The sequence below is a fragment of the Coregonus clupeaformis genome, chromosome 13 (assembly GCF_020615455.1).
Source record: "Coregonus clupeaformis isolate EN_2021a chromosome 13, ASM2061545v1, whole genome shotgun sequence".
Lineage (NCBI taxonomy): Eukaryota > Metazoa > Chordata > Actinopteri > Salmoniformes > Salmonidae > Coregonus > Coregonus clupeaformis.
In genome coordinates, this window is record NC_059204.1 from 37,415,958 (window position 1) to 37,992,673 (window position 576,716).

The 576,716-nt window shown below is 43.7% G+C and overlaps 7 protein-coding genes, 1 long non-coding RNA gene and 1 pseudogene across 25 annotated transcripts; 6 read left to right on the top strand and 3 right to left on the bottom strand.

The window, feature by feature from the left end:
- Positions 1 to 354: 354 nt before the first annotated feature.
- LOC121578981 lies at positions 355 to 28,333 on the bottom strand (annotated as a pseudogene).
- Positions 28,334 to 51,349: 23,016 nt separating this feature from the next.
- On the top strand, positions 51,350 to 261,747 carry LOC121579908 (seizure protein 6 homolog). 7 transcript variants are annotated; one of them, XM_041894885.2, is made up of 18 exons: positions 51,350 to 51,671; positions 140,919 to 141,713; positions 143,526 to 143,665; positions 208,353 to 208,548; positions 229,412 to 229,597; positions 233,378 to 233,546; positions 234,246 to 234,412; positions 234,532 to 234,726; positions 237,195 to 237,333; positions 251,539 to 251,735; positions 252,672 to 252,866; positions 256,720 to 256,911; positions 257,747 to 257,941; positions 258,058 to 258,096; positions 258,218 to 258,326; positions 258,464 to 258,563; positions 260,131 to 260,206; positions 260,853 to 261,747. In XM_041894885.2, exons 1-17 carry the CDS (start codon positions 51,587 to 51,589, stop codon positions 260,155 to 260,157), a joined length of 3,126 nt encoding a protein of 1,041 aa, XP_041750819.1. In that variant the 5' UTR covers positions 51,350 to 51,586; the 3' UTR covers positions 260,158 to 260,206; positions 260,853 to 261,747. The 7 variants fall into 7 exon arrangements, with proteins under 7 accessions (XP_041750819.1, XP_041750816.1, XP_041750817.1 ...); XM_041894882.2 differs by having other exon boundaries at positions 260,195 to 260,206; XM_041894883.2 differs by having other exon boundaries at positions 260,198 to 260,206.
- A 2,954-nt stretch (positions 261,748 to 264,701) lies between these two features.
- LOC121579907 (PHD finger protein 12-like) lies at positions 264,702 to 282,888 on the top strand. 2 transcript variants are annotated; one of them, XM_041894876.2, is made up of 14 exons: positions 264,702 to 264,855; positions 265,308 to 265,464; positions 265,919 to 266,100; positions 267,257 to 267,329; positions 268,854 to 269,404; positions 278,136 to 278,268; positions 278,384 to 278,548; positions 278,705 to 278,863; positions 278,982 to 279,780; positions 279,912 to 280,058; positions 280,561 to 280,659; positions 280,782 to 280,864; positions 281,040 to 281,178; positions 281,357 to 282,888. In XM_041894876.2, exons 2-14 carry the CDS (start codon positions 265,399 to 265,401, stop codon positions 281,743 to 281,745), a joined length of 2,985 nt encoding a protein of 994 aa, XP_041750810.2. In that variant the 5' UTR covers positions 264,702 to 264,855; positions 265,308 to 265,398; the 3' UTR covers positions 281,746 to 282,888. The 2 variants fall into 2 exon arrangements, with proteins under 2 accessions (XP_041750810.2, XP_041750811.2); XM_041894877.2 differs by having other exon boundaries at positions 264,702 to 265,464; positions 278,390 to 278,548.
- An 8,005-nt stretch (positions 282,889 to 290,893) lies between these two features.
- LOC121579905 (dehydrogenase/reductase SDR family member 13) lies at positions 290,894 to 293,499 on the top strand. 2 transcript variants are annotated; one of them, XM_041894874.1, is made up of 6 exons: positions 290,894 to 291,126; positions 291,318 to 291,370; positions 291,600 to 291,718; positions 292,207 to 292,330; positions 292,423 to 292,749; positions 292,927 to 293,499. In XM_041894874.1, the coding sequence occupies exons 1-6, from the start codon at positions 291,050 to 291,052 to the stop codon at positions 293,184 to 293,186; spliced, it is 960 nt and encodes a 319-aa protein (XP_041750808.1). In that variant the 5' UTR covers positions 290,894 to 291,049; the 3' UTR covers positions 293,187 to 293,499. The 2 variants fall into 2 exon arrangements, with proteins under 2 accessions (XP_041750808.1, XP_041750809.1); XM_041894875.2 differs by lacking the exon at positions 290,894 to 291,126 and having other exon boundaries at positions 291,141 to 291,370.
- A 1,091-nt stretch (positions 293,500 to 294,590) lies between these two features.
- LOC121579906 lies at positions 294,591 to 297,295 on the top strand. 2 transcript variants are annotated; one of them, XR_006002959.1, is made up of 3 exons: positions 294,591 to 294,643; positions 296,095 to 296,217; positions 296,978 to 297,295. It is a non-coding gene; the product is annotated as an uncharacterized LOC121579906 (long non-coding RNA). The 2 variants fall into 2 exon arrangements; XR_006002960.1 differs by lacking the exon at positions 294,591 to 294,643 and adding an exon at positions 294,653 to 295,984.
- Positions 297,296 to 373,544: 76,249 nt separating this feature from the next.
- LOC121579903 (LIM/homeobox protein Lhx1-like) lies at positions 373,545 to 379,727 on the top strand. Of its 2 annotated transcripts, none has more exons than XM_041894872.2 (5): positions 373,545 to 374,283; positions 375,511 to 375,734; positions 376,220 to 376,494; positions 377,100 to 377,265; positions 377,736 to 379,727. In XM_041894872.2, the coding sequence occupies exons 1-5, from the start codon at positions 374,114 to 374,116 to the stop codon at positions 378,107 to 378,109; spliced, it is 1,209 nt and encodes a 402-aa protein (XP_041750806.1). In that variant the 5' UTR covers positions 373,545 to 374,113; the 3' UTR covers positions 378,110 to 379,727. The 2 variants fall into 2 exon arrangements, with proteins under 2 accessions (XP_041750806.1, XP_041750807.1); XM_041894873.2 differs by having other exon boundaries at positions 376,253 to 376,494.
- A 1,489-nt stretch (positions 379,728 to 381,216) lies between these two features.
- On the top strand, positions 381,217 to 400,163 carry LOC121579902 (protein AATF). The gene is made up of 12 exons (XM_041894870.2): positions 381,217 to 381,335; positions 382,060 to 382,227; positions 384,077 to 384,529; positions 386,997 to 387,134; positions 388,530 to 388,644; positions 388,834 to 389,041; positions 389,431 to 389,595; positions 390,226 to 390,309; positions 396,415 to 396,482; positions 396,600 to 396,680; positions 397,357 to 397,428; positions 399,815 to 400,163. Exons 1-12 carry the CDS (start codon positions 381,251 to 381,253, stop codon positions 399,876 to 399,878), a joined length of 1,701 nt encoding a protein of 566 aa, XP_041750804.2. The 5' UTR covers positions 381,217 to 381,250; the 3' UTR covers positions 399,879 to 400,163.
- Positions 400,164 to 400,981: 818 nt separating this feature from the next.
- On the bottom strand, positions 400,982 to 446,616 carry LOC121579901 (acetyl-CoA carboxylase 1). Of its 7 annotated transcripts, none has more exons than XM_041894869.2 (51): positions 446,508 to 446,615; positions 445,241 to 445,514; positions 442,277 to 442,409; positions 442,035 to 442,173; positions 441,489 to 441,598; positions 441,301 to 441,382; positions 441,065 to 441,163; positions 440,760 to 440,977; positions 440,435 to 440,644; positions 440,165 to 440,335; positions 436,882 to 437,207; positions 436,526 to 436,780; positions 436,186 to 436,413; positions 435,922 to 436,072; positions 435,697 to 435,831; positions 435,405 to 435,551; positions 434,770 to 434,958; positions 434,546 to 434,646; positions 434,344 to 434,432; positions 432,884 to 433,008; positions 432,655 to 432,768; positions 432,436 to 432,549; positions 431,861 to 431,950; positions 431,565 to 431,683; positions 430,396 to 430,419; positions 425,382 to 425,525; positions 425,111 to 425,213; positions 424,811 to 424,918; positions 424,667 to 424,723; positions 424,332 to 424,376; positions 423,194 to 423,235; positions 422,200 to 422,415; positions 421,917 to 422,072; positions 421,543 to 421,767; positions 420,342 to 420,497; positions 418,602 to 418,748; positions 418,115 to 418,384; positions 416,719 to 416,816; positions 416,352 to 416,472; positions 416,035 to 416,145; positions 411,577 to 411,720; positions 411,315 to 411,435; positions 410,276 to 410,372; positions 407,914 to 408,010; positions 407,671 to 407,806; positions 407,329 to 407,506; positions 407,072 to 407,184; positions 406,151 to 406,305; positions 404,446 to 404,616; positions 403,394 to 403,530; positions 400,982 to 402,767 (listed from the first exon to the last, which is right to left on the bottom strand). In XM_041894869.2, exons 2-51 carry the CDS (start codon positions 445,477 to 445,479, stop codon positions 402,638 to 402,640), a joined length of 7,086 nt encoding a protein of 2,361 aa, XP_041750803.1. In that variant the 5' UTR covers positions 445,480 to 445,514; positions 446,508 to 446,615; the 3' UTR covers positions 400,982 to 402,637. The 7 variants fall into 7 exon arrangements, with proteins under 7 accessions (XP_041750803.1, XP_045080295.1, XP_045080294.1 ...); XM_045224360.1 differs by having other exon boundaries at positions 442,277 to 442,421; XM_045224359.1 differs by having other exon boundaries at positions 442,277 to 442,430.
- An 81,172-nt stretch (positions 446,617 to 527,788) lies between these two features.
- LOC121579900 (T-box transcription factor TBX2b) lies at positions 527,789 to 537,667 on the bottom strand. Of its 2 annotated transcripts, none has more exons than XM_041894868.1 (7): positions 536,851 to 537,667; positions 535,828 to 536,095; positions 534,270 to 534,416; positions 531,477 to 531,553; positions 531,138 to 531,310; positions 529,609 to 530,210; positions 527,789 to 529,020 (listed from the first exon to the last, which is right to left on the bottom strand). In XM_041894868.1, exons 1-7 carry the CDS (start codon positions 537,210 to 537,212, stop codon positions 528,586 to 528,588), a joined length of 2,064 nt encoding a protein of 687 aa, XP_041750802.1. In that variant the 5' UTR covers positions 537,213 to 537,667; the 3' UTR covers positions 527,789 to 528,585. The 2 variants fall into 2 exon arrangements, with proteins under 2 accessions (XP_041750802.1, XP_041750801.1); XM_041894867.1 differs by having other exon boundaries at positions 531,138 to 531,322.
- Positions 537,668 to 576,716: the final 39,049 nt, after the last annotated feature.

Sequence of the window (576,716 nt, forward strand, 5' to 3'; positions counted from 1 at the left end):
TGTTTGCTTTATGAGGGGGATTGTCACTACAGGGAGAAACACTGGGGGTGCCAAAAAGGGAGTGCCAACCTATAGATAAACAACACATGTTTCAGGTTTCATCATCTACATGAATTATTATCTTGATTTATAATGCAGCTCTGATAAAGTCAATGAGTAGCTGCCTTGTTTGTAAATCAAACAGTAGTCAATATGGTATGTGCATCATTCACAAAGAGGTGGTATTGGCATCATACACACGTGGATACTCCACTTTCATAACAATGTTCACATTCAACCTTTTCAGTCAGTCTGTACTCAGATGAACCATAATGGATCAATACTTACTTCTGATTCCAGTTGTTTACTTTGTGATTATGTGTATAAAGAGGATTTGGGATTGGACTGGAACCGCTGGATTTTGAAAGGTGAGAGGTCGTAGGAGGGCATCTGTCCAAGGCTCAGCTCACACAGCACCTTCCCAACGACTGGGCCAAACTTGAAACCATGACCTGGGAAAAGAAAGAGTTCAGTGACCTTATGTCAGTCTAAAATATGTGCATATAATACAATGTCTAAAGATAAATCTGGGTAGAACTTAGTATGTAATTTACGAACAAAAGGCTCTACAGAATGAGAACATTATGTGGTAGACCTTGAATTGTTTCAATTACTATAATCAGGTAATAGTATTTTTTCGCACTTCATCAATTTCTCACTTTTTCCCATCTCACAATTTTCTCTAAGAATAGCTGTTCAAGCAGATGGGTGATTGTGCTGTCTGCCCAAAATACATTAATCTTATTGAGGTGAGAGGAGGTCATTGGTAGACCTGGGGGAACAGATCCTAGCCGTGACAGGCATGCAGTGTCACAAAGAGATTGGGAGGGAGGGATGGAGGGGAAGGAGAGAGAATGAGAGAGGAAACACAATAAGGCCAGCAGAATCTCTTTTGTCTGATCCTGTCGGCTTGATTACTATTCTGCCCTGCTGTCAGTGATGGTAGACATAAGGTAGCACAACCCAATAATTAAGAGTCGAGGTATAGAAAATTCCTTCCTGAAATTTGGCGCTACTATATCTTTATAATTTACCATTGCACACCAGTATAATATATTTCATATTTTGAAATGACAGTGTGGTATAAAGTTTCAGATTAATTAGTCCTGAACCTAGCATGTAAGCCATTTAGATGAGTGCAATATAAGTGGTTTAAGTGCAGTATGACAGTATTAAACTGTGAACACGGTAAACAATATGTGGGTGGTATAAGAGAATCAAACTAATTAATAGTGATAAATGGTGACCCCGTCCATTGCTCTTAATGCCTTATTAAAGCACTAGGAGGCTGAAAGAACAATAGAGCTAAGTGTAGCAGACTGCCGGTTCTTTTTCCAGTTGTGTAGTTACATGTAAGACAATGCACTGCAAGATGAATAGCTTTGGCACCACGCCAGGGCTGTGACAGAGCATGGTGGAGTTCCTAACCCCCAAGTTGTACGGGTTGTAGCTATAAACTGATTAAGAGCATAAACTAATTACACGTTTAATCGCAGAATTCATTAGCAGAAGCCGCTGAACAGACGGAAGTCATTCTGGGAAGTCTCTCCTGGTCTGAGTGAATGGCCTTCCAGTCTGGATTAGTACACTCTACCAATATCAAAAGGGAGGCAGCCAGGCTACAAAACTGGCTTTCAGCTGAGGGGCCTGCAGAAACTTACACTAGTTGCCATTTGGCTGTAGATTTTAGTGATATGGTCTCTCAGTGCTGAAATGTGCAGATACAGTTGAAGTCGGAAGTTTACAAACACCTAGGTTGGAGTCATTAAAACTTGTTTTTCAACCACTCCACAAATTTCTTGTTAACAAACTATAGTTTTGGCAAGTCGGTTAGGACATCTACTTTGTGCATGACACAAGTAATTTTTCCAACAATTGTTTACAGACAGATTATTTCACTTATAATTCACTGTATCACAATTCCAGTGGGTCAGAAGTTTACATACACTAAGTTGACTGTGCCTTTAAACAGCTTGGAAAATTCCAGAAAATGATGTCATGGCTTTAGAAGCTTCTGATAGGCTAATTGACATCATTTGAGTCAATTGGAGGTGTACCTGTGGATGTATTTCAAGGCCTACCTTCAAACTCAGTGCCTCTTTGCTTGACATCATGGGAAAATCTAAAGAAATCAGCCAAGACCTCAGAAAAAAATTGTAGACCTCCACAAGTCTGGTTCATCCTTGGGAGCAATTTCCAAACGCCTGAAGGTACCACGTTCATCTGTACAAACAATAGTACGCAAGTATAAACACCATGGGACCACGCAGCCGTCATCCGCTCAGGAAGGAGACGCGTTCTGTCTCCTAGAGATGAACGTACTTTGGTGCGAAAAGTGCAAATCAATCCCAGAACAACAGCAAAGGACCTTGTGAAGATGCTGGAGGAAACAGGTACAGTGGGGAAAAAAGTATTTAGTCAGCCACCAATTGTGCAAGTTCTCCCACTTAAAAAGATGAGAGAGGCCTGTAATTTTCATCATAGGTACACGTCAACTATGACAGACAAAATGAGAAAAATATTTTCCAGAAAATCACATTGTAGGATTTTTAATGAATTTATTTGCAAATTATGGTGGAAAATAAGTATTTGGTCACCTACAAACAAGCAAGATTTCTGGCTCTCACAGACCTGTAACTTCTTCTTTAAGAGGCTCCTCTGTCCTCCACTCGTTACCTGTATTAATGGCACCTGTTTGAACTTGTTATCAGTATAAAAGACACCTGTCCACAACCTCAAACAGTCACACTCCAAACTCCACTATGGCCAAGACCAAAGAGCTGTCAAAGGACACCAGAAGTTCAAACAGGTGCCATTAATACAGGTAACGAGTGGAGGACAGAGGAGCCTCTTAAAGAAGAAGTTACAGGTCTGTGAGAGCCAGAAATCTTGCTTGTTTGTAGGTGACCAAATACTTATTTTCCACCATAATTTGCAAATAAATTCATTAAAAATCCTACAATGTGATTTTCTGGATTTTTTTCTCTCAATTTGTCTGTCATAGTTGACGTGTACCTATGATGAAAATTACAGGCCTCTCTCATCTTTTTAAGTGGGAGAACTTGCACAATTGGTGGCTGACTAAATACTTTTTTCCCCACTGTACAAAGATCGTACTTTTTGGAGAAATGTCCTCTGGTCTGATGAAACAAAAATAGAACTGTTTGCCCATAATGACCATCGTTATGTTTGGAGGAAAAAGGGGAACGCTTGCAAGCCAAAGAACACCATCCCAACCGTGAAGCACGGGGGTGGCAGCATCATGCTGTGGGGGTTTTTTGCTGCAGGAGGGACTGGTGCACTTCACAAAATAGATGGTATCATGAGGAAGGAAAATTATGTGGATATATTGAAGCAACAGCTCAAGACATCAGTCAGGAAGTTAAAGCTTTGTCGCAAATGGGTCTTCCAAATGGACAATGACCGCAAAGTCAAGGTATTGGAGTGGCCATCACAAAGCCCTGACCTCAGTCCTATAGACAATTTGTGGGCAGAACTGAAAAAGTGTGTGCGAGCAAGGAGGCCTACAAACCTGACTCAGTTACACCAGCTCTGTCAGGAGGAATGGGCCAAAATTCACCCAACGTATTGTGGGAAGCTTGTGGAAGGCTACCCGAAACGTTTGACCCAAGTTAAACAATTTAAAGGCAATGCTACCAAATAATAATTTAGTGTATGTAAACTTCTGACCCACTGGGAATGTGATGAAAGAAATAAAACCTGAAATAAATAATTCTCTATACTATTATTCTGACATAAATGACTTAAAATAAAGTGGTGATCCTAACTGACCTAAGACAAGGAATTTTTACTAGGATTAAATGTCTGGAATTGTGAATAACTGAGTTTAAATTTATTTGGCTAAGGTGTATGTAAACTTCCGACTTCAAATGTGTACAGTGCACTTATCCACATTTTATCTACAAGTGTAAATCAAGAAAATTAAGAGTCATTGTTGAAGCACATGGAGGGTTGTTTTGAGTACTGAAAATGTGTCTCTGTGTTCTTTCTTCAATAATGTTTAGAGTCTCTCTGAGAGTTTGCCACATGCTTTCATTCTAAATCCAAACTGGATTGCTGAACTTAACCTTGTGTTCCACCCTCACGCTCAATTGAGTCACTCAACAGAACATTGTAATCCTAATGTCATGAGTATTGTTATAATTAACACATTCAACAGTTGTTGTTGATAGCCTCTATCGGCACTCTGAAAATAGCCAATACTAATGATATTGATGGTTTAGTCAGATGGCTAAGTCGATAGTTAGATTCGTGAGGATTAATCCATCTAGTGAATTTTTCAGCTCTGTGTTACTGTAGTACAGAGATGGCAGCAGTGGCGACCCGTTATTCAGGGCAGGTTTTTGCCTGTTTTGCATGTTATTTTGGCATTAATATGTGTCACATATCAGTTTGCAAACAATGTAAAAAATAATAATATTGAGTTAATAAAGCCGCATACAAACACAGTCTCATTTTTGCTTTCTTGAGTAAGGCAGCTCCAAAATGCAAACTTTACACAACAAGTTGGAAATTGAGTGGTTTGGAAGGAATCAGTGGCTATCTGCAAGCGTCACAAAGCAATCACTAGCCTGCTATTCAGTGGAGAGGGTGTGTGGTCCAAGTCTGGGTTTAAGGGTCTCTTTTCCAAGGAATGGGCCAAAAACGGTTAAATACACTGCCCATGCTGTCAATCCAGCATGACTTCTGCCGTGTTCAAAACAACTGGAAACTTGGAACTGGGAAATCTCAGACTTCAGTGAGTTCAAGATAACTTGGAACTCGTAAAACTCGTGGTCCTCTGTAGCTCAGCTGGTAGAGCACGGCGCTTGTAACGCCAAGGTAGTGGGTTCGATCCCCGGGACCACCCATACACAAAAATGTATGCACGCATGACTGTAAGTCGCTTTGGATAAAAGCGTCTGCTAAATGGCATATTATTATTATTATTATTTAAAAAACGAGCTCCGACTGGGAAAATACGTTTTGAACGGTCATCCAACTCGGAATTCCAAGTCGGAACTCGGGCCTCTTTCTAGAGCTCCGACCTGAAGATCACTGACGTCATGATTCAACCTTGTTTTTTTCAGAGTTCCCAGTTGTCTTGAAAGCACCATAAATCCAGAGAATGCCAGACTTTGATGACAAAGTTTGATGACAAAATTTGCGCATAAGGACCGCCGCGCCACCTTCCTGCTCAAGTGAGCACAGCACAACAAGGTGAGTCCAAAAACGTCTTGTATGCTGCTGCATAAATGATGTAATATGCCAGGGAGATATGTATACTGTAGCTAAGAAAGTAATACTAAGTGTATGTTGGGTAGTAAGCTGTTAGTAGCCCATGTGCCTCAACCTAATAATTTGGTCCCTTTCCCCTTCATAACTTAGCTTACTGTTCTGACTTGGTGGTGCACATGTAGCCTATAGCATGTTTTAGAGAAATGTCATCATCGAATATAGTAAGAGTTTTCATTGTCTGCTTATATGCTCCCTTTATTTATCCTACGGTTCTGACTTGGTGTACAGGGAGAACACTGTAAGAACGGCCCATGTTCTGAATTCTGTCTCTGTACATTTCAAAAGTGCTGAACAAATAGTTATTGACTACGTCCGTCCTAGCTCGCTCATTAATGTCTTAATCGAAATTACGGATTGCCTCTTTTCCGCTCGTCGTCCCCTTATGCCATAGTTGGTACATCTCAATTGTCAGTAGAAACCACATTTGTTTAAGCAAGTCAGCCATATCAGCTATGTTTTTTAAAAAGGCAGTAAATGAGGCTGATTTAACTGTTTCGCTGCCAGACAAGGCTCCGCTGATAGCCAGGTGTAACAGTGGTAAGGATTCAATCCATGGTGCTGAAAATAAAGCTTTATGTAGGCCTTAGCAGTTTGTGGGCACCGTTTGTCACTGTTATAGTGCAATTATTGTATTGTTTAGTGTTGTGTAGTGGCTTTGCTGGCATGCATCTAAAAACCAAGATTTACATGCTACAATCGCCACTGGACGGCAGTAGTCTGACTGACCGTGTAAAGGCAGCTCTCCACCACATTTGGCTCTGGCTCCAGGCCTGGGAGGTAGTGGGACACAAACTGGGACAGGAGATGGACGTCCGTCCTGTCTGTCTGTCGGTTCCTCTCGTCGGGTTCCGTCTCACTGCCCATGTGGTAGCAGATCTGAGGAACACAAGGACAATACCACTGCTGAAGCATAGAGACATTCTGAATCTCTCACCATGGAGGTGTGGACGTGTGCATGATGACTTAATTACATGGGTTGGTTGGTTTGATATTCTAAAGTCTGATTAAGGGTAGATAGTGGGGTTTGTCTGATAGCTAAATGCAATGCCTGTGTATCCTTAGGGATTTACCCTGAAACCCTACAAATAGCGTCCTCTGTGTATTCATTCCTCACAATAGGGATCTGATTACAGTGTGAAGGAATGCTGCTTTCAGCCTATCCCTCCACAGGACATCAGTCATTTTGTCCAGGGAAATGGCATTCTAATAGTTGCTGCATTATTCAGTGTTAGTAAGTGATACTTTCTGTATCCAGGCAGTGTTCTTCACCTTCATCAGGCCTGGATACTCATTGGAGGGGAGGCCATAGAAGTGGTACTGCGCTCCCTCCACTCCCATCTGGACGAAGCAGGGGAAGCGGCTGCTGATGCCATATGTGCCCGGGACCTTCTCCTTCCAGTAGAACACATTAATCTTCACCACCTGGCCTCGGCAGCACAGCACATAAGGGCAGACACATTTAACAGACTTTCCTCAGAGGGAACGCACCCTCCCTCCCTATACAGCTTCCTCTGGAGTTACCTGTGCTGTAGTTAGCTGGTGTTTCTATGTTTTGAGGGTGACATTTCAACCAAAGGATTATGTCATCATGGTAACCAATTTTCAACATAGACAAAAATTATAGGTTGGGTAGCACCTCCTACTGGAGAATTGATCTATCTACAGCTATCCATTTGGTCTCCCATCCAGGGTTTTAACCAAGCCCAGGTTTGATATTTGTCACTGACTGCTACCAATGTGCTATCGTGAGAATGATTATTGAGAAATTATCATTAACTAAATAGATTCACTGTTGCTATCGAAGTCATTCCAAAGTGTAGCTTTAAGAGAGCAAATGAAATGTAACCATACTTTGTAAGTCATAATGCTACTGTTATTTTACTGCTGCTCTTTAATTATTATTATTATTATTATTTTTTTTTTAACTTATCTATTTTTTACTTAACGTTTTTTTTTTTTAAACGCCATTGTTGGTTAAGGGCTTGTAAGTAACCATTTCACTGTAAGGTCTACACCTGTTGTATTCGGCGCATGTGACATATACAGTATCATCAATACTTAGGCCTAAATACAGTAGCACTTGCGAAGTCATCAACAGCTATTGTTTTAAATTCAACCCAGGGTTCAACTAAAAATAGACAATACATACTGTATAGGCCTAGGGTTTCGAGCTTTGGTTGATTTCTAATTTAATCTTCAAATTAATAATTTTTATGTAAGATTCACGCCTCCATCTCAACCAAAAATCTAAGTTAAAGAATAGGACTAAATCAAATCAAACTTTATTTCAAGTGCATTTAAAGTTTGATTTGATTTAGTCCTATTCTTTAACTTAGATTTTTGTTTGAGATGGAGATGTGAATCCGACATATCAATTATTAATTTGTAGACAAACTGGAATTAAATCCAGACTAAGTCAGTGGCACAAAATATACATCTCCTTCAAATGTTGATATTTGGTTGCATTGACAACCAAACACAGTTCAAGATTACTTTTGCAATACAGTAAATAGCCTAAAGTTAAGTCTATCTTACAAACAAATGTAACAGTATTTATTCAACCTTAAAATGAGTAACACACCCATGGCCACATTTTGAGTTTACTGTGACTTTAAATGTCTTCTTATGTAATCATAGAAAGCATGCATGTTCAAGATAGCATGCAAAGGTCACAGGTCTGTGGAGATCTTCACAATATTGCAATAATAATTTGCGCAGAATCTCGAACAGCATTGATCACTTGCACTTTTGATGTAATCTCAACAGGTTATTTGGTTGTGCTATTAGATGATGCACAGTGATAACACATTAAGTTGTATTTAAATACACAATATCTGACATTGTATTCCCATTTCAACCTTCTTGTGCTTTTAAATGGTTGAAAGCAAAGTGATAACACATTTAGATTATAAACCAAAAATCAGACATTGTTTTTCAATTAGAATTGATCACCGTCTCAACCAAATATTTCCCAAATGTCCATGTTGAAATTATGTGGTGGGTCCAGTGGGTTGTATTCCATAGTTTCCTGTAGTTACATTCATGTAGTCAACCTCTCTGTATGTTCAAGCCCTTGTGACTCGAATTGTCTTATGTTTTCCCTAGATGAAGGGTCTGTTCTCCTGCAGTCAGACCTGAGAGATGTGATTATAAATCATCTCAGTTACAGAATTATAGAAAGTGTTTTCAATCATGACCCTGCTGAGAGTAAGGGAGGACAAGTAGAGTTATTTATTCTGGAGACGGACCGGCTGTGTCCCGCAGAGCCTGTTACCGCCCTGTGTCTGACCCGGCAGTGTCTGTCAGAGACACAGACCGCTATAATTCACTGATTTTGGCCTCAGGAGGGTGATTTTTTATTTATAATAAAAAAAAGGAAATATGCTCCAGGAAAAGTACAGGTTAAAATAGATACAGAATCGTGCTCTTCTTACCTGGCAGAGGTCCTTGAGTTGTGTGGTCCACACACAGTGGAATGTTTAAATACAGAAACACGCTTACGTGGAGTTAAATTGCCCCCATGTCAGCTTGGTGTGTCAGTGAATGGCAGAATGGGTGAATTAAATGTCAGCCGTTATATACAGTACACTACTTGACCAAAAATATGTGGATAGCTGCTCGTCGAACATCTCATTCCAAAATCATGGGCATTAATATGGAGTTGGTCCCCCCTTTGCTGCTATAACAGCCTCCATTCTTCTGGGAAGGCTTTCCACTAGATGTTGGAACATTGCTGCAGGGACTTGCTTCCATTCAGCCACAAGAGCATTAGGTGTTTGATGGGGTTCAGGTCAGGGCTCTGAGCAGGCCAGTCAAGTTCTTCCACACCGATCTTGACAAACCATTTCTGTATGGACCTCGCTTTGTGCACGTGGGCATTGTCATGCTGAAACAGGAAAGGGCCTTCCCCAAACTGTTGCCACAAAGTTGGAAGTACAGAATCATCTAGAATGTAATTGTATGCTGTAGCGTTAATATTTCCCTTCACTGGATCAAAGGGGCCTAGCCCGAACCATGAAAAACAGCCCCAGACCATTATTCCTCCTCCACCAAACTTTACAGTTGGCACTATGCATTTAGGCAGGTAGAGTTCTTCTGGCATCCGCCAAACCCAGATTCGTCCGTCGGACTGCCAGATGGTGAAGCGTGATTCATCAATCCAGAGAATGCGTTTCCACTGATCCAGAGTCCAATGGCTCCATTACATGAAGCTTCCTGATGAACAGGTATTGTGCTGACGTTGCTTCCAGAGGCAGTTTGGAACTCGGTAGTGAGTGTTGCAACTGAGGACAGATGATTTTTACGCGCTATGCGCTTCAGCACTCGGCGGTCCCGTTCTGTGATCTTTTGTGGCCTACCACTCCGTGGCTGAGCCGTTGTTGCTCCTAGACGTATCCACTTCACAATAACAGCACTTACAGTTGACTGGAGCAGCTCTAGCAGGGCAGAAATGTGACGAACTGACTTGTTGGGAAGGTGGCTTCCTATGATGGTGCCACGTTGAAAGTCACTGAGCTCTTCAGTAAGGCCATTCTACTGCCAATGTTTTTCTATGGAGATTGTATGGCTGTGTTCTCGATTTTATACACCTGTAAGCAATGGGTGTGGCTGAAATAGCTGAATCCACTAATTTGAAGGGGTGTCCACATACTTTTGTATAGATAGTGTATGTACTGTATGTACTGTATGTCAGTGGAAGTTGAAGGCCAATCTGTATTTGGTTTTGTTGGAGAGAGATGTCATAACAGGGGGTTCAGCTGCATAGCTGGATGTATGTTTGTAAGAGAGGTGAAGCTAGCAGGTACAGCTGCAGGAAGTCCTAGGTCTTTGTGTCGTACAGTGAGGGGGAAAAGTATTTGATCCCCTGCTGATTTTGTACGTTTGCCCACTGACAAAGAAATGATCAGTCTATAATTTTAATGGTAGGTTTATTTGAACAGTGAGAGACAGAATAACAAAACAAAAATCCAGAAAAACGCATGTCAAAAATGTTATAAATTGATTTGCATTTTAATGAGGGAAATAAGTATTTGACCCCCTCACAATCAGAAAGATTTCTGTCTCCCAGGTGTCTTTTATACAGGTAATGAGCTGAGATTAGGAGCACACTCTTAAAGGGAGTGCTCCTAATCTCAGTTTGTTACCTGTATAAAAGACACCTGTCCACAGAAGCAATCAATCAATCAGATTCCAAACTCTCCACCATGGCTAAGACCAAAGAGCTCTCCAAGGATGTCAGGGACAAGATTGTAGACCTACACAAGGCTGGAATGGGCTACAAGACCATCGCCAAGCAGCTTGGTGAGAAGGTGACAACAGTTGGTGCGATTATTTGCAAATGGAAGAAACACAAAAGACTGTCAATCTCCCTCGGCCTGGGGCTCCATGCAAGATCTCACCTCGTGAAATGTGCAACCAGAGGAAAAAAAACTCTAGACCACCTTTACTCCACACACAGAGACGCATACAAAGCTCTCCCTCGCCCTCCATTTGGCAAATCTGACCATAACTCTATCCTCCTGATTCCTGCTTATAAGCAAAAACTAAAGCAGGAAGCACCAGTGACTCGGTTAATAAAAAAGTGGTCAGATGACGCAGATGCTAAGCTACAGGACTGTTTTGCTAGCACAGACTGGAACATGTTCGGGATTCTTCAGATAGCATTGAGGAGTACACCACATCAGTCACTGGCTTCATCAATAAGTGCATCGATGATGTCGTCCCCACAGTGACCGTACGTACATACCCCCAACCAGAAGCCATGGATTACAGGCAACATCCGCACTGAGCTAAAGGGTAGAGCTGCCGCTTTCAAGGAGCGGGACTCTAACCCGGACGCTTATAAGAAATCCCGCTATGCCCTCCGACGAACCATCAAACAGGCAAAGAGTCAATACAGGACTAAGATTGAATCGTACTACACCGGCTCTGACGCTCGTCGGATGTGGCAGGGCTTGAAAACTATTACAGACTACAAAGGGAAGCACAGCCGCGAGCTGCCCAGTGACACAAGACTTCCAGCTAAACCACTTCTATGCTCGCTTCGAGGCAGGCAACACTGAAGCATGCATGAGAGCACCAGCTGTTCCGGATGACTGTCACGATGCTGTGTATAGGTGTGGTGTAGAATCAGGCGCAGGCAGCAGAGGATAAGTCCAACAAGACTTTACTTAAGCACAAAAATATATCCAAAACAGCCCGGAGGCAAAAGGACGCACACAGGCGTAAATGCGAGCGCACACACAGGTGCGTAAACTCTCCTAACACACAAGGAGGAAACTAAGGAAAATAGCGTACCGACACGGGTAGCGCAACCCACACTCACGAACAATTACACACAACACTAACCTAACAACAAGGAAACTAAATAGGGTGCTAAATGAGACCTAACACAAAACAGGTGTGACTAACAGACAAAACCAAACAAACAAGAAACATAGAGCGGTGGCAGCTAGAACTCCGGAGACGACGACCGGCGAAACCTGCCCGAACAAGGAGGAGGAGCCGCCTCGGCGAAACCGTGACAGTACCCCCTTGGCGCGCGGCTCCAGCGCGCGCCGCCTCCGGCCTCGGGGACGACCAGGGGGACGCGAGCAGGGCGCGCAGGATGACCACGATGGAATTCGGTCATCAGGGACGGATACAGAATGTCCCTCCTTGGCACCCAGCACCGCTCCTCCGGACCGTACCCCTCCCACTCCACGAGATATTGGAGACCCCCCATCCGGCGTCTCGAATCCAGGATGGTCCGAACCGTGTACGCCGGAGCCCCTCGATGTCCAACGGGGGCGGAGGAGTCTCCTCAATCTCAAAGTCCTGGAGTGGACCAGCTACCACCGGCCTGAGGAGAGACACATGGAACGAGGGGTTAATATTCTTGTAATCAATAGGTGTTTCTAACCTGTAACTCACCTCGTTCAATCTCCTCAGGACTTTAAAAGGCCCCACAAACCGCCGACCCAGCTTCCGGCAGGGCAGGCGGAGGGGCAGGTTTCTGGTTGAGAGCCAGACTCGATCTCCAGGTGCGTACACTGGCCCTCACTGCGGTGTAGGTCGGCGCTCGTCTTCTGTCGACGTATGGCACGCTGCAGATGGACGTGTGCAGCGTCCCACGTCTCCTCCGAGCGCCGCACCCACTCATCCACAGCGGGGCCTCGATCTGGCTCTCATGCCACGGTGCCAGAACCGGCTGGTACCCTAATACACACTGGAAAGGGGTTAGTTGGGTGGAGGAGTGGCGGAGAGAGTTCTGTGCCATCTCGGCCCAGGGCACATATCTCGCCCACTCCTCCGGCCCGGCCCTGACAATATGACCTCAGAAACCTACCCACATCCTGGTTGACTCGTTCAACCTGCCCATTACTCTCCGGGTGGTAACCCGAGGTAAGGGCTCACCGAGACCCCAAAACGTTCCATAAATGCTCTCCAGACTCTGGAGGTAAACTGGGGGCCTCGATCGGACACTATATCCTCGGGCACCCGATGTGCCGGAAGACGTGAGTAAATAGAGCCTCAGCGGTCTGTAGGGCCGTAGGAAGACCCGGCATGGGAAGGAGACGACAGGCCTTCGAGAACCGATCCACAGACCAGGATGGTGGTATTCCCCTGTGAGGAGGGAAGATCGGTAACAAAATCCACCGAGAGGTGAGACCAGGGTCGTTGTGGAACGGGCAGGGGCTGTAATTTACCCCTGGGCAAGTGTCTGGGATTCTTAGAATAAAAAGCACAGGGGCGGAGCTTAGGTGGTGTACCGGATCGTTGAGAAAGAACTGCCCCGATACCGGCCTCAGACGCGTCCACCTCAACTTGGAAGGGTAAAGTGGGATCCGGGTGCGCCAACACCGGCGCCAGGTAAACAGGTCCTTCAGTCTCCCAAAGGCCCTGTCCGCCTCAGCTGACCACTGCAAGCGCACTCGGACCCCCCTTCAGAAGAGACGTTATGGGAGCTGCCACCTGTCCAAAACCCCGGATAAACCTCCGGTAGTAATTCGTAAAAACCCAAGAACCGCTGCACCTCTTTAACCGTAGTTGGGGTTTGCCAATTACGCACGGCGGACACTCGGTCCACCTCCATTCTCACCCCTGACGCAGACAACTGGTAACCCAAAAAGGAAACTGACTCCCTGGAAGAACAGACATTTCTCAGCTTTGACATACAGGTCATGCTCCAACAGTCTCCCTCAATACCCTGCGCACCAGGGCTACATGCTCGGCCCGAGTAGCACTGTACACAAGAATATCATCTATGTGCACCACTACTCCTGCGCCTGCATGTCCCGGAAAAGTTCGTCTACAAAGCGATTGGAAGACTGATGGAGCATTCATTAACCCATATGGCATGACGAGATACTCGTAATGGCCGGAGGTAGTACTAAATGCTGTCTTCCACTCATCGCCCTCCCTAATGCGCACCAAGTTATATGCGCTCCTGAGATCCATTTTGTGAAGAACCTTGCCCGTGTAAGGACTCCGTCATGGTCCCAATCAGAGGAAGTGGATAGCTGTACTTCACCGTCACCTGATTGAGACCGCGGTAATCAATACACGGACGCAAACCTCCATCCTTTTTCTTCACAAAAAGAAGCTCGAGGACGCGGGAGAAGTGGAGGACCGTATGTATCCCTGTCTCAGAGACTCGGCAATGTAAGTCTCCATTGCCCTTTTCTCCTCCTGTGACAAAGGATACACATGGCTCAGCGAAGCGCTGCTCCTGTCTGGAGGTCTATCGCACAATCCCCTTGTCTATGAGGTGGCAACTGTGCCGCTCTGGTCTTACTGAACACGGCGCCAAATCCTCATACTCAGGAGGAATGTGCAGTGCTGGCATCTGGTTCGGACTCTCCACCGAGGTCGCCCCTACGGAAACACCCAGACACAACCCCTCACACTGAGCAGACCACCCTTTAAGAGCCTTCTCTCGCCACGAAATAGTAGGATCATGGGTCATCAACCAGGGAAGCCCCAGTACCACCGGATACGCAGGAGAGTCGATCAGATAGAGTTGATCGGTCTCCTCATGACCCCCCTCGTCATCATCCTAAGTGGCGCTGTGACCTCCCCAATCAACCCAGATCCTAACAGACGACTATCTAGGGCATGTACCGGAAAGGGTTTTTCGACTGGAAGGAGGGGAATCCCTAACTTAACACAGAATCTCCGATCTACAAAATTCCCAGCTGCGCCTGAATCGACTAGCGCCTTATGCTGGGACCGAGGTACAACCTGTGGGAAACAAACAGGTAAGGTAATGTGTACGACAGAAAGCTCTGGGTAAGTAGGCGCCTACTCACCTGGGTGGACTCCCCACTGTATGACCTGCTCTCTCCCTCACCAGGGGACCCTCCCCAGCACCTAGCCGCGGTGTGCCCTCCGCGCCCACACTTGGTGCAGGAGACTGCCCCCCTCGGGCTCCTACCTCTTCTCCCTCTAGCGCCAGCACCTCCAAGCTCCATCGGACACTGCTCGGAGGCGCTGGAGGGTGGAATGGGGGGCCCCCACCTGGGACGTCCGCGGGTCGCCAGCAGGTTGTCCAGTCGAATGGCCATGTCCACCAGCTGGTCAAATGTTAGTGTAGTGTCCCTGCAGGCTAACTCCCTGCGGACGTCCTCCCGAAGGCTACATCTGAAGTGGTCTATGAGGGCCCTCTCATTCCACCCCGCGTCCGCCGCTAGAGTCCGGAACTCCAGTGCAAACGCCTGAACGCTCCTCATCCCCTGTCGGAGGTGGAATAGACGTTCCCCCCGCCGCTCTCCCCTCTGGTGGATGGTCGAAGACCGCACGGAAGCGAGCAGGGAGAACTCCGCATAGGTGACTGTGGCGGCGTCTATTCCCCTCCATTCGGCGTTAGCCCACTCCAACGCCTTGCCGGTGAGACAGGAGATGAGGGCGAAACGCTCTCGTATCCCGAGGGCCGGGTGTATGGTGGCAATGTAGAGCTCCACTTGTAAGAGGAACCCCTGACACCCGGCAGCGGTGCCGTCGTACGCCCTCGGGAGCGAGAGCCGAATCCCACTGGGTTCCGGTCGATGGACGGGCTGGCTGTCCGGTGGTGATGGTGCGATAGGTGGGGCTGTGGGAACCCCGCTGGTCTCCCATCGACGAAGGGTGTCCATGACGCCCTCCAAGGCGTCATGGACAAAACCAAACAAACAAGAAACATAGAGCGGTGGCAGCTAGAACTCCGGAGACGACGACCGGCGAAACCTGCCCGAACAAGGAGGAGGAGCCGCCTCGGCCGAAACCGTGACAATGACTATGTGATCACGCTCTCCGTAGCCGATGTGAGTAAGACTTTTAAGCAGGTCAACATTCACAAGGCCGCAGGGCCAGACGGATTACCAGGACGTGTACTCCGAGCATGTGCTGACCAACTGGCAAGTGTCTTCACTGACATTTTCAACATGTCCCTGACTGTCTGTAATACCAACATGTTTCAAACAGACCACCATAGTCCCCGTGCCCAAGGACTCTAAGATAACCTGCCTAAATGACTGCCGACCCATAGCACTGACGTCTGTAGCCATGAAGTGCTTTGAAAGCTCAAACACCCTAGACCCACTCCAATTTGCATACCGCCCCAACAGATCCACAGATGATGCAATCTCTATTGCACTCCACACTGCCCTTTCCCACCTGGACAAGAGGAACACCTACGTGAGAATGCTATTCATTGACTACAGCTCAGCATTCAACACCTTAATGCCCTCAAAGCTAATCACTAAGCTAAGGATCCTGGGACTAAACACCTCCCTCTGCAACTGGATCCTGGACTTCCTGACGGGCCGCCCCCAGGTGGTAAGGGTAGGTAACAACACATCTGCCACACTGATCCTCAACACGGGGGCCCCTCAGGGGTGCGTGCTCAGTCCCCTCCTGTACTCCCTGTTCACCCATGACTGCATGGCCAGGCACGACTCCAACACCATCATTAAGTTTTCCGATGACACAACAGTGGTAGGCCTGATCACCGACAACGATGAGACAGCCTATAGGGAGGAGGTCAGAGACCTGGCCATGTGGTGCCAGGATAACAACCTCTCCCTCAACGTGACCAAGACAAAGGAGATGATTGTGGACTACAGGAAAAAAAGAGGACTGAGCACGCCCCCATTCTCATCGACGGGGCTGTAGTGGAACAGGTTGAGAGCTTCAAGTTCCTTGGTGTCCACATCACCAACGAACTATCATGGTCCAAACACACCAAGACAGTCGTGAAGAGGGCACGACAAAGCCTATTCCCCCTCAGGAGACTGAAAAGATTTGGCATGGGTTCTCAGATCCTCAAAAAATTCTACAGCTGCACCATCGAGAGCATCCTGACTGGTTGCATCACCGCCTGGTATGGCAACTGCTTGGCCTCCCACCGTAAGGCACTACAGAGGGTAGTGCGTACGGCCCAGTACATCACTGGGGCCAAGCTTCCTGCCACCCAGGACCTCTATACCAGGCGGTGTCAGAGGAAGGCCCTCAAAATTGTCAAAGACTCCAGCCACCCTAGTCATAGACTGTTCTCTCTGCTACCGCACGGCAAGCGGTACCGGAGTGCCAAGTCTAGGTCCAAAAGACTTCTCAACAGCTTCTACCCCCCAAGCCATAAGACTCCTAAACAGCTAATCATGGCTACCCGGGCTATTTGCACTGCCCCCCCACCCCATCATTTTACGCTGCTGCTACTCTGTTTATTATTTATGCATAGTCACTTTAACTCTACCCACATGTACATATTACTCCAACTACCTGTTGTATTTGGCGCATGTGGCCAATAAAATTTGATTTGATTTGATTTTGAGTTGCAATGATCATGAGAACGGTGAGGAATCAGCCCAGAACTACATGGGAGGATCTTGTCAATGATCTCAAGGCAGCTGGGACCATAGTCACCAAGAAAACAATTGGTAACACACTACGCCGTGAAGGACTGAAATCCTGCAGCACCCGCAAGGTCCCCCTGCTCAAGAAAGCACATATACAGGCCCGTCTGTAGTTTGCCAATGAACGTCTGAATGATTCAGAGGAGAACTGGGTGAAAGTGTTGTGGTCAGATGAGACCAAAATCTAGCTCTTTGGCATCAACTCAACTCGCCGTGTTTGGAGGAGGAGGAATGCTGCCTATGACCCCAAGAACACCATCCCCACCATCAAACATGGAGGTGGAAACATTATGCTTTGGGGGTGTTTTTCTGCTAAGGGGACAGGACAACTTCACCGCATCAAAGGGACGATGGACGCGGCCATGTACCGTCAAATCTTGGGTGAGAACCTCCTTCCCTCAATGGGTCGTGGATGGGTATTCCAGCATGACAATGACCCAAAACACACGGCCAAGGCAACAAAGGAGTGGCTCAAGAAGAAGCACATTAAGGTCCTGGAGTGGCCTAGCAAGTCTCCAGACCTTAATCCCATAGAAAATCTGTGGAGGGAGCTGAAGGTTCGAGTTGCCAAACATCAGGCTCGAAACCTTAATGACTTGGAGAAGATCTGCAAAGAGGAGTGGGACAAAATCCCTCCTGAGATGTGTGCAAACCTGGTGGCCAACTACCAGAAACGTCTGACCTCTGTGATTGCCAACAAGGGTTTTCCCACCAAGTACTGAGTCATGTTTTGCAGAGGGGTCAAATACCTATTTCCCTCATTAAAATGCAAATCAATTTATAACATTTTTGACATGCGTTTTTCTGGATTTTTTTGTTGTTATTCTGTCTCTCACTGTTATAATAATATGCCATTTAGCAGACGCTTTTATCCAAAGCGACATACAGTCATGTGTGCATACATTTTTACGTATGGGTGGTCCCGGGGATCGAACCCACTACCCTGGCGTTACAAGCGCCATGCTCTACCAATTGAGCTACAGAGGACCAAGGACTGTTCAAATAAACCTACTATTAAAGATAAAAATTATAGACTGATCATGTCTTTGTCAGTGGGCAAACGTACAAAATCAGCAGGGGATCAAATACTATTTTCCCTCACTGTATGTATTTATGTGTGTCCTCATAGTTGTTACATGTTTGTATAACATAAACTGTGTGTCTGCGTGTGTGCCTGCATGCGTGTGTGTGTGCCAGTGGCGATTTTAGCATGTACATCTTGGTGGGGCAAACACAATTATTAATTTTTTGATGCATGACAGCAAAGCCACAACAAAACACTAAACAAAACATTAATTGCACTATAACAGTGACAAATGGTGCCCACAAACTGTTAGGGCCTACATAAAGCTGTCCCAACAGCAGAGCTTTCCTTTCAGCACCATGGAGTGAATCCTTACCACCGCTACACCTGGCTATCAGCGGAACCTTGTCTGGCAGCGAAACAGTTCATTCAGCCTCCATTTCCTGCCTTTTTAAAAACCATAGCTGATATGGCTGACTTGCTTAAACAAATGTGGTTACTACTGACTCCTTGTGGATTTGTGTAAGTCGATAAGAACCGCATTCTCCTTCAATAATAATGAACGCCAAAATGAGTTTTGACTTTGAACCATACACAAACGTTATTACATTCTTGTTCAGTAAATTCATAATGTGTATTCTTATATCATTAACACTTAGCTCTAAGGATAAGCAAGTGCAAGCAAATGAGCTGTGATGAGGTAGGCCTATTCGTTCAGCACTTTCAAAATGGACACAGACAGAAATTCAAACAGATGTTGAGGCCTTAACTTCACCACAGAGAGAGAGAGAGAGAGACTTGGTTAGCCTACCATTTGAAGTACTTTATTAGGCCTATGTGGTCTAAAAAGAAAGGAAAATACAATCGTGAGGATCCACTTTTATATACAATATACCGACACATTGCAAAACAACCCTCGCTGGAATTGAGCGAGCTAAAATGGACGTAGTCAATATAATATTTGTTCAGCACTTTTGAAATGTACAGTGACAGAATTCAGAACATGGGCCGTTCTTACAGTGTTCTCCCTGTACACCAAGTCAGTACCGTAGGATAAATAAAGGGGGCATATAAGCAGACAAAAAAAGCTCTTACTATATTCGATGATGACATTTCTCTAAAACAGGCTATAGTCTACATGTGCACCACCAAGTCAGAACAGTAGGCTAAGTTATGAGGGGGAAAGGGACCAAATTATTAGGGTGAGGCACATGGGCTACTAACAGATTACTACCCAACATACACTTAGTATTACTTTCTTAGCTACAGTATACATATCTCCCTGGCATATTATTTATACAGCAGCATACAATAAATGTTTTGACTCACCATTGTTGTGCTGTGCTAACTTGAACAGGAAGGTGGCGCGGTGGTCCTTCTAGTGGGCAAATTTTGTCATCAAACTTTGTCATCAAAGTCTGGCATTCTCTGGATTTATGGTGCTTTCAAGACAACTGGGAACTTGGAAAAAAAACAAGGTCGAATCATGACATCAGTGGACTTGAAATTCCGAGTTGGATGACCGTTCAAAATGTATTTTCCCAGTCGGAGTTCCCATTTGTCTTGAACTCACTGAAGTCTGAGATTTCCCAGTTACGAGTTTCAAGTTGTTTTGAATGTGGCAGAAGTCATGCTGGATTGACAGAATGGCCAATGTACTCAACCTTTTCTGACCCATGGTGTTGCGTGTGAATGTTTATCCTTTTAAGCTTGGAAAAGAGACCCTTTCAGACAGATGTTTTAAATCCTTAAACCCAGACTTAGCAGGCAGGGGAAGCAAAATAGTGATTGCTTTGCAACTCTTGCAGTTAGCCCCTGATTCCTTCCAAACCACTCATTGTTGAATTTGCAATTTACAACATGTTGTGTAATGTTTATGTCCAATGGCTGATGAGCACCGATACGTTTTATCTATAATTTGATTGAAATTTATTTGCCAGTAGATTGCCGACGTGATTCATGATGATGACTGCTTGTCTAGCTTGCTAGCTATTTTGAAAGTATGATGTTGACATGATCAGTCCAATCAAAGTTACGGTAGATATAACGTGATTTGACGTCATTTTATCTGTGGCTAATGACCTTGAGCCTTCTTGGATGGGCACTTCTAATGTAACTCTATGGCAGCACCCAAGGGGGCTGGAACTGCCTAGCTCTCCTTGTAGATTCTGTGGTGACGTAGTTTCCCCATGAGTGACAGAACACTGAGCCAATCACGGCGCAACTAGAGAAGATTACCAACTCCTACGCTCTGTATTTTTCGCTGGCTGCCCCTCCACCACAGAAAGCACTGAGCTAGGCTGAAACACCTTCATGTTGGAGCTGCCTTACTTAAGAAAGCAAGAAAGAGACCATATTTGTATGCGGCTTTCTTCAATCAATAAATGTGTTTTTACATTGTTTGCAAACTGATATGTGACACGAATTAAAGCCAAAATAACATGCAAAACAGGCAAAAAAAAGAAATATATATATATATATATATATATATATATATATTTTGCTATACAGGTGGGGCTCAGAATGACGGGTCTTCACTCGTGTGTGTGCATACGTGTGTGTGTGTGTGCGTGTGTGTTTGTGTGACTGTACCTGTAGTGGTATTTGTAGTCCAGTATGGGCCATCAGTGTGTTGGCCCAGGGCCCAGCTGTAATAACCAGGCTCTCTGCCCTGTAGACCCCAGTTGCTGTCGTCACGGTGACTGTAGAGCCAGGCTGGATGTCTGTAACCTTATCTCCATCCTTTATCACTCCTCCCACACTCTGGAACACTCTCTGGGAATGCATGCGAGAGATGTAGAAATTAAGGGAAAAGCCTTTCTTACTTCCCTTAGCAGTCTAATGTGACTCTAGAAAATTCATGGAGGAGCCTGAATGAGATTCATACCTGAGTTCCTGTGACTGTTATTTCAATCCATTATACCAAGAGGTCTGAACCTCTCCGCAAGGTCACTAGGTGTTGTAAGAAGTTTGCTTCAAGGGCCCTTACTGTACCTGTACTGTCCTGAGGGCCCGGTCTGCATACAGGACCCCAACGGTGGTGTCTATGAGGGCCCTCTCCCCAGCCAGCAGGTTGACCTGGGGGAGCCTCTGGCTGAACACCTCTGGTCCCAGGGTCTCTGTGGGAACCTGGTTCCTCTCCAGGATGCTCCTGAACAGCTGGAAGTCCATGTCATCCTCAGGGCCCTTCACCAGGATACCAGTACGCCTGGGAGTGGGATGGGAAGAAACAAATTAAGTCCTACGGGTGTGTTGATGTTTGTGTATCATCAAGAGGAAATGTTACTGTTACTAGAGGCAGTTATTAAAGCATCCTGCTTACAGTGCCTAGTAAAAATAATGACATGGCATACATGGAAACTGCAGTCTCCATTTGAAAGACAATATGTACATGAATAAACCATCTATAATAAGACGCTTTCTTACAAACTCAGTCTTTGTGTAACATACAGTGCATTCGGAAAGTATTCAGACCCCTTCCCTTTTTCTACATTCTTTTTCGTTACAGTCTTATTCTAAAATTGATTAAATGAATTTTTTTCCTCATCAATCTACAAACAATACTCGATAATGACAAAGCGAAAACAAGTTTTTAGAAATTTTTGCTCAGGTGCATCCTGTTTCCATTGATCATCCTTGAGATGTTTTTACAACTTGATTGGAGTCCACCTGTGGTCAATTCAATTGACTGGACATGATTTGGAAAGGCACACACCTGTCTATATAAGGTCCCACAGTTGACAGTGCATGTCAGAGCAAAAACCACGCCATGAGGTCAAAGGAATTGTCCGTAAAGCTCAGAGACAGGATTGTGTCGAGGCACAGATCTGGGGAAGGGTGCCAAAAAAGTTCTGCAGCATTGAAGGTCCCCAAGAACACAGTGGCCTCCATCATTCTTAAATGGAAGACGTTTGGAAACACCAAGACTCTTCCTAGAGCTGGCCGCCCCGGCCAAACTGAGCAATCGGGGCAGAAGGGCCTTGGTCAGGGAGGTGACCAAGAACCTCATGGTCACTCTCACAGAGCTCCAGAGTTCCTCTGTGGAGATGGGAGAACCTTCCAGAAGGACAACCATCTCTGCAGCATTCCACCAACGACCCTAAGCACACAGCCAAGATAACGCAGGAGTGGCTTCGGAACAAGTCTCTGAATGTCCTTGTGTATCTCAGCCAGAGCCAGAACTTGAACCCGATCGAACCTCTCTGGAGAGACCTGAAAATAGCTGTGCAGTGACAGACCATCCAACTTGACAGAGCGTGAGAGGATCTGCAGAGAAGAATGGGAGAAACTCCCCAAATACAGGTGTGCCAAGCTTGTAGTGTCATACCCAAGAAGACTTGAGGTTGTAATTTCTGCCAAAGGTGCTTTAACAAAGTACTGAGTAAAGGGTCTGAATACTAACGTAAATGTGATATTTCAGTTGATCATTTTTAATAAATTAGCAAACATTCTAAAAAACAGTTTTTGCTTTGTCATTATGAGGTATTGTGTTTGGATTGATGAGGATTCTTTAAAAAAAATCCATTTTAGAATAATAATAATAATAATTTAACAAAATGTGGAAAAAGTCAAGGGGTCTGAATACTTTCCGAATGCACTGCACGTTACCATGAAAGCATAAAGTGAAAAATAAATTAAACACAGCCTCTAAAATAAATGAAATGTTGAATCTATGAAAATAATGTGTTGATGTACAGTACCAGTCAAAAGTTTGGACACACCTACTCATTCAAGGGGTTTTCTTTATTTTTACTATTTTCTAAGTTGTAGAATAGTAGTGAATATATCAAAACTATGAAATAACACATATGGAATCATGCAGTAACCAAAAAAGTGTTAAACAAATCAACATTTATATTTGAGATTCTTCAAAGTAGCCACCCTTTGACTTTATGACAGCTTTTGTCATAAATTATTATTATTGGTGTCCTTTAGCAGCAGCAATTTGACCATAAAGGCCTGATTCACAAAGTCTCCTCTGAACAGTTGATGTTGAGATGTGTCTGTTACTTGAACTCTGTGAAACATTTATATGGGCTGCAATCTGAGGTGCAGTTAACTCTAATGAACTTATCCTCTGCAGCAGAGGTAACTCTGGGTCTTCCGTTCATGTGGCGGTCCTCATGAGAGCCAGTTTCATCATAGCGCTTGATGGTTTTTGCGACTGCACTTGAGGAAACTTTCAAAGTTCTTTAAATTTTCCGGATTGACTGACCTTCATGTCTTAAAATAATGATGGACTGTTGTTGCTCTTTTCTTATTTGAGCTGTTCTTGCCATAATATGGACTTGGTCTTTTACCAAATAGGGCTATCTTCTGTATACCACCCCTACCTTGTCACAACACAATTGATTGGCTCAAACGCATTAAGAAGGAAAGAAATTCCACAAATTAACTTTTAAGAAGGCACACCTGTTAATTTAAATATATTCCAGGTGACTACCTCATGAAGCTGGTTGAGAGAATGCCAAGCATGTGCAAAGCTGTCATAAAGTCAAAGGGTGGCTACTTTGAAGAATCTCAAATATAAATGTTGATTTGTTTAACACTTTTTTGGTTACTACATGAATCCATATGTGTTATTCCATGGTTTTGATGTCTTCACTATTATTCTACAATGTAGAAAAGAAAAACCCTGGAATGAGTAGGTGTATCCAATCTTTTGACTGGTACTGTATGTACTTGGCTAAGATTATGTTAACACAGTAGGCCTTTCCAGTGGCAATCAGCGGTTGAAACAATAACAAAGCTAACTCCCCTCCCCTGTTTCGGTAAAAAGCTGAGGGACGTGGCTGGAGAAATATAACCACTCTCAAATTCATAGACAGAGCTGTGGATGGACGGACAGACCATCCATGATGTCGAAGTTATAGTTTTAACCATGTTTTGAGGCTATATAGTGTTTGTTTACATTTACTTTGTTTACAAACATTGGAGTAAAACAAGCTTATATTTTGGGTTCTGATGGGGTAAGACAGTTGAACTAAGATCATGAGGTATTCATAAGTTATATTCTTCAAGAATCAATGGGTACATACAGTATAATTCATTTATAAGTCCAAAAATGGATGTGGCTACTGCAGACTGCACCTTTCGGTGAAGGTATGGGTGTGGTTGGAGGCCTGTCCAACCAACAGGTGCCATCTTGAAATATTCTGCATTCATAACAAGTGGGAAATTCGGAAAATACTACTTGTGAACTGGGCGCAACAAGAGTTCTGTTTTTCCTGTGTCTTGTATCATATTGTACAACAGCTGATGAAACTAACACTGTAAAAGTGTGAAAGAATCTGATCAGTGTTATTTCCTGATAGTTGCTGGTTGAAAATACAATCTACACAGCAGGTTTTGCATGGGTGGAGTTTCAGCTTGCCCGGTAAATAAGTTAATAGACCAATAACAAAGAGTTCCAAACCTCTCTGCCAATAACAGCTTTTATGTGCCCTCCCCCTCCCCACTCAGACCACTTTCAGACTGTCCTAGCAAAATTATTGTTTAAGAAAGTTTTTTGCTAAAGAGATATTTTTGTTTCTTTTTGACAATTTGAATGGAAAACTATTACAGTAAGGTACTTAACTGTTACCAGAAATGATTTGATATTGATATAAAAACGTCTGCATTGGGCCTTTAACCACAATGTGTATCAATCCACCAGAGTGGAGGGACCTAATAGGAGGGATATGTAACCTGAAAACTAGCTGTTATTGGCAGAGATGTTTGGAACTCTCTATGTTTTTATCTATTTATGCCGCGTTCAAGACAACTGGGAACTTGGAAAAAAAGCTCAGAATGGGAAAAATCGCTTTGAACGATCATCCAACTCGGAATATCAAGTTGGAAACTCGGGCCTCTTTCTAGAGCTCCCAGTTTCCGACCTGAAGATTGCTGACGTCATGACCTCTTATATTTCAGAGTTCCCAGTTGTCTTGAAAGCACCATTACTACCTTTTGATGTCACCAGGCAAAACTCCTCCCATATTAAAAGGGCTTGTGTGGATTTTCACACTTTTACATTGTTAGTTTCATCAGCTGTTGTACAATATGATACAAAACACAGGGAACATTTTTTGTTTTGACTGCACTGGGCCTTACTCATAGCTTCTGGAAGGTTTGTAGAAACATAGTAAGAGAGGAAAGATAAGTTTGAATGGGAAGACAATGGGTGTGAAAATGTTTTACCTATTACATTTCAGACTCAACGCCATAAAAACTAACCGAGATAGTTTTTTGTAAAAAATGTAAGAGCCCTAATTGAATACAGATTTAGAAAATGTGTCAGGTCCACCCTCTGTGTCACAATGGGCTAAAACAGGGTCACATAGGGTGTTTTTGGTAGTTTTACAAATGTTCATGGTATCAAAAGTATACACCTCACACACATGGCTCAAATTGAAGAAGACACTTGTACCATGTCAGATAATGAGTTGAAATGTATTTAAGTTTGAGTTTATATCCCAATATTACATTTTATATGCAACACAGAAGATTAAAACATAAAAATCCCTTGTTTGTTTTTTGAGGTGTACATTAAGAGAACTATTCAAAAATGGTCTGTTGGTTGATATTCCCCTTGGGTAATTCCCCATCATCTTGTCAACATGTGCTAAAAAATGAATTGAGAGTCTTAGCTTTCACAATAGCAGATAACTCCAACCATTCAAAAGTTAGAGACACATTTGTAGGAAAAAGACAGAAACCAATCTGTTTGTCACAACTGCTAATTCGCGGATATTGGAGGTTCCTCATTTAATCGTGGTTCTATGAACGAAGCAGTGCATTCAGTGGATTGAAAATCATTGGGGAGGGGATGACAAAATATCCCCCCCCCTGGAATATTGGGGGGTACGTGTCCCACTCACTCTGAGCAAGGGAACACAACCTTCGTTTGCTGTTTGCTAAGACGGATTTCAGGCCTCATTTCTCCCATATGCCACTATTCTGGTGGAAAGATAGACAGAATATTTCAGAGCCATCACCTTCCATTGGACCATCCCATTCTGTTGGAATTACTTTTTTTGTCTTTTTTGGTCCCCCCCCATTGGATTATAAATATTTATTTGATTTAGACTTGGACTCAAACAGTCAACCTGTGGTTCTTGTGGGAAGGTTTTCAGTTACAATGTGAATTTTCTCAATGCACTTTTGGCTCTTACAGAACTATTCATTTGTTGTTGATGTTTGAGTCCTTCTTTTGTTGTTTATGCTGAACCCCTATGGTTTTCCTATCAATACCATTATTATTGTACTGGCCAAGTTCCTCAATCTCAAAGTTTGTGGTTTATGGAGAGGGCCATGTTGTGCAGGAGGGCCACCCAGGGATGGGCTGTAGGTCTCTGAGTGGCTGCCTTTAATTGAGTGGTCTGGGTGAGGGATGGTCTCTGGGGCGATGTATGACTGCTGTTTTCTCTGGTGCAGGCGGCCCACTATGATGCATGTGCAGCACCACAGCCAGGAGACTGCTCCATTCATCAGCACCCCTCCCCCAACCCCCTGAGCTGGGTGGGTGTAAATATGATCTGCACCCCAGTGCGGCCTGCCCGGCCTTGAGTGATGGGCACAGTGTCCGGGGGCTGCCCACAGGCATAGCACTCATCTATCCTCACTGAAGGATCCATTTGGCCGGTGAAATACAATCCAGGAACCTGGTTTCGCTCATCCAGATTTACACAGCTTCCCCTCCTCTATCTTTCATTATCTCAATGGTTTTTAAAGGTATAGGCCAAGGCCATCCCTGCAGTAAGCCCCACGCCTCAGCACTTATATCATCCTGTATATGACTTATACTGCACTGAGGGAGATTCATGCTGGGGTTCAAATGCAGTTTGGAAGTCATTGTTTTTATTGCTGGTTTTGTAGTGTGTCATTTCACTCCCACACTAACATAGCTTCACCAGAACCCTGATAGGTCAGTGAGCTTGAAAGGTGTCCTATCAGCTTTGGTTTGTCTAAGCCAATGAGAACCGGCTCACGGTGACATAAGTGAATGCTTTCCTGTCACATCTATTAATGTAAATTAACATAGTGAGTGAAACTAGTCCAGGCTCAGTTCAGGGCACTCTAGGCATAAGAGTATAATGAGGACAGGCTTTCCTTCTACATAATGTTTTATTAAGAAAAAGTAGCAGCGTACCTGAACAGTGTGACATTAGCCTCAGCCTCCAGTTTTGCCCAGAGCTGGTAGCATTCCTCCATCATGTGGGTGTAAAAGTCCTGTTCATAAGTCTTCCGGATGATCCTGGTCTGGCCATGGGAACTCCCCCAGGAGTGGGGCAGGAGGAACTGAAGAATGACACAGCATAATGTCCTTTTGGCTCTATATTACAGTGTATGGTTCTTATTGTAGTCTGTGGTGCTCAATGGCCAGTGATGAGGAAAAGGTATCACTGATGAACTGATATTGTTTTGTAGCTTTGTGCTTATCCTGCAATGATAAATGTTTTATTCTTACTGTATGTTACTGTCAGTTGAGCAATGTCAGATGTGTACACATAAGTTTAAATATTAGGCCATAGACATGATGAATACAACTCAGTGATTTAAAAAGAAACTAGTGAAAACATGTATTCAGCGTGTTATTGTCTTGCAAATGATCCATTAATCATGAGGCACAGACTATTTTATTTAACTCATCTGCACACCTTCTGCTGTCTGCAGTGAAGGTTGGCTGTTATTGCAGGTGAATGTGGCCTTCATTGAAGATGACCTTCCTCTTCCATTGTTTGGCTATCCACTTAAATAGCAACATCGACCAATGTTTTTTTTATCAGTAGCAGAACATATTGATAGCTGCTGCCTTACAAACAACTGGTGTTGTATGTGGGTTAATTCTCTGCGGATGTCTCCCTTTTAGCTCCATCAAACCTGTTGTCTTGTTTGACCTGACTTCAAAGATGTTCTCACTCCGATTGAAGGCTCAATACATTAGTTCACTTGCAGAAAACTACAAAACTGGAGTCACTGGGTGGATATGGATAATGAGTTAGTTACACACCTGCTCCAGTAGAAGAGTTTTCTTGTTATTTTTTGCCAGGTGATAGGCGGTGAAGGAGCCTTGTATCTCTGCTCCTATAACGATACAGTCGTAATCATGCTGGTCGGACATTGTCTCTGAGACCTGGTAGTGTAGTACAACACACAGCACTGCTCGGTAATGACTGTTTACCTCTCTATTCACCGACTGAACCTCTCCACCTCCATGGTCCTCTAGCCAAAGTTCTTCCATTATTTACAAATCAGCCTGTCAGACTGGCTACTGCTGACCCTTTGCACCACAGCACACTTTGGGTAATAGGAGGGTCATTTACAAAACTGAGCCTTATAGACAAACAACCATATATCTATTTTTTTGTTTGAACAGCTAATGTAGTTGCATTTGTATAAACAATCTAAATCATTTGGAGTTAGAATGTTACACATCACCTGAAAGGACACAACCTCTACTGCAGGGTTCCCCAACTGGTGGCCCGGGGACCGAATTTGACCCGCAGGTGGTTTTATTTGGCCCCCCAAGTTTTCTGAGCAATTAATTTTTAAGTTAGGAAATATTTTCCCAAGTATTCCCACTTATAATAGAGAGACTGTCACGCCCTGACCTATAGAACTCTAGTTAGTTTGGTCAGGGTGTGAATATCATGTGTGTGTTTTCTATGGGGACATTCTATGTTTGTATTTCTATGTTCGGCCGGGTGTGATTCCCAATCAGAGGCAGCTGTCGCTCGTTGTCTCTGATTGAGGATCATACTTAGGCAGCCAGTTTTCCTGCCTGTGTTGTGGGATCTTGTTTGTGCTCGGTGAGTTTGGCTTGTTAGTGTATAGCCTGCCGACGTCACGTTTTGTTGCCTTTTGTTGTTTTGTATGTTTATTCAGTTTAATAAACATGGATGCATTTCACGCTGCGCCTTGGTCTGACCCGTCCTTCAACGACCGTGACAGAGACACATGATCATATACAAATGTAAGCAAGGTTTTAAATGATTATGATCAAATATTATTATTACTGTTTGGGCTTATTTTTTTAATTTGCAGTCTACAAATTATTTGTAATTATGTTCCGGCCCCCCGACCATCTGCTCAAGACAAAATCGGCCCGCAGCTGAATCTAGATGATGATCCCTGCTGTACTGTCTACTTCGATGTCTGTACACAACTCTTGACGTTACAGTCAGCAGATAATGACATTTGAAAACATGACTAATCTGAAAATGTAAAAGGCACATACAGTATATGGTTCTTGGTCTGTAGGGATCAACTGTTAGGGATGATATGGTAGTGATACTGTATGTAGACGATCATAGAACATATGGATTTGACTGGATTCATCTGAAGAAGAAACTGTCAGAACATAAAGAATAGTTTTAGAATATGTTATGACACCGTGAACATTGATGTTATCTTTGAATAACTAATTTGAACTATAATGTAGTGACGGCTCCTTTTAGAGGCCGTCTCTCTCTGACACAACTGATTTGTCAAGAGACAAGATGATCACTGTGATTCTCTTAAATCTTCAAAACAGTGAGATGTTATTTCCCACCCAGTGCTAGAACGTCACAATGATTGTAAATCAAAAGGGCACTCGTATTATTTTCCATATAGACCTACATACACAACTCTCTTTACTTCATGCACTTGCAGTCACCACTCTCACAGCATTAAAGATACAACAGACCAGGTCAGCATGTTTATGATCATCAACATGTTGAGATTTGCACCCTACACATTTGCAGTCAGCACACAAATGAAGAAATACATTGTGCATCGCGCACCAGAACAAAAGATATGCATTCGAAATGCTCCAGTCTAATTAGAACTCAAACAGGTGATACAGCAGTGTCAGCATGCAGATGCGCTTTGTTTTATTCATGAGACGTCACTAGACGCTTTGGTTGTTGTTTAGTGCTGTTGTTGTTCCCCTGTGCAAATTGCAGGGTTTGCACACATTGGCTCCATCATCAATCACACACTGCTGACTGCACACACACACACTGATATGACACCTAGGCATTCCAATTAGTTCCACAACTAAGTATTCACCATAGAGGTGAGTAACAAGTAGAACATTGGCTGGCTGGCTGTACTCTGACATCAAACTACCAAGTTGCAAACTCTAAAGTGTTTACCCGACTGTTTGCTTGATTGCAGCTTCACTGTAATGTGAGAGTGAGTGGATGACAAAAACAATAACAAGCTCTCTTTTTGATATATCTAATTTGGTTTCAGGTACAGGAAAAGAGGCAAAAACTACAGGCCACAGCTTTCTGATTCTCACATGGGAGGAGAGAAACAACACACACTCATGCACACATACACATACGCACACAAGCACGCATGTTTATGCACACACGCAGATGCGTAGTGGCACACACACTCCAAGGGGGGCACCAGTGTGTGCTTAAAGGCCCAGTGTAGTCAAAAACGTGATTGTCCTGTGTTTTATATATATTTCCACACTATGAGGTTGGAATAATAGTGTGAAATTGTGAAAATGATGATAATGCCCGTTTAGGTAAGAGCTGATTGAAAAGAACGCCTGAAGTGTCAGCCTGTTTTGGTGGGATGGAGTTTTTGCCTGCCTGGTTAATAGACCAATTAGAAAAAGAGTTCCAAACTGCCAATAACAGCTAGTTTTCAGTTTTCCCCTCCCCACTCAGACCACTCCTAGAGAGTCCTAGCGAATTTCTTGCTTGAGAAATTGCTCTTTGCTAAGAAGCTATTTTTGTTTCTTTTTGACCATTTTAAATGAAAACAATCACAGTAAGGTATTTAATTGTTACCCAGAAATGATTTGATATTGAGATGAAAACGGTTGCATTGGACCTTTAAAGAGCACAGGCACCCTGCTGCTCCTCCAAAATCACCATCTGCCAGCTGAAAGTTGACTCCCTGAGAGCATTTTATCCAGGCTGGTAGTATGCCCGCTCACCCTCCCATTCTGTGGATTTTACCTCGCCTTCTGAATAATGCAGTTTAAAGGGTAGCTCTATGAAATATAGTCATGGTTTTGTCCCAGAGAACCGCTCAACACTGTATATATTTGAGGTGCTATAAACGTTGTCTTCAATCTATTTTCCTGTGTGCTGCAATGCGTTCTACATGCTCAGCTAAACTTATTTATACAATATATAATATATAAACCAATAACCATGTTTCCTTTCCCAGATTATTTATTCAGTGGTATAGCTCCACCAGATTAGTTTTGTCCCTGCACAAAACCTATGTCCCTGGGAACTCCTATACTAGCCTGTAATCAAATAGAAATCATTCTTCAGTCATTTTATTAGTTGTTGGGGCTCATACAGTCGATTCAGAGTAATAATTGACCCAGCTCACTTTAGACCGAAGAAAAACAAATCACTGTTCTAAAATGTACATAGTGGTCAGGTGAAATAAACATAAATACATGTATGTTATATATAACAGCTCCTATAGATAGAGGAAATCCAAACCGGGGCGTATACATTCGAGGGAAATGTAACTGTTAATCCATGTCCCCATGTGTTATTAAACATGGCGCTGAGAGCTCCGGCTCAACCAACCAAAAGTGACTTAATTACCTTACATTTACAAGTCACTCTATTTATTTCTGGTCATGTTTAAATATAAGCCCGGCCTGTTGAATATTCATGTCCCTCCCTTGCTTGCACACAGGTTAATATTTGTCTGTGTCTGATGAATAACTAAAGACTGATGAATAATGGATGTGCCTGGGCCTGCCTGGTTTTTACCAGCATTGGGTCTGCTTGGCTGTATCTGGCTGTGTCAGATGTGTCAGGTGTCCATTCTGCCAGCTAGTGGAAGTGACGCCAGGGATCAAGTGTCTCTCTATGTCTGACACTGGTGCTGTACAGAGATCACGATTCACTATCTACTCAGTTTTTTTGCACTTTTACGCAGTCAGCATTGCATAGCATGAGGACATGGTCTGGTTACTGGAGCTGAGCTTATTGAGACAGGGACATACTGTACTGGAGGAAGTCTTAAAATGCCTCTTTTAAATGCTGTTTTAAACGAAATAAAAATGAGTCTATTATCACTGTATTTAATACAAGGCACCATGCATCAACCTGATGTGTTTTAAAGTTCGGTCTCCTCTTTCCTTCCATGAGCAGCCTGCGTGTGTTTGGCTCCTGCGTCGGCTCCATCTGTGTTGTAGTCCTTTGACAGAGTGATTATGGACGTTTGTGTCAAGGCATGGAGAGGGGTTTGGCATGGCATGTGTTGCTCTACAATCATTGTATGGAAATGATGAGATCCGCAATTGGCAAATGAATGTAATTTGATGACTATAATTGGAGTCATGGAATAGATCATACGAGTATTAAAACTAACTGCATATTAAGACTCATTCAGTACAGTATGTTGGCAAATGTAGTAATGCAAATCACATACATTCCAATGCACACAAAACACAGGTTCTTCATACAATCTTATAGGCAATTTATATCCAATACATTGAAATGTTCAGCATCCAACAATATCAATTAGCTCCAATTAATTGAAGTGTACACGGATGTACATCTCTGCATCTTGCCTACCTATGTGAAGGCATATGCTCCCAGCATGGTAGGTCTGACTGGCCCAGCCTATACTCACTCTAATTGGTAAAGGAGATGATGACTGACGAAACTGCACCTCTGGAGGAGTTAGTTTATCAGGCAAAAGAGCAGGATGATTGGCTCGAGGTTTATCTTATCGTTAGGTGGTTGGTAGCTGCTGTACTTAATTACGGCTACTGATTGCAGTCTGCCAGTTTGGCTTTATACATAGCTTGGGCTTTGTCGAGTAAGGCTTAAACTGTGTATTTAGATTGTAGTTAGGTATTATAGGTAGGCATCGTGGGCTGTATATTATTAAGTAGTATAGGTAGGCATCGTGGGCTGTTGTGGGTAGCTGTTGTGTAGTTATTGTAGGTTACTTTTGTATTCGGCGGTGCAGGGTGTAGCACGAAGCTAGCTAGCTAACTCACCTCCTGGATTAGCTGGCGAGTAGCTATTAGCAACGGTAGCAACTAAAAACAATATCCTTTTAGCCAGCTACATTCGTTCGCAGCGACGCCGTTTTTCAAACAGTCAACACAGCAGCCATTGCTAGCTAGCCAACACTACCAGCTGGCTGTACTGTAGTAGCTAAATACAATATCTTTGTGCTAGCTACCCAACGTTTAATCATTGCTGCGTTATGAAAGGTAAGCTTGGCTTCTTATATGGCGTTGAGTTAAGCTTAAACCATGTATTTAGATTGTAGGTAGGTATTGTAGTTTGGTATTATAGGTAGCTTACTCAGGTAGTTATTGAAGGTTATTGTAGGTAATTACTGTAGGTAAGTATTGTATTCGGCGGACCCCGGCGAAGCACGAGGCTAGCTTACCCACTACTTGGACCAACAAAGCTAGCTAGCTAGCTAGCGGGTAGCTACTGGTAACTTTTAGCAACTGTGGTTAGTTGTTTCCAATGTTATTTCATGCTTAAGAGTACCTGTGATTGAGCCAGCTAGCTGCTACCATTCAGCTGTTTTTCTAACCTCATCCGAGGCATTAACGTTAGGTGGTTGGTAGCTGCTGTACTTAATTACAGCTACTGATAACAGTCTGCTGTAGTTTACAACAATTCTAATTTCTAAAGTGGAAGTTGGGAGAGTTTTATTCGGGTGGTTCAGTGAAACAATTATAGTTTCTGAGGTGGAAGTTGGGAGAGTTATATAAATTTTTTTGGTGAGGGAGGCCTGCTCTCTCCTTTCCCAGATGTTTAGTTCATTTCATTCCGATCTCCTCTGCATTATTGTAGCCATCTGCTGCAGCCTGTCAACTATGCCTCTGCCTATCCCTGTTCTCTCCTCTCCGCACAGGCTACACAAACGCCTCACACCGCGTGGCTGCTGCCTCTCTAACCTGGTGGTCCCTGCACGCACCACACACCTGGAGTTCCAGGTCTCAGGCAGCCTCTGGAACTGCCGTTCTGCCGCCAACAAGGCTGACTTCATCCCAGCCTATGCTACCCTCCAGTCCCTCGACTTCCTGGCGCTGACGGAAACATGGATTACCACTGAAAACACTGCTACTCCTACTGCTCTCTCCTCGTCTGACCATGTGTTCTCGCATACCCAGAGAGCATCTGGTCAGAGGGGTGGTGGCACAGGAATCCTCATCTCTCCCAAGTGGTCATTCTCAATTTTTCCCCTAACCCATCTGTCTATCTCCTCATTTGAATTCCACGCTGTCACAGTCACTAGCCCATTTAAGCTTAATATCCTTGTCATCTATCGCCCTCCAGGTTCCCTTGGAGAGTTCATCAATGAGCTTGACGCCTTGATAAGTTCCTTTCCTGAGGATGGCTCACCCTTCACAGTTTTGGGGGATTTCAACCTCCCTACGTCTACATTTGACTCATTTCTCTCTGCCTCCTTCTTTCCACTCCTCTCCTCTTTTGACCTCACCCTCTCACCATCCCCCCCACTCACAAGGCAGGCAATACGCTTGACTTCATCTTTACTAGATGTTGCTCTTCTACTAATCTCACTGCAACTCCCCTCCATGTCTCCGACCACTACTTTGTATCCTTTTCTCTCTCGCTCTCCTCCAACACTACTCACTCTGCCCCTACACAGATGGTAACGCGCCGCCGCAACCTTCGCTCTCTTTCTCCCACTACTCTCTCCTCTTCCATCCTATCATCTCTTCCCTCTGCTCAATCCTTCTCCCTCCAATCTCCTGATTCTGCCTCCTCAACCCTCCTCTCCTCCCTTTCTGCATCCTTTGACTCCCTGTGTCCCCTATCCTCCCGGCCGGCTCGGTTCTCCCCTCCAGCTCCGTGGCTTGATGACTCATTGCGAGCTCACAGAACAGAGCTCCGGGCAGCTGAGCGGAAATGGAAGAAAACTAAACTCCCTGCCGACCTGGCATCTTTTCCTCCCTCCTCTCTACATTTTCTTCATCTGTTTCTGCTGCTAAGGCCACTTTCTACCACTCTAAATTCCAAGCATCTGCCTCTAAACCTAGGGAAGCTCTTTGCCACATTCTCCTCACTGCTGAATCCACCCCCCCTCCTCCCTCTCTGTGGATGACTTCGTCAACCACTTTGAAAAGAAGGTTGACGACATCCGATCATCGTTTGTTAAGTCTAATGACACTGCTGGTCCTGCTCACACTGCCCTACCCTATGCTTTGACTTCTTTCTCCCTCTCTCTCCAGATAAAATCTTGCGACTAGTGACTGCAGGCCGCCCAACAACCTGCCCGCTTGACCCCATCCCTCCTCTCTTCTCCAGACCATCTCCGGTGACCTTCTCCCCTACCTCACCTCGCTGATCAACTCATCCTTGACCGCTGGCCATGTCCCTTCCGTCTTCAAGAGAGCGAGAGTTGCACCCCTTCTCAAAAAACCAACACTCGATCCCACTGATGTCAACAACTACAGACCAGTATCCCTTCTTTCTTTTCTTTCCAAAACTATTGAGCGTGCCGTCTTTAGCCAACTCTCTTGCTATCTCTCTCAGAATGACCTTCTTGATCCAAACCAGTCAGGTTTCAGGACTGGTCATTCAACTGAGACTGCTCTTCTCTGTGTCACGGAGGCTCTCCGCACTGCTAAAGCTAACTCTCTCTCCTCTGCTCTTGTCCTTCTAGACCTGTCTGCTGCCTTTGATACAGTGAACCATCAGATCCTCCTCTCCACCCTCTCCGAGCTGGGCATCTCCGGCGCGGCTCACTCCTGGATTGCGTCCTACCTGACCGGTCGCTCCTACCAAGTGGCGTGGCGAGAAGCTGTCTCCGCACCACGTGCTCTCACCACTGGTGTCCCCCAGGGCTCAGTTCTAGGCCCTCTCCTTTTCTCCCTATACACCAAGTCACTTGGCTCTGTCATATCCTCACATGGCCTCTCCTATCATTGCTACGCTGACGATACACAACTTATCTTCTCCTTTCCCCCTTCTGATAACCAGGTGGCGAATCGCATCTCTGCATGTCTGGCCGACATATCAGTATGGATGACGGATCACCACCTCAAGCTGAACCCTGGCAAGACGGAGCTGCTCTTCCTCCCGGGAAGGACTGCCCGTTCCATGATCTCGCCATCACGGTTGACAACTCCGTTGTGTCCTCCTCCCAGAGTGCGAAGAGCCTTGGCGTGACCCTGGACAACACCCTGTCATTCTCCGCTAACATCAAGGCGGTGACCCGATCCTGCAGGTTCATGCTCTACAACATTCGGAGAGTACGACCCTGCCTTACACAGGAAGCGGCACAGGTCCTAATCCAGGCACTTGTCATCTCCCGTCTGGATTACTGCAACTCGCTGTTGGCTGGGCTCCCTGCCTGTGCCATTAAACCCCTACAACTCATCCAGAATGCCGCAGCCTTTCTGGTGTTCAACCTTCCCAAGTTCTCTCGCGTCACCCCCCTCCTCCACACACTCCACTGGCTTCCAGTTGAGGCTCGCATCCGTTACAAGACCATGGTGCTTGCCTATGGAGCAGTGAGGGGAACGGCACCTCCGTACCTTCGGGCTCTGATCAGTCCCTACACCCAAACGAGGGCATTGCGTTCATCCACCTCTGGCCTGCTGGCTCCCCTTCCTCTGCGGAAGCATAGTTCCCGCTCAGCCCAGTCAAAACTGTTCGCTGCTCTGGCACCCCAATGGTGGAACAAGCTCCCTCACGACGCCAGGACGGCGGAGTCACTCACCACCTTCCGGAGACATTTGAAACCCCACCTCTTTAAGGAACACCTGGGATAGGATAAAGTAATCCTTCCACCCCTCCCCCCCCCAAAAAAAAAAATAAAAAAAGATAAGAGCGTCTGCTAAATGACGTAAATGTGCCCTTGAGCAAGGCACTTAACCCTAATTGCTCCTGTAAGTCGCTCTGGATAAGAGCGTCTGCTAAATGACTAAAATGTAAATGTAAATGTATCTTGCTTATCAGCAGTGGCGTTTTTAGCATGTAGCAGTGGCATTTTTAGCATGTAAATCTTGGTGAGGCAAACAAAAAAATTAATAATTGCATTATAACGGTGAAAAATGGTGCCCACAAACTGTTAGGGCCTACATAAAGCTGTCCCAACAGCAGAGCTTTCTTTTCAGCACCATGGAGTGAATCCTTACCACCACTACAACTGGCTATCAGCTGAGCTTTGTCTGCCAGCAAAACAGTTCATTCAGCTGCATTTACTGCCTTTAAAAAAAACATAGCTGATATGGCTGACTTGCTTAAACAAATGTGGTTTCTACTGACAATTGAGATGTACAAACTATGGCATAATGGCACGACGAGCAGATAAGAGGCAATCCGTAATTTAGATTAAGACATTAATGAGCGAGCTAGAACGGACGTAGTCAATATAACTATTTGTTCAGCACTTTTGAAATGTACAGCGACATAATTCTTTAGAACATGGCCATTCTTACAGTATTCTCCCTGTACACCAAGGCAGAACCGTAGGATAAATAAAGGGGGCATATAAGCAGACAATGAAAGCTCTTACTATATTCGATGATGACATTTCTCTAAAACAGGCTATAGGCTACATGTGCACCCCCAAGTCAGAACAGTAAGCGAAATTAAGAGGGGAAAAGGGACCAAATTATTAGGGTGAGGTACATGGCTACCAACAGCCCACTACACAACATACATTTAGTATTACTTTCTTAGCTACAGTATACATATCTCCCTGGCATATTACATCATTTATGCAGCAGCATACAATACATTTTTGGGACTTGTTGTGCTCACTTGAACAGGAAGGTGAAGCGGCTGTCTTTCTTGTGGGCACATTTTGTCATCAAACTTTGTCATCAAAGTCTGGCATTCTCTGGACTAATGGTGCTTTCAAGACAACTGGGAACTCTGAAAAAAACAAGGTTGAAACATGACGTCAGTGATCTTCAGGTTGGAGCTCTAGAAAGAGGCCTGAGTTCCCGACTTGGAATTCCAAATTGGATGACCGTTCAAAATGTATTTTCCCAGTCGGAGCTTGTTTTTTTTCTTCGAATTCTCAGTTGTCTTGAACTCACTGAAGTCTGAGATTTCCCAGTTCCGAGTTTCCAGTTGTTTTGAACATGGCAGAAGTCATGCTGGATTGACAGCGTGGCCAATGTCCTCAACCTTTTCTGGCACATGATGTGTTGCGAGTGAATGTTTTTCCTTTTAAGCTTGGAAAAGATACCCTTAAACCCAGACTTCGACCACACACCCTCTCCACTGAATAGCAGGCTAGTGATTGCTTTGCAAAGCTTGCAGTTAACCACTGATTCCTTCCAAACCACTCATTGCTGCCCCACCTGCCCTGAATGAGGGGTCGACACTGCTTATCAGTTAGTTCAGTTGAGCAGCTTTGCTTTACTGAACAAATTCTGAGAGCCCTTGGTTGTAGAAGTGTGAACACTGAATATCTAGTGTTAGGGGAAGTACCGTTACCAACCATGTTTACTTTTTTAAGTTGTTGATACTACACTGAGTGTACAAAACATTAGGAACACCTTCCTAATATTGAGTTGCACCTGCTTTTGTCCTCAGAACAGCCTCAATTTGTTGGGGCATAGACTCTACAAGGTGTCAAGTTGGCTGGATGTCATTTGGTTGGTGTACCATTCTTGATACACACGGGAAACTATTGAGTGTGAAAAATCCAGCAGCGTTGCAGTTCTTCACACACTCAAACCGGTGCGCCTGGCACTTACTACCATACCCCGTTCAAAGGCACTTAAATCTTTTGTCTTGCCCATTCACCCTCTGAATGGCACACATACACAATCCATGTTTCAATTGTCTCAAGTCTTAAATATCCTTATTTAACCTGTCTCCTCCCCTTCATCTACACAGATTGAAGTGCATTTAACATGTGACATTAATAAGGGATCAAAGCTTTCATGGAAAGAGCAGTTCCTAATGTTTTGTACAGTCAGTGTATATTTCTCAGTATAGTCATTCTGTATGTTATTGACCACGCCCATACCAGTGAATTTGACACATAATCCATATTTGAATTGTTGCGTTGATTACGTAGACATAACTGTGCAGTGATTAACCACTCTGAAATAACATAAACAACACATAAGCCAGAATCAAGAACAGCTTTATTGTGACCTTCAAAATAATAACACAACACATTGAAGGGTAAAACGTGTTTTATGAAAACATCTCCAATGATTGATTTATTACAGTTCCCCCTCGCTCCCATGTGAACTGGGTTTACTGTGATAGTAATCATGGGGGTACTGTTATAGCAGTGGTTTTCAACCTGTGGTCCGCAGACCACTGGTGGTCCGCAGAGGTACTGCAGGTGGTCAGCAAAATTTCTAACAGATTTTTTATCTTCCAAAGAATAATAATCCTCTCAAGCTCTGTCAGGTTGGATGGGGAGCGTCACTTTATAGCTATTTTCAGGTCTCTCCAGAGATGTTTGATCGGGTTCAAGTCCGGGCTCTGGCTGGGCCACTCTAGGACATTCAGAGACTTGTCCCGAAGCCACTCCTGTGTTGTCTTGGCTGTGTGCTTAGGGTCGCTGTCCTGTTGGAAGGTGAAACTTCGCCCCAGTCTGAGGTCCTGAGCACTCTGGATAAAGTTTTCATCAAGGATCTCTCTGTACTTTGCTCCGTTCATCTTTCCCTCAATCCTGACTAGACTCCCAGTCTCTGCCGCTGAAAAACATCCACACACCATGATGCTGCCACCACCATGCTTCACCTTAGGGATGGTGCCAGGTTTCCTCCAGACGTGACGCTTGGCATTCAGGCCAAAGAGTTCAATCTTGGTTTCATCAGACCAGAGAATCTTGTTTCTCATGGCCTGAGAGTCTTTAGGTGCCTTTTGGCAAACTCCAAGCTGCTGTCATGTGCCTTTTACTGAGGAGTGGCTTCCGTCTGGCCACTCTACCATAAAGGCCTGATTGGTTGAGTGCTGCAGAGATGGTTGTCCTTCTGGAAGGTTCTCCCATCTCCACAGAGGAACTCTGGAGCTCTGTTAGAGTGACAATTGGGTTCTTGGTCACCTCCCTGACCAAGGCCCTTCTCCCACGATTGCTCAGTTTGGCCGGGCGGCCAGATCTAGGAAGAGTCTTGGTGGTTCCAAACTTCTTCCATTTAAGGATGATGGAGGCCACTGTGTTCTTGGGGACCTTCAAAGCTGCAGAAATGTTTTGGTACCCTTCCCCAGATCTGTGCCTCGACACAATCCTGTCTCTGAGCTCTATGGACAATTCCTTCGACCTCATGGCTTGGTTTTTGCTCTGAAATGCACTGTCAACTGTAGGACCTTATATAGACAGGTGTGTACCTTTCCAAATCATGTCCAATCAATTTAATTTACAACAAGTGGACTCCAATCAAGTTGTAGAAACATCTCAAGGATGATCAATGGAAACAGGATGCACCTGAGCTCAGTTTCGAGTCTCACACCAAAGGGTCTGAATACGTATGTAAATAAGATATTTATATTTTTTATTTTAATACATTTTCTAAAAAATCGAAAAAACTGTTTTGCTTTGTCATTATGGGGTATTGTGTGTAGATTGAAGAGGATTTTTTTTTTTGTTAATTCAATTTAGAATAACAAAATGTGAAACTGTATATTAACGCAGTAGCAGTGCTATACTTGTTAATGATCCGTAATAAATAATTAATACCATGATCGTGAGGTCTGGATCGCTTCAAGAAGACTTCATAATGTACACATCTTAGTGTTACCAAAAAGGGAAAGTCTGTCTGAGAGTGGACCAGTGATTCAGACTAGAGCTCTGCTGCTCAAAAGGCAGTCAGCTCCTCTGTGACTGTGAGTGGAAAACAGCCATTGAATTGAGCAAAGTGAGGAGAGCAATGGGCAGAGATGAAAGTTGAGTAGGGGAAACAAAAAGTGGCGTGAGCTGCATTTGACTGAGTGAGTCAGAGCCTTCACTTCCTGGTCAGAGTGAGAGTGTGAGCTCTGTTAGCCCATTCATACGTGGTACTGAAGGCCTTCAGACGTACTGTGGTCAGTGTGTGTCAGCCTCTCTCTACTCCAGGCTGCTTCAACTTAGCATCTATTTAGGAGCTGTGGATATCAGGGGCGTCATGCACCCCAAAAATCGGAGGGGGCACAAAGTATGTGAGGATGGCTGGTGGGTGGTCCTGAGGGGGACTAGGCCCCCCGCCTGGAAGTTGGAGAATTTAGAATGTTTCAAACACCTGAAACAGCTTTTCCCTGCAATCTAGAGCTGTAATCATTGTGCTTAATTCTATGTAAAAAAATATTTTTTCTGCATATCTTAGCATACCTTTTTTTTAAAGAAACAAAATATGCTTCTCTGCTACAATCTGGGTAAAATATTGAAAGGGATGAGAGTCTAATTCAGTACATTTAGTAATTGATTGCTTTTCTAAAATCTACCAACCTTTCCAGCTGGCATGCCAGCTACGATAGTAAGACAAGCTAGCTACTTGATTGATACCCTCAAAAGGCTTCTTGGTAGCTAGTTGGGAGATTGGGAACATACAGTATCTGGGCTATCTTAAGCCAACTTCATAAAATGGATAGCTGGCTAGTAGTATTACAGAGAAACAACAACAAAACATTTAACCAAAAATATCAATATTTTAAAATACAAAAATATGGGCATGACGCCTCTGGTGGATATGTCTGGGTTGATCCTCTGATACAGAATGACATGAGGAAACACATTTGGACCCAACAGATACTCTGTATATCAGACTATGATAAGATGGCGGTGGGGGGTGGGGGGGATTCTGTGTAACTGTAAGGCTGTCGTCACCTGTCAGGTACATTGGCCGCTGGCCTTGAGATGCCCGGCTGATGTCTGAGCGCGATCAAATTGATAAAACGCTGCAGCCTTGGAGCCGTGTTCTGTCTCAGTGTTCTTAAAGCCATGAGACACAGTCTGACTAATACAAAGAGAAGGATGAAGAGGAAGAGGAGGAAGATGCAGATGATGAAGAGGAGGAAGAGGAGGTAGAGGGGAGCACCATGAGAGTAAAAAGGACATTTTCAATATGAGAATGAAGTAGAAATAATGTTAAAGGACAAGATGTCAGGGTACTGACTATCCAAATGGCTGTGTGTGTGTGTACGAGTGGGCACATGAGAGCATCTGCGTGCGCGGGCACATGATGGCGTGTGTACAGATGTAGGATCTTAATTTGATCACCATATTGCAGAACTTTCCTGGAACGCATGAGGTTTAAAAGGGCTCCTTTACGAAAAATGTATCAACCCCTACAAAAATGTCTATGAATTATAATCCACATAATAATTCACATTTCCTGTTGCTGCTGATTATTTTCCTGCTGTAGCAAACTGGCTCAAATTAAGATCCTACACCTATATGTGCTTGCTCTGTAATCAGCCTGTCAAAGGCACAAAGGCTGTGTGAAGGGCATGTCTGTATGGGTGGGTATTTCATCATAGAGGCCCTTAATATACCATGGCTTGTTATTGCCATGAACAGCTGACTGCCCTGCTTCAAAGACCTCTTTGTAGATACAAACAACATGGAAGTTCTGTCAGTATTTCATACAATATGTGGCATGGAGTTCTAAACAAGAATGTCATTTTATACTGTACATTTCTGCAAATGCAATGTGTCATGTTTTACTTGCTACATTATAATAATTACTTCTGGCAAGAGAGGTTAGATTTACTTACAAGTAAATGCATTAAAAAAAGAAACTTTAGGGAAAATTAGGGCTGTGGCTGTCATGAAATTTTGTCAGCTGGTTATTGTCATGCAAAAGTTTGCTGGTCTCACAGTAATTGACTGTTAATTAACATAAACACGTTTACCATCTCCAGGTCTCCAGGCATACTGTACAAGCCCTTGGAACATCTACATTTAAAAAAGTCTACTACAATTATTTGATATACTTCATCACAATAAATACATTATTTATTTTAGTCAGGTATAAAGAAACATTATGATATGAAGAAAATGTATTTCAGAAGAACAGAATATGAGTTGGCCTACTGCATGTTATTTGGTTATGTGCCATGCCATAGGATGTAGGCTTGTTCATTTAGCAGACCAGATATGCTTATAAGTCTCGTGCCAGTATTTTATATTATATGATTTTATAGTAAGAAGAATATAACTGAACTTAGCTGAATAAAATCCAAAGGATATTTTCCCCAACGTATATGCTAGATTTAGAGCTATTTGGCAACTTCAGTTGTGAATGATACAAACTTTAGAATGTCTTAGAAATCAACACATACAGTGCATTTGGAAAGTATTCAGACCCCTTGAATTTCTCCATATTTTTTTTTTTACGTTAAAGCCTTATTCTAAAATTGATTAAATCGTTTTTTTCCCCCCTCATCAATCTACACATGATACCCCATGATGACGAAGCAAAAACAGTTTTTAGAAATGTTTGTAAATCTATAAAAAATTAAAAACTGAAATATCACATTTACATAAGTACACCTTTGGCAGCGATTACATCCACGAGTCTTCTTGGGTATAATAATAATAATATAATATGCCATTTAGCAGACGCTTTTATCCAAAGCGACTTACAGTCATGCGTGCATACATTTTTTTTTTGTGTATGGGTGGTCCCGGGGATCGAACCCACTACCTTGGCGTTACAAGCGCCGTGCTCTACCAGCTGAGCTACAGAGGACTACAGAGGACCACGTATGATGCTACAAGCTTGGCACACCTGTATTTTTGGAGTTTCTCCCATTCTTCTCTGCATATCCTCTCAAGCACTGTCAGGTTGGATGGGGAGCATCGCTGCACAGATATTTACAGGTCTCTCCAGAAATGTTAGATCGGGTTCAAGTCCGGGCTCTGGCTGGGCCACTCAAGGACATTCAGAGACTTGTCCCGAAGCCACTCCTGTGTTGTCTTGGCTGTGTGCTTTGTGTCGTTGTCATGTTGGAAGGTGAACCTTCACCCCAGTCTGAGGTCCTGAGTGCTCTGGAGCAGGTTTTCATCAAGGATCTCTCTGTACTTTGCTCCGTGCATCTTTCCCTCGATCCTGACTAGTCTCCCAGTCCCTGCTGCTGAAAAACATCCCCAACGCATGATACTGCAACCACCGTGCTTCACCGTAGGGATGGTGCCAGGTTTCTTCCAGGTGTCACGCTTGGTATTCAGGCCAAAGAGTTCAATCTTGGTTTCATCAGACCAGAGAATCTTGTTTCTCATGGTCTGAGAGTCCTTTAGGTGCCTTTTGGCAAACTCCAAGCGGACTGTCATGTGCCTTTTACTGAGGAGTGGCTTCTGTCTGGCCACTCTACCATAAAGGCCTTATTGGTGGAGTGCTGCAGAGATGGTTATCCTTCTGGAAGGTTCTCCCATCTCCACAGAGGAACTCTGGAGCTCTGTCAGAGTGACCATCAGGTTCTTGGTCACCTCCCTGACCAAGGCCCTTCTCCCCCGAATGCTCAGCTTGGCTGGTCAGCCAGCTCTAGGAAGAGTCTTGGTGGTTCCAAACTTCTTCCATTGAAGAATTATGGAGTCCACCGTGTTCTTGGGGACTTTCAATGATGCAGAATTATTTTTTTGTACCCTTCCACAGATCTGTGCCTCGACACAATCCTGTCTCTGAGCTCTACGGACACCTTCGACCTCATGGCTTGGTTTTTGCTCTGACATGCACTGTCAAATATAGGACCTTATACATGTCCAATCAATTGAATTTATAACAGGTGGACTCCAATCAAGTTGTAGAAACATCTCAAGGATGATCAATGCAAACAGGATGCACCTGAGCTAAATTTCGAGTCTCATAGCAAAGGGTCTGAATACTTATGTAAATAAGGTATTTCTGTTTTTTATGTTTTATAAATTAGCAAAAAAATATAAAAACCATTTTTTCGCTCTGTCATTATGGGGTATTGTGTGTAGATTGAGGAGGAAAAAATGTAATTTAATCCATTTTAGAATAAGGCTGTAACACAACATAATGTGGAAAAAGTCAATGGGTCTGAATACTTTCCCAATGCACTGTATATGGGCTGTATGATGCAACTATAGGCTATTGATCATTTGAGTAAGTTGCAAAAAAAGCTTGCGCTCTGTTCCTTGCCTCGGGCTTCACACACTGTTCTTTCATCAATTGATCATATTTTCACCCACTATTTTCACCCACTATTCTCAATTTAACCTTGTCTTTACTAATATGTAAAATTAGTTTTGATTTAGAATTACCCATTATCAAATGGGCAGGAACAGGGGCAGGGGATAAAATACATGTCATCTGTATGAACTCTAATAGCGAATGGAGGCTGCTTTTCCGCCGGTTGGTTTTTCAATCATACCTGGTAGGCTACTCCAGTTACTTCACTCCATGCATTAACCACTGTTTGAGGAGCATGCAGCCTCTTTCTGCGTGACAGGTGATTTTCTGCCCAAACCCTGTTCCTGCAGCTATCCAGTGCTTAATTTCAGAAAACAAGTTAAATCTGTTCGGGAACATAGATAGCAACATGTTTTCACAACAAAGCATATCTCACTAAACTTTTGACAGCCACTCTCTTAAGGCAGGCACCTCTCTGATTCAGAGGGGTTGGGTTAAATGCAGAAAACACATTTCAGTTGATGCATTCAGTTGTACAACTGACTAGCTATCCCCTTTCCCTTTCCTTTCCCTTTCCCTCTCTGGGAGCTCGAGCAAGGAATGAAGGAGAGAGAGGAGGAGATGGGAAAGCATGTTGGTGAGATATTCTGTAGCTAAAGGTAATGTGTCAGCCTATTAATTATGAAAGAATGAAAAAATGCCCTAGGCTATTCAAAATCAAATACAAATTCACTATAATTGTAGGCTAACTATGTAAGCCGCCCTGCAAAATCAATGAACCAACAGCATCACCTAGGCCTATATGTTCTCTCCAAGACTCATGGATAGAACGTTTGGAGCATAGCATAAGGTAGGCCTAACCAGTCCATCCAGTATGCATAATAATACAGTTCACACTCAAAGGCAATTACTGGAATTTGTTTAATTTTGGAGTATAGGCTAGACCAATTATGTACCAATCAGTTTATTTTGTAATGTTTTTCTGCCATGCATAATATGCTGTAGGCTATTTTATTGTATAATGGCACAATCATTGTTTTAATTCAGGTTATTTTTTTTGGGCTTGCATAAGCTCTAAGCGCATGGGTGTTTTGAATTAATCTTCACCTTAGAAAGCGCTGTCAATTTCATTGTGTTAGGCTTTGAAACAACATCCACAATGACCATGTTTTCCACTCAGTTTCAATCTGTTGTTGAACTTCTTTCTTCAAATTGATCAATCACATTGAGGTGAGTTTTAAAAGCACAATACTGTTTTTGATGTGATTTTCAATTGCATTTGCATTGATATCAGAGTGGTTAGAGGGACAATAGAGCCCTGAGTACCAGGCCATCAGGTCATTAGTGAGTTGGGTACTACCAATGCATGTCCAGAGTGCATAAGAGGAGATTACCTTGACGGTCACTTGCAATTTTACTGCGGTCATGACTCATGACTGCCGGTGTGGTGGTAATATGGTCAATGCAACAGCCCTAATGTGAATACATTATGGAATTCACATAAATTCCATTTGGAATGTTATCAACAAGGTGTTTGATGTTAATTTTGGAGTCGTCAACCTGACACTGCTGAGCTTGGGGATACAGTGGCTCTCATTAGCAAAGTCTGCTGAATCTATTGTCAGTGTCCCGCATGACCGGGCAGACGCTACTCACCATATATATGTCAGATAGAAGCAATGATCAGGGGGCTAACAGATGCAGCTCCCAGATGCAGAGTCCATGGGGTCACAACCACAATAGTCCCGTGTTGGGACTGACTGAGCAGGCTGGGCAGGATGCCATACAGACATCTCACAGCCCGCTGCCATGGAAATACAGAAGGTTATTTGGGAGCAGCAGCACTTCCTACAGATGTAGGATCCTAATTTGAGCCAGTTTTCTACAGCAGGAAAATATTCCTGCAGCAACAGGAAATGTGAATTATTATGTGGATTATTATGAATGGATATTTTTGTAGGGATTGATACATTTTTCGTTAGGTCAAATCAAGTCTGAATTTTCAACGTGGAAATTACTAACTTTAGAAGCCTTTTTAAAACTCAAATACACTACAAGTTTCAATTTCCTGCTGTGCAGGAAAATTGTCAGCAACAAAAGAGTGATCAAATTAACATCCTACATATGTAAGTGCAGTATGCAATGTCTTTTTATATTGACTCCCCCTATCCCAGACGAGAGTGCTCAGTTTGATTAGGGTGTGTTTCTTCAGTGCATCAGAAGGACCAAGTTACGAGTCAGTCTTAGGCTAACAACGACTGAGAGCCATTAACACAGAGGCTTATTGTGCAACCTCCTAGGCATGGCCACTATATACAGCTACATGATGATTTATGGCATTAAACCCATAGTGTGAGCTCTATAAACACATTCTCTAAATGCATCCCTGTTCAGCAGGGCTGTAAGGCAGGAAAAGGCCCAGGAACCGAATCACACACAGCCCATAAAGAGGGCACAAACACTAGCCAATGCATGGGTGAATCAATCGGCGGTGGTGCTCACCGAATAGCATCAGAAATAGATTGCATTTTCTGGGGAAATATTATTCAATTCCCTTGTTCTGCCAGATGGTCCATGCAGCTAGAATGACTTCATCAGGAACGACTGGTGATCTATCCTGCGTGGAGAATGGGAATGTATTCAGGGGGAAAGGGAGCTTTATTAGAGCTCTGTGAGGGCAATCCAGCTTATTGAGACAAATACGGCTGGCAGCTGAGGAATGGAACAGAGCCTGCAGCCGGGGGCCTGGAGCCCTAGACCCTGCAGACTAGAGCAGGCCTCATTTGGGGCATATAGGAGGGGAGGGCAGAACCGCTTCCTTCCTGCTTCCTGTTTCCTGCGTGTTCTCATCCCAGCTGAGTCTGGGGGAAGGGGTGGGTAACCCTGCTGTTTTAATCTAGCCTTATTCAGGGTGACTCAGCTCCCATTTATACTGCTCAGCTGGAGAAAGTTAATGCATTTAACACAACTCAATGATGCACAGCAGTTTTTAACACTGGACTGGGCGAGAACGTCTCCTCCTCTACGCTGCTGATGTAAGGAACACAAAATAATACTGCAAATTAGTAAGTAGCTAATGATAACCAAAGTCAGGATAGAGAACCTCTGCGTGCATGGTTGTTCATTCAGAGCTAATAGATTTTTGCACAATGGCCTAATGGCTGATAATTGTTCAGTGAAAGTATAACTAAAAGGTAGGTCATAGTCAGCTCTATGTTATGGTTGTGATGAGAGCTGATTACCCCAGCATGCTTTTAAGAAATCCCCTGGAGGTCTCTAAATCTAGTCTGTGTGGGTGTTAAGAGGCCCTCTGATACCATGTGACATATTGCAGTCTGGTTTGGCTGAAACACAATAACAGTACAGATAAACATCTAGAACATTGCATCCAGTTTGCATCTGTTGTGTATCAGTTGGACATGAGATGAAATGCAGTAAGCCCCAATTATATCAAACCTGGATTGCTGATGCTATATAATGGCCAATCAGAGGCTTTGAAGTCACCGGCCACCATAGGAATGAATGGAATTCTACAGTATTTAAATAAAATGTTTCAAGGACAAAATGACATGTATTTAAGTGTTGATTTGTTGTAGTGGCGATAGTAACATTAGTACTCAATCATTTTTATATTTGTTTTACATTTTTATCTTCAGTTCTTAATATCTTTTTAAAAGTATGCATTAAGGTGTATGTAATAGAATACACTTTTCAAATATTAATGTAGACATTAATAAATGCATTTCTATAGCTTCCAAAATATTTGTTTTACAATGGAGGAATATCAATATGGCTGTGCAGTGGCAAAACAGCACCACCCTGTCAGTCCCCTGTCAGTCCTCTATTGGTAAGCTCTTACTACCAATGCAAGAAGTGAGCTCAAGATGCTTTTAAAACATCATGCCATCTAATATTACCTTAATGCTTGTAGCAGCATGCCCCTGATGTGCAGCTCATTACCTCGAGACATTGGCCATTTCATTTCACGGCCTTGGTTTTCATTAGCTGTCTGGGCCGCCTGCCCATTAACTAAATTAAGGCTTGGATGCAAACTTCTGGCTCCAAGCAAGACCTCTGGGCTGCTTAACTGGGCTAGTGAGCTTCACTGACAGAGGGACACATTTATTCCAAACCAAGGCCTGACTCAGCCATGAGAAAGAGAGTGAGAGAGAGAGAGAGAGAGAGAGAGAGAGAGAGAGAGAGAGAGAGAGAGAGAGAGAGAGAGAGAGAGAGAGAGAGAGAGAGAGAGAGAGAGAGAGAGAGAGAGAGAGAGAGAGAGAGAGAGAGAGAGAGAGAGAGAGAGAGAGAGAGAGAGAGAGAGAGAGAGAGAGAGAGAGAGAGAGAGAGAGAGAGAGAGAGAGAGAGAGAGAGAGAGAGAGAGAGAGAGAGAGAGAGAGAGAGAGAGAGAGAGAGAGAGAGAGAGAGAGAGAGAGAGAGAGAGAGAGAGAGAGAGAGAGAGAGAGAGAGAGAGAGAGAGAGAGAGAGAGAGAGAGAGAGAGAGAGAGAGAGGAGAGAGAGAGAGAGAGAGAGAGAGAGAGCAGACAGACAGACAGACAGACAGACAGACAGACAGACAGACAGACAGACAGACAGACAGACAGACAGACAGACAGACAGACAGACAGACAGACAGACAGACAGACAGACAGACAGACAGACAGACAGACAGACAGACAGACAGACAGACAGACAGACAGACAGACAGACATACATACATACATACATACATACATACATACATACATACATACATACATAGAAAAAAAAAGAGTGCGAGAAAGCAACGGAGGGGTCTCTCTGGGATGACCGTGACATCCAATTTACATACATTACCGTCACACAGCCACAGCAAATGAAACAGTCCCAGCAGAGAGTCCTAGCCAGTGAGGTCTTAGTGAGTGGAGCCATCTCTTCTAGAGGAGTGACGGTGTAGGCAGGCGCTGCCTAGTTATCATTACACATCACACCTTCACTTATAAGAGGATCATTGGAATGTCTAAGACAAATGGCTGTGGAGCAGCTAACAGAGAGAGGAAAAACATCTAGGTTTAATATGTCTCCAGTTAGGCAGGATGCTGAAATAACAAATACTTTCATTCCTGGTACATTAGATATGATGGGTCTTGTTTGCTCCCTGTTATCCTGTAGTTCCTACTTCCCAGTTTTGTCTTACTCTTCTTTTTTCTTGTGAATGGTTTTTCTCCTGCTCTAACTTCATGGATCGACTACCTGTAGCGGTATGCACACCATTTCAGTCCCTGCACTACTTTATGTGCCAACACATGGTTACTAATACTTTAGGAGGGAGCATTGAGGCTGAGTGAGTGAGTACATCATATGCATTGTAATGATGCCATCCATGTGGTGTCATAGCTCAATACCACCAAGGTGAGATTCACACTCTGATGTGTTAAGCCATGATTCAGCTTATAGACCAGAGTCAGGGGTGCTTGAAACAGACACACATGGAAAATAAACCCATCTCACCAAAGGAGCATGAAAATAAGTACCGAGTGAACTACTTTATAAAGGCTATAGGACTACATTCAATAACACAGGGTACATGAGGCTCAGGCAAGAATTTCGTCACTATTTCATCATTGCTACTTTCTATCAAGACAAGGCTACAGGGGTTTAACCACCAACAATACTTTATCATTCATATAAAACTGCCTGTGGCTACACATATTCGACATCATTTATGAACTTTCCCTATATTGTTGGTTGCCCTTTTTAGTATTCAGTGAATGGATGATGACAGAATATACGTTGTTATGTGTGTTATATAAAACACTTTCCCTTATTATTAACAGTAACTGATTCAAATACTGAAATGTAGCTATTGCTCACTTTTTAGTTTTTATATATGCTGATCGTCGAGTTCTCAAAATTATAGCAATAACATGCATGCATACATGCCAGAGTAATTGAAAAAGTTGAAATATCTAACCACAAAAAATGCATGTGATTTGTTGCGCATTAGAAATGCACATTCCTATACGGAGTAGTAACTTTTCCTCGGGGCGGAAGTTATACCGTTTGCTGACGCTAGGAGCTGTCCATGGTGCTGAAGCGTCAGCGTATTAGCTGTCTTGACCGTGCTGACAGCACAGAGAGCCAGCAATCCGTTTACTGAGCGTTACAATTAAACGGGCTCTGCGTTTCAGTTGATTGTTGTCAGATCTGCCTATTGCTCGACTTGCTAAATAAGTGCAAAAGCAGCACGGCTTTCTCTGTGTTTCACAAACCTCACGGACATTTTATTCTCCGTTTGCTTATTTTGCTCTGGAAAGTATTTATTACAAGGACGTATTCTGTGAGCAGAGAGCGACTTCGACTTCAGTAGACATGTGTATAAGAAGAGACGACCAATTACACGTCATCTTTACGGTGTTGGTTCTCGCTGCTGCGGTGACAAACACACATGGGCAAGGTAAGAAATAGATTCAGTCCTACGTGGAGTTCTGCAGAAAATGACTATGTTTTAATGTCAGTCTGCTACGATAGTAGGCTATTTGCGATATCAGCCCCTACGGCTCCGCATACTGTACCAACAGTTCCTGACACCAGATCTACAAGTGTGTTTGTGCTCTTAGTATAGTTCTATATTTATATGCATAAGTCCATTAAGGTTCTGTATTCTGTCCCTGATATCCTGCATGCATCCCTGTCAGTCTACAATAAAGTAAAATCCCCAAAAGCCCTTAGTACTTGGAAGCAGAAAGAAAACGTCACAGGGTCTTAGGTTACTTACTTAATTCCTTTAAAGCATTATGTAATATTTTAAAATTTTACACTGGGTGTGTTTGCATCATTATATCAATTGAATCAAGCTAGAGCTCTACTTGGTCATAGTAAACCCTGGGACCAAAAGTTAAGCCTGCCCTTAGTTAAATATATATATACGGTATATATATGGAATACAAATGTAAATATTGCACCAAACATAACATACACTCTCAAATAACATAGTTAATAATCATCTTGCTTGATTCATTAAAATGGGCAAGGGGTTTGTGAAACCCATTTTAGGAGTAAATTACTTAATCTACTTTGTACTGTCTATCACAACAAGTTTGTTTTGGTTTTTGACAACCGGACTCAAAGGACAACTGCAATGGAATATAATATTAATGGCATACAATACTGCCTTTCTGGTTAAGAAACATCAATGAAATGTCCTATTCAATAATATAGCATACAATTAGGAGTAGCCTAGAACAACATTTTACGCAACACCGGGGTGAGTAGACCTTTACTATTTGTGTGTGAGATGGTCCATGTGGCAGACGGGGCTAGGTAATAAGAGACTAATCCTCAGGAATCGCTGAAGATTACTGACTGAGCTGTTTGACACAGTTGAGTGCTACAGCGGGAAGTGCCTCTACCCATTGCACAGTGCAACGGTCTTTAAAAAAAAGGCTAGTCTACTATTTTCTCTCCACAATAGTCATCCCTATGATTATGAGAAACCAAATTATGCTTTCCTTTTGCCTCTGAGCAAGTGAATATTTAACCTCTTTGCTTTCACCTGCAGATCAATGATTTTAGTTTTTCAGTCGTCGTTTATTTTTCATTGCAACTGGATCCATACTGTAGACAGACATGAACTTCATCTGAGCCAGTCTATGAGACATGCAATTTATCCTGTATCCGTAATGTCATGTAAATAACTCATGCCATGCACTGTTCAGGCTCTCTACACAGAGAACCCATCAAATACTTTATGAATAAGACCCTATGAATTGCAAATTCCCCTCTGTAGGAAACCATTAGCTATTTGTCTAAGGAGCTTAGAGGATTGCATATACAGTGAGGGAAAAAAGTATTTGATCCCCTGCTGATTTTGTACATTTGCCCACTGACAAAGTCATGATCAGTCTATAATTATGCTAGGTTTATTAGAACAGTGAGAGACAGAATAACAACAAAAAAATCCAGAAAAACGCATGTCAAAAATGTTATAAATTGATTTGCATTTTAAAGAGGGAAATAAGTATTTGACCCCTCTGCAAAACATGACTTAGTACTTGGTGGCAAAACCCTTGTTGGCAATCACAGAGGTCAGATGTTTCTTGTAGTTGGCCAGCAGGTTTGCACACACCTCAGGAGGGATCTTGTCCCACTCCTCTTTGCAGATCTTCTCCAAGTCATTAAGGTTTGGAGGCTGATGTTTGGCAACTCGAACCTTCAGCTCCCTCCACAGATTTTCTATGGGATTAAGGTCTGGAGACTGGCTAGGCCACTCCAGGACCTTAATGTGCTTCTTCTTGAGCCACTCCTTTGTTGCCTTGGCCGTGTGTTTTGGGTCATTGTCATGCTGGAATACCCATGCACGACCAATTTTCAATGCCCTGGCTGAGGGAAGGAGGTTCTCACCCAAGATTTGACGGTACATGGGCCCGTCCATCGTCCCTTTGATGCTGTGAAGTTGTCCTGTCCCCTTAGCAGAAAAACACCCCCAAAGCATAATGTTTCCACCTCCATGTTTGACGGTGGGGATGGTGTTCTTGGGGTCATAGGCATCATTCCTCCTCCTCCAAACACGGCGAGTTGAGTTGATGCCAAAGAGCTCGATTTTGGTCTCATCTGACCACAACACTTTCACCCAGTTCTCCTCTGAATCATTCAGATGTTCATTGGCAAACTTCAGACGGCCCTGTATATGTGCTTTCTTGATCAGGGGCACCTTGCGGGCGCTGCAGGATTTCAGTCCTTCACGGCGTAGTGTGTTACCAATTGTTTTCTTGGCGATGGTCTTGTAGCCCATTCCAGCCTTGTGTAGGTCTACAATCTTGTCCCTGACATTCTTGGAGAGCTCTTTGGTCTTGGCCATGGTGGAGAGTTTGGAATCTGATTTATTGATTGCTTCTGTGGACAGGTGTCTTTTATACAGGTAACAAGCTGAGATTAGGAGCACTCCCTACCTGTATAAAAGACACCTGGGAGCCAGAAATCTTTCTGATTGAGAGGGGATCAAATACTTATTTCCCTCATTAAAATGCAAATCAATTTATAACATTTTTGACATGAGTTTTTCTGGATTTTTTAGTTGTTATTCTGTCTCTCACTGTTCAAATAAACCTACCATTAAAATTATAGACTGATCATTTCTCTGTCAGTGGGCAAACGTACAAAATCAGCAGGGGATCAAATACTTTTTCCCCTCACTGTAGAGTACTAACTGTGAGAGTGTGTAAACAGGCCGACAGGCTGCATCAACAGCTTTCCCACTCTTCTCTCTATTGCAGTCATCCGGTACAATAGGCCAGTATGTTCAAGTGGAATTTCAATATCATACACTGATTTCTCATCGGCATAATGTGTTGTGTACGTTCCCTTTATTCACAGATGATGACAGACCAAGAAAAACGTATAAAAATAGATTTAATAAAAAAGTATTCACTCCTGGTGTCAAATTATGACAACTGACTTTACACTGTCATGATACGAGCCATTGATTTGGTCAGCTGACCAATTACATTACCAAAATAACAGTTAGAGACATGATTTGAAGTTACAGTAGCTGTCAGCTGACACCAGGCATAACTGTTTATATCATATGTTGAGACATTGTTATGACTGCATTATTTAGGCCTTATGACGGAGCGTCACGTAAACAACAACTTCTCAGCTGTGTCGTGACAGCCCATAGTGCTTAGTATGAGATCAATTAATTGCTGACTGCTTAAAGAATTACAACAGCCTCTCCCCATAAACACACCAGCTGACCAGCACCACTCGCTCACCGCTGAACACTCCTGGAAGAAGGAACAAAATGCACACAGTATTTCTTAGAGCAAAGTAACCTTTGATAGTTTCCATTAGTGCATTCAAGGCTGAAGTTACTCAATGATAACAATCAGCGGAGTAAATGTGCCCATGTGGTGTTTTTTCTGTAAAAACTTGAGCAATGCTTTTAATGCATCAGACTTTCACGGAGCAGAAAACCAAGCCTTGCGTTACTTTTCTTTGTATGGCTGATGTCAGCCTGGATTCAAAGCTTTGGCTAGAGACAAATTGCTTAACACCTTGAAATACAATGGCATGGTATTCATCTTGACAGTGTAATTACTGCTCAGTGATCTATCTTAAGCTATTGTATTGTCTGACCTTTCACCTTTCACCTTTATCTTTAAGGAGCGGCTGACATGCATGCTGTTCATGCTCTCTACAATACTTACGCACACACGCACGCACGCACACACACACACACACACACACACACACACACACACACACACACACACACACACACACACACACACACACACACACACAATTACGATTTCCCGTTCTTTGTTTGAATATCTTGGTTTGTGTGTGGTAATTTGGGTTTCCAACATTTTCACAGTGATTCAGAGCCCATTATCTCTGTACAGTGTCCCACATTATCTGAGTGTGCTAACATGTGCGGTGTGGGATCTGGGAGATTGAGTTTGGGGATGTTTTATGTATCCTGCAGCTCATTAAATGAATTACGAGCCCCTCCTGGTTGATGGAGCTCTCCTTGACACGCCACTGTTGGTTTGAATATTGTACAAAGATGAAAGCCTATGATTAGAATAACGAGCCATTCAACAGAGCCTTGTCGTGGAAGAATGGAGGATTATTACCCATGGTTTGTGCTAGATAGGGGCTCAGAGGCTGGAATACGCCTGGAAACAGGTACTTGTTATTCTAAGGATTGCAAATACATTTAAATTGTACAGTTTTCACTGAAAGTCCATATTTTATTTTTGCCCTTGGGGACAAAGTTATTCACCCCGAGTTTTGTGGGAGATTGATATTGAGACGGGGTGGGGGGTAGCTAGTTCCACTTTCAGATAGATGTACTGTAGACAACATTGAAAATCAAATATTGATAATTTCTCATCCCAATGGAATTCCAAGCTTATGTTGATGTACTCTTAATCGATAGCATGCAGTCGTGCAGTCTAAAGCCTAAAGAATACATAAAGCCACCATGAACATAGTCACGGATGGAGTGTTTTAGATAAATGAGTGACACCCCCACCTCATCTTAGAGCGAGGAGAGAAAGCCTGTCATTCATGGTGATCCGGAGTAAGTGTTTCCTCACAGCGTTTCTAGGGAAGTGGTGGGAGTGGGTGGCAGGCAGCAGACATCCCATTCAATTATACTGCACACTCTTGAATTCTGATCATCCTGTCATTTCAGAGGAGGGGATAGAAAATGTTCAACACCTGTTTTTTGGATTACTGGTGATTAACTTCATCAAGGGCTATTCAGCATCTGCACGCTGTCATAATTAGTTTCGCTTTCCTTCAGCTTGTCAATTGTAAATGAGAGTCATTATGCCAGAATGTCCCCCTTTTCCGGGCTTGGCGCCTGACAGCGCCGTTCCCTGCCTCTCTCTCTCTCTGGGCCTCCCAGGTGGAGCATACAGCCTGGCTTAATGCTGGCATTTGTCAGCTCTCCATGTGAAAAGGCTTTCTGCTCATACAGTATGTCACGCACATTCTAATGTCAGTCATCATCTTTTTAAATGTGGTTTTAAAGGTTTATATTTTTGTGGAAACTATTCTGTAAATATCTTGTTAAAACAATCTCTGAATTCATTTGTATTTTATTTTACACTGCAATGATTCTCTCTATTGGACATTCTGTTGCTGTATGTACTCAATGTAGAATTAATTCAGTTGCCCTTGGATAAATAAGGGGTTGCTTTAGTAGTCAAAACCTTAGCCTAGAGAAGAGCATGGAACCTTCATGGCTGTATACCATTGCTTCACTCTAAGTGACCCTGGGTATGGCTCTTTGGGTGATAGATAAGGATTTGATGAGCAGGTTCTTCAGGAGGACTTATCATCCGTTTTCAGATTGGGATGGTTCCTCTCATTACTCTCCTGGTAATCTCCAGTGGGGTGAAGCACATTTAGAGGGTTCACACCGACCGCAGCTCATTTCACTAGAGCCATGCGTGCAGCGACGGAAATAAGAAATCTCTTCAGGAGCGGATGCCATCACTCACATCCAATCCTTTTATGATATATCACTCTCAACAGAGAGGGTCGAGGCAAGAAGCGGTTAAGAGAGGGTCAGGGATTGAAAAAACGTGACTCGCCAACATCAGGGGCAATATAGATTAAGTGGATTCTCCCTCCTTCTCTGCCTCTTGTGTCCACCTCCATTTGACCTCTGACCTCTGTCTCTCAGCTGAATAGAGTGATGCCTGTTGCTACCTCGTCAAGGCAGAGCAGAGTGGGCTGAGCTTTTAGCTGGCGTCCCTTGGGCCTGTTGCCTTATCAATCCGACTACCACTACCCCCCCCCCAAAAAAAAAAAAAAACAGTCAGTGTGGTGAGCCCCTCCCTCAGTCCCCCACCCCAGTGTTCACGCTCTGCCAGGCTGCGTACTCACCTCTCTAATCAGGAGTGACATGTGCTTGGGCTGCAGAGGAGCTGGCTCTCTGAAACGATTAGGCCCAGGGATAGCTCCAGCTCTCTTCCCCCTGTTCTGAACGCCAGATCCCATCTAGAAAGTACTTCATCTGGGCCGGCACAGAGGCCCTACCTGGGCTGGGTAGCGCTGTGTGGAAGGCAGCAGGTAATAGCCTGTGTAATGTGTTTGGAGGAGTACCTTTAGTATTCACAGCCAGCGTTGACCTCAGCCAGGCAGGGCCACCCCCACAGTAATTTCCTCTGAAAAGATGTAATTGAATTCATCAGGAAGGGTAAACATATTGTAAGTAGCAGAGTGAGATAATTATGTTGTGGATAGATCAAGGAAGGTGATAGCAGCTTCACAAGTAATTGAAAATGGGCAAAGCCAAACACATTGGGATTGGTACTGTGTCTGACTTACGCACCTTGCTTTTTCAGACAAGCTAGCTAAATACTACCATACTTTGTGGTGTCCTACACTGACTCAGATGGCAGATTAGTCTTTTTCACCACACCAGCCATGGGCGCTGACTACTAAATTCCACCTGACTACTATAAATGCTCACTCCAATCACTCCCCCTCACAAAACGAATTCCATTTTAGGAGAACCTTTCTGTGATTTGATTAAAGGAGGCAGTTCTGTTTACTCACAAACACCCAATTTCGAACACACACACATACACAAACACACACAACCAAAGCCGCACACATTTGCACAGGTACGCATTCAGACAACGATTGCAATCGGATAAAGCAGAATATTAGATTTTGGTGATGTGTTTTCTGGAGATATTGCTGTGGAAGTACAAAACAATTCAGGCTGTTATCTCAAACTGATTGACCATTGCAGAAGAGCTTTCTTCCTTGAATAGCAGGCAGTCCTGTGGATGTCTGTCCAGCCAATCCTAATCTTATTTCCAACTTCATACTACTTCTTGCTACACATCTATATTGATTGTGTTGTTGTCCCGTGTAGGTTTGCTGGGCTTTTCCATTACAGAAGAGTGCCACTTGTCTCCTGCTATTTACCTCCTAGCTCTCTCCCTACCAACAGGGCTATGATGTGGTTGTGGTTGAGGTTGTGAACATCTCATCCCTGTGTTGAGAGGCATTTAACCATGATCCCAGAGGATCCTGCCGCATGTCTAATTGAGAGGTTTTCACGTCTGCTGCCGTGTCAGAAATATTGAACATTGTCGCTCAGGGGAACCATGGGCAGCCTGTTCTGTTCTGTTCTGTTCTGTCAGTGCAGACCGTGCAGACTGTTCAGTGAGTGGCCTGTAATTAGGACGCTGCTCTTTGGATTAGTTAGCAGTGGAGCCGGATCTCTGTTAGGCCCTCACATTGATTGGTCTGTTGGGCTTTTTTCAGGTTAAATCAGTCCTGTGGTAACCTAACGCAGCAGGCGTAAAATAAATGCCTGAAACTATATGCACTATATTCTGGTCATGACGAGGAAGGAAACAACTGTTGGGGGAGGTTCTCTTCTGCACTGTTCAACCAGTCGTGTAAATGTGGAGGAGGAGTTATGATGGAGTATCATAATTCCTGATGGAAACAACTTCAGAGAGCCAGCTAGCAAACGTGCCGTAGCTAGCTGCTATACAATATGTTTCACTGGGACTGTAAACAGCGAGGCACGTCCAAAAGCGGAAGCAGTGTCACAGGCTCTCTTCCTTTTCCCTTGAAAAGCGAACGTTGCCTTCTCAGCTGAGGGTGGTCCTGTGGTGACAGACTAACCCTCAGCCCAAGGCTATCTGTCTATGGTACTGCTGCATCCAAAACAATGTCAGGACTGTTTTAGGCTGTAATGAGACCAAAGCCCAGCTGAGGACTCCTGTGTCCATTGCTGTTGTTGATAAAATAAAAACGTAAAAGAGATGTATTGTCTTGATTAAGTTATTATAACATCGCTTTCATTCATTTTTGAATGTTTTCATCACTGAGTTGACAATTGTTTTCCCTTTCTTTTGGTTAACTGATTCAATGTATTATGTAATTTGGCAGCATTGACTAAATGTCAATTTTGTTGTACTTGTAAATAACAAACCAATCATAAACAAACCAATCAATTCTCCTTGGACTGTCCATCCTCCTCACAACATTCACACTGAAACAAAACCACACAATCCCAGGACAGCCACAGCCTAGATTTCTGTAAAGCGGCCACTGCAGTTGAGAGGATTGTATCTATGTGGTGAGATGAGAGCCTGGTGTATATAGCCATTCTGCTCAGCCAGCGCCAGCAGCTCTGACGAACAGTGAGACAGACAGACAGTGCTAAATGTCTGTGTGCTGAACCTCCCTCTCTCTGCACATTGCCAATGCATTGGAAAACAGAGAAAGCCCTGCCTTGGAAGGCTGGTGTGATTGTAGCGTATGTGAAATAGTACTCTTCTTTCCAGCCATGTTTAAAATGTATTTATCTATCTGCTGTTCCTTGTGGAGCACTTGTATGTGAATGTGATCAGCCTACTTCACTTCAGGGACCTGGCCTTCAGTGGATGGGTTTCCAAGAAAATATATGTGTGTTTTTATTTTCTCAAGCTAGATGATTCACAGGGAGAAAATGGAGGGGAGGGAGAACGGCTTGGAGACCTTGGTTTGTTTTATAGTTTTTCACTTAAACCACTTTGCTTTCGGTATTCAATGATACATGTATGTGAGTATGTTATTTTCCCAATCCCCGCCCAACACCCAAAGAACATAGAGAAGTTAGGCTATCTGTTTGGTGTGTGTAAATCAGACCACTACAGACAACCACACAGGCTACACCTCTACATTTATATTGTAATTGTAAATCTCTGTACACTTCATGGATCATTGGTTTTAATGTGCTTGTTGGAGCCGTAATTATTAGCTGTAGACCTTGTCAATAATTCATTCAATACAATTTAGTCTGCAAATTATTTTATGACGTATTACTGCAGTGTGATATCCTAAAGTCGAGACAAGAACATCACTCTATTGAACGAGCCTGACCTTGATGGTAAATCTTGTACTCTTGCATTTAAATTTTTTAATCTGTCATGTTTTATATATTGCAATATACAAAGAACATACAGTATGGAGAAAAGTGTGTGTAGGTCAGTGTGTATCTATGCACAGGTGTGTGTGTAGTCTAGTATGCATGTTTGAGTACTTGCGTTTTCAGCTAACGTGAATTCAACGTGAAATCAACAAAACATTTCACCATGTCATTGGATTTAGGTTAAACGTTGGGTGAAAAAAAGACAAAATGCCCTTACGTTGATGACTTTTTACAAATCCAATCAGTTTTCCACGTTGATTCAACATCATCACATTGATTTTTTGGGTTGAAATGACGTGGAAACAACGTTGCTTCTACCAGTTTTTACCCAGTGGGCAGTGTGTGTGTGTGCCCTCAGGGTCTTTCTGTCTGACTCTCCATTTATCCAGCCCTATGTCTGCAGCGTGTTATCGGAGAAATCCAATCTTGTCACATCAAGTGAGGCCCCTGTCCCCTGCCACAATGGAACAGACTGACTACTCCTGGCCGACGAGATATTCTGCTGTTCTGAGCTGTCATTTGAATGGCAGATGACTCCCTGTCAGTCAGTGAGTCAGTCAGTCAGTCAGTCAGTCAGTCAGGAGAGATGCAGAGAGAACAGGGATGGCCAATCATCACATAGATGGCCTCTCCTCATCGGCTCTGGAGACACACTACGCCTCAGCAAGGGCAGGCTCAGATTCACACTCACAGCAGACACAGCTTTTATTATAGCTTTTAGTCTGGAGGGAAATGTGGATGCTAAATGTTTTGTTTATGGAGCATTTTGTATGTTATTTATTTATTTGAACATTTCCAAGATCAAATACATACACTGTTATTTTACTCAGCGATTACATATTCAGCTCTTGTTTGTCTTGTTGTGAAAGAGGAAAAACAAGTATCAGTGAGTTTGTTATTTTCTATCAACTCATCCCTAAATGGTGTGCAGCTTAAGGTTTCAGTACCAATCAAAGAGAGGATGGTAATCAGAGGAGCTGAGGTTTAGACCCTGTCATGCTCAGTGAGATGTGGGGTCTGGATGGTTGAGCTCACTGGGACATTATCCAGATGTACCATGGTAGCATCTAGCTAACCCAGTCTTATAGTCTCCTCCATTAGATTACAGGCCTGTTACAGCAACACACAGTAGTCAGAGACAAACTGACAACCCCCTGAAGACTGCAATCTACTAGTCCAACCCAACACTGCAAAGTTGTTAGATCAGTTTTAGTCTTGTGTTTGGGAGTAGTGAAGAGTAAGTCAAAGGATATTATCTCAGATGTACTCTACGAGGAAACATAACAATGGGAAATTCATTAAATTCACTTTTTGTGTCAGTTTATGTATCATGATGAAAATTATAGTACATTTTAAATGTGTGTCATTTAGCAGACGCTCTTATCCAGAGCGACTTACAGTTAGTGAGTGCATACATGAGGAATTTTTAATTTTATTTTTTTCATACTGGACCCCCGTGGGAATTGAACCCACAACCCTGGCGTTGCATACGCCATGCTCTACATCCCTGCTGGCCATTCCCTCCTACCCTGGGCCAATTGCGCGCCGCCCCATGGGTCTCCCGGTCGCGGCCGGCTACGACAGAGCCTGGATTCGAACCAGGATCTCTAGTGGCACAGCTAGCACTGCGATGCAGTGCCTTAGACCACTGCGCCACTCGGGAGGACATAGTAGTGTTAGGGAAACACAGATTGCAACACAGAGCTGTTCTCTGCCTAAGATCATTTTAAGAGGATATTGATATGAGAAAGGAGGATAGTGGGGACTGGGAGTATTGAGAGTTACCAGGAGAGTATGTCTACCAGGAGAGTGTGGGGGAGTCTCTGCACATGAGCCTTTGCTGTGTGTACGTCCCAGGATTAAATCTGGATTATGGAGGCAAACAGAGAAAGGGAACTATGACAGTAGTGGATGATCCTAGCCAGGGCTGGAGAGTGGCTGCCCACAGTTCACACACAACACACTGTGTCTGTTAAAGAAAATAACATTGTTTGTTTTTAAGATTTGCCGTTACAATTGGGAATCAGGTAAATACCAAAAACGGAATACCATTGAGACATGCAACAATTCAAACCCTAATATTCTCACATTGTGAGTCATCTTCTGAGAATGGTGGGGAAAGTAGGGAGGAACGTAAGAGAAAGCATTTTAATGGACTACGCTGGGCCCCAAAATGCATTTATTGTCAGCCCAAAAACACAGTATGTACTATAATTGCTCTGGGTTGTTCTAACAAGCTCTTAGCCAAAGAAGATGCTTGAAAAATGTGCTTCTCTAGCAGATGGTACCATTGTTGCCCTCTTGTTGCTTTTCACCACTAACATCAGTAGCATTATAGATGTAACTTCTTTGAAACGACTGCTGTAATGGGCAGCCCAGATGTTTATCGCAGACTGGCTGAGGGACGTGGGAACGAATACTGTACCAAAGATCATCTGAAGGCATCCTTTGAGCAGACGTCCTTGATGTCGCTATCAACTCATCTCACATGCTTTTCCTGAATTTGCACAATTTGCCATATTTCCCCGTAAAACGTCCCTCTCCTCCTCCCAGTCCTTTCAGCAGAACAAAAGGCTGCTATCACAGTTGTCTGTCAGTGTGTGGTGTGTGGAGAAGCCAATAGATAATGGTCCAGGTACAGAGACTCAGATAAACAAGGCCTGTCTCTTATCATTCCTCCCAAAAGACAGGGCCAGCAAAGGGGGATTCTGTGCATCAGTGTCTGTTGTTTTGTAATATTTTTTTGTTGCTATTTATTTACCACAATAGCACCAGATTTATCATAGCACACCACACACACACAACATAGAAGCAGCAGATTTCACACCAACTGGAGTATAATAACATCTGTAATAAGATTACAGTAGCGGAGGAATTTGTTTGTATTTTCATGGCAGGAATTGTGCTTTTTTTCCCTCTGAGGTGGCAGTTTCTAAACTATTTGACAGAGAAAGATAGTGAAAGGGACGAAGAGAGAGAAAGAGGGAGAGAGAGAGGAGGAGAGAGAGAGAATGAAAGAGAGACAGCGTGGTACATGCCCTTTGGGTAGGATGCTGACTCATCCTCTTGGGGAGGTGGAGGTTGTGAACGTACTGTCTGAGGTGGCACCCCAATAGGCACGCCTGTCATCCAGTTGACTTCCCCTGCTCTGAGTCACTTCACAGCTAGGCATGCACAACCATGTTTGCACTCAGCACAGAGTCTGGCGACCCCTTTGACCTCTCCAGTGTGGGGATGACACGTTTCCTTTTAGTTTACTGCTATCGGCAAAACACTATATACACTATATAGTCGCCTTCATTTTGAGAGTAAATAACAACCCTAGAGGGTTTTGAGATGCCCAAAGATCTCACCACAAAGACGTGCCTGCCTACCTGCCTCACAGCTCCAACACAATTACCTTCTGTTAATAAAGTTCCCCAGTCCTGAGGCTGGGTCGCCCTCCCAAGCTCCCCCCGGCCCTCCCCGGCCCCTAGACACTCACAGTGTAATCAAACTGACGAAGACCTCTGTTTGTGAGGCGCCAGACTGTTTACCTTTGCTGCAATGTGGATTGACGGCCGGGCCGTCTGAACTGAGGCATGGCTTGATGTGAAAAGCTCCTTGGTTTCTGCGGGATGGAGGGAAAGGCATGCAGAGGCAGCCCTCCTCTGAGGCGGTAGGCTAACTGAGTTTGACAGAGCTGTTTCTGCTTCCTGGCCCGGCTCCAGGTCCCTCAGCTTTGTGTCTGGATGTGGAGTTGAGGAAGTGGTGAAAGGTAATGCAGAGGGAGGATGCCCAATAACCCTGGACTGTCAGCATCCTGAGGACAGCAGCACACCACTTACTCCTCTCTGTCTATGTGAATCCGCAGCCTTTCTGAATTTCCCCTCTATTTATATTACACTAAAATGTTATTGGTTCCCGAGAGCTTCAGTAAAGCTTTTATTTAAAGTTCTCAAAGGTTCTTAAGATATGTCTAGTTTGCTTTCTGTTGAATCAGGTTTAGCTGTAAGAAACAATTGTTTTCATGGTATTTAAACCGGAACGACGATGGAGGATGGGCCATTTTCAATAGGTCAACTTATCCGTTCCATATCAAACAAGTCCATTAAACAGACAGCCAGACACATTCTAGTGATTACCCTGTTTAGCTTTCTCTAGCCATGACAGAGGTACTGTACAAATGCCAGGGAAGCTTGCAGTATTAGTTGGCAAGAGGCCATCCCTCCCTGACTTAACCATCTGTCCCTGGGTTTGGTCTTTCTCCTCATTTCATAGACCTCTAGCCATAAGAGTAAGGCTACAAAGTAATGCTTTAGCCATCTCCATTTCATTTCCCAATGTCTGGGCTATAGGTATCACCATTCAACCGTTCAATGTTTTGTCCTTTGCGTTTGTCTGTTCTCCGTCACAGAGTTGGATATGGATAACGCAGCCTGTGTTTTGGGACAGGGGATTGGGCAAGCGACAAGGCTCACCAGACTTTTTAGGATCAACCAGCTTGTGACTTTTACAGACTCCCAACTGCCAAGGAGAGTGGATTAGCCACCCGCTGTTATTTTGGGCTCACTTTATCCCCCTTTAGAGAACGGTCAAGTAGTCTTTCCGGCCTCTTGTTCTTGTCAGGCACTCACCCTCTCTTTGTTCATAACCATTTGTAATGTCCCTCTGTACTATAGTCTGTTGTAAAACACCAGAGAAACAAGGGTAGATACTGCTGAAATTACTGCAAAAAGGCTGTATTTTGCTACTTGCCAAAATGTGGAAGTCACCAGCTACTTGAAGTGCTTAGTTTTCTGTTTCATTTTCAATTAGCTATATTTCAATTACAAAATGTGTATTACTTCAACAAGATGTTCTGCTTCTGATCTCCATGACCTTAGCTTTACCTCTAGTATGAAAACAATAGCGGCTTAGGGAGCGAGAGAGAGATGGGGATAGTGAGAGTGAATGGTTATGTGAGAGATTAAGTTGAAGAATAGATGAGTAAGCGTCACCTCTTCCTGGAACCCCTGTCTGTCTGTCTGTTTGTACCAGGCAGACAGGAGGACTAATCCCTCCAAACAACCTCCCATGGAGCAGCAGCTTGTGTAACATTCACAATGAGATGGTAATCCTCCCAAATAAGAAATTCAGGTCTGGCTTTGTAAATATACAGTAGGGCATCCCAGACAGGTAGATTATGCCAATGATGTTCTCTATGTTATTGTTTCATATCAATGCTAGATTAATGTTTAATACCTGAAAAAGGGGTGAAATTGTAAGGCCCTTTTTGAGGTCATGAGGTTATTTCTGATGTAGAATAATCAGTTAGATTAGAACTAGCCCAATAACGTAGACCACAAATTTCATAACTGAACACTGCTGTTCAGTTCATTCCATTTCCAGGAACAGCAGCCTTGAGGGCCAAAAACAAATAAAATACCATACACAATGAGAGACTCATCCAGAACCACGGTCTTGCTCAAAGGCGGTGTGTTTTATGTTAGGGCGATTCTACGGTAACAGAATGGCGCTGAGGCTCCAATTTCTCACTTTAAAAGTATACCAAACAAAAACCATTGATTACAAAGTTAAAGAAACCATACAACTCTATGCACAAGGAATATTTTTAACAATATCCACTGCCAATTTTACAAAAAAACATTTACTCGAAGAACAGTGCAGATGTAACAGAATGACGGTAAAATTTCACTCCGTTTTTTATGTGACCATGTTTTCCAAAAACTCTGTTAAATATCTTCTGGGAATTAGGATTCAAAGATGTCTGCAGAAACAATGGGGTGTCAGCTACTCTACATTACCAAAATATGTGGACACCCCTTCAAATGAGTGGATTCGGCTATTTCAGCCACACCCGTTGCTGACAGGTATATAAAATCAAGCACACAGCTATAAAATCTCCATAGACAAACATTGGCAGTAGAATGGCCTTACTGAAGAGCTCAGTGACTTTCAACGTGGCACCGTCATAGGATGCCACATTTCCAATAAGTCAGTTCGTCAAATTTCGGCCCTGCTTGAGCTGCCATGGTCAACTGTAAGTGCTGTTATTGTGAAGTGGAAACATCTAGGAGCAACAACAGCTCAGCCGCTAAGTGGTAGGCCACACAAGCTCACAGAACGGGACTACTGAGTGCTGAAGCGTGTAGCGCATAAAAATTGTCTGTCCTCGGTTGCAACACTCACTACCGAGTTCCAAACTGCCTCTTGAAGCAACTTCAGCACAATAACTGTTAGTCGGGAGCTTCATGAAATGGGTTTCCATGGCGAAGCAGCCACACACAAGTCTAAGATCACCATGCACAATGCCAATCGTCGGCTGGAGAGGTGTAAAGCTTGCCGCCATTGGACTCTGGAGCAGTGGAAACACGTTCTCTGGCAGTCCGACGGACGAATCTGGGTTTGGGGATGCCAGGAAAACACTACCTGCCCCAATGCATAGTGCCAACAGTAAAGTTTGGTGGAGGAGGAATAATGGTCTGGGGCTGTTTTTCATGTTTAGGGTTAGGCATCTTAGTTCCAGTGAAGGGAAATATTAGCGCTACAGCATACAATGACATTCTAGACGATTCTGTGCTTCCAACTTTGTGGCAACAGTTTGGGGAAGGCCCTTTCCTGTTTCAGCATGACAATGCAAATGTGCACAAAGCGAGGTCCATACAGAAATGCTTTGTCGAGATCGGTGTGGAAGAACTTGACTGGCCTGTACAGAGCCCTGACTTTAACCCCATCGAACATATTTCGGATGAATTGGAATGCCGACTGCGAGCCAGGCCTAATCGCCCAACATCAGTGCACAACCTCACTAATGCTCTTGTGGTTGAATGGAAGCAAGTCCACGCAGCAATGTTCCAACATCTAGTGGAAAGCCTTCCCAGAAGAGTGGAGGCTATTATAGTAGCAAAGGGGGGACCAACTCCATATTAATGCCCATGATTTTGGAATTAGATGTTCGACAAGCAGGTGTCCACATACTTTTTGTCATGTAGTGTATGATATGACACCTTGAGTTTGAAAAAATCTATTTTGGTTATTGAACTACAGTTAGTGAAGTGGATTAACACCCAGTAACAGAATGATGGTAACAGAATTACATCATGGGTCCCTGAGCTGTAATATACAGAAATGCATAATTATGAATGTCATTCTCTTCATGGTGATGTATCCTGAATAGGTACACAAAGGTAATATCCTCCTTTGCATGTTTGGTTATTATTCTACACACTGGCTGGCTATAGACGGGTTGGTTGTTTAGCAACAAAACTGACGCATGCGCAACTATGGGGCAAAACAGACATGGTTGGCTTAGATTGTTGACAACATGTAAACTATATTTCATCTCCAATGTTTATTGAAAACAAATACATTTGCACAATGTCTCTCAAATACATCATTGTGGGTTAGCTAGCTAGCGAATTTTAACCATTTCAGTAAAGACGTGACATCAGTAAAAATGCCTAAAACAAGACATGGTATCAAGAACAAGATAAAACTAGCTGAACGAGCCACCTACGATTCCCCACATGGCAACTTCTTGTCAATGTTGCTAGCTCTCTGGCCATCCAGAATCACTACAACAGACGGCCTTCTGCCCCATTGAAGCTTGCACATAGTTTTTGTGATGTTGTCAGCTACCCGTCTATGATTCTAATGAGCTCCGGCCCCAAACAATACCAAATTTGTACCAATCATAGATGTCTATGTTTCACAAGCTTGGACATCACAGTACATCACAATAGAGCACGGTAGAGTACAGCACAGCACAGTACAGTACAGTATAGTTCCGTACAGTAAAGTACAGTACAATGCAGTAAATTATACTGTACTCTACTATAGTGTGCATGTAACCCGATTACAAAAAGAATGTAACTGTAATCCGTTACGTTAAAAGCAAAAATAGTGTAATCAGATTACAGATACTTTTGAAAAACTAGATGATTACTTTTTGGATAACTTTTAAATTTAGAAAGGATGTTTGCGAAAAAATACATTATGACACCTTTCTGTTTCCTCAATGACATTCAATTCAGCATTGAAAAAATATGCAAGTTTAAGTTTGTTCCACATGAGCGAGTCTGATCACAGGTCAGAGACCACTATGATGACACACCAAATGCATTTGATGGATCCTTTTTGTCTTCTTATAATGCCTCTTAAGGGGAAAGTATTCCAAAAGTAAATGAAAGTAATCAGATTACTTTACTGAGTTTGGGTAATCCAAGAGTTATGTTACTGATTACAATTTTGGACAGGTAACTAGTAACTGTTACGGATTACATTTAGAAAGTAACCTACCCAACCTTAAAGGTTTTTTTGGCTGTTCCAACATGATAACCATTTGAATAACCCTTTTTGGTTCAAGGTAGAACCTTTTGGTTCCAGGTAGAACCCTTCTGGGTTCCACGTAGAACTCTTTCCACAGAGGATTCTACATGGAACCCAAAAGGGTTCTACCTGGAACCAAATAGGGTTCTCCTATGGGGACAGCCAAAGAACCCTTTTGGAACCTTTTTTTCTATGATTGGTTCAGATTTGGACTGACCAAATTTCAACTACTTTTCAACGTCCATGGATGTCTGGTGTCGGTCGGTGAGAGGGCTGGTTACAGTAAATGGAAATAGAGGGGGCTCATGGGTAGGTGTCAGTAAGAGCTGGGAGAGTTGACATTAACTGGAGAGAGAGAGAGCGAGAGGGAGGGGTTGTCCAGACTGTTTTCACACTCATGCTTTCACCACCATGCGACAATAATAAAAATAAAACATTGAGCTGAACATAACAGTATGCCAGTGGAAGGGAGGACAGTAGCAGGTGACCCAACCGTGGTTTGTGACTACTATTAATTCCCATTGTAGCCATTCTGTTACCGATTTGGTAACCTAATGTAGCAGGCGTAAAACAAACACTTGAAACTAGATTCCCTACATACTGGTCTTGATGAGAAGAAAAAAAACTGTTGGGGGAGGTTCTCTTTTGCACTGTTCAACCAATCCAGTAAATGTGGAGGAGGAGTTAAGATGGAGTGTTGCCTTGTAATCCTCAAAAAGCAGAAGTTGCATCACAGGCTCTCTTTCCATTTCCCCTGAAAACCGGAACATCCGGTTGTTGGGGACTCGGCAGAGGCTACCGATTTGGTAACAGAATGACACGTTTTAATCATTTAATAAATGATAAACCAAATTGTTATCAGTAAAAACACTATAACTAATTGGTATGTCTACCTTTATTTGTTACTTCTGTGAACTTTCACTATCCTCCCTCATCATGAGGGAGAGAAATTTGAAAATAACTTAAAGATATGTGGGTTTTTATGAACAGAATGACAGTACACTAGGCAATATTTCTTAAACTCACAGAAGGCAAACACTTTCTGCAAAACTAATTATAAACGTTGATATTAGTTGACAGTGGTCTTTTCTGGTAGATGTTTTCTAAGACCCCTTTTCCAACTGTTTGGCCAGAAATCAAAGCATTTGCTTATTCCAAATTTTTAGGAAGAACTTTTTTTGAAAAATATACTGTATGCCTTAATTTCTCAAAAATATGGACTCTTGGCTTTCATTTGACACCAAATTTGATGTGCTATGAACGTCATATGTTAGTGCTCATGGGGCTTTTTACATGGAAATGCCCATTTGTGCTCTCTGATCAGTATTGAATTGACTGTTAATAGTATCATAAGTCCATTTGCAGTGATCCGGTCATGGGACTTGTTCCAGGGATACATCTGCTCCACTTCAGTGCCCGCCCTCGGTCAGTCCTGGTTGATTGCATTGGCATAGGCATAGAGGAACTGTGGAGAGGAGACAGACAATGGGCACATCAGACGTGCCAGTTTGGCTGCAGGGACACACAGGAAATGACTTGTATTACAAACTGCATTTGCTGGAGGTTTAGCAGCTTTTCCTCTGTCATGGGGGGTATGAAGGAAGGAGAGAAGAGAATACTGTCCATTTGGACTGGAAGGGAGAGAGCAGCTAAATAAATTGTATTTAGAGACTAAAGAGTTGGCGAAGGTCTACACTACCGGTCAATGGTTTTAGGACACCTACTCATTGAAGGGTTTTTCTTTATTTTTACTATTTTCTATATTGTAGAAGAATAGTGAAGACATCAAAACTATGAAATAAAACATATGGAATCATGTAGTAACCAAAAAAGTGTAAAACAAATCAAAATATAGTTTATATTTGAGATTCTTCAAATAGCCACCCGTTGCCTTTATGACAGCTTTGCATGCTCTTGGCATTCTCTATTTGAAGAATCTCAAATAGTTTTGCATGTTGTTTTGGCATTAATACGTGTCACATATCAGTTTGCAAACAATGTAAAAAATATATATATCACTGAGTTAATAAAGCTGCATACAAACATGGTCTCTTTTTTGTTTTCTTGAGTAAGACAGCTCCAAGGTGTTTCAGCCTAGCTCAGTGCTTTCTGTGGTGGGGCAAGCGAGTAGAAAATATCACTCATGGGGACACTATGTCACAGCCAAGTCTAAGGGTAGACTTAGAAAATTCAAGCCCCTTGGGTTCTGCCATAGAGTTACATCAGAAGTGCCCTTCCAAGAAGGCTCAAGGTCATTGGCCACAGATAAAATGAAGTCAAATCACGTTATATGTACAGTAGCTTTGATTGGACTGATCCTGTCAACATCTTACTTTCAAATTCTTAGCAAGCAGTCATTATCATGAATCAAGTCGACAATATACTGGCAAATCCTTTTTAATAGTTGTCATATGAAGAGAAATAATGATGAGAAATTATAAATAAAATGTATCGGTGCTCATCGGTCATTGGACATAAACATTACACAACAAGTTGGAAATCGCAAATTCAACAATGAGTGGTTTGGAAGGAATCAGTGACAGTGGCTAACTGCAAGCATTGCAGCTGGGAAGACAGGAATTAACGAGCTCCCACTGGGAAAATAAGTTTTGAACGGTCATTGGAATTGTAAATCTGGCCTCTTTCTCTTTCTTTGATGACAAAATTTGCCCACGAGGGACCGCCACGCCACCTTCCTGCCAAGTGAGCACGGCACAACAAGGTGAGTCCAAAAATGTATTGTATGCTGCTGCATAAATTATTTAATATGCCAGGGACATATGTATACTGTAGCTAAGAAAGTAATACTAAGTGTATGTTGTGTAGTAAGCTGTTAATAGCCCATGTGCCTCACCCTAATAATTTGGTCCCTTTTCCACTCATAATTTAGCCTACTGTTCTGACTTGGTGGTGCACATGTAGCCTATAGCCTGTTTTAGAGAAATGTCATCATCGAATATTGTAAGAGCTTTCATTGTCTGCTTACATGCCCCCTTTATTTATCCTACGGTTCTGACTTGGTGTACAGGGAGAATACTGTAAGAATGGCCCATGTTCTGAAATCTGTCTCTGTACATTTCAAAAGTGCTGAACAAATAATTATGTTGACTATGTCCGTCCTAGCTCGCTCATGAATGTCTTAATCGAAATTAGGAATTGCCTCTTATCTGCTCGTCGTCCCCTTATGCCATAGTTTGTACATCTCAATTGTCAGTAGAAACCACATTTGTTTAAGCAAGTCAGCCATATCAGCTATGTTTTTTTGAAAGGCAGTAAATGAGGCTGAATGAACTGTTTCGCTGCCAGACAAGGCTCCGCTGATAGCCATGTGTAGTGGTGGTAAGGTTTTGGGACTGCTGTTGGGACAGCTTTATGTTTGTCAACGTTATAGTGCAATTAATGTATTGTTTAGTGTTGTGTTGTGTAGTGGCTTGCTGGCATACATCTAAAACATTTTTTTGAGTTTGTCCCACCAAGATTTACATGCTAAAATCGCCACTGAGGCACATGAAAGTTCACATGTTCCAGAAGGCATTTCTGCCAAAAAACGCATTTTGATAAAAAAATAAATGTTTATGTTCAAATGCCTCTCCTGTGAAGTAGTGACGTGCGACATACACCTAGTTTCCTGAAACGAGTCACATATAGTAATAGTTGAATTTCATTTATCTTTTCTTATTAGATTGACAAATGAGACAGTGAGCTGATTGATCCATTATCCTTGTTACATACAGGAGGACAAAGGATGGCTAACCTATTCACTTACCCACATAAAGTTAGAACAGCTTTGACTGTGTTGTCAGTTAATGTAGACTGTGGTACATCAGCAGAGCTTTCTTCCGTGTAGGGACCACAGACAAGATACTCTTTGCTTCTCATCTATCAACTGTATTTATTTCTCTATTTGTGTATTTTTTGTCCTCTATATTCTCTCTCTGTATATGTCCTCTATATTCATCATTCAAGAGAATTCCAGTTTATCACAATACAGTCGCCTTCACCTTTATTATTTCTGATTCATGTGTATAATTTATATTATACTATGTAAATTGTTAGTTCTACTCATGAGAATAAACAAGCCTCCTTCTCCCTCCCTAGTTGATATTCATTTGTTTAAACTAAGTTTGTTTCTTCCTTGTTGACCTAGTCAGACAGACAGACAGACAGACAGACAGTGACATAGTGAAGATTCAAATCCACATATTCATTATTCATTGCATAAATTGAATGGATCCACTGGGACAAAACTTAAAGTTGTTTCCATGGTAACTCAAGGGAGAATTCTCAACAAAGCAGGACCCTGAGGGGAGGTATAAATAAACTGGCAGAGAAACTTGAGAAAGTTAACAAGACACATAGGGAATACAGACACTACCATTAGCAGCAGAGCAGTCTCAGTCTCATCATTTCATCATGTCTCATGTTGGATGACAGTACAAATGACTGTTGAACTTGTAGTCTCCAACTGATAAAACCAACATAAACAAACCTCTCTCCATTCTTTGATTAACTGCACAACACTGAACAATTATTTGTCATTGTTTTGAGAGAACCAGCACAACACGATAGCTTATCTGTTTTGTGTTCAATTTGATTTAATTGAGCTGACAGCACTTTTGCATTGTTTCGCTGTGGATGTATTCATCAATCTAGCAAGATAGCGATATGTGACCGACCGGCACGATTTGGTCTTATGTAGCAACATTTTAAATGGTGTTTTTTACATTGGATAAAAGTAGAGACTTAGAGCTAGAAAATGTTATATCAAACACTACAGTTGAGGAACAATGGGAAAGTAATTCTCCTTTGAAAGTTGATAAACTTGTAAACCCACCTTTGAGAAAATAGCCCTTGAATGTTTTGGTACACCTACTGGAGAGCTCTTCTTTGTCTACACCCATTCAGCATATTTCACACCCTCTTAAGCCTTAGCCCCACCCATCTCTTTAAGGATTAACATGTTAGGCCATGTGCTAAACAGTACTGTAGTGTACTAAACAACCAAAGATTTCAAGACTAAAGGCTGGTTTATACTACGTCTATCGACATGTCTGTAGACAGTTGTTGAAGTGACATCATGAACATTCTATTGTCGTCCGACAAACTTGTCGTTGTCGTTATGAAAAAGTATAAACACAATATAGCGAAACTGGTGTATTTTAACATCAGTTCAAATAAAGACCATATCATATAGCTGACAACGTCTTAACATTAGCTAATTTGTATTTATTATTACAGGAAAATAAACTCACAACAAGATTATTATTTACAAGTTAATGGCGAGCTAATTACAGAGAATGGCTTACGGTTGTGAGTTCTGAAGAAGGCTATTGAAGGCCGAAACGTCAATCTTTTAAACTTGTCTAATAAAACAATGCATTTTTAATGGTGAGCGAGCATTGCACCTTTTCCTGTCCAAGGTTGTGAGTGTGACGAAATAAAAGCAGGGCATTTTACCAGATAATTTTTGAACTTGGAAACTATGTCGTTGGCCTAACGTTATATCCTAATTTGACTTTGGTGCAGGTCATGTTGTTCTTCACATTACCGTCTCTGGTAAACACAAACTATATCAAATAAAATCAAAGTTCATTTGTCACATGCACAGGAAACAGAAGGTGTAAATGGTACAGTGAAATGGTTACTTGCATAGAGGAGTCTTTTGTTTAGACATGTAGCTAGCTAACTAGCTAAACAATTAACCATAATCCCAACTCATAATGTTACTACCCTGCATGAATCTGCAGGTAGCTAACCAACTAGGTTCAATGTTAGCTAGCTAGCTAACATTAGGCTATAACTAGAAATATATAATATCTGAAAATGTAGCTAGCTACACTATCTTACCTGTATACATGGAGGAACTAGTCAGACATTTTGAATAATGTAGTTGTTCCCCCAACCCATATGATCTAGTACGTAATAAAAGTATAATAAACCATATACAAATATGATATCATAGTGAATTCAGGACTATATAAGCCTTTTCATACTTTATAATATGTCCAAATATAGTTACAATCAGTTTTAGGAACATCTACACAAAATATTTAACCTTCTTTATTACTTTACCTAAAATATCATGACATTAGCAGTCAAAATGTGGAAAATTTGTGAACGTCTAAATCAACATTTTGGCCATTTAAACAACATGCGTCCACCTTACTGACAAGGGGAGATGTGCTGTGAAAAGGGCTCTTTTTCACTTTTTTTTGTTCGTTGTAAGGATATGCCATGTGTCTGCCTCCTACCTAAAAATATTCCGCACAAAATACATTCTTTACTTATTTTAGGTTGAATGATTTTTTTTTCATACAGCTATGAAAGTTATATATCGCCCTCTCTCTCTCTGAGACGCAGTTGGAGCCAGAGTGATGGAGGGAAACATACTGTAGATAGAGGGTGAGAAAGAAGGAATGGGTGGTGGGGTGTGTGTGTGTGTGTGTTTGTGTGTGCTTGCACAGTTCTTTCCCGGAGGAGAGCCAGTGAGTGGGGTGGCAGGTGGACAGGCTGAAGGGAGAGTGAGGTCCATCAGAGGGCCCTCCTGCCTTCTGCCTCCTCGTCCTCCCTCTGCCTCAGACCCCCCACTGTCAGATGGCAGGCTTCTGATATCATACAGCCTCACTGGCTCTCGCTGGCCCTCATGGACACACTGACCACTGAGACACAGGCTAGGAGAGGGCCCTCTGATGTTGGCAATTACTGGTTAGAATAAGACAGACATTTATTTTGCTATTCTAGCACACAGTTCTATCACAGTTCTACCACAGTTCTACCAAAAGTAGTAAAAGTACTGCTTATATGTGTCCCATGGAAACATCTTTATATTGTATCCTTGACATTATAGCAACATTTTCATTATGACTTACATTATGTAGTCCCTTGTAGCTCAGTTGGTAGAGCATTGCGCTTGCAACGCCAGGGTTGTGGGATCGTTTCCCACAGGGGGCCAGTATGAAAAATGTATGTGTCACGGTTTACTAAGCCAGAACCCAGAAGCAGACCAGGACAAGGTAAATTGAAACAAAGGTGAGTGTTTATTTAATAGATCCACGAGTGAGGCTGAATAATCCAGGGAACAGAGCGGGTGGCGTGGATGGGTTGTTGAGGGTGCAGTGGTAGGTCCAGTAATGGCTCGGCAGCCGCCGACCATCAGGCAGAGGTTGGGTGAAGGTTCCGGGTGAGTGACTGCAGATAGAACAAAACGGAGGTAAGTATACAGCAAGTCAAAAAGGTGCAAAACAACAAAACTAACGCTAGAAGTTCCAAGGCTGATACACGGACAAACATACTGTTCATGGCTAACGATCCGGCAGGGAATGGATGTTAGGACAGAGCCTAAGAAGGGTGATGATCAGGACCAGGTGTGCAGATTGCTGATGGGATGCAGGTGCGGAAATCAATAGAGCTCCCGCCTAGCAACGTTGCCCGGCAACCAGGCAGGGAGCGTTCCAGAACCCTCGGGAAACTGGAGATCCCGAGCAGAAAAACTAATACCCAGACAGAAACCGACTCAGACTGCAGGGATCGTTACAGTATGCACTCACTAACTGTAAGTCGCTCTGTATAAGAGCGTCTGCTAAATGACTAAAATGTAAAATGTAATATATTATACTTTCATAATATGTTGCTGGTCTTTGCAGGTGCTCATCCTTGCTGTAATAATATATGGGATTAATATTATCCCGGGCTGACTTCAGTGCTTTATTCCAAACACTTCCTATGAGAAAGGATATTTAAATGTAAGTTTGCCTTATGAATAATTGAGCTGTAGAAAATATAATTTTGTGTTCCACAGTGTATGAGTCAGGCCATTGTGGGTGTTTAAGCAGTGTGCTGTGCTGCATGTCTGGCTGATTTCACATTGAGAGTGTGACATGAGCATTAGCAGACAAAAGTGCCTCCTGTTCCAGCCCCATGACTAAAATATTACCACTGATTGTCTCCTTACATGTGTATTTATAACAAGTCCATGCTATTCCTGTAGCAGACCCACGTTTTTTGATTGGGTTAAATGCGGAAGACACATTTCAGTTGATGCATTCAGTTGTACAACTGACTAGGTATCCCCCTTTCCCTTTCCTTTCCCTGTATTGGGTTTAAATTGCATTATAATAACATCTGAGTATAGAAAATAAAAGTACTCATTGTAAGTTAAAGTAGATCATGATTTAAGACACTCTGGGGTCAACATGCCTACTTCATTTGTAATAAGAGAAGCACGAAAGGGTAATGAAGGATCACGATGGAACACAGAGAGACTTAATTAGCTAAAGAGAACCATGCAGTTTGCAGCAGTACTGAGGACTTTGGTACTGTTGCTATGGAGATTGAACAATCATTCAAATGGACCCAGCTGTCTTGGAGTAGACCATGAACAAAGTAAAATCTCTCAATTCCTGTATTCCTCTGCAGTGTATACAGATAGATATCCATGTCACTAGTTAGGGTGCAGTGTACAGTCCAAAGAGTGCCATGTAGTTCTAACTTGGCTTAGATCAGTAAAGATCCACTAATAGAAAGGGTTGTTGTATGATACTCTAAATCTAATGGGATAAAAACAAAAACTTGACTAGATATGAAAAACATCTCAGTATCACTCTGAGCATCTTGATAGAGCTTATGATGCAAAAAATAACACAAACAATTTGCCATCACAGGAGACTGTCATCTAAGTTTAAACTGCTGTTGATGTTTCTGTCCTCAGAGATAAAAATAGAATGTTAATCCGTGCTTGAAACTTGTAGTGGATTCAGTATAGCAGGAACAGAAACAGAACTGACAGTTTCAATCTTTGCTCCCCTCAAACGTACATGAACCTAATGCCGTGCACATGCACACACGCACACACAGTAATTCATAGATGTTATGATTAAAAATGATTGCCCTCCACCTCCTTGTGGGGTTGTCATTAGTATAAGGACACATTGGGGTGAATGACTAAAGCATCAGACCATCAACACCGCCAGGAGAATGCAGAGTGAGACAGCTCCAGATGCCCTCCCTTGATTAAATCTCCCCCAATGTTTTATTCAGATCCTGCTGCATGCCCCATGCCCCCGCTGCCTGCCCCCTTGCCTTGCCCTCTGATTAGCCTGGGTCATGCCAACATGCAGGGCAGGGACAAGAGGACGGCCATTGCCAGGGGGGCCAGTGCCAGGGGATAGTAACACTGATGCCCATTGACAGTGCTCACACCCTCTACCCCTTCACCAGGACTCTCCTGCCCTGTCATCTACTTTGACCTACTTTGAATTTATATGGCAAGTGCTGATTCTTTCCCCATATCGTTCACAGTAAACATCGTCGTTGCCAATCTCGTCATCATCATGTCCCTCACATGAGACAGATTGCACAGCAGAGACATGGTTGTTGACGCTGTTGGGTTTCGTCATGTTTTATCGATCATGTGCCTACTGCCTGCCCGATAGCAGACCGGTATCACGCAGTGTTGTATCTATCGTCCCTAAGCTGCCACTGATCGCTCTGCAGCTCCTCCCGTCACACCAAAGACACTGTGTCAACATCTGGTTCCCAGCATAGCCGAGTCGTCCTCCCAGAGGGACCGGGCCCCCCTGAAGGAACCATCTGTATGTTGGACAAGACCATTTATTAAGCTCCCTGTAGCGCTCTATATGGGCCTGTTCTGCAGACAGCCTGTGGCAGCAGGGAACAGTTACATGTGTGCTTGTGGCGTAATGAGAACCCTCAAAGCCTCTGGGGTCTGGACTATGTGAAATCAATGACACCCACCATCCCCTGGGCTGAACCGAGCTGTACCCCTGCTAGTTCATCCATCCTCTTCCTTGCTAGCTCAGAGGAACTTGGCTAGATGTCTAATGGTCCAGACAGCAGCTCAGACTGAGAACAACAAAAAGCAATTAGTGTGTGACGGAGAGGGCAATTTAGTCCTCCAGGTAACCCATGGGCTTGATGTCTGTTTGAGGGAAGTAGACAGTTTATTCCCCCTCCAGACTTCTATGTGCTTAGTACTGCACACCACTGTCTGACCTGACCATCTGTTTTCATTCCAAAGTGTTTGTTACACTTCTACGGAGTGTGATCCAACAGAGAAACACTTCATTATATTGTGTCGGAGAAGAAGATACATTCAGGAAACAAACAGCTTCAAGGAGGCAGGAATGTCCAACCAATGGCTAACTGTTAACACCTTCCTTGCTTTAAAGCAGAAGCAGGAGACCTCTCGCCTTCAAGAGCCCTCACTGACTTTACTGGGCTTACTGTCTTCATGCTTTACAAACAGTCCTGTGATATTTGATTCAGCTGAACGAGTGTGTTTATCCTGTCATTGGTGTGAGTTATCAGGCTGCAGCATCCTCATCCTGGTCAAATCCTGACTCAGACAAGTGTCCGCACGGCCGGGGCTCAAACCCTGTCAATAATGCATTTATGTGTTTACGAGGGCGAGCACTGAGAATCCACTTGTGTGGTGCTTAATTCAATCAGCTTTAGCTGAATGGAGCGTGTTGACCGCGCTCCCGGGGGGCAGTGGGGTTTGGAGATGGGAGAAAACACTGCAGGAGAGATAGCAGGTTGGCAGGTGAAAAATGTCATAGCCCACTGCTCTGGCCAAGATGTATTATTTTACTGTGTCCATATTTGTCCACATTAAATCACATTCTTTCTGGGATTGTGCTCAACCTCTCTCACAACAGCCCAATATAATCACCCAGACAGGCAGCTGCGTTTCTGCCTTTCAAACCACCACAAAATAACACATCAAAATCATTCTCCTCCCGCCTCTTGATGTTGTATGTGATTTGTGGTGATGGCATTGAACTGCAAATGCATAAGTGTTGCATCACGCACACATGGTCTCTGAGAAGCTCAGAGCTCCAAGGTTTATATGCTGGGTTGGGGCAATGAAACCCACATATAGCCTCAGGACATCACATATAGAAAGGTATTATACCAAATTCAATTTTTCTGGTCCATGCACAACAGTAGACTTTCAGTCTGTATTGCAAATCACCATGAATAGCTCCCTGGTGATATAGATTAGCATGGCATGGCATGGCTCTGGAAGGAGAGGCGGGTAAGACTCAGTAGGAGGCTCTCAGACAGTCCCCTGTATTGACCTGAGAGGGTGGGCACCGATCACCTGCCAAATCACCTTTCAAAAATGTATCTCGACTGAGTTGCTATTACATGTAATAAGTGTGAAGAGAGTTATCCACACTCTATGGCTGTAGATGGACTGACTCAGAGGAGACGCAGACTCAAGGTCAACATTGACTTTCTCAGTCAGTCTGTTAGTTGCTCTGTGTGTCTGTGAGTGCACCCGTGTTCTTGCCCGCCAAACTGATTTTTATCTCATCTCTATTTCATCTCGGTTTCTCTCCCTTTCTATCTTGATCTTGTGTGATGTTCAACATTAGATGTAGCCTAGCTAGATAAATTATTTAGTGTGTTGGAGTGAGTGATACCTTGAAATACACTATATATACAAAAGTATGTGGACACCCCTTCAAATTAGTGGATTTGGCTATTTCAGCCACACCTGTTGCTGACAGGTGTATAAAACCCAGCACACGGCCATGCAATCTCCATAGACAAACATTGGCAGTAGAATGGCCTTACTGAAGAGCTCAGTGAATTTCAATATGGCACCGTCATAGGATGCCACCTTTCTAACAAGTCAGTTTGTCAAATTTCTGCCCTGCTAGAGCTGCCCCGGTCAACTGTAAGTGCTGTTATTGTGAAGTGGAAACGTCTAGGAGCAACAACGGCTCAGCCGCGAAGTTGTAGGCCACACAAGCTCACAGAACGGGACCGGCAAGTTCTGAAGCGCGTAGCACGTAAAAATTGTCCGTCCTCGGTTGCAACACTCACTACCGAGTTCCAAACTGCCTCTGGAAGCAACGTCAGCACAAGAACTGTACGTCGGGAGCTTCATGAAATGGGTTTCCATGGCCGAGCAGCCGCACACAAGCAAAAGATCACCATGCGCAATGCCAAGCGTCGGCTGGAGTGGTGTAAAGCTCGCCGCCATTGGACTCTCTGTAGTGATGAATAATGCTATCACCATCTGGCAGTTCGATGGACAAATCTGGGTTTGGCAGATGCCAGGAGAACGCTACCTGCCCCAATGCATAGTGCCAACTGTAAAGTTTGGTGGAGGAGGAATAATGGTCTGGGGCCGTTTTTCATGGTTCGGGCTAGGCCCCTTAGTTCCAGTGACGGGAAATCTTAACGCTACAGCATACAATGACATTCTAGACGATTCTGTGCTTCCAACTTTGTGGCAACAGTTTGGGGAAGGCCCTTTCCTATTTCAGCATGACAATGCCCCCTTGCACAAAGCGAGGTCCATACAGAAATGCTTTGTTGAGATCGGTGTGGAAGAACTTGACTGGACTGCACAGAGCCCTGACCTCAACCCCTTCGAACAACTTTGGGATGAATTGGAACGCCGACTGCGAGCCAGGCCTAATCGCCCAACATCAGTGCCCGACCTCACTAATGCTCTTGTGTCTGAATGGAAGCAAGTCCCCGCATCAATGTTCCAACATCTAGTGGAAAGACTTCCCAGAAGAGTGGAAGCTATTATAGCAGCAAAGGGGGGACCAACTCCATATTAATGCCCATGATTTTGGAATGAGATGTTCGACGAGCAGGTGTCCACATACTTTTGGTCATGCACCTCACTCAGTTTACAAGGTCTTTGAGTTGTTGTTTCATTCTCTTCTGGGAAGACATGCGCCCTGGAGGGGTCTCTCTCTCTCTCTCTCTCTCTCTCTCTCTCTCTCTCTCTCTCTCTCTCTCTCTCTCTCTCTCTCTCTCTCTCTCTCTCTCTCTCTCGCTCTCTCTCAGTGAATGGCAGCTGGATGCACAGTGATTTGGAAGGCTTTACTTAATTCATTGATCATAGCTCGATAGCTTATTTTCATGTCATCAGCAACGCTTTAACATGCAGAGAGAGGCAGAAAGGAGTGTGGGCCTTAGAGTGAAGTCGCTGGATGGGGAGAAGTGTTGGAGGGTAGGGATTGTCTATAATAGCGGAAATTCTATTTCTGTAAAGTGGAGAGGCAACCATTGCAACAGATTGACCACACGTAGTGTTGGGTTTTAATCTATTCCCTCTCCCACATCAACCACAGGCTGTGAAATTAAACGCAGCACCCGCTGAGGTGATTGCTCTGGTTGTTTGGGGGGGATGCACGTGTGTACACACACAGAAATTCAATTAGTGCATTTAATTATCTTCTCTACTTCCATTCTCTGATGTGGTGTGACATCACAATAGAGGGTTACAGGCCGCAGGTCACAAAGAGATGTTATGTGTCCATTAGGAGTTCTCTCTCCTGACTCAGATCACTCATCAATCCCTGTTCAGTCAGGAACTTCAGAAACGTCCTCTACATACTGTAGGAAAGGGCAATTCCACAATAATGGAATTACGCTGAGACTCAGATTTTTCACTTTAAAATGTATGCCAAACAGAAAACATATATTTCAAAGTTTAACAAACCATACAACTCCATGCATGAAGACTACTTTTAGCAATTTACACTGAACATTTTACAACATTTTACAAAAACACATTTACTTTTACTTAGTTTTGTAACAGAATTTCTGTAAAATCGCCCTCAATTTTTACCTGATCACGTTTCCCAAAAACTCTAAGATTCAAAGATGTCTGCAGAAAGAATTGGGTGTCAGCTTTGACATGACACATTGACTTTAAATTTTTTTAACAGTAAGTGAAGTGGATTTACACCTGGTAACAGAAAGACGTCATGGGTCCCTGATCTGTACTATATAGACATGCATAATTATGGATATGAATGTAATTCTGTTCATGGCGATATACTGTAGCTTGAACAGGTACACAAAGGTAGAAATAGGCAATATCCTCCTTTGCATATTTGGGTATTATTCTACACACTGGCTATTATTTTAATGAGCTCTGCCCCCAAACAAGAACACATTTGGTTGATCGGGACCAAATCTGAACCAAGCATAGACGTCTATCTGTCACAAGTTTGGACATCAAAGGACAGCACAGTCTACTGTACAGTAAAATACAGAAGAGTAGAGTTCAGCACAGTACAGTAGAGTTCAGCACAGCACAGTACAACACAGAAGAGTGGAGTTCAGTACAGTACAGTAGAGTTCAATACAGCACAACACAGAATGGTAGAGTTCAGTACAGTACAGTAGAGCTCAGTACAGTACAGTACAGTACAGTACAGTACAGTAAAATACAGTACATTATACTGTACTCAACTCTAGTGTGCTCTAGTCTACTGTACAGTACATTACAGCAGGGGTTCCCAAACTTTTTCACTTAGACCTCCCTTTCAGCATTGGGGAACATCCTGCGCCTCCCCTGAACGTGCGCATGCATCATGTCCATTTCTATGGGCACAAGCACTGTTCATGACACAAACTGTTCACACCCCTCTTGTTGGCGGAGAGAACATTTTGCAGTTTTTAAGCACATTTTCTTGCAATTCTATAAATGTTGCCTTGTCTAAACATTACAACACAATCTATGGGCTAAAAAACCTAGCTGAAAAACGTTAGCTGACATGGGCTAGTTGATCTGGATATTTATGACAAGTTATAAATAGCTCTCTAAGGTATGCAATGACTGACATGACAAGAGGAAAACTGATGATGCACTACCCAATTTTGGAATTACAACTTGTGCATTCTACTATTACAACTTTCAAGAGTAAGTTGAAAGCCGGACTGAGTTCCTTCCAGACTGAGTTTGGGGGGAGTTCAGTACAGTAAATTACAGTACAGTACTCTACTACTGTACTCTACTGTGATCAACTGTACTGTACTGTACTGTGCTGTCCAAGTCATGACCTTTGATCACATGGTTGTTGTGAAGTTCATGCAGTCGACATGTAGGTGCAAGTCAGACAATGTTACATTTTTTTTGTATTTTACCCCCTTTTTCTCCCCAATGTCAATCTTGTCTCATTGCTGCAACTCCCCAACGGGCTCGGGAGGCGAAGGTCGAGTCATGTATCCTCCAAAACATGACCTGCCAAACCGCGCTTCTTAACACCTACCCGCTTAACCCGGGAGCCAAGTAATACCCCCCCGGCCAAACCCTCCCCTAACCCAGACACCGCTGGCCCAATTGTGAGCCTCCCTATGGGACTCCCGATCACGGTCGGTTGTGATACAGCCCGGGATCAAACCTGGGTCTGTAGTGACACCTCTAGCACTGTGATGCATTGCCTTAGACCGCTGCGCCACTCAGGAGGCCCAAGTCAGACAATGTTTATCTCCATAATGCAACACACTTTGAAAGGCGGTGACCGACTTCACAAAAGTGATCTGCTCGAACATGCCCAATTTCACTCATGAATGATTTGATTTCTCTCTAGAGAAATGGCACGTTGAGCTCACAAGAACGACAGAACTAAATGGAATTCAAGTAATTGACACATCATTATGATGATGCAAAATATATTATGCAAAACAATTTGCTTTTTGAAAGTCCTATATCTTGAAGACTTGATTGCTGACATTTATAGCATTTTGGGAATACATCAACAGTGGACTAATGAAACAAATACCAAAAGATAGCAGTTTTTTTATGGATTTTTCCTTTAATAACAAAAAAAATATATATATATACTCTTAGCTTTCATTTGACACCCAATTTGACTTGCTCCTAAGAACTTCACGTTGGTGCTCATGTGTCCTTTTACATGGAAATGCCCGACAAGAAAATGAGAAGAAAATGCATGAAAAATGGAACAATAAAAACAGGACTCTGCTCCCCAAATCCACAACGAACCCTCCATACTGGTACCCCCCATCTTGAACTGTCTGAGGAAGGCAAGTGGGCTATTGAAATGTCAGGAGGATTAAGTTAGAGCGGGTAGGAGCGGGTAGGAGCGGGTAGGGCCAGGCGGCAGCAGCCTGCTTCACCGGAGTAGCTGCTCCTCTATAATAGAAATGTCAAAATGGGAGGGAAGAGGGGAGGAAATAGGAGAGGAGGGGAAGCTGGGAAGGAGGAGGAGAGGAGGAAGGGAGGATGGGAGGATGGGAGGAGGGGGCAGGGGGTTGCCTTTCTCTTCCTCATTGCGGGGTTTAAAATCACTGCCGGCATGCAATTCATCATCATTGCTGCTCTCCCAAAATGGCCCATAAGACTGCATTAGCCTCTGGACCTTTCCGTCTGAATATTATACAAGTTGAGCATGACAGTGAATTGGAGAGGCCAAAACCCCTTTTATTTCAGTCAAGTTTCACAAATACACAGATCCGTGGAGAAAGGCAGTGAGATTGTGCCTTGATGCTTTTTAAAAACATAAGGAGCTCTTAAGCCACTGCTTGGTATGTCGCTGGAGCTATTCAGACTAGACCCAATGTGATGTCCAACATGGGAGCTTGTCAAATATATATATATTTAAAAAAAATACATGTATTGTATGAGTGAAGATTAAGGGTTTATGAGGCGAAGGACTCACACATTTTTCAAAATGCTCCTGCTGCTACATTAGAACAGTTAATGTTCTGACTAGGCATATTTTATATTACTCATACAGTAATACAGGTTATAAGTGGGTTACCTATGTCTACATAAAAATTATGTAAATCAAAGACTCTTGCTGTGTGGTGTCCATGTCACAAGATCCATGTCAATTAGCTGACATCATGTAGTATATTACTGGTTAAACTAACAGCCACGTTGACACAGGCCATTAGAAGAAGTGCTTTACTCGTTTTCCGACCAGAGGAGTGGGTGTTATTTCATATCTGTTTTCTTTTTGCTCCTTTTCTTTGTTTTATCTCTCCCTGAGCTATCATTCTGTCAGTATCAGTAAAGCCAGTAAATCCTACAGTGGCAGGGATTAGCTTGGGAGAAGTGGAGCCACAGTAATTAAAACTGTTCTGGCACTCCACGACCAGGCTCTCCCTCTCTCTCTCAGAGAGAGAGAGAGAGAGAGAGAGAGAGAGAGAGAGAGAGAGAGAGAGAGAGAGAGAGAGAGAGAGAGAGAGAGAGAGAGAGAGAGAGATTGTAGTTTGTAGTTTTAAACCACTTACAACAATTTTTTCTATTCTATTTTTTGATCTGATATAGAATGGAGAACTGTGTGTTATCTGAAGGGATGATAGGCTGGGGGAGAAAATTAATAATGGGGATAGTTCTGAAAATAAAAACACATCTTGTCCATGTAACTGTATCTTATCACTGGTAATCGGGATTATGGCAACGAGTACTGTTACCCTTGAACTATAAAATTAAGCTCCTGAAATCTAAATTCTATGACTGAACATTTTCTCCAGAATGTTGATTTAAAGTGGATTATTTTAAGAAGATGTTATGTTCTGACTTCTGAGGGAATACCAGCTTATAATGTTAAAATAATCACCATGTTCAACCTGTTCAGTTTCAACAACTACGTTCTGTTCTCAGACATCTGCCTGATTTACGTAAAAATGTATGCACACATGACTGTAAGTCGCTTTGGATAAAAGCGTCTGCTAAATGGCATATTATTATATTATTATATTATATTTACAAGATAACTCACAATTTAACACCTCCACCCCTGAGGGTCTTTGTAAACCTCATCTCTGAGCAACATAGCAGGGTAACAGGAACCTCCACCAGGGGAGACTGTATCATCCCCAGACGGTCCACCACCTTTGCACAATCGGCCTTCTCATTCAAAGCAGCTAAGAAATGGAATGGCCTCCCCTCTGCTCTGAAAACAGCTTCCAAGACTTCTCGACCGAGATAAAAAAAGTATGAAGTCCAATCAGTCATGCACTCATTGATTTCAACTTAAAAGGCTATACTGACTTTTAATGCAACAGAAGACACATTAGTAAATACACAGGTGTCATTGCAATACATGCAATAACTGGGATATGTACAATATTTAAAAAAAAAATGTATAGGTATATTACATGTTCTGTCCAATAGCAACGTGTTTGTCAGATTATTATTTATATTTTTTTACTGTATGACGTACAGTATTTATGTGTTTCTGTTTTGTATATAATGTTTCCATGTCTAGATGTTCACCTATGTCTAGATGTTTTAGGGACAACAGATGGAAATGAGCTATTAGCTAAATCTGGTGCGACACACGTTTTCTCAGTGCTCTGAGACTTACGGTTTTGTTGTGCATTGTCTCTACCAAATAAACATAATACATACAAATAATAAATACAACTTTAACTTTAATATAAAAGATTTATCAAAGAACTGAACAAGTTCTGTGTTCTTGCCGTACTGTGATTTCAGTGGTTAAGGAATAAGAGAGCATTTTCACTGTGAGGGTCTGGATTCTAGTTCTGATTTGAAGATGAATGGTAATGATGAAGTCTGAAACCTCATGCTGTTGCCTAACCCAGAGCTTTAGTGATAATTGTGGTTATTACTCGGCTTAAAGAAGGCTGAAGGATTTTTATAGCATGCAAATGAAGTAAAGAGGGAGGTGTGTGGTATGCCTATACTTCAATGCAGAATATTATACAATGCAGTAGCTATTGACCTTTACATACTGTACAATCCACATTCAGAGTCATTTGACCCGTTAAAGGTCAACCCTTGAATGAATAAGCATGGCAAATTACTTTATACCCCACTCCTCATTTAACGTATTGGTTGAGCCCAAACCACACAAAGTAAATACCACACACTGCGGTTCTTCTTTCTGGCCAGCATCTCAAACATGAAAGTCCCTCTGTTGGAGACACAAACCTCCAGGTAGACTGGCAACTAGTTTACTTAACGATCTGTTTATCATGTAGGTCATAAGCCTTTGCCTCAAGTTAATGTCAGACTTTCAAAGCACAAAACATGCCTTTCATGTGTTCTAATGACTTGACCTGTTCTGCTGCTTCCAACCTGAACCCACCAACCAACCATGCTTTTTACACTTTGAGTTGGAATCGTTGGTGAACAGCAGTAGACATTCGCATATGTTTGACATTTTTTATCGACATTGGGATGAACAAAGGTTTTCTGAAAACTGACAGTGTAGAATTGACATGTGCTGTCTTTTTGGTAGGGGTGATTTCTAACTTCACTAGTTACAGAGCTTTGAACTGTAATTGACGTTTAACCCTATCAGTCCCGAGACCCCAGCAAAAATCGGCTTTTAATTTATCAGACTTTCACTTATCTGCATGTCCAGCCCTTATATTTAGCCTAACAATGAAGTGTTTTACCATGTTATTTTCAGGACAACCAGGGTTACAAGTAGAACACAAAACAAGTTGAAAAACAGTTGCATTCATGTCAATAAAAAAATAAGGTCAGCCAAAGCAAAAACCTCATAAATATGAATTTACACTATATGAATTCTGTAAGTACATATACAGTGGGGAAAAAAAGTATTTAGTCAGCCACCAATTGTGCAAGTTCTCTCACTTAAAAAGATGAGAGAGGCCTGTAATTTTCATCATAGTTACACGTCAACTATGACAGACAAAATGAGAGAAAAGAAATCCAGAAAATCACATTGTAGGATTTTTTATGAATTTATTTGCAAATTATGGTGGAAAATAAGTATTTGGTCAATAACAAAAGTTTCTCAATACTTTGTTATATACCCTTTGTTGGCAATGACACAGGTCAAACGTTTTCTGTAAGTCTTCACAAGGTTTTCACACACTGTTGCTGGTATTTTGGCCCATTCCTCCATGCAGATCTCCTCTAGAGCAGTGATGTTTTGGGGCTGTCGCTGGGCAACACAGACTTTCAACTCCCTCCAAAGATTTTCTATGGGGTTGAGATCTGGAGACTGGCTAGGCCACTCCAGGACCTTGAAATGCTTCTTACGAAGCCACTCCTTCGTTGCCCGGGCGGTGTGTTTGGGATCATTGTCATGCTGAAAGACCCAGCCACGTTTCATCTTCAATGCCCTTGCTGATGGAAGGAGGTTTTCACTCAAAATCTCACGATACATGGCCCCATTCATTCTTTCCTTTACACGGATCAGTCGTCCTGGTCCCTTTGCAGAAAAACAGCCCCAAAGCATGATGTTTCCACCCCCATGCTTCACAGTAGGTATGGTGTTCTTTGGATGCAACTCAGCATTCTTTGTCCTCCAAACACGACTGAGTTGAGTTCTTACCAAAAAGTTATATTTTGGTTTCCTCTGACCATATGACATTCTCCCAATCCTCTTCTGGATCATCCAAATGCACTCTAGCAAACTTCAGACGGGCCTGGACATGTACTGGCTTAAGCAGGGGGACACGTCTGGCACTGCAGGATTTGAGTCCCTGGCGGCGTAGTGTGTTACTGATGGTAGGCTTTGTTACTTTGGTCCCAGCTCTCTGCAGGTCATTCACTAGGTCCCCCCATGTGGTTCTGGGATTTTTGCTCACCGTTCTTGTGATCATTTTGACCCCCACAGGGTGAGATCTTGCGTGGAGCCCCAGATCGAGGGAGATTATCAGTGGTCTTGTATGTCTTCCATTTCCTAATAATTGCTCCCACAGTTGATTTCTTCAAACCAAACTGCTTACCTATTGCAGATTCAGTCTTCCCAGCCTGGTGCAGGTCTACAATTTTGTTTCTGGTGTCCTTTGACAGCTCTTTGGTCTTGGCCATAGTGGAGTTTGGAGTGTGACTGTTTGAGGTTGTGGACAGGTGTCTTTTATACTGATAACAAGTTCAAACAGGTGCCATTAATAAAGGTAACGAGTGGAGGACAGAGGAGCCTCTTAAAGAAGAAGTTACAGGTCTGTGAGAGCCAGAAATCTTGCTTGTTTGTAGGTGACCAAATACTTATTTTCCACCATAATTTGCAAATAAATTCATACAAAATCCTACAATGAGATTTTCTGGATTTTTTTCCCTCAATTTGTCTGTCATAGTTGACGTGTACCTATGATGAAAATTACAGGCCTCTCTCATCTTTTTAAGTGGGAGAACTTGCACAATTGGTGGCTGACTAAATACTTTTTTTCCCCACTGTATTGTTTGCTCAGTGGTAAATTAATATCCAACTAGTCAGTGACAACTGTGTGGAGTTTGGAGTTTCTGACAGCAACTATGTGAGCTTATTACAGTATTATATTCCTATGATGTTCTGTGTAGAAGAATCCAATACCTTCTAATGACTCTTGTGTAGCTTGTGAACGCCATAGAGCGAAACACGTTACAGGTTCATGTTCGTGAGAGTCTCAGCTTTTCATAAATAGCTTTTAATAGTTTGTACCTCAAACCATTCTGACTCTACATACGTTTTTGTAAAAATGAGCCGGTCCTGGGCCCCCTTTGGGATCCACCCTTGTCTCACAAACACTGCTCTAGCTCAGCCCCCGTTAAACACACAGACTAATAGTACCAACTGATGCAGAAGAAATAGACTAATCAAATCGTACAACCCAGAAGTCTGTAGCTCAAACACACACTGTTTAAAAAGGGTTAGAAGTCCTAAATCATGCCGGCGTGACGGTGGGACTCATTGGGTTAATACAAAGTAACATTGCCTCAGTGAGACTGAAGTTGCTGCTATGTTTAAAATCAAGTAAAATTATTCAAACATCACAACGTATACCATTTATTTCTCAAAGCCAGCTGTAGATGGCAGTTTTAGCTGATAGAGTTTTGAGTGGAAAGACCCACCACTTTTGTGGTAATTAGTCATGAAAGGAGTTAGACATACTCACATTCAGTTCTGCAATTTCTGACAGTTTTTGTCAAGAAAATAATAAAGATTATTGTTGGTAAACAGTTGCGAATGTATTATTGATCACACCGGCATTCTAAGGGACCATCTGAGAATGTTTCTTTAAAGACAAGTGTGTTTTTTTTAATTATCTGACTCATTCTGTCTGTCTGTTGACATTGAACACTCCTCTGTCTGTCTCTACAGACCTCAGACAAGGGAAGGTACACCTTAAAGTTAGAGCGATATATTCTACTCATATAACCCTGCACTGAGAAGTTCACTTCTCTGTACTAGTTCTAATATCTGAGTCCTAATGTCCCACACTGAAGTCCATGATGTCACTGCTGCCCTTGTGTTGTGCCTTGAGTGGCTGAGACTATCATTAGAGATATGCCAGAGATCACAGCATAAATCTGTTGGATGGGTCCATCCCACAGTCCACCCATGCCACCCACCCTGCTCCTCACCTATCAGGAGTAATGGAAGCATTAATGTGAGCTATGGACAGCTCCTTCCACTGCATCATCTCTGCTGTTACATTTACTGCCAGCTCAGAGTGACACCATCAGACATCTTCATTTGAATCAGTTGATATTTGGCAGAATCCCACTGCAAACAGCAATTTACTTTCACTACTTTGAACTCGCTTTTCTGTTTCCATTGTGAGATCACCCTCTCGATCCCAAATGTGCTTTATTTTTGCCTTCTGACTCAAGCTCTTTCATCTCACTGGCTGCCTATGAAGGCTTACCAATGACAGCTCAAGTTCAGATCCTCCCTGAGAAACAAACATAGCCTACCCGTGATTCCCACAGACTTCACATGGGAGCCAGACCAGCAAGAGGGCAGCCATGCTCAGCTGCCCATAACAGTCCGCCCCTGCTACCACCACCCCACCCACATGAAAAAATACTACAATTTAGGGTACCCCCCAAGAACAATGTCTATGTTTGGAAAATAAATGGTATGTGGATGAAGGTCACGCTTAGGCAAATATACTATAAATGGAAATAAATAAGGGAATGGTGTTGCACATGGCACCATTAATATCTGCACTATGAGGAGATTTGATGTAAAGTCCCTCTTTTTATTTCACCTGCACATTAATTTTCATTGTTCTTTCTTTGTTGTTCCTTTTCCATACAATCCATTATGTACAATTGCACTAGATATTATTTGAATAATGAAATCCCAGCAGCCTTTAAAATGACATTCAGGAGCAAAAGTTTTCAATAGTTGTTTTTAAATAATAAATACAAAATATTCATTGGAATATAATATTGGAATGGAATATAACTAATAACATTAAATAACATTGTAATATAACACTTAATAAATATAACTTAACTAATTAATTCAGTGTAACATTAATGTGTCAACTCTCTTATGCTCTGCTATTGCATGATTCTAATTTGTACATAGGTCACAATTAAAGCTATCCCCAGTAAAATTGGAGCACAACTCATGAGCCCACCTCCTTCACTGCTCACACCTAAACCAGTCCCCACCTGTGACTGAAAACAGGGGGAGAGATGCCAATTGAAAAGCTCTCTCTTATAAACTTAGCTAGCTATCTAGCTATATGACATAAAATGCTGTGTAAAATAGCTAAAAGGCTATAAAGTAACATTAACTGTAAATATATCAGTCACTAGTGGAAACATTTACAACTGCAATTAAATTACGTTATCTTTTTAATGTATTTTACCTCAGATGATCTGGTAGTAAGGTTGCAAGCTAGCACTCCTTATGCTAACTAGCTAGCTGGCTAGCGTTTACTGCTAGTGAAGTTGCTAGCTAGCAAGTTAGCATAAACTAGCTTGGGGGCGAGTTGCCCCCAGCAAATTACTACTTTACTCAAAGATTATCTAACGTTTTCTATATAAACAAGTGGATTATTTATCTTAAGGCTTTCCTACTTGTATATTTAAAAAAATAAAAATAATAATAGATCTAACTTCATTGGTATATATCTACAACTTTTTCCCCAAACATGTCTTTTTGATAAACTTACCACAAAATCATTTAGCTGAAATATCTCTAAAAGTTGTGATGACACAGAGGACATTTGTTGTGGAGCAAGAGCAGTGGCAGCTAGGGAAAGTGTTGGGGAAATAATTTGGTGACATCTTGTGGTCTTAATGTGAATTACAAGGGGGGGCGGGGGGCAGTCACCCCAGGGGGCTACTTACCCCCTAGTACCCTACTATAGGATACTACAGTACTTACTATAGAATTCTGTAGTAAATTGTAGATTACTATAGTAAATACTACAGTTTTATCAACAACAACAATAACACTGTAAATAGTACAGTAATGTCCGCAAAAAAACACTACAGTCTGCAAAAACACTACACTTTTTTATAGTAAATACGGTAACACTTTACTTGACACCCAGCGTCATAACACGTTATGACACGGTCATAACCATGTCATAATATGTCATAACAGCTGACATAACTTGTCCTAACCTGTTATAATATGGTCATAACACTGTCATGACACACATTTAGACCTGTTGTGACATATATTGCGTTATCTTATGGCTTTTTCGTCTTACTGAACTTATTTAAAGTAATCTCTTACAAATTTTTTGAATTTTCCATAACAGGAGATCAGCTGATAGGAAGAGGTACTGTAGAGGTATAGGACATTATGTTGTGTGTGTCATTGATGAGTGCTTGGATGAGTTATGATCTGAACACAGTTGTAATCAACAGTCCTTGCCCAGGGACTCTGCATCTGAATTGCTTTATGGCAACACTGACCTTTATGAGCAATAAAACTTGTCTGCCAATGCCAAACTCTGTAATGTCTCAGGGTCATCACTTTGTCCCTTATCTCCCCACTAAAAACATGAGCAGCACTCCCTAAACTCTCTCCCTCCAACCAGATGGATTGTTTTATCTGTAAACGTACGGTAGATCCTGCACTGTATACAACCAGACATAAATTCTCAGCTGATAAGAAGGCGCTTTTACAGACCAATCGATAGGTCAGGGCTGTTTCTGTGGCCCACTGCGTTGCATGTAAAATAGGATATCAGACCACTGGGCTCTGGAGCATCAGAAATAACCATTAAAAACACATTAGATTTTTAGCAGACGCTCTTATCCAAAGCGACTTACAGGAGCAATTATGGTTAAGTGCCTTGCTCAAGGGCACATTGACAGATTTTTCACCTAGTCGGCTCGGGGATTAGAACCAGAGACCTTTCGATTACTGGCACAACGCTCTTAACCACTAAGCTACCTGCCGCCACATAATGCCTATCATAGAGCTGAGACGAGACATATATTCCATATATCCAATTATGATTCTACGTTAATCCCCGATGCTAATTCTATTTCTATGGGGGATTTCAATATAATACAGTATGCTGAGGAGAGGATCCTCAGCAGTGCTTCCTATACAAAGCCAGTGTTTCACTGCATTGGGTCTTCCACTGAGTTTCTGTTTAGTAGATGAATGAGGAACTCTCAGAACCAGCTGATTATCTCCACACATCTTACTTATGGGCTCTTCCCAACAATGCAGAGAGAAAGAAAATAGAGAAATAATAGAAAAGTAAAATGTGTAATAATAAAATAATAAATACACAATGCATGACAATAACTTGGTTATATACACGGGGTACCAGTACTGTGTCGATGTGCAGGGGTACGAGGTAATTGAGATAGATATATACACAGGGTACCAGTACCAAGTGTTTTTTTTATTTATTATTGTATTTTTTTGCAAAGAATCTCTTGCACTGGGCTCTACACACTCACACATACTACACTGACACTCCAACACACACATACACACACACACAGACTACATAAGCTCACACCCACAAAACACACACACACACACATGCATATTGACTCCACACGCACACACGCACACACACACACACACACACACACTTTCACACTCTTTCACACTCCTCACATACTCTGCTGCTACTCTGTTTATTATCTAGCCTGATTGCCTAGACACTTTTACCCCTTACCTCAATTACCTCAACTACCTCGTACCCCTGCACATTGACTCGGTATCAGTAGTCCTTGTATATAACCTTGTTATTGTTATTTTATTGTGTTACTGTTTCATAATTTTATTTAGCAATTTTCTTTTACTTTTTAACTCTGCATTGGTGGGAAAGGGCTTGTAAGTAAGCATTTCACGGTAAAGTCTACACCTGTTGTATTCGGCGCATGTGACAAAAAACATTTGATTTGAGTCTATGTGCAGGAGTACGAGGTAACTGAGGTAGATACAGTGCCTTCAGAAAATATTCCTACCCCTTGACTTCAGTGGCAGTCGGTGCCGTTTAAGATGAGGGAGGACAATGTTTTTTTAAATGAGCATAGTCTTATTTCTATTACAGCATATAGGTTTAGGCTACTACAGGATACTCAAATTTCGCCCTATACCCATTATGAGGTTGCTACAACCTAGCCTCTAAATTAAAGTTTACAACGTAGGTGCACAGGTCAAGAGAAAAAGAGTAATCAAGGTACGAGCCAGCGACACGTTCAATACCACATTGCACACTCTTGCCTGCATCTAGCTGATCTAGGGTGTAATCATTAGTCTAACAGTTGCAAACAAGAGTTTCTATTGGACATATTCAGATATGTTTATCCCCGTTTCATTTGCTTCCGTTTAAGAAATGTTTTTCAACAGAATCAGCAAGATGAATACACCCCTGATCACACGCAAACAGAGTTCACTTTCATAGCAGCCACATACAAACAGCATGATCACTTTGCTTGTTTTATAGCTAATTCCTTCTCGCATCTACGCGCTCTCCTTTTCTAACCTTTTCCCTTTGCTTGTGGACTTCAGTGCACAACACATCAGCTGTCTGTGACCAGGCGAAAAAACCTTTCCAAGCCAAACCTTCATATCATAACTGCTAACCGCTACACACAGCCTACATCATTGTCACCATATTAGCTAATGTCATAGTCAACATAGCTACTAGAACTCTAATGCGTTAGTAAACCTGCTGCAATCATGCAGTACAGTGTACAGTCAGCAAGCAGTTTAGCAGTTACACCTGTGGGCCCCGGTGGCAATAAATTAATCAAACCAAAAGCTTACATTGACTTGGAAGAGTTCCCGTGTTGGATGGCCATGGCCAGCTAGCTAACATAGCATCCCTCTCTGTTTGAGCTGGGTCTTTGAGTAGGCTTAACTAGCTAGCTGTATTTGCTAGCTAAGTAAGTGAAAAGTAAATAAAAACAACAAAATATAGCTAGCTCTGTCTCTCTCTCGATCTCCCTCTATCCCTCATTTTTGAATATTTGAGTCAAATACTCACCACATTTGATACACTGCAGTCCTAGCTAGCTGTAGCTTATGCTTTCAGTACTAGATTAATTCTCTGATCCTTTGATTGGGTGGACAACATGTCAGTTCATGCTGCAAGAGCTCTGGTAGGTCGGAGGATGTCCTCCACAGCTTGACTTATTCCACATTTGATTCAATTCAAAATTGATTCAATATATTTTTTCTCTCATCCATCTACACCCAATACCCCATAATGACAAAGGGAAAACAAGTTTTTAGACATTTCTGCAAAGTTATTGAAAATGAAATACAGAAATATGTATAATTTACATAAGTATTCACACCCCTGAATTAATACTTTGTTGACCTTACCTTGGCAGCGATTACAGCTGTGAGTCTTTCTGGGTAATAAGTCTCTAAGAGCTTTCCACACCTGGATTGGGAAACATTTGCCCATTCTTTTTTTCAAAATGATTCAAGCTCTGTCAAATTGGTTGTTAATCATTGCTCATTTTCAGGTCTTGCCATAGATTTTCAAGTAGATTTAAGTCAAAACTGTAACTCAGGAACATTCACTGTCTTCTTGGTAAGCAACTCCGATGTAGATTTGGCCTTGTGTTTTAGGTTATTGTCTTGCTGAAAGGTGAATTCATCTCCCAGTGTCTGGTGGAAAGCAGACTGAACCAGGTTTTCCTCTCGGATTTTGCCTGTGCTTAGCTCCATTTCGTTTATTTTTTATCCTGAAAAACGTCCTTAACGATTACAAGCATACCCATAAAATGATGCAGCCACCACTATTCTTGAAAATATGGAGAGTGGTACTCAGTAATGTGTTGAATTGGATTTTCCTCAAACATAACACTTTGTATTCAGGACAAAAAGTGAATTGCTTTGCCAGATTTTTATTATTTTAGTGCCTTGTCGCAAACATGATGCATGTTTTGGAATATTTGTATTATGTACAGGCTTCCTTCTTTTCACTCTGTCAATTAGGTTAGTATTGTGGAGTACAATGTTGTTGATCCATCCTCATTTTTCTCATATCACAGTCATTAACCTCTACGGGATTGGTGTCCCGAATACGGGACGGTTGAGCTATTGTGCACTAATGTGATTAGCATGACTGTTGTAAGTAACAGCACATTTTCCAGGACATAGACATGTCTTATATGGGCAGAAAGCTTAAATTATTGTTAATCTAACTGCACTGTCCAATTTACAGTAGCTATTACAGTGAAAAAATACCATGCTATTGTTTGAGGAGAGTACACAACAACAAAAAACGTATCACGGCAACTGGTTTGATACATTCACTTCTGAAGGTAAATAATGTACTTACATTCAGTAATCTTGCTCTGATTTGTCATCCTAAGGGTCCCAGAGATAAAATGTAGCATAGTTTTGTTTGATAAAATCCATTTTTATATTAAAATGTAGGAACTGGGTTCTACAGTTTGAACCCCTGCTGTCTCTGGCTCCACACCCACCCCGCCCGGTCATCTAGATGTGTGAAAGTTAGTGTATAAGCTAATGATCCATCATGTATGACATTCCTGGCAGTGTGTAAACTTACATTTTGTATTACCATATAATTTTTGTTTGTTCTCTATAGTTTTGTACTTGAAAATGTATCAATTGACCAATTCGGCATATTTGGGCAGACTTGATACAAAATAGTCCAGTATTGCAATGCTTCACTGGATCAATCTGAAACTTTGCACACACTAGTGGCCAAAATCTAAATTGCGCCTAAACTACAATATTATATTGTGGCCTTTCTCTTGCATTTCAAAGACGATGGAACAAAAAAAATAGTAGAAAACGCATGTTTTTTTGTTTGTATTATCTTTTACTAGATCTAATGTGTTATATTCTCCTACAACAACCTCTCAAGGATCGGACCCTTTTTTACAATTTTCCCCTAAAATGACATACCCAAATCTAACTGCCTGTAGCTCAGGACCTGAAGCAAGGATATGCATATTCTTGATACCATTTGAAAGGAAACACTTTGAAGTTTGTGGAAATGTGAAATTAATGTAGGAGAATATAACACATTAGATCTGGTTAAAGATAATACAAACAAAAAAACATGCATGTAGTCTACTTTTTATTTTTTATACATTTTACATTTTAGTCATTTAGCAGATATAATCTCTGTAATGCAAGAGAAAGGCCACATTAGTTAGTAGGCCAAACTGTTCAGACATTTTCATGAGAAGACCGATTTTTGGGATGTCTCCTGGTCCCACAAACATCGCTTTAGCTCTGCCACATTCCACCACGGATACGGAAGGGCGAAATAGGCAGATGCTTAGACGCAGTCCATGCAAAAACCAGAAATCCCTAGCTTAAACTGACCAATTTATGTAGGGATTTTAAAAATTATGTTCTTTAGATTGACGCACAGGATTTTAAACACTATGCAACTTATTATGTGACTTGTTAGCCACATTTTTACTCCATAACTTATTTAGGCTTTCCATAACAAAGGGGTTGAATACTTATTGACTCAAGACATTTCAGCTTTTCATTTGTAATTATTTAGTAAACATTTTGAAAAACACTTTGACAATATGGGGTATTGTGTGTAGGCCAGTGACACAACAAAATGTGTAAAAAGTCAAGGGGTGTGAATACTTTCTGAAGGCACTTATAACTAGGGATATAGTGACAGATAATAAGCAGTTGCAGCAGCGTATGTGATTAATCAAAAAAGTTTGTGCAAAAAAGGTAAATGCAGATAGTTTGGGTAGCTATTTGGTTAACTATTTAACTAACTATTTAGCAGTCTTATGGCTTGGGGGTAGGAGCTGTTCAGGGTCCTGTTGGTTCCAGACTTGGTTCATCGGTACCGCTTGCCGTGCGGTAGCAGAGATAACAGTCTATGACTTGGCTGGCTGGAGTCAATTTTAAGCCCTTCCTCTGACACTGCCTGGTATAGAGGTCCTGGATGGCAGGGAGCTCGGCCCCAGTGATATACTGGGCCATACGCTCTACCGTTTGTAGCGCCTTGCAGTTGGATGCCAAGCAGTTGCCATACCAAGCAGTGATGCAGCCAGTCAAGATGCTCTCAATGGTGCAGCTGTAGAACTTTTTGAGGATTTGAGGGCCCATGCCAAATCTTTTCAGCCTCATTTTAGATTTGTGTGTATTGTTAGATATTACTGCACTGTTCGAGCTAGGAACTAAATACTGTATGTGTATGTGACCAATAATATTTTATTTGATTTGAGGGGGAAGAGGCGTTGTCGTGCCCTCTTCAGACATGTGTTGGTGTGTGTGGACAATGATAAATCCTTAGTGATGTGATCACCGAGGAACTTGAAGCTCTCGACCTGCTCCACTACAGCCCTGTCGATGTGAATGGGGGTAGTGCTCAGCCCTCCGTTTCCTGAAGTCCACAATCAGCTCCTTTGTCTTGCTGACCTTGAGGGAGAGGGTTTTGTTGTGGCACCACACTGCCAGGTCTATGACCTCCTCCCTATAGGCTGTCTCATTGTCGTCGGTGATCAGGCCTACCACCATCGTGTCGTTGGCAAATTTGATGGTGTTGGAGTCGTGCGTGGCCACGCAGTCATGGGTGAACAGGGACTACAGGAGGGGACTAACCACGCACGCTTGAGGGGCCCCCGTGTTGAGAGTCAGTTGTTGCCTTCCCTCACCAGCTGGGGGCGACTCATCAGGAAGTCCAGTATCCAGTTGCAGAGGGAGTTGTTCAGTTCCAGGGTCCTTAGCTTAGTGATGAGCTTGGATGGCACTATGGTATTGAACACTGAGCTGTAGTCAATGAACCACATTCTCAAATACACTACATGACCAAAAGTATATGGACACATGCTCATTGAACATCTCATTCCAAAATCATGGGCATTAATATGGAGTTGGTCCCCCCTTTGCTGCTATAACAGCCTCCACTCTTCTGGGAAGGTTTTCCACTAGATGTTGGAACATTGCTGAGGGGACTTGCTTCCATTCAACCACAAGAGCATTAGTGAGGTCGGGCACTGATGTTGGGCGATTAGGCCTGGCTCGCAGTCAGCGTTCCAATTCATCCCAAAGGTGTTTGATGGGGTTGAGGTCAGGGCTCTGTGCAGGCCAGTCAAGTTCTTCCACACCGATCTCAAAAAAAAAATTCTGTATAGACCTCGCTTTGTGCACGGGGGCATTATGCTGAAACAGGAAAAGGCCTTCCCCAAAGTTTGAAGCACAGAATCGTCTAGAATGTCATTTTATCCTGTAGCGTTAAGATTTCCCTTCACTGGAACTAAGCGGCCTAGCCCGAACCACAAAAAACAAACCCAGACCATTATTCCTCCTCCACCAAACTTTACAGTTGGCACTATGCATTAGGGCATGTAGCGTTCTTTTGGCATCCGCCAAACCCAGATTCATCAGTATGACTGCCAGATAGTGAAGCATGATTCATCACTCCAGAGAATGCGTTTCCACTGCTCCAGAGTCCAATGGCAGTGAGCTTTACACCACTCCAGCCAACACTTGGCATTGCGCATTGTGATCTTATGCTTGTGTGCGGCTTCTCGACCATGGAAACCCATTTCATGAAGCTCCCGACGAACAGTTCTTGTGCTGACGTTGCTTCCAGAGGCAGTTTGGCACTCGGTAGTGAGTGTTGCAACCGAGGACACGAACTATAGCACTCGGTCCCGTTCTGTGAGCTTGTGTGGCCTACCACTTCATGGCTGAGCCGTTGTTGCTCCTAGACGTTTCCACTTCACAATAACAGCACTTACAATTGACCGGGGCAGCTCTAGCAGGGCAAACATTTGACGAACTGACTTGTTGGAAAGGTGGCATCCTATGACGGTGCCATGTTGAAAGTCACTGAGCTCTTCAGTAAGGCCATTATACTTCAAATGTTTGTCCATGGAGATTGCATGGCTGTGTGCTCGATTTTATACACCTGTCAGCAATGGGTGTGGCTGAAATAGCCGAATCCACTAATTTGAAGGTGTGTCCACATACTTTTCCAATGGCACGTTGTGTTTGCTAATCCAAGTTGATCATTTTAAAAGGCTAATTGATCATTAGAAAACCCTTTTGCAATTATGTTAGCACAGCTTAAAACTGTTGTGCTGATTAAAGAAGCAATAAGAATAGACTGACGAGTTTCAGAAGAAAGGTATTTTTTTCTGACCATTTTGAGCCTGTAATCGAACCCACAATTGCTGATGCTCCAGATACTCAACTAGTCTCAAGAAGGCCTTGATAAATGATAAACTTGGATTAGCAAACACAACGTGCCATTGGAACACAGGACTAATTGTTGCTGATAATGTGCCTCTGTACGCCTATGTAGATATTCCATAAAAAATCAGCCGTTTCCAGCTACAATAGCCATTTACAACATTAACAAAAAAATTGCTTTTCTTTCAAAAACAAGGACATTTCTAAGTGACCCCAAACTTTTGAACGGTAGTGTATATATAGTGTAGGTGTTCCTCTTGTCCAGGTGGCAAAGGGAAGTGCGGAGTGCAATAGAGATTGCGTCATCTGTGGATCTTTTGGAGCGGTATGCAAATTGGAGTGGGTCCAGGGTGTCTGTGATAATGGTGTTCATGTGAGCCATGACCAGCCTTTCAAAGCATTTCATGGCTACAGATGTGAGTGCTACGGGGCGATAGTCATTTAGACAGGTTACTTTAGTGTTCTTGGGAACAGGGACTATGGTGGTCTGCTTGAAACATGTAGGTATTACAGACTGGGTCAGGGAGAGGTTGAAAATATCAGTGAAAACAATTGCCAGCTGGTCACCGCATGCTCTGAGTACACGTCTTGGTAATCCATCTGGCCCTGCGGCCTTGTGAATGCTAACCTGTTTAAAGGTCTTACTCATATCGGCTACGGAGAGCGTGATCACACAGTCATCCAGAACAGCTGGTGTTTTCATGCATGGTTCAGTTTTGCTTGCCTCGAAGCGAGCATAGAAGCCTTTTGCTTGTTTGGTAGGCTCACGTCACTGGGCAGCTTGTGGCTTGGTTATCCTTTGTAATCCATGATAGTTTGCAAGCCCTGCCACATCCGACGAGTGTCAAAACCGGTGTAGTAGGATTCGATCTTAGTCCTGTATTGACGCTTCGCCTGTTTGATGGTTCATCAGAAGGGCGTAGCAGGATTTCTTATAAGTGTCCAGATTAGTGTCCCACTCCTTGAAAGCGGCAGCTCTAGCCTTTAGCTCCGTGCGGATGTTGCCTGTAATCCATGGCTTCTGGTTGGGATACAGTATGTTCCAGTCTGAGCTAGCGAAACAGTCCTGTAGCTTAGCATCCGCTTCATCGGACCACTTCCGTATTGAGCGCATCACTGGTACTTCCTGTTTTAGCTTTTGCTTGAAAGCAGGAATCAAGAGGATAGAGTTATGGTCAGATTTTTGCCTCTAGTTGCACATGTGACATGCTGGTAGAAATTGGGTAAAAACGGATTTCAGTTTTCCTGCATTAGAATCACTGGCCACTAGGAGCATCGCCTCTAGATGAGCATTCTCTTGTTTGCTTATGGCCCTATACAACTCGTTGAGTGCAATCGTAGTGCCAGCATCGGTTTGTGGTGCTAAATAGACAGCTACATAATATATAGATGAAAACTCTCTTGGTAAATAGTATGGTCTACAGCTTATCATGAGGTATTCTGACTCAGGCAAGCAGAACCTCAAGACTTCCTTAATATTAGAGATCGCGCACCAGCTGTTGTTAACAAAGAGACACACACCTCCTCCCTTGAGCTTCCCCGACGCTGCCGTTCCGTCCTTCCGATGCATAGAAAAACCAGCTAGATGTATATTATCCATGTCCTTGTTCAGCCACGACTCCGTTAAACATAGGATATTACAATTCTTCAGGTCCTGTTGATAGGATAGTTTCGAATGGAGCTCGTCCAGTTTGTTCTCCAGTGATTGTACGCTTGCCAGTAGAGGCGGTTTATGTACTTGCCGGCGTAGTTTTGTTGGCCTCTCTTACACCGCCTTTTTATTTTCCGAGTCTCTGGGATTAGGGTCTGCTCCGGAATGAGCAGTATGTCCTGCGCCTCTGAATCGTTGAAGTAGAAATCTTCATCCAAATCGAGGTTAGTGATCGCTGTTCTGATGTACAGAAGCTCTTTTCGGTCATAGGAAACAATGGCGAAAACATTATGTACAAAAGAAGTTATGATCAACACAAAATAAACACACTAGATAGCAGAATTGGTCAGGAGCTCGTAAAACGGCTGCTATCCGATGCAGAGCCATTCTGAACAGATCTCTCATGTGTGCTAGTGAGGTTATGTGACTGGCCCCCATCTAGTGGATGAGTGACCTTGTAGTAGGCTCTGCTCCCAGGCAGAACTCACACACAGATGATGTCTGCCTCCCCTATAAAATGTAGTTTGGTGATTTCTGGCTCTGTGCTGTCTGGCTCTGTCTGTCTGTCTGTCTGTCTGGGGGCTTCAGTAACCGCCCCGGGGTAGTGAGTTAAAACAGATAGAACAGGCCCAGCTTTAGAACTTTAACCCTCCCTCAGGCTAACACCACTCTTCCCTCCCCTCAGGGTGGGAGCTAGGCCTGTCATACGGAGGTCAGAGAGAGACAGACTATACACCTGTGTATATATCTTAGTGCTATACACACACATGACACTGAGTCAGTGCAAATCATGCAACACACCTTATATTTACATCCTTCGCCAATGTCATTGTAATTGCAATGTACTGTAGGAAAGGTCAGGACATTCTACAACACTCTACAAAAATGATATAAATTGCATAAGGAATTATCTTGTGCCTTAAACCAACAACCAAAGATGGTATTTACACTAGCCTCTCTGGTAGTGGAAATAGATGTACACATTAAACAAATCAGAGTATCGAAGGTGAAGAACAAGCCTGACATTTAACAACACAAGACACTGCATTTTCCTCCCGGCTCTCGCCTCTGTCACCTGTCAATCTGTTTCACGCCATGTTGTGCTCTTTGTGTTTCATTTTACTCTATTTCATACCGTTTTGCACCTCCCTCTTACCCCATAGTGTAATTTATTCTCTATTTTTTTTATGATACTTCTGGGATAGGAGTGTAATGTTAAGCTATCGTCTTTTCCCCATGGGGTACTGTAACCTGAGGCTATTAGCTAATATAAGCGATAGCAGTGCATATGGAAATTTTGCACATGCAAATGGTATTTACTTTTGGATAAAGAAGTTTTAATTTTAAGATAATTATCAGTACTTCGAATTTAATATAGGATGAAAAAGATTTGTAACTTTTCCAAATGGAATTTTCATTGAATATGTTGAAATTAGATTGATGTAACAACCTGTCAGTCAGGTTAAGTCCATGTATTTAAGTTGAAGTTTTACCCTAATTTCAATGTTTACAACACTGTCTGAAATCAGATGAAAACAGTTGCTGACCTTTTTCAAATCCAATGTATTTTCCATGTTGATTCCACGTCACAATACATTGACAAATTACTTTGGAACAACGTTGATTCAACCAGTGTGTGCCCAGTGGGCTCTGATGGACAGCTCTTAATCATTCACAGGAAGCCATGAGGAAACATGTTATAATAAATCAGTAAAGGTAAAAAGGTAAACACATAAAACATCCCCTCCTGCAGTGCGGAGGAAGCGATATTTAACTACCTCTGTTTGCATACTGTCTATCATTTCCTTTTTCTGCTCTCTCGTTCATTGCGGCACTTTATCTCCCTTTAATAAGTTGTCACTTCCCCTAGCCTTTTGCCCATGAATTATGCAGCTTGCTCCTGCCTTTGATGGTGCCGCTATCAGTCCAAATCACTTTGAGAAACAGAAGGGAGAGAAGTTTTGGGGTTTTGGGGTTCTTTGTTTGTGAAACCTGCTAGAGGGTGTAGCTGATGAAAGTGTTTTCTATTAAAGTTTCTCTCAAAGAGATCCCAGCACAGTAGCGGTGCATGGGTAAAATCACTGGGGAAGCATATGTGTTGTGATAATTGCGTTGTTTGCTCTATAACCTGTTAATTCATATGCCTTGCGACCGTGATATATAGGCCTAAAGGCAGAGACAATAAGAAGACAGTGGCAGAATAAATTCAACCACACCTTTGTTTCATCACAAAACCAGATAGCAACCTTTGTCCAGTGAAGTCCACAAAGCATATTGCATGTACATGACCTACAGCATGGTCAAGCTAGTTAATGTTTCCGCCATTTTTGAACCACTAAACAACTTTTAATTTAGAACCACAGAGAGTTACCGCAAGTTGCAAAGAAAACAGGAGCTGCCTCCACTATTCCAGCACCATTTCAACTTCGATATTTCAACATCATCAAATCACCTTAGTCTTAGTCTAATACAGTCTAATACAGTGACAACTAAAAGATACCAAAAACAATTTAGTCCAATCAACATAAACTAAATATGATTTGGCTGTCCATGGTTCTGATTTCTGTGTGTGTGTGCGTGTGTGTGTGTGTGTGTGTGTGTGTGTGTGTGCGTGCGCGTTCGTGCAAGTAGAAAAACATGTTGACTCACCCTACCTGTAGAGATAAGCCAATGCCATCCTCCTCATGTTGACGAAACGATCTATCACTGTCATACAGTACACGCTTGAATGTTTTTGTTGTCCTATGCCACCTGGCTAAAATGCTTGCTCGCTAGCCTAACTTCCATTCATGGGCAACGTTAGCTAGTTAACATTAGCCTTCTACATCTAGCTACATATTGAACTTCCATCCGCTCAGGCCAGGGGCACAACAATGAATGAATTAATGGTTGGATCAGAATCGCTGTTATAATCACTGGCCAGTACAGAGAATTATGTAAAACCACAAGTCCAGATCACAGTTGAGCTTGCTCAGTTTACCTCAACACTGGCAATTTTTGAATACTTTTTTTATCAAAGGAGGCCAAATGCTCGCCGGCTTCACTTGCCTTCAATGCTACGGGCGGCAACAATGTCATACTCGTTTGGACCAGACAGCATCAGATAGATGGCCTACACGTAGAGAGACAGAGGGGCGCTGTTTTGCTCACTCGGATGCTTTCTCCTGTGAGATACATTCAGCCTCTTGCAAATTGAAGGAAAATTATGAAACACAGAGAGACTAAAGATACATTATTTTTATTTTTATTTTTATTTTTGGGGGGAAGCCTGGATTCCCTTGGCTCCATGAATACATACAGTGGGGGAAAAAAGTATTTAGTCAGCCACCAATTGTGCAAGTTCTCCCACTTAAAAAGATGAGAGAGGCCTGTAATTTTCATCATAGGTACACGTCAACTATGACAGACAAATTGAGAGAAAAAAATCCAGAAAATCACATTGTAGGATTTTTAATGAATTTATTTGCAAATTATGGTGGAAAATAAGTATTTGGTCACCTACAAACAAGCAAGATTTCTGGCTCTCACAGACCTGTAACTTCTTCTTTAAGAGGCTCCTCTGTCCTCCACTCGTTACCTGTATTAATGGCACCTGTTTGAACTTGTTATTAGTATAAAAGACACCTGTCCACAACCTCAAACAGTCACACTCCAAACTCCACTATGGCCAAGACCAAAGAGCTGTCAAAGGACACCAGAAACAAAATTGTAGACCTGCACCAGGCTGGGAAGACTGAATCTGCAATAGGTAAGCAGCTTGGTTTGAAGAAATCAACTGTGGGAGCAATTATTAGGAAATGGAAGACCACTGATAATCTCCCTCGATCTGGGGCTCCACGCAAGATCTCACCCCGTGGGGTCAAAATGATCACAAGAACGGTGAGCAAAAATCCCAGAACCACACGGGGGGACCTAGTGAATGACCTGCAGAGAGCTGGGACCAAAGTAACAAAGCCTACCATCAGTAACACACTACGCCGCCAGGGACTCAAATCCTGCAGTGCCAGACGTGTCCCCCTGCTTAAGCCAGTACATGTCCAGGCCCGTCTGAAGTTTGCTAGAGTGCATTTGGATGATCCAGAAGAGGATTGGGAGAATGTCATATGGTCAGATGAAACCAAAATATAACTTTTTGGTAAAAACTCAACTCGTCGTGTTTGGAGGACAAAGAATGCTGAGTTGCATCCAAAGAACACCATACCTACTGTGAAGCATGGGGGTGGAAACATCATGCTTTGGGGCTGTTTTTCTGCAAAGGGACCAGGACGACTGATCCGTGTAAAGGAAAGAATGAATGGGGCCATGTATCGTGAGATTTTGAGTGAAAACCTCCTTCCATCAGCAAGGGCATTGAAGATGAAACATGGCTGGGTCTTTCAGCATGACAATGATCCCAAACACACCGCCCGGGCAACGAAGGAGTGGCTTCGTAAGAAGCATTTCAAGGTCCTGGAGTGACCTAGCCAGTCTCCAGATCTCAATCCCATAGAAAATCTTTGGAGGGAGTTGAAAGTCCGTGTTGCCCAGCGACAGCCCCAAAACATCACTGCTCTAGAGGAGATCTGCATGGAGGAATGGGCCAAAATACCAGCAACAGTGTGTGAAAACCTTGTGAAGACTTACAGAAAACGTTTGACCTGTGTCATTGCCAACAAATGGTATATAACAAAGTATTGAGAAACTTTTGTTATTGACCAAATACTTATTTTCCACCATAATTTGCAAATAAATTCATTAAAAATCCTACAATGTGATTTTCTGGATTTTTTTTCTCATTTTGTCTGTCATAGTTGATGTGTACCTATGATGAAAATTACAGGCCTCTCTCATCTTTTTAAGTGGGAGAACTTGCACAATTGGTGGCTGACTAAATACTTTTTTCCCCACTGTACCACTGTCCCTGCATTTGTACACTTTGGGTTTTTTCTCATCTAACGTGGTCTCTAAAGAAAGTCCCATCTAGTTTAATCAGCTGAATTCACCTCTCTAAGCACAGATGACCAGTGCTGACAGCAGAGGACAATAAGGCAATCATATCAGTCTGTGTAGGGTGACTTTGAATGGCACATAATGCTTACTTCTTGAGTGGGTGGGCACATGTGGGATGTAGTGAGATTATTGGTTGGTATTGAAATGCCAAACAGTACATGTCCTAGTTCTACACATATACAAAGCACAAGGTGCACAATGTGCAGTACCGTTACCTATGCTCCCTCCACAGGTGGTTGGAGGCACCTTAATTGGGGAGGATGGGTACGTGGTAATGGCTATCATTAGTGGAAAGGTATTAACCAGCCATTCCATTCGCTCCGTTCCAGACATTATTATGAGCCGTCCTCCCCTCAGCAGCCTCCACTGCTCTTACTTACACTTGCCTAAGATACAGTATGTCTTTGGTGGGTCACACTAAGGTAAAGGATAGCATAATATGGAGGATCGCAGGTGTATTGAAACAAACTGCACCTGGCAAGTCTCATTATAAAATTACTGGCTGTTGTGGGGAAATTGAGTGTGAACTGCTCTCCTGAATGCTGTGGTGTGTTATGGCATCTGAAGCACAGTAATTATACATCAAGGCTAATCTGAGTGCTGTAACTGATTGTGTAACACTGTTTGTTTATCCTACAGTGATGTCAGATCCCAGCGGGGAGACATTACAGGAAGGTGGCTGTTGTGACTGGAGCGTGTCTGTGTGGTCGCAGTTAGGATGACAAACACAAACAAACAGGTTCAGGTGTTGAATGAAATTTCCACTGTATGTTTATTAGCTACATAATGATATGGGGTGAGGGTGGGTCAGAGCTGGTCCTTTCATGAGTATACCTGCTGAGTTTAAAGGGGTTTGAAGAACTCCCCAGAGTCTCAGTGCAGTTTGGCAGGAGGGAACAGGACGGTGGAGATCTGAGGGTTGGTAAATAAAAAGAGAGAGGCTTGCCCTTTCCACAGAGCTCTGTGTGTTGTGTGTGTGTGTAGTACTTGACCTTGCAATAACGTTCCTCTAGATGTCTTGACATTTCTATCGTGAAGCAGGAAAAAGGGCTGCAGATCATCTTTATTATTTCTCTGGAAATGATCTCTGCTCCCTGCTGTGTGGCGAGACCAAACAACATATAATTTGCTGGACGCAGCCAGCCTGCCTCCCCGCTTCACTGCCCGATGCTTGCCTCCTGCCTCGCTTTGTTGATTTGCTGTTTGTTCTGTGTGTAAAACCGGGGGGTCGTCAGCCTGGGGTGGGCTGGCCCACAGGGAAATGTCCTTCTAGTCACCTCTACATTACCCACCCAGAGGGCTTCATACATATTGATTGTAACATAACCAATGCAGGTTCAGACCCCAGGGGCTCTAGTGGTCAGACTTGGATGACTACCGCCTAATCTTTGGCAGCTGTTAAATGTCATTAGTGTGTGTGTGTGTGTGTGTGTGTGTGTAAAATCTATTTTGTACAGTGTTAAAGCTGTATGCTCTCTAAACGCAGAGGGGTTGAAAATGTATCTGATTCTACAGAGATAAAGACCCATTGTATCACCGACATTGTATTCAATCAATCATTTTGTCTTACCATTCAGATTACTTCCAGCAAATTTGTTGCAAAAGACCCACACAAAATGTATATGGTAGGATTGCCTCTGTGCTTTACAACAAGGATAGATTGGCCCTGAAATTGTATTTGAAAATATATAAGCCCCGCTGATGATCGGCATGATATTTTGAAGACAGATTTCAGTCTAGGCCAGAGTGAAACAGATAGTTTTGCAAAGTTGTAGCTAATGCAGTTTTCTTGCTCTTGAATCTCTGTTGGAGACACTCATCTATCTGTCCCCATTTGATATTTCAATCACAACACCAGCTGTAGCTATATTGTGTAGCAGGCATTGCTCATATCAATGATTAGCATGCATTCAAAAGCTAGATAAATTGTTGTTATTCTTCAATTTGGTATTGATACCATGATTGAATCGTAACCAAACATGAATATCTGACTGCAACAATTTTTCAACTTTTTCTTCTGTTTACCTAAGTTTTCTATTTGCTCTATTACCCTTTACATTATTGTCTGCAGAGACATTTGATTAACCTGATTTGATTAATTGTGTGTTTGTTTAATGTTGCCCACACAAGTGGCAAACCCTCTGTGTGATAGGGTCAGTCTGCAACAGTACACTGCTGATGGTTTCCTCAGGCATTCTACTGGATTCTGTATCTGCCTCTGCATATAATGTCTAATTTGTTATAGTTGCCATTAATAACTACAGTATGCAGGGACGGACTGGGACCAGAAATCAGCTCTGGCATTTCTAACACACCGGCCCATTTTTGTCCCATGAAGTCCCCACAACAGCCCATTTTATTCCTTGAGGCACCCATTATTAGCCAGATAATTTTCATTTTGCACAAAAGAACAACAAGTTAGACAGGCCCACTAGGCCAAAAATGTATCAGCCCATCTGGCATTTGCCCAAAATGCCAGATGTCCAGTCTGCCCCTGACAGTATGTAAGCAATATCAGCAGAATGAATAGCATTCCACTAAAACCTTACTTCTCTTGTTTCAAGACCTTCCATGCTGAACCACTTGAATCTTCACTTTATTTTTCATTTACTTGTTCTCCCTCCGACTCCCTCCCTCTTGCTCCACTTCTCCTTCTCTAGATCTTCCCGAGCTAGCCAGGCTTGAAATCCAATTTTGTTACAGTTCTATAGAGAAAAATCCTAATAAGCTAACATGATTATTTTCATTACACAGAAGCCAATAGAAAATAACAATGTATTGTTGTATGTCTGTGATGCTAACAGATGTGGTTAGTGCAGTGGTAGGAGTCTGGGTGATTGTACAAATGGATCATCACAGCCAAAGCTTGTTTAGAGTACAGAACACTTTTTTGCTGAGAGGCTGTTCATTATCCAGACTCTGTTCTAACCATCTGCAAATGAATTTGTTTGTTGTTTTTCTCTAGCGTGCAGTACATTTAATATACAGCACTTAGTACATTTATATTAAGTACCTCTTACACCATCAGGCAGTTCTCTGCTTCTTGCAGCTAGTAGAAGTCCAACTTGAAGATACAGTATCTACCATATTCACAGATAGTGTACAACAACATCAATAGTGCACATTCCAGCAACAAAACAAAACCAGCTGATGTTTTTGCACTGGGCGACTGGGTTCTACATGCATTCTATATGTGTAAACTCTTACTTACAGTGCCTTGCAAAAGTATTCATCCCCCTTGGCGTTTTTCCTATTTTGTTGCATTACAACCTGTAATTTAAATGGATTTTTTATTTGGATTCTATGTAATGGACATACACAAAATAGTCCAAATTGTTTTTTAAAAAATCAATAAAAAAGTGGTGTGTGCATAAGTATTCACCTCCTTTGCTATGAAGCCCCTAAATAAGATCTGGTGCAACCAATTACCTTCAGAAGTCACATAATTAGTTAAATAAAGTCCACCAGTGTGCAATCTAAGTGTCACATGATCTGTCACATGATCTCAGTATATATACACCTGTTCTGAAAGGCCCCAGTGTCTGCAACACTACTAAGCAAGGGGCACCCCACCAAGCAAGCGGCACAATGAAGACCAAGGAGCTCTCCAAACAGGTCAGGGACAAAGTTGTGGAGAAGTACAAATCAGGGTTGGGTTGTAAAAAAATATTAGAAACTTTGAACATCCCACGGAGCACCATTGAATCCATTATAAAAAAATGGAAAGAATATGGCACCACAACAAACCTGCCAAGAGAGGGCCTCCCACCTAAACTCACAGACCAGGCAAGGAGGGCATTAATCAGAGAGGCAACAAAGAGACCAAAGATAACCCTGAAGGAGCTGCAAAAGCTCCACAGCGGAGATTGGAGTTCTGTCCATAGTACCACTTTAAGCCGTACACTCCACAGAGCTGGGCTTTACGGAAGAGTGGCCAGACAAAATACATTGCTTAAAGAAACAAATAAGCAAACACGTTTGGTGTTTGCCAAAAGGCATGTGGGAGACTCTCCAAACATGGAAGAAGGTACTCTGGTCAGATGGCTTTTTGGCCATCAAGGAAAACGCTATGTCTGGCGCAAACCCAACACCTCTCATCACCCCGAGAGCTGCCCAGTGACACAAGCCTACCAGACGAGCTAAATTACTTCTATGCTCGCGTCGAGGCAAGTAACACTGAAACATGCATGAGAGCATCAGCTGTTCCGGACGACTGTGTGATCATGCTCTCCGTAGCCGAATGTGACTAAGACCTTTAAACAGGTCAACATTCACAAGGCCGCAGGGCCAGACGGATTACCAGGATGTGTACTCCGAGCATGCGCTGACCAACTCCCTGTCTGAGTCTGTAATACCAACATGTTTCAAGCAGACCACCATAGTCCCTGTGCCCAAGAACACTAAGGTAACCTGCTTAAATGACTACCGACCCGTAGCACTCACGTCTGTAGCCATGAAGTGCTTTGAAAGGATGTTCATGGCTCATATCAACACCATTATCCCAGAAACCCTAGATCCACTCCAATTTGCATACCGCCCCAACAGATCCACAGATGATGCAATCTCTATTGCGCTCCACACTGCCCTTTCACACCTGCACAAAAGGAACACCTATGAGAGAATGCTATTCATTGACTACAGCTCACCGTTCAACACCATAGTGCCCTCAAAGCTCATCACTAAGCTAAGTACCCTGGGACTAAACACCTCCCTCTGCAATTGGATCTTGGACTTCCTGACGGGCCGCCCCCAGGTGGTAAGGGTAGGTAACAACACAGCCGCCACGCTGATCCTCAACACGGGGGCCCCTCAGGGGTGCGTGCTCAGTCCCCTCCTGTACTCCCTGTTCACTCACTGACTGCATGGCCAGGCACAACTCCAACACCATCACCGTGTGGTGCCAGGACAACAACCTCTCCCTCAACGTGATCAAGACAAAGGAGATCATTGTGGACTACAGGAAAAGAAGAGGACCGAGCACGCCCCCATTCTCATAGACGGGGCTGTAGTGGAGCAGGTTGAGAGGTTCAAGTTCCTTGGTGTCCACATCACCAACAAACTAACATGGTCCAAGCACACCAAGACTGTCGTGAAGAGGGCACGACAAAACCTATTCCCCCTAAGGAGACTGAAAAGATTTGGCATGGGTCCTCAGATCCTCAAAAGTTTCTACAGCTGCACCATCTAGAGCATCCTGACTGGTTGCATCACTGCCTGGTATGGCAACTGCTCAGCTTCCGACTGCAAGGCACTACAGAGGGTAGTGCGTACGGCCCAGTACATCACTGGGGCCAAGCTTCCTGCCATCCAGGACCTCTATACCAGGAGGCGTCAGAGGAAGGCCCTAAAAATTGTCAGACTCAAGTCACCCTAGTCATAGACTTTTCTCTCTGCTACCGCACGGCAAGCGGTACCGGAGCGCCAAGTCTAGGTCCAAGAGGCTTCTAAACAGCTTCTAACCCGAAGCCATTAGACTCCTGAACATCTAATAAAATGGCTACCCAGACTATTTGCATTGCCCCCCCCTCCCCCACTCTTTTATGCTGCTTTCTGTTTATTATCTATGCATAGTCACTTTAATAACTCTACCTACATGTACATATTACCTCAATTACCTCGACTAACCGGTGCCCCCGCACATTGACTCGGTATCGGTACCCCCTGTATATAGCCTCGCTATTGTTATTTTACTGCTGCTCTTTAATTATTTGTAACTTTTATTATTTTTAAAGTTTTTTTGGTATTCTTTCTTAAAACTGCATTGTTGGTTAAGGGCTTGTAAGTAAGCATTTCACTGTAAGGTCTGCACCTGTTGTATTCGGCGCATGTGACAAATAAAATGTGAGTTTGATTTGATTTGATTTTTGATTTGATCGGTAGCCCTCAGATTGCGTCTCTGACCCGCTCATACTAAACAAGCGTCGGTGACGGCCACACGCCCCGAGTAGACAACGACATGGGGATTTTGTTTACAATCTCAAAAACGTAACCGCTAAATTGGGGCCAAAACTGTCATGTACACCCGTCTTTATTCTACCACACTACATGGTATTGGGTAGACGTAGAAATAGAGAGGTTGAGCGCAGAGCTCCTGCAGTGCTATCTCGGCATGGAGTTGCCGAGGATAAAGCACTTAAATCGTATTATTTGGATTATTACATTACTGAAGACAGCTGTTTGTAAATGTATGTAAGCTGCTCTGCTACAGACACAGCAATTCCAACATAACTTAATAAGCTGGTCTCACTCTGACTTATGAAATGTAGTGCTATCTTCAGAATACACCATTAATTTATATACTGGCTATGTGGTAGTTTCATTTATTTTCTCATTGCTTTCACTCTGAGAGATTGATATCTGCTTTCTCAGTGTTCATATGTGTCACGAACGTCGTATGAAGGAGTGGACCAAAGCGCACCGTTAGTAGCGAACATACTTGCTTTATTTAATTAAAGCATACACACGAAATAACAAAACAATAAACGACTCGTGAAGTCCTCAGTGACAATGACCGAACACGGAACAAAAACCCACAAACACAAAGTGAAACACAGACAGTTAAATATGGCTCCCAATCAGAGACAACCAGCACACAGCTGACACTCGTTGCCTCTGATTGGGAGTCACTCAGTTAAACATAGAAATAAACAACATAGAACACCCAACAAAGAAACAGAACACATAGAATGAACACACCCTGGCTCAACATAATGAGTCCCAGAGCCAGGGTGTGACAGTACTCCTAAAGATGTCAAAACAGGGGAGGCTGGTGGGCATTCCTCCTCGGAGCGCTCCGGCTCGGGCTTGACCACTTCATAATTCCCCCAGTCGCCCTGGTCCGGTCTGACCCCGCTGGCTGGATCTGGAACATCGACGGAGCGGATTGCTTACGCTCCGTTGTGGAGCAGCTGACCGGTACCTGATCAGGCACCGACTGACGACCTGGCTTCCGGAGGCAGGAACGGACCGACCTGGCTGACGATCGCCCCCCTGGCCGTCGTGGGCAGCAACGAACCGGGCTGACGATCGCACCCCTGGCTTGGTGCGTGGGCGAACGGGCCTCACCGGACTGACGACTCGCACCCTTGGCTTGGTGCGTGGAGCAGCGACGGGCCGGACCTGGCTGACGACTCGCACCCCGGGCTTGGTGCGAGTAGCAGGAACGGGCAGAACCAAGCATGACGACTCGCACCCCTGACTTGGTGCGAGTGGCAGGAACGGGCTGAACCAGGCTGACGACTCGCACCCCTGACTTGGTGCGAGTGGCAGGAACGGGCTGGACCAGGCTGACGACTCGCACCCCTGGCTTGGTGCGAGTGGCAGGAACGGGCTGGACCAGGCTGACGACGCACACCGTAGGCTTGGTGCGTGGAGCAGGGACAGGCCGGGCTGGGCTGGCGACGCACACCGTAGGCTTGGTGCGTGGAGCAGGGACAGGCCGGGCTGGGCTGGCGACGCACCCCGTAGGCTTGGTGCGTGGAGCAGGAACAGGCCGGGCTGGGCTGTCGACGCACACCGTAGGCTTGGTGCGTGGAGCAGGGACAGGCCGGGCTGGGCTGGCGACGCACACCGTAGGCTTGGTGCGTGGAGCAGGGACAGGCCGGGCTGGGCTGGCGACGCACACCGTAGGCTTGGTGCGTGGAGCAGGAACAGGCCGGGCAGGGCTGGCGACGCACACCGTAGGTTTGGTGCGTGGAGCAGGGACAGGCCGGGCTGGGCTGTCGACGCACAGTGTAGGCTTGGTGCGTGGAGCAGGGACAGGCCGGACTGGGCTGGCGACGCACACCGTAGGCTTGGTGCGTGGAGCAGGGACAGGCCGGGCTGGGCTGGCGACGCACACCGTAGGCTTGGTGCGTGGAGCAGGAACAGGCCGGGCTGGGCTGGCGACGCACACCGTAGGCTTGGTGCGTGGAGCAGGAACAGGCCGGGCTGGGCTGGCGACGCACACCGTAGGCTTGGTGCGTGGAGCAGGAACAGGCCGGACCGTACTGGGAACACACACCACTGGCCTTAAACGGGGATCAGGAACGGGCCGGACCGGACTGGCAATACACCTCAGTACCTCTCGCCGTGCCTCTACAACTTCCTTCCCTCCTCTCGCCAATGGCTCCCGTAACCCGGTGGCCTTCTCTCCTCGTCTCCCATTTCGCCCTGTGGCAGCCTCCTGCTGCCTAGTCGCCCATGCCGTGTGCCCCCCCCTAAACAATTATTGGGGGTGCCTCTCGTCCTTCCGACGATGGCACTGCTGACGCCGCTGCTCCTCTCTCGCCAGGGCCTTAATCCTACCCCAAGGTCCCTTGCCCCCGAGCATGTCTTCCCAGGACCACGATTTGCCCACCTGGGCCATCGCCAGCCTCTCCATCTCCTTTCCTGGCACTTCCTCCCATGTCCAGTCTGCCTGCTCCTGGACACGCTGCTTGGTCCTTTTACGGTGGGTTTTTCTGTCACGAACGTCGTATGAAGGAGTGGACCAAAGCGCAGCGTTAGTAGCGAACATACTTGCTTTATTTAATTAAAGCATACACACGAAATAACAAAACAATAAACGACTCGTGAAGTCCTCAGTGACAATGACCGAACACGGAACAAAAACCCACAAACACAAAGTGAAACACAGACAGTTAAATATGGCTCCCAATCAGAGACAACCAGCACACAGCTGACACTCGTTGCCTCTGATTGGGAGTCACTCAGTTAAACATAGAAATAAACAACCTAGAACACCCAACAAAGAAACAGAACACATAGAATGAACACACCCTGGCTCAACATAATGAGTCCCAGAGCCAGGGTGTGACAATATGACAGTTTGTTCTGACAGGCAAAAGTATTTGATCTTCAAGCATTGAGAGGAGAGTTCTATGCTGATGATGATCAGAGAAATCTGAAACTTGCCTTTGAACAATACTTCATTAGCAATAAACTACATTTCTGTCAGGACCACAACCTCTACCAAACATGGCAATGACAGTGGAAATACAGTTGGATACACAGGAATCATTCCAGACTCATAACAAGATCCTGCCTGACACGTAAATATTGGAATAGTATGAATTTTCAGCGTGCAGGGCAACCATTTATTTGAGCTATAGTGAGTAGCAGCAGTAGGAAATCTATTGGCCGTGTACAGGAGGCAGCGGGAAGGAAGGATGGGCTCTTGATCTCTCATAAAGCTGCCAGCCACTTTCTCTTCCCACAGGCCTCCATATTTCTTCATTAAACTGGACTGGACTCTGTCAGGACCCATTTCGTACCCAAGACTCAAGCTCTGGATGCTAACTGTATCATTGTCACCAGCAAAGGGAGTCATGCTGTACTGTACACACACACGCACGCGCGCACACACACACACACAGGCACACACAGATGCATCAATGCACACATACACATTACATATACACGCAAACACGCACACAATTTATTTTGTGATTGTGGTCACTTGTTATTTCCTTTTCATCAAGGGCAACTTCTTCTCTGGCAGTAAATTAACAGCTCCAGAGCACTATGGTATTAAAGCTCTGGTCACCCCCTAATTGACGCAAGCTCCCACTAAACACTATGTACATTAACCGGACATACATGGAATGGCTTGTGATAGGCCAGACACCTACCACAGAGTTATCCCTATGGTATTCTACTTCCCGGTGGAGCTCAGCTGTTTTATCTAGACCTGTGCATCCATCAGTGTCAACTCTAATATTGGGTTTAACCCTGGCTCCCAATGTGCACCTAGTGGTTTTGTTTACGCCATTTATGTTTTCAAACTTCTGTATACTCACAGGCCCTCACCTGGTGTTGCTCTCTGACATCCTCCTACCAAACTGCATGAAAGCAATTTCAGCGTTACATGCACACAGACTATTGAAATGCCTCAGCATGATGACATGTCTGCAGCTCTGCTCTCTCTCTCTATCCGGTGGACTGGGATGTGACTTCAGACCAGCAGACAAGGGAAATGGTCTCAAAATCCAGTTTTCCACCTAATTCTGCTCTGTCCCCGAATCTAATCCCCCACACTATACTTCACACTCAAACAGACCTCCCGGTGTTCTGTGGTAAAATATAAATTCATGATCAACCACAGAAACAAGTGTGAAGTGATGAATTCCTCTTCAGTATTTCAGAGTGATGAGGATTGTAGACAAGGGGAGGTATTGGCTGTGGACTGGCCATGTTGACTGCTAACTGGGAGGCCTCATGCTGTCTGTCTGTTCCTCACTGTCTGGCAATTCTTCCAGATCCCCTATGAAGACTGGTTGCCAAACACACACCTCCATGTCCTGCAGGTAGCAGACTTGCTGGAATGGGTGGGCCGGGCTGGAGGGATGGACCACTCTCTCAGTGTGGGAAAGCTGGGCATGGCCGGCCTGGTGTTGCTGTGCATGAGTGAACAGCCCAGCCAGACAGGCCTGGTCACAGTGAGTTTAATTAGTTTAATGAGGCAGTCTCTGTCCTCTCCTCTCACTGGGCAAAAACTGGTTGAATCAACATTGTTTCCATGTCATTTCAACCCCAAATATCTATTTGATGATGTTGAATCAACATGGGAAACTAATTGGATCTGCAAAAAGTCATCAAAGTAAGGGCATTGTCTTTTTTTCACATAACCTTTTACCTAAATCCAATGGCGTGGTGAAAATGTTTGTTGATTTTACGTTGTATTCACTCTAGTTAACAACTCAACCAAAACTAGATGTTGAACTGACGTCTGTGCCCAATGGGCTCTGTCTGTCTGTCTGCTGTAGGAGAACAGGCCTCTACTGGACAGCTGGCTCTACACTGTGCTATATCTGATCCATCTGGAAGATGGAGAGATAAGCAGACCAGGAGAGAGGGGGGTGCTGTGAGTGAGGGAGAGATATGGTGAGATAGGGTGTTGGATGGTGTGATAGGTAGTTGGATGGTGTGATTCAGGCCCTGGTGTCAGAGTGCTGATGAGAGATGAGCGGGAAGCGCGACACATGAAGCATATCTGATCTGCTCCAGTAGACCATCTGCGGGCCTCCGGCAAAGAGCTGCCCTCCAGAAAAGGCCATTTATCCCACAGCCAGAGACCCAGCCTGTCTCTGTTGCTGACATGCACGCACACATGTACACGCATACACACACACACATGCATACACACACACACATACACACACACACACACACAGCGAGAGATTGGACTTTGTCTGTCGTTTTTTCCCATTTACCTGGAATATTACAGGCCCTGACATATTCAATGGGACTAAATAAACTATTCCAGTTTATTTTCCGTTTATTTCCGTCCTTAGTGTGATTGTCACCTCCTTCGTGTCACTTTTTTCTAAGAATAACGTTTATGGCAAATTTACAGTTAATGTTCGGTGAGAATAGCAACAATCCTGAGCTGTCTCTCTCATTCTCTCTCTCTCCATCTGTTATCCTACTTTCTTCCCTCTCCTTATCTGGTTCATTGGCCACACTTACGACACACGTAAAGAGTATAGGGAGAGTGCTTGTAGCGTTCATATTGCCCTCATTTTGGCAGATGAGAGAGCATAAATTTGATCCGGATAACTCTTCCCTCAGTGAGGCGGGAGGGAGAGGCAGCCATTGAAGCTAATGACAGCACTTTATTCCCCATCACTCTGTTGGCTCCCCCCTGGCTGCCCTGCCTTAGGCCCTGGGCTGATTACACAGGCAGATTGATGCCTGTCATCACCCCCCTGGGAATGGGAACAGGATTCTACTCTTGACACTCTCTGTGACATGTCAACCATTGAACTAATAGTCTGGTCCCGTGTGGCTCAGTTGGTAGAGAATGGCGTTTGCAATGCCAGGGACGTGGGTTAAATTCTCACGGGGGACCAGTAAAAAAAGAAAGTATGCAAATGTGTGCTGGATAAGAGTGTCTGCTAAATGATTTAAATTATATATAGTCTCTGAACCTGCAGTCAGCTACACTAATCTTAATCTTGGAGTGTTTCAAACAGTATAAGGGCAATGGTAGCTTTGGTTATTTGTCAGTTGGGTTGAGGAGGAGATTTATTCTTAGCAGGGCTTGATTCTTGCCGTTGCCTTTCATCCGTCCTGATTGAATGGTCATAGCCACTGAGATCAATGGAGGAGAGGGAGAGAGGGAGGAGAGCGAGGAGACAGTGACATTAGTAAGGGAGCTAGAGGAGGTCTTTCTGTCAGATGAGAGCGCGATGCTCCATCGGTATTCACACAGTACACTCCGTCCTCTGTTCTCCTCGCTTTGTGTGTGTGTGTGTGTGTGTGTGTACACTACTGTATGTGTCATTAGAATGTACAGTACATGCTTTCATCACAGATAATAAGATACAGCAGAATAAGCTTACTGGAGCCATACTGGGGTGTCTTATGTACTGTAATTTACATACTCTATCATATGTAGGGTTGCAAAACTCTTTCAATAAATTCCTTGGTTTTCCAGAAATCCTGGTGTGAGGATCCGGGAATCAGGAGGGAATAAGCAGGATATCCGGAAACATCCAACCAGGATTCTGGAAAACAAGGGAATTTATTGAATGTTCCCGGAATTTTGCAACCCTAATCATATGGCATATGGGTTATATTTATGATAGGCCGCACACACTATTTATATATTTTTTATATTAGATTAATTGGAATTGATTGAGCTATTTGATACTGACAGAAAGCATCACCTGTGCATTTTCAATTTTATAACAGGGTTGGGGTGAATTCCATTTTAATTCCAGTCAATTCAGAAAGTACACTGAAATTCCAATCTCAATTCTAATTCTCTTCATTGCTTTTCAAATATGAAGTTTTGGAATTGAAATTGGAACTTGGTTTACTTTCTGAATTGACTGGAATTGAAATGGAAGTGACCCCAACTCTGTTTTATATCTATATTCGATTTCAAAACCACAAATATACTGCTTGTTTTTAAATAATCAATTTAACTCTGCACAATTCACATTAAGTGTCGCTGTAGATCCATTAAAACCCTCTAGAGTCTAAGCCCTGTCCACATACATGTATCACTAGCTTAAACAGATGGATTTTGATGGGGATTTTTGTATTACCAATGTAGGCCAAGAGTTCAGGTATCCAACAATAGTTCACTATAATTCACAATATATTTTAAAGTGCTAAGCCTTCTTTTAATTGACTCCACAAATGAGAAAATGAGAACAAATAAATAACTGTAATGGAAGGAAATGAAGTGTGAAAAATAGATTTACCAGAGCATTGTGAGGGCTACACCGCCATGTTCAACTGATTATTTGACATTGCCCATGTGTTTACTGTAGGAAATGGGACATTCTCATTCTTTGGTACTGCAGAAAAATAATAAAGGTAGCGAAGCATAAAGGTATACAGTGGGGAGAACAAGTATTTGATACACTGCCGATTTTGCAGGTTTTCCTACTTAAAAAGCATGTAGAGGTCTGTAATTTCTATCATAGGTACACTTCAACTGTGAGAGACGGAATCCAGAAAGTCACATTGTATGATTTTTAATTTATTTGCATTTTATTGCATGACATAAGTATTTGATACATCAGAAAAGCAGAACTTAATATTTGGTACAGAAACCTTTGTTTGCAATTACAGAGATCATACGTTTCCTGTAGGTCTTGACCAGGTTTGCACACACTGCAGCAGGGATTTTGGCCCACTCCTCCATACAGACCTTCTCCAGATTCTTCAGGTTTCGGGGCTGTCGCTGGGCAATACGGACTCTCAGCTCCCTCCAAAGATTTTCTATTGGGTTCAGGTCTGGAGACTGGCTAGGCCACTCCAGGACCTTAAGATGCTTCTTACGGAGCCACTCCTTAGTTGCCCTGGCTGTGTGTTTCGGGTCGTTGTCATGCTGGAAGACCCAGCCACGACCCAACTTCAATGCTCTTACTGAGGGAAGGAGGTTGTTGGCCAAGATCTCACGATACATGGCCCCATCCATCCTCCCCTCAATACGGTGCAGTCGTCCTGTCCCCGTTGCAGAAAAGCATCCCCAAAGAATCATGTTTCCACCTCCATGCTTCACGGTTGGGATGGTGTTCTTGGGGTTGTACTCATCCTTCTTCTTCCTCCAAACACGGCGAGTGGAGTTTAGACCAAAAAGCTCTATTTTTGTCTCATCAGACCACATGACCTTCTCCCATTCCTCCTCTGGATCAACCAGATGGTCATTGGCAAACTTCAGACGGGCCTGGACATGTGCTGGCTTGAGCAGGGGGACCTTGCGTGCGCTGCAGGATTTTAATCCATGACGGCGTAGTGTGTTACTAATGGTTTTCTTTGAGACTGTGGTCCCAGCTCTCTTCAGGTCATTGACCAGGTCCTGCCGTGTCGTTCTGGGCTGATCCTTCACCTTCCTCATGATCATTGATGCCCCATGAGGTGAGATCTTGCATGGAGCCCCAGACCGAGGGTGATTGACCGTCATCTTGAACTTCTTCCATTTTCTAATAATTGCGCCAACAGTTGTTGCCTTCTCACCAAGCTGCTTGCCTATTGTCCTGTAGCCCATCCCAGCCTTGTGCAAGTCTACAATTTTATCCCTGATGTCCTTACACAGCTCTCTGGTCTTGGCCATTGTGGAGAGGTTGGAGTCTGTTTGATTGAGTGTGTGGACAGGTGTCTTTTATACAGGTAACGAGTTCAAACAGGTGCAGTTAATACAGGTAATGAGTGGAGAACAGGAGGGCTTCTTAAAGAAAAACAAACAGGTCTGTGAGAGCCGGAATTCTTACTGGTTGGTAGGTGATCAAATACTTATGTCATGCAATAAAATGCAAATTAATTACTTAAAAATCATACAATGTGATTTTCTCAATTTTTGTTTTAGATTCCGTCTTTCACAGTTGAAGTGTACCTATGATAAAAATTACAGACCTCTACATGCTTTGTAAGTAGGAAAACCTGCAAAATCGGCAGTGTATCAAATACTTGTTCTCCCCACTGTATATTATTGATCAAACACCCTTTCTGTTTTTTGATAGCAAACTTTCAAGATGAGCTACCCATAGCCCATTAATTTGCATGTTTTGCATTGCTGTCAAAACACTACATATTTTTGCAATGAATTATTGTTTGGTCAGTGGATGTCCACCAGTCATATCTTATGATTCCTAGGGGTTTAACTTTTGACTCCCTCTTCTTGGGTTCATGTCTGTTTAGGGTTAGTCCATCTCCATCACAGTAGCTACATTACTCTAAGGTAATGTAAAGCTGTCATGCTAATGGTGGTGCTCCGTGCCTCTGCCTTGGTTCCGCTCCAGCTAAAGGTTGTGTCTGATGAGCTTATTGGAGCCATTGAGACACAGTTTGTTCAAAGCCTGTCTGAAGGACGGCAGCTCAATGAGCTGGAACACAGAGAGAGGCCATAATAAATTAAAAGAAAAAGTTTTGGTTCCACTTAATGAAGCCAAAGGCAGATGGAGGGTGTCTGGGTGAAAGGGGAGGGCAGGTGTTTCAACTCAATGATCTGTTATCCTTTCCACTCTAAGGCTGTTCCCTGCCAGAGCTTTTGAAGGGAATTCTTTATTTTCACACAAGGGTATGTCAAAGCCTTTACCAATAACAGTGGAGGTTAGCATGTCTTGGGGGTATGATCTTTGACCCTCTATAACTTTCTCACTCTTCGTTATTCACGATTCATTCAGGATTATCCGTAATCATGGTAGCATCCACATTAATGTACAAGTGTTTAGAAACATATTCTACCTTCTTTACAATAAAAGTGACTCCAAAATGACACAATACATTATTTACCATTAATTTCAATTGGGCACAAAATAATCTGAAACACAACCAAAACAAACTGCAAATGCCTCCAACAAGTCTATAGTCACAAGCTTGATGTAGTCATTGCGTGCTAGGAATATGGGACCAAATACTAAGCCTTTGACTACTTTCTTTATAAGAGTCTTTAGGGGTGTCAATAACTTTGACCTCTACCTTTTTGAGAAAAAAAGTATTACTTGTTAAACTAAATCTCTTTCTCTGAGCAATTGTATTAGTATAAAACAATATAATATAGTTTTGAGCATACAATATAGCTCAGTATTTGAATTGTTTATTTTATACAGTCATTATTGCACATCTTTATGAAGGGTGTCAATAATTTCGGACCCCACTGTATATAGAGCCCACTGGGCAGACATCAGTTCAATGTCTATTTCTTATTTACATTTTGGTTGAGTTGTCAACTAATGTCAATTCAATGTGAAATCAAAAAACATGTCACCATGTCATTGGATTTAGGTTAAAAGTTGGGTGAAAAAAATAAGTTGACGACTTTTTGCAAATCCAATCAGTTTTCCACGTTGATTCAACATCATCACATTAATTTTTGTTGTACAAATTACATGGAAACAACATTGATTCAGACACTTTTTTGCCCAGTGGGAGAGTTGGGCCAGGTTTTAGAATGGCTGCCATGTTAGCGCCTTTATTCTCAAAATGTTGGTGATGAAACAATACTAGAGCACCTCCGACAGTTCCCTATGAAATGACCCGCTGTAAAGAAGCAAAACATAGCAGCGAATTTAACAGATGTTTTTATTGATTAGCATTCAGGATAATGTTAATCCAAGTCTGTACGTGTTGTGCTGTCAACAAATTGCATATCTGCTTTCACTGGATATCTTCATGTTTTGAAAACCATCAGAAACAAACAGCACAACGCAGAAGCGTCAATTATCACTTAGCAAACGACTATGGAGGAGAAAGTGGCACTTTGGAAATGTTCAGACAGAAACCGCATTGGCCTAACTCTCTCTATACAGTGCATTCGGAAAGTATTCAGACCCCTTCACTTTTTCCACATTTTATCACGTTAAAGCCTTATTCTAAAATAGTTATAATCGTTTTTCCCCCCTCATCAATCTACACACAATACCCCATAATAATAAAGCAAAAACTGGTTTAAAAAAACCTGGAATATCACATTTACATAAGTATTCTGACCCTTTACTCAGTACTTTGTTGAAGCACCTTTGGCAGTGATTACAGCCTCGAGTCTTCTTGGGTATGATGCTACAACCTTGGCACACCTGTATTTGGGGAGTTTCTCCCATTCTTCTCTGCAGATCCTCTCAAGATCTGTCAGGTTGAATGGGGAGCGTTGCTGCACAGCTATTTTCAGGTCTCTCCAGAGATGTTGGATCGGGTTCCAGTCCGGGCTCTGGCTGGGCCACTCAAGGACATTCAGAGACTTGTCCCGAAGCCACTCCTGTGTTGTCTTGGCTGTGTGCTTAGGGTCGTTGTCCTGTTGGAAGGTGAACCTTCACCCCAGTCTGAGGTCCTGAGCGCTATAGAGCAGGTTTTCATCAAGGATCTCTCTGTGCTTTGCTCTGTTCATCTTTCCCTCGATCCTGACTAGTCTCCCAGTCCCTGCAGCTGAAAAACATCTCCACACCATGATACTGCCACCACCATGCTTCACCGTAGGGATGGTGCCAGGTTTCTTCCAGACATGATGCTTGGCATTCAGGCCAAAGAGTTCAATATTGGTTTCATCAGACCAGAGAATCTTGTTTCTCATGGTCTGAGAGTCTTTAGGTGCCTTTTGGCAAACTCCAAGGGGGCTGTCATGTGCCTTTAACTGAGGAGTGGCTTCTGTCTGGCCACTCTACCATAAAGGCCTGATTGGTGGAGTGCTGCAGAGATGGTTGTCCTTCTGGAAGGTTCTCCCATCTCCACAGAGGAACTCTGGAGCTCTGTCAGAGTGACCATTGGGTTCTTGGTCATCTCCCTGACCAAGGCCCTTCTCCCACGATTGCTCAGTTTGACTCTTGGTGGTTCCAAACTTCTTCCAATTAAGAATGATAGAGGCCACTGTGTTCTTGGGGACCTTCAATGCTGCAGAAATGTTTCGGTTCCCTTCCCCAGATCTGTGCCTCGACACAATCCTGTCTCTGAGCTCTACGGACAATTATTTCGACCTCATGGCTTGGTTTTTGCTCAGACATGCACATGTGGGATCTTATATAGACAGGTGTGTGCCTTTCCAAATCATGTCCAATCAATTGAATTACCACAGGTGGACTCCAATCAAGTTGTAGAAACATCTCAAGGATGATCAATGGAAACAGGATACACCTGAGCTCAATTTCGAGTCTCACAGCAAAGGGTCTGAATACTTATGTAAATAAGGTATTTCAATGTTTTATTTCTAATACATTTGCAAACATTTCTAAAAACCTGTTTTTGCTTTGTCATTATGGCATATTGTCTGTAGATTGATGAAGAAAAACATTTATTCAATCAATTTTATAATAAGGCTGTAAAGTAACAAAATGTGGAAAAAGTGAAGGGGTCTGAATACTTTCCGAATGCACTGTATATGACTCTGCTTCAGACCATTGGTCATTCTGACTCATAATCATCCAGGTCCCTAGTTACAACAGCCTGGCCAGCCCAGTCATTTAAATTAGTTCACTATGCATTCAATCCATCTGTAAGACCTCCTAAGGAGGGGATGAGAAAAGCCTGTCGCGTAGAGCCGTCTTGTGATGGCAACAATGTAACCTTAGACAAGCGGAAGGCCAATATAGATTTTTTTTTGTCTAGTGCCTCTCTAGAATAATAAGGAAATTAAGGCCTGGATATTAGAGGATTGGTGCCAATCAGCAGCTTCCCTGGAGCCTTGCCTGTTCTGCCTGATTCATTATCTCTCTCTCTCTCTCTCTCTCTCTCTCTCTCTCTCTCTCTCTCTCTCTCTCTCTCTCTGCTCTGATGCCGTATTGGGGAGAAATCCCTGTGACGTAAAAACAGAACTACATGGAATGTACACAATGTACTGTACAGGATCTCAGTGCTAAGCAGAGGTTTCTTCCAATCAGAATGTCGCATAACATAATATTTCCTTTGGCTGAGAGGGCTGAAACGGAATTGTTAAGAGATTCCCTCAGTAGGGTCTGATAGAGTGAGACATAAATGCAGGTATTACGCTGCAGAACTGCTCTAAAATGTATCTGATTGCCTCAATCGATTTTTTTGTTCTCACCTTAACCACCTCTCTTCAACAATCTCTCTGTCTGTGGCTGAAGAAGGGTTCTTCTTGTGAGGCATTGTATTTTTCTTTGCCTCATTCTATCCTATCCTGGTTATGTGGTCTTTAGCACCCAATCCAAAGTTCTTGCAACCAGTCTATGGTGAGACAATGAGTGATTTTCTCTCTGCCTGTCAAATGCAGTCAGTGCCAGAAAGTCTCTAAGCAGAGCACAGCCAAGAGGAATCCAATAAAACAAAATAGTGCCTGGATTAGAGCTTTTTAAGAGGAACAAAAACAATCCTTAATTGCTCTGCTATTCTGCTGTCTTATTCAGGTCAGGATTTCAAATCTGCTGTCCTCAGGTTGGCTGTCTGCCGCATCCTAACAAATAGATCCAGGCTATTGCTGTGGAATAGCAATCCTAGATATTTTAAATGAGGTCTCTGAGGCTTGACATTTCCTTCATCTCTTAGCTCTCTCTGTGTCAGACTATCTCCACTGCCCCTGTGTAGCACTTTCCTGCACTATTACTTTTTGGGGGATACAGACGTGGAACCCTGATAAGCTGTTTAGTTGAAACAGTCATTCTGAGCAGAAACAACAGAGGCCACCACCACACTTTGCTTTTAGGGTCATTTGTTGAATCTCATTTCACATTCAAGGCTCCTCCATTACAGGCACTTTGTTTCTCCACTGTATGTTATTTTCTTAACCTGCTAATAGTCCAGTTTTACTTTAATAAAATAGTTAATTTGGTAAGTGATTTACCTGCAGTGCTTTGAAGTGTTTTGCTGCGGTCCCTCTCTCTCCTCTGTTATGGGGTTAGTTCACCAACATTTTTAATTGACTTCTTTTTATGGAAGCTTAGAGAGTAGTCTATGGAGCAGGAGAGATTTGGGTTTGTTTACTTAGCTATAGTTTAGCTTTCCCATTCTGCCTAGCCTGGCGATACACTGGAGAAACAGACTTCTGGCTCCCTCTCTGTACAGAGTCCTGTACTTTAAGCAATCCCTTCTCCTCTTTTCACACCCTCTCTCCAGTTGCATCACTCATTGTCCTTTAGGACTTGGTGTATTGTTCTTGACTGTTCCCTGTATCTATGGGTAAAGCCAGTCATTCCCTCATCACACAGTCTCAGAATGGGCATGTCTGTCAGGATCACATCTATCTGACAGTGAAGCAGCACTCCGTTAGCCTCCCACTCCTGTCTCCCATCTCTCTCAGGGACACTTAGATTAGTCAGCATATTACATTTACGCCTGATTGGTAAAGTCCTTCAACCACTCAAAGTCCTTTAATACTGCATCCCTCAAAAAGAACAATCCCTGAACTTTTAATGGGTTTGTTCTACAGAATGTGTAGATCTGGGGAAAATGGTCACTGCAAGTTCACAGTTTAGGTTCACTATACCATATGAATATGTGTGTTTCTGTATGTCACTTCAGCCTTGTCATTCAACCAATGACTAGGCTGAAGGATGGAAGATGCTTCAGAAGGGGAAAGCATCCTATCTCCTCTGAGCAATAGCTTCAGCATATACAGTATCGACCCTTTACATTGGCCATGCAGATGATAGGAGGTGACCTCCGCTATCACCACAGGAGGACACAGCTAAACAGAGAGAATATAAGTAATGAGACCCTCCACCATGGACCACTACTCACATGTACCAAATGCAAAGAGAGAAGCCATCAAGAGGTTACTTAGTATTGTGTGTCATTTTAATGTTTGTTTTTCACTGTTGTATCTCTGCTCAGATACTGGGTTGACAGTGGATTGAGATCATTAAAAGCTAAGTATGGCATGAAACCAGTGGAGGCTGCTGAGGGGAGAACGGCTCATAATAATGGCTGGAATGGAGTAAATGGAATGGTATCAAAAACATTGTTTTCATGTGTTTGATACCATTCCATTCCATTCCATTTACTCCACTCCATCCATTACACCATTCCACCCATTATTATGAGCCGTCCTCCCCTCAGCAGCCTCCACTGCATGAAATAACTATTTATTACGTTATATTTCCTAACACTCTTGAGTAGCATCAGTTAGCCTAGCAGCTCTGACTCTGAGTGTAAAATCACCATTGTGATGTCTCCTGCATGTCCTCACTGGGTAATGTTTCCCTGAACATTGATCCACTATTGAGCTGAGCATGAGAAACCCTAGTTTAACCTGAGGCTCAACTCCCACTCTCCACTCTCACTAAATATTCCCACTGAAGGGCAGGGGATGTATGTTCACTGACCAACCTCCATGTTCCTTCTGTTCATACAGAGAGGGAGAAATAGAGAGAGCAAGAGAGGGAGAAATAGAGAGAGCAAAGCAAGAGAGGGAGAGATAGAGAAAGAAAGAGAGCAGGAGATAGAGAGTGAGAGAAATAGTTGAAGAGATTTGAAGAGGTATATAGTCTTTCACGGCTATGCTCTGATCATTAGCAACATGACAATCCAGTTCGGAAAGAGAGATGATTATGGAAAAATTAAATAATGAATGCCTGTCACATAGTTTTCAGTAGTCTGCTTGCGATCGTATATATATTCCTTTAGTGACTTCTTTTACATTTCTCAAGGCTTCAGTCAATACATTTTTTGGGGGCAATCATGTGTCTTGGGTTGGAGGAGGCAGGTTCATGTATACAGTCAGACTTTATGAAGATCTCCCTTTACATCTTTTATTCTCTCTAGTTTGTGCGAGATGTCAAATGTGTTTAGTTTGCTTTTAAGAGCAGCTTGGGCTGCTCCTTTTGTGACAGAATAAGGCTACAAGGAAATGTTTCCCACTCCTAACCCAGAACATCAAAAGGCCTTTGAATTGCTTCTGTCACCCAGGAAGATTAATGGCTGGTGTTGAGTCTGTCAGTAAAATGTAACGCTATGTGTCAGCTCTCTGTCAGCCAGAGAGAGGCTTTGTAAAGAAATTGTTTACTCTGCCTCTTGAATGGTGCGATCAAACTTTTTTATTACGGCACACACCATGGCAGCAGTAAAAGCACTCTGTATCTCTGCTTTAGCAAATGCTACATTGACTTATACGCCTCCTGTCTGAGACTGATGGGGGACGCAGTGCTGCTGCAAATGCTGAGATCAATCTGATTTTCAGAGCTATTGTTGATTCCTTTTCTCATTTGGAATGTATGAATGTGTGTTTGCTAGTATGGGAGTAATTTCAGGATCAATAGAAACAAAGAGAGATTGCAAGTGAGAACATCTGGCCTCGGGGCAGAAATAATTAAGTATCTATTTGCTATGCATTGAAATCAACCAACCTCATGAGCAATACTGCCAAAATGGCTTTGCAATTTGTGGAAAACACAAGCATAACAATTGAATGGCGCGTTAATAATTCATCTGTAACTCTAGACGTTTTGGGACAGACAGAGTTAGCAAACAGACAGAGATGAAAAGAGAATTGATGGTTGTTTACTCTACACTGTCACTACATCATTCTGGTGATGCTAGACTCCATTTGGACATATTTGTAGACATAACATAAGTGTTATAGTCCAGCTCATTGCCTTGTGCCCATCCAAACTAGTTTATAAACTTAACAATGTTGCCCAATTTGACCAGCTATGTCAAATGTACTGAATTTTCAGAAAAATCTAGTCTTCAAAACAAGTCTACCCGCTGTATTTCACTTGCACAGTACAGCATTAAATATATAATTGCATCACAGATTCATGCTTTCGAGCTTCCAGGTTGCATGGCTAAAATACACTCCACTAGAGAGGGAAATGAAAGGGAAAGGGGGATACCTAGTCAGTTGTACAACTGAATGCATTCAACTGAAATGTGTCTTCTGCATTTAACCCAACCCCTCTGAATTAGAGAGGTGCGGAGGGCTGCCTTAATCGACATCCACGTCTTCGGCGCCCGGGGAACAGTGGATTAACTGCCTTGCTCAATGGCAGAACGACAGATTTTTACCTTGTAGCCTGGCGGGTAGGAGCGTTGGGCCAGTAACCGAAAGGTTGCTGGATCGAATCCCAGAGATTTGCCTTTCTTTCAGAATATTTAGCTCTGTGGCTCTTGGGGTGCCTTAGCTTCAAAGCACCCCCCGCTCTGGGATATCTCACTCATTTGCTGTCTGTGTCAACGACATCCTTTCATCTCTCCCCATGTGAAGTGTGCTCGCAGCTCTCCCAACCTTGTTAAAACAAACTGTCACCCACAGAGCATAAGCTAATTAAGGTGTCAAAACAGTCTCCGGATCCTTGTGTGTTTGCACACGGACACACATAGTAATTCAGGCCAGCACTAAATGATACAGTTCAATATGTACCATAGAATTCCTTTTTGGAATTCTTTCAAGGCGATGATGTCCATAGAGCAATTTTATCAGTGGTTTTGTTCAGTGAGTCTTAATTGCCATGGTGAAATGATTCATTTTCACCATTTCGCTTGCTCATGCTCTGTCACAGTTCTTGATAGAGAGATCCATTCCAAGAAATGGGAAAAGAAAGGAGTGAATAAAAAGGTGAAGATAGAGATGATTGGAGAGATGTACCAGGGAAAGAGAGAAAAGAGGAGATGGTATGAGGGAGTGGGTGTCAACCTGTGAAAGAGCGTGAGGTGGAAAATAGATCGAAATCGACAGTGGTAACTGTCCCTGTGCAGCCGTGCAGGCCCTGGGCTTGTTGGCTGGTGTACATTGTCCTGTGGTTGGGCTGCTTGCCACAGAGCCATCTCTGCCTGTATTTACTCTGATTCATAGACCAGGCTTCCCTCCAGCACTAAACACAGCCAGTCCAGAGGGGAGTTGTGCCCAGATGTCACCAAGCAGCTCAATAATGCAGCATGTGTTTGTAACATGAAGTAGAGCTGTTGTGTCCTGGAAGGCTGAGAACAGTGTCAGAGCAGAGCTGGGAGATGTAGGGTGAATCTCTTTTTAGTCTACTGTAGCCCAATATACACAGTAGCTACTGTAACTACAAGATAATGCATACGTTATGAATGAATGATGTGTCTTATCTATTTCTGTAACAACTAATTCATGCAGGCAGCGAACCAAAACACAGCCAACTGTTCAACGTGGGTTCAGTTTTCCCTGGAGCTTGAGGGCACACAGCTCAAGTAGAGCATTGTGTTTCTTATGACTGAACTATTTTGTGAGGGGTGTTATTTTTGATCGTTTGATCGGTTTTGCTGGTCTGTAAAAGTCTAATTTTCAACATTGCACCCCACTGGATTTGTAAAGGGTTTGTTTATCCTAGTGCTACTGACATGGAGTAAACATGTTTGTGGTTAATTCCTTCCTTACCTCACCTGGTGTCAGTCTCTGTGCTGGTAATTCCAACTGACTAAAAGAAGGCGGTACAGATGTTGTTTCTCACCAGTACCAGGATGATTGGATCCCCTGGGTCTCTGTCTTTTTCCCTCTGAAAAATATCAAAGCAAAGTCATTTCTAAAAGATTGGAGTGTGGAATGGTGCCAAGATCTAAAACTGCGAGTCAACATCTCCATTTGAAAGGCTTCAGACAGTCGTGCTCACAAAAAGGTGTGCAAACATCTTCGTTTGACTCCTCACTGTCAACCCTAAAACTACCATCCAGCCACAGGGAGAGTTAGTATAATCCATAATACTTTGCGTCTAAAGAGTGTGTAGTAACACCTAGCATCAGTGCACAGTGTCAACAGGCAAATTCGATTACAATGGCAGTTAGGTCTCTGGAGGGAAGCTCAGGTCTGTTTAGGAATTTAATTGCACTCTGTGAAATTGTGATCATTATTATCGACAGAAGTCGGATTCTCCTTAGTCATGGCGTGATTATTCCTAACAACAGCGTGGATTCATCAATGTTAATCAAATCTTGGAGAGCTCAGTAAGCATCCGCATATATGGCTTTGCCTCAAACAATTCTATTTAGGAAAGCATCTAATGGTGAGAGCTGTGAAGAGTTTCTCTTTTATTTTCTGAGAGGAAAGTTACATTGAGAAGTTTGAGATAAATGCCAGACTTACAGTACATGTGTAGCCTAGCAGTCTACTATTTACAAAACTGTGAACCATCAATTGTCATTCATCCTGGGTTAAATTTAGACATTAGAAATGAGCAAATATTTCATAATCACAAACTTACTCACTATACATTCAGTCTACTGAATAGTTGTATCTCTCTATTTGTGACAGACTGGCTCGATTTGGTCTTATGTAGCAACATTTCAAATGGTGCTTTTTACATCGGATAAAAGTAGAGACTCAGAGCTAGAAAATGTTATATCAAACACTACAGTTGAGGAACAATGGGAAAGTAATTATGCTTTGAAAGTTGATAAAGTTGATAAACTTGTAAATCCACTTTTGACAAAATGTACCTTGAATGTTTTGGTACACCTACTGGAGTGTTCTTCTTTGTCTACACCCATTCAGCATCGTTGACACACTCTTAAGCCTTAGCTCCACCCATCTCTTTAAGGATTCACATGTTAGGCCATGTGCTAAACAGTACTGTAGTGTACTAAACAACCAAATATTTCAAGACTAAAGGCTGGTTTATACTACGTCTATCGACATGTCTGTACACAGTTGTCACAGTGACATCATGAACATTCTATTGACGTCCAACATCAAACTTGTCATTGTCGTTATGAAAACGTATAACACACAAAAACGACAGGCTGAATGACATCAGCAGCCTGGTGCTTCAAAATAGCATAACTGGTGTATTTTAACACCAATAAACCCATCCTTTTAAAAAGGAATTTAGTATAGGTCAATCTAGCAAATCAGGCAACTAAAAGCAACTTTCTAAACAATGTTTTGGTTAGTTTCTAGCTTGTTAGCTAGCTAGCTAACGTGAAGTTAGCTGGCTAGCCTGTTCAAGTATTGACCATATCATATAGCTGACAACATCTTAACTTTAGCTAATTTGTATTCATTAATACAGGAAAATAAACTCACAACAAGATCATTATTTACAAGTTAATAGCGAGCAAAAAAGAAAAGAAAAAAAGCTTATGGTTGTGAGTGTGACTAAATAAAAGCAGGGCGTTCTACCGGAGAAAACCTAATGTTATATCCTATGTGGCAGAAACAGGGGTTTGGTCAAGACGTTTACACAGATCAGACACGGACAGAATTGTATTAGCTCGCTTTCAAGGGTGTTTATTTAAATAATAAACAAAGAGAAAATAATAGGTCTCCTCTGGGATCCTTCTGGGCTCCGGGGTCTTGCTGTATCCTGTGGGGAACAAAACCGAGCTCCCTTCATTATCTCTTGCACTGAGCACGACTCTGGTACTGAGTAACCCCTCTTCCCCAGTCCCCCCTCTCGTGTGCTGCCCTTCTGGCAGCTTTATGGGACTTGTCCAGCTGGTGAGCAATCAGCCCCTGTTTACTCACCAACCACAATCAGCCCCAATTAGTCCTGGCCGGAGAGCCCGTCGAGACCTGGTATGTCCAGCAGAGGGAGCCATCGCCGCGTGATGTAGACGCCGTCTGTCACCAGGCCTCGACGAGTCTCCCCCTGGTGGCTAACCTGCTGTACGCCACACCTAATTTGACTTTGGTGCAGGTCTTGTTGTTCTTCATATTACCGTCTCTGGTAAACACACACTATATCAAATAAAATATTTTGTTTAGACATGTAGGTAGCTAGCTAGCTAGCTAAACAATGAACCATAATCCAAAATCATAACGTTACAACCCTGCATGAATCTACAGGTAGCTAAAGCTAACCAACTAGGTTCAATGTTAGCTAGCTAGCTAACATTAGGCTATAACAAAAAATGCAAATGGATCTGAGATACAAATAATATTACTGCACAGATCATACATGTAACGTTGGCTAGTGAGCCAGCCAGCCAGCTAACGTTAGCTAGCTAGCTAACAGTATGCTTTAACTTGCAATGAAAACAACTTTCTGACTAAATTAGAAACATAATATCTGAAAATGTAGCTAGCTAGACTCTCTTACCGTATACATGTATGAATGCTTCTCCCTCTGTCACAGATGCCATGGTTGCTGTTAGTTTGAAGATGTAATTCAGAGACAGGTGTTTTATACAACAGCCTTTGTGTGTTCTCTTTTCGACTCCCTCCGCATATTTGCAATCAAATACCTGAATTTTCTCCATCTCCTTAGCTATCATACTCTGCTTCCACCGGGAATTCCACTGATTTCAAAACCTGGAAGGGAGAGTGGAGAGCATTAGCAACATGATCACAGTTCTTCGTGATATCTTTCAAAAAAGCCATGTTAGAAAGGATTACCTACACATACTGAGCAGCTCATGTTATAGACAGAAGCGTGGTACATGGCAGACCAATCCGAACTCATCTCTCGGCATATCCAGCCCATCCATTATCTCAGCCAATCATGGCTAGCAGGAAGGTTCCTGTCTTTTTCCGTGGCTAAACCAACTAGGCTCGTAATCTAACAATTGTATTCGTATTTACAGATGGCATACAAGTTTGTATTAAGGCACATGAAAGTTCACATGTTCCAGAAAGCATTTCTGCCAAAAAACGCATTTTGATAAAAAACTGTTTACATTCAAATGCCTCTCCTGTGAAGTAGTGACGCGCAACATGCGTCTAGTTTCCTGAAACAAGTCACATAAGTGTTGAAACTGTCAAGGACAATTAGAGTATAAAATCCCAACAGCATATCCTACTCTTTAGGACAAATAAGGCTGTTTTACATCAGAGAGCTTTTGTAAGTCCTTTATTTCCATTTCACTGAGGTCTTACTCTGATAAAGGACAAGAGGAGTAGTTGTTATCACTGCTGTAACATATCAATCTCTTCACACTGCCTGTTGTTTTGGCAACTGTGTCTGGGTTTTTGGAGACAGTAGCTAGATAACAAAATGTTCTCAATTTTCAAAGTGGTTTACCACTACAAGGCTTGTGTGTGTGATGAGGTGTGAATGAAGGAATCAGGCGCAGGAGGGAAAACACAGAAGTCCAGAGTTTATTCCGTTTACACCCAGCATCAAAACGAAACTATCACAAGGGAAATATTCCACCTTGGCAATAACAAAATGGAAGAGTAGCTCAACCGTGCTGCTCGCTCTCACAATAAAACACTCACTCACAAAGACAAGGGGAACAGAGGGAACACTTATACACATACTAATTAGGGGAATGAGCACCAGGTGTGTGTGATTGACAAGACAAGACATGACAAGTGGAGTGATGAGAATGGGATCGGCAGTAGCTAGTAAGCCGGTGATGACGAACACCGAAACCTGCCCGAACAAGGAGTGGAGCCAGCGGAAGTTGTGACATTGTGTTTCCTGTGCTGTATCATACTTCTTTCTCTGGCATGTGGTTAAGGAGTGTGGGTCAAGGCATTGTGTGTGTGTGTGTGTGTGTGTGTGTGTGTGTGTGTGTGTGTCTGTGTGCCAGTGTGTGTGCACATGCACACAAGGGGTAATCTACATCCTGAAAGTCATCCCATCCTTCAGCTGGAGTCACTCCTTTAGAAAACTTGTTTCTGTTAATCTTTTATCTCAGAAGTCAGACGAATATTTACATTGGATGAAATTCTCCTTTCAGTTCTTTCCCTTGCTCTGGCTGTGATTGCAGAGCTTGTCTGCGATAATGAACACTCATGCTGACTTACTGCAGGCTTCACAGTGAGGACTGTCATTATTAATCTGTCACAGAACTTTTTAAAGGCATTCCCTATACAAATGGAGATACAGTGGGGGGGAAAAGTATTTAGTCAGCCACCAATTGTGCAAGTTCTCCCACTTAAAAAGATGAGAGAGGCCTGTAATTTTCATCATAGGTACACGTCAACTATGACAGACAAATTTAGAAAAAAAAATCCAGAAAATCACATTGTAGGATTTTTTATGAATTTATTTGCAAATTATGGTGGAAAATAAGTATTTGGTCACCTACAAACAAGCATGATTTCTGGCTCTCACAGACCTGTAACTTCTTCTTTAAGAGGCTCCTCTGTCCTCCACTCGTTACCTGTATTAATGGCACCTGTTTGAACTTGTTATCAGTATAAAAGACACCTGTCCACAACCTCAAACAGTCACACTCCAAACTCCACTATGGCCAAGACCAAAGAGCTGTCAAAGGACACCAGAAACAAAATTGTAGACCTGCACCAGGCTGGGAAGACTGAATCTGCAATAGGTAAGCAGCTTGGTTTGAAGAAATCAACTGTGGGAGCAATTATTAGGAAATGGAAGACATACAAGACCACTGATAATCTCCCTCGATCTGGGGCTCCACGCAAGATCTCACCCCGTGGGGTCAAAATGATCACAAGAACGGTGAGCAAAAATCCCAGAACCACACGGGGGGACCTAGTGAATGACCTGCAGAGAGCTGGGACCAAAGTAACAAAGCCTACCATCAGTAACACACTACGCCGCCAGGGACTCAAATCCTGCAGTGCCAGACGTGTCCCCCCTGCTTAAGCCAGTACATGTCCAGGCCCGTCTGAAGTTTGCTAGAGTGCATTTGGATGATCCAGAAGAGGATTGGGAGAATGTCATATGGTCAGATGAAACCAAAATATAACTTTTTGGTAAAAACTCAACTCGATCGTGTTTGGAGGACAAAGAATGCTGAGTTGCATCCAAAGAACACCATACCTACTGTGAAGCATGGGGGTGGAAACATCATGCTTTGGGGCTGTTTTTCTGCAAAGGGACCAGGACGACTGATCCGTGTAAAGGAAAGAATGAATGGGGCCATGTATCGTGAGATTTTGAGTGAAAAGCTCCTTCAATCAGCAAGGGCATTGAAGATGAAACGTGGCTGGGTCTTTCGGCATGACAATGATCCCAAACACACCGCCCGGGCAACGAAGGAGTGGCTTCGTAAGAAGCATTTCAAGGTCCTGGAGTGGCCTAGCCAGTCTCCAGATCTCAACCCCATAGAAAATCTTTGGAGGGGAGTTGAAAGTCTGTGTTGCCCAGCGACAGCCCCAAAACATCACTGCTCTAGAGGAGATCTGCATGGAGGAATGGGCCAAAATACCAGCAACAGTGTGTGAAAACCTTGTGAAGACTTACAGAAAACGTTTGACCTGTGTCATTGCCAACAAAGGGTATACAACAAAGTATTGAGAAACTTTTGTTATTGACCAAATACTTATTTTCCACCATAATTTGCAAATAAATTCATTAAAAATCCTACAATGTGATTTTCTGGATATTTTTTCTCATTTTGTCTGTCATAGTTGACGTGTACCTATGATGAAAATTACAGGCCTCTCTCATATTTTTAAGTGGGAGAACTTGCACAATTGGTGGCTCAGAGGAAGGCCCTCAAAATTGTCAAAGACTCCAGTCACCCTAGTCATAGACTGTTCTCTCTGCTACCGCACGGCAAGCGGTACCGGAGTGCCAAGTCTAGGTCCAAAAGACTTCTCAACAGCTTCTACCCCCCAAGCCATAAGACTCCTGAACAGCTAATCATGGCTACCCGGACTATTTGCACTGCCCCCCACCCCATCCCTTTTACGCTGCTGCTACTCTGTTAAGTATTTATGCATAGTCACTTTAACTCTACCCACATGTACATATTACCTCAACTAGCCGGTGCCCCGCACATTGACTATGCAACGGTACCCCCCCTGTATATATAGCCTCCCTACTGTCACTTTATTCTATTGTATATATAGCCTCCCTACTGTCACTTTATTTTTTACTTCTGCTCTTTTTTTCTCAACACTTTTTTGTTGTTGTTTTATTCTTACTTTTTTGTTTAAAATAAATGCACTGTTGGTTAAGGGCTGTAAGTAAGCATTTCACTGTAATGTCTGCACCTGTTGTATTCGGCGCATGTGACCAATAAAATTTGATTTGATTTGATTTGATTTGACTAAATACTTTTTTTCCCCACTGTAGATGTAGAAGAGAAAGGCGATCGTGTTGTTGCTCTTTATTATTGGTGTGTCTTTTGCCACTTAAGCCGTCATTCCGGCAAAATAGACCCACTTTCAAAAGCACCGAACATTTCCGACTACACTTCTTGAGAGCAAATAAATTGAACACTGTGGTTTTGGATTCTTATAGAAATACTGTATGAGAGCAATTTGGAGCTTACATCATCAGCCCTCCCACTTTTTGAATTTAGCACCCAGACCTGGGGCTTCCTGATTACATCTCAACCACTGCAGGTGGGAATAATTACTCTCTACGGCTCAGCCATTATTATATTTGCTAATCATGAGACATTCAGAGCAAAATCTTTACTTTGGCTAATTGGAAGAAGGAGGAAGAAAGGTATTCAAATGAATCATCAAAGGGTTATCATGAGGGGCTTTTCCTGAAGGGCCTTTTCTAAGGGCCTCTCGTGGCAATTTGTCTACAGTAGTAGTTAGTTAATCAGGGTAGTTATTGTTCCACTTTGCTCACTAGCCACAGCACTTAACCTTCTATGTAACAAGATATCCACTCATAATACTCCTTACAGCCTGGTAAATGACGGTCCCTAACCCTAGACTAAAGAACAGATTTTGCAATTACAACAGAGCCATATACAGTGGGGAGAACAAGTATTTGATACACTGCCGATTTTGCAGGTTTTCCTACTTACAAAGCATGTAGAGGTCTGTAATTTTTATCATAGGTACACTTCAACTGTGAGAGATGGAATCTAAAACAAAGATCCAGAAAATCACATTGTATGATTTTTAAGTAATTAATTTGCATTTTATTGCATGACATAAGTATTTGATCACCTACCAACCAGTAAGAATTCCGTCTCTCACAGACCTGTTAGTTTTTCTTTAAGAAGCCCTCCTGTTCCCCACTCATTACCTGTATTAACTGCACCTGTTTGAACTCGTTACCTGTATAAAAGACACCTGTCCACATACTCAATCAAACAGACTCCAACCTCTCCACAATGGCCAAGACCAGAGAGCTGTGTAAGGACATCAGGGATAAAATTGTAGACATGCACAAGGCTGGGATGGGCTACAGGACAATAGGCAAGCAGCTTGGTGAGAAGGCAACAACTGTTGGCGCAATTATTAGAAAATGGAAGAAGTTCAAGATGACGGTCAATCACCCTCGGTCTGGGGCTCCATGCAAGATCTCACCTCGTGGGGCATCAATGATCATGAGGAAGGTGAGGGATCAGCCCAGAACTACACGGCAGGACCTGGTCAATGACCTGAAGAGAGCTGGGACCACAGTCTCAAATAAAAACATTAGTAACACACTACGCCGTCATGGATTAAAATCCTGCAGCGCACGCAAGGTCCCCCTGCTCAAGCCAGCGCATGTCCAGGCCCGTCTGAAGTTTGCCAATGACCATCTGGATGATCCAGAGGAGGAATGGGAGAAGGTCATGTGGTCTGATGAGACAAAAATAGAGCTTTTTGGTCTAAACTCCACTCGCTGTGTTTGGAGGAAGAAGAAGGATGAGTACAACCCCAAGAACACCATCCCAACCGTGAAGCATGGAGGTGGAAACATCATTCTTTGGGGATGCTTTTCTGCAAAGGGGACAGGACGACTGCACCGTATTGAGGGGGAGGATGGATGGGGCCATGTATCGCGAGATCTTGGCCAACAACCTCCTTCCCTCAGTAAGAGCATTGAAGATGGGTCGTGGCTGGGTCTTCCAGCATGACAACGACCCGAAACACACAGCCAGGGCAACTAAGGAGTGGCTCCGTAAGAAGCATCTCAAGGTCCTGGAGTGGCCTAGCCAGTCTCCAGACCTGAACCCAATAGAAAATCTTTGGAGGGAGCTGAAAGTCCGTATTGTCCAGCGACAGCCCCGAAACCTGAAGGATCTGGAGAAGGTCTGTATGGAGGAGTGGGCCAAAATCCCTGCTGCAGTGTGTGCAAACCTGGTCAAGACCTACAGGAAATGTATGATCTCTGTAATTGCAAACAAAGGTTTCTGTACCAAATATTAAGTTCTGCTTTTCTGATGCATCAAATACTTATGTCATGCAATAAAATGCAAATTAATTACTTTAAAATCATACAATGTGATTTTCTGGATTTCTGTTTTAGATTCCGTTTCTCACAGTTGAAGTGTACCTATGATAGAAATTACAGACCTCTACATGCTTTGTAAGTAGGAAAACCTGCAAAATCGGCAGTGTATCAAATACTTGTTCTCCCCACTGTATGTATCCAATGTAGATTTGTTTTTACTTTGAAGAAAAAATATATTTTCTTTGCGATGTAATATTTAGGAATCATGTTCTCTGGTATTATATTTTTCTTCTGGTATACTCTAATACCTCCATGTTGTTGGTGTGTTTCTCTCCAGTGTCTTCTCTAGAGAATGGCAATGTTGGGGGCCAGAGGAGAGTGGAGTCAGACAGCGGCGCCTTCACACACTCATCCACACAGGACACAGAGAGTGAGATCCACCATTTTACCACAGCATCCCCCATGAACGTCCCCAACCACCGGCCTGTCTTCAGAGGATTGGCCCTACATGAACTCCTGCTCTCTAAAGATTTCCAGGGGGACCAGCGGTTCTTCACAGACCATGGAGGCGTGGCAGGACATCCCACAATGCCCAGCTCTGTTTCTGCCTTTGAGGCGGGGGACGCCTCAACTCGCCTGGTGCCACACGAGGATGCCCCTGCCTTCTCTGACATCGCCACTACTGCCACGGTGGCTGCCACAACCCCCCTCACCATCTCTGCGTCTACAGCCCCTGGGCTACTGGTGAGCATGGCTCAGAATAACAAGTCTGCCAAGGACAAGGCCAGGGATGCAGAGGAGGTGGTGGTGACCACAGACTCCCTGACCACGCCTGTAGTGGCAACCACTGCCCCTACAGTCAGTGGCCACAGCCCCAATGTCCCCACCTTCCTGAACGGAAGCCCCAATGGTCAGGGGGAAGTTATCATGGAGAACACCCTGACCCCCCCTGTCCTGACTACCTCAGTGAGTGTGGAGAAAGGGGAGTCAGAGGAACCACGGGTAAAGAACAGAACAGGCCCTGGGATCCAGCTCACCAAACTGACCACAGTATCCACAGGAGAGGTGAATGAGGGAATGACCACCACAACCATCATCACAACCACCACCATCACCACCATGCAGACAGCAGGTAACTTCTGTTTCTATTGGTCTCATACACAAATAGAGTGAAGCTAGAAGTATGTAAATCCAATTACATCCAATTGGCAACTGCTACTTTTCTGTAATGGCCTAATGCAATGGCTTTAGAGTAGCAGTTTTAATGCAGGCATCATCAAATCAATTAAACTATCAACAGTTCGAAATTTACTCAGGGGCGGGTCTTAAAATCACTTAAACTATCAACAGTTCAATGCAGTTCACAGCCTAGAGTAGAATTTTGTACTCACTTGAAAACAATAATGCAATTATTCATTGCAATGTGGTGTTGTAGGCTAATATAATTTAGGTAAGATAATTGTGTTGTCCCCCTCTCTTGCATGTCTCATGTCTTCACTATTCTTTCATGTGCAATGACACACCTGGCCTCTCCACTTACATTGAAAATTGGTGCAGCTTTGAATGATTTTATGTCTGATATGATGCTAGTTAGCCTATTCCAGATCTGGACAAACATTCCACCTACCACTATTGTCACTATGAATGGTGGATAGAGGGCAGGATAGACAGTTAGACTGGTAAACTATATTGGCCTGTGGTATAGTTAGCGCCCAGAAAAGCGTAGTGCATAAGGGAAGTACCAAAACACCTTGATATAGGGGAGGCGCATGCAAGCAGATGAAAAAATGTGGCTAGGATGGAAGAAAGCCCAAAAAAAGAGTATGCCAACCAGGGGTTGGAACAAAAATTATTTTCCAATAGTTTTAGTTCTGAACAGAACCATTATTGTTTTTGTTCCATTTCACTGTTCCGACCAGCAAAATAAAGTTCTGAACCGGTTCGAACCAAAAATAAGTAACGGTTTATATCGTTCCTTTCTGTTCCTTTTTAAACCTCTGATTTTTTTATAGATTTTTTACATTTACCTTAACATTAAATGACATCACCAATCAGTGCGGATAGAGCAGCCTGCTATGGAGGGGGCAAGCTATTTACATGCATTGAACAGAAGAGTGTAGGGAGCGAGATGAGACTGAAATTTTGCAGGTGGGGAGAGTGCGAGAGAGGGTCCCATGCTTTTAAAATAATGGTTCTGTTCAGGAACAGTATAGATCATTTTCGTTCGCGGTTCTGATTTAGTTCCCTGCCGACAACATTTTACATTTTAGTAATTTAGCAGACGCTGTTATCCAGAGCAACTTACAGTTAGTGAGTGCATTATTCTTTTTTCTTTTTTTTCATACTGGCCCCCCGTGGGAATCAAACCCACAACCCTGGCGTTGCAAGCGCCATGCCCTACCAACTGAGCTACACGGGGCCCTTTGTCCCTATTTTGGACAAACCCACCCCAGTACATTTCAAACTGTCCATTAGAATGGGATATTCAGTCTAACCAGAAATTCAAGTTTTCTGCAAGTATTCTGCCATTTAGCAGTGACCTAAAGTGGCCTGCCTGACTGCCTCTCACTCATAGTGTTTACTCAGACTTTAGTCAGAGTTTTTTACAGCGAGGCAGGAACATCATCGGAGAGGGCCAGTCGGTGTTGCCCATACGTCCATGGTGACCGCTCCCATTCATCTGGCACCCAGGATCACAAAGCTGATCATGCGACAAACCAATCTGCTGAGGCCGGCTCCACCTGATCTGTGCTACCTGGTTGTCCTCTCCAGTGGGTCTAGATGGCTGAGGGGCGGCGTGATCTCTGGGGCCCGGGCTGAGAGGCAGGGAACCTGGGGAGTTAATGAGGGGGTTAGAGGGCCACTGAGACACAGATGGGCTGTTAGAGATGGATCAGTAGTCTGGGAAGAGGGATCACCTGTCTTTTTATTTCTCCTGTGCCAGGTCCTTGTACTGTGAATTTCACTGACCCCGAGGGCCACATCAAGATTCCACCGCAGCATTCTGCAGCATTGTCATCCGACCCTGGAGTGGACTGCATCTATGTGGTGACCGTCTACCTGGGATACGGGATTGAAGTACAGGTCAGTGAAAACAGGATACTGTCTAGGTTGTCCCTTTTATGGGGTTCACATCCATACACTTTCCCACATCTCAAGGTTTTAATGGAAACTTGCTCAGTGTGTAAATGTTAATGGCAATGAAAGGAGGGCTGTTAGGTCCAGGTTTGCCAGTAGGCCTTGGGTTAGTGTTGCTGGACACAGTGTTTAAGCACCACAATCCTCTTTCCCTTGCGCTCTCTCTCTCTCTCTTCCCTTCCTGCATTTAACCTAATTACCATGGCTGTCGTTAGAGCCGGCGGCTCTGATGAAGTGTGTAACACCTTTATGCTGTTTTCAGCTGCCCAAATGCTAATGAGCTACGCATTTATTGGAATGTCCAACTAACATAACACTTCAGCTTGCTCATGAAACAAATGGCTTATGTCAACATTTATGAGTGCAGCCTATTTCTGCCATTACAAAGCCTGGAGCTTCACATGACTTCAAAGAAAAAAAGCAACTGCACTTCATGTTTAGCAAGTGCCTTATTTGTAACTAGAGCAGTTTCAAAATAAAACCATTATATTTGTTCCTGAAAATGTTCTCTTGGAGTGGTAAGGGGAATCTAAATTCAGCCAGGGCTGTTGTTTGCTTGTTGTGGTTCTATCTATTCATGTGGAACTTGTTATCCCTGGGCTGTCACATCAACAGTCCCACCACAATCAATACAGACCCAGCAGCAGGGACACCACAGCATAGCGAGCTGTTTAGTCAGCCGTAATTTCATAATGATCTATTGAGACACAATGGCCTACAAAAATTGTTTGCAAAAGCATAGGTAAAAGATAAACCCGGAGTTCCATTTGGTAGCATGCATTCAGAGGGCCCTCACTTTGAATGCATCTCTTTCACTGGTCCCGTCTTGGCTGCATCCAATCAGTGTTTATCTATGGAAGCAGGCATCAGTCATTATTTTCTCCAGGGAAAGAAGGGATGGTGCATCTATTTCCCCTACCAAAAATAATAATAAGTAGGTAAAATAGGTTGAAATGCATTTAGATTCATTTAATTTCCCAGACAAAATGTATCATTCTGTATCCCATCAACAGTACTTTAGCAATAAGATTATCTCATAATTCATTGATTGAGTGTAAAATATATTTCACAATTTATTCATCATACATTGCATGATGCAATACAAACTTTGCATTTCATATCATTCATATCATTTTGTCTAATGGAAATAAACCAATTCTAATGCATAGTCAATTTCTTTAGCAATAGTTGCATACCGTTGTAGTTTACAGTAAATACTTTAATCTCGGGTTGTGTTCCTAGTTCCTGGTTCAATGGCCATGACCGTAGCACTGTATTTTATTTGATTAAATCAGAACAACAATTAATTACATTTAGTTTAAATTGGTCAATGAGCAGTCATCCCTTCTTGATTACACACACAATCAAAACAATCTCTCGATGAGCAAAATATATATATATTTGAGAACATGCTTTTTGTAAAGAGAAAGTGGCATTGCCCCTGTAGGTGAATGAAAGTCTGTGTGGCATTGGCTAAGTAGGGGAATTAATTGACTCTTGCAATGGACAGAGTAATTCTGTTTTTCCCATTTGGCTGAAAAGAGCCAGTCACAGACCACCAATTACTTAGCTAGAAGTATGCTGGGATGCTGACCATAGGGACATATTGTACAGTAGCAATTTAAAAAGTTAGACTTTTGTGCTTCAGATCATGGCTAAACCACTACCTGTCTCCATGGCCACATAGCATGCTGTTGGTATTTGTCTATCTTTGAATTATGTGGATTGAAAGCCACCTTGCTTGTTTCTCTTGGTGAAAACCTCCCCTTAAATGAAAAGTAACTTTATAAAAATCCTTCAGGACCTTTGAATACCAGGACTGATAGGGCCGTTGTTCACTCATGGTCATCTCCTTTATGCACGATAAGGAGGCATGCAGTATAATTTAGTGCTTGCCTTAGCAAATGACAATGATACACCCCCACTCATGTCACAATAACCTATCAGCTATGCAGTGGACTCAGAGATTAAGTGATAACCTACATTAAACCCAGCCACGATTAGAAGGGTCATTGTTAAAGTCTCATGGCATGTTGCCTGAACACAGTGAGATGATCTGGTAAGTAAATCCATATGCACTCTCATTTCACCACATTGTCTCTAAACATTAGGAACACCACTTTTGCCCTCAGAACAGCCTCAGTTCATCGGGGCATGGACTCTACAAGGTGTTGAAAGCGTTCCACAGGGATGCTGGCCCAAGTTGACTGGATGTCCTTTGGGTGGTGGACCATTCTTGATACATATGGGAAACTGTTGAGCGTGGAAAACCCAGCAGCGTTGCAGTTCTTGACACAATCAAACCGGTGTTCCTGGCACCTACTACCATTCCCCTTTCAAAGGCACTTTAATATTTTGTCTTGCCTATTCACACATACAGAATCCATGTCTCAATTGTCTCAAGGCTTAAAAAAATGTATTTAACCTGTCTCCTCCCCTTCATCTACACTGATTGAAGTGGATTTAACAAGTGACATCAATAAGGGATCATAGCGTTCACCTAGATTCACCTGGTCAGTCTATGTCATTGAAAGAGCAGGTGTTCCTAATGTTCTGTACACTCAGTGTAAGTATTTAGGCATATCATGTGAAGTAGGCCTCATGTGAAATCATTGTCAAAAGTGCAAGAGATACAGTTGCATGTAGGTCTAGATTATTTATGGATTGATCACATAGAAATATCAAAACACTATTTTAACAACTCCAAAGCAATTGTATGTGGTGACTCGCTGCATTTTTCTATTGTCAAGACCCCGACAGGTAACTCTTCACTGGTAAGGACAGCTCATGAGGTGTCCTAAATATCTGTTGACTTGGTGTGACTCTTATGACTAAAGAGGCTTCATGCATAGCTTTTTTCAGCACTTACGACCAATTTTCAGCTCTGAGACGCTTTGTGGAAACAGACCCAGATGTCCCAATCCATTTCCTCAAGATGGAGGCAGATTTGTAATGACCTTAATTCCCGCCAACTAGCTGGAGACTCTCTAATAATAGCTTTATATTTCAAAGGCGCTGTGAAATTATTTTGTAAGAGGAAAACAGTCTGAGATGTCATCTGTGTGATTGTGAGCGTGATGCTGGGCCTGGTGAGAGGAGGAAGAGGCCTCCTGGGCATGAAAGATCCTTCTTGATCTATTTCACCAGGGACACTGATGATGAAAAGAGCCGCAGAGATGGATTGATGACTTCACTCAGGCCAATTTTCCAAATGTACATAATTGAATGAGAAACCTTTTTCAAGTAGAGACGAGGGGTGTTTCTGAGAGAGAGGACGCCCACTCCAGTCTGTGCCCCCTTGCTAAAAAGGAAATAGAGCCATGAAGAGGAAATTGTAGACTTCTCCATGTCACGGTTCAGACAGACGACAAGAGGACCACAATTGCGTCACACCAGAAAGTTTATTAAAACTTAAGGGAAAAGGGAAGTAGGGAGTGAGTGAAGGCTCCAGGGTTATCCCGTCCAATGTGCTGGGTCTGTGCCCCCCAGTGGCAGCGGTGCGTCCGATGACGCCGGTGGTTGGTGGTCCAGAAGTCCTGGGGGAGGAAACACAGACACAACGGGCGGATGAAACAAGGCAGAAGTACAGTTCAAGGGAAATCCAAATACGTTGTAGCAAGGCAGAAGGCTGGTCAGAGTTACCGGGGTCGAAGAGTAGTCAGGAGTCGTAATGGCAGAAAGCAGGTCTGGTTTTCCTGGGGCAGAAGAGTATCCAAGAATCAGGCAGGTCCGGGGTCACAAAACAAGGGTGAGCCAGAAGCGCGAGCACACAGGTTCCGGTGTGAGCTTTGCAGACGATCTGACAAAGGAGAGCTGAGAGACGGGACTTTAAATACTGGGAGAGGTTAGTGGGTAATGCAGCGCAGCTGGCAGAGTAATTAGAGCCGAGCAGAGCAGGGACAGGTGGAGCTCGTTAGGCTGAGTAGAGAGAGAGAGATGAGCAGAGTGGAAGATAGTGGAAACACATTAAGGTGGTAACCCGGTGGAGTGAGAGGGCTCATGACAGAACCCCCCCCAAGGGGACGGCCCCAGAAGTCCCAAGAGCAACACCACGCCGGGCGGGAGGAGGAGCCGGAGGAGGGCTAGAACTCCTCCGAACGGTCCCGAGCGACGCCCTCATCCTCGGAGGAAGCCGGAGGGCCGTGGTCGGGAGATGGGACAGGTCCCGAGACAGGATCAGGCACAGGACAGGAAGCCGAGCGGGCAGGACGGTTAGGGATCCCTCTGGGGCGGCCCCCTACGGATTGCAGGTTGATCAGGATGCCGTTGGTGGAAGGCGGTGATGAGAGTCCTATCCACAATCCGACTAGCTGGCACCCAGGTCCTTTCCTCAGGTCCATAGCCCTCCCAGTCAATGAGGTACTGGAGACCCCTACCCCTCCGTCTGGACCGAAGCAGGCGGCGGACGGTGTAAACCAGACCACCATCGACGAGCCGTGGAGGAGGAGGACAAGGCGCAGCAGGGACCAGCGGACTCTCATGAATGGGCTTAATCTTAGACACATGGAAAGTGGGGTGCACCCTCATGGAATTAGGCAGTTGGAGCCGGACAGCAGTTGGGCTAATCACTCTTATGATAGGGAATGGGCCAATGAACCGAGGTGCCAACTTCTGCGACTCCACCCTGAGTGGCAGGTTCCTTGACGACAACCACACCCTTTGACCAACATGGTAGGTGGGAGCAGGGATTCTCCGACGGTTGGCCCCGGTAGTGTAGCTGGCAACGGATCTGAGAAGTGTGGCTCGGGCCTGTGACCAGGTGCGGCGACATCGACGGGCAAACGCAAGTGCAGATGGGCAAGTAACCTCCCCCTTCCTGACTGGCAAATAGAGGGAGGCTGGTATCCATAAACACATTGGAAAGGGGACATACCGATGGCAGAGCAGGTCAGAGAATTGTGTGCGTACTCCACCCATGTCAATTGCTGCGACCAGGAGTGGGGGGTTGCGTGAAGTCATGCATCGCAGTGCCTTCTCGAGCTCCTGATTTGCCCGCTCTGACTGCCCATTGGATTGGGGATGGAATCCGGAAGTCAGACTGACTGTGGCTCCCAGCAGGTGACAGAACTCCTTCCAAAAAGTGGAGGAGAATTGTGGACCACGGTCAGAAACTACATCCTTTGGCAGTCCGTGGATCCGGAAGACGTGTTCCAGGACCACCTGGGCGGTCTCCTTGGCGGTTGGGAGCTTGGGGAGGGGAATGAAGTGTGCCATCTTGCTGAATCGGTCAACTATGGTGAGAATGACGGTCTTGCCCCTTGAAGGGGGCAGCCCCGTGACAAAGTCAAGGGCGATGTGAGACCAGGGACGTCTGGGCACAGGCAGGGGCTGCAGCAATCCGGCTGGGGGCTGGCAGGACGACTTGTGTTGGTTGCAGATGGGGGCAGGCTTGGACGAATTCCCGTACATCCTTTCTCAGAGCGGGCCACCAGAACCTCTGGGCGAGCAGGTTGTAAGTGCGGGTGGAGCCAGGGTGACAAGCTAGGCGGGAGTCATGTCCCCACTGAACGACCTGGGACCTTAGGTTTTCGGGGACAAAAGGCGGTCAGCTGGGCAAGTGCTGGGACCGGGCTGGTTACGGAGAGCTTCCAGCACCTGTTCCTCAACAGCCCAGGTCAGAGCTGCTACGATGCAGGGACTTGGCAGAATCGACACAGGATCCTTGGAGGGGTTGTCATCCTTCTGGAATTGACGGAGAGGGCGTCTGGCTTGGTGTTGCGTGATCCAGGCCGGTATGACAGAGTGAAATTAAACCTGGTGAAGAACAGGGCCCAGCGGGACTGCCTGGAGTTCAACCGTTTGGCCGTGCGGATGTACTCCAAGTTCTTATGATCGGTCCAAACGAGAAATGGAGTGGTGGACCCCTCCAGCCAGTGACGCCACTCCTCCAAGGCAAGCTTCACAGCCAGCAGCTCTCGGTTCCCTATGTCGTAATTGCACTCAGAGGGGGACAACCGACGTGAGAAAAAAGGCACAGGGATGGAGCTTCCTATCCTCCGCAGCCCACTGAGAAATCACAGCACCAACTCCCACATCCGAGGCGTCCACCTCCACAATGAATTGCCGGTCCACGTCAGGCATCTGGAGGATGGGAGCGGAGGTGAACCTTACCTTGAGGGTACTGAAGGCCTTGTCGGCTGCTGGGGTCCAGGTGAAGGGTTGCTTGGTGCTGGTTAGAGCAGTGAGAGGGGCAGCAACGGTACTGTAGTTCCGGATAAACTTTCTATAGAAGTTAGCAAACCCCAGAAACTGTTGCAGCTTCTTTCTGTTCTCCGGAACTGGCCATGGCGTGACTGCTGATACTTTGGCAGGATCCATTTGGATACTTCCCTCTGCCACTATGTACCCCAGGAAGGCCACTGTCTTGACGTGAAACTCACACTTCTCTGCCTTGGCGTAGAGGGAATTCTCCAGAAGACGATGAAGGACTTGCTGGACATGGCGGGTGTGTTCAGACAGGTTTCTGGAGTAGATTAAGATGTCATCCAGGTAAACGAAGACAAACTTGTTTAACATGTCCCGCAGTACATCATTCACTAGAGCCTGGAACACAGCAGGAGCATTGGTGAGGCCAAAAGGCATAACCAGATACTCGTAGTGGCCTGTTGGTGTATTGAATGCGGTCTTCCATTCATCTCCCTCCCGGATCCGCACTAGGTGGTAAGCGTTTCTGAGATCCAACTTGGTAAAAACAGTGGCTCCCTGGAGCAACTCAAAAGCAGAGGTGAGCAGAGGGAGAGGGTAACGGTTTTTCACTGTGATGTCGTTGAGTCCCCTGTAGTCGATGCAGGGCGAAGAGATCCGTCCCTCTTCCCCACAAAGAAGAAGCCAGCACCAGCCGGAGATGAAGATGAACGGATCAATCCTGTGGACAGAGAGTCATTGATGTAGTCCTCCATGGACCTTCTTTCAGGAGCAGACAACGAATAAAGACGGCCCCTTGGAGGGGCTGTTCCAGGGAGGAGGTCGATGGCACAGTCGTACGGTCGGTGAGGGGGCAGAGATGTGGCTCTTGCTTTGTTAAACACTTCTCTGAGACCATGGTAGCATTCTGGGACATGGGAGAGGTCAGGGGCGGAGTTAGTAGGTACTGGCCGAGGGGGTAGTGCGGCAGCAAGCAGGCAGGTTCGGTGGCAGTCCTCTCCCCACTCCCTGATCACCCCCGGTCACCCAGTCGAGCTGAGGGTTGTGCCGGCGGAGCCATGGGTAACCCAGGATGAGGGGTTGGCCTGGAGAGGGGAGCAGGTGAAACTGGATAGTTTCTTGATGGTTTCCGGACAGACCCATCAAGACCGGGGCCGTGACATGAGTGACCGATCCGAGTAAGTGTCCGTCCAGTGCCCGGGCAGGAATAGGAGGTGTCAAACGGAGGTTCTCCAGTCCCAGTTGGCGTGCCAGCTTGATGTCCATTATGTTGGCTTCGGCGCCAGAATCCACCAAGAGCAGCCAGGGTGTGAGTAGAGTCAGAGAGGCGGAGGTGAACTTGCAGCAAGGGTTTGCGGTCGGAGGACTGGATGGTCATTGAGCTCAACCGGACTCCCCCTATGCCCGGTGAGCTTCGGCTTTTAAAGGGCAGGTTACCACACGATGTCCATCACCTCCACAATAGAGGCAGAGGTTTGAGGTGAAGCCGGGCGCTGGCGCTCTGCAGGAGTGAGAGGCTCGCCCAATCTCCATAGGCTCAGACTGATCAAGCTGACTTGGGTGAGTGGCAGTAGCTGACAGGAGCCCAGTCGGATCTCTCCGAATGCCGGTAGTTGGTGGACCTTGGCGCCCCCTCTCACAACGAGCGGGTCTGTATCCTTCTGTCGATCCGGACAGTCAGTGCGATGGCTTCATCAAGAGTGGAAGGCAGTTCATGGGAGACCAACTCGTCCTTGATATAGTCAGCCAAGCTATGGAAGAACGCGTCCACCAACGATGGTGTGTTCCAAGAACTTCGTCTTGCCAGGGTTCGGAAGTCGATGGAATGGTCTGCGACTGTACGTCTGCCTTGTCGAATACTGAACAGTTCACGACGCCTCTGCGGTTGGTGAATCCAGGTCAAACACCTTCAGCATCTCCTCAGCAAACAGGTCGAAGGTTGCACATGCGGGGTTTGACGTTCGAACTCTGCTGTTCCCCAGAGTCGAGCTCGGCCCGTCAGGTGAGTGATGGCATACCCGACCCTAGCCCCTCCGTGGCGAAGGTCCTTGGCTGCAAGGAGAACTGAAGTCGGCAGCTAGTCAGGAATGGCCGGACCTGGGTAGAATCGCCGTTGAACCGCTCGGGGTTTCCAATCTTGGGTTCGGGGCAGCGGCTGAAATGACCGGGGCAGGTGACTCGGAGGCAGGGCTGGTGGGCAGACTGGCTGGGGTAAGGTTGGTGAGGAGTTGGATGATCCTGGCGAGTTGTTGTTGCTGCTGCTGGGACTGCTGCTGGTGCTGCTGGAACTGCTGATGCTGCTGGTGGCCGACCTGGAAGCAGAGAGGTGATGTCGCCGCTCATGCGGCCTAGCTCTCTCCAGTGTGTTCCAGGCGTAGCATGGCGGTGGGTTGCTTAGGTTCTTCGGTTTCCATGTCGGGGGAAGTGTCGCTGAGTCCATGATGGTCAGATCGTACTGTCACGGTTCAGACAGACGACAAGAGGACCACACAATTGCGTCACACCAGAAAGTTTATTAAAACTTAAGGGAAAAGGGGAAGTAGGGAGTGAGTGAAGGCTCCAGGGGTTATCCCGTCCAATGTGCTGGGTCTGTGCCCCCCAGTGGCAGCGGTGCGTCCGATGACGCCGGTGGTTGGTGGTCCAGAAGTCCTGGGGGGAAACACAGACACAACGGGGCGGATGAAACAAGGCAGAAGTACAGTTCAAGGGAAATCCAAATACGTTGTAGCAAGGCAGAAGGCTGGTCAGAGTTACCGGGGTCGAAGAGTAGTCAGGAGTCGTAATGGCAGAAAGCAGGTCTGGTTTTCCTGGGGCAGAAGAGTATCCAAGAATCAGGCAGGTCCGGGGTCACAAAACAAGGGTGAGCCAGAAGCGCGAGCACACAGGTTCGGGTGTGAGCTTTGCAGACGATCTGACAAAGGAGAGCTGAGAGACGGGACTTTAAATACTGGGAGAGGTTAGTGGGTAATGCAGCGCAGCTGGCAGAGTAATTAGAGCCGAGCAGAGCAGGGACAGGTGGAGCTCGTTAGGCTGAGTAGAGAGAGAGAGATGAGCAGAGTGGAAGATAGTGGAAACACATTAAGGTGGTAACCCGGTGGAGTGAGAGGGCTCATGACACTCCATGTTTCATCTTACCTCTCCGTTCTGTCTCCATTGAGAACACATGCATAGTCCAACATGTAAGTGGTTTATAATGAACATGATACTGAGGGTAGGAGTGTTATGAGTGTTGTTATCACCAGGGACAGTCCAAGGAAGGGCTGCCTTCACCTTTAGGATTGGTGAGCCACGAGCACTGTTGAGTCTGCAACCATCACAAAGCATCTGACCTTTACATGATGATATACACTGAGTGTACAAAACATTAGGAACTTGTTTTTTCATGCTTTGTTTTTCATGCACAACAGTTTCCAGTGTGTATCAAGAATGGTCCACCACCCAAAGGACATCCAGCCAACTTGACGCAACAGTGTCAAGCATTGGAGTCAACATGGACCAGCATCCTTGTGGAACGCTTTCGACACCTAGTAGAGTCCATGCCCGACGGATTGAGGCTGTTCTGAGGGCAAAAGTGGGTGCAACTCAATATTAGGAAGGTGTTCCTAATGTTTTGTACACTCAGTGTATAACAACTAGGCTAATAAATAAACATGTTTTTCTTTCGATTATTGAATTACCTACGTCATGTTATTTCAAGTTATCCATCTGCAACGCATTGTTAAAAAAATATGTCTAAATTGGGCATGCCGATAAGTTGGACAATTGAAGGCATTTAGGGCTTATGTTGACTATGATTGTGTTTGACAAAAATTATAAACCTTTCAAACGTTGTCTGCAACATTATCGGCAAGTGACTTAATGCCTACTGTGCCAAAGCGATTTAGAGTTGTTAAACATAGTGACGAGTGTGTTTATATAATGGTAATTATTGTCAAAATTCAGCTTTTAACAACCATCAGAATTGGTAAAAAAAAGGTTTTTCATGCAAACATATTAGGCAATAATTAAGTGTAGGCAATCTGATCTTATCAGGCGAAAATTATATCAAATGTTTTATCATTGCAACATTTAATGTACAGTCACATTCACCGTGGTTGTCTGAAGTAACACGTTATATTGAGTTCACAGCTGGCGATGCCTCATCGCGATTGTTTATTCCCCAATTTGCAACAATGTCAATGAGCATCATCACTATCTTTCCTTTGTGGTACCAGCTGAGATAAACTTTTATGAGTTGATTTTACTCCTGGCTCAGAGTTTGTCTGGGCAGTGTCTTAACATCATCCTAAAACCTACTCTGAGCTGAGAGTTCTTTGTTGTTGTCTTCAAACAGGTTTTAACAGGATTCCTAAGACCTTTTCTGATATGCTTTGTGTATACGGCCTAGATCTGATCAGGGATTTAAACTTCTGTGTAACGTATACCTAGTTTGATGGAAACCTGTTAGCCTGTGTGTCTATGCCCAAACTCAAGCTAGGATTCAGGAAGTGAGACCGGCTTAGAACTAAGGTTTAATGATAGTCAAAGGTGGGCGGTTGATTAATCCACATGGTGCAATTGAGTGAAGTGCCAAGACTGTGGCTCACAGTTTTATACTTAACTGGAGAGCAGAATGGGCTTCAGGATGTGGAGTTGGAAATTCAGAATTTCAGATGTTGCATTTACATGGGAGCTACTGCTTACGTCTAGGCAAACCAGCTACATATTCCATTATGTGTTTTTTTGTTTAAATATATATATATATATTTTGGTTTTATGCAAATCATCAGCCTGGGAAAATGGGCCATGATTAGTTTTAGGCTTACCACAGATGGCTATTGAATGTTTACTTGCTTATTTTTCTGTCCTTCCTGCAAAACGATCCCCACATTACCCCTTCCCTGGCATTTCTAATACTCCAAACACCTAATTTACTATGAAAGACCTAGAAATGGTTGAGCTTTGTCATCCCGCCCAGCTCTGGAGGGCTAAGATACGTTTAGGTGGAGGGTGTTTCTTTATATGTATGTTTTTCTCCTGCTTGGGGTTTTGGATCTATGCTAAGGTTAATGGCACACACACACACACACACACGCACACACACAACCACTCTCTCAGTCCAGCTTTTGATATAGTAGCTTGTTCTCTCTAGCCCCTCCAGTGGACTCCTATCTCAACAGGCAGTCTCTGTGTAGTGGAATATAATGAAAGGATTGTGCTGGAAAGCATGCAGAGGCCTCTTTATCAACACACATCACTGAGGCAGGTGGCCTGATGGGACGAGTATGTCCAAGTGAGGGCCAACTGGACCCAACACACAGATTGAAACAGGGACTCAAAGACTCAGACCAGTGGATGAATGGTCAGTGGCCCTAGGACAAATGTGATAAAGGGCTGTACAGTCACATACTAGGCCCAGTGTTCGGTTAGAGAGATAGAACAACTCAATAGACAGTCTCCCACCTCCCTCTCTGGTGACTGCAGATATTGATTGAAGCCAGGGCATGTGTCACCACTCCAAATCATCTGCCACTCAAGGACGCTGTACTGTCTGTAGGATGTCACAGGATCAATCTGGCCAGGGTCTCAGGACTGTAATGAAATGGACATGTAAATCTGAGAGTGCCCTGCAGAGTGGCATGTTGTCCAGAATGTTAATGTCAGCTCTAGTGGATAAGGTGCCTTGTCATATTCTGTAGACAAGGACATATATCCAAGCCTGACCCACTGTACATGCATTGCATATCCTTGAACAGTAACAGGTGTGAGATTATGTTAAGGATTCAGTATCTCTGTTTATCTCTAAGATCAGATCACTTTTAATTTCTACTTACTTCTCATTTATTAAGTTAATTAATTAATAAAAAGGAGTGAATATGCATTGTATATTGGTGCTGCCACCAGGGGCAACACATGGTTGAAGCATCTCTTACGGATCACTTCTTCAGAATCACAGTTATTATGTGTTTGTATTAATCTCTCTCACAGTACTCTGCTCAATTATTAAGTGTTTTGATCCGAGGTGCCTCCCATGTGCATATTTCTCCCTCACTCTGTATAGATTCTACTCAAAGAGGGATGTAATTACTATCTTCACTGTTGGATGAATCAATAAAACACATACATAGGCACACACACATTAATTATATCTCATAGTAAACTGTATGAAAACACAAGTGCACACCACACACTCACTACTACACATTTTGACCATTAGAGGTGGAAGGGAAGTGCAAATATGATTTTTTTTTATTGGATACATCAATGATAATGCCCTGCATTATGTGAAATGGGGAATGTTGTTCAGTAGAGCCTCGGGAGTTTCCTCATAAGTCTCAGTCCCTCATTTTCTTTTTTATAATCCAAGGAGAAACAATATTTTTCAATGTTATGTGCTCTCAGCATGTTATCCTTTCATACTCAGAGCTCCCCTTGTTTACAATCATTAACAGTCAGACAGTACATGAGATACATTTCTTGACCACAAATTTGAATTCTCCTCAGTTAACTACTGAAGGGCATTCTCTTAATGCATCATCTGTGGCTTTCAGCTTAATCACCAACTATTACAACCCCAAGCTCAATAAAGACTTGGCTAGGACACCCTGCCACTGATTGAGTAAATTGCTGTTGTTGTGATGTACTCTTGGAGATGTTTGTGAGAAGTGATGTCACCCCTCCACTTTACTTTGATTAGTTTACTTCCCCGAAAGCTCATATATACTCTGACTGTGAACTTGAGGGCCAGACCTGACCAAGTGAACTGACTTCATACAGTATATCAGTGGCCATCAGAGTGTATTAGAGGGAGGGAGCGTGAAAGTCACTAGCGGCCATGATCTAGCCATTCAGACAGGACGGACGGCCACTCCAGGCACCCGCTACTCACACTAATAACAACCTCAGTCTTGATTGGATCGGAAACATTGACAAGACTATGAAGGGCAGACTAGCGTCGCCCCGTCTCCTTTACTATCCTACCCTATTATCTCATGCTGTGATCACAATCTCTTTGACTCTCTTCTCAGCCCTTGCACTGCTACCCGAAGCTTGAGGAGACAATGACCTAATATGTGACCGACCGGCTCGATTCGGTCTTATGTAGCAAAATTTGACATTGTGTTTTTTTACATTGGATAAAAGTAGAGACTCAAAGCTAGAAAATGGTATATCATACACTACAGTTGAGGAACAATGGGAAAGTAATTCTGCTTTGAAAGTTGATAAACTTGTAACATCACTTTGAGAAAATGGCCCTTGAATGTTTTAGAGAATATTCTCTGTCTACACCCATTCAGCATCGTTCAAACCCTTTTAAGCTTTAGCCCCACCCATCTCTTTAAGGATTCACATGAGGCTATTTACTAAACAACCAAAGATCTCAAGACTAAAAGCTGGCTTATACTACGGGTATGTTCGTAAATTTAATCTGGAGTACCAGAGTGTGCTCTGGGCATTCGTAAACTCAGAGCGCTGTCAGATTGTCCGTTCGTAAAGCATTCAGAGCGCACACTGGATGCTCTGGCCGAAAAGTATGGTTGATCCGAGCGTTCTGACCTAACAACAGCAGTCAAGCACCCAAGATAACTGACTAACATTGGCTAGCTTGCTAGCTACTTCCATACACAAATGAGAGAACAGCACACTCTGACCATTTTACTCGCCCTAGCAGAGCTGGTTAGGCTGTTTTTATGTTATCCAGAGCGTTGGTGAGTGCAACTGTACTGCTGGCAACAATTTAGTTACGCTTTTTTGCCAACGTTTCCTTACAACGGCCATATTCAACGGGTGTTGAGCGTTCATAAATTTGTCAGTTATTGCCCACTCTGGCACACTTAGACAAGAGTGCTCTGAAATCGGAGTAGATAGCCAGTGCGAATTTACCAGCTACGTTTATCAACAGTTGTCGCAGTGACATAATAAACGTTCTATTGAAATAGTTACTTACATAGTGGAGTCTTTTGTTTAGACATGTAGCTAGCTAGCTAAACAATGAACCATAATCCCAACTCATAACGTTACTACCCTGCATGAATCTGCAAGTAGCTAACCAACCAGGTTCAATGTCAGCTAGCTAACATTAGGCTATAATTAGCAATACAAATGGCTCTGAGATACAAATATTACTACACAGATCATATACGTAAAGTTGGCTAGCTAGCCAGCCAGCTAATGTTAGCTAGCTAGCTAACAGTACACTTTAACTTGAAGTGAAAATGACTTTCTGACAAAATTAGAAACGTGTAATATCTGAAAATGTAGCTAGCTAGACTATCTTACCCGTATACATGGATGGACGCTTCTCCCTCTCTGTCACGGATGCCATGTTTGCCCTTAGTTTGAAGATGTAATCCGGAGACAGGTGTTTTATACAACAGCCTTCTGTGTGTTCTCTTTTCGACTCCGTCTGCATATTTGCAATCAAACGCCAGAATTTTCTCCATCTCCTTCGCTATCATACTCTAATTCCACTGATTTCATAACTCGGTCCTCCAGAAAGTGGAGAGCAACACTTATGCAGTTCTACTACGTGATATCTTTCAAAAAAGCTGCGTTAGAAAGGATTACCTACACATACTGACCAGCTCATATTATAGACAGAAGCGTGCTACATGGCAGACCAATCTGAACTAATCTCTCGGCATGTCCAGCCCACTCATTATCTCAGCCAATCATGGCTAAGCGGGAAGGTTGCTGTCTTTTTCCATGGCTAAACCAACTAGGCTCGTAATTTAACAATTTTATTCATATTTACAGATGGCATACACATTTGTTATTAAGGCACATGAAAGTTCACATGTTCCAGAAGGCATTTCTGCCAAAAAACGCATTTTGATTTTTAAAAAAAGTTTACGTTCAAATGGCACTCCTGTGAAGTAGTGATGCGCAACATGCGCCTAGTTTCCTGAAACGAGTCACATGTTACTGGTCACAGTACCAAAGCCCCAGTCAGACATATGTTGAATGGCAAACAGTATGGAAAGTAGGAGTAAAGACGTGTTAAGCAACAGGACTTTGGCATAGGGATTCTGGGTAATAATGTCTGGGCAGTGGTTTTAAGTCCCCACGTTGGTTCTCCCCTTCTTACCTTGCATATCCCTGTAAGTAGCAGTGGTGAGCAGGCAGCTGACAGGCTTGACAGGAGGGACGGTGTGTGCAGCACGCAGGCTTCCTGCTGATAGTCACTCATCATTGAGGGTCACTGTGTACTGCTCTTATTGCTGTTTCCCATAGATAAGTGGGCCGAGAGGCTATCTGCAGCACAGAGTGCCACAGTATCATAATCTCAGTGACTCACATTTCCCCAGCCAGTCTCTACTATCTCCAACCGTTACAGTCCAGTTCATTCAGATACCAGCGTTAGAATGGCTACTTACCTGTATTTCCCCCCGGTGATGATTCTATAGATTATATTAACCCTTTCCTTAATTGTTATCCTGCCTGGTTGTGATATGAAGGGTTCTCAGAAGCGCTAGCCATCTTCTCCACACAGACACTCCAGCTGGTTGTCAATCAGTGCACTGTTGGTCTATTGTAATCTCACCAATAATGAGCATTGATATTCCCAGGGGCGCCACTTTGGTTTTAGATGTGGGGGGGACATATATGCCATCTCTATTTAGAACAAAAAGTAAGCAAAAATGCCCACAGTCATAAAGCTAGGTAAGAGATCATTATTAAATATGTTTAAGTGATTAATAAGACTGAACTAGATCAAAGGTAATTCAATAATAAATATTGTGTTGCACCTTGAACCAATATCCTAACAAATACAGACTTTTGATTGTCTTTAATAAGACATCCTCTATATCAAATTTCAGACCGACCAGCTAGCCCGAGCCGCCTGCACGCTCGACCCCCACCAGTTTAGTCAATAGCTCAAATCTCTCTCAACACAATTTCCTTCCCAGTTCACACTTTTATTTTATTTTATTCCCAAGGGAAAAGTTAAGAAACAAAAAACAAAAACAAAAAAAGCACATACACCTCAAATATACATTAACACACAGAAACAGAAAATCCTCCATATAATGAATCTCATAGGACCAATAGTACTGTAGGGCTATTTTTACTTGCACACAATATAGCTGGGTCGCCCCTTTCCTGTTCCTAGGTGTTCACCACACTGCACTGCCCCAACCCAACACACCCCACTCAGCTTTAGTATTATTATTATTATATATTTTTATTTATTTAATTTTTCTCTTTAGGGGGTAGATCAGCTTTAATATTGCAGATAGATTGTAACTTCCATCAATGTAATTGTCTGCATCACTTCCAATCCCCCGTATGTTTTTTTCTCTCGCAAATATATATATATATATATACAGTTGAAGTCGGAAGTTTACATACACCTTAAATAAATTAATTTAAACTCAGTTTGTCACAATTCCTGACATTTAATCCTAGTAACAATTCCCTGTTTTAGGTCAGTGTCAGTGTTGGTGTGGGTGCGTGGAGAGGAGTCAGACACAGGACGCATAAGCTAAGTCGAACAGGACTTTACTAGATGCACAACCAGTACAAAATAAAGTGCCTCTAACGAGGAGGCAAAACGACAACGCAACACAGTGCGTATTAATAACAATGCCAGAGTACTGCACAGGATACCACCAACAGACAGGAACTAAAATAACACACAACTAACGAACACAAACACAGGAAACTTATAAGGCACATAATCAAGACCAAACGGACACAGGTGTAACAGACAGACCAAACCAAACGAACATCGAAACATTCAACGGTGGCAGCTAGTACTCCGGGGACGACGAACGCCGAAGCCTGCCCGAACAAGGAGGAGGAGCAGCCTCGGCAGATTCCGTGACAGTACCCACCCCTTGACGTGCGGCTCCAGCCGTGCACCGACCCCGGCCTCGGGGACGGCCAGGAGGACGCGGACCCGGGCGTGTGGGATGACCACGGTGGAACTCAGTCAGGAGGGATGGATCTAGGATGTCCCTCCTAGGCACCCAGCACCGTTCCTCCGGACCGTACCCCTCCCACTCCACGAGATACTGGAGACCACTCATCCGGCGTCTCGAGTCCAAGATGGTCCGGACCCTGTACGCCGGAGCCCCCTCGATGTCCAATGGGGGCGGAGGTGTCTCTCCTATCTCATCTTCTTTGAGTGGACCAGCTACCACCGGCCTGAGAAGAGACACATGGAACGAGGGGTTAATATTCTTATAATCAATAGGCAGTTGTAACCTGTAACACACCTCGTTCAATCTTCTCAGGACTTTAAAGGGGCCCTCACAAACCGCCGACCCAGCTTCCGGCAGGGCGGCGGAGGGGCAGGTTTCGAAGTCGAGAGCCAGACTCGATCTCCCGGTGCGTATACCGGTCCCTCACTGCGGTGGCGATCGGCGCTCGCCTTCTGTCGACGGATGGCCCGCTGCAGATGGACATGTGCAGCGTCCCATGTCTCCTCCGAGCGCCGAATCCACTCATCCACCGCAGGAGCCTCGATCTGGCTCTCGTGCCATGGTGCCAGAACCGGCTGATACCCTAAAACACACTGGAAAGGTGTTAGATTGGTGGAGGAGTGGCGGAGAGAGTTCTGGGCCATCTCTGCCCAGGGGATATACCTTGACCACTCCTCCGGCCGGCCCTGGCAATAGGACCTCAGAAACCTACCCACATCCTGGTTGACTCGTTCAACCTGCCCATTGCTCTCTGGGTGGTACCCCGAGGTAAGGCTCACCGAGACCCCCAAGCGTTCCATGAAAGCTCCCCAGACTCTGGAGGTGAACTGGGGACCTCGGTCAGACACTATATCCTCGGGGACCCCATAGTGCCGGAAAACGTGGGTAAATAGGGCCTCAGCGGTCTGTAGGGCAGTAGGGAGACCCGGCATTGGGAGGAGACGACAGGCCTTGGAAAACCGATCCACAACGACCAAAATGGTGGTATTCCCCTGGGAGGGGGAAGGTCGGTCACAAAATCCACCGAGAGGTGGGACCATGGTCGTTGCGGAACGGGCAGGGGATGTAACTTTCCCCTGGGCAGGTGTCTAGGCGCCTTACACTGGGCGCACACCGAGCAGGAGGACACATAAACTCTCACATCCCCTAGCTAACGTTGGCCACCAGTATTTCCCGCTAAGGCAGTGCACTGTCCGGCCAATACCTGGATGTCCAGAGGAGGGTGATGTATGAGCCCAATAAATAAGTCGGTCACGAACCTCGAGCGGAACGTACGTCCGCCCCACAGGACACTCGGGGGGAGTAGGGTCGGCACGTAACGCCCCTTCGATCTCCGTATCGACCTCCCACACTACCGGAGCCACCAGACAAGACTCCGGCAGTATGGGAGTAGGCTCAATGGACCTCTCCTCTGTGTCATACCGCCGGGACAGGGCGTCTGCCTTACCGTTCTGGGACCCTGGGATGTACATGATCTTAAAAATGAACCGGGTTAGGAACATGTTCCACCTAGCCTGACGAGGGTTTAGTCTCCTAGCTGCCCGGATGTACTCCAGGTTACGGTGGTCAGTCAGAATGAGGAAAGGGTGTTGAGCCCCCTCAAGCCAATGCCTCCACACCTTTAGGGCCTGAACCACAGCTAACAACTCCCTGTCCCCTACGTCATAATTACGCTCCGCCGGGCTGAGCTTCTTGGAATAGAACGCACAGGGGCGGAGTTTAGGTGGCGTGCCGGACCGTTGCGACAGAACCGCCCCCAATACCGGCTTTGAAGCGTCCACCTCCACCTGGAGCGGTAAAGCGGGATCCGGATACGCCAGCACCGGAGCCGAAGTGAACAGGTTCTTCAGTTTAACGAATGCCCTGTCCGCTTCAGCTGACCACTGCAAACGCACCGGACCCCCTTTAGCAGGGACGTAATGGGAGCTGCCACCTGTCCAAAACCCCGGATAAACCTCCGGTAGTAATTAGCAAAACCCCAAAACTGCTGCACCTCTTTTACAGTGGTTGGAGTTTGCCAATTACGCACGGCCGACACGCGTCAACCTCTATCTTCACACCAGATGCGGACAATCGATAACCCAAGAAGGAGATGGACTCCTGGAAAAACAAGCATTTCTCTGCCTTGACATACAAGTCATGCTCCAACAGCCTCTTCAACACTCTGCGTACCAGGGCTACATGCTCGGCTCGTGTAGAAGAGTACACTAGGATGTCGTCGATGTACACTACCACACCCTGCCCATGCATGTCCCTGAAAATCTCGTCCACAAAGGATTGAAAGACTGAAGGAGCATTCATTAACCCGTATGGCATGACGAGATATTCGTAATGACCCGAGGTGGTGCTGAATGCTGTTTTCCATTCATCTCCCTCCCTAATGCGCACCAGATTGTACGCGCTCCTGAGATCCAACTTTGGAAGAACCGCTCCGCGTAATGATTCTGTCATAGTCGCAATCAGAGGAAGAGGTTAACTGTACTTAACCGTGATCTGATTGATACTACGATAATCAATACACTGGGCGCAAACCCCCCGTCCTTCTTCTTCACAAAGAAGAAACTCGAGGAAACCGGGAAGTGGAGGACCGTATGTATCCCTGTTCCAAGGACTCGGCTATGTAAGTCTCCATAGCCGCGGTCTCCTCTTGAGACAGGGGATACACACGGCTCCCGCGAAGTGTCGCTCCTGTTTGGAGATTTATCGCACAATCCCCCTGTCTATGAGGTGGCAACCGTGTTGCCCTAGTCTTGCTGAAAACCAGTGCTAAATCCTCATATTCAGGGGGAATGTGCATTGCGGACACCTGGTTCGGACTCTCCACCGATGTTGCCCCTATGGAAACACCTAGACATCTCCCCTACACACTGGGCAGACCATTCCATAAGAGCCCTCTGTTGCCACGCAATGGTAGGATCATGGGTGCTTAACCAGGGAAGCCCCAGCACCACGGGATACGCAGGAGAGTCGATCAGATAAAACTGAATGATCTCCTCATGACCCCCTGCGTAATCATCTTCAGTGGCGCTGTGACTTCTCTAATCAACCCCGACCCCAGCGGCCGGCTGTCTAGAGCATGAACTGGGAAAGGGGTTCCACTGGCCGAAGGGGAATTCCTACCCTGGAACAAAATACCCGATCAATAAAATTCCCAGCTGCGCCTGAATCTACTAGCGCCTTATGCTGGGAATGAGGTGCCACCTGTGGAAATCTCACAGGTATACACACGTGTCCAACAGAGAGCTCTGGGTAAGTGGGGCATCTACTCACCTGAAATGGCTCCCCAGTGCGTGACCTGTTGTCCCCTGTCCCAGGAGACCCTCCCCAACACCTAGCCGCAGTGTGCCCTCCACGGCCACAGTTGGTGCAGGGGACAGCCCCCCTCGGGTTCTCTCTCCTCCTCTCCCTAGCGCCTGCACCCCCGAGCTCCATGGGAATCGGCTCGGCGGTGCTGGAGGATGGAATGGACGACCCCCATTCGGGACGTCCGCGTGTAGCCAGCAGGGTGTCGAGACGGATGGACATGTCCACCAACTGGTCGAAGGTGAGGTTGGTGTCCCTGCAGGCCAGCTCACGACGAACGTCCTCTCGTAGGCTGCATCGATAATGGTCGATGAGGGCCCTCTCATTCCATCCCGCATCTGCCGCTAGCGTCCGGAACTCCAGGGCGAACTCCTGGGCACTCCTCTTCCCCTGTCGGAGGTGGAACAGACGCTCCCCCGCCACCTTCCCCTCAGGTGGATGATCGAACACTGCCCTGAAGCGGCGGGAGAAGTCCGCGTAGGTGATGGTAGCGGCGTCTATTCCCCTCCATTCGGCGTTAGCCCACTCCAACGCCTTGCTGGAGAGACAGGAGATGAGGGCGGAGACGCTCTCGTATCCCGAGGGCGCCGGGTGTATGGTGGCCAGGTAGAGTTCCACCTGCAGGAGGAATCCCTGACACCCGGCTGCGGTACCATCATATGCCCTCGGGAGCGAGAGCCGAATGCCGCTGGGTTCCGGTACTAGGAGAGGAGGACTGGCCGATGGTGATGGTAAGGTGTGCGAAGATGTGGGCACCTCGCCCGTAACCAAACTGCGCAGCGTGTTGGACAACTCGTTCATGGCGACCCCAAGTTGCTGGATCATGGTGTCTTGATTGCTGATCCTTTCCTCGAGGGACATGGGTGCCGCCGTTGCTCCTGCTGACTCCATGATGGTGTGTTATTCTGTCAGTGTTGGTGTGGGTGCGTGGAGAGTCAGACGCAGGACGCATAAGCTAAGTCGAACAGGACTTTACTAGATCCGTAGACTGGTCCGTAGACTCCGTAGACTGGTCTTCCCTGGCTGTTTGACCCTGCAGGGACCCCTGTCACCATCTGATCCTGTTAAGAGAGATCCCGACAGAGATCGTTGCATCTGCTGCGCGGCAGGAGCGAGCGGTCAGATAGTCGACTTTGGGATTAAAATATTTTTGTTGTCCCACAGATAATTTGGAAACTGTCCTCGTTCTGCTTTGTATGCGTTAGCCTACCTACTGTATTAAAAGCACATATTTTTCGCATTATTCACTCAGACTTCTCTGCTTCAACATCAGTAGCCTACCTCTCCTAGAGGGCGTGAGATTTCAAGTATTCTCATTGAAATAGAGTAGGCTGCCTTCATGGGCGGAGAATCACTTGGCAGTTAACTTGAATATGAAATTAAATTCAATATGATTAGACTATAGTTCACTAGTGTCTGTCAATAAATATTGATAATGGAAAGAAGTGGAGGGCGCTCAACCAACGTGAGTCTAAATACAATTTTAAAATGTAATCATTGTTGAAAAGGAAAAAGCACAATGCGCACATAGGTTAGGCTACTATGGTTAGCGAGCGTTGCGCCTTTTCATTTTCAATAAGTATTGATTACCCATTTATTTGTCTTTGCCTGACAAATCATCCTCCTAAAAGGTAGGCTATATCCTATAGGCCTATGCAAAACGTAACAAGTGTCGCTGTCATCATTCTTGCTGCTTCTAGGTCAGTAGCCATACCTGCGAGATCAGGTGCGTGTGTGGTCTCAATTAAATAGAGTAGGCTATAGCCTATGCATGGGCAGAGAAGCACAGGGCAGTTATCTTTCCAAGAAAATGTACTTCCTAAATAGGCCTACGATTAGGCTATAGATTACTACATTGCCTAGAAATAGGCCTAAATATTGATCACCCATATTTCTCCATCTAAAGATCTTCCCACTCCTAAAAGGTAGGCTATAAAAATAGCTCAAGAGAAAGTGCAAGTCTCTCCAACTCTGCTCTCTTCAAACTACATCTAGCATATTGGCTGATATAGCCCAGTAATACAATATAAGGGCCATGTGAGAATGTCTGGTAATTTTATTAATTGATGCGGATTTGATATTGCCTTTAGGGTGCAAAATAGTTGGGACCATGGCTGGCAAGTGAGCTGCATCACATACACCTAAAATGACATTGCGTGACTGCAGTTGGGTTTGGGACCAGTTTTTGCGGTAGCGGGTGAGAGTCGGACAGAAAGCCAGCGGATGCGGGCGGGAGTGGGATGAAAAAATCGGTCCCGCGCAGACCTCTACTGTGCACCATGACAATGAAGCCTGTAACGTTAGAGCTGTTCATTACTGTGTCAGTGTGAAAAGTAGGGAATTAGCTAGGGAAACTGACAGATCAATAACGTTACATTGCCATATTGACAACAAAAAAAACTAACATTGCACTGAAAAAACGCCAGAATATCAATCTTCAATCGTTTGGCCGATGGTTTCATCGTTTGATTCAGGTCTAGTGTGATTGAGGCAAAAATAATAGCTAATGTTAGCTTTCCCCAGTGAAAGTTGTGCCCCTGGATATTCCCTACCATGTCCTTGCAAATTGCTACTGAGCTTTTTGGAATTCAGAGTGGTTTAATTGCACTAGACAGCACCGTTTAAAACTTTAGAAAATAGTTATCTCACCCTGGAGTTGTTGGTATTGAGAGGCAGGGCAGAGCGATCAAGATCAGAGCTGATGGTGAATGTATATAGTCATTCTGCTGAATGTTTGGTTGATGTTCCTGAATATAGCCGAGGAATTAATCTTTGATCTTGCAGCAGCTGTGCCTACAGTATTTATACTGTAGCTTTGCTTAGTGGATATAGTTTAGATGTACTTCTGAGGTTGATGGGAATGTTATAACCTTTACATACTAGACTAACTTACTGTCCCTTAAAAAGCCATGAGGAGACACGGGCCATTTCTTCTCAATAAAAGTAGGCATACACTGAGTGTACAAAACATTAGGATCCCTTATTGATGTCACCTGTTAAATCCACTTCAATCAGTGTAGATGAAGGGGAGGGTACAGGTTAAAGTATAATGTTTAAGCCTTGAGACAATTGAGACATGGATTGTGAATGTGTGCCATTCAGAGGGTGAATGGGCAAGACAAAAGATTTAAGTGCCTTTGAACGGGGTATGGTAGTAGGTGCCAGGCGCACCGGTTTGAGTGTGTCAAGAACTGCAAAGCTGCTGGGTTTTTCACGACTCAACAGTTTCCCGTGTGCATCAAGAATGGTCCACCACCAAAAGGACATCCAGCCATCTTGACACAACTGTGGGAAGCATTGGAGTCAACATGGGTCAGCATCCCGATGGAAAGCTTTCGACACCTTGTAGAGTCCATGCCCCGACGAATTGAGGCTGTTCTGAGGGCAAAAGGAGGTGCAACTCAATATTAGGAAGTGTTCTTAATGTTTTATACACTCAGTGTATATCCTTCTATGTGCATACACAGACACAGTATGTTACGTAAACCTAGCTCCTTTAAAATGCATTACATAAACCGCAAAGCAAATCTCTTCATTTACACCCACAAAACAGAAGCGCACGTATTCAGATTACATCAATTAATAACACAATAAATAAAAACATTATTTAAATCAGCGTTTGCTCGGCCCCTTCATTTTAAGAGCATTCATTTATGTAATCTTTTCAGACATTAATCTCCTTTTCATCATGATTGGAGATAAAGGAGGACAGATTAAATAGATTTTTGCTGGAGCCTGTGTAAATTGATTGCTTCTGCCCTTCTGATCAGCCCAGGGTGTCCTCCTGGAGTTCAGAGTTAAGCACTGCATCCACTGGGGCAGAGACATCCGCTCATATTATCTACAAGTTTTCTATTTGATTATAGAGATTGGGTTTTGTGATAACCAAGTAATATACAATTAGATTAGAACGACAGTGGTAACAACGACAGTGGTTTTTAAATTAATCCACCACTGTCTAATTTGTAATCAGTAATCCAATACAATGTGCCACTGTTGTAATGTAATTGAATCATGTGGTAATCATACAATTTGTCAAGCATGAATGATGCAGTGCTTATTCATCACTTCCGATACACTCTTAGAAGAAAAGGTGCTATCTAGAACCTAAAGGGGTTCTTCGGCTGTCCCCATAGGGAGAACCCTTTGAAGAACCCTATTTGGTTTCCAGGTAAAACCCTATTGGGTTCCATGTAGAACCCTTTCCCCAGAGGGTTCTACATGGAACCCAAATAGTTCTACCTGGAACTAAAAGGGTTCTACCTGGAACCAAAAGGATTATCCTATGGGGACAGCCGAAGAGCCGTTTGGAACCCTTTTTTTCGAAGTGTACACACCAAGATAACAGAACTGGATCAGTGTGTCCCATAGACCATCATGTTCTTTCTTCAGACCTTTTACGTCTCATACATTATATTGTCCTGTTTATTCATCAAACATTTCAGCTGCAGTAGATTTACCAGGTCTGATTTTTAAAAGTGCTTAAAGATTGGATTGTTATATTCAGGGTGTTGGCCACTAGCCAGACATAAGAATGTAAATAGCTGTTTTGTATTCAGTATTTACTACAGCGATAACATTTCACGAACAACCCCTCTAGAAGCTGATTTCCTGGACTCTCTCTGCCTCCTCTCCTCTAACAGACAGTAAACACAGAGGAAACGCCTCCACTGTGTGAAATAGTAGGGACACTGGGAATCCGGCTGGCCGTTCCTCAGTGCCTACTGTTGAAGTTGTAGGAGGGAGGGAGCCTCCTGTTGAAGTGTAATTGCAGAAAAACCTTGTGGAGCATGCTTCTCTCCGGCGGTCTGCTCTCATCCACACACCGGCCGCCTGGCAGGGAGTCATTATCCCCGCAGATAGACAGGACAGTAGAGGTGAGGGAGGAGCGGAATGGAGGGATGGAGAAGTGGGAGAGATGCGCTTGCAACGCCAGGGTTGTGGGTTCATTTCCCACGGGGGGCCAGTATGAAAAAATGTATGCACTCACTAACTGTAAGTCGCTCTGGATAAGAGCGTCTGCTAAATGACTAAAATGTAAAATAATTACACCGAAGCCTTATCGACCGAGACAGCTGGTAGAGTTTCTAAACACGTACAGAGCTGCACCCTGAGACCTCTCGGCCCCCGATGCAGCCCCCCTGATATACCAACACACCAACGTGTCTGGGGGAGGGAGGCAACACATAATCAAGACGAGACCTTTTCTGTGTTGGGTCTTTTCTCCTCTCAACACTCTCGGAGTCTTGCAAAGGAGGGCAAGTGAGGATGAAATGTGTATCAGGGACATTGACTGCAATTAGCTTGGTCGCGCAACCTCACTGCTGCAGCTAATAACAGTGAATACATTATACGTTCTTGTAAATCTGTCTATTAGGTCAGGGTTTCCCAAACTCGGTCTCAGGGCCCCCCCTGGGTGCAAATTTTTTTTGGGGGGGGGGGTTTGGGAAACACTGTATTAGGTGAGTTAATGTTCACCATACCAATCACTCATTAGTAGCCAGTTCTCAATAAGTGAGTACATTCTGTTACTGTGTTGGATGCAGCATCATCCAAATAGAAAACGGCAGATAGGTTAAGTTTGGAAAACAGAAACTCATTACTTTGTTCCACTTCTTGTTCTTCTCCACCTCTCAACATCACCTCAGAATAAATGTTTTTTAGGGAACAGGTGAAGAGTTTCCAGAGTTGGCCAGAGCATCTGAACTATTTCAAGTCCGTTAAGGAGTGTTTCTGATCAAATAATGCCTGTCAGTTAGCTATCAGCTCTCTCCAGGCTCCTGGCTCTCTCTGATACATTCTGTTCCCCTGCCCACTCGTCTACCTGGCCCCTTCTTTAGGGGTTACCATCTGGGACACTCCTGTTACACACCCCTCTGGTCTCTCCAATCTTTCTTCAGACGGGCCACCTCCTGTGCCACCTTCTGATTATACAGGGGCCGAATGACAGAACGGAGAGAGAGGATCAGAGAGGAGAGAGAGAGAGGAGAAAGAGAGACATACAGGGTTTGAGGGGTTTGAGGGGGAATGAAGCTTAGAATCTTTGAAGCTTTTCAGAGTCAGGGGAAACTGGATGTGGTCAATTTCACAAAGCATGGCCACAAAGCATGGTTTGGAGAAGATTCAATTTTCCATGAGGTTGGAGGCAGCATCATTCAAAGCAGAAAGTAGAGAGGGATCTGTCACGCCGGCTGCTTCTGAGGTCAAGGTACACTGATATCATCTCAATAATACACTGCGATTAGTCCCACTCTCAAGCACCGCACAGCTATCTTTCCTCCCCACCCTCGCTCCCTCTCTCTTTCTCCTTCTCTTTCTCTTCACTCTCCTACTTCTTCTCTCTCTTTCTATCTCGCTTTCCCTATTTCACCCTCTCTCGCTCCCCTATCTTTCTCTCTCCTCCTCTCTTTCTCTCTCCTCCTGGCCTGATTTGACAAACACCCAGGGATATATTATTGGGAAACAGGGACCAACTAAAATGAAGGTATATATAGAAAATTGGGTTGAGCTGTTAAAAGCTAAATAGTTGTCTGAATGGCATATTACTGTGCCTTTGGAAAGTATTCAGACCCCTTGACCTTTTCCACATTTTGTTACGTTACAGCCTTATTCTAAAATGGATTAAATACAACTTTTTCCTCAGCAATATACACACCTTCCCCATAATGACAAAGCAAAAACAGGTTTTTTAAAAATGTTGCTAGTAATAAAAAAATAAAAAAACAGAAATACCTTATTTACATAAGTATTCTGACCCTTTGCTATGAGACTCAAAATTGAGCTCAGGTACATCCTGTTTTCATTGATCCTCCTTGAGATGTTTCTACAACTTGATTGGAGTCCACCTGTGGTAATTTCAATTGATTGGACATGATTTGGAAAGGCACACACCTGTCTATATGAGGTCCCACAGTTGACAGTGCATGTCAGAGCAAAAACCAAGCCATGAGGTCGAATGAATTGTCCGTAGCGCTCCGAGACAGGATTGTGTCGAGGCACAGATCTGGGGAAGGGTACCAAACAATGTCTGCAGCATTGAAGGTCCACAAGAACACAGTGGCCTCCATCATTCTTAAATGGAAGAAGTTTGGAACCACCAAGACTCTTCTTAGAGCTGGCCGCCCGGCCAAACGGTGGAGAATGGCCTTGGTCAGGGAGGTGACCAAGAACCCGATGGTCACTCTGACAGGGCTCTAGAGTTCCTCTGTGGAGATGGGAGAACCTTCCAGAAGGACAACCATCTCTGCAGCACTCCACCAATCAGGCCTTTATGGTAGAGTGGCCAGATGGAAGCCACTCCTCATTAAAAGGCACATGACAGCCCGCTTGGAGTTTGCCAAAAGGCACCTAAAGACTCTCAGACCATGAGAAACAAGATTCTCTGGTCTGATGAAACCAAGATTGAACTCTTTGGCCTGAATGCCAAGCGTCACGTTTGGAGGAAACGTGGCACCATCCCTACGGTGAAGCAAGGTGGCGGCAGCATCATGCTGAGTGGACGTTTTTCAGCAGCAGGGACTGGGAGACTAGTCAGGATCGAGGCAAAGATGAACGGAGCAAAATACAGAGAGATCCTTGATGAAAACCTGCTCCAGAGCGCTCAGGACCTCAGACTGGGGCGAAGGTTCACCTTCCAACAGGACAATGACCCTAAGCACACAGCCAAGACAACGCAGGAGTGGCTTCGGGACAAGTCTCTGAATGTCCTTGAGTGGCCCAGCCAGAGCCCAGACTTGAACCCGATCGAACATCTCTGGAGAGACCTGAAAATAGCTGTGCAGCAACGCTCCTCATCCAACCTGACAGATCTTGAGAGGATCTGCAGAGAATAATGGGAGAAACTCCCCAAATACAGGTGTGCCAAGTAAGTAAAGGTTCTGAATACTTATGTAAATGTAATATTTCAGTTTTTTATATTTTTTATAAATTAGTAAACATTTCTAAAAAACAGTTGTTGCTTTCTCATTATGGGGTATTGTGTAGATTGATGAGGGAAAAAAAACATTTAATCAATTTTAGAATAAGGCTGTAACGTAACAAAATGTGGAAAAAGTGAAGGGGTCTGAATACTTTCCAAAGGCACTGTATGTTCTTTTATTGCTGTTATGTGAATAACATACTAATACTGACCTCAGAATGTTTCTTCTGGTGGAGCTTAATTAAGCATTCGTAGAATATTAAAACAATGCTATCTATGTTTTCGGTCCTGCTTTAAATGAAGTGCAGTTGATAAAGGCTTCATAAAGCCTTCATAAACACTACATACATGTGTTACAAATCATCTATAACTTTATGTCATGCTTTATAGGGTTTATGAATGTGGCATAACTGTGTGACATAACCGCCAATGTCAAATATGACATGAACCTGTGCTTTATAACGGGTGGGATAAGCACAACTTAATAAAGGCCTTATGAATCATATTAAATGGAGGCTTCACAAAGCATTTATAACCCTGTCATTTATCTTGGTAGAGCATTGCAACGCCAAGATAGTGGGTTCGATTCCCAGGACCACCCATACGTAAAACTGTATTAATGCATGACTGTAAGTCGCTTTGGATAAAAGCGTCTGCTAAATTGTATATATTATATTACTCTAAAACATTTCTAGGTTGGCCCAACTTCTTTCCCTCTTGGGTGCAAAGTCAATATTGGACCTGACCTCAACTTCCCCAAAATGCTGTGCTGCAGGATGACGCACACTCTAAAGTGCAGTCATGTTTCATGTACAGCAAAAAACGTTGGTAGGACCTTTAAATTATTATTTTTTTTTGCCTACTTCTGTTTTTCCCACCCAAACTCGGTTTTCTCGGTTTTGTTTTTCCAGGTTTTGGATTTCCCCCATTTGTTCTGGTTTTCCATGTGTTTTAAAAGAAAAACTACCAAATTAGATTTTCTGTGTTCACAACAATGCTTAAACCACACCAGGGGATTACTTTTGAGGTCTGGGCCCCCCAAAAATGTGGGGTGTAGTTGCCCTTTAATTCAGTGAGCATACCCTGCAATGTTATTTGGTTAGTGGGTTTTCTGTAGTGCAGTAAGCGCACACGTGATGATTATGTATTCCATATACAGTGATTTGCATTGTGGCCACCAATGGAATGGGTGGAGTAAAATGCCAGCAACACTGTGTTATTCAGAGTCCCTTGAAATTACACCATATATACATTCTACTGAGTTTTCCCTACAATACTTTTAATACGGCACCCAGAATAGTTCTCTCTAAGCCAATATGTATTCCAGATAAATTTATTCGCATTGGGGGCATTTGTTTGACCTTGGAACATGTTTTAAAACCCAATTGTATTGCAAATGTCACTTAAATATGAATACATATGAATAATGGTTAATGTTTAGACAATTATTTTTCATAATCATTAATAAATACAGGTTATTGACACATTTCTACTATTACGTGGGACACTTTTATTTAGATAATTCCTGAAATTCCGTGACCCGGAAGTACTTTTTTAGTGTTGCTAGCTAGCCGAAATTTAGCCAGCTAGCAGGCTCAGCTAAATAAAAATCCCCCTAAATATAGCCACGTCTCATAGTCACGTCATGAGATTTGTAAATAAAAGAGGAATATAAGAACATGAATCGAATGGAGTTTCCCATCTCCCCATTTAGAGTTTCTGGCACAGCACAGAAAGCCTTATCCAGATGGTGTGACAAAGGCATTTCCTAACAGACCTGCTAACTTTCTTTGCTAGTTTTAAGGTTGGAACCAACATGCAGTATCTCATTCAGCAGGCAGAGAGGCAAGAACCATTCGTTCGCCAGCTCAGGGGTCAAGCTACACTGTTCATAGCCCTGTGTAATGTTCAATGTAATTACATTGCTGGACTTTTTTAAACTTAATGTATTGTTTTTTTTTTTTTAATGTACAGATAAAAGGAAATGTATGGTTTAAACATGTCTTTAATGTTTATTTGTTTTAGCTGTTAGTGATAAGTGTTACTACATTTGTGTTTACATCATTAAGCCTTTATGTATGTGTTATGAATTACCAAAGGTGTCTGACTTTATAGAACATACAGTTTCATATGATACAAGGCATTTATATATGTGTTATAAATGACCAAAGGGGTCTGACTTTAAATTAAGTACAGCGTCATGCGATATAGAGTCTTTATGGACATGTTATGAATGACCAAAAGTGTCTCACTTCAAACTAAGTGTTAAAGGATAGTACATAAAGTGTCAATAAATAGGTTATTAATGTTCTGCTGATTTATGAAGATTCTCTCATGATCCACAGGTTACTGTAGGGTGTGAGAGATATTTAAATGGTTTGATGAACCTGCAAAGCTTGTGTATGTCAGAACCAAGATGATTTGGAGTAGTCCAACCTGAGACTACCTCACAACATTTTGTGACTGATCTTTCAGTGGGGAGGGGGTGAATGTGTCAAAGACCTGACTGGGCCCAGCACCGCGCAGTATGGCTCATTGTTGTTGTGTGTGTGTTTGTGTACTGAGGAACATGTAACTTGGTTCCAGAAGAAAGCCACTTTCAATTGATTTAGGTTGGGGGCTTTCATCAAGGGAAGTGTTTCTTGGTGTAACGTCATCCCCAGGCTATTGCGCACGCAGCACATATAAGCCTGGGATATCAACCATTCAAAGTTGGCCTTAGTGGGTGTGACCATAAAATTATTTAGGAGTGACCTGAGTAAAGTATTTGTCATTGTCACTAGTTAACACAGTCAAACAGTCACAATTATGACTAAACCCTGCCCATTATCACAACGTAACTTTTAAAAATTGGATTTTAAACCTAACCCTACCTAATGAAGGCCAAGTTTGATGCGTTGGTCCACCAGACCTTCCACGCATTTGGGCGGAAGTGTCTGGGAATGAGATTAGGTGTAATGTAACTAACATGACATCACTTTAGTGCGTATGCTATCCTTCAGCACAACATGTCACCCTTTATAAAGCACATGTTTATATCATATTCGACATAGTGGGTTATGTCACGTGACATTGGTAATTATATCACACAGTTATGCCACATTTATAAAGCATGAAATATGGTTATAGATGCTTTGTAACACATTTATGTAGCGCTTATGAAGGCATTATGAAGGCTTTATGAAGCTTTTATAAACTGAACGTCATTTAAAGCGGGACCATATTTTCTAAGACTAAACTGTCAAGGCTTCTCTCTTGATTTTGTTAGTAAAATGTGTTGGTTGCCACCAATCGGTTGAGCTATTGGACGTGATGCAGCATGGAGAAATGTTTACAGCTCAGACTGACTCAAGGGTTATCGACTGCTGTTTGACGGTGCTTCTGGGACCCTGCTCCTCTGACTCCGATCAATAGTCATGTTAATAAACATTGCCAATAGCTGACACGTAGCTTCTTTCCCATGCAGAGAGAATTATTCTATTGATTCCAGCACTTTCATTTTAATTCCACTGTTTCTGACAAAGGAAGCTAAATGCATTTAGCATTGACCCTGACAAACCATGGCTAGATGAAGAGGGAAATGTCTGTGTGTTTGTCAGTGATGTACGCCTCCCCATTCAGCTAATAAATTAATAGTGGAGACAGGCAATACGTTACGCCAAGAGTCCAGCTGGAGGGACTTTTAAGCCTTTTTCTCTAACAAACAGTCCAGGAACTCCTGCGTTTGCAAATACACACCATCGATACCTCTTTAGTAAAACAAGATCACATGCAGAGTCCCATAAGGAGCCACAGTAACAGCCTACCGACTACGTTTGACCACACTGACCACTTCTGAGGGAGGCATTGTAGTATTGAATAATGTATGGACACGTTTCACCAGATGGGGGATAGGGTTTCAGTCAGTCAGTCAGTTGTTCTCCCTCCAGCCCTGGACCAGTTGTACCTCCACCCACCCACCCACCCCCTCCCCACAGCAGAGCAGGCCACATTGACTGGGGACTGAGGAACGAAGCCAGCTCCTGTAATGTAGGCTCTGAGAGCCATGGTGGCTTTAATGAACTTGAAATGAGATGAGGAGAACCTTTCATCCTGTGCCTTGGGCCTGGGGGAAGGGTGGCAGGACCAGGGCCTGCCCTAGCTTTTTGGTGGGCCTAAGCGAGATTTAGTGGGGGGGAAAAAAATGGTGGTCCCCCTCTTGATGACGGAGAGAAAAAATTGAAGTATCCTGCAATTCTATGCATTTTGCCATGTGGGTTGAGGGCCCCCTAGCAGCCGGGGCCCTAAGTGCCTGTTTGTGTCGCTTATGCCCAGGGCCGTCTCTGGGCAGGACATAAAGGAGGGTTGTCTGGTCCTGATGAGCTTTTTAGGGTGTCAGGCCTGGGCTGAGATGAGTTTTCATCGGTCTGTCCCCTCCCCAGAGGAATGCTTTCAGGTGACACTAATTGCTCCTCCAACCTAGCTAGCTGTCATAAAAAAATAGAAAAGTGTCTGTGAGAATACTCTGCCCTTCATCTCTGTCAGCTCTGCAAGAACATCATGATACGTGATGAAGGGGGGCGAGGAGAGGCGAATGCAGGGAAATAAGCAGAGAAATCACAAATGAAAAATGTATGCACTCACTAACTGTAAGTCGCTCTGGATAAGAGCGTCTGCTAAATTACTAAAATGTAAATGTAAATTAAAGTCATGCAAAACTGCACCCCACCACAAATATTCAAATGAAATGTTTGGGCCTGAGCGGCACCTCGGGAAGCAGAAGTTGATTGCTCATATAGCGGAAATCTAATATGTCCCATAACCATAGTTTATTTTTTTTTTATATGCAGATGGTCTGTCTTTAACCTCTGTCCCCGCTGAAAAAGGCTGCCTCAGCCAGACAACATAGCCTTAAGATGATGCTTAATGTTGGGGATGTCATTCTAAGTGTATATTCAGTTAATGTATTATTGCGTGCCTTGTCAACAGCTCACCAATCCTGGGGTTCATTAGTTAGTCCATTTCGAACTCCACCATTTCAAATTTGCCACCTGTAAACTGAGCTACAATAACAATGGGCAAGGTTGCTATTGTCCAGGGTTTCTGCTATTGACTGCAATGTGGACTAGTATTTAATAGACACAACACTGGCTCTGGTCTTTACAGTCTACTTCTCTACCTTGTGGCATTTAGTTGATTATTCAGCCATCATTGTTTGAGACAGACCTGTTTTTCTAAATGAGGGAAATGAATGCGTTGTTAATGAAGAGGTGACTATTCAACCCAGATAACCAAGCAGACAATGAGCACGGTTACATGCACACAATAATACGATGATTGTGGATAGTCAGGTTAATATGATAGTTTGTTGAAAACTTTTATATTCTTTGCCAGAATAACGATTTCCCTAATAATCCTGTTAACATAGACACATCTGAAATCAGGCTGCTGATGGGACTTTTGATAAAATGTTTGCAGAAAATCGCCAATCAAAATAAATGTTCTACCACAGCGACCATGTTATTTTTGCGAATACTATTTGATTCTGAGTTCGTACATATAAAGTTTGTATGTGAAAACTATATATAAGACACATACTTTCAGTTTGTACAAACTCACATAACTCCCGCATAAGATGGAAGCTGGCGCTACCGAGTCCTGGCACAGATCAAATACACCACTAGAACGCTGATTAAGCTGTTTACATGTCCATTTTTCAAAATATTGCTCAGAAAACTAGATATTTTAATCTGTGTTTGCTTACTTCGATTGTGACCTTACGCAGATTAAGATAAACAGAGTAAGGTGTTTACTTTACTAATGCCATTCTCAAATTATTAGTGTGCATGTAAAAGTACTCAGTGATAATGGCAACTAATGTATGGCCTGTGGGGGTGTTAGTGTGAATATACAGTGTACAAAACTGACCAGGTGAATCCAGGTGAAAGCTATGATCCCTTATTGATCTCACCTGTTAAATCCACTTCAATCAGTGTAGATGAAGGGGAGGAGACAGGTTAAATACAGATTTTTAAGCCCTGAGACAATTGAGACATGGATTGTGTATGTGTGCCATTCAGAGGGTGAATGGGCAAGACAAAATATTTAAGTGCCTTTGAATGGGGTATGGTAGTAGGTGCCAGGCGCACCGGTTTGAGTGTGTCAAGAACTGCAACGCTGCTAAATTTTTCACGCTCTACATTTTTCCCATGTGTATCAAGAATGGTCCACCACCCAAAGGACATCCAGCCATCTTGACACAACTGTGGGAAGCATTGAAGTCAACCTGGGCCAGCATCCCTGTGGGCAACGCTTTCGACACCTTGTTGAGTCCATGCTCTGATTAATTGAGGTGTTCCTAATGTTTTGTACACTCAATGTAGGTTCCATTTCATGCTTATGCCTCTCTTTTTGGCAATGTCTGGAGAGGCTCAAAAATAATAATAGTGATTGAGTGAGTGAATGAGTGAGAATTAGCAGGAAGAAAGCCTCCAGTGAATGTTATCTTAGCCATAATGCTTTCGCTTGGTTGTAAAATTATTTATACATCATGAATGATAGCGCTATAGATTTTACACCCTGATGTTTATGTAGTGACATTTTGGGCTGATTTATCTACAGACATACAGCACATGGTGCTTTGCTATCTTCAAGCCTTTCCTGTCAAAAGCGTTGCACTGCATTTCTAACAGAAGATGCTTGTCATTTATATGTGGACTGATAAGAGCTAGATGTAAACGCCTCTTTGTATTTGATATTCATAGTCTGTTATCGTCATCAAAGAAAACATTTATCTGTTGTATTGAAGCAGTGGTCAGATAGCCAAACTGACCCTTGGCGCAGATCAGTGTGTTCTCCTGGTCGTAGTTACAACAGTGTCATGACTTGCCCTCATGGGCTGAGGATCAAAGATGCCGGCTAGGCAAAGGTTTGAACACCCCCTTTCCTGGGGGCCAGTTTTATGACCGGTCATAAATTCCTTGCAGAAACTTTCTTTTCCGTGCCATGCAGCATTGGGAGAGGGAATTTCCCTGTGAGACAAAGGAAGTCTTCCCACCAAGACTCCAACATCCAAAAGTGGATAATGAAACAATATTCCTACTTAAAATAATGTGGGAAATGGTCGGTGGGGACTTAAAGAACAATCATGTCAAATTCGTTACTATGTTGTGATGTCATTAAAGATGGTGGAACAACATAACTGTATATCTGGGGGTGTACACTTCCCAGTTATGAGGTTTGCATCTAATTGTTGTATAAAACAAATGATTAAGTATAATAATACTTTTGTGAAGATAACAATGTGATTTTAGCATTCTAGATGAGATGATTGTTTCCATATTGATTTGTTCTCAGTCAGTGGCTACGCCCAGATGAGCACAAACATGATGAAACGCCCCCTATTCTACTCAAGTATAAAACCCCTCCTGACGAAATTCAACTCAGACCAAGCATACTACGGTATAAGCCGGATGTTGCAAATGGTTGAAGTTCTACCAGACCAGGAAGCGTGAAGTTGAGGCTACACGTTACAAAATGGTTAGACCAGAATGACCATCAAACGTGAGACTTTAGTCCACATGTTTGAAATGGAGAAACTCTGAAACTCTGAAACTCTCAACCTCTACACGAGGTGAAGAAGGCAATGCACTAGACCTTATCATCTCAGTCTGCAGCTGGCATGTATAGTCGTCTAGAGAACTTTCACTAAAGACACAAGTTGGGAAGGACAATCCCTCTCAGACAACCACTGAAGTATCTATTCTAACAGATCAACTCTACAAACTGCAGGGTACGCTGAAGTATCCATTCTAACCACCACTACGACCAGAAACTCTACCAAGGACATTGGGATCTCTGGTGGGCAAACCAGAGTCCTACATCATCAACTCAACTATCGAGGACAGCTACACGTAAATACATGTTGCATTTCTAATCTCAATGAGCGGTTAGTGGGGTTTTAAGCATTTGTATTTCCGTGAGCGTAGTTTCCAAAGTAACCACGATAGTTTGAATCTCTGTCTCTCCCTTCCACTTTGACCCTCCTTCTACCCAAGCATTTATGCTATTGTTAGTCCAGTCCACCAGGGACCTGTTTTCATTATATTGCGTTAGTAATCAATAACCTATGTGTGTGTGTGTGTTTGTATTGTGTTATTATTTATTTAGTTAGTTAGTAAATTAATTAATTAAGCCAATTTGTGTATTGCTGATTCATCAATAAGGTTAGGGTTCTTGCAGGTTGAAGGATTATGCAACGTTCAGAATGAGACTGATAAGAGGTAATTATTTAATAAGTGACTGTTATCGAAATATAACATAGATATCTTCTAAGAGTTTAATTCGGGAGATGGCAACTCGTTAAATAACTTATTCCGTGGTGCACCAAATTCCTAATGAGTTAATTGTTACGTGATTAATTTAATCGAGTGACAATTAAACATAGTTAGTTGATTCGATAAATAACAGTCATACATGCCAACTCCCTATTTGGCTACGTGTAGTGATAAGAAACTCTCTCCGTTCTGTCACACTTTGGACCTTCAATGGGGTGGTCCTGGTCCCTATAATACTAAGAACTGTGATAAACACAAACCATGAACACAAAAATATGTGGTTTACTAATGCAAATATACTTATCCTCAGATCAACCCATATACAATTACAATACGAGCATGCATGCTATATGTGCAAACTGTAAAGTCAGAGTTGCATGCTCTAATATAACATACTGTACGTACTTTATGTCCATTATGTATCAACACCAACATTGGGACACAACTGGTTGTCTGCATCCACATTGTATTTGCTGTTTCTGTATTCTATGATTTGTCCAGGGTCTGTTGGATGCACATTATCCTTGAAAAATGGTCTGTTCATTAAATTATTTTGATTGAGAGGCAATGGCTGAAGGAGAGAGATGACCCTTCACACGGCCATGTTCACTCATAATTGTGATGTGGGCTCTGGAAGTATTTTAATGGTATACTGAAAAGAAATGGAACTGAAAGAGGACAGGACATTGAATTATGTGCTCAGCATTTTACTGCTTTAAATTGGCTTCTTTATTTCTTTATTTTTCACCTGCATATTTGTTTTGGAACATAATACACACTTGTATTTAATAGCTGTGTCACGGATTCAGCCGAGGCTGCTCCTCTTCCTTGCTCGGGCAGGCTTCGGCGTTCGTCGTCCCCGGAGTACTAGCTGCTGCCGATCGATGTTTCGGTGTTTGTCTTGTTTTGGTCTTCGCGGCAGTTGCCCATGTGTGCGGGTCTTATTATTTCCTCGCTGTTTGAGGTTGCCTGTGTACTTTGTATTTTGCACTGCATCCAGTAAAGTTTCTGCCAGTAGCTCGGTGTCCTGCTCTTGACTTCGCCTACCGCATATACATCGCTGTGACAAGCTGGAAAGGATGGACAGGACATGTTACCATGAAGGCTTGTTTGGTTTGGAGAATAGCTAGTCAAGCATACAGGTTCCTCACTCATTCAAATATTGTGCTGTACTTGTAGGTTTATACGCTACTGTTCGTTTAGTGCCCAGTCGATCAGTGGTTGTTACTAGAATCAGTGTGTGTTATCTGTCAGGGAAGAATGGAGATTGTTTTATGATTCACTGGTGAAACATATTGGTGGGTATGTAGATTGAAATGATTGTGTAATGTATTTTTGGCTCTGAAAGAGGCTGGACAATCAGTTAGGGGAGATCTCTTTACTACACCTCTCTCTCTCTCTCTCTCTCTCTCTCTCAAAATCAAATCAACAGGTGTAGACCTTACAGTGAAATGCTTACTTACAAGCCCTTAACCAACAATGCAGTTTTAAGAAAAATAAGTGTTAAGTAAAAAATAGATAAGTAAAAAATTAAAATAATTAAAGAGCAGCAGTAAAATAAAATAACAATAGGGAGGCTGTATACAGTGGATGCCCGTACAGAGTCAATGTGCGGGACACAGGTTAGTCGAGGTAATTAAGGTAATATGTACATGTGGGTAGAGTTAAAGTGACTATGCATAGATAATAAACAGAGAGTAGCAGCAGCGTAAAAGAGGGGGTGGGTTTGGGTTGGGGGGACAATGCAAATAGTCTGGGTAGCCATGATTAGCTGTTCAGGAGTCTTATGGCTTGGGGGTAGAAGCTGTTAAGAAGCCTTTTGGACCTAGACTTGGCGCTCCGGCTACCACTTGCCGTGTGGTACAGAGAGAACAGTCTATGACTAGGGTGGCTGGAGTCTTTGACACTTTTTAGGGCATTCCTCTGACACCGCCTGGTATAGAAGTCGTGGATGGGCGGAAGCTTGGCCCCAGTGATGTATTGGGCCATACGCAATACCCTCTGTAGTGCCTTGCGGAGGCCGAGCAGTTGCCATACCAGTCGGTGATGCAACCAGTCAGGATGCTCTCAATGGTACAGCTGTAGAACTTTTTGAGGATCTGAGGACCCATGCCAAATCTTTTCAGTCTCCTGAGGGGGAATAGGCTTTGTCGTGCCCTCTTCACGAATGTCTTGGTGTGTTTGGACCATGATAGTTGTTGGTGATGTGGACACCAAGGAACTTGAAGCTCTCAACCTGTTCCACTACAGCCCCATCGATGAGAATGGGGGAGTGCTCAGTCCCCTTTTTTTTCCTGTAGTCCACAATCATCTATTTTGTCTTAATCACGTTTAGGGAGAGGTTGTTTTCCTGGCACCACACGGCCAGGTCTCTGACCTCCTCCCTATAGGCTGTCTCATTGTTGTCGGTGATCAGGCCTACCACTGTTGTTTCGTCGTCAAACTTAATGATGGTGTTGGAGTCGTGCCTGGCCATGCAGTCATGGGTGAACAGGGAGTACAGGAGGGGACTGAGTACGAACCCCTGTGGGGCCCCCGTGTTGAGGATCAGTGTGGCAGATGTGTTGTTATCTACCCTTACCACCTGGGGGCGGCCCATCAGGAAGTCCAGGATCCAGTTGCAGAGGGAGGTGTTTAGTCCCAGGGTCCTTAGCTTAGTGATGAGCTTTGAGGGCACTATGGTGTTGAACGCTGAGCAGTATTCAATGAATATCATTCTCACGTAGGTATTCCTCTTATCCAGGTGGGAAAGGGCAGTGTGGAGTGCGATAGAGAATGCATCATCTGTGGATCTGTTGGGGCGGTTTGCAAATTGGAGTGGGTCTATGGTTTCTGGGATAGTGGTGTTGATGTGAGCCATGACCAGCCTTTCAAAGCACTTCATGGCTACAGATGTGAATGCTACGGGTCGGTAGTCATTTAGGCAGGTTATCTTAGTGTTCTTGGGCACAGGGACTATGTTGGTATTACAGACTCAGTCAGGGACATGTTGAAAATGTCAGTGAAGACTCTTGTCAGTTGGTCAGCGCATGCTCGGAGTACACGTCCTGGTAATCCATTTGGCCTTCCGGCCTTGTGAATGTTGACCTGTTTAAAAGTCTTACTCACATCGGCTACAGAGAGCGTGATCACATAGTCATCCGGAACAGCTGATGCTCTCATGCATGCTTCAGTGTTGCTTGCCTCGACTTGAGCATAGAAGTGAGTTAGCTCATCTGGTAGGCTCATGTCACTGGGAAGCTCGCGGCTGTGCTTCACTTTGTAGTCTGTAATAGTTTGCAAGCCCTGCCACATCCGACGAGCGTCGGAGCCGGTGTAGTACGATTCAATCTTTGTCCTGTATTGACTCTTTGCCTGTTTGATGGTTCGTCGGAGGGCATAGCGGGATTTCTTATACGCGTCCGGGTTAGAGTCCCGCTCTTTGAAAGCGGCAACTCTACCCTTTAGCTCAGTGCGGATGTTGCCTGTAATCCATGGCTTCTGGTTGGGGTATGTACGTACGGTCACTGTGGGGACGACGTCATCGATGCACTTATTGATGAAGCCAGTGACTGATGTGGTGTACTCCTCAATGCCATCGGAAGAATCCTGGAACATATTCCAGTCTGTGCTAGCAAAACAGTCCTGTAGCTTAGCATCTGTTGGTTAAGGCCTGTAAGTAAGCATTTCACTGTAATGTCTGCACCTGTTGTATTCGGCGCATGTGACCAATAAAATTTGATTTGATTTGATTTGTTCTGCGTCATCTAACCACTTCCTTATTAACCGAGTCACTGGTGCTTCCTGCTTTAGTTTTTGCTTATAAGCAGGAATCAGGAGGATATAATTATGATCAGATTTGCCAAATGGAGGGCAAGGGAGAGCATTGTACGCGTCTCTGTGTGTGGAGTAAAGGTGGTCTAGAGTTTATTTCCTCTGGTTGCACATTTATCATGCTGGTAGAAATGAGGTAGAATGGATTTAAGTTTCCCTGCATTAAAGTCCCCGGCCACTAGGAGTGCTGCCTCTGGATGAACGTTTTCCTGTTTGCTTATGGCCTTATACAGCTCATTGAGTGCAGTCTTAGTGCCAGCATCAGTTTGTGGTGGTAAATAGACAGCTATGAAAAATATAGAAGAACACTGTCTTGGTAAATTGTGTGGTCTACAGCTTATCATGATATACTCTACCTCAGGCGAGCAAAACCTAGAGACTTCCTTAATATTAGATTTCGTGCACCAGCTGTTGTTTACAAATATACACAGACCGCCACCCCTTCACTTACCGGAGTCAGCCTTTGTATCCTGCCGATGTAGCGTATATCCCTCCAGCTGTATGTTATCCATGTCGTCGTTCAGCCACGACTCGGTGAAACATAAGATATTACAGTTTTTATTGTCCCGTTGGTAGGATATCCTTGATCGTAGGTCGTCCATTTTGTTTTCCAATGATTGTACGTTGGCTAATAGGACTGATGGAAGATGCAGATTACTCGCTCGCCGTCGGATCCTTACAAGGCACCCCAACCTACGTCCACGATATCTCCGTCTCTTTCTCATGCGAATGACGGGGATTTTGGCCTTGTCGGGTGTCTGTAGAATATCCTTTGCATCCGACTCGTTGAAGAAAAAATCTTCGTGCAATACACGGTGAGTAATCGCTGGCCTGATATCCAGAAGCTCTTTTTGGTCATAAAAGACAGTGGCAGAATAACTTACAAATAACGCGAAAGAACACATAAACGGCCCCCTAACACTATTTGTTAGGGGGCCGTAAAACGGCAGCCATCTCCTCCGGCGCCATTTTCAACAGTTCTCTCTCTCTCTCTCTCTCTCTCTCTCTCTCTCTCTCTCTCTCTCTCTCTCTCTCTCACTCTCCCATCATCTGGAAACCATCCAAGCCAATTTCCACACCACCACCCGCTCATTACTTATTTCCAATCAAGTCTTATTTGACTCCAGTTATAGTTATTTCCTTCTCAATTATAAGCTAGATGCACATTTTCAGCATTTCTGAAGAAGGATACAGACATTGTAAGCTCCTGTCTGCCCATCACAGATGCACATACCATGGGCCGCCATCATTAAGTACAACCCCCCGAAAAAATAAATAAATGGAAATGGAACAATACCTCTTGGTGCAAACTACAGAAACCCAGAAGCTTGCCACTGTTGTTGTTTATTTGGACCCAGCTACCCTGGGCTCTTGTCCCAATGGGATCCATTTTGTTGAAAGCTTAAGGGGTATAAGCCAGGTCTCATTATGTTCCTGTAGTAGCAGTCCACTGTACTGTGTGTGTATAATCTGAGTTCTGCTCCCTGTGGTCCTCTGGTTGCAGTGCTGCTAGAGATAACAGGGCCTGATGTCTCCAGACATGGACAATGCTTCATAATTGAGCCAGGACAGCTTTTCCTGGCTGTAGTGACAGGTCACAGGGTGGATGATGGATGACAGGACCCCAAGGACCCATACTATCTTCCAGTACAAATTCCTGCTGCCTGCTCGCCTGTCCCTCAAGAGGCTGTCATATACAGTTGAAGTCGGAAGTTTACATACACCTTAGCCAAATACATTTAAACTCAGTTTTTCACAATTCCTGACATTTAATCCTAGTAAAAATTTCCTGTCTTAGGTCAGTTAGGATCACCACTTTATTTTAAGAATGTGAAAAACTGAGAGAATAATTTATTTCAGCTTTTATTTCTTTCATCACATTCCCAGTGAGTCAGAAGTTTACATACACTCAATTAGTATTTGGTAGCATTGCCTTTAAATTGTTTAACTTGGGTCAAACGTGTCGGGTAGCGTTCCACAAGCTTCCCACAATAAGTTAGGTGAATTTTGGCCCATTCCTCCTGACAGAGCTGGTGTAACTGAATCCGGATTGTAGTCTTCCTTGCTCGCAAAACCTTTTTCAGTTCTGCCCACAAATGTTCTATAGGATTGAGGTCAGGGCTTTGTGATGGCCACTCCAATACCTTTACTTTGTTGTCCTTAAGCCATTTTGCCACAACTTTGAAAGTATGCTTGGGGTCATTGTTCATTTGGAAGACCCATTTGCGACCAAGCTTTAACTTCCTGACGGATGTCTTGAGATGTTGCTTCAATATATCCACATAATTTTCCTATCTATTTTGTGAAGTGCACCAGTCCCTCCTGCAGCAAAGCACCCCCACAGAATGATGCTGCCACCCCCATGCTTCACGGTTGGGATGGTGTTCTTCGGCTTGCAAGCAACCCCCTTTTTCCTCCAAACATAACGATGGTCATTATGGCCAAACAGTTCTATTTTTGTTTCATCAGACCAGAGGACATTTCTCCAAAAAGTACGATCTTTGTCCCCATGTGCAGTTGCAAACCGTAGTCTGGCTTTTTTATGGCGGTTTTGGAGCCGTGGCTTCTCCCTTGCTGAGCGGCCTTTCAGGTTATGTCGATATAGGACTCGTTATACTGTGGATATAGAAACGTTTGTACCTGTTTCCTCTAGCATCTTCACAGGGTCCTTTGCTGTTGTTCTGGGATTGATTTGCACTTTTCGCACCAAAGTACGTTCATCTCTAGGAGACAGAATGTGTCTCGTTCCTGAGTGGTATGACGGCTGAGTGGTCCCATGGTGTTTATACTTGTGTACTATTGTTTGTACAGATGAACGTGGTACCTTCAGGCATTTGGAAATTGCTCCCAAGGATGAACCAGACTTGTGGAAGCCCCCCCAAAAATTTTGAGGTCTTGGCTGATTTATTTTGATTTTCCCATGATGTCAAGCAAAGAAGCACTGGGTTTGAAGGTAGGCCTTGAAATACATCCACAGGTACACCTCCAATTGACTCAAATTATGTCAATTAGCCTATCAGAAGCTTCTAAAGCCATGATATCATTTTCTGGAATTTTCCAAGCTGTTTAAAGGCAGAGTCAACTTAGTGTATGTAAACTTCTGACCCACTGGAATTGTGATACAGTGACTTGTAAGTGAAATAATCTGTCTGTAAACAATTGTTGGAAAAATTACTACAAAGTAGATGTCCTAACCGACTTGCCAAAACTATAGTTTGTTAACAAGAAATTTGTGGAGTGGTTGAAAAACAAGTTTTAATGACTCCAACCTAAGTGTATGTAAACTTCCGACTTCAACTGTACATGTATACAAAGTGATGGCACAGGTCAGAAGACTGTGCTCTAGTTTATCTCCTGTTTCCATGTGAACAGACTTAGACCCGTCACTTCTAAACACTCATACATCCCAGATTCCATTACAATGTACAGTATGTTACTGTATATGTTCAATATGTTTCTTTCATATGTACAGTGGGGTTCGAAATTGTTTACACCCTTGATAAAGATGGGCATTAATGACTATATGAAATAAAGAATTTCAATTAGGCACAAAATCATCTGAAACATAACCAAAACGAACCGTAAATGCATCTAACAGTTTGTGGAGTGACAAACTTGATGTAGTCATTTCGTGCTAGGAATATGGGACCAAATACTATCCTTTTGACTACTTTATTCATGAGAATCTTTAGGAGCCTCAATAATTTTGACCCCTACCTTTAAAAAATATATATACAGTACCAGTCAAAAATGTGGACACACCTACTCATTCCAGGGTTTTTCTTTATTTTTACTATCTTCTACATTGTAGAATAATAGTGAAGACATCAAAACTATGAAATAACACATATGGAATCATGTAGTAACCAAAAAAGTGTTAAACAAATCAAAATATATTTGAGATTCTTCAAATAGCCACTCTTTGCCTTGATGACAGCTTTGCACCCTCTTGGCATTCTCTCAACCAGCTTCATGAGGTAGTCTCCTGGAATGCATTTCAATTAACAGCTGTACCTTCTTAAAAGTTAACTTGTGGAATTTCTTCCCTTCTTAATGTGTTTGAGCCAATCAGTTGTGTTGTGACAAGGTATGGGGGGTATACAGAAGATAGCGCTATTTGGTAAAAGACCAAGTCCATATTATGGCAAGAACAGCTCAAATAAGCAAAGAGAAACAACAGTCCATCATTACTTTAAGACATGAAGGTCAGTCAATACGGAAAACTTCAACAACTTTGAAAGTTTCTTCAAGTGAAGTCGCAAAAACCATCAAGAGCTATGATGAAACTGGCTCTCATGAGGACCACCACAGGAATGGAAGACCCAGAGTTACCTCTGCTGCAGAGGATAAGTTCATTAGAGTTACCAGCTTTAGAAATTGCAGCTCAAATAAATGCTTCACAGAGTGCAAGTAACAGACACATCTCAACATCAACTGTTCAGAGTAGACTGTGTGAATCAGGCCTTCATGGTCGAATTGCTGCAAAGAAACCACTACTAACGGACACCAATAATAAATAGAAGAGACTTGCTTGGGCAAAGAAACACGAGCAATGGACATGTGTCCTTTGGTCTGGAGTCCAAATTTGGTTCCAACCGCCGTGTCTTTGTGAGACGCGGTGTGGGTGAACGGATCAAATCAAATCAAATCAAATCAAATTTTATTGGTCACATGCGCCGAATACAACAGGTGCAGACATTACAGTGAAATGCTTACTTACAGCCCTTAACCAACAGTGCATTTATTTTAAACAAAAAAAGTAAGAATAAAACAACAACAAAAAAGTGTTGAGAAAAAAAGAGCAGAAGTAAAAATAAAGTGACAGTAGGGAGGCTATATATACAATAGAATAAAGTGACAGTAGGGAGGCTATATATACAGGGGGGTACCGTTTGCATAGTCAATGTGCGGGGGCACCGACTAGTTGAGGTAGTTGAGGTAATATGTGCATGTGGGTAGAGTTAAAGTGACTATGCATAAATACTTAACAGAGTAGCAGCAGCGTAAAAAGTATGGGGTGGGGGGGCAGTGCAAATAGTCCGGGTAGCCATGATTAGCTGTTCAGGAGTCTTATGGCTTGGGGGTAGAAGCTGTTGAGAAGTCTTTTGGACCTAGACTTGGCACTCCGGTACCGCTTGCCGTGCGGTAGCAGAGAGAACAGTCTATGACTAGGGTGACTGGAGTCTTTGACAATTTTGAGGGCCTTCCTCTGATGATCTCCGCATGTGTATTTCCCACTGTAAAGCATGGAGGAGGAGGTGCTATGGAGTGGGGGGGCTTTGCTGGTGACACTCTCTGTGATTTATTTAGAATTCAAGGCACACTTAACCAGCATGGCTACCACAGCATTCTGCAGTGATACGCCATCCCATCTGGTTTGGGCTTGCATTTTAGTCATTTAGCAGACCGCTCTTATCCAGAGCGACTTACAGTTAAGTGAGTGCATAAATTTTCGTCTGGCCCCCGTGGAATCGAACCCACAACCCTGGCGTTGCAAGCGCCATGCTCTACCAACTGAGCTACACGGGGCCTATCAGTATTATAAGTATTTTCCTAAATACAAGCTGTGGTCCCATTCCCTATCTAGTGCTCTAGTGCACTAGACTTAGTGGGACTATCATTTGTATTTCAACAGGACAATGACCCAACACACCTCCAGGCTGTGTAAGGGCTATTTTACCACGAATGAGAGTGATGGAGTGCTGCATCAGATGACCTGGCCTCCACAATCCCCCGATCTCAACCTAATTGAGATGGTTTGGGATGTCGGACCGCAGAGTGATCGAAAAGCAGCCAACAAGTGCTCAGCATATGTGGGAACTCCTTCAAGACTGTTGGAAAAGCATTACAGGTGAAGCTGGTTGAGAGAATGCCAAGAGTGTGCAAAGCTGTCATCAAGGCAAAGGGTGTCTATTTGAAAAATCTCAAATATAAAATATATTTTGATTTGTTTAACACTTTTTTGGTTACTACATGATTCCATATGTGTTCTTTCATAATGTTGATGTCTTCACTATTATTCTACAATGTAGAAAATAGTAAAAATAAAGAAAAACCCTTGAATGAGTAGGTGTGTCCAAACTAATGACTGGTACTGTATATTTCTTGTTAAACAACATCTCTTTCTCTGAACAATTGTATTAGTATAAAAATATATAATTCCCCCCCCAAAAAAGTATCATATAATATAGCTCAGTATTTGAATTATTTATTTTATACAGTCATTATTGCTCATCTTTATCAAGGGTGTCAATAATTTCAGACACCACTGTACGTGCACATGCTCACATAACCTACCCTCAGAGCATGAATATTGTTACTCACATATTGCACAAAACTCTTACACTGCCATATCACTCTTTTCTCCCTGTCCGAAGACCCTGCCTCTGAATAAATGGACACCGGGCCACTTAGGAAAATAGAGAGCTTTAAACTTCAATGTAATTTCTTTGTTCCCCTCCCTTTGTCTCTCAAGGTGCCTGCATATCTCAGTGGTCCACATCCTTATGGAGATAAAACGAAATGTCAGCCACAGCAGGAACATTCTCAAATCACAATGAATGAGGAAGAGATGAGAGACACTCGTTCCAGTCTTCAGTCCTTTGAGGATGTAGTCATTAGGATGAGCAGAGCTGGATTTCCTGGGCAGATCTGCTTGCTCACATATTAAGTCCCCTTTGGGTGTCAGCTTCCTGCCTCCTGTTTGTCTCCGGGCCTCTAGAGGTCATCTGTGTTCCCCTCTGCCTTAGTTCTTCCTCGTGTGTCCTAATTAGCTTGATCCAGGTCACCTGTGCCTTGTTTCCCCTTGTGTATTTTAGCTGTGTGTTTTCCCCTTGTTTCTCACTTGGTTATTGAGTCCTGGCTATGTGTCTCCTGCTTTGTTCCACCGTGTCTTTCCAAGTAAGGTTTTCTAAGTTATCTTTAGTTTGTTTGTCTCCCCCTCGTGGGAGTTATTTTGTTTTGCCTCCTGTTTTGTTAACATACCTCTTTCTGAGAAGAACTTTTGTTGGACTATTTGTGAATGGCGAAGAACCTTTGTTTTTACATTAAATCTACTGGCCTGGAGTATTGCCTTGGGTGTTTCATTTGGGTCCTACTACACCTCCTCTGTGGCTAAGGGGGTATTACCCCCAGCTCTCCACATCTGAGACCGGAGTTCTAGCACGGCTTGTGACAGAATAACCAAGTCAATCATGGACCCAGAAACACTCAGTTCCCAGGACCTGTTGACGGTGATCACTCGACATGAGGCTTCTTTCCAGCGCCATGAAGCCGTTCTCAGCCGACAAGAGGAGCTGATGGCTAGACATTCTCAACTCCTGGCCGAAATGATGAGTTCCCTTCACCAGCTCTTTGAACGCCTCCTTGGTCCTCTCCCTTCCCCAGGTCACCTCCCAGTGACGACAGGCCTTCTCGGTTGGCGGAGCCCGACTACCACCTCCCAAGCCCTTTTCTGGGGATCCAAGCTCTTGCCAGGGTTTCCTCACCCAATGCTCCCTCACCTTCGAGCCTCCAATCCTCAAGTTTTCCCACAGACCGTTCCAAGATTGCCTACATCATTACCCTTCTTTCAGACAAGGCGCTCGCCTGGGCCTCTGCGGTGTGGCAGTCCCAGGAGGCCTGTTGTGATTCCCACGCTGCATTTGTAGAAGAGTTCAAGCGGGTGTTCGATCATCCTGTCGGTGGGCGGGAGGCTTCCAGCGCCTACTGTCTCCCGTCAGGGCTCCCAAGCACGGCAGATTTCGCCATTGATTTTCGGACCATAGCAGCAAGGAGCGGATGGAATGATGAAGCGCTGAGGTCTGCTTTCAGGGAGGGTTATCTGAGCCCCTTCAAGATGAGTTAGCCACCCGAGAACCAGCTGGAGATCTCGAGTCCCTCATAGCCTTGGCCATCCGCCTGGACAATCGTCTAAGAGAGCGGAGAACGGCTGGCCGCCAGGTGTCTCAGTCCCAAGTTCCTCGGAGCAGCTCTGTTTCTCCTGTTTGGACTCCGTCATTCAGAGCTTCCCGGCTCCTGAACTGCTCCAGGATTCCCCGGAGAGCATGCAGTTAGGCCGTTCCAGGCTTTCTCCCAATGAAAGGGAGCGTCGCATGAGGGAGCGTCGGTGCCTCTACTGCGCGGGGTTGCCGGCCACTTCCGATCCACTTGCCCCGAGCTTTGGGAAACGCCAGTCCCCGCCCAGCTACAGGAGGGCTGTGATGGGGAGAATTAGAGCTCCTCCTACTAACGCTGTCCTGGCTATTCCAACCACTCTGTCCTGGGAGGGCCACCAGCATCGGGTCCAGGCTATGATCGATTCCGGTGCCGCAGGTGATTTCCTGGATGTAACCTTGGCTAAGGAACTTAAGATCCCTACCCAACTACTTCCTCATCCCCAGGCAGTTACAGCCTTAGATGGCAGACCTCTGGAACCAGGAAAGGTTACAGAGGCGACTCAGTCCCTGCGACTTACCATCTCTCAACACCAGCAGGAGGAAACCTTCTATCTCATTGACTCTCCCGAGTATCCTATTATCCTGGGTCACCCTTGGCTATGCAGACATAATCCCCAGATCGACTGGCCTACTGGCACCATTCTAAGCTGGGGTCCCACTTCGCCAACTCACCTGCATGCTTCAGAGTCCCTCAGCCCCTAGTACCCAGTTTCAAGAGTCTGTTGACGTCTCCCTAGTCCCCAGTGTTTACCATCGGTTCAAGGCTGTGTTCAGCAAGGCCCGGGCTACTTCCTTACCGCCTCATCGCCAACGTATGACTGTGCCATTGATCTACTCCCTGGGTGCTGCCCTCCTAGAGGTCGGATCTTTTCCTTGTCCTCCCCGAGCACGCAGCTATGGACACCTACATTAAGGAGTCCTTGGCAGCCGGCCTCATCCATGCCTCTACTTCCCCGGCTGGGGCGGGCTTCTTTTGTTGAAAAGAAGGACGGGGGTCTTAGGCCTTGTATTGATTACCGGGGACTCAACAAGATCACGGTTCGGAATCGATATCCTCTTCCTCTCATGGCCACTGCTTTTGAGCTGCTTCAAGGGGCTTCCATTTTTTCTAAACTGGATCTCAGTAATGCTTACCATCTCGTGCGGATCCGGCAAGGTGACGAATGGAAGACGGCGTTCAACACGCCCACGGGGCACTATGAATATCGGGTGATGCCGTTCGGGCTCACCAATGCCCCGCAGTATTCCAAGCCCTGATTAATGATGTTCTCCGGGATATGCTTAATCTGTTTGTCTTCGTGTACCTGGACGATATCGTCATCTTCTCGAGGTCACTGAAGGAGCATGAGGGCATGTTAGCCGGGTTCTCCAGAGGCTCCTTGACAATCACCTCTATGTTAAACCTGAGAAGTGTGAATTTCATGTTTCTCAGACTCAGTTTCTCGGGTTTATTGTCACTCCCGCGGCACCTAGAGATGGATCCCAAGAAGGTCGAAGCGGGTCCGCAGCTGGCCCACACCTGCCACGGTCAAGGAGGTTCAACGGTTCATTGGCTTTTCTAACTTCTATCGGAAGTTCATCAAGAATTTCAGCTCAGTGGTAGCCCCCTTGACGACCGCTTACCAAGGGAGGAGGGACCAAGGTTCACTGGGGTCCGGAAGCAGCAGGGGCCTTCGAGGATCTCAAGCGCCGCTTCACGTCTGCTCCGATTCTGGTGACTCCTGACCCAGAAAGACCTTTCGTGGTGGAGGTGGACGCCTCAGAGGTGGGGGTGGGAGCCGTCCTGTCACAGAGGGGTGAGGATGGGAGATTACACCCTTGTGCCTTCATGTCTCGCCGCCTGTCTGAGGCCGAGCGCAACTACCACGTGGGGGGATCTAGAGTTGCTTGCAGTAAAACTGGCCTTGGAAGAGTGGCACCATTGGCTTGAGGGGGGCTCAGCACCCGTTCCAGGTTCTCACAGACCACAAGAACCTGGAATATCTCCAACAGGCTAAAGCGGATGAACCCTCGGCAAGCACGATGGTCCCTTTTCTTTAATCGATTCCAGTTCCTCCTGTCTTACCGACCTGGCACCAAGAACGTCAAGCCGGATGCCCTGTCTCGAGCCTATTCTCCCGAGGTACAAGAGAAGCCCTTGGCATTGATTATTCCGAGGTCTAGGATCGTCGCACCTCTTCAGTGGGAACTAGAAAGAGGGGTACGAGAAGCCCTTGTCCATGAGCCCGATCCAGGCGGTGGTCCTGCCGGTCGCCTGTACGTTCCTCTCTCTGTTCGGCCCGCGTCTTGCAGTGGGGTCATGAGTCGCCCTTGACATGCCATCCTGGCAGTGCTCGCACACTGGGAATTCCTCCGGCGGGCGGTTTTGGTGGCCGTCCATCAAGAAGGACGTGCAGGTCTATGTTGAGGCCTGCCCGGTGTGCAACCAGGGAAAGTCGACGCCAGCGACCCCAGGGACTGCTCCATCCCTTACCTATTCCTCGAAGGCCATGGTCACACCTTTCTCTGGACTTTGTTACGGGACTTCCTCCATCCCAGGGCAACACCGTCATCCTAGTGATCGTTGACCGGTTCTCTAAGGCTGCCCGGTTTATTCCCCTGCCCAAGCTGCCCTCGGCTAAGGAGACTGCTGAGCTCCTCATGAACCATGTCTTCCGGATATTTGGCATTCCCTGGACGTGGTCTCTGACCGAGGTCCCCAATTCTCGTCCCGGTTTTGGGGGCCTTCTGCAGGCTTATTGGGGCCACAGCCAGCCTATCGTCAGGGTTCCATCCAGAGTCTAATGGCCAAACGGAACGGATTAATCAGGATCTGGAGACCACCCTGCGGTGTATGGCGGCCAGTAATCCCACGTCTTGGGCCACCTATATAATTTGGGCTGAATATGCCCACAACACCCTCCAGTCTTCAGCCACCGGATTGTCCCCCCTTGAATGCCAGTTCGGTTACAACCCTCCATTATTTCCAGAGGAAGAGGCGCAAGTTGGTGTTCCCTCGGCCCAGCGCTTTGTCCAACGCTGTGAGGCGGACCTGGAAGAAGGCCAGGTGTATCCTCCTTCGGACCACCCAGAGATACCAAAGTCAGGCTAATCGACACCGCCGGACGGCCCCTAGTTTCCGAGCTGGTCAGAGAGTTTGGTTGGCCACTAAGAACCTGCCCCTCCGGGTCGAATCAAGAAGCTTTCCCAGAGATACATCGGCCCTTTCCGCATTGCTAGAAAGGTTAACCCTGTTTCGTATCGTTTGGTTCTGCCTCGCTCCCTTAGAGTTAACCCCACTTTCCATGTTTCACTCCCCTTAAACCTGTCTTGTCTTCTCCTTTTGCCCCCCACGCAGACCCCCGCCACCTCCCAGGATCATTGACGGCCAGCCAGCCTACACAGTCCGCCGGATACTGGACTCCCGGAGGGTCCAGAACTCTCTGCAGTATCTGGTGGACTGGGAGGGCTACGGGCCAGAGGAGCGCTCCTGGGTTCCAGCCAGGGACATCCTGGACCCAGGTTTGATCCGAGATTTTCGCACCCTGGGGCCGGGGTGTTCTGGAAGGAACGTCAGGAGTCGTTCCTAGAGGAGAGGGTCCTGTCAGCTTCCTGCCTCCTGTTTGTCTCCGGGCCTCTAGAGGTCATCTGTGTTCCCCCTCTGCCTTAGTTCTTCCTCGTGTGTCCTAATTAGCTTGATCCAGGTCACCTGTGCCTTGTTTCCCCCTTGTGTATTTTAGCTGTGTGTTTTCCCCTTGTTTCTCACTTGGTTATTGAGTCCTGGCTATGTGTCTCCTGCTTTGTTCCACCGTGTCTTTCCAAGTAAGGTTTTCTAAGTTATCTTTAGTTTGTTTGTCTCCCCTCGTGGAGTTATTTTGTTTTGCCTCCTGTTTTGTTAACATACCTCTTTCTGAGAAGAACTTTTGTTGGACTATTTGTGAATGGCGAAGAACCTTTGTTTTTACATTAAATCTACTGGCCTGGAGTATTGCCTTGGGTGTTTCATTTGGGTCCTACTACACCTCCTCTGTGGCTAAGGGGTATTACCCCCAGCTCTCCACATCTGAGACCGGAGTTCTAGCACGGCTTGTGACATTGGGAGGATTCGCTACTCTGTGTTGTGTAACAGTTCTCCTCCGTGGTTAATCCAGCTCTGTGCTCCTTTGACCTCTCATATGGGATTGTGAAGCCATGTCAATCCTCAAGTGCCCCACAACTAGAATGATGATTATCAATACAATACAGAATATTCAAATGATTTATTTTTGTTTTTTTGCCACACATTTCCATGTGTGTCTGGTCTCGAATAACAAACAGTTTACTTTGGCCTGCAGATTAAAGGGATTATCCCTGAGATAAAATTTGACTTTTCCTCATATTATTTCAGGTTCTTATGGAGCAGCTTAGTTGATAGTGTGCAGGATGTCACCCAAATCTTATAATGTTTTTATGCACTCATCTTTAAATACAAAATTTCCCCTGGAATCTCCGGGCATTCCTTGACAAATTTAGAGATCCACACTCACAGACCTAATCAGTGTAAACATTTCCTTAGTTCATTTTTTTGTAAGCATTATATTGTGAAGTAAGACACTGGACATTGCACGACTGTAAAATGAATGTGTCTGTATGTGTACAGACCTCTATAGAGTTTGGTTGAGTACCTCTAAAAACGTTCCAGTTTTATTCCACCATGACACCCAGCATCGTGCCTTAGCTGTCATTGGAGAGGCTGTAGAGGTTCCAACAGTGAAGTCATCCTGTCTTCTCACCGGGTCCTATTGCAGAATATTTTAGAATGAAGGCCATTGACTTTGAGTGGCGGTCTGATGTTTGTGGAGCTAACACTGACTGAAATATGTATGAACCTTGCATGGCAGAGGCATGGTGGAATGTCAACCATCTCTCATCGATTTAACAAATATGCATAATAATAGGGGAGTGGGAAATGCACATCAGAGAGAGAGAGAGAGAGAGAGAGAGAGAGAGAGAGAGAGAGAGAGAGAGAGAGAGAGAGAGAGAGAGAGAGAGAGAGAGAGAGAGAGAGAGAGAGAGAGAGGAGGAGTGAGATATGAAGGAAGCAGTGGCGACCCATCATTCAGGGCAGGTGGAACAGAGCCCCACCTGTTTTGAGCCCCACATTTTTAGCAACAAAAAATATATATATACAATTTGGGCTTGCCTGTTTTACATGTTATTTTGGCATTAATAAGTGTCACGTATCAGTTTGCAAACAATGTAAAAATAAATAAATAGGTAATTGAATTAATAAAGCCGCTCTTTTGCTTTCTTGAGTAAGACAGCTCCAAAATGAAGGTGTTTCATCCCAACTCTGTGCTTTCTGTGGTGGTGGGGCAGCCAGCAGAAAATACGGAGCGTAGGTGTTGGTAATGTTCTCTAGTTGCGCCGTGATTGGCTCAGTGTTCTGTCACTCATGGGGACACTACGTCACCGCCAAGTCTAAGGAAATTCAAGCCCCTTGGGTGCTGCCATAGAGTTACATTAGAAGTGCCCATCCAAGAAGGCTCAAGGTCATTGGTCACATATAAAATGATGTCAAATCACATTATATCTACAGTAGCTTTGATTGGACTGATCATGTCAATATCATACTTTTAAAATCTTAGCTAGCAGTCATCATCATGAATCAAGTCAACAATCTACTGGCAAATCCTTTTTAATCCTTGTCATATGAAGAGAAATAATGAAGAGAAATATAGATAAAACGTATCGGTGCTCATCGGCCATTGGACATAAACATTACACAACAAGTTGGAAATTGCAAATTCAACAATGAGTGATTTGGAAGGAATCAGTGGCTAACTGCAAGAATTGAAAGCAATCACTAGCCTGCCATTCAGTGGAGTGGCTGAGTGGTGGGACCGCTGCGCCACCTTCCTGTTCAAATGAGCACAGCACAACAAGGTGAATCCAAAAATGTCTTGTATGCTGCTGCATAAATGATGTAACATACCAGGGAGATATGTATACTGTAGCTAAGAAAGTAATATTAAGTGTATGTTGTGTAGTAAATTGTTAGTAGCCCATGTGCCTCACCCTAATAATTTGGTCGATTTTCCCCTCTTAATTTCGCCTACAGTTCTGACTTGGTGGTGCACATGTAGCCTTTAACCTGTTTTAGAGAAATGAAATCATCGAATATTGTAAGAGCTTTCATTGTCTGCTTATATGCCCCCTTTATTTATCCTACGGTTCTGACTTACTGTACAGAGAGAACACTGTAAGAACGGCCCATGTTCTGAATTCTGTCGCTCTACATTTCAAAAGTGCTGAACAAATAGTTATATTGACTACGTCCGTCCTAGATCACTCATTAATGAGAGGTGTTGGGTTTGCGCCAGACATAGCGTTTTCCTTGATGGCCAAAAAGCTCAATTTTAGTCTCATCTGACCAGAGTACCTTCTTCGATATGTTTGGGGAGTCTCCCACATGCCTTTTGGCGAACACCAAATGTGTTTGCTTATTTGTTTCTTTAAGCAATGGCTTTTTTCTGGCCACTCTTCCGTAAAGCCCAGCTCTGTGAAGTGTACGGCTTAAAGTGGTCCTATGGACAGATACTCCAATCTCCGCTGTGGAGCTTGCCCTCCTTGCCTGGTCCGTGAGTTTTGGTGGGCAGCCCTCTCTTGGCAGGTTTGTTGTGGTGCCATATTCTTTCAATTTTTTTATAATGGATTTAATGGTGCTCCGTGGGATGTTCAAAGTTTCAGAATTATTTTTGAATCCAACCCTGATCTGTACTTCTACCCAATATTGTCCCTGACCTGTTTGGAGAGCTCCTTGGTCTTCAAGGTGCCCCTTGCTTGGTGGTGCCCCTTGCTTAGTGGTGTTGCAGACTCTGGGGCCTTTCAGAACAGGTGTATATATACTGAGATCATGTGACAGATCATGTGACACTTAGACTTTATTTAACTAATTATGTGACTTCTGAAGGTAATTGGTTGCACCAGATCTTATTTAGGGGCTTCATAGCAAAGGGGATGAATACATATGCACGCACCACTTTTCCGTTATTTATTTTCTCGAATTTTTTGAAACAAGTTATGTTTTTCTGTTCACTTCACCAATTTTAACTATTTTGTGTATGTCCATTACATGAAATCCAAGTAAAAATCCATTTAAATTACAGGTTGTAATGCAACAAAATAGGAAAAACGCCAAGGGGGATGAATACTTTTGCAAGGCACTGTACCACTGTACCAAAACTGGCATGTGATCTCAAAGGAGCCGATTCTGACCCAAGTTAAGTGCGTGTAAATGGAACTTAATTCCCTTTTAATTCCCATCTTCAAAGTGGTAGGCCTGTTGTGTAAATCAAATGATACAAACCCCCCAAAAATCTATTTTAATTCCAGGTTGTAAGGCAACAAAATAGGAAAAATGCCAAGGGGGGTGAATATTTTCGCAAGCCACTGTAAATGCATAGAATAGTGTTGGCTTTATCAAGTCTGGTCTTATTTTTAATCTCCACAATATTCACGAGAGGCATGATTGTCAACACAATGTTACATTAATTTGGTTATGTAAAGATTCAGAAAATACTAAATGGTTTCAATTTACACCTGTTATGTATACAGTATTTGATTGTGGGCCTCAACTTGATGAGGCTTATAATTCTTAATTTTTTTTAAATAGTTTGATGACCTGGGAAAGCTTTATTTTTGTTTGGCATTCTGGGTAAGAACTAAAGGAGTTTGACCTCAGTCTTGGCTTATGTCTGAGGGAGACAGAGTAAAAGACAGTCGCATTTCAGCTCTGTCTGTAGAGCGGGAGTAAACCCCCTCACACCCAACGTTGGCACCCCCTCAACCGAGTGACAGGTTGTCAGTGAGACCAAATTCAGTCTGGTGCCAGTATCTCGCCTGGTTATCCTCCGCGTCACACTCTGGGCTCTCTGTCTGCCTCAGTGACACTGTCATTCCCCCTGGGAGAGCAGCCTATCCGAAGGCCACAGCACGCTCCCATTCCCACACCATACCACACGCCCGGCCTGAAGTCTGGATCAGGGGACAGGCTACAAGATATCACTGGGCCAGTAGATGTACTGTAATCTGGTGCATTTGTTCAAGATGATTATCAGATCCCTGGTTGTCTTTCATATATGTTACCCACTGCTACACTCTAGATAATACATATACACTACCGTTCAAAAGTTTGGGGTCACTTAGGAGTGTCCTTTTTTTCGAAAGAAAAGCAATTTTTTTGTCCATTAAAATCAAATCAAATTGATCAGAAATACAGTGTAGACATTGTTAATGTTGTAAATGGCTTTAGTAGCTGGAAATTGCTGATTTATAATGGAATATCTACATAGGCGTACAGAGGCCCATTATCAGCAACCATCAGTCCTGTGTTCCAATGGCACGTTGTGTTTGCTAATCCAAGTTTATCATTTAAAAGGCTAATTGATCATTAGAAAACCCTTTTGCAATTATATTAGCATAGCTGAAAACTGTTGCTGATTAAAGAAGTCTCAACATCAACAGTGAAGAGGCGACTCCGGGATGCTGACCTTCTAGGCAGAGTTGCAAAGAAAAAGCCATATCTCAGATTGGCCAATAAAAAGAAAAGATTAAGATGGGCAGTCTGAGAAATGGCTTTTTCTTTGCAACTCTGCCTAGAAGGTCAGCATCCCGGAGTCGCCTCTTCACTGTTGACGTTGAGACTGGTGTTTTGCGGGTACTATTTAATGAAGCTTCCAGTTGAGGACCTGTGAGGCATCTGTTTCTCAAACTAGACACTCTAATGTATTTGTCCTCTTGCTCAGTTGTGCCCCCTGGGGCCTCCCACTCCTCTTTCTAGAAGAAGAAAGTTATTTGTTTCTGGCCATTTTGAGCCTGTAATCAAACCCACAATTGCTGATGCTCCAGATACTCAACTAGTCTCAAGAAGGGCAGTTTTATTGCTTATTTAATCAGCACAACAGTTTTCAGCTGTGCTAACATAATTGAAAAAGGGTTTTCTAATGATCAATTAGCCTTTTAAAATGATAAACACAATGTGCCATTGGAACACAGGACTGATGGTTGCTGATAATGGGCCTCTGTACGCCTATGTAGATATTCCATAAAAAATCTGCCGTTTCCAGCTACAATAGCCATTTACAACATTAACAATGTCTACACTGTATTTCTGATCAATTTGATTAGATTTTAATGGACAAAATAAAGTATTTTCTTTCGAAAACAAGGACACTTCTAAGTGACCCCAAACTTTTGAACGGTAGTGTAGTTCTGGGGAAACGGCAAATATTCCCCTCCCCTAAATGAGGCTTATGCTAATGCTACAGTATTCAACCAGTAAAACTAAAGCACATTCTCTGGAGTGGCCGTCAGTACATTCAGCTGCAGCTGCTTGGTCAGTCTGTTGAAGAGATAAAACACAGCTGTCACAGAGGCTGACAGAAAACTGGAGAAAGAAACACACCGGTTTTAACTACAGTTACGGGCCTGAATAATACTGAAGGGGTAAGCCTTTACCAGCCATACAGTGTAACGAACCATGCGTGGAATGATCCAGACAAACTCTACAGTCTTTCCAAATCATATTCTCTGATCAAATACATCCTGCTGCCAGTTTGTTAATAGAATTTGAACAGAAGGAGGCATATCTCGAGTGGCCCATTTTTCAAGGCAAACATTAAGAGACTGGCTCTGGTTGGAAATGAGACAGGAATGATGGGGGTGTCAATTGAATTAAATCCTGTCTGATGTGAGCCGTGACCACACAAATGGCCAGTCAGGGTCAAGTGATGGTTTCTGGGGCACATTCGCCTGCAGTGATGTACAAAGTGGGAGGGAGGCGGGCTATGTGGGAAGAGGGACCGGATTATTGGGTGGAATATGGGCCAGACCCTCAGTCCTAATGCAGCAGTGGTGGGGAATGATGAGGATATACACTACCGGTCAAAAGCTTTTGAACACCTACACATTCAAGGGTTTTTCTTTATTTTGTACTATTTTCTTCATTGTTTAATAAAAGTGAAGACATCAAAACTATGAAATAACACACATGGAATCATGTAGTAACCAAAAAAGTGTTAAACAAATCAAAATATATTTTATATTTGAGATTCTTCAAATAGCCACCCTTTGCCTTGATGACAGCTTTGCACACTCTTGGCATTCTCTCAACCAGCTTCATGAGGTAGTCACCTGGAATGCATTTCAATTAACAGGTGTGCCTTGTTAAAAGTTAATTTGTGGAATTTCATTCCTTCTTAATGCGTTTGAGCCAATCATTTGTGTTGTGACAAGACAAGGTAGGGGGGGGGGGGGGTATACAGAAGATGGCTAGTTTTTCCAAGATGGCGAAGTAGGCAGTCTTGTTTCTGTCGTGTGTCTGTAAATAGCCTGTAAATACCCAGTTTTTTGTATTTTTCGTACATATTTCCCTATCAGACTTTTCATCCTTCTACAAAATATACTTTCCTGCAACCTGCCTCACTCAATGTGGAACGGATTCTATTATTGACTTACCTTTTATCCAGAATCTAGAATCTCCAGTTGAAACTAGCTAGCCAGCTAACTAGCTACTTGCTATTAGCCACGGCTAGCGGTGTTTCACCCAGAACATAGGATTTTTTTCCCGATTAATTTTAATCACTGGACATTGATCACCGGATATTCGGCCAGTCTGCACAGCGCGTTATCGACCCAGAACATATCAGTTCTTCCGCCGGAATCACTGATTCACTGGACCTTTAACTCCGGATTCATCGCCACCAGCTGGCTACAACAAAACGGACGCTGTGGTCTGGCTAATCAACCTGAGCTAGGCCCATCTCCCGGCTATCTACCTCTCTATCAACTGGACGGGACCACCTAGGATTGACGCGGAGCCCCGCCGATCCTACACGACTGGTCTGCCGACGAAATCGTCTGATGTGGTTACGACGTAACCACGAAGATTCCATCCATCTGCTAGCCCTGGCCCGTTAGCACACGCTTACTCACTAAACTGAACTAGCTACTGAACTAGCTACTTGCTATTGGCCACAGCTGGCGGTGTTTCACCCAGAACATTTGATTTTTTTTTTCTTCCGCGGGATTGGTTTTAATCACTGGACATTGATCGCCGGATATTCGGACAGTCAGCACTGCGCCGTTGTCGACCCAGAACATATCAGTTTTTCCGTCGCTACCAGCTGGCTACAACAAACGGACGTAGCACACGCTAGCCGTGGCCTCTTGCTCACTGGCGCTTCACCACGGACCTTGTGATAACTCAGCTATACAGCTGATATCTGCTGGACTGTTCCTTTTTACGGTACTACATCCTGTTTATGTTTAGCCTCAGCCCAAACATGGTTAGTTTATTGTTGTTTCGGTTATTTCTAATTGTACTATATCACTGTAGACCCCCCAGCCTAGCTGAACCTGCCTTGGTTAGCCCCTTTGTCCCTCCACCCATACACTCAGAGACCGACTCAATTGATGCCTCTAGAGATACTATCTCTTTCGGTGTTACCCAACGCTTAGGTTTGCCTCCACTTTACTCATGTCCTTCCATATCCTTGTCTGTTCATAATGCCCTGAATCTTTTCTATAACACCCGGAAATCTGCCCCCCCTTTATTCTATGTACCCAACGCACTAGAAGACCAGTTCTTAAAGCCTTTAGCCGTATCCTTATTCCTAGTCCTCCTCTGTTCCTCTGGTGATGTAGAGGCTAACCCAGGCCCTGTAGCCCCCAGTATCACTCCTACTCCCCAGGAGCTATCATTTGTTGACTTCTGTAATCGCAAAAGTCTTGGTTTCTTGCACATAAATATCAGAAGTCTACTTCCTAAGTTTGAGTTATTCACTGCGTTAGCACACTCTGCCAACCCTGATGTTCTAGCAGTGTCTGAATCCTGGCTCAGGAAGGCCACCAAAAATTCTGAAATTTCCATCCCCAACTATAACATTTTCCGTCTAGATAGAACTGCCAAAGGGGTGGAGTTGCAATCTACTGTAGAGATAGCCTGCAGAGCTCTATCATACTATCCAGGTCTGTGCCCAAACAGTTTGAGCTTCTACTTCTAAAAATCCACCTTTCCAGAAATAAGTCTCTCACTGTTGCCGCTTGCTACAGACCCCTCAGCCCCAGCTGTGCCCTGGACACCATATGTGAATTGATTGCCCCCCATTTATCCTCTGAGTTTGTACTGCTTGGTGACCTAAATTGGGATATGCTTAATACCCCAGCCATCCTACAATCCAAGCTAGATGCCCTCAACCTCACGCAAATTATCAACGAACCTACCAGGTACAACCCTAAATCCTTAAACATGGGTACCCTCATAGATATCATCCTGACTAATATACCCTCTAAATACACCTCAGCTGTCTTCAACCAGGATCTCAGCGATCACTGCCTTACTTGCCTGCGTCCGTAACGGGTCCGGCGGTCAAACGACCACCCTCATCACTGTCAAACGCTCCCTAAAACACTTTAGCGAGGAGGCCTTCCTAATTGACCTGGCCCAGGTATCCTGGATGGATATAGATCTCATTCCGTCAGTAGAGGATGCCTGGTGTTCCTTAAAGTAATTTCCTCTCAATCTTAAATAAACATGCCCCATTCAAAAAATACAGAACTAAGAACCGATATAGCCCCTGGTTCTCCTCAGACTTGACTGCCCTTGACCAGCACAAAAACATCCTGTGGCGTACAGCATTAGCATCAAATAGCCCCCGCGATATGCAACTTTTCAGGAAGTTAGGAACCAATATACACAAGCAGTCAGGAAAGCAAAGGCTAACTTTTTCAAACAGAAATTTGCATCCTGTAGCACTAACTCCAAAAAGTTTTGGGACACTGTAAAGTCCATGGAGAATAAGAGCACTTCCTCCCAGCTGCCCACTGCACTGAGGCTAGGAAACACTATCACCACCGATAAATCTACAATAATCGAGAATTTCAACAAGCATTTTGCTACAGCTGGCCATGCTTTCCATCTGGCTACCACTAACCCGGCCACCAACTCTGCACCCTCTGCTGCAACTTGCCCATGCCCCCCGCTTCTCCTTCACACAATTTCAGACAGTTGATGTTTTGAAAGCGCTGCAAAATCTGGACCCCTACAAATCAGCTGGGCTAGACAATCTGGACCCTTTCTTCCTAAAACTAGCCGCCGAAATTGTCGCAACCCCTATTACTAGTCTGTTCAACCTCTCTTTCATAACGTCTGAGATCCCCAGAGATTGGAAAGCTGCCGCGGTCATCCCCCTCTTCAAAGGGGGTGACACTCTAGATCCAAACTGCTACAGACCTATATCCATCCTGCCCTGCCTTTGAAAGTATTCGAAAGTCAAGTTAACAAACAGATCATCGACCATTTCGAATACCACCGTACCTTCTCCGCTATGCAATCCGGTTTCCGAGCTGGTCACGGGTGCACTTCAGCCACGCTCAAGGTCCTAAACGATATTATAACCGCGATTGATAATAGACAGTACTGTGCAGCCGTCTTCATCGACCTGGCCAAGGCTTTCGACTCTGTCAACCACCGCATTCTTATTGGCAGACTAAATAGCCTTGGTTTCTCAAATGACTGCCTCGCCTGGTTCACCAACTACTTCTCAGATAGAGTTCAGTGTGTCAAATCGGAGGGCCTGTTGTCTGGACCTATGGCAGTCTCTATGGGGTGCCACAGGGTTCAATTCTTGGGCCGACACTTTTCTCCGTGTATATCAATGATGTCGCTCTTGCTGCTGGTGACTCTCAGATCCACCTCTACAGAGCGACACCATTTTGTATACATCTGGCCCTTCATTGGACACTGTGTTAACAAACCTCCAAACGAGCTTCAATGCCATACAACAATCCTTCAGTAGCCTTCAACTGCTCTTAAACACTAGTAAAACTAAATGCATGCTTTTCAATCGAACGCTGCTAGCACCCGCCCACCCGACTAGAATCACCACTCTCGACGGGTCTGACCTAGAGTATGTGGACAACTACAAATATCTAGGTGTCTGGTTAGACTGTAAACTCAACTTCCAGACTCACATAAAGAATCTCCAATCCAAAGTTAAATCTAGAATCGGCTTCCTATTTCGCAACAAAGCCTCCTTCACTCATGCTGCCAAACATGCCCTCGTAAAACTGACTATCCTACCGATCCTTGACTTCGGCGATGTCATTTACAAAATAGCCTCCAACACTCTACTCAGCAAATTGGATGTAGTCTATCACAGTGCCATCCGTTTTGTCTCCAAAGCCCCATACACTACCCACCACTGTGACCTGTACGCTCTTGTTGGCTGGTCCTCACTACATGTTCGTCGTCAAACCCACTGGCTCCAGGCCATCTATAAATCACTGCTAGGCAAATCCCCGCCCTATCTTAGCTCATTGGTCACCATAGCAGCACCCACCCGTAGTCTGCGCTCCAGCAGGTATATCTCACTGGTCATTCCCAAAGCCAACACCTCCTTTGGCCGCCATTCCTTCCAGTTCTCTGCTGCCAATGACTGGAACAATTGCAAAAATCTCTGAAGCTGGAGACTCTTATCTCCCCCAATAACTTTAAGCATCAGTTGTCAGAGCACCTTACCGATCACTGCACCTGTACACAGCCCATCTGAAATTAGCCCACCCAACTACCTCATCCCTATATTGTTATTTAATTTGCTCTTTTGCACCCCAGTATCTCTATTTGCACATAATCTCTTGCACATCTAGCATTCCAGTGTTAATACTATTGTAATTATTCTGCACTATAGCCCATTTATTGCCTTACCTCCATAACTTGCTACATTTGCACACACTGTATATATATTTTCTGTTGTATTTTCTGACTTTATGTTTTTTTTCTTTACCCCATATGTAACTCTGTGTTGTTTTTATTGCACTACTTTGCTTTATCTTGGCCAGGTCGCAGTTGTAAATGAGAACCTGTTCTCAACTGGCTTACCTGGTTAAATAAAGGTGAAATAAAAAAAATAAAAATAAAAAATAAAAATTTGGTAATTATGGCATGAACAGCTCAAATAAGCAAAGAGAAACGACAGTCCATCATTACTTTTAAGACATGAAGGTCAGTCAATACAGAAAATGTAAGTTTCTTCAAGTGCAGTTGCAAAAACCATCAAGCGCTATGATGAAACTGGCTCTCATGAGGACCACCACAAGAATGGAAGACCCAGAGTTACCTCTGCTGCAGAGGATAAGTTCATTAGAGTTACCAGCCTCAGAAAATGCAGCCCAAATAAATGCTTCACAGAGTTCAAGTAACAGACACATCTCAACATCAACTGTTCAGAGGAGACTGTGTGAATCAGGCCTTCATGGTCGAATTGCTGCAAAGAAACCACTACTAAAGGACACCAATAAGAAGAAGAGACTTGCTTGGACCAAGAAACACGAGCAATGGACATTAGACCGTTCACCCACATCGTGTCTTTGTGAGACGCGGTGTGGGTGAACGGATGATCTCCGCATGTGTATTTCCCACCGTAAAGCATGGAGGAGGAGGTGTTATGGTGTGGGGGTGCTTTGCTGGTGACACTGTCTGTGATTTATTCTTAACCAGAATGGCTACCACAGCATTCTGCAGCGATACGCCATCCCATCTGGTTTGGGCTTAGCGGGACTATCATTTGTTTTTCAACAGGACAATGACCCAACACACCTCCAGGCTGTGTAAGGGCTATTTTACCAAGAAGGAGAGTGATGGAGTGCTGCATCAGATGACCTGGCCTCCTCAATACCCTGACCTCAACCAAATTGAGATGGAGTGAAGGAAAAGCAGCCAACAAGTGCTCAGCATATGTGGGAATTCCTTCAAGACTGTTGGAAAAGCATTTCAGGTGAAGCTGGTTGAGAGAATGCCAAGAGTGTGCAAAGCTGTCATCAAGGCAAAGGGTGGCTATTTGAAGAATCTCAAATATAAAATATATTTTGATTTGTTTAACACTTTTTTGGTTTCTACATGATTCCATTTGTGTTATTTCATAGTTATGATGTCTTCACTATTATTCTACAATGTAGAAAATTTAAAAAATAAAGAAAAACCCTTGAATGAGTAAGTGTTCTAAAACGTTTGACCGGTAGTGTAGGTGGCAGTGTTTCTGATGATATCTTGTATTAAACCTCATCTACATCTCAAGCTGGACATGAACCATTAATGTAGTGTCCCATTCTGCTGTGTGGTAATGAGTATTAGCTAGATTGTCTCCTGGACTGTCGACAGCTGTAGCTTGAGAAGCAAAGAAACAGACAACCAATTTTAATAGGCTGTTTGGAAACGTCACACAATGGAAACTAATGTGACATTGGACTGACTAGTGTGGTGTGTGTGTGTGTTTGCAGGTGCTGAACGTGAGCATGTCGGAGGGGGAGGTGATGACGGTGGAGGACGTGGGGGGACAGGAGTCCTCCATCCTTGCCAACGAGACCGTCCTGATGAGGGGTCTGGTGGTGCGCAGCTGGAGCAATCAGATCTCCATCCGTTACCACAGTGACCAGCAGCCCCGCTCCAGCTCCCTGCTGCTGCTGCGTTACCAAGGTGAGGTCACAACACAGAACCACACGACTACACACACCAGGACACCCTCACACAGGTCTCCTCCCTATCAATTACTCCATTCTGATTCACCAATGATGCACACCCAATGCACAATACAAATGTGTCTGAAACAATGTGGTCCAGTGTAGTAAGGTTTGAGGTATAGAGATAGAAATCCTCTAGTAGCATTTGGTTCAGCCGCAGCGCTCTTTATGCTGATAGCTCTCATCACTAGTCAACACGGCTTGCTCATGTTAGGCTGAAAAATGACAAGGGCTGTCATTTCAGCTATGTAATTACATAGGAGAAGTATTGTGCTAATAGACTTTTACAGAGCTGTCAGATAGCAGAGGGCTGTCGGGCCCATTGTTCCTCATCCCACCGCAGTCTTTCATGTGAAAACACCAGGAGAAGGGGAAAAAACAACACAGCATTAAGCCAAAATCTTTTGTCTCCGCAAGCTAAGGAAGTATGACAGGCTTGCAGAAGAATAATGCATTCTAATATGCCTCTGATGTGCCTGGCAAATAGAGTGCCACCTCCTTGCCCCTCAAACTCCCCCTCTGTCTCTCTCCCTTTCTCTCTAATACAGTAAATTACAATGATCTGTTACAGTACATGACAATAGTAATGAAACCCTTCCAACAATTTGGCAACCCAATTCATGCCTCAAGGACTTTAAGACTGTATCTAGACATGGCTCCTGACAGAACATCTGCCATTTTCATATCAAGACAAGAGTATCATTCATTACATTTTACATTTTAGTCATTTAGCAGACACTCTTATCCAGAGCGACTTACAGTTAGTGAGTGCATACATTTTCATGCTGGCCCCCCGTGGGAAACGAACCCACAACCCTGGCGTTGCAAGTGCCATGCTCTACCAACTGAGCTACATATTCATATATCATTCATATGACATAACAGCTAACTGTTTCTATTTGCCTGAGCCCAAGGCCCAGTTTGTCCAATCACATCCAGTCCACTTACCGTTTAGGAAATAGCTCATCAGTGTTTCTAAGTGGCCCTGTGTGTCTTGTTTGGCCTGTCTGAGAGCTGGCACTGCCATGGTAATAACCCCCACATTTCACTGTGTTAGAGCAGGGAGAGGGGGGCAGATGGGGACCACAGTGGGGGAGTAATGAGAACTTCTACCAGGCCTCTAATGGACCAATTATACCTGTGACCTGTGTCCCGTGCATCGCCACTCACAATGAGCCATGGCCTTTGTGTATCCCAAACAGCCATAGAAAGGGAAGCTAATGCAGTAATGTTGCTGTTCACCATGTGTGGTTAGACTCTGTCCCTGTAGGGTTGAAATGTATTGTTGGATATATGAATAGGTTTTTAAGTACAGCCTTTAATGCGCTGCATTCATATTGTCCATTGATTATACAGAACTGTGTGGAAAAAAAGCCCTCTTCAGAATAGTAACCAATAATGAAGCAGTGGGTGATGTAGAATTCTATTCATTGCAACTCTCCCACACACATGCACACTTCACTGTTAGTGCATATACAGACCATGTGATCTCCATTAGACTGGCAGCACAGAACACTGCTTATTGAGGAAGCGGGTGAACTTTAAAGATTCAAGCCCCTCAATCATTCACAAAGAAATGGGAGAATAGCAGCCATGCCCCGGAGACTCGGAGCAAACAGACCACAAGAGAGAGGTGAATGGAGATCCAACAGTAAAGGGGTGTAGAAATATAATATTTATTTTGGGTCAGAGACGAGTGAGACCACCTCATAAGCAATTAGTCTGAGTACAGTACAGGCTACTGAGTGGCGATCCATTGAAATAGCAAAACAACCATCACCTACTGGATATTCGAAAATATCACAGGTATGTATTAACAATAGCATTGTATTAACACCAACTCATTGAATAAAAGACAACACATCCAATTTGAAAAATAAACCTTGCTCAAAATACAAGTATTTCCTACTATTCTGCTGAGGGTGAAACAGACTGGTTTTGAAAAGCATCAACCAACAACAAACAGAATCTGTGCTCAGTAAATGACTTGGCTCTCACCCACATGCATCCTGCATGAGAGCAGACACCACAGGGTCTCCTGTTGAGCAGCTCTCTCTGGCTCCAGCATCACATCATAATTCCCCCTCATACTCAGACAAGTGAGCCCAACCATCAGGGCTTTATCCTAACGCACTGAGCAAAGAACACCCTCAACAAATCTTCAAAGCATGGCTTTTCAGACTCTATTAAAGCATAGGGGTGCATCTGTGGGGGTTCAGAAGGCAACCACATGTTTAAGTCATTCAGTGCTGTAGGTATTGTGTCAAATTTTTATGTCAGTGTATTACATTCTCTCTAATTGATATCAGACGTTATGGCAGTATGAAATGCTTTCACACTGCACCCGTGAAATTGTTAGGTTCATCAAAGCAACAATAGAGGCCTATAAAGTCATCATAACGTATGAAGTCCCATTAGTTATACAGAGCTAATGATGTTGTGGAACAGCAGGTCTGAATGTGAATGATAAATCACTTTCACAGTAACGTTAAGCCTATTTGAAATTGCTATTTGAAATCATCAGTCTAAGGAAAAAAGGTACTTTTCAGAAAATATTTTGCTGTCTATATTAAACAAATTCCAATATGTAAATGCAGCTATACTCTTCAATCTATTTATAACCGTTACTGCACAAGTATGACCGAAACGTTTACCTTTTTTCCAGCGAATTTCAAAAGCTGTCGCGATTTAGATATTTCAGATATTTCAATTTGTGTTCATCTCCATGGTATGCGCAATCACCTTGTCCTCTTATATAATGGGGTGTGAAAAATGTGATGGGATAAGCGTTGAGAAGGAGACAGATCTGTAGAGAGATAGATTTCAGCTCTAGGTAATTAATATCTGCAGAAGGCGCTGGTGCTAGCTGAGATGACAGGCTGATGAATGCTGCAGTACTGTTTGTGTGTCTAGAATACCATAGACTAGACGTAATATAGTAAATGTAAATCCTGGACACTCAAATTAACATGATATGTTTGTTATGGTTACATAAGACAGATGGTTACTTAAGGCAAAAACGAAAGTAGGGTGGCTGGTCATGGTGGATGGGTGGGCATATAATGTGAACGTCTAGCATCCAAAAGGTTGTGTGTTCGAATCTCATCACGGACAACTTTAGGATTTTAGCTAATTAGCAAATTTTCAACTAGTTACTACTTTTTAGCTACTTTGCAACTACTTCACATGTTAGCTAACCCTTCCCCTAACCTTAACCCTAACCCCTAACCCTAACCCCTAGCTAATGTTAGCCAGCTGACACTAGCCACTTAGCTAGAATTCGTAACATATCATACTTTTTTGCAAATTCATAACATATAGTACATTTTGCAATTCGTTACATATAGTATGTTTTGAAAAGTCGTAACATATAATACGAATTGTAATTTGTAACATATCATACAAAATGGGTGATGGACATCCACAAATTAATACATCCCATACGAAACGTAATGTATCATACTAAATGCTTTGTCTCAGATTTACGTACAGAATATTACGAAATGCTCTGAGACCAGGTTGAGAATGCCCCTTTCTTATTCAACTCTCCTGAGGGTTGAGAATGTTGTGTGTGCGGTACATACAGGAAAGAGTGGTCACTCAGGCTGATATTGGTGAAAGCAAACATAAACTAAGCCCTGTTTCAATTCCTTTATGACTTCCCTGATCCCTCACGCTGAGGTCGACATTTAATGAGTGTCTAGACAGGTAGAGACATGGTTCTTGGATATGTCTGTAATTCATCACTGAAATAGATCATGTTGTTCTGGTTCATGTCATGTAATGCTTTTAACCACTCAACTATCTCCCACCACCCACCTATAAGTCTTATGAATACTATAGCTGACTCCTAGAGGTTTCAGTCATGTGTCTCTCAGTGTGTCTTCTCTGTAATGGGGACATCTGTTGGTGTGACACCAGATGGGAGGGAGAGGAAGGCAGGGTCATTTCCTACTCTAACTCCCTTATCACTAAACAAAGTATCTCTGCATTTCGTAATTGATACTCAGTCCCAAGGGTAGAGATGCATTTTTCATCTGGTCATGTAAAATACAGGAGTCTGTCGATTGGCCATGTCTGTGGTTAGGAGACGGCTGGAGAGGTCTGCAGAGCAGAGGGATACATTCCCCAACCAATCAATTTATCACCTCCACTAAGTCAGTATGTATTGAACGGCCAATGAGATTACAATATTTCACATGTCAAAGAAAGCCATCCACTCAAATGTCAAGTGACAGTATGATTTGATCCACAGCCTCAAGTTCCATTCGATTCAGTTTGATTGCCTGCCCAGGGACAACATGTGGTTTTGTGGTTCAGCATCATCAGCATCACAGTTGAAACAACCTTTGAAAACTAAGTGAAAGGTCTGGTGAATTACTCTGATTTTAAGGACATGTGAGCCTTGCTCCATACGAGCTCACTGCTGAAACACTAACCTTAAACAAAGATCAATAGTGTTGTCCCTGGGAAGAGAGGTTCAATCTGCCTCGACCACAGTCCTGCTGTGATGTATTGATATTTATGTGGTTGGGTTAAACACTCAATTCCAATTGTCAACTGCTCAATAAATGCTATTAAGGAGAAATAACTTTAGACTGCATCCGGCCCGGTCCCATCAATGAGGGCTGGTCTACTCTGGACTGATGAGTAGTAGAGTGACTCTCTCCTGAGCACCCAATTACATTACCACTGATGCTGTAGGCGGCCCTGCCACCTGTGATTACTGCTGATTAGTTGCCATGAATCAGTTATGATTTGTAATCATTGTCATCATCATCAATACCATTGATTTGCTGTACTTAATAAGTCATACAATTCACAATACATGACAGATTACAAATTCAACCTGCCATAATAGGTTAGAGGTCAAGTCAATATTGAGTTTATTAGACTATTTTACTCAGTGACATGTTATTCCAAAGGCATGTGATTAGTGTGGCCTAATGCCAAAGTGGTGGTCAAACCTACGACTAGCCACCACTGCCACTAGTAATAATCCTTTATCCGCTTTGGCTCTGTGCATCAATACCTGTTGACCCTTGACTGGTGAAGCAGCAATGGTCATTGATGAGATAGGATGCCATTCAAACTCCCAGTACAGCTGTCACTGAGGGCAGAGATCAGGTCCACACTTCCAGTCGTTCCCTCCTCTTTCCATCCTATTTTCCCTCTCTGCCGGGGCAGAATGATCAAGGACATTACCTCAGCATCTGTTGCCTGAGGCCCTACCATCAGCTAATCTGCCTGACTGCATTCACTGTGGAGCCATTATTTGTAATAGCAAAACAATCAGGCTTTATGGCCCTATACGACGACGTACAATGGAAAGGAGGCCGCATGTAATTTAATTCTTAGGGGATTGTCTCCACACATTAAGTCTTTGCCTGCAGCATACACACTGTACAGGCTCAACAGAGATGGAAATGGTGGTATGATAATGGCAATAACTGGGCTCAGTGGAGCCAGCGATAAACTAGGAATTGAATGGATGACCTAGGGCGGCTGGACTCTCACTCTGCGCCTCATTGATTTACTGTAGAGAGCTTCCTGCTTCATTATGGTGGAAATATTAGTGTAGGAGAAATCTGCGTGTTCATTTGATTAGAACCTATGTTAGCACACCGAGCCCTGAGGCCTTTCTTCAGGATGTGGTTTGTAATTTAAGTTTGATGTATTGACATTTGATTGGTATTTGGTTAATAATAGTTCAAAAGCTGCAGGGAAAAACTTGGTTAGTTGGCCTTCAATATCCTGTTAAAAAGTCAGAACCGAATACCAAGAGACAAGCCTTAATAAAAATACTGTTGCTATGCTTACAAAGAGTCTGTTGTTAGGCTATGGGAGATATCTACAGTATGGGCTCTTGAATGCAGTGTGTAACAAATCGTTTTATCTTTATTGGTTCTGTGCTGTTCCTATAGCATTAATGCAAACAAGAAATGATAGTCTCTAGATGACAAATGTTTCTGTGTACTCTTGGCCCCCTAAGTGGTTGTTGATCCACTGAGGCAGCCAGGTAAGATGACAATTTAACACTCTATTACAGCCCAGAGAGTTATGTACAGAGTTATGTACAGGTTTATGAGGGCATCTGTGATAAATCATGGCTGCGGCACACTACAACCACATGTAGTACATCAAAGAAACTAAACGACTTCCTGCAAAGTATACCATAGCACAATAGTGTTAAAAAGTATAATGATGTATAGTACACAACAGCTAAAGTGAATCCTTAGTAAATAGACAGACACTAAAACCCCATGCCTCTGTCAGTCTTATTGAGTTAGATTGCTGGGGGAGAGCGTCCTCTATTCTCAGCACTAATATCCAAATGTCTTCTGGCAGAGAGGGAGAGGGCTTGAAATTAAATTGCGGGCTGTAAAACTGCTAGCTTTAATGTTGATTTTCATATGCAGCCACGAGGAGAGAGGTATTTAAAAGGCAGTGATCATACCGTTTGAATGGTGTCTGGAATGCTTAACCGTTTATCACAGCCTAATGCTCTGGTGCTCAGTCTCTCAGCCTGGTCTCATAGACTAGAAGTAACATAGTAAATGTAAATCTGGGACACTCAATTTAGTATGATATATAATGTTTGGTATGGTTACATAAGACAGAAGGTTACTTAAGGCAAAACGTCTAGCAACCCAAAGGTTGCGTGTTCAAATCTCATCACGGACAACTTTAACATTTTAGCAACTTTGCAACTACTTACTACTTTTTAGCTACTTTGCAACTACTTAGCATGTTAGCTAACCCTTCCCCTAACCCTAACCCTAACATAGGGCTGTTACGGTGACCGTATTACCGCCACACCGGCGGGCACGAGTCATGACCGCAGTCAAATTCCATGTGACAGTTTAGTCACGGTAACTAAGCTTCTCCAAGCTCTGATGCTGCTGATGGTCATTAGTAGCCTACCAAACTTGCTAACTGCCTGGTACTCAGCACTCTATTGTCCCTCTAATCACTCTGACATCAATGCAAATGTAATCGAAAATCTAATCAAACACTTCATGAGAGACCATGAGCTGTGGTGGACAACATTTCTATAGGCTATGGAATTGCGTTAGAAAACAGAGTTTTGATGGCCTCTATTAAAAAGAGGAGGATCAGCTTTCTATAGGCTAGGCCTACTATATTTATTTCTCAACTTTTGATGGGTGACACTATTAGCCTATCACTTGTGAATGACATATTATCACTTAACAGTAAGGCAAGAAACAGTCCATCACCTAGGACTTGACATTGGTTAATCAAATCTCAAATTGTTGCCAATTTTTGCTCAATCTTGCATGCTTTGTCAAACAGCTGTAACTGTATAAGCGTTCATAAATAAGGTCATTTCTTGAGTTGGGCTTTGGGATGTAACAACCGAACATCTGAGCTTATGGTTGATTGTGGGGGAAAGGGGTTGAGTGTGTAAGAGTGTGTGTGTATGTATCCAACATCTGTTGCAAGGCGGTAAGGATGATAGGGACAATATAGGATGAATCACAATAATTGTTTGCTAAAATAATATGGCAATACTGGTTATAGGTAACAATCCTTTGCATGAAATGCCAACATTATTAAGTATATTAATTGTTAATGATGGAAATTAAGATATGTAAGATATTTGAATATACACTACCAGTCAAAAAATTTGGACACACCTACTCATTCAAGGGTTTTTCTTTATTTTTACTATTTTTTACATTGTAGAATAATAGTGAAGACATCAAAACTATGAAATAACACATATGGAATCATGTAGTAACCAAAAAAGTGTTAAAGAAATCTAAATACAGGGGGGAATAAAAGTATTTAGTCAGCCACCAATTGTGCAAGTTCTCCCACTTAAAAGATGAGAGAGGCCTGTAATTTTCATCATAGGTACACGTCAACTATGACAGACAAAATTAGATTTTTTTTCTCCAGAAAATCACATTGTAGGATTTTTTATGAATTTATTTGCAAATTATGGTGGAAAATAAGTATTTGGTCAATAACAAAAGTTTCTCAATACTTTGTTATATACCCTTTGTTGGCAATGACACAGGTCAAACGTTTTCTGTAAGTCTTCACAAGGTTTTCACACACTCTTCCTGGTATTTTGGCCCATTCCTCCATGCAGATCTCCTCTAGAGCAGTGATGTTTTGGGGCTGTCGCTGGGCAACACGGACTTTCAACTCCCTCCAAAGATTTTCTATGGGGTTGAGATCTGGAGACTGGCTAGGCCACTCCAGGACCTTGAAATGCTTCTTACGAAGCCACTCCTTCGTTGCCCGGGCGGTGTGTTTGGGATCATTGTCATGCTGAAAGACCCAGCCACGTTTCATCTTCAATGCCCTTGCTGATGGAAGGAGCTTTTCACTCAAAATCTCACGATACATTCCCCCATTCATTATTTTATAGTTTATTATACTTTACACGGATCAGTCGTCCTGGTCCCTTTGCAGAAAAACAGCCCCAAAGCATGATGTTTCCACCCCCATGCTTCACAGTAGGTATGGTGTTCTTTGGATGCAACTCAGCATTCTTTGTCCTCCAAACACGACGAGTTGAGTTTTTACCAAAAAGTTCTATTTTGGTTTCATCTGACCATATGACATTCTCCCAATCCTCTTCTGGATCATCCAAATGCACTCTAGCAAACTTCAGACGGGCCTGGACATGTACTGGCTTAAGCAGGGGGACACGTCTGGCACTGCAGGATTTGAGTCCCTGGCAGCGTAGTGTGTTACTGATGGTAGGCTTTGATACTTTGGTCCCAGCTCTCCCAGGTCATTCACTAGGTCCCCCGTGTGGTTCTGGGATTTTTGCTCACCGTTCTTGTGATCATTTTGACCCCACGGGGTGAGATCTTGCGTGGAGCCCCAGATCGAGGGAGATTATCAGTGGTCTTGTATGTCTTCCATTTCCTAATAATTGCTCCCACAGTTGATTTCTTCAAACCAAGCTGCTTACCTATTGCAGATTCAGTCTTCCCAGCCTGGTGCAGGTCTACAATTTTGTTTCTGGTGTCCTTTGACAGCTCAGCTCTATACAGAAGATAGCGCTATTTGGTAAAATACCAAGTCCATATTATGTCAAGAACAGCTGAAATAAGTAAAGAGAAACAACAATCCATCATTACTTTAAGACATGAAGGTCAGTCAATACGGAAAACTTCAACAACTTTGAAAGTGTCTTCAAGTGCAGTCGCAAAAATCATCAAGCGCTATGATGAAACTGGCTCTCATGAGGACCGCCACAGGAATGGAAGACCCAGATGTACCTCTGCTGCAGAGGATAAGTTCATTAGAGTTACCAGCCTCAGAAATTGCAGCCCAAATAAATGCTTCACAGAGTTCAATTAACAGACACTACTCAACATCAACTGTTCAGAGGGGACTGTGTGAATCAGTCCTTCATGGTCGAATTGCTGCAAAGAAACCACTACTAAAGGACACCAATAATAAGTTTTGTTTCCAACCGCTGTGTCTTTGTGAGACGCGGTGTGGGTGAACGGATGATCTCCGCATGTGTATTTCCCACCGTAATGCATGGAGGAGGAGGTGTTATGGTGTGGGGGTGCTTTGCTGGTCACACTGTCTGTGATTTATTTAGAATTCAAGGCACACTTAACCAGCATGGCTACCACAGCATTCTGCAGCAATACACCATCCCATCTGGTTTAGGCTTAGTGGGACTATCATTTGTTTTTCAACAGGACAATGACCCAACACACCTCCAGGCTTTGTAAGGGCTATTTTACCAATAAGGTGAGAGATGGAGTGCTGCATCAGATGACCTGGCCTCCACAATCCCGCGACCTCAACCCAATTGAGATGGTTTGGGTCGTACCATAGAGTGAAGGAAAAGCAGCCAACAAGTGCTAAGCATAAGTGGAAACTCCTTCAAGACTGTTCGAAAAGCATTCCAGGTGAAGCTGGTTGTGAGAATGCCAAGAGTGTACAAAGCTCTCAATTACATTTACATTTTAGTCATTTAGCAGACGCTCTTATCCAGAGCGACTTACAGTTAGTGAATGCATATTTTTTATACTGGCCCCCCGTGGGAATCGAACCCACAACCCTGGCATTGCAAACGCCATGCTCTATCAACTGAGCTACATCCCTGCCAGCCATTCCCTCCCCTACCCTGGACGACGCTGGGCCAATTGTGCACCGCCCATGAGTCTCCCGGTCGCGGCCGGCTGCGACAGAGCCTGGATTCAAACCAGGATCTAGTGGCACAGTTAGCACTGCGATGCAGTGCCTTAGACCACTGCGCCACTCATCAAGGCAAAGGCTGGCTATATGAAGAATCTCAAATATATATATTTTTTAGATTTGTTTAACACTTTTTGGGTTACTACATGATTCCATATGTGTTCTTTCATAATGTTGATGTCTTCACTATTATTCTACAATGTAGAAAATAGTAAAAATAAAGAAAAACCCTTGAATGAGTAGGTGTGTCCAAACTTTTGACTGGTACTGTATATACATTTTTAATAGCTATATATAAAGCAAAATGAGGTGAGAGCATTGGAAATAGTTTTAGAGGTTGATCTGCATTTGTTCTGTGGGTGGCACTGTGTACTGTTTTCGAAGGATGTGTCCTGGCCTCTCGGGGGGCCTAGGGATCCGGGGGGACGGGGGTGGTCTGCTGGTCACTGGGATGACAACCCACGTTGGGATGGGGAGGGGCTTTAGCGTTCGGAATAGTGGAGAACAATTGGAGGGTTACTTAGTAGCAATGCAAATATCATGGTACAGCTACAGTAGTATATGGACACTCAATCACTATGGTACTTTTTAATGGTACATTTACAAACATATATTATGGTAAATAGATTTGAAACGTGTATCTCATTATGGTAAATGGTGAAATAAGTATAGCCAGTTATAATTACATACATTTTCATTCCAGTGTCCTCCATCTCCTCTAACCGTAGCTAATGTATGGATTTTTTATTTATTGATAATGTAAAATTAACAGCCGTACAGAAAGACTCATGTGAAGGTGAAATTACAGATGAGGAACTTCTTGATGCAATTAAAGCCTTTAAGTCCGGGAAAACTCCAGGGCTGGATGGCATACCAGTTGAGGTATACCAATTTTTTTGGGATATACTCGGAGGACCGTTATCAGCATGTTTTAACCACTCCTATGTAAATGGTAGATTATCAGACACTCAACAAGAAGGTCTGATTTTATTATTACTGAAACAGGATACAAGTGGGAAATATAAAAGATCCAGTCCATTAAAAAAATTGGAGGCCCCTTACACTTCAGTGTTGTGATGCAAAGATTCTTGCAAAATGTATAGCGCATAGAATTAAAAAGGTATTGTCTGACATTATTCATCCTAATCAGACAGGTTTTTTACATGGGCGATACATTGGAGATAATATAAGGCATGTACTGGAAACAATAGAACACAATGAAAAATCTGGGAACCAGGCCTGCTATTCATAGCTGACATTGAAAAGGCTTTTGATAAAGTACGACTCGAGTTTATATATAAATTCCTGGAACATTTCAATTTTGGAGAATCTCTTATAAAATGGGTTAAAATCATGTATAGTAACCCTAGGTGTAAAATAGTAAATAATGGCTATTTCTCTGAAAGTTTTAAACTGTCAAGAGGAGTAAAACAATGTTGTCCACTATCGGCATATCTATTTATTATGGCCATCAATATGTTAGCTATTAAAATCAGATCCAACAATAATATCAAGGGATTAGAAATCCAGGGCATAAAAACAAGGGTGTCATTGTAAGCTGATGATTCATGTTTTCTCTTAAATCCTCAACTTGGATCACTCCACAGCCTCATAGAGGATCTAGATAAATGTTCTAACCTCTCTGAATTACAACCAAATTATGATAAGTGTACTATAATACGTACGTATTGGATCACAAAAAAATACAACTTTTACATTACCGTGTAGTTTACCAATAAAATGGTCTGATGGTGATGTGGATATACTCGGTATACATATCCCAAAATGAATAAATGATCTCACTCCAATACATTTTAATAGAAAGTTAGCAAAAATAGATCAGATCTTGCTACCATGGCAAGGTAAATACCTGTCTATTTGTCGAAAAATCACCCTGATTAACTCTTTAGTAATATCCCAGTTTACCTATTTGCTTATGGTCTTGCCTACACCTAGCGAACAGTTTTTTAAATTATATGAGAAAAAAATATTCCATTTGATTTGGAATGGCAAGCCAGACAAAATTAAACAGGCCTATTTATATAATGAATATGAATTCAGAGGGCAGAAATGATTAAACATTAAAGAATTAGACCTCTCACTGAAGGCTTCAGTCATACAAAAGTTATACTTAAATCCGAACTGGCTCTCTAGCAAATTAGTAAGAATGTCTCACCCTATGTTCAAGAATGGCCTTTTCCCCTTTATTCAGATTACAACCTCTCACTTTCAGTTATTTGAAAAGGAAATAATCTCCCAAATATCACTATTTATAAAACAAGCCATAGAAAGTTGGTTGCGATTTCAATTTCATCTACCAGAAACGACAGAACAAATAATACAACAAATATTGTGGTTAAACTCAAATGTACTAATTGATTTAAAAAAACATACTTTTTTGAATAAAGAAAAAAAAAAGTATAATTTTCGAAAATGATATCATAGGTAGGACTGGTGGAGTTATGTCGCACATGCAGCTAACAAAAACATTTGAAAATGTCTGCTCTAACCAAAATTACAACCAACAGAATCATTAGATCATTTGTTTTGGTACTGTCCATATGTAGCTTGTTTTTGGTCACAGGTCCAGGAATGGCTGAATAATTGCAATATTTACCTGGAGATAACCCTGCAGATAGCACTACTGGGTGATCTGAAAAGTCATAGTCAATCAATCAATAATATAATAATACTTTTAGCAAAAATGTTTATTTTCAATTTACAATCTGTAGAAACAATGAGAATAGAAAGGTTCAGAACTTTTGTGAAACATCACAGCACAGTTGAAATATACAGTGGGGAGAACAAGTATTTGATACACTGCCGATTTTGCAGGTTTTCCTACTTACAAAGCATGTAGAGGTCTGTCATTTTTATCATAGGTACACTTCAACTGTGAGAGACGGAATCGAAAACAAAAATCCAGAAAATCACATTATATGATTTTTAAGTAATTAATTTGCATTTTATTGCATGACATAAGTATTTGATCACCTACCAACCAGTAAGAATTCCGGCTCTCACAGACCTGTTAGTTTTTCTTTAAGAAGCCCTCCTGTTCTCCAATCATTACCTGTATTAACTGCACCTGTTTGCACTCGTTACCTGCATAAAAGACACCTGTCCACACACTCAATCAAACAGACTCCAACCTCTCCACAATGGCCAAGACCAGAGAGATGTGTAAAGACAGGACATCAGGGATACAATTGTAGACCTGCACAAGGCTGGGATGGGCAACAGGACAATAGGCAAGCAGCTTGGTGAGAAGGCAACAACTGTTGGTGCAATTAGTAGAAAATGGAAGACGTTCAAGATGACGGTCAATCACCCTCGGTCTGGGGCTCCATGCAAGATCTCACCTCGTGGGGCATCAATGATCATGAGGAAGGTGGGGGATCAGCCCAGAACTACACGGCAGGACCTGGTCAATGACCTGAAGAGAGCTGGGACTACAGTCTCAAAGAAAACCATTAGTAACACACTACGCCGTCATGGAATGAAATCCTGCAGCGCATGCAAGGTCTCCCTGCTCAAGCCAGCGCAAGTCCAGGCCCGTCTGAAGTTTGCCAATGACCATCTGGATGATCCAGAGGAGGAATGGGAGAAGGTCATGTGGTCTGATGAGACAAAAATAGAGCTTTTTGGTCTAAACTCCACTCGCCGTGTTTGGAGGAAGAAGAAGGATGAGTACAACCCCAAGAACACCATCCCAACCATGAAGAATGGAGGTGGAAACATCATTATTTGGGGATGCTTTTCTGCAAAGGGGACAGGACGACTGCACCGTATTGAGGGGAGGATGGATGGGGCCATGTATCGCGAGATCTTGGCCAACAACCTCCTTCCCTCAGTAAAAGCATTAAAGATGGGTCGTGGCTGGGACTTCCAGCATGACAACGATCCGAAACACACAGCCAGGGCAACTAAGGAGTGGCTCCGTAAGAAGCATCTCAACGTCCTGGAGTGGCCTAGCCAGTCTCCAGACCTGAACCCAATAGAACATCTTTGGAGGGAGCTGAAAGTCCGTATTGCCCAGCGACAGCCCCGAAACCTGAAGGATCTGGAGAAGGTCTGTATGGAGGAGTGGGCCAAAATCCCTGCAGCAGTGTGTGCAAACCTGGTCAAGACCTACAGGAAACATATGATCTCTGTAATTGCAAACAAAGGTTTCTGTACCAAATATTAAGTTCTGCTTTTGTGATGTATCAAATACTTATGTCATGCAATAAAATGCAAATGAATTACTTAAAAATCATACAATGTGATTTTCTGGATTTTTGTTTTAGATTCCGTCTCTCACAGTTGAAGTGTACCTATAATAAACATTCCAGACCTCTACATGCTTTGTAAGTAGGAAAACCTGCAAAATCGGCAGTGTATCAAATACTTGTTCTCCCCACTGTATCTGGCAAATAGAAATCCAATATGGATGGTGTTAAGAGATAGATGGGAGGGGTTGAATGGAGCTGAATGTTGGGACTAATAACAACTAATAACAACAAGATAACTAATATAAACATACTGTGTCCGTAAAACATATATAGGTTATAGGTTAAGAACTGTTGTGAAAGAGCACAGTTTGAAAGATATGGCAAATAGAAATCAAACCAGATGGACATCAGAAATAGATGGGAGAGGTTGAGGGTAGAAGAAGGACAGGAGTAAAAACAAACAAAATAGAACATGTGTACATAAAATGTATATAGAATGTTTAAGCTGGAAGTAGAGGCCTAAGCGTTGTTGTTCACTAGTTTACTCCAATTACGGGAGGGGTGGTAGGGTTTGAAAGTAATAAAGGAAGAAAAAAAAATACATTTGAAACAGTGCATGCCTTTTTTTTGCGACTTTTTCAAATCATAGTCGCACACCTCATGTAGCCTAGCCCATAGGCTTATATGTTTTGATAACTAAAGTGGCCAAAATTACCTCTTAAAATTTAGCACATTAATCCTTTACAACTGGTATAGAGCCTAACTGGCATACATAGGCGGTGCGTGAGTTTCAAGTTTGGGGAAGATCATTTTCACCATAAAAATGCACCTTTATAATAATTTTACATTTTAGTAATTTAGCAGACGCTCTTATCCAGAGCGACTTACAGTTAGTGAGTGCATACATTTTCATACTGGCCCCCCTGGCTCCCCGTGGGAATCGAACCCACAACCCTGGCGTTGCAAGCACCATGCTCTATCAACTGAGCTACACGGGGCCATTACATGCATAATCGCATTTGCGGTCACTTTTGAGAATGGTGTTTTCCCGCTAATTGATTGCATTTTGGAACATTCACACTTATAGCCTACTGCCGTGTGCGCATTGCTGCGCTTATAACATGAAGAAATAGCCCAATAGTTTATCAACATTTTAAACTAAACGTTCTGATCTGTTGCATAAGCCTCATTGTTTTTCAAAGTTTTTTGATGCGATTGGTTGTATTAATTCCCACAACTGTCCCATATTTTGTTACATTTATTTATCGCACAGAAGCACAAGTTGACCAATAGAATAGGTCAACTTTTGTACTATGGAGGAGAGTAGATTGACATAGAATGGTGCTTTTTCTGTTCGATAGGCCTACTAATCTTGTTGGCTGACGAAAAGTAAATGTGGACAGTTCTTCTAACATCTTCAATATGCACCTCGGAATTCGATAATAATGTGTCTGTCTTCACTTGTAGCCTACTTCAGAGCTGAGATGCCTGTGAGAAGGACCCAATCTCGTGATGGGCATTGGTAAATAAGAATTGAGATATTTGAGAGAGCCATGTGAGTGAGAGGTGCTTTGGACCCTAACCTTAACCCTTTTAGCTAACCCTTCTGCTAACCCTAACCTTAACGCTTTAATCTAACTCCTAAACATAACCTTAACCTTAACCCTAACCCCTAACCTAGCTAACGTTAGCCAGCTAGCTAACATTACCATTAGCCACTTAGCCACCTAGCTAACATTAGCCACAACAAATTAGAATTCATAACATATCAAACGTTTGGCAATTTCGTAACATATTGTACATTGTCAAATTCGTAACATATTGTACATTTTGCCAATTTGTAAATTATGATACAAATTGTAATTCGTAACATCCCCAAATTAATACATACTATACGAAATGTAACATATCATAGTAAATAGAGCATCTCAGACTTACGTACAGAATAATATGAAATTCTTTGAGACCAGTTTGAGTGTCTGCACACTCAGTCCCCACAGTGGTTGTCTCAGGAGCAGCAGGCTATACTGTGCCTTTTAGTCCTGTGTCTGGGGGAGCAGTAATGGAGGAGGTACACTCTTCGACTGTCCCCATAGGATAACCCTTTTTATTCCAGGTAGAACACTTTTTAGTTCCAGGTAGAACTCTTTTGGGTTCCACATAGAACCCTCTGTGTAAAGGGTTCTACATGGAACTCAAAAGGGTTCTACCTGGAACAAAAAATTGTTATTCAAAGGGTTCTCCTATGGGGACAGCCGAATAACCCTTTCAGGTTCTAGATAGCACCTTTTTTTCTAAGAGTGTAGTGACTGGTTTAAAGCAGGAGAGCAGAAGTGTGAGCTGAACTGAGAGATTTGTTTGAAATGTTTCCACCTGCGTGTTGACACAACCTAACAGCTCATTTCCACTCCGACTGTTCCCCCAAATCATATTAATGAGTAAAGGATTGAGTCAGACATACTAAACAGGGATCCCCCACGGGGTCCTTGTCTTTGCTCTCTGTTTTTAATGCTGGCTGTCACCCTCTGGCTGTCACGCTCTGCAGACATTGAGTCTATTTAACAGCTTTGTTATGCTCGAAATACAGACTACTGTTGTAATTTATAGTAACAGCAATCAGATGCAACAATCAAAGATGCCACACATTATTGGTATTAACACACCTACAGTAGATCTCTAGTTAGGCAAGAGGCAGGAGTTTCGACTAAATATCTAATATGTCTAGGCTTTACCTTAGACCACCTCTGTCTGTCACTATTGCTTTATTGTTGGTCCAGTGTTGTTGAAAGTATATTTTTGCTGTCAAGGTGTTTTTTCAACAGACTCCAGGTTTTGGTGTTATCTGTACTGGACCTCAGGAACATAATCTCAGAGAGGCTGCTGCACCAGTGAGGCAGAGCAGAGTGGGCCTGCGCTCCGACAGGCAGAGGCCTGTTTTATAGCTCCCATTACGGACATGGTTAGCTCAATCCATCATCCACGCCAACTAATGATTGCTACCATACATCCTATGTAGCACAATTCTTTTAAGGACAGGGAAATTGAATCCCATTCATCTTGCTGCGCTGGACTAACAGTGCTTTGACAACTGGTACAGAGGCAATTCTTCTCCCCACTATAACATTAAAGGACCGGCTCTGAAATGGAACTGGGCCTCGTTTCCCAGTTGAGATGTAACTTAAGCATCACGATGATCGTACCAGATGCATCGTTTTTTACGAGCCAACTTTTTAAGAGTGTTTCCCAAACAAGCAAGTAGAGAGAACGTTCACTAAATGCGTCGTTAGACCATGTGTCGATACTGATAGGATCAAAAGAAAAGCAGCGCTGCTCTCGGATCAGCTTTCTCCATTCATATCTTACCTTAACATTAGAATTATTACCACCTATTGCTGCAAATTGTCTATTGAGGCGGCTTGTTATACTTACCCAATAATAATGTAGTAAATCACAGATTGGGCACATCATTGCACACATGTTGTCACACATCATGAAACACATTGAGGCACAAATTACAGACAGTAGCCTAGTCTCAAAGTAGAACTCAATTGATTGAACATGGAATTGATTTAAATATAAATAGGCCCATGTAGACTATGTATCTTTTAATGCAGTCATTTCGGTTTTCATTTGAAGCATAATTTTATCCTTTACTTGTTTGTAAGAATTGCAAAAACTTTAGCAACTTTGTATTTGTAGCAGTGGTGTAAAGTTAAATAAAAATTACTTTACAAATTACTTTAAAGATATACTTAAAGGAAATCGCCACCCAAAGACTATATTTCGGTATTTGTTTCATTACTCCATTGTTGATATAGTCCCAAAAGGTTTTGCTTGTCAGCAATCACGTATTCAAGATATGTGACTTTCAAAATACAGAAATCATCCCTGTATGATGCATTTGCATCATATAATGCAAAATGCCTCATACAGTGATGATTTCTGTATTTTAAACGTTTTCCTTTAAGTTGTTTTTTGGGGTATCTGTACATTACTATTTATATTTTTTACAACTTTTACTTCACTACATTCCTAAATAAAATAGTGTACTTTTTACTCCATACATTTTCCCTGACACCCAAAAGTACTCATTACATTTTGAATGCATAGCAGGACAGGAAAATTTGTCCAATTCACACACTTATCAAGAGAACATCCCTGATCATCCCTACTGCCTCAGATCTGGCGGACTCACTAAACACACATGCTTCATTTGTAAATTAAATTATGTCTGAGTGTTGGAGTGTGCCCCTGGCTATCTGTAAATGTTTTAAAAAATGGTGCTATCTGGTTTGCGTAATATAAGGAATTTGAAATCATTTATATGTTCACTTTTGAAACTTAAGTATATTTTAGCAATTACATTTACTTTTGATACTTAAGTATATTTAAAACCAAATACTTTTAGACTTTTACTCAAGTAGTATTTTAATGGGTTACTTCCATCTTCCTTTAGTAATTTTCTATTAAGGTATTTTTACTTTAACTCAAGTTTGACAATTGGGTACTTTCTCCACCACTGATTTGTAGTCAACTTTATTCTGAAGTTATCTGGGAAACAAGGTCCTGATTTGCAACTCTACTTCTACCCTCTACACCAAACCTACATTTCCCTGCCACAGCTGTGTGTGTAGACGTGCACTTAAAAAAGAAGTAGCAGCACACTGAAACTCTTTAGTCATTGCAAACATGTCACAATCTATTTGCAAATGTGCTTTTAAACTGCACTGAATTGTAGCAGCTGGAGTGGAGTATTTATAACCCAAGTAGTATACTAATGAAAACAGCTCTGCTTGACCCAATTATACCATCTTTTTCATACACAACATTTACTCTGTGTGTGTGTGTGTGTGTGTGTGTGTGTGCTTTGTCAAATCAAATCAAAGTTTATTTGTCACGTGCACAGGATACAGCAGGTGGAAACAGTAAGGTGAAATGCTGACTTGCAAGCTCTTAGCCAACAATGCAGTATTCAATATCAAAGGTAAGAAAATAAGATAAAATACAATCCCGACAAATAAAAACAGACGAGAATGTACGCTATATCCAGGGTCAGTACCAGTACCTTATCAATGTGCAGGGATACTGGTGGTAGTTGAGGTAGATATGTACAAGTAAGCAGGTGTAAAAGTGACTGTCAGCAGGATAAATAATGATGATAATACCGGAGGGGGAGGTTATTGTTTTGGTGGAACTTTCACAAGTATGTGCTACATTTTCACAACTCTTAGTACAAAACTCAAAACAGATAATCAAAAAGGCAGTTGTTTCAAAACCCTAAGAACATTTTCAATTGACTAAGTATAACACACAAAATCATACAGTTACTTTTTCACCAAACTTTTCATATAAAGTAAGTGCCTTTCACAATGCAATGCTCACATTACTTTAGATATGATTCTCTTCTCTTTTGTTAAAATACTTAATCCGACTGTTCTTAATTGATGATCACTTAAACGTTTGGTAAACCTATAGATTTGACATATACAGTGCCAGTCAAAAGTTTGGATACACCTACTCATTCAAGGGTTTTTCTTTATTTTTACTATTTTCTACATTGTAGAATAATAGTGAAGACATCAAACTATGAAATAACACACATGGAATCATGTAGTAACCAAAAAAGTGTTAAACAAACCAAAATATATTTTATACTGTATTTGAGATTCTTCAAATAGCCACCTTTTGCCTTGATGACAGCTTTGCACACTCTTGGCATTCTCTCAACCAGCTTCACATGGAATGCTTTTCCAACAGTCTTGAAGGAGTTCCCACATATGCTGAGCACTTGTTGGCTGCTTTTCCTTCACTCTGTGGTCCAACTCATCCCAAACCATCTCAATTGGGTTGAAGTCGGGTGATTGTGGAGGCCAGGTCATCTGATGCAGCGCTCCATCACTCTACTTCTTGGTCAAATAGCCCTTACACAGCCTGGAGGTGTGTTGGATCATTGTCCTGTTGAAAAACTAATGATAGTCCCACTAAGCGCAAACCAGATGGGATGGCGTATCGCTGCAGAATCCTGTGGTAGACATGCTGGTTAAGTGTGCCTTCAATTCTAAATAAATCACTGACAGTGTCACCAGCTAAGCACCCCCACACCATCTCCTCCATGCTTCATGAAATCATATCAAACCAGTCATCACTGATTAAATCTTAATTCTCTCTCTCTCTCTCTCTCTCTCTCTCTCTCTCTCTCTCTCTCTCTCTCTCTCTCTCTCTCTCTCTCTCTCTCTCTCTCTCTCTCTCTCTCTCTCTCTCTCTCTCTCTCTCTCTCTCTCTCTCTCTCTCTCTCTCTCTCTCTCTCTCTCTCTCTCTCTCTCTCTCTCTCTCTCGCTCTCCGCTCTCTCTCTCTCTCTCTCTCTCTCTCTCTCTCTCTCTCTCTCTCTCTCTCCCTCCATCTAGCCTTCGTGCTAAGCTGTGCCTTCCCTAAGGAGCCAGCCAATGGGGAGGTATCAGTGACTCACCTCCATGCTGGGGGAGAGGCCTACTTCCAGTGTCTGACCGGTTACCAGATGCAAGGCCCTACCATGCTCACCTGTCGCAACGCCACTACACCTTACTGGAGTGGCAAGGAGCCCAAATGCCAGGGTAAGTGCCAACAATACTGCTTCCTTCCTGCCAAACACACACACACACACACACACACACACACACACACGAAATACACACATTAGCTCTTCAACCCCAGGATCCATCCAGCCACTCACTGAGAACCAATGGGGATATGTGACTAGTTTCAGGAAACTAGGTGTATCTCGCGCGTCACTACTTCACAGGAGAGCCATTTGAATTTTTAAAAAAAATGTTTTTATCAAAATGCGTTTTTGGGCAGAAATGCCTTCTGGAAAATGTGAACTTTCATGTGCCTTAATAACAAACTTGTATGCGATCTGTAAATACGAATAAAATTGTTAAATTACGAGCCTAGTTGGTTTAGCCTTGGAAAAAGACAGCAACCTTCCCGCTAGCCATGATTGGCTGAGATAATGAGTGAGCTGGACATGCCGAGAGATGAGTTCGGATTGGTCTGCCATGTAGCAAGCTTCTGTCTATTTGAGCTGGTCAGTATGTGAACGTAATCCTGTCTAACGCGACTTTAAAATATATATATATAGTGTTGCTCTCCACTTTCTGGAGGACCGAGTTTTGTGTCTGGAAGTAGCTAGCAAGCTAGCCAACGTTAACCAGTTAGCTTGGGTGCTTGATTGCTGTTGTTAGGACAGAACGCTAGGATCAATCCTTAAAGAGATGGGTGGGACTAAAGCTTAAGAGGGTGTGAAAGATACTGAATGGGTGTAGACAAAGAAGAGCTCTCCAATACGTGTACCAAAACATTCAAAGGCCATTTTCTCAAAAGTGAGGTTACAAATATCAACTTTCAAAGCAGAATTACTTTCCCATTGTTCCTCAACTGTAGTGTATGATATACCATTTTCTAGCTCTGAGTCTTTACCTTTATCCAATGTAAACTCAATTATTATTATTTTTTTTACATAAGTCCGAATCGAGCCGGTCGGTCACATATATAGTATCCCCTCAGAGAACGCCACAGAGTCTGACAACTGAGGAGAATAACATTTCAGCTGAATGATTAAAGTAATTAAACTCAGTTTAAATGGACTGGGTGTTATTTGTCTCCCACTGACCAGAGGTTAATTGAGGTTTATTGTGTGCTTTTTATGGTAGGCCTATCCAGCCTGCTCTCATAGACTAGATGTAACATAGTACATTTAAATCATAATGATCACAGACAACTTTAGCATTTTAGCTAATTAGTAACTTTGCAACTACTTACTACTTCTTAGCTACTTTGCAACTACTTAACATGTTAGGTAACTCTTCCCCTAACCCTAACCGTAACCCTTTTAGCTAACCCTTCCCCTAACCCTAACCTTAACCCTTTAAACTAAACCCTAACCTTAACCCTAACCCTTAACCCCTAGCCTAGCTAACGTTAGCCGGCTAGCTAACGTTAGCGTTAGCCCCTAGCCAACGTTAGCAACAACAAATTGGAATTTGTAACGTATGTGTTTTTGCTAATTTTTTACAAATTGTTCGTTTTGCAAATTCATAACATATTGTACGAATTGCAATTCGTAACATATTGTATGAATTGCAAATAGTAACAGATCATATGAAATGGATGATGGACATCCACAAATTAATACACACCATACGAAATGTAACATATCATACTAAATGGAGTATCTGCTTTAAGTACAGAATAATACGAAATGTTCTGAGAACAGGTTGGCCTATCAGGTATCTGGTTTACCACTGTGCAACTTGAATTCTCTCACTGTAACACCCATTCCGTTTTCCAGACTTTTTTTTATAGAAATCCAGGATTAGGAGCAATAGTGTCGTGTTATGGCAGTGGTACTTGAGCAACTAACACGTTTTTTCATAAAGAGTGTTTATGTAATTCGATCTCTAAACATATTTGTCATAAGTCGTCATTAGAAAAAATGTGTATGAGACTTTATGGTCGCACACCGATTCATTTGGTTTTGCGTCAAAATTACTCTGTTCCATTCATGGATTTGTTCATTAAAACCTCTTCGATATAACGTCCCCTGTTTAGGGGACCTGCGTGGTTCTGGTACCGATTCCAATTGCCATTTTTGCTTCTAAAGCGATCTGTTGACACCATAGATTGAAATGGTCTGCATTGAGCGGTAGCCCTGATTCTCATAGACACAGTATGCCTCTCCTGACCGTGTGAAGCAGGATGTGAAATCTGTGAAACCCCGTTCAGGCGGTTCTTTTACACCTGCTACGTTTGGTTATTCCAAGCAGAGACATCTCACTGGCACATTTTTTCTGGTCTGGTGGGTAGGGCAAGCGGGGAGGGGACAATGAGTAGACCAGAGCTATCTGTTATTGTGCAGTTTCCCACTTTAAAAAATCCTGCCGTATAAGTGGGTGTTCCCTTTCTCACGTGAGCATGGTAAACTGAATGAGTAAGACCTCATCATTTATCCACTTTGTATCCAAGGATCCAGCCTAAAATAAGGATTTCCTGATGTGGCCAGACATGGAAAGGTTTGGCAATACTTTTGTCTTTCTCCTCGCTCCTACCTGGGCTTGAACCAGGAACCCTCTGCAACGGCCGTGGCTTTTGTGGAGCAATAATAATAATAATAATAATAATAATAATATGCCATTTAGCAGACGCTTTTATCCAAAGCGACTTACAGTCATGCGTGCATACATTTTTGTGTATGGGTGGCCTCTGTAGCTCAGCTGGGTGAGCACAGCACTTGTAACGCCAAGGTAGTGGGTTCGATCCCCGGGACCACCCATACACAAAAATGTATGCACGCATGACTGTAAGTCGCTTTGGATAAAAGCGTCTGCTAAATGGCATATTATTAATATTATTGCTCCACAAAAGCCACGGCCGTTGCAGAGCAAGGGAAACAACTACTTCAAGGTCACAGAGTGAGTGACGTCACCGGTTGAAACGCTACTAGCACGCACCGCTAACTAGCCAGCAATTTCACACTGGTTACACTTGCAGCTGTATAGCCAAATTGCTATAATACATTGAGGCCTGGGTTAAGTCGGCAGTGCTCTGACTTATGTTGCTCTTCGGCCTGTTTATTATTTTGTAAATATTGTAGGTAGGCCTACTTGACGACTATTTATATCCACTGTGAAAATAATAGCCCTCACTGTGACTGCCAACCTCACATTGTGTAAAGCCCATGCCTCCCTGTATACCAGTGATAGATGGTACTTCGGCCTTAGTTGACCTTTTACACCATGTCAGTCTAGCATCCTCATTAAGGCCCAAGGTTGATTGGTTGTGCTGTGAGGCCTGGTTTCGTAGTGTCTGATTACCAGTATGGGGAGAAGGAGCAGTGCTACGGAGACGAGACAGGGCTAAACCAGCCCATTTGGACCTGGCTAGTGGCTAACGCTATAGTAATTAGGAGTGGGCTGCATGACTAACATTCACCTGCTCTGGGATAGCACCATCTCTTCTGCCAGCCCCACTCTCACTCCCTACAGCAGTTCTGCACTGATACTATTCTGCTGCTATGCTCTCCTCACTAGTCCATCATCACACACAGACACACAGTCAGGCACCAGTTCCTGGTGAGATGGCTATTCGCCAGACCACCACACAGCTCCCAGACTCCCAATCATTCTCCCTCGCTTTCAGTACAGGAATGGAAACTTTCTTCCTCCAAACCTCAGGTTCTATGTACTGTGGTATTACTCAGCAAAGAGAGAGCAGAAAACAAACATTGTTATAGAAAGTAAGCCTTTCTACAAAGGGATATTGAAGTTATTTGTGTCCTATCCTTCCCTTCCTCTCTGTCCGTCTTCTCTCTCTTATCAAATCCATCCTCAATGCAGCTTCCTGTGGTGGTATGATAAAAAATGCCACGTTGGGCCGTATCGTCTCTCCTGGATTCCCTGGCAACTACAGCAACAACTTGACGTGCCATTGGGTACTGGAGGCTCCTGAAGGCCACCGGCTTCATGTTCACTTTGAGAAAGTGGCTTTGGCTGAAGATGATGACAGGTAGAGTACACAGAAAGCTGGATGGAAGCATTGTGTGTGTGTGTGTGTGTGTGTGTGTGTGTGTGTGTGTGTGTGTGTGTGTGTGTGTGTGTGTGTGTGTGGGAAGGGGGGAGTTGGTGCGTGCTCAAGTGGTAGGACTTGGAGGCGTCTCTTTTATTTGTTGCTAATTAGTTGCCAGTTGGGCTAGATATGGCATGTTTTACCTCAGGCTGTCAGAATGCGATGCAACACTGGGCAACAACACCTAGCCTAATTGTATGCCTTAAAATCGCTCAAGGATATGCTTGCTAAGGCAACTAAATCCCATATGTGAGTGACTATGAGTCAAACTTTAACGGATTGGAGGATGAAATTGAAACGGCTTTATGTAATTTCAAATAATTAACTGTATTTCCTCATGCAAATTAATTGAGGGACTATAGAGGCCACTCAGACGCGGGGAGCCGGTATTTAATTACATTTTTGTACCATAACTACTGTCTCAAGGCTATGGTAACAAACTGACATTTAATGAAGCCGCTTGCTGCCGAGTTGTGTAGAATCTTATCACAGGGATATTACAGCCACTGATGAAACAATAAGCGCCACTTCAGAACCCCTCACCACTCCCTTTTTATGTTTCTCTTAGTCCTCAATGGCAAGTGTGTCTCATTCCCCTTTCCCCCATTTTATTATGCATGGTTTTTTATTGTGTTTCAGACTCCTTATAAAGAATGGGAACAACATTGACTCCCCTCCGGTGTATGACTCCTACGAGGTGGAGTACCTGCCCAATGAGGGCGTGGTGAGCACAGGCCGTCACCTCTTTGTGGAGTTCACCACAGATGGAACGGTCACCTCTACGGGAGCAGCCATCAGATATGAAGGTTCTTCAAAGAATCAACAGAATACTAGCATTTATTCAACCTATGCTAAGTAATGTCAAATTGAGGTTTGATGGTGACTTATTGTAACAAAAAATCCATGTGTGATTTGTGTCCTGCAGCTTTTGCAAAGGGCACATGCTATGGGCCCTTTGTGAAGTATGGCAACTTCACCAGCAGTGACACGGCCTACAGTGTGGGTGCGGTGGTTGAGTTTGCCTGTGACCCTGGCTACACTCTGGAGCAGGGCTCAGTCATCATTGAGTGTCTGGACGCAGAGAACCCCCAGTGGAATGAGACAGAGCCAGCCTGCAGGGGTGAGTCCTCATCCAATTACAAAGCCAGGCCACATAATTTCATCTGCTCATGTTTGGCAAATTCTCTATCAGCATCTGAGTACAATCTAGGAACCCCAGCCACAATAAACCCAGCTACCCCAGGATCTGATCCTCAATTACTTTTCAATATGTAATGAATTCTAGCTCATGTGTTTCCAGGGCAGGTTTCAGTAGTGCTACAGACTAAAGGCCCCTGTGCAGGCTAGGCTATGCACTGAACCATATGGCCAGTGGCCATCAAAGGCCAGGTTCTCTCTCTCTCTCTCTCTCTCCGCACTGCCCCACACCACACTGCCCATGATCTTATAGCTCTTCAGCAAAGGTAGACATTAAAGGATTCCATTTCTGCTGAGCTATGGTGCTGTATTTTCCAGCGTAAGCCATTTGTAATGGTTCTAGACCACCACTCTTGCTTTTGAGTTGTCAAGGAGCATGGAAAGTCATTACGAATGGTATTCTGTTCAGCAGTGATGCTCTTTCATCGCTGTCTCTTATTTACCCATGTGAATTCACACAGCATTTGAAAGATGTCCCACAGTCCCCAGACCAACAGGAAAACCACAGATTATTTCAGATCATTAGCAGAGCTGGCACTGACAGTTTAGATTTTCAATCACTGATCACTTGTTTTTCCTCTTTGAAGAGGGCTTTACTGTGAGTAGGCCTACATGCTCAACTGGCTTACCTGGTTAAATAAAGGTTAAAAAAAAGTTTAGTTTAGTTTGATGTTGGTGTTTACTTTTATCTTTGTGTGAACTATTTTGGATTATCACAAGAGTGTTGGCCATGAATGTACAGTGGGGAAAAAAAGTATTTAGTCAGCCACCAATTGTGCAAGTTCTCCCACTTAAAAATATGAGAGAGGCCTGTAATTTTCATCATAGGTACACGTCAACTATGACAGACAAAATTAGAAAACAAAATCAAGAAAATCACATTGTAGGATTTTTAATGAATTTATTTGCAAATTATGGTGGAAAATAAGTATTTGGTCAATAACAAAAGTTTCTCAATACTTATATACCCTTTGTTGGCAATGACACAGGTCAAACGTTTTCTGTAAGTCTTCACAAGGTTTTCACACACTGTTGCTGGTATTTTGGCCCATTCCTCCATGAAGATCTCCTCTAGAGCAGTGATGTTTTGGGGCTGTCGCTGGGCAACACAGACTTTCAACTCCCTCCAAAGATGTTCTATGGGGTTGAGATCTGGAGACTGGCTAGGCCACTCCAGGACCTTGAAATGCTTCTTACGAAGCCACTCCTTCGTTGCCCGGGCGGTGTGTTTGGGATCATTGTCATGCTGAAAGACCCAGCCACGTTTCATCTTCAATGCCCTTGCTGATGGAAGGAGGTTTTCACTCAAAATCTCACGATACATGGCCCCATTAATTCTTTCCTTTACACGGATCAGTCGTCCTGGTCCCTTTGCAGAAAAAACAGCCCCAAAGCATGATGTTTCCATCCCCATGCTTCACAGTAGGTATGGTGTTCTTTGGATGCAACTCAGCATTCTTTGTCCTCCAAACACGACGAGTTGAGTTTTTACCAAAAAGTTCTATTTTGGTTTCATCTGACCATATGACATTCTCCCAATCCTCTTCTGGATCATCCAAATGCACTCTAGCAAACTTCAGACGGGCCTGGACATGTACTGGCTTAAGCAGGGGGACACGTCTTGCACTGCAGGATTTGAGTCCCTGGTGGCGCAGTGTGTTACTGATGGTAGGCTTTGTTACTTTGGTCCCAGCTCTCTGCAGGTCATTCACTAGGTCCCCCGTGTGGTTCTGGGATTTTTGCTCACCGTTCTTGTGATCATTTTGACCCCACGGGGTGAGATCTTGCGTGGAGCCCCAGATCGAGGGAGATTATCAGTGGTCTTGTATGTCTTCCATTTCCTAATAATTGCTCCCACAGTTGATTTCTTCAAACCAAGCTGCTTACCTATTGCAGATTCAGTCTTCCCAGCCTGGTGCAGGTCTACAATTTTGTTTCTGGTGTCCTTTGACAGCTCTTTGGTCTTGGCCATAGTGGAGTTTGGAGTGTGACTGTTTGAGGTTGTGGACAGGTGTCTTTTATACTGATAACAAGTTCAAACCGGTGCCATTAATACAGGTAACGAGTGGAGGACAGAGGAGCCTCTTAAAGAAGAAGTTACAGGTCTGTGAGAGCCAGATCTCTTGCTTGTTTGTAGGTGACCAAATACTTATTTTCCACCATAATTTGCAAATAAATTAATTAAAAATCCTACAATGTGATTTTCTGGAGAAAAAAAATCTCAATTTGTCTGTCATAGTTGACGTGAACCTATGATGAAAATTACAGGCCTCTCTCATCTTTTTAAGTGGGAGAACTTGCACAATTGGTGGCTGACTAAATAATTTTTTCCCCCACTGTATGTGTTTCTCAGTATTTGGATTTGACTCTGTGTTTATGTGTGTGTCCCAGCTGTGTGTAGTGGTGAGATTACAGACTCAGCCGGGGTGGTTCTCTCTCCAAACTGGCCCGAGACCTACGACAAGGGCCAGGACTGCATCTGGGGCATCCACGTGGAAGAGGACAAGAGGATCATGCTGGACATCCAAGTGTAAGTGCCAGCTCTCCGCTCCAACAGCAGCCATAGTGGTCACTGCCCAGCTAGCACATATCGTTCTGAGAACCATATGTTTCTTAGAGCTTGGTGAGAGTGTGGTTGTCCTTTGGTTATTTTGCATACAACTTTCTGGGAATGGTGCAGGATAGTTGCTTGTCTTTGGAACATTGTCAGCACATTTAACCCATTGACACGTGCGAACACACAGGTGTGATTATTCTACAGTGGTCCCTGCAACGTACACTCAAACCGGTGTGGTTAGAACACTTATTTAGAACGTCCAGCGTTTGAGCTGGCCACACTGTTTTTACACAGAAACATTTAGCATAAACACAGTCTTTACAATGTTATGTCCTCAACCTGAGCAGTTTATTTTTGGATGCAATATTCAGACATTCACAGAAGTAGCAACAGCATAACACAACTCTCATCCAGACCGGAAAATGTAGGCTGCATTAGTTGTAGCGCATATTTAGCTAACTCTCAGCTGACAGAAACCATAATATGAATGAACTAATAGCAATTACTATTTACAGTTGAAGTCGGAAGTTTACATACACTTAGGTTGGAGTCATTAAAACTTGTTTTTCAACCACTCCACAAATGTCTTGTTAACAAACAATAGTTTTGGCAAGTCGGTTAGGACATCTAATTTGAGCATGACACAAGTATTTTTTCCAACAATTGTTTACAGACAGATTATTTCACTTACAAGTCACTGTATCACAATTCCAGTGGGTCAGAAGTTTACATACACTAAGTTGACTGTGCCTTTAAACAGCTTGGAAAATTCCAGAAAATGATAGGCTAATTGACATCATTTGAGTCAATTGGAAGTGTACCTGTGGATGTATTTCAAGGCCTACCTTCAAACTCAGTGCCTCTTTGGTTGACATCATAGGAAAATCAAAAGAAATCAGCCAAGACCTCAGAAAATTTTTTGTAGACCTCCTCAAGTCTGGTTTGCAACTGCACTTGGGGACAAAGATCGTACTTTTTGGAGAAATATAATCTGGTCTGATGAAACAAAAATAGAACTGTTTGGCCATAATGACCATCGTTATGTTTGGAGGAAAAAAAGGGGGACACTTGCAAGCTGAAGAACACCATCCCAACCGTGAACAACGGGGGTGGCAGCAACATGCCGTAGGGGTGCTTTGCTGCAGGAGGGACTGGTGCACTTCACAAAAGAGATGGCATCATGAGGAAGGAAAATTATGTGGATATATTGAAGCAACATCTCAAGACATCAGTCAGGAAGCTTGGTCGCAAATGGTTCTTCCAACTGGACAATGACCCCGAACATACTTCCAAAGTTATGGCAAAATGGTTTAAGGACAACAAAGTCAAGGTATTGGAGTGGCAAAGCCCTGACCTCAATCCTATAGAACATTTGTGGGCAGATCTGAAAAAGCGTGTGCGAGCAAGGAGGCCTATAAACCTGACTCAGTTACAACAGCTCTGTCAGGAGGAATGGCCCAGAATTCACCCAACTTATTGTGGGAAGCTTGTGGAAGGCTACCCAAAATGTTTGACCCAGGTTAAACAATTTAAAGGCAATGCTACCAAATACTAATTGAGTGTATGTAAACTTCTGACCCACTGGGAACGTGATGAAAGAAATAAAAGCTTAAATAAATCATTCTCTCTACTATTATTCTGACATTTCACATTCTTAAAATAAAGTGGTGATCCAAACTGACCTAAGACAGGGAATCTTTACTAGGATTAAATGTCAGGAATTGTGAAAAACTGAGTTTAGATGTATTTGGCTAAGGTGTATGTAAACTTCCGAATTCAACTATACAATTCATCATATCACGGGTGAGCTCACCAGTGATCGACATAATTGAGTAAAACACTTTCAAAAAATGTAAAAGTAATCCGACGATGGGTAGTTTGTGTGCGCCGCCATGTTTGTTTTCGCGTCAACGAGTGAACCATCCCTTCACATCATTTTGTTATAACATCTTTGGTCTGACAGACGTTTACGTGACAACAGAATGCATTGTATGATGTCAACAAGCATGGCCCCACACATAGCTGTCAATTAGCTTAGCATCAGCTCATCATAATCAGAACAACCTTCAAAAAAGCATTACAATCTATGCAAGAATCGGAATTCATGATTTGTCACCAGAACTTGAAAACGTGAATAAAACAGTAAATACATTATGTTCCACACGTACATACGGTGTGCTACAGTAGAAACGACAACACGATATACAGAAACGAGCTATAATGATAACGCAATAAGGCACTTACTTTGATAGGAACACCCACATTTATTAATTAATTATTATTATTAGTAAGGAAAACAACAATGAAGGCAAACAGGGTATGCGCAAATGTCTGCATACTTGATCTGGGGAAACACTGGGGAAGTGCTTGGGCTCTGTCGAAGATAAACGCTTGCCCGGCTCAGTAATGCCTCAAACGTAAATTGTCCGCAACAGTGAAATGGGCTACTTCTATGTGAATTAATGAGGAGGTGGAACACACCTCAATTCAAACTGTCATTAGAAAATAAAACTTGTTAGAAAATAATTTGAACTTGACAAGTTGAAACATAGCCTATAGATAATTATCAGCTAGCGTGCTTTGGTTTGAGAGCAGCATGCGTTAACTGTCCTATTGCGTAACAATCACATTTTGGAACAGTGAGTGCGTTTTGACGCATAAAAACACTCACGCTGGGGCGACTGTTAGAGATATTTGGAGCTCACACGTGAAAAGGTTAACTTAAGGAACTTGACAAAAAAATATAACATTATTTTCATTGTATTTCATTACTTTAACACAGTGGTCACCAACGTTTTCTGAGTTTCTGTTCACTTTCTGAGTCAAAATACAAGCCGAGATCTACCGCACAGATTTTTTTTAACATGTCATAAAGAACTTAAGCCTATGCAACATTAACCTATTAAAAAAAGTACTGTTGCAGTGAGGTTTGTGCAGTAGGCTATAGGCCCAATATACATTATCACTGCATATTGGCTTTGCTTGAATTGCCCTGCCAATGCATTGTTGTTCAAAACATTAAAGAAATATATATATTTAAAAATTTGAGGTTGGCAATATGATCAGTTGTTGTATTACTTGTGTGGCACAGCTGAGTGAGCATACATTTAAATAATTTGCTTTTTATTTTTATTTTACTGGGCTGCTGGAGCCTGCATCTGATGGTCAGTCTCAGCAGAGGGAGAGAGCAGCAGACTGAGGTCCGCCTCTCAAAGTCCCTCCGTTGAATATTCCTTGATATTAAAAAAGACTTATAAAATGGCTTATAAAAGTCTTGAATACAATGTGTTGACAGTGCTGAGTAAAAACGTAAACATTAACTCACTTATAATAACAGCAGCTCTTTGCTATATTCGTTGACAGTCTCTCTCTAGTCATGGTTTTAAAACACTTGAAATCTCACAGTATGAACTTTATTTTATGCCTGCTACGCTACTGCAGACACGGTAATCTGAGCCATCAGATTAGCCAGCGGTAGGCCTATATAGTTTGTACCTTCAGACACATGAAATGGTTCAAAATGGGAACACTTTGCCTACCCGGCGTGCAGGGCAGCTAAATCGGTTGCAACTACTGCCAACAGTGCGAGATTAATAAAAAAGAAATAGGAACACAAGGCTTAATCATTGTTTTTTTTACAAAAATGTTTGGCAATCGACTAGGAATACCTTGGAGATCGACCAGTTGATTGCGATCCACCAGTTGGTGACCACTACTTTAACAGAACGTTTCCTAAAAGTTCAGTCATGGTTAAATTTAATTTACATGTTCTAGGAACATTCTCCAACTGGTTTGAAATTGGGAATGTTCTCAAATACTTCAGAGAACATTAAGAAACAACTTTGTTCTGTGGGAATTTCAGTACATCAGCACAACGTTTCCTACAGGTTTCATCATGGTTCTATTTCAAGTCATGTTCTCAAATTGTTCCGAAAACATTAAGAAAACTTTCCATAAAAACCACAAGAAAACTTTAGTAATGTTCAGAAAATGTTCTAAGAATGTTATTTAAAAACAAATACATTCCATTCTCAGCATCAACAAAACTCTCTCTATTTTTGGTTCTCAGACCGTTAATAAAACCTCCCAGGAAACCTTTAAAGGAACCGGAGTAAAATGTTCTCAGAATCTCCCTGCAACATAAAAAGAAACATTCACACAACAGGTGAAATTTCCACTTCCGTTTTTCAGAACATTTAAAAAACGTTCTGTTTTACCGGTCAGGAAAGTAATGGCTTCGTTCCCAGATCCAATGTGAAACCAAATATGTACATTCCCACAACTTCCAAAGAACCAAATGTGCTAGCTGGGTGCAGTTCAAGCCAACCTTATGTCATTTAAGGTCACAACTTGCTTTTCTTCTTTTATGAAAAATGTAAAGAGTAGATAGATCAATTTCAAGTCCTGCTGCATAGGTGGATAGTCTTTTTCACTCACACACAAACACGCACACACCCATGGACACATACTCAAACACAGGCAAAAGGTTGCTGCAAGTTCACAAGGTGAAATCTCAGATTGTAGAACTATCCTTAAGGGAGAGCATTGCGAGTGATGTTGTAGTCAGAAATTAAATCAATGTTTTCGTCCAGTCTACTGAATATTCAGCAAAGCTTCCAGCACACTCTCTGACCAGATTAGCCAGTAAACCTCCATGCTCTCCCTTTCCCTGGTGTCTGTCTCAGAGTTGTCTTTGAAATGAATATGCTCTGGCAGTGAGACCACTCTGAGCCACTTACCCAGCCCTCTCAACAATGTTAATTCACGACTTAAACACACACACACACACACACACACACACACACACACACACACACACACACACACACACACACACACACACACACACACACACACACACACACACACACACACACGCAGCACTTTCAATAGGCCTGGGCCCCTCCAATAGTCTCTGGTGCTCTGTACATCTTCCTCTGCTGTCTCTTCAGAGCATTCTGCCAAGGGGATGGACCAGTTTAGTTGGACTTGATCAGAGAGCCTGTCTCACTCATCTTCCAGAAGGGAGTCTCACACGGCCTCAATGTTTATACTGTATACACTGTATGTGTGTGCACGTGCATGTGTAATGTTTACTCTTTGGCAGTCGAACAGGTTCATATGGGTTTCATACGCTAGCTTCACACTCTGGTTGTTTCAACTAAATATCATTAAATAACTGGTTCCACAGCCTTTTTCTTTTGTTTACTCAACTTTTCGGTCAAAATGTTACATGAACTTAACATTTTTTGTTGGACCCAACATGAGAAAACATACTGTAGGTAAAAATTCAGTCAACTTAAAATGATGTTTTTGCTCAATTTGTCTCATATGTTAATTCAACTAGAAATTATTATTTTGGCATCTTACCTAAAAAGAAAGGCTGTGGAACTAGTTACACACACAGTGTTTTTAACATACATATTTGGCACACATACATACCCTCAAGCCATTAGACTGCTGAACAGTTAATCAAATGGCTACCCAGACTATTTACATTGACCCCCTTTATTATAGATTTGTGTATCTTTTTTTGCACTGACTCTCTTGCACTGGGTCTATGCATACTCACTAGACTCTACCCATACACTCACATACTACACTTACACTCCAACACACACACGTGCACACACACACACACGCACACACACACTACATACGCTCACACACACAAAACACACACACACACACATGCATATTGATGCCACACAAACACACACTCACACATCGACACACTTTACATATGCTGCTGCTACTCTGTTTATTATATATCCTGATTGTGGCGTAGCAGGAAGATCAGCATGCCATGAACCATGAGGTTGTGAGTTAAAATGCCAGGTAAGGACCTGTTGAATAATAACTACTGTATATATGAACATGCACAGTCAACGTGTGTCAAATATTTAAGTTGAAAACATTGTATGTTAAAAGCACTGTGTGTGTAACTAGTTCCACAGCGTTTTTTTTAGGTAAGATGCCAAAATAATAATTTCCAGTTGAATTAACATATGAGACAAATTGAGCAAAAACATCACTTTTGACGACATTTTCTCATGTTGGAGCTAAGTTTGGGCCAACTAAAAATGTTAAGTCCCGGTTACACTGACTGAAAAGTTGAGTTAACCAAAAAAAGGCTGTCGAACCAATTACTTCATAAAAATGAGTTGAAACAACTAGATTTGTGTTTGTATTTTTATTTTTTACAGTGCATGCTGTACATAGAGTATATAGCAGTTTAACTCCCATGAGATTACATACTGTACATATTTATTCTCATCAGATGTGAAGTATGTTTTTGCCTGAAGCAGTAGCAGAGGCAGAAGCTTTGAAAGGTTAACATTAAGCATGGAGGAATACTAGTCAAGTCCCTACTCAAACACAGTGAGGGGCTGCTGCAGTGCCTGCCTGCCGTCAGCAGATTACTCATGAAGATATACAGTCATTTGCTGTCCCGATTGATATCTGCTCGTTTGTTATCATCTGCCTATCCATTGTTCCATCATTATGTTATTTCATTAGGGTAATAGATTACATGTCACTCCCAATGTTGGCTGAGAACAGGAACAAGTAAAAGACGTCCCGCTATGACCTCCGCACAGTCATCAAACGAGCAAAAGGAAAATATAGGAATAAGGTGGAATCATACTACACAGACTTCGACGCCTGCCGCATGTGGCAGAGGCTACAGTCCATTACGGATTACAAAGGAATATCCAGCCATGATCTGCCCCACGATGCCTTTCTACCAGACGAACTCAATGCATTTTATGCATGCTTCGACAATAACAACACCGTACCGTGCGTGAGGGCCCTCACCGACCCAGAGGACTGGATGATCTCGCTCTCCGAGGCCGATGTGAGTAAGGTCTTTAATGAGGTCAACATCTGCAAGGCCGTGGGGCCGGACAGTATTCCAGGGCGCGTTCTCAGAAAACGCACAGATCAGCTGAAAGGCAAATTCACAGTCATTTTCAACCTCTCCTTGTCCCAGTCTGTAATCCCAAAGTCTTAAAATGACTACCATCACTTCTGTTCCTAAGAACTCTAAGGCTTCATGCCACAATGACTACTGCCCTGTAGCACTCACATCTGTAATCATGAAGTGCTTTGAAAGGCTGGTGATGGCACACATCAACTCCATCATCCCAGACACCCTAGACCCACTCCACTTTGCATACCGCCCCAACAGATCCATAGACAATGCAATCTCAATTGCACTCCACACTGCCCTCACCCACCTAGCTAAGAGGAATACTTATATGAGAATGCTGTTCATTGACTATAGCTCAGCGTTCAACACCACTGTGTTGAACACCTCCCTTTGCAACTGGATCCTGGACTTCCTGATGGGCCGACCCCAGATGGTGAGGGTAGGTAACATCACCGCTGCCACACTGACCCTCAACACGGGGACCCCACAGGGGTATGTGCTTGTTCCCCCCCCGTGCTCCCTGTTCACCCAAGACTGTATATCCATGTACGACTCCATCATCAAGTTTGCTGACGACACAACAGTGGTAGGTCTGATCACCGGTGACGATGAGACAGCCTACAGGGAGGAGGTCAGAGACCTGGCAGTGTAGTGCTGGGACAACAACCGCTCCCTCAACGTCAGTAAGACCAATGAGCTGATCGTGGACTACAGGAAATGGAGGGGCGAGCACATCCCCATCCACATCGGCGGGGCTGCAGTGGAGCGGGTCGACAACTTCAAGTTCCTCGGTGTCCAAATCACTAAGGACTTAAAATGGTCCACTCACACGTGTACATTCGTGAAGAAGTAGCGACAGTGCCTCTTCTCCCTCAGGCAGTTGAAAAGGTTTGGCACCATTGAGAGCATCTTGACTGGCTGCATCACTGCTTGGTATGGCAACAGCATCACCGGCTACAGAGGGTGGTGCCGATAGCCCAGTACATCACTGGGTCCAAGCTCCCTGCCATCCAGGACCTCTATATCAGGCGGTATGAAAGGAAGGCTCGAAAAATCGTTAAAGATTCCAGCCACCCAAGCCATAGACAGTTCTCTCTGCTTACGCACGGCAAGCGGTACCGGTGCATTGTCTGACACCAACAGGCTCCTGAACAGCTTCTATCCCCAAGCCATAAGACGGCTAAATAGCTAACAGATTGGCTACACGGACTATCTGAGTTGACCCTTGTATTTTATTTGTTTTAAATTGCGCTGTCTCCATGCACACTCACATGACTCTACACACTCACGCACACTGACACTCAAACACACACATAACATGCACACACACTCACATACAATCATAATTTATGCTCCTGCTACTTCGTTTATATTATATCCTGATGCCTAGTCACCTAACCCCTATACATACTCTATATGTTGGAACATTGCTGCGGGGACTTGCTTCCATTCAGCCACATGCGCATTAGTGAGGTCGGGCACTGATGTTGGGTGATTAGGCCTGGCTCGCAGTTGGCATTCCAATTCATCTTTGCAGGCCAGTCAAGTTCTTCCACACCAATCTCGAAAAACCATTTCTGTATGGACCTCGCTTTGTGGCACGGGGGTATTGTCATGCTGAAACAGGAAAGGCCTTTTCCCAAACTGTTGCCACAAAGTTGGAAGCACAGAATCATATAGAATGTCATTGAATGCTGTAGAGTTAAGATTTCCCTTCACTGGAACTAAGGGGCCTAGCCCGAACCATGAAAAACAGCCCCAGACCATTATTCCTTCTCCACCAAACTTTACAGTTGGCACTATGCTTTGGGGCAGGTAGCGTTCTCCTGGCAAACCCAGATTCATCTGTCGCACTACCAGATGGTGAAGCGTGATTCATCACTCCAGAGAACACATTTCCACTGCTCCAGAGTCCAATGGCGTCAAGCTTTACACCACTCCAGCCGACGCTTGGCATTGCGCATGGTGATCTTAGGCTTGTGTGTGGCTACTCGGCCATGGAAATCCATTTCATGAAGCTCCCAATGAACAGTTATTGTTTTGATGTTGCTTCCAGAGGCAGTTTGGAACTCGGTAGTGAGTGTTGCAACCGAGGACCGACGATTTTTACACGCTACGTGCTTCAGCACTCGGCGGTCCTGTTCTGTGAGCTTTGATTTTATTAGTGCTAAATGTATATTGATTACTGCATTGTTGGGTTTAGAGCTTGCAACAAAGGCATTTCACTGTACTTGTGCATGTGACATTAAAACTTGAAACTTGATTAAACTACATATTCTTATTTAGTGAGTCAAAATTGTATTGAAAGATGTTGAAAACTGGTTAAAAGACAGAACACTGGTCCCTGAGGTTTCCAGAGAGAGAGAGAGAGAGAGAGAGAGAGAGAGAGAGAGAGAGAGAGAGAGAGAGAGAGAGAGAGAGAGAGAGAGAGAGAGAGAGAGAGAGAGAGAGAGAGCAGATGGAAGGACCGTTGCCTCCTCCTCTCAGGATCAGTCTTACCCAGCATCCTCCCTGTTGGGCAGACTGAACCTCACGTCCCTCACAGCCCTTCACAGAACCCAAACTCTCCAATTTGTCAACTGGCATATGGAACATTATCAGTGAGGCACATCAAATGAGAGCCACAGATGGAAGGGAATGATAGCGGCAGGGTGTGCCAATGACACACAGGGGTTTAATTGAGGTGCTTGGGGTTTAAATCACATTTCAGATACTTTAGTTAGGGGTCAATACTACTCGTGAGCACCTCAAACAGTAGAATAGCAACTGATGCATCTGAAAACATTTGATGGCTTCTGGCTAAGATACTGTTTTAGAGCATTGAGAAAATTCACAAATTATTTTGTTTGAATAAGGCTGTGAGAATCTTTACAGAGAGTTTACTGACTGATTAAGTTCTCTGGGGCTTGAATATCAGTATCATTCTTAGCCACATAAGCTTCCATTAAATTGATCCTGCCCTATGAAACTCCAGCTAAGCTCCAACCTGGTCAGGCATAGCCTGCATGGCAGAAAACCACTGCTTTCCTGACCCTGAAGACCCCACCGTCACACTGTTGGCCATTTATCTGAAATGAGTCCGCTGCTCTTGTCTCGTTCGGGGAGTCCCAGTGCGCTCACTGTCTTAGAGAGACAGAGGAAGAGAGGGAGAGAGAGAGAAAAAGGGGGTGGGGAGAAAGAGAGCGTGTGTAAGTGAGTGTGGGCACCTGTGTGTGTAGCAGGAAGGGAGAGGCCTCATTATAAGGGTGGTCACACACTTTTCCCCGTTAATGAGAATGCTTTCACTCCACTATTATCATTCATCACTGGGCCTGTGCTCGCAATTATTGAGGAACAGTGTGCATAATGAGGACTGATTAATTAATTTAGGCCAAACTAGGAGGGCTGGCTCACTGCTCATTAAGACAGCACACTTGGGGCACAGACGGGCGGGCGGCAGCACAGGTGACAGTCATGCACACCTGCCTGTGACTCACACCGCCGGGTACAGGATGGCATGTCTAGGTTAGAGGCCAGGTGAAGATGTAAGTGTTGTACCAACCTCCATACATACTGCATCTAGCTACCTTATGTCACTCTGTCAAACACTTGGTTTATCTCTTCCAATTAGATATTCTGTATTGGCTCTGATATGCAGGAACAGTTTTTTAAAGTTGTAAGACACAGAGTGGTTCTCTCTCTCTGGAAACAGTAACAGAAGCAGAACTCTGGCTCTCAGGGCACCTTGGGTCCAAAGAGTCCTTTAGTGGAGGCTCTGGAAATTACATGTTTAATACTGACTACAATAACTGGCTTATATATTAGTTTTGCAACTGTCAGTGCAATAGGTTATAGTCATCATAAATAGATGTATCTAGGCTGATTGTGGGAAAAGGAAGAAGAAAGGAAGAATGTCTCCTCACCTCTTCTCCCTTCCCCTCTTCCCTCCATTCCCCTCTTCCTCTCCAGGCTGGCAGGGTGCCCGTGCACAGGGCAGTGTGGTGTGAGCGATGCCCCCTGGGGCACAGGGATTTGGCAGGATTGTCATTAATAAGGCATTTTTCGCTCCCTAGCCCGGGCATCAAGCCAAAGCCTTGGCCTTTAAAAACCAATACTTAACTTTCTAATTAAAAAGAGAAAGCTAAACGAACGGGAAAACCTAATTCTGTTTAATTGTTTCGAAATAACTAAAGTCCTGGGAAAGCCGGGGTGAGAGTAAAGAGATTGAATTGTGCTGTGTCAACCTACCATCTCAGAAGTGTTCACCGTGTCCGGAACATCCAAGGAGGCTCTGCCAAGCCATGACCGGTTTCTCCATTAAATCTGAGAGAGGAACTAACAATGGAACGGGTGCATACTGGTTCTCTGCTCAGAAAGTGTCCCAGTCTCTCAGCCCAGTCCTCTAGAGCCAGCGTGCAATGGGGCCAGTGCAGCACACAGCCTTCCATGGTCTCACATGACTGGACACTTCCACTGAGAGAGCTATTCCATGGATCCACAGATGCTTCTAGAGAATGCCTACACTCTTCACTGGACGCTGCTGGGCAGCATGCCATTATTCAATCCCTGAGAGCAATCTCAATTACCCGTACACGTGTTTGAAATTAGCGAAAGTGTGTGTGGGCATGCGTGTGTATGTGTGTGTGTGTGGGCATGCGTGTGTATGTGTGTGTGTGTGGGCATGCGTGTGTATGTGTGTGTGCTTGTAAGTGTCCAATATTTCCGGGGAGCTGCTGCAACAGCTGCCCACAGGCTTACTCCATACTTGCCCGAGGCTCAACCTCAGCAATGTGTTATTGACAGCATAGCATCACATCCTATCACTCTGTGGCTGTCCATCTTCATGCATCTACTTCTGCTTGTGTAGCTGACAGTGCAATATTGGGTATGTCAGCTTCTGGCCCAACACCATTCAAGGTGCATGTGTATTTGTCTCCATGTTGGTTGGTGCATGATATTGTTTGCCCATGAGGATTTGGATCAGTGGACTTAAACACTGGCTTAATCAGGCAGTTGATCCATGTCAAACCTGTCAAATCCACAGCCTGTCATTCCCGTCTATCCTACAGGCGTTTGCGTTGGAGTGCCTCGCCCAGGGTTTTAGTGGGAAAATGGAGGTCTAATTTGATTTTGTGCCCGTCCTGCAGACTGGAGGGATTATTTGTCAGGCTTCACCTCGTTTGGCTCTCATCGCCGTCTTTGCCAACCCTGATTTGTATTCTGGAGTTGTAGCCCAGAGTTAGTAAAGCCAAAATCTGTCCACAGGCACGTGGTGGCAAGGGCAGACTTTCAGCTAATGTCTGCCTACCACCTCACTAACATCAGGCCCTGTGGGCTTCACCCTGTTTAATAAGAGCTGCTTAAGTTTAAGCAGCGGATTGAAATGGTCTGCCACAATCCATCAACACGCACACACAGACACACACAGTAAAGTCTTCCCCTTCAAGGACATGTGAAGGATAGCAGAGAAAGAAAAAGAGAGGGGGGGGGCAAATGGCAGAGCAGAAGTGAGGCAAGCTGGGCGGGCCACGCCCACCCATAGCTTCTGAGAGACGGATTAGAAATGTGATTTGCAGGCAGAGCAATCAGGCAGGATTAATCTGCGTGAAGGGAGGGGGGGGTCCTAATGACCATTTAAAAGTCAGTCCTGTGGGTGCCCATCCTTAAAAAAGTAATGTGCACTCAATCATGTAAATGCAATCTGAATGCAGAATAAATATGGTAGCGGATGCAGGAGACAGGTGATTGATAGGTACAAGAGGATTGCTCTTACCCATGGCTGTCTGGAGAACGGAGCCCCCTCCTTTATTGCTCTTAAGTGCTCTCCTACACACAGGCTGTGAATATTAACATGCCCCATCCGTGGGCACAGACATCTGAAAAGCTATTCTGACACATGCTCCAAGGTGCACACTGAACAGAGGAGCTATCTCTGCTGAAATCATCTATGGGGGACTAGAGTTTTTCACGGCTTATCATCTATGGGGGACTAGAGTTTTTCACTGCTTATCATCTATAGAGGACTAGAGTTTTTCACTGCTTATCATCTATGGGGGACTAGAGTTTTTCACTGCTTATCATCTATGGGGGACTAGAGTTTTTCACTGCTTATTTTTCCATTCTTTCTTCTATGAATAAAGGTCAGGCTTGCTCTTGCTCCGGAAAGAGAGAGGGCAATGAGTCTAAGTTCTCTGTTTGGAAAGGTTAATGCATTCAGAAGTTAGGCAGAGGCAGCAGAGCCCCCAAGTCAATCTGTGACTGATTTGATGTGTGTTATTATGTAGATACATTGCAGCAATGACCATGGAAAACAGGGCCGATTCCTGCCACTGATATAATGACAGTATTTATCTATACAATGACCTGATCAGATGGGGTCCATCCTCCTTCAGCATCTGGTCTACTTTTGTATTGTTCACTTTATTTTCTTGTTATGATGCAGTTTTCTTTTTGTTAGTATGAATAATAGTCTAACTGTTTATCTTATTCTCTCAACCATGTGGCCCTTTTTACTGCCTAGGACCTCTCCAGTTTGAGGCTCTTTCCCTCTACCTACCATCTATCAATACCACTCAACAGTTAACCAGTAGGCATTATTCAGCAATCTTATTTGCCCATGAGGTTAAACTAGTCACCCGGAGTGAATAGCAATGAGGAATTGTGAGTTCTCATTATACTTTCACTTCAACAAATACATCTTCCAGTACATAGAGAGAGAGAGAGAGAGAGAGAGAGAGAGAGAGAGAGAGAGAGAGAGAGAGAGAGAGAGAGAGAGAGAGAGAGAGAGAGAGAGAGAGAGAGAGAGAGAGAGAGAGAGAGAGAGAGAGAGAGAGAGAGAGAGAGAGAGAGAGAGAGAGAGAGAGAGAGAGAGAGAGAGAGAGAGAGCCGAGAGAGAGAGAGAGAGAGAGAGAGAGAGAGAGAGAGAGAGAGAGAGATAGAGAGAGAGAGAGAGAGCTCTGTGGAGAGTCAGCGGGAGCAGAGGCAAATTAATGCTGAATTATTTAGTGTTTATTTCACATCAGATCCATCCAATGTAAACATCATTTAGATTTCCTGCAAAGCTCTGACATTTCCCTGCAAGACATCTCTTACCCTCCCTCTGCAGTCTAATTTTGACTGGAAAAGTCAATTTTTTCAGACCGAAATTAAGCATTCCTCTCCTCTGCTCTGTGTGCTCTGTCAATCTTTTGTTCATATATGCAGATATAAGTTAGACCCTCTGTTTGTCAGATGTGTTGACTGACTCCTGCCTCTTTCTCTCCTTTCAGGCTCAATGTGGGTAAGAATGATATGTTGACCTTCTACGATGGTGATGACCTGACAGCAAACACCCTGGGTCAGTACAGTGGCACCAGATCTCGCTTCAAGCTCTACACCTCCATGGCTGATGTCACCATCCAGTTCCAGTCGGACCCTGCTACCAACATCTACGGCTACGGCAATGGCTTCGTGGTCCACTTCTTTGGTGAGGCATTACTAAACTACTGTTTAGTTGTACCTGCACACTGTTTTCTGAGAAATTCTTTAATGGAAGAATTCTTGGAAGATGGCTTGATAGAAAACAATAAAACCTCTATTCTCCAAAATGGCTCTGGAAAAATTGTCCATACAGTACACGGAACACAGTGTTCTCTTTTTTTGTAGACTATCACATGCAAAGAATGATAATAACTTTTTCTTGGCTGAAAATAGATCCTCTAACAAGAGGCTGCTGGTAGCAACCAGTGAGAGAGGGAGATGAATACTACATAGAAGGTAATACTGTGCAGAGAAGACAGCAGGACACAAGATGAGAAGCAGGATTTTACAGTATCTGCTGTCCTCTCCCTCTGAACAGCCACCGGTGCATACGATTATTGGACATCAAACACAAAAACACAATTATGTGGCGCGCTTTGTCCACATCAGCTGTATTTGCCGCGTGCTGCACCCCCGGCCATGTGTGCCATAGTGAAAGAAGAAAAGGGCAGAACGGACGGTGCCAAACCACCCACTGCCCTCCCCTGGCTGACACACATAGCGCAGTGTGCAATCACTGCAAATTGATGACATTCTCTTCACACACCAGAGCCTAATTCACTTGCAAAACGCACCACAGGATTCCCTGTGCCTGTCACTGCTGTGCTGCTGAACTCAATTGTCATTTATCTGTTTTTATCAACCACACACATCAGTACAGTCATAGCATTTGGGCTTTACTTGCTGTGGAAAAATCAACCTGTTTCTAGATTTGATGAGTCTATATTATTAGAGCAATCTCTTGTTCAGATTAATGAGGGACATTTTTGACAAGGATAACATCTCAACATACCCTGTTCATTCTATCTATGTCTCTCTTAATATCCCCTCCTTCCTCTCCACCTCTAAATCCCTCCATCCTGCCCTGGCTCTTCGCTCACAGAGGTCCCCAGGAACGATACATGCTCTGAGCTGCCAGAGATCACCAACGGCTGGAAGAGCACCTCCCACCCGGACCTGATTCACGGGACAGTGGTCACCTACCAGTGTTACCCAGGTTACGAGGTGCAGGGCTCGGAGATCCTAATGTGCCAGTGGGACCTGATGTGGAGCGGAGATGTGCCCAGCTGTGAGAAAGGTGAGCTGGGAAATAAGATGCTCCCAGAGTGGAACTAACCATGATTCTCTGCCTGCTTACAAACAATAGCCTTTAGAAGATAAGAGACAGGATTGTACCAGTAGGTCTAATTATTTTCTGTTTAGTATTTTTTTAAATCTCATTTGGATAGACAACAGACCAGAGACAATTGGGTCAAACAGAGATAGTAAAAGCCTGGATTCAACGAGTTCCTAGAATAACTGTTCATGCAAGTCAGAGTCACTTTTACACCCTGCTGGTCACTGGTGCTTTGAGTGACTTCTGAGCAAAATGGTGTCACAAGTGTAATGTTGTATCAGTCTGCTGTGTTAAAGCAGCAAACCTGCAGCCATCATCTAGAAACACAGTAGTACATACATAACCCCATTTCTGCATTAAATAGCTACCTCATTACCTGGATAATCTCCAGAGTAGATATCAACACTTCCTACAAATGATAAACTGTGTTATCAGACCCAGAGCAAAATGCAATGTCAGGCTACACATTTGTTGTATCACATGGCATTACAGCCACTGCTACACCAAAGCAATAGTCATGCCACATCTAATCAGACATTTTAAGTGAGAACATAATTTTATTAATGGAATTCTTTAAAGCACTAGTGTGAATTTAATTGCTGTCTGAAATCTGTTGCTGAAGTGTGGGTCTACTGAGCAACATAAAACTCAAATGGTTTAACTGCCACCTGCAGGTGAGAGAACATGTTGCATACAGCTCATCAAGACTTGAATGAGATCTGAAAATGTCATCACACTAGGGTTCATAGCCACTGGAATTAGTTTGGGGGGGGGGGGGGGGGGGGGAAATAAGCTTTTGCCTGCGCTATATTGGTCCGCTAATACAGGACTATTAAAGGTCCAGTGCACTACTTTTCTGATATTTATTTTACTTTATTTTTTCTTCTTCTGATTTTTCAGGGGGTGCTGCAGCACGCACAGCACCCCTACTTCCCAGGGCTATGCTAGGGTTGAATATTTTCCCAGTATTTTACAAATGTTTCATCCCGAGAATAAATCACTTTTCTCCCAGTAACCTGGTATTTCCCACCAAAACTGGAAGTTTCATTCAAAAGCATTAGAAAGTATATAAATATGTCTGGATTTGATTAGAGCTTTGATCAGCATGACAATTCTAACCTGATGCTACCTGAGCCTGATGAGCCATTTATTAAATACATTTTATGAGCCCTACATTAACGACATTTAACGAGCCCAAGCCCAAAAAAGCCCAAATGATTGTGCCATTATCCAACACATATATGATATAGGCTACTGCACATTATGCACAACAGAAAAACATAAAAGCCCATAGATGTAGCTAGCTATATGCTCTCTTGGGTAAATAAATGAAAGCAGAAGAGAACATGCGTTTCTGGTGCACCACATGCGGCCTACAAAGTTACAAGTATAGGCTAGCAAATTTGATTCAATTTATTTAATACAATAACGCCTATTTGTATAATTAGTAGGCTGACGCATATATATACCTTTCATAATATTTCCCCTAATGTTATTAGCCTACCTCCTCTTTCTCTCTCTATTGTTGCTTCATTCATTCCTCGCTTTCAACAGCTAAATGAAATACGTTTTGTTGACCTTATCTTCATCATTCTAATGATATCCTTGAATAACATAGGAGTAGAATTAGATGCAGAAGGCTTTCACTTCTCTTCATGAAGATTGAATGGTTATGGGTCTGAATAAAGAACTGCTATAGCCTACCGCCATCACGCGTTCAAACTACCTGTGAGTTCTATTCGGCTGCTTTATTTAACATTCAGCAAAAAGAGCTTGAGTCCCTCTTCGAATAGTCTATTGCTATAAGAAATGCACACAACAACAAAAAAGTCCAGCATCTATTCTTGTCTAGCTTTCCCTGCATGGGACTCCAAGAGCTAATGAGCGTTTTTAAGGAGAGGCCAGCGGGGCATAGGTGCTTGCAGTCAGATAAACACTCCAAACAGCCTACCCGACCGCTCGGAAGCGTCCACATGGTCCTAAAGCACACCGTTGCCTCGATTTGTATCACATTCCAATGATAAAACTGGAGGGGACACAAATGCAATTTCAGTGAAAGTTGCACCGCTGGGTGCTTGCATATTGTGCAAGAGACAGAGGCTATAATTTAGAAGCTTATTATACATACCCCATAATTAATTTGCTAAATATTAGGCTAATACTGCATTGAATGTATTACCTGAAAGAGGTAGGCTAGGACATCTACATATAGGCCTATATATCAATCTAGAACAGGATTATCTATTTTGGATGCAATTTGAATGGAGTTGATGGAGAGAAAGAAAGACTGAAAGAGTGCTCACGCATGCACTGATTTAAAGCAACGATATTCGAGTGACAGGCTGTTTGAAAACTCTGCAGCTGCAATAAAAAATAAAAAACATATCTTTACAATTAAAAAAATAAGGTGACCCCCGAAAGCCAGATGGAAATAGGTAAATTAGACGCGCATTCAGTCTTTATATTACTGTAGCATAGACTATGCTGCAGCAAATGCAGGCCTACCTGTTACAAGAAAAAAAGTTACCATGATGAGATGATAGGTCTACATGCATTAAGAACTGCACTTCATACTGAGATGGGCTGTCTGTCCCCACCCTGAGCGTTGATGATTCATCATGCAGAGGCCATAGAGAAGTCAGATTTAGACATCGCATATAATGTAAAAGTTAAATTTCACGCCATGCTGTTCATATAAATAATGTATTATATTTACCGGTTTCTCATAGTTATTTATCCCGGGAAAAGGGAGTGGTTTTGGGCAGTAAATCCCGGTAAATCTTGGTAATTGTCAGAGTGCTGTGTGTGGATGAGTGAAGGGAATCAAGCGCAGGAACAAGGATGACTTCAACAGACTTTAGTAATATCCAACACAGGAATGAGTCGCCAACCCAACCGGGCGGCGCGAACAATTACGCACAACACACAGTGCGGAAAACAAGAAAAAGCGCACGCAGTGCGAACTCTCGAAAATACAACAAATGAGAGAGAACAAACTCCTCGGAGGCAAGCTGACAATAACAATCACACATAACACCTGACCCAAACAAACGAAACTAAATAGGGAACACAATCAAACACAAACAAGGGACAGGTGTTACAAAGAGACAAAACCAAACGAACATGAAACATAGAACGGTGGCAGCTAGTACTCCGGAGACGACGACCGCCGAAGCCTGCCCGAACAAGGAGGAGGAGCAGCCTCGGCCGAAACCGTGACAGTAATTGGGTTCCCGCCATTCAACCCTACATCATACTAAGGAATATAAAAATGTTATTTTATATTTAAATACAGTCAATTACAGATGAAAACCACAGTTAAAAGAACCACCGTTTTTTATGGGGTCCTTCTTGTTTTGTAGCACATTTCAACCCCATCCTCCAGTGTGTAATTACTGGTAGCAGTCAGAGGGAGCCATGTTCTTGGTCTCTGTGTGTTTAGTGACATCGATCCATCTGCACATCTCTGATTCATATGTTACAGGCCACGGCAGATCCAGTGCTTTTCTCTGTGTGTGGAGGTCCCCTGGGCTGTGGGCTGCTATGCCTGGATAGCTTCAATATCCAGCCCTGTTCTTTTTAATGACCTAGATAGATGGCTGACATTGGATTAGAAGGCTCTGGGTGTCATCTACTGGGTTATTGTATGAGAATGGGCCTTTATTGAGGGAATCACTGAGGATAAGATGTGGTGTGACTTGACTAATAATGATGATCGTGAATGTACTGTATGGTAGTGGTTATGCATTGGAGTGGTTGTCAATTTGCCTGTGTTTTCCGCCTGTGTGTGTGTGTGTCTGTGTGTGGTGATCAGTGATGACGTGTCCGGACCCGGGGAACGTGGAGCACAGTCGGAGGGTGTTGACGGGATCACGCTTCATGGTGGGATCGACGGTGCAGTATGTGTGTAATAAGGGATACTCCCTGTCTGGAAGCACACTGCTCACCTGCTACAACAGAGACACAGCCAACCCCAAGTGGAGCGAGAGGCTGCCCAAGTGTAACCGTAAGTCAGGAAACTGTATCTGAGCAAATACACACGCAAACATACACACACACACAGTGTTGTTTATTTTATTCAACCAGGATAGTCGTCCTCCTCTCTAACAATCGGCACTATTTTTCAATAGTCCACAGTATTCCTTTAGATAATATCTTGTGGATGTTCTTAGTACGTTCAGCAAAGTTGTAACCTGAGAGGACGTGTTGATTTCTTTCACGCAACCTCCAGAAGCCCTCCAAAAGCATTGATGACCTGTCATCCCGGCCTTCTCGCTCCCTTCCTCAGATAAAAGGAACTTTTGGATGAAAATTAAACAGAGTATTTTTTTATTTCAACCGGAGAGAACAGGTGCAGAATCAATATGGCCTATGTAATAAGAGCTGGCCCTGCTGTTCAAACAGAGTGGTGATAAGACAGTCTCTTCATTGTTTCAAAGTAATTATACAGGCTGGAAACTGTCCCAGGTAACTTACAATGGGGAAATGAGCTGAGGGACTGACACTGGTTGTCAGGTCAGGAACTATCTGCACAGTGTGATAGTGCCTATTGATAGCCACATCTGCCTGTGTCAAACATCATTACTTTTGCATAGAGGGAAAACACAATGTGAGGCAGCGGCCTTATGTAAGTGGTGGCAGAATGTGTATCTATGTTGGAAATGATGCATGTGATAATGGCACTCTGCTGTCTAAGAGACATTGAAACACCCATAGTGACAGCCATGATGTGTGTGTGTGTGTGTGTGTGTGTGTGTGTGTGTGTGTGTGTGTGTGTGTGTGTGTGTGTGTGTGTGTGTGTGTGTGTGTGTGTGTGTGTGTGTGTGTGTGTGTCCTGGCAGCGGAGAGGTACGAGCCCTGCAGGAACCCTGGCGCCCCGTCCACCAGCGTGCAGAGCTTAGAGAAGGCTTTCTACCAGGCCGGGGAGACCCTGAGCTTCACCTGTCATACCGGCTATGAGATGCAGGGGGAGCCCACCATCCGCTGTGTCCCTGGACACCCGTCACAGTGGAGCGGCACACCACCCGCCTGTAGCGGTACATTGTCTGCTTTCATAGCACACATATGCCTCAACTTAGAATAACTTATGATGGCCAGTTCTATGATGTGTAAAAATATCAGGGTACTCATGATTTTTTATTTTATTTTCCAGCAGCCTCTTCTCAGTATTTGAACGAGCGCAAGTTGGATGGTAAGTATATCAGCTAGTTGTAACCACAGTGTGAAGTATGGTGATGCCAATATAATATATATTTATGCTGTACTTGTTTTTCGGTCATTTCTAGTTATGCATATTCTATGTTTTTATTCAGTTGCTAGTCCTGGCTACAGTATGGAAGGAACCAACATTGTCATTGCTGTTCTGATTCCTGCTGCGGTTGTATTGGTAGTCATCCTAGGGATTTATCTCTACTTTGCAAAGTGAGTATGAGAATGAAAGAAGGGGAAGTAACTGCATAACACCCATCAATTGCTAACATGTGTAATTCAGTTGAAGGCCTCAGAGCAGTCTAGAGGCTCTGTTCAATAGAGTGTCTTTGTGTCTCGTTGTCCCTCAGACTTCAGGGGAAGACCATCAGAATGCCAACATCATCCTTGCCGCCGTATGACAACATGACAGAGGAGTCTGCCTTTAATAACCCAATCTATGAGACAGGAGTAAGTATGGATGTCATGCACATGAATCTCCGAGACGTGGACTCCCAGAACACCATAGTCCTGTCCTGATCCATCTCATCGTCATCTGTCTGCCTGTCATTGCATGTTTTACCAGCAGAGGGCACTCATCACATCATCTCCCACCACGGCCACAGAGGTCTGAGCTGTGCCTAAATTTGTGGTCTTGTGTTGAATGCAGACAAGCGCCTACAAATTCTCTCTCTCTCACCTTTGAAGCGTGAAAGCTCTACAGTCTACTTCGCTTCAAAGCTTTATAAAAATATGTGTTTTTGCATGAGTATCACATCCATTTTCAGTGGATCAATAGGACTGTACAAGTACTCAATCAGTGGACTGGATAAGGGACAGATGTAGTGCACTACACATTTCCATTTTTCCATTTCACGTTTCCATTTGTGATGACCTCTGTAGGATCCATTTTCAACTTGGCACAGTGCTTCTGTTCTGACTATGTTTCTGGATAGATGATGAATGTAATATTTTACTGCACAGAGGTGAAAAAGCTTGAACAAAAATGCTTAATGTCAACTTCAAAGACACTTTAAAGCTCCTCCATCATTGTGTCATTATCATGTCATTCACATGTGATTGAGTTGTGCAGTCATTGAGTCTTATCCATTAATCAGTTTGAATTGCTTTTAAAATGTGTACATTTATGGACCCTATCATGGGCGCAATTTTGGTTTTAGAGGTGGAGGGGACATTATTATTATTATTATATAGATTTTTTTTTTATCCAGTCGGATAAACACTCCAAACAGCCTACCCGACCACTCGAAGGCGTCCGCATGGTCCTAAAGCACATCGTTGCCTCGTTTTGTATCACAAATGGGGGGTGACAAAAATGCAATTTCAGAATGTGGGGGGGGGACATGTCACCCCTGTCCCCAGTGAAAGTTGCGCCACCTGGACCCTATTATAAATTATTGTTATTGAATCACATAGGCTATAACAAATGTCAATGTGCAATAATAGACAGTATTTAAATCTACACTCATCTACACTTAGTATTGACATTACTTTTATGTGCTCCACACAACATTTCAGAGCACTTAAAATAACAACCAAAAACCCTTGGATTTGACATTGAGCTTGTCAGGAATTCTTGTACTTGTCTTACATATTCCTTTGTCCATAAGTCCTTCATATCTACATCATTTTGTGTACAAATATATCAGTTACATGTATTTGTCAGGGCAGTTAAATGTATTTGTTTTATTTAATGTGAGTGTTGGATTTGTTTGATTGTTCAAGAAACATAATGCCGCCATGTCTATTATTGTGTTGTGTTAAACTATTCATAATCTCTGTTACAAATGTTAGTGATGCATGTAATTATCCTAAACTACAGCAACTTTGTGCTTGATAAACCATCTGACTTGATTCATGCCCTTGATTCAAAATATTTTGTGGGGGGAATGTCCTATTAGTCACTGTGCTGTGTGACTTGAGCGGATACTGTCTCTCTCATTCTTTACTTCCATGTTCTGGACTCCATTTTGACTGGACCATACTCTCCTCCTCCTCCACCTCTTCTTCCCATCAGCCCCGGCAGGCATTCTGTGATTACTAATGACTGTGTCTGTCTGTCCCTCCTCGGCTGCCTGAAGAAGAACATCGAGGTAAGGCCTTCTTCTGATGCCGACTGTCCATCTTAAAGGGCACACCTAAACTACACCTCAACCACTGTCATCTGTCACTGCATCCACTTCCAGCCAGCTGTCCACTGTACCGAACTGGTGTCAACACTTCAGTCAGCACCTTGTGGGGTTAGTGGGTTTCTCACCACATAGCTCCCTGACCCTCACTTCATCGCTCCTTCTCTCTCTTTCTCTCTTTCTCTCTCTCTCGCTCTCTCTTTCTCTCTTTAATAGGTACTGTTAACTTCAATTGGAAAAGAAAATACCTATATATAACATCTCACTGTTGATAATGAAAGTAAAGTATGGGGTGTCAGTGAAATGTGAAGCTTAAATATACTACATTATTGTTGTTGCACTGATGTCCTGTCTTTTTCATGTTCTCGCACTCTCTTGTCAATCAGTTTGAAACAATATTAAAGAATTTTTGTTCTGATCATGTTGTTTCTACTTTTTATTTCTACACGATTTGCATGATTCAGTTCTTTCCATTGACCATATTCTGTCACATTTTCATAATTCACCTTTTAACTTCAATGACTGCGGAACTGCAGTGTTATTATGACACAGAGTTAGAGCTTTTGGCCGCTAAGAACCTTTGATGAGTGTGTTTGTCTGGTCTTTACAGGACAAAGGAGATTATGAGGTGACCATTTAAAGACCTTACCGCAAGGGGAATTCAAGGGTTGCTTTTAGGGACCCTCTCTGCACCTCTCATCTTTCCTGCAATGACTTCAGCTCCCATTCCTCCCTCCTCCCCCTTTCTCTTCATTCACTCCTTTTTGTGGGCTTTTGTAAATATCTGTCTTTCCAGAGGACTTCTACCAAAACTGCAAAGGTGGTGGATCAACATGGTGTTATTTTTGTAGAGCTTTGACGCAGATGGCCTTTCTTTAGTGTTTGTACATTTTCATTTAATAACTGAGCCCAGGACTGGTAACCTTATGGGGGGGATACATTTAGTTTAATTGGTTTAGGTTTTAAGCTTTACATGAGAAATGTGAAGAACGAATGTACGGTTTATGAGTTGGCAAAGGTCTTGAAATATACAGTATACATGAAAAATACATAATGACCCAAAGTTGTTTGAACATTGTCCAAATATCAATTTCACATTTACCCTAAGTGAATATTTGTATTTTTAAATGTTGATACTATAATTCAACCACCCAGGCTATACATGGGCTTTCAGTATCACTTTGTAAATAAATTGCCTGTCTAATATGGGGGTGTCTGCGACTTGAGGAACCAAATTAGGGTTTTGTTCAATTTGACTCACAGTTTTGTTTCCTGTGCTAAAACAACTATAAATACACATTTAATGTATAGCCCACAGTGTTAAGCTCTCCCTCATAGCTTCTATAGAGTTGGTGAATACTCCACTATCTCCTTGATTAAATTAATGTCAAATCCCAACAGCTTTCTCTTGTCATGCCATCTGCATTGAGAGTACTTTTTTTACATTTTAGTCATTTAGCAGACACTCTTATCCAGAGCGACTTACAGTTAGTGAGTGCATACATTTTTTTAAATACTGGCCCCCCGTGGGAATCAAACCCACAACCCTGCCGTTGCAAGCGCCATGCTCTACCAACTGAGCTACACGGGGCCCAGTATGAGTATGCATCAATTCAATGAAAGGAGGCCATGAAGATAATATGCCATCTTCTACAAAGTGCTGTTCTGTAAAGTACACCATCTTCATGTACATAGGAATGCTCATGGGCCACCCCCTGTTCATTGCTTTCATTAGTTTCTGTTTTCCACACAAGAAAATGCACTGCTTAAAGGTACAAAATACAGAAATCGTTCTGTCATTTCCTGGTTGTTAAAATTCTAATAGTTAGCCTAATTTCAGTTTATGTGACAAAACAAGTGATCTAGAGTGTAGAGAAACATTGTACCATCTAAACTGCTGTGAAATATATTTTCAATTGTATTTTCAGCTGTTTGAAGCTGGTGTACAAAATCGAAAGTAAAAGATGTGAAAACGAAACTTAAAAACGGGAAGCATAGAAATAGCGCACATCTACCGCTTCTTAGATTTGCTTTCAATGAGAAGGACAGCTCTATAACTCACATTTCTATGTGAATTTGGTCGACCAAAAAGTTACATACTGTAGCGTTAAAGTCTTGAATTCTAAACACAACACTTGCTGACATCAAAGAACATGTCAGATATTCAAACCTTGTGTACTTTTCTTTTCTTCTCTTTGTAAAATAAAAAATCTATTCCAGTCCAATCTGAGTTTGCAAAGTCACAAAAGGTTTTATTTTGATTGTTTATCTTTGTTGTTGTCTCTATAAATGTTAAATGTACTCACTTCTTTGGTATCATTATGTACAGTCTCTTTGATCATAAAGTGGGGTCCGAAATGATTGACACCCTTGACAAAGATTAGCAAAAATGACTGTATAAAATATCTAATTCAAATATTGAGCTATTGTATGCAACAACAACAAAAAAATGGGAAATTATATTAGTTTATACTAACACAATTGCTCAGAGAAAGAGATTATTATTTTAATTTTTTATTCCTCAAAAAGGTAGGGGTCAAAATTATTGACTCCCCTGTTTTCAATAACTTTCAATACCTAATGGCACTGAGCCTTTTTCTAAAATGTTTTATGAGTTGGAGAACACATTGGGAGGGATCTTAAATCATTCCTTCAGACAGAATCCTTCCAGATCCTTGATATTTATTGCACAGATGCTCATGGACTGCCCTCTTCAAATTTAAACCACAGCTTGTAGTCCTAAAAAACGGAAATTAGTTAGCATTTTCCAATCAACATTTTGCAATGGCCATCTCAGTCTACAGAACGGACTTGAAACCCATTGAAAACCTGTGGTTTGTATTGAAGGGGCCAGTCCATAAGCGCAGACTAAGGATATCAAGGATCTGGAAGGATTCTGCATGGAGGATGGGTCTAAGATCCCTCCCAATGTGTTCTCCAACTTGTAAAATATTTAAGAAAAAGGCTGTGTCGTTATCCTTGCAAGGTGAGGTATTGAAAACAGGGGTCTTAATAATTTTGACCCCTACCTTTTTGAGATAAAAACTATTGTATTACTCTGTGCAATTATATTAGTATAGAATAATATAATTTCCCTTTTTTTGTATACAACTTAGCTCAGTATTGTAATTATTTATTTTATACAGTCATTTTTGCTCATCTTTATCAAGGGTGTCAATTATTCCGGACCCCACTGTATAGTACAAAACAATAATTGCCCAGCAATTGTAAATTCAGAGTAAGTTGTAAGGTGGGTGTATATTTTATTACTCCAAATCTGAATAAAAAGTACTGCATTACTGTGAAATATTCCCAGAGAGTCAGGTTGTTTAAAAAATATTTAGAGAATTGCAAGAAATTAAGAACCTTTTTCTGACACAGAACAGTCATATCCTGCTGAAATGCGCATTGATTGTCCAAAATAAATGTGAAATGCACCTTTACATGAGTGAATCAGTCAATTGTCTTTGGGTATGTTAAAGAGAAGAATAAAACAAATAAAGTTGGCAAGATATCTATTTACCTATGTGTTTCTCTTTCATTTCTTGTGAATTGGCTGTGATAAAAACCATGATATGAAATACCAATCAATTTCATAAATAAGTTATCCACTGTTTTTCACTCTGACACAGACATTTTTAAATAAAGCGGAATATTATTGTGGGTGCCACACATTTTCCTTTGAGTGGGTTGCCATTATGCATTTAATCTCAGTTTGCAGTTTTCACAACTTTATTTATGCGCTCACACACTGCCTAATCCATCCCCAGGAAATCCATCTTTATGCATGCATTTCCTTAGGGAGTGATTTGGATTGATTAATATACCAGGTAAGGTGAGTAAACTAACGCTATTAGGGCTGCCCATATTCAGATTTCTCTCTGTGACTTTGAGTGAATAGAGGTAAGGAAAATACATTTAGGAAGATTGTTGGGACAGGTTATTGAATGTAGGCCTTTATGGAAATTATAATTTTCACAAATTTAAATAAATCCTCATAAATATAATTGGTCCATTTCTAATTTATTCCATGATTTCCCTTAATTAAAATGGAAAAGGGCAACACCTTGATGATGATTCCTAGGAATAGTCAATAGGACGATTGACTGGAATTTGTCTTGTGCCTAGGCTACCCCCTCGTCGGAAGGACAAATAGAAGGATGCAGATTTACCATTGGAACAAGGGAACGAGTAGTCGTTTGTTTTCTGGCCAGTTACAGTTACCAAAGGCAATACGCTTGCAATCGGTGTTCACCCTAACAGAACAACCAAATTCCTGATATGGTTTATGACAACTATTTCCACGGATGACAATATTTATATTATTTTCTAGGTTATCGTGCTCTTTGTACCCAAAGCTCAAACTGTTATCCGAAACGCCCATTTTTGCCTCTACCAAGATGAGAGCGCGGTTGTAGAGCGCATGCTCAAAACGTCCTACGTAAATTTGCGCCAACTCCATGGTGAGGCTGAAGGAAGCAGTATCAGGGGTGATGCTTAGCTAGCTAGCATTTCTTCATAACAACAATAACCATTTAGCTAGCTATAGTTTCGGCGCTATTTCCCCCCCATATACAAGGACAATACTTCATCTATTTGCAAGTATATGTCAGGTATGTGAGATATAGTTGTAAGAGTGTGTTATTTTATAGCCTTATTTAATATGGAAGGGAACAGATATGCCTCTGCCTCAATAAACAGCATCATAGCTAACGTTAGCTTCAACCACAGGCGTAGGGACAAGCACCACCATGTACAAAGCTAGGCCTCAATAGTAAGTCCAAAAGCCGAATATCTGTAGTATTCTACCTTATCTTTTCTCCAATTTGGCAACAAGAGGAATACTTTTTTGTATTTTTGCATTGCACGGTTGGGACAACGAAGCAGCATATAAACTATTAAGGATAACCAAGCTAGCTAGCTAAGGATTTCATGAAGAAAATACTCTTCGTCTTTGAACTGAAGGGAGGCGTTAGATTGGCCCTTCCTGGGAAACAACATTGTGTTCACCATTAGCTAATAATTAGCAAACTAACCAATAGGAACTTGTTTTTTTTCAAGACAGTGTTGTTTTAGGAAATATCGCCTCTTGTCAGACATTGCTTGAAGTATTCGTTAAACAGAGCTGATTGCTTGCTCACTTCGGCTGTGTTTGAATGTGGGATAAAATGGAGACCCCAACGATTGTCTACGATCTTGACACTTCTGGTGGTCTTATGCAGGTAAAGCCTTTACTGTTATTATATTATTATTATTATACTGTTACATTTTTAGTCATTTAGCAGACGCTCTTATCCAGAGCGACTTACATGAGCAATTAGGGTTAACTGCCTTACTATCATGATGAGAAAATACACGTTTTCTGTTCTCTTTTTTGTTTCTAGTAGAAGCTTGCTAGGTAGCTCACTAGTTGGTTAGGGCCCAGTGGCAGTGTAACGTTTGTAGCTAGCTCTCTAGCTAACTCTGCAGGACGCCATTGCTCTCTCTAGCTAACCTCTGCCAGAAGTCATGTCACCAAAAAATATCAAGTCAAACCATTGACAGAAAGTGTTACATTGTAACTAGCTCATTACATTTGGTTTGTTGTTGTGTGGCAGACTTGACACTACAGTAGATACTGTGCAACAATGTAGATAATCAGATGTATCCCTGTACTCGTTTGCTGATACTTTGTAGCAAATCCAAGCATTGCTCGCACCTCCCAAGTCTGAAGATGGAGAAAAAAGAAGTCGGAAACCAGATAAAAACGCACGGAGAGCAGGGAGAGCCACGAATCACGACACCTGTGACAGTTGCAGAGAGGGAGGCGACCTCCTCTGTTGTGATCATTGTCCCGCCGCCTTTCATCTACAGTGCTGGTATGTTTATGATTAATATCTTTCCATTTACAGTAATGACTTCCCGGTGTTGCTACCAATGTGCAAGGTAGCATTTGTGGTAGACTTTTTGGGTAGCAGTTGACTACTGACAGACCAAACTCCTGCTAACTATTGTCAGCTAATCTAATGCACAATCTTTGCCACATTGTGGCGCTGTAGCTCTGTTTTTCTACATGGCGAGACTTTCTTATTCTGACACCCTATTGGTTAGGTCTACATGTTAAAACTCTGTAGCATTGTACTTGTATATAACAACTGTAGCTTGTGTTGTTGACCATTTTCTCTGCAGATAACATGTCTGCACTAAATTCTGCACGTAGCAACTGCCATGTTTCAGCTTCTTAGCCATGTTTCTCTAAAGTCAAGGATATGACATATTTTTGGCATGCGTTTAGCTAATTCTCTAGTCCACACACCACTTTACTCCTCTCCTAACAGCCATTTCCAGTATTTAATGAGCTTGCAGATGTTGGCGAGGTTTAGTCAAGCTTTCTACTGAGGCAGTGAGGAGCTCAGGGAACCTGGCTGTGCAGCCACATTGACGGCATGAATAATCATTAACCATGGTATTTTAAAGGCAGGGGCCTTTCTACTCATAGCCTGGACTATAGTATGGGATTTTTGCCAATGAGTTGGGCAGAGTTTATTTTTTTAATTGTTTTGCTTCTAGGACAGTGTTATCAACGCCCTTTGACTGTTGCCACAACGGTTTCATAGAGCATGAAAGGTTTTTGCTGAGGAAAGTGAATTGTTTATTTATTCTGATAGTGCTCCTCTTTTTGCATCACTGCAGTCTTTCTTGGAAAGCTTGAATGAATCGATGTTGGTTTTGGACCAACAGCCTTTTCAATAGATTCAGCACCCACCTTTGCCACAGAACTGCGAGACTATGCCCAGGGGCCTTGGCACTCTGCCCAAAAAGAGCCCTTTGAATTCATTCCCTCTCACCTGGCTTTCATCAGCTACAGGTCTAGCATTTCCACAGTTATTTCAATGTAGGAAAATGGCCTTAAACGCCATACCTCTGGAACTTGTAAACCAGGTTACATTGTGAGGGCATTGGACGTTATCAATTGCTGATTTGCATTGAACTCCCTTGCCAGCTTTTTTGCTAATGCTTGTGTTGAACCTGCAGCAACCCACCCCTGAGTAAGGAGATGCTGCCCCCTGGAGACTGGATGTGTCATCGCTGCATGGTGCGCAGGAAGGTGAGTCAAGTCTCTGATAAAACATGGGAGGAATAACCTTTTGTTTGTGAAGTGTTATGATGACAGCTTCATTTATCTGGATAAGTGACCTACTTTTTGTGTGTATGTACTGATATGTACACTACATGACCAAATATGGAGTTGTTCCCCCCTTTGCTGCTGTAACAGCCTCTACTCTTCTGGGAAGGCTTTTCACTAGATGTTGGAACATTGCTGCAGGGACTTGCTTCCATTCAGCCACGAGCATAAGTGAGGTTGGGCACTGATGCTGGGCGATTAGGCCTGGCTCGCAGTCGGCGTTCCAATTAATCCCAAAGGTGTTCGATGATGTTGAGGTCAGGGCTCTGTGCAGTCCAGTCATGTTCTTCCACACCGATCTCTAAAAAAAAACAATTTCTGTATGGACCTCGCTTTGTGCACAGGGGCATTGTCATGCTGAAACAGGAAAAGTCGTTCCCCAAACTGTTGCCAAGAAGTTGGAAGCACATAATCGTCTAGAATGTCATTATATGCTGTAGCATTAAGATTTCCCTTCACTGGAACTAAGGGGCCTAGCCCAAACAATGAAAAACAACACCAGACCATTATTGCTCTTCCACCAAACTTTACAGTTGGCATTATGCATTCGGGCAGGTAGCGTTCTCCTGGCATCCGCCAAACCCAGATTTGTCCGTCGGACTGCCAGATGGTGAAGCGTGATTCATCACTCCAAAGAACGTGTTTCCACTGTTCCAGAGTCCAATGGCGGTGAGCTTTACACCACTCCAGCCGACGATTGGCATTGTGCATGGTGATCTTAGGCTTGTGTGCGGCTACTCGGCCATGGAAACCCATTTCATGAGGCTCCCGACGAACAGTTCTTGTGCTGACGTTGCTTCGAGAGGCAGTTTGGAACTCTGTAGTGAGTGTTGCAACTGAGGACAGATTATTTTTACACGCTACACGCTTCAGCACTCGGCAGTCCTGTTCTCTGAGCTTGTGTGGCCTACCACTTTGCGGCTGAGCTGTTGTTGCTCCTAGACGTTTCCACTTCACAATAACAGCACTTACAGTTGACCGGGGCAGCTCTAGCATGGCAGACATTTTACGAACTGACTTATTGGAAAGGTGGCATCCTGTGACGGTGCCACGTTAAAAATCACAGCTCTTCAGTATGGGCCATTCTACTGCTAATGTTTGTCTATGGAGATTGCATGGCTGTGTGCTCGACTTTATACACCTGTCAGCAACTGGTGTGGCTGAAATAGCTAAATCCACTAATTTGAAGGGGTGTCCACATACTTTTGTATATATAGTGTATGTGGAACTGTTAGACGAGCACACATGTTAATATTTTTTAATTTATATAAATTGTAGAGTCTTGTCTGTAATGTCTTTTTCGTTATACGTCAGACCCTAGTAAGACTAGCTGTCGCCATTGGCGTCGGCTAATGGAGATCCTAATAAAAATCAAAAATAGTTTGGTGAGACTAGTGTAACCAGGGCTGTTCAGACTGTTAACATATTGTGTTTCTTGTGTCATAGAAGCGGGAGCTAAAGAAGGAGCAGATTAATGGTCTGCTGGAGCGCCAGTTGTCTAAGCAGTCTCCCTCCCCTGCAGCAGAGTTAGAGCTGGCCCCAGGCACCCTGAGGCTGGACCCCACAGCAGCAGTAGGAGGCACCACAGGCTTGAGGGCTGCAGCTGTGGCCCAGGTCCGTCTCCTGGAGAGGAGGCCCAGCAGCAGACCCAACACCCCCACCTCCACCGCCTCCACAGACACCGCCACGCCCTCGGAGCAGAATGACATGGATGATGACATGCTAGACGTGGAGGACGATTCCCAGGGCTCGGAGCACGAGAGCTCCACCCCACACCTCAAGAGGCCCTTTGATCTTCTGATCGCTGCTGCCATGGAGAGGAACCCCACACAGTTCCAGCTCCCTAATGAGCTCACCTGCACAACTGCACTTCCAGGAACCAGTAAAAAAAGAAGGAGAGATGAGATGACAGGAAAGAATGTGAAGCGACCGCAGCATGAGCTGGACCACAATGGGCTGGTCCCACTACCAGTGAAGGTCTGCTATCCCTGTGGCAGGTACGGACAACAATGTTTTAATAACCAAATATCAGTGCCTTTCTTTTAACTAACTGGGATTTTTGGGCACCAGATGTTACATACATTACTAGGCTTTGAGAACAAATCCGTAAAGGAGATATGTTATCCAATTATATGCAGATCACACACTATTTCACAGCTGTTTACACTCATGAAAAAGGCATTGAAATAATTGCATGATTTACTATGAAAATGTACAATATACTAAGGTTGGACGTTATCAAGATTTTCATACATCATACCGTTTCTGTACCGTACAGGGGTATACGGTATTACTGGAAGTGCACACAAGGGGCGCTGTGTGTGTGATATATATATACACTGCTCAAAAAAATAAAGGGAACACTAAAATAACACATCCTAGATCTGAATGAATGAAATAATCTTATTAAATACTTTTTTCTTTACATAGTTGAATGTGCTGACAACAAAATCACACAAAAATTATCAATGGAAATCAAATGTATCAACCCATGGAGGTCTGTATTTGGAGTCACCCTCAAAATTAAAGTGGAAAACCACACTACAGGCTGATCCAACTTTGATGTAATGTCCTTAAAACAAGTCAAAATGAGGCTCAGTAGTGTGTGTGGCCTCCACGTGCCTGTATGACCTCCCTACAATGCCTGGGCATGCTCCTGATGAGGTGGCGGATGGTCTCCTGAGGGATCTCCTCCCAGACCTGGACTAAAGCATCCGCCAACTCCTGGACAGTCTGTGGTGCAACGTGGCGTTGGTGGATGGAGCGAGACATGATGTCCCAGATGTGCTCAATTGGATTCAGGTCTGGGGAACGGGCGGGCCAGTCCATAGCATCAATGCCTTCCTCTTGGAGGAACTGCTGACACACCCCAGCCACATGAGGTCTAGCATTGTCTTGCATTAGGAGGAACCCAGGGCCAACCGCACCAGCATATGGTCTCACAAGGGGTCTGAGGATCTCATCTCGGTACCTAATGGCAGTCAGGCTACCTCTGGTGAGCACATGGAGGGCTGTGCGCCCCCCAAAGAAATGCCACCCCACACCATGACTGACCCACCGCCAAACCGGTCATGCTGGAGGATGTTGCAGGCAGCAGAACGTTCTCCACGGCGTCTCCAGACTCTGTCACGTGCTCTGTTGAACCTGCTTTCATCTGTGAAGAGCACAGGGCGCCAGTGGCGAATTTGCCAATCTTGGTGTTATCTGGCAAATGCCAAACGTCCTGCACGGTGTTGGGCTGTAAGCACAACCCCCACCTGTGGACATCGGGCCCTCATACCACCCTCATGGAGTCTGTTTCTGACCGTTTGAGCAGACACATGCACATTTGTGGCCTGCTGGAGGTCATTTTGCAGGGCTCTGGCAGTGCTCCCCCTGCTCCTCCTTGCACAAAGGCGGAGGTAGCAGTCCTGCTGCTGGGTTGTTGCCCTCCTACGGCCTCCTCCACGTCTCCTGATGTACTGGCCTGTCTCCTGGTAGCGCCTCCATGCTCTGGAACACTACGCTGACAGACACAGCAAACCTTCTTGCCACAGCTCGCATTGATGTGCCATCCTGGATGAGCTGCACTACCTGAGCCACTTGTGTCGGTTGTAGACTCTGTCTCATGCTACCACTAGAGTGAAAGCACCGCCAGCATTCAAAAGTGACCAAAACATCAGCCAGGAAGCATAGGAACTGAGAAGTGGTCTGTGGTCACCACATGCAAAACCAGTCCTTTATTGGGGGTGTTTTGCTAATTGCCTATAATTTCCACCTGTTGTCTATTCCATTTGCACAACAGCATGTGAAATGTATTGTCAATCAGTGTTGCTTCCTAAGTGGACAGTTTGATTTCACAAAAGTGTGATTGACTTGGAGTTACATTGTGTTGTTTAAGTGTTCCCTTTATTTTTTTGAGCAGTGTATATATATATATATACACCTACTCATTCAATGGTTTTTCTTTATTTTTACTATTTTCTACAGAATATATTGTAGAATAATAGTGAAGACATCAAACTATGAAATAACACATATGGAATCATGTAGTAACCAAAAAAGTGTTAAACAAATCAAAAATATATTTTATATTTGAGATTCTTCAAATAGCCACCCTTTGCCTTGATGACAGCTTTGCACACTCTTGGCATTCTCTCAACCAGCTTCACCTGGAATGCATTTGCTACAGTATTGAAGGACTTCCCACATATGCTGAGCACTTGTTGGCTGCTTTCCCTTCACTCTGCCTTCTGACTCATCCCAAACCATCTCAATTGGGTTGAGGTCGGGGGATTGTGGAGGCCAGGTCATCTGATGCAGCACTCCATCACGCTCCTTCTTGGCAAAATAGCCCTTACACAGCCTGGAGGTGTGTTGGGTCATTGTCCTGTTGAAAAACAAATGATAGTCCCACTAAGCACAAACCAGATGGGATGGTGTATCGCTGCAGAATGCTGTGGTAGCCATGCTGGTTAAGTGTGCCTTGAATTCTAAATAAATCACAGACCGTGTCAGCAGCAAAGCACCCCCAGACCATAACACCTCCTCCTCCATGCTTTACGGTGGGAGCTACACATGCGGAGATCATTCGTTCACCCACACCACGTCTCACAAAGACACGGCGGTTGGAACCAAAAATCTCAAATTTGGACTCCCAAGGACACATTTCCACCGGCCTAATGTCCATTGCTCGTGTTTCTTGGCCCAAGCAGGTCTCTTCTTCTTATTGGTGTCCTTTAGTAGTGGTTTCTTTTCAGTGATTCGACCATGAAGGCCTGATTCACACAGTCCCCTCTGAACAGTTGATGTTTTTTTTATTATTATTTTTTTGTCATTTAGCAGACGCTCTTATCCAGAGCGATTTACAGGAGCAATTAGGGTTAAGTGCCTTGCTCAAGGGCACATCGACAGATTTTTCACCTAGTTTGCTCGGGGATTAGAACCAGCGACCTTTCGGTTACTGGCACAACGCTCTTAACCTCTAAGCTACCTGCCGCGTTGAGATGTGTCTGTGACTTCAACTCTGTGAAGCATTTATCTGGGCTACAAGTTCTGAGGCTGGTAACTAATGAACTTATCCTCTGCAGCAGAGGTAACTCTGGGTCTTCCATTCCTGTGGCGGTCCTCATGAGAGCCAGTTTCATCATAGCGCTTGATGGTTTTTGCGACTTCACTTGAAGAAACTTTCAAAGTTCTTGAAATGTTCTGTATTGGCTGACCTTCATGTCTTTAAAGTAATGATGGACTGTCGTTTCTCTTTGCATATTTGAGCTGTTATTGCCATAATATGGACTTGGTCTTTTACCAAATAGGGCTATCTTCTGTATACCCCCCTACCTTGTCACAACACAACTGATTGGCTAAAACGCATTAAGACGGAAAGAAATTCCACAAATTAACTTTTAGCAAGGCACACCTGTTAATTGAAATGCATTCCAGGTGACTACCTCATGAAGCTGGTTGAGAGAATGCCAACAGTGTGCAAAGCTGTCATCAAGGCAAAGGGTGGCTACTTTGAAGAATCTCAAATATAAAATATGTTGATTAGTTTAACACTTTTTTGGTTACTACATGATTCCATATGTGTTACTTCATAGTTTTGATGTCTTCACTATTATTCTACAATTTAGAAAATAATAAAAATAAAAACCCTGGAATGAGTAGGTGTCCAAACGTTTGACTGGTACGGTACATATGTGTGTATGTATATGTATGTATGTATGTATGTATATGTGTGTGTGTGTATATATATATATGGAGGTCATATATATATATATATATATATATATATATATATATATATATATATATATATATATACTGCTCAAAAAAATAAAGGGAACACTTAAACAACACAATGTAACTCCAAGTCAATCACACTTCTGTGAAATCAAACTGTCCACTTAGGAAGCAACACTGATTGACAATACATTTCACATGCTCTTGTGCAAATGGAATAGACAACAGGTGGAAATTATAGGCAATTAGCAAGACACCCCCAATAAAGGACTGGTTTTGCATGTGGTGACCACATCCTGGCTGATGTTTTGGTCACTTTTGAATGCTGGCGGTGCTTTCACTCTAGTGGTAGCATGAGACAGAGTCTACAACCGACACAAGTGGCTCAGGTAGTGCAGCTCATCCAGGATGGCACATCAATGCGAGCTGTGGCAAGAAGGTTTGCTGTGTCTGTCAGCGTAGTGTTCCAGAGCATGGAGGCGCTACCAGGAGACAGGCCAGTACATCAGGAGACGTGGAGGAGGCAGTAGGAGGGCAACAACCCAGCAGCAGGACTGCTACCTCCGCCTTTGTGCAAGGAGGAGCAGGAGGAGCACTGCCAGAGCCCTGCAAAATGACCTCCAGCAGGCCACAAATGTGCATGTGTCTGCTCAAACGGTCAGAAACAGACTCCATGAGGGTAGTATGAGGGCCCGACGTCCACAGGTGGGGGTTGTGCTTACAGCCCAACACCGTGCAGGACGTTTGGCATTTGCCAGAGAACACCAAGATTGGCAAATTCACCACTGGCGCCCTGTGCTCTTCACAGATGAAAGCAGGTTCACACTGAGCATGTGACAGACTTGACAGAGTCTGGAGACACCGTGGAGAACGTTCTGCTGCCTGCAACATCCTCCAGCATGACCGGTTTGGCGGTGGGTCAGTCATGGTGTGGGGTGGCATTTCTTTGGGGGGCCGCACAGCCCTCCATGTGCTCGCCAGAGGTAGCCTGACTGCCATTAGGTACCGAGATGAGATCCTCAGACCCCTTGTGAGACCATATGCTGGTGTGGTTGGCCCTGGGTTCCTCCTAATGCAAGACAATGCTAGACCTCATGTGGCTGGAGTGTGTCAGCAGTTCCTGCAAGAGGAAGGCATTGATGCTATGGACTGGCCCGCCCGTTCCCCAGACCTGAATCCAATTGAGCACATCTGGGACATCATGTCTCGCTCCATCCACCAACGCCACATTGCACCACAGACTGTCCAGGAGTTGGCGGATGCTTTAGTCCAGGTCTGGGAGGAGATCCCTCAGGAGACCATCTGCCACCTCATCAGGAGCATGCCCAGGCGTTGAAGGGAGGTCATACAGGCACGTGGAGGCCACACACACTACTGAGCCTCATTTTGACTTGTCCTTAAAACATTACATCAAAGTTGGATCAGCCTGTAGTGTGGTTTTCCACTTTAATTTTGAGGGTGACTCCAAATCCAGACCTCCATGGGTTGATAAATTTGATTTCCATTGATCATTTTTGTGTGATTTTGTTGTCAGCACATTCAACTATGTAAAGAAAAAAGTATTTAATAAGATTATTTAATTCATTCAGATCTAGGATGTTATTTTTGTGTTCCCTTTAGTTTTTTTGAGCAGTGTGTGTATATATATATATATGATATATATATATATATATATACACAGTGGGGAGATTTTGATACACTGCCGATTTTGCAGGTTTTCCTACTTACAAAGCATGTAGAGGTCTGTAATTTTTATCATAGGTACACTTCAACTGTGAGATACGGAATCTAAAAAAATCCAGAAAATCACATTGTATGATTTTTAAGATATTAATTTACATTTTATTGCATGACATAAGTATTTGATACATCAGAAAAGCAGAACTTAATATTTGGTACAGAAACCTTTGTTTGCAATTACAGAGATCATACGTTTCCTGTAGGTCTTGACCAGGTTTGCACACACTGCAGCAGGGATTTTGGCCCACTCCCCCATACAGACCTTCTCCTTAACTTTCAGCTCCCTCCAAAGATTTTCTGTTGGGTTCAGGTCTGGAGACTGGCTAGGCCACTCCAGGACCTTGAGATGCTTCTTACGGAGCCACTCCTTAGTTGCCCTGGCTGTGTGTTTCGGGTCGTTGTCATGCTGGAAGACCCAGCCACGACCCATCTTCAATGCTCTTACTGAGGGAAGGAGGTTGTTGGCCAAGATCTCACGATACATGGCCCCATCCATCCTCCCCTCAATACGGTGCAGTCGTCCTGTCCCCTTTGCAGAAAAGCATCCCCAAAGAATGATGTTTCCACCTTCACGGTTGGGATGGTGTTCTTGGGGTTGTACTCATCCTTCTTCTTCCTCCAAACACAGCGAGTGGAGTTTAGACCAAAAAGCTCTATTTTTGTCTCATCAGACCACATGACCTTCTCCCATTCCTCCTCTGGATCATCCAGATGGTCATTGGCAAACTTCAGACGGGCCTGGCTTGAGCAGGGGGACCTTGCGTGCGCTGCAGGATTTTAATCCATGACGGCGTAGTGTGTTACTAATGGTTTTCTTTGAGACTGTGGTCCCAGCTCTCTTCAGGTCATTGACCAGGTCCTACCGTGTAGTTCTGGGCTGATCCCTCACCTTCCTCATGATCATTGATGCCCCACGAGGTGAGATCTTGCATGGAGCCCCAGACCGAGGGTGATTGACCGTCATCTTGAACGTCTTCCATTTTCTAATAATTGCACCAACAGTTGTTGCCTTCTCACCAAGCTGCTTGCCTATTGTCCTGTAGCCCACTCCAGCCTTGTGCAGGTCTACAATTTTATCCCTGATGTCCTTACACAGCTCTCTGGTCTTGGCCATTGTGGAGAGGTTGGAGTCTGTTTGATTGAGTGTGTGGACAGGTGTCTTTTATACAGGTAACGAGTTCAAACAGGTGCAGTTAATACAGGTAATGAGTGGGGAACAGGAGGGCTTTTTAAAGAAAAACTAACAGGTCTGTGAGAGCCTGAATTCTTACTGGTTGGTAGGTGATCAAATACTTATGTCATGCAATAAAATGCAAATTAATTAAAAATCATACAATGTGATTTTCTGGATTTCTGTTTTAGATTCCGTCTCTCACAGTTGAAATGTACCTATGATAAAAATTACAGACCTCTACATGCTTTGTAAGTAGGAAAACCTGCAAAATCGGCAGTGTTTCAAATACTTGTTCTCCCCACTGTATGTATGTATGTATCTATGTATGTATGTATATATATATATATATATATGTGTGTATGTTTGTGTGTGTGTGTGTGTGTGTGTATGTATGTATGTATGTATGTATGTATGTATGTATGTATATATATATGTACTTTTTTTTTTTTTTACAGTAATTAAAATCATACCGTCTGTATTTCGAAATACTGTATTTCGTATACTGTATAAATGGTATATCGCCCAATCCTACAATATACAATTTATTATTTTGAATGCAGCGCCATCTTCTCTGGCAGGGCTAAGTAAAGCATTCCGGAGAGTAACCAGTGGACCATTATAGGACTCCAATTGCCTGTGGAAAGATGAGCCATAATTGCTAGGAAAATAGTACAGTCTCCGATTAGAGAGGAAAGGTGGAGAGAGAGGGTAAACCACAGAGGGAGATGTAATATTATCCAGACTATCATCTTTCAGAAAGCATGGCTTGGGTTTTAATGAGAGACAGTTACTAGATCCATGATATCAAGTAATCTTTGCCTTATTATTTTTTGCTAACATTTCCCATGGTATTGGGTTGCGAGACTGAGAGTCTTAAAGCCAGTTATTTGATCAGGGTTTGCGGGGGAGATATATTAAACTGCTGCCTCGACTGACCAACCCATTTTTTTTATTCTTTAGAGGGGTTTGTCCTGACCTTTTTTCAGAGGCACCAAAATGTTATTCTGTAGTGTTGTTGCTATGTGTTATTTACTACCCCTAGAGTGCCTTTATGGGCTGGCATCAGAGCCTTGGGTATGTCAGGAATACCACAGAATGCAGAACCACATGGCCAGCCAGAGAGAAGGGGGAATTCAAACTATCTCACTGAGCATTTTATATATTCTGTAATGATGAGCGTTGGGGCTTGGCTTAGGGTCTCCAGGATTCCAGACAGTGACCGCATTTCCATCCACAGTTTTTATGCGAGCAAAGTCATACTGTATAAAAGAAAAATCAAGACAGCTGTGATGGAAACAGGAAGTTTCAGTATAATTTTATAAATGCAGACAGATAATTAGTTCATTCAACATGGTGGGGTGTTTTTGTGTCTGTAAAATGTATTATGTGAGAAATGGAGGTGGAAATGCCAAACTAGGAGTCGCGATGATATGGCGTGTGATCCTCCTGCTAGGCTAGGCTACAGATTAATAAAGTTATGATGAACTTCACAGGGTGGTGAATATGCATGCTTGATGCTCCTTGACTGCCGTTTGAAAAGTACAAATATTCTCGCTCTTATCCATAATAATCTCATCATGTAGACTAGCTACCTGCACAGTATCTGCCAGCTGTTGGCTAGAGCCCATGTGCCAAGACCAGAGTAGGCACATTTGGCTATTTAACACAACAGTTTTTGTGACGACTATCGGTAAAGTTGAAAATGCGATGGAAACACATTGACCTTTTTAGATTTGTATTCGGTACATGAAAATTTAAGCGGGAAATTACATTTAGTGTGCACTGTCATCACGCTGATTTTTCTCCGCAACAAGTCAGTTTGGTGGAAACACCACTGGAGGGAAAATGTACATATTTTCTTTATGCAGATTTTTGAATATTCGCATGAAACTCTGTCGGCAATTGGATTGAAACCTAGTTAGTGTGGGTTGGAAATCCATTGGTCTCTCTTCCTCAAGTGATCCCCTCCCCTTTCAACTAAACTATTAGGGCAGACTAACCCTAGCTCTATTTTCAGGATATTTAGCAGTTTATTTGTTTGATATCAGTCGTAAATCTAACCCATGTTTTTGTGAATCTCCTCTGTGTTGTAGGAGCTGCAGGTTGGCACCATTAATCCAGTGTGACTATTGCCCCCTCCTTTTCCACATGGACTGTCTGAACCCCCCTCTTACTGCCATGCCTGTGGGCAAGTGGATGTGTCCCAATCACTTAGAACACATGGTGGTAAGTCAGCTAAAGCCTGTACAGCCAGCATTTTCATGGTCACGCACATCTACGTATTGAAAACGTGTTGATGTTGTTTTAATGGGATTGACCTGATTGTGCCCCTCTCTCCCAGCTGAAGCAGAGGAGCCTGACGTTGAGCAGTCGCTGCCAGCTGTTTGACCAGTTTCAGGACAGGATGTCCCAGCATGCCGTCAAGGTGGACTTCCTGCAGCGGGTGCATCGTCTCAACACCCCCGTCCGCCGAGGAGCCCACACACAACTGAAGAAAACCCTCAAGGTCAGCCTGCTAGTCCCTGTAGTATTATTGTGGGTTAAAGCATTGCTTCCTCTGTCAGATGAGGTGACATGTAACACACCACTGTGGTCACTCTTGTCACATCTTGTAATTAGACCCATCTTGTGTGTGTGTGTGTGTGTGTGTGTGTCTCGACAGGTCCCTGATTCTATAAAGTCCCAGTACAAGTGTCCCCCGGCCATGATTGCCCCGGCAGGGATCCGCAACGGGGAGCTGGTCTGTAACAGCAGTCCAGAATCCCTTCAGCAGCACCTTACACCCTCTCAGCATTTAACCAGCGAGGATGAGCAACAGGAGGTAGGACACTGGCATGTTACCCAGCAGTGATACACAATACAATGTCTCATGAGAGTAAACAAATCCCACATCTTTAATACTGATTGAAGGTGTTTTGTTTTCCTGTGTTTTCTCCTAGTGGCTCAGAGATGTCATCACACTCCAGTGCAGCATAGTGAGACATCTGTCAGCCAAGCAGAAGCTGTCGTCCGATTGGGACTCTGATAAAACGGACAAGGCCGACATCAAACCCTGTGTCACAGCAGAAGAGGGCAGTGCTGTGTGCACTTCTAACAGGACAGAGTCGCCAGCCTCCAAGCCTAAAGCTGACAGTGCAGCAGTTTGCCCCCAGGGGCTGCCTGCACTCAAGGAAGGGAAGTGTAGCATGTGTACAGAGAAGCCTTGTCACAACTGTGGGCCCAGTAATGTTAACGGTCCCCTGGAGCAGCTGGCTTGGACCAATGGGAGTCCAGAGGTCTGCAGACAGGACAACCTCCACAAGCTGAGAGAGCCCTCAGGTCCTGATAGGCCCGTTCCTCAGACACCAGCAGCCTCCAGCCCGGAGTTACCCAACCACACTGGTGAAGCTGTGGTCAAGACTGAGAACACCCTGTTAAGACCCTGTCCAGGGACGGCCTCCTCATCCATCAGTCCCTTCAAACCAGACCCCAGAGGCCCCTCTCCACCTCACAGACCCTCCCCAGGCACAGAGGGCCCTGCTCTAACCAGTAGCAGCAGCACTGTGGGGACCTGTGCCCTCACCCCACCCAGAGCACCATACCAGATCAAGGGGATGACCAAGCTGGGCTCCACCCCACCAGCAGATGGAAAAGTCAGTCTTGATGCTGTGACCACCAGGAGTGGTTCTCTGCTCCCCAGCTCTTTCTCTATGGGAGACCTGTCCAGCTGTCTGAAGGCTATGGCAGACTGCCATGGTGGTAAGTCTCACCTGATTTAAGACATACATTTAGATTGGTTTCACATTTGATTAATTGGTGAGGAAAAGTTGGATCCACACTAACTGAATTCACTCTCTTTTTGCTAATAACAACATGATTCTTTTCCACAGAGATTCAGATGAGTAGTCTGGATGAGAAGTTTATTGAACTCCTGGCATGGCAGAGGATCCATCAGCTCTTTGGGCCTAAAGCTTATCCCCCTCCACAGAGCAGCTGTATCAGCCTACCTCCTGTGCCACAACCCCAGCCTACAGAAGGTAAGAAACCCTTGTTCATTATCAACACCATTTTGTATTCCCTATATCATTCTGTCCATTCCCTCACTAACCTTACCTCACCATCTTCACTCCTATCATTCTGTCCATTCCCTCACTAACCTTACCTCACCATCTTCACTCCTATCATTCTGTCCATTCCCTCACTAACCTTACCTCACCATCTTCACTCCTATCATTCTGTCCATTCCCTCACTAACCTTACCTCACCATCTTCACTCCTATCATTCTGTCCATTCCCTCACTAACCTTACCTCACCATCTTCACTCCTATCATTCTGTCCATTCCCTCACTAACCTTACCTCACCATCTTCACTCCTATCATTCTGTCCATTTCTGTTGATGTCCATTACTTCTATCCCCCTTTTTATCATGTTTGTAAATTAATCTCTTGTTTGGATTAGTTTGTCCTGTATTGTTACCTTTGACTGTTCTGTATTTTGCAGCATTGTGAGGAAGATAATGTGTTCTTTTCTTTCTCAGCACAAAACAAGGATATCCAGGCCAGGGCTGTGTTTTGTCCTTTGACTGGGAAAGGAGGAGCTGTCAGTATGTGCTACAGAAGCCTGTACATAGGAACTGGTAAGATTCACTCCCAGTCCCAAATATCACATGATCCAATAACAGGACCTTCTATTCATGTAAAGGTGTCTTCCATCCCTGGCAGAATTTGCTGACTTGAGGTTATGTCTTGTTATTTGCAGGTGCTGACATGGACGTGTGCCTTACAAACTATGGTCATTGTAATTATGTTTCAGGAAAACATGCCTGCATCTTCTATGATGAGGTGAGTGGGTCATTTCACATTCAAACTTGTACTTGGTATTGGAATCAATTTTACAGTAAGTTGTGAACTGTAAAGAATTGCAGTATAAATAAGTTTGAGATGTATTCTTTCTTGCTTGGGGGATTATTTTTAGAAGCTGCTCTGTAAATTAAATATTTCATTCTGCCTTGATCAGAACACCAAGCAGTATGAGCTGCTCAACTACAGTGAACACGGGACCACGGTGGACAATGTGCTGTACTCCTGTGACTTCTCTGAGAAGACTGGCCCCAGCCCCTCCAGCAGCCTGGTCTCCAAAGTGCAGAATATTATCAGTGAGTGGAGCTCCTCTTTGTCATGGCCTCCTATAGAAACAGGAAAGAATTAACATTTACCTTTGATAAAGGACCATGCTCTGACATGATGGCATGTTTCCTAATGTTGTTAAAGCAGAGGCAGGTGATGGTGTTGTTTGTTAAAGGTCTGAGTGTTTGTAATGCTTGTAACCTACAGAGCGCTGCAAGAGGAGGAAGCAGGAAGATGAAGGGGTGGGGGAGCCCATGGTGCTAGAGGAGAGGGTGATGTGCCAGTGTCAGGTGAATCCTTCTAGACCCTGCTGCGACTGCAAGGCCAGCAGCTCCAGTCTGATCGGGGGCAGTGGGGCAGGCTGGGAGGGCACTGCCCTGCTCCACCACGGCAGCTTCGTCAAGCTGGGCTGCATGCAGTTTGTCTTCAGTATTACAGAGTTTGCCTGCAAGCAGCCTAGAAAGGAAACCCTTAACACCCCAACCACCACCGCTGCCACCCCCCAGAGCCAGGAGGGAACAGAACCCTCTGACAAGCACACGTCCACCTCCCAGCTCTACCAAGTGCCAGTGCTGCACCCTAACCCTGTCCCCTAGCCCCATCATGTCCCCTCAGCAACAAGAATCAGCCTCAGCAGCTATACTTTGTATACTGCATAAAAAAAGGAAAGCTTTTTTGATGTTCATACATTTGCATGAAATGAATTATTTTTCAGTCTCCGATTTTGTGGGCAAGTTGCACATACAATTTGTATTGTTATTTTTTGTAAATGGACAATTTTCTGAAAGTAATTGAATTGGCATTGAAAAAGGGATGGCTTATCGTTGACATTATGTGAAAAAATTGAAACGTTTCCAGCCAACTTGTAAAGTACTCAACTCGTTCTATTTTTGCCAGTAATGATGGCATAAACTTTTTTTATGCAACTTTTATTTACTCTTTATAATTTTAGTTTGTGTACTGTATTTGAAAATGTAGTTCTGTTCAGATGTTTGTTTGCTATTATTGCACTACAGTAGCACTATATTCAAATGTATGTGTACACATCCATGCTTATACATACATGTGTTGTATACATGGTTGTGTGTGTGTGTTGAAATATATACACACACACACACACAAAATATACATGATTTAAGAATCATTTTTCAACAGAACAAGGGAAGCATAGGATTCTGTATGCAAACTTCAATTATGGCCATTTTGGCTTTTAAATCTTTCCATAGCTTCATGTGAATTTTGTGCAGTAGTTTTCAAAAGTGATAGTCCAGTTTTTTTCAATATTGTCTGTTTTAGAAATAATTCATCTGAACATTGTCATGTACTCTGTAAATACAAAGCAACTTTGACTTGGTTTCTTGTCTGTCATAACAATGTAAATACCTAAAGATTTTTAAGCGTCAGTGAACACCGTGGCTTCTGTCATTTCATTTGTTGCTAACAACAAATTGGGCGATTCCATGCCAGCATAACCCCAAAATATTTTTGGTATCTCAGATTGTTCTGGTAATTCTCACATTGGGAGGAAGGAGGTTTGACATGCTTTTTACATTTTGTATCAATCTTTTTTTTGAAAATCATGAAAATGGCAATTTTAGGCCCTTTTTAGACCTATACATTCCTTCTGTAAGTTCTTATGATGCGTGAACTGTACATAATACAGACATCATCTTGGTGTCATTATACTCCTTATAGTGTTTTCTATTATATGGAATACAGTGGGTATCATAAGTATTCACCCCCTTGGACTTTTTTCACATTTTGTTGCGTTACAAAGTGGGATTGAAATAGATTTAATTGTAATTTTTTTGTCATTGATCTACACAAGATACCCCATAATGTCAAAGTGAAAAGAAAATTCTACAAATTAATAAACATTTAATAACTAAAATATAGTTGTTGCATAAGTATTCACCTCCTTTTGTTTAGCCAAGCATAAATTAGTTGAGTGCATTTTTGCTTAACAAATCACATTATTTACATGGGCTCACTCTGTGTGAAGTAATAGGGGTTGACATGATTTTTGAATGACTACCCCTTCCTCTGTCCCCCATGCATACAACATCTTTAAGGTCCCTCAGTCAAGTATTGGATTTCAATTACAAAGACCAGGAAGCTTTTCCAAAAGCCTCAAAGAAGGGCAGTGATTGGTAGATGGGTAACAATAACAAATCAGACATTAAATATTTATTTAAAGAGATTCTCTGGTACTTTTGTATAATTTTTTTGCCAGTAGTTCTGAAAGTAGCACTCATGAGCCAAAAGTGGTCCCCGAACTAGTCACATGCAGATATGTGAACCACGTCATTGCGCTCTTTCTCGCTCTGCTGTGTGTGCATCTTGCTAGCTGCCACTCAAATGGCAAGGGGCTGAAACTTGAATTGCTAGGGTGCTAGCCCAGGTGGGGGGAAATGGTGCAGCACAGCTTCCAGAAAACAGTCGCTTTCAAACTAGGGATTTCATGGCTAATTGAGGTCAAACTAATTCTGGTCATCAATTATGCATGTATGACCTACACATTGACACCAGCCCAAAGCGGGAGGTTTAAAAAGTCGCCAAAGTTCCGGAGCATGTCTTTAAGCATGGTCAAGATGTATTAAACCACCCAGACACATCAAATATACAGTTTTCCTTCTGAACTGAGCTGCAGGACAGGAAGGAAACTGCTCAGAGATGTCAACATGAGGCCATTGGTGATTTTAAAACAGCTACAGAGTCCAATGGCTGTGATGGGAGAAAACTGGGGATGGATCCACAACATTGTAGTGATGACCTTAATGACAGAGTGAAAAGAAGAACACAAATATTCCAAAACATGCATCCTGTATGCAACAAGGCACTAAAGGAATACACTTTTTGGCCTAAATGCAAAGCCTTATGTTTGGGGCAAATCCAACACAACACTGAATAACTGCATGGTGGTGGCTGCATCATGGTATGGGTATGCTTGACATTGGCAAAGACTGGGGAGTTTTTCAGAATGAAAAGCAACGGGATGGTGCAAAATCCTAGAGCAAAACCTGCTTCAGTCTGGGACACTGGGAGAGGATTTCACATTTCAGCAGGACAATAACCTATAACACAAGGCCAAATATACACTGGAGTTGCTTACCAACTAAGACTGAATGTTCGGAGTGGCTAAATTACAGTTTTGACTTAAATCTGCTTGAAAATCTATGGCAAGACTTGAAAATTGCTGTCTAGCAATGAACTCCAACACTTGGACAGAGCTCGAAGAATTTTGAAAAGAATAATGGGCAAATATTGCACAATCCTTGTGTACAAAGCTCTTAGAGATTTACAGCTGTAATCGCGGCCAAAGGTGTTTCTAACATGTATTGACTCGGGGGTGAATACTAATCTAATCAAGGTATATTAGTGTTTTATTTTTTTAATGTTATCATTTTTTCCCACTTTGCAGACTATTTTGTGTAGACCGTTGACAGAAAAATGACAATTAAATCCATTTTAATCCCACTTTGTAACAATAAAATGTGAAGAAATCCTAGGGGGGTGAATACCTATGATATTGATACCTACTGTATATCTAGCTTCTGAAATACACATTTCCACAATTTATTAAACATAAACAATATTAATATTAATATCTCAAAAGTACCCTTTTTGATTTAGTTAATTTTAAGACCTATTGTTTAGAACAATATACTCTACAGGTACATCAAATTTCCAGAGTGGGCTCTCTACTAATTCTGATGTTATGATCAATTGTATGAGTGCCACCAGCACAGTGAATGGCAAAATGGATTCAAAGGGAACTTCCTCTGCTGGTGATTAGCTTAATGTGCAATCCTAAAAGAGGTCTGTGAATGTCGATTTCTATGTTTAAAATGGGTCATATATCTTATAAATTCCAGAGAGCCCACTCTGGAAATTTGAATTGTTTGAAGAGTATATTGTTCCAAACAATGTTGTCTGTATCATGTACAGTTCACAGATCATAAGGTCTTACAGGAGGCATGTATAGGTCTAAAAAGGGCCTAAAATTGCCACTTTCATCATGACTTCTCAAAAATGGTTTGTGATACAAATGTAAAAAGCATGTAAAAACGCCTTCCTCCCACTGCATCGCAGTACTAGAGGCGTCACTACAGATCCGGGTTCGATCCCTGGCTGTGTCGCAGCCGGCTGCGACCGGGAAACCCATGAGGCGGCGCACAATTGGCCCAGCGTCGTCCGGATTAGGGGAGGGTTTGACCGGCTGGGATGTCCTTGTCCCATTGCGCTCTAGCGACTCCTTGTGGCGGCCGGGCGCATGCACGCTGACTTCGGTCACCAGCTGTACGGTGTTTCCTCCGACTCATTGGTGCGGCTGGCTTCCGGGTTCAGCGAGCAGAGTGTCAAGAAGTAGTGTGGCTTGGCGGGGTAGTGTGTCGGAGGACGCATGGTTCGGCCTTCGCCTCTACCGAGTCCGTACGGGAGTTGCAGCGATGGGACAAGACTAACTACCAATTGGATATCACGAAATTGGGGAGAAAAGGGGGTAAAATAAATTATTCATAATACATATTTAAAAATCCTTCCTCCCAATGAAGTTTATATGTGATAATTGCCAGAAAAACCTGAGATAAGAAACATATTTTCAGCTGGCATGGAATCGTTGCAGACATTGAGACCCTGCTTTTCACAGCATTTATTAGGACCAAAACCCTTGGGTGTGTGTAGGAACATAAATGGCATCTTGCTATCCACAAAAGAGAACAGAGAAAAGTTAGAAGCTTGTTGGGCAGCAGCCGTCAGCAGAGATAGTATGAGATTAGATTTGGGGTAAATCTATTTGAATTCAATCACTTCTTGACAGAACCCCTTTTGATTTGAACAAAACCTTCCCATACATAAACTTCCATACATATTTGGCTTTTATAGAAGTGCTCAGAAAGTGACTTTTTGGACCTGAATGCCAAAACATTCAAGAGATAAAGGTGCTCAAAGTTGAACTATTTTGCATACCCCACCATACCATGAGACATCCATGTCTTCATCATTGTAAAAAATAAAAATAACGGTTGAGATGTATATAATTTAAAAGATTACAAACAGGGTTGTCAGAATATTTGATAATTTCTTGAAAAACATGTTTAATAAACATCAACTATCTAAAAATGCATTGTAGCTTAGACCCTATTTTACGTCGTCTGAGGTTTTTGTGTTGTGCCCGCCATCGGTTGAGACAAAATACCCACTGGTTGAATCAACATTGTTTCCATGTAATTTCAATTAAATTACATTGAATCAACCTGGAATAGACGTTGAATTTACATCTGTGCCCAGTGGGCATGCTCTTAAATAGAGAGCGGGTGTCATGTTTTGTCTGATACATGTGCTAAAATGGGAATAAAATGGAAATGTAAACTTTCAAATGGTACCACAAAGATGGTTGGAGGTCCACAAATCAGGGAATGTTTATTGAATGAGAATATCTGTTGTTTTAATTAATTATATTTCAATGATTGAAATGACACCCACCCTGTATTCCAGAGCATGTTGTGTCTCAACCGATGGTGGGCACAACACAAAAACCTTAGATGATGGAAAGTAAGGTCTAAACTACAAAATATGCAAATATGAAAAAAAGTTTTGAGTTTACGGGTTTTTAGATAATTTAACGTTAAAGGTAAAAAAATTTAAAATGTCAATGTTTCAAGAAATTATAAAATAGTTTGACAACCCTGTTTGTAAGCTTTTAAATGATATCAAACTCAACCGTTTATCTTTTCCAGTGATGAAGACATGGATGTCTCATGATATGGTGGGGTATGCAAAATGTGTCAACTTTGAGCACCTCTATCTTCTAAAGGATTTGGCATTCAGGTCCAAAAACTAACTTTCTGACCACTTCTTCCATGGTCAAACATGTATGGAAAGTTTTGTTTAAATCAAAAGGTATGCTGCCAAAAAGGGATTGAATTCAAATGGCTTTAGCCTGTTATATTTTGAGATTATATGGGTGATGGGATCATCCTGAAAATGTTTTGCTTTTCCTGATAATTTTGAACAGAAATGTATTCAAGTCCAATTGAATGCTGGAACTTTGGAAATCTGTCGATTGTAGCCTCTGGCAGCGGGTGAAAAGCAGTGGAGGCTGGTGGGAGGAGCTATAGGAGGATGGGCTCATTGTAATGGCTGGAATGGAGTAAATGGAACTGAGTCAAACATGTGGCTCCTATAGCTCCTCCCACCAGCCTCCTCTGGTGAAAAGTTCGATAAAGGAATCTTTACATTTACAATCTTTGCCTCTGTTATTGTATTGTCTACACAAAATGTCTTATAGGCTACACTGTTTCATGCAATCAGAGATAGCTATTACTAAAATAAACCTGTTGGTTTACCTTGGGAAGAAATGGCAGTTTAGAGATGCTTTGGCGGGTATGCTGAGTCTTTCTAAGGCTGTGTTTACACAGGCAGTCCAATTCGAATATTTTGCCCAGTTGACCCTTCGCTAAGCCCCCGTTGGTTACTGTTGCAACCTCGGACAACATGTTCCCGGGAAGCCCAATTCCCCCTTCTAACCAGACTACCCCTTGCTAATCAGGAAACTGATTTTTCACTTCTCTCATTGACTTCTCAAACTCCAAACCCCCGGCCTGGTCTGCTTGGTCTGTTTTGTAAGCACTCCTGGAAGTCTCATGATGTTGCGCCTCTGGGTTTAAAATAAATAAATATATATATATATATGATGTTTTATTGTCACATACCGGATAGGTGCGGTGACATTATTTGTTTTACAGGGTCAGCTATAGTAGTACCACACCCCTGGAGCAAATTAGGGTTAAGTGCCTTGCTCAAGGGCACATTGACAGATTTTTCACCTTTATTCAAACAAGTGACCTTTCGGTTACTGGCCCAATGCTCCAACCGCTAGGCTACCTGCCACCCATTTAAAAATGCTGCGCTTTCATGTGTTTCAAACGTGAGCTTGTCCGAGGTGATAGGACTCGACGACAGTTGCTAGCCATTGGAGCGCTGCGATTGGTTGCCCAAAATTCTGGGGCGTGGCTTAGCGAAGGCACAAGAGCAGATCTGATTGGTCAAAAGACCAATTATTGGGAAAATATCAGAATTTCATGTTCCAGAGTTCACTGGGTGCCCTGTCAGGGTGAAGGAGGTCAAAGTAGCGAGGATCAGGGCTGTCGAGCAGGTCTCCTATGTGGAGGCAGTGAAAATTGTTGAAGGAGAGAGTAGATATGATGAAGCTATGGCAGTGGATGACCAGCAGCCTGTTGATGTTGTTTGTGAGATAAAATACTAATGCTGAAGTAGGTGGATTTTGTTGCGTTCATTGCTCAGGTGATTAATTGAAAGGACAAACTAATAAAATTGAAGAAACTGGATATCATCGTGAAAGCAGCAAAAAAGGTTGTTGGATCTTCAGGACTTCATGGCTGAAACATTGCAGTGAATACTGTCCTCTCAGGCCCCAGAGCCTGTGTAGGGATCTGAGTAGACATTTCAAACTGACTGAAGGAGTACATTGATTTGAGTTTTTATTGTTATTTTTGGGGGAATAATATGAGTTTGAGCATATTATGAGTATGTTTTTCACACTTCCCCATTTCCTTTTCTCTGTTAGTTTCTCCGTTTTTACCCCACCCAGTAGGTGGCGGCTATACACCTTTTGAGATTTAGTCCGCCAATAGAAATTCAAAGATGAAGAAGAAGCAGATCAGAGTTAGGCTGCCTGTGTAAATGCAGCCTGTAGGCCAAAAATGACAGGGATATTATGAGATTATATTTTATGATGTGAGATTTTGTGGGTGATGGGAACATCCTGAAAATGTGTTGATTTTCCTGATCATTTTCAACAGCAAAGTATTCAAGTCCAATTGAATGCTGGAAATGTGGAAATCTGTTCCATTCAGTTTAAGTATAAGCCTTTGGCAGTAGGTAAAAAGTAAAAGTTGTAGTGCAGAGATTCAATTCAGTTCAAATTTTGGCAGGTATGCCGAGTCTTTAAGTGCAGCCTGTAGGCTACTAGTAAAATGTAAGTTTGATGAAAAGTCTACAAGGCTTTACACAGCAGACTAGATAGGCCTATTCAGTATAATTCTCAACACCAGGTGAGATACATAATACCCTGCTGAGTTTGAGTAGCCTAGATTACAAAACCAAGGCCCACTTTTTGCTACACTTATGTAGACTCACCTGAATCCAGATTTAGGAGACAACCTCACCAGAATGAAGGAGAAAGGGGTGATTTGCTTCAATTTTCAGAGCAGGGCACCAATTAAGGGAATGATTTCTGGGGTCAGTGGGGAAGTTGAGGTTGAGACGATCAAGATAAATTCCTGGTGTTCGTCGGTTGGCTCATATGGTCGGTGGAAGAAAGGAGGATAGTATGTCTGTGCTACTGTTTATTGATGAGGAGTCTCTCCCTACACACATCATGATGGGTTATATTAATTATTCTGTGAGAGCATTTGTTCTCAGGGTATTGCAATGTACAAACTGTAAAGCGTTTGGACATGTGTCGAGTGTTTTTAGGAAACTGGATATGAGTGATCCTCTTGCTAAGATAGAAGAGGACAACGAATGTTGGAATTGTGGTGGGGAACATGCACGAGTACCCTGAGTGCCTTCTAAGGGTGAAAAAGGAAGAGATTGCCAGGGTAAGTGCTGTCCAGCGTGTCTCTTATGCCTAGGCGGCGAAAAGAGTGAAAGAAAGTGGGAGTGTGTTGGTCGCCATGGTGGAGGCACCACAGTCTAGTGCTGTGGGTGCAGTTCGCCAGGTGCAGGATCCAGAAACCCTCTGAGTCCTAGTGAAAAAAACATTTTGCCATTGATTGCTATGGTAATAAACACCCCTGCCAGAGTGGATAAGAATTCAAGAAAGATTGATATCATCATATCTGCATCTGAATGCTTTTTGGGATTGAAGGATTTAATTTATTTTGGGTAACAGACATATATAACAGAATGCTCAATGTGGACCCAGAGTATATCACTTAATAGTATTAATTAAAACGCTTGTATCCAAAGTGGTCCTCGATGTCACAGGCAAGGAGCTGCATGGAATACTGGCTGGAGCAGTTCCGTCCTCTCAGGTCCCTGGATCTGTGTGAATTTGAATGACTGAGGTTTACTTCTTATATTTTTTGGTATTATGTTTTCCTTTTTTTGGATTTACCCCTTTTAGTTTTCTGCATCCAGTAGCGGGCAGCAATCCACCTTTTCAGGCTGTAGTCAGCAATAAAAACCCACCTACGAAGAACAGGTTGTGTCAGGCACACTAAGACCAAAGATTATGGATATACTGACAAGATACATGTCTCTCCGCCCTAACAATGGGAGATGTTGTCCACAAAGCGGCACAGCGGGCTGTGTAGCACCCGCTTATCCTTTCTTTGAATTGGTGGATACATCTCATTATTGTAATCCTTTTTTAAATATTCGACGAGGGTTGTTGACGTCAACCGCCTGTATTAAATGGAGAGAGATGCTATGCTACTAGCCCTAATGCCATGAGCCATCTGGAGACAACTCCTATAAAGTGTTTTTTAAAAAAATCAAACTTGGATGTCACGTGTCCTACTTATATCAGTACACTCATAACAATTTAAGGATTAAGTAACTTCTATTAGATCAAATAAACCTCACGTAGCAAATAAGCCATTCATTTTTTTTGTTTACCAAATTCGACACACATTGACCTCCATTCAAAAACTCCTTGCTTGGTGGGCGAAACAAAGAAAAAACGCCACCTGCTGGAGGGAGACAGATTTTCCGCCGATTTGGGCCTCTCTCTTCCTCTTCCTTTCTGCTAAGACGCAATTGTATAGATCTCTAGAAGTAAATGGGGAAACACATCAACACCTGTTTGGTCAGAATATTTGACGGTGATCAATCGGAAGCAGGGGACGCAATTGAATAGATCTCTAGAAGTAAATGGGGAAACACATCAGGACCGGTTTGGTCAGAATATTTGACGGTGATCAATCGGAAGCGGGGAACCGGTGGGACAGGTAGGTCTTGCAGGTAGCCTAACAAAAAGCCTGCTCCGCAACTATGTTATATTCACTTGTTGCACTTCCACGAGCGGGAGATTGAGTCCGGACACCAACGACCGGGCAAAAAACATAATGTTACCTTTACTAGTTGCAGGTGGTGTTGTAGTTGCACTGTATGTTCTCCTTGTTAAAACTATTTTCAAAAGCTCCAGATTTAAAGGAAATGCAGCGATGGCAGGGAAGACTGTAATACTAACAGGTTCGTTTGTTATCCTTTAAACATGTTTGACTGCATTGTAAGCCTGATAAAATTGTTGGACATTTTCTTAAATAATACATTCATTGGTGTCATCTGTGTTGTCTGTCTCATGCAGCCTATGATATTTATCTAATTTGGGGTTTCAATCAGGTTTGTTTTGCCTCTGGAACTCCGAATTTTATTTTGTTATTTTTATGTGCCCTGAGTCAATGTCTTGTTCTCCCTATAGGTGGCAACACTGGCATTGGGAAAGCCACTGCTCTGGAGCTTGCCAGGAGGGGTGCAAGAGTAATCATGGCATGCCGCAACCAAGAGAAAGCTGAACTTGCTATAAGTGATATAAAAAGGGTACAAGAATCTTATGAAAATCAATCATTCCACATTTGTATTCGAATATTAATTAGTGAGATGTATCATTTGAACATATTGTATGCCTGTAAATATCAGACCTGGGTTCAAATACTATTTAGGGTATTTCAATTACTTTCAAAGACATTTGGAAGTAAGTATTTCGATTTTTCTATTTTGAATATTGGAATGTATTTGGAAATATACTGAGAAAGTATTTTAAAATACACAAATAAACTGATTCAAAAACACTCCCATGAATTTAACCCAAGTATTTGAAAAGAATATTAGAAATAATTATTTGAAAATATTTTCAAATAGTAGGCTATTTATAGGAAATAAATTGAAAATATTTGATTTGGGCCACATTATTAGAAAATATTTAAATACAATAAAATACGTATTTAAATCAAAAATACTCAAATGCACATGTATTTGAACCCAGGTCTGGTAAATATAGGCCTAACAAATTGTGATTTGTATTTCAGGAGACAGGCAGCACTGATGTGGTGTACATGCAGTTGGACCTGGGGAGCCTTCAGGCAGTGCGTTCTTTCACTGAGACCTTCCTGAAGACCGAGGCTAGACTGGATCTGCTCATTAATAATGCCGGTTAGTGGTCACGTACTTTTTTCTCTTAATTGTATTCAAAAGAAAACATGAGTAGAAAAAAGCTATTGAACCATCTGTGATCTCTCCCTCAGGTCTTGTGGCGGATGGGCGCACTGCTGATGGCTTTGGTATTGAGTTTGGGGTCAACCACCTTGGCCACTTCCTGCTGACCTGTCTGTTGCTGGACCGCCTGAAGGAGGGCACTGGGGGCCGTGTAGTCACACTGGGATCCATGGCCTATCGCTGGGGCAACATCGACTTTGATGCCCTTATCACTAATAAACACCTGGGCACTGGGAGGTACAGCTGGCAGTTCTTTCACGCGTACTGCAACAGCAAACTGTGCAATGTTCTCTTCAACCACGAGCTGGCCAAGAGACTGAAGGGTACCAATGTCACTTGCTACAGTGTTCACCCAGGTTGGTCATTTCCTTCAAGATTATTATATGGTAGATCTGTCACTATGAACCACAATGAGTCCTGATACACACTACAAGTCCTGGGATACATACTAAGGGTGTTCATTTTCCTGTGTTGGATCATTGAAAGTTCACCTGTATTATTTTTCTTATCCTATTATCTTTTCCCCCCTATAGGAGTAGTGAAAACAGAGCTATCCCGAAACTGCAGCCTGTGGCAGAGATTCATCATCGAGCCAATAGCTAGACTGTTGTTCCTGGATCCAGAATCCGGTGCCCAGACCACTCTCCACTGTGCCCTCCAGGAGGGTATCGAGCCTCTGAGTGGACGCTACTTCTTCTGCTGTGCACCGCAGGAAGTGGTTCCCAAAGGCAAAGACGACGCTGTGGCCAAGAAGTTGTGGGAAGTTAGTGAACGGCTGAGCGGTCTGTTTTAGGAAAAGGGGGCAATGTTACACACTGTGTAAAAGACTGCTTACACTGCTTTTGATTTGGTGGTTTTTAGATCTGGGGGAAAAACGCTAATTGAACACTCATCAAAATGGATCAATGTGACAAGAAACTGCTCATACATTAGCTGATCTCCTCTTTCACTACACCATGCATGTTGGTGACATCCTGTTTGTGGTGTGTCTTGTATTGACGATAATCAGTGTGCAGTAAGTGTGCCTGTGACAGTTAAAGGTCCAAAGACTTAGGAAGCTCTTGTAGAAACTGTTTGACTTATTATAATAAAAAGATTCCAAGTGATTGATTTCCTTAGGCTTTGCCTTATTGTTGCCATCACTGTAATTTCAAATAGAATAGAGCTCTCTATCGGATATGAAATGGTGACTAATTCCAGCATGTAACCAAACTAGTGATTGTATTGGGCCTATGCATGTAGTGTAATCAGACTGCATACACTACCTTGTACAACTTTGATTGAAGCTTCCGTAGTGGGCTCATGGTCTCGTAATGAGGCCTTGCCTGAGACTTCAAAATCAGTCACCCTCGGCCCCAGAGGGGGTCTAATGGTCAAGACGTTGGGTTATTTCCCGTTGGACACTACCGTGCCACAGCATTCCTTGACACCAGAGGCATTTGCTTGGGTGTGACGAAGTGGCTGGTGCACAGAAAGAACATCCTTCACACACCCGTCAACTTAATCTTTGCATGAGACTGTATATTAGCAGTCAGACCGGTCACACCGGTTTCTCAGAACAGCTCTGAACCTTGGCCTCGTTGTCTCCAAGTGCTCTCATCACTTAAAAACTACTCAACAATGTGGTTTAAGCAACTGCTGCAACATGGCCTGCCTTTGTCTGCTTGGATGGGTGAGCTGGGAGGGCCTTGTCAAATGTTTTCACTGTCAGTCATTCTATCAACTATTGCCTACGACCACAACTGTATTCTGTTGACTGTGCCTAAGGCACATACAGAGTTGGGTAAAAAGGCGTTGTTTTGATTCAAATAACTGTTGTCTGTTCAATGTTTACATTTATGTTTTTAAACTGTAGTGTTTTGTGTTTTATGTTGTAAAAATGTGTTTTAAACTTTGCTGCTATTTTGGCCAAGTCTCTCTTGAAAAAAATATTTTAAATCTCAATGAGACTTACCTGGAAAAATAAAGGTTGAATAAATCAAATTGAAAGGTAAAATAAGATTATCTTCTGTGAGGCATGCTTACCCCAAAGTATAATAACACAACTGAAAAACACTAGATTTATTTAATTTGAACCAAAATTACAATTTAAAAATCATATTTGTGACGACTGAATGTATGGACATGCAATATCATAAATGGACACTAGAGGATAGTGTTGAATCTCGTAGTAGGCATTTTCACCATAAAGGATGAAGAAAAAATAGGAGGAGGAAACCGCACAGACATGCTGGCTGGAAAACACTTCGTGTAAGTGATGATTGGGACTGGTCTGCATCTTTAGAAAGTACAAACTAAAACTAATTAGCGTAATATGTTGTTTAAATTCAGCTCATCTTTTTTTTTTTAAGTTTAGTTTTCACGACGTTGTGTCCAGTGTGCGTACCTTTTAGTAGCTTTGGGACATTCCTGATGATGTGTCCCAAAGCTAACCTTTTAGCAAGCTGGCTGGCAAGCGTGCCTTGCTTGATGCTGAAGGAAACCTGCGTGACTGATGGTAGAGGTAGAAGCTCATTTATTTTATAGCTATCATCCAGCGCCCTAAAAGTTGACCATCCAATCACAGTAGCTAGAGCCATTTATGTCTACTCAATGTATAAACATGGGAACTTGGAATTTGGCTTGTAAGTGTTCCAGGATGTTTGTCCATAGTAGACTGTTGACTGTCGTGTCAGAGTCAAACATGAAAGTGGGTTCTCACTCTGCATCCTACCATTCCACTAGTTCTCTCATCTGGCCTAAAGGACTGCTGTGAGGTGACGATGCAGTGCCTTAACCAGCTCTGGTCTGTGACACTGGCCTGCTGTGCCCGGATACTGGCCTGCTGTGCCGGGAAAGAGACCCAAGCATCCCTGGAGAGGAAGCCCAATGCAGACAGCAGAGTATCATCTGTGCTTTGGAAGCTCAGCCTGGATGACTTTCCAGAGGATGGTGAGAGGCTAATAAAGGACTCCAGAGAAGGACTATCCAGAGAAGAAGACAGGAATGATGAGACATTGTTTGGCGTGTCTCCTGGCTCTCACCCAGGGCAGAAGGAAGTCACACAGGCTTTTTGTGAAGGAGGGTTTGGCCTCTCGTTTGGCCTCTCTACGGCAGGTGTGTGAGGAGGCCCGTAGACAGGGTGTGCAGATCCAGGGGGTTAGTACGAAGGACTTAAACAAGATGTGCTCAGGAGGGGTCCACCAGGGTTTCATGGGAGTGTATGCTATGACAGCCTCACACATATGCTGAAGGTATTGTACCTCTCCCAATGCATTTTAGCCTGGTCATGCACTGGTCAGCTTACTTTCAGAATCTCACTGTTTGGCTTCAGTATTTTATGAGAGCATGAGAGCTTTAAAACAATAATAATTTTGTCTTTAGTGTTAGCTCTTTTGACCTATATGGAGCCAACTTTAAACCTCAACTTTTAGGAGTTATTGATTTTTCATAGTCCTCACTAGCTGATGACTAGGGTCTGTTCTGTGCCGGTAAAGGTGGCACAAGGCTAGCAGCTTATTGGCACAGTGGGAGCTAAACCAGAGAACTCTCATGTTCCTGTCATGACATTTTCCAATTTCCAGATGACCAAACCTACACTTCTGCTGATGGGTAAGTGTTTCCTGTTCTCCTCTCTGTGTGTGTGTGTGTGTCCATGGACCGTGCGTGTGTTTTAATTGCTTTGCACTTTCCTAAGTCCACCCTGCTGTGTCCTCACTCAGGTGGTGAAAGGTAAGGCTTGTCCCGGGAGCTGCGTCTGCATTGAGGCCCTGCTAACCATCGCACCTCGCAGAGACCTGCACCCTGGCCTGGTGTCGAATCCCTCAATGTGTTTGTGGCTACAGGTACAGTATACCACTAGTCCCTCTGCATTCATTGTCTCTGAAAAAGAAGAGAGATGGAATACTTAATATACTGAACCAAAATATAAATGCAACATGCAACAATTTCAAAGATTTGACTGAGTTACAGTTCATATAAGGAAATCAGTCAATTTAAATAAATACATTTGGCCTTAATCAATGGATTTCACATGACTTGGCTGGGGTGCAGCCATTTGTGGGCGTGAAGAAGCTGGATGTGGAGATCCTGGGCTGGCGTGGTTACACATGGTCTGTGGTTGTGAGGCCGGTTGGACTTACTGCTAAATTCTCTAAAATGACGTTGGCGGCAGCTTATGGTAGAGAAATGAACATTAAATTCTCTGGCAACAGCTCTGGTGGACATTCCTGCAGTCAGCATGCCAATTGCACGCTCCCTCAAAACTTGAGACATCTGTGGCATTGTGTTGTGTGACAAAATTGCACATTTTAAAGTGGCCTTTTATTGTCCCCAGCACAAGGTGCACCTGTCTAATGATCATGCTGTTTAATCAGCTTCTTGATATGCCACACCTGTCAGGTGGATGGATTATCTTGGCAAAGGAGAAACGCTCACTAACAGGGATGTAAACACATTTGTGCACAGAATTTGAGAGTAATAAGCTTTTTGTGCGTATGGAACATTTCAGGTCATGAAACGTGGGACCAACACTTATATTTTTATTTTTGTTCAGTGTGAATAATCCATCCCATTTCTTCCTCTCCTCCCCTCTGTGTTCTCCAGGCATCCTGCTGCACTTACTCCTGTCGTCCTGTAGAGATGGCCATCGATGACCGACTAGACTACACAACTCAAGGTGTTTACTTTGGACTCCCTCCCAGGCACTCCTCCCAGGGCTTAATGACTGGATTTACTGCATCAATTAGCCATCAGGGTCTCTGAGAGTCTAGAGGCCTGGCTGGCTGATTGATTGTTCTCTGGCAGCTGATGTGCCCTCGCCGTGCTGTTCTGCACTGCTCTGGACCTTCATGCTAACTGCATGTCTGAATGTAAACAGTACAATGTAATTCAATTCAATAAAACATTGTGTACTCAAAGTTATTATTGGATTCTTTCTATCTTTCTAATGTTTAGTCTCTTGAGATGTTAAGACTTTTGCACATGTGCATGTTGAATCCATAAAAAGTGTTTATGAGAATGTAGTGCCTGGCAAAATAGCTACTTTTGTGCTATTATCAGAAAGGGTCAGGGGATTAGGTTCAGCTAAATTGATTGTCAATGCTGGTTTTGAGTAGGAAGGGAGGGGAGGGGGGGGTCAGTGACTGTTTAAAATTGATAATGGGAACAAGCGGCTGCTATTGATAGGCAACATTTGCCCTTTGATGACTGTCGCTCTGAGTTTAACCTGGGGACTCATTTATCATTCATGTGCACACATGAATATGTGTGTGTGTGTGTACTGTATATAGTTTGTGAACATTATCACATCTTCAGCATTTACCAAAAGTTTCATTTTTAGGATTTGTTCTTTTGCTTTTGCCTCAGACCGTTCATATACATATGCGTGTCTTAATAGATTGGCAAATATTTATCGATTCTTGTTACTATCTGAACCTGTAGTTACAAGGATTGCATAGTTACATCCATTGAAAAAAATAGAATTTGTGGCAATGTAATCTCCACTACGAAGTAAATACTTGCCTACAACATAGAACAGCGCAGTAGTAGTGGCTCTATAACCAGGCCTGTTTGTTCTTTCCCAGTGTGCTGCAGTGCTTGACCATGAATTGGCCTGACGTACTTGATTACTAGTTATGGAAAACAGGAGGCATTGTCTCTCTTAGCCCTACAGTTTTGATAAGCTCTACATACTCATCAACATGCACACAGTTAATTGGTGTTGATTGCTTTTGGCATGTTCAATAGTTATCGATCGAGGGGAAGAGGAGTCCTTCAGCTGACTGCTCGCCTGGAGCTGACACTATTCTGGGGTTGAGTCAAATGTCTAGTTGACATCTGGCAGTGAATTTCACAAGGTCACTGCTCTCCTAGGGTTTGCTTCTAGGACATTGGGATATTATGAAGTGGTAACTAATCCACATGCATAAGAAAGTAAACCGTTAACAGCACATTTTGTTTGGGTGTAAAGGGAAATGTACTGCGTTGGTTGCTGCTATTCCCTCCACTGTGAGTTATATAGTTCCAGGTTGACGCTTATTGTCATGAGTCTTACCCTGGAGGCAGAACTGAGCGCTTAAGCTGCAAAGTCAAAATTGTCTGTATCGTAAAAATTCATGAAAACAAAAAGTAGCTTTTTGGTATTAATTTAAGGTGGCTTAGGCATTAGCGTTAGCAGTGTGGTTAAGGTTACGGTTAGGTTTAAAATCAGATTTTATGACTTAGTGGCTGTGCCAGCTAGTGGCTGTGCCAGGAACGGCTTCCCATTCCATGTCCCTACCAAGATGGCCTTTGTGATTTAGTGGGTTGTCAGTAAGGTGTTCTGAGCATAGTATAAGCTTAGAATCTGGCACTGATGATGTATGTGTTATATTGTATAACACTTGATCAGGTCATTAACAAAGACACTAATTGATAAGGAGAGGATCCTAAAGTGTTTGAACACTGTCTTATGTCTTAGCAGGCTTTGTGCCTGTCTGCGGGTCCTGTGCTGATATGAGATGTGCATTGTCTCGGGGGGTCGCTCTGAACACTCGGGGAGCGGTCACCTGCTGTTTCGGCTGAGCTTGCACTCTCATGCAGAGGCACCAAGCAGCTCTACCTATTAAAATGTAAATTCCCTGTGCACTCAGTGGGGCCAGACTGTGGTGGAGGAGGGAGAGGGAGAGGGGATCTGCTCAAGGGTTTCGGGATGTGTCAGCTTGTCCCCTTCACTTCACATGTTAATCACAAACAGACAGGCCCATATGTCTGCTGCCACCGACCTGGAGGAGATGTGTGGAGCAGAAAAAAGCAATTAGAAAAAATGTAGCCGCTTATGATTTGTAATTTTAAATGATCAGAGATATTATACATTGTAACTGCAATTTCTCAGAATTACCCAGAGGGGTGTACTACAAAGCAGGGTCAAGTTATCCAGCTAACTTTGATAATCAACCAGAAATACATTTATTTTCTGGTTCATAAAGAAAGCTAAACTTAGTTATTTGTTTTTGGTTGTTGAGTTAAGTAGACCATGACCATTTCAAGCATATCTTTCTAAAAAATAAAAAGTTATTTCAGAATATCTAGGCAAGTTAGCAGGCTAACTCCTTGATCCTGTTTGTAGAATACCCTCTTTAAAGATGTTACAGTACTATTCAGGTTTTGACTTGGGTTTATATGAAGGAATTTAAATTGTAATCCCATTTCCTCTGTGGCTGTAGGCCCATGTAGTGGCCCATGTAGTCGTCATGGCAGTTGTTATTAACAGTGATCAATGTCTCCAAAAGTTATTCTGTAAATGTTTGTGCTAACCATACATCTGCTGTGCACTCTGAAATACACATACTCATCATGTTCTGAAGAATAATGGTTGATCACACAATCAAATAGGGGGAGTTTGTTGTGGGGTAGTGGAGGGGATTTTATAGCTTTTTGAACCCAGGGTTCAAATATCATCATTACAGCTTCTCTCTTTGCACTTGTCAACAAATACTGTTATTATTTCTGATTGGAAATACCACAAGGAATCTTTTAAAAGCACTGAAGCTCTCTGAACTGCAATTGTGCAAAACAACATTTGGAAAAGAGCGGCAATGGAGTACATAATATATTTTTTTACCAAAGCTTGGCACACAATTATTTTATTCTCAATAACATGGGCATCTGAGCCACAGCAATTTGAGGTGGAATGAAATGGTCAGCGGTTCACAAAATGAGGTTGCTCTCTAAATGCCCTGCATTTATAGTAATCTTACACTGAAATGACTCTTCTAGAAAATGAGCTTTGTGGATTGCAAGGGGCACTTCACCAAGGCAGTAGTATTGGTCAGACATTTGATTCCTTCATCAGTTGCTCTTGCAAAGTTGATGACATTTAAGTATTGATGCAAAAATCGCTTTGATTTAGCACACAATAACAACAAGAGTTTGTAGGACAAAGCCCTCTAAAATGAACTGGTGTGTTGTGTTCTACTGAGAGTATGAGGTGACGGTAGCAGGATGAGACTGTAGTGAGCAATTACTGTAGGGTCCTCCAGTTCCCTATTAGAGCATGGGCTGCTCTACACTACAGTCAGTCTCACTGCGGCCTCCCCTCTCATCATGACGGAACCCTAAGTGGCCCTCCTTGCTGTTGTTTGATTGCATTCAAAGGGTTGGTTGGCTACGCTACATTCTCCAGTTGGGAGACAGACATCTCTTGTGCTCCTCTCAAGGTGCAGCATTTGGATGGTTTTAGTGTAACCTAAGTTCAACCTTTTTTCAATGTACCCATGTTTTGCTCAATCAAACCCTTGTTGGAATATGTATTCAATTCCTTAAGAGTCTATTGACGCACCCGTGCGTCAATCGAAGTAGCATAATAAGAAAAATCCCCATCAAAATCTGTCAGTTTAACTAGAGATGTCTGTTTTTTTTGCATGGGCTGCGTCTCAATCCGCCGCATCCACCTATGTTGGCCTTCCGCATCTGCCGTGGAAGGTGGCCGAGCTACAGCGGTGCTGGTCAGATCATGAGACATCCCGAAAATCGGTCTTCTCACAAAAACATATGTAGCGTCCGAACGGTTTTTCCTACAAACTAATGTGACCACTCTATGGAAAGATGAGACTTTCACGAACACGGGACTCGTCTGAAGGTAACCCAAACAAATGAATGGAAGTATGGAGGTAGTTTTGTGGCAACAAAAATAAGGGGTTAAATATGTGTCCAAAAAACTAAAATATTTCCTGAGCTTTCTTATATCTCATAGATATAGGACAGACAATTCAAAACCTTATTCCTTATGATTTATATTTTGACTGTCTTTTTGACCATTTATGGATGTGTTATTCAATGCGTTTCTATGCGCTATAGTATTAAAGGCCAAATTCAATATTACTATTTTTTATATACCTAACGGGGTCCTAAAATTCCAAATCAAATAGTTAAATGATCCATGGTATGACCATCTTAAAACAATTCCATATCTTAGCTTAGTACCCCCTTCACACACACACACACTTTTAGAGGAATTAATGCCGCATTCACGTGCTAGTCGGAACTCTGAAATTTCCGACTTGCTAACTGGTTGTAGTTATACATGTGCCGCGTTCAACCATTTAGCAACATGGACATTTCTGAGTTTCCTAGTTCTGACTAGCACGTGAACACGGCATAAATGCCAAAAACCCACAACCCACATTAAATATGGATTTGTCTAGCTCCCACTGACCCCTCCTGGACTGTCACAGCCATGAGGTTGCCCAGGCTTGCCTGTCTGTTGTTGGTGTTAGAAAATGTAGATGTAGCCGGAGGGCAGGCCAGTGCAGGCCCACAGAGGATTATGGTGATATGAAAATGACAATGTAAATGCAGGTTTAAGCGTTCTTTCCGCTGCTTGTTTAAATACTAAGTGGGGCTCTTGTGGTCATGGCAGTCAAGAGCAGCGCACCAGGCTTCATTCATGCTGTCTGGCTCTGCATTTCAATTGATGCCCCCAGAATAGGAAGTACCTGGACACACATGGAACCCTGGCCTCTGTGACACAGCTCTGTCTCACTAGGGCCAGCAGAGGTAGAAAGGTCAGTGTCACACATCAGATAATTCATTTTCAGCACTGGGGAGAACATAGACTTACTGTGTCTGACAAAGTCACAATGATCCCTCTCTCAACATTATGGAGGTTTTTGAATTCATACAGTGGTTATTTGTTGCAACAGGATCATAGCTATACAGTGGGGGAAAAAGTATTTAGTCAGCCACCAATTGTGCAAGTTCTCCCACTTAAAAAGATGAGAGAGGCCTGTAATTTTCATCATAGGTACACGTCAACTATGACAGACAAATTGAGAATTTTTTTTCCAGAAAATCACATTGTAGGATTTTTAATGAATTTATTTGCAAATTATGGTGGAAAATAAGTATTTGGTCACCTACAAACAAGCAAGATTTCTGGCTCTCACAGACCTGTAACTTCTTCTTTGAGAGGCTCCTCTGTCCTCCACTCGTTACCTGTATTAATGGCACCTGTTTTAACTTGTTATCAGTATAAAAGACACCTGTCCACAACCTCAAACAGTCACACTCCAAACTCCACTATGGCCAAGACCAAAGGGCTGTCAAAGGACACCAGAAACAAAATTGTAGACCTGCACCAGGCTGGGAAGACTGAATCTGCAATAGGTAAGCAGCTTGGTTTGAAGAAATCAACTGTGGGAGCAATTATTAGGAAATGGAAGACATACAAGCCCACTGATAATCTCCCTCGATCTGGGGCTCCACGCAAGATCTCACCCCGTGGGGTCAAAATGATCACAAGAACGGTGAGCGAAAATCCCAGAACCACACGGGGGGACCTAGTGAATGACCTGCAGAGAGCTGGGACCAAAGTAACAAAGCCTACCATCAGTAACACACTACGCCGCCAGGGACTCAAATCCTGCAGTGCCAGACGTGTCCCCCTGCTTAAGCCAGTACATGTCCAGGCCCGTCTGAAGTTTGCTAGAGTGCATTTGGATGATCCAGAAGAGGATTGGGAGAATGTCATATGGTCAGATGAAACCAAAATAGAACTTTTTGGTAAAAACTCAACTCAGTCGTGTTTGGAGGACAAAGAATGCTGAGTTGCATCCAAAGAACACCATACCTACTGTGAAGCATGGGGGTGGAAACATCATGCTTTGGGGCTGTTTTTCTGCAAAGGGACCAGGACGACTGATCCGTGTAAAGGAAAGAATGAATGGGGCCACGTATCGTGAGATTTTGAGTGAAACCTCCTTCCATCAGCAAGGGCATTGAAGATGAAACGTGGCTGGGTCTTTCAGCATGACAATGATCCCAAACACACCGCCCGGGCAACGAAGGAGTGGCTTCGTAAGAAGCATTTCAAGGTCCTGGAGTGGCCTAGCCAGTCTCCAGATCTCAACCCCATAGAAAATCTTTGGAGGGAGTTGAAAGTCCGTTTTGCCCAGCGACAGCCCCAAAACATCACTGCTCTAGAGGAGATCTGCATGGAGGAATGGGCCAAAATACCAGCAACAGTGTGTGAAAACCTTGTGAAGACTTACAGAAAACGTTTGACCTGTGTCATTGCCAACAAAGGGTATATAACAAAGTATTGAGAAACTTTTGTTATTGACCAAATACTTATTTTCCACCATAATTTGCAAATAAATTCATAAAAAATCCTACAATGTGATTTTCTGGATTTTCTTTTCTCATTTTGTCTGTCATAGTTGATGTGTACCTATGATGAAAATTACATTACTCTCTCATCTTTTTAAGTGGGAGAACTTGCACAATTGGTGGCTGACTAAATACTTTTTCCCCCCACTGTATATGTTTTCTATGGGCATAGTTATTTTTCTTTCTTAACCATGTTACATATTTCTATGATCCATGTGATTTAGTAAACATTTGGTCTTTACTGTGTTTTGGTATGTCTGCTAAAAGTCTAGTGTGTTACCCGTTAGGCTACCTCTCCCCCACCAGGCTCACCCTAACAGATGGAGACAGCCTCTGTAATTCTGAGTCCAGCCCCACTATTCTCACATAAGGGTGTCACTTCCACCTTGGCTGATTGCCACTTTCTCTCAGTCGACGAGGAGTTCAATATAAGGTAGAAAAGGTCATAAGCCAGTTTTTATCCCTACTCCTCCCTCTCCCAAATGACTTGTCTGCCTCTGAGGAGAATGAGAAGGGACAGGGCTGGCCAGATGGGGATGGGGGAGTGGGGGAGAGAATCCTCTGGACGGTGGAGAGGAATGCCAAAGAGGGAGTGACATGTGGGAGAGGAGCGGGGGGAGTGGCTGAGTTCTGAAATAGATGAGTCTTGAACAAGTGATAATGAATGAGTGGGAGCACAGCAGAGGGGATGTGAGAGGAACAGAGGTAGAGGAGACCGCTAAAGGACTGGACACAGAGGGGAATGGGGGGGATGAAGGACAGCATCAAGAGTCTTGTCAGAATTGGTGTCTGTGTCCAATGCACCCAAGGCCAATAGGAAGACATCCCCTGAACATATCTGATATTACAGGGCCAAGACTGATCACTTTTAGACTGTCTATGAATAGCATGCTTCTGTACGTCAATGAGAACAGGTGTGTAGAGTGAGAGCCAGCAGGTGGTGCTCTAAGTCAGTACTCCAGGGTGTCTGTCTGTCTGTCTGTCTCCACGCATCATGAAGGACACCTCTGACACTTAATCCAGCTCCATGCACCAGTGGTTGGCTGCTTAGTGGGGTTATGGAACGGGACGGTTCACAATTAAACTAAAACGGGCTCCACTCGCAATCCAACGGAGACCACGACAGGGCAATTAACCCGCTAATACAGTAGGCCATTAGACCTCCCTCTCTGTGCCGGGAGCCCCAGGGCACGGGCCTGGCATGGGACTGGGGGATATTAGAAGAGATGGTTTAATGTAATGACCCATTCTATGATTTTTAGTGCAGAGAATGATTTGTAGTGCTGTGTAAGGTTCTACAGTATGTAGGTCTATCTCATGATCCAGCTTTCCTCCTCAGTGCAATGCAGTCTTGTTTCCTTGCAAAGCTTGGATCATTTCTTTGTTGTGTACAGTGGGGATCCCTATTTGAATGAACTGTGAGTGTAGACATTTGTTGCAAAAATGATAGTTGAATCAATGTCAATAGGCTAAGACTGGGTACTCGTCAGCATGCGCATTAGTTACTATGAGAGAGCATGAGAGAATTTTCTTGATGAATGTTCTTCAGCCATTCCCCTCTATTGATCTCACTGTATGGTGGTTTAGGTAGGGCTATGTGGCCTCCTTTTTTCTCACTCAACTAGTAGAGAGAATAAATATTTACTAACTGTCTGTTTTCCCCCTGCACTTCATGTGAGATTTAACTCTGTTTTATCAGCTCTGACGGTTTAGCCAGGGGCTTCTTTCATTTTCTGCTTTTGTGTTTTTAGCTGAGATTGACAGGCCGTTCTCTCTCCCGCCCCGGAGCGGAGCGCAGCTCTGTTCTATTAATCTGTTTAATATGCCAGGGAAACAGTGGAGCGGGAAAACTGGCAGCTCGCTAATGGAATCTGGGCAGGTTAGAGCGGCCTTGCATATCAGACAACGCAGCGGCACAAGGTGGAGGCCAAATGAATGGCTTGCTATGCACCGGTGTCGCATCGCCCTGGGAGACGGAGGGGGTCATGTCTCGCTCCTCACCCTGCATTCTGACCCTCACACTGGTGACCTTACCTCATAAAGACTCCATTCTGTAGGACAGTTACCTCCATTCTGTAGGACAGTTACCTCCATTCTGTAGGAGAGTTACCTCCGTTCTGTAGGACAGTTACCTTCATTCTCTAGGAGAGTTACCTCCATTCTGTTGGAGAGTTACCTCCATTCTGTCTGAGACTTACCTCCACTGTCTACCTGTATGGATTGGCTGTGTACTGAAACTATACTGAACAAAAATATAAACCCAAAGATTTTACTGAGTTACAGTCAATTGAAAAAAATAATTATGCCCTAATGTATGGATTTCACGACTGGGAATACAGATATGCATCTGTTGGTTACAGATACCTTTAAAAAAAAGTAGGGGTGTGGATCAGAAGACCAGTCAGTATCTGGTGTGACCATCATTCGACACATCTCCTTCGCATAGAGTTGATTGTGGCCTGTGGAATATTGTCCCACTCCTCTTCAATGGCTGTGCGAAGTTGCTGGATATTAGCGGGAACTGGAACACACAGTCGTACACGTTGATCCAGAGCATCCCAAACATGCTCAATGGGTGACATGTATGGTGAGTATGCAGGCCATGGAAGAATTGGGACATGTTCAGCTACCAGGAATTGTGTACAGATCCTTGCGACATGGGGCTGTGCATTATCATGCTGAAACATGAGGTGATGGCGGCGGATGAATGGCACAACAATGGGCCTCAGGATCTCATCACGGTATCTGTGTACATTCAAATTGTCATCGATAAAATGCAATTGTGTTCATTGTCTGTAGCTTATGCCTGCCCATACCATAACCCCACCACCACCATGGGGCACTCTGTTCACAACGTTGACATCAGCAAACCGCTCGCCCACGTAATGCCATACACGTCTGCGGTTGTGAGGCCGGTTGGACGTACTACCAAATTCCCTAAAACAACGTTGGAGGCGGCATTAAATTCTCTGGCAACAGCTCTGGTGGACATTCCTGCGGTCAGCACGCCAATTACATGCTCCCTTACATGCTCCTTTGTTGTGTGACAAAACTGCACATTTTAGAGTGGCCTTTTGTCCCCAGCACAAGGTGCACCTGTGTAATGATCATACTGTTTAATCAGCTTTTTGATATGCCACACCTGTCAGGTGGATGGATTATCTTGGCAAAGGAGAAAGGCTTACTAATGGGGATGTAAACAAATATGTGCTCAACATTTGAGAGAAATAAGCTTTTTGTGCGTACAGTATGGACAATTTCTGGGATATTTTATTTCAGCTCACGAAACATGGGACCAACACTTTATATGCACTTTATATTTTTGTTCAGTGTAGTTTCTTTGAAAACATGGAGAGAAATATTTCTGTGTGCACCCACAGTGCCCTTACCTTGAGGGTGATGTATAAGGTAGTGGAGTAATGCAACAACACACTATCCAAATACAATACACCTGTGCCTATTATAAATGTCAATCCTCTTGTCTATACATGAGCTTACTTATAAGGCCAGAAATATTTCTCTCTTTACTATATGTGCTTCTATCGCCATATCCCTGTTGCAGTGATGGGAGCGTCTCCACTGTTTGGTTTTCAAGACCGTTTGCGGTGATGTCACATATCATCCAGATGTTGAACAGAGGATGCCTGCCATCTAAGTTGCAGTAGGCTGTAGGATGCTCACTCTATAGGTTCTAGCTATATAATTAGTACACTGGTCAGTACCAGGCTCATATCGAGTTGTTTGAAGAAGAGGATGTAGACTGACCCCTCCTACCTACTACTTCTAAATGACCAGACTCATTTCCACAAATGAAAATGAGAAATCCCTCATACATTTTACATTACAATGTTTTAGTTCATTAGGGGTGGTGAGTTATTAGCTAATTTGCTCTGTGAAATTCACAGTCACTTTGACTGAGCTGGTATGTCATAACGGAGCTAAATACAGAGTGTGTTATAGATGGTGACGAGGAGGAGGGGAGAGATAGGAGATACAGTTAAACCCAGGTGTTGGAGCTGTGCACACTAAGAGGCATTGTCCCCCAATACATCAATTTCATACTAGTGTAATACCAATTAAAGGTGTTAAATATTGTTATAAAGGTATCTAGTTTTTTTTAAACCTACCTTTACTGAGAGTTTATAGTCTCAAGGCCCAGTGTGTGTAGCTTCCATTGAATTTAGAGCAATTTCCAACCTCCCTGTTCTATGATAATTGTGTATTTAAGTCTACTGTACAGCACATTCATTGTCATCAGATAAATATCAAGAAACCAAAAAAGTTAATCGTTTATCATCACTTCGGTAGCTGGATGTTCATATATTTTTTCCATGTCAGATTTTACTCTGAAATCAGGGATTTTAGGGTTTGTCTGTCTCCTCCTCTCTTCCCTCCTCCTTCACTGTCTGTTGCCGTGCCAGGGACATCCATCCTCCAATTTGCATATGTGCAGCTCACCCGGGGGCGGCGGGCGGGCGGACGATTGTGCTGTCGAGGCAGGCAGCCATGTCATAACACACCACAGTGGAGGGGCTCACCGTGTTTGTTCTTGAAAATTGCATCCTCAGGAATCCATTTGGCACAAAACAAAGAGTGAACCCAGGCATGGCGCTAGCTCCTCTGGCACGGAGGTGTGTGTGTGCCCAGACGCTGTTGTCTCTCACTCTCTGTGGTCCGCAGGGGCCGGGGCTTCCCTAATGCCTCAAATTGCTGAGACATGTAAACAAATGCCCTCCTGAATTAGAGCCTGGTCTCCAAGCCAAGCATACCTACCACTGGCACTTTTCATCACTTCTCCTCATCTGTATGTCACACAGAAATAGATGAAGCAAGACATGCAGACCAGAGAGGACATACCGCAAAGCTTTTTATTACCGTATTCATGGAGCAGGTTTGGATTGTAAATCTTTTTTGTTTGGAAGTAGGAGGGGCTACATTAGAGGAACCCAGACTCTGTAGCTTTTAGGAATGATCACTCTTCTTCATTACAGAAATATTAACAGTCTTTATCAAGTGTAATGTTACCGCTAGTCTCTCAGTGTTTGATGCTTGTTGTAGCTAGGTTGCCAGCCTTCATAAAATGAGCAAGGTCCAGCATGTTAACAGTTGTCTGTTAACACTCATGCAAATTGTCTCAAGCAAGAAGCAAGTCCAAGAAACTATTATTTTGCACATGATCAAAGCCTTATAAATGGTTTTAAAAGGAATAGTGAAAGGAGCTAGGTTGTTTGTATTTGACATGAGAGAGAGAGGGAGAGGCGGTGTCTTTCTCACAGGGTGCTGGGAGAGGGTGTGAGGGGTTGGGGGGGGGGGGTTCTGGAGGGAGTGGATGAGCCGGTGAGATGATAATGCAGCATGACACCTCTGAAATGAGACCCTGGTTGCCATGGCAAAGAGGCAGGAGGGGACAGTCTCTCAAGAGGCTGAAATAAAACAAGCTGTAAATGATGTTTGATTAGTATTTAGATCATGTAGCCGCTCAGGACAGACCTTTTGTCAGCTGCTTGCACGTCCATGCCTCTGCAATTGTTTTCCACTAGACTGACTGACTCTCATCTCATCTTTATGTATCATCTTCTCTGTCCCCCCATATTTTCTTCTCCATTCACTCTCTTAGTTTACCCACTTAATTTTCAAACTGACATAATATTAGCATGTTGCTAGACTTAAATCCCCATAGCCAGAGCTTTGTCAATATTCACATGTTTCTCTAAGCTGTTTAGGTTTTTGTCTTTTGTCTTTGTATTGTTTTTGTTGAGTTTTTTCTTTGTCTGTCTGTTTTTTTCCATTCTGGTTCGGCCACATTGAAACGTACACATGAGTAGGTATTGCATCTTGTTTTATGTAACTGTCTATGACATACAATGGAAAACAAATAAATAATTGTTCAGCAAAAATATTCACAGCTGAATACACATTTTTCTTCCCTCAATACAAACCAGTAATACTGGTATGTTGCTTCAACTGTGTTTTTATTTGTAACTCCCCTATACCATCAAGGTCCATGGTTATGCACACAGCTGTATTCCATCCAGACTACCTCATTTCCAGCCATCCCTACTCTATGGTCCTGGTCCTGGGGTGTGTGGGGGTGAATGGGGTGCAGGTCCACCATGCATCATGCCTATTCCATTCTATATTCAATATGCACATGGCTGTTCTGTTGTGTGACGTTCTGTTTGCTCAGGGCTTAGCAGCAGAGAAGGATCTGATCTGTGTGGCACATTTGTAAATACTGGGGAAAGTGCCTGATCTTTCTGCCACAGTTTTATTTGCTCATGCACCAGAGCATGTTAATTAGGATTTATTCTAGCTATTTGTCAAGCAACATGGACACCCACCTACATACACAAAACATATGGAGCCCTTTTAGGTTGTGAAACCTCCAAATGTATTTAATTGTATTATACACTGAAGACTTGCCTGCAGACAAACATTTCCATGCTTTACTTGTTATTTTCTGATGTTGTCTGGAGTGGTGGTGCTGTGTTCACAACTTCTCTACATCCAGTCATTCCTACTGCTCTCTGAGCGACAATCCCTTTGTCCAACTTTGCATTTATATAGTTGATGAGTTTCCCTTAGAAATTGGAATTTAAATTGAAAATGGGGTCAGGTGTAAGAATAGTGAGAGGTTTATTAACTGAATTATATGTGTGGAATATTACACTGTTATCCTATTTTTGCTGGGGAAAAGCAGCATGCTGGAAACACCTGCTGTTCATCATGAGTGAATGCAGTATGTATCATCATTGCTTGATACAGAATGGAAAATAAATGATAATGTGATGATGGATATATTTTTTCTTCTGGACCAACAGCTTCCCCAGTCCCTTTCTGCTGCTGCTTTAGCACTTCTGTTTTCTTCTGTCAGCTTTGCCATTGATAGACTGCTTACCAAGCCAGAACTAATCACCTCTGACTGCTATCTGTCTCTGTCAATTACACAGTAGCTGCCTCATGCCCTTCTGCCACCTCAAAGGGGTAAAATACATATATCCCCCACACATACAGTACCCCACAACCATCATCTTCTGAGGGATCCCTCCATTTAAAAATTTAGACACATGGCTACATATTACAAAACTCTTATTTTATCAAGTAAGTTGACACATAGAAATAGCAGACTGGCAGACACATTATGGGTTAATTCATTAGAACATATCAGGTTATGGAGTTATACACTGAATGTACAAAACATTAAGAACACCTGCCCTTTCCAAGACATAGACTGACCAGGTGAATCCAGGTGATAGCTATGATCCCTTATTGATGTCACTTGTTAAATCCATTTCAATTAGTGAGATGAAGGGGAGGAGACAGGTTAAAGAAGGAATTTTAAGCCTTGAGACAATTGAGACATGGATTGTGTATGTGTGCCATTCAGAGGGTGAATGGGCAAGACAAAAGATTGAAGTGCCTTTGAACGGGGTATGGTAGTAGGTGCCAGGTGCACCAGTTTGAGTGTGTCAAGAACTGCAACGCTGCTGGGTTTTTCACTCTCAACAGTTTCCTGTGTGTATCAAGAATGGTCCACCACCCAAAGGACATCCAGTCAACTTGACATAACTGTGGGAAGCTTTGGAGTCAACATGGGCCAGCATCCCTGTGGAACGCTTTTGACACCTTCCAGAGTCCATGCCCCGAAGAATAGAGACTGTTCTGAGGGCAAAACAGGGGGGTGCAACTCAATATTAGGAAGGTGTTCCTAATGTTTTGTCCACTCAGTGTATAACATATTAGGTAGGGGGTAGGTTCAGAACATGTGACAGCTGGATGTGATGTACATGTCACACAACAGGTATTGGACAAGGCACTGTTAGAGGTAGGTGTGGATGGCAATAGGGTTTTTACTGCGTCTAGAAGTGAAGGCGTCCACATTTCTTTCCAGGAGCCCTGCTACAACAACCACCCCTAAAGGCAACTCAATGTTTAAAACAGTCAATATGATAGATCAGATAGATGCATGTCCAGTCTGCTCAGAAAGATGACAGATGTGGGTATGAATGTGACATCAGTGTGTCTGGTAGAGTTTGGCTAATCGATGGCAGACATCATCTGTAATCACAACAGTATTGCCCAGAGAGATGTCCAGCACACGGCTACTCAGCATGGCCACTGTTACTGTTTACTGATGCTGGGTCTGAGTGACATCGAGTCTGAATAAATGCAACAAATGTATGGTGATAGAAGGCAATCGTTTAAACGCTTGTCTTATCTTTTCTGTTGGATTCTCATCTGTAAAATGTAGGCTACATTATAGGTCATTGTGCAAATTTGCATATTCCCTAAATATTATATGGATCTTCTTTTTCATTTTTTCCCCACATTTCTTTATTCCATTCAAGGTATTAATTGAGAACATTCCTGTTAAGCTGAGTTGACCTGCTGTTATCTGGAATCAATCGCCGCCTGCCTCTAATGATGGTCTACATTAAATCAAAACCCATCAGCCCCACTCCATTGTGAAACCATCTTTTAATTGGCAGTTACATTCTGGATAATAGTATGATGATTGGAAACCTCTAATACAGGCTCCATTGGGAGCAGCTGGTCTATTATTCTGTGGACGGACAGTTATGGCTGTTTTGTGTTTACCAGCTTTTAGAATTACATCGCTGCAACATTGTGAAGCAGTTGTATACTGGTTGTAGCAGATAAAAACGGAAGTGCTTTTTCCTCCTCAATGCTTCATTTTTATCTCAATCTCATATATTTGATCTTCTCCCTTCCCCTATCTCATCCATTTCTCTCCTTCATCCCTATCTCACTGTCTGCTTGGTGTTACGTGGACGGAGATGGCTGGCAGAGACAGATTGCTCAGCCCCAGCTTAAAGGTGACTGCCACGTTCCTTCTGCCCAACAACGCTGGATCATGGGAATCCATCATGGACACCGCACTCCACTCAGACACATCACATAGGATGGAGAACAACAGAACGGGAGGCAGAGATGAGAGTATGAGAGGAGGAAAGGAGGGATGAGAAGAGAGAAGCAGAAGAGACTGGAGGATAGTCAAGATATACACTGGGTTTTAGAATGGAATGAGAGACACAAAGGAGAGGTGTGGAGGAGAGAGCAGGAGAGAGAGAATGGAGTTTAGGGGGCTTGTCTCTCCCGGGCGGAGCGGAGGAGACGGAGGTGGGGGCTGGGTGGGCTTGTATGAGTGGGGGGCATTCATCATTATTGGCGCGCACCTCCATCCCTTGCTCACCCTGATGTCCCCTCCACTGCTGACATAAATCATGATTTCCCTGTAATAGATCCCCTCTCTGCCATGCAGGGGAAAAGTGCCGCTCATATCGATTTCACCCTCCTCCCCCTCTGCCTTTCCCTTTGGCTCTGTGGGATCTGACGCAAAATCATTATGAAACATCACTGATTTTAAATTCATGGGATACTAAATAAAGTTTATTTTTTCTCCAGCTAAATTTTGATGCATGAGAAGCAAAGGGAGAGTAAATGAGAAGTAACGATATTGAGATTACAGAGCGTGTACAATGCCATTATCCTCTTATTGATTAGTGTTTGAAGCATATGTAATGAGAGCCAGTGGAGGGAATCGTAAACAGCCGAGGACAGAGAGGGAGAGAGAGGACTGGATGGACCGCAGGACAGGAGAGGGGCTGGTTGACAGACTGAGCATACCCTATAGTTGGCATCTTAGATAGGTCTTACATCATGCTTTATCTTGGCCAGGTCGCAGTTGTAAATGAGAACTTGTTCTCAACTGGCCTACCTGGTTAAATAAAGGTAAAAAAAATAAAAAAGGAATGAACAGGTTGACCCTGTGAGGCCTTGATGACTCAGTCACACCAGTATCCTTGGTTCAATTTGGCTGTGATAGATGTAGGCTAGGTGTTGTTCTAAATCACTGTGACTTATATATCACACAGGTTGATGTTCTTGGGTTTTTATTCCTAATTCCAGTTTAAATTGACTGTATCAGTTGGTGAGGAAAGGTATATTATATGATGTGTTTTGTGTGCGCACTGGACTGTACATTAAGGTGTCTGCGTCTGTGTCTGTGTGTTGCTGTTTGAGCCTTTTTTCCACATGTGCTACTTACCTTCCCCCCAAACGTAAACCTTCAGAAGATATTCCATGGTTCTCTCAGTAAATAGGCGTGGGGAAGGCTGATGTGGCCACTTGATACATGACCAGGGGAAGGTGGCCGTGGCCTGGACAGGATTATAGGTGGAGGATTGGAGGGATATTAATGTAAAGAGGGGGGACAAGGGTGCTCAGGTCCAATTACCATGCACCTTGTTATCTTCATGCAGGGCAAACTGTGCTGAGGTGGAAGGGATTAATGGCCTTGGATGCTGGCCACAGTCCGCCGCACCACCGGGCCAATTATGGAGCCATATTGGCTCCCAGCGTGTCCACAGCCACTGCAGCAGTCTGGAGGGTGAGAATACTGTGTGAAAACTCTAATGGGGGTCAGAGGTCAGGGTGAGGCAGGGAGGGGATAGGGCTTGACGCTATAAGATATTAGGGTGGGATAAGGGTTTACATTTGGAGTAATGCGTAAAACTTTCACTTTTATCTGTTGAGTGGACTTTTTTGACAGATCAGAGAATTTTTTGGTGCATGTTCATCTGGGCTTTTAGCCTGGAGCCTGCACTGTTTAGTCTGCTATCTTTGCTAAACAAGGGTTAATAAACAATGCCCTTTTAGGGTGAAATGAACAACAACGTGTGACACTTTATTACACACATGAATATTATGAAGTGCTAATCAAATGTGACCTTTGTTTTTCAAAGTCAGCTGTGGAAACAACATTAGCACTACAAATGAGTCTGCCAAATTAGTACCTGAATGATTAAAAGTTGTAAATATTTAATTTCACACCTTTCTATAATTAGATATTAAAATTTAATGTGTTAACCAGAAGGCAAAGCTGGACTGTGTTTTACTCATGTCTTGATTAATTACTCACCGGCAAATGCATATATTTTCAATTTACATTGTAATGTGTTTCCTCATCTTGCCATTGTGGCTGAACATACATTACTAACGGATTAGGAAGTTGCTCTTGGATCCTAATTTATTTTCTTTGCCCATGGTGTACAGTTGCTAGTTTGGATTTCAGTCAATGTCAGTGGTTAGCTGAATACAGCCGTTGTGTCTTAAGTGGGCTGGGGGTAAAATCACCTGACCACTGACAGGAGTGTCCTCTTTTAATAACCTTTTATTGCAGTGGGCTAAATCAGGGGCACACAGAGTGCTTCTTGATAGTCTTAAACAAATCTAGTTTGAAACTAAAGTATACACCTCACACACATGGTTATGGGCTTTAAAAAAAGAAGACACCTGCACCATGTCAGAAATAGATTTGAAATGTATTAAATGTTGAGTTTGCATTCCAATATTACATTTTATATACAGTGCCTTCGAAAAGTATTCAGACCGCTTGACTTACAGACCGTTACATTACAGCCTTATTCTAAAATGGATTTTTTTTTTTTTTTCTCAGCAATCTACACACAGTAACCTATAATGACTACATTTCTTAACTATTCAGACCCTTTGCTGTGAGACTCAAAATTGAGCTCAGGTACATCCTGTTTCCATTGATCATCCTTGAGATGTTTCTACAACTTGATTGGAGTCCACCTGTGGTAAATTCAATTGATTGGACATGATTTGGAAAGGCACACACCTGTCTATATAAGGTCCCACAGTTGACAGTGCATGTCAGAGCAGAAACCAAGCCATGAGGTCGAAGGAATTGTCAGTAGAGCTCCGAGACAGGATTGTGTTGAGAATCAGATCTGGGGAAGCTTACCAAAAAATGTCTGCAGCATTGAAGGTCCCCAAGAACACAGTGGCCTCTATCATTCTTAAATGGAAGAAGTTTGGAACCACCATGACTCTTCCTATAGCTGGTCGCCAGGCCAAGCTGAGTAATCGGGGGAGAAGAGCCTTGGTCAGAGAGGTGACCAAGAACCCGATGGTCACTCTGACAGAGCTTGAGAGTTCCTCTGTAAAGATGGGAGAACCTTCCAGAAGTACAACTATCTCTACAGCATTCCACCAATCAGGCCATTATGGTAGAGTGGCCAGACGGAAGTCACTCCTCAGTAAAAGGCACATGACATTCCGCTTGGAGTTTGCCAAAAGGCACCTAAAGACTCTCAGATCATGAAAAACAAGATTCTCTGGTCAGAGGAAACCAAGATTGAACTCTTTGGCCTGAATGCCAAGCGTCCCGTCTGGAGGAAACCTGGCACCATCCCTACGGTGAAGCATGGTGGTGGCAGCATCATGCTGTGGGGATGTTTTTCAGCGGCAGGGACTGGGAGACTAGTCAGGATCGAGGCAAAGATGAAAGGTGCAAAGTACAGAGAGATCCTTGATGACAACCTGCTCCAAAGCGCTCAGGACCTCAGACTTGGGTGAAGGTTCACCTTCCAACAGGACAACGACCCTAAGCACACAGCCAAGACAACGCAGAAGTGGCTTCAGGACAAGTCTCTGAATGTCCTTGAGTGGCCCAGCCAGAGCCCGGACTTGAACCCGATCGAACATGTCTGGAGAGACCTAACAATAACTGTGCAGCGACGCTCCCCATCCAACCTGACAGAGCTTGAGAGGATCTGCAGAGAAGAATGGGAGAAACTCCCCAAATATAAGTGTGCCAAGCTTGTAGCGTCATACCCAAGAAGACTCGATGCTGTAATCGCTGCCAAAGGTGCTTCAACAAAGTACTGAGTAAAGGGTCTGAATACTTATGTAAATTTAATATTTCTGTATTTTTTATTATAAATCAGCAAAAATGTCTGAAAACCTGTTTTTGCTTTGTCATTATGGGGTATTGTGTGTAGATTGATGAGGGGAAAAAAACGATTCAATCAATTTGAGAATAAGGCTGTAACGTAACAAAATGTGGAAAAAGTCAAGGGGTCGGAACACTTTCCGAAGGCACTGTACATCACATAAGACTGAAATATAACAAAACCATTTGACATAGAAACACTGGATTTGTGGCTTTTTAAAAATGTAATAATGTTTATTAATTATAAAATTATGAAAAATATTAATAACATTCCACCCCTGAGGCCACTATGTAATTTGACTGCATGAAAGGGCTACATGGACCTAGACCTACATACTGTGTTGACATTAGGGAACTATTCCTAGTGAAATGAAAACATTAGGAGAGCTCTTTCATTATTTTATAGAGAAGCAGTTGTTCCTTCTTTCTTCTGAAGAACAATGCAAAACAAAGCCAATGCTTTAGTCCAGGTCAAAGAGCAGTAGAGCAGGTTGGACCCAGCCGGCTCCCAGAACACCTTGCCCTGTGTGATTCAGCCATTTTCTCCTCTGGTCTGGTGCCACGCTGCATACTCTAATGTGAATGATGTTTCCCCTCAAAGTCCTCAGTAATAAATGGAGTGCCTTTTTGCGGCAGTGGCAAAGCCAGGCCTCCGTATTGATTAACTCTCATCATCGACTCTCTCCCACTTCCCTGATTTATGAGCCTCTGTTATTTTTACATTAGCCATCAGATTCATCTCCTGGCCTGGCTGGGGCTGGTCACGGCTTGGCAGCATATAAGGCTAATTCCCCCTGAATGGGGTGCAGCTGACAGGCTCTCATTCTCTGTTTGCATGTGGTGTTTATTGGTCTGGGCCAGGTGGAGGCACATTATGTTGCTACCTTTTATATCATACTGCAGATATAGTACAGGACACTCTCCAGCTGTGGACTAACTGCATTTTCAAATGTACACTGAAGTGTGTAATATATAGTGGTCATTGGTAAGCAGTTAAAAGCTAATATTCTTGCATTACCTGTACATTAATTGAAACATGGTGATTACTTTAGATCTACCACTATCGTGTGTCTCTGTTCAGTGTCCTCTGGCATGATGAGCAGGTCGTGGTGTATGGGTCTTCCAATGCTAACCTAACCTAACTGCAAGCTAGATTGGTTTAAGTGGAAACAGTGGTGAGAGGAAACAAGTGGCTGACTGGAACAAAAGACAGCAGGCGCTGTGCTGTGGTATAGTCGAGGATCAGTGATCCAGAGGATGAACCAATCTGGTTCCCCCCTGCACCCTGATCCACATCAGGTACATTTATTAGGCATCAAGCTGCTGGAGTGCCACTCCCCTCCCTCCCATCCACATTGACTGGGTTAGTTAATGATGCCTGTGTTGAGCTGTGTGTTGAGCTGTGCTGTGTTGAGCTGTGTGTTGAGCTGTGCTGTGCTGAGCTGTGTGTTGAGCTGTGTGTTGAGCTGTGCTGTGTTGAGCTGTGTGTTGAGCTGTGTGTTGAGCTATGTGTTGAGCTGTGTGTTGAGCTGTGCTGTGCTGAGCTGTGTGGGCCATAACGGATGGTGGCCACCCCAGATAAGCACAACCTAAATAAATGATTGGAGGGGTAATTGCACTGTGCCATGCAGGCTTTGTTAATAGAGACGACTGCACTAATGAGAGAGGGTGAGCGGAGTGTCTCTCTCGCTCTCTGAAGGACCTCTCTCTTTCTGTCTCTCTGTCTCTGTCTCTGTCTCTGTCTCTGTCTCTGTCTCTGTCTCTGTCTCTCTCTGTTGCTCTCTCTCTCTCTCTCTCTCTCTCTCTCTCTCTCTGTGTGTGTCTCTCTCTCTCTCTCTCTCTCTCTCGCTCTCTCTCTCGCTTGCTGCCTCATTGGTCTCCTCTAATTTTGTGTGGAAATCTTCTTCACACTTCCTTGGTTATCTCTGCTCTCTCCAAGATAACCTAATTAGACCAAACAGGCACTAATGAACTCTTTAGCGGAATTATTAGATCACTTTAAGAACACTCTCTTACTAGGAGAGAGGTGGAGAGAGGTGAGAGGATGATGTCCTGTTGGTAACAGGGTCTCCACTCTGCTACTGTGTTTATGACTTGGATGATATCTTGATTGTATTGGCTTGTGAAAAAGAGACTGAAGAAGAGGGAAAGCTAAGCTATGACTTTAAACCCATACTGGCAAAATACACTGCTCAAAAAAATATAGGGAACACTTAAACAACACATCCTAGATCTGAATGAATGAAATAATCTTATTAAATACTTTTTTCATTACATAGTTGAATGTGCTGACAACAAAATCACACAAAAATTATCAATGCAAATCAAATTTAGCAACCCATGGAGGTCTGGATTTGGAGTCACCCTCAAAATTAAAGTGGAAAACCACACTACAGGCTGATCCAACTTCGATGTAATGTCCTTAAAACAAGTCAAAATGAGGCTCAGTAGTGTGTGTGGCCTCCACGTGCCTGTATGACCTCCCTACAACGCCTGGGCATGCTCCTGATGAGGTGGCGGATGGTCTCCTGAGGGATCTCCTCCCAGACCTGGACTAAAGCATCCGCCAACTCCTGGACAGTCTGTGGTGCAACGTGGCGTTGGTGGATGGAGCGAGACATGATGTCCCAGATGTGCTCAATTGGATTCAGATCTGGGGAACGGGCAGGCCAGTCCATAGCATCAATGCCTTCCTCTTGCAGGAACTGCTGACACACTCCAGCCACATGAGGTCTAGCATTGTCTTGCATTAGGAGGAACCCAGGGCCAACTGCACCAGCATATGGTCTCACAAGGGGTCTGAGGATCTCATCTCGGTACCTAATGGCAGTCAGGCTACCTCTGGCGAGCACATGGAGGGCTGTGCGGCCCCCCAAAGAAATGCTACCCCACACCATGACTGACCCACCTCCAAACCGGTCATGCTGGAGGATGTTGCAGGCAGCAGAACGTTCTCCACGGTGTCTCCAGACTCTGTCACGTCTGTCACGTGCTCAGTGTGAACCTGCTTTCATCTGTGAAGAGCACAGGGCACCAGTGGCGAATTTGCCAATCTTGGTGTTCTCTGGCAAATGCCAAACGTCCTGCACGGTGTTGGGCTGCTGTAAGCACAACCCCCACCTGTGGACGTCGGGCCCTCATACCACCCTCATGGAGTCTGTTTCTGACCGTTTGAGCAGACACATGCACATTTGTGGCCTGCTGGAGGTCATTTTGCAGGGCTCTGGCAGTGCTCCTTCTGCTCCTCCTTGCACAAAGGCGGAGGTAGCGGTCCTGCTGCTGGGTTGTTGCCCTCCTACGGCCTCCTCCACGTCTCCTGGTGTACTGGCCTGTCTCCTGGTAGCGCCTCCATGCTCTGGACACTACGCTGACAGACACAGCAAACCTTCTTGCCACAGCTCGCATTGATGTGCCATCCTGGATGAGCTGCACTACCTGAGCCACTTGTGTGGGTTGTAGACTCCGTCTCATGCTACCACTAGAGTGAAATCACCGCCAGCATTCAAAAGTGACCAAAACATCAGCCAGGAAGCATAGGAACTGAGAAGTGGTCTGTGGTCACCACCTGCAGAACCACTTCTTTATTGGGGGTGTCTTGTTAATTGCCTATAATTTCCACCTGTTGTCTATTCCATTTGCACAACAGCATGTGACATTTACTGTCAATTAGTGTTGCTTCCTAAGTGGACAGTTTGATTTCACAGAAGTGTGATTGACTTGGAGTTACATTGTGTTGTTTAAGTGTTCCCTTTATTTTTTTGAGCAGTGTAGTATCATGGTGCTCTACAGTCTTTTGCATTGAAGCCCTGATTGACAGTGTCACTTTTACTTGCCTGTTCCTGGGAGTTTAAATGGCTGACATTTACATGGTAGCCATCTACAAGATCAGAATGGCCAAGCGGTCTACAGAGGAGAATGGTTGGGATGTCGTGATGATTTAACAGAGGATAACAGAGGGAGAAGAGCATGGTTATGGGCCTCCTGAGGATATCTGTTCCTCCATCTATGTCAGTTCATCCTTTAACGGCTAATGAGTGTCTTTGAGGGGGACATGGGGTGGTGTTTCACTACTTAGCCTCCTGGAAGTGCAATGGAGCTTATTAAACCGCTATTAGTCAATCGTTTTAATGTAATGTGGTCGTGGAGCTCTGATCCAATAGAAAAGCTGTTCACACTCCCTACTTCCTTCTTTCTGTCTTTCTCACTCATCAGTTATCACACTCTGACCTCATCAGACAGTTGGTCTAACACAACAGTGTTTTATTTTGAATGTTTGAATTACTACTGCAACATATGGGTACTTTCTTTGTACTCGGTTGTATTCTACATCATAGATTCTTCCTGTTCATTTACTTCACTACCCAAGAGCACTTGTTACAGTATTTGGGTTGTAAATTGTGTCTGCTGACATTTGTGTCACATTTAAATGCCAACAGTACAGAACGTAATTTACTGAATATAGGGTCACTTGCTGGAGAAAATGAAATCAGCTTACTCATTGCTTTTGTCTCCAGGCCAGACTTTAGTTATTTCTCTGACAGGGGTAATATGTAATGAATAGGTCTATTGATTCAAGAAAAACCAGGCTACCCCAGGTCACTATTCCTGGGTAAGCAGTTGGGGAAGTCAATATTATGTGATGTGTGAATGAATGTATATTGTATAGACGTCAGATTCAGTGTCTTTTTGTGTGATTAGTACTGTACAAAAATGTGAGTGTTTACTTCATACAGCTAATTAATATAGTCCCTCATTTTCAATGGATTGAGAAAACATCTGTACGATACAGTATGGTATTTAAAATACTGTCTACAATTATAATCCACCTCACTTCATATAATTACAATGTAGTATACACTTCCTAAATGTTATCAGTATGTAATAGTGATATATACTGTGTGCAGTGGAGTCTATAAGCCTCCTGTTCCTGACTCCTGCCTGTCCTTCACACAAAGCCAGGAGGAGGGCCGTCGTCATCAGCCTGGCAGGTGGTGCTTTTATATCCCCTGAATTCACCAGGAAATATGGCCGCCATCTATGGCAAAGGCCACAGAGGAAGCAGCAGAATTATGACCGCTTTTATATGACAGGCCAGAAAAGGGGGATGCAGGAATATTGATGCTCGGCAGGCAGGCAGGCCAGGCGGGCTGTGTCCCTCTTACCTCTGCACTGGGGAGTGAGGATGAGAAGAGGTCTCTGTCTAACTATTTGTCATGCGTCTAATGTATTAATTAGCCAGTAAACACACTCCAGGGAATGCTACAGACTGACAGCTCCTGAATGAAGCTCCCCTGCTGGCCCCATCAAACAGCAACGTATTCCATAGGTAAAATCGGTTAATCGGTTAATTTAACTTTATACACTGATTTCTCATCAGTTGCAGGGCAGCTGAGGAAGACTTGTATGGAATCAAGGGGAACTGAGGGGAACAAGGGGAACTGAGGGGAACAAGGGGAACTGAGGGGAACAAGGGGAACTGAGGGGAACAAGGGGAACTGAGGGGAACAAGGGGAACTGAGGGGAACCAGGGGAACTGAGGGGAACAAGGGGAACTGAGGGGAACAAGGGGAACTAAGGGAAATTAGGGGAACTGAGGGGAACAAGGGGAACTGAGGGGAACAAGGGAAACTGAGGGGAACTAGGGGAACTGAGGGGAACAAGGGGAACTGAGGGGAACAAGGGGAACTGAGGGGAACAAGGGGAACTGAGGGGAACCAAGGGAACTGAGGGGAACTGAGGGGAACCAGGGGAACTGAGGGGAACAAGGGGAACTGAGGGGAACCAGGGGAACTGAGGGGAACAAGGGGAACTGAGGGGAGCTTTTCTTTGTTCTCTCTCTTCATCAGATGTTCTTGACATCATTCTCATTTTAACTCACGAGAATTAGTCTGGTGATACATACAGTATTATATAATTGTAGCTCCTTGTAGCTCGGTAGGCCTCCTTGTAGCTCAGTTGATAGAGCATGGCGTTTGCAATGCCAGGGATGTGGGTTCGATTTCCACAGGGGGCCAGTTTGAAAATGTATGCACTCACTAACTGTAAGTCGCTCTAGATAAGAGTGTCTGCTAAATGACTAAAATGTAAAAAAAAAAAAAATATTGTTATCGAATATGAATTGCTTGTGAAGGACAAAGTGTTAGGATTCGGATGTTTTTGATGAACCCAACTGTCTGTAGTTTTTTACTTTTTATTGATCAACATCTTTGTCTCTGAGATTAGTTGCATTTGTTTTTAGTATTTTTGCTTTTCATTTTATCACTGTGTCCTACAATTTGTTGTACTAACTGTAAACATTGATACACCAGAAAATTACTATTGTTAGCTATGTCCATAAGGGCAGGCAGGCGCAAGCAATCCATGCTGTTGGATTTTATTATATTAATTCACTGTCACTATTATTATTCCAGGCAAAACCAAAGTCTAACATTCCCACCTTCCCACATGAAATATTGTCTTTATGTGTCTCAGACTCACATGAACAGCCTTTGTGGGGAACCCCACCCAATGATTTACTGTGGTGGAGGTGCTTGTCATGGCCTGCTCTGCACCACTACCCATGAACCCCATTCCCCGGCCGGTCCGCTTGGTCACACCCCCATCCTGTGTCTGTGTGTGTGAGCACCATTAGCCTGATGATGCCTCTCCTCGGTCAAGCATGGGCACTGTCATAAAGGTGCTTGAGTTTGGAATGAGCGTTTCACAGTAATAGAGGTCTATAGGTCCACGTCAATACAGTGGCACCTTCATCCATATGTGGCTTAGTGCAGCTGGTGCTGCAGCATGGTCCTGTGAAGGTGGTGTTCTGTAGCTTCCTACCACTATGTTAGTGATCTTTGTTAGTGGCCCTGTTGTAATTGAGCTCCACTATCTATTTATTTTATTTTACTAACAACGTTTTTTATTTCGACTGTGTCCTCCACCACGTCTTCTTGCTCAGTGTGAGATCAGGTCAACGCGGAGTAGATCATGGCTGCTTACATCAACTGGGTAATGTATAGTGTGACAGTTGTCCTTCTGCCGCTCCTGACCCGCATAATAAGCCATTCCACTACAGTCTCATCATGATGGCTGTGATGTGAAGTGGGGCCAGTCATCAGCAGGAGAGTCAATATTACAGCTACTTAGTGCTGAGGGCCACTGCCTAGGCCTCCTATGTGTAATTGTTATAATTGTAGTAAGTTAGAGAGGCGTCCCATCACTGTGTCAATGAGACACTCTTTAAAGAAGGGCCCTTATTGTTAATTAGGCAGAATTGAATTCAATAGCTACTACACGTGTCCCATTGATACTGTATGTGTCCTTTAAACACAGGTGTTGTAAAAGAGGAAGCATCAGTGATCGGAGTGGCATGGTCCCCCCCCCCCACTAGGCTTCTCACATGATTCGTCAAGTTGTTCTCTTGACCAGAAAAGGAGACATCACATTCATGGAGTGCTAGAACGGAAAAAACATGTACCGGTATTAATAAAGTATGACATGCGTACCAAAAAAAAGGCCTTACTTTATTACAAAATGCATTGAAGGTCAAATTGTGTTTTACAATGTAGACCAACGGGTAAGTAGGTCTCGAGCCCACTACAACTCCTAGTCATAAGAACATCTTTAACAATACAACAATAGTCAGAAAGAACAAATGTGTATCCAGATTAAATACAAGTAGGCCAGCAAACTGCCGGAAATTACCTGGTGCTCCTAACATGGAGTAAAATGGAATGGGAGCAGTTAGGTGTTGCTAAACGGAGAGGTGATTATGGGAGATTGCAGTGGCTAAAGCACAGCATAGTGCAACGTTTCTCTTCCTCCTACTCTCTCTCTCTCCATGCTACGTCGCAGAGCACAGAAAGCCTCTTCTGCTGTAATGACAGTTTACAGAGCAATGAGGCACCACAAACATGTCATAATTTGCTCTAACAACCACAATTATGCCTCTTATTGATTCAGCCACATATTAAATGGGAGCAGCAACACCTCTCGTATTGTGAGTGGTTAAAGTTGTTGAACGAAGGAAATCGTTGAATTGTCCCCTCTTCATTGGCACCGGATGTGTCCCTTATAGCATAATGTGTTTCCAATGTGGGCAGGGTGAACAAAGAGGGGTGAAAAGTGCCACAACAAAAGCAACACAGACAGCTGGACAAAGGCAACCAACATAGAAGGAAATAAGTGAGTTTTGTCAACAAATCCAAAGTGGGTAAATGTTTATCTTCCTCTTTTCATGTTTGAAGTGTTGGTTGTTTCTGAGAATCAGTCAGACATTGCTGTCCTTTCCACCTCTCTACTCAAGCAGAACCATTGTGCTGTAGGGCATTTATAGTACAGAATTAGCACTACATTTAACTGAGCGTAAACCATTGCAGTGATAAGGCAAACATTTAGTAGACACAAATCCAGAGAGCATCATGTTGCTCTCAACTATTATCTGCATATTTGTTGTCATCATTTTATCAGCTGTCTTGACTAATGATGAATGCTTTATGAATCATTGTGAATGCTCTGAGAATGCTAGCTATACAAATCATTGATATTCTGTTTATGGCATCATTCTGGTGTTGATAGAATTATTGTATGTGCTTCCATTTGTGGGAATTCTGTGTGGATCGTTGACATTAACTTCATTGACTTATTGTGTACGCTTCCAGGTGTGCTCCTGTCCCAGGTGTTAAAATATGTTTATTGATTCATGGATTTTTGAAATAATTGATCGGTGCACCAGATGATGAGGAATAATGTCTGTACTATACATATTTTCACACCTCAAACTACAGCTATCTCCCTCAGTAAAGTAAGACCTGCTGTAGAGAAGGGGTTAAAACTGCCCCAGTCTCTTTGTGCTTTAACATGGTCCCTCTCAGCAGGAGTTGGTCACAGTGGAACAGCAGTATGCTCCAGTACAGTAACGTAGTGGAGTCACTGGAGGCAGACCTGTTTCTCATTCACAGCATGAAACTGCTCACTCTCTAATAATGGATAAACAAACAAGCGTGACGACTCTGATGTGTATCAGTTCATAATTTAATTACATTTTGATAGTTAGCACTGTGGGCGTTTGAATAACCGTGGGGGGTAGGTCTCTGTAGACCTGGCACACTGCTGGATACAATGTTTAGCATACTGCACAAATAGCAATGGCTTTCCATAAAATAAATCACTTTTTATTTCTTGGTCATGTTTAATAATCGCCACCGTGGCTGTTTCAAGCTCCTGTACAATATTATCCACTGATGTGTTATGTTTGAGGTTATTGTGTTTGAGGTGGTTGTATTTGAGGAGATTGTGTTTGAGGAGGTTGTGTTTGAGGAGGTTGTGTTTGAGGAGGTTGTGTTTGAGGAGGTTGTGTTTGAGGTGGTTGTGTTTGAGGAGGTTGTGTTTGAGGAGGTTGTGTTTGAGGTTATTGTGTTTGAGGTGGTTGTGTTTGAGGTGGTTGTTTTTGAGGTGGTTGTGTTTGAGGAGGTTGTGTTTGAGGAGGTTGTGTTTGAGGTGGTTGTGTTTGAGGTGGTTGTGTTTGAGGAGGTTGTGTTTGAGGAGATTGTGTTTGAGGTTATTGTGTTTGTGGTTGTATTTGAGGTGGTTATGTTTGAGGAGGTTGTGTTTGAGGAGGTTGTGTTTGAGGAGGTTGTGTTTGAGGTGGTTGTATAACAGTTCCAAATGACTTTGTGTCATGATTCTTCATTTGGCCAGAGGTGGTTTGTTACATAGAAAGAATCCCAACACAAAAGGATTAGTTTATCAAAAGTCAACATGATTACTCATTGACAATTATGAAATGGAGAAACTGCGTAGGACAACAGCAGTAGCCTTCCTTCCTGCCCTTTTTTGTATGCATCTAATGTCTGTGTCGTGTGTTGGGTGACCTTCGAGCTGTGAATAGGGCTGCGGCTCGCTCCCTGTGCGCTCCCCGGTGTGAATGAACAATCCTCATGCGCTCTGGCAGACATGTTCCTGATAAACTACTGATCTCCCAGGGCACTTCAAATGAGCCTGACTTCATTTGCATGATACGATTTGGCACAATGTGTGTGTGAGCGTGTTGGGGCTAGACAAGCTAGCTAGCGCACTGTGGCATTAGATGGAAGCAAGTTACCATGGGGAGGGTGAGTGCAGACACTGAGGGATGCAGATAGTGTGGATTGGGTTCATGTTTCTCAGTCCTCTTATCTGAGAGGAGAAGATCAACATGCTGAGGGCTCACCCAGGGCGTCTTAAAGAGACAGAGTTCTGACAGAGGTACAATGCTGAGAGATGAACAGTAGATATGAGTGAATGCATGGTATTAACATGAAACTAATCTCTCGTGGAAAGAGTCTGTGTGTAAACCGAGAGAATCTGTAGGGACTGAATGGGATGCGTAGGATAACCAGCAGCAGTAGTTCCGGTGTTTGTTTTTTTGTCACTGGTTATTTGGACAAATTACGATTTTTGCAGGTGTTAGCATCTTTCGAATTTTGGAAGGGGAGGGGACATTTGGCCCGTAACTTGCAAAGAGAGAGGGTGGAGCTCATTGTTCCGGTTCCACTCCTCATTCTAGTATTTCTTGATCTCTTCTCTTAATATGTATGGAGCCAGAACTTAATCGAGCAGCTGACTTTAGTTCTGGGTTAACAGAGATTAATATGAAACTAGACTATGAATGAAACTAGATTCAATGCAATATGTATGGTGAGGATTTGTAGGAAAAGTGTATGTTATGCATATACCTATATGGCACAGACATGATTCAATACACACATTTATGGACCATGTAGAACCTGTACAGCATATAAAGTGTTGAATCGATTGACCTACTACCGGTAGGTAATGTGTGGCTGGTGGCTTTCATGATGAGAGTGTAGGCTACTCTGTGGAAAGCAGGTGCTTTTCTTTTGTCTAGCCCACCACCTTACCTCTCAGGTCTCTGTCAGTGCTCCCAGCAGGTAAGCCTGTACCACACTCTCCAGCCTGTAATTTGCAAGGGGACAAGAGGTGCTAATTTCTAGTTTACTGCTGGTGCTGCTGATGAGACATGGAGAGGCGGACATTGAAGGAGCCAGCCCCAACAGTGATCCACATGGGGTTAACTGGCTACTGGCGTTACGAGGGCAGCCAGGGAAAGGCAACACACACACAAACACACACACACACACACATACAGACACACAGTCTGAGGTTTGAACTCAGAGCCAGATGGCCATCACCATTGAGGAGCAACAGTAGGGATGCACTTCCTGTCAAAGTGTAAACCATCATTAACACCCAGCTAGCACAGCAACACTGTGTGATGACAACAGCGTTTGGCAGGGTCTGCAACATTGTAATAAACCTTCCCTTCTCTTCTATGGTGAAATGGGTTCTACTACTAACAGTAGAGGATTCATCGTTGTGTGTCTGCCATAACTACAAGAAAAGGAATCAAAATGTTGATTTTTTTAAATGACTTCATTAGTTTCATATGGAGCATATGTGAATGCTGCTTTCAACAATTTGAAGGTTCAGTTCATGCATCTGTTGTCTCCAAGCTGTACTGCAGGTGTGCATTGCCAGAGGCAAATTGGGTCTCCCACAATGAATCCCAATTATATACACTCACTGACTGTTAGACCATATGTTGCATCCATAGGCGTGATAATACAGAGCCTGATTGCTTACTTTATTTCACATCAAATGTATTTGTCTTGAAGAATACAGTGCAGTAGGCCAGTATTTCCCAAATGGTGGGTTGATGTTACTGTCATTTATTTTCGCTCCGATCCTGATGGGCCAAAACAAAACTCCAAAAGCTGTAAGTGGGTCACAGTGCAGAAAAGTTTGTGAACCACTGCAGCAGGCTCATCAGTTCATCCACTCCCATACATCCCTCTCTCTCTTTCTGCACTCCCTCTCTCTCTTTCTGCACTCCCTCTCTCTCTTTCTGCACTCCCTCTCCCTCTCAAGCAGATGCCGAACTTCAGTGTGTGACACTCCCTGTATAGTGTTGGAGGGAGAGAGAAATAAGATCTCTAATCATCTCCTCTCCACCGTACCTGGCAGCTCTTCCATCTTAACGCAGTAACACTTGGTGATCAGGGCTGCTCTTTATTTTTACTCCCCCTAGGGAACAAAAGGAAAAGTAACACAAATGACCTTTAACAGTATTGTCTGGCTGCTCTGTAAATGAAGGTAATTATCACTTAGAAAATGGGAGCCTCATCCTTAACTCAGGGATTGTAGAGAAAAAAGTCAAATCCCCCAGCTTCATCTAAATGGAAATGGGATGAATTGCACTGTATTACTTGAACCACTGGGAGCAGCACAGTGCACTGAAAGCATTGAGGTGTCTTTGGACTGGAGCAAGAGTGTGTCAGGGCTCTAATTGTTTGTAAACGGTGGGATTTAAAGCATTAACACAGTTCATTTTATGGACAGCCTCAGTCAGGTGTACATTATGTTTCTCTGTGATCGGTGGAGAGATTAGAGAGGTTAAACATCCCTGTTTATTGTGAATAGATATTATTTGGTATAGAAGAAATAGAGCCCACACACATATAAACTCCACCACGCACATCCGGGGAATGACCTGATGAAGACCCTTGCAGGATGGAAACGTTGTGTGTTTATTAATAAAGGTACGTGGTAGAGTGGGCTTATGGATGTGTGGGCTCTATTTCTTTTAAACCTACTTTTTTTTGGCCCTGCACCCCATTAAAGGATGTGGCTATTTGGTGCCTTTTATTTCACCTTTATTTAACCAGGTAAGCCAGTTGAGAACAAGTTCTCATTTACAACTGCGACCTGGCCAAGATAAAGCAAAGCACTGCAATAAAAACAACAACACAGAGTTACATATGGGGTAAACAAAACATAAAGTCAAAAATACAACAGAAAATATATATACAGTGTGTGCGAATGTAGTACATTTTGGAGGTAAGGCAATAAATAGGCCATAGTGCAAAATAGTTACAATTTCGTATTAACACTGGAATGATAGATGAGCAAAAGATGATGTGCAAATAGAGATACTGGGGTGCAAATTAGCAAAATAAATAACAATATGGGGATTAGGTAGTTGGGTGGGCTAATTTCAGATGGGCTGTGTACAGGTGGAGTGATCGGTAAGCTGCTCTGACAACTGACGCCTAAAGTTAGTGAGGGAGATAAGAGTCTCCAGCTTCAGAGATTTTTGCAGTTCGTTCCAGTCATTGGCAGCAGAGAACTGGAAGGAATGGCGGCCAAAGGAGGTGTTGGCTTTGGGGATGACCAGTGAGATATACCTGCTGGAGCGCAGACTACGGGTGGGTGTTGCTATGGTGACCAGTGAGCTAAGATAAGACAGTGATTTGCCTAGCAGTGATTTATAGATGACCTGGAGCCAGTGGGTTTGGCGACGAATATGTAGTGAGGGCCAGCCAACAAGAGCGTACAGGTCACAATGGTGGATAGTATATGGGGCTTTGGTGACAAAATTCTGCAGGACCAGTCGAGTTTCAGACCAACACTCTGATAGAATATTGACCAACTGAATAATATGATGTCAGTCAACAGGCTAGTCACTAGGATCCCCAGCTCAGAAAGAAGAGCAGTTTAGTTCCCCTATTAATCCTTTGTGTCTAAACATTGATAGCCTAAAGGCATGTACATCATTCTCACCCTGGTGCGGCCCCATGAGCCAGGCTGTGTGTATCTGGCTGGAGAGGAGAGAGTGCTACCAGGATGAGGAACAAAAGGGGGCTGTACCTCAGGCCTGTCGCCAGGCAGCCAGCCCAGAGCCTGGGACTGGGAGACCCTCTCCTTTCTCCAGAGACCTCCATGGAGAGGAGGGGGGTGATTGATGGACTCCCTCTGCCTCCTTTCTCTTTCCCCCAACCCCAGCCCCACCATGGGGGCAAGATTAACCCCCTAGCCCTACAATGGGGACACATGTCTCCCTAGCCTCTACCGGCCCATTCAGACCTGCGTTACTTACAGTCTAATAAGGATTAAGCTTAATGAGCTGCAAGGAGTTAACAATGAATGAAGAAGTCCTTAAGCAGCCGCTAATTCTATTCTGCTCTGTGTCACTTTTCATCCCCGTCCATTCAGCCCACTGTGTTTGAACACAAGGTGTAATCCTCTTGAATATCAAAGGTGGGCAGATCAGATTAATTTAGACATCGCCACTACTGGTCTGGGGGCACATTATGTACCACGAGGAGCCCCCAACCTCACCATCTGCTCCCCCTCTCTTCACCTGCCACTGACATACCCCCCTCTACACCTCTACTCAGTCTCTCCATTTCTCCATCTTTTACTCCCTCTCTCACTCTCCTCCATTTAATCCCCTTTCTCCCTTTTTAGACTTCCCCTTGAGTACTGTTTGAATCTATTCAGCGAAAATATGGCAAAGAACTTTTCAATCAATGAGAATCTGAGTACCTCTGTACTGAGTACCTCATAATCCTAAAGCTTTTTAGGATTGTGAGTGTAAGCAGTAGAGAGAGGACTGTAGTCTGCTGTACTATGTTTTAATCATGATACTGCGTTACACTTGCACAAGCCCCAGTAACACAAAAGTACTTTACTTTACTGGGATATACTTTACTGTGGTATAGGGACCGATAACTAAAGAGTATGCCTGCCACTCAAACGGCAGACAAGTAATATCAGATTATCTACTTGCAATGTTCGTTTTTTTATGGAAAGCTAATGGTCCATCTGTCTTTCACTGTTTCTCTGTTGTATCAGGATTTCCTTCTCCCCCATAATTTACTCCCTCACTATTCACAGGTAGTCTACCTCTGAACTCATACAACAGACAGTGATTATGGTGCTTGTGGTGCAATTCCCCCTGCTCCTAACTTAGTATCTGTTTCTCCTAAAGATCTGGATGATGGCGTGTGCAAGACTAGACAGTCATCAGATAGCATCCAAGGCCATACAGATATCATCTACCCATCTCACCATCTCATCTCTCCTCCCTTCACATCTCTCTTTCACCTTTATTGTTATTTTTTCACTTAATTTGCTTTTTTGTGACAGAAATGTAACAGAATCTGTCAGGTTATTAAACTGTAATACGTTTTGTTGGATTGTGTTCATGAAGTGCTGTGCCCTCCAAAGGCATAGTGAGTGACCATAATGACTCCTCACAGCACTGTAAAGACCTTAGCATGTTTGTCCAGCCTTTTAGGGAATGGAATCACCTAGCAGGACAATGGATAATGTTCCCCATTTGAAGTGTTTCCCTTTGTCTGCCAGAGCTATGGTACATCTTCATGTAGAAATGAATTATCCAGTGAGTGGCAGCACTGTGTCCAAGGTGTTAAACAGCTAGCTGAAATGGGCTAGAGGGGAAAGATATTGTTGATTAAATCTGCTGAAAGTCTTAAATTTACAATATTGCATTTCCCCTTTCAACCTATGGCCTACCCGGCAAGACAAATGGCAATTTATGGCACTTATTAAACTGAATATAGAAAGGTTATTAGAACAAGTCAGCTTACAGCTTTCCCTGAGACAATTCAATTACCTGACTAGCTAGAGGGAAACCGGCAAGAAAAATCTGACATTTTTCTTGAAAAACAAGTAATAATGTTTGCATGGTTTAAGGTGGAGACCACTGAGAAGCAGTGGAATGCGTACACAGGGAAGAAGTAGGGAGTGCTGCCCTTTGAGATAGGAACTGTAAATGTCAAAATAAATCTATTTTATAGAAGCTACTATGTGTTGACTGTCTGGAATGTATTTATTTTTCACTGTGCTCAAGTATTGTTTATGCATATTCAATAAATGCTTGGTATTGATTTATAATAGTTGTCAGATTTGTTTGTTTGATTTGCTACTGTCTATTATCAATCCTGTTGCCTAGTCACTTTACCTCTATGTACATAGCTACCTCAATTACCTCGTACCCCTGCACATCGACTCGGTACTGGTACTCCCTTTATACTGTATACCCATGTTCCTTGTACTCGTTATTCGTTATTCACTGTCTATTTATTGCTCGTGTCACTATTTATATTTATATTAATGTTTTTTCAATCTGCTTTGTTGGAAAAGGACCCGTAAGTAAGCATTTCACTGTTAGTCTAACATTTTATTTTATATTTTGGTATTGTCTGCATTACCAGAGAAGAAATCATGTAAATGATTTGTCTTAGAGTATACCTTGGCTTCATGATGGCGATATTAAGATGCACCTCTTGCCTACTCTGGGTAACAGTAGGGTTAACTCTGAGGGGTGATGAGGGTTAGAGTGAGAGGCATTGTGGGATTGGTGTGTGTTGTTTACCTGCAGGAGTTTCTGCTCTGTCCATCTTCATCTCCACACTGCTAAACAGCTGTGGTCTGGGATGCACAAGCGTACTCCTCTAATGTGCTCCTAAATAAAGCAGCACAGACTAACTATCAATGTAATATAGGCAAGGACAAACAAAATGTCGTATTTTGACCTTTGACCTGTGATAATACTTTCAGTTGTTTGTGTCATGAGCTTTCCCCAAAGGCCTTGCCTCTTTGAATTCAAACACACACGTTGTATAACCAACATTATCTCCATTGAACCTATACAAGGAAGGAAGGATGCCATCAATACAATCTCCAAATGATGTCAGGGAAGCTTTTGAATGACAACAAACACAAACAAACCCACACACAAGTGCATGAGCACGCACGCAAGCACACACATGTTCACACAATAGCCTTTTTCTAGACCAGGTGAATTGAGCCTTGGAACACTATAGATTTTTTCTTACCTTCATAAATAAAGGCTCAGACTACAAAGGGAGAAGCAGCAGTTTTTTTTAGGGCAATAATGTGGCGAAACGCTTCCCAGTGTTGAAAAAGGATTGGAGAGGATATTACATCCAACGTGAGATCCAAGTAGAAGGACTGACACAAAAAGATGCTGTGCCGGGTCACACCTCTCTCGCTCCCTCTCTGCAGCCTCTCTGTGTTATCTGCAGACAGAGGAGATGCCAGCCTGCATGGCCACTGTCAAGCCCAACTTTCTGTGGCTCCCAAACAAAGCCAGCTAGGCTCAGGGTGAGATGAGCTGAGGAGACCGATAAGGCCCCTCCTATAGGCCTTTGTATAGACCTCTCTTATTATTGTGCAATGTGGGAGAAAGAATCATGGCCAACATATGAATTCTGAACATGAGTTCTCAAACATGGGTCTCTGCTCTTGTGCAAGCCAATGAAGAAAAGACAAAGGGAAAATGAATGAGGAGATGAGGTGAAGCTGACATGAGAGATACGTATACACTGAGTGTGCAAAACATTAAGGACACCTGCTCTTTCCATGACATAGACTGACCAGATGAATCCAGGTGAAGGCTATGATCCCTTATTGATGTCACTTGTTAAATCCACTCCAATCAGTGTAGATGAAGGGGAGGCAACAGGTTAAAGAAGGATATTTAAGCCTTGAGACAATTGAGACATGGATTGTGTGCCATTCAGAGGGTGAACGGGCAAGACAAAATATTTAAGTGCCTTTGAACGGGGTATCAGGTGCCAGGCGCACCGGTTTGTGTCAAGAATTGCAACGCTGCTAGGTTTTTCACGCTCAACATTTTTGCGTGTGTATCAAGAATGGTCCACCACCCAAAGGACATCCAGCCAACTTGACATGACTGTGGGAAGCATTGAGGTCAACATGGGCCAGCATCACTGTGGAACGCTTTCGACACCTTGTAGACTCCATGCCCCGACTAATTGAGGATGGGGGGAGGGGGTGCAACTCAGGTGTTCCTAATGTTTGGAATACTCAGTATATATTACTATTTTATGGAATTTGCTGGAACTTTTCTCTCCCCTTTTATACTGACTTAAGTTTCAGTAGCAAAAATGATACCCCAACCATACGTTTACAAATCTACAAACTTTTTGGCTTTTGAAAATAGGGATAGTTGAGGAAAAAAAGCTAAAAGAGAGAGAGAGTAGGTTATATAGTGTTGGAGGGCAAGGACGTGCGCCAAGGTCAGAGTGATACACTGAGAGAGGAAAAGAGCACTAGGGAGACGAGCCCATTTCTCCTCACCATTGTTGTGCCTATCCTCTGGTGCATCCAACTTCATTTCCACTTCAATTTTATCAACCTTCTGCTGGCCTCTCAAGGAGATAGGATACACATTCTGACATGAATTAGCCCCAGATTGACTGATACTGCCTGGCCCAGGGGGATTCATGGCTAGAAGAGCCCCTGGCTTTTCTCGTCCTTTGCTCTCTTTTTTCCCCTCCCCTCCTCTTTTCACTCCTCTCCTTCTGTCTTGTTCCCCCCTGGCTCGTCCTTGTCACTCACCTGTCTGTGCGACATCACCCTTCCCTCTGGCATGACGGACAGGCGCCGGCAGCATCTGACGGAGTAATTTGCCACGAATTTACAAAACACGTTGCATCAGAGAGATGTCAGCCGGGGTGGCAGGGAAGGCTGTAGCGCTGAGGACGGAGCTGAGAGGTCCATTTCCATTCATCACCACCACTGACAGATGGTCCCAAGACTCATTTTCCCTCTCTCTCCGTTTCTCTAACTCTCTCGGACTCTCTCTGACTCTCTGACTCTCCCGCTCTCAAGATCTCTCTCTCTCTTTCCTTCTTTCTTTCTCTCTTTCTCTCTTCCTCGCTCTCTCATGATGTGTCTTCAGACAGGAGGCACCACTACACATCTTTTCAGCCACAACTAGCTGCTCCTATCTTGCTGCTAGACCTGGCCAGTGGGCACACACTTTTGGATCCTGAATGACATATGTATATAAAGGACTTCTCTTTTTACCTCCCTCCACCGCCTGTACAAACTTCCCCAATACTGTCATCATATCCACCCCGTGCACAAATCCTTAAATCAGAGCCAGAATGCAGAGTTGAATCATGGCAGCGATTTGACATAATATCGTATTAATGAACACTCTAAATTCAAAGTCAGCTGCTCATTTCTCGCCTGGTCGCTGATTTAAAGGGGAAGAAAGTGACCTTCTTAAAAACATACCCTGATAGATTTGGAGGGCCAGTGGCCTCAGGGCAAGCCACTTGTTTCATATTTTTTCAATCAATTTATTATATGATTCTGCGATTTTGGGGCAAAAATTGTGGATTTACCTATTGGCTCGACATGTTTCCTCCACTCTACCACTTTGTCACTGGTACTGAGGACACAATTAAAAGGAAAGATAAATATGTATCATTTGAAGTTGGTGGAATGTTTCTCTGACCCTCAGTGTCTGTGGACCTCATGTTGGCCAGATCTGGTCCTAGGTCCAAGGCCACCAGGCGTTTTGGTATATATACCACTCAGCTAATAGAGTCTCATCACGGAGTCTGGTTGAAACACACCGATGGTTGCAATAAAGCATTATGAAAACATTACACATTAGACAAAATTACTGCAGAAATGTACTCTACACTGTTCAACATGTTTACGCTTTAGAAATGCTACTGTGACAAATACAAGCCATGTCATGCCAATCATGGATTATCTAGGCTTCAATCAAACGAGAAATGAAGAAAATAGATCAAGAAAATTAAATAATGGAATAGTGTATTAGTGTGGAGGTAAAGGTATATCAAATCACAGGAGAGTAAACACCAAATAGCAGAACAGATGCCTGCTAATCCTGGGATTGAAACAAAGTATTTAGAAACACCACTTTTGCTGTTGAGGGAGTAAACTGGAAAATAAAAGCCAGGTTTTACGTCTTATTCATCCCCTACAGAGAGCCTTGTTACTGTCGATGTTTCTTTCAGCTAGATATTGAAGAAATATGTAGATTATCGCTTGAATGGCAGCTTGGATCTGTTCCATGAATGAAGATTAAATTAAAAAGTATTATGTTTATGTAGTCTTGTATTGATGTCAGAACCAAGGCCCTCAATGCTGTTTATGTTCATAGTTTATTCATCAATGTTTACGCCGTCTCTTCTATCTGCTCTGTCGATATTCATTTCCCATCCCAAATCATCTTTTCATGGCTTTGACAATTGCTGTGGAGCGCCACAAGATTAACTTGGACTGCATTTCACAGAGCAAATCAGCAAATGGCGAGAATTCATCATCGATCAAATGTTGAATTTGTCACCCCTGAAAATAATTTCATTAATTCATTAATTGGGTTGTTTGATACATTCAGTGTTTTTATTTTGTTGCATCTTCAGCGCAATAACAAATTATCTATGCTTTGTGCACTTGATATGGGGCTCATTCTGGTCAAGCATTATTCTAAATGGCATTTTATTATTCATTTGCTGTTATAACGACGGAGCATGTAGCCACTGCCTTGTTTAGGAAATGATAGACTGAATGCCACATGCATTTCAATTGCTGCTGCTCTCTCTGTTTTCTATCTCCCCCACCCACCACTCTGCCATATGACAGTTGGAGTATCCATAGTGAAATCAGGGCTACATTTTGTCATTTTTCATACAACATTGTTTGAGTAACTTTACTTATTCCCCACCAGTGTATAGTAAAAATTATATTGCTACATGGCAGACATTCCACCACCACTTAATCAGTCCACCAATTACTTCTGTGAGGATTTATTTGATAACTTATGGCTTTTGTGGCTGAGTTTAGGGGACTTTAATCAGTGATAAGGAATTAAGCTTTACAAAACTCATTGTGACCAGTAGTGCATAACCTATTATTCCCCTGGATGCAATCAACTGCTCCAACTTAATGTGTACAATATGACTCAAGCTAGTCTGGCACGGTCAATAAAACCATAGCAGTGTTCATCAAAGTCATCACATTTGTTTGTTAACATGCTATTGATTCTCTTCTTACATTGTAAATCACTGTACTAGAACCACAACAGCACTAATAGCTAAACATTCTAGTCTCAGTTTTTTCTTTTTATGAACCTCAATTAATTAAGCACGTCACAGGTATTAAATTAGGAAAATTAGCAAGTCATGAAATTGCTTGGAGTCTCAGTATTATGTGAAGCCCACAGGCAATTTCTTTAATTTGCAAAACTAAGGCGTCATGATCGTGCTTTACAACGCAGCCAATGGATTCTTCATTATTGTATTTTATTTCTACCTCTTGAAACACTTATGCACTGTGGCATTATATTCTTTTAGGGTAATTTAACTAGTGTCATGGCTCTGAAGCACTATGAAGATTTAGCAATTTACACTTATGTGCTTGTAAACATGATGTGCTAAGAAAAGAGAGCCCTACCATTTAAGACCATGCACCATTCTTCAACTCATAAAATGAACTGTGGTTCATTTAATGAGTTGAAGCTTTATGGAAGTGGACAACATTGGCATAAGTAAGGAATGGACCGGCCTTTGCCATTATATAATGTGATCCACTATAAGAAAGCAGAGAGACTGAGAGGTCAAATGTATTTACTCCTCAAAGTCTCATCCACTCAACTAGAGACAGCAACTGAGAATCCATGCAGTCCTGATTTGCCTCCTGTCTCTGTGTGTGAAAGAGCACAGCAATTCATGTAGTCACCCAGGGTGAGAGAAATCAATAGCAGCCGTAATACAGGAGGAGGTGTGCAGCACAAGCACCTCATCTAAGGGCCCTCTCGCAAAGTCTGCTCTAACCCTGAAATGACCATATTCCATTATGTCCCTTCATCTCCATTGAGGGGATAAGACCCAAGCAGAATTGATTGTGTCTCCACAGATTGGAGATAGCCATTGATTTTTCCCTTCCTCAGAAAAAAGGACACTTTGTTCACCTGACAAAGATGTCTTTCTTTTCTACCTAGAAAGAGAAACAGGCATGAGCATCCTGAGTAGAGAAGACATTGACTCTGGGGATATTTTGTTTGATCACTCTGCACCTAGCAGCCAGGACAGGATTAGAGGGGGAAACACTACATCCACATTCAGAGTAAAGGCCATCTTGTTGTCATGTTGTCAGGTCATCCGAGTTTAGTAATGTCTGAGCATAGAGTGGACAGAGCCTGGCCTATACAGAATCATCACTCACATACCCCACCTGTACTCCCACACCCTCTCTTGCCCCTGACCTGTGTTGCTGTGGAGCAGACTGGCCTCAGAGTCATACAAAGCATACTATACTTATTTTGTGAACCTCCAAGACGAACAGTAAGTACTAATTTAGACAGACTAATACTTTAGACAGAAACGAAAGTAGAGAGGTTGGTTGGGGAGGATTGGCGGGCGTATACCACGACCATTTAGCAATCCAAAGATTTCCTGTTCGAGTTGCTTCGGGTTCAACAATAGCCTTTTAGCTAACCTTCCCCCAACCCTTTTCCTAACCCTAACCTAATTCTCCTAACATTTTACGTAAATTCTCCTAACCTTTGTTGTTAGTTCTCCTAACCACCAACGTAAAATCTCCCTGTAAATTCTACTGCTATTCCATTCATAACGTAACCTAACGTAACATAATATATCATACTCAATGGAGCAAACAAATATACATACCAAATCCTATGAATTGCCCTGAGACCAGGTTGTGTGGGGATGGTCCCCTGGCTGCAGGCAGCTGAGTGGGATTTTCAGGCCAGGCAGGCAGGGTCAGTGTTATCAGGCTCTATCTCCAGGGAGCAGCAGCAGTGCTGTATGGAGCAGGCCATAGAGCGACACAGGAGTGGTTATCACAGGGCCACTGATGCTATCTGGGGTTGGCAAATCACTACCTCCTGTTTTCTCAGGAGCCCCCCGTGGGAACCAAGGGCCTGCAGCTGATCAATGCTCTGCAAATAGCTTTATTGACATGACATATGTTACATCTGCATTGACAGAGCTGTGTGGACAAACAGCGTGCTGAAAGACAGAAGAGCAGAGGGAGAAAAAAGACTGTCAAAATGCTAAAAAGACGTCTTGCTTGCCATAGTGATACCTTATCGGTTTGACCCAATAGTTAGACATCAGTGATCAATCCAACTCTCATCTTTATCTGATGAACCACACTTCATCATGGTCCTATAAACCAGCCAGATACTGTTAAGAACCTTGGACCCTCCACATATATTTCAGTTATCAAATATGTGTCATCATGTCTCACTATCCAAAGGACTCTGATGGCCTGGACTAATTTAATTAAAAGGACCATCTATATTTGATTAAGATTTTAATAATTGCCAGCCAGCACTAGATAATGTTTGATAAGTACCATCCCATAAAAGATAATTTACTTTTAAAGTAATTATACTTTTTTCCTCCCTATATTTGATCTGCGATGGACTTCTACTACTCAAGCAATTTGTACAATATTTAATGTGAAGTTATTTAGTAATTTGGAGATTAACCTGCCACTCAAGCAGATGAATGGTCACTTAATTACAACACTAATAACTTCTAACATGTCAGTTCATGAATATATGAATGAGTAAGGATGTCTATCTTGATACTTCTTCAAGAGTTGAATGGGAGTGGAGACTGGAGATTTTTCTGTGCAGAGAGACCGGTGGTGTGCTTTAGATCTTTACATAACGGATATTTGAATGTAAAATCATTAGATTAAAATGTTGGATTATTACGTTTTCTGTAGTAATACAGGAAGGACATATTTGTATCTTGAAAGCAGAAAGAATTGCACTGTGTTCTCTTGTGTCAGCTTTTGTGTTTGGCTCCATATCTCAGTGTTGTTGAAGGGGGGTGATCCATTCTGCACAGTGCAGACGTGTGCCCTGCCCAGGCAGCCAGCCCCAGGCAACCCCAGGCAGGGTAGTGCTGCGAGGGGCTCAGGCCTGCCCTCTACTCCCGCCCTGATGGGTGATGCATTGCCCGGGAGGACTGCATGCGTCTGCATTGGGACGGGGACGGGGACGGGGACGGGGGGACAGGGACGGGGGGGGCAATAGGACTGCAGGTGGCTTGAATAGGGAGCAGAGAGGGCGCCAGAGCTGGATGTGAGATGTGTTTTGTCATGAGCATCTGTCTTAGTCACAAGGCGTAGAACAACCCCAGAGCACCAGGCAAGGCGAGGTGACGTTGACAGGGTCTCAGTGCTGTGATCAGCTGTTCTCCTGCTTAGCTCCATTAGCACTTACCACACTCCCCCGCTCCCTTCCCCATTCTCTCTATCACTCTGTCTCTGTCTCTATGTCTGTCTCTCTCTCAATTCAAATCAAAGGGACTTTATTGGCATGGCAAACGTGTTTACATTGCCAAAGCAAATGAAATAAACAACAACAAAAGTAAGAAGAGACAAACCAACATCAACAAAAAACAATTAGAATTTAACAGTAAACATTGTACTCAAAAAGGTTTCAAAAATATAAATTCATTTGAAGTGTTATATTATCAGATATGTACAGTATTTATTGCATTGTGCAGATAGTTGTAGTTCAAATAGTAGGGGATGTAGCGATGAGATGGACGGAGTCAGGTGCAGGAGTGTGAAGAAGGAATATGCTTTATTCAGCGCATTAAGATGGTCCGCAGCAATGCGTAAACATGATCCCAGTGTGACTTAAATGCGTACTGGGAACCAAACATACACGGGTAAATATTCCCGGTGATAAAATAACAAAAATGCTCAACCGAGCTAGCGATACCTCCACAAAGTAACAATCACACACAAAGACATGGGGGAGCAGAGGGAATACTTATACAGACACTGATGAGGGGATATGTATCAGGTGTGTGTGAAAACAAGACAAAACAAATGGAATGATGAACAGAGGAGCGGCAGTGGCTAGAAGGCCGGTGACGATGAACGCCGAAGCCTGCCCGAACAAGGAGAGGAGGCAGCCTCGGAGGGATCCGTGACAGTAACCCCCCCTTGATGCGCAGCTCCAGCAGCGCGCCGACACCGGCCTCGGGGACGGCCAGGAGGACGCGGAGCAGGGCGAGCCTGATGGCGATGGTGGAGGGATCGTGGACAACAGGGCGGGATCGAGGACATCCCTCACCGGGACCCAGCACTGCTCCTCCGGACCGTACCCCTCCCACTCCACGAGGTACTGAAGGCCCCCCACCCGACGCCTCGATTCCAGGATGGAACGGACGGAGTACGCCGGGGCCCCCTCGATGTCCAGAGGGGGTGGAGGGACCTCCCGCACCTCAGACTCCTGGAGCGGACCAGCCACCACCAGCCTGAGGGGAGACACGTGAAACGAGGGGTTAATACGGTAATCAGGAGGAAGCAGCAAACTATACGTCACCTCGTTCACTCTCAGGACTTTGAACGGCCCCACAAACCGCAGACCCATCTTCCGGCAGGGCAGGCGGAGGGGCAGGTTTCCGGGTCGAGAGCCAGACCCGATCACCCGGTACAAAGACCGGGGCCTCACTGCGGTGGCGGTCAGCATTGGACTTCTGGTGACGCACGGCGCGCTGGAGGTGGACGTGGGCGGCATTCCACGTCTCCTCCGCACGCCGAAACCAGTCGTCCACCGCAGGAGCTTCGGTCTGGCTCTGATGCCACGGTGCCAGGACCGGCTGATACCCTAAAACACATTGGTGGAGTTCTGGGCATATTCGGCCCATGGCAAGAACACCGACCACTCCCCCGGCCGGTCCTGGCAGTAAGACCGCAGAATCCTACCACATCCTGATTCACCCTTTCCACCTGCCCATTAGAGTCGGGGTGAAAACCAGAGGTAAGGCTGACCGAGACCCCCAGACGTTCCATGAATGCCTTCCAGACCCTAGACGTAAACTGGGGACCCCGGTCAGACACTATATCCTCTGGCACCCCGTAGTGCTGGAAGACGTGAGTAAAAAGGGCCTCCGCAGTCTGCAGAGCTGTGGGGAGACTGGGCAGCGGAAGGAGGCGGCAGGCTTTAGAAAAACGATCCACAACGACCAGGATGGTGGTGTTACCCTGAGAGGGGGGAGATCCGTTAGAAAATCAATGGATAAGTGGGACCATGGCCGTTGTGGAACTGGTAAGGGATGTAACTTACCCGCTGGAAGGTGCCTAGTTGCCTTACTCTGGGCGCACACCGAGTAGGAGGAGACATACACCCTCACGTCCTTAACCAAGGTAGGCCACCAGTACTTCCCGGTAAGGCAGCACACAGTGCGGCCTATACCTGGGTGACCAGAGGAGGTGTACGTGTGTGCCCAATAGATAAGACGATCGCGGACAAGAGACGGCTCGTACCACAGCCCTGCTGGGCACTGAGGTGGAGATGGCTCTGTGCGTAACGCCCGCTATGTGTCCGCGTCCACCGCCCACACTACAGGCGCCACAATGCAGGAGGCCGGGAGTGTGTGGGTGTTGTCTGTGGGCCTCTCCTCTGTGTTGTACAGCCGTGACAGTGCGTCTGCCTTCACGTTCTTAGTATGTATGACAACATGAAATCAAACTGGGTGAAGAACAAGGCCCACCTGGCCTGGCGAGGGTTCAGCCTCCTCGCTGCCCGGATGTACTCCAGGTTACGGTGGTCAGTCCAGACGAGGAAAGGGTGTTTCGCCCCCTTGAGTCAGTGCCTTCACGCGGTCAGGGCTCTGACAACAGCCAACAGCTCCCGATCACCAACGTCGTAGTTCTGCTCCGCCGGGCTGAGCTTCTTAGAGAAGAAGGCACAGGGGCGAAGCTTGGGTGGCATACCCGAGCGTTGAGATAGGACAGCTCCTATCTCTACCTCGGACGCATCGACCTCCACTACGAACGGTAATGATGGATCGGGATGGGCCAGTACCGGGGCTGAGGTGAACAGAGCCCTCAGGTTACTGAAAGCCCTGTCAGCCTCAGCAGACCAGCGGAGCCGGGACAGCCCACCCTTCAACAGAGACGTGATGGGAGCTGCGACCTTGCCAAAGCCCCGGATAAACCTCAGATTGTAATTGGCAAAGCCAATAAAGCGCTGCACCTCCTTCACCGTGGTGGGAGTCGGCCAATTCCGCACGGCAGAGATGCGGTCTACCTTCATCTCCACACCTGAGGTGGTGATGTGGTATCCAAGGAAAGAGACGGATTGCTGGAAGAACAGACATTTCTCTGCCTTGGCATACAGGTCATGCTCCAATAGTCGCCCAAGCACTCTGCGAACCAGGGACACATGCTCGGCGCGCATAGCGGAATACACCAGGATGTCATCGATGTAGACCACCACACCCGACCAAGCATGTCCCGAAACAACTTGTTCACAAAGGACTGGAAAACGGATGGAGCATTCATCAAACCAAACGGCATCACCAGGTATTCATAATGCCCGTGGTGGTGCTGAATGCTGTCTTCCATTCGTCCCCTTCCCGGACACGCACCAGGTTCAAATCAAAACAAATCCAATTTTTATTTGTCACATGCGCCGAATACAAAACAGTGAAATGCTTACTTACAAGCCCTTAACAAACAATGCAGTTTTAAGAAAGAATACCCAAAGAAATCACACAAAAAATACAATATAAAATAATACGAAATAAAAGTAACAAATAATGAAGGAGCAGCAGTAAAAATAACAATAGCAAGGCTATATACAGGGGGTACCAGTACCGGTACCGATAAAATGTGCGGGGGCACCGGTTATTCGAGGTAATTGGGGTAATATGTACATGTAGGTAGAGTTATTAAAGTGACTATGCATAGATACAGTTGAAATCAGAAGTTTACATAAACCTTAGCCAAATACATTTAAACTCAATCTTTCACAATTCCTGACATTTAATCCTAGTAGAAATTCCCTGTTTTAGTTCAGTTAGGATCACCACTTTATTTTAAGAATGTGAAATGTCAGAATAATAGAAGAGAGAATGATTTATTTCAGCTTATTTATTTTATCACATTCCCAGTGGGTCAGAAATTTACATACACTCAATTAGTATTTGGTAGCATTGCCTTTAAATTGTTTAACTTGGGTCAAACGTTTCGGGTAGCCTTCCACAAGCTTCCCACAATAAATAGGGTGAATTTTGGCCCATTCCTCCTGACAGAGCTGGTGTAACTGAGTCAGATTTGTAGGCCTCCTTGGTCACACACGCTTTTTCAGTTCTGCCCACAAATGTTCTATAGGATTGAGGTCAGGGCTTTGTGATGGCCACTCCAATACATTACATTTGAGTCATTTAGCAGACGCTCTTATCCAGAGCGACTTAGAGTTAGTGAGTGCATACATTATTTTTTTATACTGGCCCCCCGTGGGAATCGAACCCACAACTTTGGAAGTATGCTTGGGGTCATTGTCCATTTGGAAGTCCATTTGGAAGTCCATTTGCGACCTTCGGCTTGCAAGCGTTCCCCTTCTTCCTCCAAACATAACAATGGTCATTATGGCCAAACAGTTCTATTTTTGTTTCATCAGACCAGACGACATTTCTCCAAAAAGTACGATATTTTTCCCAATGTGCAGTTGCAAACCGTAGTCTGGCTTTTTTATGGCGGTTTTGGAGCAGTGGCTTCTTCCTTGCTGAGCAGCCTTTCAGGTTATGTCGATATAGGACTCTATTTACAGTGGATATAGATACTTTTGTATCTGTTTCCTCCAGCATTTTCACAAGGTCTTTGCTGTTGTTCTGGGATTGATTTGCACTTTTCGCACCAAAGTACGTTCATCTCTCGGAGACAGAACGCATCTCCTTCCTGAGTGGTATGACGGCTGCGTGGTCCCATGGTGTTTATACTTGCGTACTATTGTTTGTACAGATGAACGTGGTACCTTCAGGCATTTGGAAATTGCTCCCAAGGATGAACCAGACTTGTGGAGGTCTACAATTGTTTTTCTGAGGTCTTGGCTGATTTCATTTGATTTTCCCATGATGTCAAGCAAAGAGGCACTGTGTTTGAGGGTAGGCCTTGAACTACATCCACAGGTACACCTCCAATTGACTCAAATGATGTCAATTAGCCTATCAGAAGCTTCTAAAGCCATGACATCATTTTCTGGAATTTTCCAAGTTGTTTAAAGGCACAGTCAACTTAGTGTATGTAAACTTCTGACCCACTGGAATTGTGATACAGTGAATTATAAGTGAAATAATCTGTCTGTAAACAATTGTTGGAAAAATTACTTGTGTCATGCACAAAGTAGATGTCCTAACCGACTTGCCAGAACTATAGTTTGTTAACAAGAAATGTGTGGAGTGGTTGAAAAACAAGTTTTAATGACTCCAACCTAAGTGTATGTAAACTTCCAACTTCAACTGTCATAAACAGAGAGTAGCATCAGCGTAAAAGAGGGGGGGGCAATGCAAATAGTCTGGATAGCCATTTGATTAGATGTTCAGGAGTCTTATGGCTTGGGGGTAAAAGCTGTTTAGAAGCCTCTTGGACATAGACTTGGCGCTCTGGTACCGCCTGCCGTGCGGTAGCAGAGAGAGCGGTCTATGACTAGGGTGGCTGGAGTCTTTGACAATTTTTATGGCCTTCCTCTGACACCTTCTGGTATAGAGGTCCTGGATGGCAAGAAGCTTGGTCCCAGTGATGTACTGGGCCGTACGCACTACCCTCTGTAGTGCCTTGTGGTCGGAGGCCGAGCAGTTGCCATACCAGGCAGTGATGCAACCAGTCAGGATGCTCTCGATGGTGCAGCTGTAGAACCTTTTGAGGATCTGAGGACCCATGCAAAATCTTTTCAGTCTTCCTTAGGGGGAATAGGTTTTGTCACGCCCTCTTCACGACTGTCTTGGTGTGCTTGGACCATGTTAGTTTGTTGGTGATGTGGACACCAAGGAACTTGAATCTCTCAACCTGCTCCACTACAACCCTGTCGATGAGATTGGGGGCGTGCTCGGTTCTCTTCTTTTTCCTGTAGTCCACAATCATCTCCTTTGTCTTGATCACATTGAGGGAGAGGTTGTACGCACTCCTGAGATCTAATTTCGTGAAGAAGCACGCCCCATGCATTGACTCGATTACAAATGGAATGAGGGGTAGAGGATAACTATAGCGAATTGTCCCCTTGTTAAGTGCTCGGTAATCAATGCAAGGGCGCAGACCCCCGTCTTTCTTCTTCATGAAAAAGAAACTTGAGGAGGCGGGTGAGGTGGAGGGATGTATGAACCCCTGACGCAGGGACTCAGAGACGTATGTTTCCATAGCCTCCGTCTCAGCCTGCGACAGGGGATATACATGACTCCTGGGCGACGACACAGTGTCTAATCGGATGTTTAACGCGCAATCCCCTGGGCGATGGGGTGGTAATTTGGTCGCCTGCATCTTGGAAAACGCATGTGCCAAATCGAGGTATTCGGGGGGAAGGTGCACGGGGGAGGCATTGTCTGGACTTTCCACGTGGTCGTACCAACGGAAACAACTAGACACCTACCCTGACACTCTCGTGACCACCTTGTGAGAACCCTCTGTGGCCATGAAAAGGTGGGATTGTGTAGTGCTAGCCAGGGAAGGCCCAGCACAACAGGGAAATCAGGCGACTCAATAAAATGAAATGTGACTAGCTCAGTATGTGTCTCCTGCGTAATCATTGTGACTGGTGCTGTAGCCTCCCTAACAAAACCTGACCCTAATGGTTGATTGTCAAGTGCTCTGATGGGCAATGGACAAGACAGGGGAACCAAGGTAATACAGAGACTAAGAACTAACGATCTGTCCATAAAGTTCCCAGCTGCGCCTGAGTCTACCAGCTCCTTACACTGGGGAACTACCGGGTAATCAGGGAAGGTGATGTGGATGGTTAAATGCGCAGCAGAGGGCTCTGAACGAGTGTGGGTGTGAGCTACCTGGGGTGACGCGAGAGTGCCCTGCCTGCCGCCTCCAGAACCAGAAGACCTCTGACGACATCTTGCCGCCGAATGTCCTCTTCTGCCACAAGAGTGACACTGGGTCTGTTGTCCTCCGTTGTTCCGAATGCTGCACCACCCAGCTCCATTGGCACGTGATCCAGGGTTAGAGGGGTGGTGAAACGGGCAGGCCCCTTCCAGGACGTCCTCTGGAGGCCAGCAGGTTGTCCAACCGGATGGCCATGTCCACCAGTTTGTCAAAGGTCAGAGTGGTATCCTGGCAGGCTAGCTCCTTTCGGACGTCCTCACGCAGGCTGCATCGGAAATGTTCTATGAGGGCCCGCTCGTTCCACCCGGACCCAGCTGCTACGGTTCTAAACTCCAGGGCAAAGGCTTGCGCAGTCCACGTCCCCTGCCTCAAATGGAACAGACGCTTGCCCGCCTCTCTTCTTTCGGGGGGATGATCAAAGACTGCCCGGAAGACATGAGCGAACTCTCCGTAGCTGTCCAACGCGTCTCCTCCTTCACTCCAGACCGCATTGGCCCACTCCAGAGCTTTCCCCGAGAGGCAGGAGACGATGGAGGACACCCTCTCCCGATTCGATGGAGCAGGGCTGATGGTGTGGAAATATAGGTTCAGCTGCAGAAGGAAACCCTGGCAGCGGGCCGCTGTCCCTTCGTATTCCCGAGGTAGAGAGAGGTGAATACCCCTGGGTGCTGGTGTGTGGGTGGCTGGATCCGGTCGCTCAGCTGGTTCCGCAGGGTCAGGTCCTCTCCTCTCCAGGAGCTGGACGGCCTGGAGAACCAGATCCATTGCGTCGCCCAAGCTGCTCCTGCTGACTCCGTGCTGTGGTGTGTTATTTTGTAGCGATGGGATGGACAGAGTCAGGTGCAGGAGTGTGAAGAAGGAATATGCTTTATTCAGCGCATTAAGATGGTCCGCAGCAATGCGTAAACATGATCCCAGTGTGACTTAAATGCGTACTGGGAACCAAACATACACAGGTAAATATTCCCGGCGATAAAATTTAAAAAATGCTCAACCGAGCTAGCGATACCTCCACAAAGTAACAATAACAAACAAAGACATGGGGGAGCAGAGGGAATACTTATACAGTCACTGATGAGGGGATATGTACCAGGTGTGTGTGAAAACAAGACAAAACAAATGGAATGATGAACAGAGGAGCGGCAGTGGCTAGAAGGCCGGTGACAATGAACGCTGAAGCCTGCCCGAACAAGGAGAGGAGGCAGCCTCGGAGGGATCTGTGACAGTGGAAGATAAATAAACAGATAAATATTGGTGGTATTTACAATGTTGTTGGTGCTCAACTGGTTGCTCTTTTCTCATGGAAACGGGCCACAAATCTTGCTGCTGTGATTGCACATTGCGTTATTTCGCCTAACAGATAGGGGAGCTTATCAATGTTTGATTTGTTTTCAAATTCTTTGTGGGTCTGTGTGATCTGTGGGAAATATGTATCACTAATGTGGTCATACATTTGGCAGGAGGTTAGGAAGTGCAGCTCAGTTTCCACCTCATTTTGTGAGCAGTGGGCACATAGCCTGTTTTCCTATGGCGGCCTCTCTCAATAGCAAGGCTATGCTCACTGAGTCTGTACATAGTCAAGGATTTTCTTAATTTTGGGTCAGTCACAGTGGTCAGGTATTCTGCCACTGTGTACTCTCTGTTTAGGGCCAGATAGCATTCCAATTGGCTCTGTTTTTGGTTGATTCTTCCCAGTGTGTCAAATAGTTATCTTTTTGTTTTCTCATAATTTGGTTGGTCTAATTGTGTTGCTGTCCTGAGGCTCTGTGGGGTCTGTTTGTGTTTGTGAACAGAGCCCCAGAACCAGCTGGCTGGTTCATCTCTCTGTATGTGAGGGCTTTGTGGTGAAGTGTGTGGGCATCGCTTCCTTTTAGGTGGTTGTAGAATTTAACAGCTCTTTTCTGGATTTTGATAACTAGAGGGTGTAGTCCTAATTCTGCATCTGGTTTTGCGTTGTACACTAAGTATATTTTTGCAGAATTCTGCAGCAGAGTCTCAATTGGGTGTTTGTGCCATTTTGGGAATTCTTGTTTGGTGAGTGGACCCCAGACCTCACAACCATAGAGGTCAACGGGTTCTATAACTGATTTAAGTATTTTTAGCCAGATCCTAATTGGGATATAACGTTTTATGTTCCTTTTGATGGTGTAGAAGGCCCTTCTTGCCTTCTCTCTCTCTCTCTCTCTCTCTCTCTCTCTCTCTCTCTCTCTCTCTCTCTCTCTCTCTCTCTCTCTCTCTCTCTCATCACCTGGCACTCAGCACCCTCTGCCTGTCACACACTGGCTCTCAGGGAGGGCGAAGAACCAACGGTCAATGAATAATGCTCATCTGTCATGTTTACTATTAGTTTTTTCCTTGATATCCAGGAGTTGTCCACTAAGTCTCCGAGAAAAATCTGTTTTCATTTGATGATTCTGCTGAAAGTAGAAGTATTATGTCTTTATTTTTTATTTTCGTGAAGACCAAATTCATCCTTCATATTGTCTTAGATGATAGTGTACAAAATGGAGCAGGATATTGTTTTTCAGAAGCAGACACAAGGCAGGGGTGGCAGTGACTGCCTTAAGCGAATGGGTACCTTGCATATCTACATGGTCGTGATGAAAGTGGACGTTGTCTATCAGGTTACTGTCCCTGTCCCGATAGTGTGACCAATTAACCTATTTCAGTAAAGGAGCATTTTGTAGGCCTCACACATGGCTATAGATAGCTGCGGGGCATGCTGGAGAAAACAGATTAGCACATTAGCTTAGTGGGGGCTGAAGGGGGACCTCTGGCCTTGATACCTCCAGGCTGTGCTGCCTCCAGGCTGAGGCTCTGTTGCCTGTCTGGGTATCAGAGAATCCGCCACTCAATGACATCAGTCTGCTCCATTATCCTCCGCTCTCTGATAGAAGGGCTTTAGAGGCTTTAAAGAATCCTCCCTCTCTCTTTCCCTTTCTCTTTCCCTCTTCCTCTGCCACTACATCCCCACCTCTCTATCTATAAATGCATGTTTGTACCACAGATTGTTGGCTGCTAGCATACACAGGTTTTAGTGTATTTTGTATTTTATTTTTTATGAACACACCATAGTCAAGCGTATGATATTTCCCAATATCTTCAAAGTGAAATATCTACTTCCACTCAGACTACACACAGAAAAGATTTGGAACAGGTGAATGACTTCATTGACCTACACCTACATTCCCTAAACCCCATAGTATCTGCTGCCTAGTTCCCTCTCAGTCTGGAGTGAGGGTTAACTTGAAGAGCTTCTCTCGTGCTCTCCCTCTCCTCAAGCCCCTCTGGCCCTACATGAAGGCGCGAATGAGAACCTGCTAAATCTATACTGCGTCTTTAGAAGAAACAACCCTCTCCTTCCATGGTGATATTGACCCTGTCAGTGAAGTTCTGGTTCAGTGGTCGGGTGCCTCGCTGCTCGGCAGAGGTGTGGGACTGTGGGAGGAGAGATACGGCCCTGTCTGGAACCCAGGTGTGCTGAAGCAAGCTGTTAAATTTGGTCATTACTCCTGTAATAGTGCTTTTACGGTCAGCACTAAGAGGTCACTGTAGTCCCAGTGGCTCCAGGGAGAGTGGGGCTGGAGAGAGGGACCAGGCATCACTTGTCAGACTGACGTGAGGATGATATAAAAACAATATCCAGCGTAATGTATAAGGCTGATGATGGATTGCCGGACAGACGTCCACACATCCAGCTGAAGGATTGAAGGATTTGAGAGATCATTGAGTATAATGAGTAAAAATTATCGAAAAACAGAAAAGAGAAAGAAAGGTGGAAGAAATGGGCCACTACTACTCTTAGAAAAAAAAGGTGCTATCTAGAACCTAAAAAGGTTATTCGGCTGTCCCCATAGGACAGGGATCATAAACTAGATTCAGCCGCTGGCCGATTTCTTCTGGAGCAGATGGTCGGGGGGCCGGAGCATAATTACAAATAATTTGTAGACTGCAAATTTACAGCAAGAAGCCAAAACAAATATAATATTTGATCATAATCATTTAAAACCTTGCTTACGTTTGTATATGATCAAATGAAGTCTCTCTATTATAAGTGGGAATACTTTGGAACAGATTTCCAATTAAAATAACTTGGAGCAGATTCCCTGGTGTTTATACAGTCTTTTATGTCCAACAATGAAAATATAATAATAATAATAATAATAATAATACAATATATATATATATATATATATATATAATTGATATACACGGAGTATATAAAACATGAAGGACACCTGCTCTTTCCATGACATAGACTGACCAGGTGAATCCAGGTGAACGCTATGATCCCTTATTGATTTCACCTGTTAAATCCAGTTCAACCAGTGTAGATGAAGGGGAGGGGATTTTTAAGCCTTGAGACAATTGAGACAATGGTTGTGTATGTGTGCCATTCAGAGGGTGAATGGGCAAGACAAAAAAATTAAGTGCCTTTGAACGGGGTATGGTAGTAGGTGCCAGGCACAACGGTTTGTGTCAAGAACTGCAACGCTGCTGTGTTTTTCATGCTCAACAGTTTCCCGTGTGTATCAAGAATGGTCCACCACCCAAAGGACATCCAGCCAACTTGACATAACTGTGGGAAGCATTGGAGTCAACTTGGGCCAGCATTCCTGTGAAATGCGTTCGACACCTTGTAGAGTCCATGCCCCAATGAACTGAGGCTGTTCTGAGGGCAAAAGGGGGCCAGCATCCCTCTAGAATGCTTTCGACACATTGTAGTCCATTCCCTGACGAATTGAGGCTGTGCTGAGGGCAAAAGTAGGGAATATTAGGAAGGTGTTCCTAATGTTTTGTCCACTCAGTGTTTATAAATATATTTTTTGCTTACAGAACTTGGGGGACCAAATTAAACCACTCGCCCTAGGAGAACCCATTGAAATAAGCCTGGTCGATATGGCCTAAAAATCAGATCTCGATTTTTTCAAACTTATGGGCGATTCACAATACATATCTTACTTTTTTCAACGTTTTCTCTAAATTTAAAGGTCAATATACTGCATTTCAAACTGTCAGCAATAATCGAATGAATTCAGGCCTTGTAAAATTATACCCAGGCTAAATATACTGTAAGCCTTCCACAAGCATAAGACCCACTAATAATTTAATTGTTTTATAAAAATGGTTTAACTTGTTTTTTTGCAATAATCACTGATCTGGATTTCAAGTCTGTCTATGAAAATGCCCCTTTTGTTACAAATGTAACCATAACCATGCACATCCACTAATAATGAACAACTTCTGGTATCAGGCATTATAGAAAATTGAAATCCCACAAAATTCTTGCTACCAATAGAATGGGGTTCAATATGAAAAATAAAAATAAATAATGTATGCACTCACTAACTGTAAGTCGCTCTGGATAAGAGCGTCTGCTAAATGACTAAAATGTAAATGTATATGGGGATACAATCTTCCCAGCTCTGCAGATTTTGCTGCGAAGAGACAGAATCATTAGATCATTTGTTTTGGTTCTGTCCATTTGTAGCTTGTTTTTGGTCACAGGTCCAGGAACTGCTGAAGGATTGCAATATTTACCTGGAGCTAATCCTGCAGATAACACTACTGGGCGATCTGAAAAGTCATAGTCAATCGATCAATAATATAATAATACTTTTAGCAAAAAAAATTATTTTCAATGTACAATCTGTAGAAACAATGAGAATAGAAAGGTTCAGAACTTTTGTGAAACATCACAGTACAGTTGAAAAATATATGGTAAATAGAAATCCAATATCGATGGTGTTAAGAGATAGATGGGAGGGGTTGAATGGAGCTGAAGGTTGGGACTAATAACAACTAATAACAACAGGATAACTAATGTAAAACATACTGTGTCCATAATAAGTATATAGGTTATAGGTTAAGAACTTTTGTGAAAGAGCACAGTTTGAAAGATATGGCATATAGAAGCTAACCGGATGGACATCATGAAAATGATCGTAGAGGTTGAGGGTAGAGGAGTAAAAACAAACAAAATAGAACTATTGTAAAATAGACTGTGTCCATAAAATGTATTTATTATGTATAAGCTGGAAGTAGAGGTCTAAGCGTTGTTGTTCACTAGTTTACTCCAATTAGGGGAGGGGTGGTGGGGTTGGAAAGTAATAAAGGAAAAAATATATTTTTTAAGGATATGTAAATGTACACTACAAGTCAAAAGTTTGGACACACCTACTCATTCAAGGGTTTTTCTTTATTTTTACTATTTTTTACATTGTAGAATAATAGTGAAGACATCAAAACTATGAAATAACACATATGGAATCATGTAGTAACCAAAAAAGTGTTGTAAAAATATATGTTATATTTGAGATTCTTCAAATAGCCACCCTTTGCCTTGATGACAGCTTTGCACACTCTTGGCATTCTCTCAACCAGCTTCACCTGGAATGCTTTTCCAACAGTCTTGAAGGAGTTCCCACATATGCTGAGCACTTGTTGGCAGCTTTTCCTTCACTCTGCGGTCCGACTCATCCCATACCATCTCAATTGGGTTGAGGTCGGGGGATTGCGGAGGCCAGGTCATCTGATGCAGCACTCCATCACTCTCCTTCTTGGTAAAATATATATCTGCAATATTAAAGCTGATATACCACCTAAATAATAATAATAATAATAATAATAATAATAATAACAATAAATAAATAAAAATAAAGAAATAAATAAAAATCCCACTGGGCCAACACTGGTTGAATCATCGTCTATTCCACGTCATTTCAATGAAATTATATTGAACCAACGTGCAATAGTTGTTGAATTGACATCTGTGCCCTGTGGGACAGGTCTCACAAACAATCTCTCAAGCACAAGCCCATGTGCTATTGAGCAGCCAGCTAATCTTTATATTTCGTCTATCCAACTTGGATCTATTTGCTTGCTAACAAGGTATGAATACACCATCCTGTCCGTCTCCACCTGTTTGAACAACATAGCATGTTCACTTTGTTTAGATGTTGAAATCAAGTGACCTACCTGGATAAGAAAATGCTTATTTCTCAGAATGAGAACGAGTTGCCAATTCCTTATATCAATGCATATTTTCATGCTCATTGCACATTTATTAAACACAGACTAGACAGCCAGCACATAGCAGTATGTGGCTAAAATGCTGCTAGCGGTACGTGGGACCGCAATGCCGCACAAGACAGAAACTGAGCATACATTTTCCACAATCATGTTTGTTGATACTCCCGTTTTAGTAGGGTCTGCTCTGTTCTACATTTTGGGAGGTGAGACATAAAAAGGGTATCATTAGAAGGAGAATCGGCCGATTCAGTTGGACCAAACCTTAAAAGCAAATAGCGAGTTGAAACAGCATAGAAGTAGGGAACGAGATGAGACCAAAAATACATAAACGCTCATAAAAACTTGATTCTTGTGATACAGGCATTTGGAACATCCCACTAAAACAGACATTTGAAATTGAATTAATTCGATACATTGCCCAGCCCTACTTTGAAGAACCCTTTTTGGTTCCAGGTAGAACCCTTTTGGTTCCAGGTAGAACCCTTTTGGTTCCAGGTAGAACCCTATAAAGGTTCCATGTAGAACCCTTTCCCCAGAGGGTTCTACATGGAACCCAAAAGAGTTCTACCTGGAACCAAAAAGGGCTCTAACTGGAACCAAAAAGCGTTCTCCTATGGGGACAGCTGAAGAACCTGTTTGGACCCCTTCTTTCTGAGTGTAGGAAGGATGGATAGCGGAAAGGGATAAGACACATATAAAGTGTTCTCAGACCTGTGTGTGCTTGTGTTTGTTGTTGGAGCATCTGATTCTGTGCGTATGTTGTTTGTTCAAGTATGTCTGCGTGCATCTATTTATGTTTATGTGCCTGAGTGTGTTCGCATACATATGAGTGCATGTATGTGTTGATTTGTATGTGTTGACAGGGCTGGAGGGAGGATCGGGGGAGGAGAGAGCAGTCCTAACGGCTTTTTGAATGAGATAAATGGCTTACAGATGGCTCACTCAATATATTCAAATGAGACATGCAAAACAGGGGCGGGGCAAGCCAAGGCTTGGACCGTGTCAGCTGTAGCCATGTCTCTCTGTGATCACAGACTCTTCTCACTCCCTACAAGCCTCGTGGCACTACACACCAATATGGCCCACCACTGAGACAAACGATTACAGTAAACAAGTAAGTTTAAAGAATAGCACTCATACAATCTCTCCTCAAGAGATGTTCATGGCATCTAGGTTTGACAACTTGTTTTTTACATTTACATCATTTACATTTACGTCATTTAGCAGACGCTCTTATCCAGAGCGACTTACAAATAGGTGCATTCACCTTATAGCCAGTGGGATCACCACTTTACAATGTTTATTTATTTTTATTTTTATTTTTTTGGGGGGTAGAAGGATTACTTTATCCTATCCCAGGTATTCCTTAAAGAGGTGGGGTTTCAAATGTCTCCGGAAGGTGGTGAGTGACTCCGCTGTCCTGGCGTCGTGAGGGAGCTTGTTCCACCATTGGGGTGCCAGAGCAGCGAACAGTTTTGACTGGGCTGAGCGGGAACTATGCTTCCGCAGAGGTAGGGGAGCCAGCAGGCCAGAGGTGGATGAACGCAATGCCCTCGTTTGGGTGTAGGGACTGATCAGAGCCTGAAGGTACGGAGGTGCCGTTCCCCTCACAGCTCCGTAGGCAAGCACCATGGTCTTGTAGCAGATGCGAGCTTCAACTGGAAGCCAGTGGAGTGTGCGGAGGAGCGGGGTGTTTCTTTATTAAAGGTCCAATGCAGAAATTTTTTTTCCCACTATCAAATAATTTCTGGGTAACAATTAAGTACCTTACTGTGATTGTTTTCATTTAAAATGGTCAAAAAGAAATAGAAATAGCTTCATAGCAAAGAGCAATTTCTCACGCAATAATTTTGCTAGGACTGTCTGGGAGTGGTCTGAGTGGGGAAGGAAAACTGAAAACTAGCTGTTATTGGCAGAGAGATTTGGAACTCTATTTCTTATTGGTCACCAAGCAGGCCAAAACTCCATCCCACCAAAACGTATTTTCAAACAGCTCTTACACTAAAAGGGCAATATCATAATTTTCACAATTTCACAGTACTATTCCAACCTCATAGTGTGGAAATATACACTACTGGTCAAACGTTTTAGAACATCTCAATTTTTCCAGTTTTTATTGAAATTCACACAGATTAATGTCTTAATGTACTCTGAAATTAAAGCATAGAACAAGTAAACAATTGGATAATTTTTTTAAATCATGGAATCGTTTTGTTTAACAAAATGTAATCAATATTTTTGACTCATCAAAGTAGCCACCTTTTGCAGACATAACAGCCGAACACACTCGTGGCATTCTTTCTACAATGGAAATCAAATATTATTCGGAAAGTTCTTCCCAACACTGTTGCAGAAGTTCCTACAAATGTGTTGCGCTTGTAGGTTGCTTTGCTTTCACCCTTCTGCCCGGTTCATCCCAAACAAGCTGGATGGGGTTTAAGCTTGGAGACTGTTCTGGCCATTCCATGATCTGAAGCCTACCGTCTTGTAATTTTCTTCTAAGGTAGTTCTGACATAGCCTGGAGGTGTGTTTTGGGTCATTATCTTGCTGTAGGATGAAGCCCTGACCAACTAGGCGTACACCAGAGGGTATTGCATGGTGCTGCAAAATGCTGTGGTAGCCGTTTTGGTTCAGGGTGCCACTCACTCTGTGCAAGTCACCGACTGGATCCAGCAAAAGAGCCCCAGACCATCACGCTTCCTCCTCCATGTGTGACAGTTGGTGTCACACACTGAGGAACCATCCTTTCGCCTACTCGACGGCGTACTAAAACCCTGCGTGATGAACCGAAGATTCATCGGTCCATAAGACCTTTTTCCAGTCTTCAGTAGTCCACTGGCGGTGCTTCATGGCCCAAGCAAGACTCTTCTTCTTATTTTGCCATCTTAGCAATGGCTTTCTTACTGCCACTCCACCTGTCAAACCTGCACCTCGAAGTCTTCTCTTCACAGTTGAAACTGAGACTTGCTTACTTCGACCAGTGTTAAGCTGTGCTTTAAGCTGTTGTCCTGTGAGCCGCCTATCACGCAAGCTGTTGACTCTCAGAAACTTGTCTTCTGATTCTTTTGTGGCTTTGGGTCTGCCAGACCTCTTCTTGTCAGAGTTTCCTCCAGTTCCCAAGTGCCTTTTGATGGTGTAGGAAACTGTACTTACTGACACCTTGGCATTCTTTGCAATTTCTCTAAAGGAAAGACCTACACTTTTAAGGGTTATAATGGTCTGTCTGTCTTCCTTTGTTAATTGCCTTTTTCTCGCCATTAGGATAATCAACAAAAGTTGGGACACCTGTAGGAATTGTTAGCATCAACTTTCAAGGCTTAATTTACTTCCATTGCTGCAGAACAGCTGTAAGTTGTTAACCCATTACTTGTTCCCTGAAAAATGAATTTTTTTATAACTCTTAAATGTACATTATCTTTCAGTTTTTGGTAACCTAAACTTTTATTTTCTTTACATCTGGCAATTTACCGCTTACCTTTGTACCATTTCAGGTTATTCACTGGACTTGAACTGCTTAAATTTCAATAAAAACTGGAAAAATGGGGGTGCTCTAGAACGTTTAACCGGTAGTGTATATGTACAGTTGAAGTCGGAAGTTTACATACACTTAGGTTGGAGTCATTAAAACTTGTTTTTCAACCACTCCACAAATTTCTTGTTAACAAACTATAGTTTTGGCAAGTCAGTTAGGACATCTACTTTGTGCATGACACAAGTAATTTTTCCAACAATTGTTTACAGACAGATTATTTCACTTATAATTCACTGTATCACAATTCCAGTGGGTCAGAAGTTTATATACACTAAGTTGACTGTGCCTTTAAACAGCTTGGAAAATTCCAGAAAATGATGTCATGGCTTTAGAAGCTTCTGATAGGCTAATTGACATCATTTGAGTCAATTGGAGGTGTACCTGTGGATGTATTTCAAGGCCTACCTTCAAACTCAGTGCCTTTTTGCTTGACATCATAGGAAAATCAAATGAAATCAGCCAAGACCTCAGAAAGAAATTGTAGACCTCCACAAGTCTGGTTCATCCTTGGGAGCAATTTCCAAACGCCTGAAGGTACCACGTTCATCTGTACAAACAATAGTACGCAAGTATAAACACTATGGGACCACGCAGCCGTCATACCGCTCAGGAAGGAGACGCGATCTGTCTCCTAGAGATGAACGTACTTTGGTGCGAAAAGTGCAAATCAATCCCAGAACAATAGCAAAGGACCTTGTGAAGATGCTGGAGGAAACAGGTACAAAAGTATCTATATCCACAGTAAAACAAGTCCTATATCGACATAACCTGAAAGGCCGCTCAGCAAGGAAGAAGCCACTGCTCCAAAACCGCCATAAAAAAACAGACTACGGTTTGCAACTGCACATTGGGACAAAGATCTTACTTTTTGGAGAAATGTCCTCTGTCTGATGAAACAAAAATAGAACTGTTTGGCCATAATGACCATCGTTATGTTTGGAGGAAAAAGGGGAAGGCTTGCAAGCCGAAGAACACCATCCCAACCGTGAAGCACGGGGGTGGCAGCATCATGCTGTGGGTGTGATTTGCTGCAGGAGGGACTGGTGCACTTCACAAAATAGATGGCATCATGAGGAAGGACAATTATGTGGATATATTGAAGCAACATCTCAAGACATCAGTCAGGAAGTTAAACCTTGGTCGCAAATGGGTCTTCCAAATGGACAATGACCCCAAGCATTCTTCCAAAGTTGTGGCAAAATGGCTTAAGGACAACAAAGTCAAGGTATTGGAGTGGCCATCACAAAGCCCTGACCTCAATCCTATAGAAAATGTGTGGGCAGAACTGAAAAAGCGTGTGCGAGCAAGGAGGCCTACAAATCTGACTCAGTTACACCAGCTCTGTCAGGAGGAATGGGACAAAATTCACCCAATTTATTGTGGGAAGCTTGTGGAAGGCTACCCGAAACGTTTGACCCAAGTTAAACAATTTTAAAGGCAATGCTACCAAATACTAATTGAGTGTATGTAAACTTCTGACCCACTGGGAATGTGATGAAAGAAATAAAAGCTGAAATAAATCATTCTCTCTACTATTATTCTGACATTTCACATTCTTAAAATAAAGTGGTGATCCTAACTGACCTAAGACAGGGAATATTTACTAGGATTAAATGTCAGGAATTGTGAAAAACTGAGTTTAAATGTATTTGGCTAAGGTGTATGTAAACTTCCGACTTCAACTGTATGTAAAAAACAGGAAACTCACGTTTTTGACTGCACTGGGCCTTTAAAGATAACTACACATTGTTATTGGAGACTATGGATATAGGAGTTTGGAGTGTGTGTTAATGGAATAGCAGGACTTGCTCACAGTTATGTGGTGGTGTACCAATTTGTGTGGTCCTCTGTAGCTCAGCTGGTAGAGCACGGCGCTTGTAACGCCAAGGTAGTGGGTTCGAACCCCGGGACCACCCATACACAAAAAAAATTATGCATGCATGACTGTAAGTCGCTTTGGATAAAAGCGTCTGCTAAATGGCATATTATTATATTTTTTGTAAGTCGCTCTGGATAAGAGCGTCTGCTAAATGATGTAAATGTAATGTAAATGGTGTAGGTGATCCTATGACCAACGGTGAGTCTAGGAGTCAGGGTGTGGGTCAAAAGTCAGGGAGAGTGCAGCTTGTAAGTGGGCAGTCAGTTGTTTAGGGAGGAAAGGAGTGAATGGGGAGTGGAGGTGGGTACTCCAGTTGATGTCACAGGGATAGGGTAAATGTCCATTGTCAATCCTGGCTGGGATACTCCTCTCCCCCACCCTGCCTGTCCTGGCCTTCCCTCCACCTGGCTCTCCAGCTACCCAGACTATCTGCATTGACCCCTCTTTTGACTCATCACATACGCTGCTATTACTGTTTATTATCTATCCTGTTGCCTAGTCACTTTATCCCTACCAATATGTACATATCGACCTAATTTACCTTGTACCCCTGCACATCGACTCGGTACTGGTACCCTGTGTATTACATTTTACATTTTAGTCATTTAGCAGATGCTCTTATCCAGAGCGACTTACAGTTAGTGAGTGCATACATTTTCATACTGGCCCCCCCGTGGGAAACGAACCCACAACCCTGGCGTTGCAAGCGCCATGCTCTACCAACTGAGCTACAGGGGACCAAGTTATCGTTACTCATTGTGTATTTATTCCTTGTGTTATTATTTTTCAATATTTCAATTATTTCTCTTTTTTTCTCTCTGCATTGTGGGGAAGGGCCCATAAGTAAGCATTTCACTGTTAGTCTACACCTGTTGTTTACGAAGCATGTGACAAATAAAAATAGATTTTGATTTGATTTGATTTGATTATAGGAACTACAAGGAACAATGGCTGCTTGGTAAACAACTCACACACATCTGGTACAAGGGATAGATGGTGTTTCTCCACAATTTACTCCAAGCTTAACTCAATCGTACTTTACTTTATTTGGTTTCACCAGGTAAGTGAATTAAAAACAGTCTTACCTATAATGAAGACATTCAAAGCCATTTCTCACTGATCGTTGGTAGTTAACTAAGGTTTATTGCTCTGACATCTACAATCCAGAGGGTAAAACCATATCTAACATCATCAGAATATACTTTATAATCATATATTATATTTTCCCTCCCTCTCTATCTAATACTTTACTTTGGTGATGATTTAGAAATGTTCCACTTGGTAACATACATATATACTCTGGGCTGCATAGGTTGTAGAAATAACCCTCAATACTGTATTTTTTAGAGCTCTGTCTACAGACAGCTAGCGTCCTGAAGCCAAGATTTGTCAACACAGTATGTGACTGATATTAAATCAATGATAGCTTATATTTACCCGTGGCTCACCTTTCACATTGGTAGAGGAAAAAAGCCCCAATGCGATTATGCACATGAAGAATTAATCCGGAGATGAGCACAGGGTAATGTATGGTAATTATCCGACAGGATATTCTTACACAACGATTAGCATATCTTGAAGCCCAGACAGGGACGGGAGGGCAGTGAGGGAGGAATGAAAGGACAGTGGCTACTGATAAGAGCCCGGCTTGTTTTTTATGTAGATGAAAAATGGGGATAGGATGGCTAAAGGCTCTGTTTTGACACGTACACAGGCATGAGCATGTGCACGCTTACAGATACACACGCACACATGCACGCGCACAGAGAAGACGCCCCATCAGGGATCATGGAGAAAGATGGGGAAAGAGAGACACGTGAAAACCTGAACTCAGCAGAAAGCACAAACATTCATTGTGGATAAGAATTCTGTAGGTAGACAGATGTTTCTAGTCATGCAGATGCATGTGCAGTGCATATCAATGGACCATGGCTAAATATGATGTATTTCCATTTCTATTCTATTATAATGTACTTGCAAAGTGCTGTGATAAATTGTGGCCAATACAGTGTTACTGCCTTTTAGTATATTCTCTCACTCCCCCCCCCCGTCTCTCTCTCTCTTTCTTTCTCTTTCTTTCTCTCTCTCTCTCTCTCTCTCTCTCTCTCTCTCTCTCTCTCTCTCTCTCTCTCTCTCTCTCTCTCTCTCTCTCTCTCTCTCTCTCTACTCTCTCTCTCTCCCTCCCCCCCCCCTCTCTCTCTCCTCCCCTCTCTCTCTCTCTCTCTCTCTCTCTCTCTCTCTCTCTCTCTCTCTCTCTTTCTCTCTCTCTCTCTCTCTCTCTCTCTCTCTCTCTCTCTCTCTCTCTCTCTCTCTTTCTCACTCCCCTCTCTCTCTCTCACTCCCCTCTCTCTGTCTCTCTGTCTCTCTGTCTCTCTCTCTCTCTCTCTCTCTCTCTCTCTCTCTCTCTCTCTCTCTCTCTCTCTCTCTCTCTCTCTCTCTCTCTATCTCTCTCTCTCTCGCTCTCTTTCGCTCTGTCTCGCTCTCTCTCACTCCCTCCTCTCTCTCTCACTCCCCTCTCTATCTCTCTCTATCTCTATCTCGCGCTCTCTCTCTTTCTCTCTCTCTCTCTGTGTTTCTCTGTCTCCCTCTCTCTCTCTGTGTTTCTCTGTCTCTCTCTCTCTCTCCTACATCTACACATACTTCGTGGTTTATTTAGTCTGTATCTGCCTCCTCCCTGTCAATATCCACTATCACCTAATGCACGCTTGGCTGGTGTTTACAGCGGTGTAGATACAATCACTATATTGACTGAGTACTACCGTATGTTGGAGGTTCAGAAGCAACACTGAAGGGTGGAGGTGGGGTGGCCCTTCATATGAAACTGAATTCTATGCCATTACTTTATACCGGGGTTCATCAACTAGATTCAGCCGCGGCCCGATTCTTTCTTGAGTGGATGGTCGGGGGGCCGGAACATAATTACAAATAATTTGGAAACTACAAATTGACCGTAAGAAGCCCAAACAGATATAATATTTGATCATAATCATTTAAAACCTTGCTTACATTTGTATACGATCACATGTGTCTCTCTATAATGTGTGGGTAATACTTGGGAACAGATTTCCAAAATGTAAATCACTTGTAGATTTCCTGGTGTTTTTACAGTAAATGTATTATATTTTTTTGCTCCGAAAACTTTGGGGGGCCAAATAAAACCACCCACGGGCCAATTTCGGCCTGCGTGCCGCCAGTTGGAGAAAACTGCTTTATAGCAATGGATTTAAAGTTAATTCATTTCCTAATACCTAAGGTACAACAGTGTATTTATGTAACCTCATCCGCTGCCCTATACCACTATTGTAGCGGGTGATGTTGGACAGAGTCAGGCGCAGGAGAGGAAATCATGGAATAAATGGTTTATTGAAATAAACAGAGGTACGCAGCAATGCGTAATATACACCAGTGCGGTAAACGGCGCACTGGGGAAGACAAGGCACACGGGTGAATATCCCGGCGATACACAATACAAATCTAGCTCCACCGAGCTATACATCCTCTACAATTAACAATCACACACAAAGACAAAGGGGGCAGAGGGAACACTTATACAGGTACTGACGAGAGGATATGAACCAGGTGTGTGTAATAAACAAGACAAAACAAATGGAATGATGAGATGAGGAGCGGCAGTGGCTAGAAGGCCGGTGACTACAAACGCCGAAGCCTGCCTGAACAAGGAGAGGAGGCAGCCTCGGAGGAAGTCGTGACAACTATCTGGTCCCACCTAAAATGTTGAACTGTTGTGTTGAGAGGAAACAAAGATATTGTTGGATACAGTTGGATAAGGATACATTTATTGTATCTTCATTGATTTAATATGATTCATTCTCATTCATTTTTTATTGAACTGGATGTCTCACAGTAAATCAGCATTTTATTTTCTCCTCAGTCATATTCTCCCTCTCATAAAAGAAAAGTCTCCCTCCTCTGAATTCTCCATGGTCACCTGGCAGCACATAAATCCATGGAGTGCATATGAATATGTCTGCTGTCACACCTAACCTGAACACTACCTCCAAACGCAGCCCTAGAAAACGAGACACAGGTTCACCAGAGCATCATTTTCTTCCTCCACGCGTGCAGTGCTATAATGGCGGAAAGGAAAATGGCTTTCTAACTACCTCTTGCTTTTTTGTTCTCTGTGCCCTACGCCCACTTGCATAAACAAAGTCCCCACGAGCCACTGTATCAATTCTAACTTTGGTATTGGGGTGTAATCGGGCATGTAGGACACCAGCTTGCTGAAGCGCGGGGGCCTTTGTGAGGCGCCCATCTGTTTGGTGCACGGGATCGGGCTGTGTTCCACTGAGAGGACTGGATGAAAGGGCGAGTGTAAGAGGGGCCAGCTGAAAACACAAGGGTGGGCGGCTGCCTCAGGACGCCAGTCTGTGGAGCTCCTTCCTCCCCGTGTGTCACGGTACGCTCTTATTTTAATGGAGCATCCTGGTCTACCCCTCATGCATACAACTCAGAGATCAGACACTGCTGCTAGACACACACAGGGAATCACACAGAAGCTGTGTGTGAGTGTGTGTATGTGTGTAGTACAAGCCTAGATGTGTACAAGCCTAGATGTGTGCATGCATATGTGCGCGCCAAGATTATGTCTGTATTTTTCCCCACTTCTTTTCCCTCTCCAGGCACAGCAGTTTGGCTAATATTTTCTTATTGACTTGACAATGTACATATTACCCAGACTCGGTGACCCCTGAGAAGCACATTTCTGTGTGAGCACAGATCGATTGATACAGTGGCCTCCCTCCCTGTTGTCTATAGTGAGAGGTTGGGGTAGTGTGGGTGCAGATGATAAGCTGAAGCAGGCCAGTCATATCACCCAGCTAGGAGCCGTGGTCACAGGCCTGATTACAGCTCCAAGATGGATCACCCATGCTCCTTAAATAACCTCTCTGTGACGTCATATAATCCTTTACAACATATCCTCACAACAACAACCTAGAGGAACCTGATAACATGGTATAAACCAATAAGGTCATACATTACGTTAGAGTAAGGAAAGCTGCTAAGTGTTTGTGATTTTTCATGTCAAGACCTATTTAGTATGTCATACTCATCACCCATCAGATCATTAAATGTCAAGTATAATTTTATGTCATCTGTTAAAATAGCTATGGGGTTTGCTTGACGTTATGGTTTTGGAGAGAAACCATAGTTGGTAGTGAGGCTATAGCCAGAACTTACAGCGGAATAGTTTTTTCCATAACAGAACCCTATCTAAATCATTAATAAAAATCCAACGATATAAAATAAAGAAAAAAATGATTGGACATGGAATTGGTGCAATTAGCAATGAAAGCCTAAATATTAGCAACATTTTAAATGACCTAATGAAGGTGATACTTTTGAGTGATATTTTCCATGAAATCTGTGTAACTGATCTGAAAGGAGCATTAAGACCGGACAGGTTGGGGATATGGGGCAGGTGATTGGCTTGTGTGAGAGTTGGCATGTGTTTTGGACAGGGACACACCACAGGTCTCTCTTACCCTCAAGTCTTGTTGGCCAGGCACCATATGCCCTCCAGCTTCATCAAGCCCCCATACACCCCTCCTCTTCCCCCATAAACCCCTCCACTACACCCCCGGTATCTGGCCATGGCTGCTTAAATGAGCACAAAGCATGGGGCAGGGCAGCTCAGCTGGCCTCCACGCCCCACTTGACACAGGTTTGACCTCTGCTGTGTGAGTGTCCTCCCTGTAGGCTGCACCTCCACACCGACACAGGCTGTCTCTCTATCTCCTCTCCTCACACACGCTGCTCTCAGCCAGGGCTGCCATCCAGGGCCCGGGTGCATCCTCAGGTCACACGGGTCAATTATATTCAAATTGAAGATAAATGATCTACAAATAAGAGAGTAATGTGAGGGAAGTTCCTCTTTTATGATTTACAGACGCTGAGCCTTTACTCATGTTGTCTGGGTTATTGTATATGGAACTGAAAGGAAATGCATATGCCTGACTGATATTGGCATATTGGCTGTGTTTATGGATGAGAAAGGATTATAACACAAAACATGGTGGAATTCCAATTAGCAAAATGTATTGCTGTTTTGCTGAGTGTCATCCTGCTATGATGTTGTACAGATTTGGAATACTTCATCTACCTCTCTCTCTCGCTTGCTCTCTCTTTCTCTTTCTCTTTATCTCTCTCTCTCTCTCTCTCTCTCTCTCTCTCTCTCTCTCTCTCTCTCACACACACACACACACACACACACACACATACATACATACATACATACAGTACACACACACAGAGCGAGACAGCATGGCATCACAGACGTGGTCAGTGTGAGTGAAAGGCGTGTAACAGCTCCTCTCCCTGAGGGGTTGATGACACTAAAGAGACCAAACAGAAGCTGCAGCGTGAGCGTGACAGAATGGGGAGGAAAGGAGGGGGAAGGGGGCGCATCAGCCCCTCTGACATTCTGCTCTTTACAACTTTACAAAATAGCCTTTTAATTTTCCTGACCGTCTGGGGTGTCTGAGTTGTGCCTGCATCAATCACCATCCTCACTGGGCTCCAGGCACACTGTCCCCAGGGCCCTCTCACTGCAAGGCCTCCAGGCATCCTCTCCTCCTAGGGGAGCCTCTCTCCTCCTCTGCCCTGTCCCCTGTCCTCTACCTAACCCTCTCTCCTCCTCTCTCTCTCATCATCACTCACACAACCGCTGTTACACTGCCTGGGTCCTCCCTCATGTTATCATTCTCATCTATTCTCTCTTTTCCCTAATATTCATGTATTTATCAAATTGTTTTATGTTTTACCATTTTTTTAAATGCATGCATTTACCATCTAATAAGATAAAATATGTTTTAGTTGAAATGTCAAATTACTTTGCCTGTCTTGAAGAAATTATATATATAAATGTAGCCTCATGACTTACTGTAGCCTAATATTGGATAGTATTGTATGAACTGACAATGTCTCATAGCTCATACCCTCAGGTCTTGTTGGCCAGGCACCATATGCCCGCCAGCTTCATCAAGCCAACAGTTGCTCAAGTAATCTTGAGGGTCAGCTGAGAAATCCCTCATGATTTTTAATGTCTATTCCATGACAAAACTGTACCATGATCTGTGTGATTGATTCACCACCATACTGAGCTGAGCTGTTTGATTAGAGACACTGAAGACTGCTTCATTAACCTAATGTACTGTACTCTCCCTCGGTGGCTTTGGCATGTAAATGTTTCTTTGTCAGCACCATTCCCTCTCCCTTTTTGGTAGTTTTGGTAGAGCCCTGAATGATGATGGTGGCATTGAGGACTATCAATGGTATGGACTAACAGGGTGTGTCTTGATGAATGCACATCATTGAGCGAGACAAATCCATGATATGAATTGGCAGACGAGGGAGAGGCGGTCGATACGGATTACAACTAAGCCTCTTCTCTTTGTGGCTGTTGGCCCTGGCGTTGATGGGCTCTCCCAGAAGCCGCTGCTCTGTGGGGTTGGAGGTGGTTCATAGCTGGCAGGCTGGAGAAGACTGTTATACCTGAGAGCTCCACCTCTCCAATCCCTACCCTCCTCAGTCACACTGTACTGGCACACACAGACCAACCACTGCCAACAGGGCAGGCACTAGGCAGGTACACAATCACTAGTCAACTGGATGAGAGGAACATATTTGGTAGATAACAGGAAAACACAACAAAATCACATGCATATATATTCACCTCTAGCTGTCCAGTTACATATAGGTGTTGTGCATTTACAGTACATTGGAGTGTTCAAGGACTGTTGTGGTGTGCTTTGGTTTTGCTGAGCACTCTATGTGCTGTGTGCTGCCCCACTTCTTGCTGCCCTGAAAAATTGCTGAAGTGTGTCATTTCTCAATGGCCTTCGGGGCTGCTTGCTGAGAGGACAGGAGGTGCAGGTGTTGTGCTTGTCAGGATGCTTAAACCTTGCTTAACACTCTGAAGGTAGCCTTCTGGTACCTCTTGTGTTATTTACCCTGCTTCCTCTCCAACTAAACATCACGCAAAGGTGTCAAAAGGTGAAACTATCAATGCAAAATGGGCATTACAGTAACAAGAATGTTGAGATAATTCCATTAAAGAAATATCAGTTTATCTTACTTTTATGCGGTTCAATGATTTCAATGATTTCATTAATAGTATTCATACTATTTGTGTTTTGAACCACTTTTAGTCTAAATTAGTCAGAACCGAGCCCTCTCACAACATACACTACATGACCAAAAGTATGTGGACACCTGCTCGTCAAACATCTCATTCCAAAATGATGGGCATTAATATGGAGTTGGTCCCCCCTTTGCTGCTATAACAGCCTCCACTCTTCTGGGAAGGCTTTCCACTAGATGTTGGAACAATGCTGCGGGACTTGCTTCCATTCAGCCACAAGAACATTAGTGAGGTTGGGCACTGATGTTGGGCGATTAGGCCTGGCTCGCAGTCTGCATTCCAATTAATCCCAAAGTTGTTCGATGGGGTTGAGGTCAGGGCTCTGTGCAGGCCAGTAAAGTTCTTCCACACTGATCTCGACAAACCATTTCTGTATGGACCTCGCTTTGTCCACGGGGGCATTGTCATGCTGAAACAGGAAAGGGCCTTCCCCAAACTGTTGCCACAAAGTTGGAAGCACAGAATCGTCTAGAATGTCATTGTATGCTGTAGTGTTAAGATTTCCCTTTACTGGAACTAAGAGGCATAGCCCGAACCATGAAAAACAGCCCCAGACCATTATTCCTCCTCCACCAAACTTTACAGTTGGCACTATGCATTCGGGCAAGTAGTGTTCTCCTGGCATCCGCCAAACCCAGATTTGTCCGTCGGACTGCCAGATGATGAAGTGTGATTCATCACTCCAGAGAATGCGTTTCCACTGCTCCAGAGTCCAATGGCGGTGAGCTTTACACCACTCCAGCCGATGCTTGGCATTGCGCATGGTGATCTTAGGCTTGTGTGCTGCTGCTCGGCCATGGAAACCCATTTCATGAAGCTCCCGACGAACAGTTTTTGTTCTGACGTTGCTTCCAGAGGCAGTTTAGAACTCGGTAGTAAATGTTTACGCGCTACATGCTTCAGCACTCGGCGGTCCCGTTCTGTGAGCTTGTGTGGCCTACCACGGCTGAGCCGTTGTTGCTCCTAGACGTTTCCACTTCACAATAACAGCACTTACAGTTGACCAGGGCAGTTCTAGCAGGGCAGAAATTTGACGAACTGACTTGTTGGAAAGATGGCATCCAATGATGGTGCCACGTTGAAAGTCACTGAGCTCTTCAGTAAGGCCATTCTACTGCCAATGTTTGTCTATGGTGATTGCATGGCTGTTTGCTCGATTTTATAAACCAGTCAGCAACGGTGTGGCTGAAATAGCCAAATCCACTCATTTGAAGGGGTTTCCCCTTACTTTTGTATATATAGGATACACTAATGAGCTGTCCAGAAAGAGGTGGTGCGGATTTCAAATCCTGTCTCAATAGAGCCTGTAAGCTATCTCATGTTCACAGAACTAACTGCTTCTATGAATACACATTATACACTCAATACGATTGGCTTGTCTTTGTTTTATTAAGTGTTCCAAACCTTTATTTGTCACCTCTTTGGGACTCGCAGGGCAGCTGAGCCACAAGCCCATATCTGAGAGCCAGTTGCTATGGGATTCCTGCTACCTCGACAATCACCATTAACAAACGGCCACAACAAAGACCAAACCATCTGCTCTTTCACCCAGCCCTGTTTCTGCAACAAGTGTGAATATACAATCTCACTCTCTCTCTCCACTTCTCTCTCTTTCTCTCCACATCACTCCCCATCGTTTGAGGTGAGGCCCTTAATTTTGCAGTGTTACAGTGAAGCCGTTTTGTATTTCAGAACAGAGTAGTGGTTGATTAGTGGATCCAGCTCTGGGGAAGTGTGATTGACAATATAGGAGAGTCTCTGATTAATCAGCTGAGAGAGAGAGCAACATTAGTTATCACATTGCTTGTTAGATCAACAACAGCTGGTGAAGTGCTGTTCATGCAGGTGAAGATCAACTTATTTCAGAGGGTTAGGGAGCCCTAGACTTGTCAATATGTTGCAGTTATTTTATGCTGTTTATTTTCAGCTTTTTTCTATTTAAAATTTGTATCTATCACTTCCCCATTCCAGCATTGCTTAATCAGTGTTAATTGGCTTTAATTAGCATCTAGTAATTAATTTTGTTTTCTACAAATTATTTGTATGAATGATCCCACCGGGTTGTCTGTTCATCTCATTAGAGCCAATTAGCTGCAATTAACACGCGCTAATGAGATGCTTTCTGACTCCAAAACAAACAGTGTGCACCCTGCCTGATTCCAGAGCTGTTCAGACCTCTTGTGTGTTGGAGTGGTGCTGGGGGCCAGTACACTGGGCCAGGCTCCCAATCAACACCTCACTCTCTCCCACAGAGGGATGAACACAAACCCAGCGGGAGACTCCCAGCCCCACAGCACAGCAACATTCAATACCACCAAGCAAATAATTTTCACTCCGCAAACTTTCCATTGACTTGTTGCAACAGATTTCTTTCATCAAGAGGGCACTCATATTGGTACACGTTGCATTTGAAATGTTAGAGTCAATCAGGATTGCTGATAGGTTTACAGTGTATCCTGCCTTGTGGGTTCTTTGTATGGAGTTAGACGATGCTACAGGAACCTCAGCAGAATGGATAATGGATTTTTGGATTATTAATGGGAAGGCCATTTGAAAATTGCATATTTATTGTAATTAGGTAGGTAGTATTGAAAATATTTAGTACACAGAACCACATGGTGGCTAGCAAATATGTCCTTTACAAGACCAGCTCATACTATATCAAAAACTCCCTCCCACCAGCATTGGTCATTACAGTAACATTCTCAGGGATAGACAGTAGTGTGACAGAGAACAGAGGTGAAAGGTGAGAACAGAGGTGAGGAGGAATTCTCAGTAACTCCACTGGATATAGTAGAGAAATCCCCTAGTGAAATAGAATGATCAGAGTGGTATAAGTCAGGATAGAAGGCTTCGCTCAGTGTGGGGAAGCGTCTGAGTATTACTAGTAACAGTAACCCACTGTGATGCAGAGAGATTATACAGGGTCAAAGGAGGGTAACGTTAGGATTCTAGGGGGGATGAAGGGCGTTGTAAGAGAGGGGGTGGGGGTAGGGTAGGATTATTGGGCGTCTTTCAGTTCGGTGGAGAGGGATGAATTCTGGAATTGAACATCTTAGTAGCCTAAATTGTAATCTTAGTATAAAGTTGAAATTCAGCCCGTTATTTTTGATGGTAGGTGTTCATCAACAGATCATTTGTGGGAACAAGATCTTCATATGTTTATGAATAATATCGCATTTGATAGAAGAACTGCATGCGTTACATATTGTGTTTTGGTACTTGAAGCTGGTCTGACAGCCAGGTCTTTCCCATCACCCTCTGCTCATTTCTCTCAAGTGCACAGGCCTATTCTCTGCCTGCATCTCACATGCATCTATTAAAATATAACGTAACCAGGGGAACAGCAATGTGTTTGAAATGATGGGGCCCCAGTGTACTTTGGTTTGGGTGATTTGCAGGTTCTCACAGCCTCTGGGTATAGGATACAGAAGGTAGACTTCAGCACTCAGCCATCCATCAGCTACAGCCACAGTCATTTGAATAGACCCTGTGTGTGTGGAATTGATTGGTCCAAAAATAAGAAAAAATACATTTTATTATTAGTGCTGAGTTAACCTGAGACTGCAAGAATAATTGTTTTCCAGAGTCCCAGAAATCATTTCAGCATGAAAATAATATTGGAAATGCCTATTAAAAAATGTTAGACTATTGAATATTGACTGCTGAATGTCTAAGCTATGTTGTGTATTCAGAATTAGCCCTATTCTATTTACATCTTCGTTTTTTTTTTTTTTTACTTATGGCGTGTGCACGAGCTCGTGCGTGTGTGCGTGCATGCGTGTGTGTGAATTACACTATCAATTTACATCCTTGAGTTCAAAATGCATGGGCCTCGCACCGACCCTAAATCGTCACCAGACCCTATCTCAATGCGCGCAGTGCAGGGACCACCGAGCTTTGCTTATGCATAAGCCATTATTTTCATCTGCTTGACATATCCCCAACATAAAACCGCAAGGCGGTGGTGAACTATCTCTCTCCTGGCGAAAATAAAGCGTCGCCTCTCTCCTGATCTATGGGCTATAAAATTAAGCCCGTCCACTGGTGGTGGCTCTATCTTCAACAAGGTCTGTACTTGCGCACACAAAAGGCTATGAAGACGAATGGAATAGGTGGTGATTCTCATGCGCGAGCCCCCCATAATCTACTCCACTCAATCAAGTTCTCTTGTGCCACTATTTTTTTCTGAAGACTCAGTAGCAGCAATGCAAATACAAATATATATTTTTCCTAACGGATTTAATTAATATTTTCAAGCAACAGATTATTACTTACAGCTTGTTTTAATACCTGCTTTTTCAATCTTATGATAAACTGCATACCATTTAGCGCAGACTACACTAAATGTTGTAGGCTATTTGATCAAGTTAATCCATTATTATAGCCTACCATAGCCTACAAAGGTATAAAGGCTGCTCACGTACAGTAGCCTATACAAAAATGTTTTAACAAATATGAGTAGCTAGGCCTACAAGAATAGACCTGGATTTATATTTCAGTCTGAATGGGACGATATCACAACAATTTCAGTCGTCCACATGGTTGATTGTTTATACATTTCCCTGGGCAACAGATATCAGGAGCGCGCAGGGCTGTGGCCGGTGGGAGTCTGGGCATGAAAATCCGCTATCTCCCGGTTCCCAGCCCCGCAGACTGTCCCAAGTGCATTGCCCACTGCGCGATAATATCTTTCAGGGAGCGCCTATCGCTAGACATTATATTATAATCATTATTGATCCTTCCCTTTCACCAGAAATGTAGAATAAGCGCATGGAAACATTAATCTATAAAGCTCGTGTTCAGACTTCCCAGAGCCCTTCCCTCCCCTCATCTGCAGAGGATGAAGTCATGATGATTTGTCATTTCTGTCACGGCGCCACAGTTTTATTCTCAGGCGGCAAGGCCTATAGGCTACTCTTTCGCTATGTTGCTTTAATGCATTATTATAAAGAGACATTTTGGAAAACAATGCAGGCTAATAAAATGTATACAGAATAGACCTAAATAGTGAATAAATAATGCCAAATAATTAACAAATTGTTATAGTCGTTGATAGCAAGGTTATAACAATTATGTTACTTCAACTCTTTAGTTAGCCAAAATGTAGGCTACTCTACATTTTGAAGACATCAAAACACAGTCATCAACGACCATGAACATTTCTGGAGGTTGAAATTGATTTATTCTGTGAAAAACATCCAGATAGACAGACATATTGTCTTGTTTGAATTTAAGAGCAATAAAGTGAAACATAAATGAAGACAATTCATTAAAAGTAACTTTTTGTGAGTTTTTAGTGTCTGTCAAAGACATCCAAACTAATTCTTGATGTGGGGTTTAATAGCCCACTTTAGTAATGATAAAATGTAATTATCATCCAAGTCTGACAACACAAAGTTCATAACACACTATAATTGAAAAGAGTCTACCTCTGTCGTTTTGCCTTGTCCCTTTGCCACATTTGAGGTGGGTTGGTTTCCTTTCAAAGACAAGTGAGAAGTCTGTCACATATTTTGGGTGTTTATTTTTATGTTTCTAACTAAACAATCTAAATATCTCTGTGTCAGAGATACATATCCGTTTGATTAATCGATCTGTGAACTTTAGTGCGTCCGCGTTCACTTTATCTCCTCTCCAAAGACCTAAAAACAAATGATAAAATGATGGCCAATCCATAATAAGTGATATTTACAATTTCAGAGAAATAATGTTAGACGAAAACGAACTTTAATTTCCTCTGCCAAAATGACTTTAAGCTACAAGAAAAGCTGTTGTTTTCATTAAATACTACTGTACCTTATTAAATGTATCCTATCAGGAGACCCAATCTGCGCTTCGACCTGGTATATGCTATATGCCTGCTTTATCGAGGGGGAATTGACGCTTTTCTAAAATAATACGACCGTTTCAAAGATATGGGGCAATAGTCCTTCCTTGTTCCCTATTAAGTGGGTCCGTACGGCAGAGTATAGAGGGCATAGTAATTGCCACTCCAAATGCAAGCTGCTGATAGGTGTTGATTCAACATGACGTCAGGAGGCTCAGATAAAGGCTAGTTCTTGCGCTTTCAGAGGCACGCATATTACTGAAGCTTGGACTAAAGAGTGCATCATACTCGAAGAATCGAAGGAATATGACAGAATTTACAAGAAATTGAACAGATTTGATCATATTTGTTGTAACTTTCTGCTTTGGCAGTAATCATTCGGCTGTGTAGCAGTTATGTATTCGCGCGTAATTGTAGTGGCATGATGCCTGTTCAGATTCACTGAATCATATTAGCCTACTGTCGCTCCTCTCGGCTCATCTTGATGGACAAGGGGAGGCCTTGCTGCTCTCAAGTTTGCATTCTTGCTTGTGAAATGTATTCACTTTGTTAAGTTTTTTGTTCGTTTTTGTTTTTATTGATACTATTTTGTATAGCCTATGGTTGTTCTGTGCATGCGAGAGGAATGCAATAATATTTTAGCTCAAGGGATATGATGATGCTAACTCATTGTTAAGAGATTCGTCTGGATGAGCTGCATCCTCTGGATTGTTGAAGGAGTGGATTAGAGTAGGTCATTCTCCAAATCAACAAAGCAACCAAGGAGTCACATCGCTTTGATTTGGGACAAACAGGGAAGACGTTCAACCTGGGAATAGCTGGAATTATCCAAACATGGTTCACTGTGCCGGCTGCGAAAGACCTATTCTGGACAGGTTTCTACTCAATGTTCTGGACAGACCATGGCACATCAAGTGCGTACAGTGCTGTGACTGTAAATGCAATTTGACAGAAAAATGTTTTTCACGGGAAGGGAGACTGTACTGCAAAAACGACTTTTTTAGGTAAGCACACCTGGGCACATGGCTTTCAATATTGTGCAGAAGACCTTTTGCTTCGAATGAGTACCAATTAAGCAGAACTATGCAAATGAACAACAGATGATGTAAAATACACGTTTTATAATTACAAAATTATATTGCAAGATTATGTTTTTTGCTACATGGGTATATGCCTAGTGTCAATTTAGAGATAGTTTAATCTATCCTCATGAGCGACATAAATTAAACAAACCAGAGACAGGATGCCCAGATTATGAGTGGTGATCCACCAAAAGCTGATACATTATAAGCATATATCACCATGTTCTGTGACGGATTCAAGGAAATCGTCCTTTGTTTACAAGGAAAGGCTGCCAGACAAACGGGGATGAGAATTATGCCAGGATTCTTGACGGAAGTGTATCCCGCCTCAGTTCAATCAGTCGGCGCACACCCGTTTGTTTGCTGAGACTCAAGTGAAAATGTGATAAGTGGATTTGAATAATAAATCAGCTTGGGAAAAAAACACTGCAATCACAGACCTCCAGTCCACACGCGTTTGTTAACTATTTGAATACACATTTATTTACATAAATAGGCTACATTGCCAAATTGAACAGTTAACCGTGGCTTTGTTCTTTTCAAGCATTAAATAGGATGTATTTCAATAATGGGCAGTTTATTTTATGAATGTTTGAATTATCTCCATTCAATAGCCTAATAATAAACGGTGTAGCCTTTCTTGAATAATAGTTTTAGGAAATCATAGTTCTACAACACGTAGGCCTAAATATAAGATACATATATTTATTTATAACAATTTATTTAGCCTAAAAACTAAATTATTATCTTATATTTACGGTGGTTGAATAACTGGTTATCTGTGTGAAATAGGCCCACGCAAAATGAATATATTGGCTGGCTTTCGTTACCTTGCATGCAGGCCCAACATCAGTGTAGCCTGTAATTTCCAGATCAACGTTTAAAATAAAAGCATAAGAAATTGATTTGTCATTATATTGATTTGGAATCTCAACAAGAAGATATGTAGCATCAAAATACTGAAAATACAGGTATTTTGCGTCATGAAAAACGCATGCCCTTTGTGTAAACATCTATAATGTTGCCAATAATGTTGCCATTTTATTGGTAATCTGATGTGAATATTTTCTGTGGCTATTTACTGCTACACTGTCTGCCCTGCAATGTTTAGTCGCTGATGGTATTTCTTTTTTGCTTTCTTTCTTATAGGAGATTTGGCACAAAGTGTGGAGGTTGCGCCCAAGGGATCTCGCCCAACGATTTGGTTCGAAGGGCAAAGAGCAAAGTTTTTCACCTGAACTGTTTCACGTGTATGATGTGTAACAAACAGCTATCCACCGGAGAGGAAATGTACATTCTAGATGAATTTAAGTTTGTTTGTAAAGAGGACTACCTAAGCAACAGCAACGGAAAGGACACAACCCTCCTCTCAGGTATGGAACATAACATGACTTGAACCAAATCACAGTTTGGAACCGCGAACCCGTGTTTATATTTCTATATATTTGTATAGCCTCTTGTAATCATTATTTTCTCATTTTTCTTATTGCTTTATATTCCATTTATAAAACCATTTTTTTATTGCGAAAATAATTATGATAACAGCATCCTGATAGGCCTAATAACAGTAACAATCGAAACAATGATGTTGATGACAATTAAAAATATAAAATATTTTTAGACCTATAGGGATGATCATGTTTTCTTCATTAATGTTATCATCACCACCAATAATAATAGGGCTAAAAGTAGTTGGCTAATATGTCTAATGCCTCATACTAACAATAACAATATTAATAATAATATCCTAATAATGATATTCTATTCTTGTCGTTTATTTTTGCCTATTTGTTAAAGAGTATAAAGACATACGAATACATTTCAAATCATTTCATTTCGTATTTCTTTCATCTCACAGTCACGACTTGCAGTGACCCAAGTCTATCTCCAGATTCCCAAGACCCACAGGATGATGGTAAAGATTCGGAAATCGGACATTTATCCGATAAAGAGGTGGGCAGCAATGAAAACGACGAGCAGAACGTAGGGGGGAAACGACGTGGGCCGCGAACCACCATCAAAGCCAAGCAACTGGAGGTCCTCAAAGCTGCTTTCGCGGCTACGCCAAAACCCACTCGACACATCCGAGAACAGCTGGCGCAGGAGACAGGGCTCAACATGAGAGTAATCCAGGTAAGAGTCTATTTCCCTTTAGCTTATATCACATGTAAAATCATAAATATGTCTATTTTCTGTATTCATATTATTCATATATGCTTCTGTGAGAAAGTATTTTCAACAATGGCACCTTGGTCAATAATGGCAGATGGCAAGATATGCAGACTGGTTACCACGAAAGTGGTGCAGATGCACAAATTCTCCTGACATCCTTAATGCTGTATGACCTCTATCTATATGCATATCAATGCAAAGGCCTCTGTTTTCTGATTTTTAAATTAGCCTATTCATTAGGTATCATTATGCTATCATTGTTAGACTATTATATGTTGTGGCAATTGTGACTGAAAAACATGTAGGCCATTGGTTGACAACACATCTGTAAGTATATCCTATCAATTCACCTGTAGCCTGTAATTTGAGTTGTTAAGTCCCTGGTATTCAATAAACAGACGATAGATAAACTGAGGATTTTAGACTGCACTTCCCCTTTAAGGATGGCCATCTCACAACATGTCATCAGACAAGCTGCACACATTTTTGATGCACAAAATAAATATTTGGCTGGCATTGCAAACTTAATTTTAATCAGCTCTTTCCATGTTATTTGTGGTGTGCAGGTATGGTTCCAAAACCGTCGGTCTAAAGAGCGGCGCATGAAGCAGCTAAGCGTACTGGGTGCAAGAAGGCACGCGTTTTTCCGCGGTCCAAGGAGAATGAGAACTCTGGTGGACCGACTCGAACCCGGGGAGCTGATCCCCAACGGTCATTTCTCATACTATGGTGGTAAGGTCTTGTATATTGACCATGGTCCACCCAAATAATAACTTTGTGTTTAAAGATTATCAGAAATGCATTTTGACTATGAGAGCCACTCATAGGCCTGTATGTTAATCCTTTACATTGTTTTTTATTCCTAATAGGATTCATTATTCAGAGGTGTTTTGATGCATTTTAAATCGATTTTTTGACAATAGGTTTAGGCATACTGTGTGAATTAGGCTACATTTAAAAATAAGATACGTTTTTTTTCGATAATAGGCAATAGTTCTCATTGTTTTAAGTTATAATACTGTCATCCTCCAAATCACTATTATGGCAAATTAACTCTATACTACTGGAAATGTATTAGTTTTACTTTTTTTGTCATTCAAATGACATTATCGTGGCATTGTGTCGGTATAATACATTTTGTTATAGTTTTATTTTCACCACATAAGCATTTCCCATAATAATTCTGGTGTATATGTTTGCAGATTATCAGAGTGAATACTATGGGCCTGGAGGAAATTTTGAGTACTACACCCAAGGCCCCCCATCATCACAGGCCCAGACCCCAGGGGACCTAGGCTTCTCCTCTGGCCCCGCTGGTACCCCTTTAGGGGGCATGGACCATCACCTAGCTGGGCATCACCCATCCAGTGAGGTGCAGTGCTTCACTGACATCATATCTCACCATCCAGCGGACTCGCCTAGCCCAGAGCCCAACGGACCTGGGTCAATGCACAGCATCTCCAGTGAGATGTGTGGCCCCAGCACACCCTTCACATCACTGTCCCTCAACGGCAGCGGATACAGCAACCAACTGTCACACCCCTCCTCAGAGATGAGCGAAGGCACTGTCTGGTAGCCCACAGGACATTATGAAGCCAAGGCTAACTATTGACTTAGGAGGCAAATGAAGTCCTGAGCGAGTATCCTTGTTTAATTTAATGTATTTATTTATTTATTCATTAATTCATTTAATTTATATGCATTTCATTTATTACCTGTCTCCAACTTACTGTACTGCTGTGTTGATGTTGCAGTTTTATTTAAAAAAAGATACACACAGTAACAGTCTAGACTCCAATGCAGTCATATAATGGTCAATACTGTATGAGCGTTCAGCAGACCTTTTTTTTTTAGAGGGTCTCCATATCAGATCAAAATTATTTTTGACCGAAAGCTTTTATGATGGCTTTGGTAATTGTGCTTATTTATCAATACATTTTTTGTTTCTCTGTATATTTCTGTGTTTTGCCAAATCCTAGACAGTTTGCCTTCAAAAGGAAAACTTAAAAAAGTTGTATAACCCTTTATTTAATAGAAAATAACTTGTATTTTAAGATGAAGTCAACCTTCACAAAATCGATGGACAATGGTTTGAGGTGGACATAGAACAGTCAACTGTTTACGTATATATTTACAGTACTTCAGGGGTTTGAATATCAGCATTGTTTGAAACCTCTCAATTCAGATGGAGAACATCTTTCAAGCAACAAACCAAACTTTTGTATTTATTCTATTTATATTATGGTCGTGGTTCCTCACTGTGCTAGTTTGTATTATTGTGTTTACTTTGAAGAAAATGTAAAAACACAAATAGACAGTTGCCAAATAAGGATAAAAGCACAATACTGTTAGTGCTTTGCATCATCAATTGCTGATCATACTACAAGAAATGTAGTAGCATTTTTTTTACCGAATGTGTTACATTGTAGTTCATTCTTTCATGAGGATGTCTAATGTTGAACGACTTCATGCTGATCACTGAATTGAACAACCATTGTACAAAATGCTTTATTTTGTGTCATAAAAGTCCCAATGATTAAACATTGATGGTCAAATATGCCACCAGCAGCTGCTATATTCTTGAAATATCAACTCTCATATGATGTATTTTATTGTTCTGATAAACCTAAGCTTCTGTGACCTACAGTGCATATTAGACCATTCACTGTATAATAAAACATGTTGAAAAAAGTGCAAGCTTTTTATTTTTTATTTATCCTTTATTTAACCAGAAAAGTCACATTAAGATTTACATCTCTTTTTCAAGTGAGCCCTGGCCAAGAAAGCAGCATATAGTTACACATGAGACACAACATAAAACATTACAATGACTGTACGTTAAAACAGTGTGAAGTGCATAAAATAACTTAAAAGAGCATGTTTAAAAACGTGCAATCTGTGGTCAGCAGCCCTCCAATCATCAATCAGAATAAAATGATCTAGTTGTAAGTATTTTTGCAAAGGCTTCCAGGATGATGGGGCAGCAAAGCTAAAGGCACTTTTACCAAACTCAGTTCTTGTGTTGTGAACATTATATAAAATACAGTTCTGTGATCTCAGACGGTAATGTAAATGATTTGGTAGGGTGGGTAAAAGGCTTAAAGTGCTGTCATTTCGTTTTTTAAATCATCACTGTATGTCTAATAAATCACTGTGTGGGTTTATGTAATGAAAATAACTCCAAAATATATTGTTTTATCATTTATTTCCCTGAGCCACCTTTGGCCCTTGAAATGCTCAGTCTGATTGTGTGGGCATTTGGAAACAAATGTAAAGATATTTACATACACAGCCCTGATTGGCTGATAGGATGGTCTAGAGCCCACCCTCTTACCCAGATGAACAGTCATTGCTGCATTATAAACAGAAAACACTGTGACGTCATGATGTGGACCAAAAGTTCCATCCCACCTGAACAGCTCTTACACAAAAACGGCATTATCATAATTTTCACAATTTCAGAGGGTTATTTCGACCTCATAGTGTGGAAATATCATTTAAAAAACAGGAAAATCACGTTTTAGACTGCACTTCCCCTTTAAGGATGGCCATCCTGCTAACTGATATAAGGTACAGTGATGTGTAAGAGGTATTGGCCGTGTTCGAGAGCATCAAAACCGTAACGTATCATGGGTAAATTGTGATTGACTGACTGATCTACAAATAATAATGAGTAGTTATTTATGATGCAAGGTGATTTGTAGATCAGTCAGTCGGCAGCCGCCTGCACTGTCGGCTGCAATGTCGAACATGCCCAATGTGTTGGTTACACATGGCAAAGTGTGTCTAGTGTGTGCAGGTAAGACCCCGGGGCTTTCATGTACAGAATATCACCATAGTCCAACAAAGGCAAAAATGTGGCTGCAACAATATATTTTCTTTCTTGAAATGAAAAACACTACTTTTTCATAAATAAAAAGCCCAGTCGCCTAGCCCACTGGGCACAGACGTCAATCCAATTTATATATTGGAAACAACATTGATCAACCAGTGATTGCCCAGTGGGACAGAATCCACTCACTGATTAGACTACAGTACACAGAGGGCCACATCGACATCACCACTGCTGCTCAGCTCTCCATCACCTGGTAAGTTGACATCAGGTTGTCTGAGAAGATACAGGCCTCAATAAGCGGCATCTGGGTTTGGAGAGATGCCTTGCATTAGGGAAGTTGTAGGCTACTATAAATTAAGAAAATTTGATATATTTTTTGTTTGTTTCTCAAATGCACCAAATGCAATATTTACATTATTTAAACATGATTAGGTTGTATGATTTGGCAGCAAATATTGGCAGTCACACTGTAATCGTAGAAGTAGGCCTACTACAACATATAGAAAAGTCGATTCTTTATTTACATTTTAGCAGACGCTCTTATCCAGTGCATACATTTTTCATACTAGCCCCCCGTGGGAAACGAACCCACAACCCTGCCGTTGCAAGCGCCATGCTCTACCAACTGAGCCATTTAGTAGATTATATACTTTACCTACAGGGTTTACGGTGTAGCATGCTTAACTACAATTAAGTGGAATAGTAGTCATCCACATAGCATTATCTTAATAATTTCAGTAATCCAAATTACATAGGCTAAAAAACAACCTCTACTTGCTTGAAGTTGCGCTGTAGCAGTTCTATTATTATATGTCTATCTGTGAGTCGCGTCTTGATGACGTAAGCGTAACATGTGTGAGTTGTGAGCGAGTACATGGTACGATGGCTGGCCACATATCACAACAGCTCGAGGATTTATTAAATCCTTTGCCCAAGTTCACAGATCCAGAGGATGATCATGATGAAGGTATATTACACTGTTTGTCATGTTTAACAGGTACATTTTGCTTTCCATTTGAAGACAATGTTTCCGTTTTTATGTATCAAGTCTTTACACACACGCCAGGTAGGCGCGTGGCAACTGCATGCAAAGCTAGACAGTTAACGTTAGCAAGCAAGGTAGCACACTGAAAGCACCAATTCACCAAAGACATCTCCATAACCTGTTCTGATGCCCAACATGACCACCGTGTAAGCAACAGTACTGGCAACCGTCCACGTAGCCATGTGTTTGTTGATGTTTCAAACAGCCCAATGAATGTAGGACGGGAGCCACTGGCACTGCACCGCACCATTCTAACAGCTGATCCTGCTAGCAACTACTGGTGCTGCTAGCTAATTATGTTGACCCTTTTCACGAGACGTTGGCTGTTACTTGCTAGCAAATATTCTTGTCGCTCTATCTAAACCTCATATTCGTTGCTAGTAATTATGCTTGATGCTGTGGTTAGTATTCTCACTCTGGCTGCTGTTCAATATACAAATCAACATTAACATGACCTTACGGAGAAGTGCTTTATCCTGTCATAGTTATTCAACTTGACTTTCTCTTAAAGACAAGTCATCTGATTTAACCGATCTATAACATTCTGGCCCTGATAAGTTGCCAGCCACTTCGTTTATTGATCAGAATGACTATGAACACTCGTTGTCTCTTGGTCATTCAATCTGACTGTTTTGATTGCTTCCAGAGACGAAAGCCAAGGTGGTAGAGGCGTTTGATGAGGGTGATGATGAAGCTGTGGTTGCCTTGAGTGGGCTCCGGAAGAAAGCTATCACTCTGCTAGAAGAGACTGACAAACGGTACCTGGGCAAGGCAACCTCCCGTAAAGACCTGCTGAAGGAGATCGAAGGGTCTGGTGAGTTGGAACATGAATGTGTAATTTATAATAATGTTAAACATATATGTAGGATAATCAATGCAACTGACCATGGGGGAAAATAAATAAGTAACCTGTCAAGAAAGTTGGATGAGAGCTGTAGTTTGCTTTCAACTACTTGAAATGCCCAGTATGAAAAAACAAATATATGTATTCACTAACTGTAAGTCACTCTGGATAAGAGTGTCTGCTAAATGACTAAAATGTAAAATGTAAATGCACCCTTTTTCCTTCTATCCATGGAATTAGCCCAATTGTCAATCTGACAAAGTTGGATTGGTAAAAGCAATAGGGTAGTAACATTCATTTTACGTATTCAATCAGATACATGACTACATTTTAGGATGGGAGGAAGGTAGGGTGTATTTATTTCAAGGCACTGCATTTGAAAATTCTCATTTGTAGAATTCTGCCCTCTTGTGGTTCTGCAAGGGGCACTTTTACAATATGTAACTGACCATCATTCAGTTCAATATGAACTATACTGAACAAAAATATAAACTCAACATGCAACAATTAACGATTTTACAGTTCATATAAGGAAATCAGTCAAGTGAAATAAATTAAATAGGCTGTAATCTATGGATTTCACATGACTGGGCAGGGGTGAAGTCATGGGTGGGCCTGGGAGGGCATAGTCCACCCACTGGGGAGCCAGGCCCAGCCAATCAGAATGCATTTTTGCCCACAAAAGGGCTTTATTACAGACAGATATACCCCCCAGTTTTATCAGCTGTCCGGGTGGCTGGTCTCAGACGATCCCGCAGATGAAGAAGCCGGATGTGGAGGTCCTGGGCTGACGTGGTTACATGTGGTCTGCGGTTGTGAGGCCGGTTAGACATACTGCCAAATTCTCTAAAACGACATTGGTTGCAGCTTATGGTAGAGAAATTAACATTAAATTCTCTGGCAACAGTTCTGGTGGACATTCCTGCAGTCAGCATGCCAATTGCACGCTCCCTCAAAACTTGAGACATCTGTGGCATTGTGTTGTGTGAAAAAACGGCACATTTTAGACTGGCCTTTTATTGTCCCCAGCACAATGTGCACCTGTGTAATGATCATGCTGTTTAATCATCTTATTGATATGCCACACCTGTTAGGTGGATGGATTATCTTGTCAAAGGAGAAATCCTCACTAACAGGGATGTGAACAAATTTGTGCACAACATTTGAGAGAAATAAGCTTTTTGTGCACATTGAACATTTCTGGGATATTTTATTTCAGCTCATGAAACATGGGACCAACACTTTACATGTTGCGTTTATATTTTTGTTCAGTATATAAATAAATGTGCCTCATGCCACACTGTAATCTCTTATAATGTTGTAATGTCTCCTAGATTAGTACCACAAGGCAAATTGCTGGGGAACAGGATACCATAGCTTTAATGGATTGATGTAGGTTCCTTATTTACAATTGAATCAAGTAAAGTTATATCCTATGCTCAGCTGTGCATCGTCATATCATGTGTAGACGTTTTATTACAATAAGCATGTGTACCATAAAATAGCTTAGGCCTACATCTACTAGCGGTCTGGTTTTTTGGTTATTCAATTGAGAAATTGCTTTGTTTTTAATCAAGTGAATCCCTGTTTATCCAAACAAATGCTTTGATTAAGGCAGCAATCAATTTATACCTAGAAGACAACTGATTACAGCATTAAGCTGTTGTGTACACGGCATCACTACTGTTGTTCAGGTGCTGAGTGGAAGGCCATCTACAGCCTTATCTGCCTACATTAGTTAGAATTGCAATTTTATTTCGCTGTATGGTTATTAATGAACATCCTGGTTTTATCATTCCATTTTAATGTGACTTTTTAGGAGAGGATGATGACGATGATGATGAAAACGAAGAGGAAGAAGAAGATGATGATGCTGATCTGGAGGATGGAGAGGCTGAAGATGGAGATGATGATTCTGATCTGGAGGATGGAGAGGCTGAAGATGGAGATGATGATGATGATGATGCTGAAGAGATTGAGAGTGACATCGCTAAAATGAAAAGCTTGGTGTCTAAGCTGAAGGAGACTGACATCACACTTCCCTCAGAGACAGACTCCCATGAGCTAATAGAGGGAATGGATGACCTTGGAGAGAGCGAAGAAGATGATGATGAAGAAAGTGATGATGATGAAGAAAGTGGTGATGAGGATGGAGAGAGTGAAGAGGAGGAGATGGAGAATGAAGCTGACGATGTGGGAGCTGTGATGACGTTCTCTAAAGAGAAAGTGGAGGAAGAGGTGGAGAAAGGGAAAGCTGTGAAAGATCAACTTGGTATGTATTTGTAATATAGGCCAGTGGAGGGTCCTCAGAGGAGGAAGGGGAGGACCATCCTCCTCAGTGAATTTCATTAAAAAACAAAAGTAAAACATTTAGAAAGTTATCCTTTTTAGATAAAACTATACTAAATATATTCACACGTCACCAAATAATTCATTAAAACACACTGTTTGGCAATTAAGCTCTACAGTAGCCTCAATAGCACTCTGTAGGGTAGCACCATGGTGTATGTAAACTTCCGACTTCAACTGTATACATACAGTGGGGAGAACAAGTATTTGATACACTGCCGATTTTCCTACTTACAAAGCATGTAGAGGTCTGTAATTTTTATCATAGGTACACTTCAACTGTGAGAGACGGAATCTAAAACAAAAATCCAGAAAATCACATTGTATGATTTTTAAGTAATTAATTTGCATTTTATTGCATGACATAAGTATTTGATACATCAGAAAAGCAGTACTTCATATTTGGTACAGAAATCTTTGTTTGCAATTACAGAGATCATATGTTTCCTGTAGGTCTTGACCAGGTTTACACACACTGCAGCAGGGATTTTGGCCCACTCCTCCATACAGACCTTCTCCAGATCCTTCAGGTTTCGGGGCTGTCGCTGGGCAATACGGACTTTCAGCTCCCTCCAAAGATTTTCTATTGGGTTCAGGTCTGGAGACTGGCTAGGCCACTCCAGGACCTTGAGATGCTTCTTACGGAACCACTCCTTAGTTGCCCTGGCTGTGTGTTTCGGGTCGTTGTCATGCTGGAAGACCCAGCCACGACCCATCTTCAATGCTCTTACTGAGGGAAGGAGGTTGTTGGCCAAGATCTCGCGATACATGGCCCCATTCATCCTCCCCTCAATACGGTGCAGTCGTCCTGTCCCCTTTTCAGAAAAGCATCCCCAAAGAATGATGTTTCCACCTCCATGCTTCACGGTTGGGATGGTGTTCTTGGGGTTGTACTCATCCTTCTTCTTCCTCCAAACACGGCGAGTGGAGTTTAGACCAAAAAGCTTTATTTTTGTCTCATCAGACCACATGACCTTCTCCCATTCCTCCTCTGGATCATCCAGATGGTCATTGGCAAACTTCAGACGGGCCTGGACATGCGCTGGCTTTAGCAGGGGGACCTTGTGTGCGCTGCAGGATTTTAATCCATGACGGTGTAGTGTGTTACTAATGGTTTTCTTTGAGACTGTGGTCCCAGCTCTCTTCAGGTCATTGACCAGGTCCTGCCGTGTAGTTCTGGGCTGATCCCTCACCTTCCTCATGATCATTGATGCCACACGAGGTGAGATCTTGCATGGAGCCCCAGACCGAGGTTGATTGACCGTCATCTTGAACTTCTTCCATTTTCTAATAATTGCGCCAACAGTTGTTGCCTTCTCACCAAGCTGCTTGCCTATTGTCCTGTTGCCCATCCCAGCCTTGTGCAGGTCTACAATTTTATCCCTGATGCCCTTACACAGCTCTCTGGTCTTGGCCATTGTGGAGAGGTTGGAGTCTGATTGAGTGTGTGGACAGGTGTCTTTTATACAGGTAACGAGTTCAAACAGGTGCAGTTAATACAGGTAATGAGTGGAGAACAGGAGGGCTTCTTAAAGAAAAACTAACAGGTCTGTGAGAGCCGGAATTCTTACTGGTTGGTAGGTGATCAAATACTTATGTCATGCAATAAAATGCAAATTAATTACTTAAAAATCATACAATGTGATTTTCTGGATTTTTGTTTTAGATTCCGTCTCTCACCGTTGAAGTGTACCTATGATAAAAATTACAGACCTCTAAATGCGTTGTAAGTAGGAAAACCTGCAAAATCGGCAGTGTATCAAATACTTGTTCTCCCCACTGTATGTTGTAAACTTTCATTCAAAGGTTGTAGCAACCTCCTTGATGGTTATAGGGAAAATTTGAGTATCATGTAGTAGCCTAAACCTATCGCTGTTACATTGAACTGGGTGAATGGAATATGAATGACAGTCATCCAATATGTTGTAATAGAAATAAGGCCATGCTCATGAGAAAAAGTAAATCGTCCTCCCTCATCTTGAATGGCACCGACTGCCACTGATAATGGCCTATGTGTAGCTCTGCCAAGCATGAACCAACTTAAAGGAATAGTTCTGGATTTTGGCAATGAAGAGTCAGATTAACTTGTGGATACCATTTTTATGTCTCTGCGTGCAGTTTGAAGGAAGTTGCTAACTAGCGTTAGCACAGCTAGCTGTTCCTGTAGACTTCCAGTCATTTAGTTGACGTGAGTTAGCATTGGCCCGCGAAACTACCTCCTAAATTCCTTCATACTGGGCGCAGAGACATGAAAATTGTATCCACAAGTTCATCTGTCTCTGGGGAAGTAGATACAATTGGCAAAATCCCAAACTATACCTTTAAGCACATTGTATCACCTATTTTTCTCAGTAGACAACCATGTCATTTGTTTGATTGAATCTCCACAGCTCTTTGGGACCAGCTACTTGAGGGGCGAATTAAAATGCAGAAAGCTCTTCTGACAGCCAATAAGCTGCCACAACCACATACCTTCCCAGAGTTCAAGAAGAGGGGCGGAGCAGAGTTTGCTGGAGCATTGAAGAATAGTGAGTGCTTTGTTTCTGCTTGTATTTTAAACATTACATTTTATTTTACAGCTATCAAGAATATGAAATGAATTTAACTTTATTGTTCCCCAGAGGGAAATTGAATAAAAAGGAAATAGCAAAGGACAATAACAAGCATTACAAACAAAGTTTACAATCCAGTAAATGATGTGGTCATAATACTGAATGTTTTGTCTAGACATCTTCTCTCCCAGACACAATTTAGAAGATGTGTATTGCTTCCCTGCATATGCAATGATCATGAGTGCGTAAAATAAGTTACTTTAAATGCAATGGCATTTGAAACATGAATTTTTAATCATAATGGACAGGGTTGGTGCTAGTGTTATGGTTTTAGTATTTAGTGGGTAGAAAATAATTCTAACTATTTGTCTAGAAGTAGGCTAGGCTGTCCGTAAGAACATTTCTACAAGAAGATTGTTATAACAAAATAACAGTTCCACGCTTTTGTTATAAGAAATATATTAATCCTTCTCGTTTCCACAGTGGAATCATATGTGAAACGCCAGTTTGCCTTTCTCTCATTATTGTTTAAACCTGACCGATTTGGCTTGATTCTTCTAATACTATTTCTTGTTCAAGGCGTGGTGGTAGTCTACCTCCCTCATGAAAATCACTCATACAATTTTATAATCAATGCCCACAGTAATAGGATTCCTCTGGCCATGGGCAATTAATACAGTTTTTCCATTTTTTTCTCTCCTCGTGCTGATCTCAAAGCTACGAGACACTGGCTTCTCCTCATTTACATATTTATTGCATTGGACTCAAATCTGGCGAGTGATTGATGTGGATCCTGCCTCCTGAATTTTTAGCGGCCCATTATTATGAAAGGGAGGGAGGGGGCTCCAGCGTGCCAGTGCACTTTTGATTAAAGTTGAAGAGGACAGAATCATAAGTGTTCCCCACCTCCTTTCTTTTCCTACGCCATGTGATTTGGAGGGCAAAGTCTCGAGAATTTGTTTTAGTGGATGTTGACAAGATGTGGACTAACAAAAGCCAAGGCGGATCTGCTCCAAAAGATTTTAATCAGTCATGCTTGGGGGCAATACTTGCTGTAGATTTGTTGGACAAGTGAAGTTATGAGGCATATTTTCTATTGTTATGTGGCATAACTTCAGTGTATTATTATTTTTGGCTAATATTGAGGAATTTACTTAAACAGTTAAACTCATACTCCCCCTAATTCATATATATATTTTAAATTATATTAACTAATCGTCATTTCAGAGTTTGACAAAGACCAATGTAAACTTTACTTCAGACAACCCTATGTTCATAACATGTTTGCCTCTCTCTACCCTCTTGGTTCCCATATCTCTCTGTTAGTATATTAGGTCCTGACATGATGTTCTCTCTATGGTGTTCTGTAAGGTCACAAAGCCCTGAAGGCTCTCCAGAGGTCTCTACTGGAGCTACAGGACCAGCTGCTCCATCAGAACCCAGACACCAGGCCCATCTCCCTGGGCAACACCTGGGGAGCACACAGGTCAGCACTGCCTCTCCTCCACACCCCACACCCACAGACAGCACATGTAGTGCTCTGCTATATGAAACACACTCCTGATTAACATGAATAGGATGCAATATTTCTCTGAAATGCCCTGGAATTCAACCTACTTATGGCTTTAGAATTGAGGGTTGAGTATTATTTTGTTGTTCTGTATCCATAATATAGTGATGAGGAGATTCACAGTGATGAGGAAGAGGAAATGAAGGAAGCAGTGGAACCGGCTGTGGAGACAGGTCCTCCCAAACGGAAGCTGGAGATGGCAGAGTACCCAGACTTCATGGCCAAGCGCTTCGCTGCCTTCCAGCCGTACCGCGATGCCACGCTGCAGAAATGGCACGACAAGACCCGGCTGACCATGGGAAAGAGCAGCAAGGTCCCCCCCCCCCCCACCCCACACACTCATCTGCACCAAGCAAGGACACACATCCACATGCCCCAGCTGCACAGAGCTTCGCTCTTAGCACCTAACCAGTCTGCACTGCAGTGTGTGCGTTCTCCATCTGCATGCACTGTGCATAATGGCACCATCCATCCCTTAAGCACACTTCAGCACTCAAATTTCATAGCTCTCATAAACCAAGGGCTAACATGCCAATTCAAAACCGGACTTCATATTGTACGTTTTTTCTTAATTGTTTCGGTGTTTTCACTAGACATACTGCAATTGGAATAATCTAATGCTCTTAAATGTTATATACAGAGTAGTGATGCTGTAACTAAGTTAAGGTCTTGTTTCTGACTGTTCTTTATCTCTTCTCTCAGGGTTTTGGGGCGTTTGACAGAAACATCCTGACCCAGGTGGAACAGGTGCTAATGGACAAGGAGAGGCTGCTGAGACGCACCCAGACCAGACGCTCCGAGTACAGAGTCCTGGGCAAGCTAGAGGCCTCAGCCCCTGTACATGAGACCACCACTGCAGAGGGAGAGGTGAGACTGGAGGGGAGGAGAGAGGGTTATGTAGTATAGGTAACATGTTGCGAAGGCAGACAGATAGTGTATGTAGCCAAGTGTCCTCCTTTTGACTGCTAGTATCCATAACTAACTCACATCCCCCTTAAGTTAACTGTACAAGAAGCTCTATAGTTAAGGTTGCTGCTCTGGTTGGTGGAGGCTGTCACCATGATACCCCCCTCCTCAGTCAGATTTCTTCCAGCTAATTGTATTAAGCTGTTACAGCGTTAACTGAGTGAGATACATTTATCTCTGTATCTTAATTGAATCTAGCCAGCAACTGAACTATACTAACCTGAAATATAAGCAGTGTCGCGGCCCAAAATGATTCAAAGCAAGGAGCATTTGCAGGTTGGTTAATACATTACGGGAGAGAGAGTGGTTGTTTCAGCAGTTTTAGATTAGGGACATCCCTCTCCCTCCTCCATAGGTGTCACTTTATCTGGAGAGCAGCCTGTTTATCTGGGGTGTTACATCTGGAGTTTATGGCTTTACCTCCTGCACACCGCTACATGACAGAGAGCTTTCTCTCTCCCTGGCTCTCACCCTTCCTCCCTCTCGCTCTCATCCCTTCTCTCTCTCCTATCTCCTCTGTTTCTCTCTTAGGGGACAGAGCAGGTGCTGAAAGCCAATACACATCTGAAAGACCTGGACGAGGAGATCTTTGATGATGATGATTTCTATCACCAGGTAAATGTCAGCCCTATAGCATGAAACATTCTCCAACACTCACAAGGACTGAACCATTCCTAAAACGTTTTATTTTCTTATTAAAGTGGACAGAGAATATTGCACAAGAGACAGGCAGCGTCAGAAATTAGACCTGCTTTGATCTTGGTAAAGTACCCCTCTCTACACATGGTGTTGTGAGTCTGGCTTGCCACGATACTCCAAGCTATTGGATGGCACTACGTTGTGTGGGGTGAAGCACCAGGACTGCCCTTGTTATTGTAGTTTGTCCTTCAGAGGACACCGTCCCGTCCGCTCAGTCTCCCCCAGTCTGAAGGCTCCGGAAGTGCAGCTCAGAGCCGTTCCCTGTGGGACTTAGCCCTCCATGCTCCAGTAATGCTCCTGTAATACATGCATTCTAATGTGGCTAACCTCTCACAGCAGGCTGTAGCTGGACTGATGTTTGCATTCACCTAAACATTTTTTGTCAGCAACTCTGTGCATGCCATAAATCACCATTGTGTGTGTGTGTCTGTCTGTGTGACGCTGACTCCTGTATAAGGACTCTCCACACTGCTCAGTACAACTGAGGCGTGGTCATTAACCATGTCTGTGAACATAGCAATCACTCACACTGGATTAGAAACATTATGTAGCGCCAATGGAGCTTTAACAGTTACATTCACTAAGGAACTGCAAGATATGCAGATTCCTAACCTACGTTCTAACCAAGGATGAGGAAACAAACAAACAAACCAAAAAATAAATATATATATATATATATATATATATATACATATACAGTGGGGAGAACAAGTATTTGCTGATTTTGTAAGTTTGCCCACTGACAAAGAAATGATCAGTCTATAATTTTAATGGTAGGTTTATTTGAACAGTGAGAGACAGAATAACAACAAAACAATCCAGAAAAACGCATGTCAAAAATGTTATAAATTGATTTGCATTTTAATGAGGGAAATAAGTATTTTAACCCCTCTCAGACAGATTTCTGGCTCCCAGGTGTCTTTTATACAGGTAACGAGCTGAGATGAGGAGCACACTCTTAAAGGGAGTGCTCCTAATCTCAGCTTGTTAACTGTATAAAAGACACCTGTCCACAGAAGCAATCAATCAATCAGATTCTAAACTCTCCACTATGGCCAAGACCAAAGAGCTCTCCAAGGATGTCAGGGACTAGATTGTAGACCTACACAAGGCTGGAATGGGATACAAGACCATCGCCAAGCAGCTTGGTGAGAAGGTGACAACAGTTGGTGCGAAACACTAAATAACTGTCAATCTCCCTCGGCCTGGGGCTCCATGCAAGATCTCACCTCGTGGAGTTGCAATGATCATGAGAACGGTGAGGAATCAGCCCAGAACTACACGGGAGGGTCTTGTCAATGATCTCAAGGCAGCTGGGACCATAGTCACCAAGAAAACAATTGGTAACACACTACGCCGTGAAGGACTGAAATCCTGCAGCGCCCGCAAAGTCTCCCTGCTCAAGAAAGCACATATACAGGGCCGTCTGAAGTTAGTCAATGAACATCTGAATGATTCAGGGGAGAACTGGGTGAAAGTGTTGTGGTCAGATGAGACCAAAATGGAGCTTTTTGGTCTAAACACTCACCGTGTTTGGAGGAAGAAGAAGGATGAGTACAACCCCAAGAACAGCATCCCAACCGTGAAGCATGGAGGTGGAAACATCATTCTTTGGGGATGCTTTCCTGAAAAGGGGACAGGACGACTGCACCGTATTGAAGGGAGGATGGATGGGGCCATGTATCGCGAGATCTTGGCCAACAACCTCCTTCCCTCAGTAAGAGCATTGAAGATGGGTCGTGGCAGGGTCTTCCAGCATGACAACGACCCGAAACACACAGCCAGGGCAACTAAGGAGTGGCTCCGTAAGAAGCATCTCAAGGTCCTGGAGTGGCCTAGCCAGTCTCCAGACCTGAACCCAATAGAAAATATTTGGAGGGAGCTGAAAGTCCGTATTGCCCAGCGACAGCCCCGAAACCTGAAGGATCTGGAGAAGGTCTGTATGGAGGAGTGGGCCAAAATCCCTGCTGCAGTGTGTGCAAACCTGGTCAAGACCTACAGGAAACGTATGATCTCTGTAATTGCAAACAAAGGTTTCTGTACCAAATATGAAGTACTGCTTTTCTGATGTATCAAATACTTATGTCATGCAATAAAATGCAAATTAATTACTTAAAAATCATACAATGTGATTTTCTGGATTTTTGTTTTAGATTCCGTCTCTCACAGTTGAAGTGTACCTATGATAAAAATTACAGACCTCTACATGCTTTGTAAGTAGGAAAATCGGCAGTGTATCAAATACTTGTTCTCCCCACTGTATATATACAGTTGAAGTCAGAAGTTTACATACACTTAGGTTGGAGTCATTAAAACTTGTATTTCAACCACTCCACTCATTGGTGCGAAAAGTGTAAATCAATCCCAGAACAACAGCAAATGACGTTGTGAAGATGCTGAAGGAAACAGGTACAAAAGTATCTATATCCACAGTAAAACGAGTCCTATATCGACATAACCTGAAAGGCCGCTCAGCAAGGAGAAGCCACTGCTGCAAAACCGCCACAAAAAAGCCAGACTACGGTTTGCAGCTGCACATGGGGACAAAGATCGTACTTTTTGGAGAAATATAATATGGTCTGATGAAACAAAAATAGAACTGTTTGGCCATAATGACCATCATTATGTTTGGAGGAAAAAAAGGGGGACGCTTGCAAGCTGAAGAACACCATCCCAACCGTGAACAACGGGGGTAGCAGCAACATGCCGTAGGAGTGCTTTGCTGCAGGGAGGGACTGGTGCACTTCACAAAATAGATGGCATCATGAGGAAGGAAAATTGTGGATATATTGAAGCAACATCTCAAGACATCAGTCAGGAAGTTAAAGCTTGGTCGCAAATAGGTCTTCCAAATGGACAATGACCCCAAGAATACTTCCAAAGTTGTGGCAAAATGGCTTAAGGACAACAAAGTCAAGGTATTGGAGTGGCCATCACAAAGCCCTGACCTCAATCCTATAGAAAATGTGTGGGCAGAACTGAAAAGGCGTGTGCGAGCAAGGAGGCCTACAAATCTGACTCAGTTACACCAGCTGTGTCAGGAGGAATGGGCCAAAATTCACCCAACTTATTGTGGGAAGCTTGTGGAAGGCTACCCGACACGTTTGACCCAAGTTAAACAATTTAAAGGAAATGCTGCCAAATACTAATTGAGTGTATGTAAACTTCTGACCCACTGGGAATGTGATGAAAGAAATAAAAGCTGAAATAAATCATTCTCCCTACTATTATTCTGACATTTCACATTCTTAAAATAAAGTGGTGATCCTAACTGACCTAAGACAGGGAATGTATACTAGGATTAAATGTCAGGCATTGTGAAAAACTGAGTTTAAATGTATTTGGCTAAGGTGTATGTAAACTTCTGACTTCAACTGTGTGTATGTATATACAGTACCAGTCAAAAGTTTGGACACACCTACTCAAGGGTGTTTCTTAATTTTTACTATGTTTTACATTGTAGAATAATAGTGAAGACATCAAAACTATGAATTAACACGCATGAAATCATGTAGTAACCAAAAAAAGTGTTAAACACTGCTTTTCCAACAGTCTTGAAGGAGTTCCCATATATGCTGAGCACTTGTTGGCTGCTTTTCCTTCACTCTGCCGTCCGACTCATCCCAAACCATCTCAATTGGGTTGAGGTCGGGGGATTTAGCACTCCATCACTCTCCTTCTTTCTTGGTAAAATAGCCCTTACACAGCCTGGAGGTGTGTTGGGTCATTGTCCTTTTGAAAAACAAATGATAGTCCCACTAAGCGCAAACCAGATGGGATGGCGTATCGCTGCAGAATCCTGTGGTAGCCATGCTGGTTAAGTGTGCCTTCAATTCTAAATAAATCACAGACCGTGTCACCAGCAAAGCACCCCCACATTATGACACCACCTCCTCTATGCTTTACGGTTGGAAATACACATGCGGAGATCATCCGTTCACCCACACTGCGTCTCACAAAGACACAGCTCCAATTTGGACTCCAGACCAAAGGACACATTTCCACCAGTCTAATGTCCATTGCTCGTGTTTCTTGGCCCAAGCAGGTCTCTTCTTCTTATTGGTGTCCTTTAGTAGTGATTTCTTTGCAGCAATTCAACCAAGAAGGCCTGAATCACACAGTCCCCTCTGAACAGTTGATGTTGAGATGTGTCTGTTACTTGAACTCTGTGAAGCATTTATTTGGACTGCAATTTCTGAGGCTGGTAACTCAAATGAACTTATCCTCTGCAGCAGAGGTAACTCTGGGTCTTCCGTTCCTGTGGCGGTCCTCATGAGAGCCAGTTTCATCATAGCGCTTGATGGTTTTTGCGACTGCACTTGAAGAAACTTTCAAAGTTCTTGAAATGTTCCATATTGACTGACCTTCATGTCTTAAAGTAATGATGGACTGTCGTTTCTCTTTGCTTATTTGAGCTGTTCTTGCCATAATATGGACTTGTTCTTTTACCAAATAGGGCTATCTTCTGTATACCCCCCTACCTTCTCACAACACAACTGATTGGCTCAAACGCATTAAGAAGGAAAGAAATTCCACAAATTAACTGTTAAGGAGGCACACCTGTTAATTTAAATGCATTCCAGGTGACTACCTCATGAAGCTGGTTGAGAGAATGCCAAGAGTGTGCAAAGCTGTCATCAAGGCAAAGGGTGGCTATTTGAAGAATCTCAAATATAAAATGTATTTTGATTTGTTTAACACTTTTCTGGTTCCATATGTGCTATTTCATAATTTTGAGGTCTTCAAAAATAAAATAAAGACAAACCCTTGAATGAGGGAGGGGGTGATTTTACAAAACATTAGGAACATATTGAGTTGCACCCGCTTTTGCCCTCAGAACAGCCTCAGTTCATCGGGGCATGGCCTCTACAAGGTGTCGAAAGCGTTCCACAGGGATGCAGGCCCATGTTGACTCCAAAACTTCCCACAGTTGTGTCAAGTTGGCTGGATGTCCTTTGGGTGGTGGACCATTCTTGATACACACAGGAAACTGTTGAGCGTGAAAAACCCAGCAGTGATGCAGTTCTTGACACAAACTGCTGTGCGTGGCGCATACTAACATGCCCCGTTCAAAGGTACTTCAATCTTTTGTCTTGCCATTCACCCTCTGAATGGCACACATACACAATCCATGTCTCAATTGTCTCAAAGCTTAAAAATATATATTTTTACCTGTCTCCTCCCCATCTACACTGATTGTGGTGGATTTAACAAGTGACATCAATAAGGGATCATATCTTTCACCTGGTCAGTCTGTCATGGAAAAGGCAGGTGTTATTTTGTACACTCAGAATGTATTATATGTGTGGCTAATGACTGTGTTTGTGACCTCTCGGTAGGACCCATTCTCTCTGTATCTTCCCCTGTCTCAGGGCCTTGAAGCTGTCCATACAGAAAGCGAGCACATACAGAAAAACAGAGCCCCATATAGGGAGAGGAGAGCCAGGGGGGTTAATTAGGGACATTAATGAAGATTCTCTCTCTCCTGATTGGGGTCAGGGAGAGGGCTGCATGGTGGCTGATTTTAAACAAAATGGTCAAGACAAGGCGTTACTATCTCTGGGGGAAACTCAAAGGAACATGGATGAGTATTGGAACCTCTGCCTGTACTAAGGGACTGTGGATTGTGTGACTGTATGATGAATGAGAGCTGTCCTCTCCAGTACAGCTCATTAGGATGTTGTACTGTGAGGTCCAGTGATGATGATACTCTGGGGTCCTGGCATGGTGTTGCTCTGTTAACCGAGGCTGATGCTCAGCAGTGGTTCATTCTGGCAGAGCCAGGGTGGTCTGGGCCCGGGTCCTGGGATTGGCTGATGGGCTGACACTGATGAAGAGGTTCAGATTAAGTGAATGGATTTGCTGGAGGGACAGAGAGGGAGAGCTCTGTTCTCTGATGAATGAACGGGGGGTTATAAAGATGTCTACACACATATGAAACTAAATACTGTTTCGAAACACCAAACTAAGTCTCCCCTTTTGCGCTCTTTCCCTCCTCTCCTCTTACTCTGTTCATCTCAGCTTCTGCGAGAGCTTATTGAACGCAAGACAAGTGCTGCAGACCCCAACGACCAGGTGGCTATGGGCAGGTGAGTGATGTGTGTGTGTGTGTGTGTGTGTGTGTCTGTGGTGCTAGGATGTGTTGTTTCCCCTCTAGGCTTTTTCTGGTAGGGGCCCTCACATCCTCTCCTCTCCTACTCTTCCAGACAATGGCTAGCCATTCAGAAGCTCCGCAGTAAGATCAAGAAGAAAGTGGACACCAAGGCCAGCAAGGGCCGCAAAGTCAGGTGAGTGGAGGGAACAGAGAAATAGTGAAGAAATACAGGTTCACTAGAATATTTCCTTTTCTCCACATTCAAACTCTCAGAATAATGTAGTACCATTGTTTCCCTGTACGTCTTGTTCCATTTATGTCAGTTAGGAGTATTAGGTCTGTTTTTAACATCCACTGCAGAACAAGCTCTTTATTTCTCTGTCCAGGGAGGCTCTAATGACAGAATTTATGAAAATACTTAATACATTTCAGTTCCTCCGATGCTGGTTTAAATGCCAGTTTATCTATAGTCCTTTCAGTTATTTCAATTATCTTTTGATAGAAAACATCCCCCTCTGTTAATGTAAATTACATTTCTATGTGGCCTGATTAAATATTTGAGGACTCAAATTGATAATTTGTATTTATACATATAAAACTATTTGCCAGTGGAAAAATTGCAATTACAGCATTTGTTTTCTCCATTTATTCCAAGTGGAAAGGTCAGCCTTTTATTTGGGGCCTTTTGTACCCATTGTTTTTCTCCCGGTTTATCTTCTACACACAGCACAAACAAATGGACTCAAACACTCCCACACACTCACATTTATTAATGGACAAACCACAGTTACGCACACTACATAATTGAATGTGTGTGTGTTCCCTATTTCTGATGGTGTGCGTGTATGCGCGTGTGTGTGTCTGTCTAGGTTCCACATCCACAGTAAGTTGGTGAACTTCATGGCCCCCATCGACCACAGCTCCATGAATGACGACGCACGGTGAGCACCTTATTGTTGACGCGTTACAGGAGTAAAGGCAGCGCACTTCACCACTGGCATGCCAATATTGACCTGTTCTTCAACCTATCACCACCTCCTTTATCTTGGGGCTGTTAGTCACAGATCTCAGTGTTCTCCTGTCACAGCCATACATCTGACTCACTCACTGTAATCTCACATACCTGAAATGACTGTCCTCAGGACGGCTACCCTCTCATAAATCCCTGTGTCCTGCGTTGCTTGTCTGCGCTCACACCCGCATTGTTCCCTTTGTAGTATTTTCTGCCACCTTCTGTAGTTGGTTGGTTTGATTTCTAAATTAGATGAACAGGTTCTTTAGTTGTAATGTATAGTTTGCTGATTGTCCTATTATATGTGAGTTTACAAAGGCCATAGAATGAGTGTTGCAGTGTCCACAGTGGGCCCATATTGATTCTCAGCACACACCTGAGACAGAGGGGACAGTAAATGGCTAGGCACGTCCTCTGCCTCTCCTCCTTATCTGTCCTCCAGTACATACTGCAGGTAGAGTAGCTGAGGCTGTGTGTTGTGTTCACTGAGATGACAGGCATTCTAAACACGGTAATGACTGCACAATGGGCTGACCTTCCCCAGCCCTGCCGTGTGTACGTCCCACCTCATTTCCATAGCAATCAATGGCCTACAGTAATAATGGTGATGTATGGCCGTTGCATCAGGCTGGCCGTTGACCTTTCCCAGAGAGCCACACTGGCTGACCTTTGGGAATGAATGCCCTGGCACAGTCCCCCTCACCCTCTATACCTCCCGTCCCCTCCTCCCTCTCTCCTGGCTCTCCTCCACCGCCATATCTCACCGATGCGCTGGCTTTACGGATGCAGCCCGCCATGCTCCACTGGCTCCATGAATGTTAATGTCGGGGGGGAAGGGCTGGCACAGAGAGGGCCAACACACATACATTACATGCACATTGTGCACATTTAAGTCCTCTAGAAGGTATTTAGACACTCATCATGGCACATTTCTGCATCGGCATGTGACATATAGGATATGCAATTTGAGGCAAGCTGCACCTTCAACACACTTCAGCTCCCCTGTTCCTTGTCTCTTGTCTTCTCTCCATTGCGCACACAGTCAGTCCTACATCAGCCTGGGTTCTGTGCCTCTCCTCCCCCCATCATCCCACTGCTCCTCAGTATTCCCCAGCTGATGTTTACCGAGCTCAGGCAGAATGAGAATGTATACATTACGTGGTGATGATCAGAGTGTATTGTAATCCTTGACCCTGGTGGTGCATTTCAAATGGGGATTGGGGATTAAGTCCCTCCTGTGGCTGGCTACAGGCTGCCTGCCCCCTGAGAGCAACACAAGGCCCCTCTTTAACTCAACACATTACACAGGAGCCTGCACTGACTGGTTATGCTGTAGTGGACACAGTTTTGTAACAGATTTTAATCTGTATGGTTGTCCACTGCAGTAAACAGAGCAGTGCAGTGTGGGAGCGATGGTTGTCCTGTTCATGTTCTGCAGTGATGTCTCAGGGACTCTAGGCTACCTATAGTTAGCCCTTTGCCCTGTCCCATTGAAGTGGACCCACAAGCAGTCTTAACATGACTGGCTGCACTCTGACTAGACCAACTGACTCTAATAAACTCAACACAATTAACTAAGACATGTCACTTCTGATGACATCACATACTGCCATCTAGTGTCTGTTTCATAATGCACAGACACACAGGCTTCACATTTGCATGTATACGCTGAACATGTTTTATGGATGTAGAAAATAAATGTATGTGCAGATAGTCGGACACAAACTAAACCAGCCCGTCTCAAAATTAGGCCGTATTTATCTGTCTGTCTGTCTGAGTAGAGCCACTTTGACTGGAACATTTGACTGATTGAAATGACTGAGCTGGTTAGGGGAGATGAGTCTCCAGAAAGGCAGTCCAGCCCAGAGAGATGGAGCTGGAGAGCAGCTGGGGCCTCTGATTCCATCTCTGCCTGGCTGTGTTTGTCTGCTCTTTGTCATCGGCAGGCCAGCCACAGAGTGACAGGCACTTGTGTTCAGGCAGTAATCAGAAGGCCCTGGGCTTCATAAAGACCCCTCTTTGTCGTTCCTCTCATCTGGACTGTTGCATATACCCCCCTAATTGGAATCCTGCAACTGGGTCACTGGCATTGTCTCTCAAGTGTCGTCGAGACGCATGAATGTGGAATTATTCCTGCTCCCGATGCATCATTGAGACCTCTTCATCCTTCTCTCACCTACTGATTTCTTCTTCTGTCACATTCAAATGTTCAGTGTTGGCGACTGCCAGTTTTGATAATACTTTTGCTAATACTAATGATTTTTGTTCTTGAAAAAAAAAAAGTGTTAACTTTTATATTTTTCCTGTTGGTGTAGGACTGAGTTGTATCGCTCACTATTCGGGAAGAACTCGTTTGCTGAAAGTGTGGTGCGGGAGTGACATGCTCTTAGCTAGCAGGAAAGATGGACAGCACAGAAGGCAGAACCACCCAGGAGATAAACACCATATACCTCTTCCTCTGATCCAGCCCTGCTCCTCTCTAAAGGCTTATGAACAGTATCAGTCTAGAAGTTAGTTCAGACTGGACCTGACTGGTTTGGACTTTGCTTGAAGAGACTGTTTCTACTAATGTTGATACTGTCAGGAAAAACTACATTTTTGCCAACTTGTTTTTATTATCTCCTTTTAATGTCTCTTTCTGTGAATAAATACCAGGGTGATTTATGCCTGCTGACCGATGGAGGGAAATTAACAAAAGCAGAGTTTGTTGGTGATTAAATGTATTTTATTGTAGTGGGGTTTGTTTTTTTACTTATGGGGGAAAAAACTACCTAACAAGCAGCCATGCCAAACCTAGCATAAAGCAATTCCTCGTAACTTTCTCGGAACAATCTTGTTCTCTCCGCTCCAGAAGGAGTAGGAAGGGCCTGATGCTGCAGTTTGTCAGTGATTAGCGCTGGAATTAGCCAGCCTAGCGTGCCTCCACAAATGAGCAAAGCCCTCTGGGAGACTGGAGAAACCAGGCAAGGCGCATTTCCAATTATACCACCAAATGACTCATTTTCTTATTGGGCCTCCCATAATTGTGATGGGTATTGGGTGTATGCAACTCAATTTGTCTTACATATTTGTTGGTAGGATGGTAATAGAGTTGACGGAGCCAAGGGGACGATATGAAAGTGAGACAGGAAAAAAAACAAAAGGGATGAGATGGATCCCTCACTATTTGTTTGATCTGTCTCATCCCTTTTAAGACTGTTGAAGTTTGAAAAAAAAAGAATGCCACTTTGATCATCTGTGGGTTGATGCATGAGAAGAGAATATCATTTCAGAAAATGCCTCTCCCCAAGTATGATACTTTTCTTACACTGCATTTGGCAGAATTACTGAAAAATGATGGTGTGATAATCAGGATGATCCATTTAATGGTAAATAATTTTGTAATAATGTCGATATTAATGCAATGTTTGACTCCAGTTGAGTTTGAAAAGATAGGCCAACTCAATCCGCTTGAAAAAGCTAAACAAATCTGTCAAACCAGGTAAGTTAAGTTTACTTTATTACATTTGAACTGAGGTAAATCGAGTTCACTACAGTAAACACATTCACCTTCCTCATTCAGACAAACAGCCAATCACCTCGTTAGTAACAGGACTACCAGCAATATTAGACAAATAGAATTTAAGATTAGCACTGTGCATGAAGTCATCCTACATTGCCAATTCTTGCCTCTTTCAGCTAGGCAAAATACATTTTTTCCCCTTACATTGAATCAAGTATTATGTAAAATTTCTGAGGCTCTCCAGCAGCTAGGCCGCCATCACTTTGCCATGAAGAGACTACAGTTTCCTCGATCCATCCCTGTTCCTCAATGAGCGTAACCAAGTTTACACAATACTATCATTTTCTCTGTCACTAGTTACCACAGCCACAAAGTCAAAATGGGCTATATTGTAAAAATGTATGACACACATTATCTTTTTGGTCTTCGTTTAAGGTTAGGCATGTGGTTAAAACTTGTAAAAATAGGCAGGGTTTAGCCATAATGACTTTTTGGCTGTGCTAACTAGTGACGACCCATTTACTCTTTGGAAAGTCAATATTGAAAGGAATGAAGACGTTTAATGTAAAGAACGTCACAAATTAAAAGTAACTTCAACATAATTAACTAAAATTAACAGAACATTTTAGAAGCACACCTTTTGTAATACTGAATTTATAATTCCAGTGTACACCACCTAGTTCTCTTTAACATGATTGCCATTTAATAAATTAGTCACCTAAATGTTTAATATATTTTCTTACACAATAATTGGCAAAAATATACCCCATGGGAGGAAAAAACATAATTCTCAACCGTTATGGCACCAATTACCATTAATAGTGTTTGCTTGTGTCAGTCTTTTAGTATAATATAGAGCAAGCTGTGCTGAACTGAAGCCTTATGTAAGTAATAGAACAGTAAGGTGCATTCAGAGCAGTGTGAGAGAGGTGACAGCTGCTATTCTATCTGCATCAGCGGGTGTGCCTGCCTGCCTGCCCATAGCTCACCCCAGGGCCAGTGTGGGGTGGTTGGGTCTGAATAGATCCCTCTTCCTGCCTCCTGCTGGGCTCTTCTCTCCAGGCCCAGGGCAGAGCGACCCGCTATCCCCATCACAATGCCACGCTCCACTCCCTACCCTGGGTTTTATCAGTAATTAAGTGCTCTGTGCAAAGGTGTGCTAACCCCCCACCCTCGTGAACCCTCCCAGCAATCTGCTGCAATTTTGTCAAGATCGCCATCAAAACACTCCGAACACCCAATGCATGTTTTCCTGTCCAATAGGACAGAGGCTCGTTATGATCGCAAATGAAGAGCTGCTTCCACCTTGGCCAATTGTGCGGTCCCCAAGCTTGCCCTCATTCATGTTAGTTATACAGTATATAGTTTCTGGTCTTGGCTTTGTCTATCATTTTTGCACATAGATATATCACAACTAACACATTCTGTAAGACATGTGAATGCATTACCCTGGACATCAGACATGTAAATAAATGCATTACCCTGTGTTTCAGCTCTCCCCCCTCCCTCCAGAATCATTGCCAACAGTTTCATCAGTAACAGCACAGCCTCCTTGGGCTGCCATGCTGGCTCCTCCTGCCCCAGTTTCCGGCACAGTTCCTCCACAGGTGCAGTGCACCTAAGAGAGTGGGGCCCTCTAGGTGGTGGCCGGGGCAGCATCCATGGTGGACAGGATGCGGACCACCTCAGCACGCTGTGTAGGGGAGATGTGCTGCGTCATGTGCACAATGGAATCCATGGCAACCTCAGGGTTTGCTTGGACCAGGCTAAGGAGAGAAGAGAACCTGAGTGAGACTAAGGAGATGCACAGCCAGGTAAACAAAGGGTTACATGGAATAAAATAGATTCTGTGCAAATCAGTGACATTGCACTTTCCTGACCCCAGGAAATATCCCACTGCATAAACAGATGGTACTATACAAGGCTTTGAGCTGACTTCTACCGGCCATCTCAAGGCTGGTAGGTTCCCAGTGACATGGCAGGCTGTTCACTAGAAACACACGTCGATTTCACCCGTTTGAAAAGGTCCTGAGAACGTTGATATGCCGTCCTCGGTGCTCACCAAAAACAAAACAATGGCACAGCATTGGGCTCATACTCACGATGCTCAGAGCTAGAGTGTGCTGCTTAGACCACTGTGCCAAGGCAGTTCACAATTTTCTAGCAAGCAGGGAGAGTACTTGATGATACTAAATGGAAACAGCGCATTTAAAAAAAAAAAATCATTTTGTTTTATGCTTTCCCTAAAGCGTAGGCCTAACCACTCTGAATAATACCTAAACTTAACAGAATGAATGGGTCAAAAATCAACTTTCATTCAATTACGTCAAATCCTGAAGTGAAACTATGAGATCAGGTTGGATATGCCTATTAAACAGGCTGTCTGTCTCACCTGCGGATCTGCTTGAGGATGTGGTCCCTGCGGATGTACTTGATGTTCTCGTCGATGACAGACCTGGCCCCCTCCTCCTCCTTCAGCTGCTTCTCCAGCCACTCCACTACCTCCTCATTGCTGTCCCACAGATAAGCCTACACACACACAGAGAGAGAATAGAGGAAGATTTACTCCAACTTCTCAGTGACAGATTCTTTTTTTGGGCTAAAGTTTATCCATATCAGTGGGAAAACACCTGTATTTCAAATTTCACCCACGTCTGACCCCATGTTTGTTTCGAGCAGGAGAGTACTACAATCATTTTCTCATAACCTTGCTTGTTTGAACGAGCAAGTCAAGAAAGTGGGGAAAAAACCCACACAAAAACCCACATTTTCCTATCAGAAGTGAAAGTGCGAGAGCTACAAAGTAGGCCCCTGATGCCTTTTTGACTGGACCTGATTGAGAAATCCATATTCATGAGTGCAGCCAGTCTCTGATCCCAAACAAAGGCAGACGGGGGCTTAGGCAGATTGGGAGGGCGGTAATGGCCTCACGCTGTTTTAAGAGCCCTCCTGCTTGTAGTCCGCAAGAACATTTAATGCCCTTATTAATCATTTTTAATCCGTTTGCTTTTAATTAAGAAACAGCGAGTCCCTCTCCTATCTGCACGTGCCAGGGCTCAGATTAATTGTAGCTTAAGATAGCCGGCCCTGATTGGGGTAATGTATTAGCTAACAAGACGACCGCTTCTAAAGAGATACTCTCAGTCTACCTCAGGAGCTGGGCTTTTTCTAGTCACCCCTGAAAGGCAGCAGTCTGGGCTGAGGGACATCTATTCTATCAGCATCACCTCTAGTTCATTCTACCTAGCCATAACCGAGACACCACAACTCCTGGTTTGAAATTGAACTGATCAGAATGTATATATTTTTTTAAATTCCTAAAACCAGACTGAAGGAAGGTATAGATGTATAATCTGCAGCCTCTAGCTGACAGTGACCGTCAGTGTCTTTGTGCTGTGGTGGGCTGGTTTGAGGAAAGTAGAGGAGCAGGTAATGGACAGTCACCTTGACGGTCCCCTCAGCCTCTACGAACCAGCGTCTCAGCATGGCCTGGATCTGTCCATCGGTCAGCTCACTGTTGGCCACCTGGATCTTCATCTTGACTGTGTCCTCCAGCAGCAGACGCCTCAGACGCCAGTAGAAGAAGTGACGTGATGTCCGCCACTCCAGGATGTCCTGGGAAACCACACACACAGCAGAGCTTCAGAGATTAGATATCTCACTGACAAGCCATACTGGCTGACTGATATTAGAAAATTTAAATATAATCTAATATTGTGTAATTATTGCCCCCAAATATCTTTTTCATTTCTGACATTACTCAATTTACATAAGAACGGAAGAAAATATCTTTGTATATCATGATATGATGACTTATGAGTGCAGGAGGCTCTCCAGACACTAGAAGTCATCTGTCCTTGGTATTCTACTGAGCACCTGTGTGTCTGTCAATCAGATTCTTGTGCGGTTGCATTTGCAGGAATCTATCACAGATAATTGTGCTGTTGCATTTACAGGCATCTTGAGAGCAACTGAGATTGTCATCTATTATAGAAATACTTCAGTTACAGAAATGCCCTAGCAGCCTTCCTCTCATGAACCCATTGTGCGTACGTGTGTTGCAAGAGTGTGTGTGTGATGGAGAGAGCTTGGAATCCTGCCTGGGGCTGTTCTGTGCTTGCTGAGGTGATGGGCCGGGTCATCAGCAGGTAATTATAAAGACACGTCTCACAGCCTGAGAGAGATTGGAACACTCTTTTCCCTAGGCATCTACTGAACACTATATTCCCTAGGCATGTCATCGACTGCACCAGTCTACTGCATTGTGGGTAATACAGGCTTGGTTACTCACATACCGCATAGATACAGTTCTGTGTGTATTGGAATGAGACACCATAGAACAACACTTTTTAATGTAAAATGTCTTCACATATAGCTATGGGGCCTTTTGTGACCTTCATTTCCATACTGTTCTGTTACAATCGCCATTGCACTGCCCTATCCCATCTGGACAAGAGGAATACCTATGTAAGAATGGGGTTCATTGACTACAGCTCAGCCTTCAACACCATAGTACCCTCCAAGCTCATCATTAAGCTCGGGGACCTGGGTCTGAACCCCGCCCTGTGCAACTGGGTCCTGGACTTCCTGATGGGCTGCCCCCAGGTGGTGAAGGTAGGAAACAACACCTCCACTACACTGATCCTCAACACAGGGGCCCCACAAGGGTGCGTGCTCAGCCCCCTCCTGTACTCCCTGTTCACTCATGACTGCGTGGCCACGCACGCCTCCAGCTCAATCATCAAGTTTGCTGACGACACAACAGTGGTAGGCCTGATTACCAACAATGACGAGACAGCCTACAGGGAGGAGGTGAGGGCCCTGGCGGAGTGGTGCCAGGAAAATAACCTCTCCCTCAATGTCAATAAAATGAAGGAGCTGACCGTGGACTTCAGGAGACAGCAGAGGGAGTACGCCCCTATACACGTCAAAGAGGCCTTATATTTCTTAATTCCATTCTATTACTTTTAGATTTATGTGTATTGTTAGATATTACAGTACTGTTGGAGCGAGGAACACAAGCATTTCGGTATACCTGCAATAACATCTGCTAAATATGTGTATGAGAGCAATAACATTTGATTTGATTTGACAATCCGTGTTCTGATCACGTTTGAATCAGCGTGATGTTGTGACCGTGTCGTCTCACCGTGATGACGCCCTTCTCCTGCATGCGTCCCGGGGTGTCGTGGAGGTCTGCGAACTGCACGGCCACCTGGTGGTAGATGGGTAACAGGAACTCCTCCCGCTCCTTCAGTTTGGTCTCCAGCTCCTTCCTCTCTGGCAGGCCCAGCTCTGGGGTACCTGGGGAGGGAGACATGACCAGGAGGGTTACAACACAAACCCAATATTATTCAGTGAGGTCTGATGCAAGCCAGCTGCATACTGAGAACATTCCAAGGACATTATGTCAATGTGACAGCGTGAGCATTTGGGATGGGATACACTTCCTTTATCACTGTATCTGTTCTGTATGACAGTGTGATTGTTTGGGGTAAGCAGCTACTGTCCCATTAGCATTGTATTGGTTCTATGAGAAATGGTTTAGAGGTAAGATACATTCCCTCCCATTTGCTCAGCATGGGTTATTTATGACCGTACAGCTCAGCTCAGCTCTCAGTATCACTGTCTGTTGTGGTTCAGTGTTATCCAGAATCCCTGGCTGCTGTGCTGCCTGTCAGCAGAGATTGATTTCTGTCAGAGCCAATCGGTCAGCCTCCCCACCACAGCCCCTAGAGGCCCGGCGCTGGCCCATAGCTCTATGGCTTCATGGTGCTCCTGTGAGCCCAGAGGAAAATCAATAGGCCGGGTTGGGTGGGAGGACGGGGCGAGGTGGGGAGGAGAGGGAGACAGCAGGCCCTGCTGATTGATCTGGCCCTGCCGTGATTGACACATCTCCCCAGGGAACAGAGCAGGGACGATACAATCATCCTCAGATAAAGAACAAGAGTGACAGGGAATTACAGCAGTAGCACGCACGCACACACACGTGCCCCGCTAGATATTATCATTCCTCCCTCACAGAGCGATACAGAGGGAGAGAAAGTATTAATAAAGCTCTAGGACTCACCCAGTCTCTCTGCCAGGCCCAAGTAGACAGGGTCCACCCTCCTCATGGTCTTCACCAGGTCCTTCTTCCTAAACTTGATCTCTACCGTCCCCTCTGGCTCCAACACTCCACCACTGTGGAGCAGAGAAGAGAGGGATTTATAAAGAAGTCAGTCTCTACATAGTATCCTAACGTCACTGATCTGAGCATACATCAAACCACATCAAAATTCGTTGAACGTCTAAAACAGTGACTTAGTGGATGGAAGTCAAACTCACCGACTGTCTTTGTCAGCATACATCTCCATGTGGCGGGGGTTGATGGTGGGGTCTATGACCACCCAGGACCCCCCTCTCAGCTCAGCCTGGGGAGGGATGTACACCAGAACAGGCTGGCGGTACTCCCTCAGCCCATCCACGATGTAGGCCCCAAACTTCAGCACCTGGTCATACATATCTGACGGAGGCACAGGAGAGGAATTTGATATGAGACTGAAAACAGTATGAAAAATGTATGCACTCACTCTGGATAAGAGCGTCTGCTAAATGACTAAAATGTAAATGTAAAACCCACAGACACCGGTATAACTGACAGATATATAAACATCCGTTCTCTGGTACCTTTCATGCCTCCAGAGAAGCCCCTCCAGTTGGCGAACACCATGAGAGGGAGGCCCTCGCGGTTCAGATCCTTGATGGCCTGCGCTGTCTTAAACGCTGAGTCAGGGAACCACACCTGGCCTGCCTGCTGGATGATCTGAGAGCAGGACATAAAGGGTTACTAGTGATCATGTGTTTCTGTGAGTGTTCATGTGGGTATACATGTATTGGGACACAGGCTAGTGTATATTAGGAGGAACTTACCTTGGCTTCAGAGTCCAGGTTTGCTGGATCGGCTGGGATTGACAGCTCCACTGATCTGGTTTCCACAGCAACCACTCCAGTAGGGATGCCACCCAGCCTGTGAGAGAGCAGAGGGTCACATCAGGATACACAACTATGCACCCCTGGGGGCTGATTGGTCAGGCATTAGAGGTCAGACAGGTCAACGTGTGAGGTTAAGATGGGTGAGCTAGCTATGTGAAAGGGAAAGGGGGATACCTAGTCAGTTGTACAACTGAATGCATTCAACTCAAATGTGTCTTCCGCATTTAACCCAACCCCTCTGAATCAGAGATCAGGCAGGAGGGGGTTTCAGTACTGGAAAATGTAGATGGACTTGCATGACCACATTATTTTATAAACAGCGGAATGATCAGATAGACCATTTAACACATTTCCTGCACGGCTCACATACATCCTGTTCTAGAACTACATACATTCTAAACAAATGATGTTGTGACCAAGATTACCCTTGAGAGATAGACTTGGTAATGGTCTGGGGCCTCATTTCTAAACATTGCATACGTACAAATATACCCCAAAACATGCATGTGCCAGCTTTCCCGCAAAAGTTGTCATTTATAAAAACTGAACTTGGCGTGAGAATGTCCTTTTCTCCACGCAAACTTTAGACCATGCGTACGTACAAGTATTTTTTTGCAAGCAGGCAAGTAAGTATTTTGTGCAAATGGATATGATAAGCTTATTCATAAGAACAAGATGCAGCCATTTGCTTTTAGTGAGAAGAGCGAAAATAATTAGACATAGGAATCTTTTCCTATTTATTTTCATAACCATTGCAGAATAAATTCCTCACCTTTTCTGGCCGTGATGGGTTAGCATCTTGAAGTAGTCATACAACAAATTACCATGCACAGCTCTCATCTAATTGGGCCTAGTAGCCAAGTTAACAGATAGGCTATGTATTTCAGGTTTTGCTGTATGCCATCCCATAGGACAGTTGATCTTTTGATCTGATGCATGTATGCTACTATTGTTGGTAACCTACTGTACATTTTATTTTATGAGCAGCCTAGACAATGTTTCAGAATTCATGGGCGGTCCAGCATATTAGGTTGGGGGAGGGAGGGAAACATTGTTGAATTCAAACATTCTGCAGACAGAGCCACAACAATTTGCCATTGTTTTTTCTTTCAGAAACTGTCACAGTCCTTCACCAAATACAGCATAAATTACTGCAAAAGATTAAAACATTCTGCCAAAGGGGCCTCCCGAGTGGCGCAGCGGTTTAAGGCACTGCATCGCAGTGCTTGAGGCGTCACTACAGACCCGGGTTCGATCCCAGGCTGTCACACAACCGGCCGCGGCACACAATTGGCCCAGCATCATCCGGGTTAGGGGAGGGTTTGGCCGGGGGGGGGCTTTACTTGGCTCATCATGCCATAGCGACTCCTTGTGGCAGGCCGGGTGCCTGCAGACTGACTTTGGTCGTCAGTTGAACAGTGTTTCCTTCGACACATTGGTGCAGCTGGCTTCCGGGTTAAGCGGACAGGTGTTAAGGAGCGCGGTTTGTCGGGTCATGTTTCAGTGGACCATGACTCGACCTTCACCTCTCCCGAGCCCGTTGGGGAGTTGCAGCGATGAGACAAGATCATAATTGAAATTGGGAGGAAAAAATACATTCTGCCAACACAGTAAATAAACTGGTAGCTTATGTAAAAGATGTGACAGTCTGGGTATAGGCTACAGTATTGCTGTGTGATAGGCGCGTGACATCATAGCCTATTTAATCCTATACCAAGGCAGGAGATAGAAACCCAATCATCTATTGATAAGCAAAAATTTTGAACAACAATTTGTCTTTTGCATAGAAGTGTGGGCTGTAGCATTTACTTTTAAATAGTTTCGAACATACAATCAATCAAGTGTTTGGCACTCGCTATAGGCAGCATGCATGTTTAGTTCGAAAAAGTCACTGTAAAATATGAAAACATTCTGCCCACACCTCTACAGAAATGTGATAAAAATTGCCATTGCTCTTTCTTTTAGAAACTGCCATGGTCTAATGCCAATAGTTCCAAATTATACAGCAAATACAGGGCGTTTTGTCACCATAAAAGGTTCATGGCGGTTATAATGCTCGTTCACGCACACAGTTTCATGACATGACTGATTTATAATGGGAAACACGCGTATACAAAGCGTGCGCCAAGTTTATAAATCTCAATATTTTTATATGTACGTATTCTTCTAAAAAATGGTGCATGCAGAAATGTAGTGTGAAAATTATGCACCAGTTATAAATGAGGCCCCTGGTATGTTTATCAAAGGACTATAGCGTGTCTATATTGCTTAAAAACAGTGGAGTGATGTGGTTCCTTACCTGGCTCTGCCCACCACCACACTCTGAGCCCACGGCTGCATGATCTCTGAGAACGAGCCATGATCGAAGAACCCACTCTGCCACGGCCCCTTTGGAGCTGCAGAGAGAGAGAGCGAGAGAGGAGGAGAGGGAGAGTTTAAATAATTTATTATTACAAAGTAAACATTTGTAAATAAGAAATAAAACATTCCGTTACTTGGCAGAAAAATGCTTGTTTCCCTCCAGATTCTACACTCCTGTCATATCCATGAGGGCAAAAACAGTGTTTTTTCTTTTTAAACAGAAATCTCTAATCTTGTCAGGTCCCATGACGGATGAGGCTGTAAAGAGCCTAGCTCAGCTCTCCTGCTCCTGGCAGAGTGAGCAAGACAGGGCTAGTCTAAGAGGTTACCATTCAATTAAGCCTCCCCACTCATCACAACTAAAGACATGAACTGGTCTCTCCTCACACCGCACCGCCCTACCGGCCCCAATCTCTCCTTCTGCCCAAAGTTGTAATTACACTGATATGGAATCTGCTCGGGCCTGACCCTGCATGTATAACACCAGCCATCCATTCCCCTGCTATCTCTCTCTCTTCATCCACCCAGCTAGAATGATGCTCAGGGTTCACCGTGTCTCTCAGTGTGTGGAGAGCCTATAACCCTCTCTAACAAACAGGAATTAGTTTAACCCCTGACCTCAGGGAGATCTGCCTGAAATGATCATAGCGCAAATCGCAGGCCAACCTTTAAATGACACTCACACTAAATTGAAGTATGAAGAGCTGCTGTTTCAACACCTGCTGATGCAGCATTACTGTGACTGGAGGAGAGGATGAATGACTACAAGTGAGTGATTATTATGATAGGAGAGAATTATGAAGATCCTTTATTGCACAGCAATGGAAATATTAGATAGGTAGGTGATAAGCGATGACTGTGGCACTGAGTCTGCATTATGTTGCAAGTGCACAATGTGGTAAGTGAAAAGTAGTTGCTTCTTGTTTGTGGAGTACTGTAAATGTTCATCTCTGAGAGGAAGGAAGGAGGGTACTCACTCTGGCTGGGGCGTCCTGCCAGCATCCAGCGGGGGTCATAGGGGGCCTTGGTGGGAATAAACTCCACCAGCCGGTCTATGGGGTCCTTGGCATTGATGATGGGCACAGAACTAGATCGGTCCTGAGAGGGGGGGACATGTAAACATTGACTCTGCATTTAACACAGCTTCACTGAGAAGCTAACAGTGTAAAGGTACATTTGCATTAGATAAGCCTAAATGGATGGACAATGGATTAAATGCTGATAAGAGCTGGTGCTAACCTTGGGCATGTAGGAGAGCCAGTGCAGTAGCATGTGGACTCCCTCAAAGTCATCACACACAGTGCTGTGGGTCACACCGTTGTTGTGCATGATCTGAATCCCACCCAGCTGGTTGTTGGAGGTGTACACCTCTCTACCCAGCACCTGGGGAAAGAACAAGATGGGGGTGATGTGATGTCATATTCTGTTTACCATTCGTGATTTCTTCCATAGTCATGTGTCAAACCAAACGAAACCAAACCATGTTAGCCGATTTCCCTACAAACTACTAGCTGAGAGACCACCAACAATATTTAGACATTAGGTATGGGTAGGTAATGGCTACCCATTCTTCTCACTACAGGGAATAGCTCAACCCTCTGAGGCTGGGGATGGAAGGTGGTGTCACCAGGGCCCTGGTCCCTGGGGCTGTGGATCAATAGGATCCCACACACAGACCTATCTCTCAGGTGACAGGGACCCTGCTGCTCACCACCGTACCTTGGCCTCGTCAATACTGTCGATCGGTGGCCAGGGATCACTATCAAAGCATTCACTGGGCGCCACGGGCACCTGGCGCTCTCCCAGGCGGCCGCGTTATTTGTAACCTCCAGAGTGAATTAATACCTGAGATTTGTCCTTCCTGACACTCTATCCACTCACACTATTGACAGGAGCCATGACAAAGAGCTGCACACTGCCAGTTTATGAGCACCCACACGCATAGAAAGACAAGCACGCGCACACACACGCTCACACACACACACACACAATAGCACGTGTATGAGACTGCCTGTATGAGTGTGTGTATATTGGTTTATTGTGCGTGTCTCCAGGTGTGAGAGGCTAATGAAGGATGGCATGGAGGCCACTGAACTCATTTTGGCGTCCAAACTGCTCCTGTGACCCGCCGGACCCATTAACCTCCCCGCCCCCGCAACACACACAGGGGCGGGCGGCCGCTCAAAGGACACTGCTCGGTAAAACACAGAGAGGTGCTCGTTGCTCACTCTCAGCTCTCACCTCTTCGGCCATCATTTACTTTCTTTATTACCATTAATGGTTATGTCCCTGGCTACAAATCCTGGGCGCTCTCCTAAAGCTGTCAGGACAGCCCGCGGCCCCGGCCAGCATTGCAGTCACCTTGACAGGCAGACGCAGGGCCTGAGTGCCACCGGGCTGGGCCTGGGTTCATTAAGATTCCACAGCAGAGGGAGAGGAGAGCGGGAGGGACATAGGCCCACTGGGATATTTGTGCCAGTAGTTACTATCCAGCCACCATACAAATAGGAGAAAGATGTCCATCAGTGAATTAAATGACTGTATCAAGATGTGTGTATGTCCTCTTCATACGGCTTTGGTGAACCAGGGAGTCTATGGGGATATAATATGTGGGTTATAGTGAATGTCTTTTTTTTTTTTTGCCATGGCTACTGCTGAATGGATGGACCATCATTGTGAATGGACACATTCAATTGTGACACATCCATTTGATAATGTTACAGTAAGTAAAAAAAAAAGGAAACTATAGATTTACTGCCAATGTGGAAAATTGGGAACCATCGACTTGATATGTTATAGTAAAAAAAAAAGAATGAAGGAAAACTACACATTTACTGCGAAATGGATACATCTGTTAGTTTTCAATAAAAAATGTATATGATACATTTTCCACATTTACTGTCACACACACTGTAACCGACACAATCTCCTGACATTTCTCTAGCAACCAGCATCCAAAAACGCCCGCGCACACACGGACGTGCTTGCAGCAAAACCTGCAAATGGAAACGTGCATGTAGTTGTGTTTTGTCATGCGCAAATTTGGAATGTAATTTGGAATGGAGTCATGTTAATGCAGAGACAGGGAGGAGAGATGGAGGGAGTGGAGAGGGAGTGGAGACGGAGGGAGAGAGGGATGGAGGAAGCGGTGGGTAGTCAGTGGTCATGGAGCACAGAGAGAGAAAACAATCTGCCTTAGCAAAACTTTTCATTCTGATTGGAGACAAATGATATGGGTGTCCTTCTCCCCAGCAGCAGCCTCAGGCGTCACGTTGCCATTTCTATGCAAATAACAACTTCACGCTTCTCTTTCTATTATTCCACCAGGAGCTGCAGCAGTATGACTGGGGAGATGAGAGGAGGGGGGAGGCGAGGGGAGTGGAGGGAGTTTCAACCACAGAACAAGGGAGAAAAGGGCCTGATCACTGAGCTGGAAAAATGTACACAGCATGAGAGAAATAGAGGATCAGAAAACACCATTATCATTTGTTTTCTTAGATTCAGATGTGACACCATCTTTCTGCCTCCTAGTTAAGAGGGAGCTGTCCGTTTTATTGTTCACTCTTAAGGGATATTTCCTACAGTTGAAGTCGGAAGTTTACATACACTAGGTTGGAGTCATTAAAACTCATTTTTCAACCACTCCACACATTTCTTGTTAACAAGCTATAGTTTTGGCAAGTCGGTTCGGACATCTACTTTGTGCATGACACAAGTAATTTTTCCAACAATTGTTTACAGACAGATTATTTCACTTATAATTCCCTGTATCACAATTCCAGTGGGTAAGAAGTTTACATACAATAAGTTGACTGTGCCTTTAAACAGCTTGGAAAATTCCAGAAAATGATGTCATGGCTTTAGAAGCTTCTGATAGGCTAATTGACATCATTTGAGTCAATTGGAGGTGTACCTGTGGATGTATTTCAAGGCCTACCTTCAAACTCAGTGCCTCTTTGCTTGACATCATGGGAAAATCAAAAGAAATCAAGCCAAGACCTGTGTAGACCTTTACAAGTCTGGTTCATCCTTGGGAGCAATTTCCAAACGCCTGAAGGTACCACGTTCATCTGTACAAACAATATTATGCAAGTATAAACACCATGGGACCACGCAGCTGTCATACCTCTCAGGAAGGAGACGCGTTCTGTCTCCTAGAGATGAACGTACTTTGGTGCGAAAAGTGCAAATAAATTCCAGAACAACAGCAAAGGACCTTGTGAAGATGCTGGAGGAAACAGGTACAAAAGTATCTATATCCACAGTAAAACGAGTCCTATATCGACGTCACCTGAAAGGCCGCTCAGCAAGGAGAAGCCACTGCTCCAAAACCGCCACAAAAAAGCCAGACTACGGTTTGCAACTGCACATGGGGACAAAGATCGTACCTTTTGGAGAAATGTCCTCTGGTCTGATGAAACAAAAATAGAACTGTTTGGCCATAATGTCCATCGTTATGTTTGGAGGAAAATGCTTGCAAGCTGAAGAACACCATCCCAACCGTGAAGCACGGAGGTGGCAGCATCATGCTTTGCTGCAGGAGGGACTGGTGCACTTCACAATATAGATGGCATCATGAGGAAGGAAAATTATGTGGAAATATTGAAGCAATATGTCAAGACATCAGTCAGGAAGTTAAAGCTTGGTCGCAAATGCATCTTCCAAATGGACAATGACCCCAAGCATACTTCCAAAGTTGTGGCAAAATGGCTTAAGGACAACAAAGTCAAGGTATTGGAATGGCCATCACAAAGCCCTGACCTTAATCCTATAGAAAATGTGTGGGCAGAACTGAAAAAGCGTGTGCGAGCAAGGAGGCCTACAAACCTGACTCAGTTACACCAGCTCTGTCAGGAGGAATGGGCCTAAATTCACCCAACTTATTGTGGGAAGCTTGTGGAAGGCTCCCCGAAATGTTTGACCCAAGTTAAACAATTTACAGGCAATGCTACCAAATACTAATTGAGTGTATGTAAACTTCTGACCCACTGGGAATGTGATGAAAGAAACAAAAGCTGAAATAAATCACTCTCTACTATTATTCTGACATTTCACATTCTTAAAATAAAGAGGTGATCCTAACTGACCTAATACAGGGAATTTTTACCAGGATTAAATGTCAGGAATTGTGAAAAACTGAGTTTAAATGTATTTGGCTAAGGTGTATGTAAACTTCCGACTTCAACTGTATCTATTCAATAGCATTCCATCTCTACAGTATAACACAAATACACACACACACACACATCACTTTGTCCTCTTCCTCAAATTAACTGCAAAATAAATGGCATGCTCAACTAATTCCATATTAATAGTGAAATTCCATATTAAAATGCAGATGCGTTAATTGCATGAACTCAGGAACAATCTATTTGGGTCACAGACGACGGAGCACAGTGCAAAAACACACATTAACATCTCGCCTATTCTCTTTAAAAAAACAACAGGACAATTAAGAGTATTAAAAGACCTTTACTGTATCTGTTTTATAAATGGTTAACTTAATAACGTGTAGTCTTGTTGTTAGTGATGCATGGGGGTGCTACAGCTGACCTCCTATGCTACAGACAAAGAGCTAATGTCCCTATGTAGAAGCTGCACTGCAACGCTGCATCCAGAATAGCTCTCAGTATTTCAGTGAGAGTTTCATGTGCCATGAGGTACAGCCAGGACAGGGGGAATGATGCTGGCCCTTACCTTGTTGAGAGCTCCAGCCCCAGTAAGAATGATGTGGGAGTTTTCCACCTGGATGGTCCTCTGACCCAGCCTGACCAGGTAGGCTCCGATCCCTATAGCTCGACACGTTACCTGGAGAGAGAAGCACACACAGCCTGCTTAGGAAACCACTTGTCAAGTGCATGTCAGTGATCAGGGTAAACCCATTCTTACATCTGCCATCCTCCGCCTCTTAAGAGCAGCACTTAAGTAGTAACTTAGACATGAAAGACCTTAAGTGCGTAGGCAGTTGTGTGTGTAGGTGTGCATGTCAGTACATCCAGTGTGTCGGTGCGTACCAGGTTCATGGTGATGACCTGGTCGTAGGCCAGAGAGGACTCTCCAGCGATCATCCCGGAGCCCTTCAGGTTCTCCACCCCCAGACCATCATCCTTCCCAATGATGTCAGTGATCTTGTACCTGAACAAGGAAAGGCTCTGTCAGACACATCCCACCTCTCTCACTGTACCTCATCACTTCCTCCTTTTCTTTATTCTATGTCTCCCATTGTCCGGGGCTCTTCATGTGTATTCATGCACAGTCCATTGATTCTCTTACAGGTTGTAGATTCAGTTTCTCCGCTGGCCAGTGAGCTGGATGTATTATCTGTATTGAACAGGGTGACAGTGAATAATAATATGGCTGAGGGGTAATGTCTGGACTCACCTGGACTCTCCCTCGTCCTCTATGTGTTCACAGTAAACCGAATTCAGGGCTGACACCTTCTTGTAGTCCTGAGGGGTCAGGTACAGGTACTTGAAGCCCTGTGGAGAGAAACAAAGACTTTGAAGTTGCAGACTGCAACCAATAGTATGTGGACACCCCTTCAAATTAGTGTATAAAATTGAGCACACAGCCATGCAATATCCATAGACAAACATTGGCAGTAGAATGGCCTTACTGAAGAGCTCAGTGATTTTCAACGTGGCACCGTCATAGGATGCCACCTTTCCAACAAGTCAGTTCGTCAAATTTCTGCCCTGCTAGAGCTGCCCCGGTCAATTGTAAGTGCTGTTATTGTGAAGTGGAAACGTCTAGGAGTAACAACAGCTCAGCAGCGAAGTGGTCGGACACACAAGCTCAGAGAACGAGACCGCCGAGTGCTAAAGTGCGTAGCACGTAAAAATTGTCTGTCCTCGGTTGCAACACTCACTACCGAGTTCCAAACTGCCTCTGGAAGCAACGTCAGCACAAGAACTGTTCGTCGGGAGCTTCATGAAATGGGTTTCCATGGCCGAGCAGCCGCACACAAGCCTAAGATCACCATGCGCAATGCCAAGCATCGGCTGGAGTGGTGTAAAGCTCACCGCCATTGGAATCTGGAGCAGTGGAAACGCGTTCTCTGGAGTGATGAATCACGCTTCACCATCTGGCAGTCCGACGGACTAATCTGGGTTTGGCAGATGCCAGGAGAACGCAACCTGCCCCAATGCATAGTGCCAACTGTAAAGTGGTCTGGGGCTGTTTTTCATGGTTCGGGCTAGGCCCCTTAAAGGGAAATCTTAATGCTACAGCATACAATGACATTCTAGACGATTCTATGCTTCCAACTTTGTAGCAACAGTTTGGGGAAGGCCCTTTTCTGTTTCAGCATGACAATGCCCCCATGCACAAAGCGAGGTCCATACAGAAATGGTTTGTCAAGATCGGTGTGGAAGAACTTGACTGGCCTGCACAGAGCCCTGACCTCAATCCCATCGAACACCTTTGGGATGAATTGGAACACCGACTGCGAGCCAGGCCTAATCGCCCAACATCAGTGCCCGACCTCACTAATGCTCTTGTGGCTGAATGGAAGCAAGTCCCCGCAGCAATGTTCCAACATCTAGTGAAAAGCCTTCCCAGAAGACTGGAGGCTGTTGACCAACCCCATATTAATGCCCATGATTTTGGAATGAGATGTTCGACGAGCAGGTGTCCACATACTTTTGGTTATGTAGTGTACATGGGCAGAGACATCTGCTAACAGAGTCCTACAACACTAATAATCTCCTAATCCAAGTAGAGTTAAAATTCTTCAACAGAACATCTACACCCCAATGCCCCCCTTCTGCCAGCTGACCTTGTAGGGGTCTGCCGTGTCCTGCCAGGCCACATGGAACATGTGTCTGATCTCTTCTGCCAGGCCGATGCGGGCACCACTGTTGGCAGAGATGTAGATGCGAGGGATGCCACTCTCCCTGGACATCTCTGAGGCCTGTAGGAACAGCAGGTCCTCCTGCGGGCCAAACGAACCAATCTTGTGTGTGATGTCATTACTGATCACAATAATCTCACGCCCTGCCGGGTACTCTGGGGTCCTGAGGGTCATCCGCCAGGCCACCATGCCAATCTAGAGGGACACACACAGGTACACATATTAATGTATTATGTAGTGGAGACAATACATATTTCACAGCAAACAAAACAGGGGCATTACTCTTCTATTAATTGACATATGCATAAAGACAATGCCTGGCAAACAGCTACTGAACAATCCTGCCAAAGAAACACAGGGACACCTACAGAATAGAAATGGAACTGCAAGTTTAAAAGGAGTTACTCCTCACCTCGTTCCCTCCTGGTAGACGGTTCATCTGCACCAGCTGTCCCTGTGGGTCCAGGACCAGCTCTGTGAAGGTGAGCAGCTCAGAGGGCAGAGGGCATTTGGGCAGGTGGGCGAAGGCTTGGGTGGACTGCCACAGCTTCTTTAGAGCCTGGGGGAAAGAGGAGCCAGAGAGAGGAGGAGTCAAGGGACTGCTGCTCACTCTTAGTATAACATGCTTACTGTAGAGTAGAGTACTGCAGGGCCCGACAGAGATCATTACGGCAAGGTCGTCATTTTTCATGCTGCGGTTGGGAGCGGCCGGTCAGAGAGATAACTTTGGGATGAAAATATTTTTGTTGTCCCGCAGATTATTTGGAAACGGTCGTCTTTCTGCTTTGTATGCGTTAGCCTACCTATTGTATTAAAAGCACGTCTTTTTCGCATTATTCAAACACTCTCAGAATTTGCTGCTTGAAGTTAATTAGCCTACCTCTCCTCTCCTAGTTGGGCGTGCGAGATCAAGTGCGCCTAGTATGTGTCGTCTCAATGAAATACATTAGGTTGCCTACATGGGCGGAGAAGCACGTGGCAGTTATCTTTCCAAGGAAATTACATTCAATATGATTAGACTGTAGTTAACTAGTGTCTGTCAATAAATATTGATAATGGAAAGAAGTGGAGGGCGCTCAACCAACGTGAGTCGAGGTGCAATCGAAAAATATGATCATCATTGAAAAGGAAAAAGCACAATGCGCGCAAAGGTTACCATGGTGAGCGAGCGCTGCACCTTTTCATTGTCAATAAGTATTGATTACCCATATTTGTCTCTGCCTGCAATTCGTCCTCCTAAAAGGTAGGCTATATCCTATATGCAAAACATAGCTCAAGACAAAGTGCAAGTGTGCGCTCTCATCATTCTTGCTGCTTCTAGTTCAGTAGCCATAAACGCAAGATCAGGAACGCGTGTGGTCTCAATGAAATAGAGTAGGCTGCCTATACATGAGCGGAGAAGCACGGGGGCAGTTATCTTTCCAAGGAAATGTACTTCCTAAATATGATTAGGCTACAGTTTACTAAATTGCCTAGACATAAATATTGATCACCCATATTTGTCTCCGTCTGAAAATCACCCCACTCCTAAAAGGTAGGCTATAAAAATAGCTCAAGAGAAAGTGCAAGTCTCTCCAACTCTGCTCTCTTCAAACCACATCTAGCATATTGGCTGATATAGCCCAGTAATACCGATAGCCTAATATAACGGGCCACAGAAGAATCTCTGGTAATTTAACCTATTTCTTAGGTTATTTTTGCGCATTTTGATATTGCCTTTAGGGCGCAAAATTGCTGCGACCATGGCTGGCCAGGGAGCTGCGTCACATACGCCTAAAATAATATTGCGGGACTGCAGTTGGGTTCGGGACCAGTTCTTGCAGTAGAGGGTGGGGGTCAGACAGAAAGCCAGCAGGTGCGGGCGGGAGTGGGAAGAATAAATCAGTCCCGTGCAGACCTCTACTGTAGAGTGATAACACGCAGGGTTGAGGTCAATTCCATTTAAATTCAGTCAATTCAGGGGAGACATTTGTATTAATAAATTGGAAATGTCCCCTTATTTTACTATGTGAGATCTTCATTTCATGCACTGGATTTCAATTCACTTCCTGGATTGACCGAGTTGAAATGCAATTGACCTCAAACATGATAGTATGTTTTTATGTACACCATCAACGGAGACCACTGTGAGCCGTTGTGTCGAGGTCCATACCTGTCTGACCATCTCAGGGAAGTCGTAGACGTAGGTGGTTCCCAGGGACTGGGCCTGGAAGCGTTTGGACTGCAGCAGGTCCTTGGTCACATAGGGGGTGTTGATGAGCATGCCATGCAGAGGACCCTGCTTGTCCCCATAAGCCTGGAACATGATCTGAAGGAGAGAGGACACAGAGTCACTCACCACACACGGATACTAGCTGCCCTTTGCAACACACATATCTACAGAGAACACAGTACACAATATGTAATGTAATGAAGACAGATATCCGACATGGAGCGTATTCCAAGAAACATGAAACAGTGACAATGCTGACCAGCGCTGTGGATTCAGTTATATCTGCAATAGGAGAACATGAAGTCATGTTCTTTACCATCCCTATCAGCTGTTCCGTCTGATTAGGTCCTTTGACCAGACCTGTTAACCTGAGCTGTGTCACATCACATTAGAGACATATCGACTCCTCAGAATGAGAACACTGTTTCTCTTGTGCTTCACACAATAAAGTCATTTTGGAAGATAAAAGGAGTTAATCTACCACATCTGGCTATTGAGACATGTTAGGGGTCCATGAGAACAAGGTAAGAATGGGCCTGGCCACGCCTGTGTTAAGTGTTAATGAATAAGGCTGAGCACAATGCACCGGATCATCACTCAACTCAGCGTCATCTACCAGCTCCAAAATAGAACCCAAATTGAATTTCATAATAATAAGGCACCTGCCCAGAAAAACAAATGGGAAGTGTTACAGTTCATTATTTCTCGCATCGTAGTAGTAGGGGCATTATTTTTTAACACTCTTAGCTACCTGCATATGCTCTCTGCCAATGACTGTTTGACTTATGGAACATTTACCCTCGTATTGCAATGGAATGGGATGATATATAGATGGATGCAACTTACCTGTTCTCCTATATAAAGGAAAATATCATGATCACTGCTAGTCTTGTCCAACAGGCTAGAGGCTGGCCAGACCACTTAAAGAACCCTCAGCTCCACTTCACACAGTAGACTGACTGATCCACAGTTCACATGTCATATATTTCTTAATTAAACTTCAAAATACTTGAGCATGAACCAAGAGTTGCCCATTAAGATGCATTCTGGGAGCTGAGGGTTCTGTGTGAGGCTGCTTCCCCTGCCTGTGATTGCTTGGGAGTGTGGGCCGTGAGGGATGAAAGACGTGCGAGTGCCCCACCTGTCGGTCTTTGGGCCCCACCTGTCCTGTACGGGAGTCGGTGACCTCCTTGTACAGGCTGATGTCCAGGTAGTAGCCTGACTCGTTGGTGAGGAACAGGCGGATGGGGATCTGTTTGCCCGTGGGCGTCAGCCGGATGTTGATCTTCAGCTCCGCCTGGAGGACCCGGAGCTTCCACAGCCTACTGCCGTAACGCATCACCATGGAGCGCACTGACTCCTCAATCTGAACATGGGCACATAGAGGTTACTAATAAAGCATATACAATACACACAACACCAAAACACATCACTCCATGTACAGTGCACAAACACAACGTACACGTGAACAATGAACACAGGGTACGTACAGATCTTGGGTGTGCTGCCACTGACCTTGGAGGGGTCCATGATGACGGTGGGAACAAAGTTGAGGAAGATGTGGTTGCAGTCAGTTCGTACGGTGGTGTTGTTGAAGGCCACCTCCAGCTCGTCCATGGCCTCCAACAGCAGACGCTCTGCCTCGTTGTGGAGGTACTCAAAAGACGCCTCCTGTAGACAAAGGACAGGAGCAGAGGTCAGAGGGGCACGTTTTCACATACACACAAACTGAACAGGTGTATTAAATCACTCACACACACACACAGGCATGTAAGTAGTGTGTCACTATCGCTCTCACCTTGGTGACCAGGTCTGAGTGACGGATGATGGCCCGGACAAAGAAGCGGTAGTCGGTGACCTCTGTTCCCACCTCCACGCGGGCAGCGCCCAGGTACAGGTGCATCTTGTGGTTGGCACAGGGGATGGCGGTCAGAGCAAAGTTACGCATGCGGTTGAGCTCCAGCTGGAAGGCCAGCGCTGGCTCCAAGTGACGGTAGATCCTGTCCTCCTCAAACTAGACACACAGGGGGACAATCAGTTACACAGGAAGACGCAAGACACCGTCACACACAGCAGGACAGTCACGCACAGCAAGATACTGTCATACAAACCAATTGAAGGTTCAAGGAATGGGAATGAATTTTCCTCAAGGCCTTTACCAGTTAGGCTGCCCTACCATCATCCAATTGGCTGTTTCAGGAGCATTGGGTTTGTATAAGACTAGAGGGTGCCCGCCAGCCATACACTGCATTAAGTAAATGAAATCAAAAGCAATCTCAGCCTGCTAATGGGTGTCATTTCTCTTAAATGGGGGACATAATTAAATAGTTAATTACGGTAATGAGTTTTGGTGGTGCCATTGTAGTGAGACTATCAGGGGCCTAGGCAGGGGAAGAGCCACCATTGATCATAATGGAGTGACTTTCAGTGCCAACTAAGGGGTGAGCAAGGAAGGAGGGAAGGTACTTTTCTGCAACCATCTTAGTCAAATTTCCTCACCTCTATTGTTGCCATCATGTGAAATTGACACTTGGTTAGTTGACACTTGCTTAGCTGTTCCGCTGTAACTCTAGTCTACACATTGAGAAGCGTGGTCATTTGGGCTCATCTTTCATCTAAGTTATACATTCAGTCTGAGTGTTAGCACTTCAAATATGAATTCCCTTATCTTTTTGGGATGGATTGAACCTGTTCAGTGACTACTATCCCTGAGCAGACTATTACTGGTTATTTGATGGTAGCTCATAAAGTCAGTGTTCATATTGACACACAGACAGTGTGAAGACACGCACCTTGTCTCTGGACCGGAAGGTGAAGAACTTGGGGAACTCCCTCTGTGTGAGAGACAGACAGGTGAGGAGAGAGTACAGTTACACAAACAGATTCACATGTTGCGAAGAACACACATTGTCAACCTACCAGTTCTACTGGTTAATACAGAGTAAGAGAGAGTTAGGGCTTTGAGTCCAGGATTTCAAGAATCCCTGCTATGCTGCAACTAAGTTCCAGAATCAGCTAGACTAAAGGTAGACATGACCTCTAGAGAATAGAATGACTGCAGGTGAAAATGAGTGACATTCTAACAACACTAAGTGGTTACATTTCCTTCTACGGTTCTACATTTCTCCCTCAATGAGCTGTGATGAGCGCTATGTGAATTGCTGTGACAGTGAGGAGGAACACTATGGCATCGGTCTGTGATCAGGAAGAGCCTGTTTAACATTCAACAGCCCTGATCTCTTCCCATTTGTGCTGATGTCTGAGGTTGTATTCTCCCAAACTGCCTATTCACATAATGACAGACAGTGACAGGCAGCAGGGGAGCAGCGACAGCTAATCTAATGAATAAAACATTCTCTTTTCACAGGGAGCGATTTGTATTTCTGAACGCTCTAGCTTGAAGCCTGATTGTCAGGTTTGGCTTTGAGGCTCGCACCCCACTTGGCCAAACAATACCGGACTAATTGCAAACACTCATCAACTCAATCTGTATATAATGACAGGACAGTTGTGTATTAGTCTGAGGCACTAATGCCCACTACAAGCCTGTATATAGGACTGATTTGATGACAACACAATGGTGTTAGCATAACAGAGAATACAGGATTTATTATGTGTGAATACACTGGTCAGTGTACTCAGAGGAACTGAGTGAGTCTCTAATGTAGGAGGGCCACACCAATGGCAGTGATTAGCTCTCATCAGAGCCTGTTCTTCTCTTGTCAAAAGAAAGGGCATCATTCAGAGGGCTGACGCAGGGAGAGAGAAGGGAACCTGGCATTTACCCAAATGTCTTTAGTCTCAAATGCCCTCATTATCTCCCTGAAGCCAACCAAAAGCTACTTCGAGTGGTCCAGGGAAATAGTTGACAATACAGGAAGACAAACTCTACTGTTCCACAGTTATCATCCACATCTTCCCACTACTCACATGAAACCTCTGGTCCACCTCACAGTTGACTGCCTTCCTGAAATCCTGTCAGCACAAACCCCACAGCAAAGGCAAGACATGGATACAGAGAGGGACAGGAGACAGAGAGAGAAAAGAGAGAGACAGAGAGCAAGCAAAACAGCCAAATTTGAGATACAAACGATGGTCAAATTACAGGCCATTCCAAATTAAACGTGTGACTCTCTCGTGCCGTCTGGATGTCTGTAGAGCCAACGTGCATCATTGTGATTAAGATAAGATAGTTGATGGTGATTGGAAGAGAGTTGGTTAGAGATCTGAGGTTAGAGTAGGGGATTGGGAGTCCTAGCGCTCACCTTCTGAGCTACCAGGAAGGTCAGCCTGCGGATGCCATGTTCAAACAGCAGGGATTTCTGGGGGAATAAGACACAGGAAGAGAAAGTGTGAGCGACGGAGGTGTCCAGTTGTACTTCCTGAAAGGCTCATCCTAAACATCTTACCTTTGTCTGGGTGAACTCCCGGAACATGGCAGCCAGGCCGTCGTCATCGATGTCACTGTCAGTCTTGATGGCCACGTTGAGAATGTGAACGGGCTCGTCTTGGATACTCTGGGTCACACAAACACATGCAGGCAAAACATCAGTCATACAATTCAGAGAGAAATTATCTATTGCGACTATATGAAGAACAGGAAGGTAATTCTACTTTGATGCCATGCATTGAACAAAGGGCTCTCTTAGTCACAATACTCTGTAGTGTTACAATACACATCAGAATCAGTACTAGCGGACAGTTCTGACCTTGGTGTCCTCCTCTCCATAGAGCACAGGGTTCCCTCCCTCTGGGAAGGTGGGGCTGGGAGGAGGAGAGTCAGAGAAACAGCTCATCACGTCTTTAATGTTCCTGATGGAGAGGAAAGGATCCTGGTTAGACACCACACACAGACACACACACTTGAGGTAATTTCTCAGTATTACATCTCCAATTCAATAACACCATTTCCCAACGTGGGACAATAATAAAAGTCATAATGTAATGATTTTGAAAAGGTCAAAATTGCCCAGCCTTCACCTGGTGAACTCCTGGAAGGAGCGGAAGGAGACCATGGCTCCCATGCGCTGGCAGGGTGGGGTAAAGGAGGTGTCCAGGAGGACGTCGCTCACACTGCCCACGTGGACCATGCCGTAGTGGTTCAGGTTAGACGAGAACGACATCCTGGGATCACAACAGACAGCCATTAGACCGGGGTCCTGCAGCACACACATTCACTCACTCACCCACCCACCCTTTCACTCACTCATTCACTCACTCAGTAGCCCAGAGCTGGGCCAGAGCAGGGAGCAGGGCAGAATCCATTTCTGGCCCATAGGAGAGTCACCTTTAAGAGCCCCCCACCAACCAGCAGTATTTAATATATCTGTGATAAGTTGCTGGGACAGAAGGAACATTCTGACTCCTCATTCACTTCCATACTAACACTAATACAGCATAGTGTTCTCACAGAGAACAGTGAATGAGGATCCGAATATAAAAACTGAATATGCATCTTATAGATCTGGATGTACTGCTCACGGAGTAGCCCAGCAGCAGTATTTACAGTTGAAGTCGGAAGTTTACATACACCTTACCCAAATATATTTAAACCTAGTTTTCCACAATTCCTGACATTTAATCCTAGTAAAAATTCCCTGTATTAGGTCAGTTAGGATCACCACTTTATTTTAAGAATGTGAAATGTCAGTATAATAGTAGGGAGAATTATTTATTTCAGCTTTTATTTACTTAACCACATTCCCAGTGGGTCAGAAGTTTACATACACTCAATTAGTATTTGGTAGCATTGCCTGTAAATTGTTTAACTTGGGTCAAACGTTTCGGGGAGCCTTCCACAAGCTTCCCACAATAAGTTGGGTGAATTTTGGCCCATTCCTCCTGACAGAGCTGGTGTAACTGAGTCAGGTTTGTAGGCCTCCTTGCTCGCACACGCTTTTTCAGTTCTGCTCACACATTTTCTATAGGATTGAGGTCAGGGCTTTGTGATGGCCACTCCATTACCTTGACTTTGTTGTCCTTAAGCCATTTTGCCACAACTTTGGAAGTATGCTTAGGGTCATTGTCCATTTGAAAGACCCATTTACAACCAAACTTTAACTTCCTGGCTGATGTCTTGAGATGTTGCTTCAATATATCCACATAATTTTCCTTCCTCATGATGCCATCTATTTTGTGAAGTGCACCAGTCCCTCATGCAGCAAAGCACCCCCACAGCATGATGCTGCCACCTCCGTGCTTCACGGTTGGGATGGTGTTCTTCGGCTTGCAAGCTACTCCCTTTTTCCTCCAAACATAACGATGGTCATTATGGCCAAACAGTTCTATTTTTGTTTCATCAGACCAGAGGACATTTCCCCAAAAAGTACAATATTTGTCCCCATGTGCAGTTGCAAACCGTAGTCTGGCTTTTTTATGGCGGTTTTGGAGCAGTGGCTTCTTCCTTGCTGAGCGGCCTTTCAGGTGACGTCGATATAGGACTTGTTTTACTGTGGATATAGATACTTTTGTACCTGTTTCCTCCAGCATCTTCACAAGGTCCTTTGCTGTTGTTCTGGGATTGATTTGCACTTTTTGTTCATCTCTAGGAGACAGAACGCGTTTCCTTCCTGAGCAGTATGACGGCTGCGTTGTCCCATGGTGTTTAGACTTGCGTACTATTGTTTGTACAGATGAACGTGGTACCTTCAGGCGTTTGGAAATTGCTCCCAAGGATGAACCAGACTTGTGGAGATCTAAAAAAAAAATTCTGAGGTCTTGGCTTGATTTATTTTGATTTTCCCATGATGTCAAGCAAAGAGGCACTGAGTTTGAAGGTAGGCCTTGAAATACATCCACAGGTACACCTCCAATTGACTCAAATGATATCAATTAGTCTACCAGAAGCTTCTAAAGCCATGACATCATTTTCTGGAATTTTCCAAGCTGTTTAAATGCACAGTCAACTAAGTGTATGTAAACTTCTGACCCACTGGAATTGTGATACAGTGAATTATAAGTGAAATAATCTGTCTGTAAACAATTGTTGGAAAGATTACTTGTGTCATGCACAAAGTAGATGTCCTAACCGACTAGCGAAAACTATAGTTTGTTAACAATACATTTGTGGAGTGGTTGAAAAATTAGTTTTAATGACTCCAACCTAAGTGTATGTAAACTTCCGACTTCAACTGGAAATGCTAAGAGGTAGATTATGTGAAAGAAGAGCACATATCTGTATAATGTTAGTGAACATGGAAGCATTGTACATTTTCCCTCGGCCAAAAATAGTAGAAAGACCCAGTTTCCCCAGGTATTTTTAGTATTCAGAGGTCCTCCTCTCCCGTCCACACAGAGGCCAAGTCCTCTTTTAAAGAGGCCAAGAAGATAGCCCATTGAGTTAGCTCACAGAATGTTATATAGCCTAGAGTCTCTATGGGCCCCAACCTGTCCACAGAGTAATCTGTATCTGGAGGTTTATTCTCCTCTGTTTTAGCATCATCCTTTGTTTTATCATCCTGTGCTTTAGGATCCTGTTTGTTACTGTCCACAGACACAGGCTTAATGTCCCGAGTCCGAAGACGGGGCAGGGGCTGGGAAGACAGTCTCCTGAGAGGACAGGACAGCAGCAAGCAGCACATTCAGAACACAACTAGCACAATGCAAAACAGGACATTTCACACAGAAATATTTGAGAATATTGTTACAGAATATTATATAGTAACCTACATCTTTTACATTTTACATTACATTTTAGTCATTTAGCAGACGCTCTTATTCAGAGCGACTTACAGTTAGTGAGTGCATACATTATAATTTTTTCATACTGGCCCCCCGTGGGAATCGAACCCACAACCCTGGCGTTGCAAACGCCATGCTCTACCAACTGAGCTACATCCCTGCCAGCCATTCCCTCCCCTACCCTGGACGACGCTGGGCCAATTGTGCGCCGCCCCATGGGTCTCCCGGTCGCGGCCGGCTACGACAGAGCCTGGATTCGAACCAGGATCTCTAGCGGCACAGCTAGCACTGCGATGCAGTGCCTTAGACCACTGTGCCACTTTGACTCCCCATTTCCAGAGAAGCACAATATAGACATACAGTATGTATACGGTGCATTCGGAAAGTATTCAGACCCCTCCCTTCCCTTTTTCCACATATTGTTACGTTACAGCCTTATTCTAAAATGGATAAAATGAAATGCTTTCCTCATCAATCTACACACAATATCCCATAATGACAAAGTGAAAACAGGTTTTTAGAAATTTTTGCACATCTATTGAAAATAAAAAAACATAAATACCTTATTTACATGAGTATTCAGACCCTCGCTATGAGACTAGAAATTGAGCTCAGGTGCATCCTGTTTCCATTGATCATCCTTGAGATGTTTCTACAACTTGATTGGAGTCCACCTCTGGTAAATTCAATTGATTAGACATGATTTGGAAAGAAATACACCTGTCTATATAAGGTCCCACAGTTGACAGTGCATGTCAGAGCTAAAAACCAAGCCATGAGGTCGAAGGAATTGTCCATCGAGCTCCGAGACAGGATTGTGTCGAGGCACAGATCTGGGGAAGGATACCAAAAAATGCCTGCAGCCTTTGAAGGTCCCCAAGAACACAGTGGCCTCCATCATTCTTAAATGGAAGAAGTTTGGAACCACCAAGACTCTTCCTAGAGCTGGCCGCCCGGCTAAACTGAGCAATCTGGGGAGAAGGGCCTTGGTCAGGGAGGTGACCAAGAACCCGATGGTCACTCTGACAGAGCTCCAGAGTTCCTCTGTGGAGATGGGAAAACCTTCCAGAAGGACAACCATCTCTGCAGCACTCCACCAATCAGGCCTTTATGGTAAAGTGGCCAGATGGAAGCCACTCCTCAGTAAAAGGCACATGACAGCCCACTTGGAGTTTGCCAAAAGGCACCTAAAGGACTCTCAGACCATGAGAAACAAGATTCTCTGGTCTGATGAAACCAATATTGAACTCTTCGGCCTGAATGCCAAGCGTCACATCTGCAGGAAACCTGTCACCATCCCTATGGTGAAGCATGGTGGTGGCAGCATCATTCTGTGGGGGTGTTTTTCAGCGGCAGGGACTGGGAGACTAGCAAGGATCGAGGGAAAGATGAACAGAGCAAAGTACAGAGAGATCCTTGATGAAAACCTGCTCCAGAGCGCTCAGGACCTCAGACTGGGGCGAAGGTTCACCTTCCAACAGGACAGCGACCCTAAGCACACAGCCAAGACAACACAGGAGTGGCTTCGGGACAAGTCTCTGAATGTCCTTGAGTGGCCCAGCCTGAGCCCGGACTGGAACTCGACTGGAACTCCCCAAATACAGGTGTGCCAAGGTTGTAGATTCCTACCCAAGAAGACTAGAGGCACTAACTGCTGCCAAAGGTGCTTCAACAAAGTACTGAGTAAAGGGTCTGAATACTTATGTAAATGTGATATTTCCGTTTTTTGTTTTTTATACGTGTGCAACATTTTCTAAAAACCAGTTTTTGCTTTGTCATTATGGGGTTTTGTGTGTAGATTGATGAGAGGAAAAAAAACAATTTAATCCATTTTAGAATAAAGCTGTAACGTAACAAAATGTAGAAAAGGTCAAGGGGTCTGAATACTTTCTGAATGCACTGTACACACCTACAATACACCGACAGAAATATACAGATATACAGATAGTCAGACAGACAGACACGTCTTCCCAGTATGCTGCATTATGGCATGCTGTTGCCATTCATTTAATGGATCACCCATGACCAGATACAGCTCCAATTTTAAAAATCCGATTCATTTATGGGATAACTTGTAATACTTAACGGAACAAGCAGCATAGCCAAACATTTCCAATGCCCAATGTTATCATGTCTTGCCACAACATACACTTTAGGATGGTTGATGATTTACAATTGAAATCAATTCTAAAGGTTGCAGGCATTACGGCTTTCAGTTACATTTCCCTGCAGATGATTGTTTGACTATGCTGCTTTCTAGGTCTACAGCTTCTACAGGTCTACATATTGGTTGCAATAAGAAGGTGTACTATACCTGTTTAGAGTTGGGATGTTCCCTCTGCAATCAAACAACATTGATTACTGACTGGTTAGTTAGGCAGACATCAGTAGGAGGAAGCAGTCAGAGAAGTGTTTGTGAATCATAGAAGTTTGAGACTACATATTATGAATTTGATTTTTTGGCGTCTCATATGGTACATTTTGTTACTCTTGACAACCTAATAAATCAACATTTCTCATGAGGTAGGCCCTATTGTTGACTTCTCAAGGGCTTCATGAACTAACAATGTATTACAAAAGTGGCAAAAGAGCATGTCCCTTTTATAACAAGACATCAATGTGACACCTTAGGGCACTGTCATACGTCACATGTATTGTCTCAAAAACGCACAGTGTACTCTATGACTGCTCCTCCAACAATGCAACAATAGTCCTATGCCTTCCTAGAGGCCTATTCTTTGGTCAGAGACTATTGGTTCATTCCTGAGGTGGGGGACATGCATGCATTGTTCCAATGAGGAAGCCAATCATGCCTGGTTAATGCAAATGGGTTAAACATTTTAAGTGGGATAAACCAGGTGCATGCAACAATCTGAGCACAGCAGTCAATGGTTTGTTTAACTTTGCAATCAATGGTGTTTGTTAGACATGCATTTTAAAGTGAAAAATCGAAGTCTCAGCATCACTGGGTTACTGTTGAATCTTGCAGTCATCCAGAGGACAGACCAGAGAGAGCAACAAAAGTGGGACTTTTGCTGACAGGAGACTAGTTAGTTTCCACTCACACATTCTTGGTAAACTAGGGAAAGTATTTATACTCTCACAGAATACCTGCTTTTGCACATGAGGAGCATTTTTCAGGGGGTTAACAGTGGAGTGGGGATAAAATAACCATATCACCAGGGATGAGAACTGGACCGTTTCGGAGATGGTGAAAGACAGTCCTCTCCTTATTCAGGACCTTACAGACTCTTGTCTCTGTTAGCTCTCATCTCTCTTATAGAACCATCCCCTTCCCCTAATAAGACACCTGACTGTAGATCAAGTCTCCCTACTCTAGTCCTACTATTAACCATCCTCAGCTTAGAATAACAACTGGCCCTAGATCAGTATATATAGGAGCAACACCACATCTCCTCCACGGTACCATGCAGGGCAGGGGACTGGGCTGCAGAGTGTGTGTGTGTGTGTGTGTGTGTGTACCTGTTGGGGTGGGAGGTAGGCAGCATGAACTGGAACTCTACGATGCAGGTGTTGTCCTTCAGCTGTCTGTGTTGGACGCTGTTGAGCTCGTAGGCGATGTAGGCTCTACGTACGTACACCTGGGATGGGGAACACAAGGGAGTTAAAACAGGGTAGAGATCTGGATACAGCAGAGTATCGTTACCTTTAATCCCATGAAATGTCACTCTTAGTTCAGTGGCAAATACTGTTCAATTCCCTGGGCAACCAGCTATTGTGACTTTGAATGCAAAAAAACACTGTCTCCTTCCTCTCACCTCCAGAGCAGCCATCCTGACCACCTGGTTACTGTGGTAGAAGAAGTTAGGCAGCACATCAAAGATGGACGTCTCGGACAGGATCAGTTTCTACAAAGGAGAGAGAATTCAGAATCATTAAAATGCCGTAGACCTCATTCCACTGTCAAATAGCCATCACTAGCCGGCTACCACACAGGTTACTCAACCCTGCACCTTAGAGGCTGCTGCCCTATATACATAGACATGGAAACACTGGCCAATTTAATAATGTTTACATACTGCTTTACTCATCTCATATGTATATACTGTATTCTATTCTACTGTATTTTAGTCAATGCCACTCCGACATTGCTTGCCCTAATATTTATATATTTCTTAATTCCATTCTTTTACTTTTAGATTTGTGTGTATTGTTGTGAATTGTTAGATACTACTGCACTGTTGGAGCTAAGAACACAAGCATTTCGCTACACCCGCAATAACATCTGCTAAATATGTGTATGTGACTAATAGAATTTGATTTGAAACACTTTGAGTGTCTGAATGGCCTTCAGCAATGGCAGTAAAAAGTCAACAACGGCCATGGTCCCTACCTGCAGGTTCTCGATGCAGAACTGGTGTCCATACATGTCGATGGCAGAGAGGAAGATGGACTCCACCTGGTTGTGGCGGAGCTCGTAGGAGGGGAGGTGAGATGCAATCAGCACCTGAGGAGGAGACAGAGGGGAGTGAGAAGATGACAACTCTAACCCTGACCAATCACAAAAACAGGGAGAGACCATTTAGAGAGACAGGAAGTGATGCGTGCGGACCTGGCGGGCGCGCAGTGCCACCTTGGCGTTGGTGGTCTTGCTGAGCTGGGTGAACTCCGTCAGAATGGCCATCAGCTCGTCAGTCAGGGTGGGGTCACGACCACACAGCTGGTCCTACACACAGGGAGAACACAGTCAACTCTGGTCTTAAACACAGGCAAGAAAACACACACAGTCTACTCTGTCAAACACACATAACAAATGTATTTATAAAGAGGGAAGGACTTACAATGAGCATGGTGACCAGGAGGTTCTTCTTAGTGACCTGGGCGTGCGAGAAGATGTAGTTTAACACGTTGGCCATGTCTCCCTTGTTCTCCTCACGCAGTGTGAACACACACTTGTCGTAGTGTCCTGGAATCACACACACACACACACACACACACACAGTATACAGGATTCAGGGGAGAAATCAAATCAACCGGCGCTCAAAGGAAGGTGCAAATGAAATGTTTGTTGTGTAACAATACCCTCATGTGGACAAATAGAGCAACTGCAGTCCTGAGAGAAGACCTTTGAATCCTATTCTTAAATAAAATACCTGCAGGGCTAAAAATCAAAGGCCATTTCCCCTTTTGAATTTTACAGAACAACAACATTAACTACCACAGCTATGCTGATGATACTCAAATATATATGGCTCTCGAACCGTATGACAACAGCTCAATAGACTCTCTGTGTCACTGTATAGAGCACATAAATACCTGGATGAACCAAAATTGTCTACAATTAAACCAAGATTAAAATGAGATTATTGTGTTTGGCAACAAAAATAAAAGAACAAGTATTAGTAAAGAGCTGGATTCTCGGGTCCTTAAAACCAGTGATCAAGTGCGTAATCTTGGTGTTCTGATAGACTCAGACCTCACATTTAACAGCCATATCCAAGCGGTCACCAAAACAGCATTCTATCATCTAAAAAATATAGCCAGAATCAAAGGCTTGGTGTCCCAAAAAGATCAAGAGAAGCTCATCCATGCTTTTATCTCTAGTAGGGTTGACTACTGTAATGGCCTCTTAACAGGACTCCCGAAAAAGACTGTAAAACAGCTGCAGCACATTCAGAATGCAGCTGCTAGAATGTTAACCAGGACCAAGAGAACGGAGCACATCACTCCGGTTCTTAAATCTTTACATTGGCTTCCAGTCAGTTACAGAATTGATTTCAAAGTGGTGCTTTTAGTTTATAAATCTTTGAATGGTTTAGGACCATGTCTGATATGTTTGAAGAATATAAACCGAGCAGGGCTCTTAGATCCATGAACACAGGTTAGCTAGTAGAGCCCAGACTAAATATGGAGAAGCTGCGTTTAGCACTTATGCTGTACACAACTGGAATAAACTACCAGAAGATCTTAGATGTGCCCCAAACGTATCCATTTTAAAATCCAGGTTAAAAACACTTATCTTTTCACGTGCCTACGACTGTGTCGAAACTTAACCACACTGTTTAGCCTCATAGCTTCCTATTTTTTAAATTTTAAATCTTTATGTTATTTTATTTTTTGTATTTTTATTATTATTATGTTTTCATTATTTTTGATAAACATCTTTGTAAAGCACATTGAATTGCTTCGATGTATGAATTGTGCTAAATAAATAAACTTGCTTGCTTGCTATACCAACCCAGGAAAACCCATTGCTTAACATAGCCTGTTAATGTTAGCAGTGGAGTCTAATGTTCCTCACCATTCTGGAACTGGACCTCTACTTTGAGGTACTGTCTAAGCAGGTCCATCACCACGGCCTTCATGTGACCGCGGATGCCACTGCGGTACCTGGGAACAGAGACAAAATGGCATGGTCAGTGACAGAGAGCATGTTTGTGTGCATATGGGTAGCTAGGTATCATCAGGTCATTCAAAGCCCTGAAGCTGAGAGCAGGACACACCTTTGCACCAGCTGTACGATGCTCTGAGTGTTCATGAAGAACACCTCTCTTTCTGACTTCCTGTTCAGAGTGGCAGCATGACTGTCCAGGATGTTGGCAATCTGGAAGAAAGAACAGGAAAAATCAGTCAGGTGTATTCCTAATGAACTCTGCAAATCAACAACTCCATATAACCATAAATAATACAATAACCTGAATAATACAGTGTGTGTGAGTGTGTGTACCTGCTGGCTGGGGAACTGGCAGAGCACAGAGGTAATGTTGCTGGCATACTGCGCCATCTCCTTCTTGATGCACTTCTCTACAGCGAGGGGGATCCGGCCTGACACACTGGTCATGATGTCCTGCAGCTCCAACAGAGGCAGGGAGGGGTCCCGAAGAGTCTTCATCAGCCTCTCCACCCACTCCTTTAGCTGGGGAAGCACAACACATTACATTTTTACATTACATTTTAGTCATTTAGCAGACGCTCTTATTCAGAGCGACTTACAGTTAGTGAGTGCATACATTATTTTTATTTTTCATACTGGCCCCGCGTGGGAATCGAACCCACAACCCTGGCGTTGCAAACGCCATACTCTACCAACTGAGCTACATCCCTGCCGGCCATTCCCTCCCCTACCCTGGATGACACTGGGCCAATTGTGCGCCGCCCCATGGGTCTCCCGGTCGCGGCCGGCTACGACAGAGCCTGGATTCGAACCAGGATCTCTAGTGGCACAGCTAGCACCGCGATGCAGTGCCTTAGACCACTGCGCCACTCGGGAGGTTAATCAACTGATATTGATTAACATATGAACACAGAATACTGCCATCTTTTGTTTTGACATTTTTGTGTGTAGTAGTGGACCACTCTTACCTTTCCACCGAAAAAGAGTTCAGGCAGGCAGAAGCCATTCATGATGTGCACCAGGTGGTCCAGTGTGCTGTGGAAGACCCTGTGGAGCTTCTCTCCTCTCAACGCCACCGCCTGGATGATGGGCAGGGCCCCGTAGTACAGCTCCGCCTGAGACACACACATTACAACATACTTTTAGTCTCACATCAAACGTACTGTATAGCTTTCCATGTTTCCAGTACAAAATCCAAGGAGCATATTTAGTCTAATATTGCTAAATTCCCCAGTGTCAGACACACCCTCCTTTACTGACCTGTTGGACTCTGCTAGGGTCATCTAGCTGCAGCTTGGCGATGACACAGCCAGGCTCCAGCACGGCACCAGCCCTCTTCACATAGTGGATACAGCCCGACTCCACCGCAGTCAGCGTCATCACCATCTTCATCACCTGACACAGAGTTACACACACGATTTACATGCATGTTCACTCTATTAATGTAAACCTCATCTTAACTATACAACTATATCTCACACACACCTCTATCTCAGCGTAACACTGGCCAGAGAACACGTGCCCCCCGTCCTCCACGGAGTACTGGATGAGTTTCCCTGCTGAGGGTGAGCGAAGCAGCGACGGGTCATTCTCCTTTTCAAACACACACGTCTTGTTCCCAATGGTGATACGGTACCTGGGGGGGGAAGAATCTCTTTCAGTCTATTGCCCAATTCCAAATCAACTCCAAGCAAACCCCTCAATATTCCTTTTAATAAAGAATGTATTCTTTCTATCCATCCATCCTACCTGTCCACCTCCTCCTTCATGTAGGTGGTGTAGCTGCTGCCGTCGTAGGAGAGCAACAGGCCCCCGTCGCTGAGGCGATGGACGTCCACCTCTGCTGAGGTGTTGTTCATGATGACCACATAGGAGTTGGGGGACTGACGTGTCACCTTCAGACAATACTTAGTACCCTCATAGATCAACTCCACATCAACTGTGTTGAGAAGAGTGTGCGCGGGCAGCACCTGGCCTCTGTAGAGGGGGAGAGAGGAGGGGGAGATGGTGTTTCTCTGTGTGTGTGTGTGTGTGTGTGTGTGTGTGTGTGTGTGTGTGTGTGTTCTTTAATGCTTAAAATAGTGTTGACCTTTCTAGAGAGTGCAGGAAGTTGGAGACACTGTTCCTCAGGTTGACGTCAGCCACGTGGAGAGCCCCGCTCACTATGCCCAGCATGGTGTCAGGACGCTCCGCCTGCATCTTCTCTGAGATGAGTCTGTCCAGCCAGCCTGTGTCGATGGTGTTGTGCTGGAAGCTCTCCGTCTCCAGCAGCTTGATGAGGTACTCCACTGTGGTCCTGAAGTCTCCTCTGATCGACAGCTCCTTCAGGGCCACCACCATATTACTGAACACACACACAGGAGAGGTGTTACCATACATCATTGGGTGTTACTGACAACAAACACAATTAACTTTACATGATTTTTTTCTAGTGTGTGTGCTCACGAGATGGCCTCCTCTCGGTTCTCTCCCCAGGAGAAGCAGTGGCCAAACTGGGAGTCGGCAAACTCATGCAGGCCCCCGGCCGCTGCCACACTGAAGTATCCCCACACGTTCTTGTTACTGCGGAAGTTCAGCTCCTGCACCGTGCCTGAGCTCGGCTTGAAACCCTCATCAGGGTTCTCACTGGTGATGCGGGCAGCGATGACGTGTCCCCGTGGGGAGGGGGCCGTGGACAGACCCTCAAAGTCAATCATAGAGTCTCCCCAGGGCTGGACCCCATACATCAATCTGATGTCCTTGATACGGTGCAGGGGGATCCCCATGGAAATCTGAGGAAGAAGAAACAGTTACTGTCTGTAGTTCATGTTAAACTAATAAGTCTTTAAAGGAATCATACAATTCACTAATACACTTCTGGTCCAAAGTTAAAGAAGTGAAAATTATAATTGAAGTCAAGTATGTGCTAAATCGGCTCCATTTACCATTCAAAGCTTGAATCTTCACTAACATCATGATAATTATTAACAGTTTAATCAAAAGGGGATTTTTCCTTTCATTTCCTGGCAATACTGAATAATAATATATTTTGTTTGTTTTTAAGGATGGGATTAAAAACAAACAAAGATAACTATTGTAAAATACATTGTGTCAGTAAAATGTATATAGTATGTATAAACTGGAAAAGGAAGACTAAGTGCTGTGGTCCATTAGTTTACTCCAATTAGGGGAGGGATGGTAAGGTTAGGGGAAAATAATAAAGGAAATATATTTTTAAAAGATACATAAATATATTTTAGCTATATACACCCCCCAAAACACAAACAACCGGTAGCTAGGGTTTTAATTGGCTGACTATAGAGGAACATTGGGTCTTGAATTAAACAAGATATTTTTCACTTAGAACTTTCTCCTGGGCCTCCAGAGTGGTGCAGCGGTCTAAGGCACTGCATCGAAGCTGTGTCACAGCTGGCCGTGACCGGAAGACCCATGAGGCTGCGCACAGTTAGCCCAGCGTCGTCCGGGTCAGGGGAGGGTTTGGGTGGCTGTGATTTCCTTGTCCCATCGCACTCTAGCGACTCCTTGTGGCGGGCCGGGCGCCTGCAAGGTGACTTCGGTCACCAGCGGGACGGTGTTTCCTCCGACACATTGGTGCGGCTGGCTTCCGGGTTCAGCGAGCAGTGTGTCAAGAAGCAGTGCGGCTTGGCAGGGTCGTGTTTCCAAGGATGCATGGCTCTCAACCTTCACCTCTCCTGAGTCTATAGGGGAGTTGCAGCGATGGGACAAGACTAACTACCAATTGGATATCACGAAATTGGAGAGACAAAGGGGTAAAAAGTACCAACAAATAAAAAAAAATATATAAAAAAATATATATATATATATATAATAATAACTAAAAATTATCCTATGTACTCTTCCTGGCCAGGGCGCGATAGCGATGGAACTTAGTGTTTTAACGATGCATCGTTCCTAAAAAGGAAGAAGTTGTAACATGCTTTTCCCAAAACACCACGCAGAGAGAAAGTTTGCTAAGTGCTAAACCATGTGTTGATACTGATAGGATCGAACGAAAAGCAGCACTGCTTTCAGATCAGCTTTCGCCATTCATTTACATTAGAATTATTCCACAATTCATTGCACAGACGTTGTTACACATCATGAAATATATTGAGGCAAAAATAACAGAATGTAGCGAAATATAACTCAATTGATTAGACATTATATTTATTTCATTATGATTTAAATACATTGAGTGTACAAAACATTAAGAACACCTTCCTAATATTGAGTTGCGGGTTCAATTCCCACGGGGGGACAGTATGAAAAAAAAAAAAAAAAGAGCGTCTGCTAAATGAAGTAAATGTAAAATGTACATGTACTACCAAACCCCTTTCTAAGGCACTTAAATATTTTGTCTTGCCCATTCACCCTCTGAATGGCACACATACACAATCCATGTCTCAAGGTTTAAAAATCTGTCTTTAACCTGTCTCCTCCCCTTCATCTACACTGATTGAAGTGGATTTAACAGGTGACATCAATAAGGGATCATAGACTTCACCTGGTCAGTCATGGAAAGAGCAGATGTTCCTAATGTTTTGTACACTCAGTGTATATAGGCCCATGTAGCCTATACTGTATTTATCTTTTAATGCAGTCATCTCGGTTTTCATTTGAAGCATTTTTATCCTTCGCTTGTTTGTAACAATTGTAAAGACAGTGGCGTTTATCGCGGTGGAATTTTGCATTTGTTGTCAACTTTGTTCTGAAGTTATCAGCGGTTACAGATAGACAGATAAACAACTATGTTTAGCAGAGATCTTTATATAATGTGACGCGGAAGGGCAAAAAAACATCTAATGACGCACTTAGCTGTTCTACGAGTGGTCTGAGACAGTCGGCAAACAACAAGCGTTATGAAGTGCAACTTTAGTGACGATGATTTTGGGAAAGAGCGCTGAGATTTAGCGATGCTCTTACGAAGGTTCTAACGATTAATTTAGCCTGAAAGGTCCAATGCAGACGTTTTTGTCTCATTATCAAATCATTTCTGGGTAACAATTAAGTACCTTACTGTGATTGTAATAAACATTTTCAAAAATAAACAAACAAAACCAGCTTCTTAGCAAAGTGCAATTTCTCAAGAAAGAATTTAGCTAGGACTTCTGGGAGATGTCTGAGTGGGGAGGGGAAAACTGAAAACTAGCTGTTATTGGCAGAGAGGTTTGGAACTCTTTCTTATTGGTCTATTAACTAACCAACCGCCTGGTGATATCACCAGGCAGACCACAACTCCATCTCACTAAAACAGGCTGAAATTTCAGGCGGTCTTTTCAAAACAGCCCGTACACTAAAAGGGCATTATGATAATTTTCAAAATTTTACAGTATTATTCCAACCACAGTGTGGAAATATATATAAAACACAGGACAATCACGTTTTTGACTGCACAGTTTGGGAAACCGGGCCCTGGACCTTTGTGTATGTCAGAGGAGTCACAGTTTGTTGTATCCCATTGTTGTCTGTCTGTCCCTTCCTGTTCAGTGAGATTAGATAGTGTCTATGCTGCAGAAAGGTGGACAGACAGAGTATATCCCTCCCCCAATGGTGGAGGGATTGTTCATGTTTCTGAACATTAGCTCACTCCAACCTAACCAGTTACCATGGAGACAGAGGCCCGGAATGAAACTCACCTTCGAGAGCAGAGAGGTGTGCATACTCAACAGAGATGTACGACACAGACTGAATGGGATCTGGACACACACACACTGCTGCTGAAACTGACCTGCAGCTGTGCAGCAGGCAGGTTGACGTCGGCCACCATCTCAGTGCAGGGGTGTTCTACCTGCAGACGAGGGTTGAGTTCTAGGAAGTAGAAGCTGCCATCTTGGCTGTAGAGATACTCCACTGTGCCAGCACTGACATAGCCCACCATCTTAGCAAGCTTCACTGCACACTGAGGAGTGAGGAACAGACACATAGTCACAACCTGGCAACCTAACCATAGATTAACAAGTCCATCTGGCCATAGTCCCTCTCAAATTTCAACACATACCCTCTCCATGTCCTCAAACACGTCTGAGGTGGAGATGGTGGCAGGCGCTTCCTCAATGATCTTCTGGTGTCGCCGCTGTACGGAGCAGTCCCTGCCGAACAGGGAGATGGCATTGCCGTACTGGTCGGCCAGGAGCTGAACCTCCAGGTGACGAGCGTGTTTGGCCAGCTGCATCACGAAGATGGGTGAGCCCGGAACTTCTGTCTGAACCTGGGTAGCCAAGGAGAGGGTAGCATGAGGGGTTAGTCAGAATCAAAATCATACTGATCATGTCTTTCAGCCCATCATAACCATATATTGATACTGGAATTAGACTGGACCTCACCTGTCTGAAGAGGTTGGGGAAGTCATCAGCACAGTTGACTTTGCGGATGCCCTTTCCTCCACCTCCCTCTGAGGCCTTCACCATCACAGGGTAGCCCACCACCTCTGCAGCCTTCAGTCCTGCCTCCACATCATAGATGCAACCCAGCTCATACAGATCCGGGGGAACGTTGATGATCCTCTTCTTCTGGTCACTCTCTGTCCACTCTACTGTTAGCCCTGAGACACACACACACCATGGGATCAGTCTCTGACAACACACTTACTTCAAAGCCATCAAGAGTATTCACAGGTACACAGACATACCTGATCCACTCCAGGGCAGGGTTGGGATGCCAGCTGTCTGAGCCACGATGGATGAGGCGATCTTGTCCCCTAGTGCCCACATGGCCTGGCTAGGAGGACCTGGAAGTAGGCACAGAACACAACATCTTACAGGCCAACTCAGACACAGGACAGAGGGGCAAAAAGCAGCATCCATGGCTCTGTGTGTGGCTGGGAGACTCAGAGTAGAGAGGAGATAGTAGGAAACACAGTCTTACCCATGAAGGCAATGCCATTCTTCATGAGCAGCTCTGGCAGTTTGGGATTCTCTGAGGCGTGGCCCCACCCAGCCCATACAGCCTGGAGAAAGCATTAAAAACAGTTCAAATACAGGTTACAAGAGAGTTCAATCACTATTTATATGAAAGTCTACTCTAGGCCTAAATAAATGGATGTCTAGCAGTACCTGCACAGGTATACGCTTGGCAATGTCCAGAATGAGCTCCACGTTGGCGTAGTTGTTGTTATTGGTCCCTCCTGGCACAGGCACATAGTGGTCGGCCATCTTTATATACTCTGTAGAAGATAGTGGGGTGAAAACCATTTAGGTCTGCTCTGCCCATAAAATAGCATGTATAACAGTCCAACATTTAATCTAATCTTTCGTCTCTCAATATTAGCTTGCTATCATCACATCTAAACATCACCCCCAGTGCCAAACCATTTACACATGATAGCATTTTGAGAAAGCCACTCTTTTCTACAAAGCCCTTTCTGCTGAACTAGGTCAGGGTTGCCTGTTCAGTGCAGTGCAGGTCTAAACCAACAGAGAGCCTGATCTGGTCCATTCCTGGAAGCCTAGTGGGTCTGCTTGTTTAAACACATTGGCTGGCTGGAGCTTTGTCCTGACTCTCTCTGGGTCATTAAGCAGAGTTAGAGAGGCTGGATAGAGAATAGACACACAGTTACTCTGTTGTTACTAGTTGTGATGATACCGTAATGTAAAGCTCACCTGCGTTGGCCTTCAGGTCCTCAGGGGTTACCATGACGACAAAGCGGATGGCGCGCTCGTTGCGGAACATCTCGTAAGCCCAGCGGCGGATGGAGCGCATGCATTTGACTGCTGCGATGCCGTTGTTGGCAATGAGGACCTGAGATGGGAAGAGATGTGAGTGGGGGACCAGCCTCTGAAATACTGTATGTCAAAAATGTGGTAAAACCAGGCCCCAGAAGCTAAAGAAGCCCTGGCCTTACCTTCTCGATGACCTTATTCCCACCAAAGCGGGTAACAAACTCGGCGGGGGAGGCCACGGTGAAATCTCTCTGCAGGTCCATGCGACGCCGGTCTCGGCCCTGCTTGACCAGGTGCAGCCCAGACATGCTCGGTCTGTGTGAAGAACTGAAATTACTTCAGCATGAAGAGAACACCGTAGTGTAAGGTTGGTGGGGGTTCACAATCACCCAGCATTTGTCTTCAACATATCATTGTTTTCATTCATCCATAATAACTTCTATAATAAGAAGAAATTAAAGTTCATGCTACAGCCAACATACACAACAAGCATAAGGCTAACGGCCAAACTACACTAGACACGTAGCCTAAGCATACCGCACACGTTGCTCAAGACAAGCGCTGGTGAAACAGTAACTGTGATCCATGAGAGATGTTACACCAGCCATGCAATCAGCACGTGTGTGGAGCGCTGTTGCAGTGTCTTTTTACACTTAAAGTCTAATTTAAGCGTAAGCCTTCCCCAGCCAGGAAAAACACCAAACGAGATCTTTGTCGACCTTGTAGGCTGACTGGGCTACATTTAAATGTTTCTAACAGAAGAAATATGAAAAGCATAACCATGGTAGCAATTGAAAGGGAACAGTTTGGAGATAATGGCAAAATGATTAGATCAAAGTTGAGTACACAACAGTTCTCCTGACAAGACTGAATCCAAATATTACACTGTTGATTTTATGTGCATTTGACATTTACTGTACTTTTTGCTGCATTTGTTGATAAGGAAATCAGAAAATACTCTGGATACATTCAGTAACATAAGCCAAGCCTATTCCCGGAAAATGTTGGGTAGGTGTAACCTAACACAAAAAAATACAAAGCCGGGATGATAAGAGAGCTACTGTGATTAGATTAGTGTTTGGTGTGGTGGCCACTGGCCAGGGCAGAAATGTTTTCCTCCTCAAGCATAACTGCTTACTAATATCATGACACTGCTAAAACTGGTGCTCTAATGGTTACATAAAGGGAGAGGACCATAATTGATCAATGTAAACAGTCTACTCTACCTACAGTAAAAAATACTTGAAATCAATGTCCTTGTCTCCAAGTGAAAGTAGGCATATCTGCCACTGAGGAGAAGACAAAATGTTCTCTCGTTTTTCTGAACTGTGAACTGTACACAATTAGACCTTTCACAACTAAAAAGGTACAACACACCATCACCAACCAGTCACAGGAGGAGCTCATTCCTGAAATGTTGTTAACAGGGTAGGACAAGCTGCAAGCGTTTCCTCTGAGGGAAAAACAGGGCCCCTAAACTAGGTTCCACCCTCAGAGAGAGCCAGTGGGAGGATGGGGAGGAGGGATCCAGTCACCCAGGAGGGCGTGTCAGAGGCAGAGCCCCCAGTCTGTGTTTGGTTGGCTGCTGTGGCCTGACACTGCACTGTTGCATGATGATGGCATGCTACAGAGACACAGACAGAGGCCTCTGAATGAAGCCCCAGAGAAGGAAGCTCCCAGAGAACGGCACTTCCCGTCATCTGAGCTCAGCTGAGCTCCCCCTTGTCCTACGGGAGAGAGCTGTGGGCTCTGCCTCTGCCAGTAATTCCAGTTTCATCATCAATCCTCACACTCCCAATCACATACTCAAGCCCAACCACACAGGACAGGTCAGCTGTAGAGAGCTGTGAAACTAATCACTGAAATGTGAGGTGCTAAAAAAGGATAAACAACAAAAACATTCCCCTCTGTCAGAATGGCACATCATAACAGCCTGCAAACTCAGTTAATCCCATACAGACTGTAGGTAAATCCTTTAGCATGATGTTCTTTAAATTTAACTTGATATCTGATGCACATTTCAATCGTTTTCTTTCTATCATGCCACAAAATGATTGCCCCACAGCCTAATATAAGAGTGTGTACTGTACACTGCTATTTTCCAATCATGGCTTTGGAAAGTAGTCCCAGGTGTGTGGAAAGAGTTAGCTGACAGGTGAACAGTATTGTGGGTGGAATTGGAGACAGATATTTACTTCTTTGTCAGTGTTCTGTCCCACCACAACACTAAAACCCTACTGCTAGAGTGACTGTAGGCCTGACTCTCACATGAGTCTATTACAACTATTCAATTACAACAACAACAGCCCAGACCTGTGGCAGGCATATAGTTGAACCAAAACTCACTAGAATCGACTACACACAAAAAAACAGAATTTGCAACAAGAAAGACTGAGAAACAAATCTGAACACCATTCTAAATGAAAAGCCTACTGAATGTGTACGAATGTTGCCATATTCTTCTGGCCAGCACCATATCTGCCAGTTATTCACATCTGCATTCACAATGTCCATTCTCTAGAGCCTAGTCCCTGTGGCTGTAAAAAGAGCCACTGAATACAAAGGAGAGCTGGTGAGGCCAGGCTCCAGGGAGGGCTCAGAGCTGAGGTTGTTGGCAATGGGACAGCAGTAGGGAGGGCAGTCCTCCTAGAACACACAGCTCCTCTATAGCAAGCAGGCAGGGTGTGAAGCTGGCCTGGCCATGTTTTTCACACACACCACCCACCCACAGCAGAGAAGCGAGGGGGGCCAGCCAGGGAGAGAGCACTGAACTGAACCCAGTGTTCTCCTGCTGCTGCCATTTCAGAATATTCCCTCCAGACTCGTCTGATGGAGACATATCTGTATTGGAGGTTTCTCCATCCCATACGACTGAGGCCAGGTTGTTGCGGCAATCAAAACTATGCAGTACCATTTTGTATAATGCATTGAGATACTGGTAACCTCAGTATAGACGCTATGATTAAACAACTCTGTGTGGTTGTTATTTTTTATTTTATTTAACCTTTATTTAACCAGGTAAGCCAGTTGAGAACAAGTTCTCATTTACAACTGCGACCTGGCCAAGATAAAGCAAAGCCTGGATACACAACACAAACAGAGAGGCTCAGGGAACATAAAACAGAGAGAAAAGCCTGGGTTCTGACCTCATGTGGGGCCCGTCGATGTGGTCAAAGCCCATCTCATAGGTGCTGTTCTCTGAGCTGAGGCTAGAGGTGGGGGATATGGAGCGCTCCTTCTCCTCCAGTCCCAGCGTCAGGTCTGGCTTTCCCAGGATCTCATCCTCAGAGTTCTCCTCCGACACAGAGCCGATGATGAAGTTGGAGTGCAGCGCAGCAAGGTTCGGGGCAGCAGCCTTATTGGCAGGCGCATCCTGCTGTGCCATGGCTGGACTGTCACCACGTTGGCAGGCTGCGAACACTGGAGGGAGAGGAGTGGATGAGGGAAGTCAAAACCACAGGTATTTATAAAGCTGGAGATTGGGCTGAGTCCTCAAGTTAGTCAGGGCCACAGCGTGATGACACCAGGCTGTCCTGGCATTGGCTGCTGTTTGTCAGATTGCGTCAGTGAGTGGAGTTGCACAGAAATGATGCTGATCCTGCATTCATATTGCAAGACATTGCAAAAGAATGGTAGAGGGCATTACCTCCCCATCCTCCTTATATAAAATGCTTACTGTAACTGTAATATATTTACAATATATTTATATACACACATATACAACAAACTCCAATCCAAAACCACTGGTTTGAAAGGCATGGTCTGCATTGATATTAGTCTTTGAGAGGGTATAATTTGTTGAAACTGCAACTGTGCACGAGCAGAGAAACCAGAACAAGACAGACACACCTTGCCAGTATTAGTTTTAGCTGCTTGCTGGACCTGAAAAACAAGCCCAACCATGCAGACAAACGTAAGCGAACAGCACTGAACATAGACATACCCAAAATGATAATAAATTATGTTTTACGACAGGGCTCTAATGATAATGATGGGAAACAAATATCGCCCCGCACCCTGGCCCAAAAATTGTGAATCGGATGGGAATCCTATGTCGAATATGTCGAACAAGCAAGTTACATCAAATCATGCTAGCAATGTTGTGTCGCGTTATGGCCAACCATAATCCGATAAATCCAAAAGCACTCGTTAGTCTGAATACAACCCTGGTTGATGTCAATGAGCAGTGTCTCACAAATAGTTAGTTACTGGCTATCCAGTTAGTTAGCTAGAAAGACAGACCGGTATCTTGCTAGCTAGTACAACGGCATGCGAGGTGTACAGACAGCTAGCTAGCTAGCAAGATACCGGTCTGTCTAGCTAGCTAACGTTACTGTAACAGTGTAGTTAGCTAGCTAATGAGCTTATCACCTAGCTATGCTAGCAAGCTAACGGTTAGTACTCAGTACTCACCGTGTGAAATAAACCGACAAGCAATCCTGAATCGTTGATCCCAAAAGATCGGTGATTATTTATTTAATTCACTCTGGTTTCAGACATGTCTTTCCAACCGGTGATGACAAAAAACACATTATGATGAGCTATTTGGACTACGAGAGGCGCATTTGACAGTAGCGAATGGTATGATGCGAAGATGGGTTACTTTTGGCCATTCACCTCTGACCTTGGCTGTGTTGCAGCAGAGGGCCAATCGGATTGCGCAAAAATATCCGAGTTGGGCAGAAAGAGCCAAAACTGGAACTGACTGGGAGGAGGTGTGCCCAATAAGAAAACCTTTCTACTGTCCCACGTGTTTGGTCCAGTATGGCCTGATCTGGACCGCCTATCCTCCCTGGCAGGCTGGCAGTCATTTCTGATCATACAGTAGTTTCCAGACTATTCTGATTTAACAAAAAGAAAAGAAAAAACACAGGGTATGATGTGTAATGTACCAGGAACCATACCAAGCGCAAGACATTGCACAACAACATACACACCATTTAGCAGTGGTGTAAAGTACTTAAGTAAAAATACTTTAAAGTACTACTTAAGTCGTTTTTTGTGTTATCCGTACTTTACTTTACTATTTATATTTTTGACAACTTTTACTTTTACTTCAGAACAACAGGCGTTATGTGTTTCTTTTTCCTTTTAAAGAACAAATCAAGCTCTAATGTAGGGTGGATTCTTTTTGTTAAATAGACTCTCATTATCTCAATAGTTGTCCCCCAATGATTAAAAACAGTTGTTGTTGCACCTAATGAACAGCTATAGATTCTCATTGAAATACAATGAGGGAGTTAGGACACTGTACAGGATACTCCTTTTTTGCAACTGGATCCCCACCCACACCCAATCCTGACTGTCCTACTCATTATACAGAACCTGAACTGTACATTGGACCATCACCTGGCTGATGCACCACAGTTTGGCTGGCCAAAGGCCCCTGTGTCCCCAGTAAACGTGCAACCTTGACCCTAATGACTTACCCAGAGCTGCCAGAGATGTGGTAAGATCAGATCTAACGCCAATTGGGTGACATACAGACACTCTGCAATACCTTGTCTGTCTGCTTGATCAGTAACCTTTTCCTGTTCCCCATCATGTTACTGAGTGAAACTGTTAAAGCAATCTGTAATCTGCCTAACAGGATTGTTAGAATTTTGATTATAAATAGGCCTCCTTATTGTTATTTATAGGCTATTTATCCCAATGCAGACTCACAATGGAGACGGAAGAGGTTGAAATGAGTCCTTGTTTAAAACAGGTCCGTCAAGTATAACCTGACTGGTTTTGGCTTGGCGGGGGACTGACACTTTCTCCGACTCTGTTGTTCCTCACTCAACCCCCTTTGGCCTTACTGCTATTAGCCCATAGAAACGCATTGAATAACAGATTCACTACATGGAACAACAGATAGTCTCCCAAAGAAATCAAAAGGAAGTTTGTGCTGAAGTGTGTGTCCTATATCTCTATTGAACCCCTTATTTTTGGCACTAAACAGTGTCCATATATACTTCCATTCTTTTTTCAAATGGTAACGGGGGACCTTCAGACAAGTCTTGTGAGGCCTGTGGGTGGCCTAGAGCAAAACAATCGATATGTACACTACTGTTCAAAAGTTTGGGGTCACTTAGAAATGTCCTTGTTTTCGAAAGAAAAGCAATTTTTTTGTCCATTAAAATTATGCTGGAGGAGTGGTTGATGCCATCTGTCAAGCATGGTGGAGGCAATGTGATGGTCTGGGGGTGCTTTGGTGGTGGTAAAGTGGGAGATTTGTAAAGGGTAAAAGGGATCTTGAAGAAGGAAGGCTATCACTCCATTTTGCAACGCCATGCCATACCCCGTGGACGGCGCTTGATTGGAGCCAATTTCCTCCTGTAACAGGACAATGACGCAAAGCACAACTCCAAACTATGCAAGAACTATTTAGGGAAGAAGCAGTCAGCTGGTATTCTGTCTATAATGGATTGGCCAGCACAGTCACCGGATCTCAACCCTATTGAGTTGTTGTGGGAGCAGCTTGACCGTATGGTACGTAAGAAGTGCCCATCAAGCCAATCCAACTTGTGGGAGGTGCTTCAGGAAGCATGGGGTGAAATCTCTTCAGATTACCTCAACAAATTTACAACTAGAATGGCAAAGGTCTGCAAGGCTGTAATTGCTGCAAATTGAGGATTCTTTGACGAAAGCAAAGTTTGAAGGACACAATTATTATTTCAATTAAAAATCATTATTTCTAACCTTGTCAGTGACTACATTTCCTATTCATTTTGCTATATTTCCTATTCAAACTCATTTCATGTATGTTGGAAAACAAGGACATTTCTAAGTGACCCCAAACTTTTGAACGGTAGTGTACATGTTCGTGAGAGTCTCACCTTAGCCCAAACTGTTCGGATGCTACAGACAGAAGTTGGCAGATCGGCTGTACTGACTTCAGACGAGTCCCAAGATGCTTGTGGGGGTCGTAGAACAAAACGGAGAACACCATCGTAATAGTTTGTAGGCCAAACCGTTCGGACGCTACAGACGATTTTGTGAGAAGGCCGATTTTCAGGATGTCTCAGGGTCGGACTAACACCGCTCTACCTCTGTCACCTTTCACTACAAATGTGGAAGTGTTAGATAGGCAGATGCGGTGGATTGAGATGCATCCAATGCAAAAAAACGGATATCTCTAGCTTAAACTGATAGATTTATATGGGGATTTAAAAAAATTAATGCTAATTGGATTTCCCCAGGGTCGCGAACATCGACCTTCGTTTTTTTTAAGCTGCTTACTTTAGCCAGAAGTCAGTGAGTTCAATCTCTGTCAAAGAGAAATGAGAATGGTCTCTGATGATGTATAGGCTAACTGCTAGATGTATTCGTCACACTTGGTATCAGATCGATGCCTTGCTACGGGGATGATCTATGTGATGTAATAACTCTGTAATAAGCTATGGACCACATCTTTCTCTCTCTCTCTTTTGCTCTCATAATTAATTGGAAAACATAGAAATAGCAATGGGACTTGCATTCAAGACAAAGTAAGCAACAAACTAACATCTTGCTTTGAGGCAATTAAACCCTGCCACCCAGTGGATATTTACTAACACTGTAAGGGTCTCCATATTTGGCTTTACCTGTGTTTGCATGCTCTGTTGTCCAATGTCCAACAGAGTGCAGCAGAATCTAGCCAGGACTGCCCAGCAGCAATGTCCAGTCTTTCTTCTGGATATGTACAGAACCACATGCACAGAACCAGGGAAATGGCTTGGAAATAGTCAAATCCAAATGTAAAATTACCTGGGGAGAGTGTGCTTTACCTTGTGAGTAAAATGCTTTGAAAAGAAAAAATCTTTGTTGCAATTGATAATGACAATATGTTTGTTTTTTCTGGCAGTGAAGTAAGGTATCAAACAGCCATTTTCTACAACACTCAACAAGATGTCAACAAATTACCAAAGTAATTATTTTCCCCAGTTATCAAGGTTTTATTTTGATTGAAATCCATAGTTCACATTTATTTTCACAGTAAAGAGTATAAAAGCTTGTGGAAAATGCTGTAATAAAAATACCCAAAAGACCAGTGGAGGCCTATCATCTCTCTCCGTCCCATTCTCATCTGCAGATCCTCTCAAGCTCTGTCAGGTTGGATGGGGAGCGTTGCTGCACAGCTATTTTCAGGTCTCTCCAGAGATGTTCGATCGGGTTCAAGTCCGGGCTCTGGCTGGGCCACTCAAGGACTTTCAGAGACTTGTCCCAAAGCCACTCCTGCGTTGTCTTGGCTGTGTGCTTAGGGACGTTGTCCTGTTGGAAGGTGAACCTTCGCCAAAGTCTGAGGTCCTGAGCGCTCTGGAGCAGGTTTTCATCAAGGATCTCTGTACTTTGCTCCGTTCATCTTTGCATTGATCCTGACTAGTCTCACAGTCCCTGCCGCTGGAAAACATGCATTCAGGCCAAATAGTTCAATCTTGGTTACATCAGACCAGAGAATCTTGTTTCTCATGGTCTGAGAGTCTTTAGGTGCCTTTTGGCAAACTCCAAGCGGGCTGTCATGTGTCTCTTACTGAGGGGTGGCTTCCGTCTGGTCACTCTACCAGAAAGGCCTGATTGGTGGAGTGATGGTGTCCTTCTGGAAGGTTCTCCTATTTCCACAGAGGAACTCTGGAGCTCTGTCAGAGTGACCATCGTGTTCTTGGTCACCCCCCTGACCAAGGTCCTTCTCCCCCGATTGCTTAGTTTGGCTGGGCGGCCAACTCTAGGAAGAGTCTAGGTGGTTCCAAACTTCTTCCATTTAAGAATGATGGAGGCCACTGTGTTCTTGGGGACCTTCAATGCTCCAAAATGTTTTTGGTACCCTTTCCCAGATCTGTGCCTCGACCCAATCCTGTCTCGGAGCGCTACGGACAATTCCTTCGACCTCACGGCTTGGTTTTTGCTCTGACATGTATGTCAACTGTGGGACCTTATATAGACAGGTGTGTGCCTTTCCACATCAGGTCCAATCAATTGAATTTACCACAGGTGGACTCCAATCAAGTTGTAGAAACATCTCAAGGATGGTCAATGGAAACAGGATGCACCTGAGCTCAATTTCGAGTCTCAGAGCGAAGGGTCTGAATACTTATGTAAATAAAGTATTTATGTTTTTTATTTTTAATACATTTGCTAAAATTTCGAAAAAACTATTTTGGCTTTGTCATTATGGGGTATTGTGTGTAGATTGGTGAGAGAAAGAAAAATATTTAATCCATTTTAGAATAAGGCTGTAATGTAACAAAATGTGGAAAAAGGGAAGGGGTTTGAATACTTTCCGAAGGCGCTGAACAAAAATATAAGCACAACATGCAACAATTTCTAGAAATACTCCTCAGTTTCATCAGCTGCCAGGAAGGCTGGTCTCAGACGATCCCTTAGGTGAAGAAACCGGATGTGGAGGTCCTGGGCTGGCGTGGTTACACGTAGTCTGAGGTTGTGAGGCCAGTTGGACGTACTGCCAAATTCTCTAAAACGACATTGGAGGCAGCTTATTGTAGAGAAATTAACATTCAATTCTCTTGCAACAGCTCTGGTGGACATTCCTACAGTCAGCATGCCAATTACATGCTGACATGATATCTGTGGCATTGTGTTGTGTGACAAAACTACACATTTTAGAGTGGCCTTTTATTGTCCCTAGCTGAAGGTGCACCTGTGTAATGATCATGCTGTTAAATCAGTTTATTGACGTGCCATACCTGTCAGGTGGATGGATTATCTTGGCAAATGTGAAATGCTCACAAACAGGGATGTAAACAAATTTGTGAACCACATTTTAGAGAACAAAGCTTTTTGTACGTATGGGAAATTTCAGGGAAATTTTATTTCAGCTCATGAAACATGGGACCAACACTTTACATGTTGCGTTTATGTTTTTGCTCAGTATATTGAAGTGCCCGGCTTCACAGTGATCCTGAGAGCACTCGTGATAAATATTGAATGGAGTTCACCTGCTGGTGAGTGTTTGACGCCCGGGATACAGGCAGATGCTTTGTGAAAGGGGCTCTCCGGAGAGCCCTTCAGTTGGGTCTGGTGGAGAGGAGACCAGGGGAACCAGAGGAGAGCTGCAGGGGCCTCTGTGAGGCTGTGCCAGCTCAGTTGAGCCAGAGGTCCCCTGGAGTGGCCGGCCGTGTGAGAATTCACATTGCCCAAACAGCGTAGCCGCTCTCAGGTGTCTGAACAGCCGTGCTGGAGAGAGGGAGAGAGAGGTCTCAGTCTCACACAGGCCAGGCCACTGTCTCTCCTTTCTCTCCCCACAGCCCAGAAGCAGCTGGGTATCAGGCTACCTCCGCCGAGTGAAAAGACAGACTGATAACCTGTCAACCAAGCCCTGTGTGTAAAGGACACTGGCAAATACCTTATCTTAGCCACCTTAGCCTCCCTCAGATACACTTCTGTGGTTCGTGTAATCCTGTATGTCCTGAACAGCTCACTATCCAAACTGTATCAGACATGCGTGTGTCCTGTTCTGGACTATTCAGCAGGAGTGTGGGGTGCTAAGAGGTATCTCAAAAACGAAGATGTCCATAACAGAGCAGTACGTTACTTTTTCGGTGTCCACAAGTTTGCACCTACAGTGGGGAAAAAAAGTATTTAGTCAGCCACCAATTGTGCAAGTTCTCCCACTTAAAAAGATGAGAGAGGCCTGTAATTTTCATCATAGGTACACGTCAACTATGACAGACAAAATGAGGAAAAAAAATCCAGAAAATCACATTGTAGGATTTTTATGAATTTATTTGCAAATTATGGTGGAAAATAAGTATTTGGTCAATAACAAAATTTTCTCAATACTTTGTTATATACCCTTTGTTGGCAATGACACCGGTCAAACGTTTTCTGTAAGTCTTCACAAGGTTTTCACACACTGTTGCTGGTATTTTGGCCCATTCCTCCATGCAGATCTCCTCTAGAGCAGTGATGTTTTGGGGCTGTCGCTGGGCAACACGGACTTTCAACTCCCTCCAAAGATTTTCTATGGGGTTGAGATCTGGAGACTGGCTAGGCCACTCCAGGACCTTGAAATGCTTCTTACGAAGCCACTCCTTCGTTGCCCGGGTGGTGTGTTTGGGATCATTGTCATGCTGAAAGACCCAGCCACGTTTTCATCTTCAATGCCCTTGCTGATGGAAGGAGGTTTTCACTCAAAATCTCACGATACATGGCCCCATTCATTCTTTCCTTTACACGGATCAGTCGTCCTGGTCCTTTTGCAGAAAAACAGCCCCAAAGCATGATGTTTCCACCCCCATGCTTCACAGTAGGTATGGTGTTCTTTGGATGCAACTCAGCATTCTTTGTCCTCCAAACACGACGAGTTAAGTTTTTACCAAAAAGTTATATTTTGGTTTCATCTGACCATATGACATTCTCCCAATCCTCTTCTGGATCATCCAAATGCACTCTAGCAAACTTCAGACGGGCCTGGACATGTACTGGCTTAAGCAGGGGGACACGTCTGGCACTGCAGAATTTGAGTCCCTGGCGGCGTAGTGTGTTACTGATGGTAGGCTTTGTTACTTTGGTCCCAGCTCTCTGCAGGTCATTCACTAGGTCCCCCTGTGTGGTTCTGGGATTTTTGCTCACCGTTCTTGTGATCATTTTGACCCCACGGCGTGAGATCTTGCGTGGAGCCCCAGATCGAGGGAGATTATCAGTGGTCTTGTATGTCTTCCATTTCCTAATAATTGCTCCCACAGTTGATTTCTTCAAACCAAGCTGCTTACCTATTGCAGATTCAGTCTTCCCAGCCTGGTGCAGGTCTACAATTTTGTTTCTGGTGTCCTTTGACAGCTCTTTGGTCTTGGCCATAGTGGAGTTTTGAGTGTGACTGTTTGAGGTTGTGGACAGGTGTCTTTTATACTGATAACAAGTTCAAACAGGTGCCATTAATACAGGTAACGAGTGGAGGACAGAGGAGTCTCTTAAAGAAGAAGTTACAGGTCTGTGAGAGCCAGAAATCTTGCTTGTTTGTAGGTGACCAAATACTTATTTTCCACCATAATTTGCAAATAAATTCATTAAAAATCCTACAATGTGATTTTCTGGATTTTTTTTCTCATTTTGTCTGTCATAGTTGACGTGTACCTATGATGAAAATTACAGGCCTCTCTCATCTTTTTAAGTGGGAGAACTTGTACAATTGGTGGCTGACTAAATACTTTTTTTCCCCACTGTATACTTGCATTAACTGGGGACATGGGCTGGGAACCCTGTGAGGTGAGATGGAAAGCGTGTATGGTGAGACATTGGAATAGACTGTTGGATATGCCAACTGCCAGAATAGCTAGTAAGGTTTTTCAATGGGATCTATCCATAGGGGGAGCCTGGGCAACTGAAATGTCTGACCTTTTTCAACAGTCTGACTGTGAACATCTGTATGAAAACCAAAGTAAGGGAGACATAGATATTATTAAAAAACAACAGTTGATTCAATATGAAAAGAAATGGGTGGAGGAGATTAATCATAAACCCAAATTGAGAACCTTTTGTTTGATTAAGGGTGAATTCGTGTGTGAGATATATTATTTATAACCTACCTAAAAGCAAGAGATCGCTATGTACACAGGTAAGATCAGGGATATTGCCTCTGCGTATTGAAACAGGTTGGTATTGTGGTGAATTAGAAGAGGAATGACTATGTAACTATTGTGACCTCAAAGAAATAGAGAATGAAACTCATTTTATCCTCTACTGCGCTTTCTACCACAATATACGCTTGCTCTTATTCCAGAAAGCACACCAGATATACCCTGGCATTATGTGGCTGAACCATGAGGAGAAATTGAAATGTTTTTTTGCCCATTGTGTATTTCCGTTTACGGAATATTTAGATAAAGCCTGAAATAAAATAAAAAGGGCTACCTATAATTAAATTATAAAGATATTTAGCTTCTATGTGGTAAATGGTATGTGAGTATATAGATTGTGTATAGGCTTGTCTCCCACATGAATCTTCTCTTTGTGCCAGATTGGGTTCAAATTCCTTCTGTTTAATTTGTCTGTATTTATTTATCTGTATATGTTCTGTATGTATGTGTAAATATACAGTGTGTATGTATGTATATTATTTTACTGCTCTAGGGATATAATTATTGTTTGGATAACCTTATTTATTATTATGTATTTATTTTTACCTTTAATTTTTTCACTTTTTATGCGATGTGCACTTCAGAGAACACTGGAAGATGAATTGTCACTGAATTACCACAGTGAATTATTGTAATGTTTGTTTATGTGTCAATTAATCCCATAAGGGATGGGTTGCCAACTGGCGATTTGACACATTCGTTCATTCGTTCATTCATTCATCACCTCTGATATTACCACAGTGCACAGTTCTCCCCATCTTGCCCTTTTAACCTAATGAGTTTATGAGATGAACGACAGTTGGTGCTATGATGATGTTGTCCCTTTGTCTGGTATTTTGATCTGTGGTGATCAGCTCAGTGTGGATGCAGGAGAAGAGTGTGGGTGCAGTAGTTTTAGGGATGGAAGGGGTCACTCTGATCAGGGGTTGTTATCTGCATTCCAGAGGTAAATCCTGGCCTGCTGCTGCGACTGTGTGAGTGAAGCTAAGACTGTGGCAGGCATCTCCAAGGTGAAGGGTTGGGGTGGGGTGGAGTGGGGGGGACGTGTAACAGATACTCTTGTGTCAGCTGTTTCCTGCACTGCAGCTGACAAGGACCCCCATTCACAACTATCCCCTTCTTCGCCACTGTGATGAATAAGTAATTATTCCATCACGGAGGACGGGCACTTGGAACAGACTATTTCATGTGGCAGCCGTAGGTAAAGCGATCCCCCTGTCATGGGCAACTGGAGCCGAGTGTGTACCAATTCCAGCAGGGCTGTAACCCTACCTGCCACCGAGTGCTCTGTTTATTTGGCACATCAGCGGAACCTTTCTCTCCTTGAGTGACAGCTAGAAAAGGGGTCACATTCACCTCCACTCTATCGCACATTGTAATATTTAATGGCAAACAAGCTTGAGAAGGACAGCAGGTAACCAGAGCCAGTGCTTTCCACCACAACGGGGGGCTAAGGAGGCAGCTTGATCCCTGGTATTGTGGTGCAACACACGCCGTTGGCTTACTATTTGTTTATAAGGGATATAGCCTTACTGATCACAGTTTGAAAAGAGAAAGGTTGAAAAAGGAGAGGGCCGAATAGAGTTGAGGATTTGTTATTTGAGGATGTTGCTGATAGTGGCTGCTCCTTGATGTAGTTCAGTAGTTGTGATGCTTTTGTGTCGGAAATGAGGAGTTAATCACTTTTATGTAAAAAGAGGGCAAATTGAAAGATAGACAGTCAGGGAGCAATATAAAAGAATAAGCTCAGATCTCTGATAGATGTACTCTCTGGCTAAATTACACCACCTTCTAAGCTGTTGAGTGTAGTGCTGTGAATTGCTTTCAGTACCAGAACACCTCTCTGAAGGAGACTCCTGATCCATAGAGCTGGGGGTCTTTGATACACTGATGAATTGAATGTGTGTAGTGAGTGATATTGAGTGCCTGTGCCCAGTATGTGTTAGGTGTTTCCACAGCAATGAATTATGGGATGTGGAACTGCAGCAGAGGAGGAGGACAGCTTCTGAGAACCAATTTTGAAATTGCCCTACACTTTACACAGAGATCAAGGGCTAAGGCTACCTGGTGCAATCACGTCCACCTCTCACTCAGATAGTTGTTCCTCAACCTGTGGCCACAGGATAACCTTCTCTCCCAAGATAAAAAATAAAACACAAATATACAATTTCTCAATGAATTCCTCTTGGTTTGCATCTTTCCTTTCTAAAATTACAGTTGCCTTGCTAATCCACTAGATGGCTACAGAGGACATTGTTTGACACTACTCAGCTACCATGTACAAACATGTTGCCCTTACAATGTTGTCATATTACTGTTATGTTATGCATCCTATAAGTCTTCATTGTGCAGGTGGGTGTATGTTTCAGAGCAGTGATAATAAGCAGCTAGCATGTATAATAAATGATGCCCACTCCTAAACCTCAGTTTACAATTCACATTGAACTTTCCCTTGTATCAGCTTACAAGCTGTGTGTTCACCCATAGGAGCCCATTGATAAATACTTTGTTGTGTTTTGCTATTGAGATGAATAATTCATTGTCTTTCATGTTGTCTCTCAGCACTAATTCTACTACAGTAATCCCTTTGAAGCCTTCACACATTTCCAGGTCAATTCAGGCCTTATTGCTATATTTTACATTTAAGTCATTTAGCAGACGCTCTTATCCAGAGCGATTTACATGAGCAATTAGGGTTAAGGGCCTTGCTCAAGGGCACATCGACACATTTTTCACCTAGTCGGCTCGGGGATTAGAACCAGCGACCTTTCGGTTACTGGCACAACGCTCTTAACCACTAAGCTACCTGCCGCCCTATATGTTATAACGGCCAATCATTTTTATGTCTGAATCTTAGTTCACTCTTGTCTGTTGTTCATAGATGTGTGGTTGTACACAGCAGTCCCCCTCCAACACTGACCTGGGGACATATTTACTCAGCAGGCAACATTGCAGATCTTTTAGTCAACATTGCAGATCTCCATTGCACTCCACACTGCCCTTTCCCACCCACGTGAGAATGTTGTTCGTTGACTACAGCTCAGCGTTCAACACCATAGTTCCCTCAAATCTCATGTAAGTCGCTCTGGATAAGAGCGTCTGCTAAATGACTAAAATGTAAATGTAAAATGTAAATCTCATCACTAAGCTAAGGACCCTGGGACTAAACACCTCACTCTGCAACTGGATCCTGGACTTCCTGATTTGGCATGGGTCCTCAGATCCTCAAAAAGTTATACAGCTGCACCATCGAGAGCATCCTGACTGGTTGCATCACATCTTTGTGTAGCGACTGCTCAGCATCCGACCGCAAGGCGCTACAGAGGGTAGTGCGTACGCCCAGTACACACTGGGGCCAAGTTTCCTGCCATCCAGGACCTCTATACCAGACGGTGTCAGACGAAGGCCCTAAAAATGGTCAAGGACTCCAGCCACCCTAGTCATAGACTGTTCTGTCTGCTACAACACAGCACGCCGGAGCGCCAAGTCTAGGTCCAAAGGCTCCTTAACAGCTTCTACCCCCAAGCCATTAGACTGCTAAACAGTTAATCAAATGGCTACCCGGACTATTTGCATTGACCCCCTTTTTTACGCTGCTGCTATTCACTGTTTATTATCTATGCATAGTCACTTTACCCCTACCTACATGTACATATTACCTCAATTACCTCGACTAACCTGTAACACCGCACATTGACTCTGTACCGGTACCCCCTTTATATAGCCTCGTTATTGTTATTTTATTGTGTTACTTTTTTCTTACTTAATTTATTTTATGTTGTCTAAATTACTTTTGCAAATATTTGTTTACTTACTTTTTTTATTTTTTTCTGCATTGTTGGTTAAAGGCTTGTAAGTAAGCATTTCACGGTAAGGTCTACACCTGTTGTATTTGGCACATGTGACAAATAAAATGATGTTTATTTGTAAAATGATGTTGTTGTCCATAGTTTGTGACCAATGTAACATCATGACACAACTCCATTGTCCCAACATGGTAGATGTAGTTGGGCTCCACCGTGGTGTCTACCATCCTTGGTGGGATCATGGCTGTGATGTCCAGAGTGTGAATAATTCACATCTCCATGTGCATCCTGGTGCATTGTGCTTCTGTAGAGCTTCTTCTCCATGTTTGATTTATGTTGCCATGGTGCTGCTGACACCCTCCATTATTAACGGGATAGAAAAAACAGCAATGCAACTTATGGTGCATACCAGAGGAGGCTGGTGGGAGGAGCAATAGGAGGATGGGCTCATTGTGATGGCTGGAATGGAATCAATGGAACGACAAACACATCAAGCATATGAAAACCAAGTTTGACTCCGTTTCATTGACTCTATTCCAGCCATTACAATGAGCCCGTCCTCCTATAGCTCCTCCCACCAGCCTCCACTGGTGCATACAGCAGTCAGAGAGCTAAAGGAAAGGTAACGTCATAACCAGACAACACATTGCAAGGTATATCCATAAGAAAGATACTTGATCAAATCAAATATTTGAGCAGTTTTGTTTGGAAAAGGCTGCACCTTGCTTGATGAATTGCACCACGTTGAAATGCATTGAAAATACAATAATCTCTAGTTACAGTAGGCTTTCTTAATGTTATGTAGTGTTGTGACAGCAGTGTAGTCATGCATGTATTTGATATGGTTTTCCTGGTACATATTTGCCAAGCCCTGTCTGTAAGCTGTATGTCTCTCTCTGGTCTGTATACTGTAAATGTAATAGAAATACACTAGGTAGTTTAATGTGTAACACCCTGTAACTGGACCGTTTATCTACTGTATGATATTGTTGAGATATGCATTATTCACAGACCTTCACCAAGTGTATTTTTCTGCCATCTGTGTTGTTGTAGGATTACGTGCTAAAGTTTAGACGAGCTGAAGTGACTGCAGTTATTATGATGATTTCTGTATAATGAATATTTCAACACAGCGCTTTATGGAATTGGAGCGCACTTGTAGGGCAAACGCTCTTCTGGGGACCCCTGGCAAATGTTGACAAACAGGGTTTTTTGTTGCTTCGACATTACTGCATGCAAAGATTGTTTAATTATTAAGTCATATCCTTGTTTTCCTGTCCCCACCTTTACAGACCTGAGGAAGTATGGCCTTGCTTGATTTCACAATGAAGCTCAGGCATACAGTGTTCTGCTCAGGGGTGCAGAGTTCTCTTATGTCTCTTTAATACCTTTTACTGCAGTGGGCTGAATCAGGGTCACACAGAGTGCTTCTTGATAGTCTTAAACAAATCTACTTTGAAACAAAAGTATACACCTCACACACATGGTTATTGGCTTTAAAAAAATAAGACACCTGTACCATGTCAGATATAGTTTAAATGTATTCAATTTTGAGTTTGCATCCCAATTTGACACTTTATATACACATCACAGAAGACTGAAATATAACAAAACCGTTTGACATAAAAACACCGGAGGGCGCTTTGGTCATTCGACTGCAGGAAATGATTAATGCGCCTCAGTGAGTATTGTACACACAGCAGAGTGTGAGCTGATACCATTCTCTCTCCCATCCCTACTCCTCCTGCTCCATTCCCCAGCAGCCTGGGCCCACAGCGGTAAAGGGGACGTGGGGGTTAGAGAGAGAGAGAGAGAAAAAGAGAGAGAGCAAAAGAGCGAGTGAGAGAGTGAGAGAGAGAGAGCGAGAGAGGGTGTGGGCTGGCACAGGGAGAAGAGCTCTTCTAGGGCTGCTGCTGCTGTCCATCTTGATGCCAAGGCCTCCTCTTCCCTTCCGAACATCATTCCGAACACTCTCTCACTGAGCCCTGCAGTGAGAAGTTTTTTGCTGACTGCAAGAACTTATAGTTGACCTCTCCGCCACGTTTCCAAGCCAGTGGAGATGCTCTTTCAGTGTGAAGCCACGTTCAGCCGAGGAGAAAATCCACCCAGCGGGGACATGAGCGGAGGAGAGGGCTTTTAGATCAATGCTCCTCTCTGGAGACCGCCTGACCGCCTGCACCAGTTACGCATATAGCGAAGGCAGGCAGCCACACTGATTTCAAATCAAATCTTATTTGTCACATACACATGTTTAGCAGATGTTATAGCGGGTGTAGCAAAATGCTTGTGCTTCTAGCTCTGACAGTGCAGTAATATCTAACAAGTAATATCTAACAATTTCACAACATATACCCAATACACACAAAACTAGTAAGGAATGGGATTTAAGTATATATACATATATGGACAAGCAATGACAGAGCGGCATGGACTAAGATACAGTAGAATATTATAGAATAGAATGCAGTATAAACATATGAGATGAGCAGTGCAAGATATGTAAACATTATTAAAGTGACTAGTGTTCCATTTCTTAAAGTGGCCAGTGATTTCAATAGGCAGCAGCAGCCTCTAATTTGCTAGTGATGGCTATTTAAGTCTGATGGCCTTGAGAAAGAAGCTGTTTTTCATTCTCTCGGTCCCCGCTTTGATGCACCTATTACTGTACGGGGGAGAACTAAAACACACAAGCTCCTCTGCCAAGAGATAGGGGGAAATAAAGAGCAAAAGAAGAAGGGATGAGGGAGAGTTATTTATATTAGTCTTGTGATAAACAATAGGAGTTCTTGTAGGACCAAAAGACAACTAAATTCTGTGTTGCAATCACAGAGTATCATGAAATGGTAACACTGTGGCTCTTTTGGAGAGGACACTATTGAAATGAAGAAAAACAGGGAATACTGAATTAAAAACCCTTCAGCCTTTTGGCATGAACTTGGACTTTAATATCAGACCATTTCTGTTGTATATTGATTGTGTGATTTTCTTTCTATGACCTATTTGGTGATTCATAATGAGGACAGGTCACAAGCGGATTGTTAGATAGCTATATTAAACTAGGTAAATATGCAGCATCAGTCAGACAGGGCCGCTTTCCAATGTTTCTTGAGAGGCAGGACCAGCGTGCAGGGGTCTTTCTCAGAATCTACATTGGCTGGTATCACTGGTATGGACATCTTCACAACCAGGGTCAGCATGACAGGACGACTGCTGTTGTCATCACTCGGATCGGTCATAAATATGACCACAGTCTTTCTCTGCGGCCATCACTGATTTGGTAAGGTGCCAGGCTCTTTTCAGGATTCGGTGACTGCTTGGTTCACTTCTCTGGACAAGGAAGAAAAAGAGATACAACGAAATTGTTCATTTATCTGCTATATCCTATTTGGTATATCTGCATATATAATTTACAGGGATGTCTGACAGGTTTATTAGGCTGAACTAAGTACCTGTGGGGAGTTCATAATGAGTGGCTGTTCTCTCTGGAATGTTTCCTTTTCATCATCAGACTGATCGGGGCGTCTTTTGATTGATGACCTATACGCAGGCACGAAGGCATAGGAGAGGTTCTGGATGCCATGGATGGGCTGGAAGGGCCCTGTGGACTCTGGCTTTATCTCCAGGTCACTCCGTATCCATGCCCATCGCTGGAGGAGACGACGTGGGTCTCATGGATGATAAATTCATGTTCAAAACAGTTAACAATATGTTGTTTCTGAACAGAATTCCAAAATGAGTTTTCATGATGAATATAGGCCTATATGTAATGTCAAATATTATAACAAAACCATGGTACATGCAAAACTTCAAACTGTAGGGTGAGAACCACTTTGGCCTTCCTGTAATATAATTGTTCATATGTCATTTCAAATCAGGTTGTAATATACAAATGTTTAAAACAAATTATCCATCGCCAAATGTTGTCAGGAGACTTTTCTATTTATTTTCTGTACAAAAATTTTTTGAAAGCAAGCTTATAAGGTCTTCCACTGTGCTTCAAATATCACAAGTTTGCTTGTCTGAATGTTAAGGAGAACTTTGGAACAGTCAAGAGCATTTTCACGGCAACCATGATTCGACTGTAAGTCGCTCTGGATAAGAGCGTCTGCTAAATGACTAAAATGTAAATGTAAAATGTAGGGCAGGGATGTCAAACAAATGTTGCCCTGCGGGCCGCATTCGGTCTTTATCGATGTCCGGAGGGCCTCACAATTGATTACATTTCCTTGCTGCCAAAATTAGCACAAAGAAATCCTCTATCCCATTGCTTTTTGAGTTTTCTATGTTCCCTGACTGTCTATCTTTTGTTTTGATGACTGTTAGCAAGCTGGACAGAGTGAAGAGACTATAGATATCGGTCCATTATAATTTCTGCACAGCTTCGATTTGGTTTTAGTAATTTCAATGTCGATTGAGTTCGCTTTTCACCGAAAAATAATCAAAATATATATATTTTTTAACTCAAACCACCCGCGGGCCGGATTGAATGAGCTCCCGTGGGCCGTGTGTTTGACACCCCTGTTCTAGGGCATTGTGATAAACAATGGCCACTGGAATGTGATTTATTTGCACTTAACTGGCTAACAGTAGCTACTAAGGGTAAGCTATAACCTACATTTATTTTTGTTTTTACATACTGGTAACCAGAGTCGTTCAAGGGAATTCGGGACATGGGTGACTAGCTAACGTTAGCTTGGCTCTCTGTGTGTTTGTGCCGTGGGAGGAGGGGTTAGTTCGTTGGCAGAGAGCAATGGCTAGCTAGTATGCTAACTATTCCAGCTAACTAACTGGCTGAATAAGTTGACGATGTACTCACTCAAACTGTCAAAACTAACCCAAAACTTTACACAACGTTAGACATGGACACAAATGATCTGCTTGGCGTGTTAACACACTGGTGGTTTGTTGTAGCCGAGTATTGGTGCTAAACCGTGTTATTGGAGGCTGGCATGCTAGTTGGCTTTGGCGTCATAGGATTCGGTGTACCAAGTTAGCTAGCTGAATAAACTAAGGTAGAGTCTATTCCTAGAAACATTGAACCGCTGTAGTTTACAACAATTATAATTTCTAAAGTGGAAGTTGGGAGAGTGTCCTTCTTTTCACTCCTTTCCTCTTTTGACCTCATCCTCTCACCGTCTCCCCCTACTCACAAGGCAGGCAATACGCTTGACCTCATCTTTACTAGATGCTGTTCTTCTACTAATCTCACTGCAACCCCTCCAAGTCTCCGACCACTACTTTGTATCCTTTTTTCTCTCGCTCTCCTCCAACACTACTCACTCTGCCCCTACTCAGATGGTAATGTGCCGTTGCAACCTTCGCTCTCTCCGGCTACTCTCTCCTCTTCCATCCTATCATCTCTTCCCTTTGCTAAATCCTTCTCCCTCCGATCTCCTGATTCTGCCTCCTCAACCCTCCTCTCCTCCCTTTCTGCATCTTTTGACTCTCTATGTCCCCTATTCTCCCGGCCGGCTCGGTCCTCCCCTCCTGCTCCGTCGCTTGACGACTCATTGCGAGCTCACAGAAGAGGGCTCCGGGCAGCCGAGCGGAAATGGAGGAAAACTAGACTCCCTGCGGACCTGTCATCTTTTCACTCCCTCCTCTCTACATTCTCTTCTTCTGTTTCCGCTGCTAAAGCCACTTTCTACCACTCTAAATTTCAAGCCCTAACCCTAGGAAGCTCTTTGCCACCTTCTCCTCCCTGCTGAATCATCCTCCTCCTCCCCCTCCCTCCTCCCTCTCTGTGGATGACTTCGTCAACCATTTTGAAAAGAAGGTTGACGACATCCGATCCTCATTTATTAAGTCAAATGACACCGCTGGTCCTGCTCACACTGCCCTACCCTATGCTTTGACTTCTTTCTCCCCTCTCTCTCCAGATGAAATCTTGCGACTTGTGATGGCCGGCCGCCCAACAACCTGCCCGCTTGACCCTATCCCCTCCTCTCTTCTCCAGACCATTTCCGGAGACCTTCTCCCTTACCTCACCACGCTCATCAACTCATCCTTGACCGCTGGCCATGTCCCTTCCGTCTTCAAGGGAGCGAGAGTTGCACCCCTCCTCAAAAAACCTACACTCGATCCCTCCGATGTCAACATCTACAGACCAGTATCCCTTCTTTCTTTTCTCTCCAAAACTCTTGAGCGTGCTGTCTCTAGCCAACTCTCCTGCTATCTCTCTCAGAATGACCTTCTTGATCCAAACCAGTCAGGTTTCAAGACTGGTCATTCAACTGAGACTGCTCTTCTCTGTGTCACGGAGGCTCTCCGCACTGCTAAAGCTAACTCTCTCTCCTCTGCTCTTATCCTTCTAGACCTATTCGCTGCCTTTGATACTGTGAACCATCAGATCCTCCTCTCCACCCTTTCCAAGTTGGGCATCTCCGGCGCTGCTCACTCTTGGATTGCGTCCTACCTGACAGGTCGCTCCTACCAGGTGGTGTGGCGAGAATCTGTATCCGCACCACGTGCTCTCACCACTGGTGTCCCCCAGGGCTCAGTTCTAGGCTCTCTCCTATTCTCTCTATACACCAAGTCACTTGGCTCTGTCATATCCTCACATGGTCTCTCCTATCATTGCTACGCAGATGACACAATTAATTCTCTCCTTTCCCCCTTCTGATAACCAGGTGGCGAATCGCATCTCTGCATGTCTGGCAGACATATCAGTGTGGATGTCGGATCACCAACTCAAGCTGAACCTCGGCAAGACGGAGCTGCTCTTCCTCCCGGGGAAGGACTGCCCGCTCCATGATCTCGCCATCACGGTTGACAACTCCATTGTGTCCTCCTCCCAGAGTGCAAAGAGCATTGGCTTGACCCTGGACAACACCCTGTCGTTCTCCGCTAACATCAAAGCGGTGACCCGATCCTGCAGGTTCATGCAGAGTACGACCCTACCTTACACAGAAAGCGGCACAGGTCCTAATCCAGGCACTTGTCATCTCCCGTCTGGATTACTGCAACTCGCTGTTGGCTGGGCTCCCTGCCTGTGCCATTAAACCCCTACAACTTATCCCGAACGCCGCAGCCCGTCTGGTGTTCGACCTTCCCAAGTTCTCTCATGTCACTCCGCTCCTCCGCACACTCCACTGGCTTCCAGTTGAGGCTCGCATCTACTACAAGACCATGGTGCTTGCCTACGGAGCTGTGAGGGGAATGGCACCTCCTTACCTTCAGGCTCTGATCAGACCCTACACCCAAACGAGGGCACTACGTTCATCCACCTCTGGCCTGCTAGCTCTCCTACCTCTACAGAAGCACAGTTCCCGTTCAGCCCAGTCAAAGCTATTTGCTGCTCTGGCACCCCAATGGTGGAACAAGCTCCCCCACGACGCCAGGACAGCGGAGTCACTGACCACCTTCCGGAGACACTTGAAACCCTACCTCTTTAAAGAATACCTGGAATAGTAAAAAAAAAAAGAAGAAACAAAGTGGTTGTCCCACTTGCTATCATAAGTTGAATGCACCAATTTATAAGTCGCTCTGGATAAGAGCGTCTGCTAAATGATGTAAATGTAAATGTAAATGTATTTGCATTCTAGAATTTGGGATTCCCTTAGCTTTCATTTGATTTATGGCCAACATAAAAAAATTAAAATAACTATGATAATCAGAAAGAGAAGTCAGAAAACAGATTGAAAAAGAATGTTGGGAAGGATGTAGTTCCAAATTTTTCCATTTAATTTATGACTAAATGTTATTGTAATCATAAGCTCTTTTTTACCTTAAAAAAATGTTTTGCATTAAAATGTAACCTCCAACAAGAACATTGCATTCAATCATAATTCCCTGCCTGCCGGTGCAGATAATCATACTGTCACCGCCTCAGTACTTCCAGCATCAGGCAGTAATATACTTCAGTTTGCTAGACTAAAGGAGGCGCTAGCGGAGCCATACCTGAAAGTATATCAGATTGGTATTTCACAAATAGTATATCAAATAGAGTATATACTTTGTTATTACAGATACGTAAAATGCAACCAGGCTTTTGACTACATAAGAACAAAAATATCTGCATCTCTTGTGTAGCATAATAAAGTAAACATTTTTGCATATCCTTCTGCAAAGAGCAAACTGACCTTTTAAATGATTTTGGCCATAATTTGGTGTTGTTTTTTTCAGCCTACCTGTCAGAGAATGTCAAGGGCTCTCCTGACTGCCTCTGTCACCGTGGGGATAAGGCCAGATGATTGACACTTCCTAGACGTTCACCTTGACAACCAGACTTGTACAGAGTGACAGGCTTTGATCTTCCTCCCTTCCACTCGGATGGACATGGGGAAGGGGACTCATGCTGCATTATATCTGAATTTTGTAGCTTGTTCCTGGTCCCTCTGAGTATCCAGCATCAAGGAAGAGAGGGTGGGATGGAGGAAGAGAGGGTGGGGGGGGGGGGGGGTTGCAAGGGGCCATGTGTCCCTGGCCGTTGTCACTCCCTCCCCATGGCTCAAATGTCACAACTGTTATTGACAGTTTTCTGTACCCTGTGTCCTGTGCTAACAGTCTCCAGACAAATTATTCTTACTCTGTCACAATAATGGTGCCAAGCCCAGCCAAGGGTCAGGGGGTTAAGGTCCTCTGTTATGATTTGACAAGACATACCACAGTACACAAGCGCTCAATAGGGATTATGTCACCAGTAAAGGCTTTTCCTCACTACATCCAATATCTATATTCTCAGTAAGTCCATATTCCTCATGCACATGACCATTTTCTTATCACAAGCAAAGTGAGGGTTGTATCCCACATTTGATGACCTGGTTGTCCTTCCAGGGTGAGTGACAGGTCAGTGACACTAACAGTGGCCTGGCCTGCTGTGTGTCACAGGGACATGGTACTGCAGCTGAGGCACAAACACACAGAGGTCACAGCTCTGGGGACATACACTATATAGGCTACACATTCAGAAGAAACATACATCTGATAAAAGCAAATGCTAAATGCACATAATGTAAAAAGAGGCTACTTATTTGTAATAGTCTCTTTAATAAGTTTGAGATGGTTTTACTTTCAACACACATGTTTAGATGCAGAGTTGGTGAACCAGACTCAGATGGGCCTTAGTATATCAGAGCCTCAGCTGTTGCAACCGCTCAGCCCAAACAGACACCCAGATAGAGCATGCTGAAATCTCTGAGACAGACACAAGATGGCTGCCGATGGCCCAGGGCAGACTGACCCACACATAGTCCAACGCTCGGCCACCAAACATGCTTCATGGCTAATTGTATGTTTTCATGGATGAACAGGTAAGATTAACAAAAGACAGAGAGAAAAAAAACAGCACGTCTAATGACATTTAAGCTATTCCCTTCCAGCTTGTGGTTTTGTTATTTTTGGGGATCTTTGGCTGGTAGCGAATATTGACTTTTTAACATATGCAACCTGTCAGGTTGGATTGGGCACTGGATTGCGATTGGATCTAAATGACAACAACCCCTTGAGCTACTGGCCTTTTCCTTTGACAACTCTATCCCTCCATCCCCCCCTCTCAACGCCCTGTCCCTGCTGGTGTCACAGAGACAGATGAGATCTCATCAGGAAACTAGTGGCCTTTTATGACATGTTTTCTCTTGGACTGAGTGACTGGCACCTCTGCTCCTGGCAATAACCTCAATAGGATTCATTCTCTCCTGTTCAGGATGGAAGTGTGTCATGATGAATTTGGGGCTCTCTCCTGCTGTACACATGTTGGTTTTGGGGGGACTTGTAAGGAAGATGACATAGATCTAGTGGTCTGTGTGTTAATGATGCCATGTACCATATGACAGCTGTCAGTGTGTGTTAGGCTGACTGGCCTCTCAGAGTGTGTGTTAGAGTTGGGTCTCTACATCCAGAGCGACGTGACCCGCCACCATGAGGTACCTGCCATGGCCTGGAGCAGCCTTCATTGGGTCCTTGTGTACCTGTTCAAAGGGTCATTCCTTTCCTTGTCCCTCACAGCCTGTCAGGTGGGATATCTGTGAACTTATCACCTGTCAATTTACAAACCAGTGTGCCAAATCTCAAATGAAGGGCAATGGCAGAAAACTGGCAGATGTTCACGTTTCTTTCTGTCAAGGGACTGTTTGTGCCGAACGCCTACAAGTCCTGCTCAGTCCTATAACCATCTACCTGGTCACTCCTCTTCTTTGTCCATCAGAATGGACTTCCACCGCAGGCCTTTCTGTGTCAGGCAATGCTGTGTGAAACATGTTATATGTGGGCCCTATCCCCATCTTATAAAATAGATTATCTGTCAGTGCGCTGGGTGAGACATGGAGTAAACTCAGGTGAGAGAGGAAAACCTTGGTTACAGCTCTGATGGGGATCTCTGGGTCTCTGGAGGCTTTGTTCAACCACAAAACAATACATTGAAAGGTCAGAACCTTAGGAATGGAAACCTACAGGCATCAGGGTGCTAGTGGCAATGCTGTTCTGAAAGACAGGGATAGCCCAACATATTTGCATAAAGACCCTGAGGACAACAAGCAAATGGAATTTTTACAATTTTTCTACTTCCCTTTCTTGCCCTTGTCCTGCTGGCCTTAGTGGAAATGTCACATGGTGGAAAGTGGTTTAAGCAAGCAGAATGAGGCAGACATAGGAACAGTTTTTAAATGGCAGACAAATCTTAACTTAGAAATGGGCAAATTCACAAGGCTAAGGGGGGCCTTGCATTTCTCTTGTTTAGTCCAATCAGTCTTAGGGCCATGGCCAGTCATACTGTACTGAAAACCAGTGTGACTGTTAACGTGGATATATTCAATTAAACAACCAGTAGCTACTGTTTTATTAATTTCCTAGTATTTGTCCCATTTCTCCTATGTCAGGTTGTTACTACTGCTGCTCCATATACTGTATGGTTTGAAGCTTAATATAATACTTTCAACTTATAATACCGTTGTTATACTATAACCATCAACACACACAGTTAAAAACTATTTTAATTTAAAAAAGGGAGGCATGAAAGGTCAAAATGAAATTAATCAATCTCCACTCCGCAGAATAAAGTTAGCAGCTTAAATTATTTGCATGTGTTATAATTTAATCAGAGATCATATATGATAATTCAGATTGATTCACACTATGACAGATAATCAGTCTATGAACTCTCTGGGCTTGGAGGCACTTCTGACTATCTTACCTGTTGGTTTGTGTCCTCTCTCACTCTCTCTCTCTCTCTACCTCACCGCATGTCTGTCTGTTCATGACTGTCACTTTCCTATCATGATAGCACCAAACAAAGTGTTAACACTTTGAGTGGTGCAGTGGTCTAAGGCACTGCATCGCAGTGCTAGCTGTGCCACTAGAGATCCTGGTTCGAATCCAGGCTCTGTCGTAGCCGGCCGCGACCGGGAGACCCATGGGGCGGCGCGCACAATTGGCCCAGCGTCGTCCAGGGTAGGGGAGGGAATGGCCGGCAGGGGATGTAGCTCAGTTGGTAGAGCATGGCGTTTGCAACGCCAGGGTTGTGGGTTCGATAAAATAATGTATGCTCTAACTGTAAGTCGCTCTGGATAAGAGCGTCTGCTAAATGACTGAAATGTAAATGAACACACCTGCATGACCCATAATCACTGATGAAGTTATAGACATCTAAGCTTAAAGCACTAGTTTGCCAGGGTGTTGTGCAGGCAGTTGCAAAGCCAAGTACTTTCTCCTTTGAGTCAATTACAGGAGAGATAATTACATGTTATGCTCCTGAAAACCCTGAGCAGTCGACGGATAGTGAACTCTCAGAAATTGAACCTGACAAAAGTGAAGAAGAAGAACCTACGTCGACAGGTGAGGGGAAGGCTTCCGAGCCTCAACCCAAAGATCAGAAAAATGCCAGAGATGACCATGGCCAGTGGGAGTACGATTCGTGGAGAAAGTGGATCAATACCTTTTGGTCGATCAATTTGTGGTATCAGGCTGGGTAAAGAAGGAATTTAGTTTTATGAATTTGGTCAAAGTATCCAGAAATGGACTTGTGATAATTTTTTTGTGTCTGCTGCCCAGAGGGTTAGGGCCTTACACGTTTTGCGACTCAGGACAAGAGATGTGTCCTGCTTTGCTCTCCAGAGCAGAGTGCCGCTGAAAGGAGTGATAACTGGGGTACCGTTGAGTGTTGAGGTGGATCGAGTGAAGTTTGACCATCCCCGGTGTCTGTGATGCACTCAGTTTGGTGCGACGCAGACCCAGTGGTGAGCGCAAGACTAAGGAGACCCGGTCTGTCCTTCTGAGTGTTTGCCTGATAAAGTCATGCTAGGGTTTATAAGTTATCCCATGAGAGCTTTTGTTCTGAACCCACTACGGTGTTTCAGGTTCCAAGTTTATGGTCATGTTGCAAAGTGTGTAGGAGGTGTGAGAAGTGTGCAGGAGGGCATGTGAGTGTGTAGTTTCGGTGGAAAAAGTGGAGTGTTTCAATTGTGGAGGTGGCCATGTTGCTGGGGATCAGAAATGTCCTGTGATAGTGAGACAGGTTGAAGTTTCCAAGGTGAGAGAGCACTGCAGAAAGTGTCATATGTTGAGGCAGTGAGGATTGTGGGCAAAGGGTGAGGGAGCCTGAGAAGATCCCTGTAGTAGGCCATTACAGAATCACCCGAACAGTTTGTGCTTTAGTAAGGTTGGCTTCTTGGCGTGTATTGCTATGGTCATTAATTGCACCGCACAGATGGAAAGGAAATCCCAGAAGATTAAATTGGTAGTAGCAGCAGCAGAAAAGTTTTTGGGTGCAGATATTTTAGTACAGAAGAACTACAGGGGGTTTTGAGAGAAGAGGTTCCAGCCCCCCAGGCCAACTGCCTGGTGTAGGATCTGTTAGGGCCAAAGTAGTGGGAAGGGGTGGTGGGGGATGGTGAGATATAGATATATAAAGTACCAGTCAAAAGTTTGGACACACCTACTCATTCCAGGGTTTCTTTATTTTTACTATTTTCTACATTGTAGAATAATAGTGAAGACATCAGAACTATGAAATAACACATATGGAATCAAGTAGTAACCAAAAGTGTTAAACAAATCAAAATATATTTTCTGAGACTCCAGCCACCTTAGTCATAGACTGTTCTCTCTGCTACCACACGTCAAGCGGTACCGGAGCGCTAAGTCTAGGTCCAAAAGGCTTCTTAACAGCTTCTACCACCAAGCCATAAGACTCCTGAACAGATAATCAAATGGCTACCCATACTATTTGCATTGTCCCCCCCCCCCCGTCTTTTACGCTGCTGCTACTCTCTGTTTATTATCAATGCATAGTCACTTTAACTCTACCTACATGTACATATTACCTAAAATACCTTGACTAACCTGTGCCCCCGCACATTCACTCTGTACCGGTACCCCCTGTATATAGCCTCGCTACTGTTATTTTACTGCTGCTCTTTAATTATTTGTTATTTTTTACTTATATATTTTTTACTTAACACTTATTTTTCTTAAAACTGTATTCTTGGTTAAGGGCTTGTAAGTAAGCATTTCATTGTAAGGTCTACACCTGTTGTATGTGACAAATAAAATTGGATTTCATTTGATAATTGACTAAGAAAAGTAACAAATACAGCATCACAGCCAGGTCAAACATGTGTGTGTATGTGCGTGCGTGCCATTGGAAAGTCAGATTATCCAGTGTCCACAGCAACACTATTTATTATTCTCGACCAGTGCACTGGTGTACTGTGGTCTTAGGCATGCTCTCACTAACCCCCCTCTTTTCTCTTTCTGTGTCTCCCCTGCTTGAGGCTCCAGGACCACACAGTGAATAAAGAGGGCGACTAGGTTTTCAATGTGTCAATTGTATGCAATGCAAATTACAATAAAGACAGCTATTGTGAATTCATTGTGTTTTGTACTGTCTGATTTGGTAATTTCTCATTGACAAGACTGACCTGGTCTCTACATTGTGTATTCAGGATACTTGTGGTGATAAATCAATAATACTACTACCACCACCAGGGTTGAGGTAAATTCCATTGAAAAGCAATGTTTATAATCCTTTCAAACCTGCCTATCATAACCCAAGATCTAAGGCTGTATTAGTTAATCTTAGACTGTCTATAAATCAGTTACTACATTTGAGTGGTTATATTTTTTTCAGCCTATCCCCCAGTTTACAAAAAAGTGGCAGGGTCAGGCTGTTGCACTAGCAGAATATGGCTCACATTAATGTAGTTGTTTTTACTTTTTCTATCAATGCATGACTGTTTGAAGAAACATTCTTGATTCTGTTGGTGTGCGTACCTTTGTGTGCTTGTGTGATGAGGGAGCAATGTTGATATATTGCAAATAATTTAACGACACTTCTTAATTCAGCCCAATAGATCTTTATATTCTGTAGATTCTGAACAGTCAATTAACAATTGGAAGGAATAGTTGCATTTCAGTTGCATGTGGTTTTGTTGCTATGTAGGCCTGGTATTTATCCTTTGTTGGAGTTATCCAAGGGGACTGGAATTCCTTAGTTGCTGGTAACTAAAGAGGTGTTAGCTCCCAGGTGATGAGGCAATGAGTAAGAGACTCTGGACAGCAGACACACATGTACACCCTGTGGTCAACACATGGTTACATAGAACCTGTCAATAAAATAAAATGCATATCAAGTGTCTAACCCATGTCACATCTAAACTGTGTTCTGAACTGTGCTGAAATTAATGATCATTAATACTACAAGTCAACTCTGTGATTTCAGAGTGAACCAGCACGTAATAAATTAGTCCCCTTAGCTCTCCCCAACAGACTGGGTAGGGAAATCTAAACATTGTCACAATTCCAGTTTAAATAAGCCTCTACACTTACAAAATGGCAAAATCAGACAGTACAAGAAATACACAACATATCATCTCGTGACTCCAAGTTTACTTCAATATGATGTTTATTATATACATTTCTTGCATAATTAATTTTACTGACTGAAAAAGATCCCACCTTGTCTAGCGCATTTTGTTTTGTCGACATTTGGAAAGTTTACCTACTAATTTTCCATTTCCATCAGGTCTGTTGACATTGTTTATCCGACATGTACTTTACTCGTATTGGATGATTTAGCTACGATACACGTTTCACAGCCTGAGAATTAGATGTAGTCCATCCTGGCATCTAGCTAGCTACCTACTGAGCACAGATGTCAGTTCAACGTCTATTTTTGATTTACATTTGGTTGAGTTGTCAACTAATGTGAATTCAATGTGATATCAACAAAACCTTTCACCATGACATTGGATTTAGGTTAAAAGTTGGGTGAAAAAAATACTAAATTCCCTTACGTTGATGACTTATTGATGACTTATTGCAAATCGAAAGTTTTCCATGTTGATTCAACGTCATCACACAGATGTTTTGTTTGAAATGACATGGAAACTACGTTACCAGTTTTTGCCAGGTGGGAATCTATTTCTTTAAAACATTTACAAGCAGATACAGAAAGATGGGATACCAAAACTTCAAAACAATCAGGGAATACTATGTTCTAAGTTGAACGTATTGTGCGTCAAATGTGAATCTGTTTGTAATAAATGTCTTGTTCACATTTTGGTAGCTTTTTTCTGAGATATCTCTGTCTGTCACATAGAAGATGAGACCAGATTAGGGGATAATACACTACATGGCCAAAGGTATGTGGACACCCCTTCAAATTAGAGAATTTGGCTATTTCAGCCACACTCGTTAATGACAGATGTATCAAATCGAGCACACAGCCATGCAATCTCCATAGAAAAACATTGGCAGTAGGATGGCTTGTACTGAAAAGCTCAGTGACTTTCAACATGGCACCATCATAGGATGCCACCTTTCCAACAGGTCAGTTCGTCAAATTTCTGCCCTGCTAGAGCTGCCCCGGTCAACTGTAAGTGCTGTAATTGTGAAGTGGAAATGTCTAGGAGCAACAACGGCTCAGCCACGAAGTGGTAGGCCACACAAGCTCACAGAACGGGACCGCCGAGGGCTGAAGAGCGTAGTGCGTTAAAATCGTCTGTCCTCGGTTGCAACAATCACTACCGAGTTCCAAACTGCCTCTGGAAGCAACATCAGCACAATAACTGTTTGTCAGGAGCTTCATGAAATGTTTTCCATGGCCGAGCAGCCGCACACAAGCCTAAGATCACCATGCGCAATGCCAAGCATCGACTGGAGTGATGTTAAGCTCACCGCCATTGGACTCTGGAGCAGTGGAAACGCGTTCTCTGAAGTGATGAATCACACTTCACCATCTGGCAGTCCGACGGACTAATCTGGGATTGCCGGATGCCAGGAGAATGCTACCTGTCCCAATGCATAGTGCCAACTGTAAAGTTTGGTGGAGGAGGAATAATGGTCTGGGCTGATTTTCAGGGTTCGGGCTAGGCCCCTTAGTTCCAGTGACGGGAAATCTTAACGCTACAGCATTCAATGACATTCTGTGCTTCCAACTTTGTGGCAACAGTTTGTGGAAGGCTCTTTCCTGTTTCAGCATGACAATGCCCCCATGCACAAAGTGAGGTCCATACAGAAATGGTTTGTCAGAATCGGTGTGGAAGAAGCACAGAGTCCTGACCTCAACCCCATCAAATACCTTTGGGATGATTTGTAACGCCGACTGCGAGCCAGGCCGAATCGCCCAACATTAGTCCTCGACCTCACTAATGCTGTTGTGGCTGAATGGAAGCAAGTCCCCGCAGCAATGTTCTAACATGTAGTGGAAAGCCTTCCCAGAAGAGTGGAGGCTGTTATAGCATTAAAGGGGGGACCAACTCCATATTAATGCCCATGATTTTGTAATGAGATGTTCAGGCTCTGATCAGTCCCTACACCCAAACGAGGGCATTGCGTTCATCCACCTCTGGCCTGCTGGCTCCCCTACCTCTGCTGAAGCACAGTTCCCGCTCAGCCCAGTCAAAACTGTTCGCTGCTCTGGCACCCCAATGGTGGAACAAGCTCCCTCACGACGCCAGGACAGCGGAGTCACTCACCACCTTCCGGAGACATTTGAAACCCCACCTCTTTAAGGAACACCTGGCATAGGATAAAGTAATCCTTCCCCCCCTTACCCCCCAAAATAAAAAAATAAAAAAATAAACATATAAAAATATAAAAATATAAAAATATAAAAAATGTATTGTAAAGTGGTTATCCCACTGGCTATAAGGTGAATGCACCAATTTGTAAGTCGCTCTGGATAAGAGCGTCTGCTAAATGACATAAATGTAAATGTTAATGTAATGTTCAACGAGCAGACACTTAAGCTCATAAGCATATCTATTCTCTCCTGCTGGACTGTAAAAACCCAACTCTGTGCTAATGAAGAAGGATATAACAGAACGATTAGAAATAAATATGCATTATCCATTTGCACCTATAAGTAAAGATGAGTCTTTAAATTGACCCCTTACAGTCAAAGGCCTCCCACTTAACCCTCTTGACCAAAACGATTACCCCATTACACCATAAACTCTCTGATATGACACTTACATGTGTGTGCCATATGGTGGCATTGTACAGCTTGGTGTTGTTGACCAAGACAACAACAACAACAACAACAACGATGAAGATGATCAGGAGGAGGAGGAGGATGATGCCGATGACTGACGATAATAATAATAACAATAATAACTTTATTTGCATAGCGCGTTTCAATACAAGGAACAAAGTGCTTCACATCATAAAATGACAAATAAACAAAGATAGGAGGGAGGAGAATTCAAAAAGATAGCTATTGATCATGCATTGAAAACATATTTATAAAGGTGTGTCTTCAGCAGGGATGTAAAAAGAGGCACTGAATCTGCAAGCCTAATCTCCTCTGGCAGACCATTCCAAAGTCTATGGTCCCTAATGGCAAATGCCCAGTCTCCTTTCGTTTTCAACCTAGACTTTGTAAAGGTCAACAGTGCCGTGCCAGAGGATCTCAGTCTGCGTCCTGGCTCGTAGGGAGATAAAAGATCAGAGATATAGGATGGGCCTTAAAAAAGCCTTAAACATTATTAATACATTTTTTTAATCTAGTCTAAAAGTGACCGGTAACCAGTGTAGAGAAGCTAAAATAGGCGTGATATGGTTAAATGTTCTGGTGCCCGTTAAAAGCCGATCTGCAGCATTTTGAACTAACTGTAGACGACAAAGTGATTTCTGACTGAGACATGTATACAAAGAGTTACAGTAATCTAGGCGTGAGGAAATAAAAGTATGTATAACTTTCTCCAGATCAGTGACTGAAAAAAATAGCAAGGTGGTGGCCAAACAAAACAACCTCTGATTTCTTATCATTAAGCTGGAAAAAATTGTCAGACATCCAACATTTGATGTCAGCAAGACATTTGTGAAGGGTAGCTACTCTAGCTTTGTCACTGGGTCTGACTGGTAAATAAAGCTGCGTGTCATCCATATAGCAGCGAAACTGAATATTATGATTGCTGATGATGTCACCAAGGGGAAGTTTGTACAGGGAAAAAAGGACGGGGCCCAGAATTGACCCCTGAGGGATACCATAGTGAATAGTTACTGGGGACGATACTGAACCATCCATGCTCACTGAGGAATGTCTGCCACATACAATGCATTCAGAAAGTATTCAGACCATTTGACTTTTTCTACATTTTGTTACGTTACAGCCTTATTCTAACATTTATAAAATTGTTTTTTTTCCCCCTCATCAATCTACACACAATACCACATAATGACACGAAAAAAAAGTTTTTTTACTTTGTTGAAGCACCTTTTGGCAGCGATTACAGCCTCAAGTCTTCTTGGGTATGACGCTACAAGCTTGGCACACCAGTATTTGGGGAGTTTCTCCCATTCTTCTCTGCAGATCCTCTCAAGCTCTGTCAGGTTGGATGGAGAGCATCACTGCACAGCTATTTTCAGGTCTCTCCAGAGATGTTCAAGTCCGGGCTCTGGTTGGGCCACTCAAGGACATTCAGATACTTGTCCCGAAGCCACTCCTGCGTTGTCTTGGCTGTGTGCTTAGGGTCGTTGTCCTGTTGGAAGGTGAACCTTCGCCCCCAGTCTGAGGTCCTGAGCACTCTGAAGCAGGTTTTCATTAAGGATCTCTCTGTACTTTGCCCCGTTCATCTTTCCCTCAATCATGACTAGTCTCCCAGTCCCTGCCACTGAAAAACATCCCCACAGCATGATACTGCCACCACCATGCTTCACCGTAAGGATGGTGCCAGGTTTCCTCCAGATGTGATGCTTGGCATTCAGGCCGAAGAGTTCAATCTTGGTTACATCAGACCAGTGAATCTTGTTTCTCATGGTCTGAGTCCTTTAGGTGCCTTTTGGCAAACTTCAAGTGGTCTGTCATGTGCCTTTTACTGAGGAGTGGCTTCCGTCTGGCCACTCTACCATAAAGGCCTGATTGGTGGAGTGTTGCAGAGATGGTTGTCCTTCTGGAAGGTTCTCCCATCTCCACAGTGGAACTCTGGAGCGCTGTCAGAGTGACCATCGGGTTCTTGGTCACCTCCCTGACCAAGGCCCTTCTCCCCCGATTGCTCAGTTTGGCCAGACGGCCAGCTCTAGGAAGAGTCTTGGTGATTCCAAACTTCTTCCATTTAAGAATGATGGAGGCCTCTGTGTTCTTGGGGACCATCAATGCTGCAGACATTTTTTGGTACCCATCCCCAGATCTGTGCCTCGACACAATCCTGTCTCCGAGCTCTACTGACAATTCCTTCGACCTCATGGCTTCGTTTTTGCTTTGACATGCACTGTCAGCTGTGGGACCTTATATAGACAGGTGTGTGCCTTTCCAAATCATGTCCAATCAATTAAATTTACCACAGGTGGACTCCAATGAAGTTGTAGAAACATTTCAAGGATGATCAATGAAAACAGGATGTACCTGAGCTCAATTTCGAGTCTTATAGCAATACTTATGTAAATAAGGTATTTCTGTTTAAGTTATTTTATACATTTGCAATAATTTCAAAAAACCTGTTTTCACTTTGTCATTATGGGGTATTGTGTGTAGATTGATGAGGGGGAAAAAATATTGAATCCACTTTAGAATAAGGCTGTCACGTAACAAAATGTGGAAAAAGTCGAGGGGTCTGAATACTTTCTGAATGCACTGTAGATATGACCTCAACCAGTCGAGGGCAATGCCAGAGATTTCCACCCTGCCGGTCAACAAGGATGTTATGATCAACAGTATCAAACGTGGCATTGAGATCCAAAATAACTAGAATAGAGCATTCATCGGTAGCCAACAGAAGGTCGTTACTGACTTTCAATAAAGCAGTTTCCGTGCTGTGAAGTAAGCGGAAGCCCGACTGACATTTTTTGAATAAGTTGTTCATACTCAAATAAGCCACCAATTGCTTGAAAACAACTTGATGGTGATGTCGATGGTGATGTCGATGACAATGATAAGATGTCATAATCTGAATAAATGATCAATTCGTTTTATGAGTTGTTTTACCAAAAAACATATTTGTGCACATTTTTAAGATTCCTCTACTTTTATGGAAGTGGCATTAAGAGATGGGCTCAGTTCATCCTCAATCCCCCTAGTTTACAGTACAGTACAGTGAGCTAAAGTTGTTGATCAGTAAAGTTGTTGACAGGTAATGGCTTAGTGCCAGACATTGGAGCTATGTGGAGCTTCTTAGTAGGGTTTGCCAGTGATTATCCATATAATCAGCATCTGACATTTCATAAGATCTTCAAAGTTTCCTCTGGTCTGTAACTTATTTGTGCAAATCTCTTAATAAGATCATCTTGGTTCTGAGAGGCATTAGCCAGCAGGAGAGTCAGTGTGTGTTTCTGCTTGACCCCCAGGATGCTTGAGTCGGTTTTATTTGTCTGACAAGCTTATTTGTGCTATTTTTCCCTGACTGTGTATGTGCTCAGTTTGCTGGTCTCTGGTACATCTACCATCTCCATTTAATAGTAATACATTGGCAGTTCAGTAGCAGGCTTTAGAATGGGGTCACATTTGGGGACTTTTTTCAGCATTAATGACACAATAATGGGGGTAGGAGTCTGTCCTTAAGGGACAGATGTCTAGGCGTAGGGTTGGATCAATAACAAGCACCATCTCTGATGCATTGGGGCATTTATGATTTTAATAGACTTTATCTAATTTTATCATGAATGGTTGGGTGTAGTTTCTTGCATTTCTTTCACCCCACGTCTTACATAATTTTAAATGTGTAAAGTATAGATCCATATTGATTACAAAAGGTGTGGGTGATGTGGCTGTGGTCTCCAAAGCTGTGAATGATGCCACTTTGCAAGTATGTACAGTGTGAGGTGGTTGTGAAAGGAGACTCCTTGGTTGTGTAAACAGACTTGACACCAACCCAAAAACACTGAGCCTGATGCTGTTCGGCTTGGCTTTGCTCCTGCTGGAGGCACTGGAGTGTGTACTCAAATGAGCTATGTGACCTCTAAGACCAATATGAGGATCTAAACCAGGGGTGTCAAACATACGGCCTGCGGGCCAGATCCGGCCATCGAAGCCATTCAATCTGGCCCGCGGGTGGTTTGGGTAAAAAAAAAAAAAATAACGATCTCAATCGACATTGAAATGGCTAAAGCCAAATCGAAACTGTGTAGAAATTATAATGAACCTGTCTCTTCACTGTGTCCAGCTTGCTAACAGTCATCAAAATGAAAGCTAGACAGTCAGGGAGCATTGAACATTCCAAAAGTGATGGATAGAGGATTTTTTTGTGTGGAAATTTTGACACAAGGAAATATAATACATTTTAAGCGCAGCCCTCTGGACCTCAGTGAAGACTGAATGCAGCCTGCGGGCAAAATGAGTTTGACACCCCTGGTCTAAATGATAACAACATGACATAGTTCAGCTGAGTACATATGTGCCTCCCACTTGTAATTACAGTATGTGCTGAATATTTGTCTTTCTATTCCCCTCCCACTCTTCTAAACCCATAAACCATAAACTACCCATGGATGATTCACACTCTCAACACTGAGTGAGCTTGGGGGAGGGACAGGACTGAAACAACTGCTTCCACAGTTTGCTTTTAGCTACTGAGATAATGTGAATTGGGTCAAAGGAGGAGTGGATCAGACCAATCATAAGGACATCTGTCCTCACATCCAGTGTGATGAGAGTGGAATGCTGATCATGGGAGGACTGATGGTGGCACTCACAAAGTAGGGGAGATTGTCATGTCCATAATAGAGGGATCATGACACCCTCCCTTTCCTCAAGGAAAGAGTGTCATATGAAGGCCAACAGTGAGAAAAAATGTGTAAGTCCAAATCACTCAATGATATTTCAGATAAAGCAACAAAGGCAGATTCCCTGGGTGGTCCATGACTGTGTAAATATTGGAAGTGCTGAAACGTGATGTGTCAAAACATGCAGAGCTGCAACTATTCTGGAGATGAGAGGGGCCTCCAATAGCCACTGAGGTTGGCTTTGGAATAATGAAGCCTGCTGACAGACATGGACTTTAATGTGCAAGCCTGCATGTTGAGACAAAATAGTTTGTATCTGCAAGTGCACACACAAATGCACACACACACACACACGCACACACACACACACACACACACACACACACACAGACAACATATTTTTGTGAAAGTTGTTTTACAGATTGTGTCATGAATTACCTTTGTTTCACTTTCTCTGTTGAATTTGATATTTTGTATTCGTCAATCGATTTTTGTTTTCATTACACCTTTTCACATCAATACCATAATATCACTACAAAAGGAATAGACAGATGTTTACCTGTTCTTATGAAAATAATCTACAAGTCAAAATACATCTATTTGCTGTTGAACCTGAAAAGCACACTTAAACAGAACATAAAACTTCAATTAGTTGGTATGGGGATAAAAGGTACTTAGATCCTGAAAAGAGCTTGGCTTGGCTGTTTTTGTGTGTCCTGTCAGACGAGGGATTACGGCCTGTGAGTGAATGGGCCAGGGGAGAGTCTGTGTAGGTGGAGACCTAGAAAGAAACAGCACTACCGGATGGACCCAGGGATCCAGGCTGACTCACACATGCATGCTTCTCCGTGGGTTATAGCACCAGTAGACAATAGCCACAACCCACATGGACAATACGAGTGGCACACAGGAAACAGGAGAACACCTCAAAAACAAACATGACACTCTGGTTCCTCTCCCAGCCGTGGGCTGATGCTTTGACAGAGCCAATGCACAGACAACTAGCCACGGCTCCAAAGTCAGTACCACGGAGAGGGCCTCTCCCTGTAAGCCCGCTGATTAAATGGCTCTAATGTGCTCCATGATTTGTACCATATTTAAATTTTTCTGAAGCCTTTGTGTCAGGGAAAGACTGATGTTCCCTCAGCAGCCTCTGAAACACTTTTAAGTGTCACTGTGCTGGCGGGAACCAGGGAGGCCTGTGTGGGAGGCTTTGTAGAGCTTTGTTTGGGAGGGACAGAGTTAGTTCAGTGTGTCCAGACAGGGCTCTCTGCCTGGCTCTGTTGATGTGTTTTCTCACTTTGGATGGAACAAAACTAAGGGCCTGTTCTTGCTACGAGAGATTGCCTAGAGATTTTGAGAAAATACCCCCGGCTAGACCTTTTACTGTAATGTAAACTATGAACTGGTCACGTCTCCTACGCCACCTCCGAAGGTCGTGGGCGTGCCTTCTTCGAGGGTCATCCCCCTACGAGCCGTCGGATGTAAACAGAATTGTCACATTGAGCCAAATGCTCCTACAGTAAAATTCTTCATAGCAGAGCAATTGTTTTGAAACAGCTGAAATGTATAGGCATCTTCCTTATATTAGAGACTTGTTTTATTGAGTTTTTACCTGAAATTGCAGTAAAAGCCAATTGATGTCATAATGGAATGTCAGAACAAGCAGGAATGCTAGCAGCGACTCAGTGAATGAAAAACCGTTTCAGTCACAATTTCATGTAATGATTTGCATGATATTGCTGAAATTAAGCACGGTTTGTTCTAAAGTAACTTCAACACGCTATGTAGGCCGAAAAAAGCAATCTAGCAATGGTTCAGCTAACGTTGGCTGACGTTAGCATTCAGTTAACTTAGCTAGTAAGTTAATTTTGTTGCTTCAACTCTCTTCTGCCTGAATATGCCCTAACTGTTGGGCATACTTTTAGAGTTCTATCATGACTCTGGGGTTTGGATTGTTGATTCAAGGGAGGCTCTCTCCCACCACAAAACAAGGCCCTTAGTCAAAACCAGAGGACATGAGAATCTGAGTGCCTCACCTTTAGTAGGTGAGAGATGGTTGTAGTCGAACGATAACAGTGTGTGTGTGTGTGTGTGTGTGTGTGTGTGTGTGTGTGTGTGTGTGTGTGTGTGTGTGTGTGTGTCTAGCCAGTAGATGTCAGTGTGGATGTTCTTACCTCACCCTGACTCTGTACACTTTGAGAAATGTCCTGAGCCTCGTTCATCACTAGAGACTACAGACTCTCTCCTTCCTCGGCCGCCTGATTCTCCTCTCCTCTATGTCAATGTTTACCCTGCTCCTGTTCAACACATAACTTCACCAAAAGACAGTTGTCATGAGGGTCCATGAGCTGCTGCCCCTCCCAAGGGGATCCATGGATCATTAGTATCTCTCTGTAGAACAGTAGAGCCCAACCAGTGCCTGCACAGGGGATAAGGGAAAGCTACTTTCAACAGGTAGCTAATCACAGGACAAAAATGATTACTGGCTGACTGCTCTGGCTGAGCTACAAAGACATTCTGTAATTGCTGTGTGAATGGGATGTCACGGTTTACTACGCCAGAACCCAGAAGCAGACCAGGACAAGGTACTTAGAGAAAAAGGTGAGTGTTTATTAATTGACTCCCGAGTGAGGCTGAATAATCCAGGGACAGAGCGGGTGGCGTGGATGGGTTGTTGAGGGTGCAGTGGTAGGTCCAGACATGGCTCGGCAGCCGCCGACCATCAGGCAGAGGTTGGGTGAAGGTTCCGGGTGAGAGACTGCAGACAGAACAAAACGGAGGTGAGTACACAGCAAATCAACAAGGTGCAAAACAACAAAAACTAACGCTAGAACTCAAGGCTGATACGCTGACAAACATACTGTTCATGGCTAACGATCCGGCAGGAACTGGATGTTCGGCCAGAGCCTAAGAAGGGTGATGATCAGGACCAGGTGTGCAGATTGCTGATGGGATGCAGGTGCGGAAAACAAGAGCGCTCCCCGGAGCGTTCCCGAACCCTCGGGAAACTGGAGCTTACGAACAGGAACACTCGTCACCAGACAGGACCCGACTCAGACAGCCGGGATCGTTACAGTACCCCCCCTCCGACGAACGCCACCGGGCGGACTCCCCCGGAGCGCCAGGATGGAGGCGGTAGAAGTCACTGATGAGGTCCGCGTCTAGGACCTGTCGCCGCGGAATCCAACTCCTCTCCTCAGGACCATACCCCTCCCAGTCCACGAGATACTGGAAACCCCGGCCCCGCCGTCTGGAATCCATGATGCGCCGCACCGTGTAGGCAGGACCACCTCCGATCATCCGAGGAGGAGGAGGAGGAGGCGGAGGAGGCAACAGAGGACTGAGGAGGACAGGCTTGAGGCAGGAGACATGAAAGGTGGGATGGACTCTGAGCGTCCTCGGTAGTTTGAGTCGAACTGCCACTGGATTGATCACCTTCTCCACCACAAACGGACCAATGAACTTCGGTAACAACTTCCTAGACTCAGTCCGTAACGGAAGATCCCGTGTGGCCAACCAAACCCTATCTCCGATGGTATAGGTGGGAGCGGGGATCCGGCGACGATTCGCCTGGAGCTGATACCGGTCCGAAACTCTAAGGAGTGCCTTTCTGGCCCGATGCCAGGTCCGGTGGCAACGACGAATATGGGCCTGAACAGAAGGCACTGAGAGCTCCTTCTCCTGAGAAGGAAACAGGGGGAGGTTGGTAGCCATACAGGCACTGGAAGGGAGACATCCCAGTGGCAGATGTAGGAAGAGTATTGTGGGCATACTCAACCCAAGGCAACTGAGAGACCCAGGAGGTGGGGTTGGAAGAGACCAGACAGCGTAGCGTGGATTCCATCTTCTGGTTGGCTCTCTCCGCCTGACCATTGGATTGGGGGTGAAACCCAGATGTGAGACTGACTGTAGCTCCAATGGCCAAACAGAAGGACTTCCAGACAGCAGAGGTAAACTGAGGGGCCACGGTCGGAAACGATATCACTGGGCAAACCGTGGACCCTGGAAACCTCCTAACCAGGATCTCGGACGTCTCCGCGAGGCAGAGGGAAGCTTGGCAATAGGCACAAAGTGGGCGAACTTGCTGAATCTGTCCACGATAGTCAGAACGACCGTGTTCCCCTCAGAAGCGGGCAACCCAGTGACGAAGTCCAGGGCCAGATGCGACCATGGTCGCCGGGGAATAGGAAGGGGGGTGAAGTAGTCCAGAGCTGGGCCGATTGGTACTCTTATTCTGCGCACACACTGGACAGGCAGCAACAAACCCCGAGTATCCTCGGCCATGGCAGGCCACCAAAAACGTCTGCGAAGAAACGCCATTGTCCGAGCCACGCCAGGGTGACAAGCCATCTTGCTGGCGTGGGACCATTTGAGGACAGCAGGACGAACCGACTCAGGCACAAACAACCGACCGGGTGGACCGTTACCGGGACCGGGCTGAGTCCGAAGGGCCGCCAGCACCTCCTCCTCAATCTCCCACATAACTGCTCCCACGACGCAGTTCCGGGGGAGAATTGTCTCGGTCTTGGGCCCACTCTCCTCCGTCTTGGAGAACATCCGGGACAAGGCGTCCGCCTTGCCGTTCTTAGATCCAGGTCGGAACGTCAGGGCAAACTTGAATCGTCCGAAAAACAACGCCCACCTGGCCTGACGGGAGTTGAGACGTTTAGCCGATTGCACGTAAGCAAGATTCTTGTGGTCAGTCCAGACAATAAACGGTTGCTCCGCCCCTCCAACCAGTGGCGCCACTCCTCCAAGGCAAGTTTCACCGCGAGAAGCTCCCGGTTACCCACATCGTAATTCCTCTCCGCAGGCGAAAGGCGACGAGTAGTAGGCGCAGGGATGGAGTTTACTGTCCGTGGAGCATCGCTGCGACAGGATGGCGCCAACTCCCACATCAGACGCGTCCACTTCAACGACGAACTGACGGCCCGTGTCCGGTTGAGAGAGAATCGGTGCGTTGGTGAATCGCCTCTTCAAATCCAGAAACGCTCGATCCGCCTCCGGATTCCACTTGAAGGTCCTGATACTGGAAGTCAAGGCAGTTAACGGAGCGGCCACACGGCTGTAATCCCGGATGAATCTGCGGTAGAAATTCGCAAACCCCAAAAATCTCTGGAGCTGCAATCTCGTACCGGGCTGGGCCCATTCCAGAACCGCTCTAACCTTCTCCTGGTCCATCCTAATCTCTCCCCTGGAGATGATGTACCCGAGAAAGGATGTCGTGTGGGCGTGAAACTCGCACTTCTCGGCCTTCACGAACAGGCGATTCTCCAACAATCGCTGCAGAACCTGCCGGACATGCTGGACGTGGTCGGAAGGTTCCTTCGAGAAGATCAGAATGTCATCCAGGTAAACAAACACAAAGAGACCGATCATATCTCTCAGGACGTCGTTCACCATACTCTGGAATACCGCTGGAGCATTGGTCAGTCCAAACGGCATCACCTGATACTCGAAGTGACCCATCGGTGTATTGAAACCCGTCAACCACTCGTCCCCCTCTCTGATCCGGACCAGGTGATACGCATTGCGTAGGGTCTAGCTTGGTGAACACCGTAGCACCCTGTAAGGAGTCGAAGGCAGAACTCATCAAGGGCAGGGGATACTTGTTCTTGACCGTGATGTCATTCAACCCCCGATAATCAATACACGGTCGAAGAGAGCCATCCTTCTTACCCACAAAGAAGAATCCTGCCCCCAGGGGTGATGACGAGGAACGAACGAGACCAGCAGCTAGGGACTCCTTGATGTAGGTCTCCAACGCCTCACGTTCAGGTCGGGAGATACTGTATAACCTTCCCTTGGGGTAGACAGCTCCAGGGACCAGGTTGATGGCACAATCATATGGTCGGTGGGGAGGGAGTGACAGAGCCTTCTGCTTACTGAAAACTTCCCCCAAATCGTGATATGTCTCGGGAACCAGGGACAAATCTGGGGGTTTAGCCTCAATCACCTGACTGGGAACCGAATGGGGGCAGGCAGTCTTGAGACAGTTAGCATGACAATCAAGGCTCCAACTCGTTACCTTGCCCGTCACCCAATCGAACGTGGGATTGTGTTCCTTCAGCCAGGGGTATCCAAGGACCAGAGGAACATGGGAAGACGGCAGAATGAAGAATGAAATCATCTCAGAATGATTCCCCGACAACCGCATCTTAACCGGTTCAGTCCTCATCGTGATACGTGCCAGACTACTGCCGTTCAGAGTGGTCGCTTCAATGGCTTCCGGCAATTGCTCCTTGGAAAGCCCCAGCTGTTCCACCAACTCGGCATCAAGAAAGCTTCCGCCGGCACCTGAATCGATAAAGCGTTAAGCGCTAAGCTCTGATTCCTGTTCACAAGGGTAGCCGGGAAACGGGTCTGACAGAGGTACTGAGAGGTTGAAACTGGCTCGCTAAAAGTCCTCCCAACTTTAGCGAGCCGGGCAGTTTGACGACCGCCGGGAACAGGTGGAGATGTAATGTCCCGAGCTACCACAGTAGAGGCAGCAGTTGGTCTGACGTCTATGTTGACGCTCCTCCTTGGTTAACCCGTGCCGCCCCACTTGCATGGGTTCAGAATCGGGAGAGAGGACCTCTCCACTAATCCATTGTGGTGGAGAATGATCGACGTGTTCTGGTCCACCACCCGACCCGACTGGGAACTGAGAAGCTGATCGATTGGACGGACCCCATTGCTTCTCCCTCCTTCGCTCTCGGACTCGATTATCCACCCGAATAGACAAGGCTACCAAGCTGTCCAGGTCACTAGGCTCCGGATAGGAGATCAACTCATCCTTGAGCTGCTCCGACAGACCCTGGTAAAAGGCCGCTTGCAGAGACTCCTCGTTCCACCCACTCTCCACAGCCAACGTCTTGAACTCGATCATGAAGTCGGCCACGCTGCGAGTTCCTTGGTGAAGCGAAAACAGGCGCCTAGCTGCGTCCCTCCCTCGGACGGAATGGTCGAAGAGCTTCCTCATCTCGGCCGTGAACCCCTGGTATGAAGCCATGCAGGGGTCTTGTCGTTCCCAAACGGCTGAAGCCCACTCCAGCGCTCGACCACGCAGCAACGCAATCACAAAGGCTATCCTAGCCTTGTCTGTGGCATAAGAGTAGGGCTGTAGATCGAACACTAATCCACACTGCATAAGGAAGGAACGGCATCTTCCCAGCTCCCCCTCATATCTATCCGGCGTCGGAACCTCGGGCTCACGGAAGGACACAGCTCCCGAAGCGGCAGGCGAGATGGGTGAAACCGGTAGTGGATCCTCCACCGGAAACTTGCGTTGGTTCTGGACCTCCGTCAGACCGGTAGAAAGGTTCCGAACTGACAACGCGATCTCCTGTAGTACCGTGCTATGATGGCCCAACATCTTCTCCTGATGGGTAATGGCATGGCGAACAGAGTCCAGGTCCGCTGGGTTCATACTGGCCGGATCGTTCTGTCACGGTTTACTACGCCAGAACCCAGAAGCAGACCAGGACAAGGTACTTAGAGAAAAAGGTGAGTGTTTATTAATTGACTCCCGAGTGAGGCTGAATAATCCAGGGACAGAGCGGGTGGCGTGGATGGGTTGTTGAGGGTGCAGTGGTAGGTCCAGACATGGCTCGGCAGCCGCCGACCATCAGGCAGAGGTTGGGTGAAGGTTCGGGTGAGAGACTGCAGACAGAACAAAACGGAGGTGAGTACACAGCAAATCAACAAGGTGCAAAACAACAAAAACTAACGCTAGAACTCAAGGCTGATACGCTGACAAACATACTGTTCATGGCTAACGATCCGGCAGGAACTGGATGTTCGGCCAGAGCCTAAGAAGGGTGATGATCAGGACCAGGTGTGCAGATTGCTGATGGGATGCAGGTGCGGAAAACAAGAGCGCTCCCCGGAGCGTTCCCGAACCCTCGGGAAACTGGAGCTTACGAACAGGAACACTCGTCACCAGACAGGACCCGACTCAGACAGCCGGGATCGTTACATGGGATGTGGGCTCACTCTGGTTTCAGACAGAAAAGAGAAAGTACTGTCTGCGACACAGTTTTTATTTTGAAACTTTTAGAAGAGGTTCAGTAACATAATCGAATAAGGATAGGAGATTAATTGAGAAAACATGCATGCGTAATGGTCAAACTAATACCTGTTGTATCATTTACCATGACGTATTACCATAGACTGTAGCATGTTGCATACCATTGTGTATAAAGCCCTGTTCCCTCCCTATAAAGCTTTCTGTTGGTTTACCTGCTCTGTCAATACATTCCACAGATCTGACCTTAATACAAATACTTAAATACATCCAGTGTATTTTACATTTGTTTGTTAAGTATCTAGATATGATTGGTGAAGGTGAAGCAAACCCTATTAATCAGGAGTGTCTGTGAAGTGCTATAGGTGTAATAACACATAAAACCTAACTGTTTTGGGCTACTATATTTGCTCAGGAATTATATCCTAAATCCCAATTAAGCTGGTGTGAGGTAAAAACAATTGGAGTGTGTTAAAGAAAACAGGGGAGTGGACTGACTTCATACTATTCTGTTTGTGGTTAAACAGAGAAAAACTGAGTCAGGGGAATTAATCATTAGGCTGACCAACCTCTTTCAGCTCATTTACACCCAGACACAAAGATGGCAGTAAAATACCTGCTGCTGGTATGTGACGTCACTGCAGTTTTCTACTCACTGCCCAGAGCAAGATGTCAGAGGTTGTCAATGGAAGAACTCTGTCACAGAGCCTCATTATCAGTGTTAGGCTACTTCCTTAACAAGATGGGGCCAGACACACCAGACAGTGGAGAGAAGTGGAGGTTGGAGGACAGGGACGGGGGACGGGGTGGGGGGGGGGCATGGTCATCTGCAGGCGTTGTGTTTGTAGATGCCATGTTACATTACTGGGACTGATGGATACATGTAGATGGGGAGAAGGGGGGTGAGACCTAAATGCTCCAAGACGGGGGCAGGCTCAAACCGAGAGCCCCCATTTCCTGTTAGGCTGGCATGAAGGGTTGATCTGGGAGTGGAAACTATAACATCCCACTTGGCAAAAACAGGTTGAATCAACATTGTTGTCACCACTTCATTTCTACACACATTTCAATCAATGTGATGATGTTGAATCAACATGGAAAACTGATTTGATTTGCTAAAAATCATCAACGTAAGGGCATTTTGTATTTTTTTCACCTAACTTTTAACCTAAATCCAATGACATGGTGACATTTTTTGTTGATTTCACGTTGAATTCACATTAGTTGACAACTCAACCAAATGTAAATAAAAACTAGAGGGATGTGTTTGTCTTCCATCCATGGATATCCCCTCTCTCATCAATGTGCTCTGTCAGACAGCTATCAGCTCTATCAAGGAGAGGGTATGAGTCTGGCACCTCAGGCGCCCTGCATTCTGCCAGTGTTCCATCTCTTTAACACACACACTCAGACACACTCACACGCAAAGTACGAAAGAAGCGTTACTGTTGCAGACATGGTACTTTACTCCATATCTGAAGACTGTCTGAGACATCTCTTGTTTCTCCACATTCCCGAGCATGTTTGGTGTTGCTGCCTGATAAGAGCAAGAGATATGGAGCCCCTCTCCCTGTCAGCATCATCTGACAGATAGGAGGCGTCTTCATACACCAAACACTCACAGACATTCACACACACTCCCATATATGAAGTGACATACACATGCACTCAAACATATTCTATACTCCTAAACACAAATTAAACTGCTTTATCAGATGCATTGGCTATTTGGAACAGGGTTATGTTGAAGAGTTAGGGGAAGGAAGGGGAGGTGTTGGCCACTCATTGTCTGCATTCAGCCCTAGCAGACCCCCCTGTAATACAGCTACACCCTTCCTGACTGTGTGATGGCAATCTGATGGTGTTTGTTTGGATTCCCCTCTTCAGCACTGGCGTCAAAGGGCCTAATCGAGGGAGACACACGCCAAACCCTCTGGCCGTGTTGAAGGGCCCCTCTTTTCATCCCTTTAAGTGGCCGGACGGTGGGGACTCTTGTCAAAACACACTCAGGGTCCTTACACTAAGGGTATCTGAGGGTGTCTGACCACCCTTCTCGGGCCTCACCCCCATCCGTCACTACTCCTTACACAGTCACACGCACGCACACATGCAAACACACACACACAAACAGACGTACACACACAGAAATACACATACACACACATTGCCCCTGGACGCTACGTGCTGAACCCATTCCTGCTGGTTCTTTGAAGTGATGAGTGATGGAACAGGGCGAGGTGAGATGTCTAGACGGCCTCTTATGCCGCTGTGTGCTCTCACAGAGCTTATTTCACAAACACACTCTTGAACAAAAGCCTGACGGCTCAACTCCTGGCAGGTGGAGAGAGTAGGCATCACCTTTACGGCATGACCCGACCTGCAGGGTATTTCTCTCATTCCTCTGCTGAGGCCTGGAAGTGTCCAGTAGTCGTTCAGAAAATGTTCTAAGAATGTTATTTAAAAACCAACCTAGTCTCATAGACTAGACGTAACATAGTAAATGTGAATCTGGGACACTCAAATTAGTATGATTTGTTATGTTTGGTATGGTTGCATAAGACAGAAGGTTACTTAAGGCAAAAACGAAAGTAGGTTGGTTAGTCGGGGTGGATGGGTGGGCACATTACGCGCCCACCCATAGCTAATTAGCAACTTTGCAACTACTTACTACTTTTTAGCTCCTTTACAACTACTTAGCATGTTAGCTAATCCTTCCCCTAACCCTAACCTTAACCCTTTAACCTAACTCCTAACCCTAACCATAGCCCTAACGTTAACCCCTAACCCTAACCCCTAGCCTAGCTAACGTTAGCATTAGCCACCTAGCCACCTAGCTAACGTTAGCCACAACAAATTGCAATTCGTGACATATCATACGAAATGGATGATGGACATCCACAAATTAATACTTACCATACCAAACGTGACATATCATACTAATTGGAGTGTCTCGGTTTTACTTTTCCTATGTTACGTCTACCCCTGAGTCCAGGTTGCAAAAACATACATTCCGTTGTCAGAATGTGAAGAAAACCTTCCACAAAAACCACAAGAAAACGTTGGTAACATTCAGAGAACACTCTAAGAATGTTATTTAAAAACATATACATAACGTTCTCAGCATCAACAAAACTCTCTCTATCCTCTTATCTTGTTAAATCAGAATGGATCTCAGTGGCTGTCCTGTGATCAGGTGGCCAACTTATCCCACTCTTCCCATCACAGGAACCTGGGCAGAAAGACAGCCAGTGAGCCACATTAATGTACATTTAAGTGACGCAAACAGCTTGGTGGGATGATGTCTTTGCAGGTGTACATATAGAGTGAAGGGGGGTGGGGGGAATCTCAGGATTACCACCGAAAAGCGACTGTAAATCTGCAGATAACAAAAGTCGTCAAATCCCCCAGAGAGGGACTCATCTGGCCACTTGCAGCTCCCCTCTCAGACTATGGTCAATACAGATTAAGTGTTTACTTGATAAATACAGATTAGCAGGGATTAGAGGCATTGCCTTGCTGAATGACATACTCCTACAAGGGAACAGGGCCGCACAAGATGATTATTTGGATAAAGAGAGACGACAAAGAGCTCCGGACATCCTTGTTTGTAGCTAAGCTCTCTGTAGTCTGGCAAAGCCCATTATGTTAAATCCAAGATCTCCTCTGCCAATCAAGCTAAAAACTGAAGTAGTACAGAAGCTTTAATTAGATGACGATGCTGGGTTACCGCTGGACAGGTTGGAGAGGTAAGAACCTTCATCTCTGAAAAACAGTGTTCAATACAGAGAAACAATCAAGAGCTTAAGTAAGTTATTTATGTTCTTCCATGGGCAGACTGGATGTTAATACTGTACCGCTGTGATGTACACTGAATGTACAAAACATTATGAACACGCAAAGCGCTACTAAGGGTGGTGCGGACAGCCCAGAACATCACTGGGGCCGAGCTCCCTGCCATCAGGGAAGGCCCGAAATGTTGCCAAAGACTCTAGCCACCCAAGTCATAGACTGTTCACTCTACTACTTTCTGGCAAACGGTACCGGAGCATTGGCTCTAGGACCAACAGTCTTCTACCCCTAAGTGATAAGACTGCTAATTAGCCAGACTGCTAAATAGTCAATTAATGGTAGCCAAACTATCTGCACTGACCCTATCTCACACACTCACTAGACTTTATATACACACTCACTCACACACACTACACTGTCACTCCCACACAAATCCCTCACAAATTCAAACATACACATACACACACACGCACATAACACAAACACTTTTACACTCATCATTTGGTGCTGCTACTCTGTTCTTTATTTGACTCTATTATTATATATCCTGATGCCTAGTCACTTTACACTGCCTTCATGTACATATCTACCTCAAGTACCTCATACCTCTGCACATTGATCTGGTACTGGTACTCCCTGTATATACAGTGAGGGAAAAAAGTATTTGATCCCCTGCTGATTTTGTGCGTTTGCCCACTGACAAAGAAATGATCAGTCTATAATTTTAATGGTAGGTTTATTTGAACAGTGAGAGACAGAATAACAACAAAAAAAAACAGAAAAACGCATGTCAAAAATGTTATAAATTGATTTTCATTTTAATGAGTGTCAAGAATGCTGAGTGTGGATGTGGTGCGAGAAATCAAGCGCAGGAACAAGGGCGTTCGTCAACAGACTTTAGTGATCCAAAAATATAACTCCAAACAGGTAACTGGCCAACCCAACCGGGAGGCAAGAACAATTACGCACACACACAACAGTGCGTAAAATAGTAGAAAAGCGCACGCAGTGCGGACTCTCAAAAAACAAACAACATGAGAGGAAAACCCACCAACAGCTAACAGCTGACATAACAATCACACATAACACCTGATCCAACACACGATAACTAAATAGGAAACAAAATCAAACACTAACAAGGGACAGGTGTACAAACAGACAAAACCAAACAAACATGAAACATCGAACGGTGGTAGCTAGTACTCCGGGGACGACGACCGCCGAAGCCTGCCCGAACAAGGAGGAGGAGCAGCCTCGGCCGAAACCGTGACAGTACCCCCCCCCCTTGAAGCGCGGCTCCAGCCGTGCGCCGACCCCGGCCTCGGGGACGACCAGGAAGACGCGGAGCAGGGCGCGTAGGATGACCCCGATGGAACTCGGTCAGAAGAGACAGGTCTAATATGTCCCTCCTCGGCACCCAGCACCGCTCCTCCGGGCCGTACCCCTCCCACTCCACGAGATATTGGAGACCCCCCATCCGGCGTCTCGAATCAAGGATGGACCTAACGGTGTGCGCCGGAGCCCCCTCGATGTCCAACGGGGCGGAGGAGTCTCTTCTATCTCATAGTCCTGGAGTGGACCAGCTACCACCCGGCCTGAGAAGAGACACATGGAACGAGGGGTTAATATTCTTGTAATCAATGGGCAGTTCTAACCTGTAACACACCTCGTTCAACCTCCTCAGGACTTTGAACGGCCCCACAAACCGCCGACCCAGCTTCCGGCAGGGCAGGCGGAGGGGCAGGTTTCTGGTCGAGAGCCAGACTCGATCTCCAGGTGCGTACACAGGCCCCTCACTGCGGTGGAGATCGGCGCTCGTCTTATGTCGACGGATGGCCCGCTGCAGATGAACGTGGGCAGCGTTCCCACGTCTCCTCCGAAGCGCCGCACCCACTCATCCACCGCAGGGGCCTCGATCTGGCTCTCATGCCAAGGTGCCAGAACCGGCTGGTACCCTAACACACACTGGAAAGGGGTTAGTTTGGTGGAGGAGTGGCGGAGAGAGTTTTGTGCCATTTCGGCCCAGGGAACATATCTCGCCCACTCCTCCGGCCGGCCCTGGCGATATGACCTCAGAAACCTACCCACATCCTGGTTGACACGTTCAACCTGCCCATTACTCTCCGGGTGGTAACCCGAGGTAAGGCTCACCGAAACCCCCAACCGTTCCATAAACGCTCTCCAAACTCTGGAGGTGAACTGGGGGCCTCGATCAGACACTATATCCTCGGGTACCCCGTAATGCCGGAAGACATGGGTAAACAGAGCCTCAGCGGTCTGTAGGGCAGTAGGAAGACCCGGCATGGGAAGGAGACGACAGGCCTTCGAGAACCGATCCACAACGACCAGGATGGTGGTATTCCCCTGTGAGGGGGGAAGGTCTGTAACAAAATCCACCGAGAGGTGGGACCAGGGTCGTTGTGGAACGGGCAGGGGTTGTAGCTTACCCCTGGGCAAGTGTCTGGGCGCCTTACACTGGGCACACACCGAACAGGAGGAGACATAAATCCTCACATCCCTGGCTAACGTTGGCCACCAGTACTTTGTGCTAAGGCAGTGAACTGTCCGGCCAATACCTGGATGTCCAGAGGAGGGGGACGTATGAGCCCAATAAATGAGACGATCACGTACCTCGAGCGGAACGTACGTCCGACCCACTGGACACTGTGGAGGACTCGGGTCGGTGCGTAACGCCCGCTCGATCTCCGTATCGACCTCCCACACCACCGGTGCAACCAGACAAGACTTTGGTAGTATGGGAGTGGGCTCAACGGACCTCTCCTCCGTGTCATACCGCCGAGACAGGGCATCTGCCTTCCCGTTCTGGGACCCAGGGATGTAAGTGATTTTAAATACAAACCGGGCTAGAAACATAGTCCAGCGAGCCTGGCGAGGATTCAGTCTCCTAGCTGCCCGGATGTACTCCAGGTTACGGTGGTCGGTCAAAATGAGGAAAGGGTGTTGAGCCCCCTCAAGCCAATGCCTCCACACCTTTAGGGCTTGTACCACGGCTAACAGCTCCCTGTCCCCTACGTCATAATTCTGCTCCGCCGGACTGAGCTTCTTAGAATAAAAAGCACAGGGGCGGAGTTTAGGTGGTGTGCCAGACCGTTGTGAGAGAACGGCCCCGATACCGGCTTCAGACGCGTCTACCTCTACCTGGAATGGTAAGCGGGATCCGGATGCGCCAGCACCGGCGCCGAGGTAAACAGGTCCTTCAGTCTCCCAAAAGCCCTGTCCGCCTCAGCTGACCACCGCAAGCGCACCGGACCCCCTTCAACAGGGACGTTATGGGAGCTGCCACCTGTCCAAAACCCCCGGATAAACCTCCGGTAGTAATTCGCAAAACCCAAGAACTGTTGCACCTCTTTCACAGTGGTTGGGGTTTGCCAATTACGCACAGCTGACACCCGGTCAACCTCCATCCTCACCCCTGACGCAGACAACTGATAACCCAAAAAGGAGACCGACTCCTGAAAGAACAGACATTTCTCTGCCTTGACATATAGGTCATGCTCCAACAGCCTCCTCAATACTCGGCGCACCAGGGCTACATGCTCAGCTCGGGTAGAACTGTACACCAGAATATCGTCTATGTACACGACTACTCCCTGCCCCTGCATGTCCCGGAAAATCTCATCTACAAAGGATTGGAAGACTGAGGGAGCATTCATTAACCCATATGGCATGACGAGATACTCGTAATGACCGGCGGTCGTGCTAAATGCTGTCTTCCATTCATCGCCCTCTCTAATGCGTACCAAGTTATATGCGCTCCTGAGATCCAATTTTGTGAAGAACTGAGCACCGTGTAATGACTCCGTCATAGTCGCAATCAGAGGAAGTGGATAACTGTACTTCACCGTAATCTGATTGAGACCGCAGTAATCAATACACGGGCGCAAACCTCCATCTTTTTTCTTCACAAAAAAGAAGCTCGAGGAAGCGGGTGAAGTGGAGGCCCGTATGTATCCCTGTCTCAGAGACTCGGCGATGTAAGTTTCCATCGCCTTCCTCTCCTCTTGAGACAAGGGATACACATGGCTCAGCGGGAGTGCTGCTCCTAACTGGAGATCTATCGCACAATCCCCCCTGTCTATGAGGCGGCAGCTGCGCCGCCCTTGTCTTACTAAACACCAGTGTCAAATCCTCATACTCGGGGGGAATATGCAGTGCAGGCATTTGATTTGGACTCTCCACCGAGGTCGCCCCTATGGAAACACCCAGACATAGCCCCTCACACTGAACAGACCACCCTTTAAGAGCTTTCTCTCGCCACGAAATAGTAGGATCATGGGTAATCAACCAGGGAAGTCCCAGCACCACCGGATACGCAGGAGATTCAATCAGATAGAGCTGAATCGTCTCCTCATGACCCCCCTGCGTCTCCATCCTAAGGGGCGCTGTGACCTCCCTAATTAACCCAGATCCTAACGGACGGCTATCTAGGGCATGTACAGGGAAAGGCTTATCAACGGGAAGGAGAGGAATCCCTAACTCTACACAGAACTGGCGATCTACAAAATTCCCAGCTGCGCCTGAATCTACTAGCGCCTTATGCTGGGAACGAGGTGCAACCTGTGGAAAACAAACAGGCAAGGTTATGTGAACGACAGAAAGCTCTGGGTAAGTAGGGTGCCTACTCACCTGGGAGGACTCCCCAATGCGTGGCCTGCCTTCACCTCCACCGGGGGACCTTCCCCAACACCTAGCCGCGGTGTGCCCTCCACGGCCACAGTTGGTGCAGGGAACGGCCCCCCTCGGGTTCCTACTCCTCCGTTCTCTAGCGCCAGCACCTCCGAGCTCCATAGGGCTCGGCTCGGAGGTGCCGGAGGGTGGAATGGGCAACCCCCACCCGGGACGTCCACGGGTGGCGAGCAGGGTGTCCAGCCGAATGGCCATGTCGACCAGTTGGTCAAACGACAACGTGGTATCCCTGCACGCCAACTCTCTCTGGACGTCCTCCCGGAGGCTGCAGCGAAGTGGTCTATGAGGGCCCGCTCATTCCACCCTGCATCTGCCGCTAGAGTCCGGAACTCCAAAGCAAAATCCTGTGCGCTCCTCATCCCCTGTCGGAGGTAGAACAGACGCTCCCCCGCCGCCTTCCCTTCTGGTGGATGGTCAAACACGGCACGGAAGCGGCGGGAGAACTCCGCATAGGTAATAGTAGCGGCATCTATTCTCCTCCATTCGGCGTTGGCCCACTCCAACGCCTTGCCGGTGAGACAGGAGATGAGGGCGGAGACGCTCTCGTGTCCCGAGGGCGCCGGGTGTACGGTGGCGAGGTAGAGCTCCACTTGCAGCAGGAACCCTTGACACCCGGCAGCGGAGCCGTCGTACGCCCTCGGGAGCGAGAGCCGAATCCCGCTGGGTTCCGGAAGGGGAACAGGAGGACTGACCGATGGGGATGGTCCGGTAGGTGGGGGCGTGGGTACCCCGCTGCTTTCCCATCGGTGGAGAGTGTTCATCACCCGATCCAGGGCGTGACCGATCTGGTTGATCCTGTCCTCCTGCCCACGAAGACGGTCCTCCATGATGTCCGTTGGCACGGTTGCTCCTGCTGATTCCATGGTGTGATGTGTAATTCTGTCAAGAATGCTGAGTGTGGATGTGGTGCGAGAAATCAAGCGCAGGAACAAGGGCGTTCGTCAACAGACTTTAGTGATCCAAAAATATAACTCCAAACAGGTAACTGGCCAACCCAACCGGGAGGCAAGAACAATTACGCACACACACAACAGTGCGAAAAATAGTAGAAAAGCGCACGCAGTGCGGACTCTCAAAAAACAAACAACATGAGAGGAAAACCCACCAACAGCTAACAGCTGACATAACAATCACACATAACACCTGACCCAACACACGATAACTAAATAGGAAACAAAATCAAACACTAACAAGGGACAGGTGTACAAACAGACAAAACCAAACAAACATGAAACATCGAACGGTGGTAGCTAGTACTCCGGGGACGACGACCGCCGAAGCCTGCCCGAACAAGGAGGAGGAGCAGCCTCGGCCGAAACCGTGACAATGAGGGAAATAAGTATTTGACCCCCTCTCAATCAGAAAGATTTCTGGCTCCCAGGTGTCTTTTATACAGGTAATGAGCTGAGATTAGGAGCACACTCTAAAAGGGAGTGCTCCTAATCTCACCTTGTTACCTGTATAAAAGACACCTGTCCACAGAAGCGATCAATCAATCAGATTCCAAACTTTCCACCATGGCCAAGACCAAAGAGCTCTCCAAGGATGTCAGGGACAAGATTGCAGACCTACACAAGGCTGGAATGGGCTACAAGACCATCACCAAGCAGCTTGGTGAGAAGGTGACAACAGTTGGTGCGATTATTCGCAAATGGAAGAAACTGTCAATCTCCCTCGGCCTGGGGCTCCATGCAAGATCTCAACTCGTGGAGTTGCAATGATCATGAGAACGGTGAGGAATCAGCCCAGAACTACACGGGAGGATCTTGTCAATGATCTCAAGGCAGCTGGGACCATAGTCACCAAGAAAACAATTGTTAACACACTACGCCGTGAAGGACTGAAATCCTGCAGCGCCCGCAAGGTCCCCCTGCTCAAGAAAGCACATATACAGGCCCATCTGAAGTTTGCCAATGAACATCTGAATGATTCAGAGGAGAACTGGGTGAAAGTGTTGTGGTCAGATGAGACCAAAATCAAGCTCTTTGGCATCAACTCAACTCGCCGTGTTTGGAGGAGGAGGAATGCTGCCTATGACCCCAAGAACACCATCCCCACCGTCAAACATGGAGGTGGAAACATTATGCTTTGGGGGTGTTTTTCTGCTAAGGGGACAGGACAACTTCACCACATCAAAGGGACAATGGACGGGGCCATGTACCGTCAAATCTTGGGTGAGAACCTCCTTCCCTCAGCCAGGGCATTGAAAATGGGTTGTGGATAGGTATTCCAGCATGACAATGACCCAAAACACACAGCCAAGGCAACAAAGGTGTAGCTCAAGAAGAAGCACATTAAGGTCCTGGAGTGGCCTAGCCAGTCTCCAGACCTTAATCCCATAGAACATCTGTGGAGGGAGCTGAAGGTTCGGGTTGCCAAACGTCAGCCTCGAAACCTTAATGACTTGGAGAAGATCTGCAAAGAGGAGTGGGACAAAATCCCTCCTGAGATGTGTGCAAACCTGGTGGCCAACTACAAGAAAGGTCTGACCTCTGTGATTGCCAATAAGGGTTTTGCCACCAAGTACTAAGTCATGTTTTGCAGAGGGGTCAAATACTTATTTCCCTCATTAAAATGCAAATCAATTTATAACATTTTTGACATGCGTTTTTCTGGATTTTGTTGTTGTTATTCTGTCTCTCACTGTTCAAATAAACCTACCATTAAAATTATAGACTGATCATTTCTTTGTCAGTGGGCAAACATACAAAATCAGCAGGGGATCAAATACTTTTTTCCCTCACTGTAGCTTTATTCTTGTGTATTTTAATGTATTCTTCTTGTGTTAGTGACACAATTGTTTTTTGTTTTTGTGTTTTTTTACTCTGCGTTGTTGGGAAATGTTCGTAAGCAAGTATTTCACTGTAAAATCTACACCAGTTGCATTCGGCACGTGATAAATACAATTTGATCTGATTTGATTTGACACCTGCTCTTTCCATGACATAGACTGACTAGGTGAATCAAGGTGAAACTTGATCAGTGAAAATCAGTGTAGAGGAAGAGGAGACAGGTAAAAAAATTATGTTTAAGCCTTGAGATAATTGAGACATGAATTGTGTATGTGTGCCATTCGGAAGGTGAATGGGCAAGACAAAAGATTTGTGCCTTTGAATGGGGTATGGTAGTAGGTGCCAGGTGCACCGGTTTGTGTCAAGAACTGCATCACTGCTGGGTTTTTCACGCTCAACAGTTTCCAGTGTGTATCAAGAATGATCCACCCCCCAAAGGACATCCAGCCAACTTGACACAACTGTGGGAAGTTTTGGAGTCAACATGGGCCTGCATCCCTGTGGAATGCTTTCGGCACCTTGTAGAGTCCATGCCCCGATGAATTGAGGCTGTTCTGAGGGCAAAAGGGGGTGCAACTCAATATTAGGAAGGCGTTCCTAATGTTCTGTACACTCAGTGTATACCAGAGGGGTATCCTACGAAGCAAGCTAGATCTACTCAGGGTTTTCTAAAGATAACCAGCTTCAGTTAGCTTCACATTCCAGGTCAGGCTTCATCTGTACTATGACGGTGGATATTGCTAATACGCCTTCAACTACCTCTAGCAGGCTTGTAAATGCGCGTGCATGTCGCACGTGGCTAGTCGACCGCTGAACTCTTCATTGAGACAATGCTGAAACATCAATCCATGGGCCGAAATATAAAATGAAGGAAAAGTTATCTTGCAAATTCAGCAGGCTATGGTGTGAAATAGGCTTTTAGAAGTGCCGTCTTTATTTGTATTACTTATCGTTAATGGAGTCTTTCGTGTCCTTATCAATGCATGAGCACCTTTTTCCCCACTCCTATCAATAAAATAATTGTATATTAATAATCATTTTATTTTTCATACAAAAGTTTTACTGTCCATTAAGTTTCAAATGCATTCTGTCATTTCTAAATAATGTGATAGGTATTTAAAATAAATAAATAATAATTAACACACAACAAAACATTTGATTCATAAAATATTTAATCAGTCTTCTTCCTCAAATGAAAAGGATGGTGATGCAATCTTTGCAAGAGGGAGGGAATCTGGTTTCATTTGTCCTCAACTCGTGGCTCACTTCATTCAGGATAAATGGAGTTAGCTCTGAGTAAGCCTGCCCCAGAGCAGGTTAGTTCTGAAGGATTCGTTGCCTGTCTAAAAGCTGAGCCACAGTCATATGACTGGTTATCCCAAGTTGAACTAAGAGTTGCCCAAAGTCACCTCGCTAACTCCTCAAAAGTGATTCGTAGGATACCCTTCTGGACACAATTTCCTTTCTCTATTGACTAAGTCACCCTGAGAGAAGTCAACTGGCCTGTACAGTACCTTGCAAAAGTATTCATCCCCTTGGCATTTTTCCTATTTTGTTGCATTACAACCTGTAATTTAAATGGATTTTATTTGGATTTCATGTAATGGACATACACAAAATAGTTCAAATTGGTGAAGTGAAATTTAAAAAATAGCTTGTTTAAAAAAAATCAAAAAAATAAATTACAGAACAGTGGTGCATGCATATGTATTCCTTTGCTATGAAGCCCCTAAATAAGATCTGGTGCAACCAATTACCTTCAGAAGTCACATAATTAGTTAAATAAAGTCCACCTGTGTGCAATCTAAGTGTCACATGATCTGTCACATGATCTCAGTATATATACAGTGGGGGAAAAAAGTATTTAGTCAGCCACCAATTGTGCAAGTTCTCCCACTTAAAAAGATGAGAGAGGCCTGTAATTTTCATCATAGGTACACGTCAACTATGACAGACAAATTGAGGAAAAAAATTCCAGAAAATCACATAGTAGGATTTTGTATTAATTTATTTGCAAATTATGGTGGAAAATAAGTATTTGGTCACCTACAAACAAGCAAGATTTCTGGCTCTCACAGACCTGTAACTTCTTCTTTAAGAGGCTCCTCTGTCCTCCACTCGTTACCTGTATTAATGGCACCTGTTTGAACTTGTTATCAGTATAAAAGAGACCTGTCCACAACCTCAAACAGTCACACTCCAAACTCCACTATGGCCAAGACCAAAGAGCTGTCAAAGGACACCAGAAACAAAATTGTAGACCTGCACCAGGCTGGGAAGACTGAATCTGCAATAGGTAAGCAGCTTGGTTTGAAGAAATCAACTGTGGGAGCAATTATTAGGAAATGGAAGACATACAAGACCACTGAAAATCTCCCTCGATCTGGGGCTCCATGCAAGATCTCACCCTGTGGGGTCAAAATGATCACAATCCCAGAACCACACGGGGGGACCTAGTGAATGACCTGCAGAGAGCTGGGACCAAAGTAACAAAGCCTACCATCAGTAACACACTACGCCGCCAGGGACTCAAATCCTGCAGTGCCAGACGTGTCCCCCTGCTTAAGCCAGTACATGTCCAGGCCCGTCTGAAGTTTGCTAGAGTGCATTTGGATGACCCAGAAGAGGATTGGGTAAATGTCATATGGTCAGATGAAACCAAAATATAACTTTTTGGTAAAAACTCAACTCGTCGTGTTTGGAGGACAAAGAATGCTGAGTTGCATCCAAACAACACCATACCTACTGTGAAGCATGGGGGTGGAAACATCATGCTTTGGGGCTGTTTTTCTGCAAAGGGACCAGGACGACTGATCCGTGTAAAGGAAAGAATGAATGGGACCATGTATCGTGAGATTTTGAGTGAAAACCTCCTTCCATCAGCAAGGGCATTGAAGATGAAACGTGGCTGGGTCTTTCAGCATGACAATGATCCCAAACACACCGCCCGGGCAACAAAGGAGTGGCTTCATAAAAAGCATTTCAAGGTCCTGGAGTGGCCTAGCCAGTCTCCAGATCTCAACCCCATTGAAAATCTTTGGAGGGAGTTGAAAGTCCGTGTTGCCCAGCGACAGCCCCAAAACATCACTGCTCTAGAGGAGATCTGCATGGAGGAATGGGCCAAAATACCAGCAACAGTGTGTGAAAACCTTGTGAAGACTTACAGAAAACGTTTGACCTGTGTCATTGCCAACAAAGGGTATATAACAAAGTATTGAGAAACTTTTGTTATTGACCAAATACTTATTTTCCACCATAATTTGCAAATAAATTCATAAAAAATCCTACAATGTGATTTTCTGGATTTTTGTCTTCTCATTTTGTCTGTCATAGTTGACGTGTACCTATGATGAAAATTACAGGCCTCTCTCATCTTTTTAAGTGGGAGAACTTGCACAATTGGTGGCTGACTAAATACTTTTTTTCCCCACTGTACACCTGTTCTGAAAGGCCCCAGAGTCTGCAACACCACTAAGCAAGGGGCACCACCAAGCAAGCGGCACCATGAAGACCAAGGACCTCTCAAAACAGGTCAGGGACAAAGTTGTGGAGAAGTGCAGATCAGGGTTGGGTTATAAAAAAATATCTGAAACTTTGAACATCCCACAGAGCACCATTAAATCCATTATTAAAAAATGGAAAGAATATGGCACCACAACAAACCTGCCAAGAAAGGGCCGCCCACCAAAACTCGCGGACCAGGCAAGGAGGGCATTAATCAGAGAGGGAACAAAGATACCAAAGATAACCCTGAAGGAGCTGCAACGCTCCACAGCGGAGATTGGAGTATCTGTCCATAGGACCACTTTAAGCCGTACACTCCTCAGAGCTGGAAAAGTGGCCAGAAAAAAAGCCATTGCTTAAAGAAAAAAAATAAGCGAACACGTTTGGTGTTCGCCAAAAGGCATGTGGGAGACTCTCCAAACATATGGAAGAAGGTACTCTGGTCAGATGAGACTAAAATTGAGCTTTCTGGCCATTAAGGAAAACGCTATGTCTGGCGCAAACCCAACACCTTTCATCACCCCGAGAACACCATCCCCACAGTGAAGCATGGTGGTGGCAGCATCATGCTGTGGGGATGTTTTTCATCGGCAAGGACTGGGAAACTGGTCAGAATTGAAGGAATGATGGATGGCGCTAAATACAGGGAAATTCTTGAGGGAAACCTGTTTCAGTCTTCCAGAGATTTGAGACTGGGACGGAGGTTCACCTTCCAGCAGGACAATGACCCTAAGCATACTGCTAAAGCAACACTCGAGTGGTTTAAGGGGAAAATGTAAATGTCTTGGAATGGCCTAGTCAAAGCCCAGACCTCAATCCAATTGAGAATCTGTGGTATGACTTAAAGATTGCTGTACACCAGCGGAACCCATCCAACTTGAAGGAGCTGGAGCAGTTTTGCCTTGAAGAATGGGCAAAAATCCCAGTGGCTAGATGTGCCAAGCTTATAGAGACATACCCAAGAGGCTTGCAGCTGTAATTGCTGCAAAAGGTGGCTCTACAAAGTATTGACTTTGGGGGGGTGAATAGTTACGCACGCTCAAGTTTTCTGTTTTCTTGTCTTATTTCTTGTTTGTTTCACCCCCAAAAATATTTTGCATCTTCAAAGTGGTAGGCATGTTGTGTAAATCAAATGATACAAACCCCCCCAAAATCTATTTAATTCCAGGTTGTAAGGCAACAAAATAGGAAAAATGCCAAGGGGGGTGAATACTTTCGCAAGCCACTGTAGGTGAATCATTAGCTAAATTGTCACATCAAGACTATCTCTTACTGGGCCTCCCACATGGACTTGTAATCTTGCGATTGATCTACCTGACCTGGCTGTTAAAGTATCTTCTCAAAGGTGAATCCTCCCTAAGGCTGTTTAGGGGCATATGATATCAGACTCACCACAGACTTTAACAGGGGAAGTACACTGGGAGTTGAGAAAATAGTAGATTTTTAGCTGCTACACTACACTTTTGCCGGCATGAGCAGAGTGCTAACCACTGTATCCAGTGTTCTCGGGTGTGAGCTGCACATCGAATTCTTGAAAATATAACAAAGATGGTAATTTTACACTCCAACCAGGATTTCTGGAAAACCAGGGAATTTATCGAAGGTTCTCTGAATTTTGTAACCCTAAGCCCAGGTTTCAAATTAAATGAATGGGAGCATCTCTCGCACTCTGCAAAAGTTATACGTCCAGTGTAGCAGGCATGTTAGTTAGTTTAGAGGTGACTGTAAAACAGGTGACCTGTTCCAGGAAAATACAAACAGCTTTGTCCTAGTTCCTAAGAGTCTTAAGTGTCATGGGGTCTCTGAAAAGTGCTATTTAAAACCCATTTATTATTATTCTATAGATTTACCTGGCTGCCGTGACACACAGTCAAGCAGTAAGCGTCTCAGAGCTGTGATACAACGATAGATTTAGGGTCTCAGCTCTGGATCAAAAGACTTATCAACTGGGTGATCCACAGCTTAGCCCAAGAGGCTTGTGCCCAGCTGGCCCTGTATGACTTACCACCCCACCACACAGGACAGGTAGTCTCTGCCTCATGCATAATAACACGCACAGACCCAGCAGGAAAGCAATGCATATGTTTAAATGAGATGCACGCCACAATGGTCAGCTGAAATTGTCACCCTTTAATTGACACATGGGCTTCTTGCAGAGTAAATCTTTTAAAATGAAATTAAAACAGGATTTGTTACAACTAATGACATGTCACCCTGGTGGTGTATTCAAGCCTCAGCACCTACTATAGAGGGAAAGCCTAAAGGCCACTTCTGAGCAGCTCTAAGGCCTTGCCCACTGGGTACACCATGTCATTTCAACGTGGAAATGTGGGTAGTATTTGGTTGAGATGTTGATCAATGAGATTTCAACCCATTTTCACCCACTCAAAAAGACAGCCAGAAGTTTGTTCAATTTCCAATGTGTTATCACTATGCTTTCAACCATCTAAAAGCACAACCAAATCCAATGGAAAAAAACAATGTCTATTTATGGTTGAACCCTGGGTTGAATTGAAACAACTGCTGTTGATGACTTTGCAAATGCTATATAGGCCTAAATCGTATCATTAATGATATATGACTTATAAAGTATGGTTACATTTCATTTTCTTTGTTAAACCTACCCTTTTGAATGACTTCGACAGCAACAGTGAATCTTTTTAGTTATGAAGAGATCTTGCAATAATCATTATCTTGATAGCACATTGGTAGTAGTCAGTGACAACTGTCAAAGCTTAGCAGGGCTGGGCTTGGTTAAAACCCTGGATGGGAGACAGAAGCGATAGCTATAGATTGACTGACCAGTAGAAGGTGCTGCCTAACCTATTGTTTTTTTTCTGGTAGTGGATATGACATTGAAGATCTGACATTGTTTCGAAGGTACAAATTCAACATATTTTATACAAGGTTTGTCTATGTTGAAAATTGGTTACAATGATGACATAATCTTGTGGTTGAAATTTCACACTCAAAACAACAGTTGATTACTTTTTTCAAATCCAATGTATTTTCCACATAGATTCCACGTCACAATATGATGACAAATTACGTAGAAACAACATTGATTCAACCAGTTTGTGCCCAGTGGGTTGTAGCCTCCCTCCAGTTCCTAACAGGCAGGCTAGCTGTCTCTGTCAGCGCCAGAGATAAGATAAGGGAGAATCGGCTGGATGGATGAAAGCATGCCCCAAACCGCCTCACAGAGGCATCAGATGAACCAGCACGATACAAATACAGTAGGAATGAAGAGAGCCAGACAGATACTGATATCTATCAGCAGGCCTTGACCACAGGCAGTCTCTGTGTTGCTGAACCCGGTAAGACTGACACAGGGCTCCGTATGTATGCCTGCTCAGCTAGCACAAGTTAAGGGAACGTATGTTTTTGGTTTTACATTGGTTGTGGGAATGAAGCCATAGGTTTCCTGAACTGTAGAACAGAAGTTAACATTTTGCCTGTTCTGGGAATGTTTATTTTTAAGTTGAGAACATTTTATTCTGGTTCCTTTAAAGTTTTCCTGGGAGGTTTTATTAATGCTCTTACAACGGACATTATAGGTTATTTGGAGGTCTTTCACTGAATGTTTCAAAATTACTTTTAATAACAGTGCTAGCTTATTTTGGGTTAACATTTTTGAACTCCAAGCACAGATAGGACACATGGAAATTCATTTCCTTAAGCATTAAACATGCAAACAATTGTTTTTATTATTATGACACGGCATCAGTGAGATTCAGACCTATAATCTTCTGTTTTCTATCCATGGAATTAGTCCACAGCACAACCATGATGGCGCTAGCGTGCCAGATTATGTTATGCACACAAAGCTGTTAATTTTAGTCTATTCAAAAATACCCCATTTCAAAGGAAACAATCATTCATTAAAATAAGGTGTGGCACATTAGTGGGTGAGGCCAACACAAATTGGTCAAAGAATTAAGCAAATAACATAATTGAATTGGTTAATTGGTTAATTAATTGGTTAATTGGTTGGATTTATTTAGAAAAAACTATTAACAGCCACACACCTATGCAATGGCAGTACACAAGCTGGTAGAGTTCATATGGGCCGTAGGGCCTAAATATACGTTGACTGTGTGGGGATTTAGAGAATTGTCTATAGTGTAGAACTGCATAGACAGACACACATCCGCATGCACACACACACCATTAAACTCAGCATGCTGTTGGCTTCAGTACACACAATTGCTCCATGACTGACTTTAATATGAGTAGCTAAAGTAGAACGCAATGATGAATTAATTCAAAGACCATTCCTACACATTCATCAAAGGGCACAACCGCAGACTGTAAAATAAACCTAACTTCCTTATTATTGTCTTTACTGATGGTAAGCTATGGATTTGCTCTGACGCTGTACATAGCGGATGCTGCACCTAGATTACAGTAATAATTACAGACTACATGCATTCATTTGTCAAATATTAGGTCTGGCTACATCAATTAGCTGTTGTTTGTGACTTGGAATGTCTTGCATTGTGGAATACAAGTGAATGGGGTTGGGTTGAACTGTTGGCCCCTGAGTCCAGAGGTGGAGCTCAGTTTCTTCCCTTCCCCAGCACCCCTGCCATCTGGGATGAGCATCACACGGAAGGGGTCGGGAGGAGCAGGGCAGGCGGAGGGGTCAACTGAGGGGTCAAAAAAGAATGGTTGGGGCACAGGGAGTCAGGGGAGACTGGGAGGGGGAGGGGAGGCTGGTGGTAGAGGCATCATGCCCATAGGTGGCTCAGGGGCACGTGCCCCCTCAGTTTTGTCCTATCAATCAAGTTAGAGAAGTTAGCTTCTCTAACTATCTTAGCTGGCAAGGTTGGTAGACTTTAGAAAAGCAAGCAATTACTAAATGTACATTCCTTTCAATCTTTTACCCAGATTTTACAGAGATGAAGAGAAGCATATTTAATTTATTTTTTTAAAAATATCCACATACAGAAAGCTTAAGAGGAATGCTTAGATATGTAGGAAAATAAACATATTTTTCACATAGAATTAAGTATAATGATTATGGCTCTGAAAAAGCTGTTTCAGGTGTTTGAAAAATGCAAAATTGTCCACCGCCCAGCTATCCTCACGTACTTTGTGCCTTCTCAGATTTTTGGGGTACTTGACACCTCTGAGTGGTGGCTACAAGTGCACATTACTTTTGTCTGCCCAACTGGTTTCCGTCTGAGACTAATGTTCTCATGATGTTTATGTTATGGTGCTGGAGCAGGTAAATAGTGAAGCCAAATCCTATCTGGCCAGTCAGCTGTGAGAGACCTGTGCATTCATATTGTTCTCGTACATTAGCCTCATTCTGATGACATGTTGATCCGCCTGGATGCCTTCACATGCTCCCAGCTTGGCTGTGAAACACAAGCTCAAAGTGTAGCAGGATCATTCCACCAATTCGGTGCCTTTTGAGAAATGTAACTTGGTCCAAAAAAAACATTTGATTTCACCTAATTTTAACATTCTGTAATAAAGAGCACATGTTCAACTTCATAATAAACACATTTTCCAATCTCAAGATGTTAAGTAAAAAAGTTACTATATTAAGTGCCAAAAAAAGTAACAGGATTGACCATAACAGGGTTGATGATTTCATCTTAAATCAGCCATAAATCCCATTTTGACAAGGGGAATGGAAGCTTGGTGTGTGCAACAAGGAGTGGCAATTGTATGCAAGCTTCACAAAACATTTAAAATTGTTAAAACCTTTTTTGCCTGTCTATCTATGGGTAACAGGATTGATGTGTTATGTTCGACCCGCTCAGTTTTCCACCACAAAACACCAGAAAATGACCATACTGAGTAGAACCAGCTCATCTGCTTTTACACTTTGATTTGACTATTAGATGTTCAATGTTGTTTTTGTTTAAATGAATATTTAAAAAGGAATAGTTTCACCATATTGAAACTTGTCAAGGGGTGCTGAAGGTGGGTGTGGTGCATGAATCAAGCGCAGGACGCAGAAGCTCAGTCCAAAAGACTTTAGTGCAATATTCACGTAGAAAATAAGCACAATAAGCCCGAAGGCGAAATAACGGCGCACTAACATGTGCGAAAAACCTCTCCAAAACACTGGAGGGAAGTACGTAGCTCCAACACAAAACAGAAGAGCAATCACACACAAAGACAAACACACACAACGAGAACTAAATAGGACACTAACGAGGACTAACAAGACACAGGTGTACAACATCAAGACAAAACCAAACGAACATGAAACATAGATCGGTGGCAGCTAGTACTCCGGGAACGACGACCGCCGAAGCCTGCCCGAACCAGGAGGAGGAGCAGCCTCGGCCGAAACCGTGACAGTACCCCCCCCTTGACGCGCGGCTCCAGCCGTGCGCCGACCCCGGCCTCGGGGACGACCAGGAGGACGCGGAGCAGGGCGCGCGGGATGGTCCCGGTGGAACTCCGACAGGAGAGATGGGTCTAGGATGTCCCTCCGCGGCACCCAGCACCGCTCCTCCGGGCCGTACCCCTCCCACTCCACGAGATACTGGAGACCCCCCATCCGGCGTCTTGAGTCCAAGATGGACCGAACGGTGTACGCCGGAGCCCCCTCGATGTCCAGTGGGGGCGGAGGAGTCTCCCCTATCTCATTGTCCTGGAGTGGACCAGCTACCACCGGCCTGAGAAGAGACACATAGAACGAGGGGTTAATATTCTTATACTCAACAGGTAGATGTAACCTATAACACACCTCGTTCAATCTTCTCAGGACTTTAAAGGGCCCCACAAACCGCCGACCCAGCTTCCGGCAGGGCAGGCGGAGGGGTAGGTTTCTGGTAGAGAGCCAGACTCGATCTCCGGGTGCGTACACCGGCCCCTCACTGCGGTGGAGATCGACGCTCACCTTGTGACGAAGGACGGCCCGCTGCAGGTGGACGTGGGCAGCGTTCCACGTCTCTTCCGAGCGCCTCATCCAATCATCCACCGCAGGGGCCTCGATCTGGCTCTGCTGCCAAGGTGCCAGAACCGGCTGGTAACCTAACACACATTGGAAGGGGGTTAGGTTGGTAGAGGAGTGGCGGAGAGAGTTCTGGGCCATCTCGGCCCAGGGAATGTACCGTGCCCACTCCTCCGGCCGGCCCTGGCAATACGACCTCAGAAACCTACCCACATCCTGGTTGACACGTTCTACCTGCCCGTTACTCTCCGGGTGGTACCCTGAGGTAAGGCTAACCGAGACCCCCAACCGCTCCATGAACGCTCTCCAAACACGGGAGGTAAACTTGGGGCCTCGATCAGACACTATATCCTCGGGTACCCAGTAATGCCGGAAGACGTCGGTAAATAGGGCCTCAGCGGTCTGTAGGGCAGTAGGAAGACCCTACATAGGGAGAAGACGACAGGCCTTAGAGAACCGGTCCACAACGACCAGGATGGTGGTATTCCCCTGAGAGAGGGAAAGGTCTGTCACAAAATCCACCGAGAGGTGGGACCATGGTCGTTGTGGAACGGGCAGGGGTTGTAACTTACCCCTGGGCAGATGTCGGGGCGCCTTACACTGGGCGCACACCGAGCAGGAGGAGACATAAACCCTCACATCCCTAGCCAAAGTGGGCCACCAGTATTTAGTGCTAAGGCAATGCACTGTCCGGCCAATACCCGGATGTCCAGAGGAGGGTGACGTGTGAGCCCAGTAAATGAGTCGATCCCGAATCTCGAGCGGAACGTACTTCCGACCCTCAGGACACTGTGGAGGGCTGGGGTCGATGCGCAACGCTTCGCTCGATTTCGGCATCGACCTCCCACACCACCGGGTGCCACAAGGCAAGACTCCGGTAGTATGGGAGTAGGCTCAACGGACCTCTCCTCCGTGTCATACCGCCGGGACAGCTCATCTGCCTTACCATTCTGGGACCCAGGGATGTACGTGATTTTAAATACGAACCTGGTGAGAAACATACTCCATCGAGCCTGGCAAGGGTTCAGTCTCCTCGCTGCCCGGATGTACTCCAGGTTCCGATGGTCAGTCAAAATGAGGAAAGGGTGTTGAGCCCCCTCAAGCCAATGCCTCCACACCTTAAGGGCTTGAACTACAGCTAACAGCTCCCTGTCCCCAACGTCATAGTTACGCTCCGCCGGGCTGAGCTTTTTTGAGTAAAAAGCACAGGGGCGGAGTTTAGGTGGCGTGCCGGACCGTTGAGAGAGAACGGCCCCTATACCAGCCTCAGACGCGTCTACCTCAACCTGAAAGGGTAGTCGCGGGATCCGGATGCGCCAGCACCGGAGCCGACGTAAACAGGTCCTTCAGTCTCCTAAAGGCCCTGTCCGCATCAGCTGACCACTGCAGGCGCACCGGACCCCCTTTCAGAAGGGACGTGATGGGAGCTGCCACCTGTCCAAAACCCCGGATAAACCTCCGGTAGTAATTCGCAAAGCCCAAGAACTGCTGCACCTCTTTTACAGTGGTTGGAGTTTGCCAATTACGCACAGCGGACACACGATCCACCTCCATTCTCACCCCTGATGCGGACAACCGATAACCCAAAAAGGAGACCGACTCCTGGAAAAACAGACATTTCTCTGCCTTGACATATAGGTCGTGCTCCAACAGCCTCCTCAATACACGACGTACCAGGGTTATATGCTCGGCTCGGGTAGACGAGTACACCAGTATGTCATCAATGTACACGACCACCCCTTGTCCCTGCATATCCCGGAAAATGTCATCTACGAAGGATTGGAAGACTGATGGAGCATTCATCAACCCATATGGCATGACGAGATATTCGAAATGACCTGACGTGGTACTAAACGCTGTCTTCCATTCGTCGCCCTCCCTAATGCGCACCAAGTTATACGCGCTCCTGAGATCCAATTTTGTGAAAAACCGCGCTCCATGCAATGACTCTGTCATGGTCGCAATCAGAGGGAGTGGATAACTGTATTTCACAGTAATCTGATTGAGACCACGGTAATCAATGCACTGGCGCAACCCTCCATCTTTCTTCTTCACAAAAAGAAGCTCGAGGAGGCGGGAGAAGTGGAGGGCCGAATGTATCCCTGTCTCAAAGATTCGGCTATGTAAGTCTCCATAGCTTTTCTCTCCTCTTGAGACAAAGGATACACATGGCTCCGTGGGAGCGCTGCTCCTGCCTGGAGATCAATCGCACAATCCCCCTGTCTATGAGGAGGCAACTGCGTCGCCCTAGTTTTACTAAACACGAGAGCTAAATCCCCATATTCAGGCGGAATGTGCAGTGCGGGCACTTGGTTTGGACTTTCCACCGAAGTCGCCCCCACGGAAACACCCAGACATCGCCCCTCGCACTGAGCAGACCACCCATCGAGAGCCCTCTGTTGCCACGAAATAGCAGGGTTATGGGTGCTTAACCAGGGAATTCCCAGCACCACTGGGTACGCAGGAGAGTCGATCAGATACAGCTGTATAGTCTCTTCATGACCCCCCTGCGCACACATCCTAAGTGGTGCTGTGATCTCCCGAATCAACCCCGACCCCAACGGGCGGCTATCTAAGGCATGAACGGGAAAAGGTTTGTCAACAGGTAGGAGAGGGATCCCTAAATCTAAACAAAACTTCCGATCAACAAAATTCCCAGCTGCGCCTGAATCTACTAGCGCCTTATGCTGGGAATGAGGTGCAACCTGTGGAAAACACACAGGTATACAAAAGTGCGCAACAGAAAGCTCTGGGTAAGTGGGACGTCTACTCACCTGGGAGGCCCCCCCAGTGCGTGGCCTGTTGTCTTCTCCCCCGGAGAACCCTCCCCAGCACCTGGCCGCAGTGTGCCCTCCACGACCGCACTTGGTGCAGGAGACAGGCCCCCTCGGGCTCCTCCTCCTCCTTTCTCTAGCGCCGGCACCCCCAAGCTCCATAGGGTTCGGCTCGGAGGTGCCGGAGGGCGGAATGGACGGACCCCCTCGGGGCGTCCACGGGTGGCCAGCAGGGTGTCCAGACGGATGGACATATCGACCAACTGGTCGAAGGTGAGATGGGTATCCCTGCAGGCCAACTCACGTTGAACGTCCTCCCGTAGGCTACATCGAAAATGGCCGATGAGGGCCCGTTCATTCCACCCTGCGTCCGCCGCTAGAGTCCGGAACTCTAGAGCAAACGCCTGTGCTCTCCTCCTCCCCTGTCTCAGGTGGACTAGACGCTCCCCCGCCGCTTTGCCCTCAGGTGGATGGTCGAACACGGCCTTGAAGCGGCGGGAGAACTCGGCGTAGGAGATGGTGTTGGCGTCCATCTTCCTCCACTCGGCGTTAGCCCACTCCAACGCCTTGCCCGTGAGACAGGAGATGAGGGCGGAAACGCTCTCGTGTCCCGAGGGCACCGGGTGTACAGTGGCCAGGTAGAGCTCCACCTGCAGGAGGAACCCCTGACACCCGGCTGCTGTTCCGTCATACGCCCTCGGGAGCGAGAGCCGAATCCCCCTGGGTTCCGGACCTGGGACTGGTGGACCGGCCGATGGGGTTGGCAGGGTAGGTGGAGGTGTGGGTACCCCGCTGGCCTCCCATCGGTGTAGGGTGTTGATGACGTCCTGTAGAGCGGTCCCCAGTTGTCGTATCTGGTCATCTTGGCCGCGAACATGCTCCTCGAGCGACTCAGGCGTAACTGCAGATCCTGCTGATTCCATTTTGGGGTGTGTGATTCTGTCAAGGGGTGCTGAAGGTGGGTGTGGTGCATGAATCAAGCGCAGGACGCAGAAGCTCAGTCCAAAAGACTTTAGTGCAATATTCACGTAGAAAATAAGCACAATAAGCCCGAAGGCGAAATAACGGCGCACACAGGCGTCAAACAAACGGCGCACTAACATGTGCGAAAAACCTCTCCAAAACACTGGAGGGAAGTACGTAGCTCCAACACAAAACAGAAGAGCAATCACACACAAAGACAAACACACACAACGAGAACTAAATAGGACACTAACGAGGACTAACAAGACACAGGTGTACAACATCAAGACAAAACCAAACGAACATGAAACATAGATCGGTGGCAGCTAGTACTCCGGGGACGACGACCGCCGAAGCCTGCCCGAACCAGGAGGAGGAGCAGCCTCGGCCGAAACCGTGACAAAACGGCAGTTCAGTTCACGTAACAGGGTTGACCTTAAAATGAGGGACAGACATAAATGAATCCCTAATCACATTAAATCAATAATAATCTTCAGAAATGATTTTGTCAAAGCAACGAAATAACTAGGGCTTTCTAATGATGGTGAAAACTTTGAGAAATGTTGGGGTTAAGGGGGTTAAAACCTTCCTAGAAGTCACAGAGGGTGCATGGGGGACATGTCAAAATGCTGAATATTGGCACTTTAGCAAGTCTTTAGTGATATAAAAAATAATATTTATTGAATTATCCATATGGTCTATATTAAAGGGCACTTCATTTAATATTACAGGCTTTAAAATTCTATATTGGTGCACAATTTCTTTAAAATATCAAAGGGACGCAAAAGGCACTCTTTTTGTGGAACAACCCAGCAGCTGATTGGACTAAAGTATTCTGTCTTCTAGAAGAGTGTTCAAGGACACCATGATTGGCGACTTACTTGGGGCCTCTGCTCATGTTCCCCAGCTTGAGAAGAAATGTTGGGGTGGGGTGAGGTTGGTGTAAGGGCTTAGCTGCCACAGCCTGAGTAGCCATGGTGGGGTGAGGTGAGGTGGGGTGAGGTGGGTGGCCTAGCTGCCCCTTTGCCCTCATTACTCACCCTTATCATCTCTCAGGCGCTCCAGTGAAGTTGACAGTCGACCCTGCTGTGGGGCTGGGAGGGATATGGACCTAATGAGCTCTCCTCTGATACGATGCCTTTGGACAGCAATCCCAGGGTGTTTCTCTGCCCCCTTTCAGATGTGTCTTTGTTGCACATACAGTAAATACAGAAGTTACAGTCTCACCATTACTGGAGGACATGCCAATTTATGCTAGATACTTTATTAAAACATACAGTATGATCCAGAATTGTTTTACTTTAGTGGGTCCTGGAGCAGAGGAGGCTGGTGGGAAGCGCTATAGGAGGACAGGCTCATTGTAATGGCTGGAATATAATCAATGGAATGGTACCAAACACATCAAACACATGGAAACAGCATGTTTGACTCCGTTCCATTGATTACATTCCAGCCATTACAATGAGCCCTTCCTCCTATAGCTCCTCCCACCAGCCTCCTCTGTCCTGGAGTAAAGTGTGTGTGCCTGTGTGTGTTGGTGTGTGTGTGCGTAAGCCCAGTGAGCCTCAGAGTGGAAGCTTCCTCACCAGCGGTTGCCCAGCATCTCTCTCCACAGTTCTCCACAGGCCTCTATGCTGTCTACTGCCAGTCTCTATCTGCATTGCTCTTTAGACTGCAGCTCTGCTGTCAGAGTCCCAGTGTAGCACCAGGCAGCAACACATCCACATGCAGGGCAGCTTTTCACTGTCACGCAACCAACAGCAAGGTTCAGTGGTAGGCTATTGTGAGTCAGGCTTTTTCTTATGGAGAACACATGTCCATTAATGACAGACATAGAGCATGAGTGGTTCTGCGGTTCATGGCATAGAGGGAATGATTACAGAGGACGGGGGAGGGTGCCTGTGACCTTAGCTTGTCTTTTGATCATGTTATTCACCAAGGTGGCGCTGAGGAACTCCAGAGCCAGCCCTGGCAGAGGGTTACACTGAGCTGTTCCCACAGATGGCAGGGAAATGGAGGCTTGTGTGAGTCTTTGAGGACTACCACTGGACTTTTCTTGGCATGGCCAGAGTTTTGTCAGCACAGTGTTAACCGACACCTGAGCCCTATACTACGAATCTGGTTTGAGGAGTTAACAAGGTAACTTTGGTCAACTTTCAGTTGAACTCGGGATAACCGGTACCACAAAAATAGCTCACCTTTTAGCCAGGTACATTTCTATGGCAATGAATCCTTCAGAACTAACCTGCTCCGGGGCAGGCTAACTCAGGGATAATTCCATTTATCCTGAATGAAGTGTCTGAGCCATGAGTTGAGGACCAATGAAATCAGATTCCCTCCAGCTCTTAAAGATTGCGTCATCATCCCCTTCATTTGAGGAAGAGGACTGATTAAATATTTAATTTAAAGATGTTGTGTTAAAAAAGGGTATTGTTACAATACCTATCACATTACACATTTAATAATGACACACTAAAACTTTTGTATGAATTAATCAAATTATTTTATCAACAGGAGTGGGGAAAAAAGGTGTTCTTGCATTGATAACCACACCAAAGCACACCAAAGTAATAAAATAAAGACAGCACTTCTAAAAGTCTATTTCACCAGTTAGCCTGCTGAATTTTTAAGATATCTTGTGGCACTGATTGATGTTTCAGCATTGTCTCAATGAAGAGTTTGGCCTTCGACTAGCCAAGTGCGACATGCACGCACATTTACAAGCCTGCTAGTAGTAGTACGGAAGAAGCCTGAGCTGGAATGGGAAGCTAACAGAGGAGGCTGGTGGGAGGAGCTATAGGAGGATGGGCGTATTGTAATGGCTGGAATGGAATCAATGGGACGGTATCAAACACATCAAACATATGTAAACCACGTTTGACTCCGTTCCATTAATTCCATTCCAGCCATTACAATGTGCCCATCCTCCTATAGCCCATCCTCCTATAGCCAGAGTGTGAAGTGGCATCAAGGACAGTAGGTTTAAACCAACAAGGGATGATCAACCTGGGCCAAAAACACTGTATCTAATGTACTGACTGCAGCTAGAGTTGTGAAAAATATTTCATATAGCACCATAAGTAAGTATTTATTTGTCAAAGGTAACTGCCTCCTCATTCTGACCAGATACGTTAGTATTCAGCACCCATTAAATACATAATCCCTGTTTGTGGTGCGCTCAAGTACAGCTCATATAATACATGAATGCTAGTGCTGAATGCCAGACCAGGTCAAAGGTCAAAATAAACTGTTCACAGTCAAGTTGATTCCATCTGGCACTTAATCTTGTCTCCTCCTTCCTCTTAAATGAGCCTGACACATTATGCTTGTTTCTCCAACATGCATGGAAGAAGATGATTGAGACATTACTTATGAATCCTGTATCTTAACTGTACTGTTCTGAGGGCCACAGCACTGTAAAATGTGGGATCGTTCCTCAGACTCTACACTGGAGAGGCCACAGTGACAGACAATGTGTGGTAATAGTAGAGACAAGGCCATAAAGCACATCAATGGAACTACTTTTCATGACCTCCCTCTAAATCAATCATTACAGCTTTTTCACCCTGTCTGTCTGTATACAGTGCCTTCAGAAGGTATTCATACCCCTTGACTTATTCCACATTTTGTTGTGTTACAGCCGGAATTCAAAATGTATTACATAGATTTGTTTTACCCATAATGGCAAAAGGAAAATATGTTTTTAGAAATGTTTGCAAATTTATTGAAAATGAAATACAGAAATATCTCATTTACATAAGTATTCACACCCCTGAGTCAATGCTTTGTAGAAGCACCTTTGGCAGTGATTACAGCTGTGAGTCTTAGCAACATTTGCCCATTATTCTTTTCAAAATTCTTCAAGATCTGTCAAATTGGTTGTTGATCATTGCTAGACAACCATTTTCAGGACTTGCCATAGATTTTCAAATAGATTTAGGTCAAAACTGTAACTCGGCCACTCAGGAACATTCACTCTTCTTGGTAAGCAACTCAAGTGTAGATTTGGCCTTGTGTTTTAGGTTATTGTCCTTCTGAAAGGTGAATTAATCTCCCGGTGTCTGGTGGAAGTCAGACTGAACTAGGCTTTCCTCTAGAATTTTGCCTTTGCTAAGGTCCTTAACTATTACAAGCATACCCATAACATGATACAGCCACCACTATGCTTGAAAATATGGATAGTGGTACTCACTAATGTGTTGTATTGGATTTGCCCCAAAAATAACTCTTTGTATTCAGGACAAAAAGTTAATTGCTTTGCCACATTTTTTGCAGTATTACTTTAGTGACTTGTTGTAAACAGGATGCATGTTTTGAAATAAAAAAAATTCTTCTGTACAGGCTTCCTTCTTTTCATTCTGTCAATTAGGTTAGTATTGTAGAGTAACTACAATGTTATTGATTCATCCTCAGTTTTCTCCTATCACAGCAATTAAACTCTGTAACTGTTTTGGCCGAATGGTGAAATTTACATTTACATTTTACATTTTAGTAATTTAGCAGATGCTCTTATCCAGAGCAACTTACAGTTAGTGACTGCATATATTTTCATACTGGCCCCCCGTGGGATACGAACCCACAACCCTGGCGTTGCAAGCGCCATGCTCTACCAACTGATTTAGGAAGGACGCCTGTACCTTTGTAGTGACTGGGTGCATTGATACACCATCCAAAGTGTAACACTATTATTGCATACAGAGTGAGTATCCATACAACTTATTATGTGACTTTTAAGCACATTTTTACTTCTTAACGTATTTAGGCTTGCCATAACAAAGGAGTTGAATACTTATTGACTCAAGACATTTCAGCTTTTCATTTTTGATTAATTTGAAAAACATAATTCCACTTTGACATTATGGGGTATTGTGTGTAGGCCAGTGACACAAAATCTAAATTTACTCCATTTAAAATTCAGAATGTAACACAACAAAATGTGGAAAAAGTCAAGGGGTGTGAATACTTTCTGAAGGCACTGTACGTAGCCATGTGGCATCAGGGCCAGGATCTGCTTTTTAATGGTAGCTCACATTTGGCTGCCTTATAGACATCTGACATATCATCCCCTTTGCGGTTATAGTTAGAGTTACATTTTCTGGTATACTCTTTACAGCTTCCTCTTTACACAGCTTTTATACAGTATATTAGTATAGCCAAGCTTCTAAAGAGATGACTGTTAACATGCTCTGAATTTCTTGGTCATTCAATATTGTAATATTGAAAATTCGTTTACAGAACAACACAATTCCCCAAATTCCTGTGTGAAATGGACTTATTTGCGACATCTACTGTCAAGGACAGATATTTCAGCTAATTTTGTATTTCCATACCCATTCTCAATAACCCCAGGTGAGTTTGTCCTGTTTGCGGTTTATTTAAAATACTTACACAATTTTACTGTTGATCATTTATCCATAGACCTCTAGAAATCAGCTCAGCTTCTGCATCCAGGAGGGGGTGATACATAGGCTACAGGCAGACACAACTAGAAGAACTCAATTTAATGATGCTGCCTCTATGCATGAATAATCAAAACAATCCTGCACAGGCTACAAGGTCGGTTCTTAAAATGCTACAAATGCACGTGGAAGGCTATAATTAAGAGAAATTAATCGTATTTCAAAGGGGCTGTAGGCTTGTTTGCACTCTTCCCTTAGCTTGAGTGGATCTTCGTGCAGGGCGACGTTATTCTTTTTCAAGCATCTGTGGACTTCCTGTGTGTATTATCTGTCAGGAGATCTGGCTCCAGTCAAGTGCGCCACTGTCTCAATTTTCAGGTAGTACAAAAGTGAGTTGAATGCCGGAGTGTATTACAAGCCACCCCTTTTGTGCCAAAAAACGACATTGCAACACTGTGCTACGCTCCACACCATCTGTCTCTGTAGTGTGTGACGATTAGAACCAAAAACCATGAATAGAAGGCAGCATTCGCGCAAAACTGAAAGCGTGAAGCACCGCATTTAACCATGGCAAGGTGACTGGGAACATGGACGTGTAAAAACAGACCAGCTATGACCTCCGTAAAGCAATCAAAGAGGTAAAACAACAGTACAGGGACATAATGGGGTCACAATTGAACGGCTCAGACACAAGATTATAAAGGGAAAGCCGTCCACGTTGCGGACACTGACGTCTCGCTCCCGGATAAGCTAAAAACCTTCTTCACCCGCTTCGAGGAAAACAATAATTTTTGATAGGCTAACATTACTTGATAAAGCCATGCCATTATAGCTCTCCGTGCTTTTGTCTTGAAGCCCACAGACGACAAAATAAACCCTTTAATTGTCAGCACATACAGTGCCTTGCAAAAGTATTCATCCCCCTTGGCGTTTTTCCTATTTTGTTGTATTACAACTTGTAATTTAAATGGATGTTTATTTGGATTTCATGTAATGGACATACACTAAATAGTCCAAATTGTTGAAGTGAAATGAAAAAAATAACTTGTTTCAGAAAAATTGAAGAAATATATAACGGAAAAGTGGTGCGTGCCATGAAGCCCCTAAATAAGATCTGGTGCAACCAATTACCTTCAGAAGTCACATAATTAGTTAAATAAAGTCCACCTGTGTGCAATCTAAGTGTCACATGATCTGTCACATGATCTCAGTATATATACACCTGTTCTGAAAGGCCCCAGAGTCTGCAACACCACTAATCAAGGGGCACCACCAAGCAAGCGGCACCATGAAGACCAAGGACCCCTCCAAACAGGTCAGGGACAAAGTTGTGGAGAAGTACAGATCAGGGTTGGGTTATAAAGAAATATCAGAAACTTTGAACATCTCACGGAGCACCATTAAATCCATTATTTAAAATTTTTTTGAAAGAATATGGCACCACAACAAACCTGCCAAGAGAGGGCCGCCCACCAAAACTCACGGACCAGGCAAGGAGGGCATTAATCAGAGAGGCAACAAAGAGACCAAAGATAACCCTGAAGGAGCTGCAAAGCTCCACAGCGGAGATTGAAGTATCTGTTCATAGGACCACTTTAAGCCATACACTCCACAGAGCTGGGCTTTACGGAAGAGTGGCCAGAAAAAAAGACATTGCTTAAAGAAAAAAATAAGCAAACACGTTTGGTGTTCGCCAAAAGGCATGTGGGAGACTCCCCAGACATTTGGGTGGTCCTCTGTAGCTCAGCTGGTAGAGCACGGCGCTTGTAACGCCAAGGTAGTGGGTTCGATCCCCGGGACCACCCATACACAAAAAAAAATGTATGCACGCATGACTGTAAGTCGCTTTGGATAAAAGCGTCTGCTAAATGGCATATTATTTATTATTATAAGATCATCAAGGACCTCAGCCATATACAGTGCTGTGAAAAGGTATTTGACCCCTTTCCAATTTTCTCTATTTTTTGCATATTTTTGGTACTGAATGTTATCAGATCTTCAACCAAAACCTAATATTAGATAAAGGGAACCTGAGTTTACAAATAACAAAACAAATTGATATTTATTTTATTTATTTAATTAACAAAGTTATGCAACATCCAATTCCCCTGTGTGAAAAAGTAATTGCCGCCTTACACTCAATAACTGGTTGTGCCACCTTTAGCGGCAATGACTGCAACCAAATGCTTCCTGTAGTTGTTGATCAGTCTCTCACATCGCTGTGGAGGAATTTTAGCCCATTCTTGCATGAAGAACTGCTTTAACTCAGCAACATTTGTGGGTTTTCAAGCATGAACTGCTTGTTTCAAGTCCTGTCACAACATCCCAATTGGGATTAGGTCTGGACTTTGACTAGGCCATTCCAGAACTTCAAATGTTTTGCTTTTTAGCCATTTTGATGTAGACTTGATTGTGTGTTTTGGATCGTTGTCTTGCTGCATGACCCAGCTGCGCTTCAGCTTCAGCTCACAGACGGATGGCCTGACATTCTCCTGTAGAATTATCTGATACAGAGCAGAATTCATGGTTCCTTCCATTAAGGCAAGTCGTCCAGGTCCTGAGGCAGCAAAGCATCCCCAAACCATCATATTACCACCACCATGCTTGACCGTTGGTATGCGGTTCTTTACTGTGGAATGCAATCTTTGTTTTTCGCCAGGCAGAGGGTTGTGCAGACTGCCCAGTACATCACTGGAGCCGAGCTCCCTGCCATCCAGGACCTCTATATCAGGCGGTGTGAAAAGGAAATCGTCAAAGACTCCAACCACCCAAGCTATTTAATCTGCTGCCGCACGGCAAGAGGTACCGGTGCATCAAGTCTGACACCAACAGGCTCTTGAACAGCTTCTATCCCCAAGCGATACGACTGATAAATAGCTAACAATATAGCTACACGAACTCTCTGAGTTAACCTTGTATATTTTACCTTTTCTCTATGCACACTCACAGGGCCATACAGGGCCATACACACACTCTCACACACACTGTCACTCCAACACACACAAACACTCACTCCATCATTGCCCACTCACACATAAAATGCACATACATTTATACTGACTGTACACACATGCACACCCACTCACATACAAGCTGCTGCTATGCTTTTTATCTTATATCCTCTTGCCTAGTACCCTTATCCCTATACATATCTACCTCCATCACTCCAGTATCCACATGTAAATATGGTATTGGAACTGACTTAAAAAAGATTTCCTGTATACAGTGCCTTGAAAAAGTATTCATCCCCCTTGGCGTTTTTCCTATTCTGTTGCATTACAACCTGTAATTTAAATGGATTTTTATTTGGATTTCATGTAATGGACATACACAAAATAGTCCAAATTGGTGAAGTGAAATGAAAAAAATAACTTGTTTCAAATAATTCTACAAAATAAATAACGGAAAAGAGGTGCGTGCATATGTATTTACCCCCTTTGCTATGAAGCCCCTAAATAAGATCTGGTGCAACCAATTATCTTCAGAAGTCACATAATTAGTTAAATAAGGTCCACCTTTGTGCAATCTAAGTGTCACATGATGTCAGTATATATACACCTGTTCTGAAAGGCCCCAGAGTCCGCAACACCACTAAGCAAGGGGCACCACCAAGCAAGCAGCACCATGAAGACCAAGGAGCTCTCCAAACAGGTCAGGGACAAAGATGTGGAGAAGTACAGATCAGGGTTGGGTTATAAAAAAATATCCAAAACTTTGAACATCCCACAGAGCACCATTAAATCCATTATTAAAAAATGGAAAGAATATGGCACCACAACAAACCTGCCAAGGGAGGGCCGCCCACCAAAACTCACGGACCAGGCAAGGAGGGCATTAATCAGAGAGGCAACAAAGAGACCAAAGATAACCCTGAAGGAGTTGGAGTATCTGTTCATAAGACCACTTTAAGCTGTACACTCCACAGAGCTGGGCTTTACGGAAGAGTGGCCAGAAAAAAGCCATTGCTTAAAGAAAAAAATAACCAAAAGGCATGTAGGAGACTCCCCAAACATATGGAAGAAGGTACTCTGGTCAGATGAGACTAAAATTGAGCTTTTTGGCCATTAAGGAAAATGTCTGCCGCAAACCCAACACCTCTCATCACCCCGAGAACACCATACCCACAGTGAAGCATGGTGGTGGCAGCATCATGCTGTGGGGATGTTTTTCATCGGCAGGGACTGGGAAACTGGTCAGAATTGAAGGAATGATGGATGGCACTAAATACAGGGAAATTCTTGAAGGAAACCTGTTTCAGTCTTCCAGAGATTTGAGACAGGTTCACATTCCAGCAGGACAATGACCCTAAGCATACTGCTAAAGCAACACTCGAGTGGGGAAACAGTTAAATGTATTGGAATGGCCTAGTCAAAGCCCAGACCTCAATCCAATTGAGAATCTGTGGTATGATTTAAAGATTGCTGTACACCAGTGGAACCCATCCAACTTGAAGGAGATGGAGCAGTTTTGCCTTGAAGAATGGGCAAAAATCCCAGTGGCTAGATGTGCCAAGCTTATAGAAACATACTCCAAGAGACTTGCAGCTGTAATTGCTGCAAAAGGTGGCTCTACAAAGTATTGACTTCGGGGGGGTGAATAGTTATGCACGCTCAAGTTTTCAGTTTTTTTCTCTTATTTCTTGTTTGTTTTACAATCAAAAATATTTGCCATCTTCAAAGTGGTAGGCATGTTGTGTAAATGAAATTATACAAACCCCCAAAAAATCTATTTTAATTCCAGGTTGTAAGGCAACAAAATAGGAAAAATGCTTTGGCAAGCTGCTGTATTATTACTGCTCTGTTGGAGCTAGAAACACAAGCATTTCGCTGCACCTGCGATAACATCTGCAAATCTGTGTGTGACCAATAAACGTTACCTTTATAGCGCTTGTTTGAGGAAACAGGCGGAAGACAGAGTCGACTACCTACCTAATTATACTGAACAAAAATATAAACGCAACATGCGACAGTTTCAATAATTTTACTGAGTTACAATTCATATAAGGAAATCAGTCAATTTATATAAATTCATTAGGCCCTAATCTATGGATTTCACATGACTGTGCAGTGTCCCACCCACTGGGGAGCCAGGCCCAGCCAATCAGAATGAGTTTTTTGCCACAAAAGGGATTTATTATAGACAGAACTACTCCTCAGTTTCATCAGCTGTCCGGGTGGCAGGTCTCAGACGATCCCGCGGGTGAAGAAGCCGGATGTGGATGTCCTAGGCATGTGGTCTGTGGTTGTGAGGCCGGTTGGACATACTGCCAGATACTCTAAAACGACGTTGGAGGCATGCCTATTTCACGGTCCCTCAGAACTTGAGACATCTGTGGCATTGTGTACAAGGTTCCAGTACAAGGTTCACCTATGTAATGATCATGCTGTTTAATCAGCTTCTTGATATGACACACCTTTCAGGTGGATGGATTATCTTGGTAAAGGAGAAATGCTCAATAACAGGCACATGACAGCTCGCTTGGAGTTTGCCAAAAAGGCACCTTAAGGACTCTCAGACCATGAGAAACAAGATTCTCTGGTCTGATGAAACCAAGATTGAACTCTTTGGCCTGAATCCCAAGCATCACGTCTGGAGGAAACCTGGCACCATCCCTAAGGTGAAGCATGGTGGTGGCAGCATCATGCTGTGGGGATGTTTTTCAGAGGCAGGGACAGGGAGACTAGCAAGGATCGAGGGTAAGATGAAATGAGCAAAGTACAGAGAGATCCTTGATGAAAACCTGCTCCAAGACCTCAGACTGGGGCAAAGGTTCACCTTCCAACAGCACAACGACCCTAAGCAACGCAGGAGTGGCTTCGGGACAAGTCTCTGAATGTCCTTGAATGGCACAGCCAGAGCCCAGACTTGAACCCAATCGAACATCTATGGAGAGACCTTATAATACCTGTACAGCAATGTTCCCCATCCAACCTGACAGAACTTGAGAGGATCTGCAGAGAAGAATGGGAGAAACTCCCCAAGTATAGGTGTGCCAAGTATTTCTGTTTTTTATTTTTAATAAAGTTACAAACATTTCTAAAAACCTGTTTTTGCTTTGTCATTATGGGGTATTGTGTGTAGATTGTTGAGGAAAACAAACATTAAATCCATTTTAGAATAAGGCTGTAACGTAACAAAATGTGGAAAAAGTATATGAGAACTGAAAACCCAAGTAAGATATGAGCAACGGTTCATGTTTCAAGATTATGTATGTGGGAGGGTCAGAATACCGCTGTGAATTTTGCCCTCCTATGATCATGAGACCCATATAGACTAATTTGACCCTTTAGTCATTTTGAGGTTTGGATGAGGCACTAATTGACCAGTCATTGACTAATTGTTTATGACAAACAGTTTTCCTCCTCAGGACTTGGGGTCGAGAGGAGGGGGATTCTCGCTCTGTTAATTGCGAAATAACAGAATGTAGGGCAACAATGGGCGCTAACTAAAATGAGTTCTGTGATTATCGTAGAATAAAAAGAAAAAGGCGACAGGGCTCACTAATTAGGAGCTGTGGCACTCGAGGTCCTAGTCAGTCTTCGTGCGCGGGTGTGTAGAGGTTGTGGGGCCGGCGGCAGGCGACAGGCGCCGGTGCCTGGACAAAGGACTGTCTGCTGCTGGGTTGCAAGGATTCCCAAGCCCCAGTGCCGCGATGCTTAACCCCTTCACCAGAAGATGCCATTTCCGTCATCACTCTCTCTCTCAGGCTAATGACCGTATATGATTCTTTTCACATTCGTCAACTTGCTTGCAACATTTTAGCTTTTTTTTAATGTCATAGGCTACAGACAAAAAAAAGAAAGTGGTGCGTTTCACCTTTAGACCTATTTGAACATAAACATCACCTTTGAATATACATTTAAAATATCTTGAACGATATTGACTTCTAATTTGTAGGCTACAGTTTTAACTCTGGAAATATGAATGCGCAAATAGAATATGTTTAAAATAACTGGACAGCCTAACTACTATGCTCACTATACAGCCAATATGGTATGTATAAACAATTACAGATATGGCCCGAATAATACAATGCAAAAGGCTGAAATCCTAAAACTTAAATAAACAATTACGCACTAGTTTGATAAAAAAATATTTCTTAATTGTATTGCATGAAGCCGAGGGAATAATGAAAAACCTAGAAAAATAACGTACATTTTATTATTTATGTGATTTTTGTGATTTTTGTGAGAATGATTTTTGTGCTAACATAGAGCTAGGCTAGAATTAAAATGTTTATTTAGGCTCAATCTGGACTCAGGTGTAGACGAGCCAGGCTTGAATCGTTTTTAATAGCCAATTGGATTTCAGTATTTAGCCATACATTTGTAAAGACCTCAGTTCTTTCGATGCTGAGGGCGTACTATTTAATCAGCAACGGCAGGGGGCGCAACATAATTTATTTGTGCAATGTTGGGTTTCTACAAAATGTTCCAGAAAATGTTATTGGTAGGTCATATTGAATATTATGAGACATTTTAAGATGTTATTGATTCGATACACCCATAACATAAGGCACAATATTAAAAGTTGTACTTTTTCTTTATAGTAATTACGGATTACAACTTTGTTTTTGGTCAAACTTGTCATGTCAAAACAACTGAAACCTAGGCTTAGTTTGATCCTGACATGCGAATGTTATAGCCTACTGTTAAACATACAGGGACATATTGGCCATTAAAGGAAGGGCCTGGTTTGAAAGAATAAAATAGAAATATACGGTTTATTCTTCCAAAAAGTATAAATATTGTTTAAACGAACTAATTGCACACTCTTAGGCCTATTATAACCCACTTAAACTCCATCTTTTGTCAAAAGTTCGCTTTGATAATAAAGCTATAGGAATCCAACACTATTGAAAGTTACATGCAGAAACCGTTGCAAGAAAAATAATATTTGCTCTTATTATCAAGGAACAAAGCCTGTAAGGCATGACGTTTTTTTTTTTACCAAGCCTTTTCAAAATCTAATTCCCAAACATGTACTTCACAAGGCAAGCTTATCAATAAACAAAGCAAATTAAGTAAATGATACAAAACATCACCTGGACGACACATTCATTTTTATTTAAAGTGTGAGGAACTCAACAAAAGCATATTAATGCATATTAATTTACCCGAATAAACCAGCACAAAATATACCAATTGAGCTACCTCTGACGAGGTAGTCTTCAGTGCTGGTGAAAAAGAAACCTGAGTTTTCCCTGCCAATTGCACAGTGCTGCGCATTGTATCGCAAAACAATGTTTCATCAACAGCATCCAAGATCCCTGGGACTTCCCTACCCTAACCCTAACTCTAACCTTAACCTTAACCTTAACCCACACCCTTACCCTTACCCTTACCCTTACCCTTACCCTTACCCTTACCCTTACCCTTAACCTTAACCTTAACCATAACCATAACCATAACCATAACTCTTACCTTACCCTACCCTGACCCTAATCTTAATCCTTACCTTAACCATTTTACATTTCAACTTCAATGGGGTAGGGAAGTCCCAATGATCCCGGATAGCACGGACCGGAAAGGGTACGCAGGTGGCACGCATTTCCTTCGTATTTCATCTCACTGGCAGGATAAACAGCAATGCATCACAAACATTTGAAACTCATTCGGTTAACAACAAACGCTAAATAGTGTTCATGTACAATATATTTCCATGTAAAAGGGGAAATTATAAATGCAACAAGTTGAAATCTAAGTAGTATATACACGCCAATGTACAGATTTGAATAAATTAATAACAAGTTGCGTATTATGTTATCCTTACAGTATATTTACAGAATTGCTTTTCTTGGAAACATAAATAATTCAATCAGATTAATCTGTCATGTTGTGAGTTACAAACGTCCTTCCAAAACAGCTTCAGAAACCAGTTTAACTGTGTCTCCTTTCCATCCCTTTTGAAATCTATTGTAATGTATTTTTTGGATGTAGCTTTTTCCTTATCAATAGCCTACCGAACAGCCCCAACATCCTCTGTTCATCCGCTGTTCCTCCTTCATGGGCGGAGATGCTCTCCATACACATGCAGTAGCCTACACTGACGTTAAAAAATGAATCTATATCACCAATAGTATGTAATTTGATGAACTCCCCATCTCACTCTCAGCACAACTGTGTATATAGCCCGACAGTATCATGTCAAATATACCTTGATGAAACAGGTGGTTTGGTCACTTTGGAGCGTCAATGGCAGGAGACATTTCTCTAGGTTTTTCCAGTCCTCTGACCAGCCTCTGTATATTTTGCAGTTCGTTAGTAGAATCCTTCTTAGGAGTTTTGAGGGATGCCGTCCTCAGGCTGGTCGCTTTGTGGCTGTGGTGCTCGGTTACAGGACTTGTTTCTCTGCTGTCTGATTTAGATAGGTCTGATGCTGCGTTTAGACTGCCCGGTAGCCCTGTGGTGAGCAGGTTTGTGCTTGAAGGAATAGACGTGGGGATCTGATAAGGGTTGAATCGCAGCCGAGGTCGGGAGGTGGTTAGGAAAGGGTTTCTGCCCAATGTGGAGGCTGCAGTGCAGGCGGGGAGGGCCGAGGCCGCAGCAGCTGCAGCTGCCATGTAGGTGTATGGATACGGGAACAGTCCTCCGAAAGGTGGCATCGAAATTCCCTGTGTTTAAAAAATAAGAAATGATTATACATGCACAAATGCTATAAAGACAGAATTCCGGGCCTGTCATAATCTTCAATATGCATGGGTGGTTTTTGTTGAACATTTCCCCTGAAAACATTTTAGAGTTACATTATTTTCTCTCTGTCTCTTTCATCGACAACTGTAGCCTACAGGCTATTAAAATAATCTAATCTACTACCATTACAAAAGTAGGCCTATGTCTATCTATAATCAAAATTATATTTTCATGTTCTCAATAAAATCGAAAAAGGCATCCACAAGGTCCCAATTTGTTTGGAATGACCCAATATAGGCTACTTTATTCATTCTCCATAAAGTCATACATCTACATGAAATATACTGAAATTATGTATTATGAATGCAATTGAAAGTGATGCTAAAAAGACGCTTCAATTGCAGAAGTTTGTGCAGGAAAACTTAGAGAAATATAAATTGTTCCTCAGCTACATCTATTGTGGTGTAATTCGTTGTTGGGAAGACATAATTATTATTAGGACTGCATGCATTGCTGCTGTCATGCATGCTTGTCTGTTGAAATGAGTTAGAGTAGAACTTCATTTTTACCTGAGATGCTAGCATGTGCTGTGACAGGTGGAACGGGAAGGCACTATGAGAGCCCGCGCTTTGAGAGGAGAGGCCTCCGTTTTCCAGGCCATTCGCTCCAGAAACAGATGCAAACAGATGCCCCATTCCCATGGTGGGGAATGGCCCTGGTGCCATCGCAAACTGTCCGGGGTGGAACAACATCTGTCCCGTATTCAAAGGGTTAAAGAACTGTTGACTGTGCAAACCAGAGAAGGCCAGACTCTGCAGGTGACTCGCGCTAAAGTGTGATGGGCTCTCCGTCTGTACCATCAGAGGAGAAAACCCATCTTTCACCCCACTGATGCCCCCACTGTCCGTGTCGTTCTTTGTAGGTTCCGTCTCTTTGCGGTGCTTATGATCTAACTTGACCTTTTCAAGATTTCGAATACTGAACACAGAGTCACTCTCTTTCCTTGAATCCAGGTAGTCGCTCTTTTTTTCCAGCAGGATCCTATCCCTCACTCTGTTGTCGCCTTTAGGACTGAGAGGAGAGGTTGGTTCAGGCCCGGGGCTGCTGGCTGCGATGGAGCGCTCCTCTTGTGGGTCAAGCTCCTGATCGCTGTCAGTGCAGTTCTTGTCGTCTATAAAACATTATATCAAACTTCCATTAAGATATCGACATTTTATGATACAATATAATAGAATGTATTTAAAAACTCTCAAGTCTAACTTTAAAGGCTTTGCATAGCCTATAGCACAATTAAAGCAAAAATAACTAGAGGCTATGATGAGTAGGTCTAGCCTATGTATAGCTTCCAGTATGCTAAAACCATTTAAAATCACAACCAGCACATGCGTGGTATTACTTTATATATTATTTGAAGGAAGGAGTCGTGATTTAGTGTTAACGTTCATTTCCTAACCACTTCCCTTCTGCTCGTAAAAAGGTATGGTTCGCTGGTAAGATTGACATGCATTTTGTTTTAAAGTCGTTCTATAAAGCTTCCGCAGTTGAACTATAGGCCATCGTTTAGTGATTGGTTGATAATCTAATGCATAACTATCGAATAATGATCTGAAAACCATACTACAGTAATCAAGGGGCTGAATGTTTATGGACCTGTCAGTAGATGGCGCATTGGATCAAGCTACACTGATGCATGAAGCCTAGCTTTCGTGTTCTATAGAGATATGGGTACGTAAAATAGTATACTGTGGATAAAGAAGTCATCGTGTATGCTATTGTTTCTCCTTTTAATGAATTTTGCCTTATTTTATGTTGTACCACACGTTTATACCTTCTCCTTAACTTTAAACCAATGTCACAACGGAGCACACAGCACGCAGAGATCTCTCCACTTTTTCTTCTTCTTTTCTCTTACAAATATTATTTTTATCTCTTATCCAATTGTAAACCACCCAATTCTCCTCAGGTTAATGACACATAATAACAACCTTTCAGCTTTGTGCCCATTTGTATTTATCAAGCCTTAATTACTGGCATCTTCAAAATGACCAATTAGTGGACACGCAAAGTAATGTAAACAATGTTTTATGAGCAGTCTTACCTCGACTGGTTCGGTTGAACCTCAGTGGACTAGTTACAGGTCCCAGTGGAGAATGAACCGAGTCTCTTCCGGTGGTTTGTTCAAAGGAGGAGTCATCTGAGTCGGCACAGTCCCGGTCCCCTTTAAGGTCCCGGTCCTCATACATGTGCAGCGATGGAAGGGTTAACTGCTTCCTGCAGACGGGACTGAGATTAGTTAATGCATCTGTATTTTGATCAAATCACTACACAATAATGCTCGGTCTGCCAATTATTGTTTTTTATCCCCATGGGACAATCAACTCCTGGTCATATTTTCATGGTCATATTTTTTTATTCAATATCGAATAAAATAATATACCTCTTTTCCCGTCGTCCATTTCCCGTGTCTCTGAACCCTTTAGCAAATGGGTTGTGATCAATTTTGAGCTGTGTGATCTGTAGAGAAAACGAGAGTGCATGGCATCAACAATGGGATCCTGAAAATACTGAAATGTATTTCAAATGTACTATTCTTAAATTGCTTGGCCTACCACTAATAATAATAATTATAATGACATTGATAAGCAAAATAATGCCACTGATTTAACCGGCATTATTGATGGGATAATAATTGTAACAATAGCAATTGTATGGTGCTGGGGACTGCTGTGCTTGTTATCTCGTGCGCTCTAGAGAGGCAAGACAAGCATCTCTGTTGATGAAGTGTAATTACTAAAGCGCTTCAATTATTCATAATTCTTCTTAAAGGAAAGTACTATACCTAACATTTCGATTAGTATACGCTGATGTCGTTTTTTCAGAGACTGAATGCTACTTTTTATTGAAAGCTACTTTGAACTTTAATTGCACTCACACACGGCCTTGTTCATTTAGGAACAATACTATTCGTTCATGTATTAATTTTCGTCTGTCCTTTTGTGTTTTTCCAAGCTGTGTGTGTTCATGCATTGCGTTAGTGGATTGCATGCTTTGATTGTTTGTTCAGAACTGCTTTGGAGTCTCCATGAAATAGCCCGAGGACATAGTGAGGATGACTGCCTTCTAATCAATTGTGACTCTGTACCATACATTTTATGATACCAACAAGCCCACTAGGCATTCAACATGTACTCCAATTAACATCAACAGGGGAGGGGTTGCTATAGCCAACATTAGGCCTATACGATAAGTTATTGAGTAGCCTAAAACATTCCAAACGAAAGTTAACTGACACCTCAGGTCCAACTATAACCATATATATATATATACACACTACCAGTCAAAAGTTTGGACACACCTACTCATTCAAGGGTTTTTCTATATTTTTACTATTTTCTACATTGTAGAATAATGGTGAAGACATCAAAACTATGAAATAACACATATGGAATCATGTAGTAACCAAAAAAGTGTTAAACAAATCAAAATTTATTTTATATTTGAGATTATTCAAATAGCCACCCTTTGCCTTGATGACAGCTTTGCACACTCTTGGCATTCTCTCAACCAACTTCACCTAGAATGCTTTTCCAACAGTCTTGAAGGAGTTCCCACATATGCTTAGCACTTGATGGCTGCTTTTCCTTCACTCTGCCGTCCGACTCATCCCAAACCATCTCAATTGGGTTGAGGTCGGAGGATTGTGGAGGCCAGGTCATCTGATGCAGAACTCCATCACTCTCCTTCTTGGTAAAATAGCCCTTACACAGCCTGGAGGTGTGTTGGGTCATTGTCCTGTTGAAAAACAAATGATAGTCCCACTAAGCCCAAACCAGATAGGATGGCATATCACTGCAGAAGGCTGTGGTAGCCATGCTGGTTAAGTGTGCCTTGAATTCTAAATAAATCACAGACAGTGTCACCAGCAAAGCACCCCCACATCATAACACCTCCTCCTCCATGCTTTACGGTGGGGACTACACATGCGGAGATCATCCGTTCACCCACACCATGTCTCACAAAGACACGGCGGTTGGAAACAAACATCTCAAATTTGGAGACCAAAGGACACATTTCCACTGGTCTAATGTCCATTGCTCATATTTCTTGGCCCAAGCAGGTCTCTTATTATTATTGGTGTCCTTTAGTAGCGGTTTCCTTGCAGCAATTCGACCATGAAGGCCTGATTCACACAGTCCCCTCTGAACAGTTGATGTTGAGATGTATCTGTGACTTGAACTCTGTGAAGCATTTATTTGGGCTGCAATTTCTGAGGCTGGTATCTCTAATGAACCTATCCTCAGCAGCAGAGGTAACTCTGGGTCTTCCATTCCTATGGTGGTCCTCATGAGAGACAGTTTCATCATTGTGCTTGATGGTTTTTGCGACTGCAAAGTTCAAAGTTCTTGACATTTCCGGATTGACTGACCTTCATGTCTTAAAGTAATGATGGACTGTCGTTTCTCTTTGCTTATTTAAGCTGTTTTTGCCACCTTGTCACAACACAACTGATTGGCTCAAACGCATTAAGAATTAAATAAATTCCACAGATTAACTTTTAAGAAGGCACACCTGTTAATTGAAATCCATTCCAGGTGACTACCTCATGAAGCTGGTTGAGAGAATGCCAAGAGTGTGCAAAGCTGTCATCAAGGCAAAGGGTGGCTATTTTAAGAATCTCAAATATAAAATATATTTTGATTTGTTTAACACTTTTTTGGTTACTACCATATGTGTTATTTCATAGTTTTGATGTCTTCACTATTATTCTACAATGTACAAAATAGTAAAAATAAAGAAAAACCCTTGAATGAGTATGTGTGACCAAACTTTTGACTGGTAGTGTATAAATATATATATATATATATATATATATATATATATATATATGTGTGTGTGTGTGTGTGTGTGTGTGTGTGTTTGTGTATATATATATGTATATTTTAGAGAACTTATGAAACTGTGAAACTATGGTTTAAGCCATCTCTCTCTCTCTCTCTCGCTCTCTCTCTCTCTCTCTCTCTCTCTCTCTCTCTCTCTCTCTCTCTCTCTCTCGCTCTCTCTCTCGCTCTCTCGCGCACACACACACACCATAGGTTAAAAAAAAACTAAAACATAAGTAGAATAGGCCTAATTTTGAATACACAACAGTGTTTACACATTCAGCAGTCAATATTCAATAGTCTAACATTTAAAATAGACGTTTCGGATATTATTTTCTGGTAAAGCTTACCTTGTCATTCTGATATGCAGTGACAGCGATAAAATCTGTCTCTGGAAAAACGTATGTCCGGAAGGTGCTGTAAGGGAGCTTCAGAATGTCGTTGGCCCTCACGATATGAAACCTGGGCTGGTATTTATGCATCGAATTCAGGATAGTCTGAGAATGCAAAGAAACAGAAAATATGTTAAGGTGATCATGCTGATACACGTTTTGGTTGGAACTGAGATAATGATGACAATAACAATTATGATTTCGTTGATTTGTTAGCACTTGTATTTCTTGTGTTATTGCAGGGAATGTATACATTCCACCGAAACACACACTGTGTTTAATAATGCATTATTAATTTGTATAGGCCAATGATTTCCTTAAATCATGATTTACTCTACAGTGAAATATAACAAATGTAGGCCTACTACACAAGTTGTTAACTATTTCGAGCGTTTATTGGGGCACAGTCATTTACTGGAGCCTACCATCCAGGTTATAATGTGGAACTAAAGATCATGATTATGTCTTATCATTATCCCATTGCTGTTGTTATTACATGTATAGACCTATATAAACCGGTTACGTGGGATTCTGCATTTATATAAACTTTTCCCAAATGTTTTACTGCACTTGCCAATTCATATTAACGTATGAAGCATTTGCAACATCTTTGAAAAGGTTTCAATGACTTTTCATAAATGCGTAGGGTATGTAGGCTGAACATGGTTATGAAATCAACAGCTCTTGTAACGCTTTGCCTAATTTGGATTGTGATAACCTGCATTAGACATGCAAAAAAACGAAAAGAGCATGCAACAATAACTGAATGACTTTTTTTTTCACAATACCATCAAATCAAAACTGTATTGAAATCATATTCAAAATACTGGCCTATACAGCGACGTAGGCAGTAGTCTATTGGAAAGCATTTGGGATACTTGGTTGTTATTGCTTTTGCATGTAAGTATTGAGCGAGTATCTGCTACCATTTCAAAGCACCACTCTTGCAATCTTTTTATCCAAATTGCACTGAAAGGAAACACTACCATAACCAACAAAAGAGAGATAAAGTCTGCCCTCTATGTCTTTGACCTGGTTCTTGCCACTTGACTTAACTGCAAACTTTGTCACTCCGCACCAAAACATACCACGAATTCAATACTTTAAAAAACAATACATCAAATCTGAACCACTGTTGTTGAGCCTTAAAACTATTTTGGAGATGCATGGTGGATTACTGTTGTCCTATCAATATTTTTGTGATATTCTAATGCATCATTTTGCATTGTTGTTGGTTATCAATAAAGGTTAAATAATTGATCAACTGATGTTATAGCCTCCAAAGACATTACAAATATAGATTATTCTAGGCCTACTATTGACCTCATAATAATATGTACCATAATTACATTAGACCTAGGTCATACACATAATCCAAAAACCTTTGTTATGTGCGTCTACAAAATTGCAGGAATATCAGCATTGAACCCTTGCCAATAGCACGGGTTAGTTTTACACAAAAGGCTAATTCATCTTTCATCGAGATGTCATCAAATTAAATCAAGAAATTACTTACAAATCCATGCTTGTCGGAGATATTATTAGTCAACTTGAGTTTATGAAAAGCAACAGGCTTCGCCATCCACTGCTCTCCTGTGGCAGGGCTGTCCGGATGGATATACATTCGTTTGGGCATCTCCGGGTCGGCTTTCCCAGCTACCATCCAACGCGAGTTGTGGAACTTGTAGCGGCAGTCGTCAGCAGAGACTATATCCATAAGGAGGATATACTTGGCTTTCTTATCAAGCCCATTGACGCGAACTTTGAATGGGGGAAACATCCTCCTGCAATAGAATAAAACAAGAGTGAGCACACTGGGCCTGTCAATCATCTGTCTTAAAATTATGGCATTCGAAAAAAATAATAATCTGGATTTTATTCACATTGATTGTACTATACCTAACACTAAACACATTATATTTATAATTGTTTCTTTGAGAAGAAAATACAGGTTATCTAAAGTACTGACATAACCGAGGGGGTGTAGGCTACACAAAGACGTCTACGGTCACGCCTTGGAATTCAGCACAAAAGTTCGCCTATATAGCCTAACCACACGATTTACTTTTTTCTTCTTCAAACGCACTTGTTTCGACACATGCATGCATTGTTTGATTGATTGAATTGGTTCATTCGTTTATTATTCTCGTGTTAGGTCTATCCCTCTATAATGTGTGAACAGTAGCCTATGCTTATCCTAAATCACTCAATAGCCAACCAGACTTTCATAAACAGTGATATTTTAATAATTAGGGGTGCAATGTAAATAAAGATCTGTGTTTTTGGAGAAAATAGTTGGCTATTAATGCAGTAGCCTAGAAAGCTAAAAATCTCTCATAAATATTTGATAGCCTTTGGCAGCACCAGCGACACCGCCTTTTGGATTACTATTAGGCTACTTGATCCAGTATGACTATCACTATGAGTGATTCATTTATAACCATTTCCTAATAAAATAAACTTACGCAGCAGTGCACATAACATTGCCTATAATATGCGCGCATAACAGTAGCCTAAATAAAGGGAAGCATGGCTTTACCTTCCTGATTTCGTAATAACCATCTCCGTTCCTATTTTGTGAAATTGGTCCCATAAATCCTTGGCCTCCAGATTGACTTTTGGGTCGTCCTCCACCTCTTCCTCCGGCTCCAAGCTCTTGAGGGAGCGGAGGTGAGCCGCTTGATGGTGATGACCCAACGCCGCGTGGAGTCCCGCTTCCGCGGCTCCAGATAAAGCATGGCCTGATAGAGGTTTGGTGAGACCGCCGTGAGACAGCGTCAGTCCAGGGAAGAAGGAAGGCTGTGCAGCTGCAAGGAAGGCTGACATAGGAAAGTCGGTCGGCCGGTGAGCGTGGAAAGGGTGATAAGCCATGGCAGTCCCTGTGTAAACTGGATCTCTCATCGGTGCATTAAAACATTGATATAGAATGATTATACGCTATTATGTCCACCCTCAGTAGAATTGGTATGTGTATCCAAAAGACAGATCTCTTCGTAAATCGAGCAGAAATATAAAAGTAGTTTCGCGTGCTCAACCAAGAGCGAATGCGTCCCAGACGTCTCCAACAGATGGAGGAGGAAATGAGTCTACTGCTACTCCTGATGCTCGGTTCCCACACAGCACGGTGATAATATCCGTCGAAGAGACAGCATCGACACTTCGAGAGTAGAACTGGGCTTCCCTTCTTATTCACCCAAGTAACTTTCGGAAAAAGAAAATCTCTCTTTTCTCGGATAGGGAGTTCGAATTGAGAGGTCTTGCTCTGACCACGTTGGTATTGTGACTGTCCAACATGTCTCTCCTCCCTGGATCCCGACACTAATGAACCAATCCCCCTTAATTGCTGATTTTACGCTTTCCGGACCAATTGTGGAGCTCTACAGGCGTGGTTTTGACAGCTCCGGCGAAAATCCGTAAGGGGGGGGGGGGCTAAAAGGTGTCGGAGGCATTAGCAGTAAGAAGACATGTCAACAGAATAAAATATTAACCAATGACATAGCAAAGATCTGGAAATCCCTCCCCCAAACTTCGAATCGAGCACCAGGGCTGGCTTTTGCTGCATGGCCGGTGAAGAGGACGGATCATCCGGCAGCTTAGTCGTTTTGTGAAGCCTTCACGCCCTGGAGGAACTAGCCTATAGCCTACATCCTATTTCAAATCTCGACTGGGTTTAAATCATTCGTTCAGTAAAACCTAATTTGAAAAGATGGTATTCATAGGCCTACTTATGAATGAGTTTATAAATAAAACAACAGCAATTATCCCTACAAAACATTTTGTATCGAAGCGAATGTCTCTGCGCTGGCTGGTAAACAGACGGCTACTAGGCTACTGCAAAGCCTTGCTACCTGACCTACAATTTGGTTGTGTTTTAAAAAGTAGACTATTGGGCCTACTTTATGGTGTGTTTTGATGAGCTGTTGCACTTTTATAACGTTGTAATAGCCTATATTAATATTCATAAACAAAATACTTATAACTATGCTATTGATATGTGCCTATCACTAGCGAAACATACACATTGATTATTTAACAGCAAATACATGTAGCCTACGACACATTTGTTTCATGGATTCATAGCCTATATCGAAGCACAGAAGAGAGATTTGAAGCGGTGAGAGAGCTTGTTGTCTTGGAGAGCTACATCCAGTTAAAACCGAGCTGAGGCGAAGTGGGCTTATACCTTCGAGGAGTTATCAGGAGTTATTCAATCAAACGGAAATGCCTACATCCTAGAAACAGACGGATTTAAGATAAGGATACGATTTTGTATTATTATAACGAATCTACGGAAGTGGCCTATTATGGGCCACCCTACTTTTTCAGCAATTTACGAAGTTCTTTACCATAGCCTACAGAATGAATCCAAAATTGACACAAACTAAATTGACTATTCGAAACAATAGCATATCATATAGTTTACAGCGGTAAGGGTTTATGAATAGACAGTGGTAGGCTATGCTAGACGATTTGTGGGGAATCGCAAGTAGGCTACTACTCCTCATGTGTTATGCAAGATGGAAACGGGCAATTTTGTGAAACTTCACATACTATCGGCTACCAAAGGTTGTGTGTGATTCCTGTGTTGCGATATAACTTTCTCCAAATACCATTGTGTATACCTTTAAGAAGATCATTGATTAAGTGGGACTACGTTTGTTAAGGAGCGCTTGGCGCCAGTCTGCTGGCGTCCCACAATAAGAACCCTCTCCTGTCACTTCATATTTACCCCCAAATCTTCAAACAGCGTGCTTCAATCCCCTCTACATTCCACCCAAGGCTGCAGCCCATGATAGATCTCCAACTTCGGATTTCCTGCATTTGCCACATATATGCGGTAGTATGAAAAATGTATGCACTCACTAACTGTAAGTCGCTCTGGATAAGAGCGTCTGCTAAATGACTAAAATGTAAATGTAAAATGTTTAGCTATAATGATTTATTCGAATACAGAATTCTTAATGAATGACCGAAGAGGTGCAGGTGCAGTTGCAGATTTAATGCGCGATTACGTGGATACTAAATTCCCAGACTCAACCCAAGCTTAAAAGTCATTCAAAATTCAGTTGAATACACCGGACCTCTGTCATAATGGTGAGACTCTTCAAAACAACTCTCATAAACGCTAATGCAATATATTTTCACATTATAGCCTATTTTCTTTCTATTTTGGTGTAAAATTGTTGATCTGAGAGTATCTAATTTTGAACTAATTTTCACTTGTTTGCATTGAAGAAAATTATAAGTGATCTTATTTTGAAAACATGCAGTCACACAGAATATATTAGACTACTAAAAGTTGTTTTAACTTTTTTAGTGACTAGGTGACAATCACTTTGCAGAAGGGCGATAATGACTGTGTTTATTAAATTACATTTACAGATCGGTCAAAGGATTAGGGAAGAAGAAGTGGAATATGGAAAGTAGGCCTAGGTGTCGATAATGGTAAATAGATCCCGTGTAGCTCAGTTGGTAGAGGATGGCTTTTGCAACGCCAGGGTTGTGGGTTGATTTCCCTCAGCGGCAGGTAGCTTAGTGGTTAAGAGCGTTGTGCCAGTAACCGGAAGGTCGCTTGTTCTAATCTCCGAGCCGACTAGATGAAAAATCTGTCGATGTGCCCTTGAGCAAGGCACTTAACCCTAATTGCTCCTGTAAATCGCTCTGGATAAGAGCGTCTGCTAAATGACTAAAATGTAGATGAGTCCATTAATATTTTTGAAATGTGTTTCTTGGTGCTAATTTAGTATGACACAACCTTGTACAACTATCAAAAACCACCAGACTGACCTGCAGACTTAAGGCATTCTCATGTGCAACATTGCGTTAGTTTTAAAACCAACATTAACAGGGCAATAGTGAGGTCAGACAAGTCATCGATGATATATTCTTAGTCAGGCAGAATTAGGAAAGTGAAATGCATTCATAATTTTTTTTAACAGAATGCCTATTTTCATACATTACTTTTCCTGTTGAAGGTGCACACATTTTATTGGAATATAGGCCTATGTTGTTTATTCATTAGGCCTAAAACTTTTTATGGCAAACATTTGTTTTAGCAACCTAGCCTACCTTGAAATATAACTTCACATTATTCACAAAATGCTATGTAATTTTTCAACCAGTCAGGTTCAAACGTTTGGGAAAATGCGTCATTTGCAGAAGGAAAAAATACAATGCATGAAAAACATGACTTTACTATTATTTATATTTTTTACACTGATTATGATTGGACTAAAGGTTTGGTTAAGGTTAACGTCCACGCACCTACAGGCTTACATATAACCCTATCACATGAGGCCAATTTTGGGTGCTTGTGTCTGCAATTCCCACACCCAGAAAATTGTAGTTACGGCAGTGTTAGAGCAATGGTAATGCCCAATTAGTGTACAGTCTGACGGCAATTGCTGAAATAAAGTAACAGAAAAAACACAGTTTTGCTATTATTATTTTTCAGTACCATGTTTGGTAGATAAACTAAACTAGCCGGCAGGTAGTTCAGTGGTTAAGAGCGTTGTGCCAGTAACCGAAAGGTCGCTGGTTCTAATCCCCGAGCCGACTAGGTGAAAAATCTGTCGATGTGCCCTTGAGCAAGGCACTTAACCCTAATCGCTCTGGATTAGAGCGTCTGCTAAATGCCCCCAAAAAAGAAAGTAAAATGCTACTCCATATTTTGAACTGTTGAAATGCAAAAGGATTAACCCCGCATGGAGACAGACAATGAGGTCCCATGTAGGCTATATATCATTCAAGTAATTATATAAACCAAGGCGGACATTATGCTCAATTTATTTGTTTTAGACATTGTTTTAGAAGGATACGAAATATATAGGCCTCGTTGATGTTGTGGCTATGAGTTACCTCGGTGAGTGCACAGTTGGACTTTTGTATTTAACTTTACTTTTGATTTGAACTTTAACTTCAATTTAAATAATTTATACTGTTGAGAGCAGTCAGTGGGTCAATTTGTATTTGTTGACATGACACCGAGAATTAGGTGCACAAATAAGTAACGATATAGCCTAGGCCTATAAGGGGATGTAGCTCAGTTGGTAGAGCATGGCGTTTGCAACGCCAGGGTTGTGGGTTCGATAAAATAATGTATGTGCTAACTGTAAGTCGCTCTGGATAAGAGCGTCTGCTAAATGACTAAAATGTAAATGTAAAATGTAACCTACCAAATAGTCTACATGTACCAGCCAGCACATGTAAGGTGTAGGGCTATACACTTTAGGCTATATGAGGGAGCATATCCGCAAATAAGCACAAATTATTTAAAACTGATCGGATACAACATGTTCTGTTTGCCAACCCCCCCCCACCCCCACCCCATAATGTATGCTGTTATAAATCTGCTTTATATTTCCCTTGAATCTTTTCATCATTCCCCTTCCATCTCTCTCTGCAACTGATCCTCCGCTATATTTATCCTGAGGACTGAGTTCTTGGCGCCAGACCGTTTAAGACCTGTCAGAGTCCCTCATATTTCCCCGTCACATAGCCAAGGCAACTAGTCTACGAGCCTCAACAAACTCAACCAATCCCCTCTTCCCTCTTACCCATGGTCAATGCCCTTCACTGCACTCTTCGCGTCATTCATTCATTCATTCATTAATTCATTCAGATATGGCTTTAATCGTCTTGCATCACGTCAGTGTTTGGTGGTTTAGCAATTTGCTCTTCGTCGTGGTTGTCTCATCTCATTGACCCCAGTCAGTGGGACTGCGGTCCGGTTCCCTACCCCCGCCAATTCAATATAGGACAAGTTGTTCAACATAGGACACTCCAAAGGCCTTTTCCATAATATAACACGCTATTTCAGCTGGATACTTTAAATGAAATATGGGCTAATTAACCTGCTCATTTGACCTCACACTCATAAACTCCATAAGGTGATCTTGGCAGAATACTTGTCATTAGGTAATCATGTCTGCAGGAGGATACTGGCTCCGCTGGGATCCGGGGATGAGGGAATTAAGGCCTAGTTCTGAAGAGCACCTTTCACTTAGGTAACAGGTGGGGGCGCCATATTAAGACCCTTTAGGGAATTGAGAAGAAAGACGTTTTTCAATCTAACCCGATGTTTCGCCCTCAAAATATGATCTTTAGACTAAACGAGTATGTATATAGATTTAATTTGAGTGACTATGGTCAGTCATTTGTTTCTTCAAAACTGTAGCACGCTATAGCCCCTTGCCTTGTGGCTGTCATTGCCATCATTATAATGATCGCATTCCCTTATCATTACCTGGAATTGTGGGCCTGTCAATATCTCTTCATTAGCCTACCTAGTTATGTGCACCGTGTATTTGACATTAGTTGACCTAACTATTCATGTATTTTCATATTCATAAGGAGGGATACACTTTAACTCTTTAATTGAAAACTCTACTCACCTGCCGCACCACTGAGCCGATCGAAAGCAAGAAATGGTTCGTTGATCAATAGCAGGTTTTATTGGGAAGGTTTGAGGAATTAATATCAACTCGCTTCTTTTAAACCTAAAAAGTCCTACCACAGTGGATGCTTTAAACGCTATCTTCACAGAGAATGTATTGAGTAACTACAGTTTTTTGTTTTTTGAATAATTTATTGACAAAAATAATGTCAACAAGGAGATTTCGAATGAAATCTAGTTTTGTGGTTATGGTATGTCAGTTCACCAAACGTATATATCTTAACGGCTTACTGTAACTGGTTTACCTGTTCTACTAATCTGATAGGTGCCGACGATCAGCAACATATAATATAGCCTACACCATATGGTGTAAAATTGCCTATTTGAACTTAACTGAATTAACGAAGTAAATTAATAAATTAATCTGTTGGATGACATCACAAATTAAACAGGAAGATAGCCTGTTGATTCAAAGTTAACATCCAGATTATTATTGAAATATGCATGACTTTGATACATTTGAAATTATTAGGCCTATTTCTCATCAAACACGTTGAATAACAATTAATACCACGTGCTCTAGCCTCTATTCTTTTATAAGAATAAATTGGTGGTTTGTATCTTTTACACTAAAGCCCCTCATTCTCAACTGATATTTATCTTACTAGCTTAATGAATACAAATATTGTTTTGTAAGTTGATGATTTATTAAACACTTGTTAAATATAATATATATGAATCTACTATAAACAAATATTCAAACTATCACTGCAAGAACTGCAAGAATATTAAACACATTTCCATAATGGATTTCCTGATGGAAAAGACCAGGGAATTTAGGACTTTTTCATGTAGGCTATCCTAATTCTCAGTTCTGCATCATCTCCCTAAAATAGAAATGTCAATATTGAATAACATTTCTGAACATTTTACATATCATATTTTAGATACATTTTTGGCATCTGACAATGTCTAATGAAAGCCACAATTTGAATAATGACCAAATGAAATAGCATAGAATGCCTACTTTTCACTGTCCATGAGTGTCTCTCAACTTAACTGCTAGCCAGATACTTGTAAAACTATATCAAATTGATATTTACAGAGCTTTGAAGTGCCTATAGCACTACTCAATAAGGTAATAGGAAAATGTATACAGTGTCTGAATTCATTCCCTACACATGGAAACCAGTAATGTTTTTTAAAGTCAACAACAACCATTTCTACAGAATTTCTTATCTCATAATTAATGTACAGAAGTAAGCATTCATGTGAGTGAAGACAATTATTCCCTATTGTTGTTGGAGTTTCAGGAGAGAGTGAGGATTTATTTTGAAGCTGTTGTCTCTGAGGGATGATGTCAGCCAAACGGGTCAAGTAATGCTAGAAATATACATTATATTATTGTATTACTCCTCAAGGACACTGCTTTAAGAGACCTGTGTAACAGTGAATCCCTTTCCAGACTGAGTCCTGATACAAAGGATATGTCTGTGTTTTTGTATCTGTTTTTCATTCTTTCAATAAAGACCACTTCAGCACTATGGTTCGCTCTTGTACTGCCTCCCATATGAATTATGTTTCAGCTACAAAAGAGCACTTAATGAGTTGTTTTGTCTGTACTCTGTTACATGTCCACAATCCCCCTTAGGCTAATTTAAAACAGACACAAACTTTTTCTCTGAAGAAATGATTTTCTATCTTATCATTTAATATTACTATGCAATCCTCACTTGAAACAAGTCACATGGACTGACATGTACACATAACAATTTGTGATTAATTGAATGCGAAATCAGTGCCCAGTGAATATAACACAGATGAGTTACTGTCATTGAGGTTAGACTCAGTTTCAGTTTTTATAAAACATGCATGACTCAAAACAGAACTAATGGTGCTGCTATAATAATGGACATACAACAGGCAGAAATTGCCATGAATGCATAATTAATCTCACAGTCAAATTCAACAAATACAGCATCCTCTTTACCACACTGCATGTGATTGTGGTTGTTAAGGGAAGTGTCATGCTAGGTGCATTCTAGGAGCTGCTGTAAGCACTATAAGGCTGCCTTTGGACCAGGCTAAAGGGCATCTCCAGGTTAATTATGATTCATGAAGCCTTCATTAACTATTGGCATGCTTCATTTTTGTCAACAAAGTATGATTTATCATATGATATAAAATTAAAACCATCTGACCATCACGCATGTGATGGCCTTTGGACTAAATTATGGCACTGATAATGCTGCGTTAGTACAGCATCCATTACATTACCCATTAATTTGGCATTTGGTAAAGCAATAATCATGTAATTTTAAAAATAAGTGTATAAATCGGTGACCTATTTTGCGAGATACTTTGTTGTTTTCTTGATGGTACAGAGTGTTTTCCATACTTTGTGTTGGTTGGTCATCTCATGTGCCTGTCTTGGCTCAGTGATTCTCCCCTGATCAAAGGCCTAGCAGAGCACGAGGGGGAGGCTAGCTAGCCTCCTGTGTTGTGGACTGTAAGGTGAATGCAATAACCTGACAGGTCAGCATCTCCCCACATCAATGCTGCCACACTGCCCTGTGGAATGTTCACATCAGGGTCAGGTAAGGGATTGGCCAGTGTGGGTATACCAGCTTTTTCATCTGACACAGACTGATCAATTGACAAAAAATGACATACTCTCCATATCTTGTTGGAGGGATGTGATATAGGTTGTTAAGGTTATGTGTGTTAACGATATGCATTTGTCAAAGGCTCTGGACAGAGGAACTATTAGTATCTGTCAGTTGGAATGCATTATGTCCAGACCCATATATATGTGTAAACATGTTGGAAACAATTTGCACATAATTAAAAAAGTTATCTCGAATTACAAAATTACTCAAATGTTTCCTTTCCTTGACAGTTAGAGGCTGCAATCCACGCTTTGGGTTTGTTTACTCAGCTACAGCCACCAACGGTTAACATTAGCATTGACAACCAAAAAGCACTGGGAGTACATGGGGAACAATTAGCATGCTTTTAATTGGATGCTCAAATGACCTTAAATTCTCAACATAATTTCAACACCCAGTAACGACACAATACCACAATCTGCTGCCCAGGGTGATAGGAAACATGATACACTTTTTGTTAAGTTAAGTTTTGGGGAACTATCCCTTTAAATCCCTGTTTTCTCCTCTTTTGATATCTGTCTGTTTTTTCTTCTTCACTGTTGGAAAATTCAGACAGAGTCTGTATTCTGTCCCTGTGCTGCACTAAGGGCTAGCTGGCTGGCAAGCCGGTGTAGAGAGTGCAGACAGAGTCTGTATTCTGTCCTGTGCTGCACTAAGGGCTAGCTGGCTGGCAAGCCGGTGTAGAGAGTGCAGACAGAGTCTGTATTCTGTCCCTGTGCTGCACTAAGGGTTAGCTGGCTGGCAAGCCGGTGTAGAGCGTGCAGACAGAGTCTGTATTCTGTCCCTGTGCTGCACTAAGGGTTAGCTGGCTGGCAAGCCGGTGTAGAGAGTGCAGACAGAGTCTGTATTCTGTCCCTGTGCTGCACTAAGGGTTAGCTGGCTGGCAAGCCGGTGTAGAGAGTGCAGACAGAGTGAACTGGTGAGCTGAATGGGAGTTGGATGACAGGAAAGGCTTGAGCTAGGAAGTGATCTCAGTGGTCCCACACAAGACGAATGGCTCCCTAGATACAGAGGGTAATAACTTGTAATCAAAGCCATGAGACTGGTATGGGCCGGGGAGGTTAGGTCAGGACTGAAAGAAGTGATAGGAGGACATTAATCGCACCTCTCCTCTCCCCTTTCATGAGGTGCAGATGAGTGGTGAGGAGGTGAGGATGTTTGTTTGTTTTCTCAGAATGGAAAGAGAGCCACATATGTGACATTTCCTCACTGACAGGCAGGTGGGCAGGCAGGCGGTTATACATAAATTGTACAGTAGGGTTTGAAGTGAAGGGAGGCAGGATGATGACGGGGTCTGCTTCTCCTCACTCACTGCTGCTGAGGCGGGATGGTCCCTGACACCCCCTGGCCCCTCCCGGGCCCCTCCCGGCCCCAGCCCCAGCCAACAGCACATCAGAGGAGCACTGGAGCAGGAAGGAGGCAATCAATCTGAGCGACGGCGCACGGCTTTCACCTCTCCGGTCACAGTCCACACCTGGGACACATTCAGCAGAATGTTAGGTCACACAGGGCTCCAGGCGAGTCATCCCGAGGTCGAAACTGTAAAGTAGAAATCACATCTGAAGGCTGTAGACTCTCTCAGTGATAAACAGGAATAAGAGAAAGAGCTCAGGCTGGAATTATGGCTGAGCAACCAGACTGCAGTGCTGATGTAACTCTACAGCAGGACCCTTTTATTCCCAGGAGATCAAAGGCAAAGCAAGTACATACAATATCGGTTTACAGTCATTATCAGGACATTTTTTACTGGGTACACGTTGTTCTCTTCTCATTATACAGGATAGCTTCATACCCATGCATATCGCATTGCAACAATAGGGACTTTATTTTTCGATTGTTAATGATACGTCATTTCATCTAATCCATCCTTCCTACTGGAAGGAACACACATACACACACCTCCATACATGCAGAGGTCGTGCAGACTTCTGAAGTAATCCATAATGATATCAATTTCGCGGCCAAAGCTCAGGCTCCAGTACCACTCTCCGAGCTTCAGCTCCCAGAGGAATGTGAGTGTGGCTCATTATTCTAAAGGATTTAAGATGATGAACTCGACCAAAGACTTTAAGGCTTTCTTCTGCATCTTAATGCACCCACATCTGTGTTGTCCCTATTTGTGTAGCCAGACCAGTCTAAACAGTTAAGAAATAATTTTCTCTTTTCTTTTTAACTTTAGTGGTGGTATCTATACAGTAAGTAAGCATGTTGTTGTTATTTTTAATAATCTCTTCATTTGACATATTCTAACAATGTCTCTTAAATTCTCCAATCCACACTAATTATTCATCTGGAGGATATTTCTAGGTTTTAAGTTTAGCATGTTTCAGAAGATGAAGAGTTAACAGTTGAGTCTATAACACAGTGAAGTGTAAAATGTGGCAATTTATAATACTTCTAAACTATTTCACACTAGAATTCTCAGATATGGATGGATTTAGTGCTTTTCTGTGAATAACTGTAATCCTCTTAAGTTTTCTCTTCTCACTTTAGGCTGGCTCTGGGATATAAACCCTGCTTTTACGTGATAGAACACGGCTTTGTTTCTTGCCAATGATGTAAGGATGGATTCCAGACAGAGTCTGCTGGACAGGCTAAGAAGTGAAACCCAAGGAAAGTGACTTGAGAACGTGTATGTATCTCTAGTCTTAGCGCCAGCCACTCAGACGACCCGCTGATTCAGAACATATTGCTGCAAACCAAAGGCCTGTGTTGATGGAGATACATTGAACTCACAGCAAAATGTGGATCAAAGGGAAACAAAGAGCCTCTTAATCAGTCGTTCTGTGCCAGCGTTCAACATGAGGAGAGAGGGAGAGGGAGCGGTCCAACCCCAGTCCAATTTCACCCTCTTCAGCCTGTGTAAACTAGGGGAGAGAGAGGCCACCTTGGGGACCAGAGACCAAGGTAGAAAGCCACATCAGTTCCACACTTATCCCATCTGATTTGTTATGTTGTTCAAATGGCAATCCCACCATGGTCTCTCTCCCAGCTGCCTCTGGTTAGGGCTCTCACGTCACACACACCGCCCTGCCTGCCTGCCACCATGTTGCCCTAACCAACCAGGACGACTGATATCCAATCAGGGCTCATTAAGGAAGGACCCCCTCTCTGTGTTACGCTCTGTCAGCCTCCCCTCGCCCAAACACACACACACACACACACACACAAACACACACACACACCTCTATATTCTGCAAGGTCCTGCCAACCCGTATTTTGCTCGTCTTCCTGATATAATAACAACCAAGATCTTTGTCATTCTATTTTAGGATGACCAGAGATAATTAGGCTACATACAGTGGGGAAAAAAAGTATTTAGTCAACCACCAATTGTGCACGTTCTCCCACTTAAAAAGATGAGAGAGGCCTGTAATTTTCATCATAGGTACACATCAACTATGACAGACAAAATGAGGGAAAAAAATCCAGAAAATCACATTGTAGGATTTTTAATGAATTTATTTGCAAATTATGGTGGAAAATAAGTATTTGGTCAATAACAAAAGTTTCTCAATACTTTGTTATATACCCTTTGTTGGCAATGACACAGGTCAAACGTTTTCTGTAAGTCTTCACAAGGTTTTCACACACTGTTGCTGGTATTTTGGCCCATTCCTCCATGCAGATCTCCTCTAGAGCAGTGATGTTTTGGGGCTGTCGCTGGGCAACACAGACTTTCAACTCCCTCCAAAGATTTTCTATGGGGTTGAGATCTGGAGACTGGCTAGGCCACTCCAGAACCTTGAAATGCTTTTTACGAAGCCACTCCTTTGTTGCCCGGGCGGTGTGTTTGGGATCATTGTCATGCTGAAAGACCCAGCCACGTTTCATCTTCAATGCCCTTGCTGATGGAAGGAGGTTTTCACTCAAAATCTCACGATACATGGCCCCATTCATTCTTTCCTTTACACGGATCAGTCGTCCTGGTCCCTTTGCAGAAAAACAGCCCCAAAGCATGATGTTTCCACCCCCATGCTTCACAGTAGGTATGGTGTTCTTTGGATGCAACTCAGCATTCTTTGTCCTCCAAACATGACGAGTTGAGTTTTTACCAAAAAGTTCTATTTTGGTTTCATCTGCCCATATGACATTCTCCCAATCCTCTTCTGGATCATTCAAATGCACTCTAGCAAACTTCAGACGGGCCTGGACATGTACTGGCTTAAGCAGGGGGACACGTCTGGCACTGCAGGATTTGAGTCCCTGGCGGCGTAGTGTGTTACTGATGGTAGGTCTTGTTACTTTGGTCCCAGCTCTCTGCAGGTCATTCACTAGGTCCCCCCGTGTGGTTCTGGGATTTTTGCTCACCGTTCTTGTGATCATTTTGACCCCACGGGGTGAGATCTTGCGTGGAGCCCCAGATCGAGGGAGATTATCAGTGGTCTTGTATGTCTTCCATTTCCTAATAATTGCTCCCACAGTTGATTTCTTCAAACCAAGCTGCTTACCTATTGCAGATTCAGTCTTCCCAGCCTGGTGCAGGTCTACAATTTTGTTTCTGGTGTCCTTTGACAGCTCTTTGGTCTTGGCCATAGTGGAGTTTGGAGTGTGACTGTTTGAGGTTGTGGACAGGTGTATTTTATACTGATAACAAGTTCAAACAGGTGCCATTAATACAGGTAACGAGTGGAGGACAGAGGATCCTCTTAAAGAAGAAGTTACAGGTCTGTGAGAGCCAGAAATCTTGCTTGTTTGTAGGTGACCAAATACTTATTTTCCACCATAATTTGCAAATAAATTCATTAAAAATCCTACAATGTGATTTTCTGGATTTTTTTTTTTCATTTTGTCTGTCATAGTTTACATGTACCTATGATGGAAATTACAGGCCTCTCTCATCTTTTTAAGTGGGAGAACTTGCACAATTGGTGGCTGACTAAATACTTTTTTTCCCCACTGTAATTGAAAATGAACAGCACACTAAACAATAGGACTATACTATGAATAGACTGCAGACAGGCATGAAAAAAGTACATGTGAAAAAGCACGTGGTTTTCTGACACACGTATGAACAATACATGTGTCAGAAAACCACATGTGCTTTTTCACATGTACTTTTTTCATGTTTGTTTTGTAAGGGCCCCTCTACTGGCTTTACAGCTAATGCTTTACAACAGCTTTGGGTTTATGGGCAAATACTATAGGCTACTACTCTATGTCTGCACAGTAAGATTAACCAGAACACATGTCAACTGTTTTAGGAAAACTGCCTGTCTGCAGTCTATTCATAGTATAGTCCTATTGTTTAGTGTGCTGTTCATTTTCAGCTTACTACAAATCACGTGAAAAATGGCCTGCAAAAAATATATATATATATTTTTCCATGAGTCAGGCGTGGTTTTCGGACACGTGTGAAGATTCAAATGGATTTTTCATATGTAAATTTTTCTCATGTGAACAAATCACGTGAAAAATGTCACATGTGAAAACCAAAAATTAATATGAGTCAGACACATAGCTTCCCATCATTTCACATGTGATAGTCAAAGTTTCACATGTGTACTTTTGTAACCGGCTGGATTAGAACCAATTTCTTGACCATTTAGACCAAGAGGGCCGACACTGGGTTTCTCTTCCAATGTACATGTATTATCAATTTCTCTTTATCTCAGCATATGGACTGTTCAATTCAAAATAGGCTGTCAAACGTTTTAAAATGTTATTGAGTTAATCGCAGGATTTGCTGTGATTAATGACAATTAATCGCAAATTCAGAATTTGCTCAAAGTTAGCTGTAATTTAAGATTTTTTATATAAAAAGCATTACAAGAATGTTGATGTCTCGATTTCTTCCAAAGTAACGGTTAGCAAAATCTGGTAAATTGATAAAGCACACTTTCTTTAACCTCAATGCCAACTTGTTTTGACATAGCATTGTTGTTTTCAGCTGTATAGATTATGCATTTTGGTTGTTTTCAGTGTATTTTGAAAGCTTTCAGAAAATGTGATTAATCACAATTAAAACAATTTGTGCACTAAAATTGCAAAAAGTTAAGTTGAATTAATTGATTAACTCTAACAGACCTAATTCAAAATGATCTCTTTGTAGAAAAGCATCTGTTTACATTCACTCAGCAAAAACATTCACACATTTTCAAATACATTAAAATCCTGTTTAAGCCTGTGTATTAAATGTAACAAAAACCAATGGACAGCTAACAGTAATGGAAACTAAAAATAGCTAGCTATGACGAAATGGAAAGCGGTTAGCAAGCGGTTAGATACAAATTTCATAAACATGTCCCTTTTTTAAAATACATATCATTAGCGTGGTTCATATGTACAGATGTAAATACACTCAATGAGCTCTCTTTCGTAAAAATAAACCCATTTAAGAGCCAAAACATTTGGAACAGAAATAAAAACATCACCCAAAACGCCATCTTGTTCTCATTGACTTGCATACAATAGTGAGTTAGCTAGCTTCACTCGGTCAAAACTATTAAAAAATACATCAAAATGACCAGAAAACTCAACACAATTTAGTTAAACATGGTATTGCTAGATTTTGAAAACGTAACCATGGTACAAACCAAATAACAGGATATAAAATAAGAACACACAGGGCTTCTTCCAACGGTCATGGACCAACGTACGAAGAAGAAGAGAGGCACGTGCCTGCAGCAGTAACACTCTGAATGCCTCTCCCTAGTGTAGCGCTAAGTATACATAATATCAATGCAACACCACGGAGGTCTACAATAATAATGGAGTGGATGGCTCAGAAATAAGACATTATTTATAACGCACTTGAATTATCATTAATCAGGTTGGCTAATTAACCTTTTTACAGAATGGTATTACAGAATTTGCAATTTCACATGTGGAAACATTGCTACTGCAACATGTTAACACCACCTTTTCACATGTATGGAGAAAAACACAATTTCACCCCCACAAAGTGAGATTTACACATGTGGAGTTTTCTTACATGTGAAACTGCAAATGTGATTTTCACATGTAATTTTTTTCAAATGTGAACTTGCATTTCACATGTGAGGTGAAAACATGTCATTCTCCTCATGTGAAAAGGTGGTGTTAATATGTGAACGCGATTTTACAAATTTCAAGTTTATTTTTGTAAGGGGGGGGCATTACAACTAAAAGTAAGAGTCTGCCCCTGTGCTAAATAACCTTGACAATTCTTTTCCCTGACCCCTACCTCTCTGTGGTGATTGGCAGCATCAGCGGTTGCCCCACTTTGGCAGAGGTAGCGGGCGGGGTGGGGCCGGGATCACACATTTACATTTACATCATTTAGCAGACGCTCCAGGGGCACAGAGGCATCACCCAGCTGCCAGGGCACTCGGAAAAACAAACAGAGAAAAACTATACAGCTCTTCCAGAGGAGGGGGCTGGAGGGGTCATTGTCATTCAAATACACTTTCAGACGGCAGTGCAGGTGGAGGTGGCGGAACTCCAAACTGTAGCACCGGAGATGCTTTCAATTACCTTTAAATGAAAACCCTACCGCTACCCAGCTCAGCCCCTCAGGGCCTGTAGGAAGCCTGACCAGATTCTCATCAACCCTCACACAGCACATCATAAGAAACTATACACATGTTAATCTCTTACCTTAATCTCTTCTATTCAGCTTTGTGTTGTATATCCTGAAATGCTTCATAGTAAACACAGGGCAATCATACTTTAACATGATGAGGAGAGGAATGTGCTGTGAGTTGGTTTGCATTTGGCAGAGCCTACATGCAGTCTTGGGAGAAACATGGTGCACATGGCTGGGTTTTGTGTGTGGGAACATTGAGGGAACATTAAACAGACCAAACCTACAATAGTCACAAATATTCATGTAAAAAACTGAAATCATGTTCTGTAAATAAGGCACAGACACACACACACACACACACACACACACACACACACACACACACACACACACACACACACAGGCAGGCACAAACAAACACTCTCTGTTCCCTTTTCTCTGGCACTGAAAGCCCCTACAATCTGCTTGAAGCATGCTATTAAGTGCACTGTCTAAAATCATCCACAGAGGAGCTGATTGTTGTGGGTTAGTGCTCTCACTCCACCTCCATCCATTCTGCAGGCATCACTTTGCCGATGTTAGTGAACTCAGTGGCAGAGGGGAAGTGGGGATTAATGTTACAATGACATACAGGGATGATGTGTTAGAGAGGGTTGTGGGGATAGGGGAAGGAAGTGGCTGCCTTGCATACAGTAATTATTCTTCATCGTCTCACAGCAGTGTCGCTGTGCATTATGCTCAAGCTTTTAGCTCAACATTCATAATTGCAGCCCTCATTTACACTCTCGAGTCGATTTTAACAGCTGTGTACACACCAAGCCTGTCTTAAGGTCACCTCAAATTCTTATTTTAGAAGCTCTATGTTGTGTTTCAAAGTTTTTTTTGTATTCTTTATTTTTAATTGTTAATTTCTGTATTTAATTTTTTTTTTTTTTTTTGGGGGGTGGGGGGTAGATCAGCTTTAATATTGCAGATAGATTGTAACTTCCATCAATGTAATTGTCTACATCACTTCCAATCCCTCATATGTTTTATTTTCTCGAAATATATATATATATATATATATATATATATATATATATATATATATATATATATACACATACATACATATACATACACATACATATACACATACATACATATAAATACATACACATACATATACACATACATACATATATATATACATATCATTTTTTTTTTTTTCACTTTATTACTTTCCAACCCCACCACCCTGTCACGACTTTGGCCGAGGCTGCCTCCCCTCCTTGTTCGGGCAGGCATCGGTGTTCGTCGTCACCGGCTTACTAACCACTGCCGCCCCAATCCCCTAATTAGTCTGTGTATAAGTGTTCCCTCTGCCCCCTTGTCCTTGTAGGTGACTGTTAATTGTGAAGGTAATGTAGCTCGGTGGAGCTACTCATAACATTGTGTTGCCAGGGTAGATTTTCCCCCTGTGCCTATGTATTATTGGATTATGTTACAGTGTAATTGCCAGGGATGTTTGTTTCCCCTGTGCCTGTTTCGTTGATCGCTATTGGAGCGCATTTGTGTGTCAACGAAGGAATAAACACTGTATTCGGTGATTACCCTCCTGCGCCTGACTCCTTTCACCACACTCATCACAGAATCACCCACCCGCTATGGAGTCAGCGGGAGAAGAGCGCATGCCTGGAGTCGTGGCACGGGTCCAGGAGCATTCCACGATGCTGGCCAGCTTGGGGGAAGCGATGGATCGGGTTCTTCAGGTCGTCCAATGCCTGGAGAGGAGAGGACCCGATCTGTCGAGACCAGCTGGCCAACCGGATCCAGCCATCTACACCCCAGCACCCGGAGGGATCCAGATATCCTGACCACGGGCGTTTGATGGGACGGCGGCGCTCTGCCAGGGATTCCTCCTCCAATTGGAGCTTTACTTTGCCAGCATCAGACCGGCGCCATTGGAGCGGGAGAAGGTGTCCGTCCTCGTTTCCTGCCTCTGTGGGAAAGCCCTGGAGTGGGCCAACGCGGTGTGGAACAAGGGAGGAGCCGCGTTGGAAGACTACAGGGAGTTTGCTCGCCTCTTTCCGGCGGTCTTCGATCACATTTTACATTTACATTTTAGTCATTTAGCAGACGCTCTTATCTAGAGCGACTTACAGTTAGTGAGTGCATACATTTTCATACTGGCCCCCCGTGGGAAACGAACCCACAACCATGGTGTTGCAAGCGCCATGCTCTACCAACTGAGCTACAGGGGCCCACGTTCACCTCCAGCGCGCCGTGCATCGTCAGATGGCCAACGCTGACCATCACCGCAGTGAGGCCCCGGGGGGGCTTTTAGTACCTCGTGGAGTGGGAGGGGTACTGTCCAGAGGAATGGTGCTGGGTCCCGGTGAGGGATGTCCTCGATCCAAATCAAATAAAATAAAATTTTATTGGCCACATGCGCCGAATACAACAGGTGTAGACATTACAGTGAAATGCTTACTTACAGCCCTTAACCAACAATGCATTTATTTTTTAATAAAAAAGTAAATAAAACAACAACAACAAAAAAGTGTTGAGAAAAAAAAGAGCAGATGTAAAATAAAATAACAGTAGGGAGGCTATATATACAGGGGGGTACCTGTGCAGAGTCAATGTGCAGGGGCACCGGCTAGTTGAGGTAGTTGAGGTAATATGTACGTGTGTAGAGTTAAAGTGACTATGCATAAATAATTAAGAGAGTAGCAGCAGCGTAAAAAGATGGGGTGGGGGTGGGGGGGCAGTGCAAATAGTCCGGGTAGCCATAATTAGCTGTTCAGGAGTCTTATGGCTTGGGGGTAGAAGCTGTTGAGAAGTCTTTTGGACCTAGACTTGGCACTCCGGTACCGCTTGCCATGCGGTAGCATAGAGAACAGTCTATGACTAGGGTGGCTGGAGTCTTTGACAATTTTGAAGGCCTTCCTCTGACACCGCCTGGTATAGAGGTCCTGGATGGCAGGAAGCTAGGCCCCAGTGATGTACTGGGCAGTACGCACTACCCTCTGTAGTGCCTTGCGGTCGGAGGCCAAGCAGTTGTCATACCAGGCGGTGATGCAACCAGTCAGGTTGCTCTCGATGGTGCAGCTGTAGAACTTTTTGAGGATCTGAGGACCCATGCCAAATCTTTTCAGTCTTCTGAGGGGGAATAGGTTTTGTCGTGCCCTCTTCACGACTGTCATGGTGTGTTTGGAACATTATAGTTCGTTGGTGATGTGGACACCAAGGAACTTGAAGCTCTCAACCTGTTCCACTTTTTTCCTGTAGTCCATAATCATCTCCTTTGTCTTGGTCACATTGAGGGAGAGGTTGTTATCCTGGCACCACACGGCCAAGTCTCTGACCTCCTCCCTATAGGCTGTCTCATCGTTGTCGGTTATCAGGCCTACCACTGTTGTGTCGTCGGGCAAACTTAATGATGGTGTTGGAGTCGTGCCTGGCCATGCAGTCATGGGTGAACAGGGAGTACGCACCCCTTATGGGTGAGGAGACTGAGCACGCACCCCTTAGCGGCCCCAGTGTTGAGGATCAGTGTTGCAGATGTGTTTTTACCTAACCTTACCACCTGGGGGCGGCCCGTCAGGAAGTACAGGATCCAGTTGCAGAGGGAGGTGTTTAGTCCCAGGATCCTTAGCTAAGTGATGAGCTTTGAGGGCACTATGGTGTTGAAAGCTGAGCTGTAGTCAATGAAAAGCATTCTCACGTAGGTGTTCCTCTTGTCCAGGTGGGAAAGGGCAGTGTGGAGTGCAATAGAGATTGCATCATCTGTGGATCTGATGGGGCGGTATGCAAATTGGAGTGGGTCTAGGGTTTCTGGGATAATGGTGTTGATGTGAGCCATGACCAGCCTTTTAAAGCACTTCATGGCTACAGATGTCAGTGCTACGGGTCGGTAGTCATTTAGGCAGGTTATCTTAGTGTCCTTGGGTACGGGGACTATGGTGGTCTGCTTGAAACATGTTGGTATTACAGACTCAGTCAGGGACATGTTGAAAATGTCAGTGAAGACACTTGCCAGTTGGTCAGCACATGCTTGGAGTACACGTCCTGGTAATCTGTCTGGCCCTGCGGCCTTGTGAATGTTGACCTGCTTAAAAGTCTTACTCACATTGGCTACGGAGAGCGTGATCACATAGTCATCCAGAACAGCTGGTGCTCTCATGCATGCTTCAGTGTTGCTTGCCTCGAAGCGAGCATAGAAGTGGTTTAGCTCGTCTGGAAGTCTTGTAATTTGTAAGTCGCTCTGGATAAGAGCGTCTGCTAAATGATGTAAATGTAAACGTGTCACTGGGCAGCTCGCGGCTGTGCTTCCCTTTGTACTCTGTAATAGTTTTCAAGCCCTGCCACATCCGACGAGCATCAGAGCCGGTGTAGTACGATTCAATCTTTGTCCTGTATTGACTCTTTGCCTGTTTGATGGTTCGTCTGAGGGCATAGCGTGATTTCTTATAAGCGTCCGGGTTAGAGTCCTGCTCCTTGAAAGCGGCAGCTCTACCCTTTAGCTCAGTGCGGATGTTGCCTGTAATCCATGGCTTCTGGTTGGAGTATGTACGTACAGTCACTGTGGGGACGACGTCATCGATGCACTTATTGATGAAGCCAGTGACTGATGTGGTGTACTCCTCAATGCTATCTGAAGAATCCCGGAACATGTTCCAGTCTATGCTAGCAAAACAGTCCTGTAGCTTAGCATCTGCGTCATCTGACCACTTTTTTATTAACCGAGTCACTGGTGCTTCCTACTTTAGTTTTTGCTTATAAGCAGGAATCAGGAGGATAGAGTTATGGTCAGATTTGCCAAATGGAGGGCGAGGGAGTGTCACGTACGTTAAGGAACGGGACGGACCAAGGTGCAGCGTGAACGGCGAACATGTTTATTAACTAATAAACACACGAAACAGTAACCAAAACAACAAACTTAACCGTGACGGTCCAAAGGCTAACACACAAGCCTAAACATGAACATAACAAAATCCCACAACGCAGGCAGGAAAACTGGCTGCCTAAGTATGATCCCCAATCAGAGACAACGAGCGACAGCTGCTTCTGATTGGGAACCACACCCGGCCAAACATAGAAATACAAAACCTAGAATATATTCACACCCTGACCAAACTAGCTAGAGTTCTAAAGGCCAGGGCGTGACAGGGAGAGCTTTGTATGCGTCTCTGTGTGTGGAGTAAAGGTGGTCTAGAGTTTTTTTTCCTCTGGTTGCACATTTAACATGCTGGTAGAAATTAGGTAGAACGGATTCAAGTTTCCCTGCATTAAAGTCCCCGGCCACTAGGAGCGCTGCCTCTGGATGAGCGTTTTCCTGTTTACTTATGGCCTTATACAGCTCATTCAGTGTGATCTTAATGCCAGCATTGGTTTGTGGTGGTAAATAGACAGCTATGAAAAATATAGATGAAAACTCTCTTGGTAAATAGTGTGGTCTACAGCTTATCATAAGATACTCTACCTCAGGCGAGCAAAACCTCAAGACTTCCTTAGTATTTTATTTTGTGCACCAGCTGTTGTTTACAAATATACACAGACCGCCACCCCTTGTCTTACCGGAGTCAGCCGTTCTATCCTGCCGATGTAGCGTATATCCCGTCAGCTGTATGTTGTCCTTGTCGTCGTTCAGCCACGACTCCGTGAAACATAAGATATTACAGTTTTTAATGTCCCGTTGGTAGGATAAGCGTAATCTTAGGTCATCTAATTTATTCTCAAATGATTGAACATTGGCTAATAGGATTGATGGAAGAGGCAGTTTACTCGCTCGCCGTCGGATCCTTACAAGGCACCCCGACCTATGTCCACGAAATCTCCATCTCTTTCTCATGTGAATGACGGGGATTTGGGCCTTGTCGGGTGTCTGTAGGATATCCTTCGCGTCCGACTTGTTGAAGAAAAAATCTTCGTCCAATACGAGGTGAGTAATCGCTGTCCTGAAATCCAGAAGCTCTTTTTGGTTATAAGAGACGATGGCAGAAACATTATGTACAGAATAAATTACAAATAATGTGGAAAAACACACATAATAATACAATTGGTTAGAGGGCTGTAAAACGGCAGCCATCTTCTCCTGCGCCATTCTGTTGCGGGATTTCCACCGTTGCCATCCGGCTCGCCCTGCTCCACGTCGTCCTGGCCGTCCCCGAGGCCGGGGTCGGTGCGCTGCTGGAGCTGCGCGTCAAGGGGGTTACTGTCACGACTTCGGCCGAGGCTGCCTCCCCTCCTTGTTCGGGCAGGCTTCGGCGTTCGTCGTCACCGGTTACTAAATACTGCCATCCCAATCATCATCACAATTGTCTCGTCTTGTCAATCACACACACCTGTTCCTATCCCCTAATTAGTCTGTGTATAAGTGTTCCCTCTGCACCCTTGGCCTTGTGGGTGATTGTTAATTGTGAGAGTAATGTAGCTCGGTGGAGCTACTCATAACATTGTGTTGCCAGGGTAGATTTTCCCCCTGTGCCTATGTATTATTGGATTCCGTTACAGTTTAATTGCCAGGGATGTTTGTTTCCCCTGTGCCTGTTTCGTTGATCGCTATTGGAGCGCATTTGTGTGTCAACGAAGGAATAAACTCTGTATTCAGTGATTACCCTCCTGCGCCTGACTCCTTTCACCACACTCATCACACACCCATTTACATTTACATTTACGTCATTTAGCAGACACTCTTATCCAGAGCGACTTACAAATTGGTGCATTCACCCTATAGTTAGTGTGTTAACCACTTTCCAAAATGTTATATATATATATATATATATATATATATTTTTATTTCTTTTTCTATCTTATTTTTTTTTATTTTATCTCAGAATTTATTGATTTTTAAGGGGGGGGGGGGGTAGAAGGATTACTTTATCCTATCCCAGGTATTCCTTAAAGAGGTGGGGTTTCAAATGTCTCCGGAAGGTGGTGAGTGACTCCGCTGTCCTGGCGTCGTGAGGGAGCTTGTTCCACCATTGGGGTGCCAGAGCAGCGAACAGTTTTGACTGGGCTGAGCGGGAACTATGCTTCCGCAGAGGAAGGGGAGCCAGCAGGCCAGAGGTGGATGAACACAATGCCCTCGTTTGGGTGTAGGGACTGATCAGAGCCTGAAGGTACAGAGGTGCCGTTCCCCTCACAGCTCCATAGGCAAGCACCATGGTCTTGTAACAGATGCGAGCTTCAACTGGAAGCCAGTGGAGTGTGCGGAGGAGCGGGGTGACATGAGAGAACTTGGGAAGGTTGAACACCAGACGGGCTGCGGCATTCTGGATGAGTTGTAGGGGTTTAATGGCACAGGCAGGGAGCCCAGCCAACAGCGAGTTGCAGTAATCCAGACGGGAGATGACAAGTGCCTGGATTAGGACCTGTGCCGCTTCCTGTGTAAGGCAGGGTCGTACTCTCCGAATGTTGTAGAGCATGAACCTGCAGGATCGGGTCACCGCCTTGATGTTAGCGGAGAACGACAGGGTGTTGTCCAGGGTCACGCCAAGGCTCTTCGCACTCTGGGAGGAGGACACAACGGAGTTGTCAACCGTGATGGCGAGATCATGGAACGGGCAGTCCTTCCCCGGGAGGAAGAGCAGCTCCGTCTTGCCAAGGTTCAGCTTGAGGTGGTGATCCGTCATCCATACTGATATGTCTGCCAGACATGCAGAGATGCGATTCGCCACCTGGTTATCAGAAGGGGGAAAGGAGAAGATTAGTTGTGTATCGTCAGCGTAGCAATGATAGGAGAGGCCATGTGAGGATATGACAGAGCCAAGTGACTTGGTGTATAGGGAGAATAGGAGAGGGCCTAGAACTGAGCCCTGGGGGACACCAGTGGTGAGAGCACGTGGTGCGGAGACAGCTTCTCACCACGCCACTTGGTAGGAGCGATCGGTCAGGTAGGACGCAATCCAGGAGTGAACCGCGCCGGAGATGCCCAGCTCGGAGAGGGTGGAGAGGAGGATCTGATGGTTCACAGTATCAAAGGCAGCAGACAGGTCTAGAAGGACAAGAGCAGAGGAGAGAGAGTTAGCTTTAGCAGTGCGGAGAGCCTCCGTGACACAGAGAAGAGCAGTCTCAGTTGAATGACCAGTCCTGAAACCTGACTGGTTTGGATCAAGAAGGTCATTCTGAGAGAGATAGCAAGAGAGTTGGCTAAAGACGGCACGCTCAATAGTGTTGGAAAGAAAAGAAAGAAGGGATACTGGTCTGTAGTTGTTGACATCAGTGGGATCGAGTGTTGGTTTTTTGAGAAGGGGTGCAACTCTCGCTCTCTTGAAGACGGAAGGGACATAGCCAGCGGTCAAGGATGAGTTGATCAGCGAGGTGAGGTAGGGGAGAAGGTCACCGGAGATGGTCTGGAGAAGAGAGGAGGGGATGGGGTCAAGCGGGCAGGTTGTTGGGCGGCCTGCAGTCACAAGTCGCAAGATTTTTTTCTGGAGAGAGAGGGGAGAAAGAAGTCAAAGCATAGGGTAGGGCAGTGTGAGCAGGACCAGCAGTGTCATTAGACTTAACAAACGAGGATCGGATGTCGTCAACCTTCTTTTCAAAGTGGTTGATCATCCGGCAAAGAGCTTCCTAGGGTTAGACTCTTAATTTAATGGCCTTAGCGCACATATGTAGAAAAATCCATCGGGAGTTTAGTTTTTCTTCTTTCCGCGCTGCCGGGCTCTGTTCTGTGAGCTCGCAATGAGTCATCAAGCCACGGAGCTGGAGGGGAGGACCGAGCCGGCCGGGAGGATAGGGGACACAGAGAGTCAAAGGATGCAGAAAGGGAGGAGAGGAGGGTTGAGGAGGCAGAATCAGGAGATTGGAGGGAGAAGGATTGAGCAGAGGGAAGAGATGATAGGATGGAAGATGAGAGAGTAGTGGGAGAGAGAGAGCGAAGGTTGCGGCGGCGCATTACCATCTGTGTAGGGGCAGAGTGAGTAGTGTTGGAGGAGAGCGAGAGAGAAAAGGATACAAAGTAGTGGTCGGAGACATGGAGGGGAGTTGCAGTGAGATTAGTAGAAGAGCAGCATCTAGTAAAGATGAGGTCAAGCGTATTGCCTGCCTTGTGAGTAGGGGGGGACGGTGAGAGGGTGAGGTCAAAAGAGGAGAGGAGTGGAAAGAAGGAGGCAGAGAGAAATGAGTCAAATGTAGACGTAGGGAGGTTGAAATCCCCCAAAACTGTAAGGGTTGAGCTATCCTCAGGAAAGGAACTTATCAAGGCATCAAGCTCATTGATGAACTCTCCAAGGGAACCTGGAGGGCGATAGATGACAAGGATATTAAGCTTAAATGGGCTAGTGACTGTGACAGCATGGAATTCAAATGAGGAGATAGACAGATGGGTTAGGGGAAAAATTGAGAATGTCCACTTGGGAGAATTGAGGATTCCTGTGCCACCACCGCTCTGACCAGATGCTCTCGGGGTATGCGAGAACACATGGTCAGACGAGAAGAGAGCAGTAGGAGTAGCAGTGTTTTCAGTGGTAATCCATGTTTCCGTCAGCGCCAGGAAGTCGAGGGACTGGAGGGTAGCATAGGCTGGGATGAAGTCAGCCTTGTTGGCAGCAGAACGGCAGTTCCAGAGGCTGCCTGAGACCTGGAACTCCAGGTGTGTGGTGCGTGCAGGGACCACCAGGTTAGAGAGGCAGCAGCCACGCGGTGTGAGGCGTTTGTGTAGCCTGTGCGGAGAGGAGAGAACAGGGATAGGCAGAGGCATAGTTGACAGGCTGTAGCAAAAGGCTACAATAATGCAGAGGAGATCGGAATGAAATTAACTAAACATCTGGGAAAGGAGAGAGTAGGGCCTCCCTCACCAAAACTCCCAAATATAACTCTCCCAACTTCCACCTCAGAAACTATAATTGTTTCACTGAACCACCCGAATAAAACTCTCCCAACTTCCACTTTAGAAATGAGAATTGTTGTAAACTACAGCGGTTCAATGTTTCAAGGAATAGACTCAACTTACTTTATTCAGCTAGCTAACTATGACGCCATAGCTAACTAGCATGCTAGCATCCAATAACACACAGTTTAGCACCAATACTTGGTTACAACAAACTACCAATAGTGTGTTAACACACTAAACAGATAATTCGTGTCCGTGTCTAGTTCCTTTCATAACGCAGCAATAATTAAACGTTGGCTAGCTAGCACAAATATATTGTATTTAGCTGCTACAGTACAGCTAGCTGGTCGTGTTGGCTAGCTAGCAATGGCTGCTGTGTTGACTTTGTTTTGAAAAACGGCGGCGCTGCGAACAAATGTAGCTGGCTAAAAGGATATTCTATTTAGTTGCTACCGTTGCTAATAGCTACTCGCCAGCTAGTCCAGGAGGTGAGTTAGCTAGCTAGCTAGCTTCGTGCTACACCCGGCACCGCCGAATACAATGCTAACCTACAATAATTACATACAATAACTACCCACAACAACCCACGATGCCAATCTAAATACATAGTTTAAGCCTTACTCGACAAAGCCCAAGCTATGTATAAAGCCAAACTTACCCGACGCCAGCTGTCTGGGTGGCAGACAAGTGGCAGACACCCCTTCCCTAATTGGAGTAAACTAGTGAACAAAAAAGCTCATGCCTCTACTTCCAGCTTATACATACTATATACATGTTATGGATACAGTCAATTTTACAATCATTCTATTTTGTTTGTTTTTACTCCTGAACTTCCTCTACCCTCAACCTCTCCGATAATTTTCATGATGTCCATCCGGTTTGATTCTATATGCCATATCTTTCTAACTTCTCTTTCACAAAAGCTCTCAACCTATAACCTATATACTTATTATGGACACAGTATGCTTTACATTTGTTATCTTGTTGTTATTAGTTGTTCTTAGTTGTTATTAGTCCCATCCTTCAGCTCCATTCAACACCTCCCATCTATCTCTTAACACCATCCATATTGGATTTCTATTTGCCATATATTTTAACTGTACTGTGATGTTTCACAAAAGTTCTGAACCCTTCTATTCTCATTGTTTCTACAGATTGTAAATTGAAAATAAACATTTTTGCTAAAAGTATTATTATATTATTGATCGATTGAGCATGACTTCTCAGATCACCCAGTAGTGCTATCTGCAGGGTTAGCTCCAGGTAAATATTGCAATCCTTCAGCCATTCCTGGACCTGTGACCAAAAACAAGCTACAAATGGACAGTATCAAAACAAATTATCTAATGATTCTGTCTCTTCACAGCAAAATCTGAAGAGCTGGGAAGATTGTATCCCCCATATAAATAACATTCTATTGGTAGCAAGAATTTTGTAAAATAATTTAAATTGAAAAATTATTTGTTTTGAATCAGGCGTCGTTTTGCGTATCAGTTCATAAACACTATGCCATGTGTTTCAAAGTTACTAAACTATGGTAACTTTGGTAATTAAAACTTGAATAACTTTTTTTATTTTTTTATGGCCACACAGAGGGCCAGAGATAATTACAGACACCTGTCATAATCTAAAGTACTCAAAAAGGCCACTAGATGTCATATTATAAAATTCCAAATAAACTTTGAAAGTTACCAAAATTCTGGTAGTTTACAGGTAAACTTAGAAAGTTTCCAGTAATATACCCTCCCTTTGCAACTCTACAGTACATGCATATCATGTCTAGTTGAGGTCCTTCCTCTGATGTAATCAGAAAGTCAGTGGTAACTTTACTGAGCACCAGCACTGAACACCACCACATGGTAGTCACCACCTCCTCATGCTTGTTCCGAGTAGGTGGTTGAAAATCACTATGTGGAAAGGGCCTGCCGTTCCCCTGCTTAAAAAACATATCTCTCTGCTGATTACTCCTGTTAATGTGATGTATCACTCAAACGCAGAAATGCGTGGAATAAGGGTATGATTACGCTATCTAGATAGCGAGGGCAAGAAAATAAATAAAAAAACCTGTAGGAGACAAGGGCTGGGCCCAGCAGTCAAGTGAACCCAGCCATAGTAGACTGCAGCAGAGATGGTTATCAGTGTTACGACAGGCAGGCCGCACTACCCAGCAGTGACGTGCAGTGAGGTCGGTGGCTGGGTAAGCACTGGCTATTATCAAAGCCAGATTTACTCACAAATAAACCTTGATGAAGCCCAAGTTCACCATACAGATAGCTCCATAAATTTGATGAAGCCCAAGTTTACCAATAGATACAGTGCCTTCAGAAAGTATTTACACTCCTTGACTTTTTCCACATTTTGTTGCGTTACAGGCTGAATTAAAAATGGGTTAAATTGAGATTTTGTGTCACAGGCCTACACACAATACCCCATAATGTCAAAGTGGAATTATGTTTTTTGAAATGTTTACAATTTAATTAAAAATGAAAAGCTGAAATGTCTTTAGCTAATAACTATTCAACCACTTTCTTATGGCAAGCCTAAATAAATTTTGGAAAATAAAATTGCTTAACAAGTCACATAATAAGTTGCATGGACTGTGTGCAGTAATAGTGTTTAACATGATTTTTGAATGATTACCTCATCTCTGTACTCCACACATACAATTACAGTGGCTTGCGAAAGTATTCACCCCCCTTGGCATTTTTCCTATTTTGTTGCCTTACAACCTGGAATTAAAATTGATTTTCTGGGGGTTTGTATCATTTGATTTACACAACATGCCTACCACTTTGAAGATACAAAATATTTTTTATTGTGAAACAAACAAGAACTAAGACAAAAAAACTGAAAAGTTGAGCGTGCATAACTATTTACCCCCCCCCAAAGTCAATACTTTGTAGAGCCACCTTTTGCAGCAATTACAGCTGCAAGCCTCTTGGGGTCTGTCTCTATAAGCTTGGCACATCTAGCCACTGTGAGTTCCGCTAGTGTACAGCAATCTTTAAGTCATACCACAGATTCTCAATTGGATTGAGGTCTGGGCTTTGACTAGGCCATTCCAAGACAATTTTTTTTTCTTCCCCTTAAACATCTCAAGGTGAACCTCTGTCCCAGTCTCAAATCTCTGGAAGACTGAAACAGGTTTCCCTCAAGAATTTCCCTGTATTTAACGCCATCCATCATTCCTTCAATTCTGACCAGTTTCCCAGTCCCTGCCGATGAAAAACTAATCCAACAGCATGATGCTGCCACCACAATGCTTCACTGTGGGGATGGTGTTCTTGGGGTGATGAGAGGTTTTGGGTTTGCGCCAGACATAGCGTTTTCCTTGATGGCCAAAATGCTAAATTTTAGTCTCATCTGACCATAGTATCTTCTTCCATCTGTTTGGGGAGTCTCCCACATGCCTTTTGGCGAACACCAAACGTGTTCGCTTATTTTTTTCTTTAAGCAATGGCTTTTTTCTGGCCACTCTTCCGTAAAGCCCAGCTCTGTGGAGTGTACGGCTTAAAGTGGTCCTATGGACAGATACTCCAATCTCCGCTTCAGGGTTATCTTTGGTCTCTTTGTTGCCTCTCTGATTAATGCCCTCCTTGCCAGGTTTGTTGTGGTGCCATATTCTTTCAATGTTTTAATAATGGATTTAATGGTGCTCTGTGGGATGTTCAAAGTTTCTGATATTTTTTTATAACCCAACCCTGATCTTTGCTTCTCCACAACTTTGTCCCTGACCTGTTTGAAGAGCTCCTTGGTCTTCATGGTGCCGCTTGCTTGGTGGTGCCCCTTGCTTAGCGATGTTGCAGACTCTGGGGCCTTTCAGAACAGGTGTATATATACTGAGATGTGACACTTAGATTGCACACAGGTGGACTTTATTTAACTGATTATGTGACATCTGAAGGTAATTGGTTGCACCAGATCTTATTTAGGGGCTTCATAGCAAAGGCGGTGAATACATATGCACACACCACGTTTCCGTTATTTATTTTTTAGAATTCTTTGAAACAAGTTATTTTTTTCATTTCACTTCACCAATTTGGACTATTTTGTGTATGTCCATTACATGAAATCCAAATAAAAATCCATTTAAATTACAGGTTGTAATGCAACAAAATAGGAAAAACACCAAGGGGGATGAATACTTTTGCAAGGCACTGTATCTGTAAGGTCCCTCAGTCGAGCAGTGAATTTCTAACATAGATTCAACCACAAAGACCAGGGAGGTTTTCCAATGCCTCACAAAGAAGGGCACCTATTGGAAGATTTAAAAAAAAGTTATTTATGGCAAGACTTGAAAATGGCTGTCGAGCAAATCTTTAAAATAATAATGTGCAAATATTGTTAAATCCAGGTGTGCAAAACTCTTAGACTTACCCAGAAAGACTCACAGCTGTAATCACTGCCAAAGGTGATTCTAAAATGTATTGACTCAGGGGTGTGAATACTTATGTAAATTAGATATTTCTGTATTTCATTTTCAATACATTTGCAAAAATGTCTAAAAACATGTTTTCAGTTCGTCATTATGGGGTAGTGTGTGTAAATGGGTGAAAACAACAACAATGTAATCAATTTTGAATTCAGACTGTAACACAACAAAAAGGGGTATGACTACTTTTGAAGGCACTGTAGCTCCAACGACCAGAGTGACATAGGCTATTAACCAAAATTATGTGAATTATTATTTCACACACATATATAATAAATAAGTAGCCTAACACTCAAATTGCAAAGGAAAATGCATTCAGGCCTACCTTTACTTGTAAATAAAATTAATTTGTCTGGTGAACCTCTCGGTGATAGCATTGTAAAAGTCACAGCAGAACCTGTCACAGCATGCACACAGCAGGGAGACGCATCTCCAAGGCCTCCTTTTGGTTCCATTTCCACTCCGTCACAAAAAGTAATTCCCATTCCAATTACATCCACAAAGCAAAAGTAGATGTCCAAGATGTGTAAAAGTCAGGTTAGAAAGTTTTAATTGGTAACAGGGCTGGCCCCAGGTATAAGAGACATAAGAGCCCCCGGCCACTAGGGGGCTCCCGACCCAAAAAATTTAATCAACAAATAAGTATATATTATATATACACCGTCAAATTTCAATTAATAGCCCAGTTTACAGTTGAAGTCGGAAGTTTACATACACTTAGGTTGGAGTCATTAAAACTCGTTTTTCAACCACTCCACAAATTTCTTTTAAACAAACTATGGTTTTGGCAAGTTGGTTAGGACATCTACTTTGTGCATGACACAAGTAATTTTTCCAACAAATTCCAGAAAATGATGTCATGGCTTTAGAAGCGTCTGATAGGCTAATTGACATAATTTGAGTCAATTTGAGGTGTAGCTGTGGATGTATTTCAAGGCCTACCTTCAAACTCAGTGCTTCTTTGCTTGACATCATGGGAAAATCAAAAGAAATCAGCCAAGACCTCAGAAAATAAAATTGTAGACCTCCACAAGTCTGGTTCATTCCTGGGAGCAATTTCCAAACGCCTGAAGGTACCACGTTCATCTGTACAAACAATAGTACGCAAGTCTAAACACCATGGGACCATGCAGCCGTCATTCCGCTCAGGAAGGAGACGTGTTCTGTCTCCTAGAGTTGAATGTACAGCAAAGGACCTTGTGAAGATGCTGGAGGAAACAGGTACAAAAGTATCTATATCCACAGTAAAACGAGTCCTATATCGACATAACCTGAAAGGCCACTCAGCAAGGAAGAAGCCACTGCTCCAAAACCGCCATAAAAAAGCCAGACTACGGTCTGCAATTGCACATGGGGACAAAGATCGTACTTTTTGGAGAAATGTCCTTTGGTCTGATGAAACAAAAATAGAACTGTTTGGCCATAATGACCATCGTTATGTTTGGAGGAAAAAGGGGGTTGCTTGCAAGCCGAAGAACACCATCCCAACCGTGAACCACGGGGTGGCAGCGTCATGCTGTGGGGGTGCTTTGCTGCAGGAGGGACTGGTGCACTTCACAAAATAGATGGCATCATGAGGAAGGAAAATGATGTGGATATATTGAAGCAACATCTCAAGACATCAGTCAGGAAGTTAAACCTTGGTCGCAAATGGGTCTTCCAAATGGACAATGACCCCAAGCTTTCTTCCAAAGTTGTGGCAAAATGGCTTAAGGACAACAAAGTCAATGTATTGGAGTGGCCATCACAAAGCCCTGACCTCAATCCTATAGAACATTTGTGGACAGAACTGAAAAAGCGTGTGCGAGCAAGGAGGCATACAAACCTGACTCAGTTACACCAGCTCTGTCAGGAGGAATGGGCCAAAATTCACCCAACTTATTGTGGGAAGCTTGTGGAAGGCTACCCGAAACGTTTGACCCAAGTTAAACAATTTAAAGGCAACGCTACCAAATACTAATTGAGTGTATGTAAACTTCTGACCCACTGGGAATGTGATGAAAGAAATAAAAGCTGAAATAAATAATTCTCTCTACTATTATTCTGACATTTCACATTCTTAAAATAAAGTGGTGATACTAACTGACCTAAGACAGGGAATTTACTAGGATTAAATGTCAGGAATTGTGAAAAACTGAGTTTAAATGTATTTGGCTTCAAATGTATTTGCTTAAATCACTGAACACAACAGGTGCTTATTAGAGATAGGCTTCTATTTGAGCCAGTCGTCTACTTCCTTAATGCACACAGCTTTTGCTCATTTGCATAGTTAATTGTTGAATTCCAAAATTTACTTCCAGCATTTAAATCCATGTATTTATTTCCTGCACTGATGTGTTATCAGTTACACACTGTGTCACGTTTCTTTTGTCTTAGTATGCCTCAATAAGAAAATCGGTTTTACGGTGTATATACGTGCATTCTGAAATTATTCAGACTCCTTAACTTTTTCCACATTTCGTTACGTTACAGCCTTATTCTAAAATTGATTACATTGTTTTTTCCCCTCATCAATCTACACACAATTCCCCATAATGACAAAGCAAAAACAGGTTTTTAGAAATGTTTGCAAATTTATAAAAAATCGAAAACTGAAATATCACATTTACATAAGTATTCAGATCCATTACTCAGTACTTTGTTGAAGCACCTTTGGCAGCAATTACAGCCTTGAGTCTTCTTGGGTATGACGCTACAAGCTTTGCACACCTGTATTTGGGGAGTTTCTCCCATTCTTCTCTGCAGATCCTCTCAAACTCTGTCAGGTTGGATGGGGAGCGCCGCTGCACAGCTATTTTCAGGTCTCTCCAGAGATGTTCGATCGGGTTCAAGTCCGGGATCTGGCTGGGCTACTCAAGGACATTCAGAGAATTGTCCTGAAGCCACTCCTGTGTTTTGGCTGTGTGCTTTGGGTCGTTGTCCTGTTGGAAGGTGAACCTTCGACCCAGTCTGAGGTCCTGAGCGCTCTGGAGCAGGTTTTCATCAAGGATCTCTCTGTACTTTGCGCCGTTACTCTTTTCCTCGATCCTGACTGGTCTCCCAGTCCCTGCAGCTGAAAAACATCCCCACAGCATGATGCTGCCACCACCATGCTTCATCGTAGGGATGGTGCCAGGTTTCCTCCAGACGTGACAGTTGGCATTCAGGCCAAAGAGTTCAATCTTGGTTTCATCAGACCTGAGAATCTTGTTTCTCATGGTCTGAGAGTCATTTAGGGGCCTTTTGGCAAACTCCAAGCGGGCCGTCATGTGCCTTTTACTGAGGAGTTGCTTCCGTCTGGCCACTCTACCATAAAGGCCTGATTGGTGGAGTGCTGCAGAGATGGTTGTCCTTCTGGAAGTTTCTCCTATTCCCACAGACGATCTCTGGAGCTCTATCAGAGTGACCATCAGGTTCTTGGTCACCTCCCTGACCAAGGTTCTTCTCCCCCAATTGCTCAGTTTGGCCGGGTGGCCAGCTCTAGGAGAGTTTTGGTGGTTCCAAACTTCTTCCATTTAAGAATGATGGAGGCCATTGTGTTCTTGGGGACATTCAATGCTGCAGACATTTTTTGGTACCCTTCCCCAGATCTGTACCTCCACACAATCCTGTCTCGGAGCGCTACGGACAATTCCTTCGACCTCGTGGCTTGGTTTTTGCTCTGACATGCACTGTCAACTGTAGGACCTTATATAGACAGGTGTGTGCCTTTCCAAATCATGTCCAATCAATTACATTTACCACAGGTGGACTCCAATTAAGTTGTAGAAACATCTCAAGGATGATCAATGGAATCAGGATGCACCTGTGCTCAATTTCGAGTCTCATTGCAAAGGTTCTGAATACTTATGTAAATAAGGTATCTGTTTTTTTATTTGTAATACATTTGCAAAAATGTCTACAAACTTGTTCTCGCTTTGTCATTATGGGATATTGAGTGTAGATTGATGAGGAAAATGTTTTATTTAATCAATTTTAGAATAAGGCTGTAACGTTAACAAAATGTGGAAAAAGGGAACAGGAAGGGGTCTGAATACTTTCTGAATGCACTGTATATATATATTTTTAGGAACTCAGTCGGGAGTAAGAATAGTAGAATACACCAGGTGTAATTTTGAAATTTGGTTGTCCATCAGCAGTTTTTCTCTTGATATGACAGTCACTGACAGTCACTCAATTAGCAATGTCAGCTAACAATTTTTAGATTGGTAGCTATCTAAACTTGCAATAATCATGGCCGAATACCGACCAGGCACACAGAGCACGTGCCCAGGGGCCCTGACCTACAGGGGGCCCACATTGATTTTGTTAGTCACACTCACTCAGATATCATTAACATGGCATTATCATGCCATAAGTATTGGCAAAATGTGTAGAATTGCAGGAAATTAGCTTTAAAACTGCAAATATTTCTCTCCATCACATGGCAAAATGGGTAAAAGTTCAGAAAATTTTCTTTTTCTTTTGCCCCATGGCAAAATGAGTAGAATTGCATGAAATGTGCTTTAAACTGCAACATTTTCTGTATGCTCCATGGCAAAATGTGTAGAATTGCAGGAAATTAACTTTAAAGCTAAAAATGTTTCTCTCCAATGTCAAGAGGGGGGCCACTAAAATGAGGGGGGGCACTAAAATGCGGCATCAACAATTTGAATGTATTTGAATGGATGGAAAGGAAGGCATGAATTCCCTGGCACCTTTCCTGAGGTTTCGAGCATAAAAACCACCAGAATCATTGAGAAAAAACATTAGATAACAAAAGAAACATCACTGCTACCCACCTACTCACTCACACAATCACAGCTGGATTAAAACACACAAAATAACTTACCATAGTGAAGAAAATAAACAAAAAGCACAGGAAGTGGTGCAGCCTAGGAGACAGGCGTCCATTTTCTATTAACTTCCATTGTCCTACAAACTCAAACCATCTCACACATGACCAAGCAAACAGGAACCTGGTACACCTCTGGACTGCATCACTTCCCATGGGCAGCCATCTAGAACACAGAAAGAAACAGCTGTGAGGCAGTGGCAATATTACTAAATGTTAGTGGCAGAGAATATTGGATAACTAATTCCGGTTGAGAAATGGATTGATTTAGTCATTCTAATTGAATTGGCAAAAATGTGCTCTAATCAAGCTATTATGAACTCTGATTATCTAAAAGAAAGAAAAGACTCAGTTCCTCCTTATCTGACCCCTCTCAGCTGTGAGTTGAAGGAACCAACCAGCCAATCACATCAGTCGATCACCACTCAGACAGCTCCTTTTAGTTTTCACTGTCCCAAACCTAACATAGCAGGCGTAAAAGAAACACCTGAGCGGGATGACCCACATTCTGGTCATGACGAGAAAAAAAATGTTGGGGGAGGTTCTCTTCTGCACTGTTCAGTAAATGTTGAGGAGGAGTTAAGATGAAGTGTCGCCTTGTTAATATTCCAGATGGAAACAACTTCAGAGAGCAAGCTAACACGTGCCATAGCTAGCAACTAGTCAGATATTAGCTAGCGTTATCTAGCGATAATGGAATCTGCGCCAAAGTTCACACCAACAAAATTGGTATGTGGTGTCGGTCGACTTTGTGGCAAGAACGAAGAAAGACATGTACTATCTATAGGCATCCACTATATGTTTCATCAGGGACTGTAAACAGCAAGGTGCACGTCCAAAAGCGGACGTCACAAGCTCTCTTCCATTTCCCCTGAAAACCGGATGTTTCCGGTTTCAACCGACCCCACTGAGGTTGATATGTCCCTAACTGGCACTGATAAGAAGATGAGATGAATCAACACTTCATCACGTGTGTACAAATATGTACAAATAAGGCTATTATTACTAAAGCAACAACAACAAAAAACATCTATACCAGCGGTGGCCAACCTTGCTCCACTGATCCCTGATCTACTGGGTGAGCAGACTTCTGTTCCAACTCAGCAATAGCACACATCAACTCATTAGGTTTGATAAACAAAAGCCTGCACACCAAGCAGACCTCCAGGAGCAGGGTTGGCCTGCTCCATTTGTAATAGGTTTATACATTATGTGTGATGTTTAATTGTATTTTTGTATACAACATTTGCTAACATAGGTACACATATAACCCATGGCATATAGAATATACCATTAGTCTCTTGGGACATTCATTGGGATCTCTTCATCTGCAAATCAAATCAAATCAAATTTTATTGGTCACATGCGCCGAATACAACAGGTGCAGACATTACAGTGAAATGCTTACCGCCCACCACGTTAAGACAGAGGACAATATACAGGTACCGTGAGTTCTCTAGTACTCATTTGGAAGTCTTTTGGACCTAGACTTGGCACTCCGGTACCGCTTGCCGTGCGGTAGCAGAGAGAACAGTCTATGACTAGGGTGGCTGGAGTCTTTGACAATTTTGAGGGCCTTCCTCTGACACCGCCTGGTATAGAGGTCCTGGATGGCAGGAAGCTTGGCCCCAGTGATGTACTGGGCCGTACGCACTACCCTCTGTAGTGCCTTGCGGTCGGAGGCCAAGCAGTTGCCATACCAGGCGGTGATGCAACCAGTCAGGATGCTCTCGATGGTGCAGCTGTAGAATTTTTTGAGGATCTGAGGACCCATGCCAAATCTTTTCAGTCTCCTGAGGGGGAATAGGCTTTGTCGTGCCCTCTTCACGACTGTCTTGGTGTGTTTGGACCATGATAGTTCGTTGGTGATGTGGACACCAAGGAACTTGAAGCTCTCAACCTGTTCCACTACAGCCCCGTCGATGAGAATGGGGCGTGCTCAGTCCTCTTTTTTTTCCTGTAGTCCACAATCATCTCCTTTGTCTTGGTCACGTTGAGGGAGAGGTTGTTGTCCTGGCACCACATGGCCAGGTCTCTGACCTCCTCCCTATAGGCTGCCTCATCGTTGTCGGTGATCAGGCCTACCACTGTTGTGTCGTCGGCAAACTTAATGATGGTGTTGGAGTCGTGCCTGGCCATGCAGTCATGGGTGAACAGAGAGTACAGGAGGGGACTGAGCACGCACCCCCTGAGGGGCCCCCGTGTTGAGGATCAGTGTGGCAGATGTGTTGTTACCTACCCTTACCACCTGGGGGCGGCCCGTCAGGAAGTCCAGGATCCAGTTGCAGAGGGAGGTGTTTAGTCCCAGGATCCTTAGCTTAGTGATGAGCTTAGAGGGCACTATGGTGTTGAATGCAGACAGGCTTTTAAAGCTTTCCATATCTAAGGACAGAAAACATCACAAAGAAATAGGCTTCATTATACTAAAATTAGACAGCACTGAATATTATGTTGCTATGATCTCTCTGTCCTAATAGTTTTCCTTCCTAGGAACTGGAACTGGATACTATTTTCATAATGTCCTCCCACAAAATGTCCTGCCCTATCCAGTAGCCTACTCTCACCCTTTTCTGACAGCTGGAGCTGCAGTCCTTTCGCCCCCTTCCATGGCTGTTATCTACAAATGCATTTGGAGCTTGCATGCATGAATGATGTTATGGAGCTATTTTGCTTCCACTGGTCCTGTGGCCATTGTTAAGGTCAACGGCATCATTAACTTTTTTAGCCAAAAACCTGGTTACCTGTGCCAGGAGGCTGAAACTTGGGCGCATGTGGATCTTCTAGCAAGACAACAACCCCAAGCACACATATCTGAGGCAAGCAACACTGAACCATGCATGAGAGCACCAGCTGTGCCGGATCTACATCTGCATTGCTTGCTGTTTGGGGTTTTAGGCTGGGTTTCTGTACAAGCACTGTTGTGACAAGCACTGCTGATGTAAAAAGGGCTTTATAAATACATTTGATTTGATTTGATCTAGCTCTCCGTAACCGATGTGAGTAAGACCTTTAAACAGGTTAACATTCGCAGAGCAGCGGAGCCAGACGGAATACCATGACGTGTACTCAGAACATGTACTGACCAGCTGGCAAGTGTCTTTACTGACATTTTCAACCTATCCTTGACACGGTTTGTAATACCGACTTGTATCAAGCAGACCACCATAATCCCGTAGCACTCACATCTGTAGCCATGAAATGGTTTGAAAGGCTGATAATGGCTCACATCAACACCATCATCCCAGACACCCTCGGTTCAGATCCCCTGAATGAGACATTAGCTCCCCTAAATGCAACAAAAGTCCAACTTTGGATGGGGGGGTTCTCTAAATTATGCTAATTTAACCATTGTCCTATTTATTTAAAATCCAGTGGTACATATGTTTTACAGTGGTAAATATGAAAACAAAAACTTTCAAATGAAACTAACACCCCCACCTCTCTTTCATGGTTTAAACCATTTATTTCTAAGTGGCTGCACAAACTGTCTGCCTATCCACAAATTGTACTGTAGAATTCTATACCTGGCTAGACAGCTGCACTGTCCACTCAGTAATGCTGAATTTCGGCCTCAGCTGAGCTCCTTTAAGTGCAAAGATTTTCCTTTGTACTTGCTAATTTTTGCCATTTGTTTGCCAATGCGCCCTTGATAAAAAATAGTCGTTATTCCAATGCATTAGACTTATCTGTTGATTTATCATCAGTCAGTTGTTAAGATCGCTGATTGCTTTGTTTTTCAGGTGTGCATGGGTATTGGTGTTCTCAATGCCATCTGTTGCCAAAAGAAGTACACCATTTATTATTATGTTTTTTTTACCCCCCTTTTTCTCCCCAATTTCATGATATCCAATTATGATCTTGTCTCATCGCTGCAACTCCCCAACGGGCGAGAGGCGAAGGTCAAGTCATGCGTCCTCTGAAACATGACCCACCAAACCGCGCTTCTTAACACCCGCCCGCTTAACCCGGATGCCAGCTGCACCAATGTGTCGGAGGAAACACCGTTCAACTGACAACCGAGGTCAGCCTGCAGGCACCTGGCCTGCCACAAGGAGTCACTAGAGTGTGATGAGCCAAGTAAAGCCCCCCCCAGCCAAGCCCTCCCCTAACCCGGACGACGCTGGGCCAATTGTGCGCCGCCCTATGGGACTCCCGGTCACGGCCGGTTGTGACACAGCCTGGGATTGAACCTGGGACTGTAGTGACGCCTCAAGCATTGCGACGCAGTGCCTTAGACCACTGCGCCACTCGGGAGGCCCCAGCTTTATTATTTTCTATCAATATTTGTTCTCGTTCCTGGAACAGCTGATGATGGTTGCCAATATCAATATAGACAACTCGCCTACAGCTAGACAGACATCAATGCGCATCCAATCCATCCAACAAGTATACGTTAATTACAGTAGGCCTATAGATTGACTCTTTCGGTTAGAAGCATTCAATTTTGCAATGGCATAGGCCTACATTATTTTGCCCATGAACAGTTTTCACGGCGAAACATAATGAAATGTTATGTAGGCATAGTTACACTTACAGTGCATTTTCCGAGATCGCCAAGATACAGGTTTCGTTCAGGGTTTAAGTTCAATGTTCTAATTCAATTGTTAAATGCTTAATAATAACATAACAAATAAACGTCATTAATGTAAGGGAAGAAAGGTAGTGTTTTATGTCACACGATCTGTGAGGACTCTAAGCATTCAACTCAGGTCGAGAGCTTCAAGTTCCTCGTTGTCCACTTCAGTAAGCAATTAACATGGTCCACACAC

Excerpts from the sequence above, each read along its gene's own strand:
- LOC121579908 (XM_041894878.2), top strand. The coding sequence starts at position 51,587 with ATGTGTATAAGAAGAGACGACCAATTACACGTCATCTTTACGGTGTTG. Across the intron at positions 208,549-229,411 it reads GCTGCTGCTGCGTTACCAAG|CCTTCGTGCTAAGCTGTGCC; the intron begins GTGAGGTCACAA and ends CCCTCCATCTAG. Across the intron at positions 251,736-252,671 it reads CTTCGTGGTCCACTTCTTTG|AGGTCCCCAGGAACGATACA; the intron begins GTGAGGCATTAC and ends CTTCGCTCACAG.
- LOC121579907 (XM_041894876.2), top strand. The coding sequence starts at position 265,399 with ATGTGGGATAAAATGGAGACCCCAACGATTGTCTACGATCTTGACACT. Across the intron at positions 266,101-267,256 it reads GCCTTTCATCTACAGTGCTG|CAACCCACCCCTGAGTAAGG; the intron begins GTATGTTTATGA and ends TTGAACCTGCAG. Across the intron at positions 280,865-281,039 it reads CCTGCATCTTCTATGATGAG|AACACCAAGCAGTATGAGCT; the intron begins GTGAGTGGGTCA and ends TGCCTTGATCAG.
- LOC121579905 (XM_041894874.1), top strand. The coding sequence starts at position 291,050 with ATGGGGAAACACATCAGGACCGGTTTGGTCAGAATATTTGACGGTGAT. Across the intron at positions 291,371-291,599 it reads GAAGACTGTAATACTAACAG|GTGGCAACACTGGCATTGGG; the intron begins GTTCGTTTGTTA and ends TTCTCCCTATAG. Across the intron at positions 292,331-292,422 it reads TCTGCTCATTAATAATGCCG|GTCTTGTGGCGGATGGGCGC; the intron begins GTTAGTGGTCAC and ends TCTCTCCCTCAG.
- LOC121579903 (XM_041894872.2), top strand. The coding sequence starts at position 374,114 with ATGGTTCACTGTGCCGGCTGCGAAAGACCTATTCTGGACAGGTTTCTA. Across the intron at positions 374,284-375,510 it reads TGCAAAAACGACTTTTTTAG|GAGATTTGGCACAAAGTGTG; the intron begins GTAAGCACACCT and ends TCTTTCTTATAG. Across the intron at positions 376,495-377,099 it reads TCAACATGAGAGTAATCCAG|GTATGGTTCCAAAACCGTCG; the intron begins GTAAGAGTCTAT and ends TGTGGTGTGCAG.
- LOC121579902 (XM_041894870.2), top strand. The coding sequence starts at position 381,251 with ATGGCTGGCCACATATCACAACAGCTCGAGGATTTATTAAATCCTTTG. Across the intron at positions 381,336-382,059 it reads AGAGGATGATCATGATGAAG|AGACGAAAGCCAAGGTGGTA; the intron begins GTATATTACACT and ends GATTGCTTCCAG. Across the intron at positions 389,596-390,225 it reads CCACCACTGCAGAGGGAGAG|GGGACAGAGCAGGTGCTGAA; the intron begins GTGAGACTGGAG and ends TTTCTCTCTTAG.
- LOC121579901 (XM_045224359.1), bottom strand. The coding sequence starts at position 445,479 with ATGGCACAGCAGGATGCGCCTGCCAATAAGGCTGCTGCCCCGAACCTT. Across the intron at positions 441,599-442,034 it reads GGACCTGAAGGCCAACGCAG|AGTATATAAAGATGGCCGAC; the intron begins GTGAGCTTTACA and ends TATCTTCTACAG. Across the intron at positions 416,473-416,718 it reads GAGGACGAGGGAGAGTCCAG|GTACAAGATCACTGACATCA; the intron begins GTGAGTCCAGAC and ends TTCCTTGTTCAG.
- LOC121579900 (XM_041894867.1), bottom strand. The coding sequence starts at position 537,212 with ATGAGAGATCCAGTTTACACAGGGACTGCCATGGCTTATCACCCTTTC. Across the intron at positions 534,417-535,827 it reads TCTCCGACAAGCATGGATTT|ACTATCCTGAATTCGATGCA; the intron begins GTAAGTAATTTC and ends TTGCATTCTCAG. Across the intron at positions 531,554-534,269 it reads CTGCATATCAGAATGACAAG|ATCACACAGCTCAAAATTGA; the intron begins GTAAGCTTTACC and ends TTTTCTCTACAG.